General features: G+C 37.7%; 1 protein-coding gene across 1 annotated transcript; it reads left to right on the top strand.

Moving 5' to 3' along the window:
* Positions 1-83,453: 83,453 nt before the first annotated feature.
* On the top strand, positions 83,454-361,454 carry FBXL17 (F-box and leucine rich repeat protein 17). The gene is made up of 9 exons (XM_082300852.1): positions 83,454-84,292; positions 97,788-97,910; positions 101,068-101,325; positions 102,045-102,176; positions 170,646-170,753; positions 179,139-179,269; positions 265,570-265,646; positions 343,358-343,500; positions 356,840-361,454. Exons 1-9 carry the CDS (start codon positions 83,570-83,572, stop codon positions 356,975-356,977), a joined length of 1,833 nt encoding a protein of 610 aa, XP_082156978.1. The 5' UTR covers positions 83,454-83,569; the 3' UTR covers positions 356,978-361,454.
* Positions 361,455-420,803: the final 59,349 nt, after the last annotated feature.

Raw genomic sequence — 420,803 nt, 5'->3', positions numbered from 1 at the left:
GGGCTCAAGGTGTTTTTTACAAATCCTCACCAAAACTTTGTATGTACTGTATGAGACCATACACATAGCTCTTAAAATGAGAGGTAACTATCTTCTTTCAAACCCTGGAAACAAAGCTATGAATTTCACTCATTCGCTGCTGAGAAAAAGTTTCCAAAATAAACCTTTGCAAACAGATGCTACATTTACCTCACACAAATGTTAAACAGCAGCAACTTTCTTCATATTTTCATGCACAGAATTTTAAATCCTTTAACTCCCTAATGAAATGGTGACTACTCAACAATTCCAAGACTATCTCTACCGTAGAATAAAGCTCTCCACTAAGTTTTTGAAATCCATTTTTACAAGGCAAACACATCAACAATATAATTAGGGCAGTATTAAGTGGGCAGTTTTATCTTAGAATAGGAGCATACACGCAGTTTACTTCCTACTAGAATGCGTTTAGGCTTTCCTGTCTTCTTTTACTGCTTCGTTTCTCCTCCCCCCAGCAAAAAAATCTCTTTTCCTTTTCCTAGACCTACTTCCCACACACTGCAAAAAAACTCCTCCCTGTGAAATAATGACCTCATGCTCCTAGCCCATCTCCTTGTATGGAGCAATTCCGGGAATGCTGCCAGCTCTCTCCGCCTTCAGCCTGACATGGCAAACATACCTTCCTTCATCCTGCTGCTTCCCAGCTGAGGGAACATCGAGGGCAGGCGGCAAGTGAGGAGGGCAGACCAGGCAGGGAGAGGGGGTTTCCCACGGACAAAGAACAGACCACCGGATGCCTGCCCCACTCTCACATCTAACACAACTTCATACCACCAAAGCAGCTCTGCTCTCCACGGCAGGAAGAATGACAATGAGCTCTGAACATTTTAAGCATGGAAATACACATCCCATGTCACCTAACTGCAGTGCAACGCCCGCAGCCAAGCCTGACTTCCCTTGTTATGATCTTAGTTAAATATCCCCGATCTAGTGGAGCAAATGTCACCTCTCCTCCTCTCTTAATAAAGGTCCATCTCACCTTTGCAGCACTAAAGTTCTTTGATACAAAAAATTGGCTGGACATCCTGTGGCACACACTTTTACATTATTTTATCTTTTGTTGCTAGTTAGTCTTTAAGCTCTATGTAACAACTTCAGAGGAACTGAAAATTTCTGTTCTCTATATTATTTATCACCTTCTCCAGCCTGTCTTTGCTTTCAAGTACCAGAATTATTTCTACATGATCACTTTATATACTGGCAATCCAAATACCAAGTGACAAAGGATCTTCCTTTGATAGACTCAGTTGTGACATGAAGTTACAGTTGTAGAAAATCAGGAAAGGTGATGGATAACTGAGCTTTTGCTCAGCCAGTAAGCGACCTTGTACACATGAGACTTGATATCCTCCCTCAAAGATATATCTCTGAAGCCCAACTCTTCTGGGGTTAACAACTTTAAAATTGTAACAGTACTGACAATTTCTGTCAACACATTAAAAAGGAATTTATAAAATAAGGGAACATACATTAGTCTCACCAACAATAATCGTTACGCCATCTGAACCTACGTGTCCATCATCTGCAATTTGCTTTGACTGTGAGCAGATGATGTGTGCATGTCCCACCTCTTTGAGACTCTCAAAGACTAGCACTTACATGTAATAAACTGTAGCAAATTCAGCAAAATTCAGCAAGTAAAATTAACTTATTTTAATACCCAATAAATTTTTTTAGTCAAGAAGTTCCATGCACCACGCCTGGTTTATTTCACACCGCAAGTCTTCAAAGGAATCTGCATTAGAATACAGCAGAGCACCAAAGCCACTTTGAGCCAGTCTGTTTCAAAGCACGGAAAAGTTACTTCACCTACTTGAAAAGCAGTGATGCCCTCCTGCAAAGAGAAAATGAGCTAGCTTGTTTCTGAGGCCTTACAAAACCCTTGGTGTTCACACGGGATGTGTCATTTCAGGGGTGCATGCTCATGTAAAGTCAAACCAAACAGAAACATACACCAATACGAAAAGGGATGTTTAATGCCCTTCTGTGTAATCCATTCTCGAACACCAAATATGTGAGTATTCAGTACCCTTGCAAATACCAAAGTCTTAAACACACAAAGCATTAAAACGCACACGAAAAGCACTGGGGCAGTTGCACTGAGAAGGCCCCATCGTGCAGGCTCCAACGCTAATGCAGAAGTTAAGGCAGCGGCTGTGTTGTACTGAGCTGTCACGGAGGGACCAAGGAGAGAGAGAACTCAAAAACCCAAACCGACCCCCCCGGCTGTTGCATTATTGGGCCGCGGGGATGGTCACCCACCACAGCTCCTGGCGGTGGCCGGCGCGTCCTCCCGCTAGTCCCAGCACCTCCAGCCCGCCCGGAGCACGGGAGAGGAACAGACACGCCGGGCAGACCAGGGCCGAACCCGCCCTTTGCCTCCCCCCGCCCCGGACCTCGGCGGCGACCTGGGGAGGGGGAGGGGGCGGGGGCGCGATCCGCGCCCGCCACGCTGCCCCTGCCCTGCCGGGGCGGAGCCGCCACCGGGCGAGCGGCGCCTCTGACACCTCCCCGAGGGACGCGACCTGGACGCGACCGGATGCGGCCGCCGCCGCCGCCCCGGCGCAGCGAAGCGCAAGCGGCGCCGCTGCCCGTCCCGCCCCGCCCCGCCCGCAGGTAGAGCCGGCGCGGGGCCCGCCCGCCCCCCCGAGCCGGGCGGGGGTCCCGGCGCTCCCGCTGTTCTCGGCGCTCCCGGGGGTCCCGGGCCGGGCCGGGGCGGGGCGGGGCGGGGCGGGCGCGGCGCCGGCGGGGCGGGGGCGGTCGGACCCCGGCGCGGGCGCGGCGCCGGCGGGGGCGCGGACAGCGCGCGCGGACCGTCCCTACCTGACAAGCCGAGCCCCCTCCGCCGCCGCGCGCGTCACGGGCCCCGCCCGCGCCGCGTGACCCCGCGCCGGCCAATGGGCGCTACTCCGCCCGCCGCCCCGCCGGCCAATGGCGGCGCGGTCCGCCTCCCGCTGACGCGCGCGCGCGAGGGGGCGCGCCCGCGCCACCGCCTTCCGCGCACCTCCGTCTCCCGGCAACGCTCCCCAGCCCCCCACCCCCCGCGCCGCGATACTGGGGACACCCCTCGTGGGGACACCCCTCACCCCTCGTGGGGACACCCCTCACCCCTCGTGGGGACGCCCCTCACCCCTCGTGGGGACGCCCCTCACCCCTCGTGGGGACGCCCCTCACCCCTCGTGGGGACACCCCTCACCCCTCGTGGGGACACCCCTCGTGGGGACACCCCTCATGGGGACACCCCTCACTCCTCGTGGGGACACCCCTCACCCCTCGTGGGGACACCCCTCACCCCTAGTGGGAACACCCCTCGTGGGGACACCCCTCACCCCTCGTGGGGACACCCCTCATGGGGACGCCCCTCACCCCTCGTGGGGACACCCCTCGTGGGGACACCCCTCATGGGGACACCCCTCACCCCTCGTGGGGACACCCCTCGTGGGGACACCCCTCACCCCTCGTGGGGACACCCCTCGCGTCCCCGCGGGTCCCTGCTGCCCGCGCCGCCGTCAGGGACGTGTGGGTGCCGGCGGGACGGGGGCCCGTGAGGCTCAGCGGTGGGAGATGCTGGGACAGTCACTCCTGGGCATCGCAGCTGCCGGCGGACAGACGGACAAGGAGTCCCCCCGTGTTCTGATGCTTCGGCAGCTCCGTGTCAGGGAGAGGCAGCGAGAAGTGAAAAAAGCAAGGGGGTGAAAAAGAGAATGGGGGTTTAAGGAAAAAAAGGGGAAATATAAGGGGCGAAAAATAAAAAAGGAGGGGAAAGAAAGGAAAAAAGAGGAAAGGGGAAAGCAAAAGAAAACAGCAAAACGGAAAAGAAGGGGGAAAGGAAAAAAAATGGAAAAAAGACGACGAAAAAGAAAGAAAAAAATGGAAGGAAAAATGGAGGCCAAAAAAAGAAGGGAAAGAAAAAGGGGGGATGAAAAAAAAGAAAGACAAAAAAGATGGAGGAAAAAAAGACTCAAGAAAAAAGAAAAAAACCTGTTACTGTGACACTACCTTGACAGGTTTAGGGGGAAACCATGAATATTAAAGCTTTTTATATTGTCTTTTATAATAGATTATGCTCAAAGCAAATGAAAAAAAAATTAATTTAATGAAGCAGCAATAACAAAGTCTGGTAGGACAATCCATTTCATACATACTGAAGAGCCCCTTAACAGTTTAGATTGGAGCTACAGATAAGTATCTTTTTTTTTTTTTTTTTTTTTCCTGAGAGGTTGGCAGTGATTGGTATTTAGGAAGGAGGCTAAAAGCCAAGATGTGCACAGAGCAGTCATATTCCAATTCATGGCTTCTTTTTTAGACCAGAGTGTTTAAAGAGAGCTAATGAAGTTTTGCTGTGTGCAGTTTTCCACCTCTGTTTAAGCCATTCCCACCTTTTCTTCCCAAATATCTTATAGAAGTAATTTCCTTTATTTACCTGTTTATGAAATGAGAAAAAATTGCATTCCTTTGTACCTCATCTCTATGCACCTTGAGGCAAATTGAGACCTATATGCAGTTGTAAACAAATATGCATAGTACTGAAGGGAAAAAAAAAGCTATTTAGTTAGAAAATGGGAGTTTAAGATGTAATTTACATTTGTAGATTCCCAACTATGTTAGATGTAAGATAAAAATCTTACATGCTAACACTGAATTCGCTGTAAGAAATCAATTAGAACGTTTTATGGCAAGTGCAGGTGCAAACAACCTGAGCCAGTCTTGGTTCAGCTATATTCAAACATAGAGTATTTTGTTGGGCAGATATCTTGTCAGTCTCACATGCCTACAGAAGATGTTGCGTGATTTTTGTCCACAGTTTGATAGTTTAGCTGGCCTTGAAACTCTTCAGCTTTGTGAAGACTGGTAGGCAGTGGTATGAGAGGAGAAAAACCTTTCCTCATTAGTTTTCTGATTAGAATTTTTTAAGCTTTATTCAAGAACCTAATTGATTTTTGAGGAAGAAAGGAGTCTATGCATTTTTTAATGTAACAAGGTTGGCTTTTTTTCCCCAAAGCTTTCATGTATTTGTTAAATAGAGGTGAAAAAGAGATAGTCCTATCCTATAGTCACTGCAGTGTAGTGTAGACATGCAAAATATTTTGAAAATCAAATTGTTAGTTTTATACAGAAAGTGCAATCAATTGTATACAAAAAGCTTTAAAAGTACATCAGCACTTGCAATTAAAATCCAAATTAGCAAATTTATTTGTGAAAAGATGCAGATCTCAATCCTTTTCTCTCCTTGCTATCCCAGTCTTCCAGTTCTGAACACATTCCTTCACTCAGCCCAGTACATATTTCCTTTGCCCTTTTCCTCCCAAGGCTGACCCAGGGCCCAGTGCCTAAGTACAAAATTGGAGAGGCTGCTTCCTGCAAGTATCAGAAGAGACAAGAAGGATCAGGGAAATGGATGTGTTCTTGCTTCAACTAATTCTGTCAGTCTCCGGATGTACCTTCTTCCAACCTCCCCACTCTGCTCCTGTAGCAGGATGCTCTGCCTAAGTGGGGGCAAACCAGCTCGAACTGGACCCTATTTGCAAAAATTTTCAGTGGTGGATGGAGAAGGGGCCTCATGCTGTGTTTGGTGTTGAAGAATCAGCACGATTCATCAGTCCCAAAGACATTCTGAGGATGTGAAGAACAATGTTTCCTGATGGAAACCGGCACTGGTGAGGATGTGGCAGGTGAAGTTGCTGTTAGAGGCACCAGCAAGTGATAGTGCTGATAACTTATCTCAAGCTGCTGAGGTGATGCTGGAGGCCCAGAGACATTTGACTCTGAATCATTTTATACCACAAAAGCCCAGCCTCTCCTTTTAATGGCAGGGAATTCCAGCACACCATTTCACAGAGTGTGTGGAGAGATTCCACGCTTGGATGGGGATGGCCCTCAATGCTACTCCTCAAGGCTGAGAAAAAAGGATTTGCCCTTGATTGCTGGTATGGGTAGCATCAATCTCTGGTTCATAATTCTTTTTCTGGCTTTAATATCATTCCTTCAATATTGCTTCAATAATTCATGCACTATACTAGTAGTTATAACTATCTTCACTGTGTAGTAGCAAATTCTGATTAAGGTCCCTTGGTCTAAGCATTTTTATCATCAACTAAAATAAATAATTCTTATATATTGGTTTGCTATCCTTAACTCTGCAGGACAAAGCTGTACTAAGGTTCAATTATGCTTATAAAAATCTTCAGACATAATCTCTTGACCAAGTCTGGTCTGGACTTGGACCCAGCCACACCTAGGTTCCTCTCTGAAGAGTATGTCAGAAAGCTAGAACCTTTCAGAACCTCATGATGCAGCAGGAGGGTTTCGCTCATAAACCATGTTGAAAGTTCCCATTTTGCCCTCAGCAGCTCCTAATGTTCACTCCTACACATTCTATCTTCATGCTAGACCAGAGGTGATCAACATCAGTACTTAATACCTGCTGGATTGGACAACATTGGCATTGAAGCATTATTTCACACCTCATCGCAAAACTGCCTCCCGAGAAACTTGGCAAGCACCTGGACACATGCCGAGTTCCATGATGCAACTCCTCAACAGCTACCAGGCAGAGTATTTAATGGCCCAACCACCTGAAACAATAGCAGCTGTCTCATAAAAACACTTGAAGAAATCAGTTCAGTATCCTGGGTCTTTCTTCACTTCTCATATGACTCATTTTCTATAAGCTCATGCTTCAGTTTCTTCTGGCTTTCCAACTACCAGAGAATTTTCAGTCTATCATAATCTATTCACCCACCATTGTGACCCTAGAAATACCAGGGATTTGCTACTTAAGTAGTAAAACTCTTGTCCTATTCAGGTAAGCTATAGGTTTCAAGAATCCTTTTCCCTTTGTTCTTCTGTTTGCTGCAACTCCTCTGGTACACGGCAAGTCTGTAATTCAATCAGCACATTTTCATGATTTTTAATGTTTCTTTTCTACCTCTATCTAGTTTCTTTGTTTATGGCACATTGCCTAAAATTCTTGGATGTGACATGCAAGTTATCTGTTGTTCTATACTGCTGATACTGATGTTGAAAAACCTCTAAGCTATTCTTAGGAGACATATTGTAGCGTTATATTACTTCAAGAATAATGACTGTAAGCTAAATTACGTGCCTGGAAGGGAAATATAAATGCAGGAAATAGAGAGATGGAAAGTTCCATATTATCACTCTTTCAAAATGCTGAAGTAAAATGGGAGTCATAGCAAAACTCAACATTAAAAAAAGGCTTCTGGATATACTAAGGAATTCCATTATGTGCAAGTCAGCAATACAGAAAGTTTAATATAGATATATACTGAGAAGTAAAGATTGTAAACAGATGTCTGTGAAAGACAAAATAATAGATTTTAAAAGAAAACCCAACAAAAGTGTTATCTCCGGCTTTTAACCTGCAGTATGTTTCCTTAATCCCCAACAAAGGCATATTAATTCCTTCCTATTGAGTTAGATTTGCTGCAGTTCCTTGATGAGTTAGGCATGAAAGAGTGTCTTTTTCTAAACTATTGTACATCTTTGAAAAAAATGCATTTTACCATTTACTCATTCTTTTCTTAATTTGTGTCACTATTATTGTAAAGAAATACCAGAAAACATTTAAATAACTATACAAAATATGTATTAAAGCACCAGAGCTTTTGTGTCAGGAAGATAATAATGTTGCTACCACTCTTATGAAAATTACTCTGGTTCTTCTATTGCATATCCAGATATTAACATCATAAAACTGAGGGATGTTAAAGCAATGAAGCAAAGAGTATGTGAACACAGAGCTAAGCAAACAGCTGAACTCTCTTTTTACCTCTGCTGTAGGTATTCTACTTATGCAAAGCACTCTCCGCCTCAGTATTTCTATCTATAAATGACAACATCAATACTTTCCTTGAGGGATTTTAGAAGGTGTAGATTGTTAATATTTATAAAGCATTTTCAAATTTTTGTATGGAAAAGGTGAAAAAATGCTAATAATAGTAAGCAGAATAAGGATATTATAGTTATTCTATCACTGATAATAGAAGTCTTATTTTCATAGTCTTTTTAGACATTTTCATTATTACTTGCTATTTTTCTCCTCTCTACCCTTCTTTTTCTCCCACCCCCATTTTGTACTTCATATTTCGAATTTCAATGTCTGTTGCTATGACAACACCACGATCTGACTAGTGCTGACTTCAAACCCTTTTCAAATCTATGCTGTGCTATTTAAAACTACACATTTTGTGTTTAAGGGGCCTGGAGGTTTCCTTAGAATAACCTGACAGGATTTTCCCAGCCATAAGCTATGGTGCAGATACACATTCCTAAATCCTAGTACTTGCCTATGCTTTTCCATCCCAATGCACATTAATTTGAATATTTGCTTCTCTATGGTGGCTAAATAAATGATGGTGGAATTAACAGAAGTAAGCATACTTGTACATTTCCATAAATATTTGCATATATGCACATATATGTGTATATATGTAGACAAATAAGCAGGCTCAATGTGCACATACACAATTTGTTTTTCATCTGTGTAAACTGTAATCTGCCACAGAACTTCTCAGAGAAGTAAAAGGAACCAGCACATTCTGTTTAATTTTACAATGAATTAAAACTCAGCAGACATAAGGAAAGATTGCCAGTGATGTGAGGGAATTCAAGTTGTGGTTTTATTTTCAAAATCTGCTACTGATCCTTGCTAATGCCTGAGTACAAAAAACAAGCATGCAGTGGAGCATCCACTCATAATCCAAAGCTAAAGACAGACATTCAAATTTCTGATTTTGCATTCAAATTTCTGGTTTTACATTCAGGCTCCTGATTTCCTAAAACTGTTTAAAGTCCTGATAAATTTACTGCTGTTACCATTAATTAGTAATAAGATGCATCCTAATAGATGGTCTCAGATAAACTGCTCAAGTACTGGAGGACACACACAGGAATCTTAACAGGGGGTTTAAATAATGTCCTGCATCAATTTGTGATAAGGGAGGAGACAGAAGACCTATAGATAAGTTCCTGGGCATTTAGATCAATTGAAAAATAATTAGAGTTTATGCAATGTCATTTCAATGATCCCACGTTACTGATATGACAAGCCCAATTTTTATCCTGTGCATCAGATGGCATTACAGACTGACACACTTTTAATTTTCCTACCTCTAGCTCTATGGAGCAGCATTGCTAATCCATATTATTATGCTCCTAACTAATTAAAAAAAAAAAAAAAAACAACAGAAAACAACCAAACCAAAAAGCCAGATCTGGTTATTACTCTTAAGCTAAAGGAATAATAATTTCTCAGCTAAATGTCTCTCCTTGAAAATCATGGGATTTGTATTTTGTTGCTTACCTATCCAGACAGAAAAACAGTGTAAATGTTTACCATTCTGATGGTACAGAAGCCACCTTAAAAGATGTCAGTGGTGTTAAAGCAAATTCATTTTCCAGCTGCCAGAAAGCAGGCCAGCTGTATGTGGATGGTAAAAGCCCACTGAGCTTTCTCTTGGTATTTTATTTCAGACTTCTGTTCATGATTTTAAATCTTTGGATAAAATACCTGAAGTCAGTGTTGATTCCTCTGCTACCCTTCCACCTTAGAGGTATTTCCCTCCTCAGTCTTCAGCATTTTCCTCACTTCTGCTCCCAGAAGTGTTTATACAACTGTTCTGCAAAAAAGATAAAGGAGATTACCTAGCTTTAAAAAAATACTCTTACTGTTATTTTAAAATGTACATAATTCATTATGTAAGTCTTATGATTTCCCAAACAAAGTGTGCTCCCTATCTGCTGAGCACCACAGCCAGAAAGCTGTTGGGCCAGCACAACTCGGCCACACAAGGCTCAGTGTGAGTCTCCGGGAAGGAGGATGAGTGTGGCAATTCCTCAGGCTACTATTGCTACTAAACAGTGCCTTTCCTGAAGCAACAGGGTGAAAATACCTCTTTGGTGGCATCATACTGACCCCTCCAAACCCGGGATAGGAGATTTTTTCTACTCTGAGAAGACAGAAGTGTAATGCACATGCTTAGCTATTTGATACATTTAAATAAATCACAGCCTTTACTGTGAATACATTTGTATAAAACAGTTTTCAATGTACTAAAAAAAAACACCTTGAGGACAAATTTCAGCTTGAAGTACTCCTGTGTTTCACACTCAATGCACGTTCCTCCTCCCATGGTGCAATATGCTACTACCCTCGGTTGTGCTGACACAGCTTTTGGTAGGATTACATTGTGAACAAAACTGATAAAACTAAATAAAATCCTGCAAGCAAACAAAAAAAATCTTTAAAACAGAACTTGTTAGTCCATGGTCTAGAAGCTCAGCCTTTGCCTTGAGACAGCAGAACAGGTTGAAGATTTAATTATTCTGGATAGCTTATATCTGCTATGGTAAAGAACAGGAGTCTTTCTAAAATGTAAGCAGCAGCAGAAGATAAACTTCTTCATTAACCTGGAAGTCCCCAAGAAGGCAGACATGAAACAGAGGGGAGAGTTTATAAGATTACATATTTCTTAGGTGTTGTTCCTTTAAAGAAAAGCCTTTAGGATGAAGGGTTTGTATAAATTTGTCTCCACAGCACCATGGCTGGTTAAGCAACTTGACATCTTTATAGGAAAAGTGATGGAGAGGTGCTTCCCAGAGCCAGTGCACCAAGAGATGCAGCTCTTCCCTAAACCTCTCCCTAGATGTAACAAAAAAAGTTGCATGGATTTGATTTGTGAAATTGGATTACTCTACTGTTATTTTTACCTTTGTCTGGTGCCAAGGGTTATTACAATATTAAAACCTGTTAAAATATTTTTCTCACTTCCTCGTTTCCGTACTTGGGAGGGTTTTTTTCTGAATGGGGTATAAGTTGCCCCATATTTTATCATTTTGGTTTTGCTACCTAGATAGACCTCAAGGGAAAAGCCAAAGTACTATTGTTGTCCTGATGTCAGAAACATGTTATTAAAATCCTGAGTCTTTTTGTAATAGAACTGTCCTGTCCAGCAATATTTTTTCAGTACCCATTAGTAAGAGAGTACCTGGAGGGACACCATGTCATTGCAAACTACGGAGCTGAAGAATTTAGGAAGAGACAACAGTGGAGCTCCCAAGGCAAAAAATGTCAATTTTGCCATTATTTACTTGGAAGCTTTTATGGAGAGACACAGGGATTTCTTTAGAAATTCTCTAAAATGGAATTTCTTCTTATCAGAAACTGCTTTAGATTCCTGGAGCTCAGTCCCCTGGGATACTTTAGACATCATTACTCTTCTTGAAGCAGAGTGTATTTCACAACTGAAATTGTCTTATAAGTATTATTACATGGCACAGCAATAATAACTGAGTAGAAAGAGCTATCTGCCATACAGTTTTTGACACTCCGAGTCCATCCCAAACTGCTTCTAACTATGTAAGAGCTCACACATCTTGCCTGGAAAGACCAGCTAGTCAGGTCTGTGAATAAGCATACATACATTAACAAATAGTTTCTCTCAGAAAGTCAATTGGGGGAAAATAATTTTTAGACTACTATTAAAAAAAAAAAAAGAGAAAGAGAGAGAGAGAATGGAGATCAAATAGAGTTGATCAGTTGATCAATGGAGTTTTCTCAGATTTTAATACAAATTTGACTGCTACCTGCTACTGGTAAAACGATGGCCAGTTGACTAGATCCTAGCCCTGGAAATTAAGCTGGTGCTTGCTGGTGTATCTAATATGTTGTGCCACTAGACACGTAATGAGTATTTAGCAGATTATATCACATTTATACAGTTTAGGTAGCCCCTGGCAGGCCTACACCATGTTTTAAGGATGGGTGAGAACGCACACACTTTTCCATGAGACCTCTGGCAAGTGAATCACTCTGAAACCAGCAGCAGGATTTGCAAACAAGGGTTTTATGCGACAGTGACCATTATTCCACACAGCAGGAAGCCTTTCCTGGGAAGTACTGATACCCTGCACATTGAAGTCAGTGTGTATAGGCACTGATGAAGTGGGAGCACATCCAAAGGCCAGCACGATGAATTCCACAGCTTGCAGCAATATGCAACAAATGAAAAATAGGCAGATACCCATCTTCCAGCTTTGAACACCTGCAGGTGAAACCGTAACAAATTGATTAGTAGGTTTTTACCTTTTTTTGCCCTTGTCTAATCAGCTGCAGTAAATCACTTGTGCCCTCTAGAATCCAAAGCAGGATATGACAAGTTTCTGACTTGATTCTGTTTCATTATTTAAATTAAAAAGTCAACAAAATATATTTTAAATGAAACATTTATCAAAATAGTTTTGTTTCATAAATGTTGACATCATCTCTATTGACAATGTATGTAATCATGAAGAGTGTGTCTTCTAAAAAATGGGATTTTCCCTGCTCAGAAGATATTCTAGGATTATGTTTATACCATTTTAGCTGAAACTGCACTAAAATTGTTGATTGAAGTGCACAGAATATGATGTCTGTAGCTTATCAGCATTCGTCACTTTCAATATCAAATTACAGAAATTTCTTGGCTAGTTTATATTAGATATCTGGTTTGTGCTTAGTTAAAAAATAATCTTTTTCAACTGTAGGAAGTACTGGTTTTATCTGATTTGTTATGGTACTTTTAGATGATGAGACAAGTACATTTAAAGACACATCCTCTGTGTTTCATCTGAGTGTCTTCTTATATATTTTATAAATGCAACAACATGTCTAACCTTGAAAAGAGTGTATGTAGCAAGACTGGTTTTGCTGCATTAATCCAAGATTTCCATTGGCACCTTTTCTATGAATTACTCAAATAAACATCTCTAAATGTCTCACATAACTATTCTCCATTCAAGCAAGACATGGCAGAGTTGTTGCCTTGACCTTTCTATGTAGTAACAAGGATAGCTGTGAACCCCACAAGTATTTGTCACCATGTGACAATGCCTTGTTTCCAGTCACCTATGTCTCAACATTTCAGTTGAGAGTGCAGAGAACCAGCCAATTCAAAATGTAATCAAGACTAGGTGCCAAAGCACAGCAGAGGACCAGGGTCTCCCCAGGCCCAGGGAGACAAGGGGAACCCATCTCTCTCAGGACAGGAACCTCACAGCCATCTTGGCACCCCAGGAAGGGAGCAGAGAGGGTGCTCAGTGTGGATGGGATGAAGGAAAGAGCAACCCCAAGTCCAGGGCATCTCACAAGTCTATGAGGATAGGGCAGGTTCAAGATCAAGCCAAGAAATCACCCTACAGGTCAGCATATGGGCAGGTGTGGCTGGAGACCAGCACTCCTTAAATGGAGCCCCTATGCCCGTGGGGGAAGGTGGAAGTTTGTCACAGGGGTGAAGGTCCCACATGAGGCTGAGCAGAGCCACAGAGGTCAACTAGTGCCCCACCAGAAGATGGCCATGAAGGGATTTTTGAGGGACATAGCTACGGTCTTCATGACCTTCTGCTTGACTTGCTCCTATTTGTCAATGGTTTTTTTTTACTGGATGTCCAAAACTGGAGTCAGGAGTACACTAGATGTGGTCCAACGAGAGCTGCATGAGGCCTGATAACCACTTCCCTTAACCTGTGCTCATGTTACTACAGGCTGGGATGCTTTTGGCCTTCTTTGCTACAGGGCACAGAGCTGAATCACTCAAATTGCTGTACACCAGGACCTTCAGCTCTTTTCCAGGAAAGCTGCTCCCCAGTTGTTGTAGGATGTTGTGGATGTTGTTGCATGCATAACATCCTACTCTAGTTACAAAAGTATTGTAGAGGAGGATGCTCAAAGCCTTACAAGGATCACAATATAGTCAGTGAATAAAGGTACAAATGCAAAGGTAAGGAGTAGTTAAAAACTGTAAAGGTTAAGGCAAATTAGAGTTAGTCACTTTGTTACACGGACTTTATGTTGTGTTTGCCTGTTAGTAGCTGTTCTGAGAACCACAAACTTAATACTTCATAGAATCAAAGAATCATAAAATCATAAAATGGTTTGGGTTGGAAGAGATCTTTAGAAGTCGTGTAGTGCAACATCCTGAAAAAAGCAGCAACACCTTCAAACAAATCAGGTTGCTCAGAGCACCACCTAGCCTGACCTTGAGTAATTCCAGGAATGCGTTACCTACAGCTTCTCTAAGGAACCTGTTCCAGTGTTTCACCAACATCACCATAAAGATTTCTTCCTTATCTAGCCTGAATCTACCCTCTTACAGTTTAAATCATTACCCACTGTGCTATTTCTACAGGCCATGTTAAAACTCCCTCCCCATTTTTCTTATACAGCCCATTTAAGTATTGAAATGCCACAGAAAGGTCTCCCTAGAGCCTTCTCCTCTCCAGGCTGAACAATTCCAACTCTGATAATTTTTTTGGCCTCCTCTGGACTCTCCAACAGCTCCATGTCCTTCCTGTGCTGGGACCCCAGAGCTGGAGGCAGCTCTGCAGGTGGGGTCTCACCAGAGCAGGGCAGAGGGGCAGAATCCCCTCCCTCCCCTGCTGCCCACGGGGCTTTGGATGCAGCCCAGGACACACTTGGCTTTCTGGGCTGGGAGTGCCCATGGCTGGCTCATGTCCAGCTCTCACCCCAGCACCCCCAAGTGCTTCTGGGCAGGGCTGCTCTGGATCTGTTCATCCCCAGCCTGGGTTGGCACCAGGGGTTGTCCTGACCCAGGTGCAGCACCAGCACCTGGCCTTGTTAAACCTCATGAGATTCCCATGGGCCGCTTCTTGAGCTGTCCAGGTCCCTCTGGATGGCATCCCATCTCTCAGGAGTGTCAGCTGCACCACTCAGCTTGGTGTCATCTGCAACCTTGCTGAGTGTGCATTCAATCCCATTGTTCATGCCATTGGTGAAGGTATGAAAAAGTACCAGCCCCAGCACTGGCTCCTTGTCTTGGTATGTATTTAATATGTACTTGATGAGCACCTGATGTGACAACTTTAATGAGCTTATTTAAAGATAGGTCTTCATGTGTAACTAAATAAAGTTCATCTGAGTTCATTAAGTCCTTCTCTTCCCTGCAATTCTGGTTTGCATGCAGTACAGAAGTTACTTTCTGACGTTATGCAGTAAATACTGTATCTTTTCTGCTTTTTAAAAACAATAGCAGTATTTAAAAATGCTTCTTACATTCATCTTCAAGTGCCATATGAGTAGTCCAGTTTCAAATCTGCATATGGCCAGTTGTCACTGTTTAGCACTACAGAATCTGGATAACTTTGATGTAAGCTATGGAATCATATCCGTCCTTAAGTCTAAATTCACTTGATAGCTTGGAGATTTAACTATAGCCAAATTCAGGAATAAATCATTTGCTCCTTTTCATCTTGTACTTCATTGCTTGGCACAAAACAGCTTCTCTACATAGTAGATGCTGAGTCTCACCACTGGGAAAGCTGAAAAGTTCATTCAGTGTTGCGAAAACCTGTAGCATTTCTTCAGAAGGCATGCAAGGTTTGTGGAATATTCACATGGGGTTTATGTTAACTTTGTTATACTATTTCTGGAAGAAACTCGTAGACAGCTGAAATAAAAAATTATTATCTGATGGACTGGATTAATAAAAAAACAAACTCATAAGTGTTTGTCTAACTGTAACTTGACAAATTGAGAGTGAGTATAGATTTAATGGGCAACAAGATAGTGAAATTGTAAAGTGGTCACCAACTTAGGCAACTATCAAATTCCAATTGTTCAGCTCCAAAATTGCTTCTTTTCATTTAATTGGTAGCCATTTTTCTAATTTTCACATCAAATCACCTGCACTTTTATTGAGAAAAAGAAAGGTGAAATTTAGCTTAGAATCCACCTCTTATTTCAGAAGGATAAATGTTCCACATTCCACCTGTGTATTAAATTTTTAAACTTTCTTCTCAGGCTCCTGGGTGATAGCCATGAATTCTGACATAAATCTCTTATGGGGAGGGGAGGGAAGGGGAGGGGAGGGGAGGGGAGGGGAGGGGAGGGGAGGGGAGGGGAGGGGAGGGGAGGGGAGGGGAGGGGAGGGGAGGGGAGGGGAGGGGAGGGGAGATTTACATCACTTTAATCAAAATTGTAAACACTATCCACTTGTAATAAGCACTGCAAATTGGAATCCGCTTAGTGTGAGTTTTAATAATGGATCTCTTGAAAAAGTGCCAGAAATCCTTTAGTGAGAGTAAGGCAAAATTATTGTACCATATTGTAAAAATTTTACCTTTGAACTGTATCTTACTTGAAATTTTGCACTACAGCATATGGCCATAAGTATATTAGAGATGAAATGTCCATTTCAGAAGCTCTGATACCTTCTCATTTCACACTCATTTCATCCCTTCTATTTCTGAAGATAGGAAGAACCCATCTTGTTTCTCACACAGATAACTCTAGTAAAGAATATTATATTCTGATTAAATTCTGCTACAGAAAGATAATATTTTAAGTGAAATTGGAAAGGTAAGGAACAGCAAAGAATTACTAAATGTCAATTACATAAGAGTAATTTTCTGCTGTAATTTATTTTCTGTCTGGCTGTGCATATTGATAGCATAACATACCCAGAGCTGTGCTGTTGTGTTTTGCTGATACAACTTTTCTGCCCACTGACATATCAACACACTATCATTCTATGGAATCTTTTTTCTGCTTTATTTCAACTGTATTGAATTTATTTTTTTTAACCTTTTGCTTTGCTTTTTCAAGCTTGATATTCGTACTAAATTCCTAGTGAGTTTTTTTTGCTTGCCTTCTAATTGTGATGTTGTTGGTTCACCATCTTACTATAACTAACAGTATTTTATGGTAGCTAGAGGATTTTCAGATTTCATGTCATTTTTTTTTTTTTCCTAAGAAAAGTACTTTTCAACCATAGTTAACAGAACATATCTTGGTTTTGTAGATGTGTGTTTGCAAACTTTGGATTTCTCTGATTGATAGATTCTGGACAGTATACCTCATGTTACACTTCAGAAATCAAACTATAAACTTTTCCCTTGGCTACCACCTGTGATCTGACAAATTTAGAAAGCTGCTGTTGTTGATCTCTGTGAAGGGATGCATCCTAATCCTACTGGAATAAATATGTAATCTGTATGCTGTTTCCCAGAACCATCATATGAATGAGACATGCATCTTATTACAGCTTTGTAAGCATTAGAAATACCAGGAAGAAAATTTTCTGTGAAACTTACTGTGTAAGATCTGCTTCACCAGTGTACAGTGCTTAATCCTGTAACCTGCTGTACAAGAACCTCCCATACAGGAATTCTGACCAAGCAATTTTTATTTATCTTCAGGCCTGGATAAACAAGGGTACTGCCTCCCTGAAGTTCTCCCCTCTGTTTGTTTCAACCTGCCATTCAGATTTTCTGCAGTGAGAGTAAATGCCCACTATTGTGCCTGTTTGTTGCCTGTTCCCTCTCTTAAGGCCAGCCAGGCTGCTCTGTCAGTTTCTAAGTAATGCAGACTCTACAGGCTGAGACTCACCAACTTAGACTTCTGTTCATGGTAGCTCTTTACTGGTTGCTAAACAGGGCTGGGATACCAACCAGGTCTTCAAGGCGTATAAATTTGTGGTATATTTGAATATTCCTAGTACTAAGTGTACTTGAAAGCATTACTTTTGATTAAAAATGTAAAAAAGCAGGAGCTAAAAACTGGATCAGTACTTGGTAAATTGCCCATTTCTGAAATGTGTGAATTCTCCACTTTCAAGAGAAAACTTTGTTTCAGAAAAAAAAGTGTATCTTATTCTTTATAAAAACATTAAGGTGGATGTGAAAGAAAGTTGGGAATTCTTCATCACTGGGATTTATATGAGCATTTAATTTTAGATGAGAATTTAATTTCTAATACTCCAGTCTTTTGTCTTGAAGCCTGTCCAGCACCTCATCACAACAGCATTTTTGTTTTGCAAATGGGCTTGATGATGAAATTACCAACAGTAACATGAGATGTAGGTGTAAAAGAGATATTGACAGGATATCTTTTAACATGTTCCATTCATTGTTTTCCAGATATCAGAATATACAGAACTATTACAGAAGGTATCACTAATGAAGCTTGTGACCTAAAACCTGCAACCATTTGCATTGCATTACATTACATATTAGAGTTTCCCCTGAGGTCTCTTGAATGTCCTTTTCCCCTTTGCCCAAAGTGAAAATTCAGATCTGAATCGTTGTTACAGAATTTGATTTAAAAGGAGTTTGCCTTGCATTACACTTAAGTGACCAAGAGAGATTTCTGAAGTACTCAGGGATGCTGAAGCGCCTCTGCTACACCTGCCAACTTCTTGAAGCTTCTTAGCAAATGTCTGCCAGGGGCTGAATTTTCCGTCTACCTCTCTAAAGCATTCAAATTTACCTGGGGCAGAGGATTTCTAAAATTCATTGGAAATCTAAAACCCATTGTCAGGGCAATGAAGATAAAGTATGAGAACTTCCAGCTCTGTTATGGTAATTGCTGCCTGGAGCACAAAATGACATGCTATATATTGTCACAGGGTGTCTTCTCAGACCCATCTGTTTGTACTTGGCCCGGGTGATGAGTTCAGACCATTCATCGTTTGGTTCCACAGAGACTCTTTCTTCTCTCAGTCTTTACGATTATGGCTGGTTTTATGCTTGTCTCATTCTAGCCTTTCTTCTGGAAAGATGCCCAGTGATTCAGGTAAAGTTAATACACTGTCCTATGTTAGGAATACTGCCTGATATCTTTCAAAAATGGAACATTTATCCAGCAAAGTGTGACAGACTTACTTAACTTCACCATTATCTGTATTTCTGTGACATAAAATCTTACAGTTTTAACATATATAATTTTTTTCTTCACAGGTTACACTCATATTTGGTGTTCACTAGAGTCCTATCAATGTGGGAAAACATAAAAATGGAAAAGCACTAAACCCAGCAATCACTGGATACCAACCACCGAAGCGTTCATTATATGTACTCAGTAACTACTCATATGCATGAACTCCAAATAGTGTTTTTAAAGGGGATAAATTGAATTCACTTTCCATGCTGTCATTTAAAATTTTTTCTAACTTTTAACCTTTAAACCCATATACAAATAGAAAGGAAACTTGAAAGACTTAAACTCATAAATTAAAATACACCTTATCCCTATCAGTCTTGATTTACTTTATACCTTGTGAATTGTCCTTCATTGTAAAATAAAGTTGCGTACAAAAGTACAAGACTACTATAGACATACTTCTATCTAACAAACTATTATTTTAAACTTTTGTGCCCTTCCTTTCTCTTCCATATGTATGAGAAATTATAGAATATTAAGATTGTTCAGTACCGTCTGGGAAAAGTGACATCTCAGGCATACATTTTTGTGAAAAAACAAGAAAACAAAAAACCAAACAAACAAACAGCAAAACCAAAACCAAACTCCTGGTATTTGTTAGCGATTGAATCTCGGACCCAGACCGGCAGGGAATCTGAATCGTTTATTCAAAGGAGTGAGTTGGTTTTGCACACTTTTCTAAGGCACATAAGTATCTCCTTATGTGGCGTGACCTATCCCGTGTTGCTACATCAGCAACACACTTTCCAAATGTCCTTCTGTAGGGTGATCACTCGCTGTTCACCCGTCCGTCAGCTCCCGCCAGGCTCCTCCTGGTAGGGCTCTGTTGTGTGACACCTCCTCCCCCCAGGGTCCAGTGGAGACAAACCTCTCTGTGCCGCCATGTGCTCCTTTGTGCTGCCATGTGCCTCTGCAGGCAGGTTTTACAGCTCACAAACCAATTCTACCTTATAATTCCCCATTGGTATTCTGAGGAGAAATTCTAAAAATTTAGGGGAAAAGTGTTTTAAATTACTTACCTGTCTCTGCTTGTTTTGTAGAGATCTTGGGAATAGCTCTTCCCCTTTCTATAGAATTTTTTTTTTTTTAAATAATAAGAAAAAGTGTATTTATTTCTAAAACCCCAATGTCCCATACGTTTAAGGATCATTAGTCTATGTTTTATTAAAAGCTTTCTGTGAAGCAAGGAATATGGGCTACTGGGACACTATGACACATTCAGGGTTTCCTGATTGACTTATTAAGGAAAGGTGCTGCAATCAGAGCAATGAAAAACGATCAGACAATCAGAGCACTGCCAACAGAATTAGAAAGGTGACTTTCTGAAGGCAAAACCAAGCTATCAGTGTGAATTTTAAATCTAGTTTTTATACTTACAAATGCTGAGTGCAGCCTTTTGTTTGTTTAACTATGGGTATTTAAGTTTAAAAAGACAATTCTGTAGTTAGGGATAACTTAATCTTGGGTGGGATTGATGTCTTTCAAATAATTCAGTCAGCAAATTTTGGGTTTCATTCATATAACAGGTATTGGATTGGTACAATTGACTTTTTCTTCCGATTCTTTTAACAGCATTCATTTTACTTGACACTGTTACATTAAAAAAATCGGTTGTCTCTGGTAGGATCCTACACATTTAAAAGAAGGTATTAAGCTGACTTGAGAGAAGCAGGATAAATACTACATCAAATCTACGGAATTAGGAGATCAACTGTAACTTTAGACAAACTATGGCCACTGTCATGTCTTAGTGAAAGGAGTTAAGGGAGATAGAGATCTTTTAAGCTTTTTACATATTAAACATAAAAACTACTCTGGAAAAAAATCACCATGTGTTTACAGCCAAAAGCTCAACTCTTGGAATTGTCAGACTTTGGATTGTCCACCAACCTTTATTTTCCTATTTCTGGGCATGCACTATAAGCCTGGTTTTAATTCACTGATCACATACGACCTGCTCCCCACCAGGGATTCCTGCTTCCTGCTGTGCACAATACATAGATAATGCTCCCTGAATAAGGAGCTACTCATAATTTTGTTTCTTTGTTGTTGTTCAGTGTATGGTGCCATGTCACATTTTTAAGTTCTGCTCTAAAGGCAGAATTTTTAATTTCCTCTTGGGCTTTTCTGTGGTGCTCATCACTACAGTGTCTGAGTGCTTTACAAATCTTAATGAATTTATCTTCACAGCACTTCTGTGCACACTGAAGAGGAATTATTATTCTAATTTGACAGAGAGAGAACTGAGAGGGAATAAATTAGAAAATATCCACTATTTTTGACAGTCAAATTGAGATGCTTACAAACTGATTTTTCAGATGGTTTAGATACAAGTTATGCTTTGGTTTAGATGTGATACTGGATACATTCAATGCCTATTGCCTGTGTTGCAGATAGAGATACCAAATGTTTTCAAACCACAGGAAGGGTCTGGGGTTGCAAGAGAGAGGAATACAGAGGTAGTGACCACTTGCCAAAAGTTCTATTTTGGTGATGTAGCTTGAGAGATCCATGAGAGAATGAAGGATACCCTTATATAGGGCATAATTCCATTCCCCTGAATTTTCAGACCACCCCTTCTTTTCATCAAGTTCCTGCTACATCCACTGCTGCACATCTTCTAACTTACGCAGTATTAGTGGAAGGATTATACGGCATCCTACTCTGTATAATTCTGATTTGTCCCTAGAGCAAGACTGTCCAGAGAGCACTGGAAGGGGAACAAATCTTGTGTAAAATAAATTTCCGAATTATAATGCAAAGCCACAAGAGGGATTTATTAAGTTTGGGTAGGAAACATCAATAATGCTTTAAGCTATGTTTTTGCATGTGATCTCCCATGGGGTTTTTTTTAAAGCCTAAGCAACAAAGCAAAGCTGTGGACTGTGTGCCACTATACAGATACTCACCTGGATCATGCTGAGTCTCTATACAGCTCTGAGCTGAGCTGCACCATAGTGTCTTCAAAAACTGACTGATAGTAAAGAGGATTTGTGAAGGTTTTGCTGATAGTCTAGGAACTCTGAGATTTGGGAATTTGTAGTTTTAATCTAATTTCTAAAGAAGATCGTGTCACTGTGAGTTCATGCCCCTTTTGCAAATTTGTTCCTTTCTAGTCCTTTCCCTCCAGTTTATGACAGAACCAGTTTTGTTCCTTTATTCCAAATTTGAGTCCTTGCTTCCTCTAGATGCCCCTTTCTCCCCATTCATCACAGTTCTTATTAGCTTAGTTTGCTGTCCTCTGGAGTCCCTAATCAAGCCTCAGGCTCCACAGGAAGACCTCAGAAAGAATGGCTTTCAGAATACCCTTTGGTGCAGATTTGTCATAGTGCTGGGTCTTAAGTGATACCTGTGTGCTCACAAATCTGTATTTTATACCTCTGTTTGACACATGGCAATTCAAAATACTACTGTTTCTATGCTGTTTCAGCCTAAACCTTTTTCCTCCTACTGTCAAAAAGATGCAAAAAATAAAGATCCATAGCATTATTGACTGAAAAAATTGTGTCTGGCTGTGCCATGAATTCCTTGTGTGTCCTGGATAAGTCATGAAAGTTTGCTGTCACTTTCTACCCCGCAGAAAGAAACAGGGGTAGCAGTATTTTCATTCTTTAATCCACGTATTTCCTTGTCCATGTCTAGGCTGGACATACTTAAGATTATTACTGAGTTTAATTTCACTCTTTTCACAGGGTCAGAGAGTGAAGTTCTTTTGCCCCTTGGCAATGCTATTATAATAGGATCCTGATCTCAGTGAAGGCCTTTGAACTCTATTACAGTTCCAGCAAATAACGGCAAAGTGGCAGGACTTATTATGTAAGACATAAAACATACATGGTGTTTTGTGAAAGATTAATTATAACAAAATTGCCTTTCTATCCTGCACAGATAAAAAAAATGAAATTATTCACCTCAAAGTCTGTTTGATAAGTGTACTAGTTTGAAAACAAACCAGTGGGAGGCACCAAGTCAGAAAAACAATTTAATAGGAAAATCAGATAATAAAGGCAGAAAACACTGGTTCAAACTGACAGAGTCAAGGTACAACCTGACACCCTGTCAGTCAGCGTGGTGGTAGCAGTCTGGTAGAATGGTGGCTGCAGTCCTCCTGAAGCAGTGGTCCTGTAGAAAGGGTCTGCTCTTCCTCAGAAGGTCCAGTGGTGGCTGTGTAGCTCCTGTCCTCTGGGAATCCAGTGGAAAGGTTGTCTCTGGAGCTCAGAATCTCAGATTATATCCAGGATGGAATGCTTGGTTCCTCCCTCTGGGTGGAGCATCTCACAATGGGGTAATGAGTCATGAGGCAGGCGTTGATTAGGCTCATTAACAGAAGGTAGTCTGAGAGGGAGGAGGCAAGGAAACCCTGCCTCACCTGGTTTCGACAGCTCATGAGGATGGTAATAGAATACACTGCAACCCAGGACAATAAGACAGTCATGATATAAGTGGATTTTAAGAATTTATAGCATTTATTTTAGAAGGAGATTATTGTCTTTATTTGAGAAGGAGAACGTATCTGATATTGCCTCTGTGTCATGGTGTTATCTACAGCAGCAGACATGAAAAAATAGGATTGCTGAAGAGCACAAAAATTAAAAATTTGTTCAAAGAAAGCAAATTACTTAGGGGGAAGAAAGAAAAGAGAATAAGATACAGAGGAAAAATTAATCTCTTGGAATAATGTAAATAAGACTTAGGGGTAAACGAAGGGCATAGTAATTAATGCAAGTCAGCGCATATATATATATGTGTATTCTGTCACTGTGTCTTGCAAGCATTCATTACCGATAGATATTACTGCTGAGTTCCTAAATAAAATTCACTGAGAAATCCCACAGTCACCACCGTAGTACCAATTCATTACAGTTTCAAAATGTGAATGATTTTCTGCGGCAATGGGGGACATAATCGCTGCAGCACAAAGGTAAAACACTCTAAATCATTTGGAAGAGGAGAGGACAGGAAGACATGTCAGGGAATTAATGCACATAGTTAAAAGAGGCACTCCGGAATGTTTCATTTTCACTACTGTTTCAATGACGTTTTTGATTTTATTATGCTGGAGGGTGGGAACATGAGTACACCAACCCACACATAGTGAGGATCAATCTATGGAAGATACTTCTTAGTAACCCCCCAGGCTGCAGCAATTCTATCTTACCATCATTGGCTGTGTGGATCTATTCTCCAACATAAGCGGGTAAACTCAATAATCCTGTTACTGTAACAAAGTAGGAGGCAAGAATCCTCTAAAGAAGAAAAAAGACAAAACTAAATAAAATGCATTTTGAGACATTAAAACAGCCTTTAAGAATCTACTTTATTTGATGTTTGGATTTGTGCATAGCTTTTTGTTATTAAATAAGGAAGTGAATAATCATTAGATGAGTTGTAGTTGTTCTAGCATGAAGGACACTTGATAGGATTGTGTCATGTTTCTGCTCAATAGAAGTATCAGGCAATTGCAATTAGGGGAGTCTGTGAGAGAATTTTGTATCTGCAGCATCCTGCATTGAGAATGTGATCAAGCATCTCATTAAAAGCTCGGTAGAGACAGTGGCATGGCTAAGAGCAAATTGATTAAAGTTCAGTCTGGATAGTAATACTGAGATGACAGTGGGGAGAGCAACCAGAGGATGTGGAAAAGATGTGAGCCCTTTTGCTGAGCATGTACCTCCTTCAGCTGCCACTTCATCTGACTTCTGAGTTAGAGGACACCTTACTAGATTTGCTACAGCCTTTACATCATTGTGTAGCTGCATGGATCTGGATGGCATTTTATTTATTTTTATCTCTGGATCAGGGCACAGTGTTACAGTGAACTCCTGAGCTTTGAAGCTGATGAGGAATTAAACTGCAGAGCACAGCATCATATTGTGAACACTTCCCGCAAAGTTTTTGTGCTCAGTTTCTGCTGGTTCCAGATAGAGAGGGCGTGCTGATTTAAGCTGGTAATACAGAGCACTGAAGCTTTAGTAGCATGGGGTCTGACATCTATAAAACAAGAAGTAGGGTGGCTAGAAGGCACTCTTGCCACACAACCATTCAGCTATAAAATGGAAATAATGCTACTCATTTTGGCACTTCTAAATAGAAAGGCTAAATAGAAGGCCCTATGTGTTTTCTGGGTTGGATTTTCTTTATAAACACAGGACTGATCATAACAATTTTTTTCTATGGAGCTACTTGATTATGTCATTCAGTGAGCTCTCCTGTGTCACCTTCATCTGAACAAGATCTGGTTGAACATTCAACAGAATCCCATGGCACTCTACAACATATTGATAAAAAGTCAGACTGGGTTTCAGCTCAGTGAAGATAAGGCTAAGATAGGGGAAACAGTGTGCAAATATATTGAAATATGGTTAAAAAAAGCTGATGCATTTGATGGTAAATTTAATAATCTGTGCTTTTAGTTCTGGATATACTCATATCCTTCCTTGTCTAAATACTGGTATACTAGGGATTAAAGTGAACAATATTAAGGAATAAATCTGGCTGGAAACATAACTTTTTTCCTCTGTGAGTTTTCATTGTAATCAGGTGAGCCTCCATGCTTAGCTTCAGGACTGCCTATATGAAGAAAAAGTTTGAAAACAGGTGTAAGTCTAAAGGAACTGCAGAGATGCTGTCTTAGCAACATTCATGAATAATTTATTCTTTTCCGTATTCCAGTATTTGAGCCAGAAGAAAAATCTCTGTTTTGTTGGAATTTTTTTAAATACCTGATTTCTAAATGTTAATGACAACTTTTTGAATTGTCATTAAAAATACAGCTTTAAAATGTCCATCAAACTATTAGAAAAAATAGAATTACCATTTAAAAAAAAGATACAGTTTAATTTCAAACTAAGATGAAAGAAGGAAATTTCACTGCCCCAGTAATGGAGAAAGAGCTGACTGCTGAGTTAGTGCGATGTTGGGGTCTCCTCCCCTGCCATGGAGCCCTGGGAGAGGGGCCCTGGGGGGGAGACACGGGGTCTCCCTGCCCCTGGTCAGTCTCATTTCCCATTGGTTGGTTTGTGTTCCCTGGGGTGGCCAAGGACCCTCAGGTCCCGTGACTGCGGAGTTCCTGAGCAGAGCCCCGGCCATGTGGCTGGAGAAATAAACATCTCTGAAACATCTACCACGAATCTGTCCATATATACTTCGTTTCCACGGGACTCCTGGTTTGAAATATACTTGTTGCAGTAATCCCCGCTGCAACAAACTGGTGGAGGGATGCGGGCAGGACACCGATCCCTGAGGAAGATTCGTGAGTAAAATAACCACTCTAGACCTCTCTCTTCTCATCTTGGTTTGGATATTCTCTCTGGGCTATGGAAGAATCGTGGGAAAGGGGGCTCTCTGAGCCACAGAAAAAATGTATCTAGAAGTAAAAGGAATCCTTGAACAACAAAACAAAAAAGTAATGCAACCGGGAGATCTAGAACACTTTTTCATCTGGCTTTTCAAAAGGTTCCCCTGTATTTCTCGAGACTTACTTTTTGATATCGAACCTCCTGTATCTTGTGAGGGGTGTTTCTGGGACGAGATATGGGATAAAGTATGGGATCAAAGAGAAGCTTTCTGTGCATACCTTATAATCAGGGAAGCCCTTGAGGAGCATTTGAACGGTCCCATTACCCCTAAAGCAGAGGATCATACTTATCCCGTGGCTGAGGCCGCGCGGCCGCCATCCCGGGAGCACATGACTGCAGCCGTGCCGGCGGAGGTGCCTGCGCTGGATGCGCCCGGCCCCCTCGGGAGCGCGCTCCTTATCGCGGACCCCATCCCTGTCTCGGGGTCCCCGGCCACGCGGCCGCGAGTGAGGGAGCGATGCCGCAGGCGCCGCGGGTGCCGTGGGCCACGAGCAGCCAGGAACGGGGCATCGGCGTGGCAGCCCGCTCTGAGCACACGGCTCGGAGAGCCCTGCGGAGGGAGAAGCGGCGGTTTCCACAGTGACACGAGAAGCCGCGCAGCGCAGCACCGAGCCGGAACGGGGCCGCACCCAAAGCAGCGTGGAGTTTGCGGAGCGGAACCGCTCACAGGGCACGGAGCCAGCGGCGATGGCAACGCGGGGCTGCGCAGAGCCCAGACACGCGCCGGAGCAGCGCCGCTCGGAGAGCGCGGAGCAGCCGCAACGCGGGGGCCCGGCCGAGACGTCGGAGTCGGCGAGGCAGCGGCCACGCAGGACCAGCAGCCACAACAAACACGCAAGCACGTGATAGGAGGAGTTGTAGCCACGAAAGTTACAGGAACTGTGAAATGGTACAATGTCAAAAACAACTATGGATTTATAACACGAGATGATACAGGGGGAGATCTATTCATCCACAGAACTGCCATTAAAAGAAATAACCCTAAAAATTACCTGCAAAGTGTAGGAGATGGGGAGGTCGTACAATTTGATATAGTGCAAGGAAAGAAGGGTTTACAAGCAGCAAATGTTACTGGGCCTGGAGGTATTCCAGTCAAAGGCAGCCGTTATGCACAGAATTATAAACAATATCCATCCCAGCAACTTCCCTACCCACAGCCTACTTCCCCCTTTTACCCTATACCCAATATGAACCCCTTCCTAAGTTTACCCCATCCCCAGTTTATTCCTAGTCCGTTTTTCACCCCATGGCTTCCCTATACAATTCCATTTCCCTACAATTCCTCTCCGATGCCGAAGGGGAGATGAAAAGAGGGAGGGAAGAAATTAAACCCTCTCCTGCCTCAGTTTCCCCACAAAGCATGTCCGGAGAGTTCTGTCTCCCTTCTGTCAGCCCTAAGATGTTCCACAGAATCTGATTGGGCATTTAAAGACTCAGGAGGGTGGCTTGTTTTGTCTTGAAACTGTTCTTGTTATCCAAGTCGTTTTCATTCTCCTTTTATTAAAATAAAACGGGTGCGATGTTGGGGTCTCCTCCCCTGCCATGGAGCCCTGGGAGAGGGGCCCTGGCGGGGAGACACGAGGTTTCCCTGCCCCTGGTCACCTTTGTTTCCCATTGGTTGGTTTGTGTTCCCCGGGGTGGCCAAGGACCCTCAGGTCCCGTGACTGCGGAGTTCCTCGGCAGAGCTTTGGCCATGCGGCTGGAGAAATAAACATCTCTGAAACATCTACCACGAATCTGTCCATATATACTTCGTTTCCATGGGACTCCTGGTTTGAAATATGTTTGTTGCAGTGCATTTTCTCTCCAATACCTGAAACCAGTACCTCAATCTTTACTTGCCTGTCCTGAAAGCACAGCAAAAAGGGGGATCAGTTTGCGCAGCAGTCTCTGGATTCTGCTTTGGAAGCTTCTGAACTTTCCAGGGATGAGGTCCATAATCACTGAGGAAAACCATGAGTCTCTGAGAAACCTGATGGTTCCTGCTGCTGCTGGGAGGGGGCAGGTGAAGGTTGGGAGCTCATGATCCTGACTTCAGTAGAAGATGTCTGCCCCACCTTAGGTCTTACAGCCACAGCACAGGCTCCACCCTCAAAGTGCAAGAGGAGCCAAAAGAAGCCAGATGTTTCTTCAAGTAGTGTTTGGGCCGCCTGGCCCCAAACCATGCAGGACAACCAAGAAGAAATGATTGTAATGGGCAGCTCTGTTTTAAGGACTGAGATAGTGAACGCCTTTCTTGTCTCAGTCCTTACTAGCAAGGCCAAGGTCAGAAAGGAAAGAGAAAATAAAATGTGGAAGATCCTCTTCCTTGGATTTGGTCAGTGAATACTTAAAGCGAAGTGGACCTCCATAAGTCCGTGGGCTGTGGTGGGATGCACCCATGAGTGCTGAGGGCACTAGTGTCACTGCAAGGCCACTCTCAATGACCTTTGATCAATCATGGGGACTGGGAGAAGAGGACCCAGGGATCCCAGTGGGCACCAAATGTTGAATATGCATCAGCAATGTGCCCTTGCAGCAAGGAAGTCCAATGGTATGCTGTGTTATGGACATGTTAGGAGTATTGCCAGCAGGTTGAAGGATAACCCTCTCTACTCAGCACTGCTGAAGCCACACCTGGAGAATGTGTCCAGTGTTGGGCTCCCCAGTACAAGACAGACACGGACATACTGGGAGAGTCCCATGAAGGGTCAGGAATATGATGGACTAGAGCATCTGTCCTAGGGGGAAATGCTGAGAAAGCTGGGACTGTTCATGCTGGACAAGAGAAAGTTCATCTGCAGGGAGGAAGCAAATAGGACAGAGCCAGTGGTGCCCAGTGACAGGAGCAGAGGCGGAGGGCAGGCTGTGAGGGTGACTGAGCACTGCCACAGGTTGCTGAGGGCGGTGGTGGAGTCTCCCTCCTTGGAGGTATACAAAATCCATCTGGATATGGCCCTGTGTAATTAGCTCTTGGTGGCCCTGCTTGAGCAGGGGGAGTTGGATCAGGTGACCTCCAAAGATCCCTCCCAAACTCAGCCATTTTATGGTATGACGAGGAATAAATGAACACTGTATTTTCTGTTTACTTTTTATGACTTATATTTGGTTTATAATCCATTATGGTACATCATGTATGTATAGTATAATAGTTTTTCCTTATGTTAACAAGACACATTTTTCTTGTCTGTTTCTTGGAGGAGAGACCAGTGCATGATAGTGGGTACTACAAAATAATGTCTGATATAGGATGCTCTCCCCTCATCTTGGATAAAATTCAAGACTTTATTCTTTATCAAAAGTTTTTTGGTTCTAAATGTGAACGTTACTAGCACCTAATTTAGGGAAAAGAAAAAAAAGATGAGTCAGCAGTCACATCTTTCAGCTCTTGAACACTTCCCTGGGAGGTGTAACTGGGCTTATGCTAGGTGGATGGGACTGGTTAAACCAGACAATATGAAAAGGTCCAGCTAGATGTGAGGGGAAATTACTGTGATACTGCTATAAAGCTCAGGAAAGGAGCACTTTTTGCAGGAATTCACAGAGGGATGCTAGGACATTTCGGTGCAGGGGAAAAAAGTTTGCAGATTGATGTATGTTTCTTTGAGTTCACGGAGGATGAGTCTGGAGTGACTGACGGGCTAATATTGACTGATTGAAACTGGCTACATTTCACATTTGCTGCAAACAGTGACATTTCTAATGCAATATGGCCATTCTGGCAGTTCTCCATCCTTCCAAAAAAAAAAAATCTTTTGAATGAAGAAGGAATACTTTGTTCTATCATGTAATGTTCTCACATTGATTTTCTTTTCCCTTTAAGATGCAGTGTTCTGGCCATCTGGCTGCCTCACACTTCCTTTGGATCTGTGACTGAAGCAAACAGGGTAGAGTTGTTGAAAAGGCTAATATTATTTAGCACTTTATAGAATCTCAAATACATTCATACTCCAGTTTTTCACTCTTCTGATAAGTTTTGTTGAAAAGAAAAAAAAAAGATGGAATTACTGCATGTGAATTTATCAATGTTTGTTTACTGTGAGTGGAAATTCCAAAATTTCACAGATCAGAGCTGGAGTCTCTGAGTCTCTTTCCAAAAAATGATTTCACACTAAAATCAGACTGCCAAAACTATGCTGAAGAGTATTTAAGCACCTCTTCTGCTTTTTTCTGGGACTAGTTATCTAAAGATAGAAATATGCACTAGCTCTTACTTTGAGAAGGATCTATGTATACTGTGTTCCTAAATCTATAATTGCCCATCTGTTAGTGAAACATGTTGGAATGATGCATGTAAGAGATGAAAAGCTGTTGTCACAATCTATTTGGAAAATGCTGATTGTCCAGAATAGAAATAGAATGTGGTCTATATGTCACATATCCTTCAGATTATTTACAACCTGGAGGCAAAGTTATCTTGAATGCATATGGATTGTTTTCTAATAGGTAAAGCACAAAGCAGCATCTTTTATACATCATGTAAGTGCCGTATATCACTAAATGTCACTAAAATGCTGGGTGACAAACTCAGCTCATGGCAAACAGTATATAACATGTAGGGTGGAAAAACCACATGAATTACTGGTCTGAATGACATGAAATTCATGGGGTTTTTCCACCAGTAGTACAATATGTTTGAAAACTTTGAAAGTCCTAGAGAATAAACTCTTGAACTTGATTCAAGATGAGGGGAGAGCATTCTGTATCATACATTATTTAGTAACGTGACAAGTTTATTTGTGATGAAGCATGAGTTTGGAACTGGATGATTACTTAATTATATTTGATTACCTGTGCGTTAAAACAGAACTCAGTCTCACAAGATACACTTGAGACTTCACAAATGGATTTTTAAATCTTAGTAATTGCCATACTAAGCCACTTAAGCCCAAAACTGTAACTTTCCAAATGTCACGTGACTTGCAGTCTATCACAAGAGAAATTTAAGGTCAATATTGGTGTCAGTTACAGACACCAGCATGCACTGGGCACCTAACATTGATTTCTGTGCATTCTCCTCATAAAGCTCAGCCTTTTCAGTGCTAACCAGCTCGCTGCCCACCAGCTGCCACAGCTCCCTCTGGATCCACGTCACAAACCTTGTGGAAGTGGTGGGTGCTTGATCCAACTCTTTACACACCAAATATAGTCAGAACCTAAAAAGAGATGCAAACTATAAGCACAGCAAGAAAGAACAGAAAAACTGCTGAACTTGCCTTAATTTGTGCTGTAGTTTGATGGTGAAACATATTATATATGCTTGATAGGGAGATGCATGCCTGGATCTCCCTCAGAGAGAAGAGACATCTGATGCTGTCAAATCCCAGGGAGTCTCCAGGAGGCTTTCAAAGAGAACACTCCTAATGAGGGAAGAATAAGATATATCCTGAGGTTTTATGCCCAATTCTTACTCACTTATATCCACGATACTAAGTTTACGGAAGTAATTAATAAAAAGTGTATTAGTGAGTTGCAATTACAATAATCGTATTGCAATGTAACTTAAAGAGTAACTTGAATTAGTCTTTCTTATAGAGTTGCTAACCTGGAAGTTAGCAAAGCTTAGAATCCCCATCCAGTGGAAACTGACTGTTATGTCTGTAATGAGAAAATCTCTTACATAAACGGCACTTGAACTCCGAAGTTTGTGCTGTCCATCTTTCTGAAAAGTTGCCTACACAGGCATTGTGCACACCCAGAGCCTGTAAATTATTTTCCAAGCTGCTTTTAGACTGGTTTAACATTTAATAGAAACTATGATACTTGAAAATTTAAAGCATCTTCTTATTCAATCACATTCAAATGACAAAACCCTTCTTATTAATTAGTATAGCAGAATGAAAGTAGGGTGGAGATGTTGGGATTTCAATCTGGTTTAGTCAAAGACATAGAACTGGGAAAATAAATGATGAATGTGGCTTAAAGACAAATAAAATTTGTTCCATTTAAGCAATTGTAACCTCTAGGTCAATATTTGATATTCATTAACCAGCAGAAATTGCTAAATATATCTTAGATCTGCAGTCCAATATTAGCTTCTACTAAATGCTTCACTTGATAGTTATTATCATCAACATGTAGCAATTGCAAAAGAAAATGGTTGAACTTTAGAAAGCCATTTCAAGTAGGCATCCTTTCCACACAGAGATGTTTTTTTCACATCTGTTTAATTACTCAAATCCACTCTTTATCAAGTTGGCTTAGTGAGAGGAGCTGGATACAAAAGCATTGCTATGTCCTTTGTACCTGCTTGGAGGAATATGTCATCACCTGCCCTCTCACATCAGGGAATGGCTTAGATTCAGGCCAATTAACATACGATATTCAAATGAAGGAATGGGGAAGCTACCCACAAGTTTTAGGACAGAAGAGCCAGTGTGTTCAGAATCTAATCTTTACAAAAGAGTTTGCAAGCAGTTGCATGTTCCTTCTCTTTCTAAAAACATTTGAATCCAGGTGTATCTGTATTTCTAGTTACAAATGGCAAAAATAGACAGGAACACTTTTCATTTAAGCACTGTCAAGATCTCAGTATCTTGACAGAACTTTTTGGTCAATGGTATTAAAAACAGCTGAGATATCCAGCTGGTCATAACTGAGAAATATTCTTTCTAATTCCATGGAAGTTTCCATGGGTTCCTCTAAAAAGATCTAAAAGCAAATTTCCAGTGGCCTAGGAAACTTACAGCTTCTTCAACTCTAGCTTCTTCAAGGCTTGCTCTAGCATAGGCCTATGGAGAGGAAACCTTCCCTAAAATGCAAAGTTATTAACTGTTATACATCATTGTATCTAGACGTTCTACTTTCCTCAAAATCTTTGACAGATGAGCTCTGGCAAACCTTATTGCACTGCTTCAAAATGTCATTTTCCCAGCTATCTAACTGATCTTGTTCTGAAGATTATGCCCAGTAGCTGAGTCGGAAAACAGAAGGAAGTTTTTGAGCTCCGGTTGCTCTGTAAGCCAAATCTTTAATGTAAAATGAGGTTGACAAAGGTGAACTGTATTATAGTCCTGATCTGTGCGCAGCTCACTGTGAAGTATGTAGACTTGGCCATATATGAAAGACTTCTACCAGAATTTTGGTGACAAGCAGCTGCAAGTTAGTAGAATCATAGATGGCCACAATTGTTTGATCATGTGTTTCAGAGCTCCTGGTCTGTTTTCTGTCTCAGAATACTCAGTTTACACGTGAGAGAAACATCTTTATAGTGTATTTCCCACAATTAACAAAGCTCTTTAACGTTGAAATTAAGACTACTTTTACATTGGTCAAGCATTTCAACTGAGGGATGAATAAGTTTAGTGACTGAGCTGCTCTTTTGTCTGAATCAGAGATGAAATACAGCATGCATATAACAAGAAGAATTACTTTTCAGTAATTTTTATTCTAGAAAAATACACTTATCAGAAAAATATCAGTTTTGTACTTTTGACATATATGACAAGCTATAAGAAGAGTCTTTAATTTTATTCTAATCCAAGGCATTCACTCTCCAATTTATTAAAGAAATATCAGAGCATGTACAGAGAGAGCTTTATGTGTAGAGGCTCCTTTTGCACTGATGAAGAGCAAATGAAGATGCTGAGCTGCTTTTATAAGAGACTTAAGAAGAGAACTTATCTAATACCAAGCCACAAAACTGAGAACACAGGCATAACAAACAGCATGCATTTTCCTCTTTATGCTAAATTTATTCATTTCTTGGACCTAAGACAGAGGGATCAGGCAATTCCTAAAAAGGACTGGGAAAATTTAGCTGGAAGGGATTAAGCACTATATTCTGGCTGCCTCTTCATTTTGTCTCAGAAAAGAAAGAGAACTAAAGATGAAGGACACTGGCTACCTGTGATTGCTTAAATTTACTGTGCAATTTTTGTTGGAAGAATGAAATGGAGGGAAGGGCCCAGGTACATTTTGGGGCTTTGATCCTTTTGGGATCATATACATAGAAATGTAAAGACTTCTCAGAGAATGTGTTCTTCTCTCAAATAAGATGCTGAGCATGTCATGGGTAATTTTTTAACATGGTTTTCCTATGCACCGTGTATCCCCAGAAAGGTTACACTGGCAACACACTGGGACTTCAAGGAAAAAAAGTTAGAAATCCACCATACCATAGAGTTTTGTTCAGTATCTGTCACTTCCTGTGGCCACTGAGTCCTTGCAGACCATGGAAACTCTAGAAAGAAAATAGTTCCTGAATGCAATGGTCCTTGAATTCATCACTTTCATCACCGCTCTGCAGAGTGGCTTTTGCTTCTAATCAGTTGTCTCAGTTTTGAAAGACAGGTGTCTGCTAAGGAAGGCAGAAGCCCCCTTGAAGTGGCAGATATAACCCCTTTTCCCTCCAAGTTATTATATTTTGAAATCAAGGGCCTTTAGGCAAAGATGTGGGAAATAGGAATAACAGTCCTTTACTATATATATATATATATATATATATATGTATATGTATATGTATATAACCAGTCAACAAAACAACAATAACCATGGCAGTAACAGCACACACAAACCCAGTCCCAGCCTTCTCGGCTGTCGGGCCCTTTCCCCTCGGGTGCAGTTCCGCTCGCAGCCGGCAGGGGCGCTGGCGGCTCCCGGTGAGCAGGGCAGGTGCGATGGTTCCCCCGCGGCTGCAGGGGGCGCTCCGGAGCGAGCTCGGGAAACACGCGGCACCCGTGCCCTGGGATCCCGGGAAGGGATGGGACAAAGGCTTCACAAACCCCTGGGCAGCCGATCCCGGACTCTCGGGAACAGCAGGCTGGAAACGGCAGGATAGAACGGCAGGCTGGAGCTGCAGGGACAAACGCAAATCCCGGGTGGCAGGCGAGATGTATCCAGATGGGAGAACCCCACGGATGCCCAGGCAGGCAGGGCGAGCAGGGCTACAGCGTAGCGAAAGCTCAAAGCAGCAGCAGCGGGGCAGGGCAGCCACAGCTCGGCCTCCAGCAGGGCAGGAAAAGCGGCTTTTGGGGTCCCAGCGTTCTTTCCAGCAGGAAGAGAAGAACGGCCAGAAAGAAAGAAACAGCAGCTCCTTTCTCTGCAGCTTCTCTCTCCGGACGCTCAGAGCGAACTGCCCCCACACCCAGGTGTAGACAAAGGAGTAGCCAGGCCCGCCCCACTCCCCTTTTTGTCTTTCTTAAGTACAGCTATTTGTCCCCTAGCAACATGCATATGGGAGAAAATTCCTTTAACAGAAAAAAATACTAAGACTAAACTAAAACCCCAACATCAATCCTTTCAATCTGCTCACTACATCTGATCCGACGTAAAATTGAGTAGCCTAGGAGATGTGCGTTATTCATAAATACATTGTTAGTTTGGATGTGTTCATTTCTGAATGTGGTTATTCTACCAGTGAAATGATCTTGTTGCCTCCGGTACAATTTGGTCAAATTATCAACCATACCCTCTTGTCTTTGGCCTTTGAGAAGTCCAGCTCTTCGGTCTCAATCAGCACACGCAAACAAGCTTCCTTCCAAGTCATTCAAAGCTTCTACCAGGTGCCAATTTACTACTCCTGCTCCTTTTTTTTTGTCCTAGTCATAGCTGAGTCAGCCTGAAGTTGGAAGGAAAGTTCTTACTACCTCCCTGGAGAAAAGTGTTGCAGTACAGGTCTAGGGCAACTGGTGTCTTGGTAAATAACTTTCTTTTTTCTCTCTGATACAACAGAGGAAACACTTTGGAATATGTAATGGAGTTTAATGAGTTTGGCAAAATAAAGCCAGTACTGTCCTTCAGTGAGTGTTCACTTTCAAAAATGTTACTATATGTTTATACTCTCCACTATCTGTCTGCTACCATTGCAGATGAGATCCCGAGCTAGTGGACCTTCAGTCTGACTGAGCAGACCTCTGGTGTAACTTCTGTATCAACACAGAAAATGAGAATATTTTTTAATCATGAAACACAAAAAAAGAGACCAGAACTCCACAAAAGTAACTTAAGTCTTCCATATATTACAGCTTCTTTGAAAATTTGGTGCACAAGAAGATGGCACAAGAATAAATTCAAGTGCAAATGAACTGAGGGCATTTTTTTTTCCTTCAAAGATATTCTGGGAATTAATCAGCACTATAGAAATCTAAGTGCAAGTTAAAATCCTGGTTTATTACTCAGTGGTAGATTAAAAATGTGTGTCTTACTATAAGCTGTCTGTTTTCATGCTGCTCATTCCTTTGTCTCCCTGCTGTGTGAAGCCATCTGTTGTGTTAACAGAACTACCTGGGAAAGGAGGACAGCATGTACAGACACTAATCTGAATGCTGAAACTTCTATTTTGCCAAGTTTTTTTTGTCAGATTAGTCCCCGGCTTTTATCCACAGGATGTTCCTACAACTAGTTGTGCTGGCACTAGCAAGGATGGGATGTAGGGGGATTTTATCATGCAGAAGCAGGGCTGAGTCAGTGTGCTGGCTCTGGCTGGGGCAGAGTTAAGAAATGAGGAACAGCTAAGGCAAAAGTAGAATCATACCAGTGCTGAGTGCAGACCTTTATTTTCAGGAAGAAGGAATTTCGGCAAAATATGTGCAGCCTGTGGAATTTCAAGCATACCTCAAGCTCTGATGGTGAAATTGAGTTTATAAGATCTACTGGCTTTTTCTTCTTTCCTCATCTCAGGCATCATTCAGGACAATAAAATGATTAATTTTTCAAGACACCAGCAGTCTTCTTTCACAATACCTTCAATTTAAAAGCTTTGCTCATAGATCTGCTGTGATATGATACATCAGTGCTGGCAGAAATATAAAAGTGATGCCATCTGTTGTTGCATTGGATACAATTCCGTCAACTGGGCCACCAATCTGAATTGTTCACAGCAGAAGCAAGCAGGGTAGCCTGAGCATTCACAGCCTAGATCAGCAATCACTGTGATCCAATAGTTACTCAAGTACCATTCAGTAACTTAGAAGATCTCATAAACACAAGTTAGACAAATAACTTCCACCCTTTTTTAGATTCCAATCTCAAAATTAAATGTGAGTTTGCATCTGGCAGCTGAAAATCAGCCTGAAGGCTTTATGATCAGTGAGAATAATACATGGCAATAATACATGTGAACAACCTAGTTCACATTATTCTATTCCTGTATGTCAAGTTGTAATTTAGTTTTCCATCTCTCTTTCCTGAAAATCCTTTAAAGAAGAACATTCCTGTAGCAATCAAGGTGAAAGTATAAATACCATGATGTAAGATCAAATTTTAAAGAATTAATAAAAAATCTGTGAGCCCAAAAAGATCATGTTTAAACTCAATGACAACACCCCATGTCTTTTGTACCATGCCAGTTCAAAATTGAGAGATAATGATGTAAAAATATTCTTATAATAATCATTGCAATATTGACTGTGATGTTTATTTTGTGTTACATTCAAATCATTTCAACTCTTTTGACCCAAGAAACTAGACAACAGCCTGGAGCATTGCCAGCTCTTCTAATTATGACAAAGAGTGCCGATGCCCTTTCTGCAACTCCATTTATTTTCTTCAAAAGTAGCCTGGCATTTTTTCTTTCCTGTATTAACTCCTGTTTCCCTGAACAGTGGAACAACTGAATAAGAACATTTATTCCATGTTCACTATCTCATGTTATGTCAGCTGTGCCTATATACAAAGTTATTGTCTTAACTATTTTTTTAGTGTTACATTCTGGTCTTCATATAAGTCTTCAGCTTTACCTGAGGCTGTCAAGTTTCATACCATGAACATTAAATGTATCTGGTTTTGTACTCCCAGCCTCTCTTAACAGCATTGGCATCTCTCCCCTCGCCTGGGAGATGCAAAGCCCAAAACTGAAAAACCTGTGACACTGGTGCTGCAGCCAGTGATGGGCACCCCAGTGCAGCCCAAGCTCAGGCTGTCCCTGAAGGCAGATTCTCACTTTTACTGGTTTAGCTATTGGAAAGTAGGTTACAGAGCACTGCTCACTAGGAAGAGAAGAAACATGTTCTTCATGCAGAGGCTGCTGAACTGTGAATTACGTGAGACCCTTGATTAGTGTAAGGAATAATATGATTTTGTGTTGTGTGATCACCAGACCTTGAGGATCATAACTGATTGATTTTTTCACTTTCAGCAGCAGAGAGAAAATTACCAAAAGAGGTGTAATAGTGGAATAGAGAAAATACGCTATCTTCCCCCCTGCACTTAAATTAACCTATGCAAATAACTTTGAACTGACTCTTGAATGCTTTTGCTTCCATTTGTCTCTCACTTAAATGAGATTGAGTGTAAGCAGCTGTTCCATACAATGGAAATAACTTATATCAGTTACTGGCAAATTTGGGGTGAAAACATTTCTAAATTAGCCTTTGCATTTAAAAAATTTAAAGGAGAAACAAATGTTTGTCTGTTGGACATGATGTCTTGCAAAGGGGAAGACATCAATCCAAGTGCCTGTTCAGCATCAGGCAATTGGTGTTTGAACTCTGTGTGGCCTCCTGCCAGGATCAGAATCCTCCAGTTCTGTGGAATATACTGGGGTGGGTTTCCTCCTGCTGAGGCTTTCCAGCTATACATGAAACACCTGCACTTGGGAGCATTTGCAACCTGAAAATTTCGATTTCATTTAGCATTTTACTTTTATAATATTTTTAAAAAATATTTTAAATAGCTTTATCAGAAAAGGCTTTAAAAGGGTTGTACCTGATTAATCACAGCAGAGTAACAAATTGACTCTGTCCAACTCGTGATGGGTGAACCAGCCTACAGGCTGCTCATATCCAGCCTCACATCAAGGGCACCTAAGTGCCTCAGAAACTTGAGAAAATGCTACAGCTGGGGCTGCTATGACAGGGGTGATGCTGCTCAGGTGCCCTTCTACCCTTCAGGATAATATCAGGAAAAAAAACAGCTGCGCAGCAAGGATGATCAGGACTCCAGCCTTCAAGTGCATCCCCTGGGGGATTGCAATCAGGGTGAATACTCATAGTGGCTGCATCTTCACATCCCAAGTATCTTCCCTGGAACAAAGAAAGTTGGGATTCAGTAGTTTTCCCCAAATAATTTGATTTTAACTACATTCAGGTATCCCTGAAAGCCCTAACCTTAGATTTTCATTCGTATTCTTAAATATTCTAGTCAGTGTCTGTCATTTGCTTTTAAATTCTGTCTGATGCATTTTTTGAATTAGTGTACAGAAAAAGAAGGACTGCCTCCATATCTGGAGCTGAAAAGACAGTCTGGCCTGCTACAGGATGTAATGCTGAAATAGAAGGCGAATGGTCTGGTTTCAATCAAATGACATTTTAATTATTTAGTGTGTTTAATCTATTATTGAAAAACTCTCATAATGCAGCTCTAGAAAAGCTTCCTATACTGAACTGATTTTTTTTTTCTGTCATTGTATCAGAGGTTTCCAATATTCTTAATTAATCATGGCTAGATTATCTGCACTATAATATTAACAATATATGAAGCTTCAATATTTCATTTCATCTTAGTAAGAATGGCATACTAGAGCTAGTGAGATGTTCAAAATGGATTAAGGTACAAAACCCAAATAATTAAACATTGATTTATTTTTAAAAGCAGATGATCTTTCTCAGATTACTTCAGCACCTTATACAATTAGAATATTATTATGTAAAACTTAATTTAAAGCTTAATCCTCCCAAACACACTTTGCAGGAAAAAATAAAATCAGTATTTACTGATTGTGATTGCTTAAATTCTTTGAGGATTTGGAGGCCTGTAACTCTGACAAGGTTATTGAAAAGGAAAGTGATAGTTTAAATTCCAGCAAGCATATATTCTCATTCAGTCAAGGTCACTTATCAATCAAATGAATGTCATTTCATAAACACCCCTGAACAACTGTGTTCTATTATCTAAATGGGAAGGAGAGGTGTTAATGGGTGTCTCAGGGATGAAATCAATTTAGCTTGGAGGCACTCAGCTGTTAGAACAGTTGTGAACATGTCTGGCTGCTAATATATGCTGATTAGTATTAATATCACACAATGACTGAAATGCGACTGGCATGACATTTCTAAACCAATGAATGGTGATTACAACTCTCTCTTCTTTATCCTCTTATTTTAGTCATTGCTTCTGGCTGTGTGGACTATCAGGTTTGCAACAGGCACAGCACTGATTTTGAAGATTTGTACCCACAGGCACCTTCTCGTCATGGTGATCCTGTTGGAAGAGGAAAATAAAGAGCGTTTGACCTGTTATTTACTGACAGCAGAAGATCCTGCATGGCTCTCTGAGAAAGTAAGAACCTGCACTAGGGAATTGGAAATAAAAGTTTCTCATAGGTGCTTATGGTGACAACTTAGGTTTAATGTGTTGATGCTGAAAAATGGAAGTAGAGTTTTCAAGTACTGAATAACAGAATATACTGAATAAACTTGTTTTCTCTTTGTGTTTTTTTTCTCCCTAACATGATGTTGATATTATGGAAAAGTTTAGTGCTAGAAGGGAGACAATGTCGATTAAAGTTATCAAAAAACCAATGACAAAACAAAAGTTTTGTTCTCTTTGCAAATGAGTAACTTGTTTACTGTGCCATTTGAGTAAATGAATTCAGAGGGATCAGGAAAAATCAGGAATGTCCAGACTCTTTGCACCATCCTGGTATAATCCAAATACTCCAGTGAAGGCAGCTTTGCAACTTGGGCTGCCTGTCTTAGAAAAGGAATCTCTTCCATAAAACCTATACAGGAGAAGAGATGATTAAACCTGTTCCCGAAAAACTCCCTGCTTTTATTTAAGAGTACTCAGTGATTTCTGAGGAAATAGGCAACAAAAAAATCAGAGTTTGAGGGGAGGAGGGGAGGAAAGGAAAATATTAAGGAGTTAACAAAACAGGCAAAGCTCTTTATTATAATGAAAACAAAAAGAGTTACAGGTAAAATTGGAAGCAGAAGATAGGATTTCAAGATCCTACAAAGAAAATGGGATCCTGAGTGAAGATAGGTTTTCAGATCTCTTTATCCCAGCTTGATAATGCAAGTATTTTAAGTCTGGGTCACAGAGTAACAAATTGTTGAAGAAGATTACAAACAATTCCATTTTTATACATATAGTCCTTATATGGGAAAATAACAAAGTATACCTAATTTGTGTGTAAGAGGAAACAACTTCCAAAATCTAACTCGTTATAAAATTGTTTTTAAACTTTATATTGAACTAAACTGTGTCATATAGCTTAATTTAAAATGGATTAATTATAGACTTTATTCTAAAAAAAAAAAAAAAAAAAAAAGGACAAACTGAAACAATTCAAAATTGCAGTATCTATTATATTGTCTTGAATATTGTGTCAGCCAAGGTCAAGCTGGAAAACATGTTGTGATGCCTCAAAACTCCAATTGTTAAGCATCAATTCTAACCATGTACCTCCCACCATAGAGGAATGAGGGAAAGTTATATTTCTTTGATGCTGGAATGCCACCAGGGAACATTTAGGGCAATATGATCCATCACATTACCCTGGATGAAATATACCTTTTCTGTTGTCTACTTGTCATACTGGGAAGAATAGACAATTTGGAGATAAAAAATGACACGGGACATAAACAAAAAGAAAAAGCACTTTCAGCATATCTGTGTGAGAAAACAAGATCTCTGTTAACTGCTAGGAGTCAGTCTGTAAACTGTATAGAACACAGGAATAATTGCAGTTGGGTTCTCGTGGAAATAATCTTCTCTTCTATATTTTAAACAATTTTTTTTTCTTAGACCGAGGTGGTTTGCACATGCATTCATTGCACTCCATAGAAGGTCAAAGTCTTTGCACCTCAGAATTTTTTAAATCAATCCAGCAATTTTGTATTTATATTCAGACAGATACACTGACTGGCTTGTTACTGATACAAAACCATGGGCTAACCAAGACTACAGCATGTGGATTTCATTTGTAAATAATTATAGCTACTGGGTTTTTTTGCTTAATGTAATCCAGATGACATAAATATTGCAAATTAATTTAAACACTAAACTAAAGTTAAGATACAGATTTAAGGTAATAGTGTAGGTAATTCAGTTCTAATTCTTATTCCAAAGAAGTGAGTATTCCTTTACTGTCATTGTTTTTACAGTAAAACTGTAGGTAGAGCTTGTGAAAGAAATAGAAAACAGAACACAGAAGGAGATTTTAAAAAAACCACAAAAAACAAAGAAAAGGAAAGCTTAAAAAATTTTTTTAAAAGGAGGATTCAATGCAGAAAAAACCAGCCTTATACTCTTGTGCCAGTATGGTAATTGTTAGTAACCTAATTAAGGCATTATAAGATTTAAAAAATAACATTTTCAAAGGTAAGTAAGTAAATTGTGAGAAAGGATAGAAATAAAACTCACTTGGTTCAGAATTATTCTACTTTCATAATGGAATTTTGGATCATACAGAAGATCAAGATTATACTATTAATGATGTTCAAAATAATTTAAAAATATGGATTATGCTCTAGTATGTCTTTTGAGACAACATGAAGACTTTGAAACTTGTTTGTCATGATTTGATTCAGGAGTAGAACTGGACAACTTTTTATTTGAACTACTTCATCTGTGCCCTAACTCACTCATGCATTGCAAAATAGATAATATTGTTCATAACAGCATTCCTGAGTAACAAAAAAAAAAAGAAAAAAATTTTATATATATATATACATATTTCAAGTTGCTGATCTTATAAAAATTAGAAGAAACAAGCAATTTAATGAAGTTACAGGCCTGGGGAGTTTTCTTCCCTCTTATTTTGAAAACAATTTTTAAAATATTTTTTGTTTCCTCTATTTCTATTTTCAAAGTTATAACTGGAAATCAATAAAGCAATTTAAGCTAGTCAGAAATTTTACTTTTTTATATGTATTTAAAATGATGCAGCTCTTAAAAAATCCTTTAAAAAAGGTTTTTAAAAAGGTAGTCTGATTTTGGTTTTTTGAAGCAAACAGAAATGATAAACCCTTCAGCCAGAGTAAACACATGCTCTTTAGGAAGGACTTGTAAAGATGTATTCTTGAAAAATGTAATTTTTTAGCCTTATTGTAGTATTCAAAACAATATGTATTTTTAAGAATACAAAATAATGGGGTTGTTTTGGAGAACAGAGATGGATGAGTGAGAATCATTTGGTCAAGAGGGTGCCTTTTAGCATGGCAGAGACCTGAGACAAGGAAAACTTTCACTGCTCTTTTGAAAACCCTCTGTATCTTCTCCAAGGAGACCAGTATGAACATAGAGCAGTTCCTTTTCCTCTTGAGAAAACCTGAGGGATGCAGCAGCCATACCTGTGAGCACCGGTTGAGTGAAAAAACAGCCCTGGGCAGAAACATCTTCATCCTGGGGCAACCCTATTTCATGTTGCACCAAAGTTTTGCCTTTAAAACTTTCAGTAGCTGTTCTGTGAAAGAGATTCAGGATGGAGAGAGCTTAACCTGCCCTGTGGTATTCATGGCCTCGAGTCTGACTTGGGAACATGTGCCATCTCAAGCACAGCAAATACCCCAGTTCATGAAATAGCAATGCCCAAATCAAGGCCTTAACCTGCATCACTGTACTTGTTCAGTGCTCTCTCATGGAAACCACAAAGCTTTGTTCTTGCAGTAAATGATGACCAGGGCAGCATGTGCTTTTCCTCTAAGCATTCACAGCCGTGGAGGAGTGGATGCCCTCCTAACTCTATTGATGCTGCCCCTCTGCAGTGCTACTGAACCGAGTTCTGTTGCATTACTCTAGCCCATGCCCCATATATTTTCCTATCTTATGACACATAAGAAATATTTCTTTGAATTAGTGTGTGCTAGTCTGTTTTTTCAATGAAATTGTTGTCATACGAACAGTCCCACCTGAAATGGAGGTGTGTAAAATATTAATGATGTAGGCTGAGACAAAAAAAGCCAACAATCTAGGAAACATTTTATTTCCAAACTTATTTCTCTAAGATTAAACAAGATTGGACTCTGCACTTTCTTTGGTAGAAGACTTTAAAAGAAAGGTTTACTCAAAAGAAAAGCTATCTAATTTGTCTTACAAAAATAACTAATTTTTTGTACTACTGTTTAGCATTGTCTCTGCCCCATGATGTTGACTGGAATCTTACTAACCTGATTTCTGCAATATCTATTGGGATGTTAATGCAATGAAACATGAGCAAGTGAAATCTTAGTAGTTAAAGAGGTAATATCAGTTTTAATTTCAGAGATTCTTCTTCCATTTTCTTGACAGAATGATATTGCACAGAATAGTTTTTCCACAAAGATCTTACATACAGTACCTCTAATCCAAACACTAAAATATCACTTATGTGCAGCTTATCATTGAAAGAAAGGAATGTCCACAAATATGAACACAACAAAGAAACAAAAAAAGCCAGAAATTAAAGTAGTGGCATGGTAGTTGGATTTACGAACATTCAGCATAATATATAAGATGCTAACTGGATAACTGGGATGGATCAAGAAATCCTTTGGTATCCCTATCACCTAAAAAACCTGGTTTTGTAGGATCAAGAGACAATTTAGGATTGTACTGTAGAGAAGAGGCAATACATAAATGTGCTTTCTACCTGTGCCTCATCACTTCTTAGTAGTGGCAAGCAAGGTTGTAAGTTTATACGCAAGTTACTGACAACGTTCTTTATGTATTTTTTTCAGCTTTTTGTGATGATAGCTTAACCTTCAATGTCTTGAAAGGAATAACCAGAACAAACCAGTTTTGTAAATTAATCATTGTTCTTGCCTTTGTGTTTGTCCAGGTACAAATACTGTAGAAGGGTGGCAATGACCAAGCTGAACCACAACACCACACAACTTTCTAAGACCTGCTGGATACAGACTTTTGGCTGTTACAATTTTTACTGTGACAAAAAGCCATCACATAAAAGAGATGCACATTGTTTCCATTCTGGCCATAAGCAGAATATCACTGACAAATTTTGTCCAAATAGTACATGCTGAGGAACAGAATTTCACTATATTTTCTAAAAGTGAAGGAGAAAAGACAATTTAAACCTGCCATAGGTCTTAAACTGGTGTCTCCTAAGGCTTCCAAAGTCTGCAGGTAGAAAAACCTGGTCTGTTGCACTGTGCCCTAAAGCAACGCAGCAATGCTGGAACTGTGTTTAATTAACCTCCTGATAAACCTGAAATGTCAGGAAGGAATAGCACTAGACTTCAGATGCTTTTTTAACTTAGTTGCTATGGGTAGTACTATTTTTTTCTAGAATTCAAGCCAATGGCTCTAAAAATTGACTAGACAGCAAAGTATAGTTACATTTAGAAATAGATAGTATTAGAGAGTATAATTTAAAAATTACATAATACATTTAAAACCCAAGATTTTGCCAGGAGGGAATTTTAATTTTGCCTATATTGTCAACCTAGTGGGTTGGGCAGAACCAAATATGTGAAATTACTTTTCTGCTCTTCAATTTTAAGAGAGGTTTATTTGTAAGTACTTGCTTTTTCCTACTATGGAGCTTTCTCCTCCTGTACATGCCTGGAAAAAAAATTAATTCATATGAATGTAGTAAAGAGAAGAGTTCATGTGTGGTAATTTTAATCTTAATGTTTTACTTATGTGACATAATTTTTGCTACTCAAAGTTAGATCTGGATATTATGCAAAAATATTAATCAGCATTTTTCTAGATAGCTTAGTAAAACCAGATGAGAGGCAAAAGTAAAGGTTAGAAATTAAAATGCCCTCTATGAATATCTGCCTGGCTAGGCATATATTAGTTGTCATATATTGATCTTGCATGTGTGCATCAGAAAATAGAGAATATTAATTTCTATATTTTAATTACTTGTGGTTAAATTTACATTCCCATATGCAAGAAAATTGATTTTTTCATTAAAAAAATATTTTTTTGACTCAAATCCAGGAACTCAATGAACAGGGAGGCATATGTATAGCTCCCACATTTGTCTTTTATTATTGATGAATTATCTTACTCATGTTCAAACAAATTTGTTTTGGGAGGCTCAAGTTTAACACAAACTCACCCTCTCAGTAAATGTTTCACTGTAAGGACTTACAAGGCTGCTTACCTCCTCCTCCACCCACCCTCCTAATCTTAAAAAACCCCAAATCCTAGCTGTGTTTTACCAGCATTTTCCTCCATCTTAAAGTACTCTAGCATTCACATTATCTTCTGTTACTTCCCAAAACTAACTACTGCAGAGATGAATGGTCCAGTGGTCGAGGTGATGCATGAGGAAGAAGTGTCTGCATCGAAATAACCCATGGAATTCTGCACGACTTCTTGGGAAATGTGCGTAACTCTTCGGAGTCTTCCAGAACATGGAGAACACACCTCTACCTTCAAGCCTCAATGTAATGGATGAGGATACAGATTTAGTTTGAGAGAAATCTCTACTGCCTATGAAAACATAAGATTATGGATTTTGCTTCCCAACTATTTTACTCTATTAGCTGCCAGCGATGAAGAATATTAGAGCTGGCTCTGAATGGTGCCAGTTTGGTCTCACTTAGCAATAAAAGAACAGGAAAATACTGTTTCTGAGATAACTGCTTAGTTCTGGTTCCAGGAGGCTTCAGTAGTTTTGGACTAGACTGACAGTGCCTTCAGAGCCCTGTGTGCATGTTTATCACTTTCCCCAGGGTTAATGCAGTGACACTGATGTAAGTCTGATTGTTATCAAACTTCAGTTGAGCTGCAGTATTCAAGTATCATGCTTAAGAGAAAAAGTGGTAGGAATGAGTTATTATGTATCCACTATCTCCTCAAAGCAGAGCAGTGTGGTTTAATATGTGTTCAAAACCTTGTTAAAAATAGCAATTCCTTGCCAAGTTTTGCAGAACTTCATTCATTTCACAGGTTTACTTGCACGTAATCTTCTCTTGCCTCCTTGCCTCTAGAGAAAAAAAATTAAAGACTTAAATTCATAAAAGTCTTTGAAATCTGAATTACTTTTCAGTCATAAACCCTGACATTGACTGAGTTTTCCACTTAGAAAATCCTGCAGTATAATTGCACTGAGCATGAGTGACACAAAAGGGGGAGTAAGCCACATAGAACGTATCAGTTTATTGTGCAATGTAATAGCAAGAACTGATGGTGCCTGAGGACTTCTGGAGTCACCAGGGGAAGACCCTGTGATTTCAGACAGCAAGTGGTATCTGGCGACTGTGGCAGTTTGTGATTATATACCATGCATCTTCAATAGCATGCCTTTGTATTAAACACCAAGGCAATTACAAAGGCTGCAGTAAGTGACCCTTGACAGTTCTTACAGGGTACCGAAACATTAGGAAAATAGAACTTGATGGGATGAGTACAGAAGCAGGAGGCACACAGTGCCAGTGTTTGCTCACAGGTTTTTTGCGTTTTCAGTTAACTTTCTGAAAACTTTTGTGGTGTTCTCTGCAAGACAAATGGAAGGGGGTGGTTGATTAGCCGAGGGCACAAATTAATGTGAAAATACAGCTGCTATGTTCAGTTTGGGATTTTGAAATAACTCCATCTTAGCTTGTATGGCAAAGAGATCCTGACTATGCATTCCTTAGTTCAAGAAGTCACTATACTGTCTGCAGGCCTTTCTACGGGCAAGTTACTTCTCTCCAGTTTATCTTTCATGTATTGCCTACGTTTGTGTGGGTTACCCTCTGTCACCTAAAATATTTCATCAGTGAGATTAATGGAATGAGCCCCTAGTCTTTCTTTGTATCTTGAAGTACACCCATAGGGTGTACTTCACCCTAGAAGTCTGGTGATTGCTGGTGATACAAGTCATGTTGATTACAAAAAGCTAAACAGCTTTTTGCTCTACATTTCATCTTCTCATTTTTATCTCAGTTATTTTTTCTTGCACTATATACACTATCAAATTTTAAAGAGATTAACAACATATGAGAATACTACTAGCTCTTTTGTGATTGTTTTCTAAGAATTTGTAAATATCTCATGATATATGTCGGTAGGAACTATCACTCACAAATCCCTTTCAATACTCAAAATATAATGGATACCTGCCTTTTTTTTCCCTCTCTCAGCGAATTAATTCCTGAGAGAATGAGTTAAACTGAAAAAACCTTTAAAAAGTGAGATATAAAGAATGCAGTTCTTCTACACTTTACATTTTAGCAGCAGGTGGATATCTGTTCTGCGTCCCTTGAGACCAAGCAAATGAGTAGGGGGAAAAAAATACCCACAATACTTTTTATGGGACATATTGCTCCGACTGGTTGAGTTAGAATTACAATTCCTAGTGAGATAAATGGGTCCTGTATTTAAAATGTCTTAGTTACCACCTGTTTGACAATAACTTTCTTAAAATTGGCAGATTTGTAGAGCTCCCTTTGGTTTTGCTATGTTTATGCTCTGTCTTTGAAATTTGAACTCAAGCCTTACAGCTACAGGAGGCATTTGACTCTGTCCTCCAAAAATTTCCACATTAAAAGTAATTTTGAAACAATCCCACCCCCTGGGTCGTGACCAGAAGGAGTGAGAAAGAGAACTGGTGTTTAGGCCTGACCTAAGAGCAAAGAAATGACCTTCCTTCCATTGCAGATAAGCAGTGTGCAGTCATGCCTTGCTGCCTTCAGCTGCTTCCCACTGGGGCTGCATTTAAAAGTAACCTGTGTGCAAAGATAGTTTCTCTGAAGAGTAGACTGACAAAAGAGGTTGCTAAAAATAGGAAGGAAAAGTGAAAAGCAAGAAAACAAAACTCTAACATCTGCTTTAACTTCTGGGAGCATTTATTAAACACATATACCCTGAAGTCTGAATATGAAAGGAGTTCTCCAGTGTGATGAAGGTGTGCTGAGAGCAACAGAAACCCCTGGCGACTACAGAAAGCACAGCCACTAGTCCTCTGGTGAAACAAGAGTACAAACAGATCTGCTTCATAGTTTCAGCAGAGCTTCTGTGTGCAAGGGATGCCCTTGCACCTCCAGTGATCCCCCATACATATACTTTCCCTCTTATCTTGCTCTTGGGAGAAGAGAGACATTCTGGCTTAAGATCCCTTTTTATTGTTTGCAGAGAGGGGAGTGCTTCAGCAGATAAGGGAAGCCAGCCAACATGCTCAGGAACTGTTGTGCCAGCCAGGCTGCTAAGCATGGGGACTGCCAGATTTTATATATTTTTTTGTGTTCAGTTTTCTTTCGTTGAAGAAAGCCTACTCAAAAAGACATGGATCTTTAAAAAAAACCCCACCACTCACCACCACACAATAACTGTAACTTTATTTAACACAGTTTTCTTGTTTCACATGTAACATAATGAAGGGAAGCTAACACAGCTGTGGATGGAAACATGTTGCAAGATGTCCACACTAGATTATCACCTCGGCTGTACACAAAGGCTGTAACATGTTAGCTGTCAGGTGGTTTTGCAGATCAAGGTTTCCTGCGTGTCCTAGGTTGCAGTGTATTCTATTACCATCCCCATCAGCCGTTGAAATCAGGTGGGGCAGTGTTTCCTTGCCTCCTCCCCCCAGACTATCTTGCTGTTAATGGCCCATCATTGTCCTGCCGCATGACTCATAGATAACTCCCTCTGGACTATCATCTGTTAATGAGCCTAATCAACACCTGGCCTCATGACTCATTACCCCATTGTGAGATGCTCCACCCAGAGGGAGGAACCAAGCATCCCAGCGTGGATATAAGCTGAGGCTGAAAAGCAGAGAGGAGACCTTTCCACTGGATTTCCAGAGGACAGGAGCTACACAGTCACCACTGGACCTTCTGAGGAAGAGCAGACCCTCTTTTCTACAGGATCACCGCTTCAGAGGACTGCAGCCACCATTCTAGCAGACTGCTACCACCACCCTGCCTAACAGGGACTCAGGTTGTATCTTGACTCTGTCAGTTTGAACCAGTGTTTTCTTTTAGTTGTTTTTTCTTTCCTTTTCTTTAAACTTCCCCATTAAATTGTTATTCTGACTTGGTGCCTCCCACTGGTTTGTTTTCAAACTAGTACATAATTTGGCGCCCAAAGTGGGGCAGCTCTGAGAGAAAGTCAGAATTACAATTTTGTGTTAACAGAAACCTATTCACCATGGTGCTCAGCTTGTCTACGTGGGTACTGTATCTTGCTCTCTATATTTTTCCTCACATGGGGAACTACCTGCCTGTAGTATTACTCCTGTTAAAACCAGGGAATGGTATGAGAATTGCTTTAATGGTTTATTATGTCTACAGCATAATTACCTGCGAGGCGATGAATACCATTCGGAGTATATACTCAGTTTTGTTTGGCTGTCCTAGTCTGGGCTCCTGTGTCTGGGATCTCCTCAACAATCGCACCCAGCCCCTGGTGGGAGGAGTAGAGAGTGGTTTCTTCCAGCCTTTCAGGCCAGGCACAGCAGTTTTTGAAAATATTGAATTCCCTCTGGATGTCAAAGACGGCATAAACTTGCTGTCAGTTCTGCTTTGTCTTCTCTGTACAGCCTGCACCATGTACACCATGCTTAGGATCAGAGCCATGGCACAGCATCCTCAGGATGAGGGAGGGAAAAAGAGCAGAGCAACAAACATCATGCCTACGCAGACTGACATAGAGGAGAAAGGAACCAAATGCAAAGCAACAGCGTCCATGTCTACTCAGACTGTCACCGAGGAGAAAGAACTCAGATGCAAGACAACGGCATCCATGTCTACACAGACTGACACAGAGGAGAAAGAAACCAAATGCAAAGCAACAGCGTCCATGTCTACGCAGACTGACACAGAGGAGAAAGAAACCAAATGCAAAGCAACAGCGTCCATGTCCACGCAGACTGACACCGAGGAGAAGGGAACCAAAAGCACTCTCAGTGTCCCCATGCAAACCGTCACCGAACCAGAACAGCCTAAACCAATTGCAGTTGCCCCCGTTCAGAAGAAGAAATCAAAAAGCAAATCAGCCCGCATTGTGACTGACGAGGATGCAGCAGGACCTTCGCACCCAGCAGAAGAGGCAGAGCCAGAGATCATCACTCGGTCGCTATCCCTGGGTGAGCTGCGTGACCTGCGGAGGGAATTCACCCGCCAGACGAACGAGTCTATCCTGACCTGGCTGCTCCGCATCTGGGACGCTGCAGCCAATGACACCATTCTGGACGGAAGTGAGGCCAGGCAGCTGGGATCTCTGTCCCGGGTTGTGGTCATTGACCAGGGGATCGGGAGAACCCAAGAAACTCTCAGCCTCTGGCGGCGACTGCTTACAAGTGTAAGGGACAGGTACCTTTGTAAAGAAGACCTCCAGGTGCACCAAGGGAAATGGAGCACAATGGAACAAGGTATCCGGTGCCTGAGGGAATTGGCTGTGCTGGAGATCATTTTCTCAGAAGACGAGAGATTTCCTAAGAGCCCAGATGGTGTCCAGTGCACGTCACAGATGTGGTTGAGGTTCGCACGCCTTGGACCAGAGATATACTCCTGTTACCTGGCAACGCTGCAATGGAGGGAAGGCGAGGACAGGGTGGGTGTCTTGGTGAACAAACTGAGGATTTACGAGGACACCGTCACAGCCCCGTTTCGCACCCATGTCTCATCTGTGGAAACAAGTCTTTTGGCTGAGCAAGTCTGGAGCTTGATTGAAGAAGGCCATCAGAAACTGAAAAAGGAACTTAAGGAAGAGATTTACCCGATCTCGCCAGAACCAACAAGAGTCTCTGCCATTAGGAGCTGGCGTCCCCCAACCAGGGAGAGAGGATACACCCCACGAGGTAACCTCTGGTTTTTCCTTCAGGAACATGGAGAAGACATGAGTAAGTGGGATGGAAAACCCACCTCCTCCTTAGCAGCTCGGGTACGTGAACTAAAAAGAGGGACAACTACCACAAGAAGCGCATCTAGAGTCAATATTGCTCCGGTCTCTCGCACACAGAACTCCAGACGGTACCGGAATGATAATATGACCGATCCTCTTGAAGGGACCTCAGGAACGTATTCACCGGAAGGGAGCAACATGCAACATGACCAGGAATAGAGGGGCCCTGCCTCTAGCCAGGTAGAGGAAAGGGAGAATCGGGTCTTTTGGACTGTGTGGGTCCGATGGCCTGGCACATCTGACCCACAAAAATACACGGCTTTGGTTGACACCGGTGCTCAATGTACTCTGATGCCATCAAGGTATGTGGGAGCAGAACCCATTTCTATTTCTGGGGTGACAGGAGGATCCCAGCAGCTGACTGTACTGGAAGCTGAAGTGAGTTTAACTGGGAACGAGTGGCAGAAACACCCCATCGTGACGGGCCCGGAGGCCCCGTGCATTCTCGGCATAGACTATCTCAGAAATGGGTATTTCAAGGACCCAAAAGGACATCGTTGGGCTTTTGGGATAGCTGCTGTGGAGACAGAAGATATCAGACAACTGAGTACATTGCCTGGCCTCTCAGATGACCCCTCTGCTGTGGGACTGCTGAGAGTTGAAGAACAACAGGTGCCAATCGCCACAGCAACAGTGCACCGTCGGCAATACCGCACCGACAGAGACTCTGTGGTTCCCATCCATGAGATGATTCGCAAACTGGAGAGCCAAGGGGTGGTCAGCAAGGCCCATTCACCTTTCAACAGCCCTATATGGCCAGTGCGTAAGTCCAGTGGAGAATGGAGGCTGACGGTGGACTACCGTGGCCTGAATGAGGTCACACCACCATTGAGCGCCGCTGTGCCGGACATGTTGGAACTTCAGTACGAGCTGGAGTCCAAAGCAGCGAAGTGGTACTCTACTATTGACATTGCCAATGCCTTCTTCTCCATTCCTTTGGCAGCAGAATGCAGGCCCCAGTTTGCTTTTACCTGGAGGGTGTGCAATACACCTGGAATCGACTGCCCCAGGGGTGGAAGCACAGTCCCACCATTTGCCACGGACTGATCCAGACTGCATTGGAAAAGGGTGAGGCTCCAGAACATCTGCAATACATCGATGACATCATTGTGTGGGGAAACACAGCAAAGGAAGTGTTTGAGAAAGGAGAGAAAATCATCCAGATTCTCCTGGAAGCTGGCTTTGCCATCAAAAGGAGCAAAGTCAAGGGACCTGCTCAAGAGATCCAGTTCCTGGGAGTAAAGTGGCAAGATGGACGGCGTCAGATTCCCACTGAGGTCATCAATAAGATCACTGCGATGTCTCCACCGACCAACAAGAAGGAAACACAAGCTTTCCTAGGCGCCATAGGTTTCTGGAGGATGCACATTCCCAAGTACAGCCAGATCGTGAGTCCTCTCTACCTGGTTACCCGCAAGAAGAATGATTTCCACTGGGGCCCTGAACAGCAGCAAGCCTTCGCCCAGATCAAGCAGGAAATCGCTCATGCGGTAGCCCTTGGCCCAGTCAGAACAGGACCAGAGGTGAAGAACGTGCTCTACTCTGCAGCCGGGAACAATGGTCTGTCCTGGAGCCTCTGGCAGAAGGTGCCTGGTGAGACTCGTGGCCGACCACTGGGATTCTGGAGCCGAAGCTACAGAGGGTCTGAAGCCAACTACACTCCCACAGAGAAGGAAATCTTGGCAGCCTATGAAGGAGTCCAAGCTGCCTCTGAGGTAATTGGCACTGAAGCACAGTTGCTTCTGGCACCCCGACTACCGGTGCTGGGTTGGATGTTCAAGGGAAAGGTTCCTTCCACGCATCACGCCACCGACACCACATGGAGCAAATGGATCGCCCTCATCACACAGCGTGCCCGTATTGGAAACCCGAATCGCCCTGGGATTCTAGAAATTATAACAAACTGGCCTGAAGGTGAGATTTTTGGATTATCTTCTGAAGAAGAGGAAGAGCAAGTGACTCGTGCTGAGGAAGCCCCACCATATAATGAGCTACCGGAGACTGAAAGACGTTATGCCCTCTTCACTGATGGTTCCTGCCGAATTGTAGGCGCTAACCGAAAGTGGAAAGCTGCAGTATAGAGCCCCACACGACGAGTTGCACAAGCTACCGAGGGACAAGGTGGATCGAGTCAGGTTGCAGAGCTTAAAGCCGTCCAGCTGGCTTTGGATATTGCTGAACGAGAGAAGTGGCCGAGGCTCTATCTCTACACCGACTCGTGGATGGTAGCTAATGCTCTGTGGGGATGGCTGGATCGCTGGAGAAAGGCCAACTGGCAGCGCAGAGGGAAACCCATCTGGGCCGCTGAGATTTGGCAGGACATCGCCGCCCGAGTAGAGAAGCTGACCGTGAAGGTTCGACACGTGGATGCGCACGTACCCAAGAGTCGGGCTAATGAAGAGCATCGCAACAACGAGCAGGTGGACCGAGCTGCCAAGGTGAAAGTATCTCAGGTGGATCTGGACTGGCAGCACAAGGGAGAATTATTCCTAGCTCGTTGGGCCCATGATGCCTCTGGTCATCAGGGGAGAGATGCAACATACCGATGGGCCCGTGACCGAGGGGTGGACCTTTCCATGGACAGCATCTCACAGGTCATCCACAGTTGTGAGACCTGTGCTGCAATCAAACAGGCCAAGCGGGTGAAGCCTCTGTGGTATGGTGGACGATGGTCAAAGTACAGGTATGGGGAAGCCTGGCAGGTTGATTACATCACCCTTCCCCAAACCCGCCAAGGCAAGCGCTACGTGTTGACCATGGTTGAAGCGACAACTGGATGGCTGGAGACCTACCCTGTGCCTCATGCTACAGCCCGGAACACCATCCTGGGCCTGGAAAAGCAAGTCCTGTGGAGACATGGCACCCCTGACAGGATCGAGTCGGACAACGGGACTCATTTTAAGAACAGCCTCATCAACACCTGGGCCAGAGAACACGGTATTGAATGGATATATCATATTCCTTATCATGCACCAGCTGCCGGAAAAGTTGAACGCTGCAATGGACTACTTAAAACCACCCTGAAGGCACTTGGTGGGGGGACCTTCAAAAATTGGGAAGTGAACTTAGCAAAGGCCACCTGGATGGTCAATACCCGAGGGTCCATCAATCGAGCTGGTCCCGCCGAGTCTGAACCCTTGCACACAGTGGATGGAGATAGAGTCCCTGCGGTACACCTGAGGGGTATTTTAGGAAAGACTGTTTGGATCAATCCCACCTCAGGCAAAGGCAAACCCATCCGTGGGATTGTCTTTGCTCAAGGACCTGGTTGCACTTGGTGGGTAATGCAAAAAGATGGGGAAACCCATTGTGTACCGCAAGGAGACCTAATCTTAGGTGAGAACGGTGCGTAGGGTTTCATTGTATATATATATATATATGTACACATATGTGTGTGTAGAGTTTAAAGAAGGTATTGATTTGGGATGATGTAGATGGTAATAGAATAAGGGGTGGATAATGTCCTGGGTTGCAGTGTATTCTATTACCATCCCCATCAGCCGTTGAAATCAGGTGGGGCAGTGTTTCCTTGCCTCCTCCCCCCAGACTATCTTGCTGTTAATGGCCCATCATTGTCCTGCCGCATGACTCACAGATAACTCCCTCTGGACTATCATCTGTTAATGAGCCCAATCAACACCTGGCCTTATGACTCATTACCCCATTGTGAGATGCTCCACCCAGAGGGAGGAACCAAGCATCCCAGCGTGGATATAAGCTGAGGCTGAAAAGCAGAGAGGAGACCTTTCCACTGGATTTCCAGAGGACAGGAGCTACACAGTCACCACTGGACCTTCTGAGGAAGAGCAGACCCTCTTTTCTACAGGATCACCGCTTCAGAGGACTGCAGCCATAATTCTAGCAGACTGCTACCACCACCCTGCCTAACAGGGACTCAGGTTGTATCTTGACTCTGTCAGTTTGAACCAGTGTTTTCTTTTAGTTGTTTTTTCTTTCCTTTTCTTTAAACTTCCCCATTAAATTGTTATTCTGACTTGGTGCCTCCCACTGGTTTGTTTTCAAACTAGTACACTGCGGTTTTCTTTTCTTGTGTGTTCTGCTTCTATGACCTTTTAGGGACACATCTGCATTTTAAATACTTCATGACAGATAAAGTTTAAAAATAACAGTTCAAACCAATTTTTTATGAAGTAACATTCACAGCTCAGTTTCGGAAAATCATTCCCCTGTCACTTCACTTAAAAATGCTGAACTGTTTACTTCTCTGTACTAGTGCAAGTACTTCTCACACTGTCCCCTGTCTGTGCTCTGAGTGGTTCTAAGTCATTGATTTGCATAAAGGCAGTGTTACTATTTCCCTGGCTAAAATGAAAATGTGCATCTCGCTAAACTGATCGCTATAATCTCACCACTCTGATTGACTCCGAGCACAATTTTAAAGCCTTTTGTTTATTTTTATAGTCATGCATTCTCTGTTCCAGTTTTCTAGAATTTAAGGGTAACAAATGACTTGCATGAAAAGAAAGTGATAGTTGAAAAGTTGAAAAATTTAGTTTTGATGAGAAAACTGAGAGAAAAGAACTAAAATTGAAAGCAACTGCTTTTATTATACACTTCATCCTTTCTTTTTATCTAATTTACCTTTCTTCCAAAGTCTGGTTTTATTAGGGAGTACAGGTTTTGTCTTCAGAGTTTTTTGTTAACCACAGTTCTTCGTGTAAGAAGAATCCCAGACTTTCTTCAAAATAATAATTCTCCCTAAGAAACTATCATTTATTTTTCATATCAGATTTGATTCTGCCATTTCTCTCTTACTAAAACAGGTATATATTAGGTTGTTTGTTTTTGTTTTAAATAGCACACTTAGGTCAATATTAGAATCAAGCCCGAAATACATAGGATTAAGATTACTTCGTATATTCATAAGAGTCAATACAGTGGATTTAAGACAGAACACTGAGAAGTTGTAGGGGGAGATTATTAGGATAAGCAAGGGAACAAAGGATGCATATTAGAATAGGTGTCTGGAAGAGCATCACTTTTTGGCCTAGCAACATGAAAGAGATGCTTGCTGTGAATGATGTATTAGGAAAAAGTCCTGTAGACATTGCAGACAGAATAACCAACGGTTATAAGATGCTCAAAGGTATATCTAGGTCGTAAACAAGTTTCTGACTCCTGAAAGTATTCTGAAATAGTTTTTCAGTAGGAATAGCAAGGGTTTGTGCTCACTTATAAAAGTGATAGTATAGTGTTCTTGTCTAAAATAGTTGAGGCTTGGCTATGATGAAATTATCTGAACCATGGGTGTCTAAAGCCCAAACCCAAAAGAACTGCTGACAGAGTAAAGGGACTACTGAAAGACTTACCTAAATTTCCTAGATTTTTGAAACAATTTTATCTCTTTCTGACTGAAAATATCCAAGGAAAAAAGCTAGCATATATATAGCAAGCCGAGAACACCAAACTAAGTTTATGTGCCTCTTCTGACATGCAGAAAAAGAAGTATATTTGAACAAAACTCATTTAACTATGCAGTATAGGGAATTCATGGGAACAGAAAGAAGACACGGCCTCATTAGTAGTACAGAAAAAGGGAGTACATTTTCTTCATGTTAGGCAAATGCACAGAAATTAATGTACTGATACAGGGGCATGATACAAAACCAAGCGTAACTCATGTATTAGTAATGATTTAGAGGATGATGTTAATTAAACAATAATTACCTTTGCCAATGAAAAAAAGACAACAGCAAATACAAAATGTTCGATGTACACATAGTCTTACTTTTCTCGTTCTGATCTATGTGCTAGATAAAGGTTGAACACTAGCCACCTTGATATGGTTATTATTTTTCCCTGTAATCTACATTTTTTCTCTACAGAAAAATCAATATAAACTATGCCAGAGAAAAGGCTGTGTAGGACAAATTTCAAGAATGTGATTTTTGATTCAATACTCTGGGATTAAAGCAGCTTAAAGTTATTTTCTACACTTGTGACTTTATATAATTTAAATAATTCAAATCCTAGTACATTCCACTATCTCAAACACATGATCATTCTCTACTTATCTTTTTATCCTATTTAAATTTAAAAAAAGAAGGAAAAGTTATGAACACCTATCAAAGCAGCTCTATACAAAAACTAGGGTCTCAACAAAGACTAAAGTAGAGACTGGGAACTAGTTTTTGCTTAGCTGTTACTGCTGAATAATTTTTCATTTTTAATTTAAAAAATGAGGAAGATAAGCTAGAAGGAGTTTCCGTCCTTTCTGCTTGGGACAGTTGCATGCAAAAATAACTTCAAAACAAAGTTTGGAGAAGATTTAACTGAAAATTGAAGCAAAGCCCAGTGAGAGAAAATATTCTGGTTTAGCTATATATAAAAAATACGTATTTGATAGGTCTTGCTGCCTACTGCTTTAAAGTTTAGCTTTAAAAAGGAAAATGGAACCAATAAATATATTTGAAAATTTTTTTAAATCTACATGGACAATCTTCATGTGAGGTTACATTTGGAAGAAGAATGAAAATTAATTTCATGAAAAGAATTGCGTCAATTCTGAAGCTGACTGAACATTAAATGCATTGAAATTATTTCACACTACTGAAATGTAGGCTACAGGCTCCTTCTTTGATGAAGATACAACAGTTTTGTCATGTCCAAGAGCAGAAAGGAGTCCCTGCTCAGAATGCATCAGGTACCTGTTTTCCCTCTCCATATAACTCAACATATACATCTAGCCTAACTCAGCCTAACTGAACTCAGCCTAACTGAACTCAGCCTAACTGAACTCAGCTTTGTAAAGTCATTCTTATATTAAAAAAGTAGTGTATTCAAGGTAATTCTTACTAGAGCTCATCATAGCTTAATGAGAAATTCTGGGCCTTCTTCATTTACCTGAACTCAAGTAAGTTTCTCAAATTGTCCTTTAATTGAATTTTTGTACTCTCTTGCTTTAAGACCTGTTGCTGGAATATGTTGTGAAAACAGAATAAACTCCAAATCTAAACACTATCAGAAAAAGAAAAAGCTCTTTCATTTTCAGCGATTCTTGTTTCAATGGGAACTTAGGTACAGAACGGTACTTTAGCAACCCAAGTATAACAAGAAAACTACTGGACAGAGAAAAATAGATTTTTTCACCTCTTCAAGGGAACACCCCTAAGGGGATAGGATGAGAGCAGAATGTAAATAGTGTATTACTTGAGGCTTCAGCCTAATGCAAAGGAGCACTGATGCTGACAAGTCAGCATGCAGCAAACAATGCCAAACAGCTTGCAGTAGCCCAGCAGTCCCTCCACTTGGAGCCATTAACCAATAGAATCACTGATGTGGAGAAACAGAGGTTGGTATATAACCTGCTGTTTACTAAAAGCAGGGTAGAGGGAATAGAACAAGACAGGATTTTTCATTCCTGGAAAAGAAACAAAACAGCATTAAGTACTGAATTTGAAGTAAATGAAAAAAAGCTGGAGACACAAAAAAGTCTAACTATGCACATTTTTAGTTTTAAATTGTCCTTCCTCTTCACTTCAAAAAGATTTATTTAGAATATTTCCCCACTTGTATCTACTGTATCCTGAGGTAAAATGGACTGGTTCTTCTGGATCCAAGTTCCAACACAATGTCTGGGAGACAGCTACTCAGTTCATGCCTAATCTCATCGTATTGAGCCTTCACCAGCTCTGTCCTCCCAGCTGTAACTTCTAACTTTTAGGCATGAGCAGAACCTGAATCTAAATAACACTAAGCTTCTTGGTACTCCACCACACATATTCCAGTAGGGTTTAGGTACCAGATGCTCTTCTGCTGCTGCTCATTTGAGGCCCAGTGTGATAGGTATATTAAGAGGACACTGATTTCTGTGACTCCTGTTCTACTGGATCTTAATCCTCTACATACAACAGATGGGATAACTAAGACATTTAATTCTACATTATCAGTTGCATTGGAAAAAACATATAAGTCTTTAAATCATCTTGTAAATGTATCCTTTTGCTTTTGCACTTTTAGGCTATTAGTCCAAGAAACAGCTTTTGCCAGTTTTGCAAATATTTTATTAATATTATTTTGAAATTTTATACATCAAAGCTTTATTCTAACTTTTTATAACCTAACTTCAAAATAGCTGTACATTTTGAATACCTGTCTTCTGCAGATTTTTCTTTTTTTCCTGGTGTTGGAATTAGGAACACTTGATTTTCATCTCTGATATTGACTTCTGGCCCTGCCTGGTTATTTGTAAAGATATCACATCTTTCTACTTAAATTCCTCTTAATATTTTCTTCCCCGCAGCTTCTCTTGTGTGCATTCGTGTTTTTTCTTCAAGAGTGTAACTCCTCTTACTAGAAAGATTCATTTTTAGGCTACTTTTTAGGTTCAATCTCTAAATGAAAGCAAAGATCTAGAATCTAAAAGATAAACAAGTAGTATCTACTGCCAACTGAATGATGGAGAGAGGGACCCCTTAACAAAGAAGGTGAGTCTATGTAATGTGTTTGGTTTCTATTTTGTGCATAACATGGAAATTTTTAAAATACTTCTTGAAGTACTAACAAGTTAAAGCAGAAGGAATGCTCACATCTGTTATACTGAGTCAAGAAGAGTTACTGCATCAATTACTTTGCTCAAATCAATAAAGGCAGCTGGAGTACACCTGTCGTATCAACTGCACAATACTTTATCCATTAATGAGAATTTGTTAACAAATACCTTGCAATCTTTGTAAAATGCCCATACTACCCTCACACACAACACATGTGGAGGTACTGTGATTCCTTTGCTGTTGTGCATTTTGGGGCAGGATTTTGCAGCGGAGTAGCAGCAGCACTTGTTGCTGCTGGCAGCTCTTCCTGAGCTCCACTGCCTTCTGCTGTTGAGGAGCTGCACTTCCACTTCAGGACATCAGCATGCAGGTGACCTCTGAGAGAAATGACACTGCACAATATTTAAGTTATATCTTCCATGTTTAATCTAAGTAAGTCAGTCTTGTATAGTTTCAGCCATTTGATACCCATGAAGTTCTGCACTCTTGGGGGACAGTTACTTTGAAACTGTATTAGGCTGGTTATGAAGGAGTACTTACTGCACCTTTTCCTATTAAAATCTTCCACATTAAGTGAAGTGGAAAATGGTATTGCAGTTGCTTGAATACAAGTATTGCGCTGGTGTTCTTTTAGAAGGATAATGACTGTATGAACAGCAAAAGTTCCTTTTCTATTCATGTAAAATTCTATCCTTCCCTTTCTGGAAGCAGGAAAAAAGGACAAAATTCTTTGTCCCCACAGATCAATAGTTCTATGGCTTTCTTTTTGAAAAGTTGAGGTTGCTGGGTTACATAATGCTATAGGTTGTATTCCTCTAAGGTAAAAGCCATTACAAGAAATTACCATACAAGGAATTGACTCAGATCAGAAATGTATCTTGATCCTGCAATTCAAATTGCCTAAACTCTTCCACTGATACCTTTTTTTTACCCATCATCAATTAAAGATGGCTTTACTCAATATGCAAACTCACTCAGATTTGTATTACAACCTCCAGTATGGTTATCACAAGGGAATAAAGCTCAATATTATTATAAACTGGAATTTGTCCTTTTTATGTTCTCTCAGATTTTTTCAACAGCAAATGCCTCGTCAAAATGTCTCATACAATGCAATATGGCTTTAACCTTGAGCTCACCATATCTGAAGCAGCTGCTCTCATTGAGTTTTAACTAAGTATGGAATCTATATTTATGTGTAAGTTTACAAGTGCAAATTGTTGTCTCTCTAAAATGAGAGCATTTGTTCAAGATGAGTCTGTTAGACTTCAGGCAACAAACTCACAGAGAAGAAATAAATTTTTAAGTTAATTACTAACAAATTTTTTATTCAGTTCAGTGAGGTCAGGATTCAATCCCAGACACAAGTATATGATCTTTCATATAGTTCTAAGCTGACCATTTAAACTTCTGGTTCTTCCTAAGTATTCTTATGCGGACAGTAACAAAGCTGTACGAGAATTTCTAAACAAAAAGCTTTTTTCCTTTTAGACATCAAAGTCTCATGTTTTTCACCTATCATATATATGCAGAAATGCAGAGCTGAAGCCAAAAATTAGTGGTTGCCTATAGGGGGAATGATCATAATTTAACTATATATATTCCTTACCTAAAAATGCAGTGCCAGCATGCAAAACCCAAGTTTGAATCTTCTAAAAAGATAATTAAGCTTAAAGCAACTATTATTCTAATGACTTGAAACACTTTAAAAAAAGTTAAAAATTAAATAGTGAAAAGTGCTGTGCTAGTTTGGCTGGCATAGAGTTAATTTTCCTCACAGTAGCTGGCGTGGGCCCGTGTTTTGGATTTGTGGTGCAAATAGTGTTGATAACACAGGGATGTTTTTGCTCTTGCTGGGCAGGGCTTGCACTGAGTCAAGGACTTTCTGCTTCTCACCACACCAGTGAGCAGGCTGAGGGTGCATAAGGAGGTGGGATGGGACACAGCCAGGACAGCTGACCCCAAGTGATCAAGGGATATTCAAGGCCATGTCACTTCATGCTCTGCATATAAAACTGGGGGAGAGGAAGGAAGGGGAGAATGTTCAGAATGACAGTGTTTTTCTTCCCAAGTCACTGCTGTGATGCATCCCTGCTCTCTTGGGCATGGCTGAACACCTGCCCAACCATGGGAAGTGGTGAATGAATTCCTTGTATTGCTCTGCTTGTGTGCACAGCTTTTGCTCTCCCTATTGAACTGTCTGCATCTCAACCCGTATGTTGTCTCACTTTTCCAATTCTCTCTTCCCAGCCCACTTCATTGCTGGCTAGGGTTAAACCACAACAGTCCTAACGAAAACTGGAATTCTCTTGAAAGACACTTTAGTCGATACCAAACCCCATCATTCTTTAAAGAGAAGTTAACACTCATTTAAGGCAGATGTGGTGATAAAGCATTTTTCACTGTGAATGTGTTTTTAAATAAAGCATGGAAATGAAATTTCAGTGAATATACACTTAAAAGGTAAACATAGGTTACATGTGGAAAATTACATCCAAATCAATGGCCACTGCAAATAAGGAAACAATATAGGACTCCTTAACTCCTATTTTTAAATCATGACAGAAGTCCTTGTTGATTAATTTTGCGGATGTTTGACTTTTATCGCTTAACTGGTGGAAATATCAGTGTAACTCACTGAACACTCCCTGCCATAGGTAGAAAATACATTTGTATTCCTTACCTAGCACCTCTGACATTACAGGGCACAGATGTGCCCTTGACCTTAAGCACTGGCTGCACAGGGTACAGTATCCCCTGCAGGTGTCATTGGATATTACATCCACAGCTTTCAGAGGTAACATCAAAGAGCTGAAGTTTTTCCTGTAATCTTCTAACATTTTGATGATTTACCTCTGAATTTCTCAACAGAATGGAAGTACCCCATGAAACAAAACTGTTGGGTCAGCTATTGTACTATACATGCATCATATGCCTGCAGCAGCATGAGTAAGTCAATGACAGCATTGCTTTGATAACAGATTTTTGAGATTCAGACAGAGAAACTGCAAATGGTGGTCTAGAAAATGTATATGTTCTGCTTTGTATTTGGAACACTCTCGGAAAATATAGCTGTAAAGAAAGGATAACTGTGAGGAATGGTATTGTGGACAGATAGATCAATCCCATATCCTTTTTCTTTGAAAAAAAATTAGCTTGATTTAATTTGAGGTAATCACAACAGTAATATTCCTGAAGAATATAAAAGGCAGTTAAATATAGAATTGCTCCTAGTCCCAAGGAATTGCTCCTAGTCCCAAGACTGGCAACCTTGAAAGTTAGGACAGTATGATGGAAGAAGGCAAAGGAAGAGGCCAAGAAGCAAACAAGTCTGTTCAAAATAATTTCACTGTAAGAAAAGCCCTGTAGCTCTGTCAAAAAAAAAATTGTCCAACAGGCTGACAGTGTATAAATGATTGTAGATCTGGATTTTTGCAGACACTAGTATCTTCTTTATCTTCAGTTGCTTAGCACAACATTGCATCTGTCTGATATTTTATAATTCCCTTACATGTGAACTACTAATAGTGCAAGAAACACTCAACTGGATTAAAAATTCTTTCTGGGAGACGTTAAAATGGTGTCAGATGTGTGAGGACACTGAATAGGGCACACAGATTTTCCAGAAAAAACTTTAGCCCAGGATTTTTATATTTTTCTTAATAACTCAGTGGAAGCCAAATCTCTAATTAATAATAAGCTCTGATGAGAACTAGTAAATAAACTGTGTCAAGTTGTTCACTTGAAATAACTTCCCTGATTAAATGTTTGAATCCCATGTGATGTACTCGTATTTCTGGTGGTTGTATCAAATTTATGTATGGAGAGGAAACCAATTCCCAGATTTTGGTTTAGATTTAGTAAGTATTTCCAAACTGAAAAGGAAAAAAAAGCAGTATTTTGGACCTTCCTTTCATAGCAGGAGGCAGACCTTGCTAAGTAGGCCCACGCAAGCACGTCTCTGCAATTGGAAACTTTAGGTCACATTTAGCACTCCCTTTTGGTCCCCCAGTACCCTCTGTGATGTCCTCCTGCAGTCACTGTGGCCTACCAGCAAAAAATAGGAGAAAAAGAGTGCAGCAGACCCAAGCATCACAGATGGTTCACATAAGCAAGGAAGAAAGCACTTTAAGCAATACAGCTAACTGGAATGACATCTCAGAAGAAAGAAAACCCCACAAAAATACAAAAAAAAAAAAAAAAAAAAGAAATGCAGTGCTGTATGCACAGCAATAGACCTACCAAGCACCTATGGTCAATGGGATTTGGAGTCGGATTCAGGTTTTGGGTTCTTGCTCTCCTTCCACCTTTTGTTTGTTTTTCAGAGAGAAATGAAGCTTTTAAAAGCTATTACACAAGAAGAAGGCTTAACGTGATAGAAGGGTGGTGGATTGGGGGTTTTTTCTGGTCTATAGATCCCTACTTTAATTCACTGTGAGTTACTGAATGTAGTAGAAAATAATTTGGTGTTAACCCCCGGCCTGTGATGTTCATTTCTATCATCTGTGAAGTTATAAATAAAATGAGATCATCCTGTTCAGTTATGTTCAGCTGGTATGTTCGCTAATGATATCCCTTTCCCAGTAATGAGTTGCTTCAAAATGTTTTACAAAACACTCAGAAAACAGACTACAAATAATAAATACATGTTAAACAAAGGACATGATTGCCTTTTTTTGAAAGCACTGTGACATCAGCAAGATGACAGAAGCAACTAATATATAACCTATACAAGTACAATGAAAATGGTTTGATGAGAATTTTGGAGTGGCTCCACCTGTACAACAAAGTGTTCTTGAATGTTTAAGGTTGTCTTTCATTTGAGCACGAACTAGGATAGAGCAAAGTTTTTAGAAAACACAGAGGAAAGGCAGACAGACTGTAGCTAAAGGATTCATACAGGAATACTTCCTTGCCTTGTTCACTGCCTTGGCAAGGCGTTCATCTCATTTAGGCTCATATTGAGATTAAAAACTTTTATTGCCTCCTGACTTCCACGGACTTTCAGGACTCTCCAAATCTATATGGAAAGTCAGTGTTTCAATCTTCCCTCTGTCACCTCTCTTCACCTGTAGCCTGTAGCCTGACATCATCTTCTCCTGTGCCAGCCTACACTGCAGACACTGGCAGGAAGGGTATGAACTTTTCCCTTCAGACACAGAGCAACCTCAGGCAGAGCAAAGAGGTGCCTTCCTTTTTGTGGCTCAGCCACCACACTGAACGTCACCAGCTGTCAAGATACAGCAGACTCTAAATGAATCAGCAGCTGCACAAATTACTTAAAAGAAGGACTTGCCACCAGAGCAAGAAGCTGTGTGGACTGCGAAACAGTAAGGTACCCATCTATAACTTTCTTGATTTGCAAATTGTCCATCTGTCTTGAAGGATATGAGTACTAAAGACACTGAAGAAATATTCATTAAAGGGTACATAGAGTCAGATGATACCTTTTGCTGTGTAAAGGCTTTTGTTGTGTCACTCACAGCATCCTTCCAGAGAAGTGACCCAACTGTGAGATGAGCAGGTACATGGCTAGCTGGGTGAAGAACTGGCTGAAAGGCAGCACTCAAGTGTTGTAGCAAATGGGGCAACATCTGGCTGAACACCAGTCGCCAGCAGTGCTCCTTAGGGCTCAGTACTGGGGACAGTTCTATTCCACACATTTATCAATTTTCTGAATGCAGAGGCTGGATGCACCACAAGCATGTTTGCATTTGCACCACAAATGCTGTTGACTCTCTTGAGGGACAAAACGCTTTGTAGAAGTGCCTAGATAGATTGAACATTGGCTAATCATCACTGGTGTGCAATTTAACAAGTGTCAGATTCTGCATCTGGGAAAGAGTAGCACCAGGCACAAACCTGAACTGGGAGAGGATTGGCTGGAGAGCAGCTCTGCAGAAAGGGATCTGGGGGTGCTGGTGGACAGCAGGCTCCACCTGTCAGCAGGAGGGGAAACCCCATCCTGGGGTGCATCAGACACAGCACAGACAGCCAACAGAGGGGATTGCACAGTGTGCAGTTCTGGCCCCAAAATTTAGGAAGGATGTGAAGGCTCTTGGATGCATCCAGAGAGGGGAAACAGAACTGGTGGAAGGGCTGGAAGGTCTGTCCTGTGAGGAGCTGCTGAGGAGTCTGGGTTTGTCCAGTTTGGAGAAAAGGAGGCTGAGGGGTGACCTCACTGCCCTCTGCAGCTTCCTGGGGAGGGGAAGTGGAGAGGGAGGTGCTGATCTCCCTGGGATCCAGGGTCAGGATGCCTGGAAATGGCTCAAAACTGCACTAGGAGAGGTTCAGACTTGACATTAGGATGCAATTCTTTACTGACAGAGTGGTTGGACTACAGGACAGGCTTCTTAGAGAAGTGGTCAATGCCCCAAGTCTGTCAGTGTTCAACAGGTATTTGCACAATGCCCTTTGTAACACACCCCAACTTTGGGTGAGCCCTTAATGGTCAGAAAATTGGATTGGACGTACATGTCTTCCAACTGAAATATGCTATTCTATTTTGTTATGTTCCATTCTGTTCTATTCTACACTATTCTAAATGGGCATTTATGACAGTTTCATGCACTATTTCCATAAACTGTACAGAGTACAGCTTCTAACAGAAAAACAAAAAGGTTCTCCATCATGCAGTCCATTACTCCATTGGATGCTCATGCCCGGGCACTGGTGCAGTCAGTTTTGCCCATGATGGTGACTGGTAAATAATGTCCTTGTCTTTAATCTTGTCTCTCAAGCTTTGACATCTTATTTTCTCTCCTGTTGATTTGGGGAGGGAAGTGAAAGAGCAGCTGGGTGGTCATCTGGAAGACAGCCAGAGTCAAACCCCACAATTTTTGTCTCCAAGTCCAGACTAGAGCTAATTTTTCAAACAGTTTTACTCCTATGAATAAGTTGCCTTCAACTTTCACTTGATCCTTGGGAAAATGTGGAGCAAGTAACATGATAATGGCAACACACTAATTGCACTTCCAGTCAGTGTGGGCTGCAAGGACGAATGATTCCTTTGTTCACAAGTGCTATTTTCAGAGCTTGTGAGTAATACTTTGCTTGTGAATCAAAAGCTGGGAAATACTGATATAACACTGTAAAAAAAAAAAAAAATTCCAGTAATGACTTTAAAATGCTGTCAAATCAAATACAGTGCAGATGAGAGAGGAGGGTGGGTTTATAATTTTCCATCTACATATTAATTAAAACTCGATTTTTTATAGTCTGAAGCCTTTCATGCTGATAGATCACAAGTTGTGTGTCAAAAAGTAATGTAAAATTGTCTGAAGTCTCAAAATAAATCTCTTCAAACTGGAAACTGTTCTCTTTTCATCTCCAAATTATTTCACACACATTGCATCATGAAGTCTTCAGAACATTTAATCCTAATGAAGTCGAATCATATCAGACATTTTAAGACACTCCAGCATTTTTGGATTTTTCTCAGAGACTGTGTTATTCAGGGAAGCACGACAGTCCTGAACACCTCACCTCTCTTCCCCCACATGAGTTTCTATGAGTATTAAGATGTGGAACTAAATTAATTCCCAGCCCCCATTATGGGGGCAATGAGGTAAGTAAGTACATCATGGGAAATCACTGGCAAATTTTGTATCCTATTTCTTACTCTGTCACAGCTTTCCTATGTGACTATAGGCTGTCTTATCCTGTCTGTGCATCATATTACCCTTCTGTGCATGTAGATAACAGATTTTTTCTCTCTTCATGGTACCGTGAATCAGAATTCATTAATCTTTAGAAGTCACCTTGTCCTATAAGAGTCGTACTTGCTGTGTATAGCTCACTTAGTAAACTCAGGAAGGGCTCACATTATCCTTTTTCCTTCTTCCCTGCAGTTTTGAAGCCATTGCTTTTTCAGTGTTGGCTAAGATTTCCAAATGGCTGGGACAGCACAAAAGCCCTCTGTCCCTCTCTTACTGGTGGCTGTGAGTGCCGGTGCCAACATTAAGGCTTTTCCTTAAGCAAAGTTGTTTGAGAACTATGGACTACGGGGAAGAGAAGGGGAGGCTTACCTTTTCAATTAACTCCTGAAAGATATGTATTAGGTAACCACTACCAAGGAATCCCTTTTCCAGTTCATCTATTTGTTACAAAAAGTGTCTCATTGATGCATATGAAAAATTTTTACATTTAAATAGGAAAAGCAGTTAGTCTTATGAACAAGCAAGTCAAATGGTAGCAAACAACAGAATGGAACATCTGATTTGTGAAGAAACATTAAAATACTTTGGTTGACAAGAAATCCAAGTTTCATGGCTTACTGGGTTTCTGTAGTGGTGTACTTGTATGAGCTGCACCAGCTCAAATGGGAAGGAGCAAACCAAGTTACAGTATTTCACTGCTCTCTTGCATTCAGATCAAAATTTTCATCTGCAGCCTCTGATTTTAATTATACTAAAATAACTTACAGGTAAAGCTGCCTTTTTTTTTTGTTTTTTTTTTGACTTGAAATGATATTCCTCTTAGAAAAAAATGCTTTGAATGTGAACTGCACATGCCTTAGGAAGAAACATAGGATTACTTTGTGTGTGATATACTACTACACCCGAGGACTTGAAGAGTTGCAGGTAGGACTAATTGACTTTTCACCAGTAGAGGTTCCCATAGGAGTAGAACTTATCTAACATCAACTTGTACTGCACTATGTAGCCCACCTTAGTACTGACAATCCTAAATCAATAAGTATCTAAGCACTCAGAAGACAATGCAGAAAACCAGGAAAATGACACAGGCCAAGTGCACCTTTCTTTTGATCTTTACTCTAGGCTATGGTTCTCTTATTTTCAAAACCACAGCTTCACCAAGCTGTTCCTACTAGTCCCTCCATCATTTGTACCCCATTCAACGTAACTACACTTCTTGCAACTAATTCACCTTGATTTCATGAAGATATCTTCCAACATGTACTGCTAGCCCCTGCACAGAAATTTTCATGATACATCTAAGGCACCTGTCAAAATAATATGTTTTCTTTCCAAAGACTTGTCAGAGCACAAAATGTTCTGGAAGAGCATAACACACTACAGGGCCATTTTAATGATATGTTAATTATACTGAAAAGTGACTTTAGCTAATTTAAACACATATATCATGACCAAAGCATTTCTGTGAGTAAAGAACTTAATTCTGAAAATTTACTAGGAAACATAACATAACCAACTCAAATGTACATTGATGTACAAAGCAGAGAATTAGACACCAGAAAATCCACAGGGAATACTGGTTTTTAATTAATGAATATTAGGGACTACTGTCCAAATTAACCGCAGTTGAGAGAGTGCTTCTCAAGCAGAAAAGGAATATTGCATGTGACAAGCAATTTGTGCAATTACTTCTAAATAATCCCACTTTGGAACAAGGCAGTGTGTATGCTTCTGAGAAGAAAATGAGTAAATATTAGATTTCAGAAGTCATGTCATTCTGCAAAATTAGGTAGCATATGCCCTAGTTCTTGCAAAAACTGACATGAAGTTATTTTGCTACTGATTTCCTATAATGGACACTTCCTGCACCCACCATAGCCATGCCACGCTGTTTTTTGCTTGTATTGCAAAATGGAACAACCTCTCTGTGAATCCTCTGAATGATATTTGCCTGCAAGCTGGACAGTTTCCTGCAACAGACACACAGGTAGAAGAGGAATATACTGTACTTTATGGATTGCAACGAGAGTATTATACGTACATTTTGCCAAAGAAGAAAGCAGGCACTGCCTAGCCGGGTTCAGATGTGCAAAAGAGTACTTTTTCATTTACACAGACAGTGAAAGAATGGATTTACTTCTTTCTTTAGATACTTTGATGGTCTGGGTTTGTATGCCCAAGACACACTTTCAAAACCTGCGTTAGACTAGAGGCTAGATGTTTTTCCTAAGTGATCAAGATCTACAATGGGCACCAGTTTTCAAGAATCCTCTGAAGCACCTAAAGAATTTTTCAAGGTGTCTGCAACACCCTGAGCATTTTCAGACAGTTGTTTTGTGGATTTTTTTTCTTATGAGGAAACCTATATCAATAAGCTGAACTTTTCCTATTTTAATACTTGGAGAAAAGCTGTTCAAATGCTCACTTATTTCTATCTCATTGTTCCTTTAGTTTACAGAAAGCCTCACAATCTTTTTTTTTCTCCCCAGATTCTCCCTTGTATATTTAAACAGTATATCTCTGACAGAGAAGTTGAGCCTACGCAGCAAAAAACCACATCTTTTACAGTGTGTTGATGCACAGGTGGGAGAGAGGCCTCTGGCTCTGTTCAATTCCTTGAAAGCAGCATTGCAGGTTTTCTCCCAGCCTGGGATCCCATTTTCCAGGCATAGACAGCCAACAGCTAATGCCAGCCAGCTGCATCACAGGATCTGCCCACATGCCAGATATTGTTAGACAAATGCATCTGGAAAGTGGATCAGCAGCCAAATCTGCAAAGTCCCACATGGAGCATGGAAGGCAGCAGCTGTCCACAACTGTCTCTGTTGGTCCCTACATACTCAAGGCATTTTGTAGCAAGATCCCTCATTTAAACTTCTAGTGCAGGAGAATAATTCAGGACTTGACCTTACAACCCAAAGTCCCACAGAGCTATGCTGGACTTTGTACATGGATAAAACCTGATGAGTTGGGAATATCTATCCAACACGCAACAACCTGAGTGCAGTATTGCAACAGCAAATGGGAGAGTTCCATGCTAAGGCAGAGCCTTGATGTCTTCAAATAATCTTTACCTCTCTTTGGAAACACACTGGTAGGAAAGGTTAAAAGGTGCACATGAAATATACAAAGCTTGCTTTATGCCCTTTTTAATTCAGCTAGTTTTGTTCTCTACCATCCCTCAGCCATGGGACACCATGGAACCCAAAGAGAAATGCATTCTCTTTTTCTGGTTAGGCTAGCTGATCTTATAATACGTATCACATGCATTTCCCTGTCATACTGATGGGGAAGATATGTGCATTTCATTCAGTATAGGTCAACCGTTTAGCGATATGCCCCCTCTTACTAAAATGTGCAAAATACTGAAACTGTCCTAACAATAACATTATTATAACCTGTCAAGGTGCCTCTCATCTTCCTTGACTCTTTATATTTGCCTGTTAGATATTTCTTTTAATTTTAGGGACATGTATTTTGCCCAAATACTAATGATTAACAGAATTCCTCTTAGGGGAGCAAGGTGATTAAACCTTGAGAGGTCACTGAGAGATACAGTTTCTCTGAAATGTTGGTGCTGCAGCTGCTACTTCCAGATAAAGGGCAAGTTTGCCTGTAGGTTTCTGCCAGCAGTAGTTAACACGACTTCTGGCAAAGGCCCCAATTTCTCTTCAAAGACAAAGACTGAAGGGAGTTGGCACTGCTTAAAAAATGTTGCTACAAAGACTACCTTTTCAAAAATATTTTATCCATTCTTGATTATATTTAATATATATACATACATCTGCCAAGGTTTTAAGTTTATGCCATCAGCCTAATAATAGAGCAGTGTGAGTCATCTATTTTCAGCTATTCTGTTGTTTGGCTGCTTGAAAAAAACATTTGTGGGCAGAACAGAGAGATGAAGAATAATCCAGACATGAAAGGAAGACATTATGACATGAACAATGTTATTAATTTATAAATTTATCATAAAGATTTCTTAAAAATTTTATTTGTGAGTGATTCTTCGAACATCCATCTTCATGGAAAGTTAGCATGGACTATTTACTTGCTATCTTGGGGGTTATCAAGACAGAATCCTCTAACTTGTCCCACTTATTTTTATTAAAAACCCCAGAGAATCTTATCTTGGCAGGTGTTGCTCCCAGAAAGTTTTGGCATCTACTTCTATATTTAGACATCCTATACCTAGACAGATTGTATTCTCTGTCTGTGCCTGTGTGGAATCTAATTTTCCAACAATGTAATTTTCCCACTTCTCTTCCTTAGAAGTATATGGCGAAAAAGGCAATGGCATGGGTGTGACATGGTTTGTTTGCTCTTAAAAGTACATGTATGAATCCTGTGTGGGAGATAGCCCCTGAAACACTTCAGTTTTTAAAAATTCCTCCGAGCTTTTCTAACACTTTTAAATTACTTTAATAGCTTCTAAGTTACCGTTCCAGTGCCTAAACACCCTCTGGGTGAAAAACCTTTTTCCTGTGTCTAATGTAAATCTTCCCTGGCACAACTTCAGGCCATTCTCTCGGGTCCTGTCACTAGTCACCAGGCAGGAGGGATCAGTGTCTGCCTCTCCTCTACCCCTTGTGAGGATGTTGAAGGCCTCAAGGAGGGCTCCCCTCAGCCTCCTCCAGGGTGAACAGAGCAAGTAACCTCAGCTGTTCCTCCTATGCCTTCCCCTCTAGACCCTTCATTACCTTCACGACCCTCCTTTGGATGCTCTCTAATAGCTTTATAACCTTTGTACATTGTGGCACCCAAAACTGCCCCCAGCACTCCAGGTGGTTCCTCCCCAGCCCAGAGCAGAGCAGGACAATCCCCTCCCTGGCTTGGCTGGTGATGCTGTGCCTGACGTACCCCAGGACATGGCTGGCCCTCCTGGCATCTAGGACACTGCTGTCATGTCCAACTTGCCATCAGCCAGGACCTTCAGGTCCCTTTCTGCAGCTACTCTCCAGCCTCTCATTTCCCAGCCTGTCCATATACATCCAGGGTTGCCCCATTCCAGGTGCAGAATCCATCACTTGTCCTTGTTAAACTCCATATAGCTGGTGATTGCCCAGCTCTCAAGTTTGTTGAGGTTTCTCTGCAGGCTTCACCACCTTTGAGGGAGTCAGGAGTTCCTCCCCATTTTGCATCATCCGCAAAATTAGTGTACCTTCAAATCCTTTGTCCAAGTCATTTATGAAGATGTTGAAGAACACAGGGCTTAAAATGGAGCCCTGTGGAACCCCACTAGTTAACATTCTTCTGATCTTGCAAGACTCAAAACCCAGCTTGAGAATCACAATTCTACTTTGGGAGCAACTATCATAAATAGTAACAGGTTACCATGTTACCAGAAACTAATTTCTCAACTCTGTTAGCAGCCAGGAGCATTGTAGTTATTATGTCCACTTATGAGTCGTATTGACCTCAGGAGTACTGCGCAGTCTTTAATCAAAGCAACAAAGAGCACTTCTTACACTCATGTAACCCTTTTAAATTCATTACTTGAAATGGTGAAAAAAACACACATGCATAATACAGACTGGATTTCCACAAATACATTGAAAATAAGACTAGCCCAAGATTTTTGTATAGGATAACTTCTATTTTGATTTGTGCTGGTTTGTTTGTTTATTTACACATGACTTTTCACATAATGCTCCTGTAAAGAAGAAACTTGCTACTGTAATTATTCTGTGAATTGCTAAAAGAAATTTAGAGAGAATAATTAGTAAGTTATCTACTTCTTTTTCTCCTAAGGTTGTAGCCCTTTTGTAGCTGCACAAAATTGTAACTTAAATGTGGTAGTTCACAGCTAACCTTTAACTATCTGGAAACAAAATAATTTTTAGTACTGTAAATTCAACGTATGCTCAAACACAAAAACTGTAAAATGGAAACATTATAGTGCTGATGTTTTTATCATCATCACCTCATGGAAGAGCAAATCTTAATTGCCATGTTATTAAAAAGCAAAGAAAAAAATGAAATTAGGGGTTTCCTAGGTAAGGATTTCTGGAGGCTTGAATGCAAGTGTTGTAATGCCTGAAAATAGATTATTACTACACACTTAGTAGAGAATCTTTATGCTGAGAGAGGAAGAAAAATTATGGCAGGTCAGAAGACTGTGAAACATGTGCCCTCTCTTCTCCTACCCTCCCTTTAATTATTGACAGCCTGTCACTTAGGTGCCATGGTATGATGAATAATAAAACAGGATCAAAGCTGCATTTCTCTCCATAATTCATTCTTCCAAATCAAATACTGCCATCTTCAGGCAGACCATACTTCATGTTTACAAGTTCGACGGTTTTTTAGTTACTGAGGCGGTCATCACCTCAAACAAACAAAAACCATGTTATTTCGAAGATTTTTCAGATTCATACCCTGTATAAGATATGAAGAGGATTTCCAGAGTTTGCCTTCTACTTTTGGGAATAGGGTTACCACTACCTAAACACACTTAGATGTTATTTTGGGCAGAACATGAATGAAAACATTCAACTATCTCCCTTGTTGTAATGAGAGATAGGCAGTTAAGATTACAGCCATACAAGAGACCCTGACTCCTAAGCACTTCCAAATATGCACACTGTGTGTTACCAACACACAGGCAGGTCATTGTGGAAGCAGACTGTAAACTACTGCAATTCAATGGGTTGAAATTATGCATCATATTTATGCTTTTTACCTTCCAGCAAAGTAAAGCTTTAAGGTGACATTTGAACAGCAGATAATTATATCTGCAGAACAAATATGAAAAGACAAATTACCCCCCGCAAATAGATAATTCACTGTATATACTACCCAAATATTCAGCAGACTAGTGACATTAACCTTCTTTTTCCTCTTGAAGTGCCCTGAAATTGAGATTCAGCCATGAGAATCACAGCTTGCATTCAACCATGAGAATCACATGAAGAATTAGACAATACAATGGTTGCAATGAAGACTGTAACTTTAAGGGTATCAGTAAGCAGCCAAGCCTTTCATTTAAACACTGCTGATTTTGGCCAAGGTAGAGTTAACTTTCTTCACAGTGGCAGGTATGGGGCTGTGTTTTGGATTTGTTCTGAATACAGAGTTGATAATACAAGATGTTTTTATTGTTGCTGAGCAGGGATTGCACAGAGCCAAGGCCTTTCCTGCTTTTCACATGGCCATGCTGGTGAGGTTACTGGGCTGCCTGGGAGACTGGGAGGGGACACAGCTGGGACAGGTGACCCCCAACTGCCCAAAGGGATATTCCAGACCTTGTGACATCAGGCTCAGTGTATGAAGTGGGGGGAAGAAGGAGGGAGGAGGGGATGTTGGACTGATGGGGTTTGACCTCCCAAGTCACCATTAGTGTGATGGGGCCCTGCCCTGCTGGGGATGGCTGAACACCTGCCCAGCCATGGGAAGCAGTGAATTCATTCCTTGTGTTGCTTTGCTTGTGTGCACGGCTTTGGCTTTCCCTATTAAACTGTCTGTATCTCAACCCATGAGTTTTGTAGCTTTGACCCTTCCAATTCTCTCCCTGATCCTGCTGGTGGGGTAGTGAGGGACATTGGGCTGGGCTGCTGGTGAGGTTAAACCATGACAAACATTGAGACATATTTTTTTTAAATCTCTTATTAGAGTACAAAATCAGGTACTTTTATTTAAAAAAGAGAGGTTTTTTCATAATGTGAACTGCTGTTGCTATTTTACTGTACTGGATGGATAAAGTATTTAATAATACAAAAATATTGTATTTAGTGTAAACACAACAGAACACCAGCCAGCAAAAAACAAATCAAGAACAGCCAGATCCTGACTGACTGCCATTTTCAAATAAGTATGCAGGCCAGTTAAAATTAGGTAGGCTTTTACATTCCTTAATACCCTAAAAAGGAAAAAGATATTAAATCAGAATTTGACTAGAATCAAATTCTAGATTATGTCCTTACAGATTCCATGATGCTTCACTTTTTGCTCGTGCTATGTCTAAAACTGTAATTTGTTACTAGGTGTGAGATCTCTGATCTCTAGGCTGGAAAATTCTTCTATACTTGCATATGCAGGCTTGGTGTTAGGGAAATTATCCTTTAAAGTATTCCTCCCACTCTTGAAAGAATATGTTTTTTTCCAGAAGAACAGTATGTTTAGAAATTTTATGATGTAATTCATCAAACATAAAATGATTTCTAAAATTTTTTCCCCCATTTCTCCACCTAATCCTCACAAGCACAAACCTCCCATACTGCACAGACTAAGATTTGAGTCTCTAAGTTTTCAGGACAAGGGCCATAAGATATTAGTCCCCTCAAATTGTTTTATCTCTGGGCTTACTGTAAGAGGGGGCCCGTCTTGCCATTTTCCAAATGCATATTTGAAAGCAGAGGCTGAAGGAAGATACCTGCTCTCACCTTTTTTGTCTTTCCTCCTTTCCCTTTTTCCTCACTCCTATGCCTCAAGTTTCTTATCACTGCTCATCCAGAGCAGCACAATGGACAGTTTCTCTCCCCATTGTTGCCAGCAACTAGATGTTCTCCTCTGTAGCAAAATCAGCCAGGAGGAAGGGTACTTTCTCCATGCCAAGTATGCTGCCTGAGCAGAAGTGAGAATAATCCAGGAAGCGGGTTAAGCCAGTCTAGTCTCACAGCCGAGATCTACTCTCCTCCAGCAATACCTTACTGGTCCATAGTGGTGCAACTTTTGAGCTTGATAAAATGGTAAGTGTACAGGAATGGAGAACTGAGGGATCTCCATTCATACCAATGTAGACTAAGGGCAGTGTCATGGTGCAACCCCAGCCAGCAGCTGAACCCCACACAGCCCCTCTCTCACTTCTTCCTGTGGGATGGGGGCGAGAATCAGATGGGTAATGATGAGAAAACTCCTGGGCAGAGATAATAACAGTTTAATAGGTAAATGTGCAAGCAAAGCAAAACAAGGAATTCATTCCCTTCTGTCTTGGGGTGACCTTATGATGTGTATCCCATATCGCTGCCTATGCCCAGAAATTAATTTTTGTGCCTTTCTATGCCTCTAAACTGAGCCTGAGAGGGGGAAGGAAAAAACTGAGCAAAACTTTCTCAAAGCAGTTTGCAGCTTGTTCAAGGTCACATAAAGATAGCAGGTTTTTTTCCCAGCTGGGGCAGGAGGAGCGAGGAAGCACCCGGCTTGCGGCTTTTCCAGTCAGCTTTTGGCCAGTTGTTTCAGTTTCTTGTTCTCCAGAGAGAGGCTGAGAGTTGGACTTTGCTTTTCCTTCTCTGGAATTCTCCAGAGATTTTGTCCCTTTTCTACTGGACTGCTTGATTGCTGTAACATCAGAGCACATCGGGAGGACTTTCCACCGGGCACAGAGGGCCTGGCCCTGGGCCAAGCCCCAGCTCCGAGGAGACCAAAGGGAGGACTCGAACACTTTCCCAGGTTTTTCCTCTACAGCAAAAGATTTTACCATTTAACATTATTTTCCTTTCCCGTGTGTTTGTTAAATAAATAGTTTTATCTTCTTCACTTTCCTTCGAGGAAAATTTTTTTTTTTCCCCGAACCTGGTGGAGGAGGGGTGGTTGTGCCTTCTCTCAGAGGATATCTTTCCAAATTTGGCCAAACCAGAACACCTTCCCATGGGCAGGCAGGTGTTCAGCCATACCCAGGAAGGCAGGGCTCCATCACACAATGGTGACTTGGGAAGAAATATGCCATCACTCTGAATGTCCCTCTGTCTTCCTTCATCATCCCCCCATTTCATTGCTGAATGTGATGTCACGTTGTCTGGGGTATCCCACCCCCACTGTGTCCCCTCCCAATTCCTTGTTTACTGGTAGGATGGGGAGAGAAGCAGAAAAAGCCCTTGGATCTGTGCAAGACCTTCTCAGCAATAAACAAAATATCCATGTGCTATTTCAGCCACCAGTCAAAACCCAGCCTCTTACAAACTACCGTGAAGAAACCTAAGTCTATTCCAGCCAAAACCAGCACAATAGTGAAACAACTAGGATTTTAGAAAAGAACTTTTAATCTGTTTCTAAACCCAGGATGGAAATTCTGCTACTTGCTTCCATCTATTTCACAATGACATTCCTAACACAGCAAAGCTACTGATGCTAAGCAAGCAAAGCTATGCAAAGGGAATAAACATACTAAATCACATAGTGTTATAACTCAATGAAGAGAATTCTATTTTAAACTTACTTATTTAAGTTAAATAACTAATGTCTCTCAACATTGGCAATATGACCAAAGATTATAGACCCAGTTTTCTAAAGGTCAGTCCTGAAATACAGATGAACATGCACATAAGGGGTATCAGGACTAGATATAACATGATAACTTAAAAAAAAATTCTTGTGTTCCCTTGCAGCTCAAAATTAAGTACTGTACTAATCTTGGGTCACCAGTCTTTGTGGCCTATTTAAATACGCACAGAGATAACACTGAAACATGTCATCATCTATTGCTATGTGTGTAATAAACCCTTACTATCGTAAATTGAGGGGATTTTACTGCTTAATTCCTACACTGAGTAAGCTTCAGTAGCTTTCAGGTGTCTCACATTACTGGTTTTATGACTTCTAATTTCATTAAATATAAGTAGTGATAATGAAGAAATGAACTGTTAGTTATATCTGCCTTCTGACATTAATGTAGTGAAGACTGATATTTGGTCATGCAATATTTCATTCTGCTTTTGCTCTACAACAGGTGGTTACTGTGCTTCCCTTCCATGAAGCAACAGTGACACTCAGTGTTGAAACCCTTGCATAGACCAGAGGAACCATCTTCTTCTCTGTATTTCTTATCATTCACCATTGTAATTTAAAATTTTGGTCAGCTCTCACAGGCTATTAGAAAAAGAACAGTGTACCATCTTGAAAAATGATCTAAACCCTCCCTCTATGTTTGTATCTCAAAATTTTTGCCTAGATTATTAAAAAAACCCCCAAGCTTTGTTATGGTACTTACACCATTCACTTTTTGAATGAGATCTTGATTAGACTGAATTGCACAGTTCAGAAATTGAAGTGGGTGGTGTTTTGGGAGAAGTGTGTTTCAACTTCAGATAGGAGACTGAAAACAAATGAAAGAGTTTTTCCATCTGCATACAGATACTGCAAATCTTTGGGGAACTTTGAAGATCTACTTGATGGAAACAGCTGTACATAAATACGCAGGTTTAAGTAATAAAGATATTTGAAAACAATGGGGATGTGGATAAAGTTTGCCTCTGGTCACAGCTGGTGAGGCCCTGTCCTGCCCTGCCTGGTGCCATGACCCCCATGGCACTCAAGGCAGTGGCAGCATCATTGCCTTGGAACTTGCCTACTTACAGAGATAAAAATTTTATACATGCAGCAACTTCAGAAATACTGTAACTTCTGATACACATTATGTCTGCTAACAGTAGCCCAGCTGCACAAAGTATTTAATTCTGAGACAAGAGTGGCATAAAACCAATGGAAAAATCTTCTGTCTTTTTTGATCTCCTTTTATAACCAGGTGACCCACCAGGTGGAGGAGAGAGAGGCTGTGGATGTTGTCTGTCTGGACCTCAGCAATGCCTGTGATGAAATCTCCCTGGAAAAGCTGGCAGCCCACAGCTTGCACTCTTGGCTGGGTTAAGAACTGTCTGGATGGCCAGGCCCAGTGGGTGGTGGGGAATGGTGGTGGATCCAGTTGGTATCTGGTTACTGGTGGTGTCCCCCTGGGATCAGTGTTGGGGCCAGTTCTCTTTAACATCTTTATTGATGCTCTGGATGAGGGGATTGAGTCTACCATTAGCAAATTCACAGACAACACCAGTTTGGGTGGCAAGAAGTCTCTGCAGAGGGATCTGGAAGGCTGGATTGATGGGCTGAGGCCAATGGTCTGAGGTTCAACAAGACCACAACAATTCCATACAGAGCTATAGGCTGGGGCAGAGTGGCTGGAAAGCTGCCTGGTGGAAAAGGACCTGTGGGTGTTGGTCAACAGCAGCTGAACATGAGCCAGCTGTGCCCAGGTGGCCAAGAGGCCAAGGGCATCCTGGCCTGTGTCAGCAATAGTGGGGCAGCAGGAGCAGGGCAGTGACCGTCCCCCTGTGCTGGGCACTGGTGCGGCCGCAGCTCGAGTGCTGTGTCCAGTTCTGGGCCCCTCAATTCAGGAAGGACTTTGAGGGGCTGGAGCATGTCCAGAGAAGGGAAAAAAACTGGGGCAGGGTCTGGAGCACTAGTCTAATAAGAAGCAGGTAAGGAATCTGGGTGCCTGGAGAAAAGTAGGCTTGGGGTGTACCTTATCACTCCCTCTGCAACTCCCTGACCCGTGGTTGTAGACAGGTGTGGGTCAGTCTCCTCTCCCAGTGACTATATCCAAGAGGATATAGTCTTAAGCTGCTCCAGGGAAGGTTTAATTTGGACACTAGGAAAAATTCCTTCATAGAAAGGGTAATTAGACCTTGGAATGAGCTGTCCAGGGAGGTGGTGGAGTCACTGCTCCTGGAGGTGTTTAAGGAAAACTGGATGCAGTACTTAAGTGCCAAGGTCTAGTTGATATGGTGGTGTTTGGTAAAAGGTTGGATTCGATGATCTCAGAGGTCTTTTCCAACCTAATGGATTCTGTGATCTACTTGAAGGGGAAAATAATCATACCAAATATATTTATGACAAACAAAGTTGTGGTTTAACCCAAGCTGGCAACTAAGAAAAACATGGCTGCTCACTCAGTCCCTCTCACTCCACCACCCTAGTGGGACAGGAAGAGAATTGGAAGTGCAAAAGTGAGAAACAAACTCATGGGTTGAGGTAACTAACAGCAGTTTAAAAATTTAGAAATAGGAATAGTAGTAGTAATAATGAATTGCAAGGAAAAGAGAAAAATAAAATGAAAACAAAACAAAGAGAAGAAATAAAATTGAAGGAAAACAAGGGATTAAAATGAAAAAAAGAAACATGTCAGTTGTTTTGGCACCCAGTGTAGTGCACTGAAGGGTTGAAGTAATGGCAGATTTGATTGGAATGTGCTGCACTGAATTTGTAGCTGTTACTGGTGTTTAGCTATTAATTGGCAGGCTGCTGTGCTTTCCATGGGGCTTGCTTTCCTGTCTGTCTGTTGGAGTCCAGTGCATGTCAGTGGCTCTTCTGATCTTGCTGCCAGCTGCACTGCTGGTCACCTCAGTGTGTTGTGCCTGGGAACACTTTGGTGACAGCCATGGCCAAGTGCCTGGGCTGGGGCGTGGCCGGGGCACTGCTGTGCTCCTGTGCTGCCATACTGGACGGGCTGGAACTCCAGTGTGAACCTGAGTCGAAGGCACTGTGACTCGTGGAAGAGTCCATGGTGGAGCAGAGAACCACTGGCAGCCCATGGAGGATCCCATGGCGGAGCAGGTGGATATCCAAAGGCACATGTGACTGCATACGAAGCCTTTTCTGGAGCAGGCTCCTGACATGACCTCTGGACCCATGGAAGGGCTCCACTCTGGAGCAGTTCTTGAAATACTGAGGCCTGTGTGGGAAGAACACACATTGGAGAAGTTGAAGGCAGCCAGCATTTATTCTGAGCTCCAATTGGTTTGAAGATTTGACTTGGACTTCCATCTTCTTTTAATGTTGTCTTTGTTTTTCCTTACTGACATAAAATTTTGCAGTCTGTGGGAGGAGGGAGTGTGTGACCCACCACTGGCAGGCAGCTGGGGCAACCGCAAACCTATGGCTAAGGAACAAAGAGCGAATTCATGTCCATTACCTTGCTAACTGGAGGAGCCCTGAAGCAACACCTGGGCTACACAAGTGCAGAGCAGGCAATGTTAAACTCAGTCCATGTAAGAGGATGACTGGCTGTTCACATAGTCTCATCAAGAGCTACTTCCAGCTGTCTTCTGCTTTTCAACTCATTCTCCCAACAGAGCAGAAAAGGCCTTGCCAATTTTTTTGCAAAACTTTGCCGTGGTTTGTATTGATGAATCTCATTGAGTTGTAAATCCAAACAAAATATTCTATTGCTCTACTTTTATCCAAAAGTATATTTAGTACTTTTCTCATAGGAAACACATTTTTACAGAGCTGCTGAAGACTAATAACAGAGGCAACAGACGAAAATAGCAGCATGGGTATTTTAATTCTAACATAACTCGTCCCTTGGCAAAAGGTCAAAAGATGTGCTGCACAATATAAAATACTGTACATGTCTCGTTGTGCCCTTTGTTATTTAATATTATTACTGCACCATATATACTCTAGCTATAACTTGCCTTCTCCTTCCCCAAACACCTTTTACTAAAGACAAAATTGCACATATATTTAAACTATATATCTAAGCCTACACAGCTAAGTCAACAGTTTAGAACTGAATGCTGAAACAAATCGTTTTTGCTAGGCACTAAGCAGAGTCTTAACTAAAACAGTGCAGCCTCCAGCAAGGATTTACACACCTGGGCACCTACATAGAGGTTCAATACACTCCAGTTAGAGGTGACTGTCTCCAGGATGGCATAGGGAGTTGGAGGTCCCATATGAGCCCTGGTTCTGGGTGTACAATGAATTAGAACAGCAGAAAACCATTATTTTATGGAGCGTGTTGGTGGGAAGAAGGCGTTGACAGAGGAAAACTTGGAAGACTGCTCTTGGTGGTCTCTCAGCTTGTGTTGCTTTGCCACTACAAAACCTCAGCTACTGTCCTGCTGTAGAGACCAGTGGGCAGGGGTCCTCTCATATTTCCTTACAAGGAGTAACCCAAACAACCTTTTATTTCAGTTACTCAAAAATATGCATGTATTTTATACATCTTATGTATACATATATAAGGCAATGAGCTAAGGGAGGGGGTCCAGAGGAGGCTACAAAGATGATGATGGGTCGGGAGCACCTCTCTTGTAAGGAGAGACTGCACGAGCTGGGCCCGTTTAGTTTAGAGAAGAGTGAAATGGATTCTCAGTAATGTGTATAAATATCTCCAAGGCTGGTGCCAACAGTATGGTCCCAGAGTCTTGTCAGTGGTGCCCAGTGACAGGACAGGGGGCAATGACTATAAATTAAAACACAGGAAGTTCTACCTCAACAAGAACGTCACGTTGAGGGTAGCAGAGCAATAGACAAGGTAGGCCGTGGCGTCTTCTTCTCTGAGGAAATTCCAAGCCCACTTGGGTACATTCCTGTGCTACCTGCTCCAGCTGACCCTGCCTTGGCAGGGGGTTGGACGAGATGATCTCCAGAGGTCCCTTCCAACCTTAACGATTCCGTGATAATGCATACACGCATATATGACATGCGTACGTGCCGTATGCAGTTTGTCGACCCGCATTTACACAGTGAGTGCACTGAAGTGACGCACAGGGACACACGGCAGGCACACGGCAGGCACCCACCCTCACGCACCCGCGGCGCAGCCTCCTCCCGCCCCAGCGCGGCCGCTGGCGGCAGCAGCGCCGGCCCGAGGAGCGCCGCCCCCGCTCCCCGGGGGAGGTCAGGCCGGCGGTAGCGGAAGCTTCTCCCTCCCTCCCGGCGTCCCGGAACCAGCCCCGCCGCCGCCGCCACCTCCTGCCCCGGCCCGCCGGCAGCATGTCAGCTCCCGGCGCCGCCTCCCGCAGGTGACACCCGCCCTTCCGCTGCCGCCGCCTCCCCTCCTATATGGGCCACCTGCTCTCGAAGGAGGCAAGGAGCCTGAGCCGGGACCGCCGCCGCCCGCGGGGGAAGGTGCCGCCGCGCAGCCGGAGCTGCTTCCTGCGCGGGCCCTGCATGCTCTGCTTCATCGTGCACGGCGCTAGCCCTCCCGCCCAGGAGCAGCCGCTGCCCGCCGGAGACCCACTGCTGCCGCCGCCCTACGTGTCGCTGAGCGTCGCGGAGCAGCGCGTGGCCCGCCGCCTCCTGCGCCTGGCGCCCGCCGCCTGGGAGCCGCCGGGCCGCTGCCAACGCCTCTTCCTCTCCGGCCTGCTGCCCTCGCCGGTGCGGGGCCTCCTGGGGCCGCCCGGCGAGGTCTCCTCCGAGATGGTGTGTAAGCGCAAGGGGGCCGGGCTGCCCGCCTGCCCGCCCTGCAAGCAGCCGCGCTGCGCTGCCGCCGAGCCCGAGCCCGGTGCCTGCCAGTGCCCGGCGGAGCCGCAGCTGCTCGCCCTGCCCGGCGCCGCGGGGGAGAGCGGTGGGGGCACCGCCGGGCAGAGCGGCGGGGGCCAGCCCGCCTCGCCGCCGCCTCCCGCACCCGAGGAGGAGAAGGAGCAGGGCCGGGAGGAGGAGAAGGAGCGGGGCGGCGAGGCGGGCTGCGAAGAGCCGCTGGAGTACCCCGGCGACAGTTGCCGGGAGCTGCCGCCGCCGCCCACCCCGGACATCAACCAGCTGCCGCCCTCCATCCTCCTCAAGGTGGGTCGGGGTGGGGGGATGGACGGGCCAGCCCTCTCTCTGAGGATGTGGGAAGGGACTGTGCCAGGCCGGTGTCGCCGGGCGGACTCGGTGCAGGGGGGGAGCCGGAGGAGGCCGGCTCGGTCCGGAGCGGTCTCAGTGCCGGGCTTCGTGGAGATAGATAGGGTTGTGGGGGTGTTGTTGGGTTTTGTTTGTGTCCTGTTCCCCGACCGCATTTGTTTGCCGTTGTAAACGGCGTTGTGAGCCATTACCTGGACGTGCAGACACACAAATCAGCTCCAGAAGCTGTCCTCGTAAATGTTTTGGCTGTACCCGTTAACTTCGTAAGGTGCCCTTCACAAGTTGACTTTTACTTGCATCACTGGTGTAATACTCGCCAAGGGGGCCTGTCACTGTATTTAGTGCTTCCGTGGGTGTTGGAGCTACACAGACAAGTTTTCAGTGTTGATTATTAAACAGTTTCTATTGCTGTGTATTGTGGATCAATTTTGGCCCTAGTAGTTCCATAGTATTTGCAGCCTTCTTGAATTACATGCTTTCATAACTTCTTACACTGTATATCCAAGGAATAGTCTCACCTTTCCTGTCCCTTCTGCTGTCTTTCTGTTTCTTTAATACTGTTCTCTTTTGGAACTACTTTCCGTTTTTAATCTAGTCTCTTGACCACTGTGCTGACTTCCTTCAACTAAACGTTAGCTAAAAAGAGGAGTGTAGCTGAAACTGAGCTGGTGATGTTTTCCATGGTCTGATATGAGTGTGCCTGTAAATTTTGGGGAATAAGTTTTCAGGATTGCAGGACTTTCTCAGAGGTCAGATGGCAGAACTTAAAGCAGGACATAGTAATGGAGGAGTGTGAGATATGACTTTTGGTGTTCATATTTTCTAGTTGTACATCCAATGTAGAAAATACTTTCTTTACTCTTTTGTTCTCAAACAGTAACAACCTACTTATCTGTCTGTCTTGCACATAACACTAATTCTGTGGGAGGTTTGGTTGGTTTGAGGTTTTTTTTGTTGTTGGTTGTTTTTTTTTTTTAATACTTGTGAGTGTTTTAGTAATGATATATTTCATAGATGCTCTATGCAAATTAATTCTAGGCAAATAAAAACTTATGAACTATCATCTGAATTAATCTCATCTGTGATTGTAGAATTGAAACTTTGTCTTGTAGTTCTTCTAGAAGGGAATACATTTGTTGCCACTGTTACTGGAAGATAACATTTTTCTTTGACACTTGGTTTTAGGATTTGAAACTGGACTTATTAGATTAGCGTAGCTGAAATACTTTTTGATCAATGGTATGAGTACTTTTCTGTGGTTATGTTTAGTACTCAGTTTCACTTTTTCAAAAAAACCCAATGTCTAACTCTGCCATTGATGCCTTGAAGTGGCTACCTGAACAGAGAGGCCACACAAGATTAAGAGAATAAAAGCAGGTATTTGAAGGGCCTTCAAAGGTATGCCTTGGGAATCAAAAGCCTCAGAGGTGCTCCACCCAAGATGGACCCTGGGTCACAGGTTTTTCACACTTTTATAACTTTGGTCCATTTGCATATCAGGGTTAATTCCCCAATTATAATTTCAAGTAATTATGTAATTACCCCAAGTTTGCTCCCCCTGTCCAGAGGCTCAGTTTACTTATTTCACAGCAAGGTGTCCTTGAGTTCAGGCCCAGAGAGGGTTTGTTACATCTAACCAAAATGTGAGAACAGTAGCTAACAGGCTATACAAAGTTTCAGAGTTACATACTAGGCAGTGCAGGATCTAAAAGATATAAAAGCTAAAACCGAAGGCATCACCATAACTTTGATAATGAAAGATGTCATGTCCATTTCACCTGTGGACTAGTTTAAATGTTATTTAATCTCTTCTCTATTTTATATAGACACAGTATTTTATTCTTACATGTATTTTCAAGGTTGTGGGGTCCTTTTGTTTGGTTGGGTTTTTTTTGCAAGCTAGGTATTTTGTTTTAACCCCAGCTAGAAATTAGGTAGGCAGCCACTCACTCACCGCATCTGCAGACTGGTGGGGAGGAGAACTGAGGGGAAAAAAGTATATCTTGTGGGTTGTGATAAGAACAGTTTAATAACTGAAAAGAAATAAAGTATTCTACTAACAATGTTTGTATAAAAAAGGGAGCAAGAAAGAGAGATCCAAGTGATGCACAATACATTTATTTTGTACCACCTACAAAGCACTGTACCAGCGACTGAGAAGAATTCTATCCTAGCTGAAATCAGGACAGACATCTACCTTCCCCAGTGATTTTTGTCTTTATAGTTGCCCTGTAGTCCAGTTCCTTCTGCAATGTCTTTGAAGAAATAGGCCATTATTTCCAGCATTGTGGTAGGAACCAACCTATTCACCCCCAAATTTGCCCTTCAATCCTTAGCTGTCCTAACGAGTTGGGTTTGTGTTGGTTTTTTGAGATTTTATATATATGTATATATATATGCACACGTACACAAGATATGTGTATCTTTATCTGTATGTCTGTCTCTCCTAACTATTCCATTGTTTGGGGTTTTTTGGCTGCTTCCAAAATATACTACTCTGTTACGGAACTTTTAACTTCAGGTTTCTAACCAGGCATCCTGTCAACAGATTTAAAAGTGTCTTCTTATGATGGGTTTTGATACAGATAGAATATCCTAAATATAATCGTTTCTCCAAAGGTGCCATTTTATTATGAGAGGGTGGGAGACAAATATACCGAAAATCTTTACTGAGCTTTTCACAGTAGGTAAAGGAGATACAAACCTTAATACAAGGACAAGAGATTCCATCCTGGGAAGCATCAGGAGACAGATCCTGCTGGTTTTTTTTCTTGATTCCCACATCTGTGACCTCCTGATGCAGTGGTGCTGGTACAGGAGTGGCTGTCAGGAGTGTCTGTAGGTGGCCTCAAGACAAGCCCAAAGAAATACGTCAGGGACTCCTTAAGCCACTGTCCACTTTGTCTGCTGAGGTGGTGTTTTGCTGTTTGCAGTGGTTCAGTCTCCTGTAAGCTAAGGGTTTGATGGAAGGTGGGGTTTGTCAGACTGAAACTGGCCTGCAGATCATTAGATGGGCCGTAGTGGTTTGGGAGGTTCATGGTGCAGTGTGCCAGTTGATCCTGTTTTCCTGGCTGCTGAAGACGTATCGTGGTCAATATGAAGTGATAAAAGAATTGTGGTTCCATAGTCAAGCTTTTGAGTTTTGCTTTTCATTGGTTGCTGAAATATATATGAGAAAACAATGTTACAGGGTGGGCAAAATGTCATCTTTAGTCTTAGTAGAGGAGGGTGATTACCTTTTACTAAAGGGTAATTTGAAGCCATTCTCTTTAAAACTCCAGGAGAATTAAGGAATTACAGATCAGACAGCTGTAAATAGCTTGACTGTGTCCTAGACATGTGTGAAGGAAAAAAAAAACCCCAACAAACAGGGACCTGTTTCTAAGCATGCAGTACAGAAAATTACAAAATCTTCCGTGACATATGACTAAGTTCTGAAAACTTTGTGCTACATGTCACAATTCTGTGCCTATTGAAGTTTCACTGCTATTTGTTCCTGGAAAGCATAAATAAAATAGAAAAATAAATAAATCTTCCTGTTTTACCTATTACCTCTTTGCAGTGCTGCTGTTTAATCAAAAAAGGTGTAAAATGGTCTGCAGACTGTGAGCTTACGAGAGAAAGCCAATTCAAACACTTCAGATTTCCTTTTGAAGTGTATTAACAGGAGTTGTGCATGTAAAACACAGAAGGGAAATTCTCTCCTGTGCTTGGTGCTTTAAAGCCTCTGCTAGAGTACTGCATTAGGCTGTGGGCACTGGGATCTCCCTATAAAACCCACACACAAATGTGAGGGGCATCAGAGGAGAGCCAGAGGTCATCAAAAACATGACCTATTACAGTAGTTGGAAGATTCTGGTCAAATTGAATGACACTTATTTAGATAAAAAACTGAGATGCAATCTTTAGTTAAGAGAAAACTGATAGGAAGTTCAACTGTGTTCCTGTCCCTTGTTGTATAGAAGGAAATAATAACCTTAATTTGGGTGAGATACTTGAATGTTCTTACACTGTATCGTTTTCCAACTTTTGACAAAAGTGTTTTCCTGTTTTTTAGGTTATGTGACAAGTTGGGATTTCTATTTATTGATTCTTTTTTAAACATCAAGGGGAATGGCCTTATCAGGAATGGTTGGGGTGTGCTCAAACTTGCTTCAAAACAAAAGGGTCTAGAATAGATGATGTCTTCTTTTTGAGGTCCTCTTTCTCAGTTTGCTGATCTTATTTTTATAAAGCATGAGCACGTGCCTGGAGCAGAGATCCTGTCAGTTTTGGCTTAGGGCTAATCCACTCTAAAGGGAAGAGAAGTGTGAGTGTATTTTATTTAATGTAGGGTTTTCATATATATTGCTACTATTATTTGAAAGACTATTGACTCCTTTCCTTGTATCTTTAGTCAGTGCTTTTTACTTATTTTTTTCATTCTTCCCTTGTAACAATAACTTACAGGTTTTCTTTTGTTGCCATGATAATTTAACAAGCTTTTTTATGATAATGTTGATTGATACAAAATGCATTGCTGCAGTCATTGTACTGCTAGCTCTGAATTTAAGATAATCTGAGTAATAGGAAGTGGGTTTGATAGACTAGAGCTAGACCTTTAATTTTGTCCTCTGATTTTTGAATGCTGGCATTTATACCTGAAAAGACTGCATGTGCATGTTATAGTTGCACTGTGATTTTCTTTCTTCTAATTTTTTTTTAAAATATTTTTTTGCCTAGTCAGGAGGCAGAGGCATCAAAATACGTCATTTGTATTGAACTTTATCCTCAAGTTCATTGAATCACTTTCGTAATACTAGCTTTCCTTCCTACTTATGCTGGTGTTCTGAACAGATTATCCTGTCTAAAATTTGTGTTGAATCTGCTGAACTCAAACTGTATTTTAAATATAGCACTAAGAGACATGGAACAGGTTTTGAACCTTTGTGGCTGAAGCTGGGAGGTAAAATGTCCTATAACTCCACTATTAATTTGCCTGAACTCCTTTTTTTTTAGCAATGATCAACACAGCAATGTAGTTGTTACAGATTTCTTTTGGTTTTTTTGGCTTTTTGTTTTTCTATGAAGGTTACTGTCACCCTGTGATTCTAGCAGGGAAATGAATCTGTCTGAGGTTCACTGTGCTCTTACTGAGGTGCTGGAATGCAGTTGAGGGGCACAGTTGTGAAGGGAAGGTGTGCCAGTGGACTAGTAACTAAAAAGAAGACAGTATATGCTCATTTTTTCAATGATAAATTTCTAAAATAAATTTTATGATTTGTTGCATGATTATAAAAACAATTGTTTTGCTTTGCAGAGATGTGTTTGGGAAGGTGGCTTTTGTGTAAGCTTGTAGGTTTTAACATCACAGAATGAGCTATGTGATGGAGGAGAAATGTCTTGGAATGAAATTTCTGCTTTTTCTGACAGGGATAGAGCCCTTAGCACTCACAGGCAGTGAAAGTTTCCCTAATGTTGTTTAGGTGTTGTCTTGGCTGGTTCTGCATCTCCAAAACTATGTGTTATTGCATGGAGAAAACTAACAGCTTACAAATTGTGCTGTGTTGGAATGTAAAGTAAATTAAATGTAACTTCTGCTTTTGTTCCCTATTCATTTGTTTGTTTCTTTTGTTCAGGTTGCCTGACCCATGTTTGATCTTTCACAGATTTTGCTTTGTTTTAATGTCTCCCTCTGCTTTTAAACTGGCATGGTGACTCAGAAGCACTACCTGGTGTCTTTTAGTGAGATCGGTTGGGTTTCTGGGAGTAAAAACGTTGTGAGCTCCTGCAAATAAAGGTACTCTGCTTATTGGTCAGGACTCTTCCCCTCCGTTAGGAAGACAGTCATTTCACACAGACAGAAGCTGAAGTTGTGTTTTGCCTTGCAGCTAAGGCAACCTGTGAGTAAGTGGCTGGTAAGGGCAGTGTCTGGCTCCTTTTGTAACCTCTGGCTGCATGTTCCTGCCACTGCCTTTGTGCTCTGTAGAGTGATCATGCGATTGCAGGGTGAGTAAATTCATCTGGCTAATCTGACACCAATCTAACGCGTCAAAACTTTTCCTTAGGATCAGCTGCCTGAAAAGACATTCTCTAAGTACAGTCACTAAATCCAGTGCAAAAATTCAGGTGACTAAAAGTAGGGGACTGGTAAACTGTTGCTGTGAATGGCAACTTGCCAAAGAGAATACTGGCTGTGATTGAAATCACACCATTGCTTTTCCTGGCTGGCACAATTTTCTTAATCACAAGAGCACTTTTAACTTGATCTCCTTCATGAGGGTACTGAGGCTCCTTTCGGAGGTGTGTGTGTTCAGTGCTCACATCTCTTTCATAAACTCAGAATCATTCATATTTCCCTTGTTCTTTTCAAGTTATGTGGGCAAAGTGAAGAAATCTCTTGAAAACAAAGCAGATACTTGTCTTTTCTTCCTTCCTTCTCTTTTATATATGATTTTTGAGTTTTCTGAATAGAATGAAGCAGCCTTTAATAAACATAACCCCCCTGGTAGCTTAACTGCTCTATGCCTGCAATTAGCAAATACTGTATTTTACAGTTCATAGTAAAATGTGACGCACTAAGCATGTTCTTTTTGTCAAATGGTACTTGAGAAATATTTTTGTTAACAAAATTTTAGTTAGTTGCTAAACAAGTTGATGAAACGAATGAGCAATTTTCCGAGGATGAGTGTCTCAACTTACTTAGGCACCATGAAATGTTTGAGTGTACATTTTATTGTTCTTCTATTGTTAATTCCATAAGCTTTTTGGTTTCAAATTAATCTACCTAATACAGTGAAATAAAACCAATTTTATAGATACCTGTTCTTGAATACAAAAGTTTTTTATTGAGAGAGGAGAGCTTCAGTCACAGAAATGAAACAATTTCTTTCAAATAAAAATGATGGACAGAAATAGGAGATGCATAGATTCACCTTTTACAGTCTCTTCTGCCATGGGGCCTGTATTTTGTTCATGTTCATAGAGGTATACCTTGTTCTTAAAGTTAGCAGTATCTTTTTAAAGACTGGTATTAGCAATCAACTGAATTTTCTTGCATCCTTTGCTGAGGCAAAAGTTTCTTTACTCTGTGCAATTAATTTGTGCAAATTAATTCTAACTCCTTGATTATGGTTTTTAAAAGTATTTTTTTAAAATTAAGGTTGTCTTTTGATAGGTTAAAATTATTTCTAGAATTATGCTTATGTTTACTTTACATTTGATTTGGGTGATGTGAGTTACTTTTTAGAAAACTTCATGTTGAGGATACTGTGATAGCAACCACATACACAGTTTTCTCCTACCAAGCTGTTTTTCATAGTAACTTTCATGGATGTGGTTGACTTTTCATTATTTCCTTTGATTAAAAGTGCAGTTATCTTCTTCACTTGATTCACTTTGAGGAACTTGATTTAAAGCCAAAATTACCAAATATTTAAAGACACACTAAATAAACTTAGTACATGGATTTGTGATATTTTAAAGTGGATCTTTAGTCTTTTAAAAAAAGGTATTTATAGGATGCTTTGTGGTGGTTTTTGTTTGTTTTGCTGTTTTTTTCCTCCTCTGTTCCTGCTGAATGCTGAAATACTAACATTTAGCACAGATGTTTAAAGCAGTCTATTTTGAACATGCAGGTTGAACTATCTAGCATATGTAGAAACAGTGGGGAAGTGTTAAGAGTGTAATGTCTGAAGCATATTATGCAGGGACTTGGTGGTAAAGGAGAGAATTGCACAGAATAACTTTATTTCTCATTTTTCTGGTTGGACACTTCACTAATATTAATCAGCATTTGCTTTCTCCCTTTCTCATCCGTGGTCTTACAAAATATTCTAGAAAGTTGAAAAAAACACCAAAACTTGGTCAGGCACTGCTTTTTGGTGGTTGGAATTGTGCTGTGCAAGGACTTAGTTTAGCTGAATTAAAATCAATTGAACATCACCTGATTCAGAATGGTGGATTGACTTGGGTGGGGTACTGTGGAATTAGCTGTGCTTTGTTATTTAAAAGTAAATCAATGTGGCCTTTCTCTTGTAAGGGATTGATATGGTTGTATCTATCAACATAAAAAAAGGCTGTTTGAATTGTGCTCAGTAGATTGAATGTGATTTGACTGAAAACTACCTATATCTGTTAGTTGACTTTTGCTGTCCTGGGCATTGCATTTTTGTATTTTCTTTCTGATGTAGGATCAGTTAGGTTGGAAAACATCTCCTAAGATCATTAAATCCAACCATTAACCTGGTACTGCCAAGTCCACCAATAATCCATGCCCCTAAGTGCCACATCTATGTGTCTTTTAAATAACCGTCAGGGGTGGTGACTCCATGACTGCCTTGAGCAGCGTGTTCCAGTGCTGGATAGCCCTTTCAGTGAAGAAATTTTTCCTAATGTCTGAACTAAACCTCCCCTGCCTCAACTTGAAGCTATTTCTTATTGTCCTGTCACTTTTTGCCTGGGAGAAGACCCCAACACCCACATGGCTACACCCTTGTTATAGGCAGTTGTAGACATGATAAGGTCCCCCCTGGGCCTCCTTTTCTCCAGGCTGAGCACTCCCAGTTCCTGCAGCTGCTCCCCATCAGACTTGTGCTCCAGACCCTGCCCCAGCTCCAGTGCACTTCTCTGGATGCACACCAGTACCTCAGGATTTTTCTGATAGTGAGGGACTCAAAACTGACCACAGGACTGAGGTGTGGCTTCACCAGTGCCCGGCGCAGGGGAATGGTCACTGCCCTGGTCCTGCTCCCGCACTATTTCTGGTGGCCAACTGGGTGTAACTCCATTCACCAGCACCCCCTGGGCCTGGCTGTCCAGCGACATTTTTTACCCAGTAAACAGTGCACCCATGCAAGCTGTGAGCAGACAGTTTCTCCAGGAGAGTGCTGTGTTAAAGCAAACTGTGTCAAAGACTTTACTGAATTCCAAGCAGACAAAATTAACAGCATTTCACTCATTACACCAAGCAGGTCACCTGGTCATGGGAGGAGACCAGGCTGGTCAAGCAGGACTTGCCTTTCACAAACCACTGCTGGCTGGGCCTGACTCCTGGTTGTCCTGTATGTGCCACATAATGACACTTGAAATGATCTGCTCCATGCCCTTATGCAGGACCACTGACAGCCCTGTGGTTCCCTGGATCCTCCTTCGAGCCTTTCTTGTAGATGAGCATCACGTTTGGCAGCATCCAGTCAACTGGAAATGCCCCTGTTAGCAGCCAGGACTGTTTGTTAATAATTGAAAGCAGCTTGGTGAGCACTTCCACCAGCTTCTTCGGGGCCCATGGTTCCTGTTTGGTCCCGTAGTCTTGTGTGTGTCTTAAGTGATGTAGCAGGTCACTGACCGTTCCCCTGTGGATTATGGGGGGGACTTCATTCTGCTCCCTCTCCCTGTCTTCCAGTTCAGTGAGCTGGGTACATGGAGAGCAACCAGTCTTGCTGTTAAAGACTGAGGCAAGGAAGGCATTGCTGGTCTTCAGTGAGTGTGTGTGAACAGTTTTATTTCAAAGCAAGAGCTTGTTGTTAAAGAATTTACGATGTCTGGAAGGTATGATAAGGCTGTCAGTGGGGAAGATTGGGTATCCTTGAATGGGATGTAGCCTGAAGGCTCAGAGATTCCCTTGCATCCATTGAAGGGAAAGAGAAACACATTGATCTTAACAATGACATGAAAGGGTGAAGCAGGAGGAACTGACATCTGCATTAGGAATTTGAGCTGGAAGAGGGTGAGATTAGAGAGAGTGAGTGAGTTTTCCAGAACTCTGCTACCTCTTCCCCTGCCTTTTGCCAACAGAGGGAAAAAAGAAATGTAAAATGGTTCTAGAAAAATCTATTAGATTTTTTTTTTTTTTTTCCTTTACAGTGCTGAAGGATATTCTGGTGTTTGGAAGGGGGATTAGGCAGAGTTGAGGGGGAACAAATTGAATGGTGGGTATGAAAGTGTACATGTTTGAGTACAATTTTCAGGAATTAAATGTGCTAACTAGTAGAACCATTGCCGTGAAAGTTCTCTGTCATAAGCGGGAGTTAAATGAACAGCCTTGTGGGTAGGAACGGTTTTAGCTTCCAGCTGTGTTTATACATCCTTGGGAATTAGAAAATTTAAGTCAGGAAAATTAAGATGCCACAGTATCAGTATGTATCTAGAGAATAATACTGAATTAAAGGGTGCTGAAGTCATCAAAGTGAGTCAAAGCATTTTATGCATTAGTGTAGTATTTTAACCAGTAATGAGGCTAATCCCTTAATGTAAGGGTGATGTGCCACCACCTGGAATAGTATAGTCCTTGCTACTAAGTTCCATTTAGTGTAATTCAATACGTTGTCTTTTAACAATTGCGAGCTCTGAAGAGAAGCTGATGTTTTACATGGCATTATTCAGCATCCTTTTATAGCTGGAACTTTTACAGCTACTACAGACAATAAAACTGGCAAGGCCTTGTTTTTGAGCACTACCGCTTGTGTAGCTTACAGGGTTACTCCTGTGTGTGCTGGGACTTCTGCAAAGACTTGGTATCACTTCTCGTCCTGGTGGCCTCACTCACTGTTTTGTAAGAAGTCAGTTTGCAGCACCTGTACTTCTTAATTGTCTCTGCTTCTAGACTTGAGTACAGCATGGACTAAAACATGGCTACAAATGCTTTTGGATGTTTTTCAGAGTATTTTCTATGCAGCAGTACTGTTTGTGTCAAGTACACAATCAAACTTGTTTCTTTTTTGTTTTGTGGTTGCTACAGCTGTTTCATGTGGGAGTAACAGGTTAGCAGTAGGTCTGTGATTTGTGAGGGCTTTCAGCTTTTGTTGGGATGGTAGTGTGCTGGGTTGATCCTGGCTGGACACCAGGTTCCCTTCCAAAGCCCTGGCACCCCACTTCTTGACTGGTGAGAGAAAACATGAGGAAAGGTTCACAACAGGGAGAGATCACTCAGTGATTACTGTCATGGGTAAAACAGGCTGAACTTGGGGAAATTGGTTGACTTTATTACCAGTCAAATCAGAGCAGTATAATGAGAAGTAAAACCTACATCTTTCCTAACCCTTCCCTCCTTCCCTGGCCTAACTTAATTCACAATTCTCTACCTCCTTCCCCCAGCCATTCAGGAGGACCAGAATAGGGGTTACAGTCAGTTCATCATACCTTGTTTCTGCTGCTTCTTCTTCATCACATGTTCTCACTCTGTCGTCTCTGGTTGCAACTTGCTCGATGACTTTTTTTTTTTTTTTTTTTCCTTCTTGCATTATCCCAGAGGTGCGACTGCCATCACCGACAGACTCAGCCTTGACCAGCATGGGTCCATCTTGGGAGCCGGCTGGCACTGGCTCTCTAAGATGTGAGGGAACGTTCTAGCAGCTTCTCAAAGAAACTGCCTTTGTAGCCCCCCTACTCTCAAAACCTTGCCATGCCAACACAGTATAAACAAAATAAAATACAATAATTATTTATGGGCGGCTTTCATTTTAACAGTGGCAGCTGTATTAGCAACAGTTTTTACTATTTCATGTTTACTATGTTCTTCAGAACTGCAAGCTGTTGTTTCTCAAAGTAAAGGTGGTATTTCTACAAATAAACATACTTTATTTCCCACCTGAGTAAAGATTAGTTGAAGTATTTTGTAATGCCAACCTTGATATCCTTTGTTAATATTAATTGGAGTCAGTCAAATGTCTGTCTAAACATCATGTGGATCATGTTGCTTTGTTCTCTTCTAAGTTTTTTATAACTGTTAGAAGATTCAGTTTTCTGTTTCATACCAGTAGCAGGAACTCAAATTTCCTACTGCTCTTATTAACTTAGAATTACTGAGCATCATCAGACTGTCACCTTTTCTAATGTTTGGAATTACTCTTTTGCAGCAGAAATGTCAGATGCCAGATTGCCACTTACTATTCAGCGCTTTCTTTCTGCTTGACTGAGGGCGATGGTATTTTTTGAGTGCTGATTGCAGCCACCTCCTGGTTCTGTGCGTGGTCTTGCCAGTACAGACAAGATCTGCAGGAAGAAAGCAGGCACTGGTTGGTTTGTTTGCACTTCTGTCTGCTGTCTTTAACTGGTTCCCTAATGAGAAGCAGACACTGACTCTGGTAATGGCCAAGCAAGGTCTGTGGGGAAATGCGGTTCACGCACAATCCTTCAACACGGAGGAGTCTTGCATAAGAGATTGAAAGTTTCTCACTGCTGGAAAAAGAGGGGAATGATAAATCTTGCAAGCATTTATAGTGTCATGAATTTGACCTCCTCCCCTCGTATTAGAGCTCTGCTTCATCAAGGGTTCTTGTAGGGATATACGTATTTAAAACTGCTTGGATAAGCCATCCCCTAGAACAGAGGGTACAATTATGGTTGTTATTCTTGATAGTTCGTTGTCTAGTCTCTTCCAAAGACCACCCAATGACCAGAGTTCTGTTAAGTTATCATTATAGTTCAATGCTTCATTACTCCTTTTTTCTTGCATGTGTGTTTTCCTCTTTGCCATCCCTTTTCCTTGACTAAACAGTCCTAGTAGTTTCCTTGAATGTTTTCGTATTTTCTAGACTTCAGTGCTTTCCTATGGATACTCTCCAATATTTTCAGATTTTCTTGAGAAAATTGCCTGAGATTGGCAATAGTACTTCTATTTAGTACTTGATGTCCTCAGATCAGTGGGAGGACTTTTTAATGTTTTGCGGTCTGTACTCCTGTGTAGGTATAATGCCACTACTGCCTTTTCCCATTATAGGATCACATGTAGATTTAAGTTCATTTGTGGTGGCAGGGTACCTTCATGTGAACTCTTCACAGACCTCATTTTTATATTTATTAGTAAGCAACAGTACTTTTAAGACAGGGATTAATGTAATAGATGTTATAGCAATTTATGAGCTTGCTATAAAGTTACAGGTTGTTTGTTTTTGTTTTTTTTTTTTTTTGCCAGCTGCTATAGTGCTCAAAACCTTGGGGTATAAAAGGCTAATTTTATGCTTAAGTTCTCTTCTGTGGCACTGATTTACTCTGCTAATCTGCTCTACCATTCCATGCCCCCTTCCCACAAGACTTGATGTTTTAATACCTTTATGACTCTTCTTACCAGTTTAGTTTAAAAAATAAAAAGAAAGATTTTCCATCCATTTCAGGATGGGAATGAAAGTACTTTTTAAATGGCTTGCAAATAACATTTGTAATTCTTTAGGTATGCCATCTCAGAAGCAATTTTGAAACTTAGTCTATGAAATGAGTACTTAAGTAGGATATATTCTATGGTTGGTTATGCTAATGTGATTTACTAATACTGTCAGTTCTTGTGGGATGTAGGTTTTTTGTTATTGTCTGACTAATCAAGCTGGAGGCAAGTACTAGATCTGTGTGTTATAATGCATGCTAATACTTTTCTGTCTTTTACAAGATGCATTTGTAATAAAATATTTTTGTCTCTAAAATATGATTACATCTGACAATTTTTTTTTTTCTTTCTTTCCAGATATTTTCCAACTTATCTCTGAATGAGCGTTGCCTTTCAGTGTCATTAGTCTGTAAATATTGGCGTGACCTTTGTTTAGATTTTCAGTTTTGGAAGCAACTGGATCTCAGTAGTCGTCAGCAGGTATGAAAATAGCATTGTGGAAGAATTGTTTTGTTGACTAAGAATTTGTTCTTAGAACTTGTACTTTTGACTAGGGGTAAGCAAAAGAAACATGTAACATGGTGACACCTGTACTTTCACAGATTTTTCTGCAATTAGCTGAAAATGTCTGGACTCTTAGATTGGTTCCTTTAAATATAGCGTATTTTTTCTGAAATCAGTTGTGAAACAGCGTGAGCACAAGTGCTCTATGAAATGGGTTGTGGGTTACCTGTCTCACCTCTGCATCAGGTGGTCTGGAACTATCAGACCTCTTATTAATTCAAAGACAAACATGAGCATTTCTGAGGATGCCGTAGTTGAAAGAATGGTCACATACATGGTGCTTGCTCTGTTTGTTTTAACAAATTTTCTTTTTTTTCTTTTTTTCTTTAAGGCCTTTAGCTGATCCTAGAATGAAATATTTGTGGATTTAATTTAGTGAGATCCCTAGGACCTGAGCTTTAAATTGTACAGGGTAACTTTGCTCCTTGGAAACCTTTAGGGATGCCAGTATTGTTTGGCCACCGCCCTTTCTTGTTGAGTAGTGACTTGCAGGGGTTTATAAACAGTATCTTGAGAGTTTCATGAAAATACAGGGTACAGAGAAATAACAATTGGAGGGTTGCGTTTGAAGAAGGATTTTTTTTCTTTGCAATTTGTCATTGTTGTGGTTTAACCCCAGCCAGCAGTTAAGGCTCAGGCAGCTGCTTCCTCACTCCCCCACCAGTAGGGTTGGGGAGAGAACTGGAAGAGTAAAAGCTACAAAATTCATGGGTTTAAAGACAGTTTAATGAGGAAAGCAAAAGTTACACATGCATACACAAAAAAAGCAAGACAAAGAATTAATTCACTGCTTCCTGTCAGCTGGCAGTTGCTCAGCCATCCCCAGCAGAGCAGGACCCTATCACACAGAACAATGATGTGGAAAGACAGACCCCATCACTGGAAATGTTCCCGCCTTCCTCCTTCTTCTCCTCACTTTATACACTGAGCACAGTGCCACATGGTCTGGAATATCCCTTTGGTCAATTAGGGTCACCTGTCCTGTGTTCCCTCCCTCCCTCTTTGCCAGCATGGCCATGTGAAAAGCAGAAAAAGCCTTGGCTCTATGCAATCCCTGTTCAGCAATATGAAAACCAGCACAAATCCAAAACACAGTCCCATCCTAGTCACTGTGAAGAAAATTACTTCTACCCCAGGCAAAACCAGGACAGTTCTTTTCCATCTTAACACCTGCCTGATGAAAGAGCAAGAAAAAATATCTGACTTGCTATGAGTGAAAAACAGATTGATTGCAGCAAAGACTGTTCATCAGCTGTATAAGATAAAAGCCAAAAGGGATTAGTGTTGCTCTCCTGCCGTCTTTGGTTAAAGCTAAATCTCATCTATGCCAAGTGATGGATAAGTATTTCTGAATCGTCCTTTATATGATTGTCTTCTTTTAAGATTATTGTCCTTTTGGCTAACTACAATGGGTATAGATGCAAAATGGATGGAATGGTTTTTTACAAAGGTATTAAGGAAACTTTGCTGTCTGAGTGTCCAGAGGCTGCTCTGTCAGCCACTCTAGCACCCACCACCCACTTGGGACCAAAGCCCCCCTGCACTTGTGGCCCCAGGGAGGTGATGGATGCCCTGCACACACCACGCTCACACAGTCAGACCAGTTTCCTTACTGGGTCGACTTCAGGTTTCGCACTGCAGAGTCTCAAACTTCTGGGTCCTTAAAACAATGTAATCACTGGGCAGCAACAGAATAACAGCTCAAGCTGGAGGAGGAGGGGCCTGCAACCCCAACCTCCTGGGCTTTTATACCCTCACAGTCTGTGCCTGGGTACATCTGGGGGCCCTTGGCTCCTGCTGTGTTTCCAAGTGTCCTCACCTGGCTGCGTCACAGGTCTCTGTGCCCTTTGTTTTGCAAAGGATTCGCGCCAGTTCATGGCCTTTTGCCTCTGGCTTTGCCACGCAGAGCTCAGCCTGAGCTCCGCTGCAGCTGCACCCCAAGCTACCTGCACTGAGTGTATTCCTCAACAGTCCTCACTTTGGTTTAATCGAGCATACCTGCTAATATATTAAAATGAAAAAAACCAAAAGTTTTAAGACATTGAAACACTGCCCTTCCATACAGCATTACTACCAGTACCGAACATAATAGAATGAAAGCTAACATGTTTGTCATAGGACAGAAATTATTATCAATATGAAGTCACATATATTTCAGTAAACAAAGGCAGTAATGTTCATTGGCTACAAGTTATATAGTTCTGTTATTTGTTAGTAGTCTACCTTCTGTTGGTTAAATGATTCCCTCAGTTCTTGGGCTAATTAGTCCACATACTCAGTCTTCCTCTTGTGTTGGTGTGTTTCTTGGGTTGGTGGTCTGTGGTGTTTGCCATCTCCCCTTGCCAGAATCGCCTTTTACCCAGTTGGAGCTGATTCAGCCCAGTTGCTGAGCTGGTTTTGTTAGTTTCTTCCTTATCTAGGGAGTTCTGCCAAATGTCATTGTGGTCTGTAAATTCTGCATTCTTTGTGTCCACTATCAGTAGTACATCATTCTCCCCACGCTTTGTTAACCTCCCCTAGGAACTGAGGTCATTGAAGCACATCAAGCCTTAAACCTTAATAAGTCAATTCTACCAACAAGTAATTTATCTTTCTAATACCTGGACATCACAGATAGCTTATTCATGGCTGAAAAGAGGAGTAGGTCTGTGGTTACCCTCCTAACTCTGGAGCTCAGTCTGGTACTTGAGAACTTCTGTCAAGTTGGGCAGCTGTTTGGCATTCTTTTTGTGGTAACATAAATTCCTGCAGCTGCCCATATTTTTTTGTACTTGTCTAGCTGTTGCCTCTCCCTCTGTGAGCTTTATCACGAAACTATCTAGCTACAGTCTACATAGTCTGTCAGAACTAGCTTTCCCCCAGTTGTCCATATTCTATCAAAACCATCAACCCCACCCCCAAAAACAAACCAATTACAGTAAAATATTCAGCCATAGGTGGTATTTGTAAAGGTATAATTTAATTCTCCCTGTAGCTCATGGAAATGCATCTTACAAACAACCATTTTTGTCCCAGGGACATTAAAGATCTTTATGGAAAAAGTTATATGTGAGTATTTGTTTTTTCTTTGTAGGTCACTGATGAGCTGTTGGAAAAAATAGCATCAAGAAGCCAGAATATTACTGAAATCAATATTTCTGATTGTCGCAATGTATCTGATACAGGAGTATGCATATTAGCAATTAAATGTCCTGGGCTCCTAAGGTATACTGCCTACAGGTGTAAACAGCTTTCTGACACCTCTATTATTGCAGTCGCCTCTCAGTGTCCTCTTCTTCAGAAAGTGCATGTGGGCAATCAAGACAGACTCACTGATGAAGGCCTGAAGCAGGTAACCATCTATTCCACAAATTTCTTCTGTAAATTTAGTATATTTCAGCTTAGCAAGTGGAAGAAGATACCCTTTCTCAGGATTTAATTAAAATCACAAAAAATCTTCTCTTTTAAAAGTTGGTGTACGGAGACTTTTTTTGGTGCAGTAAATGCTGTTCTCTAGAGACTGCACATACTTTCTTTTTCTTTTTAATACCCAGGGATTAAATGATCCCTTTTGTAGTTAAGTCTGCAGTTTGATATCCTATACCTCACTTCTGTTGGATTCAATTTTCCTGAGCTTGGTTGCTATTTGAAACCTGTGTTTAAGTAACTCGTTTTTGCTTCATGAATGCTGAAGGTGACTAAGATCTTTATTTGTTAGATGTGCAGGAAGGTTTCATCAACTTTCTGATTGTGTTAAAGGAGTATTTAGGAGTTAGCGTAAATCAAATATGCTGTTGAGCATAAAGGCATTGTTAGCTACATATACACCCAGTAAATAACTTAGTTCTTATGTACTGCTCTTAGCTCCATTTGGTTGACTGCAGTTAGCAACTTCATTTTGTCATGTATGTAGTTAGAATCTTTCTTATTTGCATTTAGTGTTTCAAAGCCTGAAAAGAAAGATAATTTTTAATGGGGGTGGAGAAGCAGAAAAAAAATCTTTTCTCCCATCTCTTCATTTTAGTCAAATCCTGTTGTTGTTTATTTTACCTTTGATTTCATTAATTGCAGCTCGGTTCAAAATGCAGGGAATTGAAAGACATACATTTTGGGCAATGTTACAAGATCTCAGATGAAGGAATGATCATTATAGCTAAAGGCTGTCTGAAGCTGCAAAGAATATATATGCAAGAAAACAAATTAGTAAGTACTTACCCTGATTTTTTTCTTCTCGAGGCATTTTGATTGTCAAAGCTTTCTCTTGCTCTTTATCTTTTTAAAATTTTCTTTAGAATGGCTGCTTTTTGCAAGTGAATTGCTTAAAAATGTTTCTGGCTGTGAAAATTGCAGTTCTGCAAAGATGGCTCAGAGGGTGATGCAAAGTACAAGTTAAGCTAAATGTATTAACTTGTTTTTAAAATGACATTTCAGGAGTAATTGTTTGGGAGATGCATGGTTTGTATAGGAAAATATTTAGTTCATATGGAATGTTTATTTTGTTTCTACAAGTGCAGTAAAAAGTACGAACTTAGCTAAGCTGAAAGGTATTTGGAGCTTGGGTTCTTGATTACAAGTGATACAGTCTGATCATATTTTCTTGAACTATGTCACTTTCTCATCAGGATAAAGTAGAGTAGTGTGCCTGTGCTAGCAGAAGGAAGTTGTTGAGGAGTAATAAAACAATCTTGTGTCCTAATTCTAAGCGGTCTCTGAAATGATGGTTTCTAGTGTAGAAAGACAGTAGCTTGTAAATGGTATAGCAGAACACTGACTTAGGGGTTTTTTAAGTTTTATATTATTTTTAAAATTTGTTTCTTGCAAGAAAGTAGTAAAACTTGCTTGCAGTTGGATTATTAACTGTCAGCTAACATCACGGTTTTAACCTTTGTTTCAAAAGTGCTGAACTGGGACAAATAAATTGTAAGAAAACAGCATACCTTGTATTCAAGAATCATTTGATATTTGGCTTCAAATAGACAAAGAAATGCTAATGCTTGAGCTTGGTTTACATTAAAAAAAAAATGTTCTGAAATCAACAAAGAAAGAAAAAGGCAGCCAGTTATTGGTTTTGATCAGAACTGTAAAAAGTTGAAAAAGAGGAGATAGAGACCTAAACTGCGATTTCTGTACAGTTCAGATGCAGAAAAAGGGTGTGTCCCTCCTCCTGTATTGGAACAAAATCTTGAATATTGTCAAAGTTAGTCCTTCTAATACTTACCTTAATACATAAAAAACTTTAAATAAGAAAAAGAAAGAGAAATAAATGTTCTGAGAAGACTGGAAGAAAAAACATCTTTCTTTTCTGTAAGGAGAAAGGTAAGTAAATTCCAGTTATTTATCTTTGAAAGGAAGAGTAAAACCTTCAAGATTTGCATAATTGTATGTGAAAGATTGCTTAATTGTAATTAAGAATGATGTATGTTTAAATATCTGCGTAAGTGCTTGATCATTGGAAAATATGTAGGCAAGGTATTAGCTTTCCTTGTAGATACATCTTAGAATTCTCGTCATTGAAGTTATTATTCTCTTTATAGTGTGAAATGTTACCTAAGAAGTTGTTATTGCAGTTATTAGCACTTAAAGACTTCGTGGTTTTAATATCTGAAATGTCATCAAAGTTCCTAGTTGAAATGGAACATAGGAAGTATCTTAATTTTTTTTAAGGCAATAGCGAAATGTGCTCTTTACTTGCACTCTACTTGGCTGCCTTCATTGTTGAAAATGTATCACTGATTTTTGATTAGAAATAAGACAAAAATACTTGCTGTCAAATGAATAGGAAATTTCTCTAAATTTTGTCCCTTCTAGTAATTTGTCAAGTGACTTATCAAAGCTGAATTTTTGCCTAATTTTTCATGAATGTGCTTTCTTTTTTTAGTACCTAATTGTACTTAAATTCTCACCCATCGTTAATTTTTCAGGGGGAAGAGAAAGTCTTGTGGCACACTTGGTATAGCTCTCTAAAATTAAAATTCAGCTTCATAAATCTTCATATGTACACATGCAATAAGTTGTGAAGCTGTTATGAACTCCAGGGTGTTGAATCCTTAGAATAAAATAACACTTGAACAATGCCACTAGATGAGAAAGCTGAAGAAGCTGCTGTGCTTTCCCCTTGCTAGGGGCAAGAGACTTTCAAGTCTTGCTGGCAGTGTAGTTTTGTGTAATGAACTGAGATAGCTTTTAAGAAGGTCTCATGCAGTTGTAAAATAGAAATTTTCACATTCCAAGTTAAATGAAAAATACAGGAATTGTTTAATTGTTTAGTTGTGGAATTATCTTAAAAGGGAGTAATGGCTGGCAAATGGTTTGTCAAATTCTGTGGGTTACTTTTCTCCCTTCTAAAAAAATCTCCTTAGTATTTGGTGTGGCACATATTACATCCTGCTCTTCTGGTGAAGATGGTAGTTTGGGGAAATATGTATGTGTGTGTTTTCAAAATGAGTAAGTATTCATTCCGTGAAATCAAAATATTCTGTGGCAAGGAAAGTGTACTTGATGATATACGAGGCCTTGGTCTGTGTATTTGAAGTTCATACATTGTCAGTATGCTATAGAAAGAGGACTCCTATCCCTGCCTTTTAAGCAGCTGCCATATCATCCATGTAAATAATGTAAAGAGTCTTGTGTTTTGTATTTTCTTGTTTACTCCTTTCTCAGAGGTGCTCAAAATCATGTGTGTGACTCTTACAGGCAATTTCTGTTAATTTCAAAATGTGTAGTGCATTACAGATAGTACATGATGGTTGAGTTTTCGTGTAGGCTTGTCTCACACTAATGGATTTTACACTTCAAAAATACATCTAGGCAGAGGCAACCATCAGCTAAGTAATGCCTTTGTGAGTGTTACTTTGCAGTGAAATGTGTGTGGATCAGGCAACACAGTTCAGTTGCTTCATCTGTTGCTAAGTAACTCCATTATCAGGCTGCTGAGCAGCAAGAGAGAAAGGAGAATTTATGTTCCGATTGTTGAATATGCTAGACATTTCGTAGAAAAATAGACCATTTCCTGTCTTTGAAGTGCTGGTTATGTCATGGTAATAAGCGAAAGCTGCAATTAATAAATGGGACAAAGGATGTAGGAGGAAAAAGTTAACGTTACATGGCTAACTTAACAACAGAAGGTTGTTGTTATTTGCATAACTGTTTGGGATTTGTATCTCTTCAAAACATGTTTATTTTTCCTCTGGTCTTTGAATGAAGGAATAATTATATGCTTAGCCTCTTTTCTGAAGCATACTGGTGAAAATTGGGAGCCTAGTTTTAAAAAAAAAAATTATATCTTTTCAGGACTTATGAAGTATGCCACTGTCTTGTCTCTCCTCATCTGCTCCCAAGCAGTCTGATACAATTGAATAATCTTACAGAATTTCAGTGTAAATATGGAAGAACAGATTATAGCTCTGTCTGGACAAAACCAGAAAATTTCTTAATTTCTTGGCTGAGTTTAGCTGGACTTGTTTTATGGTTGTGATTGGTATGCTGTAACTTTTGTGTTTGCATCATGTGAATGTTTAATGTGAATGAAGCTGGTGAAAGATGAGCAGGTTAATTTCATTGTTATCTTTGCACCAACTGCTTTTTTTATCTTTCCACCCACATAGAGAGCACATAGAGAGACTTAGCTTCAGCTGCAAAGTCAGAGAACTGCTCCCCACTAACACGTAGTACTCTCCCTGAGTGGGGGGTACTTAACCTGAACTGCTTTTATTGCAACTTTGAATAGAAGGGTGGAGTCCTAAAAGGTATTAAAGGTTTTGTGAGTTGCAGAACTCAGTGACTACAGTGCACCCAAAGGGAAGGGCTATCTCCAGAAGCTTTGGCACAAGCTGTCTGCTTTCCTTATTACGAATAGAGTAGATCTAGATTTGGGAGCTCACTGTAGAGATGAAGAAAAACCTTCTTTGCTTAACTAATTTGATTTAACACACTATTTCCTTTTAATTGCTTTTCTTTAACTGGGTAAATTAATGGCTAAAATTATAATGCAATGGTTGCTGAAACATTGGTGGTAGTTACAAATTTGTTTCTCCCTATTCCACCCAGTGTCTGTGGTTTTTTTGTGGTGAACTAGATATGGATAATGAGAGACAGCTTCTAAAGATAAAGCGAGGTGCAGTTTTAGATACCATTAGAGAATCACAGCATTCCTACCTCTATACTTTGTTCCCTAGCTCTCTTTTCTCTTTTACAAGCTCGTTTAGGAATAGATGGGCTACTATAGTAGCTGTTATAGCACCACTTCTTCCTTTCCAATAAAATGATGTCATGAAGTAGATCCTTAAAGACAAATAATTTGTTTGATGTTTTCCAAATGCGTTCATTAAGACAGTTATATTCTCACTTGACCGTGTTTCTATTTCTTTGTTAGACTCTTGACTCCTCAGTTTCAAGATAACCAAGTTTTGGCCCAGTTGCCAGTATGCTTGATATGTGACAACACTTTTAAAGTAAATATTTTACAGGTGTCTATTTAACAATTTTTTAAGATTGAGTATTCTGTAGGTGTTCTGCTTACCTTTGCAGTTTGGAGCAGATAAGAGTTGAAATTCAAGTTAACTGTGATGCTATGTTTGATAGAAACTACAATGCTTAAGATATGTGAATAATAGTTTCAGTAAAAAAGGTTTAAGATATACTAAACAAAACATTACAGTTTTGTCACACAATTAAATATGTTAATTAAAATTAACATATGCTTTTAAAGCATTGACTGGGATTAACTTATTATAAGATGCGTAGGAGAAAATAAACTGAATTTTCATATTTTCTGGCTAATCAGCGTTGTGTAATCTGATAAATTTATTTTTGTCTTTTAATGATATTCCCCTCCCCACTTCTGTTTTTACTTTGGAAAGCATTTCCCTTCCTGCTCTGTACTTGTCATCTGTGAAACGCTTACTTCAGCATTGTACCCTGTGACACAAACATTGGGAGGAGAGAGTATTTTGCTTTGAGTTTAGCCTAGGAAAATTGTTTCAGGCAGAAAGTCACTATTTTAAGGCATATAAACTGCACACTGTCAAATGTTTAAAATGTATGGAAATAACTTACTTTGTTTCAATGGTAGCAAGTAAATGAAAGATTTTTTTTTTTTTAATATTCCAGAATAATGTAATTTCCTTGTCCTTTTTCCATTCCCCACAATATATTCCATATGCTATTTCACTTTTTACATTCAGTTGCTTAAAACTGTTCTTCTGCTTGGAGAAATTTCAGAAAAAGAATTGTTTTCCCATGTTTCTTCAGGCATATTTTCCCAAAATACTTTTGAACTACTTTATTTCATTATTTGAGGTTTTGAAAAGGGCTGCAGTTTTTCCAGACTTCCCCCTTCGATTACTATTTTTACAATTAAACCCCCATGTTCAGCAGGACCCTGTTGCTGGTTTTCTTTCAGGCCCTACTTGGGTTTGCTGCAGCAGAGTCTCAGACATTGGATTTATAAAAATAACTGGTTTAATAGAGTGGTGCAGCATAAGGTCAGCTAAGGTTGGGTGCCGTCAAAGGGGGACCCAGAGCAAAGAAAACCCCAGGCAATTATACCCTTATGACTTATGCCCCCACCTCTTACACGCTCTTCTCGTGCCGTGTTCTAATGGTGAGTTTTGGCTTGTTGTCTTCTAGCACTTTACTGGATTCTTTCTCCATGTCCACCACACAGGCAGGCCCTTGATTGCTTGTCTTGTTGAGTTACAGCTTTTGCTGACACTTGTAGCTTTCTTATTTTCTGTTTTTTTTCTGGGGCACCTGCTCACTGGCAGAGCATGGAGAGCTAAAAAAACCACTAGTCTTAGGACAAACATCGCCTAGCAACAACCAAAACATCACTGTTATCAATCTTGTTTTCATACTAAAGCTGAAACACAGCACTGTGCCAGTTCCTAGGAAGATGACTAAGCAAATTAATTATTCTGGCTGAAAGCATATCTAGGTCCAAGTTCACAGCTTTTGGCCTAAGACTGCAGCAAATCCAGCTACTGATGCTAGGCAAGCAACACAATAAATCACACAGCCTTATAACTTCATGTAGCTCATTCTATGTAGGACTTGTTTATGCTGAATAACTAGAATCTCTCAATAACTAGTTGCTTGCTAAAAAAATATATATATATACATATTCGGGAGGATTATGGACCCATGGAATGGTTTGGTTTGGAGGGGACCTTAAAGAGGTCTGGTCTCAACCCCACTACCACTACACCAGTAGGCCAGGTGGCTCAAAGCCCCATGCAGTCTGTCCCCTTCCAGGGATGGGGCAGTCCACAGCATCTCTGGACAACCTGTTGCAGTACCTCATCACCCTCACAGTAAAGGACTCTACGCATACCAAGACTGATTTTCTCTGCTGTGTACAATGTATATTATACCTTTGGATAGTGATGTTTCACCTTCTGTCGAGTACTAAATTGGAGATTTCTGAAGCAAAAACTTTGTGCAGATGGCATGCTGGTGGTATGCCCTAGTAATGATAAAGTCCCTCTTGTATTTTAGTATCTTAAACACTTTACATAAGCACCAAAACCACCTAATGTACCATAAAAGTAAGGGTCAGCACTTTAAAAATGTGCTGAACAGCTATACTGATACTAAGATGAGGTATGGGAAGTCATGCTTTCGTAAGAACCATATGAGACATCTGTCTGGTAGTAAAAACATAGAAGTTTGTCTTTTGACAAGCTCTTCTGAAACACTTTATTAATTTTTTTAACAACATAAAATGATTCAGTCAATCTTTTAGAAAGCTAACTGATAGAACCTTACTTCTCAGAGTTCAATTTTTTTGGGTCTTTTTTTGGTCTTCTTTTGTTTAGATCTGCTGCGTTTTGACCTGAGTATTTTCCATAATACTGTTCCTGCAGTGAAATGTTTATGCCGACTTTGATGTTAATAGAAAGGGAAAAAGCAAAGCTTGTGTACGTGTGCATAAATCAGCTACATATATCTGCTGTAAAGGCCTTAGAACCACAATGCAGGAGTCAGGCTTCTATTTTCTGTGTAACTTTCTCTGTGTCAGTAAATAACAGTGCGGTGTTGTCACCCTTAGGTGGCGGCATTGACTTTGTAGTGGTGACAGGAGCTCCCGGCCCGTGCTATAGGGAATTGCCAGTGCACAGCAGATAATTTCTGAATATTGTGCTGGTTCCACAGACCCTGTGTTCCCTTCAGCTGCCTGGATTGCTGTCAGAGTAATTCTTAAATGTCTCAATAAGGTCAGCTGTATGGTTTCACCACTTTCTGCTTATTTTCTGATTTTTTCTTTTTAGACAGATACTGCATTTGAACATTGAGTTTACTTGACATGTACAGTGTGTGTGTGTGTACACATTTAAAAGCAACCAACAGCTGGAGTTGTAATCTGTATTGTTGCATTAATTGTACTTTTTGACTCTTGTTAGGTTACATGTGGTTGATTAATGGCTGTACCTACTCTATTGTTCAAAAAACTTTCAGTTTTGATATTGATATAAAATTAGGTATTATACCACTTAAAACATTTCTTTGGGCTGTAATTTGTTACCACCTTTAATGAACATTCTAAGTATAAAAATGTAGTACATATACTGTAAATTAATATAATTTACAAAGAAGTGAGGGGTGGAATGAAATAGTGGAAATGCAGAACTTCTTTCTACTTTTTGGTCAGCATTATGAGATGATTATTCATTTGATACTTTATCCTTTGGGTTCACTGGTCCAAATATTATTACAGTACTTCAGTCACAAACTGAGTTCCATGATACTAGAGTGAAAAATCTTTCCACTAAAATATATGCTGCTGGATGTTAAAGTTACCTAAATGGAGCTGAAATTTCTGTAGTTTGTTTGTTTCCTTGTTGGTTTTTTTTTTAGTTTATTTGTTTTTATCTGGTGGTATCTTGTGTCAAAGAGACCACTGGCAAACTCCAGATGGATCATTTGTAGGTTCTTCATCTGTTAAGTTGGTATCTTGACCCATATTGTACTTTGTAAGACTCTTCAGCCAAGGATAAGCAATAAATCAAAACTGATAATATTTCTCCCAGTGAGCTGTGATGCTTACTGAAAGAGATCGTAAGTATGATGCTGTGAAGCAAGTCCCTTAAAACTGTCAGTATCATTATTTTAAAATGGTAGTAATTTGTATCAATCAAAGATAATACAAATACATTTTTATTTGTATATGACAGAGACAAGATTATGTAAAAATAATGAATGACAGGCAGGCATCTTTGTTTATATAATTTCTTTCCAGCAAATTCCAGTTGAACTTTTTTATCTTTATGAAGCTAGAAAAATGAACTTGTCAGATTTCTGAAGCTGTGTGAAAACACTTTTGATTCCCAAAGAACTTCACTGTAACTTACATAGGTTACAGTTTGTAGTATGAGAAATCAAATCATTAAGGTACAAGTCCTACAAATGTCTAAATTCTCTCTCCTCATCTTTCTTTAGTGACTGGTATCTGGGAGCATGTAAATAATTACATGTTCTCTAGTGAGTATCTGCAGGTGCCCTTCCAGGTAGTTGTGTTCTCCAAAATGCTACGTTGTTGGTAGGCAGTGTTACAGGGCAAATTAAATGGGCACAGAGACCAAACTACTGAAACAATCCTAAATACCGTCTTTTTTGAGTCAATGTTAAATTCTTACCAGTTTTAAGCTGCAGCATCAGCGCCTCTGGTGGGTAAATTTTTTCATTTATACTTGGATTGACACTTAAATTGCAAATTTATCATCCATACACACTTCATGCTCTTTCATCCTAGGAATTACGGTGGCCTTTCAACTGTCATTGTTTTGGGTTTTTTTTATCCAGAATGATAATGTTTAAAAAACTGTATTTGTCTGAACTTTAGCCATAAAGATTGTTGTGGTTATTGTAGCTGATTTTTAACATCCTATGCTTTTCATAGCTATGTGTAACTTTGCCCTAGTATTTTTCAGAGTTCTTAACTTAGTGTTCCTCCTTTTCCTTATTTTGTATAGTTTTTTAAAAAAAGTTGTTTTTATTTTTCAGTAATAACTGTTAGAAAGTTCTGTTCTATCTAGATTTATAGATGTATATCTCTCTGTGTTTGCTCACTGTTACCCTACTTCCCATCCCCCTGTGGGTAGCTGAGCAATTGCCTGTGTGGGGCTGAGCTGCTGCTTGAGGTTAAACCACCGCAGTGCAGAAGATTGTGCTGGTGCTCTATCTCCTACCAGCTTGGCAAAATTACAGGTATGGTTTAAGAATATTTTCTGCCTGAAACATGAAAATGTAAATCAGAAAAAAAAATCTAGATTACAAAATCATGGTGAGAAAGATCAAATGTAATTGGGAAGGACTTACTTTTTAATGTTCTTCTGCTTAAACATAGAGAAGAACAAAAAACCTCCAATGGTAAGGTTTTCATAAAGTATTTTTATTTTCCTCCCTCTCAAAAGCAAAAAATACTGGATTTGGTAAAAGGGCCAATAGGCCAACTTCATTGAGGGTGAATGTGCATCACCAATGGAAGTTTTCAAGAAGACTTCCTCTGACTGCTTCCAAGGGTTGCATTTTTACAGCGATTATGGCACAGTCATGGAGTGCTGCTGTTAGAGATGTGGCTGTGCCTCTGCCGTTGTGGCCCTTAGAAACACAACGGGCCCTGTGCCCGATGATTTGTTTGTAGGCCTTGTGTGTCTGGAGATGTTACCCTGCTGACACTCTCCACGGTTTTGTGCCAGAGGTACAGTTCACTGCTGTCAGGCTTTGCAATGTGCATGTAGGTGTGACAAAAGAGGTGTTTGCTTTGCATAAAATGTCAGCTTTGCAACTGTCTTCATCTGCACAATGCTCTTTTATTGTATTTCCAGGTCTGCTTGTGTTTGGAGTTTTTGAAAGATACTTTTATAAAAGCAGTTTTATAGTTTTCTTTAAAATGGTCTTGAAATTTGTTAATTTTTTTTTAAATTTTCTATTTAAAATACGTGAAAATGAAAGTTGTTGGTTGCACTGAAGTTATGGGATTGTTTTGCTGGGTGGGAGAGTGTTTGCTGTTAATCTTGAGCAGCCTCTTGAAAATACAGAGGATTACTCAGCCATGTAGAGAATAACTATATTGTATAACATGAGTGAGAGATTTGTCATTGTAGTCTTGAAATTGGATGATTTCAGCAACCACATAAGGTTATTTAAATATATTTGTTATTGCAGAAATATGTGAATTTCTGGAATGAATTAGTGGTTGATAATTTCTGTGGTTTTAGGCATTTCTGAAAATATCTTAATGGTGCACACTTCAGAAATTTGTACTTTATAGGTTTCAGAACACCTCTATGTAATACTGTTCTCCTTCATTTTTAGTACTGTCTGTTGTGGCTCAGAATACCTTAGAAAGTTTATTCTTCCTATAGAGCTCATTCTTGAGCTAATGTCCTTGGGTTTTTTTAGATGTAGCACTGTAGAGGCTGGAAAACACTGTACTGTTCCTGTGGCTCATGGACTACAATTTCCCCAGGTTTTGAAGTATTTGCAACAAAGTTTCAGTATTGGAGTGCTTTTAATGAGTTAGAAATAGTATGGGTGTTTGCAGTATGTACATCTTGTAGATGTTCTGTACTTTTTTGCTTTTTTTTTTTTTACTCTCACTTGGGAAAGATGTTGCAAATAAACTATTATGGAGGGGTTGCTACAGCTGATCTTTTGTTTTTTCGATTGTGATACTAGTCCTCTGTGAAAGAATGTGAAACTGTGGTGCCTGTAGAGATAAGTAATTGTTGCTATTTTTTTGCTGGGAGAAAAGCTATATGGACAGTGAATTTTAAACTTGAATGGCACTACTTTCTTACTAATTCTATTATACAAATGGAAAATTTGGAGCACAATCATCCTTTGAAGGAAGTAATTTTGTTGTTGTTGTAAGGCAACAAAATTCTTGTGATTATATCTGGTAGGAGTGTCACATCCTGTAAAGGCCACTACCAGTCTCCTCTATATGCTTCATTCTGTGGTCAGTGAAGTTGTCTGGCAATTTAAAACTTCTTTAGTGGTAATTCCAACCATTTCAGATACTGTGGCAGTGGCCTAGTTGTTGTTTTCATGCAGGTGTCAGTTTGGCTGCATTACAACATATACTCAGGTAGATCATTGTTTTCCTCTCCTCTAAAGCACTCTGTCCTGGGACTGAAAAGTATTGTAGAACCGGGATATCATGGATTTCATGGTGAGGTACTGATGGTTTAGTTCCTTGGCTTGTACTTTTGCATGGCGGTAGTGATTCTTGGACTGTAGAAACAGGTCTAATATATCTGTGAACCGACACCTTCTCAAAATAAAACCTGGGTGAGGTAATGTAAAAAGCTGCCATGGTGCCATGGTAAGTTCTTTCTTTTTATTGCTAACTTTTGCTTTGCTAGTAATTTCCTCTAATCTTACGAAGATGATGATAGTGCAGTTTGTACATTAAAGTAGGCTACAAGTAGAATATCGAAACACATATTTTAAGCTCCTGCTCTTACTTGTAAGGAAAATTTCAAGTATATTTTAATTAAGAACTAAATTCAGATGCCTATTTTGACTGTTTTTGTCAATTTTAAGCTATTTACTTTGTAATGCATAGAATTATGGTGTCATGTGACACTAATTTAATGATTTGTAATGTGTAGGTATTTTTGTGCGTGCAGAACAATATCTACTTGCCATTTAGCAATAGATTTTAAGTTTGAACATGGACAAGGTGATAGAAGGTGATTAAAGATACTAAATGTACATGAAGACAGTTGAAAACTTATTGGTTTTAGTGGTATAAGCACTTTTGATTTGAAGAGTATCTCTCTCCAGTTGGTTTGCACTTAGATGCTACTAGCTCTGCAGAAATTTTTTAGTGCAATATGTATATAAATGCTCCACCATTTTTAGCATGCTATTTGAAGAAAAAGAATTTTAATATTTCATTCTATAATATTATTTGGCTTATATTTTAAAATAATATTTGCCAGTAAAAATGTAGTATTTTTGTCTGGCAGTTAAAAAAAAAAAATTAATACATTCTTCTTGAATTAAACATGGTTTAGATCTTTCTGTGTCTGGTCTTTTTTAGGAAACGCTGCTTTGAAAGAAGATAAATTTCAATGCATAGTAAAAGACCACAGGCAGATCAAATATTTGGATACCTTGGCTTAAGAATATGTGCCTCAAATAAATTGTTCTTTTAATCTGGTAATTATATTAAAGATGTCATTCTTTATGTATCAAATCTGCCATGCATGAATTGGTGTGCTATGGCTGTGTTTACTAGGACAGGCAGCTTCTGCACTAGTTAGTCTCCATCACAGGAGACTGCACCCCTCTTCCATCTATTTAATTTTCCAGGCATATTTGTTTCTGACAGATTTAACTATCCTAAAAGTAGTGTTCAATTTCTGATAGTTTTATTTTTTCAGGCAACACTGCAAATTATTTCCTTTGCTTAACATAGTAGGTGGAATTATTACTGCTTTTACTGGTTAACCTGTTTGTAATTGTATTCAGAAGACATACGATTATGGTTTTCTTGATTTCCCCCCCCCCGCCCCCCGACTTCTTTTCTTCTCTTGCAGAAAAGATAGGCTCCTGGATGTAAGGAGTAATTACTAATGTTGTACACCACAAAATCAACATTTTTGTAAAGCAGCTGTTGATTCTGAAAACAAATATTATTGAAGAACTACCAATTAATTTCATATTGCTGTCACTGCAGTTTGTAGTACTTGCGTAAATGTCGCATAACAATTTCCATTTTAAGACCTCACATTTTCAGTTGCATATAGCTTTCCCTTGTTTTTACTCTAGATATAAATTCTCCTTCTAGCTAGGGAGTATGTGTGTATGCCAATCTTCTGCTTAGAGTTCTCATTTTTCACAAAAAAGTAAGAAATCTCAATGAATATCTGCTTATGAATCCTTAAAATGCAGGTTTTTTCTGCACCAGATAACAGGGACAACCACAGCAGTATTACAGATGTGCTTTTGCTGTTTTATTGTCCTTTGAAAAATACAGCTTGCCTATGTTCAAGCCAAGGTTTGAAGAGAAGCATTATTATTTTCTGCATATATGTGTAATCTATCCTAAAGATAATTTGTTTTGAGATGGATCACTTAAATATACATAGGGCAAAGTGACGTGACTTGGCACAGGATGAGCATTTCCTATTCAGGGTGTGAAAAGGTTTGGTAAGACTACCTTGTACTTCTTTCTCTACATGCTATGGTCTGCTCTAAGTGTAGGATCAAATAAAAGCAGGCAATGGTGGTTTTGTGTTGTTTTGTCTTGGTTTACTTTGGCTCATCTGTGCTTTGTTCCTTGATGGGTTTATGAGAGGAGCATGGGAAAATAAGGAAAGTGGGTAGCTCTTGACTTGCCTTGGTCTTTTCTGAGAGGCTTTCCATCCCTATAGTAAAAATCAGTGGATGGCACTGATATTTTTTTTTTTTTTTTTGGCAGCTTTAACTATTATGCCTAGGTTTTGTCTTGGAAAAATAAAAATAAAGTTCCTTGGTGATGGATTTTTGATGGGGTTTTTTGCTTGTTTGCTTTTGAGGGGATCATTTTATGATCAATTGGTTAATATGGCTTGGAGATTAAAGAAAGTGTGAGTTCTGGAAAAGCCTTTATGGTGAAATCTGCTAGATGATTAAACAAACTTGCTTTCCCAGAAGTCATATATTCTGTGATACTGAAAAGAGACTTTCTAATGGGTGCTGTTAAGCTTCACTCCTACTTTTTCCATGGTTCTCCCCAAAGTTGAAGCTAAGCCTAATCAAAGGATAGATCGGTTATCTTATAAGTGATGCTGCTCTGCAAATACGTCCAGTCTTACAGCCCATTCTGGCTTTTTTCTGCTGGAAAAGAGTGGGGATTGCCAGTCAGATTTTCTCCAAACTCATGTTTGTTTGGTTGGGTTTTTTTCCATTTCTGGGATATATTTAAGTCATTGGTGTTATTAGTATTATTTCTGAGAGTGAATGTAAGCCATTTTTATTATAGAGGATTGCTAATTTGTGCTTCACATGATCTTGTCTTTAAAATAAAAAATTACCAAAGTAATAGATGAGTATGAAATAAAAGGAATACATTATGAGCATCAGACTAACTCGGGAAAATTAATTCTTGAACATGTTCCCTGGTGTATAAGTTCCTCAAAATGAAAGGAGGAGGGCAAATCATATCTTAAAACATTGAGTCTGCTGGTAGGAATGGTGAAAAATGGTTTTGGATTCATCATTAGAAGTGAAATCTCATACAGCTATACAACATAATGAGAAAAATTAATTAATTGCTGAGGAATGCTTTTGCCATAGGTAGACTTTGGCCGTATAGATTGCAGGTCTAAGTTCACACAGATATTTTCATGTTTTATTCTACGCTCCCATTTTATAAGCATTTACCCATGGATTTCAGTGACAGAAAGAAAACAGTCTTTAAAAAAGACAAATCTTTTTAGCAGAGTAAAGACTAAAAAATGACTAGTAGATAGGTTGTCACTCAGTGATGGTGCACCATTTATAAATTTATGAACTTATCACTGAATTTACATGTATTCCAGTGCCTTGATGAAATCCAATCTATTGTATTAATACTGTGATTTTTATCAGCTAAACCAAAAGTCTTTATCAGTCCATTTTTAAACTATTTCTGCGTGAATTTATGAGCCTAAATCAATACTTTGACTACTTAGAGGTGAATTACACAGATGGAGAAGTTTTAAATTACCCACTATCCAGTAGCTGCTGTTTGTACAGCTTTTGAATTACTGTTGTGATTAAAGGTATTTTGGTATGCCATATGCATTTTGTTGTTTGTTCCCCTCCTAAACACAAACTTATGTAAATAATTAAAATATCAATTTATAAAGTGTTTGGATTTAGAGTTACTTGGGGTAAATTATATGCATCTACAGAGGGTGAAGAATTATGTCAATTTTTTTTTTTAAAGGCACAACACACAACATTATTTGTGAGTTGCACAACGTGTTGCCAACATGTGATGAGTTCCGATGGATGGAGGCTGACAATTCAACCTCAATATTCTATTCCGTTTATTAAGAATGTGTTTTTTCTGACCACTGTGGACTGTTTCAGGGAATAGTGTGGTGTAAGGGCAGGAAAGGTGAATTTTCCTCTACTTAATAATTGTATATTAAAGGGGAACTGTTTATTTGTTGCTGTAGTCAAAGTTGGTCTGTGGAATGGTTTTAGAGTCTCTTATCTTTTTGAAAACTCTCTCTGTTCTCCAGTCAAGCAAAGAAAAACAGTATTACAAAGCTCCAGATAAAAGAAAAAAATCAGACTCTTCTGTTGATTGAGGATTTAACAATAGGAGCATTAAATGCTGACCTTGATTAAAAATAAAAAGAAAAACTATTATATGAAAGATGGGGGTTTTTTTTGATTACTCATAAAACTATATTTTTTGTATAGCCATGTTTTTTCTTTACCATTTCTCATCTGAAATCTAAATGATTTTGCAAGGGTTTTATCCTTGTTATTGAGTCTAATCTAGGTGTTATACAAATAGCATGTCATTTAGTAGCTGACTCATTTTTTCTACATAGTGCAAGTGGTATTGAAAATGTTTGCTGAAAGTTATTATTTGTCTCACAGAGATTTTGGTTTTTTTTTTCTTTTTATTCTCTCTTGCAAGCTCTTTGAAGGAGGCAAGGGCTTCTGTCTTTGCAGACCATAACTCCTTTTTAAATTCAGGTAGTAGATTACAATTATGATGCAACCCCATAATTTTCACCTTGTTGTTATTCAGTGTTATTGCAATCCTTTTAAGTTGACTGAAGTGATTTTTTTTTTTTCCCCCTGAAGCATTCCTTCTGTTGAGCACTTTTGTCTTTGCCTTACGTACTTTCATGGTTTATTTTCAGTTTTCACTTACTGACACTGAGTTTGTTCAAGGTCAGTTTGTTTAGCTTCATCTGTCTGATACCATTAACACTGGCATCCTCACCTAGTAAAAATAAACAAGGTTTCAAAAAGATTGTTGTTTTGCATCAGAATGGATGCCTCAGAATGGATGTTACTACTTCCATCAACAAGGAAGAGAAATTATCAGCAACAATCCCTGAGTTAAGGGGATATCACCCTGAGCTGATTGTAGGATCTTCTCTGCTCTGCACAAAGCAGTTATTCAGTAGGATGTGACCTGTAGAGTACCAGCAGGAAGATATGTATGTGGAGGGTGTTGGCTTGTGGGTTTTTTCCTTTCCCGTTCATACCCTCTCATACAGAGAAATGTGTCGCTGCTGCTTGCAGTTGGTCATCTTTTCCATTAAAGTTACAATTTCAATGAACTTTTAATCTGTTTCTGGAAAAGTGTCTAGCTCTAAATGCTTGCCATCTTTCTAATTATTACTTTGTCTTTCATTGCTAAACTTAAGTTTTGTTCTTTTTTCTGTTGTGCCTGTTCGTTTCTTTAGTTCCAGAACAGCTGAAGTATTTGTCATCTAGGCTATATTTAAAGTTTCACATAGGCTGCCATATACAAAGATATCTCATCAGTTTGGATCATGCACATTTTGTTATATTTCGTTCAGATAAGCCTAGAAATATTTAAGATATTTGTTTTATTTTCCTCAGGTATTTCCAGTGTTTTTGTCATCCTTATGATTTTCTTTTAAATTCTGTAGCTTTGTGTTTCAATTCAAATCAGAGAGAGATCTGTTCCAATTTAATTCTCACAATTTTGTATACTTGTTGTCCCCGTATTATTTTGTTTTGAAGATCTATTATTTTACCCATTATATTAATCTAGTAACCTGTTTTTAGGTTAAATAAAAACCCATTTGCAACAAAGATGATGTAGGTATAGACACTGACATACAAGACTAAGTTGTCAGAAAAAATGTGATTGCTTTATTTGAGAAAGCTGAATTTTATCGAGAAACTATGGTTACATGAAAAACTATGAAAATCATTGTTTTTCTTAAGGTAGCCAGCTTCTTTAAATACAGTGAAATGTTCCTTAGGAGAAATTGCAGTGCCTTGGTGTTCCCAATTAGTGCCTTGCACAAATTCTGACAAATCCATTTGTTGTCGTGACTTCCTGTAACTGTTATGGTTTTTGTGTGACCTTGCAAGGATGGACTTGAGTAAATCTTTTCAATGCTGATATAGTGGCCTGGAGTTTCTTGATGGAAAAGGGCTGAAAATGAGACACCTCATTTTCTATGTATTCTTTCACTTTGTTTCAGGATTATTCTAGGATGCATGTGGGGATGTCAGCAAGTTATGGTCCTCTATTGCTGTGCATAATTATCTTGCCATGAGAAGTTCAGCTGGCCTCAAAAGAGGCCAGTTAGCTTCTGGAGTTTAAGTGTTATTTTTGAGAGGCAGTAATTGGAAAAATTAGTTGAATTTTCAACAGAACTTAGTTAAAATTTAATAGTGACTGGAGGTACTGATTTCTGAATTGTGTAGTGTTAATTAGACCTACAGCTCTTTAGAATATCTGATTTCAGTTTTGGAAGTTAAACAGTTTACATAATTGAATTCCTATACTCACACTTAGGTCTTCAGAAAGTTTTTTTGAAATGTTTTTAATATGCTCAGTTTCTATTAATTTTGAAGAATGATCATGCAACACTCTGTGGAAGTCGTGAACCTCTTATTTAGGGTATTAAATGTGTAGTATTTAATATTAAGCTCTGACCCATGGCATGCAAATCTGTGCTTATGCAGAGTGGAAAAGTAAGGTTGTATCCTTTGTGCTATGAGTTTCACTTCTTTGACTGGACTTCCGGACCAAAAAAGATTGTATATCTTTCAAATATATACTACCCTGAAATTTGTACAGCAATACCACATTTAATTACAAAACTAAACTGAAATTTATGTTATTATTGTGTAGTATGTGAAAACCTGTATAGTTTTTTTTGTATATTCTTCAAGTAATGTGATCTGATTTAAAGTCCTCCTCTGCCTTTCTTTACCTGCTGTTAAAACATCCAGTTGCAAGGAAAAAGTGAATATAAAGAACTCACTCATTTAACTCTCAAACACTTTTTGTCAATAAAATGAAATCATATCCTGCTTCTCTCACCTTCTCTGCCCTTTCGGTGGTATGAACCAGCTGGCCTTTTGTGACCTCCTCCAACATCAGTTGGAAAACTTTAATAATAATAGCTGGGGAAAAAATGTGCCTCCCAGTTTAACTAGAGGACATTCACTGTCTTTTCTTTTACAGGGAAAGAGGATTTAAACAAACTTTCCATAACGTTTGTTGGTTGTGTATTTCATAGTAACCACCATGAAGTTCACTGCATTTAAGGAGACGATGAAGCTGAGATGAAAAGATATAAATTCATGAAGGCTCAGCTTCACAGCTGGTGTATAATCCTTTCTGTTGTCAGTGGTGCCCTGGCCCCAGTACCCAGCAGAACAAAGGGAGCTGAATTGGAAATGGTGGGAGCTGGGGAGCCTCTCGCTGGCAGCACAGCTCATGGCCATAGGCCTTGTCAGGGTGCAGTGTGATACCCTTTATTCTGGGTGACAGATGCGAGGTGGGTTCTGCGAGGGGGAAGTCATTACTAGTGTGAGGGCAGTGTCAGATCAAAAGTAACCAGTGATCAAACAAGGTAAAGGGCTGCGGAAAACAGGCTTTCTGTCTAGCCTCAGCACCTGCCGGATCACTGAGGGGAATAGACCTTGTGTGTCAGGTTACGCTGATTCCCTTTGATGTACAGTGAATGAGTGAAGATGGAAACTGAAGGGGAGAAGGAAAGTTTTATTTCCCATTTTTTCAGGGCAATTGAAGGTACTTTCTTATGTAATGCTGGCAATGACTTCACAGCTGAAAAAAATGTCCAAAAGACTCCTGTAAGAAGTAAAACGTTCAGGGCTTGGGTTTTCTATTTCTAGCCCAGTCTCACTGATGAATTCTTCAATGGTGCTGCATTTTGATGACTGAGGATAAAATTTGAAATTTATATTAGATCATCATATTAATATTATAATATTAATTAATATTATATTATCTAATATTAACATTAAAACATTTGAAACATTTAAATTATACTATATTTCTTTAAACAGAGAGATGTAGAAGCATATGCTATAAGACCATACAAGTTCTTTTTGTGGAGACTTTTACTATAACTCAGTTTATATAAAGTCTAGCTAACTACAAAGTAACAGTAAGTGATTACTTGTAAACATATCAAGTGTGATAATAAGCTGTACTTGGTGTTCCACAAAGAGTGTTCCACTTCTGAAATACTTATCCATATATATATGCACACCTGTAAAACTTAAGTAATTTTGTAGCTGTCATGTTTCACAATTCTGTAAATTAATATATTTTATTAAGCAAACTTCCTTGTACTTAAGATAATTTCCTCATTTCTGTACCTTTTTTATTCTGTTAAGTATATTTTACAATTCATTTTATTATGGATGGCTTTCTTTATACACCTATGTAGTAATAAAAAAATTATTTTATTAGAAGGCATACTTGTCACATTTCAATTATAAATTAATTTTTCTACACTTAAAGAATATCTGCCTATATCTTGTAGAGTATATATTGAAAAAATTGTAGCAAATCAACTATTAGAAATTGTTCTGTAGTTTAACAAATACATTGTCCTTTTTGCTGCTAACTATGATCTAAGTTTTCTCTGTATTTTAAAAAAGATTCCCAACTCACCCCTCCCTTCCTCTCCCCTCCTTCTCGTTCTCCTTCCTTCCCCTTTCTCCTTTCCCCTATAGAATGGTTTGTGTAGGAAGGAAGCTCACAAGTCACCTGATTCAAATTCCTGGCCATGGGCAGGGACACCTTCAACCAGCCCAGGTTGCTCAGAGCCCCATCCAACCTGGCCTTGAACACTTCCAGGGCTGGGGCAGCCACAGCTTCCCTGGGCAACCGTGCCAGGGCCTCACCATCCTCACAGTAAAGAGTTTCTTCCTAATATCTGATCAAAGCCTACTCTTTTTCTTGAAGCTATTTTCTCTTGTCCTGTCGTTCCATGCTCTTGTAAATAGTCCCTCTGCATCTTCCTTGTGGGCTCCCTCTGGGTAGCAGAAGTCACCCCAAAGGCTTTTGTTTTCGCATATGAACAATCTCAGTTCTCTCAGCCTTCCCTTATAGGTGAGGTGCTCCCTGCCTCTGATCACTTTTGTGTCCCTCCTCTGGATTCACTCCAACATATTTATGTCCCTATTGTGCTGGGACCTCAGAGCTGGATGCAGCGCTGCAGGTGGAGTCTGCCAGGAGTAGAATATAGGGTATTTTTGTCTTAATGAGTGTGTGTTGTGGTTTTTGTTAAATCTGAAAGTGTGACTGTGTGTATATTGCCAGGCATTTCAGAAAGTAAAAAAGTGTTTTATAATCTTCCTTGATAAATAAAAAAAAGAAACCTAATTAAAAATACTCCAGCAGTTTTATTATCAGTTTGGAAAGTTTTACATAGTTAGTATTAACTAAGCAAAATTGAAATGTCCTGTGCAGCTCTGTAATATTTATACTACTACTATGGAAAAAACCCAACCTAGTGTTCTGAGCTCATTCTGTACTTTTAGGGCAGGCTTTTTCTTCTTGGTCTCAGCTTTCATCATGCAACTTCTCAAGCTTTACGCTTGCATTAATTGATCTTAGAGTCTTCCATTTCAAGTGACCATGTTGTTTAAAATCAAAATAATGCTCACACAGTAACTGCAATGAGTAACTAGTATTCAAATATATTTTAGAGAAAAATCATGTTTTAGCTTGGTTTGTTCTTTTAATCTCTGAGATGAAGAAAAATAATTACAAATCCACAAAAAAAATTCAGAATACATTTTTGTGTTCAGAGAGAAAGTATATGGTTTTCATCCTGTTGCAATCTAGATAAATGGGAATGAATTTACTATGCATTTACTCCTTCTTTACTTTATTTCTGTTGTTTTTATTATTAAATAAAATGGCACTTTTAATGTTCCTGTGGGCAGTAAAGTATGATATAGCTTCAGCTGCAGTGCCATCTGAGTCCTCCCAGTAATCATTTTGACCTAAAAATTTTAAACTCTATTACATTTTGCCTATGGTTTTTGCTCTCTAACAGATTTATCATTTCACATGTAGCTTCAGGTGATGTGTTTATCTTCTGAAAGCTTAATGTTCCAATCAGCAAAAATTAAAACCCTAGCCAAAATAAAAATGTCTTCCTACATTTGTTCTACCTCCTGTCTGGATTTGCAGCCATTTGAATAAAACTAGTACAAGACCCATCTGTAGGAGATGGGCTATTTATCTTTTATTTTTTTTTTTTAACTTTAATTTTTTCTTTGCATTGGTATAGAATCTACTATAGCTACTTTGTAAATTTTTTAGCTCTAGCTTAATTACAACCAAACAACAACAACAAAAAAGAGACACCAGAAATGGCCCAGATTTTATAAAGAAAGCACCCTTCTGTGTTTGGCTAGCTTTGTTTACCCTGCAATTTTTTTTCCCACTACAAAGCTAAATAACTCTTTGCAGTGTTAAAGTTCTGAACAAATCTTAGTAGGAACACTGAAATCCTCTGAGCATTTCTGGGAAGATAGCATTAGAGAAATTTGGATACATGAAAAGCTGAAAAAAAATACGACTAAATAATGCATACATACAAATATCCCAGAGGTGGATGTAAGGGTGGTGCCAGACTCTTTCCAGTGGTGCCCAGTGCGAGGATGAGGAGCAACGGCCATAAAATAAAACACAAGAAGTTCCACCTCAACATGAGGTAGAGCTTTCCACTGAGGGTGGCAGAGCATGGGAACAGCTGGAAAGGGAGAGCCTGGAGTCTCCCTTTGTGGAGATGTTCCAGCCTGACCTGGAAATGTTCCTTTGTCCCTGCGTGGCTCTGCCATAGCAGGGGGGTTGGACTGGGTCATTTCCAGAGATCCCTTCCAACCCTGATAATTCTGTGATAAAGGGTAGATGAATATTCTTATTATATAAATACAAGCTAATGAAAACATTAGACCTCAGAAAGAATAAGAATGTCAATCACTCAGCCTTTTTAGCTAATAAATTGCTATAAGGATCTGAGTCAAATATTTCTTGTCATTGAAAATAAACAAATGAACAGAGAGGCTTCCATGACCATCCATGTCCAAAATCAATGGTTCCTTGTATTTATAGTGTTGTAATTGGGGAGGGAAATACCAGATTTAATGTGTTTTAGCTGATACCGTCTGGGGGAAGAGGAAATTGGAGGGGAAGGTAGATTTAGAACACTAAATAAAAATGCATCTACATATCTAATGTATTAGAAAAGTCACTTAAAAGACAACTATTGAAATATGTACTAAATTAAAGGAAGAAATAAATGTATTCTGAAGTTTGAAGTTCTGAGTCAGAGTCATGTAATGGTCATAATTACTATTAATGCATTCAACATTTTTTTGAAGATGCTGGTTGTCTCTTAATCTGGTATAGGGCTTGTTTATATCATTTACTGTAAAAAGCATTGCTGTTGTAGAGGAACAATAGAAACTTAAAGAAGTCAAAATGGTCTCTGTTCTACACCAGTTCACTGCATGGCACAAAGCTTGCCATAATGTCATTTGAATGCTATGCATTGGTATGTGTGCAGTCGTCCATTAGTAATATAAGCATATATTATTTTACTTTCTAAATGACTTCAGAATTAGTTTGCATACTGACTGATGTTTAATTTTGTAGTCTTTTGAAAACAGTATGAAGTGCTTCCCCTGTAGGTTCATGCTACAGTGTCTTTAACTCTTTTGAGCTATCTGATAAATGTATCACAGTTTGAGAGTATAATTTGAGCTATTAATTTGGGCTGATTCATTACTTTGGATGTCTAGAGAGATGTTCTGCTGTGCCCACTGGGTTTGCTTTTATTCATAAGGCTCCTTCTTATATGTAAAATTATAAATGTTTCAATTTCAGTTTTGTCCTTTTAGCAAAAACCAGACCACGTCCTGTGCCAGCTATTGCTTAGCTAATGCTGAAAGTACAAGTCTATGTGTGTTGAATGCTTTAGGTACTCACTTCAATAAGATTTCTGTAACAGTTATAGAATTCATTTTATGAACAAGATAGATTTGTGTCACAGGACATCATGGCACTGTTTGGTAAACTTCAGTTCCAGAATGGATAATAACAGCTCATTGTGTGTTTTGGAGTATTTGAGGACATAACAAAGGCTCCAACGCAAAACCTGTGTAGTATCCTACTGATTTTAGTGGTTTGTGTGTTGGGGCTTTCTGTTGGGTATTTTGGTTTTGTTTGTTTTGGTATGATTTTTGTTTAGCCTTGTTTCAGCTTTTGTGTGTGTGTTTGTTTGTTTTGGTTGGTTGGATTTTTTCTCTCCATAAAACCACTGAGCTGGCACAGTGTGCTTTCTTTATTGTTGCTGCAATACATATGCACAAAGTCTGGTCCTATAATGGAGGGCAGAGCTTATTGTTAAATATTCCAAGCTATTGTTAAATATTCCATGAAATTTTAAATGTGGCAAAAATAACACTGGAGTTTGGCACAACAGAAATACTGCAGATAAAAAGAGGAAGATCCTTTTGATCTGTAAACACACTCTTTTGATGTGTTAGCTGTTCATCTACTGACTAATGACAGCATACCTCTGTTCCACATGAATTGCGTAGGGTGTGTGTAACTGATGAAATGGTGTCTGTTACAGTGAGATGAACATATCTGTATATTTCCCTTGATGGCAGCATTAGTAATATGTGCAGCCTGTACATATTTTCAAGGATTCAGTTAAAATGACTGCACTAACATAATTTCAGTAAATTTAAAAGGGCTGTTAAACTCTGTGTTTTGTTAACAGCTAGCACCCTAGTGATTGTATTTCTAGCGTAAGGATGATGTTTGCAACTGCAAAAAAGGGCTGCAAACTGACTTTAGAAACTGCACTGCAGTATATCTTAATAACCCTGTTTGAGCATTCTCTACTTCAGTGAAAAAAACACATTTTTGAGTACTCTTTCACAGTTGGAGTGGCATCTGTTTGCAAGAGGGTGTCATTCAGGCAGTAAGATAAGACCCTTGAGGTGTACCAAAGTGTTGACTACCACTTCAGTTTTTTATCTGTTTGCCAGAGTGAAGAGAATGAGCAGGAGGGGAGGGGCGGGTAAAAGGAAAGCTTGGACATTTTCCAAGGCCCCAGTATCTGTGTATGAGGAATTATAATTATAGGCTGGGAGGCTGACTTCTATTGGGCAGGCTTTTCTGGTGGACTTGGAACCCCCCTCCATCCCTTCCCAGGTGGTAGCTGGCTTTCATAGCCAGAATTGCTTGACATTCTCAGACATGGCTAAATGGGACCTCGGCCCTGGGGTTCACATGCTGCCAGCTGGAAGAAAGTAACAAATGAGAGCAGATGACAAAACAGACGTGCATAGTAAGAGAGGGGAAGAAGAAAAAGAAAAACAAAAGGTAGGAATAAGAAAAAGAGAGAAGGGAAATCATAGGGGAGGGGATGGTGAAGAAATGAAATGACAGCAAATACTGAGCTCTAGGAAGTTTTATTTGTGTGGAAGGAACTCTTTGTTGCTACACAAAATGCAGTAGCATTTGCTTCTCAATATTTTATTTTACAGTGGTAGTGTGCTTTGTAATGATAAAACAGCTATCAGGGTGGTGAAATTTGAGGGGCATTTAATGGTGTTCCATGTCAAGGCCATATGGCTGTTCATTCTCTTGTAATAATTTTGCTGGGTGGCTTGTAAGTTTTCGTTTTTGAAAAGTTTCTTCAAATACTTGTTTTGGTCTGCTTTTGTGCTTGTGTAAGCTATATCTTTGAGGTGGCAAAATACTCAATTATTTAGAGATCCCCTTAACTTTGAAAATGGATTCTAATAAACATCACAAAAATTATTTATGAAGAAAGATGAGGGAAATTAAAATGGAGAGCAGTAGATCTGAAAAGGAATTGTAAGAAATCCTGCACTTGATGTGCTAACATGCGCTCCAAGTTACTTAGTTTTATGTTATGTTTATCTCTTTGTGTACTGTTCTGAAGGGAAAGAATACTTCTGGTTTTTTAGATTATATTGTTTTTCACTCAAAAAAAACCTTTTTGTGGTTAATGATGCTGTTACCTCAAATTCTTTTTTGGTCTGCCTAGATTTTGTAATATATTAAGTTCTAATCCTAACAAATTAAGTCAGAAATATATTGCAAGTTTGAGTATTGATCTCATCTAATTAACTTTGATTCTTAAGATGCTATAAATTATCTTAACTATTAAGTATCACGACCATTTTTTCTTTTTAAATTTTATTTTTTGAATGCAAAAGCATTTTAAGTCTCTGACTGTGTTTGAGCATGATAAATACCAGGTTACACATGTGCTGTATGCACTGGCTACTTTGAACATGGTCTGTTTTGTCCTTTTTATATTTAAGACTAACCTGTAATACTGGCTGCAATATGAAGTAGGTTTACTGCATGAAACTATAGTAAATGTGGAAGAATTTGAAGTACAAGTATTTGTCTGAACTTCTAAAATGGTAAAAGGTAGTAGGTATTAAATTAAAAAGTGGCATGCATTGTGCTTTCAACTATAATACACCGTGAATACAGTCCGCACATAGTTTGACATTACTGAGACCTATCATTCACATCTGAATTTGAAAGCTCAACTAGAAATCCTTAATGATATAATAAAACAGAAAATAGCTAATGTGGATAACTGCTGTAGCTTGTTCTCATCTACTGTTTTTCTATACTGGTCTTGATGACCAGTTGTCTGCTGGTTAGTCTTGCACTGCTAAAATATAACTAAAGAAGTTTTTAGGGGTTGATTGAGAAGGGTGAAACACGGAGTTGCAATATGAAGATGGTTGGAAATGTGGAAATCAATATTTTTAAATTTATTTTGAGCATGAGTTATAGTAATGTAAGGGATAGAAAAATCATGTTGCAAACTAGTACTGTTCCAAAAAAAGAGTGATTGTGGGTGGGAGATGTGTGAGATTTGGTAGATGAATTTTTACAAGCTGATTTGCTCATCAATTCAGTGAAATCTAATACTTTGTTTCCCTCAACCATCTAATCTGCTTTTACTCTTTAATTAGTAAATTTTCTCAATTAGTTAAGAAACTTTACAGTAAAATATAGTGCTAGAATATTAGTCATGCAGCTCTCCGGTTAATTCCAGTGTGCCAAGTTCTGCTGCCTCACAAGTGACTAGTTCATCACCTTGTGAATATGTTTAATTACAAATTAGTACTGGTCACTTTCGTGACCAGAAAAGTTTTTGTATAAGTTAACAGTGAAAGTATGACCAAAGCATGTTTGTTTCTCAGCTGTAATTTATCAGGAGAGGGTTGGAGCAGGTTCTTAAATTACAGTCTTGTATAATTTACTGTACATTCATTTTCATATTACTGGGTTATTATGTGCTTCATATTTGCAAGATTTTATCAAAAATGAAGAAAACCTAAGAAAACATATGATTTGGTGGTCATGCCTCTCTTCCTAGTGCTGTTCTTGTGACAGACAACACTTTTTCTTGTATGTTAGTAAGATCTCACTTGACACATTGTTCACTTACGATGATTTGATCCTTATTGCCTGGAGTTTTAATTTTATTACTGTTTTATAATTTTAATATTAAACATGGATGTAATAGAACTGTATAATCATGTACATTAGCTGTTAAGATTTTTTTTCTTGTCCATTTCCCTGGGACATACACTAGCCTTGTGTATACATTCCATATTTTTTTGTTCTTCTGTAACTGTAATCTACACTTAAACCATTATGGACGTATCAAACGAGGCTCCAGCTTTTCTTTGGCAATTCTGGTAAGTAGTGAACGTAAATAATGCAGCTCATGTAAGAAATGTTTGCTTTGTGTTGTTAAGTCACACCATAAATGTCTACAAAGTAAAGAACACGTAAATTAAATCCTTTGAAAGGGATGTATGTTACTGTCTTTTTTGTATTTACTAGCTCAGAAATGTTAGTTTCAAGTTGAATGCTAGAAGTGTTAACAGAATACCAAAAAAATATTGGAGAGAGGAATGTCCTGTGTCCACTTTTCCTGTTTGCTTTCTATGTTTTGAAATTTCTGAGACTGTATTTAGCTACATGAAAAATTAATATTTTTATTAAGCCTCTTTCATGTAGCCTTTTAGGATTAGAGGTATGATGCTCTTAATTTTCAGCTTTAACTAGAAGATTATTTTTATTTATCATTCAAGAAAATACTATTCTATTTTTGTGTGTGTGTGCAGGGACTCTAAAGGCTGTGCTAAATTTATTAAGATGCTTGTTTTTAAAATTTAAATAAGTTATTTTACAACTAATAAATTTTATTTGAACATACCTACCTGCACAGAACATATTCTAGTTGGTGTTCAACGTTTCCTTTTCAAAGTTTTTTAGTTTTTATTTTACTTATTTATTTTAATGACATTAATGTTACTGTGTTTACTGAACTTCCCCATGAGCAAAAAGAATTTACAGATTATGAGAGTCGTATCTAACGGTATGATTATTGTCGAAAACTTGAGTTGTGTTTTTTTTTTTTTTTCCCTGTTTTCAATTACAATGTTGGAGATCAATATTAGTGAAAGGCTACTTTTTGCTCATTATACTTACTTCTGCCTTTTGTGAAGTGGGTAAGATTGAAATTACAATGTTACAATCTGTGTTTTTAATAGCAGTGAGCTCTGACTGGCATTCAAAATATTGGTATGTGTAACAACATCTGTTCAGCATGGTGTTTGTTCTGCTTTTCAGTTTGTACAATAAATTGCCAGTATCATACCATTATACTAAGTCTTAAAAAAAAATGCAATTAACAATCTATCCACAATACTTGCAGTAAAATCTGAAAAAAAAAGTACAGATAACTTTCTACTTCCTAATATTTTCTATATGTGGGCATTTAACTACTGAATTTAAGATTATTTTGTTTCATAAGAGGTGTGAGTGTGCCAGTGATTTCATATAACAGAAAATCATTGTTTTATACAGTCAGATGTATAATTAAATGTAGAAATTAAGGTAAATCTCTTAACGAAAACTATTTAACATTTGCAGCCACAGATTAAGTTAATTTCTAAGTTTATACAGTGTTTTTTGAAGACAGGAAAAGCCATCTATGTGCAGTATTTTGAATACATTATTGAGTCCCCATCACCTGTGAGTTCAATACAGGAATGCACATGTGGTGGGTGTGTGCATTACCTTCATTGTAAGCTTTGTACATGTAGCAAATTCTGAGAAATAGGGAATTTGTAAGTTAATGCAAGGACTTGACATTTACTTTCAAATAAATTATTGTAAAGGGAAATTTTGGGGATAAGTGCAAGTCATCTGGTCGTGCATGTGTACAATTTAATATGAAAACAAGATTGTTATGAGCATCTGTATTTCCTTCTAAATTGAAGACATGGTATACCGCAATCTTTCTCAGTGAACTATCTTTTATTCACTGTAAATTGCATGTGTAACAAAGAAAATATTTTTAAATTAGTGAAAAGAGTGTATTTTATATAATAAAGAAAAACCTTTGAGTCAGAAGTGCAGCTAATTACTGTTACTACTGTTTGGTTAATATTAAACGGTATTTTCCTTTTAAAATTGTTCCAAATTATTCTGAACAGTAGTAGAAGAGCTTAATAAATTTGATTCTGTTCCTGACATTTTTTTTGTGATTAGCCATTGTATGATTGTTCTTCAGAATTGAAATGTAATATACAATAAATGCAGTCCTTTTAAAATAAAAGTAATGATAGTTAGCCTGTTATTACCATGCTGTGGCTCTGTGAAACAGGGTGATTGTTGTACTCTGGAATTTTAAGGTGGTTTTCTACTGACAGCATACATTGTCATCACACAGTTTACTTGTGTAAAGCTTATTCTTTAGTAATATATTAATTTATATAGTAGTATTTATGAAGCATTAAAAATTAATATATACTATGTGAGGTACCAATGGAAAGAATATCAGGACATTTTCTGTCTCATAAGTTACAAAAAATAATCTTGAGGGGTAATAAGCGAACAGTTTGAGGTTTGAAGCATGGTAGCTTTGTATTAGAAGTCAGCTGTTTGTGCTAAAGCATATAATGTAAAATTTTTATAGCTGCAAAACATTTGGTATGCTCATTATTTAGCAACATAATTGTTGAGAAGAATGGTTAAGGTGTCTTAATGAGAGAAATGGAGTCATAATACCTTGGATGGTTTCTTATATCTAGGGATCATTAGCAATGGAAGACTGTTATTTACACCATTTCTCTTTCTTGTATATATAATACGGAATTGTCTTCTCCTGTGATAGGATAGACTATCTTGCTGCTGTGAATATCCAAGTAGCTTTTTTTTAGGTCTTCCTTTCTCTTTTGTTCTGTAGTGTAGGTAGCATCTCCCTTTAGGTTCAGTATTTTGTGAAGGTTATTTAAAATATGTTTACTTTCATTTAGATAAGAGGAACTCAATATAGGTAAAATGAACTAATTAATACTATAGGTCAGGCTGTACGAAATAAAATATATCCTTACATGATTATTTCACAGTCTGCTTTTGAATATTGGGTGTTTTGTTTGAGCAAGTTTTTTTAAAATTTTATTCAGGACCAGTGTTACACTACATGATCCACGTAGTGCTCGAATAGAGTAGCTTCATTTGCTCTGTTTATATCTCAAAGAAAACAAAACATATTGCCACCTTGCTGTTCACTGTTTTTATCTCAGTATATGGATAATAATAAATCTGGAGAAAAAGAAAAAAGTACATAAAAGAAAGCACCTAATCACAAGAAAAAGGCTCGTTTTTGAAGAGGGACTAATCAAACGACACTGATGAAAAGAGGTCTTTGAATCTTCATTATCTGATGTAGATGGCTGAGCTCTTGAATTTTGTACTTACGAGTCACATTTTTCAATGCAATTTGTCAAACTAGAATGTGATTAATGTATCTGTCATTCTGAATTGATATCAGGGAACTTGTCAGAGTGTACATAATGATGTATGACTTTGTCAGCTTTTGATAGTAATATTGTATTTACAACTAACAAAATTTAAGCATGCATCATGTTGACCTTGAAATGAGCTTATTCTGTTCCCTTGATTTGTGAATACACATGGCTCTTGATAAAAAGAAAATGAGTACTTTGCTGGAAAAAGAGAGCTCATTTTAGTTTTTCGTGCTCATTAATTAAGAACGCTTGTTGCGCATCAGCTCGTATGCTAAAAGTTTGTTTGAATTTTTTTTTTTTTTTTTTTGCATTTTCTCACTGCCTTTGTGTATGTATCATTTGAAAGACATAAAGGTATCTTAAAGCATCATTTAAATTTTCAAATACTACCTAACATATCAAAATAGTATTTTGCAATTTTTATCAGGCAGTCATGTGTGTAAGACATGTTTAGTACTGAAGAGAAGTGGTCAATAAATATATTTGACTTGAAAGTTGAAGGGATTTTTTTTTTTTTTTTTTACATTGCCAGTAAAACCTGGCTAAAATCCTGTAGAATATCAAGGCAGAGGAAGGGTCTGTTCTTTCTCTGTGATAAGCTTTTCTACATACTGTAATGCTGGATTTTTCCAAATTAAACCAGCTTTTCTTGAAGTCTTGTGTAAATCACCTAACTCGTTTGTGCATAGATTTCCCTGTTGACACAACATTAGCTAAGAGCTACCTCATAAACTGTTCGAAGAGCAGGAGTATTCTCAGCCTCCTTTAAAACTGAGACTTAAGCCTCATGGAAGGTACTGTGTGAATTGTCCATGTTTTAGCCTTGAAAATATATTCATTTAGCTGGGAGTAAGAATAGCTGTTAAACTATATGCTAAAATGTTTGTCAGTATGTAACACTAAGGGAAAATAAGCTGATCATACAAGTCCTGGAATTGTTTGTCATATAATCATACAGATTGAAGTAGACCTCCAGAAGTTACCCAGTCCTCTGACCTCCAGAAACTACCTGGTCCAGCCTCCTGGTCAAGGCAGGTTTTTCAGGTCTGCTTCAGGTGAGTTTTGAGTATCTGTAGGGATGGAGATTCCACATCTGCTCCAGGCAACCTGCTCTAGTGTCTGGCTACCATCTTGCTGTTGTATTCTTGCTAGCCCAGTCTGTTACTCATTCTAGTGAGGCAAATACTTGGAATATCCATTCATCTGTTGCGTAGCAGTACTTTTTCTCACTGGTGAAGATGGATAAATTACAGTGGGGCAGTAATGCTTGATAAATAATGTTTAAAAAATAGGAAATAATTTTGAAAATCAAAAGCATGATTTTTATTTCTTCCAGATTTTATGTGTAAGGGATAAGAACTTTACATATCAGTGATTAAATAATTATTAGCAAGAATAAGAAACTAGACTAAGATTTTTTTATGCTTTCAAATATTAATCTTTATTTTTATATAACTAATTATATTAAGAAATATTTCAAGAAAGGAGTAGGGATAAACAGAATGGAAGAAGTACTTGGAGGTTGTAAGAATATGATTGTCAGTTCATGTTCTATGGTGTGTTGTAGTCACGGAATTGTGTCTGAATAGTTCTTCTGGCAGTTTGGGGAGGGCTGTTAAAGATAAAAAATGGATGTGAAATTTCTTGTGTAATTTTAAGGCTAGTAAGCAAATGATATTGATGTTTTCAATGGATCACTAAGATGGGAGAATGTAAACATTTTATAGAATGTTCAGTGATACTGCCCTCTATGGGAGAATTTGTTTGCTAAAAAAATATGACTGTAACCAGTGTGAAACAACTAAATAGATGAGGAGTTCTGAAAGCTCTCCCTTTAGGACTGGTAGTTGATCATATTGTTTTCAGTAAATGAAGCTTTTTATGGGGGCAGTAGCTGGTTTCTTATACATAAATTTATTATGTCACTAATTTACTGTATGACTTTATGGTGGGAGAAATGACACTTCTGACAGAGGAAATGGTTGATTCTTTGTGCTATCTTTCTATACGTGCAGGTGCCAGAAAAGGAAGAATAATCTTTCGTAGAAATGGCAACTTCAAGAAGCAGACAACAAAAACCCCCACAAAAGCCTGAAAGTGCTTATGTAACAAGTATAATTTGCAATGAAGTGGGAGGTATTATTCTTTTATAAGGAAGCCTTTTAGGAAAGTCTTCAGAAATCTTTGAGGTGTGGGCAGTGGTAGCTTATCTATGGACAAATCATGCTAATAATCAAGGTAACAATACTATTAGACACCTGCCTCCTACGCTCTCCCTCCCTGTCCACTCCCTCCCATCTCCCCCAGTTATTTTACTGACTGAATCACTCTGTTCTTCGATGTTTCTCATTTGAAATATAGGAAAGAGTGGAGGTAACTTAAGCAAACCATCTGAACATTAGAAAGGATAGGTGCTGGAAAATTTGTGGTATTTGTGGCTGGCAGTCTGCTTTGTAAGGACATTGACGTGAGAAGAAATGATAGAGGACTCAGGTGCTGTTAAATATATAATAAATTTTAAATGTGAAAAAAATAGAAGCCTTAATTGCAGCTTCCTGGAATTGAAAATTAGAATGTATTTAATTATTTTATTGTGTTTTTAAGTATCTGACAAAGGAAAAGTCAAAGGCAAATTATGTGAGTAGGTGCTTCTGCTACAGTTTGAGGAGATTCTTAAGCTTAGTTCTCTGGATGGGGGAGTGTTTGTGATTATAAAACTGTAATGGGAGGCAGTTATTTTTATGCTAGTGGGATAGATATAAGAACTCTTAATCTACTCTAGTGGTTGATATTCTGATCTTAAAGAAAACTGTTACACTGTTCATTATTCTTTAATTTTGTATATAGCTAAAACTGTCATTTTGTGAGTAACTCTCAGTAGTTTTGGTCAACTGAGATTTGTTTGTTATTGTTCTCTTGAAGCACTTTGACAGGTGGTTAAAAAAATTATTTTTATCAAGTTTAACTTATTCTGATGAAGCCAAAGTCTACAAAGTGTGTCTCTCTTTAAATATGTGATTTTATGTAAGAGAAGCATAGTAAAAAAAAAAAAAAATCTTTCTAGGAATGAAAAAAAATTAAGAACTTCCTTCCAGGAACTGAAGTCCAGTAATTTTGAAAATCCTCTTTTTTTAATGCATTTAATTTTTTTTTTTGAAAAGGACAATATCTTTGCTTATTGGCCAGAATGCTTTGAATTATAATACCTAGCTCTTAGATAACTCTCTACATTTTTTAAGTATTCTGTAAATATGTAGTAGTTAATCCTCTTGAAGTGCATCAATATTAAACAATGAAAAGCTTCATGAAACACAGACATCTTCTGATGTCTTAGATTCTCAGGCCCACAAATATTAAATCTTCTTTTGTCTTCTCAAAGTATATTCTTACAGCACTTTGGAGAATAGCTATAATTAATATGATCTTTAGAATACACATTTGTATTCTAGGGATTCATTTACCTCTGCTTATGTCTTTTACAACCAGGGGATTGCACACATGAGTCTTGTTCTTGTAAGCATAGAACTAACTGTAACTGCAACAGAATCATGGCAGGGACTTGGAATAGTGCCTACCAAAACATTGGTTGTATGATTGAAATAATATATTTTTTCTTGTAAGTCATCTGCAAGAAGTTCATTAATACATTTGTGCTCTAGTGCTAAAATTCTGGTGGCCTTAAACTCGTGGTTGCCAAGCAAGAGTGAGGCTGACAGCTTATGGTTCAAATGGTTAGCTGCCATTTTCAGTCAGGGTGAAAGAGAAAAGAAAGTACTATGCTAAATAAACATTCACAGTGAAAAATCTTAGAATTAAGAAATATTTCCTAAAGAGCATTTTTAATGATGTTTCTAAAAATTTTCTGTGTCAGTATTTTTTTGCTGTTGTTGTTTTGCTTAAAATAAAATTTGGGTAATTTCTTTGTGTATTGTAAATGATCACCATCTGTGTGGCTTCTTCTCTGTGGCTGAAGCTGTCATGGCAAAATTTGCATTAAGCTGAGAACATGTTTTTCGTTAAACGTGCTGGATATAAGATATGTTAAATATCTTATATCTAATATGCATGTTAAACGTGCTGGATATAAGATATGTTAAATATCTTATATCTAATATGCATGTTAAACGTGCTGGATATAAGAAGGAAGTATTTAAAGCAGAGATGAAAGGAAGTGTAAAACTTATCAGTCTACCACAGTGTAAACATGCAGCAGATAGGAAAAAAATCTTTAACAAGCTGTGTCTTTTAAAATATCATGTGCATTTCAGTTTTTAACCTGTGCTTCAAAAAATTACAATGTAATTATGTATAATATTGAGAGAGAAAACTTCAGCTATCAGTCATTGATTATTTGGCAGCATGAATGAAGAATCCTTTCACATTTCACTTTATCACACTCTTGCGAAGATCAGGCAGGTGTGGCTAGGAGCACCTTTAAAATAGTGTAGGGAAATTGTGCACCTGATAAACCAAGCTGTTATTCTTGTGTGAGGTAAGAGTGGTAGGTGATATGGGTTATTTTACTGGTCTACAGCATACTTACTCTATTTAGAGTTGGCAATAGCAAGGTAGGATTCTTTACACCATTGCAGCAGAGCTTGAAATGGTGGCATACTTTGAATGTGTGATGTGTTTACAATCAAATCCTTTCTTTAGTGGCAAATTTGACCGGTCAAAAATTAGGGAGACCTGATTGAACACTGTGCATGTAACCTTTCTTAGCGTTATTGACTATGATACAATACTTAAATGAAAAGGTTATATTTTCCATTTTTTGGTTTTTATTTATTTCCATTTTTTATTTTACTGTAATTCAAATTCTCCTCCATCTGTGTTTTATTAATTAATTTTCATTTTGCAGGTGTTGCTTGTATTAGCAGGAATTTAGCCAACGTTTTCTTTTCACTTATATTTCAAATTGTGACCAATGGTAGCATTTTACTGTTTGCTCCCCTGTTCATATGCTTTTCTGAAGGCAGAACTTTTTCTTCTCCTCTTCACTCAGAGTTGTTGATGCTTCACAAATAGTAACTGACTAATTAAAAAACATTTCTGTTGAACTATGGAGGAAGTGGGGAGAGGCTTAAATCTCAAGGATCCAGCAGTCAGGGTGACCAGGTTGGGAGCAATCAGGACAAAATTTTCAGCTTCACTTCTGTAGCAGTTTGGAAAAGAAAGGTTGAAAAATCTGCTGCTGAAGGATGGGGATAAAGATTTTAAATTTTCCAACTTATTCTGTCTTAATGAGTGTTTTTTTTTTCCCTTTGTGATTTTAATGATTTAGTATTCTAAAGGGAACATAATGAAAAACAGAAAGAGGTAGATGTGTCCCAGCTTATTAATATTCAGGAGAAGTCTTTTTTTCAGATGATCTTCAATAAAATAAGGAAATGTTACCATCGTAAAAGCACCAAGAGCCAACAGTTGTATATTGTTAATACGCTGGGACTCTATGGTTCATAAATAGGTCCAGGAAGGAATCGAGGGTTTCATTCAGTTTTTATTTCATATTCATGCCAGGAGCATTTTGTGAGATCTAATGCTTCACAAAGATGCGATAGTTGCTGTTGTAAAGAACTGTTTTATTTCTGTGTCAGTTTAGGGAGAAATAGATCAAATCTTGGTTCACTGTTGTAGCAGGTTTTGACTGAATGTTTACTAGACATTTTAAAGTAATAATATGATCTAACTTACTACCAGAATGACAAATTATATTATTTTGTGACAAAGGTATATGAATTTGGTTTTTTTAGGAAAATAATAGTCTAATACAATGGATTCAATGTCCTTATCTTCTTATTTTCACTTAAGATTTTGATTGCATCAAACAATAGACTATCAGAAAAATAATTGAAATAAATCCTATTTGCTGTGTAACTCAAAAATTTGAAATACTTGCCGCAGAATATTCGGAAACAAATGATTTGGTGTGTGTTACTCTATAATCGTCCTGTTCTAATTTTTGAGGAAAAAAACCCTTAATTTTGTAGAGGCAGAAATACATGTCCCAGAAATGGGGTGTTACTATTTTTTCCATTTGTAAAATTACTTTCAACATTAAGTTTTGTAAGCAGAACTATACTAAGAAATAGCTGTTTTCTCTTTAGAAATGTCATAGAGGGAGTCGACTTCAGACAATGCATACATGGATACCCTAATTACAGTTCTTGAGTTGTTTTCCCCAACTGTTTTTGGCAGTGAGGTTCCACATCAGCTTAAATGTATTTAGTGTTTATGGTTTCAAGGCAATGCCTTAGATAGAAAATTGCTCTAAAATTCATACACATAAGAATGTGAAAGAATGATAAAGTCCAGGACAAAACCTCAGATTTTGATAGGGCCTTCCAGAAATGCAGGATATTTCTTTGACGAGAGCTGTAGTTGAAGATATGATGATGATGGTAAGTAGATGATTATGCTTGATGAGATAAAAATGTGTGACAGGTGTTACCGAACTGCATGCTTTCAGTTACCTATGATAATAGGTATAATGTTCAGTATTAGCACACTTACAGATATTTTCTGTAATGATTCAAAAGTATTTTCTCTATTAGAGCTTCATTTTGCCATAGACATAACTCTTCAAACCCTCCCGTCATCTGTCAAGGTTCGAGCAAACAAGTTTTGACACAAATCAGAAAACTGTGACAGTTGAGTGGCAAGCTGTCAAAGGTTCCAGATCAATTGTACCATTTATTGCCTTAACCTCTGCTAAGCAGGTAAATATCAGGAAACCCCCTGAAATTAATCATTACAAATACTGCAGAAGTTTAAGTAATAAAAGAGTAATAGATACAGAGTATCTAAACTTTTATTTCAGGACTAGAAAAAACATTGCAGCAATGCTTTTTGTAGGAATCATTGATGCTAAATAACATTTCATGTCTTAGGCATGCTGAATATTTTCAGATTGTAGTAGAAACATGAGTTAAGAAAAGCATGGAAACTGGAATGTCAGTAGGCATTTTCATATGGAATCACAGAATGGTTGGGATTGGAAGGGACCTCTGGAAAAAACTACTCCAACCCACTTCCTAAAGCAGATTCACGTAGAACAGTTTGCACAGGATCTCTTCCCAGATGGGTTTTCACCATCTCCAGAGAAGGGGACCCCACAGTCTCTCTGGGTAGCCTGTTTCAATGCTCTGCCACCCTCAAAGTAAAGAATGTTTTCCTCCTATTCATATTGAACTTGCTGTATTTCAGTTTGTGCTTGCTGCCCCTTGATCATGTCCAGAGCACAAGTGAAGAGTCTGGCCTCATCCTCTTGATACCTGCTGTTAGGATATCCTTTGCTCCAGTCCTCTCATTGTCTTTGTAGGCTCTGCTGGACCTTCTCCAGTAGCTCGTTGTCTTTCTTGAACCGGAGAGTCCAGACCTGGACACAGCACTCCAGATGTGCCTCACCAGGGCTGATTAGAAGGGCAGGCTCACCTCCCTTGACCTGATGGCAATACTCTTCCTAAAGCACCCCAGGATCCCTCCTTGGCCCCAGGGCACTCAAGGTCTGCTTGTTGCCCACTAGAACCCCCAAGTCCTTCTCCTCAGAGCTGCTTTCCAGCCTGTCAACCCCTCACCTGTACTGATGTGTGGGGTTGTTCCTCCCTTGGTGCGGGAGCTTGCTCCTGCCTTAGCTGAACTTCACTGGGTTTCTCTCTGTCCAACTCTGCAGTCAGGTTTCACTGAACGGCAGCACAGCTCTCTGGGGTATCAGCCACTCCTCCCAGCTTTGTATCATCAGCAGACTTGCTGGGGGTGCACTCTGTTCCTTCATCCATGTTACTGATGAGTAAGACTGGACTCAGTACTGATGCCTGGGGAACATTAGGTACAGGCCTCCAAAGTAACTCTCTTCATTGCAGCCAATATCGGACTGAGCTTTGCATCTATGGCTGAACAGTGTTGGTAACACACCAGTATTTTGGCTGCTGTTGGAGAAGTGCTGGTGCAGGGTCAGGGCTTTATGTCCACCTCCATCCCTTGCAGAGATCTGTAAGCTGAGTGTGGGTTAGAGGTGGGGAGAGGACGGAGTTCAGAAAGGTGGCAAAACTGACCAAAAGGATTTTTCCATACTGCATCCTCAGCAATAAAGATGGGGGTAAGAGGGAGACTACAGGGAGATTTGTAGTTACAGAGTTTGTCTTCCCAAGTAATTTCTACACATACTGTGGCTCTAAAATATTTCTGGGTGTTGCCTGACAATTAGAATTACTGAAAGAACTCCTCTTTTTGCTTTGCTTTCATGGTGACCTTTTGACTCTTCTTCAGCTGTCTTTATCTTGACCCATAAGCTTTTCCACATTTTTCTCTCTCCCTGTCCTATTGAGGAGGAGCAAAGAGGGAGTGTCTATGTGGGCATCTGGTAGCAGCCGAAGTCAGTGCAACACATCTCTGTGAAATTTCAAAATGCACAGTTGCTGAATAGAATACTTATAGGGTGCACTATGCTGACATTGGACTTAACTGCAGAAAATACTCAGTAGGTTTTTGAGGAGGAGAAGGTAGCCTTTGGTTGAGAAATGGTCTAGCATGTTAGGTCGATGTAGACCAGGTCCCCTCTTTTCTTATGTTGGCAGTCACTCAACTGATACTTTTTTTACCGCCCTGCCCGAGCACCCTTTGCCACCAGCCTACCTACAAATGTACTTGTAGCCTTTTATTTTCACTATGACTTCAGAGTCTGTGATTGCATATCTGTAGAAACCAACATGTTCAGATTTGCACCTACTGCTCTGCCTTTTAGAGTCGTCCTATCACTTCTTCCTCCTTCTGTGATCATTATGTAAGGTAACTAAGTATTGCACAAAAAATATCAAACAAGACTAGTTCCATGGCTGAAAGAAATGTCTTTAGTTCTCAGCAAGGCAGTTCATTATTGGTGAACTTGTGAAAATCACTTTTCTGTGAAATTTGAAGTGTGTAGATACATTTTTTTAAAAAGAATAAATAAAATTTTGACCTATTTGATAATTCAAATTCTCCTCCTTCTGAAGAATAGAAGCATTAGATTTTGAGTTATCCCAGGAAAAAATTATTAAATGTCTTCAGTTAAATTTAGAAGCTCAGTCAGGCTAATGAATTAAGTCTTTTCTCAGTGCTTAATTTTTCTAGTTTTCCTTGGGGATGGTACTACCATTATGAAGTTGAGCTTAAATATCTGATATTATTTATTATTTCTATAACATTTTGAAAAATATGGGAAGAACTGAGGCCTTCACATATGACTGTACGGTATATATGTCCCCCAGTTTCCTTTGTTCTTCTCTATTTTTTAAGGAGGAGCAGCTGCTCAACTTTCAGTAGTTCAGTCAATAGAACTGCAAATATAAGATTTTTGTTCTGGAGAGAAGAAATGAAACAGTGTGGTGAAAATATAAAGCTTGGAAATTGTTTTAAATTATTGAAATTTGGATGTCAATAAGAAAAACTTCTTCATTCTTGGGTCACTATAAAATAAATACTCAATGGCTACAGTTTTTTTATCCTGTCTTGAATCAGATGCACATTTGGATTTGGAGAAAAGTGTTTCTCTCTGGAGTAAATGTCCTTTTTTTTTTTTTTTTTTTTTTTTGTAGAATTCAAGCAGTCTGAATTTAGAAAGCTAGGAATTTTGGTTTGCATATTTGTAGTTAGCTCTGTTTGGGATAAGACATAATAACAATCATAGATTATCTTTAATTTTAGCAGAAAAACAAGGGATTGAGAAAACATGCAACACTATCAGTGTCTTGCAAATATTTTTTGCATTTTTCTATATGGTGCTCTTCAGAAAATCACAGATATAATTTCTGCTTTGTATATTTAAACCTGATATGAAGAAAAAATTTAATTTGCCTATTTCGAATCTCAAGATTGTTAGAAGAATAAGGATATAGCTTGAGTTCTTGGCAGTGTGCTTGACTCAATGTGCTTATTTCCAATTATCCATTCATAAAAGATGCTTATTGAGGTCTTAAAAAATCTTTACAAATGTTGACATTTTACAGTAACCTTCCACCCCTAATTTTACCTTAGTTGTCTTTTGCTAGTCTTTCTCTTTTGTTTTAGGTCATGTGACTGCATTTTCTGGGCTGAAAGCAGGAGGGTGTTTATGGGCATGTAGTCCCTCTGCTGGCTGTGGCTCCATTTAGCTAACTGGCTTCCAGATGGTGTCTGTTTGTATTTAGGTATACTGTTGGCAAGAGATGCAACAGACTGCATTTATTTTTCATTGTCTACTACAAAAAGTCAGGAAACAACAAACAGCCTACACTCCCCGCCACCCTCAGTATCTTCTATTTATATTGACTACCTTGTTTTGTTTATTTAATGTTTCTAATAATGGATACTGTAAGATATAAGTGTTATTTTTGAAACTTGTCTTTTATTAAACTTGAAATGTAATATGCAGACCATGAGCTTGAAAACGTTTCCCTTTCTTGGATAGCTATGGCATCTGTGTTAGAGAGGTATGTATTTCCTCTCTTAAAGAGAGACAAGGAAGTAAATGACTAGTGCAGTGTCTTTGGGTGCTCAAAAAATGTCTCAACATACCTGTAGTGCAGCATGGAGTAAGTCTAAGCTGACATTTAGTGTGTCAAAAAAAAAAAAAAGGCATTAAAAATCTGTGTTGTTCTGTAAGGTGTCAAAGAAATTTGTAGCTTCTCTCTGCTGCTGACATTTAAGAACTGCATCAAAGTCTTAATCTATATCAATGGCTAATAAATAGGTAGTGTAGGTTTTTATTGGTTGGTTATCTCAAATGCACCAAAAAAAGATCTTGTAAGTAACATTTTTAGTTTGAAAACTTTGATTGTATTAATTAGAATAGATACAGATTTTAAATAAGAAACTATCATTTTTAGGACGATGTGGGGTTTATAATTCTTACTGTATGCTTTCTGTTCTCATTTATGTCTGTAAGTGACTTTTTTCCTTCTAAATTTAAAGTTAAAATATTTCATTTACTAAAAATAAAAATTCAGAGATATTGCAGTCATGATATTGTAGTAATGTTTTGGAAACAAGCTTAAAGAAGTACATTAATAATGAGTACATTTACTTATTTACTTGGAGTTCTGAAGTATGAATGTAACATGTTTTTCTGGTTCAGACTTCATATTTACAGAAGGAGCACTTTACTTCCCATGAGTATAAAGCTGTTTCAAGAGTTTGAATTTGTGTTCATCTGCATTTGAAGGAGAGTTATCTTTAACCTTGATGTCCAGCAATTTTGTGTAAGCATAGAAAGTTGTAGTTTATGAGCAAGAATTGCATTGTGTACTACTTGTATGTGACTTCAGGGCAGGGGAGAACAATCTATTTTTAAATTAGAAGTGGGGTTTTATAAATCTAAGTTTCATGTCATAAATACATCTTATTCATAGTGAATTTACAATAGCAAACCTTTTTGAATGCTAGGGTTATTTTAAAAAGAGTTTTCATGAACAGTGAAAGCGAGGGAACAGTGAAAATAAGGGCAGAAAAGAATGAAGGGCATTTAAAGGAGATGCACTTCAGAATCATTATTTATGTCTATTACATGTTTATATTTTATAAACATTTTACGTTTATTATATATTTTTTTTATATTCGTTGCTATGAAATCCAAGACAATCTGATATAGATTGCTGTTTCTAAACCTAGGAGTACAGGGTGCATATTTCCAGTAGTCTGTTAATTGAACTCTTCTTATATCATTTTGTGAAGAAAGGCTTTTAGATTATATGCATGCTAGCTTTCATTGAATCTCTGTTGCAGTAAGAAAATAAGGGGGGGGGGGGGAATGGTGTTTTTTTTTTAAAGTTTGATCTATTTAGGAAGATCTCTAACCAAAATTTCAACATTAGTTGGTTTTTTTAATGTGGTGCGAAGTTTTTCTTAATGATTTGAACTTGAAGTTAAATTTTTTTCTATACACTAAGGGAATTCTATTTTAAAGTGGGAGCCAGAAGAAAAATAGTTTTCATGTTATAGAAAAATTGCTATGGTCTCTGGTTACTGACACCTTGACCAGGATGATGTCACTGGCTGCATGGAACATACTGAAGGAGATAGGAGAGCAGGAAATATGCTCTGGGAGTACAGTAGTCATGGGAGAGAACTTCACAGTGAGATACAACTGAAGTGAGATATGTAGACTGTCAGTGACATGCAAGAACTGAATATGGAGCATGTAGATTTAACCAATGTTGTACAGCTGAGTGAAAAAACTTTCAATATGAGCACCTGTCAGTAAAAGGGGCTACTGTGTGTTGCAAATCAAAATAAAAATTGAAGGACAAAAATCCCAAAATCAGCTGTAAAACACACCCACACACCTGTTAGTGTGCACAACTTCAGGATTGCTTTAATGTTTCTTTGCATGGTGCAGGGAATTACAGGACTGTAAGTGGTGTAAATGCACTGGACACAGTAGCTGGCAAAATAAGAGAGAGCAGAATTTGTGGACACTTGTGTAAGACCAGTTTAGAAAGAGTGTTTAAAGGTAGAGTTATTTTGAAAGGATTAACAAACATAGAAATAAAAACTGTTTTGATTGATGAAGTCCATTTGGAATTCCAAAAAAATTTTTTTTCAGACATTGAAAGGTGTTCAGGAGACTTAGCATTAGTAGGATAACAGATAATATTTCTGAATAACCAAAAGCTACCTTAAAGCATAGTAAGCTAGTGATAGTGGATTGTAAGTTAAGTTTAAAATGTGAAGTGACAGAAACACTTTTATGTAACGTTCAAGTTGTGTTGTTTCAGAAAGCAATAATGACTTCACTTTTTTTTTTTCTATCATCCATGTTAAGTATAGTATAGAGGCGTTAATAGTTGGAATTTATTTAATTGAAGAGACCAGAAAATTTTCTTTTTGCCTTGTATGCGGTTAAAGTTGCTGATTCATTGTCATACTTCTCTAAAGAGGAAGAGCATTGCATTACTGTTATGTAAACAAGAAAGTGGTTTTTGTCCTTTTGTATTATAGTAGAGATTTTAGCTAATCATGTGTGGAATAATTTTGTTATTAGTGATACTGCTGTTTAATATGCTGCTGTATATTTAAGGTTACTTTTATTTGATGCTTTTTAATGTTTCTTTCCTTTTATGTTCAGAGATCATCTCAAGGCATACTGGAAAAGAGTTTAGTCAGTCTTGTTCAGTTTTAGTTAATGAAATTATTTAGTGTATTTTTATATAGTAGTTGAACAACGAAGTAACTGGAGGCATTACTTAGAAGCTGTGACTAAAAAATATTTGTCACTGTTTAATGCCTTCAACTTCTATGTGTCAGATTTTTAGCCCTAATTTTTCAAATGTCTTTTCATTTTAGCTATTTTAAACAAAAAGTAGCAACATGTGCATATGGTAATATACATGAATATATTTTATTTAAATTATAGCCAAGAATGGAACAGTAGATTTTTAAATTATGAAATAGTTAAAAATATAGGTGTTTTATTTGCCCAAATATATACTGACTTCAAATATACACTATAATTATTAAGGGCATTTTGTGTGGTTGTGTTTTCCTTATTAGTAAGCCTCTCACATTATTAGTATTTCTACTAATAACCTTTATTTTTTTCACTTTAGGAAATACTTGGCAACAGTGTAGCAACAGCAGTTTAGGCACTTTTATTGTAAGAAAATCGTAGAACCATGAGATGGTTGGAGTTAGAAGGGACCTCTCAGTGTGGTCTAAACCAGCCTCCTTGCCATGGGCAGGGACATCTTCCACTGGAGCAGGTTGGTCAGAGCCCAACCTGACTCTCCGTGTTTCCAGGGATGGGCCATCTCTCTGGGTAACCTGTTCCAGTGTTTCACCACCCTCATTGCAAAAATGTCTTCCTTACAGCTAGTCTCAATCTGCCCTCTCACAGTTTAAATCCATTACCCCTTGTGCTACTGGGCCCCAGTAAAAAGTCCTTCCTCATCTTTCTTATAAACCTGTAAGTATTGAAACAATGCAGGTGGAGAGGCAGGAAGAAATACCACACTAAAAAACCCCAACCCCCAACCCAACCCAATCTGTCCCCCCCCCCCCCCCAATAAATCAAGCAAAAATGGTTATTTCTTAATTTTTGTATTTTTCACGTTGGAGGAGTTTGTGTTTGAAACAGGAATAGGTGAGAAAGTTAGTGCAAAATATCAATACGTCTTTTGGGTTAAAAACTTTTTTTTTTCCCAGAAACAATTTAGCACTTGAGAACAGGCTCTAAACTAAGTTTATCTGAATCCCAGCAGCTTTTCATGTATCTGTGATGTGCTCTTGTGTTGCCCAGGAAATTTACATACTATTGAGTATTTTGGGAGAAAATGTCTGTTTATCATGTACACTCTTGCAGCTGATTTTGAGAACAAGAGGAAGAAATTGTGCTTTTCATTTTTTTCGGAAGAAAAATTTGTTGTTATTCCTAGTTCCTTGCTGTTGTTAATGATGAGGCAAAAGTAGTTCAGTCCTTCCCTGGGGCTATATCATGTCTTTTTGTGTAAGTTTTGCAAGTAAGAAGACAGGTCTGTGTTCTTTCACCTTGTATGTGTGGCAGTGAAAGGAGATATGATTGATCTGTTTACAACAGTCTGTCTTTCGGAATTGGAAAGTTCTTCTGTTTTTGTCAAAGGCATTTATTTGGGTATCCACTGAAATCTAGTTACAAGAGCAGAAATTATCACTGATGTTGATGAATACCAGTAATCAGAACATTATTTTCAGTTTTCTGAACAATCTGGGCGCACGTTTAGCAGGCACAGCACAATATAGTCTTGTTTAGATAATTTCAGTGAAGTCCTAATTTTTCAATTACTTGTGCTTTTGAGCTTCAGATTTTTAGCAATACCAGTTATCTGCAAGCACTTGAAAGTTGTAAACGTAGAGGGACTTAGTGACTTAAGCTTCTACAAAGCAACACAACTATGACAAAATGCACAAAAGCTAAGTGACTTAAGCTTCAAAAATGTTGAGCAAACCTGCAGTGATGTACTTAGCAAATGTGTTTCCACTCAGTTACTTTAGCATAACCATATTACTTAGAAATTTTAGGTGAATTGTTTGATTTTTGGTTTTGCCTGTGCTTTAGCTTGTATCTGCCTGCTGACATTTGTAGCACCATTCTGGATAGAATGCATGGACCCAGCAGGTTCTTTTAAATTGTAATCACAATAGAAAGAGTGGAATCCTTTGAGGAACTTGCTTTGGAAAATTAATACAGAGTTAAACATCTCTTATGCCACATGCTAGCTTGTCTGAAAATATGTATATTCCCTGAATAGTGTGTGTGTGTGTGTGTATATATATATGATGTAGTTTACAATATAATGTATATATTTTTATAACTCTATGCTGTTATGTGGTAGCACAAAAGAATTTCTTAACCTGAGGTTTTGTGTGTAGGTTTATATAAAGCTTTTCAATGCTATCGATAGTTTCATCTAACACAGGTCAGAAGTGCTAAAGGGGAGAGAGATAAGATGTATTGAAAAGTAAAAAATTACTACTACTTTAAAAGACCTTTTTAATAGTGGGTTTGTTCATAGTTTTATGGGCAACTCAGCTTTCTTCTGTAGTTCAGCTTCTGAAGTTACTGCTTTAACCTTTAGAGGAGCCTAATTGAAGTATGTGAAGTTATAGTTAAAAATATTAATGAATAGGATACTGTGATTTGAACTGAATGATACTTAAATCTAAAGTAGTGCTTCAGTGGTAAAAACAAAGGAGTGGAATTGAGATTTGCACTCTTACATGATGTTGCTTTGCATCAGTATGTAATCTGAAGCAATGAAATCTATGTCTGTGTAGTGGAATAATACTGCACTTTAAGTAAAAACCGTGAAGTTTGGCTAGTGAATATCAAAGCAGTGTAATATGGTTTTAGCAGTACGAGCCTATAATTGTGACTTATATGGAATACACTTGTATATTAAAATCCAAAAGTCTGTGTCAGGGCACAGGTTTGAATCTAAACTTCCTGGACCCCAAGGTGATGAGAAACAGTAACACAGAAGTAGTCACTATTGGGAAGTCTCCATCTAGTTGCCGTCTTCAGATCCACTATATGATAATCTTTATCTTGCTCCTACCTAAAATCCCAAGCAGTTTACTGGGTTCTTTTTAGGGTTTGGGTTTTTTTTATATGTTCCTTTTTTGGTGCAGTGTGTGCTTGTGGTGAGACGCTGGCAGTGGTGGCACCTCTGGTAAAGCATATTCTTTGAAAAGCATAAAGCTACTGCACAGCAGAATGTGAGAGGGGGGTGAGAACAAAGTGTGTAGAAGAGCACTGCAGACCCCGAGGTCAGTGAAGGAGGAGGGCATTGAGGTGCTCCACATGCTGGAGTAGAGATTCCCCTGCACACCATGTTGAAGACCACTGTGGAGCTCATTTCCACGTGGCACCCTGTGGAGGATGCTGCAGGCATGGAGAGCACATGCCAGAGCAACCTCCTGGAACCGTGGCCTATGAAGGGGAGCCCACAGGTTTTCCAGCAGGAACTGTGGCTGTGGAGCAGTCTTTTCCTGAAGGACTGCATTTGGTGGAATGGAGCCATGTGGGAGAAGCTCATTAAGGACTGTATCCAGTAGGAGGGATGGAGGAGAGTTGTGAGGATGGAGTATTAGCATAACGGAGCTATTATGGACTAACCTCAACCCCCATTCCCCATTCATCTGCTTCCCTCAGAGGGGAGAGGAGGTGGAAGAGTTGAATCTTGCTGGGGTCTCCCCACCTGCCCTGTAGCCCTGGGAGAGGGGCCCCGGGGGGGAGGCACAGGGTTTCCTTAGCCCCTGGTCAGCCTCGCTCCCCATTGGTTGTTTTGTGTTCCCCTGCGTGGCCAAGCACCCTTGGGTCCTGTGATTGCCTCAGTTCCTCGGCAGACCCGTGGCCATGCGGCTGGAGAAATAAACATCTCTGAAACATCTGTTAAGAATCTGTCCATATATATTTCTTTTCCACGGGCCTCGTTGACTGATAACACGTGTTGCGGTATCCATGCTGTAATGTATGGTGGAAAAATGCTGGAAAGACACCGATCCCTAAGGACAGAAAATTCATGAGTAAAAACCACACTAGATCTCTCTCTTCTTGCCTTGGTTTGGATATTTTCTCTGGGCTATAGAAGAATCGTGGGAAATGTGGCTCTCTGAGCCACAGAAAGAAATGTATCTGAAGTTAAAGGACTACTTGAACAACGAAACAGGAAAGTATTTGTTCCCGGAGATCTAGAACATTTTTTTAACTGGCTTTTCAAAAATTTCTTTTATATTTCTCGAGACTTACTTTTTGATATTGATCCTCCTGGAACCAGTCACAGGTGTTTTTGGTCTGAGATCTTGTGTGAGATAAAGGATCAAACAGAACATGCAGTAGTGATAGAACCTCTCCGTGCATCCCTTGTAATCAGTGAAGCTCTTCAGGAGCATTTATATGGTCCCATTACCCCTATAGCAGAGGATGGCCATAATCCCATGGCCAAGACCAAGCGGCAGCCATGCCAGGAGTGCGTGACTGCAGCCGTGCCGGCGGAGGTGCCTGTGCTGGATGCGCCCGGCCCCCTTGGGAGCCCGCGCCTTATCGCAGACCCTATCCCTGTCTCGGGGTCCCCGGCCACACGACCACGAGTGAGGGAGCGACGCTGCAAGTACCACAGGTGCCATAGGCCGTGTGCAGCAGAGAGGCAGCCCCCACGAGCAGCCAGGAACCAGGGGTCGGCGTGGCAGGCCGCTCTGAGCATAGGGCTCGGAGAGCCCTGTAGAGCGAGAAATGGCAACTTCCACAGCGACACGAGAAGCCACGCAGCGCCGAGCTGAAACAGGGCCGCACTCAAAGCAGCGTGGAGTTTGCGGAGCGGAACCGCTCACAGGGCACGGAGCCAGCGGCGATGGCAACGCGGGGCCGCGCAGAGCCCAGACATGGAGCAGCGCCGCTCGGAGAGCGCGGAGCAGCCACAACGCGGGGGCCCGGCCGAGACGTCGGAGTCGGCGAGGCAGCGGCCACGCAGGACCAGCAGCCACGACAAACACGCAAGCACGTGATAGAACAAGTTATAGCAACGAAAGTCACAGGAACTGTGAAATGGTACAATGTCAAAAACAACTATGGATTTTTAACATGAGATTCATCCATAGAACTGCCATTAAAAGGAATAACCCTAAAAATTACCTGCAAAGTGTAGGAGATGGGGAGGTTGTACAATTTGATATAGTGCAAGGAAAGAAGGGTTTACAAGCAGCAAATGTTACTGGGTCTGGGGGTATTCCAGTCAAAGGCAGCCATTATGCATAAAATTATAAACAATATCCATCCCAGCAACTTCCCTACCCACAACCTACTTTCCCCTTTTACCCTATATGCAGTATGAACCCTTTCCTAAGTTTACCCCATCCCCAATTTATCCTTAATCCATTTTTCACCCCATGGCTTCCCTATACAATTCCCTCTCCGGTGCTGAGGGAGGGATGAAAAGGGAGAGGAAAGAAATTAAAGCCTCTCCTGCCTCAGTTTCCCCACAAAGCACGTCCGGAGAGTCCTGTCTCCCTTCTGTCAGCCTTAAGATATTCCAGAGAATCTGTTTGGACATTTAAAGACTCAGGAGGGTGGCTTGTTTTGTTTTGAAACTGTCCTTGTTATCTCATGTTTATCCAGTTGTTTTCAATGTTAAGTTTTAAATCTCTTTTTGTTAAAAATAAACGGGTGAAATGTTGGGGCCCTCCCCCCCGCCGTGTAGCCCTGGGAGAGGGGCCCTGAGGGGACAGACACGGGGTTTCCCTGCCCCTGGTCAGCCTCGTTCCCCATGGGTTGTTTTGTGTTCCCCTGCGTAGCCAGGCACCCTTGGGTCCTGTGATTGCCTCAGTTCCTTGGCAGAGCCCCGGCTATGCGGCTGGAGAGATAAACATCTCTGAAACATCTATTAAGAATCTGCCCATATATGTTTCTTTTCCATGGGTCTCGTTTTTGATACACGTTGCAGTTTCCCCACTGCAACAGAATCTGTTTATCCTGTGACGGTAACTGTGAGTGGTCTCCTTAGCTTGACCCATGATCTTTCCTGTGTAGTATTCTCCATTTTGCGGAGGAGAGGGTGTGGGAGAGTGACTGGGTGCACATCTGGCAGCCATCCAAAGTCAGTGCAGCACCATCGTTTTTGCCTGGAGCAGTGTCTGTAGCAGGTACGAACCAGTAATTTCCGTGCCTGAACCTCTTCAAATTTCAGTTCCTGTTGGAGGCTGCCTTCTTTTGGGCTCATTTTTTAATAAACAAAGTTGATCTGCAGAGAAATTTCCTGTCAATTCTCTCAACTTTACCTGTGTGAATTTTTGAGGAGAGCTCCTTTTAGATCCTTTGGATCTGTGACATTCAGGAACCTGGCTGTCAGAGAGAGCTTCCTGATCTTGTGCAGAAGATTTCCTGTTCTACATAGAGATACAATTGCTTCCTGAGTACTCTATCCTGAAGTAAGCTGTCAGCATGGCCTGATTATCTGTGTTCCCATATGAATTAAGATATGCTGTTTTCAGGGACTGAAAGTAATGCAGACATTTTTATCATGTCTGTGAGCCAAAAGAGTAAATTCTCTGAATATTTTTTGGCTCCTTTCAATGCCCTGCTGGTTATCATTGCATCATGCATTCCACCTGAACTCAGTGTGAGGGAAACACAGGTCAGGCACGCTTGAGTAGCTCAGCAGGACAGACTGTTTGCGATCAGGTATGTCAAGAAGATATGTGTTGGTTACAGCTTTATTATTAAATTTTTCACTTTCTTTTTCATCCATTGGATAAACCATGAATCACCAGCACTGGGTCCTTTTCAGAATCTGTAGGATTTTGTGTCTGTTCATGGTGCTGGATGCTTGTGAACTAGGTTTGAAGTTATTTTCCTGTTACTTAGAATTACGTTCTCTGCTAATGCTCTGTCATGGCACACTATAAGCAGAAAGATTATAAATACTTTTTGTTAGAATGCAGTATTTTATTCTTGCACATTATTGATCCATAAACACTTTAAGTCTATTGTGAAATCACTGTTGAAAGACTGAGGAACAAATTAAGAAACTGCACTTACAGAAGCCATCATTATAATGACAGGCAATTTAGTTTGAGGTAACTGGAGCAGTGAAGAATGCAATCCATCACATCAGCAAGTATCTTTACAAATTTTATTAGTCTGACAAATGTTATACAGACCATCAAGGTCATTTCATAGTGAAGATGGGATATTGTTTTCATATTCTTACAGCAACAAGAGTGGTTTGAGTAAACTGCATGTCCAGTTCCCTAGGGTTTTTGTAGTGCAATGATGCAGTGAGACAGGAAATAAAAACAGCTACAAAATGAGACCTTTTCCTATTTGTGTAGGGCACATTTTCAGGCTAACAGTTCTTACTTTGTGGGAAATAGCTCTTTTAGTGACAGTCACTGTCAAGTATTAAGGTTTCCTGTCTTTCCAGGAATGCTAAATGATTTAACCCCGCTAAAGTACATTCCATGGGCCTCGGGTTAACTGTGTTTGCACAGGGCACTTACTGGATCTATTTCTTACAAGAATATTGCCATCATAGTTCGTAACAGTTGGTAGAAAAATGCATTCCTTAGATAAGAGCTCATGAAATAAAAAACTTCTGTTGAAAACACAAGAAGTTTATTAATATGGATGCATTTTGATTTTTCTAATGTAAGTTTTTCAATGTATAGCAAGGATATGGAAGGTTTTTTCCTTCATAAAGCAGTTTTTTTCCTTATTGCACTCCCTTGCAAACCATTACCCAATAAGATTTTGATGTATATATTTTGGGGAGATACCAAATTTGGTATTTCCCCAGCTATCCATTTTTATAACAATGAGCATATATGTCTATAGTCACTCTGACTGCTGGATGAGAGTTCCAGCCTGGTGGATACAGTTGGTTTTGTAGGGGTTTTGTGTCATTTGGTTTTGGTTTGTTTGTTTGTTTGTTGAGTTTACTTCTGTTTTTATATTTGAGACTGATCTACTTTCTCACTGGATTTCTCATTGTGAGCTAGAGGAATATTTGACAGTTCAAATCATTAAGAAGAGTAAAGAAAAGTAAAAACCACTGAGCAAATTTGCTGGCAGCCATGACTAAAATTATGTTTTTCTCATTAAACCTTGATGTTCCTAAAGTCTATGAGACTTAGCTAATTATTCTAACTAGTGTAGGAATATATGGAAACATATGGAAGAGAGACCCATTTTGTCAGGAAGTCCCATGATTTGCTTCTATAGCTAATCTCATTATTTAGAGCTGCTTCTATCTGTTTCGATCCAATAAATAGATTGCTTACACTTCTAATACTATGAAGTTGAATTGCTGTGAAATTTGAAACTTTGAGTTTCAAATCTTTGTTACAAGACTTTTCCACTCAAGAGTTGTAGTTATAATTATGCTTAAGTAATAGTTTTTCCTTATGTTGTCACCTCCTAGTGTACCTCAGGTGAGAGGTCAGATCTTTGATAAACAGTCCTCTCATTTGCTTCAATTCCATGATTTTGGTGCCTCTTTTCTACATTTGGCTGTTGCAAAGATGAGTGAACAGAATCACAAAGAGCTTTTACATATTTTTACTGAATGCTTTGTGGAATTATATTCCTTCCCTCTTCTAGGAAGACTTTACCTGATACATTATAGGGCAGTTATTACATCTGTGTTGATTATACTCCCAACTTCAACAGTAAAGTTCGTTCTATTTTGCTTTTTGGGGATTGCATGTCCCTCTTGATAAAACTGTGTAATACCTATTTCAAGACTGTTATACAAAATCTGTTTGTAACTGTTCACTCCACCCAGCTCAACTATTCTCCTTTCAGTCTAGTTCTTTGCTATCTCCATCATAGCTGTTTTTAATTCTCTGCCCTTAAATTCCTGTATTTAATTTCCACCTTCCTCAGTTTAATAATTTTTTGTTGATATTCCATGAAAAGCATTAGTCATATAAATAGTTGATGCCGTATCTTCTTCATCCATGAAAACCCCTCCAAAAAGCTGTAAAAAATACAGATGCTAAGTAGACCATGGCCTACTTTAGATAAATGTGTGCTTCAGGTTTTTCATTTGCTTCTGTATCCTTTTTCTTTCCTTAAAATGTATTCTGGTAATTGCTGGAATAATTTATACTAGAGGTCAGGAGAAGAGGGATTGAGTTAATGAGAGCCAAACACTGGCTCTGCAAGTCTCATTTCAAGGTAGTGAGTCAAAGACAGCTAAGGGTCTAACTATCCAAGGATAAAGGAACAAGGTAGGGGTGACTTTTATCATTGTCCAGCTGGTCATTCTGTTTGTTTCTGAAGAAAGAGGCTGCCAAGGAGAGCATGGAGAAGCCTGAGGCCTTATTTATATTTTGCTGGTTCTGTAGATGTTATGAGGATGGGAGAGTGAGTTGGAGATGGAGAAAGACTAGATGGAGAATCAAAAATACATTTCTAACACTTTTCCAGATATTACATTAGGAATAGGAATAACATAATTTTTCTTCTGTTTATACTTGTGTGTAGGGAGAACTCATTCTTGCAGTCTGTCTCTCTCCCCTGTCCCTTAACAAAAAGAAAATAAAAATTGCTGATGCAGCACAACTGGGAGTCATTAAACAGTGTACTTGGTTACTACTGACAATAGTTTGAGAGCTGACCTAATTGATTGCTTTGCCAGAAGCTGGAAATGTTGAAGATGCATTGATTATGCAGAACATTGGATATTGTATAGTTTGCTGTTTTCACAAAATTGCAGCTGATATGTGAAGGAATTCATCAGAAAGTTTAGGAGGCAGGCAATAGTTTGTGTGTTCTTCAGTAAAACAATGATTCATCTTCCCTTATTGATTTATATAGCTTTTTTTACAGCTCTGGCATAAAAAAAAAAATTTCTTTCCTGCTTGTAATTGTTGTATTATACCATCATAGAAGGGTAGGGTGAAGAGTGTTACATTGGGAAAAGTTAGAATAATCAGGGAAAAAACCCAATTATTTATTTTTTTAAAATCTTGTCTACAACCTTGACTCAAAAAAATGGCTTAATATGTCTGAGCTTTTATGTGTCTATTCACAATTCGGTTTATTGTTTAAAGGTGTGGTGGTTTTAGGGTTTATTTAGTTGAGTTTTCTGGTTTTTTTAAACATTTGAATTTCTTCAACCAAAATGAGAGTTTGCAATAATACTGTGTACTAATTTTGTCTGGGTTAGAGCGAAATTCACAATAGCTGGCTTGGGGCTCTCTTTGGTTTTGTGCTGGAAACAGTGTTGATAACACAGTGATGTTTTCATTATTGCTGGGCAGGGCTTGCACTACGGCCAGGGCTTTTCTGCTTCTCACCCCACCAGCGAGCAGGCGTGGGGGTGTACAAGGAGCTGGGTGGGGACAGAGCCAGGACAGCTGACCCCAATGGACCAAGGGGGAAATTCCAGGCCATATGGCATCATGCTCAGCAAGACAACTTAGATGGGTCAAGGTGGTTGGCTGTTGCATATAGGTAAAACCTTATAAAATGAAGGCCTTGTTGCCTTTGTAAAATCATGGCTCGGGCCTGTTACTTCGGCTAAGTAGAGAAGGACTGTGGGAAAGAGACATAGCCGAATTAGGGGTAGAAAAACATGCTGTGTGACCATCGCGTGCGTACATCATGGTGTGTGGTGGTTGGTTGAATTAAGTTGCTTGTGCTTTAAAACTATGTAAACTGATAACTGGCTAACTGCTTTAAAAGGCTGAGTTTTTGCAGTAAGTGTTGATGCTTGCCACCATCTTTGGGTGTCAGTCTTTTGTGTCCGCCGTCAGTTGGCCAGACCACCAGTGTTTGGGGGCTTGCTGGTTTACTTACTTGTGAGCAATTGGTTTGGGTTTCTTTACAAAATTTGTTTTTCTTAGTTTTGATTTTACTATTTTTTTTCTTTTTTATTTAAACTAAATTTTGTTTACTTAGCTCAGAAGTTTCTCACTTTAACCATTCTGATTCTGTTCCCTGTCCCACAGCATGAAGGATTCAGTGAGTGGCTGTGTGATGTCTAGCTGCCTTCTGGAATTTTAAACCAAGATGTACTGGCATACTGATCTAAGCAAAGTTGAAGATGTTTCATAATATTTTTTCTTTTTACCTGCTTGCTTGGTGCTTACGTTTTGGGTTGGTTTGGTTTTTTTTTTTTTTTTTACTTTCCTTTTCCATGGTGACCTAAAGATTTGCAGCAGTTGTGATCTTTGCTTTCCCAATGTGCTGAGCAGTGGGAAGAGCAAGCAGGGGTTCATTTTTCTTTTCTTAAATCTAAATTGGTGAACTTTAGCACCCTCTTGTGCTGGTCGTGCCATTATCACACAGCAGGCAAGGCTTCACACAAGCCTAGCAGCCGCTGGGTTCTGCACTGGGGTTAATCAGGATTGCAGCCTGCTTCCAATCATAACTAGCACAGCAGTCCCACTTGGATTTCTCATTAACAAGATGCTGTTCTGAAATGCATGTATGCACTGACAGATTGACGTAATCTGAACAGGTATGCCTTTAGACAGCATGTAAGGATAAAAAATATCAAATCTAACTCATGTTCACATTCATATCATCATCACCTAGTTTCTTCTAATACCATTTGTAATTTCTCAGCCATGATTTTCTGGGCCTGTTTCAGGTTACGCCTCGATCTGATGATAGAGAGCAACGTGCTGCATTTCTAGTTTCTGTATCTGTGTGCATGTGTTGAAGCTGTAGATTCTCACTCCTTTGTTTTCTTCCATTCCAGAGAGGGCCCTTATGAGATGATTTGTCTTCCTATTTTAGTTTTTGGCCTTGGAATTGTAAAATTGTTTAATCCAGATGACAAAAAGGCAAATGGATATCATTAATATGTTTAAGTGCCTCCCTGAGTGTACTTTATTTGTGCTTATTGCTGCATATCCTCAGTTTCTTTTTGCCATCTGCATCCTGCCAGCTCTTCAGACTTAACTCTGATAGATCAAAACTAGCAATGTAAATTATGCCAAGGTATATCAACGTATGTATGATTTTCTTACCAAAGAACACCAAGAGCTTCATTGGATGCCCTTTCAGAGAAGAAAAAAAACAAGATTGCTTTAAATATTCTGAGAACAAATAAAACACAACAAAAAGATCCTTCTACTTTTGTATTCTGAAAATCTACTTGGTAAAAAGTCTGTTAAAAAAAGCAACTCATAGAAATGTTTGTAATGAAGAATTTGAGTAGATAGTCTGTTACCAGCTATAAACACCTTTCCTTTAATGCCTTCTGGAAGTAATGGATTTTCCTTGCTATTGTGATTAGGACAAAGCAAAAGTTGCTTTTTTTTTTTTTTTTTTTTTGTTTAGTTTAGGGGTTTTTGTTGGTGTTTCTTAGTGCAAGCATTAAAAAAAAATTATATCTTAATTTCTACCTTAATGTTTTAAATTTTTGTCACTAGACATAGTAGTGTATCATTTGCAGCTAAGCAAAGAAAGACGTACAAGGAATAAAGTATAGACTGTGCAGAACTTCCACTTGGTTTGCTTTTTTCTGGGCTGGAGAAGATTGTCTGCTAAAATCTATAAATTAAATTTCCACTGAAGTATATGCAAGGATGTGTATGTGTATCTACGCAATATCAATTTTTTTTTAACCAAAGTATGTTTTGAATCCGAGTCTTTGCGTATGTGTATATTAAAGTTCTATTTTAGCAGCTTTATGGTTTTTTTCTTTATTGTTGCTGTGTTTGGAGGTTGCTCCTACCAGTTACTGCTGATATCAAACTGTGATTGTAATGAAGTAGTCAATCACAGTAGTGAATGCAGAAGATTACCATTTTAATGACTAATTTTCCTGCAACTTGTCGTTATAGTCCAGTCCCATTTATGTAATAATTCTCACAGGATGTGTAACATGTTTACTTCCTACCATAACATTTCATGTAGAGCTCTGTACCAATTCGTAAATGTACGGACAAGACTCTAAAGCTGCTAAAGAGAATCTTGATGTCCAGCCTGTTCCAATAGTGCCTGTGCTGAGTAGCCTGAACGTCCAGTGGCTGCAGTGCTGAGTAGATTAGAAAACGTGTAAACAATCATATTTCATACAAGTGTAAACCATAGAACTATATTAAATCACATCCTCTTCCTATCTGTCTTTTCATCATGTCTGATGCATTTCAGGTTTTTAACTAATTCATACCTTAAAGCTGGTTCTGCGTCAGATTGATAGAATATGTCCATGTCCTGCTTGATCAGACTAATGTAACAGAGGTTTATTTTAAATTAAATTACTGGTAATGCATGCAGTTCACCAAGTAAAAAAAATGTGAAGAAAAAACCCCTTCATATTGCTTCTTATTATTGAGTATTTCTGTTTAGTGGGAGCTTTGTTGTGTAAAGATCATATATAAATCAAACTGAAACCATTTCCACTTCTGTGCAATATTTCTCATTTTCAGTGATTGTAAGCTTATATTATGCTTCCCAAGGGCATCTGAACTTGTGATTCTTTTTACAGATGTTTTAAAAAAAAGTCTCCTCCAGTTAGGATTTGTATTCTGACTTTACATGTTTTGTATGCTAGAATAGTATGGAATATTATGTATTTTTCATTAATGAAACTTGAAGACTTCTAGTATTTGCAACAGGATGAATAAACATGTCTACTTAATACCTAATAGCTTGTCTGTTAGCCAGTAATAAAGGTAAAATACCATGTCCATTAACCTATATTGTAAAAAACATTTTTTTCCTGCACTTTTTTCTTTTTAGAAGGGGGAGAATGTAATTTTGTTTTAACAGCTTACAATATCAAAAGGCAGTCTGCAGGGCTGATTAAGTTTTCTGTATTCTCTGTCCTCCCTAAGAGACAGATTGAAATAATCTCAGCCAGTAACAATATTTGTATCTGAAATTTGAGTGACATTCTGTGTTTTGTTTTCTTATTTGTTTTAAAAATAATGGCTCATATTGAATAATGTGTGCTACCCAGGAAGACTAATATGTAAATATTATGTAATATGTAAATATATCTATTTTAAGAAGCTCTTATGGTATCCCAGTGAATGATAATGTCCATTAAATGATTTGTTATTTTTGTGAGCTTAGCTATAAAATCCTGCTTTTTAGATACTACTTTGATTAACTTAGTATTTTTCAGTAAAATACCTTCTCCCTTTTCCCCTTATGTAGTAAAGTTATTAAAGTATAAGAAATATTTTAATTATGATATGACTTTCTTAGTTGTAGTTGTAGTCATACGGTTGTAGTCATAGTTCTTCTGTCTTTGTGTTAACTTGTATTTATTACAATATGCAGGAAATTATTTTATATCTTCTCCTGTTTCCTGTGTGACATGAGAGACCCATTGGTGATTAAAAAACTTCTTAATCCTGTGCTTCAGTTTGAAGACCATAAGCAACTTCAGACTTTTTCCTTCTCCCCACCTTAACATGTATTTATCCTATCATTTGTAACATATGGTGACCATATGATTCAACTAGAGTCTGCATAATCAGAACTGAACAGTTCTCTCTATGAAATTTGTACTGGTGCATTGCGCAGTCAGATTTTTGCACATGGCCTCTAGTGGAAAATCTGGGGAAATCTTGTCCTTCTATGCTTGTGAAAGAGGAGGAGGAGATGAATCTGTAAATTGTGGAATGCCATAGGGTGGAAGTATCTTAGAGGCTGGATTGTAAGGAAGCTTTCTGGTACTTGTGCCAACTTGCAGTTTCTGCAGTAACAATCTAGATAACTGCTGGTGGCAGACGTAGGTAAATATTGCAGCTGATTATATCAACTTCATGATGTCATACTGTATTTCCATTGTGTATGGCTAGTATGAAACCTGAAAAATAAAACAAGGTTAGTTGCTTGAAAAACGTGATGCAGTTGTGAAGACATCTTCACTGTGTTTTATAGTATAGAATGTGTGGTGTATACATCCCCTTACATGAACCCATGTGTATTTATTTCCTTATGTTTTCAACTGCTACAAGAGATTCCCCACTCATTACAACTACATGGTATCCACGAAACTTTGAAGAAGCGATTTGAACAAGAATTGTTTAACTTTCTAATTTTACTAAATGTTCCAAGCGCCTTAACTTTATAAGAGACAACACTCATATTATTTTAAAATAACCAACCTGGTGGCCTTCTCTGTTGAAATGGCTACACCAGTGGATGGGAGAGGGGTTACAGATGTCTTTTATCTGGACTTCTGTAAACCCTTTGACATAGTTCCCGTACGACATCCTACTCTGTAAATTGTAGAGAGATGGATTTGATGAGTGGACTGTTAGATGGGTAAGGAAATGGTTGGATGTGTCATCCAGAGGATAATGATAAGTGTCTCAGAGTCCCAATGGACATCAGTGACAAGAGGTGTCCCCCAGGGGACAGGGCACCGGAACCAGCGCTATTAAATATTAATGACACAGATGAAGGGATCGAGTGCACCCTCAGCAAGTTTGCAGATGACACCAAGCTGAATGGTGCAGTTGACACTCCTGAGGGACCGGATGCTATCCAGAGGGAACTGGACAAGCTTGAGAAGTGGCCTGTAGGAATCTCATGAAGTTTAACAAGGCCAGCTGCTGGGTACCAACCCAGGCTGGGGATGAACAGATGGAGAGCAGCCCTGCCCACAAGGACTTGGGGGTGCTGGGGTGAGAGCTGGACATGAGCCAGCCATGGGCACTCCCAGCCCAGAAAGCCAAGTGTGTCCTGGGCTGCATCCAAAGCCCCATGGGCAGCAGGGGAGGGAGGGGATTCTGCCCCTCTGCCCTGCTCTGGTGAGACCCCACCTGCAGAGCTGCCTCCAGCTCTGGGGTCCCAGCACAGGAAGGACATGGAGCTGTTGGAGAGTCCAGAGGAGGCCACCAAGGTGATCAGAGGGATGGAGCAGCTCTGCTATGAGGAAAGGCTGAGAGAATTGGGATTGTTCAGCCTGGAATAGGGAAGGCTTTAGGGTGACCTAATGGTGGCCTTCCAGCCCCTGAAGGGGGCCCACAAGAAAGAGAGAGACTATTCACAAGAGCATGGAGTGACTGAACAAAGGGCAGTGGACTCAAACTGAGAGTTGGTTTAGACCACATATTGGGAAGAAATTCTTTAATGTGAGGGTGGTGAGGCACTGGCACAGGTTACCCAGAGAAGTTGTGGGTGCCCCATCCCTGGAAGTGTTCAAGGTCAGGTTGGATGGCACCCTGTGCAACCTGGTCTTGGGCAGGGTATCCTTGTGCATGGCAGGAGAGTTGTAAGTGATCTTAAAGGCTCCTTTATGATAAGGTTACTTTTTCAATCATATTTACCAATTCCTAAAATGAACATTTGATGCCAAGGCATCAAACCTGTTTTTCCTCTTAAAGTTTATGGTGGTTTTCCAGGCTTAAGTAAGTACCAGGTATTTGCTGTCTGTGTGTGTTAACCTCAGGTTACAGGGGCTCTGTTACCACTGTCATGTATATTAATGCTATGTAGATATCACAATCTTGTGTTATTGAATGAATTGCATACTGGGAATATGCTTATGTTGAGTAGATGAAGGGATCTGGTTATAGATACATCACTCTTATATTAGTGTTTTGGCTTGCTTCATTTTTTTTAATCACTTTTTTTAACACTTTGTTTCACTGAGGAAGCTTTTTTAGACCTAGTGAAGAATATGAAGAATACTTACGCCTGTAGCATACCACACCACAGTGATGCATATAGTAACTTTGGGTAAAAGGAGCGTTACAGTACCTTCATACTGTTCTGTTTCTTTGTAATGAACAGAAGCTTTAATGTGTGAGAATCTGTCAGAAACAATTGGTTCTGAGTTGGTATTGTATGATAGCAGTGAGAGGGTTGTCTAAGTTGGTATTTAAGTTTTTCACATGAAATAAAAACACTGAGAGAATAATAGATTAGTTTTGCCTATGAGAGGGATATGACAACAAAAGAGACTTATGCTACGGAGGTGGTGGTGTTTTTAATGAAAGAAACATGGATTTTTCAGATTCTTGACCAGGGAAATTAAAGGGTTTATTTAGGTATCTAGGAGGCCTTCAGAAGGTAATCAGAGTAACGAGAAATGAAATTTGGTTTTATTTGTGAAAAGGACAATGTTCTTGGAATAAACCAAAAAAAAGTAGATGTAATAGTATTTAATATTTTATTTATTATTATATTTATTTAATATTTAATGGCTAAGACCTCCACTATTTGTGAGCATTAACCATGCTCTTGTGAGGCCATTTAGAAGGGACACAGTATGAGCGTAAAACAGTTGTTAAATGAATGTGTACTGTAAAATAATCTTCCAGCCCCTTTCAAAGCCTTGAAGTTGTGGTAAACAGATATATTTGCCAGAGTAAATGAATTTAATGGGAATGTGTAAGATCAAATTGCACAGATGAAGTGAAAATAAAAGTTAATTTCTTTCAAAAAGATTTTAGGTGGCAATGAGATTATTCTATTAGGGTGAACAGTAAAGCTGTCAAATAAACTGGGGTTTTGTGGGTTTTTTTTACTCATAATACAGAATAGGAAGTATACTTGTATAGCTCTAGGGGCCTTAAAAGTGAGGGTAATGCAAAGTCACTTTCTGTTCCAGAGAGGATGAATATTTTATTCATACACTTCTTTCACAAGGAGGAAATACTAAGCCACTAGACCACTAAACCATGGACCTATTTTGTGGTTAAATGGAAATTTTTTCTTCCTTTGTATTCAGAATGATACTAAATTAAAATGCTTGAGCATTTCTTAGCATGTTTCATATTTCTTAGCATGTGGACACATTCGTCTTTTTGACTGAGTGTTATGAAAAGCAAAGGGAAATATTATTTTTAATTTTTAGAATTATCATGCATTCTTCTGCTTAAAAAGTACATTGGGAAATATTCAGTTTTCCTTTAACCATTTGTGAATATACAGTATTCCTGATGTGTGACTCTTGTTACAAACTTTATAGTGGAGTGGGTTCTCTCTTTTTTATTGTAATTTTCCTGACATTTTGATGTCTATCAGGTTATGTATATGTGCTGTTTCATGAAAGATGTTTAGTTTTGGAAGCAGTGTTTTCCAAGTCCAGAGTAAACACATTTTGACAAGAAATTTTCTCTTTTGGTAGGATGGCAGTATTTTTTAAGATGAAGAATTGTTTTTGCAATTTTATTTGCATTTTGCAACAAGTTAGGGTGTGCTGATAGTCTTGTTCAATACAAATGCATGTAAACTGTAGTTAATAAAATTGTGAGATAATGGGAATCAGAGATAATTTATATTGAGAATTTAAATTTGTTTTCTAACCCAGATATTTAAACCTGTTTGAAGATAGTAGTTGTCTACAGTTACTTATTATTTCAAACTAAATATGTTCCAAGTGTGTTGTTTTGTTTAGTACTAAACAATTTGCTGGATAAAATAGACCAAAAAAAAAGAACAAGTCATCTTGTGATGACTCATATCAGCAGTAAAAAAAAGAAAATAAGATTAAAAAGTAATACTCTGTGCTACAGAAATGGAAGGAATACTTTGTGCTGCCTTTAATGGAGGCAGTTAGAGTTCTGCATCTAAAAATCATGTTGGAGTAATTAAGAAGGATTTGTATATGCTTTCACTATTATCAAGATAAAACAGGAACACTGGTCTTTATAGCCAGTTGTTCAATCCTCTTAAAAACTGGGGAGAAACTTTGTAAATCCACATGCATTCTAAAAGGGTACATAATTATAAAATTATTATGCCCTTGAGTATTGAATTGAGTGTACTGCAAAATTGTTGGGGTTTTTTTCATACTTAAGGTGTTTTGAATAAGTTGATGTTGCCATAACGTAGGTGATGAGGCCAGCTGGTAAACATAACATAAAATGCTCCTTTCAACTCTTCAGTCCTTACACTCTCATCTGTCTTTTCCTCTTGTATCATGGGCAGATAGTGATACTAACTCCTGGAGTAATGCATACAGATGAAGGCAAGGACAGCAGTTCAATCCTCTTTACTCTTCTCCTCCCCTCAAATGTGAGGCTAGAGTAGTGTAGTGTTACAAAATGCCTCAGAGCAAGTATATTCTCGTGAGGTCTGAGGTAGCAGGGGTGCACAGGTGATTTAAAAATTAAGTTGGTGTTAAAATACTTTAGAAGAATTTCTGTTTTTAACTTGTTTGTAAAAAGTCGCTTGTGCTGATGGATTAATTAATTCCTTTCAGTTAATAACGGAACATGTTTTGCAGCCATTAGTAAGCAGCAATGTTTTATTTTATGAAGACCGCACATATGTTTTGTATAAAGATCTTTTTTCTAATGAAAAGAAACTGCTCAAACTTAAAAAACCAAGATTGTGAAAAGATTGAAGATCTAACTGAATCTTTAAAAATGTATTTTAAAAAATGAGGATCGTTTCCTTTTCAGTTAGTTTCCTTCAAAGATGAAGGAATAGAAATATTTATATTTCTCTTTGGGTGCTCGTAGAAATTGGCAGTACTACTGCAAGTTAAAGCTGGAAGTTGTTGAATTTCTGTTTTGATTCAGCAAATGGTTGCATTTGCTGAAGGTGAAGAAATATATTGTGGCAGTTAGTTAAGATGAGCCTTGCCTTGTGCTGTTCACTAATGAAATTTGGGTGTCCTAAGAACTTGAGCATGATGACAGATTATCCATGCCTTATTTTTGTCAGTTTTCTGTAATTGCAATATGAGGTTATGAATTAAATGCATGTTTGCCAATAATAATTACTTTGTCACAGCTTTTATGACAAATATAATTTAAGTTGATGCTTGTGGAAAGCAGGCAGTGTATCAGTCCTGTTGAATAGGAAAGGTCCTTTCCAGTTAAAGTTTTAAATAAATCTTTGAAATATAAACTTCATATTCCACCATTCCTGCCTTTTGTTTTCTGAGGGAGGTACACCAAAAGAGCCCTTTATTTGTATATAGCAATCTTTATTTCTATGTGTTTGTAAGTTAAGTTTGTGCTGAATTACCATTAATTTAAAATGAGTTGGGTTTATATTCATGATCAATCTATAAATTTTATTATTAAAATATGGTTAGGAACAGATGCTAATGAGTGTCCTGGTTTGTTTGGTGGAACCATATGACTAAATCTGTGAGTAAACACTTTGAGTATTGCAGCCTCTTGTGGAAACTGATTTTAAAATGAAGTTGAATTTGTACTTGAATTCTAATGTAGTTAAATTATAACAATTTGCTTGTGCTTTCCTACTCACTGGACTAGGAAGGTATGTATAATCTTAAATATTTTAAAGTATATACTTTAGTTTAATTGTGTAAAATTTAACAGTATTCTACTGTAATATTGTGATCTTTCTTTTCACCCTCTGTTAAAAAGTAGTTTTACAAGTGTTAGTCAAAAGAGAGGCAAGGTCATCTTTCCCTTTGTGGGAAAGAGGCATCATCTAATAATTTTAGTACAGAGATAGTAAGGCAAATTTTAAGCTATGTAGGAAGTACCTATGTAAGCACATACCTATACTCAAGCATCTTCTCTCAAAACTACTTCATTACTGTGATTTGTGGTTTTTTTTTTTTTTTTTAGATTTTCATGTAATGATATTTAATTTCTTTCCTGCTGATAGAACAGTGGTAGCGTGACTGCCTTGGTTTACAGTAGATATTTTTTGTATATGAGCAATCTTTTTTGCTTTATGTTTCTTTTTTTTGGTATGTATTGCACACTTGTGAATTTGGTTGAGTTCACCTGTGATCTGAATTAGTCCCTGGTAAATGCTTTTGCTCTGTGTGATTTGCCTGCATTTTGTGAAATGAATGTATTCAAGAAGTCTCAGTAAAAAGGAGTTAAACCAAAACCGTACCAGAGTTTAGCCTAACTGCACATTATGGTAGGTTATGGCACACAATGATTTCAGGGAAGACAAACCGGGGAAATGCACACTGAGTATGTGATACCTTAAAAACAGTATTGGGGGGTGTAGCCACGTGCATCGTGCGGGGCAGGTTTCTGAGTGGGTGGCGTGTGGGCCTTAGTCTGTAGCAGATAATAATGCACAGGTAAGGCAAGAAAGTTCTAGGACTGAATTGGCAGATGAGCTTTTTGGAAACTTAGTCTCTTTTCAAACATAAATTTTAGTAAACCCTCCCTGACTCTCCTCTTCTTCCTGTGCTGCCCAAAAAAAAGTTTGCTTAAGCTGGTGTCTGACCAAGATGGACAAAAAATTTAAGGAATAAGGAATTGGGAGAAAAGGGGTTTCTTCTTCCATTACTATTGCTTTGTGTAGTGTATACTTACCTTCATGACTGACTCTGTATTTACATGACAGCATATTTTACTCTAGCAGAGTTTATTCTTCTGAGGAATATTTTACACATTTTTCCATCTTTTATTTATGTGTATTGCATGGAAAAAATGGCACGTTAAGGTCTAGTTACAGAAAGTGCAGTGCAAGAGAACAAGGTATTAGTTTTGTGCCAGTTGCTTTTTATATTCCTATTTCTTTTTTCAGTTTCTCCTATTTGAGCTTTTGTAGGTGTTTATTAATTGTGAGGATTTTTAGTTGGAATTTGAGTGGCTTTTATTATTGTACCTCAGTCTTTCTTATTAAATTATCATCTCTGCTTGTTCCTTTTTTGCACTTTCATTTATTGAATAGAATGTAAAATAAACATCTAATTCAGAGTAGGCAAAATATTGAATTTCTGTAAAACAATGCAGAACTGGAATTCATATATAATAGACTGCAATACATAAAAAGAAAATGATTAAATCATATCTCACTTATCATAGATCTTTTTGATAGGAGCAAAATCTGTGCCATTAGTTCTAGACCAGCGTATTTCCCATTCACGATGCTTTAGTGCATAACTTATAAATCTGTCCTCATCATCCTATATTACTTTTTCAAAGCAAGCTCAACATGAAGCAAGACAGGATGAATGAAAGTCAATGAAGGTCGACTAGACAATCCAATTACTAACGATTCTTGGAAGAACAATACTGTGGTATATAATAGAATTGTGTGTGAATTTCTGTCTTTGTTGACAAGGGTCATTTCTGTAGAACTGCAGTATATTTTTATGGCACTCTAGTTTTAGATTATGCTAGTCTAGTCTGTTTGTATAATACATCAGAATGTCAGTTGTTTAAAAATTTGTTAGTTCACAGAAGCCTTATTTATACTACACATTTTATGTACCTGTTCTATCTCCTCAGTAGTGAAGATGTAACATACAGCTACCAGAAGCATAACAAAGAGGCACTGTTAAGGTGCATAATCATTGCATATATATCACCGCTAATTTTCCAGCATTTTTTTCATCACTCACTTGTCTTTCATTCTGCTGAATAGATCATCTCCTGCAAGTGTAAAAAACACCTTCATACAGTAAAAGAGGTTACTATTTCTGGTACCTACTTCTGATAGGAATAGTGACCTGGGCTGTGTGTTGGAGCTAAATACAAAAGTTTAAGTTTGTATAGAAACCATTGGTGCTGCACACTGCAGATGATGAATAAGAAAAAAGCCTAGTTAAGCAGAAGAATAGATGTTTTCAGTCTTAGAAGCATCCTTGATCTTTAAATTTAACTTCGTTGCTTCTGTATCACAGAATCACAGAATGAGTTAGGTTAGAAAAACTTCTGGAGTCACTAAGTCCAACATTTGGCCAAACATGTTGTCAGTCAGACCACAGCACTGAGTGCCATGTCCAGTCTTCCCTTAAACACCTTCAGGGACAGGGACTCCACCACCTTCCTGGGCAGCCCATCTCAGTATATCACTCTTTCAGATATGGCTGAAATTTACCTATTTTTTTCTCCTCAATACAAATAGGTCTAATGAAAAAAAGAAAAAAAGCTTCTGCTTGCAATCTTTGTATCATTATGGTTTTGAGCCATATGTAAATAAGCACAGATAGGATTTAATTATCTGTTATTCTGACTGAAGACTAGGCAATTTTACTATCATTTCCAATTTGACTATCATTTTACATGTAAGTTTTTAAATAAATTCCAAATTACTATATGTTCTTGTTTTCCCCAAACCCTGCCAAAAGAAGAACAAAAAGACATAATATAAATTTTACCTTTTAACCTTCTAGCAGATATTTAGATTACAGGTGTTTTTGTCTAGTGTTTCCATCTATAGGCTCTTACATTCTTCTTGGGAGAAGCCATTGAAGTGAAATTGCAAGTGTGTGTGTGTGTGTGTGTGTGTATGTATGTAAATATAGAAATACATATACATATATTCCTTCCCAACTAATATAATCATAGGAGAGTCGAGTCATATTAAAAGTGTTTAACCAAACAGAATATCAGGTGGTCTTCATTACAGGCTGTCTGAATGGGAAGCGTTATTAAAAAATCAATTGCTATAAATGACATAGGGTCTGAAAAAGAAGTAATGAATTCACAGATACTGGTATAACAAAGAATGCTGAGAGGAAGTTACAGTGTTGATTGTGACAATTTTTACAGTGTTTCCCAATAACAGTTGAAGTCATCTTCTGCAGGTTGTGGAATTTTGTTGTCCAACAGCAAAAGACAGAAACTGCTTTTTTTATTTATAAGTCAAGATTTAAGAACAAATTGTTGTGTGCAGTAGCAAAATATGTGTCTAAACTACCACAGTGATTGTAAAGCATAATCAGGTGATGTCATACTCCTTTGGCCTGGAAAATCGTGAGGCTTGCTTGGCATACAGAGATAATGAAGAATCTTTTTCTGATTAGATGGATGCTGTATATCTAACAAGCACTGAAAAGCTTCACTGCTAATCTGTAAACTATTTAATAAAAATGGTCATAATCGATTGTTATTAATTTTTATTAAAATTATTTTTTCCACAGGTTTTGTTTAGATTGCAGAAAATACTGTAGTATGAAAAGAAGGTATTTTAAGACACAGTAATTCTATAATTTGCATTCAAAGTGTCCTTTTTTGAAGTCTTTATGCACCTAAATGTTAGCTGTAAGTAAGAAATCATTTGTAGATTGAAGGTTTAAGCTCTGTAATGAGTTTGTGATATTGGGCATTTATGCTATGGATTTTTCATTACTACATTTTCTTGACAGGTAGTGGCAAACCTGTCTGCAACAGCGAATTACACTTGAATCTTCTGTAGGGAGAGCAGACTAACATTGTAACAGAATCCTTCTCTAAGATCATTAGCTGAATCCGAGGTTTTAATTTATTTTCTAGGGGAGATAAACTTTTTTTTTCAGCCCTGGTTTGGTGCTGGTAGCATCATGGCAGCTGCAAATCTCTAAGTCTTTGACTTGTGATAATGTTTGTCAAAGGTTTTTGGTAATCAGTTGGTGGTCCTTATCTGAGAGGAGTGTGCAAAAAAAAAAAAAAGTAAGGCTGTGTCAGATCAAATCAAAGAAGAAATTTCTTACTACACTGGTTTGCTTTTGTTCATGCAGGCAGACCTGAGACATGGGTCTCTGCAGATACCCCATGATCACCACCCGATTTGTGATTGAATCTGTTCAGCTGACCCTTTTTCCTTTCCTTTTGGCCTGTTTTGCATTTAATATGGTTCTAAATACAGAATCCTAAAAGGCTTGCCTTTTACTTTTAGTTGGCAGATGTGCAGCAATAAAAATCTCTGCTCACTGAGAAATTGTTGCTTTGAGAAGATGCACTAGGTCTATAACAATATTCAGTAACCCCAGAGCAATACAGCTTTTATGAGGTAGTGGGCCTGTAAACCCGTATCTCTGGGTTATCTTTTCAGAAGTTTTTCTGCCAGAGTCCTCACCAAAGTCACCATATGCTGCCAGGCTGCAGGAAAATAACATGTCGGGCAGGTTGGAACTCTGGGTAATGGTGATCCACAGTACAGCAGGAATAGTGTTTCTATATGAATTCACCTGGGGCTCAGCTATGCACTGGATATTTCAAAACTTGTTTTGCTTTTGGGTTCTGTGGTAACAGGAAGACATCCTTAGAAATTCTGAATGTTCTCAGCATTTGGGAGTTATGATTCCAGACATGGTGAGACATTCCTGAGCAGTGTAGCTGGAAAACACAGGCTTTGTCCCACAGTCATTATATAGTTTTTCATTACTGCCATTTGCACTGGGAATATATATATCTCAGGGAAAAAAAAAAAAAAAACAAAAATAAACCTAAGTTGTTTAAAGGAAGGTGTGTAGGTGTCATAAGTGTACTTAACGTCAGTGTAACATTCTTCATGAAGTTCCTTTTGATCATTTAGTCTACTTACAAAGCAATGCATTTATACAATGGATTTTGTTTTATAGTTATTAAATTTACTAGACAAACTTAATTATAGATGAAAAATAGTTGTTTAAATAAATAAATCTCAATAATAAACTAGGTAACATCTCCTATTGGCTGATAACTGACACAGTGGTATATTGCCAAGATTACCAAGTCTCATGTGAGAAACAGATGTAATATTACCTTTAATTTGAAATCTTCAATAGCTGTGTTTTAGTAAAAAAGGAATATAAGAAAAGGAATATAAATTTAAGATACCACACAATTCAAATTCTTTGCAGAGTCAATGATGGGTATAGCATGAGTGTACAGGATGACAATAACGAATTTTGTGTATAGTTTATGAAAATAGTGGATAGAATTGTCTCTTGGGTTATTTGCACATAAATAGGATGACAATAAGATTTGAATTTGTGGCTATCATCTTCTCTTGCCTTGTTTCTTGTTTTCTCTGCCTTCTGCCAGAAGTGTGTATATCTCCATGCAAACTGTGCATACTCAATGTTTTCTCTTAAACTCTTGAAATAAATAATAGTAGTGGTAATAATAATACTAAAAGTCTAAATGAGCAGCTTGCCAACATTATGTAGAAACTTCTTAAGCTGTATTAAGTATGTGCTTATACCACCTATTCAACTGTTACCTGTTTATCTTTTCTGTTAGGTGACAGATCAGTCAGTGAAAGCTTTTGCTGAACATTGCCCTGAGCTGCAGTATGTTGGTTTCATGGGCTGCTCTGTTACTTCAAAAGGAGTCATTCACCTTACCAATGTAAGTATCATAAATACTTTCTGCTAGTCATGAGTGTATTTGACTATAGCCGTTTCATAGATATCAGCCAGGATAAGATGATGTGTATGATTTATAGCACTGACATGGACAGAAACGTGACTAAGTGAACTTTGCATTATTTGAGCAGTCACATTCAGATGTCACTGCGTAAAAATATATACCAAAAATATATTTATGAGATTATACATTTTCTCCCATCTAACAGTGATGTTCAGGTCAAAACTCTTCCAAATGCAAAATTGTGGCTGATTCCATCACAAACAAAACAAAATTCCATTTAAAAGTGCAAAATTCTTATTTCAAGAGATTTACACAGACCTCTGGTTGCAACAGTGTACCCCCCCATGTACATACATTCTGAATATATTCATCTTCTTATTTTACACAGATAGTGTGACGGATACATTTTATTTTCTTTCCTTTTTCTTTTGCATAAGAGGAGTGATGTGTGGAAGAACTAACTTGAGTGAACCTGCAGAAAGTAATTAAAGTGTTCAATAAAATGGATGACTTGGATGAGGTGGACAAACACCATCTAATTAAAATTTGTAACTGAAAGTAAATCCAGGGATCATGCAAACATGAAAATGGCTAAAGAGATCTTGAGGTAGGAAGCAGAGAGCATATTTAATGAAAATGGAGTGTGCCTGATGAAAGCAAAGGTTTTTTTGATACAGCTGTGAAGCTCTCCTGTTGTTATACAGAACCATTCAGCATATCTGTAAATTACTTTCATCATTTTAGAGCTGCTTAGCTGAAGATACAGAAGAATTGAAAGCATTTTGGAACACATGCAGAAAGAAATAAGCCCGGGAAATTAATTTGCATGGTGAAGTTATAGGACCTCAAAGGATGCCATTTCGAAAGAACTGTGTATTGAAGTGATGAGTAAAAGGTGTGCATATCTGTGGGAGAAAGAAATGATACAATTATTTTCATGTCTTATGAAAACTACAATTGTATAACTATAGGTTATATATACACAACATAAATATGGGAGGTGCACAATTTAGAAATTTGACATAAACAGTGTATGTAGTCCGACACTTTGTGGGAAATTTCCACAAAGATCACTTTTCAGCTACATGTTTTGGTTACTGCATTATTCTGACCTAGACTGAGTATTTAATAGATGTTATATGTCTTATCCTTCAACAAAGTGACTTTATAATCACATTTATTAGACTGAAGAAGAGTCAAGATCTTGACTTTTTAGATTAATTTGTATTTCTGATTTTCATGTGTTTAATAATAATAAATTATTAGAAACCCTGATTTACATAGGAGCAATCCTGTTGAACACAGTCTTTCAGAAAATATCTAAGAGGCAGCTTAGACTCTTAGTATGTAATTACTTTGTAAGTAATTGGTGCATGTTGGGACTTGAGATTTAGGTATTTCAGTTTCCTTCCCTCAATTTTTATCTGTACAACTCCTGTAGGCTGTGAATTCTGCAAAGACAGTGATGTGATAACACTGAAAGTTAGGGATTACTTAGCCTGGAGAATGCTCAAGGGAGACCTTATTGCAACCTTTCAGTACTTCAAGTGGGTTTGTAAGAAAGATGGGGACAGGCATTTTAGAAAGGCCGGTAGCAAGTAGTAATATTATCTGCTGCATATGTCTTTTCCAGAATTCGTCTGTTGATGACATGATTTTTTGTTCTAACCATCATGTACTTCTATGATTAGTTTTGTGTTGAGTGCTTCACTGGTGCTTCATAAGTGTTAAGTAATAATTCCAGTCTGGCATTCCTAGAGAATGTGGAATGTGCTCTTTGCTCTCCATGGCCTGTGAGTGTGTCCCTCAAGGCTGTGCAGAGCTACTTGCCTTCTGTCCTCCTTCCTGTGTGCGAACCAGAGATAACAGCAGTGGCCTTGGTTGTGAAATTGCTTTGATGCTGATGGATGTATAAAAATTGAGTGGTTTATTATTACTGTATTTTCCCCCTAGTAATGTTAGCTCTCTTTAAAAATACTGGCACTTGAGAAATTCTAAATTACAGTGCTGCTGTGTCGCAGAGCTTTTTTAATAGCTAATTGTGGGGTATGGAAGAGAAAGTGTTGGATACTTAAAAAAAAAAAGAAACGTTCAGGGTTTATTTTCACTATTTTTCTACTGAACAGAATGACAGTCAAGAAAAAATTTGCTTTTTTTGAGCAAGACCATGTCATCACACTGGTGCCTATTTTTGTTGAAGTTATTGTAAACTGAAAAAAGTCAGATAAAGTAAATAATAATTATTGGGTAAGATGAGAGGCACTTCATGTACATACACAGGAAGAAAGGGGAAAGGGGAGTGTGTTTATATGCAATTCACAGTTAGACTCAGTTGAAAGCAGTGGTTTGTTCTGATGACCTGAGTGTTTCATTTTCCTTTAGAGTTGTAATGTGTGAAACATAGTCACAAAAGAAGTGAATGGTCTCCTCCATGACACCAGAGTGTTTAGTCCAACACTTATCAACACTGTTTCTGTGGAGAAGATCATGTGTAGTGTTGTAGTTTATCTTCTGTTTTCAGCGTATCTCCACTTACTCTTATATTTTTTTTTATAACTTTATTATTTACTTAGCTTTCCATGTATGATTTTTTTCGTTTGCACTCTTTCTCCCCTCCACACATCCTTGTCTCTCTGGAGTTTATCCCTGATTGTTTTTTACTATGCTTCTCCTGTGGGTGTAAAGATCTACACAAATGTGGGAAGTGCTTGTGCACACTAGGTCATTGTGTTGAAGACAGAACAACCAGAAGGGTAATTTTTTTTCATTAACGAGGTGGGAATAAGAAACTTTGTATTCTTAGTAGTGAGGTAGTGAGTTTTTAATGTTGCGTCTTTGACCTCAAGAGCAGTGGCATTTTCCTCCCCTGTTGTGGTAATTGCTTCTCAGCAGTTTAATTGTTGTAGTTGTAATAGAATTTTAACAGCTGGCATCAGCAAATCTTGACATCTAGATATAATTTTATTACCAAGCCACTTCCTTGGCTTCTTCCTTTGGTTTCTGATATATATGCAAGGGTAATTGCTTTGTAGAAGTATAACTCTGTGCTTCTACACCATGTACTTCTGACAGACTGTCTGATAAAGTTTGTTACAGACACCTAATTATGTATGAATCCTTGTACAGAATCTCAACAGAAAAAAAATTCTAATTTATTCTGCTAATCACCAATGCATGAAGACAGTTAATCCAAGAACTATTTTTGGAATAATGGGATCTTCACTTTTTCTTCATCTCATAATAGTTACCCGTGTCCAGTCCAACTTAGTGATACCTGAGTTGGAGTCCGGTATGAAGTCAATCAAAATTCAGAATTATGGAGCAAATTCTTAGGGCTCACTCAGTGTAGACATCATCAGTATGACAGATACATAATGATAATCTACCCATGACAGGACTGATTTTGCAAGAGCCTTTCTGAACTGGGGTAAATTATGGCTTCTTTCTAGTAAATGATTTGTTTTGTCACAAAGTGTTCTGCTTTATGCTCTTTTTATGGTAGTATTTCAGCATACCTTCTGATCTGAAAATCATTAAGCTTCCTGACTAAGGGCATGATTGCTGTTCTTTTGCTGGGTATAGAGAAAACAGTGTTTTAATCAATTTGTATAATGAACTGGATTTCGTAAGATGGAATATGATTTTTTTCAATCTGTTTGCCTTTAGTAATATGCCCTTTTAAATATTAGTCTTCAAATCACAGGAAAAAGTCATTAAGTGGGGGTTTCTGAATACAGTGGTTCTGGGACATTCTTCATGAGTGTTGGCTTGATACTTTAACTGATGTGGTGCTGTGTAAGTGAATGTCTTTTGAAGAATTTGATGGTTGTACCCAACTGTCATTTTTTTAAATTAAGTAAAAAAGATGTTGCAGAGAAGACTGATTGCATGGTTCAAAGGGTTTCAGTGTCCTGTGTATCTATGAAACTTCCAATTCCTCCTCCCCCCAAAAAAAACATTAGAAGTACTTGACAGTAAATAACATAAAGATGTAAACTACAACTCAGCAAAAATGTAATTCTACAGCAACTTTTAGAGTTTATAAACTGGAAATTAGTCTTATAGCACAAATACTATATGTGCAGTTTATATTATGTGCAAGTACCTCCTCTAGAGGTAATTAAATCTTTGTGCTTACAACACAGTTTTTGATTGTGTGTTTGTTTCTTAAGCAATGGGACCTTAATGTTTCACAGTACCTCAGAATTTAAATTAAAACTTGTTAATATGCAAAACATTTAATCAGTCTGTGGGAAAATAGTCTCCTTTGTAGCTATTCAATCATTTTCCAATTCTTTAAACCATGTATGATTACTGTTCTAGGATCACACTGTATCTCAATCATGTAGTTCAGTTATAGCAGCTTTTCAGTAAAAATTAATGCACATGACATTTTAAAAAATAGTTTATAGATTCTATTGACAGAATAATAAAAAGAATGTGGTTTACAACTTTCTTCACACTGCTGTTTTTCATTTCCTGTGATTATACATTTGCTTTGGGAGACTTAAGTCCGAGAGCAGTTTATTCCCCGAAGGCATGTATACACAGAGAGTGTCAAGAAAATTAAGCTTAATTAGAAAAAGAGGCGAGTTTAAAGCTCATTAAGTCCTTATGAGCACTTTCCTTCAGAAATAATTTGGCTGTCATACTGAAAAGGATTAATCTTACATGAATTGTTTAGTGGTGGACTTGGCAGTTTTAGGTTTCAGTTGGACTCAGGCTTAGAGTTCTTTTCCAACCTAAATGGTTCTGTGATTCTATTCTCTTCTATGATTTTTAAGGCAGCCTATCTCTACAGGAATTGTGAAAGTGTGCAGGGGGAAAATAATTGTGTAACCATTATATTAGCAATTTCAGTACAATAACACCTAAATATTCACAGGAGTTGATACACCCACACTGAAAAATTACCTATGATCCCAATGGTAATAGTAATTTCCAATTACCTAAAACACTGCACATATTTTAATATTACATGTTTCAGTAGTCAATATAGAAATCTTGTTAGTTTCATGACAGTCACACAAACAGTGTGATAATCTGTGAATCTTAAAATATGTCAGTTGGCATAAAATTTCATTTAAACCAACCAACAAAAGTATTTTAAAAACCCAAAGATTTTAACATATTTTAAAATATTTGAGATCCAAAAGTAATAGGTAATAATCAGTAATTTCAGCAAAAATGTGTTTATATGTATCACACAAAATTAGTTAAAATGTTGTTGCTTTTTAAAAATTCTGTTATTTTCTGTTTCATATATTTAGCCCTCTGCCTACTATTTGCACTGTGTGTTTTGTAATATTAAATATTCATTTTTCAATTAAAACGTTTTGGCTGACGTAGCTGAGTTCAAAGTTTAAATTCTGCTCATGCATGCTTATTTGCAAAGCTGTCAAATTAAAAGTTCAAGAAAAGTTTGAATATCTGTAGAATGGCCCTGAAATTGCTCAGTAAAGTGGTGTTGCTGCATGAACAAAATTAGTTTTGGTTAAAAAAAAAAATTATGCATTCTAATTCCATAAGATCGAGTATTTAAGTCACAGAATATCCTCTTTCTGCTGAAAAAAATGCTATTTAAAGGTACACTATTTTAATCTCAGAATTTGTGAACGCACTGAAGAGTCCAGCATCTGTTTTTCAATTGTCTTCTTTAGCAAAGTTTGCTTTTTCTTTTTAATATCACACTAATTTCAGCTGTGAGGGTTAGTATGAGAATGTAAGACTGATGTATTTTTCTCTTCAAATTTTTTTATAGTACTGATTGAATCATAGTAGTGATTGTAGCCTTTCCCCCTAAAATTACTTCTCAGGTAGAATATAAGATAGGAAATTTTTCATTAAGGTACATCTATCTATTTTTTTTAAATGAAAAATGATTGCATACACATTTATAACAGTTCTCTCACCAGGAATGAGAGTTGATACCTCTAACTTAAGTAGGCAGGGAGGTATTCTTTTCACTGTCATATTCAGATTGATCCAAAATTGTCTCAAAAGGGAGTGTGCATCCAGTTCTGCAGGTCTTGAAAACCATCCACACATCCGTAGTGGCAATTTCAAGGTTGTAGAGACCAAATTATACTTGAATGTGTATCAGTCTGAAGCAGTCTCTTCAAACTTCTAAGACACAGAGGTTTTCTGCATCGAGTATGTTGTGCATGAGAAAAAGAAGAATTAACCTACCAAGTAGGTCAGGTGTCAGGGAGGCTGTTTAAAATGAAGGAATGTGACAGTAAAAAAGGCAAGTGATGGTTGAGTTACTGTATATTGAGTATAATGATAGACTATTACTAGTATGAAGGAAAGAAGCAATGAGGAAATGATCATTCTCCTGTGATGGTAACGGACAAAATCTGCCTTGAAAACCCTATTAATTTAGTGGACAGGAATACTAGGAATTCAGTTTAGCTTTTGACTCCACCCATGCAATGCCAAAGTTTTTTTCCTTGGGAAACCACAAATGCTTTCTGCTGTATTCGTCATTGCATCATTGAGGTAGATAATATACTGTAACCTCTTACCTTATTTGAAACCATGTTTTTTAGGCACTTTTTAAAGAAGCACTGACCTCTCTCCATGCATTGATACTTCAGTGAAAATTTGTGGTTTTTAGTCCATAAGTAATAATAATGATGAAAGAATCACCAGTGTTGTCATCTCCTCATAAGAAGAATGTTGTTGTGAAAGAAAGCTTGGGGTTTTTTTAAGTGGGAAGATTTTCTACTTGACTTTTAAGTCTCCATAGTTATTTAATGTAATGGAACATACTTATTGTTGAATTGTCCAGCAGGTGTATTTTCTGTGTCATAGGCATAGTCCACATTATTGCCAGCATGGTGTAAAGGCTGAAATATCTAATATGAATAGCTTTATGAAGGTGAGGAAATTTACAGTTGCTGTAAGCGTCCCCTTTTTGTAATTTATGCAGGAAAAAATGAGAGATTGGTTATGAGCTTTTTTTGGGCACATAGAAGATAAGGCTTTTAAATTGAATGCAATAGCAGTATGTATGGAATGAGAAGAGACCAAGCTTGTAAAAGGCGTCTATTTTACCAACACAACATCAATCACTATATGCTCTGCTTCGTAATATGCAAACAAGTTTATCAGAATTTCAGGGGGAATACAGCGAGTATCTCCACAGTGATACCTGTCGTAGTATCATAATAATAGGAATATTATTGTCCTAGATTCTGTAGACATACCTTGCTGTTGTTTCAGAGAGGTCAGGGTTCTTGATTTTATGTTTGTTTTGCAGAATTTTTGGGAACGGTATGTAGTGTATCTCCAGCTTTAGTTTAGAGACTGTTAAAAACTTAAAGAACAAAACTCCAGTTTCTGTAGAAGCTACATTTGAAGTCCTCTTTTTTTCCTTTTCTTTATTTCTTATCTCCCCATGCTTCCACCTTCTCCCCCATTTTCCCCCACCCTAAATACATCGATTTAATAATTAACTACTGAAGTGGACCAATTATGTGATCTCAGTTGTATGCTTTTACCTAATCAAATCCTTAGTGACTTAAATCACTGATGAGGATCATTTTTTCTCTCTTACAGGGAAAGTAAATTTAATTAATGTGTCAATATTGCCTAATGCAATTATTTTTGCAGAGTATAACAGAGATTATTTCAGACAACTTAAAAAGCAAACAGTATTTGGAGGTTGTGACTAAACTGATACTGGAGAAATATCTAAAAATTTTCTTTTTTGCATCCATTGCTCATAAAAGTAGTAAAAGGGTTTGCTTTTGAAGGACACAAGAATGATTAACAGTAGTAATAAATCAGTTTAATCAGTGCATAACTCTTAATTATGTTGTTCTGTGACTCCCATGTTTTGTTGTTCAAAATATCCAATCTGTTATTGATAATGGTGCAGGTGAGACTACAGTATAAATACTGTATTTTCCAGGGAGTTTGTGTTATTTGTTTACTTTGAAATCCTGATACTCTGGAGTCATTAATTGCATTCATTTGAATCAAAGCACAAATATGCTTTCTCACCTCCTTCCATGTCTTATTTTTCTTATGGCTAAATGAGTTTATATTTTACCTTGATATCTTACACTCCATTTATCTAAGAGGAGGGAGTCTTAGGCCCTTATTGTAGGTTGCATTTCACCTTGAGTGAGAGTGTCTGGATTTCATGTAGTAACTGAGTGCCTGAATCACAAGTTTGCTCAAGCTGAGTTCTGTGAATATCTCTGGTATGTTTAGTTTTTGTAAAGATCTAGTAATTGTATCTTTCCTGACTAGCTTGCACATACTGTGCAATTTCCAGAAGAATTAAATTTTTTCAACAATTATTTACGAGAATGAATTTCAGATTATTTCTTTCTCTCATGTTTGTCTCAATAGCTAAGAAATCTTTCAAGCTTGGATCTGCGTCATATCACAGAACTGGATAATGAAACCGTGATGGAAATAGTAAAGAGATGCAAAAACCTTAATTCTCTCAATCTGTGTCTGAACTGGATCATTAATGACAGGTAACTTCATTATAGCATCCAAAAGCAGTGTAATGCAAATTTAACTAGTTGTGTTAGTTGAGAATAATTCCTCATGGCTTGGGGGTTGGAGGAGATTGATTAAAGCAGATGGTGTTTGCTGAGTGCTTATTCTTGCTTGTTTTAGGTAAATCATCCAGACACCTATTTTGTGGAGTGTTTGCGTATTTCTGCAATGGAGAAAAGTTTAGTTATGACTGGATGGCATCACTAATTTGTTTCATGCAGATTTCAGGAGAATGTGCTCTGGACAAACAGTCACTGAAATGTTCAGTTGCAATTACTTCAAAAGGATTTAGACAAATTTATATGCACACAAACAATGAAACATACATTTGACTACATAAGTAAAAATAAATTGTTGCGAATTAAATATTGGAATTCCTCTATTTTTAGAAAGCAGCAAGGTTGTTTGGTTTGGTTAGTTTTGGGTTTTTTGCAAAGAACTGCAGAATGAGAATGAAAGGATAACTGGGTTATTGCCTAGTCTTTTCTTTTTGACCAGAATACCTCCTATCCTGCTGTATTCCAGTCTTTTCATCAAATAATTTATTTCAGCATTAAGTACGTGGACAAAGATTATGTATAGTTATATCACAGATCAGATGAAAAATGAAAAATACTGAGAATTTTAAAAGTGAACATTTTCTTTTAAAATGAAAAAAATGAGCAAAGTCAGTACTGGAGGGTACGCAGGAAAGAATGCTTTTAATTACTTCTGCTGGACTATTTCATTATAACTGGTGCTTTAAATGAAAGGAGAGAGACATTTTAACAGAGAGGGCTTCTAAAACAGTTTCATATAAACCAGAATAATGTGTTCTAGCAGTTGTACTTCTTTCCCATGATTACTTTTTGGTTTTTTTAATAAGGTATGCTTTCAAGGCTTTCAAAAGTCGTTAAGGGTGTACTGATGTGTAGATGAGCTCAGACTTTGGTGAAAGTGTAGTGTTCTAAAAGTAATAAAATTGCAATGTGTTCAATAGAAAGTACCAGTAAACTTTTGCCATGACTCCTATTAGCCCTTAAGACAGTTTTTTGCATTTGTTGGTTTAGGTCAGACCTTTAATGCAACTTAATTGGTTTTGAAAGCATTTAGTTCCCTCAGATCTTTCTGTCTGTAGGGCCTTATTTTCATATGTGGAATGAGATTACTGAAATGGAAAGTTCTATGATAAGCTAGAAAAAAATAATAAGAATAAAAATGCTAATTAAAAAAACACACAGTTTTCAGGTTTTAATTAAAGTACTTAGAAACATATACCCGTCTGCTTGAATGTCTTGAGTACAGCAATCTGCTAAGTTTGATCCAAACTGCTGTCAAACTGTTCTTGAAAATCTTTTACTAGAATTACTACAATAATAAATATATATTTTTAATTCTACATATATTACTCTCAAACTTCATACTGAATATGAATTATAAGAATTGTAAATCTTTGCAAGAAAAGGAAACGCTTTCCAGCAATGACAGATAACCTGCTTCTGTATGTAACTTTTAGTTGTTTATTTTTGTTTCTTAAGGTTTTCCATTTCATGTTTTTTTCTGATCATACTTGTCAGGACTTACTATAACAATTAAAGTTTAGCTATTTGAATTAGCTTCTAGTTAAAAAAAAAAAAGGAGAATTTAGAAAATAATGAATGCCTCTGAAAATCTTATTCATAAGCAGTTATTTGACAATTCAAATATTTTTCCTATTTTAAAAGTGGCATGGAACCCCAAATACTAGTCTGAACTGAATAAAGTAGTTTTCTCTACTCCTCCTGAAAGATCAATTGAGAATAGTGGAAAATTATATAAAAGGAACATGATACAACCCCAGGACTTTAATTGAGGTGAACACCAGTTTAACAGAGTATTTTGAGTGTACCAACTTTGAGGATAAAAGCGAGCCTTCAGAAGCTCAGAGGACTGTTCAGGTGCTTGGGTTTAAATGCAAATTAGTTTAAACTCAGTAAATTAGTTTCTTAATTATTCAAGCTTAATATTTTTTTAAATTTTTTTTTATTTGATGCCATTGAGTGGCTCCTAGTCAGAGGGAATGTCAGAGAAGATTCTGTGTCTTGGTACCTTTCCAATGCATGTGAGATAGTAGCAGTCTGATGTTTTTACTGACTCCTGGTTTCAGAATAGAGATTAGTTCCACCTCTGCCCTGCTCGCCACCCCATTACGAAGCAGGTTTACTTGTGAGATCCAACTACACAGGACTTGTATTCCAGATCCTTTCAAACTTAATAGGACAGGTTTTTGTTCACTTTAGAATACTGAGGGCTGGGGCTTCTTTAAAACCTTGGAAAACTTTTCTATGACATTTATTTGTGCATCTTATTAAGTGTGAAAGAAAACTAGAAAGTTTTTAAAATACCGGTATAACATACAGTGTGTCTTCTAAATCTGTCTTAAAGGCAGTTGATTATTGCTTGGCTGAAATAAGTCACTGGTTTTAAAACTTTATTTTAGATTTCATGATTGCTTCTAGAAATCCATTAAAATTCTTTCCATAAGCAGGAGTATAACTCTAGAACACTTGCAGTCCTTTCTTGTTTGTGACATGGTGTTAGAGTTAATCCTGTGATCATTAAATTTCTTCTTAAATAACTGAAATTTTCAGAGTGTAAGAGCTCTGCTTGGCAGGCACTTGCTAAGATATTTGGTGCTGTGGTTCTTCTGCATATGCAAGAATTAATGAGGACTGTTATTTCTGTGTTTTGATCAGAGCTCTTTTTGGTTTTGGACATATGCATCTAGAAAGCTTATGCGGGGCAGTAAAAAAAATAATTTACTCTTACCTAACGGAAAAAGTATGTTCAATTGAGATACTCTTGGCAGTTTTAAAATGAAGGGAAAAGAGGTCTCTTTTGATGACTTGTAAAAAGTTTCTGAAAGTTGTGAGTTAAGCAAGATCAGAAAAGACCTATTAAAGTAATCTATCATAATGATTTCTTCTGTAAGTATTACAGATCACTCAAAAGCTTCATATACTGTTTTTCATATTGGTTAAGTTTGTTATAGAAACAATCCTACTTCTTCTTTCAAATATGAACAAAACCAAGCTTGCAAATTCTTTTCATATGCACTGTGAATAGACTACATCAAGTCTTTGCAATTGGAAAGGATTGAGTTCTTTGTACATGGTGAAGTGAATAATATACTCTGAAACTTGCTTTAAGTAACCTTATCACCTTGAAGTTGTTTTTATGGTCACTGCCCTTGTTCTTTTGAATTTCAATTGATGAAGTAAAAATAGAACATCTAGAAATAAATCTTATGGGGGATTCAGGAAATGTAGTATGATGTGCTGGCAAAGTTTTCAGGAGTGTGTGGGTTTTTTAATAGTTTGAGGAACATCTGCTATTTATTATATCCATAATGATCAGGAAGCAAACAGCAGACAATCTAACTTTTTTTGTGAATCTTATCACTATGGACTGAGAGTTGCAATTCACTTCAACCTCTGTGTTACATAATTCACCTAGGGACAAACATTTAAAAGCTGTGCAGTGATGATGAAGTTTTAAAGAGTGCTCTTACTTGCTTCAGTTGTCCTCTTACTAAAATATTTCCTTATATTTGTGTAATATTTGTATAGAGGATGTTTTCCAGCCCCTATTGTATCTATGTTTCTTCTTAGAAAGAAGGGAATAATGCAGATGAGGCAAGAAACTTTATTTACAGGTGCAGTGAGTTTCTTTTGTCCCATGGCACTGCCAGTCACCCAGAAGATCCCACCTGCAATACAGAATTATCAATTGGTTTTGCAGTCAAAGGACAATATTTTCACTACCATTTAGGAAGTTTAGTTCTTCTTCCCTTCTAGGTGGTGCCACATGTTCTTGTAATAATGTCTCAAGAGAGCTGTATTTTTTCATGTAATTTATTGCACACATTGTGGGTGACTTTGATAGCAAGTGCTGAGATTTTCAGAGCATCTGGACATCGTTGAAAGCCAGTTATGGTTGCGACTTAGAAGCTAATGTGCAATATCTCCATGCCACAGTACAACTGAGAATTTGTAATGACCTTGTGGTGGTATTGGTTACCACCACTGGACTTCTGATTAGTGATGGGGGGGAAGAGAGGCATTAATGTCCACCTCCCTGGGCTGTTAGCACAGATGGAAAACCTGGAGTTAGTGTTGTTATTCCATTTCTGAAAAGCTGCTCTTTCTTTTGTGTTTCCATGAAAATCCACTGTGGATAAACCAGAGTAGGCAATGTAATGGGACAGTCTCCCCCTACTGTCCTGATTAAGATTTGTTGGTGAGGATTATGGTTGGAGTCCAGGATGGAGGAATTTGAAAATACAGACATTTCACAAGGAGAGTAGTCAGAAAGTCAATATACAAAAGAAATTTAGTGGAAACATGGTAATGGTTGGTAACCAGACCATAAGCCTGAAAATCAAGTTGTTTATACAGCTGCAGAGTCAGGAGAAAGGAGGATTCACCTTCGGAGAGTCTCCATCTGCTTTATTTGACTGGGTCACTAATGCACTGCCAATTACTCAGGCCTGGATATCGTAGTTGTCGGCACAGAGAATATTGGGGTTTCCACATTGTTACTTAGAATAAATTGTTAATGTGGTCTTCTGTACATTAGAGAAGTGTTTAAAATTTTATGTTGACTGCCTACTGTGCATTCATGTAAACTCATGTAATCAACATTGAGAGCATCTGATGAGACCTGGACGCGTTGTGGGTAGAGGATACAGTGCTGTAGATTTTCTCAGCAGGAGATTAGCTCACTGTGTTTAGTCCCAGAGCTGCTGGTATATGTGAATGCCCCAACATTTCATTAGCAGATGTGAGCATCACAATAGTAGCTCAGTTCTTGCAGTGTATTTTTAATAAAACGCAAGATTAGTAAACACTAGAATTATTTTCTGGAAAAATAAGAGAAAAAGTTTTCTCCTCCTGAAATTAAAAGTCTCTGTGTATTTGATGTAGAAATTATTTTAATGAAATGGCTTCTAAAGTGAAAATTCAAAACTTTCATCTTGCCTATGTTTTTCCTTAATCAGAATGTCCATTTTAACTGTGATGACTAAAATGCTAATATAGGATTTTAGTATTCATCACCTTAGATGTGACTGAAGTGGGAATGTACTTCAAGAGCATTGATACTTATTCCTGTAATTTTGTATAATCTGGACTTGTGGATATAGTAGAGTCTTCCAGAAAATAACTGTACTTTTATATGATATTTGTCATGAATCATTCTAGGTGAACAGTAGCATTTCTTAATTCTAATTTAGTTTCATCTATTTCGAGTTATCTGAAAGATGATCTCCTTAGAGTTCTCTGCATATTTTTCAGATGTTTAGTCAGCTACATTAAAAACTTGAACTCAATAAAAACTTAAATAATGTAACACAAATTAATTTTACTTTTAAAATCACTTACTCTTTTGAATGTCATACTTTTTAATTAAATTTAGAAGAAAATTTGCTTCACCCTGCAGATGTTTTGTGAAATGATTTGAGACTGGCTGTCAGGTTTTTTTTTAAATTCAGAACAAAGCGTAGAAGTTGGACAAAGAATTCACCTAAGCATGGCAGTTTTCTTTATCTACTTTAAATTCTGGGTCTTGTGTTCCTTTTTTTTTTTTTTAATGATTATGAAAAAATAAATGAAAAAAAAACCCCTTTGTGATTAGTGCAGAGTAGTGGGACAAAGTGAGATGAAACACCCACTCAGGACCAGGAGAAGTGCATGAGAAGAAAGGAGCAACAGAGAAAAGTATTGTGAACTGACTGCAATCCACATTCCCCATACCCTTTCTGAGAGAGGAGAGAAAGGAGTTGGGAGTAAACTTTGCCCAGAAAAAGTAGCAGGTGAGGTGTTTCCAAATTTGTTCTTATTTCTCATTATCCTGCTCTAATTGGCAACTAGATCAGTTTCTCCAAACCAAGTCCATTTTGTGTACGTGGTGAGTGATCTCCTTATCCTTATCTTGACCTACAAGCCTTTTTCATCTTATTTTCTTTCCCAGTCCTGCTGAGAAGTGGCTTGCTGCGCACCTGGCAGCCATCTAAGGTATTCTTACCACGCCCTCCCCCACTTCCCTGCTCTCCTGCAAAAACTGCTCCAGTGTATGTCCTACCCATGGCCTGCAGTTCTTCAAGGACTGCTTCAGTGTGGGTCTTTTCCATGGGGTACAGTTCATAAAGACCAGTGTGCTCCAAGCATGGATCCCCACAGCTCAGTTTCTGTGATTCCATGAACACTGAGGTAGCGTTTGTGCTGCAGTGCTTCCTTTGGTAGACTTGGGAGTTCTCATTCATACCTTATTTCAGTGAAGTGTTATCTTACATAATTTAGTTTTGCTCTTGTTGTGCAGTACTGTGTGAGCATGGCACCTTACATGCCCAAGAGTGCAAGATGAACTTCCTGCAGAATCAAGCAATGGTCATGTATTTTGAATGTTTTGTTACTCCTCAGTGCAGTGGAAAAAGAATGTGGGGTATGATTTCACACATATCTCAGCAATTATCTCCCAAATCATTAATCTTATCAGTGTTAGTCATCCTTTCAGCTTCTATTAATCTGCCCTGAACCCACATTATAAAGGCTTCTGGGAACTGTTTCTTCAACATTGTTATGAAAGAAATTAATTTTTACAAACATTTGTTTAGAACAGATCACTCTTGTACCATCTGCAGAATTTAAGCAATGATAAAAACCAGAATGCATTTTATATAATTAAGTGTAACTTTCCATTTATTGAGGCGTTAGTCTGCTAATTCTACTTATCTCTATAACTGGTATTAAAATAAATAGTTTTTTAGGAACCATTTTTTGGTGGAAATGGATATTATCAGAGAGACAGTAAAACTTTCAAGCTCTTGTCATGATTTGCCATGCTTTTATCTGTCTTAACATACTTGAAAAATGGGGAAAATAGTCCACTGTTGTCACACTGCTGAAATATATGATAAATGAAGGTCTGTAAATAGTGAAAATATGAGGAGGCTGATTAAGTCTGACAATTCTCATGTATAAAACTTGAGATGATAAATATCTCCTGTGATTAGTTAGTAATTTAGTGCAAGGGACTAGCATCAGCCTAAACAATTTTATGAGTTGTGGCATAAAAAAAAATTCTGGGAGATAGGTATGCACTTGTTAAACCAAAGGAGAAATTTCTTAAACTTGGTTGCTAATAATTAAAAATGGCAGACTTGACACAAAATGTGGCTTGATGATTTTCTGTATGACATTCCTTACAGAAATTAAGGAAGTGCAATCCTCCCTGAAGGCATGGAAATGACAGTGTGTTACAAATCTGATTCCTTAGTGCATCATGAAAACTGAAAGGTTTTGGGTATATATATCATTCTTGTACAGATAAAATACTTCTAGTGTTATAATTTAAAGTAGTACAGAAAAATAAAAAAATCTAACCTACTAAGGCTCAGAAAAGAAGATGTAATTTTTATTGCAATTACTGTTATATTCTGAGGTTTCAATCTAAAATTGACCATTCAGTCAGAATAGACACAGTACTTGAAAAGATGAGAGAAAAAGGAATGGCTGTCCCAATGATTTACTGCACTGACTGTATTGTTTAGAGTCTGTCCGTATATCCAGTATAAATACCATTCAAAAGGAACATAACCATGTTTTAAATTCGCTTTAGGCTGTTTCCAGCTGCATGGGTTCTAAGCCCAATATGAAAAATTTTGCAATTTTGGGGTGTTTTTTTCTTTGTATATGTATGGGTGAGCGTAAACTCATCTTATGGTGGGATCATGTAATCATATAAACAGGAAATGTGTCAGATGCTGCATGCTAATTATCTTCAATCCTGATCAGGTTACTCTGTCATCCCTGCTTTTCTTTTTTTAAAACCAAAGAAGGCTGGTGTTTTCTGAATTTTCTGTGATGTTAAATGTAGGGGTATTTTGTGTTTAGAATTCAAGATTAACCAATAGGTACTGACTTGTAATGAATATGGGAATTTAATGTGCCTTTGAGAAGCTGTATTCAGCTTGAAGAGGAAGATAGTGATGAAGTGGAAACTGAGCTAACAGAATGGATAACTTGGTAGTTCTGGAAGTGCAGTAATAATGTAATGAGGAAAATAAGCAGTAACTTAAAGTGGTGATCATGATGATGCCTGTAGGGTATAGTCAGTGAAAAACAAGTCAGCAACACAAAGAATAAAAGTTTAAAAAGGCTAAAACTGTGTCTCTGTGTTTGAAATCTTACAAACGTCTGTTCATACCTTGTGATTGTGATCTGCTGTTTTTCAGAACCATGGTGAAGTAGTCTGAGATTTCCTTCAGTCCATGCATCTAGTTTTTAGTCTCATGGAGTAAGGAAGAAACTGGTAAATACCCACCTCCATGTGCTTGAAGGGAGCTAAGACTCAGCTGGCTTGTTTCAGAGTGGCAGAGTGTTCCCAGGCCTCACAGTTCTGTACAGACAGCCCACTCACTAAATATAGCCTGAATTTTTCAGTGTCAAAAACATTTATATCTCATTTATAACTTTTATAATTTCTACCATTCTGGCATGCTGGGAGTGCTGTGTCCATTTTTGGCCTCCCCAGTACAAGAAAGACATGGACACACTGGATAGAGTCTTGCAAAGGACCATAAATAAGATGAAGGGACTTGAGCAGCTGTCCTGTGAGGACAAGGCTGAGAGAACTGGGGCTGTTCAGCCTGGGGAACAGAAGGTTCAATGTACATAAGCACATGGAGCAAGGGAGCAAGGAGAACAGAGTCAGGCTCTTTCCAGTGGTGCTCAGTGACAGGTGATGGGCAAACACTGAAACACAGGGGGTTCTCTGTGAATGTCAGAAAACATTTCTTCACTGTGACAGTGACTGACTACTGGCACAGGTTGCCCAGAGAGGTTGTAGAGTCTTCCTCCTTAGAGACAAGGATTCTAGTTGCCTTCCAGGCCTCTTCTAAACTTAACCGTTCTCTTACTCTCATACTAACTTCTCGTAGTCTGTGTTTTGGTTAAGATAGATGGAGATAGACAAAGTGAGGTTCACCATAGCAGCCATCTTCCTTGCTAACTTCTGATTTTTCAAAGTTTGTCATGACGTGTTTGGACAGACCATTATCTCCTGATTCTGGAAAACATATTGGTCAAGGAAGTAGTAAAGAAGGTCCACAAGGAATGTGAAGTACATTGATATCATCATCATTGTTGTTACTGTTTATAGTGAAGAGTGGGAGCAATCTGTGTTTTGCCCTCATTCTTTCCATGTCTTTTCAGTATCAATTAACTCCTTCTACTCTGTTTTATTTCTTGTCTTAATTTTCCCTCCACTTCAGACTTTACCTGGTTAAGTCTAATTTATCTAGCCTGTGTCATTTAGCAGATGGTTGTAAGTCTGTGGTAGTCAGAGAGTTAAGAGCAATTCCAAATACCGTGCATTGGAACAAATTTGCCAAGTTCCAGTCACTCCAGACTGAGATCCATAGTCTGCTCCCTTGCAGCACAAAACCGAAAACATGGCTTCCAAAGACAATGGGTTTTTTTTCTGTGTTTTCTTCATCCCCCCTGTCCTTGCAACATCTCCCAGAGCATGAGAGAACGAGAGCGAATGGGACTTTCTATCCTTTTTCCAAAGGACAGAGTTAAAATAGTTTACCAGCACTTAGTGCTTTGTATTTCAAATTTTCATGGCTTTTTCTGAATTACCTTAGAACATTTTTATAGGTGGTTATTGCCTTTGACATGATCGTTATTTCTGATGGAAATCCCATCTGTGCTTAGCTGCTTAGTTTTACTCAGGGAAAGAGACACTTTTCCTTTCTTGGATCTGCTTAGTTCTATACCGCAGTACTTCTCTTTCCACTGAGAAAAGAAATCCTGTTACCTCTTGACATGTTGTAGCCAGCCAGATTTACCAAGACCTGCCAGCTTGTCATTAGTAAAGGTGTTTTCATTGAAGTGTATGGATCTCTAGTAAATGAGAAGTTCTCCTAATAAAACGGATCATCTGGAGGCATACCACTGCCAGTAGTGTTTTCCTAATTTCTTCCTTAAGTTTCCTACAGTCAGAGGGAAGGCAAGCTGCAGTGAAGTATTAACTTACCTGGGAAGCATTTTAAAGTCTCTTAATAGTAAAAGAAATAGATTTGTCTTCTGTTCACTTTTAGAAAAAGAATTTTCACAAATAGAAATGACAAGTTATTAATGATTATTACTTTAATTCCATTCTGATAAAATTAACAAATGTACTTTCTAAATGAACATTTTATAGAAGTCAGCGAAATAACAAGCCATACACGATTCATCTGGTTTCACACAAAAAAGTTTGTACGTTAAAGTACACCTTCAAGATCAGTGCAGTTACAGTTTTGGAATGATTTTGATATTATTTATGTTTTGTTACTTTTCTTCCCCAAAAAATGTATCTTGAAGTTTATACGTTTGCCTTTTTATTTCATTTTTTGTATGGAAATGTACCCATACATATATTATATGTTTTCTGGATGGGTGGTAACAGATTTTTGCATGTGAGTAGGTGTACTAAAGGTGTTGAATGAATTAATGCTTCCTATTTAGGGAAGTCTTAAGACTGAAGGAAGACTTAAGGAAGTCTTAAGAGTTACGTCTAGGCAAGTTTCTAAGTCTGGATTACTATGATTTGTTGCTTCAGGAGTAACATAATCGGTAGTATTCTTTGGTTGGAGCCACAGTACATTTCAGACAGACTTTACCAGGAGTTGGGGATGCTAAACTCTTTGTTTCAAAACTTGAGGCTGCATGCAGCATCTAAAAAACCTGGCTGCAAGAAAGATTAATCAGCTGCTTGTGGACCCTGCCCAGTGCAGAATAGAACAAAATCCAAAGGCTAATTTTTGTTGTCCATCTACTGTTGAACAGTGGGAATTAATTTATAAAACTGAATTTCAAATTCACAGATGTCTATTAATTGTTCTGCCCTCCTCTGATTCTTTCCTGATACATATTGCTATTAGCTTAACTTTATTAGTAGTTATGCACTTCTGCCAATTCATGTTTCTAAGCTCCTTGAAAGTCCTTTTCAATGCTACTGAAATTGCACAGTTTATTTAAATCTGGAAAATCAAGCATGAGCTGATATAAAAGGGAAAAAAAATACAGCCATACTGGATTAAATTTGATACTGGAGATAAATTTGGTTTGCACAATACTAACAGGAGACAAAAGGCCTTTTATAGTCCTTAATTAATTCTATGCTTGGTATATAAAATACATTCATTCCAACATATCTTCAACATGTTTATAAATCATACATTGATTGATCTAGGATCTCAAAAACTTCTTCTTTATGGTTTTGATTATCAGTGAGAAGATACCCACTCTTGAAATATTTATGCCCTTACTTGAATCGATTCAGGTAAATTTTACTCATGGAGTCTAGATACCTTTCTATTGCATAAGTTGCTTTTCCATGCTGCTCTTGGGAGCTTTTTATCAACAAGGCATAACAATTTGTTTGTTAGGCTGAAAAGTGTACAAAAGGTTACTAAGTAAGGCCTGTCAGATGGCATTCAAATATTTATTCAGTCTTTTCAGATACTGAAAATACTTACCTACTGTGAAAAAATTACTTAAAGCAGAAGGTCTTACCTTTAGGATTGTGTGGCTCTATTTTTTTTCCAGTCTATGTATTTCCTTTGGCTGATAGTTTTCAGTGGTTTCTTTTTTTACACATCTGTATGTAGTAATTTTGATTTCTTTTAAAGTGGTCCTTTAAATTTTGGCATAGACTGTGTTTAGAGAATGCCTTTTCTCACTTATGTGATATATTTCATGCATGTATGAAATACATATCTATTTGCTACGCTTGCTTAAATAAATTGTTTCTCTAATCTGTACTGCAAACTGTAGTCCCATTTCTACTTTCAGGCATAATAATTATTAGCCAGCAGAATTTGGCTTAGAAAATTTGTGCCATCCTTTAGCATTTCAGCAGGGTAAAAATAAAAAGTGCATGCTTGAGCTTTCATCCATTAATTATCTTCTGGCCTGGGAGAGCGTGTCAGGAATTTTAAATGATACTAGACTCTCCTGAGACAACCAGAAAAAAAGGAAAACATTCTATGTAACTTAGTTGTGCTCAGTGGTCTCCATGTGGACTGCTTTCCTGCCCCTTTCTGGTCTCTTGTTGATGACAGTAGCAACAGAACTGCCAATAATTATTGTAGCTTGGAGCTGCCTGTAATGGACACTCTTAATTTTACATAATAGCAAGAGTATCTGAGAAATTTCACATTATATTCAATTCAGCATAAAACCACAAAAATCCATTCTATTTTAGAACTGTATAAACTTCCAAGAAAAATAATGTTGGTTTGGTTTTGATTTTGCATTTAGCATTCAGAAGTCAAAAGAAGAGAATTGAAATACAAGTAAAAACTAGTTTTTTAGTGGTATCTCACTCATGTATCTCCTTACCTGTGATGCTAAACAATTGTTCTAGACATGTGCTCTAAGCAAACGGGATAAAGGTTCCTACTATGAGAGGTTTCTTTTGTCATTCTCTTCTAAAATATGTTTTGTTTATCCTGGTTACTATAGGTTACTATCCTGGAACACTGTAACAAAAATTCTTCATTGGTGTCCCTGACAGATTTCATTTTCTGATTAAAACATAGTCATGTTTTGAAAACATCTTACCACAGAATTGAGGGCTGTTAGAAATGTGCTTAAACACTTCAGGTGAAATTGTAAAACAAGCATTTTAGAAGAATTTTCAGTAGCACATAAACTTTTATTTTTGCTTGTATCATTGTTTTGACTAATTGTTTTTCTGTATAATAAATGTATCCCTGTAGTCAATACTGTCAAATATTTGCTGAATGAAGTTTGCAGAGATGTTTCCTGATTAGCCCTGGTCTAAATGGTGATACAGTCATATATCTATTAATTTGAACACCTATGAATTTTATGAAATAAGGTGAAGCAATGTGAAAACCACAGTTTTTGTAAGTAGCAGTACAAAAGTTAGAGTTTGCATTTTCACTGTTATAGCAATTTTTTTACTAGCATACCAATTGGAACACATAAAAATTGGAAGTTAATATTTATTTTTAAGCAGCTATAGATAGATTGGTCTCTTCAAGTACTGCTCCAAGTACCTCAAGACAATGAATGTACAGTACTGTACTATAACATACACTAAGATAAAACATGAACCTTTTAGAAGTTAAAGGAATATGTGGAGCTTAAGCTGGTTTTATTTTTCCTTTTTTCATAAAATAGTTTTCCAGAATTTTGCATTATAAGTGTAAGTGAATGACAGATCTTTAAAAAAACCTTGCTGAAGCATTTCTTTTAATTGGCTGCCAAAATGGAAACTGCTGGGATAGAAGTATTAACAGAAGTATTAACAAATTCTTTAGATTTTGTCCTGATCTCTGGTCCTTTTTGTCCTGATCTCTGGTCCTTTCATTTACAGTCTCATTAACACATTAATACAGGTCAGGTGATTAGACATTTCCAACATATATTTTTGCGGTCCCCAGGTCATAACACAAGGGCTCAAAAAATGAGTTTACAGCTAGAATTTGTCACTGGACCTTCAGCTTTATTTCAGCAAGCTATTTATTGCACTTCCCTTTCAAGCTTCATTTTACATAATTATTTTCAGCATTCAAAGGGTCAAAAAAGTATTGCAGAGCAATGTAAAGCTTCTCTTTCTGAGACTACAAATTATGCTGCATGCTGCTCATTTTATCAGGAGAGAAGACCTTAGAAACACTCACCCTTCTTCATATACTGCCTATTGCCTGTCAGAATTAGTCTTTCTCAGCAAGAAATTATAGCAGTGGTGTTAAATAGAAACTTGCATCAAATTAGCTTATTATAGCAAGTCATATGCTGATATAAGATTCATATATGTTGTTCAATTGCATCTTAAAAGGGCTACAGGAAAAAGAAATAATTTTTGGGTACTTTGGCTGAGCATTAGCTCTCCATGTACAGTATTTTAAAATTCACTGGTGGTGTAGTTTACATAGGTAACCCAGCTATGTTCGAATTAAAAACCAACATTCAATAGTGGTATGCTTGTAAATGTCTGGAAACAAAAGTTGCACAAAATCCCTCCACTTTCGGAAACAGAAATTCTTACAACAAATGCATACAGTGAGATGATATTTTACAATTTTCTCTATAAAGGTTTCATCATTCAATGGAATGCTTTAATTTTTCCTAAAATGTCAAGATATTTTTTGCATTGAAATATTTAATACTGGATAATGTCTGTATATATAAAGGTATATATATACATGCATGTTATGCAGAGTTTGTGCAGGAACATCAAAGTGAATTTTTTTTACAGAATCTTCCATGAAGGCTGTATGTTTGAACATAAGAGAAGTTTTACTGATAAATGTACAGTGTCCAGACTTAGTCATACATTAAGATCAAACCCTATTCTAGAAATACTAGGTGAAACTTCATGATATATTGTAAAGTCTATATTATGAACTGAGTCTTAAAAAACTGATACAATTTTCCCAAGCTAATTGTAACATGACTTTTTAAAACAGGATTCAATCCTAGTAACACTTACACATTCTACAAGAGATTAATTTTACTGTTTTTCAACATTGTTGGTGGTTGTACATTTCTATCTTGTGAAGTAATCCCTTCCTAAAACAAGACACTCTGCAATTTCCCATTAACAATCAGAGGCATTTTGAATAATAGCACAGCACAAAAAGTTTTCTGGTTTTTATTTTGTCACCTCATCTTTGGAGGTGACAGTAAATACCTGCAGAGAAAGAAAGAGGGAATGAAAAACAAGGAGACAGCTCTAATACTGAATTATCTGATGTAAAATTGAACCGTTATGAATTGCTGAGTATTTTTGAGATGCACAGGTGCTTCGGAATGTCTGTATAAAAGTATCTAGTTTACTACTTCTTCTACTGCTTACAATACGGGAGCTCTAAGTGAGCTGAAATATAAGTGAAAGTGTGAATTGTCAGGAAAAAAGTATTATTATGGTAATAGTGAAGGACACGTGCTTATTTAGGACACAGTATTGGGGAGATTGGAGGATTTAGAGTATTTCTAACATAGTTGTCACTTCATTCATTGAAATATATGGTTTAAACAAATTTTTTCACTCCAGCTTTCACTCATGCATGCAAGTGTAAAATATTGTTCTGCTGTAACATCAGCATGAAAAGGTGACTAAGAATCCGATACTTCTGCTTTTGCATATTATGTGTGGGAAACGTTAGAGGTGACAATTTGTCTAATTGCTCTACTGTAGTTACAATTATAGAGAAAAGGTCAATCTAGTCATTGTCAATTAAACTGCAAAAGAAAACAAGTTTTGTAGCCCTGAAGAACCATTATGTCAATTTTATGCTGTTCATCAGCGTATAACACAAGTGCTAGGATATATAAATCTTATCCTTCATGGAATTAGAGTGGACTTGCTCTATTACAGGCACTTGGTGCTGCTGAGTAGAGATAACCTCAAGTACTCCCTGTTAATTGCATGTTCTTTCATTGTCTCATGTTTCTCAAGATTTGTGTGCAGTAAAACCTGGCTGCTTTAATGAATAGAAATGGATATGCCAGGGTGCAATTTGACCCTTCTATTTTCTCATAGTTAAGAGATAATGAGTGACAGAAAAAGATCTTTAGCTACAAAAGCTGCTATAGTGCTGCCATCAACTTTAACAAATGTAGTAATGTCAAATATTGAAATACTTATGCTGAATTTGGTGGTATAGTACATATACAAAAGAGTGCAGTGGTATCCTAACTGTGACACTCTTTTTTTCTACTTTCTTTTCTTTCCCTGCTCTTTTTCCTTCACTCTTGGTCCTCATCAGGGTACAAGCATAAAACAGAGGTTGGTTATAAGAATAATTCAGTATAAGTACAGTCCTGACAGCTCTATTAAGTGTGGTTAAGTTTCTATAGGTTGTCCTGAAGATGTGCTTTGCACTAAGAAATTGGTTTAATTAAAAAATGTTTCAAGGACTATCAGGGTATGGTAAAATTTTATGTGCAAATTTTGTTCTTATTCAAATAATCAACAAAACGAGGGTGTTTTTTTATTGGTACTTATACCTGGAAATACCCTAAGAGAAAAGTGGAGTCTTTCATTATACCTCTAATAAAAAGGTTCTCACTGTGTCAGGCCACAGTAAGAACCACCTAACAGAGCTGTGTATGTTGAACTGGGGCATTGAATCAATATTAATTTTTAAAAAGCAATTTAGAAATTGACTTAACCTCTCAATTATGCCTTTAACATAAAGAGTTATTTTGTTGACATATGATAGGAACACAGGAAATATGAACATGGAAATGTACTGCTGGAAGATGAATTGCTTTTGGGATACACTACCAACTTGCTGGAGGTACTCACAGAGATATTCATGGCTGTGAAGGTCTCAAAAATACCTAGAAGGCAAAACAGCAAATACCCATACACCATGTTTAAAAAGGGGGTGTAGAAAAGTAACAAAAGACAGAGGCATAGACAGCTGCTTGTGGCTGGGCCCAGAAGAACAGTCAACTGATTTTTCTTATCCAGGTGTGTAGATAGGCATAATTCAAAAACACACTGACTGCAAGTCCTAACAGGCTCTTCGTATATTCTTCTACATGCTGACCTTGGTATATTTGATTAGAGCTTAAGCTTTGAGCTTATTTCAGCATCGCATAATTTGTTTTATTTTGAACCAACATTTTTGCCAAGCAATGCAGTTTTTTTTTTATCACTTTCTTTCTAGGGTCATGGGGAAATCTTCTTGAAAGCACAAATCAGTGGTAGCTAGGCCATGATCATCTCTGTTTCCAAACTCTGTGTACCTCTAGATATCATCTTTTTTTTGTTTGTGTTTATGTCTTTGTTCCAATTAAAAAAAAACAACTGGTGAGATCTAATAGAGCTGGTATTAGTGGGAGCTATGCCTCAGGATTGCAGGTGTTGTGAATGTGAAGTGGGAGTGGAGTGAAGGTCTCATCTCTCCTGCTTATTTTTCAAAATAAAGAATAAACTGAGAGTATGTGGGGCTAGATTCTATGTCTAGATATTTATGTTTGTATTAATTTACTTTGCATCTGAAACGGCAGTTGTTTATTCCATTTGTCTGATGTCTATCATCTGATTACAGAGTCAAACATTCAGGCAGATAAACCTTGTACTTTCTGCAGAAAGCTAAAACGGTGGAGGGAAAAGTGCAGGGAGAAGAATTGTGCCTGGGCTTGTAGTCACTGTGACCTTTGCACTTCTCTTTTGTGTGGAAAACAAGGGACAAGATGGAAGCTGTTGAAATTGTTGTCATTTCATAACCTTTGATAGGTCAGAATATGCAGAATATTTGCTGTTTGGAGGCTTTGATTGACCTTTTAAAATAATTTTCTATTATGTAAGTGTGTTTCTGAGTTTGGCAAAGAGGGGGAAGCCAGATACCTTCTGTGCTTGTGTTGAGCTCTTGATACACAGATCAGGATACTGGACTTTTGAGGAGGGATTGATGGATTGAGACACTGAAATTCACAGTCTGAAACAGTGTTGTATGGGATATCCAGTAATTCGACTTTGACCCACACATTTTGCTAAATATTCTTTGTTAAATAGCATATGCTCTAAATTTTGAAAGAGTAGTTGAATCTTAAAGTTTTAATTAGTTTCACACCGAGTAGCAAGTACATGAAGAAGAGAGATTTTATTTTTAGCATCATCCTCTATTGCAAGCAGAATTAGTTTTATATTTAAGAAAAAGAATGAAACATTATATATTTGTTTGCATAATAAATTGGTTAAAAAAAGAAGATTTAGAAATGCTGAGATATTTTTGAAAACTGTATGGCCCTGTGAATAAGGTATCAGAGTTGAGTGCTGTATAGGCTTTACTATTACTGTCTTGTTTTTTTAATCTCTCAATGACCCCATTTATTCCTTTACAATATAAGAAGGGAAATCTATCTTTTTAAGGACTACTAATTTAGAAGGTCTCAAATATTTACTACAAAGCACTTTACAATAAAGTGAAGAGAAACTGTTCATTGCATAAATTGGGAATTGAATTTAAGCTATAGTTCAGTATCTCATGGTTTGAGTATCTACCTTAATATTTAAGCATCTGCTACTATACATCAGACTTGCCATATTTGTAACTCTGCAGGATTCTTTTTAGTATAATGAAAAAAGACTAAGTGGAGTAGAGTCTAGTATCATTCATTTATAAAGACAGTATTTTATAGATTTGAGATTTACTGTATTCATTTTTTATGTTTGCTGTGCTTCCAAGGAATAAGAATAAGAATCTGTTAAATACTTGGAGAAAGAGGTCAGAATGCGTCATTTGTGGCTGTGGCACTGGGGACTCTCTAATACTTAACAGAAGTTGAGATTTGTAGCTGTAGTATTCCGCTGCAAGGGACACGACGCTTGATTTCATGGGAGGTTTCTTCTTCCTGGGTAGTCTTGTCACATTCATTTCTTTCTCAAGCAGCAAAAGAGGGGCTAAGAAATATTTATCTGTTCATAAATTTGAACACAAGTCTAGCTCATATTTGTAAATCCAATTTTTATATCCATCAGAAATAAGTTAGTATCATCTTTCTTTCACTTTAGAATCTTACTTTTTCTGTGCACTTTGGTTTCTTAATTTGAACCTAGGCTGGTGTCATATATTGAAAGAGATTGGGGAGAGATCAGCAGTCATTTGTTATTTGTATGTATATCTTCTAGGTGTATATAAAATTACAGCTGTTGAAATCTTTGGGTGATGCAAGGAGAGAGGTAGTAAATAAGACTGAAGGTAGACTGTTGATGCCAAGCAATCTAGATTATTTTAGTGAACTAACATCATGCTGGGAAAAATGCATTTCAGTATAGCCATATATAAAGTTGTATATTTAGGAACATAGAATGCAGAATATACCTGCACAATGGGAAAAGAGTTACACCTTTGAGAGTAATGATTCTCAAACAGATTTAGGGATTATGAAGAGTAAAATGAACTCACACTATCTGAACGTGGCAGAACAGCATTTGTTGTAAAGGACTGGGGTAAAGAAACTTATTTAATCTTTGTGTATACCCTTAAAAAGATAATATCACAGTGTGACAAACAGATCCCATATTCATATTTTTAAAGTTAAGGAATGTGGTCTTACAACTCAAAAAAATTCAAAGGCAATTGACTTGCAAAAAAAGTGTAGAAGAATGTCAAGATAACAGCTGGTAACATTTTAAAATCTGTAAATAAGAGTGAAATAACTTGCATTTGAAAAATAGACATTTACACCTGAAATGAAATACAATTTAAATAACATGGCTTAGAATGAACTACAAAGGAAAGTGTGTTCTGACTGCTTTTTGTTCTCCCCAGATTGTAAATGACGTGTTTTAAATTTTCCAGAAACCACTGGCTTGCTACAAACAATATCATTAGAATAGGATCATTCAGCCTGGACCTCAGGGGGTCTCTAGTCCATTGCCCTGCTCACAGCAGGATCAGCTGTGAGCCCAGAGCAGGACAGTTAAATATGAAAGTCTTCAAGGATGAGGTCTGCACAACCTCTCTGTGCCACTGCTCGGCAGTCCTCATGAGGAAAAATCTGAAGCAGACATCCAATTTGAAACTCTTGTTTCAAATTACACATTTGTTTTCCTCATTCTCCCAGCATGCGTCACTGCTGAGAGCCTCACTTTGTCTTATTGATGACCTTGCAGGTACAGGGAAGCTGCTTTAGGTGCCCCCAAACCATTTCTCCAGACTGAAAATGCCCTTCTGCCTCTCAGCGGGGCCTGTGCTCCAGCCCCAGACCATCATGGAGGGATAATGTTGACCTTCCTTGCTGCCTGAGTGCACTGCTGACTTGAGCATTTTTCTGCTCTCTAAGACACCAAGTCCTTTTCTGCAGAACTTTTTTCCACCCAGCTGGTCCATAGCCTGTCCTTCACCTTGCAGACAAGTGCAGATGAAGATCACAGAATGGTATAGGTCGGAAGAGACCTTTACAGGACTTCTAGTCCAACCTCCATGCCATGAGCAGAGACATCTTCAGCAAAATCAGATTGCTCAGAGTTCTGTCCAATCTGATCTCAAATGTTTCCAGGGATGGGGCATCTTCCAGCTCTCTGGCAAACCTATGCCAGTGTTTCACCACCCCCACTGTAAAAAACTACTTTCTTATCTCTAAATAAACTCTCTTTTACTTTAAAACCATTACCCTTTGTTCTATCATAAGAGTCCTGCTGAAAAGTTTGTCCACATCTCTCTTGTAAGCACCTTTTAGTGCTGAAAGGCCACAGTAAGGCCTCTCTGGTGCCTTCTGTTCTTGACACCACTTGTCGCTGATGCCCACTGGGACTCTGAGCTCTTGACTATTGCCCTTGGATACAACAGTCCAGCCAATTCCTCATACACCAAACAATCCACCCATCATATTAATTTCTCTCTGATTGAGAGAGGAGGATGTTGTGGGGGACCATGTAAAATACTTAATAAATCTAGTGACCATGACTGATAAATGGTATGACTGTGTTAGATAGTTACTAAATTTCAAATTGATTTAGTGCACTTATTTCATTGTTATGAACTGTACTGCTGTTTGAAAATCCTGAGAAACAGGAATTGTTTTGTAGGATCTTTGTGTCACAAACTTTAAAATTGCTTGTCACTTGTATCAGGATTTCAGTAGCTGCATCACTTTATCACTGCTAAACTCTCTGTACTAAGATAATCTAAGTTGAATAGCAGCTAGTTCAGAAAGTAGTAGTAGTGTCTTCTGGGAGGAAGGAATATCCACAAACTGACTGTTGGTACTGTGCCACAGAACTCAAGAGTTTAATACAGACTTCTTCAGATGTCTAGAATGGGTAATTTCATTTGACTGCTATTCCTGAAAAATATTCACAGTTTTTCCATAGTTACTATATGCACATTCTGAGCATTTGTGGAAGTATTTAATTAATATATTACTGTGCAAAACTCTTTTCTTGTTTTCATATTAGTAAATCCAGATCAGTTTCTACCCATTTTTGAGGGTTTTTTTGTTTTGGTTTTAAATTAATTTTAAATGTATCATGGTGCTCTAAAATAGACCCCTGCAACTTCCTGAGACACTCACATGCCTTCCAAAATTCAGGCAAGAATACCTGTAAATTATTTTGTTTATCTTCATATACCAGCTTCTTTTTTTCTTTTTTCGTGTAACTGAATCAATGGCTGTAGTGGGTATTACATAACCAACAGTACCATTTAAAGAAACTCCTGTAATGTATGCTTCAGACAGTGGTTAGCCTCATAAATTCTGGTTCACAGTACTTCTATGTAATTATTGTTAAAGCCTTAGGATATTAGTAGGGCATTAAACAGGCCATCTTCTTTTCTTTACATATTGTGTATCGCTTCTGTAATTTCTCAGGAAAAAAAAATGGTATTTAGATGTAATTAACCTAAAGAGCTTTTAAGAGATTACAAGTTGAGCTAGGCAAAATGGCATAAGCCCTTCATGTTTTATTAAAGAGCTGCCTTGAATAGCTTGTACTGTCCCATGGCTTTAACAACTGAAATGTGAGATTCTTCATTTTCACTGGGTATAATCATGATTCTATTTCATGTTTTATGCAAGCAATATCTTATGCAATCTTTTCATTTGAGCCTTGTGTTTAACTTATTAAAATTTAAGTTTTTCTTATGGGAAAAGACAAATTCGGGAAGAAAGTCAAGTAACCTAAGTAATTTGTGAAAGCAAATTTGAAGACAAAATGTTCAGCATGAAACTGACGCAGTGTAAGTGCTTATAGTATGATTTACAGATATACATATTTTCCTAAATAAAAACTACATAATGCTTATTGGAATACTTTGAAGACATTAGAAATACACTAGAACTGATGAGAAACTAAATTAAACATATTTCTTCAAGAAATACTGGGAAACACTTATTTTCAATTTGCAACATTTGCTATGACTATTCAGTTAAGACGTGTGTAGCACCAGTAGTTTTTTCTTTTTACAGGAAGAGGCGGATAGTAATAGACCAGTAACTTTATTTATGTTTTCGGAAAAGTTGGAACTTATGCACTTAATTTTAATCGACCTCACCTTTCTTTAAAAAAATAAGGGATTATGAAGACCATTGATGGTTTTGCTTGCGGATGTGATTTACAGAATTTATTAAAACCTCTAATGTTCTTTATTCTCTGGTCATGGATATTTATTGATTATTACAGATAAAGAAATACTTTTGGACTCTTCTTCTAACTGGCACTTAGTGATAAAAAAGTTCCCTGAAAAAGCTGCCGGGATTGCTTATGTATCCTTCACCCTTACTACAGGATCAGGGAATGGGTTAAGGCAGAAAGGGACTGCTGGATCCAGTCCAGCCTCCATGCCCAAGAAGGGCTATGCTAGAGCACATTGTTCAGTATTATGTCCAGACAGCCTTTGAATATCTCTGGTGAGGGAAACTCCACAACCTCTCTGGACAATCTGTTCCAGTTCTCAGTCACGTACACAGTAAAGTTCTTACGTTCAGGGGAAACTTCTTGTGCATCAGTGTCTGCTCTTTGGCTCTTGTCCTATTACTTGGTACCATGGAGCGGAGCCTGGTCTATGCTCTGACCCTTCCCTGCAGACACTGACAGACATGGGTGAGGTTTTCTCTTAGTCATCATTCCTTGATGCTGAACAGGCCCAGCTCCTTCAGCCTTTTCTCATGAGATGCTCCAGTCCTTTATCATCTTTGAAGCCTCTGCTGGATTTGCTCCAGAAGCACCCTGCCTGTTGTCCTGAGGAGCCCAGCAGTGGACACAGCACTCCAGATGTGCCTCACCGGGGCTGAGTAGAGGGGCAGGATCGCCTCCCTTGACCTGCTGGCAATGCTCTTCCTAAAGCACCCCAGGATCCCTTTTTGGCCCCAAGCGCACTGCTGACTCATGGAGAGCCTCCTGTCCACTCCCAAGTCCTCCTCAGAGCTGCTTTCCAGTAGGTCAGTGTACCTGTCCAGGTGCCTGAGGTAAATCTTCCCCAGGTGCAGGTCCCTGCATTTGCCTTCACTGAATTTCAGATGTTTTCTCTCTGCCCATCTCTCCAACCTGTTGAGGTCCTTCTGAAGGGCTGCACAGCTCTCTGGGGTATCGGCCACTCCTCCCAGCTTTGTATCATCAGCAGACTTGCGGAGGTGGGCACTCTAAGCCTTCATCAGAGTTAAACAATACTGGGCCCAGTACTGAATTCTGCGAGACACCACTAATGGCCGGCCTCCAATGAGACCCTATGCCACTGATCATGACCTTTTGAGAATTCCCGTTCAGCCAGTTCTCAGTCCATCTCACTGTCCGCTTGTCCAGCCTGAACTTCCTGAGTCTGCTGTTGAGAATATCGTGGGAGATAGTGTCAAAAGCCTTGCTGAAGTTGAAGTAGACATCATCCACCATTCTCCACTCATCCAGACAGTACTAAAAATAACTCATGCTGTCTTTGGAACTCTGGAATAGGAGTTGGTATTGAGATGGCAAGTGTGATGTCTTCTTCTTCCCCTATATTTTTATAGTATTTATTTGCTTTTTATGTATCATCTCTTCTATATTTGGAAATTAATATATATAGAAATTCTTTAGGGCTACATTTACCTGAGCTTGGTTTGGGTTTTCCAATAAATTGTAATTAGTATTTAAATGTAATTGTAGTTGCATAATAATTAAAAAAAAAAAAACCACCGTAACAACCAAGCCCCCAAACAAAACATAATACGTGTAAGTAGGGAACTGTACAACATTGAAATTGTTACCTTTCTGTGAATATGTTACATCCTCTGGTGCAGATGTATGTGTTGTAATACCGAAATGTAGTATCAGATTATTAGAAAGAGATTGTTAAAACATCTAGGAAGGAACTAGATACTCAGTAAGTTGCTGCCCCATAGTTATCTGTCATTCCATAGCAATCACTTTGTGCTTTAGTCATTGAAATCTGTAAGCTGATATGTACAAACTGGTATTTCCTAGCAGTACAGAAGAGAAAAGGTTCATTGTTTCAGTGCTTATGGAGTATTAGGCAAACTTGTTCTGCTTTGGGTGGCTAAGGGCTCATCACATGGTAGTATGCTCCTCAACTAGCTAATTTTTACCATGCTAACAGCAGTCATCTGTTCATGCCCTCTGCATAGTCAAAATGGAAACAAGTCTTTTGAACACAAAAGCTGAGGAGAGATTTATCCTGAGCCCCAAAAGTGAAGGTGATGAATCAGGTCTGAGCAGAAAGTGAACTGGATCATTCTTTGAAAAGCACAACAAGAACCTGCCTCCTGCTATGCATCTACTAAAAATAGTGGTCCCATGTATTGCAAAGAGGAACCTTTGGTCTACCACAGAAAGAAAGTATACCAGAGTTTCATTGTGTTTAGGGCTTTTAGTGCCAGGAGAATAAATTGGTCCTGTTACTATAAATTCACTTTCCAAACAATCTTTAGCAAGATACTCCTGTACTGCTCGTTATTGTTACTGTCTGAAGATGCTGCATATGAGACATTTATACTTCATTGGGTAACTCCATGGATAATCATTATAGGGAGTGTGAAAAAGTAAGAACAGTGGGGGTCACTTGTTTAATGAAAAGGTGGTGAGCCAAGAACTTCATGGGTGCTGGGAGATTGTCATAATAGGGACATATATTCAATTAGAGATTCTAATACTGCTATGCCTGATAGAAGCTTAAGCTCCCTCATCTGAAGTAACAATCTTGTTTTTTCTGCTTGCTTGTGACTGCACGTCAGAAAATTGCTTTAAAAAAAGTACATGAATAATCCTGTGCTTTATTTGGTTGCTAAAATATTGCTAGTCTCATTTGGATATATTCACGTGATTAATTTGAGCATATGCTGAAATACTTTGTTGAATTGACTCTTAAATTGGTAGAGTGGAAGAAGGAGTTATATGTCTTTTTTTCTGCAGTATTTCATCTTTGAAAAAATGGATTTGAATGAAACTGCTATTGTGAGGAGTATGTAAAAATCAACTTTCTATTTCATCGCTGAACCGATTTAAGAAAGAGGATCGCTGATGTTAATTTAAGCACTTTGCAAAGCTTTATTCCAGGATAGAACTTCTTTACAATGATAAGAAAGTGGTTGTGGAATATCTATCTAACATTTATAGTGATTAAAGTTATATTGCTTGTGAGCACATTAAAACCCAGTTAAGCATATTGAATTTTAATCCGTGGAGACAAAAGAAGTCAAATGCATGTTGTTTCTACAAGATCCAGACGTATGCACTTCTTCAGGGCCTAAGTCTTGTGGCCACACTTTTTCTCAGTTCTCATAAGATCTACATTATGTCACTTCTGTTTTCCCAGTTCACTCATGTCCTAATTTATCGATTCTATAATAACGTCAAAAATTCTGATTTTTTTTAGCAGTGTTTCTGCACGGGCTTATCTCAGTAAATCTCAGTGCCAGATGGCATTGGAAAGGAGAAGGTTTTCTTCAGAAGTAATTTTCTTCATATTATTTTCCAAATTTTTTTTTTTAAAAAGTAATGTTGATACAATACTTATGATTTTTGATTTAATTAAAACATTGAAATCTTATCTCAGAGTTACCTTTTATACAGATAGCGTATATTTACTGGGCAAATATTTGTTTTTATTTCATAATACTGGTTGAAAAATGACTGGAGCTAGTGCAATATGCTAATTGTCATTTTAAAATGTATGTATTGACAATAAAATCATAGCTCAAAGGCTTATAGACACCTGACTTTTATGGATGCAGTTAAGCCATGCTGCTGTTGGTATGTTTTCTTCATCAGCTACTTCTCTGAGCTGTGACACCACCAGTGTGGGGTGTTTCAGGGCCTTGGAGGGCAGCTGGGGCGCTGCTGGACTGGACTTTGGCCAGCAGCACCCCTGGTAGCCGCCAGGCTTCCCAGTAGTGGAACCTGTCTGCCTGCTGGGGTGGATGTGCTAATGTGAGCTGGACCTTTAATGAAACCTAATGAAATTTAGCAGCTTCCTTGGAAATGCATGTTGAAAGTTTTACTGTTGCGTCTCAATATAACAATGCCAAAAAGTTTCTAAGTTGCTGTGTGAAAAAAAGTGGCCCAGAAATATGTGACACAAAATAATTTTAGGGAACCCTCCAAATGAGAAAAAAATTATGTCCTACCTTGGTCTTAGTGTTTCTTAAATGAACAAAAAGTATCAACCTTTTGTTTAATATTGCATTTTCTCTACAGAGTACTGTGTACTAATGTAATCTGTCTACATACCTTTCATTTAGCCGTCATACTGTCTCATTTTTAATTCTTTAAAACACAGCAAACTAAAATGAAACTACTAATGTATAGCTTTTCTTTAGTTTGCGTTTTGTTTTCTTCAAATTTCAAAAAAGCAGTAGCTGCATTTAACATGCAGTTAATTGCCCATTAAAGGTAGAAGCAAAAGGAATCAACAGATTGTAACAAACAGACATTTAAAAAAATACTTGCATAGTATTTTGTGGACCAAGATTGTTTCTTGATTATCTTTGAGTAGGTTTGCAAAAAAGATAATGACGCATTTGGAAGTTTAAAACACAACTTATTTATAATTCTGGGCATGAATACAGATTTAGCTCATTAAAAACCTCTTAAGATTCTCCTGCTGCTCTAATAAAGTGGGAGGGAAAGTTCCAAGAAAAGAGAGGGAAGGAAGCATTGACTGCAAAGTAGTTAAAATTACAGGGTAGCTTCTAACTTTGCCCATGAAGTTGTGATAGAGCTTATAAGGAAGATGCGATTGCCAAGAAATATGAAAATAAATAGAAATATTTGTGATTATTAAAATTCTAGGTATTCTTTCTATTATCTTACCATGAGATAGTGATGTTAAATCTGCTGTATAAGGATCATACAGCCACAACATGATTCTAGGCCAGATCAATGTTTCTTTTATAAAAGAAATCTTCCAGAGAAGGTACCAAGTAACATAAAAATAAAATAACAAGTTTTCAAAGTACAATTAATTAGAACTTTGTTAAGACTGTTTTGAGTACAAGCTGGAAAATACTTGGAAAAGAGTCTGATAGTACAGTATTTAGGGATTGTAAGTGGGTTTCCAAGGCCTTCTGGGACATTTCATCGATATAGATACTTAAAGGATTTGGAGCACATTGTTTCTTCCCTCTCATTGCTTCTTAGGCAGTGTCATTTGACCTTTCTTAGTTTAGAATAACACCCCTTTACCTTTCCAAGAAATTTTTAGTAGAATAACATTAATCTTATTTTATATTCAGACAGGGAAAGGGGATGTGCCAAAGGAGAAGAGTCTGTCTAGAGGCATTCTGAACTTCCGTCTGTGCTCACAGTGCTGAGTTGCTGACTTTTTTGGCTCAGACTAACTTGTACAATTAAGGATGAAAAGTTAATGCTGCAAAAGATTCTCCCACACACGCATTTTTATCTGCGAGAAAGTATTTGCAGGGGAAAAGTCTGTGCACAAAAAATGGACACCTGCTAGATGCATAATTAGATATATTTGGCCTGAAACCTGTGCACATTCGTTGTGTGTTTCAACATTTCAGTCCCTCACAGCTACCACCAAAACCTGTAAAGACATAGAGGAACTGCCAGCAATTACTTTGTGTGTGCCCAGGGAAACCTGAGCTTTTTATTGTTCTTTTAAATGATAAGCAAAGACAGGGCAGTGCTGCCAAGTGCGTGTGCTCTGGTCTGATCTGCTTTCTGGATCTGCCAGCTGCAGACCAGCTGTGCTGGCCTGAATGATGCCAGAGCTGCAGGCAACCCTGCAGACAGGCTTTGTGCAGACAGGCAGCAGCAGGGGGAGCTCAGATTAATGAAATCTATTCTTCTCTGACCTCTTTTGAAGGAGTAAGGGTAGTCAGGCAGGGCCCTGGTGACAGCCTGGCTTGGCATCCATGTGACAAACCAGAAATTATACATGATTTTAGTGAGTACTGAATGAATCTGTTCTGAGGTTTTTCAAGAAAGCCAGACAAAGTGACTCTGTCCAGTGCTAGTATCCTGGTGTTCTAGTTGGACAGGTGCTGGTAGGTACTGCTACACCTAATATTATATCCTATTTTATGTTTGTATCTCTGCTGCTGTCTTCATAACTCCCATGGAAGAAGTTATGGTTTAGCTTTCCTTGCTTTATGGGTTTGCTAAAATCTGGTTTCAAAATTCCATGTTTGAAAATAGAGAATTTTTGGCATATCAACTCTTAAGCTGAATTTTCTCCTCTCTTCACTGCCATCAATACATTAACAACAGAAGATGATAGGAAACGAGGGGATGAGAGAAGAGACCTGTAGGCCCAGCTGCATGATTAGGTTGTAAATCCATTGAGGCACAGGCATAAGGAGAAAAAGGATGGGAACAAAACAGGTTATTTACTGATGTTAGTGGGTTAAGCATATTAACCTGCTGCCTCCAGAAGGCATTATATGGGTCTAACAATTGCCTTGCATTGGTCCCTCTCCCAAATTTTTTTACTCTTACATTAGTGCACTTAGTCTAGATTAAGTAGGTTTTGTAGTTTACTCTGTCTTTTCTTCATGCTTTTTATAACTGGAATTCATATGTCTTGGCAAGTTTCTCTGCTGTTCGTGTGTTGCTCCCACAGTGGAGATCAACACTGGTAGAGGTCAAAATCAGACCCATCAGTGCAACTTTTAAATGGCTTAAGCACAGCTAGAAGTGTTTTGCAGAGCTGTCATATGGTTCATCATTTTTATGTGATGTTTGCCCTGAATGATGTCTTTCCAGGAATATGTGCACCACCCAAAAAAAAAAAAAAAAAAAAAAAGCCTTAAGGTGCCTGCCTATATTCACAGTTTCTTTGGAAACACAAGAGAGAGAGATATTTCTTTGTCAGTACATAGTGCATTGCACCAAATATTTTTACACTCACTTGGGAAATTGTGTGGTGTCTGTACCTTCCCAAAGCTATGGCTTTGACTCGTGTTGCCATTGTATTAGCTGCAGGCTATGAGCTTTCCTGTCATCCTTTCTGCATTTCTAATTGACCTTAGGCATCTTGTGTCATGATGGCTTTTCTGATGCTTGTCCTGCTGCTGCTCATACTTCTTTTCTCTCTTGCCTCACAACACAGTAGTGTTTTCCGCTTGCTTTCTCAAAATTACATGTGTGAAGATGGCCTATAAAATTCTGTGCTGTTAAACTCAGAAGTTTCTGGTCTTTGTATATTTCATGACTGGTTAGTGTTTTGAGATTAAGAGATTTTCTTGAGTAGTAATTTAAATAAGCTTTCCTAGTTTGATCAACATACACATGCTGAAATCAGGGTTTTTTTGTATACTTTTCCAGCTTCTTACTGCACTTTGAGACATGCAGTTTTTCGCATTAAGAATTCTTCTCTTGTTTGATGTTCTGTTTATTCTTCTCAATGGCACTGTTCTTCAAACCACATTCTGTAACATCTACAATTAAAAAATAGTACAGCTCTCTTCTCTTTGTTTGATCTATTTTTATTGTTCTACTCAATCACCTGTATCACTGTAGATTTTCTGTTTCTTACTCTTTGGAAAAACTCATCTGAGTATCTTGATGTTGCACATCTTCTAACCATTGATAGCTGTCCCAGCAGTGCTAACTTGGTCAGTTGCAGTGAGTATGTGACATGATCAGGTTTTCTGTTTAGGTTGCATTCGTGTGCTTGTGAATTCGACCAAACTCTTCCAGCAAACCTGAGCTGAGACATTTGGAAAAAGGAATTGTGAAATACGGTGAAAAACATTGATTTTCAGTGGCTAGTACAAATGAAACTCATACTAATCTACACAATACTGACTGGTATTTTAGGATATATTTGTTACTCTGTGTTGGTCCATTTGTTTGTCGCTTGGACTAAGTTACATGAAAAAATGATCATCCATGTGCATTGGTGCCTGATTTTTTTCACTCTCTTGCACGAATCAAACTACTTAAACAAGCATGGCAGACAATTCACTGCTTTTGAGAACTGTGGATCGTCTCATAGCTCTAATGCCGTCTTAAAATTTCTCCGCAAATTTGATGAAGGCTACTTTGTAACTTTGATCATTTGAAAAGGCTGTGTGTGGAAAAACCAGTTTTAGAACGTTGGTTTTCCTTAAAGGATTTCTAAAAGAGTTATGGTACCTGATTTAACTTGAGTGAGTAATGTTCTTGCCAGAACAGTCCTGGCCCAAGCTTTGTGTACTGCTTGTATACATTGCCAGTACCACAACTGAGACCCATTCTTTGGTGTCTTGCTTCCAGAATGAATGAAGGCTGTATGTTAGCTGGAAACTCATTTAACTACTGCATTTTCATGTCTGAATGCCAGTTTCTCACTGTGAGGTGGCATTATTGCTAGTTTTGAAAAAATATGCAACTTTTTCAGTTATTATGACTTTTTCAAGCAAAGTCAGTCTCTATGCTTGAGTAATCTTGACAAACAAGAAGAGTGGTAGAGTCTGAAATTCTGCAGGTTGACTAAATTGTTGCAAAAGATTATATTCTAGTCATTTTGAGTATGTGCTAAATTACAACACAAGACAGAAGGTACTGTCTTCTCTACCAGTAAAAAATGGACTACTCAAAAGAAATATTGGTCAAAACTGGGGAGAATCATTAAACGAAGGAGTAGCAACTCAATGAATGCAGCGTTTCTTTGGCAGACTAAAACAGGTGACTAAAAGCACCGGTTGGAATAGGTAATTTCCTTCACCAAAGGAAATCAAATACGCTTATTCAATTTTTCTTTCTACTGTTTGACAAAGCCATAGTTATTCCAAAATTTATCAGCCTCTGTGGTGATATCCCAGTCTGTTTTTATTCAGAAACTGGGTTGTGCCTCAAGTTGCATACATTGGAAAACAAAAGGCTTGCATGTCTGTGGTTGACAGGCAGTCTTGTAATACATGGTAGGTTTTGCTACCAGCTCTTAAAATTCTTCCAGCTCATGATTTTTCCAGCACCAAATGGCAATATCTCTGTGGCATTCCACTGGAAACTGATAAATTTCACATGGACTCTAGGGGATCAGTGCCTATGTGAATTTTAACTGGTTGCAAATCTGATTCACAGTTAAGATATTTGTCACACAGCAAACATGAGATAGATGTCATGTAATGGAAAAATAAGTCCTGCCTTCATCTTTCATTTTATCAGTCAGTGTATTCTTTCAAAATAGCTTTTAGTTTTATAATAAAGAAGAGATGTAATTAATCCAGGAAAACTCTTCAGATTTATTGATCCCATCTTGTTAGTTACCAGATAGGAACATTTTTCTTATAAATCATATTAATTAAACATGGATACAGCAGTTATTATTGTGATAGCATTGCTCTGGCATTATTTGATTATGCATTTTGTGTAAATAATCTTGGTATGTTTTGTCCGTTAAATAATATATAATTGGAAAGTGTTTTTTCTGAATGTATGACTTCATATTCTGAAGCCTGAAGCTGGAATCATCATCAGCTCTGTAGCGAAGTGTCTCCCTGTTGCTTCTTTTAACAAGTGATATAAGAGATCAACATCTCATTAAATTTCAGAAGTGCATTGGAATAAAATGGTGCTATGGAACTTATGACTTTCAGCTGTGCTTTTTAGACTTTTATTGCACTTGAGATTTTATGAGTGAGACGTCAACCATCAGAAAATTTTTCTTTTTTTTTTGCTTCAGAGCAAGTTATGAGAAGGTGACAAACTAAAACCAGTGGGATTTTAACCCTTTCAATTCTCCATTTATTTTCCAGTGCTTCTGATTTTATAATAAGCCACTAACAAAGCTGTTTTGACTACAAATGTCCAGCATTTTTGAGCTGTATATCAGCAGAACTTCCTGGAAATTTTCTGCTACACGTTACCACAAAAAATGGTTGAGAAAAACAGCAGGTTTTGCTAAGGCATATTTGTTTCTATTTTTACTGTTTCAATGTACTACAAAACACTAAGTCCTGCTGGATTTCACTGAAACCTACAGGAATTGAAAGGACTCTTTGCAAGACCTCTAATCTGGACATTGCAGAGTGATCAGCTGGAACTCCATGCGTGGCTTTAAATACCTTTTCAGCACAGAAGGATTCTAAACAGATGCCATGTTTGGCAAAACAATCCTATTGCTCTTCACTCCGTGATCTGAGTCTGACTCTGTCATTACTTGAAGTCAGCTATAGTGAAACGTGCATGCAAAGCAGAAAAGGAACATGTTTGTTTATAATTGCACTTTTTGATACATAATTTCTCATTGTGTCTTCTTTCTGTGTCTGATACTGTGAAAAGCAGCAAGTGAGAAAAGTGAAGCTTGTTGGATAAATTTAGAATGGTTGGTGAAGAAAATTGAGACCCAGGTGCGTCTTTGCCTCTTGATTTTCTTCAGCCACTCAACAGAGGGAATTATCCCACTGTACTCAGTGTTGTGAGGCCTCACCTGGAGCACTGAGAGCAGTTCTGGGCCTCACACTTTAGGAGGATGTGAAGGCACTGGGATACCTCCAGAAGAGGGCATCTGAGCTGGTGGAAGGGCTGGAAGGGCTGCCCTGTGGGGAGCTGCTGAGGAGTCTGGGTTTGTCCAGGGAAAGAGGAGGCTGAGGCCTCACTGCGCTGTGCAGCTTGCTAAGGAATGGAAGTGGAGAGGGAGGTGCTGATCTCTTCTCTCTGGGATGCCATCATCCAGAGCATTTAGTGAATATGTGAAACAGGACCCAGTATTGGCCCGGGGGGTGCCAGTTACTGTCACTCCCTGGACATGGTCCTTCTGTCACTTTTCAGTCCATTTCACTGTCTGCTCATCCAGCCTGTGCTTCACCAGCCTCTCGATAAGGATCTTACAGAAAGCAGTGTTGAAAGCCTTGGAGAAGTCAAGGGTAGACAATATCCACTGCTTTTTCCTCGTCTATCAAGACAGTCATTTCATTGTAGACAGTGATAAAGTTGGTCAAGCATGACTTGCCCCTGGTGAATCTATGTAACTATTCTTGATGATCTTTTTGTCCTTCCTATGCCTGCTGATGGTCTCCAGAATTAACTGATGCTTTACCTTCCCATGGATCAAGGTCAGGCTGACCAGTCTGCCATTCTGTGGATCATCTTTCCTGTCCTTCTAGAAGATAGTGACATATGCTTTTCCTTAGTTTTCAGTCACTTCTCACAGTTGCTATGATCATTCAGAAGTTACTGAAAGTGGCTTTGCAGTGCCATTTGCCAGTTACCTGAGCACTCAAGTGCATCCTGTCAAGACCCCTATGTTTATTTGTATTTAGTTTATTTAAGTACTCTTATGTAGCTTCCAACACAGGTACAACTTCTTTGCTCCAGACTTTTCCCCTGGTCTCTCAGAGCTGGGATTCATCAAGGCGTGCTCATGAAAACTGAGAAGGCGGCGTTCAGTACCTAAGCCTTTTTCATGTTCTGTGTCCCCTGCTTCATTCATCAGAAGGCCCAGATCTTTTCTACCCTTCCTTTTGTTCTCTGTGTACTTACAGAAATCCTTTCCACTGTCTTTGGCATCCTCAACTGGACTCAACTCAGTTTTGGCTTTGACTTTCCTACCCTCATCCCTGGATGATTGAACAGTGTTTCTGTATTCCTCCCATATTACCTGTTCCTGTCTCCAGTTTCTGTATGTTTTCTCTTTGTGTCTGAGTATTTCCAGGAGCTCCTGTTCCTATTTCTCTTGTAGAAAAGGCCTACACAGAATTGCTGGTTTTCTTCTGCTTCATAAAGAACATTAAACAATTAGCAGTGGTTTTAAGCAAACATACTTTATTCCATTTCTTTGCAAGAGGAAAGCGTCTTCCAATTTCAGGAAGAATACTGGAGCCAGTACCTTTGTCTGCTACATGAAGTGTTGAATTTCCTGAGATAGATTTATTGTAATTTTATGTAAATGTCTGTGTGTATGAGTTATCTTCGTTTAGCATTGGACTCTTATTTTATGTTCTCAGGTCTCTCCGGTTATTTGTATAGATCATAGAAGTTGTGTGGGAGCTCATTTGAAATGTGTAATGGTATCAGAAAACTGTGTCTTTCTTCCTTTGAAGACTCTTCTATTTTTCTCCATAGCTGGACAAAATCTTCAGTCTCCAAGATCAAAAACTTTCAGGAGTATGTAACCATTTTACAGAAAGTGAGCATGAAGGGTAATACTGTCTTATTTTTGAGAGCTTGACTCTTTTTCATGTAGTGAGAAGTCCTTTAAAGTTTTTTTTTAACCCCTTCACAGGGGTTCATTTTCTCTAGAGACATACGCATGAGAATTTAGCTTGGATGGTTTGGCTAGTTACTCTTTTATTGTTGTTTATGTGTTTCTCCATTCCATACAAACAGTTCAATGAATAAGAGCGTTTGGGCTTTTTTTGTTTTATTGTTTGTTTTTTTCTCCCCCAAGATATGAACCAATATAATAGACCTCTATAGCTGGAATGCTTTCTTGAATGAGCTGCATCTGTGGGAAAGAAGTATTTATGGTTTTTTAAAATTATGATCTTTCTGAAGCTGTATTGGCTAGATTTTCTGTTGTCAGCAAGTGGAATATTGTTTTCATTTCTTTGCCTTTTAAATACTGCTCAGGGAGTTATGTACAGCATAATTGATACATGCAGAAAGATTTAGAATTTCATATTTAGTGTGCCACAGTTACATGGAATAGATGAGACTAGGAAAGATACTTTCCTTTGAGAATTAGAGAAATTAGTGCCTGAGTGTTTACACCTCCTAAACCTTTTCTGCAGTACATTTTCATACCAAGCCAGTTATATAGCCAAGATGGTGTTATAGAATAATATTTTAGGATAGAAAAGACACTTTCAGTTGTTTTGTTAATACAGTTTTAACACAATCTAGATTTATGTGTGCTATTTTACTTATAAAATTCTAAAGGTATTTTGGGACAGGAGACACCATGCAATAATTCCTTGCCCACTGAGTGCATTGATGTTTACCACATAAAGATCTTACAGTTCTGCCTACAAGACATAAACCCTTACATTGCCTCACAATTGTTTTCAGTAGATGATCTGCTTAAGGGAGATAATATATAGCATATGAGTGTAGGGAGCAAATGATGCATCTTCTTTTTAATGCCTTTAGGCTTTATAACAAGCCATTCCTTTACTCCATTGTCATGAAACATGTAAAGGTTTGGCAGGGTGTGAAAACAGAAAAAAACCATGATTATTAATGACCAGAATCATTTGCCCATTCTAAGAAAATTTTCTTAGATACTTGAATGCATTGCATGCATGTGTGCAAGACCGTAAGTGAATTTCTATGTGTATATATACTAAGTCTGTAATTCCCTACATAATATCATTGTACCTGAGATGCCTAGCAACTTCCATGCAAATAAGCTCAGTGTCTTTTAGGTACAGCGGAGTGATACACTGCTTTCAAATGCTCCCTTCAAGGGCAAAGCAATCATAAGGAGTTCAAAGGCAAGTTTAGCTGAGCTCTGTGCTGTGAAGTGTGGAGAATGGAGTCTTTGGTATTGGGTTTTTTGTGTTTTTCCTTTAGTTACGTGTTGTCACATGTATGTCCCATTGCAAAGAGAATCAATATGGCACCCTGGCAGGATTAAAGTATCCAGAATAGAATGTCATTACACTAAAAGTGCACTTATAACGTCTGGGACAACTGAAAGAAAATAATACAAGGTAGAAAGGACTTAGTGAGTACCCACAGAACCAACAGTATTAAATACAAATGTACGTGTCTCAAAGACTTGGATCTGTACACTTGCTCATTCCTCTAAGTACTTTTCTCACATTGAGTTGAGATGGTAGAGATAAGGAACTTTGATATTAATGAAGAAGAAACAAAATAATAAACTTTCACATACAAAACCAGAAACAGAGGCTCTTCTTCTAGAGGAGTAGAGGGTAAGTAAACATCTTTTGTCATGTCAGACCACACTGTACCATATCACTAAATGATTCATCAGGGCTTTTGCCTTTCCTTCTTTGAATGTTCCCACATTTTAGAGTAGCAAATAATAGTATACTTGAGACTACTTTAAGTTTAGAGTTCTAGGTGTCATATGTATTTGCTTTAGAATTATAGTTCAGGCAAAGCACCCTGTATCTGCTAAGGAGTTAGGTAGTTAAAAACCCATAGAATGAACAGAACTAGGTGAAAGAATTAAAGTATGGAATGACAGAATGCACTAAGTTAGTATTTTATGTAGTTAATGCTTTATAGAGAATGCTTTGCAGAGGTAAAGCATAATGGACTAATAGGTATGGTTTAGGTTCCCAATGACAGCTTTCATATTCTAGAAGTTAGGTGGAGTTAAAGCACTTCATTCTCTAGTACTGAACTAGTACTGAAAAGTAAGTGCACCCAAAATATAATTTGTTCTCTTCTACATTTTCTAATAAGTTTAATGATGAAGGTGATTATGGATTTTTAATTTACAGTTACCTCAGTTTTTCTGTGTAAGACATGAGTTCTTAAGTTTGATTTTTACTCCATACTGTAAATGACATGTATAAGACAATAACCTTATTTGTGTATTTATGATCAATTTTCAAAATTCCAGTAATGAGATTCTCTGGTCACCTGTAATGCACTGCCTTGTCATATTCAAGGGGTGTAAACTCAGTTCGGTAAAATATTTTCTGATCAGCAAAATGAGCAAGACTCAGCGTAAGTGCAGTAACTTAAAGTCAAGTACTTAATTCAATATTTTGTTGAAAAATGATGAACTTAAACATTCTGCTTGCCTGTTTTCACCCCCTAACAAACCATAGATCAATGTAGGATCATATTTTTGTAAATCCACAATGTTTGGTGTTCCTCCTTATGCTTTCTTAAGTGTTTGACCCATGTTTTTTCAATTAATGGCTATATTTCTTAATTGCATTTTTGCAATTTCAGCCATTTCCTAGCTGGTATCTCCTGATCTGTTTTTAAGCTCCTTGTACTCTTCCCACATCCTTTTTTTTTCTTGTGAATGGCTGTGCCTGTATGAGCAGTGTTCAGCAGCTTCCCAGTGCTTTCAGACTTAGTGAACTCAGTCAAAATCACAGCAGATCCAGGCCTTCTTGTCTGTAGTTCTGTTACAGTTATGTACTGGCCACTCCTTAGTATTGCTTTTTAAAATTTCTTATCTTTTACAAAAAAAGTGTATATATAAAGAATAATATAAAAATATTTCTTTCTTACTTAAGCATATGTTAAAAATCGTGGAGTTCTGAATCTAGCAGTTTTATTTCATATTACAGCCATAAAATTATTTTCTTCTAATTTGCATCAGTCAAACATTTAGTGATGTGTGTCCTTCAATAACAGTGAAAGTTCGTTATGAGAAATGATGATTTACATTTAATTTTCATTAATTTTCATAGTTAATTTATGATAATTTTAAAATCAAATAATAATTGGGAACGTAATGCAATGAAGTAACTCACTTGTTTTTCACTAACAAGTGAAAAGTACCTTAAAAGTAAGCAGATTTTAAAAGTTGAAATGCCACTAAATATTTAAAGGGCACAATAAACGGATCAGCAATTGTACACTTTCTAAGAAGTGGGATAGGCAAAATTTATTTAATTTGTAATTACATCATGAAGTCCTGGTTCTTCTGTTAGGTTTTTCATTTAGTATTTGCTACAGTGGGAATGGTCCAAAAATCAATTAACTGGCTTTCGCATTTAACATTAGTTTATGGAAATTGTTGTATTTACTATTCAATGCAGATTCTTCATGGAAAAGCAAAACATAGCTTTGATTGAAAATTTAGCTAACAGGCATGAGTGTTTAAAGTAAGTTATTCTGTAATAACAATACATCTTAACGCTGGCTCAAATTTAGGGTCATTGATTTTGTATCACTGCAATAAAGTATGGTTTTTTAGGGTATTTTGAGTCTTCGTATAACAAGAATACATAACATCTTTTAAGTAAGCTCAGTATATCTTTGCCAAGGCTGTTTATTGGGAAGCATATAATGTATTTTAAAAATATATATAATGAAGGCTGAATTGAAGCTTGTGTCTGTGCAGTTTTGAAGTATCTGCAGGTATATTTTTTTTTCCCTTTCTATGAACAGTTCTTTTCTTTAAAAAGAAATTGAAAATAGAGTAGGAACAATGTTTCTTTTAAGAGTGAGTCCAACATGTTAGCATAGATTTAAGCAAACTTTTGAATACTTTTTAGTCAAGTCTCTGAACAGGTAAAGACTTCAGAAATTTTAATGGTTAAATATGTGTATTTTAGATGTAGTTCAGATGATACAATATTCTGAGAAAGTAATTTAATAATAAGATGATTTCGTTCTAACTTAGTGTTATAATTTGTTGTGGAGGGCATTGTAATACTACTACATTAGTTCAAATTCTCAGTTTTTATTTTCATTGATGCGTAGTAATTGCTTAAGACAAGTAATTGAAATTATTATAAAAATGCTGTAAATTAATAATGAAGGACATCATGACTTTTATTTTTCATTTCAGACAGTTGAAAACTAAGCTATTCTTTAATTAGGTTTTAGTCTGTTAACCCTTTTGGGCTTGCTTTTGTCTGTGTTCTGAAAATCACTGTTTGCACATAATTGTTTATATGTATAAGTTCTCCAGTTCTTTCTAGTGCAGAACAGGTTGTTCTGGAACAGTAAGAAATGTTACTGAATTTCAAGCAGTTTTTACTGCTCGAATGACTCTGTTGAAAATGGAAAGACTTCAGATTAGTGATTGTTTGAGGTTGGTTTTGTTGTCAAAGCTGGAAAGATAATGCTAGTGTGTAAATTGTCGCCTGACTGTATATGCACTATGAGAAAAAGAACTGTTCTAATAAAAAAATTGATTAGAATAATTTTAGAATTATTAAAGTGTTATCCAAGGTTTCAATTTTTTATTTTCATTTTTAAAGAAAAAAACATCTCAACCTTTGAAGTGTCCGGTTTCTGTGTTTTCTCCTAATCTTGACCCTCTAGTTGGCAGCACCTCTTGAAGGATTGAGCCAGTAATTAATGTGTAATTAGTAATGTGTAATTAAACCTGTTGCTTGAGTCCTGATTCTGCCTTTCTTAATCGTGGAAGTTGTTGTGCTTCATTTCAAAATGCAAGACTATTAAGTCTGTGATTTTTGTGTTACCAGTATCAGCTTCTTTGTGCCTCTTCTGCCTGTGTTACTTGTACATGTGATTTTGGCAGTGAGGGGAGAGGGCAGTAGACTGTGTGATAATGCTATTGAGCCATCAATGAGCTGCCTTGTAATCACAAATCTGTAACTTCTCACTGCCTAACAGAGGACTGAATGCAAATCAGGGACTGTGATGCAAGGAGGAATGTAAAAAATTTAAAATATTTTGAACTTCATTTTCAGATCCAGAGGCTAATCTTTGGGGAGAAGGCAATAGGCTATAAATCAAACAATAAGGTACAAATCATGTCAGTTGTATAAACATTTATTTTGCCAGCAAATTAATTAAATGCCACTTGTTCCCCATAGGACATGAAGATGCATCCAGGAAACCTAACAGTAGCCACATTGCACACATTCAAATACTAAATAAGGTGTGCAGTGTTCTATTCTCTTTTCCATTTTCTGATAGATGTATGAAATTCAGTTATACCAATCTGATGGTTCATTTGGGCTGTGTTCACTCACTAGAAGTTCTGGGTAATGAAAACTAACATGTTGCTTACTTGTAAATAATGGATTTAGAGATTTTTTTTGGCATCTTCAAATGTGATACAGAACAGTAATCTCACTGCCTTTTCTCAAGGAGTATCCTGGAAGCCTGCAGAATTAAGCAAAATCATAATGAAGAGTAAGTGAATAGCAACTTCTAGTGTCTTTTTTTTTTTTTTTTACTGTGAGTTCTGATTGCTTTTTCTATAATTGGATCAAATATGTTTGTCAAATATAAAAATGGAAATGTTACTAATAAGCTGAAAGCTGAATACTTAAAAGCTAAGAAGCCCTTAATAGCATATATGAATTTCTGCCTTAATCTATTTGTATGTGCTTATCCTGAGCCTCTCAAGAATGAATTTTGTTTGTGAAAATAGTATTTTTCAAGTTCTTTTCAACTTTGCTTGTTTTAAACAGTGGATTACTGAAGCATACTTTTTTTCTCATGGTGTATTTGCATATAGTGCAAATTTAAACATATGAATTAACACATAAGTGATGTAAACTTAATGAAACTTTCCTTTCTGAAAGCTGAACTAGATGATCAGCTTTTTCAGTCACAACATTGGATTAATTGTGGAATTCTTTCATCTTTGTCTTACTGTCATGGCTTTTATCAAGAGAGTGGAGGAAATGAAGAATTCAGTTGAGATGTTATCATCAGTAGATCCTATACATGCAATATCATAAAATAGTACAAAATTTTCTGATCTGGAGTTTTAAGCATAGAATCCTCTTTCCCATTTCTAATTTAGAGAATGTCCAGAATCCAATCTGTAAGATAGAATACCTGTAATTACATTTCAAAGGCCTTTTCCAGAAATGGAATGCTGAAGAGCTGTGGCTTTGAATGGAGCTAAAGTATGGAGGTTTCAGGCTGATAGATTTAGATATCCTAAACTTACAGAAACAGCTCAGCTTTCTCAAATTTGCCTTAGTTTTCTTCTCGCTTTTGAAGTTTTACACATGACCACAATCAAATCTGAATGTTCTAACCATCTGATAAACTGGTTTTACTAAGGACAACTTCAAACATCACCTGAACTATATTTGTTTGATGCTGTAGAAGTAGTTTTTTTAGGTTTAGACTAAATGAAGGACTTTTGTGGAAAACTGAATGTTTGGACGTTCCAAATAATTGGTAGGATATGCTCCCATTTTTAATTGAGCTGTGAGCAGACTCAGTTAATTTCTAGTTTACCAGTGGCATTTCTTAGCTCCATTTCTAGTTTCTGTCTGATAAATGTAAGTTCAAAACTTACAGGTTAGTCAGACTGCTGTTCAGGGTGCTGTGTGGAATCTTTATTATCCCATTTCTTCAGATAGTAACACAGAAATAATCTGGTGTGCTCTCTGAGGCTGAGAAGTTGTCAGTGTGGGTGTTAACTTATATCATTTTCAAATGGTAGGAATATGTTCCTGAAAGAAAAAAGAAGGGAATTGTCAATCTTCTCTAGATCACACAAAACTATGTACTTTCTAGTGTTTATGTAACTTCTGTTTCCTTTCAATTTGTCCAGATACTATATGGGTTTTCATTTTCCATGGCCCTTTCTGTAGGGCAAGTTAAAAATTAATTAATTTTCAAATTCAGTAATTATTTCTCCACTTTCTGCTGGATGCACCTGCAGTTCAAGAGAAAATTAACTTTATATAGTTCAAAAGTCACTTTGTAAATCAGAAGAATTAACTAGGAACAATACTACATCTAACTATACTGTCTGCTAGAATCTAATACAGAAGTTTATGGAGTTTTTATTATAGTGGTTTGAATTCTGTAGAAAAAATAAAATTTGTAATTTAAAAAAAGTAATCTGCAGTATATTTATATGCTGAATAGCCCTGAATTTGCAGGCTTCCAATCTACCTCGGAATAAATTTGAAGAACCCATCCTCTAACAAAATTCTGCTGTATGAAAGAGATGTGATTGTCTAAGGTTGTGAGAACTCATCTGACTTTTATTTCTAGAATTCTTCTTGAACATTTTCTTGACTGCTTCTGTTTTCCCCTGAGCTTAATAACTTAACAGTATAAGAGATAATTGAGGAAAATAGTCAGGTAACAAAAATGCACTTTTACTGTGCATTTCAGATATGACTTACTATTGTGTTCGGTGATTCTGCAGTCATAAAATTCTTTGTGGAGAGTGTCAGTCTTTCTGCAGAACTCCCTAGATCATAGAAAAGATACTGAATTTATCTAAAGAAACTTGAATCATTACTATGCATAACTTATGAACTCCGGGCTAATGTCATCAAGGGGAGGAATTTGAGCATCCAGGAACTCTTCTTAAAAGAAACAGTAATACTTCTTCATGAAATACATACACATTTACAAAATGTATATGGTTTGTACTCTCCAGAGCGTTACTGAATAAGTGGCTGAGGCACAGAAGTCATACAGACACATTCATATTGTTACATGCCTCAAGTATTTTTCGGTTGCATAGGAAATGTTGCTGGACTTCGTTGCTTTGAGCAAAACTGTAATTGCCTTACAGTGCTTGCTGTGTAAATTCTTACAGTTGAATAATTATCTAGACAAATTAATAATTTGTGTTTATAGGGGTTTCTTACTGAAGAACACTGGTCATATTTAGAGATCATCCACAAGTTTAGCATCTCACAACTGCCTTCTAAAGTCCACCTTTCAGATCTCAAATTTTCTGAATTCTTGCCATGAATTTCTTTTCATTTCAGTGAATAAGCTTGTGTTTTATAATAGATAAAGTACTTAATAGGAGAGAACTGTGATTAAACTTCTGTGAAGGTAAAGAACTGTGATGAAGTTGCACACCTACCAAAAATTGTTCTGACAAATTTATTTAATTGCAGTCAAGCAAAATTAGCAGTGTTGGATCAGTGCAATGAATATGGGGAGGAGGAGGGGAATTTAAACATTCTTCTTGGTCACACAAAGTGACATACTTTATAGGCTTTAGATATTATATTATTTACTTATTTGTGAACAAAAAAATTATGGTAAAAAGTTCTATAGGTGATTTATTTTTATTTTGAAAGCAAAGCTTGTTTCTCCAAAAGTGAGTGGAAAACGGTGATTTTTTTTTTTACGTTTTGGAATCAAATATATAAATAGCATTTGCAGAGTTCAAACTCATAGTTTAAAGTATTGTGGAGTTCAAAAAACAAAAGTTTGATTGCACTGTAATAAAAAAAAAGAAGTAGTCTCAGTGGTGGCAATCCATGTGTGTCATGGAAAAAATGTGTCCCTGACACCTTCAACTAGGAATGAAGAAGAATCATTTATGTGAAATTTTTCTTTTCATAAAATCACTTTGGAAGTGTTGCTAATGCCACTGCATTTTACTCATATTTTTCCTAACCATTTACCAAGTTTTTAATTTCTCAGGCTTTGTTGATGATTCAAACTGTCACCAGAGAGTATATAATTCATTTTTGCTTAAAAATTTTCTAGAGGCACTTTTAACTTGTTTATGCTGGGTACATGTCTGCTGTTGAATAGTTACAGATTGGCAGTACAATACTGTAAATTGCTTAAAAAACCATGTAATATTTCTTCGATTTTACTCACCATTTCTGGTAAATGGGCTGCCTATATGATTGTTTGAAAGTAATGCTAGCATACTGAGTCTTTTGTGCATTCCACTTTATCTAATAATCTGTTCTTTGTTATTGAGCACAAATGGAAGTGGAAATGATTATTTTAGGAGTATTGTATGTTGCCCAGTGATTCTGATTCCATGTTTATTTAAATTACAGCGAACAATTCAGCTGGGTTAGCTCATAGAGCATTTCAGTTGCATCTAAAATAAAACCAAATAGAAGAGGGTGCATTGCTTTTTCTGTTCTACCTGCTCTTCTTCAATGTGACTTGAATGCCCTTGTGATGCCCTGTGATGTTCAAAATAGAGTCATTCTCAGAATTTAGGGTTTGAAAGCTTGTGGACATTATTACAGTATGTTTGTCCTTTTGGGTTACAGGTCTCTCTCTGTAGTCTCTTATTAATCAAAATGCAGCAAGAGAACAGAACTTATAAAAAGCTGTGAAAATAATCCTGCAAGAAATTAAAAGTTTTTAGATTTTCCCTTAAATTATTAAGGGCGGTAGCATGTACTGTTATTTATTTAAAACTACGTAGCAGTGCAAGTTGTGTCTGTGGCTTTTAGCTGAGTTGCAAGATGCGTTTTGTGTTCAAACTCAAAGGAAATATTTTTTGCCGCCTTACATTAATGTGTTTTATTTGCATCTTACTGTGTCAAAAGAACAACTGGCATGCTTGTTTACTTTGTTATAGAACAGGACAGCAGTTCTGAGAAACAACGCAAGCCTTTTGTGTTTGCATTATTTAGTTTGTATTTCTTTAAAGTGTAAGTCACAAATTACTGTGAAGTGACGAGGGGGAAAATTCAGCTGTTCATAGTTTTATTTGTAGCCAAAGGTGGTTATTAGCTGTCTGTACTTATTTTTTCTTTTGATGTACATTTTAAAATATTATTAGAATCATTGGATCATTTAGGTTGGAAAGACTTTCAAGACCGTTGAATCCAACTGTTAATCCAATACTGTGTAGTCCTCCACTAAACCATGTCCACAAGTTGCCACATCCGTATGCCTTTCAAATAGCTCTGGGAATGGTGACTCCACAATTTCCCTGTGCATCCTGTTACAATGCCTGACCAACCTTTCCCATGGAGAAATTTTCCCTAATATCCAATCTGAACCTCGCCTGATGCAACTTGAGACCATTTCCTCTCGTCCTGTCACTTGTTGCCTGGGAGCAGAGCCCAGCCCCCACCTGGCTACACCCTCCTCTCAAGCAGTTGTAGAGATGATAAGGTCCCTCCTGAGCCTCCTTTTCTCCAGGCTGAACACCCCCAGCTGCCTCAGCTACTCATCAGATTTCTGCTCCAGACACTTTGCCAGCTCCATTTCGTTATCTGGACACGCTCCAGCCCCTCAATGTCCTTCCTGAATTGAGGGGCCCAGAACTGAACACAGCACTCAAGCTGCGGCCTCACCAGTGTGAGGACAGGGGGATGGTCTCTGCCCTGCTACTGCTGGCCACAGGATGCCCTTGTCCTTCTTGGCTACCTCGGCACAGCTGGCTCATGTTCAGATGCTGTTGACCAGCTCACCCAGGTCTTTTTTCCACCAGGCAGCTTTCCAGACACTTTGCCCCAGCCTGTAGTGCTCTGTGGGTTTGTAACCATGTGTTACCATTCTTATTCCTGTGAAATGCTGCAAGATAACAATTACTCTTCTGGGAATGGAAACAAAAAAAATCACATTTTAAAAGACTCAGTTTGTCAATACATTTCAAGAACTGGAACATAGCTTTTAACATAATTTAAACTTTTCAAGCTTTCTTTTTAGGAAACATTTTTTTCTTCAAATGTCAGTGCAATTTATTTTTGATCATTAAATATGCTGTTAACTTCTGCTTTAATGTACTTTCTGCAAAAAGATTAAATCATCCATCTTTATACATAGAGGAAACACAGTTAAGGACTCCTAAAAGCATCTTCGATTTCAAGATATAGCAAGGGAATTCCCATCTTGTTTTCATGAAAAAGACAGCATATCTTAACTGGGCCTCAGTATGTCATACAGAAGAGCTATCTCTTCCTTGCCAGAATAATTCGAAGTTTTGAAAAAAAGCTAGAGTAGGGAGGGCAATATTTCATCATTGTATTCCTGTAGAGAAATTATAGAATATAGAGACAATCCATGTGGTGTATGGATAATTTTTTTTTATAATTATTTTTACTAAGTCTGTCAGTTTTGTGTATTGTGATCATATATCAGTACAGATGAATGACAGAAGGCTTACAAAGTGAGCAGAAGAAATATCATCACATGCCATGTTTTAAGAAGTAGTAGTAATGAGTGACCAGAAAGTTTTAATACCAGTCCTTATTAAATTGATTGAAAATATGTAAGGGTACATATAAGGTTATAATCCATTGTATATGCCTGCTATAATGATACTTAAAAATATAATCTTATTTCTCTGTTAAAAAAATGTTATACCAAGTGGTGAGATTGCAAGCCTAATCACACTTATTAATTATGCTAAATTTTTATTTTTAATTAGAGTAGCTCTTTTGAGACTAAATCTTTTACCATTAGTCTCTTTGAAACCTATGAGATAAAAAGGAAGAGTTCTTTCAGAATATTATTTACATGGTTTTAATTAATGATTGTAATCTCCATGGTCATTTTTGAAAAAGAGCACTTAATCCCTTAACCAGTTTTCATGATTTGCATTTTGCAAAAACATGTAAGCCCTGCAGGCTTATTATCTCTGATTTTTTCCAAACCAAACTTTAGAGAAATGTATTTTGTTCCTGCTCCAAGTCCCATTTCCTATCATAACACCTGTTTCTCATGCAGAGTGAACTGATTGGTAGAAAAGTAAAGTTTGCTTGCTTTTGCCAAGACAGAACATAGCCCTTGGCAAGGTTACCTTTGAGAACAGTTTTTCATGCAGACACCGTATATAAGCACTGTTGCTGTTGCCAAGATCCTCTGACTAATGAAGGGTCGGAGCAATAGTGTATTCTTTCTCGTTGCTGGCGGCACATATATGTAGCGTTTCTTCTGAGAAAAGGCACTCCAGTGTTTCAAACAGAAGCTAGAAGTTTAACCTTCTAGGAGGAAGGTCAGTGTTAGTTTTTATTGATAGCATAGAAGAAAGTGATTGTATAGGAATATGAAAGATAAATTCTGTGGCAAGCTGGAATTCTTTAAAATACTGAGTTTTCAAATGTTTTTTAACAAAAATTAGTTTTAAAACTTTTATGTTTGCCAAGTTACTTCTTTGAATCTGAAAGCAGGATTATGCTTAGTGTTCCATATTGATGATTTGGGGAACCGATTCCTAACTAGGAGGGATTAGCATATAGACTGAATTTAAAGGTCAGAACTTCAGGTGCTTACTTAGAGATTAATTTTTTTCTGTTTCCCACTTAATGGAAAAATGTATAGCAAAAAAGATCAAGTATTGCTCTTAGTATCAATTGTGTTTAGAAACCCATTAAAATTCCATTTTTTTCAATTGTGTGGAGCAAATAATCTTTTCTTTTCTAGTTTTATCAAAGAATAAATGCTCAGGTATCTTCAGCTCAGATTTTTAAGTAAAAGCTTGCAGTAAGACTTTCTTTAGATGGATAGGCTGTAATCTACTTAGAAGCCAACAATTTCTAACATAAAATTTGAATTAAATATTGTGTCTCACAGCTATTTTAATATAAAGTATATATTCTAGCAACAAGTGAGGAAATGAAAACAAGGTGAGGTAAGTTGCTTCAAGTAATCCAATAGCTACTCTGCAGATATCCTCAGATAGCTAATGAAAGGTTTTAACTCCCAGAAAGTTCATAGAGAACTTCCTTTATATTGTCATTCTTAAGGAACCATAGTAGTCCACCATATGCATCACTCATCGTGAGGCTGGTGGTGAACTTAGCAGCAGCAGTCACAGTGATTAAAATTGGCTGCATATTAGCAGCAACTGAACTCTTCTTTTGTAACTGTGTTTTCCCAGACTAACTTCCAGGAAAAACTTCTGTCTTGTGTCTCAGATTACATTGGACTTGTTGCAGGAGATTTCTTTCTCTGTTTTTGTGATAGCACTGTATGTCAGATACAAGATTTTTTGTTTTGTTTTAGTTGTACCAAGTATGCTTTTCTGTACTTCATCTTGATAGAATTTATTTTTATTGTAATAACTTCTAACTTTTTTTTCATAGCAAATGCATTTTTAAATTAAGCAAATCATTCCTGTCATGTATCTTAGCCTTAAATAGTGTTTAGATGCAAAGTAAATGCAACTCTTATTAAGGAGCTGCAGGATGCTGGTCTTCTCTTCTAGTTTGTCATTTGTTCTTTCAAGGGAAGGAACATCTCCTTTCCTGGTTAGAAGCTTTTTCTGATTAAAAAAAGGGCTGTTTAAAACTGTTAGGTAGGAAGATCATGAGCTATTGTATTTAATACTTCATTGAACCATGTTCATTGGTTTGAAACTGTTTCTTCTTCATTATCTTGACATGTACATGCTACTTTGCTGGTTTTAGCTGGGATAGAGTTAATTGTTTTCACAGCAGCTATTATGGGGCTGTGATTTCCATAACGTTCTATGATTTGAATTTGTGCTGAAGACAATGTTGATATTCCAGGGCTATTTAAGTTATTGCTGAGGAGTGCTTACACAGAGTCTTTATTGCTTCTCATGTTTTCAGCACAAATCCAAAACATAGCACCCTGATACTTACTATGAAGAAAATTACCTCTATCACAGCCAAAACCAGCACAAGCACAGAATTAAGTGTGTCTGAAGTAATTTTGAAGCTTTATTTGTGTGCTAGTAATGATCTTCCTAATTAAATTGACTTGGCTTTTGACTAGCAGGATAATTAGTTCATCCCTTCAGGTTTTTTCCAAATAGAATTTACTACGTATTTTCAAAACCAGTACATTTCCTTGCTTTCTCGGTGATGCAGCATACATGAAGTACTTGCTTACAGTGAGGCATATATATCCTAATATGTGTATAAATAATAAACAGTTGAGTCTTGAGCTCAGTATCAATATCTTGGCTTTCTATTTTAATTGGATGTTTACTCTTGGGGCACAATGCGAAAAAGAGCAACATCATAGGAACAACATTGTTTCTTGAGCAAAGTTAATTAGTCTTTCTAGAGTTCTCCTGAGTCGTTTCTGAGTAGCTGTCATGTAAATTGGACCCATGTCTACACCTGTGATAAACAGGGTACCCACTCATTATTGTGTAACATAGTTTATACCACATATTTAACAATTCTCAGACTTTAATGCTATAACCAGTTAAATCTCTACATTTATGCAATGATGAGTTAAATCTGTAATTTCAGTGATTGAATTAGCTATTAAATGCTGTCACTAAGTGTTTATGGTGGTAGTTTTATGTTTTCTGTAAGTTACTCCTACTGAGTACACTACAGGAGTTTTTGTCAATCTGAAATGCCAATAACTATCTAAAAGATATTTCCTCTCAATGCTACGTAACAAAAATAAGTATGTGCGATCCTAACAGAGGAATAACAGGATGAGAAAATCTTTTGGAAACTGTTGCTCTGGTACTATGCAGAAATCTTTATGACTTTGTCATTTCCCCAGTAGAACCTTGAGGTATGAACATCTCAGGTTCAAACAGCAACTAGTTTGGCAATGATTTAACAAAACTTTGGAGGGATTGGGACTACAACCACTGAAATCACTCAAGTAATAGCTCAGCTGATGAGAAATTCCTTTTGTAAGATTGGTCCTTGGAAAATTGGTAGTTCTTTTATTTACAAATTACTTCTGGATGCTCCTCTGACAAATTCAAAACTCCTAGCTTTTGTAGTTTCATTACATTATACTAAAGATGTGTGCATGAGCTCATAGTCTTTCAGCTATTCACTTGCTTGTCTAGTGACCTTATTTAACCCTATCGCAACTGAAAAACACAGCAGAAAAAAACTGTAATTGTTCAGCTCCTTATTTACCACTGTAAAATACAGAAGCAACACTTGTAGCACTTTATTTTTTTACATAATTTAAACTTTTCTGAATGCTTGTTTTACATAATGTATTTGATGAACAAGGCAGACAGTTAAAGTGAAGGTCACTCTTCTGAATTTAGTACAGAATCATGAAATGTCTACGTCACAGGTGTCTGTGGGAATCACCTGGTCCTACCCTTGTCTTCATAGGGTGACCTTACAAGATTTTGTAGAATTACATGTCTCACTGCCACAGCTTTTCAGGTAGTTTTTCATACTTTAGCATCACTGTGCTGTGCTGGTCTTCTTCAGCCCACTGCAGTAGTACTTTGGTATTAAAAAAAGTGAAACATATCCTACTGCACTTTGCACAGCACCACTGATGTACCTTATTGTGTTGCTTCCTCGGAATCTATTGAGGAAGCCCAGTCATCAGTGTTGTCTCCCTGCAGCTATTCTTAATTTGAATTGATGAAAAATTCTCAGGGACAGGCTCAGGGACAAACTCAAATAGCTACAGTAGTCAATCAGAAGAGAGCATCTGAGGCCTGTGGGCTGCAGAAGCTTGGGACCTGCAGCTGCAGTTTATGACCAGGCAAAAATAAGTGTGAGGTTAATGCAAGTACTGGACATTTTGCACTGCGTGGCTGCTTATCAGGGAGTGAAGAGCAGGATGAAAGTAGTTTTTGGAGTAGTAACCGTTGTGTGAGACTGGCTTTTTGGCACTGACTTGATCTAGGGAATTTTTCTAAAGGCAAATTCAGACCACGGGGGTTTGAAGGATTAGGGAGCTCAGATTAATGCAACTGTGGTGAGCTCCTTGCTAAAGAGGTCAGGTGGAATGAACATGGGAGTCACTTAGTTGAGCTGCACTCAGTTGTCTCTGCCTTAACTGCAATGAGGCATTTTGCTCGTCTCTTTAACACTGCATGAGAACCTTGCCTACCTGTCATTTTTAACTTGTGATGTGGAATAGCTCTAAAATAATAGACAATAATAATCTAGATGCTCATTCAAAATATTCTCATACATAAAAGACATAAAAGTCATGAAAGTACATGGAAGAAAATAATACTGCCATTTGAATTTCTGTTATAGAAAAAAGAAAGAACTGCTTACAGTATTTTCTCTGCTATTTTATACCTCAGCATATTACTTACCTCTTGTCTGACTCACATTTTTCTGTTGAATTCTCTTACGCTTCCTCTTCTCCATCCTCAACCTTATGCTAGAGTAATGCGAGTAGTTTAAAAAATAAAAGCAACGCACCAAAAAACCACAATCACGGAGGTGCTTCTATACGTTCTATGATTTTCGCAGAAAATTGCAGTGGTTATGGAAGTATTTTAAAAATTTCAAGTGATGGAGGTCAAACTACTGAAACCTCTTCAGAAGCAGCATAGTGTTCTATACCCTGTGACGTCTTCTGGATTATGGCAGTGGTCGCTATTCAGAGGTTTTCAGAGCCGCTTGCACGTGGATTGCCACAAAGCCATAGAAAGTGCGGCTTAAAGTTCTCTAGTTGAAGCTATTCATTGTATCTGGTCTCTAAAAATCCTTTCCTGTAGATTTCATCTTATTTGTAGACAATCTATTGCAGTGTCTTATTTTCTCACCGGTGGAAAGCTTATGTTAGCATTATCTGGATATTTCTTGCTGCAACTGAAGACCACCTCACCACTGAGGAGAAGCAAAATTTCTTTTTGTTTTAAAGAGATTTTTGTCCATCATCCAGGTCAGTCTGAAGCTTTGTTATTGTTGTAATTGAGTTAACCATCTATTCATAGGAGAACTTTAGTGAAGTCTGAAGTAAAAAGGGCATTTAATTTTGGTCTTTCAGAATCATGTGTTAACAGATTTCCTTAGCAATAGAATGATCTAGCAATCTTTTCCCAGGTTTTCCTTTAACTACTGAGCATACTTTTGACATAATTTGTATTCTTTGTCCCTTGCTGGTTTTGTTTCAGTTTGTTCTTGTTCCCTTCTGATTTTGTCCCTAAATTCTCAGTCTATTAATGCTTATGCATTTGATACAGTATCCATTTCTTTTTAATCGCTTCTGAGTTCAAGAGCATGAGGAGTTATGCTTTGTCTGCAACAGCTTTTCTTGCTTTTCTTCCTCATTCTGTTAAATTTTACTTGTTTCACCAGTGTTTTTGTTTTCTTGATAAAAATAGAAGGGAAAAGAGAAAGGAGATCACTAAGTTCAAAACTTGAAATGTAGCAAGTTTAGAGTGACTTTGATTTGAACTCTTTTCAACTTTATATTCTCAGCCCTCTAGTTAAAATGTGTCTTAAAAAGCCTCGGTTCCAGTTGCCGGCTTTGTCAAAAATAGGTGTGAGCACATTGCAAACCCTTTGGTAATTGCCTGTTGTCTTCTGCAGTTGACTGAAGTATCAGGTCACCTAATTCAAATCATGCTTCTCATAAAAAGCCTGATTTATGATGTTGTTCTTCAGCACGTTCTTCCAATGAAAATGTGAAGTCCTGGCTCACTCTGATTCAGTACTTCAGATGGCTTCAACCAAATATTGCTCATGTTACCTTTTTTGTGGTTTGTTTGTTTGCTTTATTTTTCCATTAAGTTAAATGTTTCTAGAAGTTGAAAATTAATTTTTTTATCTCCCAAGTCAGAAAGTTGTATTCAGGACAAAAATAATATTGATGTCCACAGTTACTACCATAACTTCCACCCTTTTAAACCCACTTGAGATACAGCATAAGATAATACTACAACTTACTGCATAGAAAAGCCTAATCACTGTTGTCTGTGCTGGGCACACCTCGACTCCTGTGTCCAGTTCTGGGCCACTCACCACAAGAACACATTAAGGGGCTGGACTGTGTTCAGAGAAGGTCAACAGAGCATTAAGGCTCTGGAGCACAAGGGTGATGAGGAGCAGCTGAGGGATCTGAGGGGGCTCAGCCTGGAGAAAAGGAGGCTCAGGGTTGACTTTATTGCTCTCTACAATTGCCTGAGAGGAGGGTGGGGGTCAGGTTCTTCTCCCAGGTAACAAGTAACAGACAAGGGGAAATGGCCTCAACTTGAGGTAGAGGAGGCTTAGATTGGATGTTAGGTAAAATTTCTTCATGGGAAAGGTTGGTTGGGCATTGGAACAGGCTGCACGGAGCAGTGGTGGAGTCACCATCCCTGAAGGGATTTACAAGACATGTAGTTGTGGCACTTGGGGGCATGGTTTAGTAGTGGACTTGGCAGTGCTGGGTTAATGGTTGACCTTGATGATCTTGAAGGATGTTTTCCAACTTAAGTGATTCTATGTTCTCTAAAATCAGCAACCAGTCGCCTAAGTGATGGAGGTGTGATGAAGAACCTTAAATAACTAAGAATGCAGCATTTCATTCAAGTTAGCAGAAGGTTTTTGATGGGGCTGATCTCACTAATGGAATCTATGTGAAATAATTATTAAACAACTGTGTGAGATGGCCCTAATATTGTGAAAATACAGCTAGAAAGCTCCTTTGATTCCAGCTTTAGTGAAGTGTCATAAATTTACATTTCCCTAAGAAAGCCATTATTCGTCTTTAACATAGCATGTGTTAATGCATTTTCTTTTTCATGTAGAAGTAAATATAATAATTATCTCCTAAATAATAAAAGAAGTATTTTTTCAGTTAAGAGATTGTAGATAATTGGTTTTTTCCCTGCAGTTGATTCACAGCAAACTTTCTATGCATTTCTCAGCCTAACATAGTGCACTCAGTGATTATTTTACTAGAGTTCTATGAATATGGCAAAACTAAAATTGTCAAACTAGGTAATCTGTGTTTAATTGCTTTGGGATGTAAAATGCTGTTGGATCTTAATTTTAACATACCTATATAGAAGAATATTCCACCTCAATCTTATAATAACACCTGTTTTTAAATGCCCTTATTTACAGGAATTTCTTTTTCTTATACACCACATAGCTACCAGTTGGGGTTTTTAAGTGGAAATTTTAATTTTTATTTATTTAGTTATTGAAAGGTTTCTGCCGTTAGATAATACAGGATTGAAACAAGTGGGTGTCATTCTGCTTGAATTTAGAGGCCTTTAACGTTAGGAAAAGGATATCCTCAGGATGTTTTACATATATCAAAGCGTGGAATTAAATTATAAATCAAATAAAACCATTATGTGTGTCTTAGTCACACAGTAAAACTGATCTGTCCAACAAACCAGTCAATATGGCTGAACAATGGTACAGTAAGTGGTTTCTAACTAAATTATACATGTTTCAAACAATAACTCAGTTATAGCATAATATTTTTCTGCACTGTTATTAAAGGTAATGCAAGTTCCATCTTGTTAAACTTTGTGAAATCAGGAATTAGAGATTACAGAGACTGGATTGTAAAAATCCATTCAATGAAGATTTGGGTTGTTTTACAGTTCAAAGACACTGTGAAGGATTAAAAGTGTGTCTATATATTTAAGCACTATGTATTTGTATAAAATTAGAAATTTAAAACAATGGCGAGTAGACTGCCAGTGGTTCAACATACTTCTGCCAACCTACTTTCTGAAGGAAACCTTGTCTGTTAATGAGAGCATCCCTGCCAGAGACATTGATTCCCAGATAGACAGCTTAGCAGGATCACTGATGGGGCTGGAGGGAATGTTGCGGAGCTGTTCAGCAGTGCTGCAGCCTGTGTGAACAAGGCTCCTGCTGCTGCAGGTGCAGAACAGGGCTCCATCCTGCCTGTCATGGTGCAGCACCCTGGGACCTTCCTGACGTGCTCGTGGCACAGCAAGGGGACAGTGTGCCATGGGGTAATCACAGTGACACTGCACTGCCATGCTCATGGTGAGGGTACAAGGGAGAGGCTGTTGGGGGTGAACTGGTACACCTGTGACAGGTCACATTTCCACACTGCACTCAACAAGGATGGTGAGTTTTACCTGGAGGTGGAAGTGTGTCATTATTCTTTTCCTTCCCAGAAACATGTTTGCTTATGTTCAAAGCAAATACAGTCTTTTCATACTGTTACTTGATACTGCTTTTATCTTTATTATTAGCCTTAAAGAGCATGCAGAGGTCAGGTATTTGACCTGTGGAGCATAAAATTTGAATGGTGAATTTGATAGATAGGATAAAATGTACAGAAGAACAGCAGGGCACAGAGTGATTCAAATAACCTCAATGTACTGAGTAATTCTAGTGTTGTCTAGTGTATAACAATATGTGTGTGCTTGTGAGGAGGCAAAACGTTTTTCAACTAGGCTGTAAGAATTTATATTGAGCTTGTCAAATTCGGTGGTTAGTGAAGAACAGAGAGATCCCAAGGAGCTGTCTGTGTAGGCAGGAACATTGGTCCTCCAGGGACCTCTAGGCATACCAGCCTCTCCTTTACCGGGACTCCAAAGCCATTTTTTTAGTCTTCCTGCACTCTTTTCCTCCAATTTGTAATGAGTTTCCCCTGACAGCTTCTGCCTGTGGGAGACGCACCCAAGTTAGTGTCTTCCTTTTACCCCTCTTTAAAGCTTCAAGGGATAAATTCTTGCCCTGAAGGGAATGCACTCAGAAGCTCTTAATGGCTTGTGGTGTTCATGCAACAGAACTAGCAAGAAACAGACAATAAAAAAAAAAAAAAACCAAAACCTTTTGAAAGTTATAGTAAATGGGATGATAGAGAGGAAAATGACTGTGTTTATTGTTATTGAGTACTATAGGTACGCAGTAATAAACATAATATAATTATGGAAGTCCTAATGTGATATTAACTAAGTAGTTTCATTTGTTTTGTGTTCAGAAACCCCTTCAGAGACATTGTCTTCAAACTTTTAAACATTCATACACAGTGCAGAGGAAGAGAAAAATAAATACGAAACGATTTATTTCTATGGTTATTAAACTTATAATGCTTCAGGTATCACTGGAACTTTCTCTACCACCATGCCTAAGAATATCACACTGGTATATAAGAAAAAAGGAAAAATAGAATAATACCATCTTCTCTGGTTGATGCAATGTTACCCCAAAGATTGTGCATGTTTTTCAGATATGCACGTGAGTTACATTTGAGATTGAACATGTTTGTGTAGAACAGTAAAATGCTGATTTTTACTCTGGCTTTCCTGGGCTTGACTTCTCATCTCTACACCAGAGTTAATGTTAAAAATAATATTGGTTAAAGGCCACCTCATCCACCTAAGGTCTCTTCTCTTAATTATACATCTGGTGCACCAACTTACCCTTTTAACATGTAAGCTGCAGAATGGTTACCTCTGTCTAAAATATTAACCAGATAAGACACTTCTAACCCTCTACTAGCAACACAGTGGTCAGTCTCCATTGACAAAATATAAAATTAAAACCATTACTCAAGACAGAACTGTAATAACACCATGTATCATTTGACATGAAGTGCTCAAACTTTGTAAAGTGCAGAAGTAATATCCCTCCCTCTTTGGTCTTCATTTAACCATTGTGTACTTTCACAGGCTTTTCAAGAGAACATTTTAGACAGTGGAAGTGCCTGGAAATCAAATCTTTATTAAATATTTATCGAGGAGGACACCTAATGATTTCTAGGGGACCCTACAAAGAGATTCAGTATCCATAGAGTGCACTTATCATTGTTTGTTGTTGCTATGATGGTTGATATTAAATATTTAAGTGGTGGCAATTTGCTCAAAGCTGTACAAGACAAAAAACCCCAACACATCATTCCAGACTTTAAAAATTTTGTCTCAATCAGACAAATGCAGAAAGTACAGTAACTCATTATGAAACATAGCTGGAAAGCAGACCTGAGGAGAGCAGCTTTTCACATTGCCCCTGTTTTCCCTCTGTCATCTTCACTTCCCTGCCTTGTAGCAGCCGGAGTTGCTGCAGAAGGAAGGTGCTTCCTGTTGGGAAAGGTGTAATCAAAGGCCACCTGTTTGCCTCCTCACCCTTACAATAACTGCAGGGACAGCTATTTAGCTTTTTTCATTTCCCCTGTGATGTTGTGCTAGAGAAGATGGGAAGGGGCACTGTTACCATCTCCAGAAGGAGGAGGCCCTGGTACCCAGATGCTTCACTGTTGTAAGACAGGTCACAACAAAAGAAGTTGGGGCCAGGGTTGTTTGTGCACTGGGTGAAAACAGAAGAAATTGGCTGCTTGGCATACAGGTACAGAATTGTCATCACATACATATAAGAAGTACAGGAAAGTGTGATGGGAGGTGAAGGAAAGAGATACAAAAAAGGCATAGTACCCAATGCTGCTGGTGAAAAAAAAGGGGTGTTATTTTTCAGAGCTATTCAACATCCATGCTAAGTAGATCCTCATGACATCTTCAAAAGACAAAGGAGACAAAAATTACAAGGAGGAGGGTTGTTTTGAAGGACAATACAATTTGACAGAGGGTGGCACTTCGTAGCACGTGTTGGGAGTGGTATCAAACAAGCAACTAAGCATTTTAACAATTTCTGTGGATAGAGACAGGGAGGAGACAATGCTGCACTGAAACCTCTGACCTTAAATAATGAAGAAATTATGCAGAATAAAGTATTGCCATCTCCCTTGAATAATATTTTTTAGATTCAGACTTCTATTTTGCATAGGAGAATGAAAAAGGGTGCAGAAGGAAACTTGAGAATCATCCACAGTTACCCACAAACAGAGGATATAATGACAAATAATTAGAAATTGGAATCACCATAAATAAAACTACAAGAAAGAGAAGACATCACTAATTTGATCACTGAAATCCCTAACCCAGCACGTGTTCAAAACCTTTAGAGGAAAAAATTACAGGGCACAAAGTGTCCTGAAGGATTTTTCAGGATGGGGAAACAAGAGCCTGTGAGAGCACTTTGTTTGAACTGAGCTGGAAACCAAAAATGCTAAATTGGATGCAAGCAATAGCAGATAAGAAGGTGGATATGTGTGCATTAGTTCTTGCATGTACCTCCTCCAAGCTGTGTTCATTCCAAGTTATGTTGAACTTAATTGTGTATGATAGGTCTTTTATGTTAGTTAGGAATTGATTATGGTTTACTAGCACAGTCCTGATCTGTGACTCAGCTACAATGGTATTGATGGATGTGTGTTTTGTTTAATCTGTATCTGTCAGTTGGAAAAGAAAGACTTTAACTAAACCAGTAAAACATTTGCAGTTTGGTTCACAGTTACTTTGGTTTTGTCCATTAGCTGATTTCCAAATACTCTTTAAAAATAGAAAGCTTTAACTTTTTAGCACCAATGTATTCCTGTTCCAGTTTATTTGACATCTGATAATTTAATGTTGAAGACTGTTTGCTTCTTTAGAAACAATTACACTGATTTTTAATATTCTTTTAGCTTGTAAAGGAGAAAAATATCCACTGATTTGAACTCTTTTGTGAATTTAAGCAAGGTAAGTTTTTTCAGATGTTACATGGATTTAAAAATGAATATATTGCACTTCAGTAAAGTTTACAGAAGTGCTTTTGCTCTCAAGCATCATTTTGCATAATAAGGAAAGGAAGGCAGAAAGCAGTTACTAAGTTTCTAAAGGTTAAATTAGAAGTCTTTATGAAAATTATAGGATCATAAAAATGTAAACCTGGAAGACCAATAATTTATTTTAAATTCATTCTCTTTTTGAGGCAGTTGAGTGTACTAGGACACCAACACAAAATTGTCTCTAACCTTTTATACCACGTTGCTTCCTAGGAAACCTGTTTTAGCATTTCGCTGTTCTGACAGTAAGGTGGGGGGACACAAAGAAACCAGTCTTTATTACACATAATTTCTTTTTCTTCCAAAGATAATGCAGAACAATATCTTGGTGTCTTTTTTAATAGCTTCGTTTAACACATAGGGAATCTGTTACATGTTTTCATCTTAGCCTTTGTATCAGATCACCTAAGCCCAATTCCTTCAACCTGACATTTAATTGCTAAAGTCTTATCTAGAGCTGATTTTGTCAGTTTTGGAAATGGGTCTCCTGAGCTGCAGGCAGAAGGCAGTGTGAAGCACCTCAACTGTGCCTTTTACATCTTAGTTTTATTAATACAATGCTGAGTGATGTTCACTTGTATCATGCTCTTGGATGGTCTGTAATAAACTGAAATATTTTACCAGTCTTTGTTCTGTTCCTTTTCTCTGCTTTGGTCTGGAGTCTAAATTTGTATATATTTAGACAGAAAACATGTTGATGCAATTTGGTTTTATAGTATAGTTTCATGAGTAATAAATTATATTTAATTATCAAAAGCTTGCCAGTGAACTCTTAAGTACTTCTGAGCATGCTATGAATTAGGAAAAGTGGGAAAATAAAATTTAAAGTTTTTTGCCGTGTGTAAAATACGAAGTTTACCTCCATAACCAAAAAGGACAAGGATGTGATTGATACAAGTTTTGTTGTCAGTTGCTTGTGCAGGGATGTGTTAAAGTAAATTTTGGAAAACCAGTGTAGTGGAGCAGGACAGGTGTGTAAGTAGCTTGTAATCAGAAGTCTTAAGTCACGTAGTTGTTAATATTATATTAAATCTGTTAAATATATGCTGCTACTCTAGCTGTCAACCTTTCTGTTTCCATTTTCCTATCACACAGACTAGCTCCTTCCCTTTTTCCTCACTCTCACTCTCATCCGCTCTCCTCTGCCTTCACCCCTCTATTTTCTTCCACTTTCTCACCCCCCTGCTCTTTTTTTCCCCTTTTGCTACACCCTCAGCAGTACCGCAGTGATTTTCCACACCTTGGTTGTGCGAAAGTGGAAGAATGCTAAAAGAAATTCTGCTGGTATTTTAGTATTTGCAATATGAAATGCAAATAGCTCTTCTTACAAAGAAATTACAAGGAGAAACAAAAACAGGTGAAAAACTACTCTTGTTTTTAAATTACTGCATTTAAATAAAATTAAAAGGTTGAGGCCAGAGCTGGATTAGGACAGAAAAATTGAGAAAACAATTTGAGTGTCCAACTCTGATAAGAACTAAGAGCTCTGCTGCGGCAAAGTCATCATGCCCAAGATCATCAGCAGAACAGGCAACTTTCTCATCAGATAACACCGGTTCAGGCTTATCAAAATCAAATTAGCAAGCAGGAAGCCAGGATTCAAACACTGTTGGTTGCATCTGTACTTTTAGTTCCTCACCTGACATTTCTCTTCGGGTATGAGCTATCAAAGCATGGCAATTTGTAACTAAATGGTGGAGAAGTCTATACTTACATGACACAGCTCAGTGCTCCAGGTGAGCAAGGGACATCCTGCATTACTGCAGCCTGGTGCTGTGGCTGATTGTCCTCCCAAGGAGCCCTGTCTATGTCTGCACAGCACTTCACTGCACTCTGCAGGGGGAACCTCAACTTCATTTTATATTTTGGGAGTTACGAAAATATATCTATACGTACCAAAGTATTCATGAAACCCAGTGTATATTTAATTGCATTCTTATTGTTTACATTTATTAGAAAATGATTAGGATAAAGCTTAAAGGCTGTTTTATTTGCTGGGAGTGTGTGGGTAGCTGTGTTCAGATGAGCATTAGATTTGGTAAAAATCCACAAAACAGCATTTTCTAATCTTTTTTAACATGCTTAATATTTTGTAGTAACTTTTGTTAATGATTTATATCACATGTTGGCAGTCAATATTAAATAGCTTTCTTTCTAATGCAAAGGTCCATGTAATTGCATTTTAAGTAAATCTGACAAAATAATTTGAGATGTGTGCTTCAATGTGATTGTGTATCTACATATCTCTTTAAATGCATCTTAACATTTAAACAAAATCTCTTTTCCCCAGTCCGAAAAATACAATTGATAGAATTATATATCCCAGATTGAGGAACATGTAATAAAAATTTGCATAGTGCATCAAGATTGTTTTCCCTGCACAGAGTCACTATATATGAACTTAAAATTATTTAGATTTCTTTGAAAAAATGTTTTCTGCAGATATGAAGGGGACAAAACTGCCTTTTAAGCAGAATTTGAACCAATTGACCGACTCTTGCATTATTTTCTACCATTAGAAGTACTGTATTCTGTCGGGTACTCATGGTGTAGAAAGAAATACACAAAAGAGAAAGAGTGATTTTCTGAAGAGATGTGAAATATGAGATAGTTTATGGTTAACATTTAATTATGGAAGTTGCAAAATCAGCTATTTAGTTGATCTGTGGTCCTTAACAAGTTAAGACGACACATGGAGTTTCTTGGAGAAAATCACACCAGGAAGTAGCAAGTTCCTTCAGTACATTCTTGAGGCAAGTCAGATTTACTTCTTGTTATAAAAGTTTTTCTGTATTATTGATGCTTCATGTACTACCACTTGATATTGGCACTGTGGCAGGTTATTGCCTTGTGTTCTGTTCCTGTTTTTCTGATTTGCAGCATTGGAAAGGCTGCGGTGAGGCAGTTCTTGCTGTGTAATGCTGCCCATAAATGTTTTTGGTAATCATCAGTTTAAACACTGATGTAGGTATGGAAGGGATACTTCATTGTTACTGCTGTGGGTGTCTAGGATTGTTAGAGGTCAGGTAAATTGCTGAAATTAGTAGGGGTGTGTGTGTGTTTTCTTTCTGTGCTATTGACGGAAGAATTTGGATTCATCTGCAAAATTCATCACATCAGTGGAAGGACAGGGAACAACTTGGATGTGCTTTTGCCTCTTTAAATCTTGTTTTGGAGATTAATGAGGAAGTACTCATGATCCCTGGCAAACTTCCTGTGCATTAGTCTGTCTTGTAATGCATGCTTTCCAATATTAAGCATTTCATGAATAAATAAACAAGCATGGTCTGTGGTGATTTCAGTATGAATGATTTTATTGTGGTTTGAATGAAATGCAGGCACAAATGAATGTTAACTACAGAGACTGGGTCTCTGCAAAAGGGAAGCTGTATGTAGAAGCAAGCACAAGGCAAATCAGGACTTAATATTTATTCTTCAGGTATGTTTCTGCCATCATTGATCAGTTCAGACTAATTTACTTACGAAACCAGTAGTTACCAAGCTGGTAAGTGGAAAGGCTCTAATGTCTCAACTACTCACTAGTCTGTAACACCGAACAAATATGATATTTTATTTTAAAATAGGGTTTGGGTGGTGGGTTTTGTTTTGGTTTTTGGGTTTGGATTTTTTAATTATTTACACAGTATAATAAAGCTGTCAGCATTGAAAATAGATAAGCTTCTTAATTTTCCTGTTTTAATTTGTTCACTTGTTTGTTTGGAGTGCGAGGGGAGTGCCTTTGTGGTTTAGACTACAGCTTTCCTCTGCTTATTTTATCTTGGAGAAATCTTGGGATTTTTGAAAAACAAAAATAAAGCGTTATAAATAGTTATGTGAAAAAAAAGTTGCAAACTTTTTTTGCATGTTTATTCTTAATATTTTCTTCATGCTTGGTGTTTTGGTATCAAGTATTTTTTAATTCATTGTCATCATTTGTTCTTTCATGGTTTCATTTTCTTTACTCCCTTAACATTAAATGCTTTCAAATATTGCTGACACATGAATTAAATTGTGTGGATGAAAAATTTATGAATGAAAAATGTTTTTAGGTAGTTATTCTAATAAATCACTTCAATTAGCATTCAAGAATCAAACAGCTGTAGCATCCAGGTCTTAAAAAGTAGCTTTATTATAAGAAAAATATTAAACCATCCTGCCATGTGGATTTGCTTATAATGCCTGTCATTAAATAACTCAAAGAAAACTTCCAGCCCCTACCCAGTGAGATGGTCTGAGAAACAATGTCTGCTAGAACAGAGCTTTATCATTTAATGCCTAATCTAAAAAACATTACATTTTCATATGTTATCAGTGAATCAGATATATGAGATAAATCAAAAATATAGTTATATTATTAAAGTAGTTGTACTGTTAACTGAAGGTGCTAATCTCATACATTTCTATAGGTTCATTCTAATTTTTTTTTTCTGTCATATAATCATATGTTTTGATGATTTATATCTGTCTTGTCCTTCTTTCAAGATACAATCATGACAATATAAAAGAGGGTACAGGCAAACAGTGGTTTTTTTTGTTCTTTATGCATTCTTTTATGTCCACACTTTAAAGGTTTAATCAGACCAAAAAGCAAATTGTTGGGCATTCTACATATGAGCGTAAATAACACTGATTATACCATTTAGTTTTCTTGGGCTTTCAGTGATTGAAAAATGAATTTTTATATTAATTGCTTGGTAATCAAGTCATTATTAACAAGTCAATCAAAAGGGAGAAATGAGAGTGGATATATGGAATTATGTTTCTATTTTTCAAGCAGTCCAGAAAGTTCAAGAATTTGATCTTTTGTCACGAAGTAGTTGTTTTCAGAGCAGCTACTATTTTATTCACCAAAAAGAGAGATTCAGCTTTTCATATTATACAGTATATGTTTTGTTGTTTTTTTCTTTGCACTGATGAGCAGAGTATCTCTCTCAGGTAATCACTTCGACCACAAGAGTTGTGTACCCTGTTTCTGTTGATTTTTCTACTTGATTCTTCTTTTATTGATATTGAAGTATCTGTAAATTTTTAAAAACATGTAAAAATTTGAGTCGACTTCTGACATGGGATAAAACCTTATACATAGTGAGGGAAAGTGATATTTGAAAATTGCTAGTATATCTATTTTTCTTCCTCAAATGATCTCTAGGCGTTTTTTATAGCCTTTCCCCTGCTAACTCACACCAGTATTCAGTGGGGCAGTTTCTGAATGCTGCTGCTATCCCAGCAGTGTATGAAAGATAGATCTGAAGTGTAGGATTGTAGGTTTTCTGCTGTTGTGCCAGATATTTGTAATGATGTGTTGCAAGGCAGGGGTCTAAATAAATTTTTATTTTCTGAGAATGGAGAACTGAACTGTATTAAAATTTTTCATATTGATGTCTATTGTACAAACACATGTGCCTGAAATTCCAATTATGCTGTTAGGTTATATAAACTCTTTTTCATTTACAAGAGTCTATATTCAGCTGTTTTTTCTTAGAGTTTTCTAGTTTGATCATACTTCAATATTACTTTCTTTTAATGTGTTCTTTAATGATTTAATAATCATTCATAGCTGTTTTATAATTGACTAATAGCTAAAAAAAAGTTATAATGTAAATTATTTTCCTGATGATTTATGTATAAGCCAGTATTAACCTGTATAATCTGTATTAACCAGCGCAGTCTTTATGGCAAGATTGGCCCTTTGTAACCTGCCCTCTGTCTGGGTCAGAAAGTAAGTGCATTGTCCCTTGACCAGAAATGAGAATATGCCATATTTGCACCTGGTTGCCCTTTCTCTTCCTCTTCATGCTTTAAGGTTCCAATTTTTAACAGCTAAGTAAGCTGAACAGAACTACTATTTTCCTTCAGAATTTTGTTTCCCAGTTTCCCAGTGCAGCTATTTGATGATGCTGATGGTAAAGCTTATTGAGGTATAAATGAGAAAAGGCAGCATTTCTCAGATCACAGAAATTAGTGAAAGCACATGCATGTTTGATATTTACTTTAAATGTGACCATTTGTGTAATATGTTCTACTAGAAGTTATTTTTACTTTGGTTTGTGTAGACTGTATTACAAAGTGTCTGTACGTTTTGAGGGGTTGTGTTTACACGCTGTTGAATCAGCTGCAGCAGCTTTCACAGATGCATTAATTTAACAAATGCATTTGTAGTTAACTGCTCCCTTGACAGTAAAGGGAAATGAATCACCAAGACCCAGAACTAAAAACCTGTCCAGATTAGCCAAATAGCCAATGCTTTCTAACTATGAGTTTCAGCAGCTCATACTCCTGTGTGCTGCGACAAAGAGGGACTTGTATGACACAATTACTTCAGGGAAAATACCCAGTTACACTGTAGCCACGCTGCAGACAGTCATCTGCCAGGGATGCTGTCTAAGTGAGGGAATGCCTCTCTCAGTAACATGGTGGCCATCCAAATATGCCCACAGCAATAGAGAGCCCTTCAGCCAAGATGTTATGCTCAGGCATCTGTTTGGCATGCCACCTTCACCTGGAGAGGACTTCCATGCAGAGTACTTGCAGCAGTTCTTGAAATATCAGAGAAGCATCACTGGTTTTGGTTAACTCAGTGAACAAAGGTTTACTGGCAGATAGGGATATTTTTCAGTAAGCATTTGCATTGTAAGTTTGCCATGCTCAGCTGGATGACTTCTCCATAGAGAAAATTTTTGTTTTATGAGCTTCGTCTCACTTTAAATGCTTTGGGATGCGTTTTAAGTAGTAATGGTGTACAAAAATTGCCCAATTTACCATGTAGAAGTAGAAAATAGTCATAGCTTAGCTCCAGTCAGCAACTGGAGTACCATGCAGCTTGCACCCCCACCTACTCCCACCATGGGATGGAGAGGAGAATCAGAAAGGCAAAACCCAGGTGTTGAGGTAAGAACAGTTTAATAATTGAAATAAAATAGCAGCAGCAGTAGCAGTAATAGTAGTAGTAGTAGTAGTAGTAGTAGTAGTAATGTTCTACAGTACTACTGTTCCTGCTGTTCTGTTATTCCTGTTGTAATGAAAAGAGAGGCGACAAAATAGAAATAAAACCCAAGAGAAATAAGTGAAGCACAATGCCATTGTTCACCACCTGCTGACTGATGCCCAGCCTGCCCCCTAGCAGCGCTGGGCCCCTCCTGGTCAATTCCCCCTCATTTATGTACTGGGCATGACATTCTGTGCTATAGAATATCCCTTTGGCCAGTTTGGATCAGCACTCCTGGCCGTGCTCCCAACCATCTCCTTGTGCACCTCCACACTGGCAGAGCTTGACTAGTGGTAAGCACAATTCAGCAACACCTAAGACATCACTATGTTACCAGCATGGTGCTTGTGCTAAATTCAAAACACAGACCTGTTCAGTGTCCTTTCACTCTACGCCAGCCCAAGGGATTTTGTTTTTAACAAGAACCTCAGTAACCCCTCCTCCAGAGGCAGGTTTTAACATTAAATTTGCATCAAGGACAGGCTAGGACCATTTCAGTATGTTAAATGGCGTGAGGTTCTTGCTGGCTTACGTGGCTTGTCTTTTAACCTCATGTTCAAATTATTTCAATTCCTAATCCTCAATATTTTAATTTTATGCATGTTATGTTTTTTCGAAAGAACATACAGTTGACACGTATGGTCTTCAAGGAGCGTAAGGAACTTGGGTGCAAGGAGTTGAGTTAGCTTTCAAATCCAAAGACACTTGTATAACTGGCATTTAGAGGAGTTGCTAAGGTTAAGAACCTATAGATTGATTGTTTTTCTGCTTCTTTGGCAGTGAATATGCTGTATTTTGCAGAAATGATGTTGCATCTGGTCTGTGACCATTTTGTTCTGATACCTTCTTATTCTTACTTACAATTACCTGTTAAGATGGTAATGTACTTTTCATTATGTTACATTTAGAAGCTTTAAAAAAAATTATTAATGCATATATAGTTATATATATATATAATATATTATTAATGCATATATGGATAATTGCAGCTGTGATTTGGACATGTTCAGAATTTCTTTGTAAGCAGTCTTACTAGTCTCCTGACAAGCTTTATTCTTCAGGCTTTTAAGTCAAGGTGGTTGACAGACCTGAGGTTTTTGACTGCAGTGTTAAGGATTTCTGTAGGTTCTCCAAGACTTGTGAAAGAGGAAAACAGTTTCTCCTCCTCATGTAGGATCTGAACATTTAATGGCTTTTGTCCGAGTTGTTAATGGATGGTTTTCCATATTCCTTTATGAAAAGAGTCACCTAATTGTTCTTTATGTTCCAGCTAATTAGAGTACAGATGAATAGTTTGGTCATTCCAGTATGAAGCTGGATGGACTGTATATTTGTTTTCGCTTGGGCAGAAGAAGCCTCTTTATCATTCATCATGAATCTGAACCAGCAACAGAGTAAATCCATGAGGCCCTGGAGGTCAAATTGTGGAATTCTTTTTTTATATGTCTGTTGAGAAGACTTGTCAGCATTTATCTTCCTCATCTTTCTACTCTAACCCATTTTATATCATAGAATCATAGAACTGAATAGCTTCTTCCAGAGCTTGTTTAAGAAAGGGCAAACAGCCAGGTGATAAGGTGAGAAGAAAAGAATACAGCAGGCTCAGTAGCATGCTGGTCAAAAGCTGAAAAGAGCCTCTGCTTTTTTGGATGTTTTTAACTCATTGGTATGGCCAAGTAGTTAAAAAAGTAAAAGGATGGCATTCAGCATATTTATAGGCTGGGGAGCCTTTAGCCCTGATGGAAGGAGATATTAATCCAGGATGCTTCTTTTTCTAACATGGTTCTTAAACAGACTGAGGTCTCTAGATGAAGGTCTAGGGTCCTTTTGTGTTTGAATGTATTTTGTATTGGTTAATACTAGTGTGTCTTCAGTGGCCTTCAGTTTTGTCCCATATTCCTGTGTAGATGTTATTATTTTGTATAGTACCAAAGGTAATTGATACTGGTACCTGTAATACCTGGATACATACCTGTCTTTGTACCCTGTGGGTTGCTGTACCCTGGGCTTCTAGGTGGATAACTTCTACCCTTACACTTTGTGAGCTGGCTGTGGCTGGAGGCATTGTTGTCCTTTCTGGTAATGAATAGTAAAAAATGTTTGGAATCAAACTAAAAAAAAGCCACTTTTAAAAGAAGGGAAGAAAATAGAGAGGAAAATATGCATAGGACATGTGCCCTGGATCATATGCCGAAGGATCTTTGCATCAGAGTGTGCAACACACAACAAGAGCTGAGCGTGGGAGTAAAAATGAGAGTTGTGTCCATTCTTTCTGTGATGTTGAAGAAAAATTTAGATGGTTAGAACCAAAACATTTGCCTAATAGATACATGAAGGGAAAAATATATTTCTTGCTGAAAATCTGTGACAAAATACTACTGCAAATATTTTTGACAAGATGTCAGGAGTAATTTTTAGTTTTCTAGGAGTGTTCTGACTAAAGTAAAATGTCTTATTTGAAACACAAAGCTCAATATAGCTGTAAATCTCCAACAGCCCTGATAGAAAATATGTAAAAGTAAAGATTTGTAGATGGATACCCCATTTTTTTCAGGTAATGCTTTTCCATGTACCCTGACCTGTTTGAAACTTACAATATTTCTATGGGTTGACCATGAAACCCTGAAAACAAGATGTTTTCAATACCAGCTTCATGCAAAATGGATCTCCTTAGAATAACAGTTTTCTCCAAAAATCCTTGATTTTTTATATGGCTTCCTCTAATGAAAGCCAGTCCCATTCTCAAATACAGTTTGAGAATATGACTTATACGAGGGTTTATTGATTCTTCTTTCCACTGGAAAAGAGCATTCCTGACTTCTGACAATAGCCACTGTACTGTTAAATATAAGGATATTTTTACAGTATGAGAAATTCATGGAAAGTGGCTCAAGAGTGTTTCCCTATTTGGCATTGTAAGCTGAATTATCTTTAATTTTCTTTTTCTTAAACTGCTGCTATCAAGAGGTTTTCTATTTAGTTCAACTGGCAAATAACCATACTGTTAGAAATATTCCTATTTTTATACATAAGGCAACATATTTTGTCTTAGTTATAAAAACCAGACAGCTGAAGCATCTGCTTTCAATACACTTAAAAGGAATTGCATTGATGTTTTTGTTGCAGAAAGAGCAAAGAGTTTGTATTTTTCCTGTATGAAATAAATGAACTGATGTTAAGAGGCTGTGATTTTTTTTAAAAAAAGCCATATGTGGAAGGCAAATCATATTTGCTGTATTTACTTCTGCAGTAAACTATTATTGGCTCTGACACATGTCTAAATATATGATACACAATGTGCTGAGGTTCATTTGGAATCTTGATTTTTACTGACTTTTCTTGAGGACTTTAAAGGATGCTCATCCTTCCATGTAAGGGTTATCTGTATGGAGCAGGCAGCCTCTAATTCATGGCTTGAAGCCCTTTGATCTGCTACAGATAGCAGCCTCTATCATTTATTTTGAACTTCCCACCTATTCTGGAAAGCTGGACTGATTTTCTTCTGTCCTGCATTCCTGTTGGATATTTTAAGATTCAGAATTTCAGCTGCTCCTGGCTACTGATCACTGCTGCAGTTTTCTGAAACATGAGTGTCAGCATGAAAGGCTTGAGGAAGTGTTGAGAGATCTTTCTGGAGGACTAGGAGGAAATCTTACTTTTGAACTGAATGATGGTAAAAACCTGATCAGGGTGCTGTTATGTGACAGTTTTCTGCAATTTTCTAAGTTTCAAACTGAAATGTAAAGTCTGTCTGCCTGCCCCTCGTGTAGATAAATACCAAAGGAAGGCAAGTTCATGTAAAATTCTTCAGATAGATTTAGTTATGCATCTCATTTGTGCATATTCCTTTATTTTTTGGCTCCTTGTCACATGTGACAAATTCTTCCATTTCACTGTATAGCAACTTACATTTTTAATAAAAAATTCGGTACTTAATGATCATACGTGGTCATAGATATTTATCTGGCCTTTATTCATAGAGATGCTTGAGAAGCTGTATATCTATTTGCAAATGTAGTCACATGTACAAGCATAGATGTTAAAGTTAATGCTCAGCTCAAACTGCTCTCCAAAAACATGAGCTGTTACTGAATTAAGAGCTTAATTCAACATTAAAAAGTCTTGGTTGGTTTTTTTTATTTTCAAGGTATCTAATTTACAACAATTTCTTTATGAGACCTGTAAATCTGTTTTCATTATTCCCTAAAAGTAGGATATTTTCTTTATTTCTCCCTGGAATTATATATAGTGGGTTTGGGGGGTGCTTTATGGTGTTACATATTTTTTTAAATTCATATTTATGCTTGATACAACAAGCTGAGACAGAATCTTGAGCAACTATTTTTTGCCCTGTAAAAGGCCTTTCAAATAACCATGAAATCTTTAAAAAAGCTTCACAGTATGTTTGGGAAATATATATGCATGTAATACATAATTACAGGGGAAAAAATCTACATTGACAATATTTTTATGCAATTTCATTTTTCCAGCAGTCATAAGATCGGGTATAACCTTTTGGGTTGTTGACTGGTAGATTCAACATAGAGGTTAAAAGATTTGGTTTTATCTTTGATTTTTAATAGTACTGTTTCCGAAGGCATTGTTTTAAACATTATTTTCTTCAAATGTTTTTTCCTATGTTAAACTTTATCTAACTCATTTTTTGTATTAGAAAATGCACTTTTCCTTGATGTCTTAGTCTTTTTTGTTTCTTCTTTTTGTCACTTGATTAATGTATTACACTGTTTTATTTACCTAGGTCTGCAGTTTTGGAAGCTTTTCATGGATTATATCTCTCCTCCTACTTTCTTTTCTATGAAAGAGGAAAGCAAATTATTTGTGTTCATCTGTTTTTTTCCCTTTTGGATGCCAGTATTTGAGTGTGCATTTGTAGGGGATTACGAAGTATGATAATAAGTTGTTAATTGCATTCTTGTGATTGTCTTCAAAGACCACTGCTGAAGTATTTGAGAATCCTTAGGAGCAGCTTATTAAGAAACTTTATATGCCTTTGACTTTTGCTTGAGTGCTTATAAAGATTAGTGGCTACTTCTGTCTTCCTTGAACTTGTTGGGTTGAGAGATCTATGAAAAGTTATTTGAGTGAGTGGGGTTTTGCTGAATCATTTTATACAAGGCATAAACAAAATTTAGAACCATGTTATGTATAAACCAGGGAGTATATTCATTTTTGCTGCTCTTCTCATGCTCTATTTTGTTACGGTAAGAGGAAAAACATAATTTAAAAGTTCTTGGATGTTTGCAAAGCATTGTTTTTTTTCCCCATGACTTCAATACTTGGAGAATTTCTTGAGAAAAAATTTAATTCTTTACATGTTATCCATCTGCCTGACTTTTCATTTAATTGACTGTAGATATAAATTCTTCTTTTATAACTCTTTTTAGTAGACCTACCTGGTTAAAGAAGTTTTCCAAATTCCAAGTGTAGGAAATCAAGAACTCCCACTGTGTGAACATAACCTGAAAATTCTTTTTCCACTGTGTATGATAAACATCACTATTTTCACCCATAGTAACCTTCAGACTCTTAACTTGTCATTTCACATGTTAAACAAAATTAGTCTGAATGAGTACAAATGAAAATTATTTTGAGTGTAAGTTGACGTAGTGGACCCTGGAGGGGAAAGAAGATCGTGGTTGAGAAGGCAAAAAGAGAATAAGTAGTTTCCCATTCCAGCTCTTCAGTCATCTGGAGCTCCTACCTGCCAACCCTTCCAAACCATTTCAGGCTACAGACACCTTTGTAGGGATTTAATTGCCTTGTTGTCCGGGGATATGCTACAGCACACAGTGATTATCTAAGACAACTAGAGGAAATGGATGCAGAAATGAGTTCCATCACAAGAGCTGTTCCTGTGCTGCAGCCCAAGTTTGTGAGAGCTCTTTTTACCCCAGCCTCTTTGTTTTTATGTAAAAAACACCCCAAACCCAAAACCAACCAACCAAAAAACCAATTAAGTTTCTCAGATGTTTCGACAAACAGTATCATAAGCATATATTTAGTATGGGGACCTATGGTGGTGAAACTGTGTGGTTTGGTAAAATAAAAATGAGCCCTGTGGACTTTGGATTTTTAATGAGGTTTTGATACTTCAACTGAAATAAGAATGTAAATAGTAAGCTCTTAGCAGTAGGACATGTCTTCATCTGCAGTCATAAATCAGTTGTGAAAATTGAGATTATATAATTATTTTCAAGTAGTATAGGCTTATCTTTATTTCTAGGCTTTAAATTATTTTAACTGCTCTTGGTTTTAAATTTGTGCTGCAATGTAACCAACAGACCTGTAAAGCTATTTGACAGACATCTTTTTTGAGGAGAAAGGTGCTGTGCAATAGGCAGTATTACAGTTAATAAGTGTGTGCAAGATAGTGTATGTCAAACCATCCTGAAATCTCTATGCCATGGCTCAGTCTTATTTTTGAAGTAAGGAGCCCAGAGGGTGGCAGTGAAGGTAAAGTTATCCAGCTTTGTCCAAGCATTTCTCACAAAGACAAGCCACACTGAAAAGCAGAGACATTTTAGAAATCACCAGGTTACCACTGGTAAAAAGAAACTGACTAAGGGGAAAAGGGAAAATATTTTTGTGTCCAGTTTAGAGGCACAAAAGAGATACACAAGAAACCAAGATCTGAGATTACTGTGATCATTGTTGTATTTTTTGCAGGGACAGACAGTGTTTTCATAATTTCTTACCCTATAAGAGAGTGAGAGTGGTTCAGAATAATCTTTTAGGAGTTGGTGGTAATTATTATAGCTGATGCCAACTGGTGGGCAAGAATTATGGCTATTTCTTGATTCCCACACTAACAGAGTTCTTAAAGGACACAAAGGTTTTCAAATCTGGGTTCAACTGAAGAGTTACATATTTCAGTTAGAGCTGTCTGACTTGCAAGGGCTTAGCATGATCTCAGTTTCTTGAATCATACTAAAGATTATGGATTATTGTTCTAACAGCATATTATAATAGCAAAGGTTTATGGATTATTTTAAGATACCTTTTGTGTTCCATCCATTTCACTGAAATGTTGTTCCTCTAATTTATAAATTAGCAACTTTTGTTTATATCCAAGATAAAATTAATTAAAATTCACTTAAAGAGGGGCTAACTTGTTTTAAACACTGACTGTTGAGTAATCGATAATAGCTAATTATCTGAACTTGAAATCAAGGTGAACTGTGCATTGAAAATTCACACTGCCTCTAATTATTGTAATATCCTATAGAATGTCTGAGTCAGAATGACTGAAAAGCATATGTATTTGAAATTGATTACTTCTGGTTAATATTGAGGAGTATTCTAAAAAACATTTCTTGTCAACTTTTTATATCATTTGCACCTCTTTGTGCTGTAGTCACAGTGTGACTACAACCATGTCCATCCCTGACATGAAACAAAATATTGTATTCACAGTTGTGGGAGTTTTTCTTAAGAGAAAACTAGCATTGTTTTATGGACAGGCTTAGATTCACAAATGCCTAATTTATGTACACAAAGTGGCAGTACTTTGTTTGCAGGTGATAGTAAAGGCTAACTTTTTGGTGGAATTAGATCTTGTAAAAGCTCTACCTCTTTACAGCATATCTGGACACATTATTTTACTGTTTTTATATTCTTATACCAAAAACACAGAAAAAACCTACATTAACATAAGTATAAAAATATGCAGATACTGTGTATTGAGTATGTTTCAGTCTATGTTATTATTTAGAAATATTAATGCATTAAAATATTTTTAAATACATTTCTGAAGTTCTAATATATCTACCTTGAAATATTTACAGTACGTACAAAAACCTTTATCTGAAAAACTTAGCATTAAAAAAGATAATAAAGACAGCAAACTGTGACATAACAATATCACTTTAGTCTAAATTGATGTCTGCTTATTATTTGCTTAGTAGTCTATGGTTCAGATGTTTTGGTGCTGCAGTGATCATAGCTGACTCTTTGATGTTATCTGAAATACCTAAATCTTTAAGAAAACAAGTTAACCCACATCTAGAGGTCATTCAAATGAAATGTAAACACTCTATTGAAAAATCTTTTCCTTCTTTTACCTTGCTGAGACAGTGGGCTTGTAACTGTAATATAGAGTGGAAGGGAATCTTTGTTAGCCAAGATTCATAATTTTTTAAGTGAAAATGCAAAGTGTAACTGGTAGTCAAGAAAAATACAATAGGAGAATTCCATTAGGAAACAGTCAGCCGCATTTTGCACTATTTGCAATTTTGGAAGGTTCAGGAAATCTTACTTTTTGAGATTCAAATATGTAAGCAACATATTTGTAATAAATACTTCTAAAACTTCTTCACGAGGTGTGGGTAAAAAATGAATGTCGTGATGGTTGAAATAAAAATTAAAGGTATGGATGCAAATATGTTCTCTTCTTTGTGCCTGTGATGGTCTCTGTCTTGTCTGACCACAGTGGGCTCCTGCTGAACTGAGGAGTATTGACCAATGACTAGTGTTAGTTGATTGATGTAATCACAGGAGAGGATGTCATGTTGGTTTTCCATGATCTGCTAGTTCCACTTACTGCTCCACCCAGCATAGAAACATTATTTTACACTGGTCTAGCCTCACTGCTGTCCCAAACTTCATCACAGAGAAGGTAAATTTTTTTCAGTAGATTAGTGGGGATGGAGTTAGTTTGAAGATGCTCATTCCTTGTTTCATCACGATAAACAAAGTCATGTCTTGAGGTGCCTAGGGTGCAGTGTATAATTCATCCAGAGCCACACATCAAGTCAAACAGGAAATGGGGATCATGTTAAAGCCAATGGAGAAGAATTCCAGGTGTATGAGCTCTGCTTACTGATAACTTCCCTTGGTCTTATTATGACAGAAATAAGCAGAACTACTGTCATCGTTTTCTCAACAAAAAGCTGTATAGGTACCAAGCAGACGTTTAGTCACATACTTGAAGAATTCATCCAGATAGCAGGAGGAAATAGTAAGTGAACTCTTCTAAATCTAGGATTAAACCCAAAGTTGCTAAAATCAAAAAAGGCATTAGGATTCCACTTACTAATGAAGTGCCTTAACTGAAAACTTCATGCAATTGTATGACGACTGGGTAGAATGAGAATATTAAGAGCCTTGTTCTGCTTTTTGGGGCATGATTTGGTAGTTGTTTGTTTTAGAGGAAACTGATACATATCTTCAGGCAATTAAATAATGTTAATACATTCCATTTGTGGTCCCAAGCAACAGATTTAGTCTGCCATACTATATGTTACCTGCTATGTCCGAGACAAACGTTAACTAAAACACGTCTCCATGTGCACATTAGGATGATAACTGGTACGGGAAATGTTTAAGATCTTGTCAACACTTTGAAGTAACCAGTAGTGGAGGTAATTAATCCTGTCAAAGAACTACTTTGAAGGCCTAGTAATGTTTGAGGCCACTACCTGGAGAATCTGTATGTGGACTTACAGATTTCAAACTACTTGCCACGGCAAATAATTTTGCATTTATGATTTGTGGACAAATGTTACATTGTTACTTTTTTTTTTTTTCCGGGGGGGGGGGGGGGGGGGAGTCATTCTTTCTCAAGCAGACTCATCCTATGTGCTTCTGCTGAAGTACTAGACCAAAAATTAAATTGGAGCAACAGGTAGAAACTTATCTTTCAATCCAGTATACACACATTGCTTGTGCTTTGTGAATCGCTTTGGCTGCCTGTGTACCTCCTAAGGGAACTCCAATCCTGCAATTAGGAAACAAGTTTTCAGTCCTCCTGTGGATGTTGGGATCTGAAGACAAATAGAAACTCAAACTGATCATGCCTTAGGTACAGACAAGTTAGTAAGAATATAAAGAAGGCTTTTATCTAGATGAAAATTTGAATTAAAATGTTACACGACTGTGTCCAGCAATGAGTTACAAACTCCTTTATGTGTTCTGCCAATAATCCAGGAAATGCTTGGAGCTTCCATGTGAAATTAGAAAACTAGTAATTTAATCAGAATTAAGAGAGTGAGAACATAATCTTTTTCAATCATCATTGTCAGTATTGCCTGTGAATATCTTAGCGTACAGTGTAAAGAACACAAGGTGTCCTCCAAATACAGATTTTATTACTAAAATTCTGAATGGACTTCAGAGATTTCTTCTTGATTTTTTTTCTGATTTGCTGCCACCCCAGTAAATGTGGTGGTAGCCAGAGAAATTCTGAACACGGTAGATGTCAGAACAGCTTGGCAAATAATACCTGTTTTGAGTTCATAAAACCCTGAAACATTGTGTTGGATGGTGGGTGTGTTTGCTCTGGCTGACCACCAGCATGCTCTGCTGTCTGCCTTGCATGCCTGTCTAAAAAACTGCAAAGCAAACTTACATCTTAGTACTATTCCTTCTGTGATTTCTCAAAGTTGCACATATGGAAAATATGTAACATTTTCCTCCCCCCCACTGTTTCCATCAAACACACACGCTAGTTACTTTGCTTTTCCCCCGACTTCCCTGGTGAGTGGGGAAATGTGCCTGTGTTACTTTTATACAGAAATGACTTCTTGCACAGAGGGGCTGACAATTCCAACTCTGTTTGACCTGATTTAAGTGATTGCTAAATTTTAGGGCTAAGACTGATAGGTTAACACTGTCTTCTTTGGAAAAGAACTATCAGCAAAGTTTAGTTCTTTAATGCAATATAATATTACTATGGGAAAGTAGGGAAAGGTAGATCTGCAGTTAGGTGATTTCATAGATTTTTCCATGTATTTTATTAATAATGGTTTGCTAGAAAATCTATGGAATTATAGTTATGTATAATGGTTTATGAATACATCACAGAATTCTTGCCTGAACTCTTCAAAGGGGCAAAAATAAAACATATGGAAATTTCCTTAGGTTTTTTTAATATGTAGATTTTAATTAACTGCATAATTTCTAATGGTTTAGACAGTTACACTTTTGTGGATATAGCTGGATCAGTTTAAGAAATCATTTGATCCTGTTTGTGATTGGTCTGCAGTAGACCATAGTAATCACTGCCATAGCTGAGATGCCATTAAGGAATCACATGACTGTTTCTGTTCTGTTTCAGTGCAAAGTTAGCTGAGGGTTGCTGGGAAGACATCTAAACTTAGTCTGTCAAGATTTAAGATACATCAATGAACTGAGAACTCAGCTAGAAGATGATATTGAACCATTGGGTTTGTTAAATGCTTCTGAAAAATTAGGACAAAAAAATATCAAATTCATGCAATTTCAGTTGCAATTACTTGTTCTTAAGTTTTTGGGGGTTTTTTCTGGGTTTTTTTGGTGGCAATTTATTACTTTTTAACAAATTGATAGCGTTTGGGGTAGCTAGTGAGACAACACTGAGATGTAAGTGCAGGCAGGTAACACTAAGTCTTATTTCTTTTACAAAACTATAAGCTATGCTATGATACAACAAATAAATAATTACTAGCCCTCTGAATTCCTAACAAAATCAGAAGCATATCAACAAGACTCAGAGGGCCCTAAGATGGGAAGGAATGAAAAAAGTTTCTTCAGTTATTTCTGAATGTGTTTATAATTTCTCGGTTATGAAAATCCCAGCTATTGAAAACTGCCATGTTTTCTCACTGCAGTTTGAAAGGACACAATATATCCTAATATTCCTTCTAGACAGATTATTTTCCAGTAAGATTACATGAAGAGTTACCCTGTTAAGTACTTTCAGAATTGAGTAACATTAGGTGAAGTTCGTGCTTTATTAGGTGGTATTAAAATCTGCATTTAGAGACTGTAATTGGCAATCTGTTAAGATCATGATACATAGAAAGAAATAGTACTCTTTCAGCTTCTAATAAATATATTTACTAGTACATTTTCTGAGCTAAAAGGAGGCAATTTTGCTTTATACAAATCATATAGAGCATCATCAAGCTTGTTTTCTGTTGCTTTCTCCAAGCAGTGTACCTGTAACAGAAGTGCTAGCCAGACAGCCGCATGGAAAGGAATTCATTATCATTTCATGAAGAGCTTCTGGAATTTGCCTTTAAGCTGGTTGTTTTTTTGGTCTTTCATTTGTTTGTTTGTTTGTTTTTAAAGACATTGCTATCTCAGTGCATTTTCTCCAAGTTAAAGTGAAGTTCTAAGAACCTTGGCATTCTTATCAAGATTTAGATAGTATTTCATGGCAAGTCAAGAATTTTATAATTTTAGCAGGCATGGAGATTTTTTCCTATGCTAAAATTTGTATGCTAAAATATTTCCAGTAAGCTATTATGTATGAAGTATTCCAAAGTTCTCATACAAGCTTTGCTGCTGTGATGCTACCCTTTGGGTGAGACCTGCAGAACTCAGTTATTACTCACATTCTGTAATCTCTCTTCTTTATAGCATTTGTCCAAAAATGTATTGAGCTTGATTTTTTCTTTCATCAGTTTTGCTAACTTCAGCAGAATTAAATGAATGTAACAGATCTACCAACTTGCTCTAATTCTTAAAGTATAAAGAGACTGGACCCCAAATCAATTCCAAAGATACATGAATTATGATGAGTACTGTATTTTATTTTTTTCTTCTTTGATTATCTTGGCTCTTCTTCTGCTCTATCATCACTGTATATAAGCAGAAATGCACTACAAACTTAAATGTCCTTCAGCAGTAGAGGAGAAATATCAGATGTGATGATAGGACTATTTTGCAGAAAGCTTCCTTATGTCATGTAAAAGACTTTACTTCTTCTGCTGTGTAATGGAAGAAATTACCCATGTAAACCTTGTTCATCTCATACAAATTTAGATCATAACTCTTAGCAATACTGCTGTTCCCATGAATAAGATGGAGAATATTTATCAAACTTTTATAGGGACTTTATGTTTATGAACTTAGCCTTTGCAATATTTAATCACATCTGTTTACAACTCAGTTAAAAAATAGATTTGTAGAATATGTTTCCATTTTGGAAAGGAGAAACTGAGGCAGAGGTTTTGCTCTTTTCTTAAGTTAGCAGGAGATAGCTTTGATGAAATCCATTCTCAGTCCCCATGACCCATCGACCATGATCTGCAGTGTCATTTCAAGAAAAGGTAGTCTTTAAAGCTGTACATTAATGAATTGCTGGTAGAGGTTAGGGGTTCTTTTTTTAATTAGAAAAAAAGTCAGAGCTACAAAGGGGTCTGAAAGGGTAAATCCCAATAGATAAGATTAGCTGCCTATGTGCAAAGCTCAGTGAAGCGTATGTCAGCCCCTGTGGTATGAAAGTAAAGCAGTGAATGTGGTGAAATACTCTCTCATCTGTGTGTACTCCTTGTTGAGATCAAGAAGTACAGAGCTGTATAAACACAGTATTTTATTTTCAAAATATCAGGTGAAGTTTCTTCATTTTTATGGAACTATCTTAAAGTTTATCCAAGCATTCTAAAAGCATACTCTAAAGAACATTTATGGGAAGTTAGAGCACAGCAGTACAGTTGCCATTTCTTACTTTTGCTATTAAACTTGGAGGCTTCTTTTGAAAAAAGAAGGCCATTTTTACTCTTATTCTATACTAAGTCTTAATGGACTAGCATGAGACTACTTAAAAAAAAAAGAAAGTCTGTCAAAACTGAGGCCACTTTAACTCCAGGAAACACCTTGAGGCCTGAAGCATGTAAACGTAATCTCTAAAACCTGAGGAATAATTAAATCCACCAATGCTCAAAGCCCAGTCTCCCCATGCATGAAGTAGTGCAACTGAGCTGGTGTATGCCCTTGTGTGATTTTACTGGGAGAGAGAGTTACTTCAAGGTTTTCTTCGTTGGACGGTTTCTTCTCCTTTGCACTTCTCTGAACTTGCAGAAAATGTGGTGGTCTGTCTCTGAACTTCATTCCGTGTGTAGCATCATTACTAAATTATTTCAATTAACGATTCAGCCATAACACATATTCAGAGTCTGAATGTCACCTCACCCTCTGTGTACGCTGCTGTGGCAGTGGGACCTCAAGGATCTTGTTTGAATTCACAAGGATTTGCTTATTTGCACAGAAATTGAACTTACAGTCTGCAAACTCTCCATCTTGTCTGTAGCTACTGTGCAGTCATTATTTTCTAAATATGTACATTTTTACATTTGCAAGCAGATAACATTATGACAGTTGCCTTTACATTTGTCTTAGGAAAAGCCATTGTGACATTCACTGTGTGAGGAAGTAATATGTATGTAAGCAATTCTTCTACACCAGTACACTAACCATAAAATCATAGAATGGCTTGTGTTGGAAGTGACCTAAAAGATCATTTTGTTCCAACGCCCCTGCCATGTTCAGAAATACTTTTCACTAGACCAGGTTTCTCAGAGCTCCATCCAATTTGTCCCTGAACACTTCCAGGGATGGGGCATCCACAGGTTCTCTGGCCCACCTCTTCCAGTGCCTCACCATCCTCATAGTGAATATCTAAACTAATATCTACACTAAACCTACTTTCTGTCAGTTTAAAGCCATTCCCCCTTGTCCTAACTCTCTCTGTATGCCCTTGTAAATAATCTCTTTCCATCTTTCTTATGAGGTTCCTTCAAGTACTGGAAAACTGCAATTAGATCACCCTAAAGCCTTCCCTATTCCAGGCTGAACAATCCCAATTCTCTCAGCCTTTTCTCATAGCAGAGCTGCTCCATCCCTCTGATCACCTTGATGGCCTCCTCTGGACTCTCCAACAGCTCCATGTCCTTCCTGTGCTGGGACCCCAGAGCTGGAGGCAGCTCTGCAGGTGGGGTCTCACCAGAGCGGGGCAGAGGGGCAGAATCCCCTCCCTCCCCTGCTGCCCATGGGGCTTTGGATGCAGCCCAGGACACACTTGGCTTTCTGGGCTGGGAGTGCCCATGGCTGGCTCATGTCCAGCTCTCACCCCAGCACCCCCAAGTCCTTGTGGGCAGGGCTGCTCTCAATCTGTTCACACCCAGCCTGGGTTGGCACCAGGGGTTGTCCTGACCCAGGTGCAGCACCAGGACTTGGCCTTGTTAAACCTCATGAGATTCCCATGGGCCGCTTCTTGAGCTTGTCCAGTTCCCTCTGGATGGCATCCCATCCCTCAGGAGTGTCAGCTGCATCACTCAGCTTGGTGTCGTCTGCAGATCTGCTGAGGATGCACTCGATCCCTTCATCTGTGTCATTAATGAAGATATAAAATAACACTGATCGCAGTATGGACCCCTGAAAGACATCACTTGTCACTGACAGCCATTAGGACTCTGAATTATTGACCACTGTAGCAGAGTAATTCAACAGTACCATATCAGGAATGCAAATATTTTGCCAGTATTTTAGTGGGAAAGCACCACTGAAACAGTTCAGGAAGGACACTATTATTTGTTTTTATAATACAAAACAATGTTTACTAAGGAATATGCATGGGCTTGCTGGTAGTGAACAGTTCCTTGGTTTTTCTTTTGCCAGTAGACAGGTTGCCACAATAGATGTAGGAAGTTGCATTTGAAGTGCTGTATCAGATAGGCCTGTTCATTTGAAATCTGAATTCCAAAATATTTTAGAGTTCTTAAAAAAATAAGAGACACCATTTAATTGTTTTCCAGGCTTAAGCATGATTAGCTGTGGCAAATCAGATTTATGAGGGGTTCAGGGTAAGATTATATTTCCTAGTTGTTTATTTCTGTTAAATCTGTTACGGTATCTAGTTCTTCCAAGTCAGAAAGGAGCTGAAGGCCACCTGGAATACTACTACGTGTAAAAATCAGATAGTGGAATTAAACAATTTGCTAAATTTCTCCTTTATTGGTTTAATTGCTTGCTGGATTTACGTTCAGTTGGGGTAACAGGAGGCATTTAATTTAGATAAGACTGCTAATATATATTTGAAAACAGATATTTATTGCTGAAAGACAGGGCGTAATAGCTTAAGCACAGAGCTGATTCATTTATCTGTGTAGCTCCCTGACTGGAGCTTGCATGCGCCTGACTAGCTCAGCACAAGCAGACACTGTGGGACTTGGCTGCCCTCACCTCTGCTATTTGTGAATTCCAGCATGAAAAAAAGGTCTTATCTGTTTTCCTGTGCTGTAAGTGGCAAAACTGTTTGGCAAACCCAATTTTAAATTACATTGATTTTTCTAAAGAATACCTCCCTGCTAATCACAACTTAATGATTGCTCTAAGATAATTGCTGTTAACTTGTATAACTCATGACACTTTGTATATTGGCTCCAGATAGAAAGTGCTTTTCAAATTCCATTTGTGCTTTTGATTACAAGTCTTAACCTGTTTTGCTGTCTCTGTGGTTAATATTGTTTCATATAGATTCAGTTCTTGGTCTTGAAATGAAAAATAATTTTAAAATACATATTTTGAATGTGATTCTAAAATGGCAGTTCTGTGTACAAGGGTAACTGAAAAACAAGTAAAAATCATACCTCTTATTCGTATAAATTACTAGAAAACAAACATATTGAAAGATATCTATTGTTCCTAATGCAAACAAAATGATCAATGAAAGAGAATCCTGAACCAAGAATATGTATCCATCAGGGTATTAAGTTCATAATTTATTGTTAAGAGGTTTTACAAGGGTTTATAGATCTGTCAGTAAACCATTAGTATTTTCACTATTTTAGCTTTTAAATTATTCTTTCCTAGTGCAGTGGGCCTCAGATTACATCAATTTCTTAAGACTATATATGGTTCTGTGGTTAGAGGTTTCGCTTTGTTACAGGAGAGATTTGGTTATTATATTGCATTACTGCCTTCCATTGGAAAATTTAAGTCATCAAAACTGATGACTCTGAGTGTTATTACATGTGCAGCTATTTTTTTCTGCCTGAATATAATGCTTGAAATGCTAATTTTTGAGGAGCACTATATATTTCCTCAGAGGTTTATGGTTTCCATGGTATATTTTAGTGTTCTTGTTCTTTCCAAGCTCCCTCTTGCTTCCCAGTAGTGCTGTTGGTTTTGATTTGAGGGATAGCAAGGTGTTCACTTGACCACTTAGGGACGAATACAGTCAAATGCCACAGAAGACTTGCAATCAAGTCTTTGAACCTTACCAAGGTGGTATGTTAATGTTTTGTGGGGGTTTATACCTCTTCAGTGGGTGAAGCTCACTCACTCCCTCAAGTTGTAGACTCATAACCAATACATGGCAACTCCAATTAGCTCTGCTCAGGGCTGAGGAGCCTCTCAGACTGTAACAAGGTCTCCCAGGACCACTTACACCACAAATACTGTACTCATATTTTCTCATTAGTTCCTTTCAGTTGCCACAAATACAATTTTCCAATGTTTTCAGATTTGGATCAGAAATTTAATAGCTCTGTGTTTGTATACACACACATATAAAATACATATATATAAACACACACACCTATATATATATATATACTTATATATATATATACACACAATTATTTTTCATAACTCAGGGATATGTGTTATCTTTTCTTACAGGTAGAAGCTTGCCATTTACTTCATTAACATTAAGCTTTCATTCAGGTCAAAGAATGTAGGGATCAATTGGCTAGGAGAAGAAAATTACGGGGTTTCAAATTACTTGTTTTTTTCTGGTTTGTTGGAGTTTTATTATTATTTTTAAACTCTTATATTTTGGGAAGTCATAAACCTTGACTCTGAGAAAACATTGCACGTATTTGTATGTGGGAAGTTATCAAGAATATTGGCCTAAATTTGGAGATGTCAGTAGACATACCTGTGTTTCAGTCATGCAGTTTTGTTACTTTTGAAGAGACTTGTTGGCAGAGTAGCTTTATACTAGTAAATCTTTGTAGACCTAAGTAATTTTTCATGTCTACAAACCAGGTGGGAAGAGCAGTATAACAAGTATGTGTTAGTGGACAAATTTTTGTAGTTTCTGTAATCCAGATGGAGAGTTTTCTCCTGATAGCAATTGCTGAAAGTTGAGCAACATTATAGTTACATTGTTTTCACCTTGAGATTTTTTTCGTTTTTGAAGTCGAAAGACTTCTTTAGAAATTTTAACAGTAAGAAACAATGTTAGGTTTATTAATCTCTGAATATCATGATATTTGGGATGTTTTCAGTGTGGATATGTTCAGCATCACAGTGCTCAGTTATCTCATGTCTAGTTATCTTACAGACTTCTGTGGTCTTATAACTCTATTTTGAATTAATATATATATTATATATATTTATATAATATATAACTCTATTTTGAACTAATAGTATGTAGGTACATTTTTAGTTATATTCTTGATTTCTTCAATGTTGTTTGATTGGCTGCTTTATGTGAAACCAGTTTGTGCTTTTTGCCCTTTCCTGGCTTCTGATTGCACTGTAAATTTCACAGCATGTGATATTAATTTCTTACTTTTAGAATCGAATGCAATAAAACTGAATTGCCTAACAGTCTATCAGAGAACGGCATTCATAAAATATTGAGTAGATCTAGGGAAAGCTTGGTGTAAGCATTTATTGGATAATATTTTCAGGTTTAATAAATAAGCAGTGTCTTCCTGAAATTTTTCATGTTCTCTGTTTTGATATTTTAATGTGTTACATAGTTTTAAATGATACTCATTTGCAAAGTAAGAAGTGAAAAGATTTTTAACTTTGGCCAGCTCTAATCCAGATATGTATATTAGCAGAGCTCTAACTCCAGTTGTATTTCTTTATTCCTTGGCTCATTTTTGGTAATAAGTTATTTTGAATGTAAAAATCTATCTTCTTTCTGGAAGATTGTTTATATTTTAATGCATTTAATATAGCTGATAAAAGCCTGCTCAGTAACTTTGGGTCAAGGGATTTAAGAAGTTCTCTCAGCCTTGGCACAGACCTGTTGCTACCATGTCCCTGACAGAGAGGGGTTAGTCCCTAAGTTTTATGGGGCTCAGTTTTCTGGTTTGCTCACTTCCGTAATTTGCCACAGCTTTAAATAATAACTTTTCTTCATTTATTTACCAGTATAATGCTGATTATTTTTTTTAGGTTAGGCTTCTTTGTTGTCTAGTTCAGCAATATCATAAATACAAATACTTCCAAAGATAGATATGACAATAATCTGATATCATTTTGATGGATTATTACAACAGAATTAAGATGATCCTAGCTTTCTAGAAAAGGTTAATTTGATTTTGTTCTTTTAACCTTTTTCTTTGCTGTCATGTTTAACAAAGATTAAAAGGTAAAAGCAATAAATACACAACTACCCTTATTTTTCCTTATGTTGTAAAGAAGTCAGTTGTTACTAGCAATTATGTATTGTGTGACCCTCTGTAGAGCGGAGGGAAATGAGGCCGTATAAAGTGTTTCTCCTGTCTCTGCAGATTGATTTACATGAGGATGATCTATAGGAAGGATAATGGAAACTAAAACTGGAATTAGATTGACTTATGCAAGGTATAGAAAGCACACAGAAGCACATAAATTCAGTATTCTAGCTATATATAATTTTTTTCCCTCCAAACTAGGTGTGCCATTACCTCATTCTTTTAGATGTTAGGTGATTTTCATATTTTCAAAAAACAGAAAGAAAAGAGGGAGTCAAAGCACCATTTTTAAACCTTTTTTCTTTTTGGTTTTTTCCTTCAGTGTTTAATGAATATAGCTGAAGACTTTTCTTTTCCTAGTAGAAGAAAGTGAAGAGTATTTCATTTAGACTCCAAGATGTCATTGAGAACAGGACTGGAGTCACTCAAGCCACTTGGATAAACTTTAACCCTTAGAGCTGGCACTACCTGGAGGGATTAAAGGAGGCATTTATAAGGGCCACGCAAGTCAAGTGCTTCTGCATTTGTGCAGATAGTATGAATTTGACCCTGACTGATTGAAAAGGTGTGCAACTGAAGTTGTAGAGAAAATTAGGTAGTCTTTAATGTCATCTTGACTGTCTTGTGGTGGTATTTCTAGACACCGATGGTTGTACTTCAGTTTTATTAGATTAGTTGTCTTTCAGTGAGTAAAAATTAGCAAAAATAATTTGAAAACTTTTAGACTCACTAGATACAATTTTCAAAATATTTTTCTGGGTTCAGAATTTTTATCCAAGGTAAGAAGTGTTTCATAATAGGATTGCTCTGCTAAATTATATATTTGAGAATTAAGAAAAGCTTCTTTTAACCTTAGTGTCCATTGACTCTTCAATTATATCTTATTTGCTGAAATGCCTAATGAAAATACTGCTAATAAAATATATGATGATGATTTTCTGTTTGCTCATATTACCAATAATAGTAATAAAATCTCACTATTAGGAAATATTTTTTTGGAATAAATAACAAAAAAAATTTTCTCATGGCCTAGTTATCTTAATAAGCCAGTTAACAAAGATGAATATGTTCTTCAAAATCATGTCTTACAGGAAGAGAAGAAGTTTTCCGTGTACAGAGAGTGTGTTTAATGTGCTCTTATCTTATTTTAGGAAAATGCGTGGTTCTGAGGTTACCTTGTATTAAAAAGCATAGTCCTGGTGTAGATATTTCTTTCTTTTCTTTTTGTATTCATGAGGTAAGGCAATCTTTACCTAATGACAGTAATTGCAAAAAACTTCTAAATACCAGGCTCTCACAGTTTTCCAGGGTTGAATATTTATAATAGTGTTAAAGGAACTGTGATTAAGGTACTCCATCAGAAGTGTGCTGTTTATTAGTAGTGGAAGGAAGCAGAGAGAGGACAAATAGGTATGAAGGGCTGTTGTTCAGTTATTGTCTTATTGTAGGAATTAGGTGGTTGCTTCTAAAATCTAAAATTGCCAGCATGAACAGTTAAATCAGATTGGGAGATAATCTATTGGAGGTGGTAAGTGGAAGAAAAAGGTCCCTGAAGATTTAGGTGTATCTTTCAAAAGTATGACAAATTCAGCAATACTTATTTTCTTAGAAATTGACAAGTAATTTAATTTTGTGTACTGTTCAAGGGTTGATTTAAGTGTCAGAGTAAGTGATTGGGTAATTGACCTGAAAATTAAAGTCGAATATATTGGATCAGAAGAAATTCTTACAACTTATCCAATAAAATACACTTTAAAAAATGTATCTGTAGAAAATAGCACAATGGTCATGCTAGCTGATCTAATGAACAACTGATCTACATTAATAGATTGAAAATGTATTTTATGATTCTGTGATTTCTGAGTGATGTGTTATAAACAATGCAGTTGGAAATACTGCACTGTAATATGGGTTTGGTCACAAGTGCATAATAAACTCCTATTTAATTTCATATGTTAAGTCATATTAAGTTTTTGGCTTACAAAATTCAAACAGCAAGACTAACATAAAAACCTCTGTGTTTCATTGCATATTCATCACAGTTATCATAAGGCAAATTAATGAGCTGTTTTCTCATCTATACAAGCTTCTCCAGTGATGTGTTGGAACACCATGATCGTGCAACATTTCATGACCTGATGAATGCTGACTCATGCAGTAATCACTGAAGAAATACAAACATGAATTTAAAATTACATTTTCTTATATTTTGTCCTCATTACAGTGCATTTATAGTTCTTCCCTAGAAGAAAGCTGTCAAAGCTTAAAATTTGCAACAGAAACTTTCCAAAGTAATAAAGAAATGGAAATTCACATTTGTGTAATTTTCCAAAGTGCTAGTCTGTATACATTTCAAGAAACTCACATATTAGACTTAGGGGAATATCCATATAAAGGCATTCAATTTAAAATAATATTTTTCTCCAGTGTAAACATGTAGCTGTATTCATTTTCAGTGAAATGTATGGAGCATTTGCAAAATGAAGAAACTGAGATACAGTACATCTTACCTGTGGATTGTACTCTTGATATTTAAAAGTGATTTACTGTCTTATAACAGTAATTTTACTGTGTCTTCCAGATGTGTCGAGGTGATTGCCAGAGAAGGACGGAACCTGAAAGAACTGTATTTAGTATCCTGTAAGATCACAGACTATGGTATGTAATATATCTATATCTTTATTTTTGTGAAAATTGAACCAGAGTTCACAGGAACTGTTACAGAAAGTGTTGGAAATGTAGAGATAAAAATTTTCTAAACCTTCATCCATAAAAATAGGAAAATATATAAAAAGTGTTTGATATGCTTAAAAATATCTGTGGTTAGAAGTAGGAATGTCAGTGTATGTATTTGATGCAAAGTATTCTTATAGAATTGGCAATTACTGGGCAGACTGGGTAGGGTCCCTTTTTAATAGTCCTGGAGACCAGGAAAACATTTGAGAGAAAAATCAAAAAAATATTTGTGTTTCTAGATGCTGTAAAAGCATAACTAAGCAAGCAAGAATGTGGATTGGTCACCTGTTGTAAGCCATAAAATTTGAATGAGTTTGATGATCCTTTAAAAATGCTGTTATGATAAAATAGAGAGGGGCACCTGAGGAATTAAATGTCCTGTGTGATAGGCCTCATAGAAAGACATATTTTGTATTTAGAAGAGGAAAACTTCTAGGACTTGTTTGGAAAGGCTGCTTTGTTTTATCTTGTCTTAGTTTTTTCAGATAAGATACTGACCTTAAATAAGACACTTATTTCTGCCATAAGGCCATGAGGTCAGATTCTCAAATGTCTGTCTCCCACTTACATGCCTAGATTTCAGCAGGATGTACAAACTGTGTATTTGAGATGTTATTTCAGGCTTGCTGATTTTTTTGTTTCTCTGTTTCTCATTCACTTTTTTTTTTTTTTAAGCTTTATCCTCCCTAGCTTTTAATAAAGAATTACTATGTCAAAGTGATGATCATTCCAGTGGTTGCAAACTCATTCTATTTTCGTTTTCACATTTTGCACTTCACTGGAGTTTGTGTTGTGCCTTCCAGGGTGTGTTGTTCTGTTACCTTTTGTCCACAGTATTAGAACATAAGCCCACCATACAGCTGTTGCAGCTGCAGAGCTTGGAGCATGGCAGAGGAGAGGGAACAGGGGCCTTTACTGCCCATTCCACTGGTCCGCACTTGTTTGTACTTCCATGGCCAGAACAGATGTTGCCAGAGTTAAAAACAGATTTTCTCAGCTTGATGCCACTTGTCCAAGATGAGTTTCTGAATTTGTGAAATATCTCATAGAAATTCAGGGAGGGGAATTGTTTGTAGAACACAAGGTGATAATAATGAAGGTGCTTCTTGTCACTGCTGAAGGGCGAGAGGTGCAGGACAGAGTCTGAAGGCAGACTTGTCCATTCTGTCTGTGTACTACAGACAGAATCTACAGGCCCTGCTCTTGTCCCTTCTGGCTTTGACAACTCATGTGGAAAGCGTTGTCATGGGCATAATGGAATCCATGTCTTGAGGATCAGTAATTTCTCAAACTGATTTCACCCTTCATTCAGTGCAGTTACTCTGAGGAAAACATGATTTTTCCCAAAAGTAGGGAAACAACTGAAAAACTGAAGCAAAGAAACCTAAGATAGAGAAAACCTTGCTTATGAAAGATTAAAGAGAGAGAAAAGGAAGTGTCCGTAGCTAGATGAAAAGCATGTTTCAGAGAATGAATGAGCAGAGAATAAACACAGCATTTGGCTGATTTGCTCTGTCCAACCTGAGCTTCTCTTGACTTCTCTATACTAAGGCCCATCTGTCAATAATGCAGTCACTCAGCATCATTGTACTCAGTTACTGGGACTTTGAGAATATTTTCTATTGATAGTGTTGCTACTACATTTTACTATTTGCTTAAAAATTCGACTATTTTTGCTCTTAAAGATCCAGTAAAATAGCTGAGATACTGACTGGTTTTTTATACATTATTGACTAATTGATTAGCATATAATCTTCAGCATATCTCAGCATGCCAACTTGACAAATAAATTTTGCTTTTAATATCTGAGCTGAAAATGCAAAACAAATTGTAACAAAGTAGAATTTGTAAGCATAATTTATGGTTTCTAAGTAAAAATTTTTCCTTTAATTAAAAATGTGATAGCAAGTGAATGTTAATTAGGTTAACAAGAGTGTTGCAGGGTTGAACCAGGCATCACCCTTTTCTCATTTATTTTCTGGCAGTTCAGTTGAAGACTTTCTCTCATTTGTTTTTGTTGCTGGCAAGTTAAAAAGTGAGCCCCTTACAGTGCTGAGAGCTCTGTTTATTGTTGAACCTCCTTTATCAAAGAATCTGTCACTCTTCCCTGGGGGAAAAGAGCAGCCACTGCTCCTCAGAGGCTTTTGAAGCCCTCATGTCCTCAGTACCTTTGTATTTTGTCAGGTAGAGGAAATCAGCTGAGGAGCATGTGCCTGACTTCTCAGGGAATCTTTTAGGTGGTGTCCCGTGGTCTTACAAAGACTTAACAACTTCACACATGTAGTTCAGGCTCCACCAGGGAGTGTCTGAGGCTCTGTGAGGCTGTAACTGGGTGGGAGCACACAGTCCTGTGCAAGTGTGCTTTTTTTTCATAATCCATTATGAAATATGAATAATAATTCAAGGGTGAAACACAGAATTGTCCTTGCTTTAACAGTTAAAATCTTGACACCAGGTTTGTATGGAGGCACGATTATGAAAGCCCTCTTTGAAACTATTCAGCGGCAGGAATTTTGATGTCTGGGATCAAAGATCATGATTGCTTAGTAACTCAGCTGGGAAAAAAAAAGTAATATTGCTAATTTCCAGCAAAATTTTTAATCATGTGATACATTAATTCATCAATAATAACAACTTCAGTAAATAAAGAAAATAATTAAAGCAAAACCTGTTATTATTGTCCTGCTATTAACTCAATAAGGTATGTATGTGTGAGGTAATTTCATGTCCTTTAGAGAAGGATGTGAACTGTGATCTTTGTCATTTTATTAATTTTCTTCTTTTGTTTTTCTTTTTTCTGCGTAGGCTAGGTAGTATACAAAACTACCAGGCATACATGTTTTTTATCTAATTAGTATTTTTAAAGCACACTAAAATACTAAGTTTTATTTGGAAGCTTAAAAGATTAAATAAAACCCCCTACACTCTAATAATGATAGATAGGCTGCATTCCTTTTTCTGACGTTTTTCTGACCAGGAAAATATTCTTTATAGTATACACACAGATTAGGATTCAAACAGGAATTGAAATATGTGTACATACTGAGAGGTGTTAACTGATGAGAAAAAAAAATATTCTCTATTTCATGTTGCATTACAAAATGAGTAATTTTGTATTTTTGCATACAAAAAGTGTGCTTTGTTTATTTCTGAAATAAATTATGTTATTATAACCTTTTTTAGGTTGGTCCAGCATAATTTTCTCAAGATGTATTTTTAATTAATGATGGCTATTAGAGTGTAACATGCTAGGATGCTGACAATTAGTTTGAAAGTTTCTTTACATCCAACACATTGTTAAATGCTAAATAATCACTAGAATGCATCTAGACTGACAGGGCAGACTGAATTAGTATAATCTTTGAGATAAACACCTGTTTGCCCAAGAATACAGACAGAGTGAAGTTAAAGCTAAACATTAGTTCCTCATACCGTTTCGCCCTTTTGTTAAGCAATCATGAATTAAGCATGGATTGTCAGTTTTATCTTTGAATTTCCTGTCTTTTATTGATTTGTTTCACAACCTTAACTTTACTTAAATGTGGTGGGATTTGTATTTAAGCTTTTCCTAAGAACTGGTAAGGAAGCAGGACTTTCTCAGCTGTGGGGAGACTGTGTGTCAAATGAATTAGGTTGATGTGAAGATGTAGAGTGGTGAGCTAGGGCAGCAAGCACACACAGAATTGTGTAACTGTCTCTTTGATTTTATGCTTTAGTTCTGGGTTTTATTGATATCCTTAGTGCTGGGAATTTGTTTTAAGCAAATTATTACTTATCAAGTTTGTAATAGTGCAGAGTGCTATGCGCTCTGAAACACAAAAGTGAGATTTTGTGTTCAAAAATAAAAAGATTTGATGAAACTAGCCTGTAAAACAGGAGTAGATGTTTTAAGGGTCTGATCTTGCAGTAATGTTAAGTGTATATTTTCGCTAAGAATTACTTTACAACCACATTCTTTGCAGTAGTGAAACATAAAAGTCTTTAATGCTTTACTTCCACTTTAGAAAAACAGTCAGACCAGTGTTTCCTCTGTAGGTGCAGAACAGAATTTCAAGGCAAGCTTTGAATTGTAGGCTTCCACTAACAGAACATAGGGGGGCAAAAAACAAAGCCGAACACCACCACCCCAAAAAATAAACCCCTAAAGAAGTCACTTCTGAAAAACGTTTGAAATAAAGTGTTCAAATTCAGCACTTTGTACAGCTGTGCCTTGAGAACAATCACTGAAGAACTTTCTGAAAAAACAAAGTGCCCAAATGGTCATTACTCGGAGTGCAGTTAGCAGAATGCAGGGAATAAATTGATCTCACAGTGTTTCCTGTCAAGTAACCTGCAGAAGATGACAGTTGTCTTCATAGCTGTCTTGTAGAATTTCCATTACCTAGTACTTCCGGATTTTGCGTAACTTAAAAAGTCTCTATTTCTGGCTGTAAAGTAATTGCACAAAGCTTTTCAGAAGAAATGCTTGTCACAAGGACCTGAGATGAACTGTGGTCTTTTGCTGATAACTTTAAGATTCTGAGTATTGAAAAAGAGCTCTCTAGCTATGTAGCCTTTTTCTTTTCTAAAATGGTTACTATTCCTTTCTCATACTGCCTGTTTTCAGCATTTAATGATGCATTTAGTGTCTCTGAGGACACATAGGGGTTTTTTTTAAAGGTTTTTCTTCTTCTGAGGGTGTTTGCTGAAGCAAAAAAATTAGTTTCAAGAAACTATAATGGAATTATATAGTTTTTACATTAAAATGTTACAGATAGGGCATAGCTATTACAAGTAGAAGTCTGGAGGAATAAGATAGCATTTATACTGAATCAAGTCCAATTGTCACAAGAAAAAAACATAACTGTAACTTGTGTTTATTCTTCATAACTGGATTATGGATTCTTTTCTGAGAAGTGAGATACCACTAACAATGTTAAAATAGTTTCCCAAGATACTGTTAAACTCTAATGTTTAAATACTTAGGATACATAGGCTTTCTATTTTAAAATAGAATATTTTAATTATTAACGAATAGGGTAGTCCTACTGAGAGTTGCTTGTGTTTTCCTTCCAATATTTACCATCTGTCATGTAAATCACAAAGACTAAGCATACTGTGGGTATTTTCACGAAAGAGAATGTTTAGTGTCTGCTTCTCACTTGGATTAGCAAATCTCTCTAAGGCTTGATCTCACTAAAACTATTTCTTTCCTAATATTAGCCTTTTAAAATCTGTTTTTAAAACACCATGTCTTTTGCACAGTATAACTCAGAAGGCAAATACATTTTGGGGGGGATAAGTGCAGCATTTATGGATAGACAGAACAGAACAGGTGGTAAATAGATTTCTGAGTTTAAAATATTTCATCCACACCCATTACTGGTTTGCAATCTCTCCCTCAATTTACATCATTTAAATAAATACAACTTTCATTGTCTCTTTCAAAATTGTTTGAAATTGCTGCTGTATTGAGTTCCAAGTTTCTCTTCTCTGAATCGATCTTTCCCCTATTAGGTTTTCCTATCCTATGTGTGGTTCTTTCTCTTTTGCACTCTTTTAATGATGCAATGAGAGCAAGCAGTAATCACACTGAAAATTATGTTTATGCCTGTAGAAAAATGTACAGATAATCTTTTAAGGACCAGGGCTTCTGTTACCTTCTTTAGTGGTGTTGTGTATGTCACGTATATATGTATGTTTGTGTTTGTATAAAATGGTGGTAATATAGTATATGGTAGTATCTAACTACTTTATATATACGCATATATATTGCTTTCTTATAAAATTTTTCTCTTCCTTTTCACAAAAATATTTTCTCTCTAGTTTTTGTTCTGTTAGTTATTCAGAAACCTGAAATCACTGAAGTAAATCAGCAGGATTGTTGGTGTTTAGTGCCAAATTTCAAGGTTCTTTGCTTGGTTTTAGTATATGTTTTCTGTGCATAGGCTGCAACTTAAACTCCAGTAGACTGTAAGAATTAAAATACCTGAAGAGCAAGTAGGTGGGAAGCAATCTGTGCCCTGTTGTATGTATTAATGATAAGGGGGTTTTGTTTGCTTTTGTATTAAAATGTTCACTCTTTCTGAATTCCAAAGCAAATATTTCCATAGAAACCCTGGTAATTATGAGGATCTGTGAAAGCTTATTCTAGCAATAGAGGTGAGTTTCAGAGTTTTACATAGTTTAACAAACCAACAATGCACATTATAACTTACTGTCTCTTCCTCCATTATGATGGCATTACTGTTTATGTTGGAGTGTGCAGGGTGAAGTTGGAGTCATTTCGTGTATTTCAAAACTTCTGAAAATTTCCCTTCAGCTAGGAGGAAAAATTACAGTGTAGAGGTTTTGTTAGGACATTTTAAAACTTGTTTGGTTTTATATTTATTATTGTTGTTTTAATTTGGAGTAGTTGCTCTTATAGCATCTTGCAGGTATTGACACCTAATTTTGTTTCTATAAGGGATCCCATTGACATTGAAACCAAGAGACTTATTAATATGAGGAAAGAGCTCTATATTGATGTATTTTGGGATTGGAACCCTATCAGAAGAAATCTTTTTTATTTCTGTTATGAATGTTTAGGAATGTTCAGGAGTGAGTAGAAAACTTTAGTCACCTGTCTGTGGAAATTATTAATAAGAAAAAGTCAAATTAAAACTTTATCAAAAGTAATCCCTGAAGCAGAAAAGAGCCCTTGAACAATCTTGTCAGCACGATATATAATTCATAACTATCAAAAACCCAAATTTTCTTTTTGTGTAAGTTTTATCAGTATTCCCAATGCCACAAAAATGGCACGCAGTTTTCTTTAGAAGTTGATTTGAGATACAACCGTGCATCTTCAAGACCCATACAGTGAGACAAATTACTGCAATAGTGTATTTCTCAAATAACGGACAGTCAAATCCTTTGTCCTATGGTACATAATAAAGGATTTTCTGTTTGAGCAATGAGATGAGACAAACTTTCAAACTATTTTTTGTCATACTGGAAGGTGGGTTGTCTCCCTTAAGCTGTACCCTTAAAAATAATGCAGTATAATAGCCAGCTGGAGGAAGCTGGATGTAGATGCACTTTTAAATCATCAAGATTAACAGAGCAGAAGCCTATGATTTGTACACAGTTTGTTCCCAGTTGCTTGTTCTAAATGTGGAAAAACAGAGATGTGTTGTACTTCAGGTTTGATTTGTCTTGTAGAGAGATCCACAGGTCCTGTTATTCTAATTTAAGTTTTTCTGTGGGAAACACAGTGCTTTATGTTGTTATTTCAATTATTTGGTGAGAAATTTGGCAGCAATTTATCAGTCATAATAGAAAATTTAATTTTGTGCTGTTTTATCACTTGAGAGAAGTGCTTAAGTTAATCTTCAGGAAAAATGCATCTTAGTTCTGAGTTCCAAGACACATATTTCTGATACAACAAAAATTGAAGTGGCCACAACCTCTGCATGTGCTGCCAGAAATATATTTTCAGGTTCTTGTTTAATCATTTGCTTTATTTACTGTGTTAGGAGACTGTAATATAAAACCAAACTTCCATTTAACTCAGGATCTGACTTCTGTTCTCTTGTGTTAGTTGTATTTTCCTTTTTTGTGTGACCAAAAGAAGTAACTTACAGCTTTATTCCTCCAGTGCCACACCACCCTGTGTGCTGGGTGCCTCTCCAGTGAGCTACCACACAGCAAAAGCAGTGTATCTAAACATTTGTCTTTGGAGCTCAAGACTGATTTAAAGTGCAAATAAATGATTACCTGTAAATTGTGCAATTATGATGATATCATGAACATTGTTGCTTTTTATAAAATTTTGATTTTGCCCATCCTAAGACTACCAACAAAATGTACTGTCATTTTATATTTTCATTTCAAACACTGTCTGTTAATGTCACACTGCAAGGAAGAATACCAATTCTAATGGAACATTTGATTTGCAGTCAGAGGTAGATTTACTTAACAAAAACAATTGTGAAACTTTATTTAGTATGAATTTATTTCTGGCTTGGATAGAATAACTTAATTTAAATATTTAACACATGTAATGTTTTCTGATAAGCACCAATTGCAACTCACATTAACACTTCTGCTATAGTCCAGTTTTATATTTAGTTCATTGGACTTCTGAATTTGTTTAAAATTTGACCCTAAACCACATTATTTGTTGAGTAGCAATTAACGTTATACTTTAAAAATTCCATACATTTACTGCATTTAAAATTATCCCTATAAATCTAGTATTAGTCTCACAGGGGATTATTTAACATTCCTTCTCCTATTTCTAAATTTTAAAGCAGTATTTGTATTTTCTTAAGTGAGAGAAACAGAACTCAAAAACAAGAAGAAAAAAAGAATGTACCAAGTCTTTTTCTATTTAATGGGTTATGATACAGAAGTCTTGTTGATATATGTAATCATACAAGTAAAGATTTGCACCATATTTTACAGTGACTGATAGTTTGCAGTTGCAATTTATTTCTCAACTTCTAGGAGCTAGTTTTATGATCCCCCTTTTTACTGCACTATAAAACATATTTTACAAATTACATTTTAAAGTTAGCGCATTTTTTACAGTGTTGCCTAAATAAAAGTGAATGTTTTCTTCAGATGACGTCCAAAAGGGAGAACAAGTTCACAGTTCTTAAACATGAAAACTGTTGTTTAAAGTTCTTAGCAAGTAATAAAGTTGTTTCATCATAATTGCTCAAACTAAGTCAAATCTTTAAAAACGTTCATTTTTTGGTGGAAGAATTTCCTTTCAATATTCTATTTTATATGTTCCCTTGCTTTGTTGAATTCCTCTAATACTTAGATTACTCAAGGAAAGTCTAATTTTGACCATAATCTGTCTACCTGCCATAAAAAATTTAAATGAAGTGCTTTGTAGAGTAGTGTAGTTATTTTGAATGCTTAAGTTTTAAAAAAAATATTCTTTAATGATTTCTGTAATGATTTCTGCTCACTAGAATAGAAAGGAAACTAAATTGCTAATACTACAGCACATGATAAATACTGGTTTAGAGCTTTATTTTTTTAATTTAAAAAATGAAATGTTTAGTGAAAACAGTTCAATGGTTAAGTGTTTTTAATAATTGGAAGGAGAACATGAAAAAAAACTATAACTTTACTACCTATCTGCATTTTGACATATTACTGAGGTCTCACTATGAATGTGCATGAATAGATCTGTTATATGTAAGTATTGGATCTGTGGCCAAATACTAAAAAATCAAGTAGTAGGGACTGGATTATTTTTAATTCATATTGGTTTGAAACACAACTCAAGAACAAAATATGTAATAATTAATACCACGGGTTTTTTACCAAAAAAAAAGAGAGGATACCTCCAAAAAATATTTTAATTTAGTTAGTGAAATTTAATGAGTGGTACTTCCCCTCTACATTCCTTTAATTGTGATTCTGGGTTAGTTTTGTTATGACAAAAGCATTTCATTTTTACATCTGTAATGAATTATAGGAAGAAGTTCATGCTGTCTTTGTAAACTGTAAACTCTTCAGAGTGTAGTAGAGTGTGGAAACTGTTCTGTCACCAATGGAGGGAATGTGATTCACTTTATAAGTAATCAAGTAATCATTGTGCTTTCAAAAATTAATAAATTGACATAAAAATTTTGTTTTGGTCAACTTCAAATATTTGAAGAGTTTTCTATTAAAAAAAATTAGTCTCAAAGTAGCTTTTAAATTATGTATTTTAGTTTCTCATAAGTCAAGTGGGATCATTTTAGCTTTTGAAATGCCAAGTATCTTTCCAGAACACTCAGACAGCAAGATTGCTTTATTTGCAGTTCTCTTTGGCTTGGTGCCATCATCCCTTAATTTCTGCTATACATACTGAAACATATTTCTTCTAATTACAAGATGCCTAATACAGAAGAGTAGGAAAGTATGTCCAAAAATGTAATGCAGGATTGTTAGTACAGAGAGAAAGGAATAAATGTGATTAAAGACGATTCTTGAGTAGTGTAAGAAGGCAAATTTAATATATCTGAAATTCTAAAAAATGTGCAGTTTGGGATATTCCATTCATTTTTACATATTTTGTAATAGGTAAGTGAAATATATTCCATCATGTCAAACTGTTTAGATACTTCTACAAAAAGTACAAATATGGGAATGTTTAAATGTTATTATCTAGGCATAATGATCCAGTGTACAGATTTATAAAACTTTACAGTAACCTGATGACATTGTTAGTTGGGGATTTTTTTTGTGGAGGGTGGGGGGGGGGGGGCACTCCAGGCCAATGTTTTGTTGGGGTTTTTCAAACTCTTTTTAATAGAATGTATGATATACATAATGCAACTCAATTATCTTTTAGGAACTCAGGAGCTCTCGAAACATGGAACTTTTGCTATGTATGGATATTCAAATAAAGATGAAATGGAAAATAATTTTTTCATACTACTAAATTTTGAAAGCACTGAGATTATAGGTTGCATTTTGTGTAAATCATTTTAATTTGAAGATATAGTAAAATCATCTCTTTCTGCTTCAAGTAACAAATCAAGTATGTTCCTTGATTAAATCTCTAGGCCTACATCACTAATAATTGTCTAGTGTCAAATTTATGTTTAAAAATGTGTGTTCTCTTAAACAGCTAATTAGTTCATGCCTCTTGTTTTATGAGTATGTGAATTAATGCACCTTAAACAGAAGTATTTTCTCAATTTAGTTGAAAAAAATTACTGTCCTGAAGTTTAGCAAGCAACCAGTAAACAAAAAATGCCAAGTATGAAATCATCGTTTATTGTTTGTAAGGGTTTCTCAGAGGTCTCGGTCTTGCATTAGAGCATTAACCATACTATTAATTTGATATAATCAATAAATCATAGAAATTTAGATTGAACAAGACCTGTCTGAGTCACTCAGTCCAGCCAGGCACCCAGGGTGGGGTTGTCACCAGCCCTTGGTCAGGTCCACTCTGGCTCTCTGTGGCTCTCCCTGGATATTTCTTGATGACCTCCAGGAACAGAGGATCTACCATGTGTCTCTGGACATTTTATCAGTGCTTCATTTACACTGCTACAGACTTTTACTCTTTCCCCTCTAATGCTCAACTTAAATCTCACAGGCTACACTGTGGTCATTGACCTTGTTATATCTTTTGGTGAGCTGTGAGTCAGCTTTTCATAACTATCAATACAATTCAGATCTTACCCACAGTATTTGATTTGTGGGAAGAAGAAAATGTGTTATTTTTGCATGTGAAATGAACCTGAAACTTTATAAAAAAGGGTAATTAACAAGTGTTAACAAATAAGAATAACTTTATATTTCTTGGTTAGTCAACCAATGGCTCTTCCTATTAGGAGCTTTTTATGCTGCATATTTATCACACTGAATTTTTCCTTAGGCCACAAGCACTTGTTTTACCATTACATTTTAACTTATTAACTTATTATTTAGAGAAAAAAACAAATGCCTTGTGAATTAATTATATTTGTTTTCTTTTTGCAGTTAACATTGAAATGTCATTAAAAATCAGTGACAGTGTTGCCTACAGCTTTGTTTTAAACCAATGGGGGATACTGGGGAAAAAAGTAAAACCCCTTTCTGGCTATTTGGATATTGCTACATTTTCATGTTGGTGAAACACAATTTCTTTAATTTTCATTTTGTCTTGAAAGCAGGCACAATGAAGAAAACTCCTTAATATTTGAGCAGCAATAAGTGCTCTAACATCCTAACCTGCCCATTTAGCTGGTACCATCTCTGTTATGGAAAGTGAATTCAAGGAAACCGTAGTGTTTAACTGTGGCTGCCTGGTAAAAGGACACATAGCGTAATTACCAGTTGATGGTCTGGTGCACCAAATCCCAAATTACGTGTACTGTACATCTCCTATGCTTCTCTAACTTTTCATCTGAATCTCTGCTATTTCCCTAAAAGCATAGGTTTGTACCTTTTTTACCTGTGAAGTGTAAAATATCAGTGGAATGTAACCTTTATGGTTAGTCTACACCTGCCTCTTTTTCATTTCTTCCACCACCATAAAACTTTGTTATCTGACTTGGTGTACCAGATTTTCTTATTGATGTTAAAGAGGGACAGAAGTACTCTTAAGCGATTGGAAGCTATTTGCAGACCCCTTGGGGAGTTGTGGTCATAACTAATAATGTCCTAAAGTGGCCCTGCTGTACCTACATTTTAGAGACTCAGACAGAAGAACACAGAACTGCTGATTGGAAACATGGTATCCTTCAGAATTTTGGATAGGCCAGGCAGAATGATGACACTATTAATGAAAAGGTATTTGAAGCTATGTTTTTCAGGAAAAATGAGCTCAGTAACATATTCAAAATTTCAATGCCTGTTCTTTGATTTGTGCATTTCAGTTACATCACTTTCATCAGTCAGAATTATGGTGGTGGGTGTGTTTTGTGTTGGATTTGGTGACACTGGAGCCTATGAGTAGTTTTTGGAGGCCATGCACTGTAATGACTCGTGGAGGACTTTGTTCTTTCCGTGCCCACGTGGGACTATTCCTGTATGTGCCAAGAAAGTGGAAAAACATGTTGATATGGAATTTTCAGTGAAAAATACATGCTTTATTTAGGGGATACTTTTGGCAGCTGTGAAACAGTACCTACTTGATCAAAATCATGAAGTATCCATTTTTTACCTGTAAATCCCTGAAGTGATACTTGTATATGTCACTGAAAGAAAACATAACACCCACAGATTTCCCTTTGGCTACCTAGATGATCTCTTTTGTTTCTCTTTTGTAGTTTAAGTTTAAGCATATCGGTTCTTATTTTTCCTAGATGTAGTTCAACAGTTCTATGTAAACAGAACTTGTTTTCTCTACCATGCTGTGTTCTTGTCATATAATTAAAGGAGGAGGATTAAGAAACCATTCTGATCAAACGTAACTGCTAAGAAAAATGAAGGAAAGAAGAAATGTATTTTGTCCTTTAATCGATAAATATACAAGTACACTTTAAAACTAATAGAGACTGCAAACTGAGGGAAACCTAATTCATTGTGGTCGCTATTCCCTCTGCAATCCATATTTTCTTTTAAGCTATGATTTATGACCAGTAAGGTTTTGCACAGGTTTTGTAAAAGAGACTGAAGATGCACTGGCTTTGTATCTGCACAAAATCTTTTTTGTGATCTTATGTAGAGGGGTTTGCCACCAGCCATGTGTTTGCATGTGTGTTTGGTTATCAAGGACTGCACATGCAGGTACAAACATGCACACAGGAAAAACACCTTGGATTATGTTTGTTTCTTATATAGTCGTAATTGAAAAATTGCCTTTAGAATACAGACATAGCACGCATCTTACAAAGGTGTCTTTAAGGGAAAGGAAAAAGATTAGATAGCAGTTTAAATAATTTTTTTTACATATTTGACTTCTAATGCAGCTGAGCATTTCATAAGTCAGATACATTACTGGTAAATTCCACATGCATTCCTGTTATTTTTTAATCAAAATAAAAAGGTCAACAATGTAGTCTTTCTAGTAAAATAAAGTACAATTTGATTACTTTCTGCTAATGCATAATACCATTTAATTTGATTTTAGGAAGAGGAAGGTCTCTAATGGAAAGGAAATGGACTGTATAAATTAAGTGTACCCTCTTACGTTTACCTCTGTTCATGCAATTGTAAATATTGCTGCTAGTGCCAAACAAAGAAATAACAATACTTGAATTGTAAACAATAGTGAGGACATATATATGAAATGCACAGGCACAAAACCTTTTTCAGATTTACAAAGTGCCTGAATCTTCTCACTGAGGTATCTAGCCACACTGTGGAATTGTAATAAATAAATAAAAATTAAAGGTCAATCTGAAAGCTGTGGGGTCTGAAGATAGAACCTATCACACAAGAAGCTGGTTCCCCAGTTCATGGAGATATATTAATTGTATGGATCTTGTGGAAAGATTGATTGTTTCAGATAAAATACAGAAACTGTGTAATACTTTTTTAGCATGTGTACACAAAGCTCTTCTTTAGGTGGGTGAAATTACCTATCCACACATCTCTGCTCTGTTCCTCGTGTAAGATGCTTATGATTTTCTAATCATCACAGTTGCAACTTTGTGTATTGTCACTCATCTGATTACCAAAGATTCCAGTACTAGAGATTTTGAAGCACCTCGCAGTTTGCAGATAAAAAGTCCATAATCTTGAATCAAGATTTAACAAAGAAGCATTTGTGTAGTTCCTATGGGAAGTGGCTTAGAATTGCACACAAAAGTTAAGCTTATTACTGTACTTGATAATGGAGCTACTGACAGGTCTTTTGTTGAATGAGAGTTGGTGCACATCAGATTGTGAAAGATGGAAAGCCTTGTTGAGTTTGGTTGTTTTTTTTCTTTTTTCGCTGACATAGACTTTAAATCTTGAAGATCTGATGATATCACATAGGGAATAAAAGCAGCTTTAGATGTATGGGAATAAAAGCAAAAGAATTCAAAATAAAACCAATCAGTCACAGCAATAATGTGCAGCTATGGTTTAGGGAAAAAATCCTTGGATTTTTTGCTGTCAGCTGGAACCTTGATCGGTTTAGGAGCTCAGAAAATGTTTTCTCTCTTCTTTTCAAAGTTTTAATTGATTATGTAAAACATTTTCAGATTCTGTGATGCTGAACCAACTCTCTTGGTAGTCTCGAGGCAACCTTGATCTGTTTTGGAGACAGCAGCCTTCGCTGTTATGTTCCAGAATGCTTGGAGAAAAAAAAGAAAAATTCAAGTGTTAACTCTGATTGTTGTAAATTTTGTATGTGTATTGCTGAATTTCAGTCACTTTGTATGAGGAGTGCTACTGTAGATGCCTTCTTACCTACACCTGGCCTCTTTTCTCTTTCCTAATGTTTTCATAACTGCAGTACAGGTATTTTCAATCTCTTCCAATGTTAATAGGTAAACCACTTTTTCTCAGAGAGCCCAAGCAAGACAGCATGCTCACCTAGTAATAGGTACTGATGGCGCTTGGGAATAAAGGAGAAGAGGGGTCCAGGGGTTTGATCACTCCCCCAGTTTGACTGGCTTACATGGAGTTAGGATGTCATTTCAGCAAGAGGAATGTAGGCTGTGACATGGGGAGCTCTGAGGTCAGGCATTCAAAAAATTGCTGAATAGGGCACCCCTGGGCTAGAAAGTACTCACAGATTAAAGCATAGGTAATTTTATCTCAGAAAAGGAGAAACAACAGATATGGATTTTAGAGTGGAAGGAATATAATGCTCTGATCTGGGAGAGGATCTTCAGAGGGGTTCGGGGTTGCTCAGGCCACCCATTTGCTTGGGGAAAAGAATACACACAGCAGGCACGTACCCTTATCCTTCTTGTTCCCTTTGCAGGAATGTTCATTCCCAACCCATTCAGCTTCTCTGTTCCTACCAGTAACATTGTATGAAAGAGTGCTTTTGTAAACACATCCTCTTGCCTCCAAATTTAAACATTTAAATCAACTTTATCTCTATTACTATAAATTCTTTCTTTTACAGATGAAGACTGAGTACTAGAAGATGGCATCGATTTGTGACAATGAATCATATATTCCAAAGCTTTCCTTTTCATTATATGCTTTAGGTGATCATTGTTTCTAGTCAGCTAGGAAAAAGGTTTCAGAGAGTCAGATCTATGTTAAGAAGTCCTGGACTCTCTTGCAAATACTGCCAGGAGGCTAATTGTCATGAACTGGTGGGATGTTGGAGTCAGAAATTTACACAAAGGCACTTTTCTTTAATATTTTTCGTTCTTCATGGCTATTGTAAATTCAACCATTTACATTCACATTGTCTTTACCTACACTTGCCCTTTAGATTTGCTCGGTATTGGTGCCACTTATCAGTGATCTGGACAAGGGGATCAAACACCCGCTCAGTCAGACTGTTGATCTGTTGGAGGGCAGGAAGGCTCTGCAGAGGGATCAGAACAGCCTAGACCCATGGCCCAAGGCCAGAGGAGTGAGGTTTAACAAGGCCAAGTGTCGGGTCCTGCCCTTGGGTCACAACAACCCCATACAGTGCTACAGGCTGGGGCAGCCAGAAAGCTGTCTTGTGGAAAACCTGGGGGTGTTGGTCAACAGCAGCTGAATACGAGCCAGCTGTGCCCAGGTGGCCAAGAAGGCCAAGGGCACCTGGCCTGTGTCAGCAATAGTGGGGCAGCAGGACCACGGCAGTGACACTGGTGGGCACTGGTGAGGTCACACCTTGAGTGCTGTGTCCAGTTCTGAGCCCCTCCATTCAGGAAGGACTTTGAGGCGCTGGAGCATGTCCAGAGAAGGGAACAGAGCTAGGGAAACGTCTGGAGCAGAAAACTGATGAGGAGCAGCTGAGAGAGCTGGGGGCATTTAGCCTGGAGAAAGAGGGTGGGGGGGAAGTTACTGCTCTCTAAAAGAGAAGGGGTTGTAACAGGTGAGGGTCAGGCTCTTCTCCCTGGGAACAAGTGACAGAAGAACAGGAAACAGTGTTGAGTTGAGCCACAAGAGGTTTAGATTTGATCCTAGGAAGAATTTCTCCACCAGAAGTGTTGTCATGCACTGGAACAGCCTGCCCAGAGCAGTGGTGGTATTTAAAAGACACGTAGGTGTGGCACTCAGGGACATGGATTAGTGGTGGACCTCACAGCGATGGGTTAATGTTTGGACTTTCCAACCTAAATGATTCTATAATCTTAATAGGTAATTTTGTGTGTCCAAATATGAAGAATTTCTAGTGTGTTTATATTCTGAGATTGGGAGCTTTAATAAAACATCAATTTTTATTTTCCATTTACAGTGGAATCAAACATTAGCTTTACCACACATGCTTGTTTAGCAAATACATAGAAGAGTAAGAATTTCTGCTTCTCTTAGTTGGTTTTGTTGTTGTTTCCACATTACGGTTTCTGTAGTTTGCCATTGTTACCTGCATATTTACTGGAAATTGTCTCAGCTTTTGTAGATTTAATCCTCTTGTTCTTCAGATATGCCCCATGCTCTTAGTTTTAATTTATTCTGAAGAAAAACAAATCCCTATTCAAAAGTGGCTTCTTTATAATGGGGAAAAAAACTTAAAAAGCTAAGTTCTTCTTTCCAGCTCCAAGTATATGTCTAATTTAGCTTTCAGTATTTGGTACTCATATTTACCTTTTCCAAGTGCCTGTTTTCCATCTTAGTTCTTTGAGTAAAAACAAGCAAAATCATTTCATCTGTGGTAATGAGGACAGAATGCATCTGAACTCGGGGTTTGCTTCTGTTTGCAAGCAACAAAAGAATAACAGGTGTGGAGATCTAGCTTAAATATTTACATGTGAATTTAGTGACTACAAAATTGGTAATCTGATTAAAATTAGAATGCAGCACTTATGGGTTCTGTACAAACTCTTGGGCGTCCAACTTTTAAGCAGATTTCAGAAATATTGTATGGGTCATACAGTATTTAAAAGCTGTTTTTGTGAGCATCTTGTGAGTATCATGGTTGTCAATTTAAAAGTGGAATTAGCTAACAGACATTTTAAAACACTTCTGTCTATCCAAATAGTGTTTGAGTACCAAGAGACCAGTATTGATTGACAAAATATTTGTTTCTCTGTCTAGAATCTTTGGCACCAATTCATTGTTCTTACTGAAGAAAGCATAGGCTTAAATTACATAAAACTAAGTTAGGTGGGGAAAATAACTGCATTTGTGGTAGGGATACCTAATATACTTGGAGCTATTTTATATAATTATGAAAGTATGGATTGTTCTTATATAGTATAAGTAGTCAGAGTGACATTTTAAAGGAGAAATGAAGATTAAAAATAAAAAATGAATATAAAAATTATGTGATCCAGAAAGCTCACAAATTGATCTGTTTCTCTAATACTTAAAATAGAGAGCAAAAAGCTCCTTTCTAATTTGATCCATGAGCAAGGGAAAACTTTTTTTAGGAAGATACGAAATATTAGGAAAAACTTTCTGTTGAAAGGACTCCGGGAAATAATTCCCTGGGTATCAAGGTCCAGGAGACATCTTTTCTGTCCTCTAGGCACAGGTAAGCCTCCAACTGCCTGGCAGCAAATAAACAGGGAAAATTATGCACAAAATACATGTCTGCTTTAGACTCCAAATTAGGCAAGCTGACCTGCAGTCACCACTTCAGAAAGAAAAATGGACACAGCCTAATGTAAGAAGCTTTGCAAATGCATTAGTCAGAGAGAAGTCACCAGGAAAGGACTGAAAAATAGGAGCAGCAGAGAGAGGGATTTATTTTTTCTGCTTTGTTGAAATTGGCTTCCTGAAGTTTTGGGTTTGGATATCATAGATGACTAGAATCATTTGAAGCTTATCAAATCCCTCTCAGCCAGCAAAATAAGTAAGCATTAGGACATATGATAAAAAGAAGCGGACAGTTTTCATGAGAAAAACCATGGCGTTTTGGATGTGAAAAACTCCATTTTCATAGTTGCAGACATTGGCTTCGCTGTGCAAGCACAAAGGCTTGCAGTCATCCTGCCTAAGTGTTTCTCTATTGTCTTGAAAACTGACGTCTGATATTTCATGCAAAGTTCTGCATTAATTATCAGTCCAAGATGCCTCCTTTTTGTAACTGTTTGGCTTCCTGCAGACTTATGACAAAATCAATGATGAAATGAGTTCTTGTGATATTTACACTTGAAAGGTAAGATTGCTTTAAGTGATGGGATTGGAAGAACCTGAAAATTCATCTTCTTCAGATTTTTATATCTTCTTCTATATTGCAGTGGTAGCACAGTTTTGAAGTCCCTCTGCCTTGGAATAAAAATCCAAGCCTACCTGCCATGATTTCATGGTTGTCTCTGTAAAGTAAAACATTTTTCTGTTTCTAGTCTTTTATTTTTGCACAGAGTGTTTTTTTGTCAGGTTGCTGTTTCTGCCCGCTATTGCTGCATGTTTGATTCCCGCTCAGTCACTCTTCATGTGGGTACTGCCATTTCCTAGATTGCTCATTTATTGCCTCTGGTAAGAAGGAGAAATTATGCATGTTTTGAGATGCAAAATAATTGTCTACTAAAGGAGCTTATGAAAGATAAAATTCAGTTTGCTGTCTCTGTTGAGAGTGATTTTTGGCTTTTTATACCAGAGTAGGTCAGAAGAAGTGTGTGATCTAGTCCTGTGCAGAAATAAGAGCAGAAGTTAAGAGAAAAGTTTTGAAAAAGAAAGAGGCATTTAAAGAATGATGGAGGAGGGAAGGGAGGAGGAGGAGGCAATATAGAATATATTACATGATTGAAAAAATTAAATAGTGCTGTAACATCTGGATTTGATGGAGGGATCACTTGGGGAATAAGGAGTTGTCTGGATGTTTGCACTTAAAGGGTTTGTGGTCAATGGTTCAATATCCAGGTGGAGACCTGGTGGTCATCAGGGGTTGTTGCTGGGACCAGCACTGTTAAACATCTTTGTCAGTGTCATGGACAGTGGGATCAGAGCACCCTCTGCAAGTTTACTGATGACACCAAGCTATGTGGTGTAGTGGACACGCTGGAGGGAGGGGATGTCACCCAGAGGGACCTTGACAGGCCTGAGAGGGGCCTGTGTGAACCCCACGAAGTTCAGCAGGGCCAAGTGCAAGGTCCTGCACCTGGGTCAGGGCAATCCCAAGTACAAACACAGGATGGGCAGAGAATGGATTGAGAGCAACTCTGGGAAGAAGGACTTGGGGGTGCTGGTGAAGCTCAATATGAATGGGGCAGCTGGGCTCACAGCTCAACTGGATGGCATCCAAAGCCCCATGGGCAGCAGGGGAGGGAGGGGATTCTGCCCCTCTGCCCCGCTCTGGTGAGACCCCACCTGCAGAGCTGCCTCCAGCTCTGGGACCCCCCAAACTGAGAAAGACAGGGACTTTTTGGAGCACATCTAGAAGAAGCCGTGAAGGTGTTCAGTCTGAACACCTCTCCTGTGTGTCTCCTCCTAAGAGTGCTGGGGTTGTTCAGTTTTATAGAAGCCTTTCATTACCTAAAGGGAGGCTACAAGGCAGCAACAGAGGGAGTTTTGCAAAGGTGTGTAATGATAGAACAAGGAGTAATGGCTTTAAAGTGAACAAGAACAGATTTAAGATTATGTATTAGGAAGAAATTCTTTACTGGAAGAGTGGTGAGGCTGTGGTACAGGTCAGCCAGAGAAGTTGTGGCTTCCCCATCCTTGGAAATTTTCAGGGCCAGGTTGGACGAGGCTTTGAGACATCTGGTCTAGTGGAAGGTGTCCCTGTCTATGGGAGCAGTGTGTGAATGATTTGATATTTAAGGTCCCTTCCGAACCAAGCCATTCTGTGATTCTATGATCTACCTTCACTGCTTTTGAATTGTCTTTCCGTTCATGTTACCTGCTAGGAAAAACAGATTCCAAAATTGACTGCGGTCACTTTTCATTTTATTGTACTTTTTCCTGGCTGAAAGAAAGAGAATAGAAGTTTGGTGTTTGGTGTTATTTATATCTCTTGTAACTTACATAATGGAAAGTATATGTCCACTGGTGTTATTCAAGGAGCTTTAAATGCTTTATGTTCTCTATGTGTGGGACAAGACTGGTTATGCAGACTTGGAGATGCAGGATAATTGTCTACTCAAGGAGTTAATGAAGTATAAAGTACAATTACTAAATTCATACCCTGAATGATTTTGAGGGTATGAATTTAGTAATCATAAATAGCTTTCCTAGGTTGGCAAACCAGAAGAATTGTAGAGCTGTCCTGCACCTTCTGGATCAATACTATATCATGGACCATGTTCAAAGAAAGAGTCTGACCTTCTTTGTATGTAATGAAACAATTTAATATCATCTCTTAGTTGTAGCACATAATGAGTCTTCTGTAAGTTGGAATTGTTGTGTTTTTTAAAGGAATGTTTTTGGTTTATGTTTCTATTTTATGTAAAGACTGGAAGAGAGGATACAAAAGGATACAGTTGATTGAGAATGAAGCATTTTTCTAAGTTTTTTATTTCAGTTGCCTAAAAGAATTTTTTAAAGCATTATTTTATAATTGATGGGCTTTTTTTCTGCGATCAGATTTCACAGCATATGCTAGGGTAAAGGGTAAACAAAGCTTTAAAATGGAATTGTGACTTAACTGGTCAGCAGTGTTTTGATTTCATCACTTTAATATCTTATAGTCTCTGAGGAATACAGATGTATTAAATTGAAAAATGGGATGATGATTTTATCAAATAAGCAGTCTGGTAATTGTGATGAGATACTTCAATGAATGGAACGTATTTCCAGACATGCAGTGATTCTTCAGCAGATTTCTACCTTATGATTTAGGGAAGTAGAAAAGTGTTTGTTGAACTAGCAAGGAAAAAGACCAATTTCTAGTATTGCCGGAAACATTTTTCTTACAAATAAATGATCTATACTGAGGTAGCAATTTATCTGGCATTGAAGACAACAAGCTGTTTTCAGGATTTTTTAGCAGTTGAAAAAAATATTAAAGCTAAATGTCTTCATGCACCGTGTTCACAACCCAACATTAACAGTCCTACTTTGTTTACTTCAGACAAAATTCAGGAGAGCATCCTTGGTCAGGAAAATAGCAAAGTAGCAGCTGCTATAAAAAGACATAGGTTTACATGCAATTTAACTGCTCTCTGAAATTAAAGCTTCTATTTGCTACATGTAAGAATATTACTAGTTATGTGTGATGCTTCTTTATTTATTGGCGGTATTTGTTAATAGCCCTAAAGTAAGTATATCTGAACAAGTTATGTTCAAAGCTCCAGATGATTTGTCTCCTCATGACATTTCTTCGCATTATAAATTTTGTTATTATAAAATGCAGCCCAAACACAGGGCAGGTAATAGAAGCATTTAGTTCTTGGGCCAGAAAGCAAAGAAATGTGGTGCGTGGACTAGAGCAACTATTGACATGTATGTTTTTAAGTAATGATGTAATCTAAGGTACAAGAAAACAGAGTTAATAAGCAAAGATAAAAACATAGACACCTGTGCTTAGATGTCTTGAACTCAGTAGAAGACACATTAGTTTTCTATCTTGATTTTTATTTCATTGAATATTGGTTTTGATGTGTGACAGGTTGGGTTTTTTTAGAGTGGAGGATATTTTCAATAAGTGATAGAGTTCAGTGCAGATCTTACCAAATATTGCCTATAAATTTTCATAATTTCTATTCATAATTTTTATAGGTAGGTATTTTATTGTGGCAGTCATAACTGGAATACAGCTTTGCAAAAATGTCGAGGTAACATCATGGTTTACAAATAATGTCTAACAGCATTGTTAGAATAAAAATATGTATGGACTAGGTAATTCTGTCCCCTCCTACCCATGCAAGCATGCACACTGCATGCAGTCACCTCATGGCTTGCTTTCTACAGCATCTTAAAATTTGTTTTTACAGCTATGTCCTTGAATATTTTGTCCTGTGTGCGCATGCACACATACATACATACATCCCTCTACCCATGAATCTTTATGCAAGCTAAAATTCTCCTTTTTTTTCTGTATGTATCATCTTTAACCAAGACAACCAACCCATCCCACCAATCGTTTCCATTTATTCTGGTTGTGTCCCATGCAGACCATCTATTTAAGTTGCTGTATTCCTCCATTTGAGAGATATTTTTTATTTTCTCCTGTAGGATATATTGAAAATATTGAAATCAGTGTTGTGAATACTACTTACATTGGTTTCTTGCTGTGAGGAAAGATTAAGAGACTATGCTAGAAGAACTAGGAAGCAAGAGAAATACCTAAATAAGCAGCTTATGAGCAAATAAGTACAATGCACAAGTTAACTGTACACAAGTAGCTGCTTGGCACCAGAAGTTATTGTAAAAGTATATCTAGGGGTTCTGTAGGCAGCATCCTTTCTATTCTGATTCTAGTAGATTTTGCATGTCGTAGTTTTGCATTTTGATGTATACATTTGACCAGCTCTACCAGTAACTTTGCATGTACTGCTGATACTATTGCTGTAAGTGGTATAGGTTATAATGATATAGGCTGTCCATCCTCAATGCAGTGCATATTGTTGGGGTTTTCTTTTATGGAAATAGGACTGATGTGCACATACAGTGTATATATATAATACCTTAGAAGCTGGAGAAATAACTTTTCACTTTAACCTTGCTAGCAGTCTGCTTTTTTGAAGCAAAGAAATAATGTATAATACCAATTGATTGTCTATAAACCTGAAGAAGTTGACGGTATGTCAATAAAAGATAACACATTAAGTAGTGCTGTTTACCACATCAGTTTGTTATTGGTAATGTGAGAAGGAAAAAAGCTCCAGAGACCAAAACTGTGATGTTTGCTAGGACAGTCTGAAACTTATCAAGGAATGACATGACTTCAGAGCAGTCAGACTGTTCTCCAAGGTAACCCAAGAATAGCTACACCGTCTGTACCTCATGTACTGGATTTTTAGTTTTCTCTTGAGACAGCTGGCAATGTGCCACTACAGCCTGATGCCAAAAGCAAATGGCTCATCATCCCTAAACACCCTTACATATCAGCTACAGAGGTGTGTAGCAATCTTTCAAAAACAGAAATCTGATCACAAGACTGAAACATCTTTTTTTCAATTAGTTTGGTCACTGAAGTTTATCAGTCATCTTTATGCTGTCACAAGAATTTGTGATAAACCTGTTTCACATGGATAGACCTAGTTTCATGTGAAACTGGGGTGCAATGGTTTATTTTTTAGTCATTTCCTTTTTGACACTTTTGATTTAAAGTTGCCCATGTGGTTAACAAGAAACCTGACATTTGCAAAACTGCTTGAGAAGGAATTGGTTTGTACCCCTGCTGTAATGACACAGTGAGTTATAATATTCTTCATGTTAATTTGTTCTGGTTCCATAATAAAGTTAATTTGTTCTACTTCCATGGTTGATTATCTTTCTAGGATGAAGGAGGAAGGGCAGTATAGTGAGAGAGAAGTTACAACTTTTCATGTCCTGGTTTAAACCCTCTATGTATTATATACTGTCATTGTCTCACAAAAAACCTAACAGTAGTTGTATAATCTTCGATATATCACACTGAATATTTAGGATTAATTTAACCAGTGCTTACTGAAGTAGAAATGTTACTTTGGTTTTTTAGTATGTTAGCATCCTAGTACTTTTTTCCAGCATTTTGTTCTGTAAAAATTAACTCCACTTTTAATGAAGATGCAGTATTTTCATATGATTCTAACTGTTGCATGTATAACCTGTTTTGCAAGGGACGTGCGCTAACTAGGCCAGCTGAGCCAGAAGTGTTAACGTGACCTTTTTATTGTGTATTAATTCACCAAGATTTAAGTTTCAAACAAAGAACCCTCAATTGATTTAATCCCATGATATATAAATGCCAGAATTCAAGATAAGTTCTTAAGTGTCCTAAGGCTAAGTCTGTGATAGTAAACTGCAGCAGTAGGCATCTTGTTTGAATTGTTTCAGTTTGTCTCCTTTTTGATTCTTTCACTAAAGTTTAATGTTATAAATTATTGGAATCTTTTGTAAACTTTAATTTTCTTTCCCGTGAATATTCTTACAACTGAGGTAAATATGTATGGTCCCGGCTACTTAAGGAATGTCTATATCCCAAAATGTCAAAAATTGCAGATTTTTTAGCAATAGTTGGACTTCTATCTGATGATGCTCAATTTCTGGAGAATCCCCCTCTAGGTGTGGAGCCTCAGCTTAGCTTCAGTCCTGTATTTGAATGCTTTAATCTCCTTACATCAAAAACAGGGAGAAAATTGTTATGCAAGGAAAATGGAAAGAATGTCACCATCAAGATGGCGGTAGTTCTTGAAAAATATATGTTCCTGTAAGGATTTGTGCCTGACAGCTTAATGATTAGGTCAGGAGCTAGTAGTTCTTTAGAGGAGTTTTAAAATTCATCCTTCTCACATTAATACTGCTTGTTACTAAATCTCATGATGTTCTAGATGCTTATTATTTAAAAGCTAACATTCAGAAATTACACATGTAATAATTTATGCCTGATGCAGGTAGAAAGTGAAGACATTTTATAATGGAAATGTGACAGAACTTTAACTGGAAAGGCTGTGCAGGGCATTAGTATAATTCATCACTTGTTCTGTATAGGCTGTTTTCTAGAAATCCATTAAATTTGATAGGAAGATAGATTGTGGTCTATTTCTGAATGACATTATAATCAGTACACATGGCAATTAAGATCAACTCACAGAAGTGTTGTCTGTGGGGTCTATCAGTTGGCTAGCAATTTGAAATAAACTGAGATGGGTGGAACCTAGTGATTTCAAAAGACCTCCTGGTTGTAGAAATACATACAGCATACAGCAAATATTTCTCTGAACTTTGGATTTATGTTAAAACATTTATCATTTCATTAGAACATAATAAAATTCGTAGCAATATTTCTGATGCTTAAATGTGAACTGAGGGGCTTTAGAGCTGTAAAATCAAACATACATTTACAGAAACATAAAGAAAAAGGTTGCTGTTTAACTAATGGTACCTCCACTGTGAGATCCTTGTATTATTGTCTCTCAGATGGACACCAAATGGCATAAAATATAATGTCATCGTATTCTGCTTTCTTTAGTGTAGCTTGACAAACATGCGGTAGAGATGTCAGACCACAGCATGGCTGAGCAATGACTCTGCAATTGTTTTGCATTAAAGCAAATCCACACAAATTTGTGCATTAAACATGCCACTGCTTTCTTGTTTCTGTAAGTGTTAGTGTCTTACATAAATTCAGGTATCAAATGCATTGAGAATCACTTAAGGAAATAGATAAAATATGTGTGGGGGTGAATTTGTGTGTATTGGATATGTGCTCTGTAGCCAGCCATCAAAAGATGAAAGTGTTGCTTTGTATTACATTTTATTTACATTCTTCACAAATTTTTAGTGGACTGCTCAGTTAGTTAAGCTTCTTTTGTTTTAAAAAAAAATCCAGCAGCTGAAAAGTGTAGTCTCCTGTAATACTCTTTCTGGCACATGTCATGGGAAAATAAATGAGCCTGGTATCATGCCCTAAAGTTTTATTAGCACTATTTTGAATCTGAAAGAGAAGCTTCAAATAATATCTTCCTTTGTAATCTGTAGTTTGAATACAGCAGACATTTGTTATTATATTGGTTCAGTTTTTGTTACTTCCAGCAAGTCCCTATCATGAACTAGGACCTGGAGATAGAGCAGCATATAGCTATTGCCGTCTTACGTTTAGGGACATGAAGTGAAAGTGCTGAGGATCAGGTACTATCATGTGGTTCTGGGGTTAGGAAGTGTGGCCGAGAAGTATCAATGTGTTCGCATCCAAAGGTGTTCCAAATTGCTTCCCAGCCTTCATGAGGACAAGGTTTTTATTCCTCCTTGGTAGAGATTCAACTGTTCCTCAGCTTAGTAGCCAGGTAAGTATGTAAAAACACTATGAGAGAGTTAAAGATGTGGGACAAGCCTATGTGTGTAACTGGTCACTCCCTTTGTTAAAACAAGGTTGTATCCTCTATCACTAGAAATTCACTTAAACAAGTATATGGCTTAGCATAAACATAGCTTATTTTTTTATGTTTTTAAGTTAGAACATGGCACGTGTCATATTTTCTAAGTTCTTATACCTGTGATTTGTATTACACACCATTTGCCTAGAAATTAGGAATACAATTTAAATCTATGAAAGCAACATTTCTTTTTGGTGCTGTTGGTTAAATAAAACTACTGTGAATGCATGGAATGCATAAAAGTGCTTATCAAAACATGGATCACACTAACAGTCCAAACACACTGAAATTCTTTAATCTCTAGCTAGGGCGGCATTCACAGTTCACTGCCTGCCCATTGCCACAGGTACTAAAAGATGAATGAATACCAAATAGTAGGACTTAAAACATGGCAAAACAGATCTTAAACTCTTATTTACTTTCTAAAATATTTTCTATTGCCTTTGAGTAAGTACAGGAAGGAATATGCAATATGAGGAAAGGGCAGAGTTTCTTTATTCCCTCCTGTTTCCATCATATTTTCCTATTGCAAATGTTAATAAGGTGGTGCATGACATTCCTTAGCTATTCAAGAGTGGCACAGTGCATTTATTTTTATACATGGAGGGGCTTTTCTCATGAGGAAGTTGTTAAGTAAAAAGTAGAAGTGTATTTGTGTGCTTTTGAAACATGTCTGGGCTGTAACTGTGGTGCTGTACATACCAGAACATTACAGCAGTAATAGATGCTTAAGATAGCATCTATCTACCTTCCCTTTTCTTTCTGGCAGAAATACATACTCTGGTGTTTGTTGGGGAGCTTCTCTTTCTTTCTCCACGGGCATATTTAAATGCAGATATTTAAATACCTCTCCTATTTACATCATTTTTCTTATGCTTTTTAACTAAACATATGATAAAGAGCATTCTGTATTTTACCTTGAAATATTTCTGAAAAAATACCATTCGGTGTTTAGGGAGTGCCTACCCTGAGAATGTTGCTTACTAAACCCATTGTCGATGTAGGTACTATAGGTGACTGATTACAGCCAGACTTTTAATTAAGGAATCCAGGATTGTTTTCACAGATAAAAGCCTCATCTTTAAACTGCTTCCTGTGAAGACATGGAGGCTGTGGCTTGCCTGATCATCAGTTTAGGGATATGCAAAAGTTGGCAGACCGCAGTGTGCATCCTGATGCCTTAGGTTTTAACTTTTATATTTTTCAAATTCTGTACTGCCTAGTGTGCAACTCTGAAGTTTCTTGTAGCCTGTTAACTTCTGCTCTCTCATGCTAGGTAGACATAACAAAGCCTCTCCAGGCCTGCTCTCCAAGGACACTCTGACTGTCCTAGGCCCAAAAAGTATAAACCAAAAGCCTCTAAAGGGGGGGAAAACTCGGGGAAATTACATCATTAACTGAAGCTTTAATTGGAGAATTAACCCTGATATGCAAATGAACCAAACTTACAAAAGTGTAAAGAACTCGTGACCTGGGGTCCATCTTGGGGTTCTCTGGCTCCCCAGGGTGTACCCTTGAAGGCCTTTCAAATAAATACCTACCTTTATTCCCTTATTCTTGTCTAGTCTTTGTTTTTAGGTAGCCTCTCAAGGCATCAATCCCACTTGACAATTCAGAAAGATCTGACTTCTAAGGCTTAAAAAATACCTGACTTTTGACATTCAGGTGCAGTGTTACATTTTGAAAAGTCCTGGTACAATAAGGGAGAGGCTATTGAAGGTCTTTATAACCTACATTACTCGTGTTTGTTTCTTGGCATTCACATATTACTCATTTACTAAATAGCAATTCAATATTATGATATTTTCTGGGCAGTATGTGGCTTTTTCTACCATTTTTCAAGGCCCCAGTACTACTATAGAATTTTCTACAGTATGCAGGTATAACAGCATTAAGCATTTCACAGTATTTGGTCAGTTATTTCTAATCTAATGAGCTAGTACCTACCAGCTTTGTGACAAAAGTGGCATTGAGATGATGTAACCCCTTCTTTAGGGCACCCCTCTGTAGGTCTCAGCAGGGACCTTATCCTCCTGTGGCCTGCAGAGCCTAGTTACAATTTTTGCAGAATACTGCTGGTGTTTTCGCTCTTCCTCTGAGAATCTCTTGGCTACCAAGTTGTATTTGAGTCCTGCTTGGTCTTCTTAGACCTGCTTGCAGTGCCACTCAACTAAGAAAAAAGCCCTTTTCCTTACATTTTTTGTTCTGTTAGATTTTGGTAAAGGCTCCAGAGTAAATGCCAATTATCAATTCAATTTAATGCGCTAGATTGCATAATACAGCTGTTTATACCAAGATTATGTACCATCTATCTAATGAGAGATCCGTCTAATAAGAGAACATTTCACTTTTGTTACGTGGCACTACCTATTTTGAATCCATTTTGACTATAGTGAGCAAGAGGACTGGAAAGTAGTGAAGACTAATTCCTGGTGTCGTTAGCAGGCAAAAATGTTGTTCGTGGCTGGTTACCAACCTTGTAATTCAGCATGTCAATAGAGTTAACTAATCTTGAGATTTCAAGACATGTTTTGCAAAGTGCCTGGTGATCATCAAACACGCTTAACGGTGAAGACCTGGACTGGGTAGTAACACTGTGAAAAGGGAGAACTTCCTTCTTCTCTTCATATTTGCACAGAATTTCTAATGCTACAATTTGGCTGTAGTCTCAGTATCTGCCATTTATAAGTTTGCTACAAGGTGCTAAAAAGACAAGAAGGTGAGGGCATGAGGAGAAGTGGAAACTCTCTAATGGGATGGAGTGCACTGCTGGCAGCCTCGTCATTACTCTGTCAAAGTTTGATTTTTTAAAACAGTGATATAACATAAGTGTCATTAGTAGTGACGCACCTTTAGCTTCTAAACTGAATGTGTGCCATTTAGGTTTATTTCTAATGCTTGTTACTAGAGTTAATAGGTAAATGTTATTTTAAAAGATGCTCCTAAAATTTAATTAGTATCTCAAAGCTGTTTTAATCATGTTTATAAATGCTAAAATGTTATGAATCAAACAATTGAATGAATCATTCCATCATTGTATAATTAAGACTGACTAAAAGTAAAATTATATTTTAATGGCCCTCTTCTTTTCCCATCGAGGCCAATGGCTAGAGTCCCATTGACGTCAGAAAGTGCAGGATTAGGCCTTAATATGATCTGCCTTTTTTGTGAGTAACCTCAGTATGAAATGCTTTGTCTTTTTTTTAAAGGATAAATGTTTAGCTGACTGTTTAGTCACAAATCTTGTAGATTGAAAAAATGTTTCTGAGCTAACATGAATATTTTTCTCAAAATCTAGCCGATCTTATCATTGTTTTTTCAACCTTGAAAATAGATCATTAAAATATTGATCCTGTGGCTTGAGGTTTGTATGTTTAACTATGTTACTAAAACAATAACTTCTGTAGCCTGTTTCGAATTATGTAGTGGGAACAGCATTAAAATAACCTGGCTCACTTTGAGGCGCATCTACCTCTGATTCTGTTCGGTGGCTCATGGCAGTGTGATGTTTAGTGCCATTGCAAAGCAACAGCTACTTTGGGCTCAGCTCAGCTCTTTTAATTGTTGATACAAGTTTGGATTGCCAAAACTGAAATCTCAGTAGTGTAACAAGTTGATAACCACAGCAGGGTGAAATTTGTCTCAAGGACATCAAGAACATAGGTAAAAGGACTGTGGTAAACTGAGAAGAGTAATGGAATTGCTGTGGAGGGTCACAATCCTTCTGACTTTTAACACATGCTCTGACTATGGCCTTGATTATAAATTAATTGATATTTTTTCAACTCCTGACACAGAAAAGACAAAAATAGGGCTTTTTTTTATTTAAGGAAGTGAAAGAAAACAAAGTCTGTTAGAAGCTGTGGTGTTGTTGTACATCGGTTCCTCTAGGTATTTGTATGAAAACCAGAAAAAGGGAGGCTTCTGCCTCATATCCCAAAGCTGGATTTCTCACTCCTTTTTAAAGATTAATCACTATTTTTCACAGCTAACTAAACACATTCTTAGTGTGTAAGCATTTTATACAAATTGGATCCCACTGGGGAGAATTGAGAAAGATCATAAGTTGAATATTGTATGTATGGTAGCGTTCAAGTTATTATCTGAGAGTGTAAGAAGTTCTGTTTAGAATTCTTGGCCAGAGTCAGGTGGACTTCAAAGTTGTATTTTCTGTATTGTGGTGATTTCTTGAATTGCAGAATTAAGAGAGACAAGGTAAAGAAGAAATAATAGAAACCACCGGTTGCTTTTCTCACAACTCCATGTATACAAAAAGCCAACAAAAATTACTGACATTTTCACAAATGCTTTAGGATGGCTGGAACTGTTTTTTCAAAAAGGTGTTCTCTTTGTCAGAAAGTTTGTCTCATATCTAAATAGAAGTATTTATCTCTAACAAATCTTTTAATCTAAACACTGCAGCTGTAGCATAATTAAAATGTAAATAGGTATCTTCACCAAAATATTACTTTGCAGTATTGGGAACTAAAACAAAAAAAAAACAGGGGTACTTTTTTTTCTCTTTTTTTTTAAAGCTCTGTGTCTGTGAGAGATTCCTTAAAATGAAACAAGGAAAAGTGCTGGGACATTTTTCCCATAAAGGATAAAATTAGTGCATAAAATAGTTCATATGTTTGTGTTAATGAGTTTACATTTGAGATCAAAACATATGTTACAAGTAGCTCTTTTTTTTCAGAGCTCAGTAATACGGCCAGTAAACTCATAGCCATAAGAAGTGTAGCTTAGAGGGAAGAGTGGTTAAGACAACCAGAATAAGATTTGTTCAGTTCATTATTCAATGTGCCTCTTATAGCAGACTGAAAACAAAACCAGATATAAATCAAAATTCATCTTTTCCAGTTCAGAATGAAAAAAAAAGGAAATTTGAAAGAGCGGAATCTTGTAATTGTAATTTATTATTATTCTGTATTGTCTCCTCTATTTCAGTGGAATCAAAGTTTTAATAACACTGGTAAAGGTATCCATAAAAGCTCTTAAGCCTAGGTAATTTGTTTCATCTGACTAACACGTTTTACATATTGTGCATTTAATAATGAGTGAAGTAGCTAGGCCAATAATAAACCAGTACAATATAGACAAAAAAGAACACTGATTTAAGGTCATTGTGTCAAACACAGCAAAATACTCTGTTTATAGCATGTCAGGAATGGCTTTACAATTAGCACTAATTACTGAGAAAAAAATCAAAACATCAGCTTTAAGGAAGGACACTTTTCAGTGCAAGATCAAAGCCATGTCTCTACAGAATAGCAAAGCTGTTTAATTGCACTGAAGTGCTAATTGGATTTTGAGGTGCTTTCATGTGTTTCCCCCAATTAGCCAGTCATCCCTGACCAAATCCACCTAAGAAGAGATTATGAGTTTTAAAACTCTTGTCTGCACAGTTGCAACTGGGGCTACCTGTGTAAAAGCAGTAGTGCCTTATTTTTGTGTAAATTGAGGTCTTTCAGGTCATGTTACTAGGCTTGCAGGGATGAATAAGTAAGGAGCAAAGCAACCCCACACTGTGTGGTAAACAATTACTTAGATATTCTGTCGTCTTCATATCAGTGCAAGAAAACAGAAAAGCTACAGCTAACCCCCTTTTTTGTTACTTAGTTCATCAGTACACTGTGTTTAAAGAGAGCTTTTGATGCCTGAGGAAAGACTTGTCTTCAGAGGTTTTATCTGTGCTCTGCATTTCTGTTAATTAGAAAGAATGATTTACTTGAAATATTTTTTTAGGGAAAATATGCAGTCTTTTCCTAACTTTTTAAATAATTTAATTTGTGGTTTTCGTATTTGTAGAATTTACTGCAATAATTTTTTTCACTAACCTTATTTATGAGTTTAATTAACATCCTACACATTTATAAAAGCACAAAAAGTCAAGGGAGTGCTGACAGTTGATAAGACCTATACAGTTTCAGAAAAAGCTATTGTTTGTCAGTAGTTGAACTATGTCAGATACTCATAAACCATTATCTCTCAAGGCAAAATGCAGATACACTCTCTTTCTAACAGGATTTTTTCCTGCATTTTTAAGAGTCGTACATCTGCCCCCTCCAAATGCTTAGACAACTTGCTGTCATACAGTCATAACTGTAGTGGGATCCTGAGGAAGCAGGTACTTTTCATCCTGATGGAAGGGAGGCATAGAGCAGAGCTGCCTACGTAGGGATGTAGTGAAGCCCTACAAGAATGTCTTCATGCATCCTTCAAGAACTCTGAAGTCCCATCAGAAACTGCTTGCAAATGTCCTATTGAGATTTTCCCTAATAGAGCAAAAGGACTTGTGTAAAGGAGACTCCACCCAGGTGACCAAGCTCCTGTCATGAGCTGTGGTGGTGGGATTCATCACGGGGCCGCTCTGCAAGTTACCTGACCTGAATTCTGAGCATTCACACTCTAAAGCCCTACTCTTGTAGTCACAGCGCTGTGACTGGTCCTTTCTTCCTCCCTCTGCCACAGAGCCCCTGGAGGAGTCCACTGGGTTTTGTACTTCCTTAGAACGAGTTTTTCTCATCAGTTAATTAATCATAGCAGATTAATCAAGCAAACTTGGACCCTTTGTGCAGTGGAGTAATTTTGGGAAGGTAGGGTGAGGAGATCAGTAGTCTGGAGCATCCTTTAAATGCAGGAAGGAACTTGGGTGCAAACCAGCTGGATGCTTGCAACATCTGCATTTTGAGACCCTGTACAGAAAGGACCAAAGATTGATGGAATCAGAAGAGTGAGTGGGAACCATCATGATTCTGTGACATGTGGATAAGAGCAAAATATTTGAGTTTGGTGACAAGTGTCCTAGTTCCTTCATAAGTTTGTACCTTCTGCAGTGCAATTTATAACATTTAAACATGCAGTTTATATTGAACATGCACTGATACACTATCATATGAAGGCAGAGTTTTTCTCTCAAACTATGATTATTATTATTGCAGTTGGTTACATGGTAATTTTTAGGGTTTACTATTATTCTGATAATTCTTTGAAATTGAAGGACTCTGTACAGCAAACATCCTGTACACTTGACATTTTATTGTGATTAAGATCTTTCACACCAGGCTCCCATATTTTAAGAGGCAACTAAAGCAGCAGGTCTGTGATGATGATTTCAAGATACTTTTTTTCTTTCACACCTTTGCAATAGAAAATAGTTTTGATTTGTCATTTGAATACTTGCTTGACTTTAAGGGAACATACAGTTCCCTTGAAACCATTTACTTTAGTTTTTGAGTTGAGTCTGAATTTAAGAAACACTTACTGTTTTTAGAAATTGTTAACTTCACCTTGTAGGACCTAGCTTCATTGGTTCTTGACTGTTAGAAGACACTCAACAGAGAACATCACTGGAATGAATTTTGTAGGACTTGCATGCAGAACACATACTTGCACATGAAGAGTTCTTTAGTTGTAGTTAATTTTTATTGCTCTCAGACAAAAGCTACCATGCTAATTAAAAATGAGAATTTCAGGTCCTTAAGTACATAATTTGCTTACCAGACTAATAGGCTAATAAATCTTGCATCTAAGAATAACTAGGATCACATGCTTCACGAGAATATAAAAAGGAAATAACATCTGTAGAGGAAGACTATTTCTAACCCCAGCCTGCTACCAGTCAGGCTATTTTCTAACAAATTATGACATGATGAAGTAAATGCTATACTGTAATGTTAACATTGTTCAATTGTTTACACAAGAATTTTTGATTTTGTGTTATTTACACATTTTGTATTTATAATGAAATTTAAATAATGTCACTGCTTACTCTCTTGAAAGTACTTAACAAAGTATTTAGAGTATGCACTGTAGCTGTGTAAACAGTACTGTTACTAAATTTATAATTTTATTACTTTTTTATTTTATCAGCCTACAGTTGCTGTTACCTTACATTAACAGGAAGCTGTGTTAGAATTATAGTCTTAGTTTTAGTACAGTGTTTATTACTAACTGTAGGAGTACATTCTGTGCTTTTTCCTAATTCAGTCAAAAATTCTTTTAGCTTTAAGACAAAATATGCTCCAAGTATATGCATATCTGAATCTTACAGTATAACCTGTACCCATGCCACATGCTGTACGGATATTTTTATCCTTTTTAAAGGATTTGCACAAAGATCAAGTATCATGAAAATGGTAATTACGCTATAAGCTTTCAAGAAAAAGTTTATCCCATTGTGCTTTTATTTACTGTTGCATTGTTCCTCTTCAATAAACAGGTCTTATATTGACTCAGCTGTTGGCCATTTCTCAGTTGAGACTGGCAACAATTAAGGAACTGTGATTTAGTGAGTTAGGTTTATTTGTTAAATAACTTAGATGAAGAGTTGAAAAGTCTCAGCACTGAGAAGAGAGAATTTAAAATGCAGCTGGGACAGTAGACATACATTTTATATTTAATGCTTATTCTCTCTTTCACATGTAAACAGTTGGTGTTTTGTTACTCCAGAATACATGCTTTGCACCATAGCTTTTATGTCTACTAATGTATTGGAGTTTATTCACTGTTAGTGCCTGAGTTCAGTCAGAAACTGTGTCCTTGTATGACCTTGGTCATTGGCATTTTCATCCTTCTTTGGTGTTCAAAAACATATTTTTAAAGGAAACTTGAAAAGCACCAGCTTAACAGGAGCTGTAGTGTTTGGGAAAAATTCTTTCTAAAGTCTATGAAAAAAAGTTAGTCAATTTGCATTAAAAAACTGAAGTATTCCACTTCTTTATGCTTTTCTCTTTCTCAAATGATCTGCTTTTTCACAGTGTCTGTGTGAACATCATTACCATATTGCTCTCAACACTTCAGATCCTGCCAGGGTGTGAGCATAGAGACATACAATGGAGGATAAGGGTGCTTTGCAACTCATAGGAACAGCCTTTGTTTGAAAGGCCCCAAGGATGAGCATCTACTTTTTTGTTTTAAGTTCCATGAGGTCATGGTCTTTTTCAGTTTTCACCTCTCCATCCTATGTGCTGAAGGACTGAAAGTGATTGAAAGGCCAGGCTGTTCTAAGCATTCCTTACACAGGTTTTTTTATTTTGAAGAAATTAAAGTTAGCGATCACGTTTTTTACATAAATACTCACATACATACATATGTATATATCTATGCATGTGTATATATATACACATAAAAATAATTATATTTAGTGTATTTTGAATCTGAGTGTCTACTAGAGCCATCAGATGGTTCACATTGGAAGGGACCTTGAAGACCACCCTCTCACCGTGGGGCACTTTTGACTTGACCAGGTTGTTCAGAGCCCCATCCAACCTGGACTTGAACAATGGCAGGGGTGAGGCATCCACAGCTTCTCTGGCCAACCTGTGCCAGGGCCTCACCACCCTCACCACTATCCTAGAATTTTCAAGTAGTTCTTATGACTCTTGAAGAGTACCTTTGTAAGAGTAGTTAGAGAGGAAACTTAAAAGTACAGATCTGAATATTATCTTCAGAAAATTAAGCTCACTTTCAACGAAAGCCACAGATGATACTCTATCACTATGAGGCAATTTTTCTGTTTAAAGTAATAAATTACAGTTTTCTGACACGTTGGAGCATTTTTCATGGAGAAGGGCTGTTGGTGACACTTTCTAAAGTGCTGCAACATTTTACTAATTTAAAAAAGTCTGCCTCAGATCGATTGCGACCTTATCAATAGGATGGTCTCATTCATCTCCTAGGCCGGCTGCTGTCGCGTTGCACACTAATGGCTTTCAACTGCAGTTACTCCTTTTAGGAGATTCAACACGTTTTAATGCTTTCAAATGAGCTTTAGAGGAGGTGAAGTACTATTAGTGGCTTGCTTCAAGACAATGCCTTTCACTATTACATTCCTCAATTTTATCATACGAAAATGTAACTTACTAAATTGTAAATTACATGACAGTAAGTGTTTTCTTAGGGATGGGTAAGAAACATATGGTAAATTTCTACCTCTTTTCAATAAGTAATACTATCAATAACGTAGTTCAAATTGTTTTCTAGTTGTAGGGAATAGTGTGTTCCATAGCTGTGACTGTTTGACACTCTTCATTAGATACCTGTTTTGAATTCCTTTGCAATTTGTCCACACTTTTGGGAATAATTTCTCCATGGGAGATATATGTTTCAGTTTAACCTTCTGAAAGATATTTGTTCAAGCAGTTCAGCAGTTTTCAAGAATTGTTAGGTTGTTTTGTCCACATGAACTATTAATAAAATAATTTCATTGATTAGCTGTCATGACTTTGAAATTACATAAAGTTTGAAGTCAGGGTCATACTAGTGTAATTACTCTCCTTGTACAAATTCATCCACATATGCCTAATTGTAATAAAATATGTTTGCATATATTCAGAGAGTACTTGTCAGAGGTTGGCAGTGCTTGGTCTGTAGTGGGTACTATGTATCCCTTTCTTCATCTAAATTGTCTGGAAAAAGGGCACAGGCCTTTAGGGACTCTCAGCTGCTATTGGCAACTATAAAGTAACCAGCCATTTGTCCAGTGCGGGAAGCCAGCAAAGAAAATGCTTCCTGTGCACCATGCACTCCTCCATCCAGCACTCTGGATCCTGGCAAGCCAAAATGAAGGAAATTGTTAGGAATGAGGAGGAATGATCAGAGACATTCAAAGTGGAGGTCAGGGGAGAAGGCATGCAGGCAAATTCACGGAGAAAAGTAAAAAGTTGTTGCTGGAAACAGAGGAGGAGGATAAAATCAAAGTGAAGGATGTTAGAGCTACAAAGAAGAAGGCAACAGTTTGAAAAGTTTGAAGGAAGAACAGGCAGAAAATGTTGGGAGATAAGAATCAGGAGTTAGTCAATGAAATAGGGAAAAAACACAAGGTAGAAACATCAAGAAAACAGCAGGGGGGAGGGGATGAATAAGTTTATGCTCACTAGAGCATATTCCTCCAGAGTCCAGAGATTTTGTATCAGCTTAATGTCAAGGAGGAGAAACAGGATGTTGCGTGTTTATATGACAGCCATTGGTGGTAGTTGTGGATTTTTAAATTTTACAGTTCTACAAATCAAAAAAAAAAACAAAACAAAACAAAAAAAACACATAGAAAAAAAGGGTATTTAACATTAAGATTCCAAGTGTTTATTAGAATCAATGCACTGGTGAAGAAAGTTCTGAATGATTAGTTGCCTGGTTATTTTGTGTACATTGCATGATAGGTTTTATATATCTGTTGCATAATGCTTTCCATTCTCTCCTTTAAACAGGATGAATTGTATACTGGGGACACATTAGGGCGGCAATGAGGCTGTTGTCTGTAGTACATCTGCTTCTTTTATTGCGGAAGTTGGAAAATATGTAGTGGATGAATTGGAGACTGTAGAAGAAAGCATAGTGTCATGATAAGACAGCCAAATGCTCTGCCAGAGAGCTGAATTGCTGCATGCCTCTGCCAGAGGCTTCCTGTGTGGTGCTGGACAAGGAATCTAGATTTTTACGGGCCCCTCTGTGTCCCAGTATATCGACCTACTGTTTTTAGGGTGCATAGGTGAAGTCAGAATGTTCTCATGAGGTATGGTGAAAACTTCTGTTGCCAGGCACTTCAGCATTATTTGATAGTTTCAACCCTCTGGCCATTTCTGGCTTTAATCTGCATCTCAGTTCCTATGTGCAAAATTGTGATGATAATACAATTCAATCTAGCTTGAAGTATAGTTATGGACATACCGTCAGATCATAGTTTTTGTAAAGAACAAAGGCACAGTAGCTGTGTCACCATGTCCCTAGGTTGTAAGCATAAAAGCATATGGTGTGCAAAAATAAGAGTACATTTTGAGGTTAGTAAGAAATGTTAAATTGATTCTCATTCAGTGGCAAGCAATCTATTCTGCACATTCAGTGTGACAGAGGTTTGTTGGGATCTCATGCTTAATTACCATTCTGTCATCACCACATGGAGGCATGAAGGAAGAAATTAATCAGCTAACCTAAGTACTAGTTTTGCCTAACTTTTGTTTGTTTGGATTTACAGTGTTCCATGTCACTCTGTGTTTGCTTGCACATTTTCATCTGTTTTGGCTCTCCTACATACGTACTTATCTTTTAGGTTTTCAACAAATTTCAGATAAGTGTCAGATGTTTTAAGTTCCAATAAATTTCATTAAAACAATCTCCTGGGTGAAAGGTAGAAACACCAGTAGTTGCCCCAATTAACAAAGTGTCTAAAATGCCATATGTCAATTTTTATTAGATGTTCAAAGATCCTGGTAAAAATAGCTACTATGAATGCTCTAATTGTTAAGAGTGAATGCTGTATTACATGTCAGAGTACCTCATCCTCAGTAAGCATTTCTCTTCTGGTTGAGTTCCTTACTCATTGATGACTTTTCCTTCCTATGTTCGTTCTTTTCATAGATAAAATATTAGAAGTTTTTCTTTAAAGCATAATGCAATTAAAAAATCAGCAACAGCGTAAATCCTTTGGAAACCAGGCTTCATTAATTCATAAGATACTATAGCTAGTTCTTTGATTTTATTTTCTTTTTTTCTTTTTTCATTTAATTAATGTGATTTTAAAATAATTTGGGAAGTATTATGAAACTTTTGTGGTAGCAGGTTGGGCCCATGCAGGAGCTCGTGGTTCTGTAGTGCACACAGTGATCTAAGGCCAATAGATCATGCACATCCATCTGCAGAGTAGGATTCCTGAGGGCTGGGTCTGAGCCCACCACCAAACCCTGTCCAGTCTCTCACCGTGTCTGATAATGCATTTTGTGCCTTTTTCCTTCTAAAACCTGTACTGCTGACAAGGTTTCTGTTCCCCATACTCTGTAGAGAGCTGGATTCCAGTGCTGCATAGGAGTGTGTTTGGCAGAGTATAATAAAAAAACACACAAACTTGCAGTGTCTGAAAGCATTTATTTTTGTTTATTGAAACAGTTCATTGAATTTGTTACTCTCTGTGTAAGATATGCCTTCACTACCTGTGGTAATGCTGTTACCATGATGCTGCTGTCCCCATTCATACTGATCTGCACAAGAGCAGTCTTTAATCTGCGGTGTTACTGAGCTGTTTATCACAGCACCATGAGTGACTGTAAAATCTCTAGCAGCAAACTGGGGAATCCACTTACACTAGGCATTGTTTAAAAACAGAACAAAAGAGTCCCTGTGGTCCTTACCCTTCAGAGCTTGTGCTCCATGTATAGAACTGGAGGCCAGAGGTAAATAAAATGAAACTGGAAAATACAAAGGATCAATGAAGCAGTCACAGTCAACATAAAAGACAGCAGTCTCAGCATGACAGCAATGGTAATTTTTGAGAGTCTGTGATACTTATCATATTTAAACTCACAAAAGTTACTAGAGTCTGGAGGATAAGAGATTTTAAGAGAAGTCTGACATTTTTATTGCGTGGTCGCATGCAGTTTTTTAAGGCTGGTGCATATTTAGTTATTTGAGAATCATGCTCTTGGTTGAGATTTTTCATCATGTTCAGTTTAAAGAGCCTTTTTTTTTTTTTTAAGCTAATCCTTATGCTTTAAAATATTTAAATCATCCAGTTCCAATCTGTCTTAAAATTTTATCTGTTTCTGGTAAAAAAATCTGTTTGGGTTCGACAGACAGTGGAAATACTGAAGAGAAATAAACAACTTCAGAACTCTTCCCTGTAATAAAACCCTAATTATTGATGTTTCAGATACTCTTTTAAATCTGAGTGTGCCTGAATGTATGGAAACATATACTGGATACAAGAAATCCTTCTTACATTAAATCTTTCTTACAGGATTGTTGGGGAAAAAAATCAGTATAAGGAAGATAATGGCTTTTTTTTTGATTCTCAAAGAACATGAAAGAAATATAATGACTGAGAAGGTGGAAAGATACAAAGATGATATCCTCAGTCTCATAGCTAGAGAAGATAGTGTGTGAGATTGAAAGCAAAATGAGATAAAATTGATCAGTGAATCTCAAAATCAAACAGAAACATGAATTGACATACATTATTTTTGGGACAGAAAAATAAATTGACAAAAATATGTGACCAGAGTCTGGGTAATTTTCTGGAATATACTGTCAGTACACAGAATAAGAAAAATGCACGCTTGCATAATTCAGCCAATTTTAATCTTGATTTTTAGAATTACATAAATAATTATAAATAGTGGAGGTGCCTTGCAAAAGAATGCTTATTTATTTACTTCCATATAAACGTAATGTCATCACTGTGGGTGATCAGCATCATTGAAAATAGAGGTGGCAGCCTTCGCAAAAGTGCGTTGCTGGATCTGGAAAACAGGATTGAGAAAGTGAGTGAGAATTATCAAACACATTGCCCTGAGCCAGCAGTAAAGTTTACTTTATGCCAGTGACCTCTGACTTGAAGCAGGGGTTGTCTGGTATGACTGTACCATCTGTGTGCTGCTTGCAACAAGGCAGAGGTCCTAATGGCTTCCTCTGCTCTTAAATATGACCTCAGAGCCAGTCAGTTCTTCAAATATGTATGTTTGCTATAAATAGAAAATGCAGCAGTTTTGAAACTCATCATTATGATTCAAACATTGCCTGTATGAATTTATGACATCTGGAATTACAGCATGTTAATCAACTAGCATGGCTTTATGTACATGTGATGATTGTCACAGATTATGACTCATGAATCACTATTGCATGAAATATGGCTTACAGTTACTCATTACTAAAATTCTAATAATTTTCCAAGTGTTGTATGTATTTATGTGTGTACAATACAACATTATTTTTAAACTATAAAACTACCTGTACCTTCATAAGATTCTTGGCACAATACATCTATGCTAAATATGTCAAATTTAAGGAAAAACATTTGTTAAATGAGAAAGGCCCAATGTAGTGTCTGAGGACAGCACCAAGAAAATTCTTGAGAGTGAACTAACTGCAAAACTGGCAAACAGATTTGTACATCTAGGAAATGCTAAGCATCTTGGATAAATTGTATTTCTAGCATGATGAAAATGAAGGTGAAGAACATACATATATATAAATGTGTATGTGCATGTGTGTGTCTGTATATTCATATAAGTAGCGTATATACACAAAGTTCTCAAAATGATAGTTTTGTTGTTGACAATGTTTGATGGTGGTAATTTCTATTGAGGAAATATATAGCAATATCTCAGAACTAGGGAAAAGGGCAACTTTTATGGCAATCATCTTTATGCTGTCTTAGAGCCCTGTGCAGTTTTATACTAATAAATAGCTTCAACCATATAAGAATACCAGATGAACTTAAGATATTTATGTGTCTTTCTTTGTACAAATATGGTATATTCCGGAAGATGATTGAGATTTGTGTTCACACCTATCTCCCAAAATAATGCTTTCTTATTTTTTACCAAACTTGATCAATTACTTCATGCCAAAGGGAGTTACCTACCACCCCATGTGAAAAGATGCAAAATGGCTTTTTGATGTGGTGTAGGTGCAGGCCTATTATGAGTAGTAGGAAGCTGTGTCACAGTTGGTGGGACCATAGAACAGCATTAAAATAGTGATGTTATCCACTGTGTTTCTTTATGTATACCTGCTTTTTCTTCTAGCTCAGGAAGCCATTTAGGTGGAAAGACAAGGAAACATTAACCCATTCTTCTGCATTTTGCTGTTATGTGAACATCAGAAGGGTAAAAATCACTTAGCTTGAATATTGAAATTATTTTAATATAGAAAATACCTGTTTCTGTGTACTTTACTGCAGAGCCATTGTTTACTCTGGTAAAAAGACCAAGTTATTTAAAACAGGATATACATCCTCTGCAAGCTGATACTTTATGAGACGTGAAAGAATACCATTCTTTTGTGCATCACTTCAAAGATGTTGAAAAGAAACTTTCAGATTAGTTATGTTTTTCTGTTCCGTTTAATATTTCTATGTTACAGTACATGGATTTTTCTGAGGAGCACTGCTAATGAAGCATGGTTTCCTCTGGATTTGCATTTATGGGCTCAGGTTGAGCTCCTGATGTCACACTGCAATTGTTTCCTCCATGTGAGCATTGATGGATCCTCAGAAAAGAGTTCTCTAAAACCTCATGAGAGATTGGCAACTTTGATACTCCTCCTGTGCCGCACTTGACTGGAATCAAACAACGGGTCGTGTTGAAATGGGGCATTGGGCTTTTCAGATTTTGTTGTTGTGTGGAGGTCAGGAGAAGGGAAATGTGGGCACACTGACGCAGGCAGGAACTGAATGTGCTTTGTTTACCCTGCGTTCTCTTGGGGCACCAGGTCAAAGACCCAGTGCCGGTTGTTGGCAGGTCTGGTGTTAGTCCTGCTGCCCCAAGTGACCGTGCTGACAGTATGTGTAGGTGCACTATACAAAATGATGAAGCCTAGAATTTACCACAGAAAATTTCCTGCAGTGACATGATTAAATATGGAAATTAGTGTGTCATGGCAGTCTTTATAAGCTGTAATCTGTTCTTTTGTTCTAGTAAATTAATTCTGTAGTCAGCTCTGCAAGTCAATTTACTTCTAGTTTTCAAAGATCCCATTTTGGCATTTACATTGTGTTACACAGCTGTTAAGGAGAAAGAACAATAATCAGAATTAAAAGCACTGAAACTTTAAATATTTTTTTTAAATTCAGGATTGAGATATTCAGTAACAGTGAAGGTTAGTATGTTCGATTTGTTTTGTATGTTGGACTGTAAGAATATAAAACAGATGGCAGAAAAGGCTGTTACTAACTGTGATACTCCGTAATTTCTCTCCTAGTAAATTCCAAGTTTGTTGTTTTTTCTGTGCTAATTATTTTTATTTCTGAAATAAGTATTTCAGTTACGTATCAGGAGACATGTGGTACAAATTGATCTCAGGCTATAAGTAAATTCAAAATCAGAGGTTAACACATTGTTGTACACAATTTTCTTTATGGCTATATTTTTTAGATAGAAATATTTTTCAATCTTATTTTAGTAAAATAATGAGTTATTATAAATGAGATTGGTAGTAATATTTTATCATTTATCCTTTCTGGTTCTCAAAACAAATAAAGCAGATGTCTGAAATCATAACATATTGTGTTAATATACTTTAGGGCTTTTCTATGTAGTGATGAATTAGTATATATAAACACACATAAATGTGGGAACTATAACTCAAATTAAATTCATCATCTGCTGCTGGCATAAACCAAGGGCAGAAGAAGGGAAATAAAATCATGTTTGATATAGTGTTGGCTTATATAAATTTAATTTCTATATTTAGAGTTTAATTTTGCAGATTTCTTGCTATAAGTAGTCCCACTGAAGTATGCTATGTTCATTGTGCAGAAAGATGCACAATGATATAAAGTAACTGAAGTTTTTGTAGTTACTTAGATGTAGAACCTCTGCATGTGTGTTAATTGTGTTTACAATCACAACCTTAATTGGAAACCTGTATTTCTTTTTGAAGGGAGTTGATAAAAGTATAGAGGAAGACATCAGTTACGAGGCAAAGTTACCTTGTCCCTTAATACCCTGCACTTTTGTTACAATTTTCACCTTGTGTGACCACTAGAAAGGAAAGAGCATACACTACCTGATAGCTGGATAGCTCTCTGTTTAGGAGGATTGGTATTTTAGCCTGATGTGTTTTACTTGGATAAACAACAGTATAAATCAAATGAAAAATAGCTAGATGACTTTTTTTAATCCACATTTTGATAGAGTTTTTTTAGTAATGCATAATAATTAGTTTATAAGGATTGTGTATTTTTACGTAAGCATGCAACTGCAAAAACTTAGGTCACTCAGATTAAACATTTTGTGAATTGAATACTAAATAACCTTCAGATAAACAGATTTTCTTTGTTCTCTGTGGGAACAAATCAAGCAAGAAATAGTGACATAATACTGAAACAGCACAAAAAACACAATTGTTTATCAACAGAAAAAGTCATGCTGTGAAAATGTGGCAGTAAAGTGGCAGTAAAGAGCTGCTGATTAGACTCTTTCACTGGACAATTTTAATTTTTATTTCAAAACCAATGAATCAAAGTGTTTAGAAAGATCTTACAAAGTTAATAGCAGCCTAATTAGTTTTTTCCTTATGCGAATCTGTGATACTTACCATGCCTAGATTAGCAAAAGTTACTAGAGGATAAGAGATCTTAACAGAACTCTGCCATTTTTATTATGAGTTTGTTTTGGGTTTGGTTACCTGTTATAATTTGAGACATGGGGAAAAAATGTGATATGAAAAAGACCATAAGCTTATTTTACTTTTCCACAAGGACATACTTTTTCCTCAGTCACATGGAAGTTCCTCTGCAATTGGATTTCAAGATGAGGGATTGAGTCTTAGGGCTCAGAAACAGCTCATCCCCATGACATCTGTTTCCTCTGGAATTTTATAAGTTAATGCACTCTGCCGTTAGTAGCCGGCACAGTATCTTCTTCTCTACCCACAGTGTGTCTCAGTCTCTAGAAAGAGACAGAGCTACGGAGAGGTAGGAGTGAGTAAGATAACATGCAAATTTTACTCAGTCACATTCAACTGAGTACAATTGTATTGTATTCGTTGTGTTCTCTTTGCGAGTCTGTGTGTGAGGGTTGCATGGATTCCCTGGCCAAAATGTGAGCCTGCTCTTGTGGCCAACACTCCTGAGTGCTGTAAGCAGACAGATGTGAAGGGGAGGGAGAGTGGGTGGAGAGTACAATCCTCATCCAGCCTGGTCCTGGACAGTACAGTTTTCCAGTTTTTTGTGGCTTGAGCCTGGCCCAACAGGCAGGATGGATGTTCAGACTCCCCAGGTACTCCAGAGCAATGCTGTGGCTGCACCAAGATGCAACGTACTGAATGTTCTTTTATCTGCTTTGTATTACATTAATAAATACTCACTGCTCTTCCTAGGAATAGAGGAGGAAAGTGTGCATAGTCAACACTGAAGTCAAGAAGTGTTTCTCATTTTTTAAAACACATTGCTGAAAACAGTAAAGAGTATGGAAGCACTTCCAACTGTAGCACTGTAGTTCAATATAACATTAATTATTGTTGTGCTGCTTAATTCCCATAGGTATTTCAAATACACAGTAAGAACAACAGTAAAAATACAAGGAAGTCTTCAAATTATGCAGGTTTAAAAGTGAAACATATGGCTATTTCCTAGAAGATACGTTGCTAGTACTGTAGCATATGGGTGTCCATATGGAAAGGATTGCACTGCCAGTACTGTAGAGATTAAACTAATATATCACTACTAAGGAGATAGAAAAATGTGCCTTAGTCACTTGCTGATTATTAATGTTGGTAATGCAATTTTTTGTTTTGTTTATTTTTTCAAAGCTGCAGGGTAGACAGATTGATTATTTGTAAAGGCATAGCTTATAAAATTGTAAAACATAGCTATAGAGTATTTGAATAAATTCATAAGCTGTATCTAATCCAACTTACTGCATTTATATAGCAGTGTACTTACTGTACTCTGCATCAAAAACCAAATCTGTTTACATTCATTAAAATAAAGCGATTCATGCTACAGTGACTCAGTTATACTCCAAAGCTATGTTTCTTAAGCCACTCGTGAAGTTCTTTCAGTTATTCTGTCCTTTCACTGAGAGGGATCTAATGGCGCATTTGTCTACTCCCCCATTTTCATACCTGGCAAGTAACCAATCCTCTCATCCTCAAATGTTTTTCTCCACCTTATTTATTTCCTTCTTAGTTCAGACTCAGACTGTACTTGTTTTCTTGCTATTTTCTGTTAGTAGCATCTGAAGTGGAGGAGTTTTCCTCTGTGTGGACTTGGGCCATTAGGAGAAGAAATCCAGGCTGCCCTGACACTGCACTCTGCCAGGAACATAAGCACTTCCCAGCAGCATCTGCTCCATCTTTGAGTTAAAAAATTCCTGAAGGCTTAAATTTGTATTGTCATTGTTATGTTATATTTGATCCATCACAGACAGTAGGTGCTTCAGAAAGACGTGGTGGTCAGGTACAACAAATTCTTACTAATGCCTAGGATGGATCTTCTCCACTATAAACACTTCACTCAGTGATTAGCTTGCAGCAGGGCTGATTTAGAGATAATTCATGTTCACATCTACTTTTATTATAACCAACCAGCGATGTTAGTGATGATCACAAAATCAAGTTTGCTGGTAGAACTTTGTAGCACTTTCATCAAAGATCTGTATCAGATATTTTTATTAGTGTTTTTAAGGTTTTCAGTAATGGAAGTAATTTTAAAGTATAGCCATTTGAGGAAAAAACATTAGTAGGATTGAAGGTGTGCTTGAAGGTGTTCCTGCATGTGAGGCTAATAAAAAGTGTCATATTCCAGTCTGATGGTGTTAGTTTGTGCCCAGTACAGAACACCCAAGTGCCAAGCATTGTGTAGTGTGTGTTTCTTTTTTTAAAGCTGTGTAAATGGGTTATGTATTCATCAGAGGTTTGTATCTGCAGCAACTTTCTGGACAATAGCAACATGTAGCAATTAAAACAGTTATGTTTTGGTGGCATGATAGCAAAACACTAGTCATGCGAAGCTTGCTCTCTGTGCTTGTCTTGCAGTGATTCATACAAATTCTACACTAAGATGAATGGCAGTATGAAATATAGTGATATTTATAATAAAGCAAAAATTTATTTCCTAAAAAAGGGTAAAAATATGCTGGCAGGCGTTGAGTTTGAACTGATCAAAACTCTTTAAATGACAATAATGTAAGGGACAGAGTAAAAACAATTCTATGAAAGAATCTTAAGTTATGATTCTCCTTTGCTCCTTTTATAAAAACTCTATCTTACATGTTTAAACCGGCAAGCTTTTTATTGCGTATTGATTCATATGTATCGCAAGCGTCATGTTGTAGTCATGTAGATTTTGTTTAAAGTAAACAAAATAAATTATACTCATAAAAATTACACTTTAAAAGTATGGCATGACTACGTTACGACCATTCCCATATGTTACAACTATATGCAAATAACAGCAATTTTCATAGAAAATATGTAAGTAATTGTTCAATTTGCTTGTGTTTGCCTTCCATATTTAGTCAGATAGTGTGGGGTTCACCTCAGCTTGTGCTAGCCATGAGTACGTCATCTGTACCTCTTCAGCTGGTGAGGAGCAGGCCCTGTGTCCACACGGATGATTCATCTTTTTCAAGCATCCCCAGAAGTACCTCTCCACTGAGCTGACTTCAGAGCTTAGTTAAACAAACAGCAAAGATCAGACTTCTCACTTTACATGGCTAAAATTAGATGAGATTAATCCATCCTTAACTTTGTTCTAAATTTTATTACTGTCTTTAAAGAGAGAACACAGCTTTATGTTGGCACACAGTTCATAAGACATTTAAGTGTGAAAAACACCTGGTGACATCATAAGCATATAAAGTCCTTTCTTTCAAGCTTAGTAATATCAATAGTATTTGAGATTAGGCTTAATCTTGTGCTTAATTGCCTGATAATTTGGAAACAGTTTACCAGAGTTAGCAAAGAATTCTGGGGCAATTAGCTAAAGATAGAGTTGCTTGATGAAATACAACTTAAAATACCCAGCCCCTCCTTGAAATCACTTTTGAAATTGCTTCTGTATCCTAGTAAATCATCTAATCAACATACACTGCTGTATTTTCAGAGACGTCTTTTTTAAAGCACTGAAATTCAGCAATTCAGAATTTTCTGTAAGAAATTTTAACTACATTTGTTTCTTTCATTCTCCTCAAAGTTGAGAGGCAATACAAGATCTAGTTCAGTTGGCAACACATTATTAAATGTCTCTGCAGTCTCTAATTTAGTTGTGCATTTGCTGTATGTCTTGGTGGGAAAGATAATTTTGGATACTAAAAGTTAGACCAGAAGAAACAAAGCAATTAGTAATGGTGATGATCTCAGGTGTCAAGGGAGGGATTCAGACATATATCCCACACAGAACATCTTAGCTGATTCATCTAGTTAGGATTGGGGTCAGGAAGGGAAAAATGTATTTAGTCAGTTTTTTAGCCAGAATCATGAAAATGGACTCAGAATGCCAGTAAACTTCAGAAAGGAGAGAAGAATATCTGCAAAATCAGAAAGAGAAGGCAGAAAGTAGTCTAGTGGAAGTGTCACATACAACTGTGCCAGCTGCAGTGAGTTTAGATTAGTGTCTGCATCAGGATTAATGGGAATGAAAGCCTCTCTGCTGTAGCTGCTCTCTGTATTCTAGTAGCTGTAAATTCTTTTAAAATCTTGAGCTAACAGAGTTGAGAATCATAAAGTCAAAAATGAATGTGCTTTTGTGTAGATGCCTTGAGTGGCTGTAGCTGCTGTGATCATCACAGATTCTGCTCACATGCCGAGGAGGGGGAACAGGTGTGTATGTGTAAGCACAGACAGAGTAGGACACTGTCACCTCTGGACTGCACTTGCTCCCCAGCCAGGAGCTGTGGAGGGCTTGCCCTGCACCTCTCTGCAGATCCATGCCTCTCCAGACTGCCAAGGATGAGCTGGTATGAAAGTTTGCTTAAAAGAGTGCAGTGGTTACGGTTTTGATGGGCAGGAGAAAATTGATCTTGATCCCTTTTGCCACTGGTCATCCCTCTTGTGAGGCTCACTTTAAAATAGATGTGATGAGGCTACCACACATACATACCAGCGAATTCCAAGACTGGCTGAATTGATATGAAAGAGGGAAACCCTTTTTGAATACTGCACCAATATTTTTCTTTTGTTTTTAATGCCTTAAACAGATATGCAAGTTTTCATTTTGAGAGCAGACTTTTTAAAATGCCATGCTAGAATGGTACTTCTGTTATATTTAATTTTATACCCAGACCAGGTTTCCTCAATCCTTAACTATGCATTTGGGATTTTGTTTTGGCTTTTTTTTTCTCCTTTTTCTGCTGGTCCTGCAAAATCTTCTGGCATCTGAAATTGGTCTTGATGCTGCTGTGCCTCCTCCCAAACGCTGGTTACATAGCCTATGTACCCTTTGTTAGCAGAGGTTGTTGTACCCTTTGTTACCTAGGTTGAAGCCAGAATAATTTCCAGTTTGCTGCTTTGCTTCTCTGCCTTGGGGATTTAAATCTTGTCTGTATGAGACGTTACACTGTTTTAATTAAAATTTTTTTAAGTCAATATAGTTAAATCTGTTCAAACTCCTTATACAGAAGCACTTAAACCTGCTTAACCTTTGCTAGAATTGGTTCAGCTAACATTGATAAATTGCTGAAGTAAGCTAAATTAATTTAAGTGAGGTCTTAGCTGGGATAAGTGCATTTACATTAGATGTTTGCACCAGTTTAACTGGATTTAAAATCAATCCGTTTAGTTAAGTCAATGCATTTTTCCTTGCATAGGCATGACCTTAGTTAAATAATTTTGTTGTGTGCAGCATAGGTCTTGCAAAAAAAAAAAAAATCCAACTTTCTGAAATGCATATTTTTGTTTAGTAAATTGGTTGAACATTTGAGTACATAGTTGGGCTTATGACAGGTTTGTGATATCTTTAAATCATGTTTAAGATTCCTTTTTGGTCCTACTCAGGGTGGTTTTGTTTCAGAGACAGGAAGCTAGTCACCTTTTTGGAACTGAGAGGTCTGGAATCTCTGCCAGCTGACTTTGTAACTTCTCAGTGTTTCAACCATGATAAGGTGAACAAAACAACAAATAAGTGGTCACTTAACTAATTTGTTTAGAATCAGAAATATACTTCTGGAATGATTTCACCAAAGGAATCTGTGTAAATTATGAAATAAATCCTCAGTGTTCTTTAACTGTTATCAGTAGGTTTACTGATAGCAGTAATGTAATGCATATAATATGAAATCCTTGATCTTTTCAAATATAAATTCTGGAAGCCGATCCAAAGAAAATGATCTCTGAAATTATTGTTGAAAAATTTTCAGCATTTCAATATTTCTTTAGTCTGGCTCAGTATGAATTCTTTTAGAACTTAGTAACTAGAGCCAAAAGCTCTAATGTCCTTCCATGTGCAAAAATAAATCTGAGATATCTGAGGAATAAAATCTGAAGTCATATGTGAATTTTGTTCCTTTGTGAGATGTGTTAACTAAGTGTTGCTGTATACCTTGCAACAGTTAGGATTTTTTTTTATTGTGCTTGGGTTGAGTTCACACTCTTTGGACTGGACAAAGAAAAGATGAAATAGAATTTTTTTTTTTTTTTGTAAAGTACTTTGGGTAATAGCTAGGGAAACTGTATTCAGCTTTATTTTGTAATCCAAAAGTCAAACAGTGTACAGTAAGCAGGGAAATTAATTTTTACTTTCTTATCTTCTATCCCCTAAGACTCAATTAACAAGCATCTAGCTGTGTTTTTTTTTGCCAGGGAGTGAAGTACTTTTGATCTTTCAGGTCAGAGGCTTGACTGCTTTCATTTTGCATGCCAGAAAATTAAATTTAAATTGTGGCTTTAACAACGATGTTTATATCCCTTGCATAATATGATTACATATGTTCCTGATCATCCACCTATATGCTTGTCAGTATTCATGAACAAAGCTAGTCCTAGGCACCTGTGATTCCCCAGATGAAAAAGCAATAGATCCTCTGTGTCCGCTTTTAAAATACATAGGAATATGCATGCTGTGTTTATTAAAAATGGTTTATCTCACTGAAGTTGTCATAGTTTGCACAATACAACTTTAATCTCATTATCTTTTGTTTAAAAAAAGAAAAAAAAATGGCCAGTGATCCTTTGTTAGACAAAGGTTCCCAGGGGAAAGTAATGATAATTATGGAGTAGTACAGCTCTTTGGAGACATCATTTCCAGAGGACCTTATGCAAGGGGATTAGAATTTCACGTTTTGTTTTCTCATCTCGTGAACTACCACCTGCAGAAATGAAACAAGGCTTAAAATATTCTTTTATCAGGATAAACACCAATCTCTTGATCACCTTAGAAATAGTTTATGATTTTCCTGAGATAAAGGGTTTTTTTCTTTATTTTTATAGATTTCAAAATAGATCTGTAATATTGTAACTCTTATGCGAAATTATTATCTTTTCTCAAATGTCTATTAGTGTAATTAAGTTTCCATTCTATAATTCTTCTTAATGGGCTCTGGATACTCTGCGGTACATGCTGGGTACTGGGCTTTTGCCCAGTAAAGCTTGAAATATGAGCTATTACACGAATGATCCATCTCTCTTTGTGTTCAGCCGATGCACTTTGTCAGGATTTCTGTTTTTGTATCAAAGTTCATGATGAGGAGTCTGCAGTACTTGTAATGCATTTGTGCTGAATTCTGCACTCTGAGTTCTTTTGGTGCTACCATGCTGAAATAGCCTTGAAAATGTTCCGGTGAAATCTTGCAGCTGCACATATATTCACAGCATGATTGAGAAAAAAATTAAAGCGTGAGAGATCTGGGCTCATCCAATTTGATCACAGACATGCAGTTAGCATCTGATTCTTAACTTCTAGTGTAGTTTGTTGTGAAGGTTTGAGGAACAGTTTGAGGTTGTGGCACACTTGGGCATGTTTGTCATAGATATTTTCCCAGCTGTTTAAATCAGCCTCTTCCAAATACTCATTGTATATGTGTGGATGTTCACATACAGCTCAGGACTCTTACTGTGTGCCTGTCTTATATCTACTTGCACTTAATAGTCATTTCAACATTTTGGTTTTTTGTTTACTATGTACTTAGAGGGAATTTGAAGGCAGACCATTTAGCTATGCATGTGCTTGAAACTGTTAAAGATGCTGGTAGTTAATGTATTGTTTTGGTAAGAACTCCCAGGACATTAAGTATTATAAATACACAAAATTGAGGTATATCAGAGTTAGCAGTAATAAATGTTTCACATACAATCCCCGAGTCCCTTTCTTTCCAAAAAATGAAATAGAAAAATAACATACTTGAGTACAAAGTACCCAAACTGGTTGTTGTGTCTTCTAAGTCCTCAGAGTGCTCAATCTTGAAAATAGGGCTTCTTTTTACTATTGATATGGCAAAACTCGGGGACCATATACAGACAGAGAGAGGGGAGGAGATTTTCCCTTTCACTGACAATATTTTTTCCCTCTATTAAATGACCTGTGGATTTATAAACCATAAAAGACTGCATTTGGCAAAACAAGGTTTGAATTGTATCTAAAGATATGCTATATATACAGTATGTAATTGTAAATATTTGCCGAATAAACTATATTTTTAGAGAAATCAGTATGCAACTAACTAAAATGTAAAAGCACTCATCTTAGAACTAGGAATATATTGATCTCTGTTCTTTCTGTAAGAAGTAATTCTAGATCTACAGTAAGACTGCTAAAGGAAAGAGATCCTTTTTCTGAAAACATGGGCTGTCTATCCTGCTGCTGTCAACTTTTTTTAATGCCTCTGACCAAAAAAACTGCAATGATTTTTTAAGGCTTTTGACCTAAGTTCATTTTTAAAAATTAACATTTACTGAAGGAATAAAATTGCTCTTCATTTAAAGGCAGTGCCTGTGTCTACAAGCAAAATGCAATTTTATTTCTATTGTTTAGAAAAGAGATCTCTAGTGAAAATTAAATCAACTTCCTGCTTGACATATCAAATCATAAACTAAAACTGTTTTACATAAATACAGCATTAAAAAGTTTTAGAGCCCTGAGTGGAACGGATTGCTACTGTATACTGACTTCACTGCAAAACTAGTCAAAGGTTCACTGAGAAGCTGGTCAAAGGATTCAGTTTCATTTCCCTTTTTAATCTCGGTAAAAGCTATTCCTGAGAGCTTGAACATGCACCATAGGCATCCTATTTTCCCATTATTCGCCTCTACATGCTTCTTCTCTTCATGAGACTTTATGATACAACCAGGTTTCCTACACCAGTGGTCAAAGAGAAACAATATATTCTCACACTGATTATTATTTAGAATCTCTTTTGTTATGGATGAGAGTATGTCCAAAGGCTGCTTTTCCCAGGACAACGCTAATGTTTTCAAATGGCCCCTGCAGGCAACCGGAACTTCAGATCTCTGAGAGTGACACATGCAGCCCTGAAATACTTTCTTTTCTGCACTTAAATGCCAAAGAAGGTCAGGAAAAAAAAGCTAGGTGGAAAAAGTGTAATTCATGCTGTTGCGTGGGAAGAGTGGTAGTGCTTGCAGAACAACTGCTCAGCTTTGAATTAAAAAAAGGTGTTTTATGATTCCTCTTTTCCCTTTCTGGAACTCTGCAGCAAAACTTGGAGTGGAATACATTGATTTGAAAGATGCAGAAATTATTAAAGAAAGACATGAAAAGCAATGAACAGTTTATAATAATGCCCTATAATTAATGTAATTCAATTTGATTTTATGTTTGTATTGCATATAGAGAAAGCAGCATGTCAAAAGACTAGATAAACTAGGGAAAAAACATCAGGAGATCCATGCTTTGTTCCTATCCCTGTCACAGATTTCATTAAGTTTTGGAAATTACACTTAATTTGGCTTGGTTTTTTTTCTTATCTGAAAAAAACACCTTTTTTGAAATGGCTTTTAGATGGTATATTTTACCTGTGATACTAATGCTATGGGCCAACATTTAATCAAGAACATTTTACTCTAATTACATGATTACATTGGAATAGTGCTTCACAACCCTTACCATCACTGAAATCTCATTTTGGTGCATCATGAGGAAGTGTTCCCAGGTAGTCAGATGCTTTGTCAGTGCAGCACAGCACATGAGCTGCAGATTCCTGTCAGCTGCCTTAGTGCAAACATTATATTTAGATATGGGTTCACTTCTTTCTGTTTTCTATGAGGGAATTGATAGAGTGAAAAAAAATGCCAGAAACAAGAGTAGTGGAAATTTGTTATGGGATTAGTTATGTGCATGAAGACTTTCAAGTCTGCTAGGTTCCCAGACTTTTTATATTTTATCATTAAAAATAGGGACACATTTTTTCATATAAAGAGTATCAGCAATGGCTCCCAGCTTTGGGGACAATATGTGGTTCCAGATGCATTGCATGTATTGCAGGAAGACTCTTGTCTAAGCTCCTTAGCTAACCTTGAAAAACAATGAGGATTTTGAAGAGGGGTCAAAACAAATGCACTATACAAAACCGTGAGGATTTGGTCTTTTGGTAATGGGGAAAATCAGCTTCAAAATTACATTTGTTATTTCTCTTTTTTAATATTTTCAGATAGTAGCTGTATTTGCCGGTATAGCCAGTATGTATTAGTATTTCAAATACTCAGATTAAGTTAATGTTCTTTCCCAAATTGAAAGATAGTTTTTAAATTGTGTAAAATCCCATTTAGTTTGTCCTCTTAGAAGAAAAAAAAAAAAATCAATGAATAACACAAATTAGCCAGATGTGGGTTTTTCTATTGTTCCTGGAAGCAGACTTTCAAAATCTTTCTAGTCAAAATAAAGAGGACCTGATCCCATTCTTTTCCAAAAAAATCAGTGGCAACTTTATAGCTGACTTTATAGCTGACTGTTGGAGAGGTATTGACCCTGAACACAGCACTATTTTTGTAAAGTGATTTTCAGAACTCCACGCAATAGTTCATCAATTGAGGAAAAAGCCTATAATCAAAACCTATGCACATACACAAGAGGGAAATCAGCTTCATCCTGATTCTTTGACATTTTCTTGCTTTTGAGCAGATATAAATAAAAATGTGTGTGTCAGCTTTTTGGTAGTTACCCTGCAATCAGCTGGCCTAAAGAGACATTTCACAAGTTACATTTTTCATCCTTTTTTTTTCATTGAACATTACACTTGATCTTTTCCTTTTACTTTGTTTCTGTCTTTATCTACACATATTCATAAAATATGAAGAATGAAAGAGCAAAAACACAATTAGCAAAGAGACAAGTTAACAAAAGAAGCTGTTGAAATGTAAATTATTATACTTATTTATCTATTCCTAATGCAACTATTTGACAATAATCTTCCAAGTTTGCAACTAGAGCAGTCAGATCAAAAAAGGATAAAAGAAAAAGAAAATATTATTTAATTAGATCATGATTTTTCTAATCTGTGAAAGCTATTTTATGAAGGACATACCCATTCCCTCACAATTTCATTTAAATAGCTTACTTTCATTTAATATATGTGTATTTTACATTCAGATTTTAGTTCTCTAATAAGGAGAAATCTTATTTCAGTAGTATTCTGAATTACAGGAAAAAAGTGCATTGGAAAAAACAATCATTGAAAAAACTGCATGTCTCATTTACAGTCAGAAAAATACTACTACTAAGGAAAAAATCAATATAATACTTCTTAATAGATTTGAAGATAAATTATGTGTTTCACCATCTTATTCTCCAGTTATAGATATACTAAAGCTTTTTAATTTTAAAATGCAACGTGAAATCTAAGATTTTAGTTTTGTATATAGGAAGGTCACGAAAAGCTGTGCATTCCAGGAAGAAAGAAGCAAACCGTGCCCTTGTAATAGTTCACATCTAAAATTAGTTTTAAACAAGCTACTATTTTTCATAAATATTCTCCATTAGCTTCTCTGTTGGTCAGCTTCCCAGTCTTGATTCACCCAATTTGCCAGATTTCCAAGAGTCTGCGTGTAATCTGTTCTACTGCAAGGTGTAAGGATAAACTCTTTCTTGTCCAAGAAGCTTTTTTGCAATTATCTCCTCTGTCCTTTTGGAGATCACTTCAATGAAACTGGCTCTGAGCAGTGTGTACATACCTGTTAAACCTTTACACATGGCCAAGCATTATTCAAAGTTATGGTGTCTGACTTTAAACTGTCCTGAAAACTGGATCACACTTTTCAAGAAATCTATAAAGTTATCCCAGATTTTATGTTCTGTAACATTTTTTTTCAGTTCCATTATATGTTTGTCACAGTCCTCCTCAAGTTATTTGCCCAAGCTTTCAAATTTTCCTGGTTTAGGATTCTGTAGTGATCGGATAACGTCTTTTAATGGCAGTGGTTGTTCAGGAAAAGAAATGTTGGTGTATATATATATACACACATACATATGTGTATGTGTATATATATATATAAATACTACTTGTCAGCAATGAGAAATATTCTATGATGTGTCACGGGAATGCAGAAAACCTTACGAGACAGTGCTTCAGAGAAACAGAGTATTTAGTGTAATTTAGTGGAGCAACAAAATGGTCCAGGTTGTTGGTCATGAAAATTAGCATAGTGCCATTGAAGTGAATGAAACTTCAGATTATGACAGGTTAGATCCTCCTGAATGACTGATAATGCCTATTATGTGTTCTTTTGCTGCCATACTAAGTAACTGTTTTCAGTGCATCTGGGAATGGACTACAGGTGTGACTGAGAACAAAAATGTTTAACAGATATGAAAAATTTCTCATGTTTTCCTTCAAGCAAACTTCTCTTTGATTCAAACTTTTCCTACCAGCCTCTAATGTTGAATGTAACTATTCTTAGAGATTATTTTGTAGAATACAATTTCTTTTTCCTTGGGAATAACCTTCATTTGTTGCTGTCAGCTGAAGCCATTGTCTGTCTACATGCATAGATTTTCTTTTAGAAAATTTAATTTAAAATATCAATGCTAGAAGAATTCTGATTTTTGTGTCCCAAAGATAATGCTTAGAACAGAATGGCTTTACACACAAATGCAAAATACTTACACACTAGGATTTTTCTAGGAGTTCTTGAATCCCAGGGGAACATTAAAACTAAACTGTCAGTTCCACTTGACCACATCCATGATTTTTGCTGCTGTAGGCCTTTAACCAAATGGAAATGGCCACTATTATCTCTGTAAAGTTGCATGAAGAGAACAGCATTCTGTGAAATTATCTTATCTGAAAGGGTCCTTAATGTGCTTATTGAACACTGCAATTCCTTGATAATATATTATTGATATATATGTATTGACATATATATATATATTGATATATACATTATAGCATCAATTTCTTGATAATATAATACGCAAACTGAGGGTGGCTGCATGTTGTTTAGCTGACAAGTTGTTGCAGTGGGAATTGTACTTGTGGCACCATCACTGCAGTGACCAGCATCTCACTTCTGTGTCACATCTGGTGTATGGTAGTTCAATCTGAGCTGTTAATTTACTTCAGAACTAAAGTATTTCCCACATGGCAGAGGAGTGTCAGTTTTTTAAAGAAAAGTTTATTTTGCATTTATTAAATACAAGGGGGAAAAAAAAGGAAACAAATCTTGTTACTGTTTTTGTTATGAAACATCATCTCATTGAGGTGAAAAGTGATAAAATCATATTAAATGCTTTTTTATTAAGTGCTTTTTGCACTGACTTGTTACTCCCTAGTATTTGGTCTAACTAGTTCAGGGACAAATATATTTAAAAAAACAGACAACTAGGACAAACATGATTATCTATGTTCACTGGTAGATTTTGATGCCCTAGCATTATCGTTAACGCACTTTTGCTATGATCATGTGTGAAGCTCAGGTAAGTGTAGCTCACATAGCTGAAATACTCTGATCGGTGAATATTCAGCTGAAACATTCAGCTCACTAGCTGAAATACTTCAGAGGTCAAAATGGATACATTAGTCTATACAGTTTACAGTCCCTGTAGAACCAGTTTGCAAATGGTTGCAGAGGTGAAATAGGCCTTACGTCTGAACTTTCTGAATCTATTGGCAGTGACTGTATATTCTAGGGAGATGAGCATCATCTAAGTACTTACTGAAAATACAGAAAAGTGGTAAATAATGTGAAACCTGTGCTCAGGCCCTGTGGACTGGGAGCCTGAAGTATTGCAGATTGCTACAGTCTGGAAAAAAAATCCCTTCTGCTTGTTCTGACACAAGGAAGCCATACAGTTCCTAGTGAGTCTGTGCAACTATTTCCACAGCTTTAAAGTTGCAGCAAAATTTTCTAGCACTGACAGATTATGCATTTGAGGTCTGTTACACATTAAGACATTATGAACATCAAATATGCCTCAGCAGCAGGTTAATTGCCCTGTTATTTGTTTCAGATAACTGGGATGTATGTGTAGCATTGGTCTGAACTGGTGAGCAGTTCACTTGATTTAGAGTGAGTTATTCTGTGCATATAATTTCTGAAAATTATCTCTGAATTATTGCAATGTAGAATATCTATTCTTTTAAGATATTGTTAAACACTACTCATTAAAGACATTTTTAACTACACGAGTATTTTCTAAAATTGAGCAGCAGACCCATTAACATAAGACATAAATAGCTGAAGTTTCTCTGCTCCTGAAAGTGTTTGGCATCTTTGAGATATTTAGAGGAAACAACAGGTCACAGACCTAAATCGAGGTGGTTTTTGTGATGTCCAGATATTGGTTAACATAGTAAAGTAACTCTTCTTCTGGAGCTAATGCAGTCCATTCTTCAAGGTCTTTCATTGGCCTTTAGTTAGTGAGAGAGATGCTTACATTTTGGTTTATAATGGAGTCCAAATAATCAAAGTCATGTTTACACTTTTCATTGAGATCAAAATAGAAATTTCTTTCTAATCCAGATGTATAATAGAGATATGGAAGAGGGCTGCGTACATAACTACTGAATTAGACTACATAAAAGTGATATTTTTCAAAAAAAGCAATTAGTTTAGAAGAAGCACCAAGACAATTGATTTTATAGCAGGTTATACTTAATATTTGCTGGTAAAGCATTCTGTATATGAAAATTTTTCTGCTTTGAAATGATTAAATCGAAGTGAACAGGCAGTAATTATGTTTGGTGAGGAGGCTTCAGATTTTTTCCCAGCTTTGGTCTCCACCCTGTTAACTGGTGTCATCATCTCTTGAACTGAGAGTATATTAAGGCAATGTGTCCTTCTTGAAGCTGTCCTAACCTGGTGTAAAATTCTGAATAAATTACTGCTGGCTGCTCCACTGGATTCTTCCCAAAACCTTTTGATATATGCTCCAGAACATGCTCTGATTTCTAGTTAGTTTTTAACTTCATTCAAGATGTTTACTTTACTGTAAGACATATGAATTTTTTGCATAAAATTTCTCTGGGCACGTCCAGGCCTATAAGTTAATTTTAGTTCAACAGCTAACTTCCAACAACCAGAACAGACAAAGATATTACAGTATCTCATTCGAAAAGGCTGATGATTTCATTCAGTGTCTCAGGATCAGGATCCTAGACTTTAATATCCCAATGAACCATTGAATGTCTGTCTTTGTAAATGTAAAGTTCACATTTTTATCTGCCTATTAAATCTTTCTAAAGGAGGAGTGGGTGTCTGTAGAAGGCATGGGGACAGGAAGTGTTTTTCTTTTAAATTTTTAGAAATTTTCAGCCAACTGTTGAAGCAAATGACTCTTTGGGTCCATTTTTAATCTTCTTAAGATGTCCATGCAGGTTTTGTTTGTACATTTACACGTGTGCATTTAGAAATGCCTACTTTTGTTTAAAATTAAGCATTTTATATGTATAATGTTGTGTATTTGCTGCTTTAAATGTGACAATATTCACTTTTCTTTTAAATTTCTTTTCTTTTTTACCCCAGTGTAAAATATACATCAGTGTAGCAATTGATTCACATTAGTAGTGTTCAGCCTTCCTTTATCTGTGGATCTCTACAAATTTTATAATGGAAATATGGGTGTTCTACAAATATGTGTAGATCACTGTATACCATACTTGAGTCTTCCGTGAAGCAGAAGTATTGCAAATTCCTGCAGTACACAAAAAACTATTTGAAAATTACTGCATCATAATAACAAAAAGCTTATCTATGTTCTTTCTCTCTTAGGCAAGTAATGCAGTCATAAATTGAGTGGTATTATAGAAATATGGAATAATTTTTTTCTGCATTTGGAAAAAAAAGAAAACTTTGCATTATAAGCATTTTTTTAGCAGATTTACAGTGTAATTCTGTTGAAACTCTCAATCATCTTGCCTCTACTATTTCCTGTAGGTGTTATGATGTTACTTATGGCTATTAGAAAGATAAAGGGAAATTTTACCTAGTATAATTCAGATTTCTGTTTCTCATTTACCATGTCCAAAATTGCAACCAAGATCTAATTTGGTACTCAACAAGATATATATTTGAACATGACTGGATGAATTAAACAACAGTCTGTTGCTTATGGTACTATTTATCAACCCTTGCAGGGGCCATCTGTTTATGATATAGTTATGACTTGTCTCCTAATTCATCTGCCATTCTCAAAACTTTCGGTATAATTTTTGCCAAGAAAACAAAATCGATTTTGGTTTTCTTAACTTCTACAGGTGGGAATTGGAGAAAAGGTTACTTTTACTTATATAGACATTCCAGAAAGTGACTATTTATTTAAAAAAATATTATTTGCATGGAAAATAAAATGAATTCTTATACAAAAAGGGACTATGTCTTAGTGATGTAGCTGTAATAACAGTTTAAGACTAAACCCCTAACTTGAGATCTTAATGAGAGGTTTTCATTAAAGGAATTTGAAATACATTAATAGTACATGATAATGCCATTCTCCACTATAATCAGTCAGAAAAACACTCAGTTTCAAAAAACCCAAGAAGACACATAAGCTTGGGCTTCTTTCACTGAAACTGTTACTTGAAAGTTAAGTGTCTTCTTCCTAGCGTGCACTAAAGTTTGGAAGACTGAAGAAGAGGTCTTGCAGTTCAGGGATTTAATTTCTTGGAATTTCAGTCTTCTTAGAGTCTTTGGGACTGGCTTTGTCATAAAGTCTGTGGAACCTGGAAAACAAAATAGTAGAAAAACTGTGAGGTCTCCAAACCTGCAGCTACCTTTGTTCTTTTCTCTTTCCTTACCTTCATTGTCATGGATTTGCCATCCCTTGGATAGGAATAAGCCAGTAACAAGAGAGTAAGAGGTCCACAGCGTTCTGCTTACAGCATTTTGATGGCAAAAAATGTCAATGGGTAAATGAAGGTTATCAGCCATAGTGGAGGTAGTATCTCCCACGACTAGTGAAAGTTATAGGTGATGTTCATGTATGAAACTTCTTCTGTCTGTTAATAATTTTTTCCTTTTTCCCCTCCATGATAAGGCTTGCTTTAATTCAGTTTCCTGAATTTTTCACACTGCCATGTTGTTGAGTCCAATGAGAGAGGATTATGGCTTTTGTTCAGGTTACAGCTCTTAGAAGTACTTCACACAGCTCTGAAATACTAGCTTACCAACAGCTACTTGTTTTTACTCATTTCCTGGATGATTCTGGAACTTGACAAATCTGTGGACATAATTTGTTTGCCAAAGTAAATTAAAGTGTAGGTGTATGAATAATTTCTAATTATCCTAATTTTAGTGTCATTTACATTGGAAATAAATCAGTAGTTAATTGGAGTATAAACTCATTCTTCTTTTGGGTTTGAATCCATGTTGAATTTTACTGTTCAGTTTACAGAGGAGTCATTTAGTTTTCATGATTACTTAATAGAGTAGGAGTTATGGTGCTCTTGAAAACAACTCTGAGCAACAAATGGGCTGAAAGAAACGAGGCAAGTAACAGACAGAACTGACAGAAAATATTTTAAGTGGGGGGCTTCAGAAGTCTGGAAGAAGAGTTACCACACATAGACTTAACAGAAGATTCAGTTATCTGGCAGTGTCCTGACTAATGTCCTAGCCAATAATTGATTTTACTGGGTTCTAGGCAGCATCATATTTTTTTTGTGCAACCAAAAAAGTTTTAAGTACAAGGGATAGAGGTTTACAGCCGTAAGCACAGAGTTCTGGCACAAGTACAGTTTTGGATGACAAGAAATTTAAACTTTTTTTTTTTTTTTTTAAACAATTACTGTCATTATGATTGAAGACAGACATACTGAGGCAAAAAGCAATAACAACAAAATGTGATGGAAGTCCATTTCAGCTTTGGGGATGTATTGTCTGCAATATAATAGAACAAAAGACATCCAGAATAAAAGCAGTGCTCATAGCTGAGGAAAACAAATATATTGATCTATTGCAAGGATCAAAATTATTTTTTTACACTACATGCACAAAGGTGTGTTCACTGTTGAAATTTATCTGTAGCAGCACTGTTGATATTTCTGAGTAATGTTCATGGAATCTTGAGGCTAGCAGGGAGAGGGGGAAAAAATACTTCCTTGGCAAAAGTTTGTCTTCTTTTTCTCCTCTTACTGTTGAAGAAAAACGGAACTGTTTAGTTTAAATGCCATCATACTGACCTTTTGGTTTTGTCTCATTCATGCCTGGTCTAGTTTTGGTGTGCATACAATTCAACTAAATAGTAGTAGTGGAATTTTAGCAGCATAGAAATTAATTACGAGTTTGGAAATAACTCAATAACGTATTTCCCACATTGCCTTTATTTATGGATGCAGTTGGAATTTTGTGATCCACACTGGTTAACAAGGACTGGGACCCTGTCAACTGTATACCAAGTCATTTGTAATTAATGTAGAGGAGTACAGACCCTGTAAAAGCTGTCAGAAAACAAGGCAAATAGGAGTGAATTTATCTGCTGAGATTGTGTATCTAGAAATTTCAGTTAGTAGCAGTTCAGTTAGTTTTGCTTTCATGGTCACCGCTATGCTAACACAACTGCTTACCCTTCTGGATTATGAAACAGAAAATGATTCACTGCATTTTCTTCCTCATAAAATTCTAAAATTCATGCTGCTCAAAAGTATAAATACTATTGAAAGTAATTATTCTTCCGGCAGAAAGGAGCAAATTTGTTTCTTCAGCCTGTGTGACTGCTTACACATCAAGAAAAGACTTTGAAACTGCTGCAGATGTGCTACAGATAAATGTTTGCCACTCTCTTAACAAGATTCTGTGTATACCATCTTCATTTGGATAGTGTTTGACCGTTTGGATCCTTTCCATAAGCTAAAATTTGCTTAATTTTTTACCTGATAATAGAACAGACTGCTTTAGCACTCCCAGAAAGATTGCTTTTACAGAAAATAAGGCACGATTTTGCTTTATTTTTTACAGAAAAAAAAAAGCACTCATTTATCTGAGTGATGCCACTGCTGAAGGGAAGGAATTTTTCTGTGACAAAGCAAAGAGTTTTCTGAAAGACTCAAGTGTTGATCAAATAGGTTTTTCATCAGACTGTTTCGACTGCAGATTTTAGCTTTATTAATGAGTAAAGGTACCAGAACCTGGAACTTCCAGTGGCTGTCTGGCTTAAAATGTGTTTGTATGTGACTGTCACTATCATTAGTAAGATGACTTTCACTTAAGTTTACAAGCATGAGTTCATTAAGTGTATGTAGATGAACACATGTGGTGTCATTTGAACAATTACGAGTAATTCATATCCACAATTTAACCAGGGCCTTCTTCTTCCTCACAAGAATAGTCACAAACATTGCTTATCATTTATGGCAAATATGTATTTAATATTATTTTTAGACAGACTGGCATAGAGAAAATTTAATACTTTGTGTATCAAAAATTGTTATTGCCATGTGAGCACAAACTGTAATGAAAATAAACGGCTGGCACACAAATAGACCTTATTATAGAATTGTGTAGCTTCCAATATACAACTTTGGTTGACCTTATACTTGGGCTACTGGTTATATCCCAATTGGCAAACAAACAGTGTCTTCTTCGTATTAAGGCATTCTGCTTTTCGGAAAAATAAGTACGTGATTCAAAATTGGAAAATGTTTTTATCTTGTAAATGAATATTGTCTGTATGCATGCCAATTCTTTATCTAGCCCATTAAAACCTTCATTATTACTTCATTATTTCAATTTTTAGTTTTCTTTTGAACAGGGTGTCCTGAATGAAGTTATTAGGTAAGCTATTGCATTCTTGCATAACCCTATAAAAGGGAAAAACTTCCGTGTTTATGAAGGTGTTCATGTTAAGGAGCCAAAAAAAAAAATTAAAGCCCACTAAGCAACTTAGATAAGCATTTTTACTCTGTTGAAACTATATTTATATTTTAAATTTGGCATTTTCTTAATGTGTAGTACTAATAATTAGACATGCTCTACTTGGCGTAAGCGCTCCTGTATTTTCTGATCCAGTTAGATTTTGTTGGAGAGAAAAGGTTCTACTGTGCTAAACTGTTTTCCTCTAGAGTTCCCAAAAAAATGGCCTTTATTTTTAAGGGGATCGATTAGATGCCTGAATGTGAAGTACACTGGAGAAATACTTAATAAAACAAGTATTTTTCAAGCCCTTAGGAGCTAGCATTTTTTGTTTGCATTTCATCATGCTAATTACTGTTTAAAGAGTTCCTTAGGTGAATACACTTGGCTCATTTTATGAAGTTTCATTCTATTCATTATACAGGACAGCTAATTAATGCAGGAAATGTTATTATTCTAAGAGAGATTGTGTAACCATTCAGCTACAAACATCTTGGAGATGCACTCTAGGTGTCAATATTTGACTCTTTAGCCTTTAAGGAATTACAGATAATTTATGTTTTTTTTCATCAGAATTCAGCTTTAGCTTTCATAGAAGAATACACATAACTTATTTTGAATATTAAACAAGGAGGATCTTCAAAACGAGTTCTCTGAAAGTAGTTCCTTCATTATTTTTCAAGCAAACTTGTGATGATTCACAATATGGAACCTTTTAAAATTACCTTCATTTCTCCCTCTCAGCTGTGCTCACTCTCAGCATCCAGTTGTATTGATTTATATGAAAAACCTAAGTTTCATTAGTCATAATGAAGTTAATGGCAAGTTACATCACTTTTCTCGGACTGCGTTTTCCAAAGCAGAACAATATAACTGCATTGGAATGTATAAAATGTTATGTTAATAGACACAAAATCCTGTGTTAAAGTTAATTTATGTTGAGCTGTGGAGTGATACACGCTGACAAAAACAGAAAAACTGCAAAATTGAGGCTGACAATCTGTCCGTCCCTGATTATATAGATTTGTTGCAGCACATGCTGTGTGTAACTTCATGCTGTGATCTGAGACCTGAGCAACAATTGCCACAATAGGAAACAGTCAGAGCAGTCTGTCAGCCACTGCATCAAATCTTATTGTCCTTTTTGGATACCTTTTAGATCTCTAAAGATACTTTCAGTAATATACTTACACTCAGCAATTTTAAGAAAAGTATTATATCAATTCCAGGCTTCAGTGAAGTAAAATAAATACATACAGATTATTTATAAAAGCATGTGTTTCAATCTTACTTTATTTTATTTTACTTTAAAAATCACATCAAGTTACATCTTGACAATGGCTTAAACTGTACTTTGGCAAATACATAGGTGATTCTACTAGGGATCACATCTGGAAGGGTAATCTGGACCTTGCATTAGCCCTCTTCATGCCTTCTGTGGGTGTCCGGTCTTCTCTGCTTGTGAAGATTGATTTCTCCCTGAAAAAATATAGTGCTTGCACTTCTGCTGATCACTGTAAGGCCTTTAACAGCAAATGCTATTCCCAGAGCTGTCTTAAACACTCATCTACAAATGTACTCAGGCGTAATTAGATAAGAAGTCTGCACAAGCTTAAGGTTGTAAAATAAATACTATCACTGCCTGTGCTCATATCATCCTGGCTATATCCTAGCTTCATACCCTCTCCTGCTCAACTAGGTTTTCTCCCCTCAACAGTGGAAACAGAAACATTGTTACCATATACTTGAACTGAATGTATTGCTCCTAAACTAATTACCTTGGCTGATAACTGTCTTCAAAATGTTGTTGCTGGAAGAACTGTGCTGTCCCATAGCTGTAGCTGTCCATATGCTGTTTTGAATAACAGAATTGATTGAATTGGAATTGGAAAAAACCTTCAAAATCATTACCCCAATTGTCACCCCAACCATTACTGCCAAGTCCACCACTAATCCAAGTCCCTGAGTGCCACATCTACATGTCTTTCAAATACCTTCAGGAATGGTGACTCCACCACTGCCCTGGGCAGCCTTTCCCAGTGACTGATAGCACTTTCAGTGAAGAAATTTTTCCCGGGATCAAATCTAAACTTTCCTTGGCTCAGCTTGAGGCCATTTCCTCTCATCCTGTTGTTACTTGGGAAAAGAGGCCAGTCCCCACCTGGCTTCAGACTCTTCTCAGGGAATTGTAGAGAGCAATAAAGCCTCCCCTGAGCCACCTTTTCTCCAGGCTGAGCACCCCCAGCTCCCTCTGCTGCTCCCCATCAGACTTGTGCTTCAGACCCTTTCCCAGCTCCAGTGCACTTCTCTGGGCATGGTCCAGTACCTCAATGTCCTTCTTGTAGTGAGGGGCCCAAAACTGAACACTGGATTTGAGGTGATGCCTGACTAGCTCTACATCTGCAGTGAAACTTTGTAAATATTGCAGTCAGAGTTAGTTACGTAAGTACAAACTGTTGTTGATGTAAGAGGGCAAAACTATTGTATGAAGGCATTCTAAGCAAAATTAAAGTATCTTAAAAGCAAGAAACAGTTGAAAGAGCAGTGATGGTGCACATGGATTATTTTGTCTGAATCTTGTTTTTTCAGACTCCTTTCTTAATGCTCTGGAAATGCCATAATAGTACATCAATCACATTACTAGGTAATGTCTGTTGTTGCTGCTATTTTTCAGATTGCTTTTCTAATACAAGCTTAAGCATTTCTTCAGTATGTTATAGACCTAATTTTGACTTTTCTACCACCATCTGAAGTTGAATAGTTTCTTTGTTTTCTTTATGGACTTCTTGGCTTTTCTCTCTTTGAAATAATAGCTTTCAAACTGTGGTCCTCAAGAATGTGGGAAGTAGCTGTTGGACTGGTATTAAACACACAGGTCTTTTGCAGAGAAATTTGACAATCAGGATGTGTGATGCTTTATCAGATATATTGAGGTTTTGCATTGGTTTGTTTGTTCACGTTTTTAGCATCTCACTGCACAGCCAAAGTGTTACAGATGTGCACATGGAAAGCATAGCACTATGTTCAATTACAACACTATTATTATTATTATTATTATTATCATTATCATTATCATCATTATTATTATTTACTTAGGAAAAAAAGAAACTAAGAAATAGTTAAAGTGGAAACATAATGTGTCAGAGAAAGAAATTCCAGCGCTATAAAGAGTTTTAATAAAGATGTTAATATTCTACCTGATCAAATAGTCATGTATTTGGGTGGACTGTACAGATATGTCTATGTATATATGTGTAGGAATCTTTTCTTGTTTCACTTTTTAAATTTCCGTTCTCCTGTCTGCTCTTCTCTTCTTTCAAAATGTGTTATATTTCATAAGATCACTCACTTTGTGTTCTGCCTAGCCCTTTCAAACATAGCTGCCTTTTTATAACATAATCCATAGTGTCTTGAAGTGCACAGCAATTCTTTTCATTCTGTTCAGTGCTGTTCTGTCAGGCCCCTGCTCTGAGTTCCCAGGCATACCACTGTACATAATTACACAACAACTCTAACCGTACTGCATGAATCCCAGTTTTCCAGTCTTCACTTACCATATTGTAAGAAGATTGAGTAAGGAGAGGGAGTATGAACTGGCTGGGTTAGAAAAATAAATATGTGATTCTTCTGAATTCTTATGTGGTTCTTATGAACCTGTACTCCTAAAGTAGAGAACAGTAAATACTGTATCAATATCTTAAAAAGGCATTGGGTTTGTTTCTGGGAGTTTAAAAGTACTGCATGCTTGTCGAAGTGCATGAACAGCCTGTCTGGTGTAACTCCTCATGCTCTGTGGTATATTTGGATTTACTGCCTGTTAGATTTTGTGAAAGTATTGCCTTTTACTTTTGTGTGTTCAGGTGAACAGTCAAATATCTAACATTTTGTTGGGTACTGAACAGTTATATATCAGGAGTTATACAATGAAATTCTAAACTTTCAGTAGACATTTTCTCCCACTTTCAGATTGTGTACATAAAATTCTATTTTTGTAAGCAGTTTTTATCTTCTAATAAGTATTTATTTGGCTCTTTTGTGTCAATTCGATTCAATTTTATGTACTAAAATTGTATCTATTGTATTCTACTTGCTGCTAGGCTTATCAAAACTTAGGAGTTGTTACACTGAATCATGATTTAAGTAGTTATTGTTCTACCGTCAAACAGTGTGAAATTCTTTAGTGCGTGACAGAAGTAACATGCTGTCATGCATTTATTAGATGTTCTTCATCCTTCAGTCTTTTAATCTTTTTGATGTGTACTCTTTCAAATTGATTAATTTATGACTCCTCTTTAAAAGAGCAAAATGCATAATTCTGTTGTTCTTGATCTTAGGACCTGTGTTTTCAACATTTTCTCTCTTTGGCAGAATGAGTATAGACCTCTGTCACAGATGTCATCCTTTGTCTCAGCAAGTATTTGCAGACCATCAGGCAGGCTTTTCACAGTCAGTATTTATTAATCAGAAGAATACAGTAGCTAGATTCCTTAGAAGAGAAGGACAAAGCTAAATGTACAAAAGGGTGTGTTCCCACATCATTTAGGATTACTTTCTGTCGTTCTCCAAAGAGGTGCGCTCTAATCTTGCCTGATCCCACAATTGAACAGGCTAAACCGTTAAATTCCCTCTCTGGGAAAGCATCTTCTGACTCTTCCCCCTCTCTAGCAAGCCCGTGTGACTAAGAGCTAAGTAAAATTCTTCTTTTTTGACAAGCCAGCATCTCAGCGTTCTGATTTTTATTTCTTCTGTGAAATTTGGACTTGACAAACTTAACTTGTTGACTAGAATAGACTGTTTATAAGTGATTGTAGTATTTTTAATTATATACATGTACATATTACAATTGTAATATGTAATACATTATATGTACAATTATAGACATATTATTATCTAATAGCCTAAAATTGTATACTAATAAATATATCTTTGCTAAGTGATACGAAGTGATTTTTCTAGTTTCTGCCAGTTTATCATCTTAAACTGTTCCAGCAAAACATTAAGTGATCTTTACATCTGTCCATGTTTATGTTCTGCCTTCTGAGACTGTCTCTATAGCTCTTGAAGTGCACTAAGGTATAGCTTTTTGAAAGCATTCACAGAAGTTCAGGAGCAGTGCATAAATCACTTACCCAAACAATGCAGGATTTCAAAACAGATTGTTTCTTTCTGACCTCTGTAGGTTAATGCATTGCATGTACCTCAGATCATTCAGGTTTACAGATCTGGGTTTTCACTGTCCTTTACTAGTGACTGTCATATCTGAATGCTACTAATGTTCTGCATACAATAGCAGTTGGAATTACAGCTCTCAGAGGTTAGGTACGTGTTGTTTAAATAAGCCCAAGCTACATTATTAGTTTTGAAAAGACAGTATTTAAGTTTCCTTGTCCTGATTAAAAGGGTTAATCTAATTTTTGGGGTCTTTGTTAACCTGACCAAAAAAGAAAAAGTTTACGTCTGTGGACTGGAAGAGGAGGAAGTAATTTTAAGAGTCTATATCACCTCTTCTCAATACTCTCCTGATGTAAATAAAAAGAAATTATTTACATATCGCTGTCCACAGAGTCAGTTCTCTCATGACAGAAAGGCAATCAGATTGACAGGACTTGGTTTGCACTTGCTACATCAGTGCTGCCTGTTCCCAGTCATCTTTCTGTCCTTATGACGTGGCTTCAGGGAAAATTGGCTCCACGATTTTCTTGGGGATTGAAGCCAAGCTTACTGCCTTCCCCTGGTAATCAGACTATGTCTATGACAATGATGGAAATTACTTCAGTGCAAAATAACGCAAAAAAAAAAAAAAAAAAAAAGAGTTATGTTTTAGTGTCCCCAGGAAAGTGAAAATTGAGCTGGTTTATAGCAGCTTGGTCCACAGGGGCTATTTTATCTTAAAACCTTGGGGTTAAAAGCAGCAGCTCTTACCACTTTTGCAATCCATTTCTGAAATGGTTATTTTTTAATATTTTTATGAGCGGTCTACAGTCAGGACAGAAGTAAATATGCTGCATGCCTTTCAGTTTGTAGTACTTTTTGCATCCTTGTACTGAAGATTTGAGGGAGGATGCTTTGTTTTCATTTGTTTTTTGCTGTTGGTATGCATTGAGTAAAAGATACTGGAATGGCTGAAAAGTCACAGAGCTCATGTTCTGCATTAATAGATTTTATTTAGACTTCAGATGTATTTATGATTAATTCATTGTTGTCAGTGTTGGATTTTTTCTTGAGAGATCTGTATAAAACACAACAAACCATTTTCTGTGACTGTCCATAGGTTAGCTTTGTTCTTAGTATGGACTTTTGGGGAAACAGGTGCTTAACAGTTGTAACATTAAAGATAGTTTTGAAAGATCACTCTTTTCTATAATTTCAATTTAATTTCTAGTTTAGGGCAAAGCTTTGCTTACATTGTAGGACAAATAGGTTTTAACCTTTGTACAAATGTTTATGATTTTTACATAGTTTCAGTCTCACCAGATAGCCAAGATAAAGAAGTAAAGCAAGCAATAAGATTAATTTTACTTGTGAAGTCATAGCCCTCTAACTGCCATGTGTTTCAAGGAGTTTTATCTGTAGGATAAAAGTTGGTTTAGTAATTGCCCTTTGTATCAGTTAATAAAGTTGGCATTGAGTGCAGCAATTCATACTGCACCAACTTAATGGTAACCATACACCATAACCAGACTATAGCCAAGTAACTATATACCAATGACTTTTATGACTCTCAAAGAAATTTTTTTTTACCTGTATTAAATATATTTTATATAAAGAATATAAAATAAAATACTTTTTCTTTGTAAGAGGTGTCTCTGTCATCTTTCCTCTCACAGGAGGTCTTTTCAGTCCTTGGGACTTTCTTGCCTTTGGGGATTTTCCTTACAGTTCTTTAGGTAACAAATACTTTAAAAAATGAGATTTTACTTTCAAAAACTTAAACCAGATTTTATTTTCAAAACTTAAGCCAGAAACACATAAATTTATGTGTTACCACTTTCAAACAGCTTTTGTTTGTAAAACTTACAGTAGTATCACTAGTTGAGTCATTTTCCACCATACTACCAAAGTAAGGTTAAAATATTATTTCAGAGAGAAAAGATTTAACCAGATTTCCTAAACTCTTGGAGAATAAAAGAGTTGCTCAAGGGGTACAGTCTGTCTCCTTTTCATTTCCTTGAGGCATCTGGTTAGATTGGTTTATGGTTGTAGTCATGCCACTCTATCTTTCTGCATTTTATTTCAGTCCCACACTTCATTCTCAAGAAAAGTTGCCCAAGCCACTTATGCACAAAGTTTCAACAGTAAATTTATTGCTGGAGACCTCAAGCAGCCTGAGGCAGATGAAGACAGTAGGGAACAAACTAAATACACCAAGTGTGTTAAAATGCAGGCTTGCCATGCTGAGAGGTGATACAGCATTCCCCTGGGAAAACTTTTCAAGTTGGGCAACTTTGTTTCTAAGCTTCTTTAGCATTTACAGAAGACGAAGTATTTACTTGTTTCCATACCTTTCTGGGTACTGTGTTTTGTGAGCACTTGCTGTAAATATTAAAATACCACTAGTGTAAAGTATTTTTTAAATGAACACTGACCAATCTCCCTTCTACATCACTTCCGTACCATAGGGAAAGGACTTGCTTGCTCCCCTTTATGTCTACTACGTGGATGTACTGTATGGGAATTTAGTTAGGGAATAAAGATTGGCATTTGATTGTGAGAACAGTGAAGTTCAGGGCTATGTCCTCTATTTATGTTTTTACTTTAATTTCAAGGGAACTGCAATAAAAACCAGGAATGTACTTAAGTGCATGACTGTAAATGGAATTGGCTGAGTTTCCTGATAGAAGGCCAGTTCTTGTACAGATTCTGTCTCTCTTGCTTCACTATTTCCTGGTGGCACTGAAATGTAGCTGTTATGAGAGGTCTTGATTATAAAGGAATTAAAAACCATGTCATACTACCTGTCAGCTGGATGTGCAAAAACCTGAGCAGAATTAGTTTTTACTAGGGAACCAGCACAACCTGTAGTTTTGGACTGCAGTGCTTGATGCATGATTTATGTCAGGATATGATGAACAAACATTTATTTAGTCATCAAAATACCCTTACATATTTGAAACAGAAATAAATGAATTGCATAAAAAGTTGTATCATGTATCAAAAGTCTTTCATTTGAGGCAGAAGCAGTATGAATTGTGGGCTATGATTCCTCTGCTGGGTGAGCAAGGTAGCAGACAACTCAAGCAGTGATTTCTTCAACTGCTGTGCGTGGTTGTGGCAGCTAAACACCTTTTGACATGTGGAAATTGAATTAGGCATGTACTGCCTCTCTGCACATTACAGATTAGCTAAACTGCAGGACTTGCGTGGTTTGCGTGGCAGACAACCAGCAACATCATCATTGCAGGGGCAAAGCAAGCTCTGTTAGTATTGTGGGCAAAATTATCGACCTTTTTTTATGGCATCAAAATTTGCTCTGAAGAATAAAATTCTCTTGCCCTAATTTAAGTTTTTATAGGCATGCATTTGTAAAGAAAAGCATTTGCTATGTATAAGCAATACTTAACCAGTTGTATACTGTCGAGGATGTTATCAACATTTGTAAGTTAAAGTTTCCATTTGTAGATATAATAATATATTAAAATCAGTTGGCAATGTATTGTCTATATTCAGCTGTATTTTTACAATTGTCAAGCGTTTGTGTCTAATTGCATCTGTGCATTCAGATGTTTATAATTTACCTGCATGATTTTCATCTCTCTCTTTTGTTTCTAATTCAATAGAACAACATAAATAAGAGATAGAAAAGACTGTTTAAGTTGCCTTTTTTTTGGTCTGTCTTGTACAACATTTTCTTCTCTCTCCAGAACTTTGTCCACTCGTATTTTAAATAACTCAGGCAAATGATAGTAACTCCATAATACCAACAACAGCAGAGAAATATTTCAAAGTCCACTAAGCTGAACTGTTACACCAGTGTTTTTAGCACCTGAATGTGTCCGTTTCTTTGCTAATTTTATTTTTATTATGTCTGCTTATTGGTATTTTAACTCTCATAAAATTCTAAAGTTTTTTTATAAGTTAGGCTCCCCAGGAGTTAGTAGATAACTGTCAAAGCCACCTTAATGGTTTTTGGCTGTATAATAAATTTGAAGATAATACCATCTATTATTTTATATAATTTATTTATATTTTTATGTAGGCATTAATAGATAAGTATTAATTCTATGTATATATTTCATCATGTATACATATAAAAATGAAAATATAATGGAAAGTTCTGTAAGAAGACTATTGCTTGGTAATCCTTGGTTAACTGATTGATTTCTTCTCTGTGTAAAACCCTTAGAGAGATTGGAAATTTGAAATTCTAATTCTTGCACATTTAAGTGCTTTTGACATTAATGAAAAAAAATGCAAAAATGTTTTTTGCGTGAATGCATACATATGTATAATGCCATGGTGTAAGGATGATATCAATCATAATTAATTTTTAAAAGCACTTCTGTCCAGTCCTCACTGAAGGCTGACCAAATGCAGTGCCTTGTACATTTGCATGTTAGGTAATATTAGGAAGAAAACAGCAACATAGTTAAGCCTCACAGAGGTTTATTTTCAGTTAAATTGAAATAGGATTTATTGATTAAGGAAGCACTCTACAATGTAGTAGGTGCATGTCAGTAAAAAATATTTTTAATTGGACAGAATTGTGTTCAATACACCAGATTTCCAAACAGTTGAATTTGGTAATATTACACAAAACCTGGGGTATTTGTTTCCACGCCTAAAAATAACTTCAAATTAAATTAAGAGTAGGCCAAATATCAGTTACTTATACCAAAGATATGTATGTTATTTTTTCTGTTGTAGCAACCTTAAACTTCATGACAACACCCACATAGCAGCCACTGGTTTCACAGGTTATGCACAGCTGAACAGAGACCTTTCCTCTGACAGATATTGCTGTCTGTAGTAGCAGATGCATTTACCAGTGTCAGTTTAACTTAATCAGTTTAAAATAAAGTGAGGTTGAATTACAATTTGCTCTTAGTGGTAGTGCACCAAGGACGGAATTTGTCTGGTTTTCTCAGCTATTCCACCTGGTCATCTAAAAGATGCTACCCTTTGCTACAAACCTGGTCCTTTCAACTTCTCAGCTACCACAAAGTACGATTACAACCAGAAAACAGTTTTGCTTGATGCAGCTCAAGGCTGTAGCAGTGATTTTCCAATTCCAGTTGGAGACATTACACTTTTATCTTCTGCAGAGCAGGAGCTGTACAGTTGATTTCCATTCCACAAACCTAGCACTGGAAAAAGAAATATGATATCTTGCTTTTGCCAAAATATATGGGAGTATAAAAAGGAAAAAAAAGAATTGGATGCCTTGTTAAATATTCAAAAAAAAGAGAGGTTCATATGGCAAAGCCAACATCATCGAACTACATGGAGGATTTTTGTGTATCCTTCTCTACTTCAGTGTGTCAGGTTCTTCCCCTTGATCGCTGACCATGTTTTTAAGCCTGGCTATCATTAGTGTTGAAACACACTTCTGACTATTCACTGGATTGTGTCACAGAATCCAAACTTACTTTTGTAAGTGTTTTGCTGCATGTTTCCTTGTTAAATTACTGCCACGCTTTTGAAGAATCGTAGTGTATTCTGATTATTGTGGGCAAATGCAGAGAGGAAGAAAAGCTGTTGATCAATGCAAACATTTTCTTAGCTGAAACTTGTGGCTTAAAGTATTTTGCTCATACAAGCAGAAGTGTGTGTACTCAGTAAAAGAACTTGGGTATGCAATAGCCAAGCTCCTCTCTGCACTGTGTAATCCTTCACTTAAACCTGCCTGACTACCACAGGATTGCTTTGCAGAAGTATTTAAAAAAGATGTTTCAGGGAAGATCAGAAAAATATTAACTGGTAAATCTGGAGTCTGTATAAGACAAGTTAGTTACAATATGGAATGCAGTTAGTGAACACTTGAATAAATACAGCATATCCTGGAAAAGCTGACACAGCTTTTGTTAAGAGAGGTTGTGTTTCACAATCGTATCAGAGTACTTTGAAGAAGTTAGGAAGCAAAAAGGAAGACCTAGTCAATACAGTGTGTTGGGGTTTCCAGGAAGCATGTCCCACAAGGGAAGGTGGTTTTTGAAAGAGGAGAGAATCCTGAACTGCTGGATTCCTTGCCACAGGACATTATGGATGTCATGTTTTGTGGGCTACAAGACCGATCAGATGAATTTATGGGAGTACAGAGGCATAATCTTCACGTTTTTCGTGTGAGGCAAGTGTTCTGGAAAAGTATTGTTACATTTTCACTGATTCTCATGGTCTTTCTTTATCTCCCACTGCTGAATGCTGATGGGAATGGAATAATTTTCTCTAACCCAGAGCATTCTTGTGAGGGTGCAGTTGCACACATGGAAATTTCCAGAAAATATAGTCACTGGTGTTTTCAAATGGCATACCTTCTGTGTTTGATAGATGAACCGTAGTAATAGATTACTTCAGTATAACATTGTATACTCTTGTCAAAATACTTGGTTTTCCAGAGAGATGTCTGCTGATCTGGGGACAGATTTTGTCAGTGTGTTCTGATGGTCTTTAATGGCACTTCCATAAAAGTATTCTCTGTTGATTATCTTCTCTTTTTTGGCTTTACATAAAGCACTGAAAATAACAAAATATGGTTTTAACTTTACAAGCATTGGCAAAAATAATTTAAATGAACCTACATTATTCTAATGTAATGGAAGGCTTTCAATATTTCTGCACTACTTCAAGTCTATAACATTTTGTGTGGAGGTACAATACTCTATAATTACTATAGCTTTTCCTACTGCAAAATGTATGCAGAAAATTTCTGGCTATCCATACTTTTTATTACAGTGATATTTTAAAACATGTCTGTAAAAAGAAAAGAAGTAAAAAAGTTATTTTTTGCTATATATATATATGTTTATATTTTGCAAAATTAGGACTTGTTTTCAAGAGATGTGCTGGAAAGAGACCAGGAAGTTGGTATTGTCCTACAAAAATCAGTGAAACCATAATGAAACTACATAGGTGCTTTTATCATATTGTTATGTCAGTAACAAAATTCAGTTAATATTGTCCATTTTGGAAAACTGCTGCAAGAAAGAAATTATGCACTACTTCCCCTTCCGCAGCTTTTGAGAATGTTTGTGGCCTCTTTTGGCTCATTCTGTTTGCTAACCAAGTCCACCTAGATATTTATAAATAATCAAATTACCCTTACTGCTGTACACTGTCAATACAGTTCTTTGCAGAACCACTGGAAGGTGAGGTGGGTTCTTTTTCTCTTCTTCTAGGTCTCAGTTACATGCTGATGAGCAAGATCGATATCTTGTATATCAGGAGCTACTACTAGCTCTTCATAATTCCTCTTTTTTGTTGTTGTTGTTGTTGTTGTTGTTGTTACCTGACATTTGGGAATGTAGCATGAGCAGACCAGCCTCAGAGCTGCTGAAAAATTATCTCTTTAAAGATACATGAATTACTTGGAATAAGTCACTCCTTCACCTTCCTTTTCAACAGCTGCCTTATAACTGGAGTTTAAAACTGTGAATATCCTACCCCTTGATTATATGCAGGTGACTGACTTCTGCACCAGAAACCTTGGCCTTTTTTCTTAGGCTGAGATTTTTGCTGCTAAAATTTCTGTTAATAAATCCCAGCTTGACTTCCTGAGTCCATATTTCTGAAAAGTTCTATAGTCCATGGTGACCAGGGTGCCAGTGATTTCTATCTTTTGTGTCATTGTCATGTCATGACAAAACCTTCCCAGCCAGTTCAGATCCCTTGTGGTTTCTCTTACATACCTTTTTTCAGCCCATTCAGAATTTCCAGATCCTCTTTCCTTTCCTTTTATAAAGGTACAAATTTTTCTTCTAATTCCTTATGACCTTTTTAACTCTTTATTTTTTACTGGAAAAGTGTTTGCGAAGAAAACATGAAAGTGAGACATACCATTATTCTTACATCACCAATATGAACAATGAGAAAAAATGTGATTTTAGAATATAATTATAGAATGTATGACATGAGATTTCCTGCTGGGTTTTCTGAAACCATATGTTTTGTTGACTCTCAAAATGTCCTGTTAATCTCAGTGCTGTGTTTGTAATATTATTTTCCTGGAAAAAAAGTGTTAATAGTATGAAGCCAGTTATTTTCTCTGAAAAGTGACGTAGAATTGGTTTTATTCTATATTTATTTCAATTTCATTAATTGATCCTTGATCCTTCTGAAAAAAAGTAATAACAAGAATTTGTATAGAATTTGTCCGCTAGTTGGTCTGTTTATCTTGATTAATAGAAAAATATGTTTATCCGTGTGTTCGTATGTGGTTGCACATGCATGTACTCCTAATTTGAAGAGACAGCTTTTACATAGTTCAGAATTATGAAGTATAATGTCATTTACAAAGTGCATGACAACTGCGTCTCAAACTTTAATTTCAGCATTATTCAGAGTGTACATGGAACGAAGGTTGCCATCTCCAGAGCTGTGTATTTCATGCCTTTAATGTCTTTCCAGCTCTGATAGCCATTGGGCGATACAGCATGACAATAGAGACGGTGGATGTTGGATGGTGCAAAGAGATCACGGACCGTGGAGCCACCCAGATTGCTCAGCGCAGCAAATCCCTCAGATACTTGGGACTGATGAGATGTGATCAGGTAAGGAGCTTTTGCCTGAGCTGGTGCCTGATTCTGTGTGTCTGTGAGAGTGTTCCTGTGTATGGGAGAGAGGGAGGGAGGGAGGGAAGGAGGCAGCAGGATTTGTGTTTTTCTGAACAAAAAGGTTTCGTATTCACTACTGTGGCAGCTCTTCTGGTGCGCTGTGTTCACATATGCAGCTAAAAAGGCACCTAGAGAACTAAAGGGAGTATTGTAAATGTTTGCTGATGTAGACTTTCAAAGTATACCCATGGGTTACACTTGCAGCCTGAGGTGCTCACAAAGTTTTTTGTAAAATCCGCCCTCTGACAGTTTTGAATATTTTTTGTCTAAAAGTAATTGCTATGTCATGTTATAACTGTGACAGACTACTTTGTTTCTTAAAGAGGAAGGAAAAAAAATCTTTAGTGTTACTTCAAGAGTGATTAAGTGATTTTCTATATATCTGTGCTCTTGCTCATATATGGTGTTTTTGAAAACAGGACAAAAATTTGAATAAAACCATAATGCTAAAAAGAGAAAAAAATACTGGGTTTCTTACTATATCACTTTATACTTGGAGTATAGTAAGAATGTGTGTAAGTCTTAGCACTTTACCATTAGAAGAAAAGAGGAGCAGGCAGTCTATCTCCATTTCACCCCCGTATATAGCCTTCAGAAATCATGTTCCTGTTTAGAAAAGAGATCAAAAGGCTCAGGAACACAGCAGAAATACCTAAAAGAAAAGTCACTGGAGGTCCAGAATCTCTGACCTCAAGTCTTCACATAAATTTGAAGGGGTTGTTTCTTTTCCAGCCATCATCAACAAAATGTCCAGCTTGTGATGCCGATCATAAGCATCTCTCAGGCTTGTGGATTTTTGGTTGGATACACTCTATGGAAGAACAGGTTTTAGTCTAAAAAACTTCATGCTCCAAACCATTACCTTGCATCCCTCACAGTACACCATAGAAGAAAGTGACAAAACCCAGTATTTCAAATGGCAAGGAATAATAATGTCCAGGTCAGTGGTAAAGTTAGAAATAGCATTTTGTAAAGCCAGCCTTAGGCAGTTTCCAGTTTGAGAGGAGGTTGAGCACTTTGGAAGAATTGCTCTGTCTATCAAAGCTGAGTCCACTTAATCTCCTAAACATTAGTGTTTTATAAGAGCCAACTGACAAAAAGAGTGTGTGAATCTCTTTGATGGATTGTGCTAAGATTATGTACTTAGAGAATGTTAAAAGGGTAACTTGACCCTGGGAATTAGACCTGACCCGGAATCATCTAACCACTTTTGCATGTGTATTTATTTTCTGAATTTAGCTAATGTTGAACAATCAACAAGGATCTAATAAGGGCAATAATTTTATCATGTCTTCAACTGCTAAAGAAAATCAATGATCTTGATGTTGAAAACAGGCTTTACTGCCTCGTAAGTTAAGCTATATATAGTTTTTGTTGACATGTACAGTATGTATTCCTCTAATTGCTGGTAAATACTTTTCTGGTTCTTTACGGAGGAGTATGCAACATCTTTTGTGTTGTGAAAGTCAACTACTAAAAGGAAAAAATAAATATTCCTTAAGAAAGCTTCAGGGAAGATAGAAAAGAACTGTTGACTGTGTGCCTGCAAGTGTGTGTGTGCATCTGCAAGTATTCTAAGTATGGTAGCTAAAAGATGTTAAGAAATTAGTAGACACTGTTACAGCAAACAGTGTAGTAGTGGGACTACCACTGGGAATTATTTTCTTGTTTGCAAAGCCTTGATGGGAAGAATAGCTCCACAGACAGAATGAAGTAAGTATCCTTGACTTAAGGGATTTTTGGCAGCTAGAAGATGCCAACTCCCTTTTTCCACTGCAAATGAACAGAGAAATTACTGAACAAAATCGTGTTCTCAACTGTCTCTTCCCAATATCATGCAGAACTAATTTTTTCCAGTGGCTGCTCTATTAAATTAAAAATGTCAGTGTCAAGCACATCATTAAAGAGAATTCTTGGGTGGTGCAGAAGGGTTTATTTACACTCCCTGTTGGCCGAAATTCTTGTCTTTGTACTGTTGTCAGTTTGCAGTGAAGAGAAGGTTAGATTTTTCCCTTCTAACCAGACTTCCTTTTCTAAGGTACTGACTGTTATGCTAGTACCAGGTAGCTTTTATGCCTTTCTAAGAATTCCCAGGCATTTGGAAGGGAAGTGCTTAAACGCAGTTACATAAGGAACATATGTAAGTTGACTTCAAATGGGTACCACTAAAACACTCTTTATGAGCCAGACTCTTTGGAATTTCTTTGATATGCACTTGACATAAATTAGAGGCGTCAAGGGTCCTCCCCAGAAAGATCAAGAGAGGCTGCAAGCCTGGTTAAAGGCAGTCTCTGTTTTATGCCATTGATTATCCAAGTGCCTCCAGGCAATGTGTTTCAGTAGATGCAGAGCATTATTGATCCACACCATGAAAATAATCAAATTATTCATTTTTCATCAAACTGCTATTGCCATGACCTTTCTTTTTATCATTTTTCCTACCATCTAACATGCACACCACAAGAGCAATATGGTCTTTGCCTTAAAATAGATGACATTCTGTTGAGAAATGTCATTAAAAAATGCTGACTTTACCATGAGGTCATCATAATGAGAGCATATATTTCAGTTGGAACTTTTCTGTATCAGATGGGATACATCTGAGAGACTATCATCCAGACCTCCAAAAGTGTGAAAGCAATCTAGAGTAGACGCTAAGTGTTTTTAAACACCTATGTTCTGAGCAACAGAATTCCCCACTTGTCTGCATACCAACATGAACACTTGGGAGCAGCCAGGCCCCTTCTCCCTTCTGATCTCTCTCGCAGGACAGGGTATCAACTGTGCAAATAAATTTTTGTGTACATGGGTATGTGTGGGTCTGTGCAGGCACCAGGCAGCACTCAGGACTACACAAGTCATGTGTTCCATAAAAAAAAAAGTTGCCATTCTGAGTCTCCATTTCTTTTGAAAGCAGTAACAGATAAAATCAGTAGTTATTTAAGGACTAAGCAGGACATTTTAGAGGTTTGTAATTGGAAAAGGCATGAAAGGGAGGGCATTTCTGGTTTGCATTCCAGTGTCGCTGCCTGTGTTTGTGCTGTGCTTCGCTCCCAGTGGCAGCAAGCCAGGCTTCGTTCCTTCGTGTCACCTCTTCCCAGTGCTGTGGGAGCAGGGTGGAACCACAAACTCCCTGTCCCTCTGCACAGAGGAGTGCTGTGCTGCTGGGGGCTGCAGCCCAAGGTTGTGCTCAGGGGCATGGCAGCTCTGGGTTTGTCACCCCGGTAAACACCAAGAAAAGCATAATAAGGGTTATATTCAATTCACCTCAGCTTAGTTCCCCATAGCGGAAAGAGAACATGACTATTTGTTCTTCTAACCAAATTTTAATTGTAGCTCTGTATTTTTTATCACAGCTTAGGAAAGGGGATATTTTAAAGGATAATTGAACCTTTCCTTTAATTACTTTAAGTACCTTGAGAAAGGTGTGGGCAGTTACAGGATACTTTCTTTCCTCCCACAAACACTGACATCAGAATTCCTAAGAGCTTTACTTGCATCCTAAGGGCATAAAATGATGCCTACATCAAAATAACGGATTTAAATGCACATGTTTCAAGCTTTTTTTTCTGAACATAGTGTATTGTGCATTCCTACCCCTAAAGTGATCTAGATCTTACTTGTTCTAGTTTATTAATTATTTTGATATACTTTATATTTCGTATTTTTAAAAAATGGAGGAAGAGGGTGATGTTCTCTATATTAAGTATTGCTAGAACTCATTTGAAAGATGTCTTTATATCACTTCTTTCTTGTGCTCTCACAGGAAGTGAAACAGCTTTAAATAACGGCAGCTTGCAATCTTCACCCTTGGGGAAAATGGCTGGGTATCAACTAGGAAATAGGGGCTAAAAATTAGATTTTTTTTTCTGGGTGATAGCTTGACTGGTTGAGCAATGTGTCACAATAATCTTCCTGCAACTTTTCTCATGCAAAATTTTCATATTTCAAGATCCTTTTCCTATAACTGTGGTGCCATTTGTAATGGTTATCAGCAGTGTTCCACATAAATGCAGGAGACATTTCTTGGGAAAATAGGCAGAAAAATGACACTGAAAAACAGAGGCCACAAAATTCAATATTCACCACTATGTGTGAATGAAATGAAGAGAGTCCAACAAAGTTGGCTGTGAAAGGATACACAACTTAGTTAATAAATCATGTTGGCCCTTATTCCTTGCTTTCTTCTTTTTTTTTTTTTTGCCTTGATTTTTTCTATCTTTTGAGATTAATTTCTCAAAAAAGACATGGTTTCTTTTCATGAAAATACTTCTGAAAGCCTGTAGCTTATTCCAGATTACTTTCTCAGATGAATTGTAGCATATATTTCCTATTCTAGTTTTACTGGGATATTAGAACACAGAAATTGATGGTCAGTACAACTGACAAAAAGACAAACTATTTTATGTTATCAGAGAGAGGAAGAAAGATTCCTAAAAATAAAAATGGTCAGTTAACAAATCATTTGCATCTTAAGTAAGAACAGGATTTTTAGACAATATGTGGACTTTTAATATAATTTATCACTTTGTCCTTCTACAAAACCTGTTTTAGAAATATTTGTAAATACATATTCAGTGAAGACTGCAAATCATTAGCATAACAGGAATACAGCTCCTGTTGTTTAGGAGAAACATTTTTACCTGTCACTCACAAGCTTTTAATTTACACAGCTAGTCTGCAACTGAAGGTAAGTGAAAAGGAGCCAATATCCTCAGTTCTAGAGATACATCTTGCAATTTCAAATATACTTTTGAGCTAAACTGTTCCTAATCAATGTCAGAATAGTGAGAATACAGAGCCATGGCTTGTTTTAATATAATTATCACAGCAATTTGCCTTCCACTTTCAGAAAATGCTAACTATCATTAGCCTGATCAAAAAACCTGCCAAATTGCTACCATTTCTTCTTTTATATTCCAAGGGGTTCATTTTGAGATTTGAAATTATGGTTTTGTGATTTGAAGAGGAATGAAAATATCCAATCCTTCCCTTTAAGAAAAATTCTGTAGCCCTTTTTTTCTGTTAAATTACTATAATTTGTTCAAGTTACATTGCTGCATATTAAAAAGGAATTGCCGTATTTTTTAAAGTTTTATGTGTATAATGTAGGAGCTGCAATTGATACATCTCTCTATGAATAATGAAGATTTTAGATTCATGAAATCTGTGAATCCCATTAGAAGGAAACCACAGCTATCCCACAACAAAAGAAGAATAGCATTTATTTCACTTTGGTTTTCAATACAACAATTTTAAAAGTCTGAACAATACTACTTTTGGCTTTTTCCCCCTTGCTAACTAGGATAACAGATCCATTATGTGTGTAAACGAAAGCATCTGCTAAATTAAAAAAAAAAAAAAAAGGATTTTTATACAAGCTGAAGAATTTGCTCTTCTAGTTTAACTGTTTCTTTGCTAAAAGATTTTTATCATCCACACTGATAGCTCTGCAACAGTTCCATGGCAATGAGCGGCAGATGGAATCCTCCAGAGTTAATGAAACTGTCCTTGTTTTTAAAAAGCATCTACTTGACCATGTCATTCTGTAATAGAAAGATGGGCCCTCAGGTGCTGATAAACAATTCAAAATCATGACAAGGCCAACTATTAAGGAAGAGTACAATGTGAACTAGTCAGCATTTTTATGAATTAAAAAGAAAAAATAAGGGAGAAATTTTTTTAGAAGCATTGCTCCCTGGAACTTCCAGTTATTTTTGCCAGCTGGCAACTTTTGAGAAAGATTTCTCCATTAGTTTTACGTGCCGTCATTTTGACAGGTATTACAGTAATGTGCTCAAATTATTGTTAATGTAGTCAAATAGGAAGGAAAATATTCAGTGTTATTAATTCAACAGGCAGAAAGTAATCTGAAAGAAAATTTATCACTATATGAATTACCACTGTCATTTCACTGCATCTGGGTCTTTATTAACTGCAATTTTTAAAAGAATAAAGTTTTTGAAATGTGTATAGTACTGGTAATATTTTTACCTGGAAATATTCTGTAGGTGGGGTCTAGAAGTTTGATGAAATGAGCAGAATTAGTAAACCAAATAACCAGCCAAACTGAAAGGCTCCTTTAGAATGGTTTCTCTGATTTAATAGAAAAATAAACCTTCACAATAAGCAAAGAGAATTGAGAGTGAAACCTTTATTACTTACACAGCTTCAATATTCAGTAATGTGTGGCAACAATGATTAGGACAGAAAGCCCTGAAATAATGGCTGTGCTAGAAACCCGTGCATCCTCGCAGAGATCTGAAATGGGTGTTGGTAGTTTGCAGCAGACTGGCAGTTTGAGGCAAAAGCATTCACATGAGAAAACAACCACAACAATGAATTTCATTCCTTTCAGGTGAGATTTAAGCAAGAACTGTAAAGTAGATATACTCCAGCAAGCAACCTTGCTACACTTTCGGAAATACTTCCAGAAGTGCTACCACGGAATATGAGAAGATTTGTGTATTCCATTTATTTCAATTCACATGGCAGAAAAGATTGCAGATATTTCTGTTTACCTACTCCTTCCCCTTTACAAATATAAATGGGTAATTAATTGTTAAGGTGTAACACAAGTTGTCAAATGTCATGCTAATAATAGCACATCAGACTAAACTTGCCAGTTTCATTATTTATGAGCCTACAAATACAGTGTTTGTATGTGTGTGCATGTGTGGTTTTTTTGTTTTTTTTTTTTTTTTTAATAACAGCATCCTCTAAGTCAAAATACATTCTTTTCTCAAGTCGTAAGGGACTTTATTTGGACTATAGGATATTGTGCTAATATTGGTAGTGCTGTTATTTTATTAAAGTCCTAAACAAAGGTTCTGCCCCTGGGCATAAGGGCAGTCACTGAAACTCTGTGGAATATGTCTGCCTTAGCTGATCAAGTGCACTTCACACAAAACATTTCCAGAAATCTTTAATTTTGTTATGGCTACAGGCAACAGTTATAATTGGGCCACCTGAGAATATAATTCATTCAACTATTAGCAGAAAAAAAATCAAACAGAGTGCACTTTTTATAAGACACTCACTTGAGGAAGCAAAGTACAACTTAGAGAAGAGAAAGATTGTGTGAAAATGTTTTGCTTATAACTCCAAGTGTGTATATTTGGGATTTTGTTGTAAACCATTAGAGAAATTGGAAGATAAAATGTTTTCCAAATCCATCATTATGGATACACACAATGACTATAAAGTAATTTCTTTGACCATTGCATACAAATTTGGCTTTTGTGCAATACTGCTCTAAGTGTACTGAGACAGAAGCACACACAATTCAGTACCACTAATGCTGCAATACCACTCCATAAGCAAAAATGTCAATAATATTATAAGAAAGCTGTCGCGGTCTCCTCCCCTGCCGTGCAGCCCTGGCAGAGGGGCCCTGAGGGCACAGACACGGGGTTTCCCTGCCCCTGCTCAGCCTCGTTCCCATTGGTTGGTTTGTGTTCCCTGCGTGGGCAGAAGGACCCTTGGTCCCGTGACTGGAACAGTTCCTGGGCAGAGCCCTGGCCATGCGGCTGGAGAAATAAACATCTCTGAAACATCTATCACGAATCTGTCCATATATATTTCTTTTCCACGGCCTCCTGGTTTGATATATGCGTGTTACAGTAATCCCCGCTGTAACAGAAAGCCTTCTGGGGACAAATCCATTTGCATTTCTTTTGTGTGAAGTTGATTTTGTGGTTCTTTATATGTAGAAATGTAATGATAATACTTGTGCCATTATCTAGCCCAGCTATCTGTATGGCAGCCCTGAAAATCTTTTGGTCTGAATGTTACCTCTCACCTGCTAAGATTTCCCTAAAATTCTTAGCAAGTACTAGATTTCTAAGATTAAGCTAGCAGTTCTATGTGTTGTTAATGCCTTTCTGTGCAGATATTGCTGACTCAGAGTATTTTAAATTGGTTTGTTATTTTTTATTAATGACTGGCTTATAAAGTTAAATAACTGGAGATGCCAACCTGCCTCAGAAATCAGCCAGCCAATGTCCCTTCCGAGGGCTAGGTTAGATACTATGCAGAAATTATTTCAGCCATCATCCCTGAATGGTGGTCTGAGGGACATAAGCAGGCTTTTGAATGAAGTTCTAATAATGCACCTTTGCAATAATCCAGTTTTACAAACTTTAGCTTTTTTATTTATATAACTGCTTATTGGTTTCAGTTATTAACTTGGAGTGGCAATAACTTTTGCTTTTCAATTATCAAGTGCGTTGGTCATTAAACTGAAGTCACTAAGATGTGAAGGGTTTTAGCTTTTGTTATTGAACAAGACCATTCAAACTCTTTAGAATAATGCTGAATACTCATTCACTATGTAGAGCTGCATAAAACTTACAGCTCAAGTGATGACTCTACTCTTCCTTTTCAGTATTGCTCTAGATAACACAGACATTCTTGGCACATTTTAATAGCGTTAGAGTCAGAACTGCCTTCTAAGACTGACCTTGATGCACCCATAGGAGGAGTTTTGGAGATCAGTAGGAAATCTTGCAATTCTTGACAATTTAGTGAAAGAGTATCCAGTCCCAGAGAAGATTTCCAGGACATGGTATCAACTAAAGACAAGCTAAGGAAAAGTAACTAGGGAAGTCCTGTTTAGGAAAAGCACCTATAACCTCTGTTTCTGTTCCTGAGCTGTGAATGAAGCTATCAGTCTCATTAAAAAGAAATAGCTAGTTTGGCTGATGGTTTCAAATGTAATCTCTAATTTACTTTAACAGGATTAGGAAAACTTGACTCCTTTGAACTTAATAAGATCTGCTGTAGGAACATTAAAAAAAAAAAAAAATCGTAGCCCTTTGAAATAATTTTATATCTTCAGAAATCCCTAATTTTAGAATCTAAAAATCAAAGAAAACAATGCTGGAATTATCACTAGAACCAAATGACACAGCACATTTAAAAGGAAAAAAAAAAAAAAATTACCTAATAAGTATTTTTGCTTGCAGTTTGAATTTTTCATGAAAACTTGTGGAAGGGTGGCATAACAGAAATTTCTGAAGATGTTCTGTGTCAGATGAATGGTGTACCAAATCAGTAAATACTAGCAATCAGACTAAATGAGTAAATATGGCATGCTAGATCAAAGTATGAATGAATATTTTATTGTGAGTAGCTTTCACTTTACTCTGAGCCTGAAAAAATCAGCTCAGAAGTGTTGGTTACTTTATTCTGGGAAAAATATTTACAGATTGGTGGGGGTTTTCAGGCTTTCTGTTATGGGCAAATCATTTTACCTAAAGGAGAGTACAGTGTTGAGCACTGATTTCCCATTTTTCTCCGTATTTCAGCCACATAGCTGTGTGTGTACATGTGTGTACATAGCAGAGTGAAATGAAAGTTCTCCAAAGAGGCACTCACAAAACCGTTTTGCCTGCATTCCATTTCACATGAAGGGTATTCTTGTTCTTCTTTCCAAGATGAACTCCTAATTATCACATGAGAAATAGTCTCTAGCACTGATAATATTTAAATCCTTTCTGTACAACCACACTGTCATTAGACAAAGAAGAAATTAAGGAGGTCCTACCCCAGATAACATTTGTCACAAAGTCAAGTATATTCTGCTGGGAAATAGGCATTATGTGTTCAGGTGTCTTTAAGCAAGAAGTATTCAAAATTATGAGCTCTAAGTAACTGCTCTAATTGAGTTAAAGAGAGATGATACCACTTGGTCTTGCCAGTTTCTGTAACCCATCTTCTCCTTTGTTTTGGTTTTTTAATCAATTCTTTGGCCTGGGATAAATTTTTATTTCAGAAAGAAAAAAGAAGTTTCAAACCAGTCTTTGTTGTTATTTTCTTTTTTTGTTTGATGACCAGGATGTGCACAAACCTATTATTTTCATTCTTAATGATAAGGGGTGCATTCTTTCATTATGTGTTAAAATATAATTGAAGAGCTATTCAGATTCAAATGAATGATTATGTATTAGATAATCTAAGTAGTTTATCTGCAGATAGTCTTTCTTCTGACAACTCAAAAGATGAAGATTAATGAAAGTTCTCTGAAAGAAAAATATAGCATTTTACAGCATATTAAGATGTGGAGATTTTTAGTTTTCATTCACTGAAGAAGAATGTTTAAGCTCAGAAGGGAAAATTGCTCTGTTTGTGTAATGAACTTATTTTGGGAATGACATTCAGTACTTTCGTTTTATCACCAGCCAGGCTGATCTTAACAAAGAGACAGAAGCTTGTGTTCTAATGGCTGGGCATAAGACTTCTTTTCATCTTAATCCCGCCACTAGGGAAATGATGACAAGGATACTAACAAAGTTGACTTAGATATTGCTTTTCACATTCGTTAACAAAGAATAAAATTTTATTTCTCTTCTTTATATTTGTCAGATAGTGCCAACACTATGGAGAGTTTTAAATACTAAAAGTTTTTCACTGTTTTAGTGTCTGACCTGACTTTTCTCGTGGTAAAGAAAAGGTATCAAAATCTTCTGATAGGGAATAATTTTTTTCTCATCTCTAGATCCAGGTTGGTTTGCCACTGCCAAATAAGATCCTTTTTCTCCCTCTTTTGTTGTGTAATCTTACATTGAATTTAATAGGGCATAGTTTTTAACTCTTTGCTGTTTACTCTCTTAGGATTAAAAATACTTATATTTAACTTAAAGTTACATATATTCAATCATTTATCATGAAGCTTTGTAAGATAATTTTTTCCTTTATCGTGAGAGTAAACTCAGTTTTTCAAACTCAAAGTAATTTCTTTCTGTGAATATTACGGTTCCAAATAGATACATAGGATTTGTCATTACTTTGCTGTTTAACAAGTTATAACAGAGCTTATTGTCTAGGATCAAACTAATAATTTAAATTATTTACTTAATGCTCCAGTAAAAAATGGAGAAAAGCTTCTACTCTTCAGGCTTTGGTCATAAAACAGCTGTTTTTGTCAGTGGCACTTCTGCAATAGTTTTATCTGCCTTCTTCATATTCCTGTTTATTTTGTAACTGTATTTGGCACTTGATGCCAAAAGCTCCTTTCTTCTGTTTAGTAAATACTAATAGCAAATAGCAACAATTTTATTAACTATCATTTTATCTAGTAATAATTGTATTAGAAAAAAATTAGGACAAACAGTTAGTGCGAGGTGGTTTACCATAGGTTTCTTCACAGGTTTTAAAACTAAAAGATACCACTGTAACATCATCTGCCTTCTTGAGTGTCATGGGCCATGCTTAAGTTAGCCTGGTAGTAAATACATCAGCTTATACCTAGCTAGACTATACATGTCCTGAGTCCAATACACCAGGATATGGAGATCATTCAGTACCTTCCTGTGTGTGCACATCATCTTTACATTGAATTCACCTTGCTTGTTTCTTATAACAGAGAGTATGCATATGACACTGGCTCTAAAGCCATAATATCCGTGCTATTCTAACAAATAATGCACAACAGGTAAATTCATAACTTCTATTTACTAGTAATATTTGCAGCTATCTAGTAGATAAATAATGCATCTTCTTCAAGTTTCCCATTGAGAAAGAGCAAAATGAGCAGCTGTCTGTTGTAAGCGTCTTTGTTGTGGGTGAGTTAACCATTGAGATAAGTTTCTGGTAGCATGAGAGATTGTGCCATGGGTCTCTGCAGCATAACTCTGATGAAAAGAGACTTTTGACTATTTTTTGAATAGGCATAAAGTAGCAAATTACTGCTACTTTAGGGATTCTTCCCTTCCAAGCAATATTTCTGTGAATTGTAGCTTACAGTTTGCAAGTATGTATTCAGCTGTAAATATCAAATATTATGGGGGACTTGTGCTATCTCTGATTTCATTTTGATTTATTAAAAGTCACTTCTTGTTTTTCAGCGCTGGAAGATGTTACTGTAACATAGCAATTTGCAAGAGCAGTACAGTTTGTGCTGTGAAGTTAAACCAGTTTTCTATCCAAGTCAGTCTCAGCTAGATGAAACTTCCAATGAAGATTGAGTGTATCTATTATCAAAGTAGAAGAACTGGATATTAAACCTTTCATTTATCCTTGTCATTGGGTGCAATCACTGTTCAGAAAGAAGCTCTCCTTGTTATCTTTTATGGGCAAAAATATTATTAGATATTGTGGTTACTGTGCTTTAAAATTTTATTCGCAAGACAGATGTTTGTAATGGTAGTAAGCATTTCAGCCTGGCTTTTTAGTTTTGGCCTTGAATGTGGAGCACTGTGGATAAAAAAAAAGCAAACAATGCCATCAGTTGTACATCCTACTGATGTAGGTGGTTCAGTAACTGTAGTATCAATGCATTTTAAAATGCCCATCTGTTCAGCAAAGATTTCAAAGAGAGCCAACTAGAAGTCATGGTTCTTAGGTTAATCTTTTATTTGTGTAAAGGCTGAAGAAAGCTGTTTACCTCTGTGATATGAACTGCAATCATCTTTAAAATAATTGACAAATTAATCCTCTCACAGCACTGCAATTGTAAAGGTGTTAGGTTTAGCTGGCCTTGTCTGGTTGCCTTGTCTTATGAATAATAAAGGTGCTAACTTTGATGTCTCAGGTTTAAGAGGGACATGCCAGACCCAACAATCTTGTATGTTTTTAATTATTGATCTCAACTCTGTGGAGTTATCCTCACAACAGAAGGCTAAAATAAGATCTTCTGCCAGTGATGTATGTGAAGACATGCAGGACTTTCACCTTTTGGAAGAAGGGACATATAGGAGTAATTGATCTACCTGCAACATACAATAATTTGTATTTTTTCCCCCATGTTTGGTCATATTATCTAGTACTTTTCATTGCAAACCTGTTGATAGCAACCATACAGTGCAAGTTCATTTCAGTGAAGTTAATTGTGGAGTTACTACTTAGTATGTGTAAATGTCTCCATAACTGTGCCATAAATTAATTAATAGATGTAATCCATTTTCATTTTCCAAAGCCAAAAATATCTCACGTTTTAAACTTATGTCTGAAATTTGAGTAAATAGCGTCTGTTTGAAGGTAGAAATCTGTTGCTCTGGGCAGCACTCCGTTAAACCAGGATGGTAAAAATTCTTCCTTTACAGTAAAATCAAAGCATGGGGTTTTACTTTGTTTTTTTTTTTTTTTCATTCTCTAATGGACATTACATTCTGTATATTTATTTTGTGATAAATGGACCCAAACCTATAGCAACAGTAAGGAACCCCATCCTGCAAGCCCGCCCAGGAGTCCAAAGTTCGTCCATTTTTTTAGCTTGCCTAATGTTACCCTCTTCATTCACTTTCTGCATATCACAGGTTCTTTTCTTGTGTTGCAGGTGAACGAGGCCACAGTGGAGCAGCTGGTACAGCAATATCCACATATAACCTTCAGTACTGTGCTACAGGATTGCAAGAGAACACTGGAGCGGGCTTATCAAATGGGCTGGACACCCAATATGTCTTCTGGCTCCTAACCTTCTGTACCAACATGTTCCACTCTGCTGCATTCAGTAGATCTAATGGGGATTGCAGAAGGGTTTATAACCTTTCATATGATGCAATATAGTTGTGAGTTTACAGAGGTTACAGTAAAATGGCAAAAGCTGTACACTGACTTTAATGTACTGTACAACTAAGTACAAATATTGAAGCAAAACTTTAGAAATGCGTTGTGGTTTTGTTTGCATAAAAGTTATAAAAGCCTTTGGCAAATTTCTTGAAGTGGATTCCTACTAGTTCTCTGGATAGTTTGAGTTATAGATGTTTAGCTTGTTTTCCTCTGTTTACTTTGCCTTGGTCATGTGTGTTTCCTTTGATCTGTAAATGGTAACTCAGTGCTAGCACCAGTGCAGTTGATCAACAGAGGCCTGTGTTGAAACTGGGAACTAAGCTTGATGCTTTTTATTTACTAAATCTACCCCAGAGGTTTTAAGATACAGAGTAATAAGAAAATCTACAGTTATTTACCATTTTCTTATCATCTTTCTTTTTTTTTTAAATATTAGAAGCTGTAGTGATTTTTAAATCTTTCCACCTTGACATTTTAATAATGAGTAACAGTGCTTAGCCTAACAATGATAACCAGCTATACTTCATGAAGACAAAGAATAGCTGAGTACACCAACTATCAGAAATCATTTTATTTGGCTGAAAAATTTTAATTTTTATTTAAGTGAACTTCCCTCCTCTGACTATGCTGCTCTGTTGATAATTTGGAACAGCCAGATGAATGGGTATAAATCAGTAACAGGATCCCTTTCATTTCCTGTGTGGTTTTATTTTAGAATGGATCTCACAATGCAAATAGTGCTTACCTTGAGAAGGCCATCTAAACATGAGTCCCATCGCGAGTACCATTTTGTAGGATCAGATGCTTCTTAATACAGTGTGGGCAAGAAAATATCCAAATTAAACACATAAAATATTGATTTTCTTTGTGAGACTGTTATGGTTTAACCCTGAACAGCAACCAAGTACCAAGCAGCCTCTCTCTCACTCTCTGTCACACATTGCATTCTAAGGAGTTAAATTTGAGCAGGGAATTGTGAAAATACAAACATTGCAGTTCAATTTGGAGCTGCCTTAACCTTTAGAGTATTACCATTTGGTTAAGAATGTTGTCAGGTGTGTAACACTGGATATTTGTTTTTCAAAGGTTACAGCATTTTAATCCAAACTATAAAATGCTTAAGCTTCAGCTGAAAAGTTGCCTTTATTGTCAAAATGTTTTGCTAATCCAGAAGGCCTAATGCAGCATAACGTAGAAGCTTGTTTAATATGGCTGTATAACTCTGTAAAGCTGTTTGTTGATTTCCATAGCATAATTTTTTACAACAGAAACATCAGCTCACATTACTTCCAGTGAGGATGTTGAATGTTTTCTTATTAGACTTTTCAAAATGGGGATGAACTAATTTCTCTGGAAAAAAAAATATATCGTAAAGATTTTGTTTAAAATAAGTGGTAAATACTTGTGAACATGTGTAATGCTATGCTTTCTATTTACTCCAAAATGGCAACAATATTTTAAGAATAAAGCCAGTGAATTATATTGCAGATATAGTACAGAATCTTAGTCAATTTTCTTTTAATGTCTCTTTATGAGTGCATTAAAACTATTCACACAATTTGTAAGTTTCTATTTTTTTGTGAGACCTTTGATCTTGCAATAAACTTTAATAAAATAAGAAAGATGGGATGTTTTCTGTTTATCTGTGCTGCTAACTGTACTTAGACTGTACTAACAGAGAGTCTGAAATCTCCGTTGTTGAATAGGTAGAACTCACCTGGACGTGATCCTTAGTAAACTGGCCCTGCTGTGACTGACAGAGTTTAACTAGATGACACCCAGAGATCTTTTTCAATCTAAAATATAACTCTACGGATTTTTAAAATATTATGGGTCTGGTTGGTAATCTCTTTTCTTTTCTGTCACTTAAGTCTCTTCCAGTAGTTTTGCCTTTTACTGACTATTCATCTCTCAGTTTTATCAACACACTAATCAATAGATCTCAGCGTGACTAATTAATTTTAGTTTTATGTGGTATAAGAACTCTAGATGGAAATATGTTTTTCTAATAGCACTGTTGACACAGATAACTCCTTAATTTCCTTATAATAAATCCGTTTACAAAGTAGCTTTAGAGGAATAGATAATACTGCACACTCTTTCATCTTTGACATGTTGTGTGGGGGAGATACCATTCTGGTGGAAGACAAAAGCCACTGCCTCTTGTAAAAATAAAAATTACCCCTGTTTTCTCATATGCAAAACTTAGAGTGAATTCAAAACGTCACAGGCAGCTACTGGATTCTCTAGGTTCCAAAAGGCCTACTTTACTATAAAAAAAGTCCTTTTTTCTTTCAAATTCTTTATGGTTAAGGTAGGGTAAGCTGTGGCTCAGCACTTGTCTTATCAGAAACATTTCTAGGATGGGCTTGTTCAACCTGCAGAAAGGGCTAAGACAAATTCTTAAGTGCTTTCTTAATTAAGTGGTAGGTGGTTGTAGGAGAAAGACAGATAATGTTTACTTTCAGTCATTCACTCTTTAAATCCAGGTGTAATTAAGGTTTAAAACAAACTCAAATAGTTCATCTGGTGGTCATTCTACCCATCTCTCACCACCTCAAGGCTTTGTGGAGGGGAGTGCTCTCATGCAATTTGGCTCACCAGGGAGAATGGCTATTGTGATGTTTCCCATGCAGGTTCAAAGTCTCTTTGCCCAGGCTCACAGATTAATGGGAGATTTCGTGAAATGCCAAATCCAAGCTGGCATACTTTCCTTCTTAACAGGCGCTCTGTGTAGTACTAGCATATTCTAGTAATCTTCGAACAGGGACAAAGTGTATTTCTCTTAAGAACACCAAAACTCTGTAGTTGAGCCAGTTATGCCCCATCAGATGGGACGAGTATCTTCAGGCTTACATATCAATGTCCTGGTACCCCAGGTGGAAGTTTTACACCTGAGCCAGTTGTGCAAGGGAGGACATGGACACAATAAAAAGTTTATCGCACCTCACCAGATCTGCTTCTTGTCAGCTTTCACTGTTATGTGGCCCAAAACCCAGCTTGCTGCCAAACAAAGGTTGATTTGTTGTGGCCGTTCTCCACTGGTGATCATCCCCCACTGGTTCACCCGCTCTGTACCTGGGCTGTTCTTAGGCAGATCAGAGGTTTTGCCACCACACACCCAAAAACTCTCCTCTTCCCCATCGTTTCAGGGGTGCAAATCTGCCCCCAGAAAATCACCTGCTGTTTTTGCCAGTGGCTGATTGATTGAGTCATTAACCTTTAACATTTCGGTCTCTCACACTCCCCATCAAAGGATGGAAATGGACCTGTTGGAGCAAGTCCAGAGGAGGCCACCAGGGTGATCAGAGGGATGGAGTACCTCTGCTTTGAGGAAAGACTGAGAGAACTGGGATTGCTCAACCAGAAGAAAAGGCTTCAGGATGAGGTAGTTCTAGCCTTCCAGTACCTGAAGGGAGCCCCCAAAAAAGATGAAGAACTTTTGCAAGATCATGCAGTGACAAGTCAAGGGAAATAGTTTATAACTGAAGGAGACTCAGTTTAGATTAGATATGAGGAAGAAATTCTTTATTGTGAGGGTGGTGAGGCACTAGAACAGGTTGGCCAGAGCAGCTGTGGCTGCCCCATCGAGGGGGCATTAAGACCAGGTTGGAGTTCTGAGCAACCTGGTCTAGTGAAAGCTGTCCCTGCCAGTGTCAGAGGTGTTGGAACCAAGTGATCTTTAAGTTCTGTGCCAACCCAAGATACTGTTTGATTCTATGAAAACAAGCTATAATCCCTTTTAAATGAGAAAACTGTCCTACTAGGAGTAATAACAAAGTTAATTTTTTCAGGCTCTCAGCTTGGTTCCTCATGAGCTCAGTGATGACCACTCAGATTCTCAAGATAAATATGGCCTTGCTGATGCTTCATAAACTGTGGTGTTGACAGGAGCAAAATCAAGAAAAGCAACAGGTCACATACATGATGGTTATATGAAAACAAAAGCCCAAAACAAGCTTTCTTCAGGTCATGTGGTCTTGAGCAAGGAAAGAAACAGGACTGTTAACATCTAATAAATAATTAGGATAGGATAGGATAGGATAGGATAGGATAGGATAGGATAGGATAGGATACACGGTTTCTGTTGGAAGGGACCTGTAGTGACCATCTAGTCTGACTGTCAGACAGGGCTGAGCAACAAAGGACATCATCCAAATGCCTCAAACACTGACAGGCTTGGGGCATCGATCGTCTGTCTGCCCAGGAAGCCTGTTCCAGTGTTTGACCACCCTCTTGGTAAAGCAGTGTTTCCTAACAAAATAATGCATTGCAAAATGACAATGCTAAGAGCATGCATGGAAAGAATATGATGACATCTGATCTTGTAAACATTAAGAGTTGTATTTTAAAGCAGGTGAGGGTTTATGCTGCTTAGTTCTGAAACCCCATATTAACAGAGAGTCACTTTAAAGCCGATCCATTTGAAGAGTCCATTACAATAAAATTATTTAAAGCAATCTTAACTTGCCTCCTGTAGTTGTTTTTCTTACAGCTTTCCCCCTTAGTAACCTGCAATATTGGCAGTATAAGTGACTGGGATTTTTGTTTGAAGCTCTGGTACACTTAGAAACAGAGTTGTGAAACCATTTTTTCAAACCACAGACACTCCGGGAGATGCTCCAAGCTTGAGCATGTGGAATCTACCATAGATTGGCACCACTGAAAAACCAAATAATTCTTTGTGATAGCAGCTGTGTTTTGCCAATCTAAACAGGGTAGGTACATGGTCAAATTTTGTGACTCATATTTTATGGGGTCTTATATTTCCAAGTCTTGTTTTACAAAAACACCTCCCTGTGCTAGGCTCCTTGCATGTATTTTCCACAAATGCAATCATTGTAGATTACCTGAGCTGCTGAAAACCTGTCGAAAAGTTGATCAGATGTTCCTCTGGATCTTTGTCTTCATTAGGCTCAGATTAACAGGAATAAATTGGCTAAATCACACTCTTGTGGCTGTGGTTGCTTGACTGGAGATACTTTGACAAGCTGGAGTAAGGTAGTATGGAAATAAAGGTCTGTGTAACAGCTGCATCTAGACATCTGCTAAAAAGACACTGAGGCAAAAATCCTTCTATTTGTGTTTAGGGGTGAGTTTTCGTAAAGGCTGTCAGGATTATATAAGGTAAATCTAAGTGTTTCAGCTTTATAAAGTTTTACTAATTCATTATGTTTCAGATTTATTTGGGGGCAAAAATCAACAAGACCAGCAAGCTGAACTGTTTCCTCTTCAATATTTGGGCAGGTCTTTCTGTATACAGCTGATGAAAAGTGTTTGTGTATAAATAAACCTTAGAACTCTTAAAATGAAAGATTTTACAAGGAGGATTATTGGGCATTTCCAGCTGCTATGAAATTATAAAGGCTTCTGGAGTGAAAATTTCATAATCTCATGCTTTCATCAGGGACCCTATTGCAAACTGCTACAGCCTTTGGTGTTTTCAAAATACCAACTCTTACAGAAAGCTGGAAGAATATTCTTAGTAACTCCCAGTGCGCACAGTTAACTTGTCCCAGGTGCTTTGCTTTGGCTTCTCCTTGAATCAAGATCAGCATCTCAGTTCCTACTTTTGAAGGACTAAAATGCTGTCCTTGTGCAGTTGTTTTAATCTCTGGTCACCTCTCTGGACCACATTATGTGGGTGATGGTCTCTGAAGCAATATAAACTAAGCTCTGCTATAAGGGATGGGTATTTTTTTCTCTAAAATAGGTAGAAAAGTAATGTTTATACACAAAGCAAAGTTCTTCATATCCTTTCCTTGGAGACAAATGAGAAACAAATGTAGTGAATGTTAATCACCTTGCTTGAGTCTTTCAAAGACGTTCAAATACTGAGGTCAATGAGAAAGCTAGAAAATAGAAAAAAAAAAATTTTCCTGAAGAGAAACAAAGCAAGGATGTGCTTCCTGATTAGGGAACAAATACACCTGGAAATCTTTAATAGCAAACAAAAAGGTTGTAGCTAATGCAAAATTACTTTTTAATGACCCTGCAGAAGTTTGAAAAAGTCCGAAGTTCAAATGCCTTCATGGTCGTCTCAAAAGTAACAATGAAGAGTTTGTTCATTAGACGTTGCCTTGGCTAGGCACTGTATTTTGCAGGACACAACATTAATTTCTGCGGCTGCACTTCTGGTAGCAAGAGCTGTACCAGGAGCACTGCTGGACTGTCAGGTCACTCTGGCCATCATGGAAATGCTCCTCACCTGTGACTTGTGGCTTTTAAAAAAGTTCAGTGTGAATGATGCCCATCTCCTCAGGTTCCCTGGATGCAGCTGTGGCTTCCTGAGGGCAGGAAGGTTTAATGGCACAGGCATGAGTTGTCCTGTGTCCATCAGCCTCATCACTAGAGAGCTGACCTGGGCAAGTCCAATTTACTCACACAGACATAGCCCCATGGCTTGTCTGTTGTTTGCAGGGCATGGTTGTCCATCAGAAGCTGCTTCTCAGTGTCATGGGTCCCAACTCACAGCTCTGCTCCTGCCCAGCACTGTGCCCCAGAGCCCCTTGCTGCTGCTGTGGATCTCACTCACTCCATGCAGGGCAGCAACACTTTCCCAGCCTTCCAGTGGAGCAGAAGCCAGGGAAAGCTCCTCTCCATGGCTGCCAGGCAGTCAAGAAAGGAGACGGGATGTGACAAGGCACCAAGAGTTCTGAGCCAGGCTAACAAAGGGTACAATGCTGAGGAAGCGACATCACCATGAGGGTTACTGGCTTCTTATGGAGCAGGAAACTGCTGATAAACCGGCAGCTTTATCCCCACAGCTTGTTCATGAGTTGAGCTTTCCTGTTCTAGACCAGACTTTGTCACCAATCCCCTCTGTGGTCTGAATGAATCACTACATTTTAGCAAAATTTTCTGAACACAGAACTTTAATTAGGGAATATTTCTGCATTTAGTTCTTTCTGCAGCACTGCAGATATTGAAGTTCTTTTGCTAGCATAAAGAGCAAATGACCTGTTGACCTTTCTGTTTGAATATATGCCATGTCCTTTATGTTGTCTTGTGTATGGCTTCAGAAACAGTTAACAGCAGGAAGATTATTTGTATTGCATTAGCCAGAGATAGGAGAAAAATGCATTTATGGATCAGTGTAATCCAGTCATTGGTTTATGGATGCAAAGTCCTTCAGGGACTGTCACAAATTCCCAGCTGTCTGTGACAGCTAGATTTTGCAATTGCATCTCTGAGCTATCTGCAAGGCGTGTAAAATCATATATATCCAGGCAGCTCCCTGTGACTTTGCATCTGCAAAGGCTTGAGAACTATTCCAGCAAGGATGTGCAGTAAATTAAGCTCAAAAAATTGCCTCTGAAAAATAAGTATTTTGGGTAAATCTTCCATGGGTGGAAATCTCCTTAGCAGAGGTAGAGTTGAGCAAATGCAGACAGCTGTTAAATACTGAAATTATTACCAACCCTCAGAAACTTATTTTTCTGACCTTTGTATGTTCCTGTCTGTACCCATCATTTTTTCAATGAAGTCTTGTTGATATTCTAGAAAACTGGAGAGAAATATCACATCTGAATCCATTTTAAAAACACACACAGAGACAAAAAAAAGGAAGAAACACAGAACAAAACAAAACCCACCGAAGCTATCTAGCACTTAAATGTTCTACAGCCCAATGTGTCATGGCTTAAGATCTGGTACTTGGCAGAAACAAAGATGCCTTGGATAGGATCTATGTAGGATCTTTTCCAACATGACAGAATATGTTTGGGAAGTGACAACAGCAACACTAAAGGAAGAGAAATTTTCTGTAAGATCAGAACATATCTTTGTTTCTAGTCTAGGAAATTGCCCAGCGTGCCTAGGAGAGGATAAAATTGTATAAATTGATAAAATTGCCATAGTGTGAACATGTGGGAATAAGAGGAATAGGTGAATGAGAAACAAACAATAAACAAATAAACAAAAAATCCACAAACAAACAAAAAAATCCACCCTTGACACAGGTAGTGACTAAAGGGTAACTCTTTGCATCATCAGGATGTAACAGACAAGAACCACAGGTAAAAGACAAAAGTTAAGAATTTCAAAAGCTTCTGCATGTAAATGAGTGAAGTCCTTGGGGCATATTGGAAATTTAACAGAAGTTGACCTACACTGTTACGATAAAGGCCACAGAAATTTCTCTTGTAAGTCAAGCTTGCATCAAAAAAAAGCAAAAATAAGGACTTTCTTGATGCATGTACCTCTGTCCTTCCCTCCCCTTGTTTGATGCTGTCTAATAAAGGGAAGAGTCTTTTCTCCTGACAGAAAGCACAAGTAAAATAAATGAGAAGCAAGTGATATGTAGATTGAGCTTCTTTTAGGATGCCTGCAAAACAACCAGCCTAACTTGCTGGCAGCTAGATTTCAGGGACTGTTTTTTAATGTATTGACTTGCCTAGAGTCACCCCTTAAGTTTTTTTTCTAACCACACTCCTCAAGGCTCAGGTAAACTTACTTCTAAAGCCATTGATACTGCACTAGCATTTAGTATGGAGGCCACTTCATTGTCATTATAGTGATCTCTGTTCTTATGTATGTGTTAATGAGATTTATCATATTAGTTACACCTTGTTCTTGGCCCTTTGCTTAGAAGATACTTAGTGTTAAGTACTAAGTACTCAGCATTATTTGTACTAGCATCAGTGGTAGGGTTAATGCTCAGTAATACTGAATCTCCTTTGTAGCTGAAGTCACAAAGCATTCAGGTCCACCAAAAGCTTCCATAAAAGAGTAGAAATACTACCCTTCCAATTCTGAGCAAAGTTTGACTTTATTCTCTTTAATAAGAGTGTCCATAGATGCATAGGACCTCTCTGAAAACTGTGTTACCTATTGTACTCTCCAAATAAGCAACGTACAGGAGCTAGCTGGAATAACTAGTCATAATGTGCCACCTGTGCTCTTGGATTAAGGGATCAGGCTTGAGGGAGTTGCCATTTGACGACCCTTCAGAATGGAGATACAGATTTGGGCCCCCTTGGCCTCAGCTACAGTTTTAAAACTGAACTCCATACTCCCTAGGTCAGAATTTGTTCCTCTAATTGTAGATAGTCTGAGGACCTACAGAGTGCCAGAGAGTAATAAAAATCCGCAAACACAAGTTGTCTACTATTGAGTCTAACCTACATCAATTTCTGCAGACTCTGAGGAGGCTGAAGTTTTCAAAGCCTGTGAAAAGCATAGCTTGTATAAAGTTCTGACTGGTGAAAAGAGCAACAAGGTCTTTCTTAGGTCAGTCAGAAAGTGAGAAAAGAGTTAATACTACTTTTTAAAAAGTTTCCAATGAGCCTTAACAGTGGCTTATACAAAAGAAAACATTTAGAAATTATTGCTCTCTAAAATAGAGCTATCTCTGATAGGAGTGCAAACACAGTAATAAAGTAGGTATTTAATGTAAATTACAGTTAACCTTTACCTTAAGTCTTCAAACCAAGAACACAGTATTAATCTAGACAGAACTTTTTAAAGTGCTATCTATTCGAGCAGTTGGTTGTATTTTGTTCTATCAAGACCTGTTGACACTATGATGACATTATTAATTCCAACAAAACCAAGAAGAGATGTTCTGAATTTGATGCCTTTTGTATTTTAAGTGGTTACAGAAGTAAGCCTTCTTCCCCCAGTATGTTCTAACAAGAATGGTAGAAAATCACTTAATCCCTTCTGAATGAAAAAAAAGCCGTTTGCTTCTGCCCTCTTCCTATACAATTTCTTCTCCACGTGCACTTTTTTCCCCCAGAAAAATTCACTATGATTCATCTTGGTATTTAATTCTTCATTCCTTACTGTATAAAATGAATTTTTGCCTCTCACCTTCAATCTGTTCAATAGAAAAATCAAACTATAAAACTGAAAACCAGCAAAGAACCTGATACAGAGCCTAATTCCACCAAAATCAACAAGAACAAGGCACATCAGCAGCAAGATACATCACATGATCCACACCTACTCCAAATCAATAGCAGACAGACTACTGTGGCTACTGTGGCGTTCTCTATGAGCTTGCTGGTCAACAGAATGCAGTTGTGAAAATGAACCTATCAAATAGTATTTCTGGGCACTTGCGCTGTAACACCCATCAATGTCAATGCGTCTTGGCACTTGAGTTTAATTGATAGACCGCATTCCTGCTGCGCTTTCTGAAGCTCAGAGTCCTTCACTTCAAATATAACAGATTTGGGGGAGAACTAATCTTTTATTTCAATGATGCATTTAATAAAATAATGAAGATGAAAAATCCCAAATTCTCTTCTTTGGTCATCTGCAGTTCAAACTCTCCCTGTTAAATTCTGCTCTACCTATCTTCAAAGTTAAATTTTTTTCATACCTTGCATTATTTAGCGTCTTCCCTCCCTATCCTATTCCACTTCCCCAAGGAAAAAAAGACATTTCGGGTCAGTTCAGTACAGTAGTATATCTTCCACTTTGAATAGTTCTCTGTTTTACTTTGTGGCCCATGGCTGTGAAAAGTGACACAGTTTCATGTTCCTAATAGAATTAAAATGATGGTGTGCTGCTTTTTGCTACCATTTCTTCATCCCCTAAACCAGAAAAACAATAGACCTTTGCCTCAGAGAAATTATTGTGGAGATTAATTTGGTGACATGTAACAAGATGAGCATTTTTCTCTTTTTAAACCTTGCAAACCTTTATTTCCAATTGAAATTTTAAACTGATCTTGCTGTAGCATTTACACTGACAAGAAACTGGGCTTTTAATAGTTTACCCATGTTGCTGCAAAGAGGCGGGGAAGGACTGCAAGTTTAAAACACGAAGGAGAAAAGTTAATTTAAAGTGATGTTTGGTAAAAAGTCCCCTTTGAGATCCTGTTGTGTAATTGAACAGATTAGGAGAACTGACAGTAACTTCACGGTATGCCTAAGTGGAGGTCTCTACGGGTCAACTCTCGGATCTTGTGCCGACACGTTAAACAAGTTTGTCAATTTTCCATCAGATTGATTTTTCTCACAGGTCTGGAAGCCTTGTCTCATTTCATCTTATTTCCACAGGGGTTCTTAACATTGCAAACTGCCATTTACTTTTGTCTCAAAGTGTGAGGAATGATTTTTATCTCCGAGTGGCAATCACGGCAGGCAGCTCCAGCACTGCTTATAATGTTGCACATTGTCCTCCCTCACCAACTGGGGTTTCTTTTGTGTTTTTCCCCTCTTTGGGAATGATGTGGATTTTTAGAATACATTCAAAATAATTATTAACAGAATGTACTTAGGGCAGATGTCTGTAGTCTCTGAAGTGAACAAAAAAAGCAACAGAAACCGTGGGGTTTTTTCTTTGCAGTTTTCAGCATAATGAGAGGTCAGCTTGAGAAAATATGATGTCTCTGGGAAGGTCACAGGGAAGAGTATTAACCTCTCTTTACATTTCCATGTCTATTATCCCCTCCTGTTAATGTCAAGGGAAGTTATGTGCACAAAATAGAGAGAGAGCATGCTTCTGAATAGGTGAATGCTGCTGAAGATTATAATGATATATATTTGAATTAATTGCACTAATGGCAAGAATCCACTCTTACTCCACACCAAGTTAAATAAGTGCAAAATTTGTCTGAAAGCCTGTGGGACCGTATGGTATTCTCAGATGGATTGTACAAACATGCAGTCCCCTTGACACAAATTAAGCTACTAGGAACGTAACCACTTGGTTGACCTAATGACCTCTTGATGAAAGAACACTGCCATTTAGATCAGTGGTATGAGGGTGAAAGCATAGGGCACCCCAGACCTCATGTTTTCTCTTGCCTGCAGCTCTGGTAGCCCTTCCCACTTATGAAAACTGGCTGTAGTTAATCATTAAAACCATAATTTCTCTCATACTCTTCGTAAGAATTTCTCACAAATATCAGCATCTCAGACAGATACAAAGCAATGAGCCCAGTTCTGACTTTACTTGGTACTAGTTACATCATCTTGCCAAAAACATGGAAAGATTAATCATCTCTTCTTTTGGAGTCTTATACTATGTCCAAGTTATAACACAGATGCAAATAAGTTCCATTAATTTTTCTCCAAAATGTGATATATGCGACCTAATTAAGTGATCAAAGACAATGTGGAAAGTTACCAATTATTTAGTAATAAGAAATTCATCACTGCTGTAAAATATTTGCTACAGTTTTGAAATCTACGTAAAAAATATGAAGAGAAAAAAAAAAACCAAACCAACAAAACAGAATTTGTAGTGATGATTTTTGCTGCTAACATGACTGGACAGGAAAGGAATTGGAACTGCTGAACTGGTCCATGGGGCACTTCCAGCTCAGGAGGAACCACTGGATGCCCCGCACTACACACCTGGCATGGGAGACAGTAGTCTCTGATGGGGCAGCTGTGCCTGCAGCTGCACTGGCTGCTCACAGTGTAAGGAAAGAGGTGGGCAACCCAGGAAAGCCGCTGGGAGCCTCACAGTTGGAGTCACATTGGGCTGACTCTTGACCTTAGGCTGTGGAAGGGGTGGTGCAGACCTGACCACCACCTGTGAGGAGCACGGAAGGAGGATGGGGAGATGCCTTCAGGGTCAGTATGTGGGGGCTGGAGGTAGGAAGGCCAGGGCAGAGGCTCAGGAGCCAGGGTCACATTGAATAAGTGAGAGGCTGGGAAAGAGCAGGGTATTGAGTGTTTCTGCCCTTCCTTCTGCCTTCCCTCCTTCCTTGTTGAACTTTATGTGGATAGTAATGATCCAAGGGTGCTTTTACTGGGAGAGACAACCTGCACAGCCCCAGATGTCCTCAAGGCATTGACTTGCCCGAGAGATATGTGTTCAATGAGTTAAAACCCTGCACTGCATATCATGCATTACAGAAAGAAAAGGATATCTTATACAGATTTTTATTAATTGATATTTCTGTCATTTCATTTTGTATTCCTTGGTTACAACTTATAGGTAATCCCCCAAAAAGGAGCTGAGCAAAATTCCTTCATTTCCATATCATATCTGAGTTACTCAACCGTAAGGGCTCCCTTAAACAAGGGATGACTTGGTTGGGCCAGTAGTTGTGATCATGACAGTTCAGTTTGGTTTGCACAGGTTGGCTCAGCCTATCTAATTTTCTGGCAAACTCTCTGGAGAGTCTCCTGGGTGAGCATTTCCTTTTTGCCTTGTTACACTTTGATATGAGAACACGCAACAGCAGATTGTGTTAGTAGAAGGGGGTGTAAACACGTATTTACAGGCTTTTGATCATGGTATAGATGCTCCAAACAACACTGCCTGAAATGGTAATCTGTCACAGAGGTGGTTTAGTGAGAAAAAGCAAGATAGTTAAATGAGATTTAAAATATAAAGCCAGGTTTTTTCTGCTGTTATCAGTTTCTATGTAAACACTTCCCAAAAGCTGGGACTTCACCATGTGAATGAGGCACCACTTCCACTGCATCCAGGCTGGCAGAAGGATGTGGCTCAGCACAGCAGTCCCCAGCTCTGCCGTCCCTCCCGGGAGTCTGGGTTCCCCAACCCACCCTCCCTCTCCAGCCTACCTGGGAAAAAAACCCTTCCCCTGTGACTATGCAATGGCAGTAAGAAGACTCTGTGACCAGGCCTTGGTCTGGATTGTAAGAAGTAGACAATTTTTTTTTGTGTATTCCATGTATACCCCTGAAAGAGAAAACCACAGTCTTCTGGCTATTTAGGCATCTCAAACCTGGCACAAGTGTTTAAAAGTCTTATAAGTTCACTCCAAAGTTAGCTTATTAGACACTTCTCACAATTAAATATTTTAGACATCTTACATTTTTCCCATAATTCCAAAAATAATTAGATCACAATATGGATTAATTTCTTGTCACATCCAATTTTTTTGTTGCAAGATGTTTTGAAGGAGTGAAACACAAAAACCAGTTGCTGACATTTATAAACTCTCCCTTTTGTTGTACACACAAACATAAAATAGCTGACATTTGGCTCTTTTATCCTTTCTCCCCTGCTTGTTCAGTGCAAATATTATCCAGACAGACGTGTTAAACAAATATCATAGTATCTACAAACAAGGATATATAAATCTCATTGTCCTGGTCAGCAGCTCAGGACTAAACTATCCTCCTAAGCCATTCTGATCAGCAAGTGACCTTGAGCTAATTGCTTTCCTACACTGTTTCAAGAAGGTCACTGTACTTTCTAATCTCACAAACTTAATTTATTTATAGGTAGAAATAGTGTATCAATACCATAAAGGTAACCTTTAAATTGTATCTTTTTATGGGGTGGAATTGCAGGATGATATGTAAGCAAATTTGTGATTGTTGTTTTCTGGTTACTGTAATTGTTTGAATGTAAACAAGATATAATGAGTTTTTTCATCTGGCTTTTTGGGATGGAATGGGATGCTGAAACTGACAATTTACTGATCAATGACAGAACTACAACCTCTTTGAAAATTAGCAAGAGCTATGCCTGCTAAAACTCCATGCTTCCTAATACAAATGTACTCAGCTGTGCATTTCTTCAGAATTTGTCTTGGTGCTGTCATCTTTTAAATAATATTGCAAGAGAGTTGGCTAGTTCTAGAGTGTGTCTGTCCTCTGCATTTATTGCTGAATACTAAATGTTCCAGTCTCTTAAGACCCCTTTAAATAACAATACTGCTGTATTTTTTGCTTTAAGATTTTTATTGGCATGTGAAAATGTAGATAACCAGAAAATCTTATGGTTTGCTTTGATGACGAGTTACCTGAAGTTGTACAATGGCTTCTGTGTTGACTTCTCTAAGCACTGTCAATGCTCAGCATATCCCAGGATCAAACCCCTCATGAGAATGGACTGAATTGATTCACTGTTTACTGCTTTCTTATTGAATGCTTTTATATTCTTTCATAAACTAGTAAAACTCCAATCATATAAAATTAAGAGGTCATGGTGAAATGACAGAAGTAGCTAATTAGAGCAGCACTGCATACTTTAAGGCCCTGATTCAGGGACATCTATCAATACTGTGGATACTGCTTAATCATGAAATCAATACTTCAAATTAAGCACACGTGCTTACCACTTGACCAGGAGCAGATTTGCAGTAGCATTTCCAAAGCGTTTAAGAACACAATGTTGGCTTACTTTGAAATGTTTTCTGATCATCTCAATGTTCAAACATCTACTGAGTTGCTTTCCCCTGATGAGCCTCAGAAAAATCTGAGGAGATTTCTATCAGTTGTGACTTTGGAACATGTGGCTAGGGGAAGCATTTGGAAAAACATTTAGCTGTTACCAGGTTTGGAAACCTTGGCTTCCAGACTCATCCTCTTCAATCATGCACTGGTGACAATGGAGAGCAGAGACAACAAAGCAGACTGAAAGGTTTTGAGCCTCTGCTGAAATCTTGCCTGCAAGTGCAAAAACTGACAGGTGAAAAAAAAAAAAACAAACCCCTACTAAAAATAGCTAAAAATATCCCCCCCGACCCCAAACCTATGAGAGCAAAAAGAGTTTTGGATGCTGAGACTGACCTTTAGAGATCCCAAGCTGGTCCATGTTGCACTGAGGCTTCCTTCTCACCTTGAAGTGAGACTTTGGCAGCCTCCAATGCCACACTTGCTGTTTATCCTGCAAGTTGGTGACCAAGATGTTTGTGCCAACTCACTGCCTTTGCTCCAGACTGATCTGCCTTCACGTTGGTCAGGAACCTGAGGCACAAAACTTCCACTGTAAAAGGGTAGGCAGACTGGAAACAAAAAAATAAAAATAATTTTGTACACTTTTTCTAATTCTGGACTTTGATATTGATGTGACAGAAATTCAATATATTTTAAAATTTGATTAAAATGAATATGTGTAAAGGTATAAGGGGATAAAGTTACACACCAAAGACAGGATGAATGACGTCTGAAATACTGACCTACAGTAGGTGAGGATAGCAGTAGTGGTAAAAGAAATATTTAGACTACAGATGATGATGCTAGGAGAAAGACACTGTTCTTGTTCTTACGGGTAAAGCTGCCTCCTCTTAATAAATTAATCTTTCCTCAGATGCAGTTGTGCATGGAAACTCTGACAGGACACAGTTCAGGTGGTAGGTTCCACGGATGTCTGTAGGGCAGTTACTCTTTCCAAACAGTACAGTTCATTTCAAAGTGACCACTGCAGAGCTCACTTACCACCCACGCCGTGCTTGCAGGATGCATGCCAGCAAGCTTGCTCTCTCAGTAGCCCAACACTGGATCACCACCTTCTGAAACCCAGGCTGTTTCTTCACATTTGCTCCAAAATTAGCAAGTGATTCATTCTGGCACACTAGCAGTGGCACCAGCCTGAGGACACCTGGAGCAGCATCTTCTGGAGATAAATGCACAATATGTATTAAAGCCGAGTCATGATCTCACACCTCAGGTAGTATTAATGAAAAAAAAGATTAGGTTAAAGCCAATCCAAAAATACCAGTCTGTGAAAATCAGTCCCTTTTTCATTTCTAGGGGCACAGAGCTGTGATGAGGCCTTTAGCATGGCCTGTGAAGATGTCATCTTATTGGCAGCCTTCCCCAGACACTTGTGGCCTCAAAATTTGGAAGTGACACATGAAGACCCCATGGAGGGATGCTCAATCTTCTTGGTTATTATTAGTTGCCTAGTACTGCTGCTGTTGTATTCCTGGTATCTTTCCTCATGTTGCTGCACATGGTCACATGCTGGAATTTCAGGAGGGGACAGAGAGAGAGCTCTGTGTGTGTAGTGACAGGGCAGGAGCTCTGGAACCGCAGGCTAGGGTCAGGTGCCCGTGGCTACCAAGTGCCCGCTCCTCCTCCCCAAGAGGATGGGGGCACCCAGTAAGAAGGAAAAGTGTTATGGATGGAGAAAAAGACTGGGAGATCAGTCACCAGTTACTGTCCAAAACAAACCAGGTTCCAGCTGGGGAAATTAATTTCTTACCTATTCAAGTAAGTTTGGAAAGTGAGCAATAAAGACAAAAACTAAAGCACCTTTCTCGCTTCACCCATTCATCCAGGGTCAACGTGTCTCCCTTCTTCCAGACTCCTTCACCCCTTCCCTGCAACCAGAGCAGGGGGATGGGTAATGGGTGTTCTGGTCAGGTGAGACAGTTCCTCTCCTTCCTCCTCAGGTAACTTTTGTGCCTTCTCTCTCACGCAAGACTGGCCCAGGATGAGTTTTCCAGCAGCCCAGCTGAGCTCAGAAAGAGGAAGCTGTGAAATGGCCCTGCTGGGGAAAGCAGCATGTGCCTTGCAGACAAAGACTTAATAAGTGCCATTCCCAAGGCCCAATGGGAGCCTAAAAATGGATGTGTGCACATTTCCTTCCCTTCTGGATTCTGCAGGGCTGTTTGCAAGCAGTTTGGAGAAGCTTGTTTTCCCAGTGGGGAATAGACCTCTGGTTAGTAATCAATAAAGCAATCCTTTAATATTCCTCTGACTGGGCAAAAAAAAAGGTGTGTACTATAAATTTGTGTTGAAGTGAAGCTGCTCCCCCCTCCTCTGAGGAAGGACCTGCAATAGAGAAAGATGGATAAACAAATAATCCTCTGGTTTTAATGAACACATCCATTATATCAGCAATAGTTATGGCAACAGGAATTATGTACTTTGAGGCAGCATCTCTTGTGCCTTGTAAACACCTCAGCCTTCTGTCAGGGCCCCCGCTGGGGCTATTTACAGCTTCAATATTACATGGTAGCTACTCTCTAATTATACACAACTGGATTGGTTTCCACCACTCAGGTCCTTGGTTAACCCTTAATAATAATTAATTTCTTACTGTTACACTGTATATCAGTTTAAAACTTTCAAGATGCTAAGGTGTCCCGGTAGAGTAGAAAACCTATTAAGATATCAAGACATGCATGCTTTGCAACTTCTGTTTTCATTAGTGGCAAAAAGCCCCACAGAAAGAAAAAATAAAATAAAATGGGACCAGCACAAAGTCACAGAAACTGGGACTCAGAGCTTATACAACACTTGCATTGCAAGAGGTTTGTTGTCCTCATTTACTTTCTTTTTCTTTTATTTACAAAGAATTAGCCCGTACTCAGGACTTAGTTGCAATATATGAGTGTGTTAATCAGAGCTACATTAGGCAGCCAGTATGTGACACACAGACCTTGCTCAGTTGATTGAGTTTTCCTCAGTGCTAAGCTTGGGGAGATTTTATTTGTGTTGTCAGTGGGGGCTGCAGTCTTTATGTAGGCATTTATTTAAGTCTTCTTGTGAACAGCAATGGCCTGTTTAAACCAGATGAGGTGAAAGAAAGGGAATCTCTGCTGCCAGCCCAGCACAGTGCTTCGCAGTGATGCCCTTTGAAACAGATGATTGAAATTACTCTAGAACCTTCTGCCTAACCTGCACCCACAGAAAAAAATAAAGGAAAAGGTGAAACAGTGGGAAAAAAATGAAAAAACCCTCTGTTAATATTTTTCTCCCAGCATTCCTCCCTTTCCTCCCATAGCATCTGATTAAAGCCATAGGCTGTGCTGTGCTTTCTTTGTCACAGGTTGCAATCAAGCAAATCAGGGAATATGCGTTTCTCTCAGTCCAGGAAACATTCAGGGATACAGAAGAACAGCTGGTGAGAAGTGAATGTGGAGCCATTTGACAGGAAGGAAGATCTACCCCTGAGAGCAATTCCAGAGGAAATAAACATCAAAATGAATGACTTACAAGGCACTGTAACCTCATTTGTTGGCAAATTGAATACTCTTACCACACATAAATATTCTTGAGCAGAGATCAAATCTTGTGGGCTCACAGCTATTAAAACAGCACAGTTTTAACAGCATGCAAGGAGAGGTTGAACAAATATCTTAATTGTAAAACTCCTTAATGAGCCATCATGAAACAGTAAAGTTGAGAGTATAAATGCTAGAAAATCAAGTCGATCTCACTGTATTCACACATGGATGAACAGAGGAAACAGCAGGGAGAAGAGCACCTCAGATGGGGTGGAGTAACTCTGCTGGGTGAGCTGTAAAAGGACAGGATGTTCCTACCTCACAGAACCAGTCACAGGTGCCCTTCAGCAGGACATGAAGGGACGATGCATCACTCAAAGCTGAAGGGTTTGTAAGCAACACATAGGCATTTGGGGGTGATCTCTTCTGCAGATTGGTAAGCTGAGAGTGCAAGCTGAGAGTGATCTCTACATCCAAAGCTGGAAGTAGGTAAAAATAGATGGACTGGTAGATTCATAGCACTACACCCAGAGTGGGACTGTGGTAGATACTGGAACGAGGGACTGCTAAAATGGGAGGGCTCTCAGTTTCTCCTCCATGTGTCTTCAGGCTAAAGCTGACTAAATGTGTTTTTCTGTATCGCCGAAAGGGAAAGGAATAAGGGGAAAACAGCCCATTTAGGGTATCTCCAGGAAGACAAATATAGGTTAAGAGTACAGCTTTATTAGCTCTGGGAACCATTTCTAGAACTCTGTTTTAGCCAGAAAAATTATTACATTATTAAATAAACCTTAGGGTATTCATTCAAATTCGCTTTTCCTTCTTTACTTTTAAAGCTTCAACAACTGTAGCAAGTGCATGTAGAGGTGTGTGTCAGTCCTGACAATGCAATTTACATGATGCTTTTGTTGCATCCTCTCTCTTTAAACCCAGGAGAGATGGCTGTGATTCTTTAATGGTAAGGCTTCCTGCATTTATCAAAATGACTTGAACAAGGGGGTTTTTCCTGCGGATCTGGGAACACAGAAGGTTTATCATCGTATTTTCAAAAGGCATACTCTTTAGAGGCAATAGACTTTTCAACACTCAGTTTCTATATTTCTGAGCCTAGATCATACAACTTTAATTGCACAGTTGCTCATTTGCCCATGCAAATGTGGACACAGGGTGTCTACATGTATGGATGAATGGGAATGTATGTAAAATGAAAACCATTACCAATTCAGCCTGATGCACCTGAAAATACACAAGAAAGAACAGCTTTTATAGCAGCTCTTTTATACCAATATATTCAGTTTTTATCTTTCATTTTTTACAGGGAGACATTGTAAGGTTTATGAGCCTTTCTGAATTTGCTAATGGACTTATCTACTAAAGCAAGACCTTAATATATGCATGTTCTTTTCTCTGAACTAACATTCTTTACCATTTACTTCAAGAGACTGCATATTTTTAAAATTTATTTAGCTTGCTTCCAAAATAATTTTGTTTTGGTTTTAATTGTTCATTTGTATAATGTCAGTCAGAGGCAACAAGAGATAATTTGGCTGTCCCTAAATATTACCTCACAAAATTTTGCACCAACGTACTGAGCAAAAGGCAGGGTACAGGGAGGACTGTGACAGAAATAGCAAAAAAGCAGCTCCAAAATGTCTGGCAGGGATACAGTGTGCAGCATTATAATGCCATCATACCCTCTCAGCATGCTGCTTTATATAAGTCAAACATGGTTTTTCACCTTGTCAATTGCAGCTTACAAAGACAAAATAATATATGGTACAGTCCTCCTATTTAATGCTTAAATTCAAACTTTTTCCACGAAACTCAGTTTTTGGGATTTTTTGGTTTTTTTCAGAATAGCTTCAGATGTTGGGTGTTGGAGTTTTTTTCTCCTTCTTCTGCTTTTTCATTTTTTTGCCTAGGTCTAGGCAGGCTAGTTTGTAGTATTTCCATTTTTACTTTCCTCTACCTTTCCATATTCCATACTTTTTCATGCTTAGTAAAGGTTACAGAGTGACAAAAGAATGGAGATGATGCAGAATTTTTGCTCCACAACTTGAAAACACTGCAGATTATTTGAAAACTGGGTAAGCAGAAAAGAACAAGAAGATGAAAACAAAAAAGAAAAAATATTTTATTTTATTTTATTTTATTTTATTTTATTTTATTTTATTTTATTTTATTTTATTTTAGTCAGAGCAACAGAGGGGGAAATATACAATTAAAATAAATGTTTAATTTTTTTCTAATAATACAAAAATAATGTTTTTGTTTCCAAAGTTTTCCAAATATCCTAGGTAAAAACAGTTATGGCATTTATAAACCAAAGTAAATCTATCTCTTTAAAAAAAAGTTCTAGCATGAAGAGAACATTTAGTTGAAAACCTTGATCCTTCCTACTAAACCCTCTTATTCTAGCCACTAATACCTAGATTTTAAATCATGCTTCTATTTCTGTGGTCCCACTGTAGCAGCTGATCAGAAGCTCAGTGGTCAGTTTAAACCACAACTTCTTTAGAATGTACTGGTATGATGATTGATCATTCATCACCCGTATGATAAGAGAATAAACTGTTTTACCTCCAGGCAAAAATCAAAGAAAAACTTAATCTATAGTCTAATAAAGTGCTAAATCATAAGTTCTTGAAATTTTCTATTGATTTAAAAATTTAGTTAGACAAAAATTCCTATAGGCAGTCACATAATAGTTAAATCAGAGGGTTAATAATTAAGAAATTGCACTGCAGTTTAAGACATGAGCTAAAGATTCAGACAGTCTAACATGTGTATATCCTTGAGTTTTGTAGATGCTTCATCACTGCAATTTGTGAGCTCTACTGGGTAATCTCTGTGGGGGGAATGTATGATCAAAGTGAAACTCCACTCAATAGCCCGCTGGGCTTGTCCTCAGGAACATTTGGTAAAACAAAGGTTAAATAAGTCAGTGTTCACTGGGAGACTGTTTCAAGCACAGTACAGTCACCCATGCAGGTGGCACAGGTATGGCATTGCTCTGCTGTCAGCCCAAGTTAATAGTCAATTGGGCAGCCCTGCTTCTCATGAACCACGAATGAAATCCTGGGCCCACAAATGCAGTGGTAAAACTCCCACCAGGGTGAGTAAGAAGGGGATAGTGTTACACCTTCCAGGGTGAAATGCCAAAGTTTATACTCCCTGAAGCTGGGTGTGAGATATTGTCATAATGTCTTTGGCTTGGGTTTCACCTATTTTTTTACTATAATCCATTTGTTTGTAAAAAAGATGCAAAATTTACTATTTCACAAGGAACCTCATCACTTTAAGTTTGCACTTTGTGATGAAAACAGGTCTGTGAATGCAAAGAAGAAAAATTATGTGAAAATTTCAGATTCTACCCTCACCGTTCATGTTTATGTAGCATCAGATGGAAAACATTACAAGATGAACTCCAAATATAAACCTTCAGAAGTCAGTTTAAATCCCCAGCCAATGCACTCCCTAGCAATACTCCCCTATTGCTCTGCTGGATGCTATCAAATGATGTGATAATAAAAGAGACACTGGAAACGGAGCAACAGCTAATAAATTAAAATAACATAAATAATAATAATGAAAAAATAAATAAATTTTAAAAACACCCACTACCACCACCACCAAAAAAAAAAGGAAACAAAAAAATCCCCGGAGCTCTTCATTGCCTTATGAAAAAATATCCCCCAGTGTTTCAAATAAATTCTCATCTCCTTGAAGTGATCTTTCCATGAGATGTACTAATATATTTTTAAAAACGAGCTCTCTGCCACACTGCAAGTTCCTTGTTGACTTATTTGGTGGCCCCTGAGAGAACATCAGGAGAGCTTTATTTGGAAGGACACTGGGGGAGAGCAGATTAAACAGGCTTCTGGCTGCATTCAATTTTCTCTAGTTTGGGGAGATTTTGCACCTTTCTTGAAGATTGTATCAGCTGGGATTAGCACATTCCATTTCCTGCACTGCTCATAAAGCTGAGAACTAAAGAAAATTAAAATAAAGGTCAGTGAACTTGGCTATGCTTTTCTCTTGCTAAGAATTTGTCCATATGTTTGCTTCTTTTTTCTTTGATCACATTTTGTTTTGGCAGGCTCTATGTATGTGTGCATGTGTAGGGCTTTCATGGTTTTCCATTCCACTATGCAACTGCTGTGTGAATTCATTAGAATTCAGCCCACTTCCGTTCACTTTATGGAAACAATTTGTGTGTAACTTTGCTTTCAGTCTTTCATCAAATTTTGGTCTTAGTGACAGAGGGTAACCCAAGGTATCCCTTTTTCTGGCTTTGAGTTGGCAGTGCTCCCTTCTCTCTCAGACTCACAGGATCCCGCATGTCCTCTCCTGCTTGGCCTGCACAGAGACTCGCTGTCCTGCCCATTCTGCTGTGCAAATCATTTACAGCTTCTCCAGAAGCCTCCTTTCTGCACCCTGCAGTGTCAGCAATGGAATTTTGGGAACACTTGTCTCTTTTGTTCCGGGCCAGGGGCACTAAACCTGTGTCACAGCCCATCAGTCCATTGCTTGGTAGTTAATTTGAGTCATTTGAACAGACTGGATATAAATCAGTAACCCGATTGTCACTACCAACATCCTGAGCCAACTGATAATCTTTGTGTATTTATGCACCTGTTTTTTCTTATCATAGTTCTGAAAAAATACACAAAGGACTTTTTCTTTTTATACCAACAACCACCCCTTGGAACAGGTCTGAGATCAGGCCTGACAGCTTTAAGCTGCACTTGCTGGTTTATGTACAGGCTCTGGAGACTACGTGGCAAATTCACGGGTGAGTTCTACTGTCAAGGTTTCACAGTTAAAAAGCCCTCAAGAACCAGGCAGAGGAGGCAGCTCCTCAACAGTGCCCACACGAGTCAAAGGGAGTGGGTGGACATGAGGGGTGCCTTCACAGCCTTCCCTGGCCTTAGATCAGACTTCCTGCGCTTGCCTGCAGTGCACCGCCCTTGCCATTTTGTTGAGTGTTCAGAGGCTCTTTGCCAGTTCCCCATTAGTCTAACATAATGAGGTTCGGCCTCTGTTTGATTGCCATGATGAGTCTGAGCAGCAGAGTCCAGAAGAAGTCAAATAAGGGCAGGTACTTTATGCAACCAGATCTGAAGTGTGGCTGAGCTTGACTAAACCTACAAGGGAGAGCAAAGGGTAAAAGAGCTTACACTGGCCAGGCCTTAGTGCTTTGCTTCCTCCTGCCTCTAATTCCACATTCTAAGCATCTTGGGTCTACAAAGAGCTTTACCACATATGTCATTAGTGTTTCTTTTAATTTCCTTTTTTCTTTCTCACTAATATATTTAAAGTTAATTTCAACTTAAATCTCACTAACTCAGGCTGCCAGTACTCACTCCTCTGTGTAGGGAGACTTGCTCAAAAAGCTCACCCTCCAGTTTCACCTTTCCATTTCACCATCTCATTTCACAGAAAGTCCAGGTGAGTGAAAAGTCATGTGAATGCGGTCCTCTGGGCTATACCACAGTATCTGTAACTCATAACATGGTAAATCTTCGGAAAGTACAAAACATCTGGCTCCCATGGCTTAAGTTCTTGCTTCTTACTTTAAAGTGCAGTTCAAGTGAGCAAACTAATGCATGAATTTGCCATCTGTAATTCCTGCTTAGCTAAGAGATTAAAAAGGGAGATTAGGATCAGAGTGAGGGAGATTTGTAGGTATTACGGGCAGGGAAAATGTTAAATATTTAAGTAAAATACGTAAATGAATGTACTTAGAGTTTAGGACTTTCCTTAATTTAACAGATGTCAGGAATACATTCCTGCCAAAGTTCCTGTCACAAGTTCAGGGGTCCATTGACAACTGCTGAAAAACATACTTCAGTACTGCAGAGATTAGGAGCAGTTTGCAGACATTTTGTACTCAAGGTCTACTTAGCCGCTTCCATTCATGGAAAACCTGGCACCAGGCTGAGCACCATCTGCAAAGCTCTGCACAACAGAGATCTCATGAGGCACTTGGGAAGATGTCTATTTCTCATCATATGTGTAATTTTTACTAGAAAACAGGCTGTGGAGAAACCTGCAAATCATCAAAACATATGCTATCAGAGGAAGGCAGGAATAAACACTGCCCACAATGGCTAGCCACTCTCCAGCTGCAGTATGGGAAGATGTGAATCACAAGGGGGGTTGCTACAAAAAGAGATACCTGAAGCACTAAATGCCACAAACATGAAAAATAAAGCATGCATAAAATGGAGATGGATTGTTACCAACCCACTATGCTGGGGCAGGACTGGTGGTATCAATGCATCAGTGATCAAGAATAAGCAACGATTCCAAGGCATTTTTGTTGCTATGGATGACACTGTGAGACCCTTTAAGGGGCATGACTAAGTTAAGGCAATTAACAAATGAAAGTAGCTTGTGGAAAATACATACTGAGAGGAATTTTTGAAGCTCTTGTGCTAGTTATGTTTCACAGTAGCAACACGCTGTATCAGTCACATTAGCTCATCAAAAACCTCATTTTGGTTATACAGCTGAGGAGAAAAAGTTAGAATGCATAAAAAAATTGAATAGAAGCTAATATCTAAAATGTTATCATGTCATTATATATAGTGACACTGAAGCATGTTCACTTTGTATTCTGTTCTGCTCATTTTCCTGTGTCAGTTATACTGCAGAAATTAATAAAGATTCAGAGTCTAGATATGAACTAATATGTAACTGTTCTGACACTTCTGAGTTTAAGGGACAGGCTCTCCTTTTGACTTCTTGGTTAACTGATGAATGTAACTATTAATGAAAAGAAAATGAAGCTGAGCGACAAAAGGGTAATGCCATCTCTCTCTTCCTGATCTATTGAAGAAATTATGTCTTCAATTACGTAAATTAAACTATGGCCACTTCTTTTCCCAGGTCAATGAACACCCATGATACTTTCTTCTCCCCAGTCTTCAAAGTTAAGAAGAAACACAGCACTGAAAAAATTATGCTTCATATACTCCTGCAAAAAAGTTCCACTATAAAAAACTGTGTCAGAAGGCCACTGTTTTCCCTGTGGACTTATGTGACGACCTGCAGCATATTCTCGGAATGGGTGGCAGACAGAGCCTGAGTAATTGGAAACTGTGATGTAGATGATGGTAGTGGTGCTGCGCCACAGCCACAGCATGCTAAGCTTGTGCCCTTTAGTTACCACAGCTCTCGAAGGATTCAGCTAGGCAATCATATATACCAGGAGCTTAGTGCAGCCAAGTGACAAATAGGGATAATTGGGTGGAGATCAGACAGGCTTTTGTAGCGTCCATTCACAGGCATGGGCAGACAATGGCTTTCTAACTAAGGAGATGGCAAGGCATGTGTCAAAAATGATCCCTTTGGCAATAATTCTACTGGTGACAAATAATCAGAAATTTAAATGTTATTCTCATCTTTGGAGAGCTCCTAAAATAATGGAGGATGCATGAAACCATTTGTATTTGAAGAGAGAAGCTAAATAATTTAATATTACAGAGCAGGATGCACAACACTGGACAAAAAAAATGATGAAATCCCAGTGCAGTGTATCTTGTGCAGTTGCCACACTAATTACAGATCAATTACTTCTCACTTGTTTGCAACCTTATCAAAGAATAGTAAATTTACTGAAAGCAAAATGTGATAAGATGTCTTTTCATTATTATGGTAGATTTGTTGAAACAGCTCTGACGTTGAGATTAATAAAAGCTTTCCCAGAGGTAATATGATCTGTATATATATAGTCTGAATTTTAAAAGCTGAAAACTTGATCCTAGGCAATATCATAAAAATTTTTGCTTCTATTAATTGTTATCATGAAAACATCCATAGTACAGAGGAGGGGGAGGAAAGAACAAAATAAGTCTGTTGATAAACTGAAAGCTTGTTATTAAAATATAAGTGTACCTTTTGCTTTCCACAGATCAGATAATGAATGAGAGTGAAGTACAATAACTGAGAAAATCTGCAATTCATGTTTTGAATAGGGTGACGACACAGAGAAGTGCAGGGGAAAAAGGGATGGGTTTTATAGAATATTACCAAGGAGGGAAGAAAGCAGTGAACCTGCCAACTATTAAAAAGAATTAAATACACTTCTGTAGTTTTAGAAGAGCCACTACCCGGGAAAATATATTGATTTTTCCCCGCAACATTTCCCATGCCTTGACTTCTTCACCAGAAGTTCCATTGACTTGCCATATAAACCCTGAGAGCTCTCTCTGCATGAATTGCGTATCAGCAACATTAACTTCCTACACTGGTTCTGAAGGTAAGTGTATACATTTTTACTCATCCCAACTTTTGTTTTTGTCTTTCAGGTCTTCTACGGCATTCTGGATAGGGTTTGTTATAAGTTCTGGTTTTGGTTTTTTCTTGTTTGTTTCTTTGTTGTTTTTTTTGGATTTTGGGGGTTTTTTTCCTGCCAAAATTGGCCAGACTTGAGAAAAAATAGTCTAGCTTATAGATATCTGACAGCAATAAATTAATGTTTTTGTTTTTATGATAACTGTTTAAAATATCTTAGCCATTACCTTTTCCTGATCTACTCCCCTGTGACAACCCAGTCACTCTTATCAGGAGTGGATCCTACCACACCATCTGTGACTCCAGGACAGTTTGATGAACTGGTGAGTTCAAATGAGATTGAAGCTCTGGTCATGTTCAGGAGAAGTGACACAACTGCCCCTAGCTTCTTTCCTTCAGGAAAGGGGACAACTTTTGGGCTGCTCTTCAATAGATAAACTCAAGAATTCTCCATGGCAACACTCTAAGATTAAACAACATTTCAGGATGCAAAATTGTTGCTGGTTCAACATATCTGGTTCAGGCAAGAGCAGATTTTTCTGCAGTCCTCATTATTGTTTGGTTTTGTCAGCTCAATAACTTTTTAATTCTTCCAGTCATAGAATGGAGAAGTAGAGGTTCACTGATTTCTACTGGTGCTGTATCATTAAGACTCTTTCCATTAACTGGCTATAGAGGTGTCATATATTGAAACCATCAATACTGGATACTGTGGCTCTGAATGTTCAGAAAATAAAAATGGAATGATTTTTGTTCCATGGCACTCTGCCATTTATGAAAGGGCAATAAAAATTAATTTGTTAATGGTGGTAAAGTGTTTTAAAGAAAAAAAAAATACAATTTAGATATGATGTATTGAGCAATGAATTTTTCTAAAGAGAATTAATCAGGGAATAAAATGAACTATTCTTTTAGTTAGCATATACTCCAGAAAATAACAAAATAATTAGGTTTAATTTAGCAGGTAATATTTTTTAGTAAAAAATTGAAAACACAGCTTAATATGCCATAAATTTATCAAGGAGCAATTTCATCTGTTCAATAAATATGTCTTTCTTCAAGAAAGTTAAAAGAATTTTGTCCAAAGATTCAGAGTGTCAAATTCACATAGTTTTGCCCATGTTTTATCAGGATGTGAAGAACATGGTTGGAGACTTTAAAATAGACCTCAGGGTCTATTTATGGATATAAATAATGGATTCCTGAAATCTTCCTCATCATTTCCTCTTTCACTTAAGCAAATCTTTCTCAGAGTTTTAGACCAAATTCCTAGGTGCCTAATTCTTCTCCTGCATTCAATTCAAGCTTGCAAAATAGGATTTAACCCAAGAAAAAACCTGGGCTAAGGTTCTGAAAGACTGATTGTTGAATGTACCCCAATCTCTCCTGTGGATGTATCCCCTAAGGATCTGGTCATGTAACCAAGGTAACCCTAACCTGTGATTTCTGGTGAGGAACCCTGAATTGGAAAGACACTATGCAGTCTTGTCTGAGATATCATTGCTAGGACTGCAACAACCACTCATATCACTGAAAGAGATGGAAACTAGTATTATAAATACTACATCAGTGTGCAGAAAAGGTCACTTTTCCACCTTTGCCCAGCTGTGGCAGATGTATCTTGCTTCAGGTATTCTCAGAGGGATTAATCAAGTTTTGGAACTAGAGTTTCTGTAAGGTACTAGGACTGGGAGCTCATTCCAACTGTGCTTAAGGACCCTGAAGAGTTACACTAATTTCAAGGATTTAAACAACCTCATGTGCTGTTCCAATTAATTTTTAAAGAGCAAGTGTACTATTGACAGTTTTCATGGCTTAGATCACCCTTTGGTTAAATTTTTTTCCTGCTTTAACTCCTACATATCCTTTGGAAGCTGGAGTTTTTGGAGGAAATGCACAGAACCGTCACCAGTGCTTATGGAATTGGTTAGAGCTCTGTTGCATCTGGCCCACAGATGCCAGTAAAACCTAGTACAGAAGAGAGCAATTGCAGGAGTTGCATAAAACCTGAGACTGACAACAAAAGCCTTTTGGAGGGATGGTAAGACAAGAGAGGAAACCACATAGAAAAAGATTGTGTAACTGTCATGAGGAAACATGCTGGTGAAAAATGTGAAGCTTTTCAAATAATTGTCAGGCATTTATGCAAGTTATAGTAAAACTGGAAACTCTTTTCTTTACCTTTGCCCCAAGGCATGATAGATTACAAGGAGGTACAAGTACACTCAGAACACAAACATGGAAATCATGATTCTCCTGGGGAACAGCCAGTCTATGGAGTTCACCGATGTGGCAGGTCCCCGAGTTAACTACTCTGGATATTTGAAAAGTTTTTATAGATTTATGACAGCTTACAATATTTACAGGTTTGCAAACTGGAACAGCAATAACCATATTATAGAAGCTCTGTGAGCCAGAAGACAACTCTGGTGTGTTCATTGCATTTTGCGTTGCACTTGGGGTGTCTCCTCTGTTTGCACACCGATGCATTGGAGCTCCTTCTGAAGGCTCTGCTGTGGGCTGTCGAGTTAGGAGGGGAACCACTCTCAGTGGAACTCATGTCATGATCCAGCATAGCAAATCCTGTGGAGTTAAACCAAGGCTTTGAAGGGTTTTCTCAGTATTCAGAGAGGCCTTTCCTTTTTAGGCAACAATGGAAAATAATCTGGATAGACCCTGACCCTTAACCCACAACAGTGAATATCTCAAGCATGGTACAATGGATCAGAGTTGTTCTTGGTGGCCTCTGCCCTTTAGCATGTCTGAAAGGCAAACTTCTCACAGAATTGGACATAATCACTCCTGAATGCTTAGCATCCCTGGGGTTTCAGATTTAGGGCACGGGGGGTGGAAAGATGACCTCCTGAAGACCCTCCAGCCCCTTTCCATATAATTCTATGGTTCAAACTGTCAGCTAGAGGTATTCCAGTGAGTTTTGAGCTGAACACAGGATGAAAGTGACTTACATAGCAAAAATATTGCCTAAACATTATTCATTAGCATGTAACTTCTATTATTGAGCCAAATTGCTTTCACTGATTGGTTTTGTCACTCGATATCCTAGAAACATCTCATGCTGAGTAGATGCTGATTCTGTGCATGGCAGGGTCAATTCATACCTAGGGCACTGGAAATCTAAAGTTGTTCAGAATTCTCTGAAGTGTAAACAAAGTCTTTCATGATAAGCAGATGAATAATGGTACAACAGTCATAGAGCTGATTAAACTGTTTCACGCATATTAGTTATTACCACATTGCATGCTATCACCTTGCCTCAGGGTTTGTCCAGCAGTTCTGGATTTTCCCACGTTATGGGGAAGCCAGATGGAGAGCTACTTAATATGGATGGAGGCCAGCTGACTGCCAAAAGCACTAAGATTGGTAAGCCTGTATTTCACTTCTCTCCTGAGGTTTTGGGCTTTGGGGTTTTTTTTTGTCACAGTGCTCTAGAAGTCCTCAGTTTGGGGCATATGAGGAACAACACTTATAACTGAGATGCCCTTTTGTGGCAAAGGAAATCTTCACAGAGACAGCATGGATAAGCACATACCTAGGGCCTAATTTTCCAAGCCTCCAGAGGGGTCCTGTCCTAGTCGGCCTTGCTTCCCTGCTGGCTTGCAGCTTATATTTGTGAGTATAAAGGTTTGTTCCTTCACTCTCACAAAAATTAAAGGGCCTGACTCTTACAGTACTTAATAGTGCAATTTGGGATGGCTCTTAAAAAGGAGGGAGGTTCTTTCCTTCCCTTCTTCCCTCCCTTGCTGTCTGATACACGTCATAGCTGCTCTGGAGTGCATTGTGGCTGCTTCTGACAAGTCCTCTGAGTGTGTATACAAGGAAACTCCTTTGTAGTTCTTCATGCTTTCTTTTCCAGGTGAGCTTACAGAGTGTACCAGCAAAAACTGAAGAATAGCTCATTTCCTCCTATTTTCACAAGCAAGTTAGAAGACGATGTCTATGTTTTTTTATCTGCTTTCACAAATATCCTTTCAGATAATGGCTGTACTGGTTTTTGTGCCCTATCGTAAAGAGGGAAGTTCTGGAAAGCAAGTCTCTTCTAAGTCTTTAAATTGTGCCAATTCCTTGTGAGAGACAATGTGAAGTACTGGGACCCTCTCATGGTCTCTGAGTAATTCAGAGGACCTGCATGAAGCCCTGAGGGGAGGCTGTCCCTGAGATTGTAGAGAGACAAATGGGATTTGAACTGTCCTGATAGGGCACAAGATTTGTAGGGTTTGCTGTCCTGGGGTCTGTTGCTGTGAACTTTCGCTCATCAATTTTTTTACCAGAATGAAAATCACTATAGTATTAATGTAATGTAATTACAAAGTTGAATATCCCTCAGCTCTCTACATTAGATGTATGTATTAAGTTACCTAAATGGACCAGTGTCCAGTCAGGACAGCATTTTCCGGGCTCCTGACTCACTGGCGGTCTGGGGCTGAAGTGAGCTAAGTAATATTGTAATAATTCTTACAAATTATTTAACAAATATTAAATTATTTTCTTGAAAGGCTTCTTCCGCCGCTGCTGATTTGTATCATAGTGCCTGAAGTGCTCTGCTTCCATTTAAAGCTTTTTGTGCCTAAGCCTCTGCCTTCTGCTGCCCTACCTGTCTTGATCTTTTTGCAGCTGCCACTTCAGAATTTGAAGATAAGGGGCCAGCTAACATAGCAGCATTTTTTATCTTTCCATGGCCATTAACGTTTTTTCCTTTTTAGTGCTTTTTTTTTTTTCTTAAAAAGGTACCTTTGTCTATAGCTTCCTGCTACAACTTCAAGGAAGAGACATTTATCTATTACTTTACTGCTGCATTGTGAAAGTCATGAATTATGTTCGTCTACTCAGATAGACTTTCACCCTGCTTTCAGTAGGTCTCCATTAACCCGCATCTGCCAAATTAAACTGACAGGTTTAGAAAAACTTGACACAACAGATTCTAAAATTAGGCCTGCTACAAAAATCAGAGAGATTGAGACCGTGGTTTCCTCCCTCTGTGCAGCTTTAGTTGAATCAGAGTGACATGATAATACAAAGAGGTAAAAGAGAGAAACAATGTTTCAGTCCTCCTTTATAATAGGGTTTTGTTATTCTTGCTTTAAATTTCAGTGACAAAAGTGGTTCAGAAATCACTAACAAGAGTTTTCTGACATAGATGTGCCTTGTGTTCCTTTACTGGGGGCTTTATTCTTTTTTTGATTTTTCCTGACTATTCTGAGAACTTCCAAGGACAGTATGTGGAGGGATTGTTAGAAAAGAAGGGAAAATCATTTTAAAAAGAAATTGCCGAGCTTAATTGGTCAAAAAAGGACATGAGCTAAAGCCCCAAAAAATAAAATCCCTGCAGACAGTGTGTGTTCACTGTGAAGTGCTGTCAGTGAAATTGGGAATAATATTTTAAAAGGATTTTGGTCAGAGCTCCCAAAAAATCAGCTGTTCTAGCAGAAGTCTTGGCAGTGAATTTACTGACAGGCTTGAAAGCCTTCTCCATAGTGAGAACTTTGTGGTTAGCTCCATGCTTTCCTGCTGTATGGGGACCCAGAGCTGGAACAATTCCCTGGGCCTGGTACAATTTTATTGACTAAGAGTTACTGTCTTTAGAAAGTAAAGGAAACAGAGGAGATGCCATAGCAAATCCAGGCTATCCCAAGATCACATACCATCTTCTCTTTACTGAACTTCCTCTCATAAAACTCCTGAAGGACTTGACTTGCTAGGAACACTGGATTAACAAACATGATGCCAAATCTTGACCTTCCTTAGTGTCTCTTACTTTTTGTCGCAAAGTTCTTTATGGCTCTCCTCTGCTGAGGAAGTCTCCAAAATCCTCAAGGAAATGCAAAAGATGAATAAATTTTCTGTTCTTAAAACTTGGCAAACAGTGAAACAGGAAGCACCATCTAAAAATTAATATTTAATACACAACAGATGACTCTTCATTTTCATTTCTGAAAGTGAAAATCAGAAGCAGAGGACAAAAGTGGGCAAGTTGCTATGTCACAAGCCACAGTTTGAAACAGAATTTCTAAACATTTTTTTTCCTCTGGCAGAAGGACTCATGTTATACAGCACTTGTTTCAGTTTGCAGAAGGATGGGCCTGTTCGTTTTCTTGTTTCAAGCAAAGAACTACTGAGATTAATAAATCCAGAGGAACCAAGTTAAAGCCTCCCCCTTCTGATTGTTTTCTGGTGCTGTTGTTTTACAGTTTCTAGAGAGACTGGAACCCGGGAATCTTGGTCCACCCAATTAGCAAATTGCTTGGCAAGTTGTGCTTATGTGAAGGTAAAATCTGGCCCTTCAGAGAGGGTCAAATTAAAACTGCACTTAGGAACAGGGATAATACCTTTTTATTCTGTAATACCGCTGCCTTCACTGAACAGCACTGTTGCACTGTTCTTTACTTGGGGAGATCTTTCATGAAGTGAATGTCAATATTTTAGCATGTTTATGTTTTGTATAAGCTCATTGTCAATATTTAGTTAGTTTTACAGGATTTAACATTTTAGAGCAATCACAAGACCTCATGTTGCCTTGTGGTTTTCCTGAAGTTGGCAACATTAATACAAATGTCTGCAAATGAGCGTAACACGTGTAATTGTAAGAGTTCTATCAGAGCAATTTTAGGTAAATTTTATCCTAAACAAAATATAAAGCTGAACTACCCGGTCTTTTCTTTGCCAGACTCCAAACAAATCATAAATGAGCAAACAAGTTTTATGTTGATGCATTCTGCAATGCAGTCTCACTGGACTTATTTCTCTGGGGTCACCAAAGATTTTTACTTGGGTTTTTTCTAAATACTAACAAACTGTTCAGATTTCTGCCTCCCACCAAAGAACTATTAGAAATTTTGTTTCTAAAGTCCAAACCAGTAAATACTCGCTCAGCAGACTGTTGTTTTGGTTTTTTTTGGTTGAATCTTTTGGGGTTTTTTTCCAAAAAATGAGTAAAGACTGTGTTGGAGACTTTGTTTTGGACAGAGATAAGTGCCAAAACCCTAGCAAGTCCTTATAATAATTTAATAAACATTTTAAGAGCAAAGAATTCTGTGTTACCTTTCCAAGTGGCCTGTCAAACACCATACTATATTATAGCATGTGCAGGTCTCAGTATGTGCACAGATGTTCTTGTGAACATGCATACACATAACTTGGTCTGTATAGATGGACATGATTTCTTTATATCTCAAGCAGGGTTGTACAGGACCAAAAGTATATCTTTCACTCAGACTATGTTAATAACCTCTAGGATATTTGAAACTCCAACCTGTTGAAGCCAGAATTCAGAGAGGGATACTTTTTTTTTTTTGTATAATATGTATTTCTTTATTATTGTGTGATAAGAATATCATTCTGTAGTCCCTATCATGGTTTTTAATATTTTTACACAATCATATTCCTCTGTGTAAATGTTATAAAAACTGTACACAATATATTTATTTTACTGTTCAGTTAATTTAAAACTGTGTGCTAGTCCAATTTAAACAACTGTAGCAGATCAGGCTGAAACAAACAGAAAAAAATTACTTCCTCCAATGTTGACTTTCAAATTGGTTGAAGGACCCCAGAGATTAAACGATGGATGTTTGGTATCTTTCTGTTAGGATCATTTTTTACTTTTAATAGAAAATTCCTGACTGAGACAAAAAGGTCAAGCAAGTTAGTGCCTAGCAAAGTATTTCTCATGTGGATAAGGCAAGAGGAAAATAAAAAATCCCAAGCATCATACAGCACCCCAGTCCCCTTACACAAGCCAAACATCTTTGAAGCTAGTAGTAATTCATCCATCTATGGATCTACATCTGTTAGCTTAATAGGTGACACAAGGCTGGATTTTAAATGAGTCTAACCCAATAACCAGACTTATGTAATAGGCTTTTCAGGAAGACAGAGAAGGAAGCCTTAATGTTAAGAAACCCTAGCTCAAAGTATCAGTTCCAGTAGCTCCAATGGCTGACATTAAACCTTTCTGTCTGTCTGTCAGTATAACTTTCCTTTGTGTTTGCTCTACTCTGGCTATCACATTTGCACTAAGGCTCCTTTTGCCCTCCAGTTAACCTACATGAATGCACAGGTGTGTGCATAATACATTAACAAAGGAATACTATTGTTTCAAAGAATTTATTTCTCATGGTTGTTGCTGCAAAAGAAATGCACATCATAAGCAATTTTTTTTTTTTGTTAATTACTCATGAAATGCTACTGATATTATGTATCCTAGTCTGTCACTCAAGCTACATTAAAAACCACACCAAGAAATAAGTTTCTCTGACTTGGTTGTTTGTAAAAAAGGTTGCATCTTGTTTTCTTTCACAGGACTGATCATGCAGAATATGATTTTCTATTCTGTACACTGCTCTAACTCCATTGACTTCAGAAGAATTACTCTTGGTTTATTCTGGTGAGAGATGGAGAGGCAGCTGCTTTTCTACTTTAGATGAGTGGCTGCCACAGAAGCAGAAATATTATATGTGTTGGGGGAAAAATATCATGTGCACTAGCAAAATGTCCCACACAACTCAGTTAGTTTAGCTTAAGAAATGTTTTCTCCTAGAAAATGCCAATAAACTAGAGTAACATTTTATTTAATGGTGTGGAAAAATTCCACATTATAGCCATATGAGAAATGTATTTAATTTTCTTTTTTTAAGCCAGTCAGCAAGTAAGGCAAGAGTGCATACTGCTAAGTTCGCTAGCACTGCCTAGAAGAGCATATTGAAAGATCCCCTGAAATGCACAATTGGATGCAATGCTAAGATGGAGTGCTTTGTGCAGCTGAAGTGCACTTTGACGAATTGACTGGCTTCAGAAGCTGTGAATCTCCAATCTTGTTGTTGGCAGACATTAAAACAACAGTGTAAACCTTTTGTCTCTTATTCTCTTCTGATTATACCAGACGTGGTGGCACAGAATAAACATGGCAAGACGTCTTTGTGCTGGAGATGGTTTTAGCAATAAATACAGCCCTGGCATAGGGAGACACAACTCTTGTTGACTTCAGCTGGTGCTATGCTGGATTACTCTCAGTATGGGTTTGATCCTCAGTGTCTTTGTAGTAATGAGTGCTCTGGCAAGAGCATTAAGCACTGCAAGCAGAGAATTAGCAGCTCCATCATTATCCATGTTGTCAACAGACATGAAGAAAAAGCAGGAGGCAGAAGGGAAATATTGTGTGTGCTTTGCTGGTTTGCAAATGTATACTGATTAAATCAGCAGCAACCCGCTGCAAAATTCAGACTTATTTTCTGCTCCCTTGTAACTGTACATAAATAATACATGTTTAATACAGTTTTAGGCATTTATTGAGATACATTCACTGCAAGGAGAAGTTGGTGCTAGATAGCAAGGACTGTGGGAGGACTAGATGTGATTCTGTCTTTGAGAGGTATTCACAGTGCTACAAAACATTTTGTACATAAAAGTTTCAAAGCAATATGTATCCTACCTTGAAAATAGATTGCCAATATCTTAACATGAATAAGGAAGCTCACGTTGGCAGTACAAGAAGTCTGGGGATGTTTATGTATGTTCTGGTTAAAACTGTTGTCTTTAATTCCTGTCTGAGCTCCAAGTAAAACCTTTCTGTTCAATGATTTTATTTCTTGACAGGGCAAGTAGGGCTACACTCTGAGAGAAAAGACAAAATTTTAATAACCTCCAAATAGAAAAAAAAGATATTGAGACAGAAAGAAAAATAGAAAGAAAAAAGAAAGAGCCAACAGCAGATGCCAAATAAGACAGAAAGAAGTAAAAAGAAATTGACAGCCAGAGATAGGTGAGAAAAGAATAGTAACATGCATATCAGGTTTTCAGAGACAGGTCCCCTCTCCCTCTCTTTCTCTCCACACTTAACAACAGGACCACTTGCAGACAGCACTTCCTTGCTACTGGTGCAACCCTCTGGCCTGGAAGCAGCAGGGCTTGCACCAAACTGGGGCCAGAGAGAGGCACAGGTAGCTGAAAAGGTGCTTGCCATGGCAAGCAGGTGTAGTTTGCCTGTGGGCCCATGAGAGCCTGTGCCCAGGAAATAAAAATCTGGGTAATCCACTGGGTCAGTGTTGTCAGCTGGGGAACCAACATTTGTAGAGCCAGGCCTTACCTCTCACCACTGCATCACGCAAAGCTCAGCCCCAGAGAGATTTCTTTGGATTGTTGTTCCTTTCTCTGTCCTCCTCTGTTCTAGTTGCTCTATCTTTTGCTTTTCCTTTCCTTTATACGTCCTAGAGATTGAGTCTGATTTTATCACCACAGTTCTGGAGCACTAGACAAGTCCTAGGATGCTAGGTAAACAACTGCCTTCTGAAAAGTCCTTATGTGGAATGTGGAGGATGGTTTAAACCTCCCTTTTTTTTTTTTTTTGGTGTGTTAATCACACATACTCTTCTGAGCTTTAAGCTTAGATGACTATGAATAAAACCTGAAAGCTACTGTTAAAAATCTGAGAAGTCTGTGTCTTAGCTAAGCCTGGGTTTCCCACTGAAGTTCAAGGAAATCATATCTTGAAGACAAAAGACAATATAAATTTTCAGACAGAGAGGCCCAAATATTGTCGCATTATGAAACCTGAAATGAAAGGCACTTCCAGCTGATTAAGGTTTGGTTCTGAGGCTGGATGAAACTATGCAAGCTAAAAATGACCAATAAAGTATTTTCAGTATAACTGCCCTGGGAAATTATTCCAGATATGTCTGCGGACTCAGTTTTGTAAGTTTATCTGTATAAATGGTTTATAGAAATAAACATCACATTCACTGGTAAAATGCAAGATACATGAAGTTTCTATTGTGAATGATACAAGCTTATCAGAGATAAAAGGACTGATGAATTATAGCTATAGTTTCCATATTTACTACTGCAAGCTCTAATTTTTTATCCTATGAGCAAGTAAACTGTGAAGAGATGGATTGATTTCTGATAAAACAAGAGCTGATAAAAGCCCTGGTGGAGAATGGAGAATATTTGGGTTGTTTATAGCATTCAATGAGTTTTTCTTCATAATCTCCTGACCTTTGCTGCTGCTACTAACTCAAGACTATCCTATCAAATGAAGTGACGCTGCAAAGCAAAGCATGTACATTTTCCAGGCAAAGGGGATACAAGAAAAAACAAGATGAAAATAGGTTTTAGCCTGAGCTATAGGTCTTCAGTCAAGGTACAGAAGCATAATTCACTTGCTAGTCTTTCCTTCAAGGCATGGGGGATTTAAAAGAACACTCTGAGAGTAGCATCTGAGCTCCGTCTAAACTCATCCATTTGTTGCAGTAGAAAACAAACAACATACAGTGTGTAAAGGAAATTAATACTAAACCATGAGGTAGTCATTGATTCAGAGAGTGTATGTTGGAATTTTCCTCTGGAAGACATTTAGTTCAGCCTCTCACCTGAAGCAAATTTGTCACCAGCTGTAGATCAGGTAAGGCATTACTTTCCCTAGTCAAGTTGCACACTATCTCACTACTCCTGTGCTGCACTTACCATGTTTTCTAGGAAGTTTTCCCAAACATTTAATCTGAATGTCCCAGCAATAAGGGATTCATTGCAATAAGGGTTCATTGTTCCTTTCAATGTTATTTTCTTCTAAAGGAAAGAGTTTGGCTCAAGAAATAACAAATTCCCTTCCAGCAGCCATAGACTGCTATCAGATAACCTCTAGGTTACTCTGAACAAGCCAATCTTTCTCGACTTCTCTTTGAAGGTTCTGTGCTCTAGGATCCTACCTATCTTGGTAGCTCCTGTTTGATATGGTTTCTCTTGCCCTTCTTGATCTGGAATCCAAAACTAGCTACGTCATTTTAGGTGCAGCCTCACAAGAGTCAAGAAAAGTTGTATAGTCCCTCCTCTTGACCTGCTGGCCAGGCTCTTCGAAATAGACAGTGTGTACTTCCCCTTATTTGTGATCTATCTGCAGTGCTGGCTTGTTTTCTGCTTGATATTGTCATAGCTTAGCAAGCATAGTCCCAGAAGGGATGTCCTTGCTAAGGGGTGCTTACAGCTTCCTTTGGGACCTGATAGAGCCTATCAGCTGGCCAGTTTGAATATGGACAATTTTCTAAGCCACTTGAAGTTGTGACCGCCCCTGTGATCCACACCTAAGAACAGACAAACTCCCCCCCCAAGCTCTCTCTCGTTTCCGGCGCTGGGACAGGTGGCTGCGGGCCCCGTGTGGGGGCCAGTGGGCCAGGCCAGGCCCTGCTTGGGCCAGGCCGGGCCGGGCCACGGCCATCCTGGAGCCATGGACCTGTTCCAGCCATGGAACCCCCCCCACTGCCTTGCCGTGGGCAGCCGGAGCGGCTCGGCTCTCCCCCCTCTCCACTGCGATAAGAAAAATTCAACATTCCAGCTGCAAAGCTGCAAGGCCGAGGTGAGATTAACCCTTTTACTTCTGTGAAGAGCTGAAAACCTGAGGGAAGAGAAAGAGGAGATGCTTAAAGGTGAAATTCTGTTGTGAAGCTATGATATATCAGAGTATCCCGTTGTAATTTCATGAAGATATGGGGGGTGGAGTGTTCAACTCGTAAGCAAAAGCACCTGCGCCGAGATAGGCAGATGCTGAAGCAGCTGTAATTTCATGAGAAGTTTGGACAGGGAGAGATGGACCAGATGAGGACTTTTGCTCCAAATGGGAAAGGAGAAAACCTCAGTCCCTAGAGATGCTCCCAGAGATAGTCCTAGAGATGAAGATGAGGAAGACCCTTTGCTCCCAGGGAAGGAGGAGGGCCTCTGTGCTTAGAGATGAAATGCTCCCAGAGATGGGTGAAGAGAACTTTTGTTTCTGAACGGCTCAACCTTAAAATTGTACCCCAAAAAAAACTTCAAGAGTGGACCCTCGAAAGCAGTTGCAGGAAAAGCTGCAAGTCGGGGGAAGGGACTCACATGTGAGCAGAGAGACTCCTCTTCCTAAATGGACTGAACAATATTTGGAAGTGGGCGGCTGTCTCGTTGTGAAACTGTTTTCATAGCACGAGCAAGAAGAGACTTCTCTTTCTAAATGGACTGAACAAGGTTATTATGGAAGTGGCAAACAGACTGAACATCTTAAGGGTTGTCTTTTTACATTGTCAGTGGGAGAAGGGAGGAAGGTGGGGGGAGGAGAAAAGTTCTGAAGGTGGTATAATTTTTTTTTTTCTTTTTCTTCTTTTAGGTCTGTTAATAAAATTCTTTATATTCTTTCAAGTTTGGTGCCTGGTTTGCATTTCTCCTAATTCTTATCTCACAGAAGATAAACAGTAATGAGTATTTTGGACCAAACCACTACAATATTCACTGCCACTTCCAGACATTGACATCAGGGTTGCTACTCAGCCAGGCAGTTCCAGCCTACCTTTGTGCATTAATTAGTCTTTTATGTCCATGGGCAGAATTTACACTTCTTGAACTGCATCAGATACCTGTTCACCAATCTTCACGTTTCATGAGATCTGTTAAGAATAAGGTTTAACTTTCCAGCTAAATAATCTCTTCCCCTTATTTACTATCATTTACAAATTGCTTTCTTAGCATTCAAGTTACTGATTACATTAAAGTATATGGGACTCAACTCCTTTGCTTTCCATCTGCTATTTAGTTACCAAGCTACTTTTTGTTACTAATTAGGTTGTCTTTCTCATTCAGCAACAGGCCCATGTTTTCTACTACTGACATACTTACAAAAGTTACATTAACCTCTAAGTCTAGGCCTAGATTTAGTCCCATCTGATCTTTGGCCTTTTCCCTAAATACTTTAGAAAAAAATCTTGTATTTTACCCAATCACTATAAGTGGCTGAAAGCATATGATATGTTTTTTCTAAACTGTTTTCGCTGTTAATTCTCCAGGGTTCATTAGTCTGGATCCAAAGACTACCAAAAGATTTCATCCCAGTGCTGTCCCATCAAGAAGCTTCTTTATACATAGTGCAATCCCCCTACTCTTCTTGTCTCCCTAAAGTATTCTGTGCTCATGGTGCACATGCTGTGCCACTCAGTCTCTGTGGCTGTGCTCACACTGTAGCCCTGAAACCAGACATGACCTTGCAATCTCTCCTGACTCTTGCTCTTCCTGACTGTTGCTACACACACCAAAGTAGAAACACCACAGGCTGGTCTCAGAATGCATTTGCCTCTGAGCACAGACTTGATTCACCGGCCAGCAGATTCTGTCACAGAATACACTAGCTGTGAGAAAACTAATCAAGAAGATGATCAAAGATCAGAAACTTAGAAGAGAAACATAGTAAAGAGAAACAATCTGTTTTTAGCAGACAATGCTGATCTTTCAGAAATTGGCTCTGGATAATGACCAGTCTTGATCCCACAGAGAAGGCAAATTTTATGATGTAGACACCACTAGTATTACAGGCAGCTGAGGCATGGGACAATTTTTTCTAACCTACTTTCCCTCCCTGTTAAGTCTCTTCATACCAAAACTTGAAAGCAGACTACCTATCTCTTGGATAACCACAGAGTTATCATCAAGTCACAGCATGAACCAGCCCTACTTTGTTTCTGGGCGTCATTCTGTGACCCCACTCTGACAATGAATTCTGCAAATAGAATATACTTGAGTGCAAAACAGTTGCTTCCTCTTTTGCTCTGTCCTCACATTCATTATATTCAGCTTCCTCATTGCTATTTCTATTATTTCCAAAGGTTGATTTTCTTTGGTACCCTTGGATGGGTTTTATCTGAGCCGTGTGATTTGCTATATTTGAGCTACAGGAGATACTCCATGGGATTCACTGTAGTTACAGGTCCATCACTCTTCTTTGCATACTTGCTTGCCAAAGCCATTACTCTCCAAAATGTATCAGAGTCTCTCTTTTCTCTCCTTAACACTTTTGGCTATTTGTCCCACTGACAGTGCTTCATCCCAACACACCACTGTAACCACAGGATTCTTCATAATAGCTTCTTCTGTTGCCCTCCAGTTTATTCACAATATCTTCTTGCATGAGTGAGGTTTGCTCCAGCCTACACTGTCTCAGAAATATTCTTTAAGAAATGTTTCATAATTATTAACCAATTCATTTCAGCCCAATACACCAAGCACATTGTAAAGAACAACCTCTACTAGCATTCCTCCTTCTTAGACAAGTTTTTCAGAATATCTGCTTTTTAGCTACATAGTCTCTAAATGTCACTGCGTTCAGGGTCTGATGGTTTTCATGGAAGTTTGGCTCACTAAACTGTTTTTGGCACATATTCTGAGATGATCATCCATTGCAAGATTGGTGAAGACTTAGTAGAAACATGTACTTTATGCAATCAAACAAATCCTTGTAGTTTCGTCAAGAGCTGTTGCCATCACTGCTGTAACTTGCAGAGTGGTTTAGCTGCTATTGACAGACTATTGATAGTCCTCTCTGAACTGCATGAAGCTGTAAACACAGAAGCTTCCTCACCTTATTCTCATCAGCATTACTTAGATAAATTTTTTTATTGGGAACTCTGAAAAAAGTACACAAACTTCATCTCCCTCTGGCGCCAATTCCTCTGCATTAGGTTAAGAAGAAAGCTTCAGCTTCTGTCACATTCCATGGTGCATCACAGTGCACCAACATAGGAAAACTGCCTTACAAACTTACAATCTGTTTACAAGTAATTTCCCCTATCATCTGCTTTTGTTCCCTGACATAGACAAGACACGGTCCTAGATGGTTTGGTGTGATCCAGTAGGACTAATTTGATCTTGTGTTCTTGCCATCATAACCTTAAAAGGGTAATGCAAGGGTCCTGTCTGCTACACACACTCTGTCTTACTGTAGGCAGATGCTTGCAACCTACTGGGTAGTGCTCTGTTTCCTGGGTAATCAGGTTGTTCTCTGTAGAATTATGGCATTATGAGGGGGAAAAAAAATTGTGAATGAGAAGCCAAGTTTACTCCTGTCTGTGTTAAATACGATGTAGGCCACAGCAGGAGAAAAGCTACAGAGCAGAAGACAGTGTCTGCAGTGACAGAAAATGGCAAACATTTTTCTTCTATATGGATGGAACAGGGGAAGAGACTAAAAAGCAGCACCTTTTGGTAAAAGGGTGCTGTCAGCATGATCAGTAGCTATAGTGACAGCTCAGACAACTCAGACTCCTGTGGACTTCTGGCAAAACCCACAAACTTTCTCCATTCAGATTGGTTCCCCTGGGATAGAAGGCCTGTTAGGCTTGAAATATGCATTTTTTGTATTTTTCTGCACTTGTGTTTAAATGGTCAGCATCCCTTCTGATTTTGTGGTAGTAATGCTTTGGAGTGAACCGATCAGAGGGCTATATTTGAGGTATAGTATATTGTATTCAGATAAATTATTTTCTTTCATATTCAGACATACTGTGTTGGGAAAACAGGACAACTTGCAAAATGTAAAAATGCAAGCCTAACAATTTCTTCCCTCACTAACTTGAGAGGTGTCTGTCAATGCTCAGCTTCTCTTATTTATTGTAGAACTGATTTATTTTTATGAAACGTTTATGTTCTGACAGTCCCTGTCTTTGTGTCTCTCTAAGGCATATTGCAGAGTCTGCCTGGCTTTTGCTCTGTGTTCGGGACTGTCCTTTTATAGCAGAAATACCAAGCAGTTTTTGTGCAATGGAGTAGATCATGTTTTATGATCGTTTAAGTTAACGTGGAGTGAAAGTGGCCCAACTATAAAATCATTCTGTTTATCTGCTACAAGGTAGACTCTCACACCTTGTGTTGCATTGTCAGCAGTGTTAATTGTTTGCTGCACTGAACTGATTGTGGCTACCCATTCTAGCAAAATGTTTAAATAACTTACATAAAACCTGCTACATTTTTGTATCCTAACACCCCTCCATACAACTACAAAATCTTAATATTCCTTACTGTGTCTTCTCTTAGAGTACCTAAAAAATGCTTACTGGATTTTAAAAAGATTAGATCAACAACCCAATGACCCATGTTTATCTACTGAACTGAGCAGGAACAGCTATCTACAGATAAAGATGTTGTGAAAAGCTGAGCATGCCTGTGACAGATGACTTGGAAAGCCTGCACAGGTTTCCAGTGGTCTCCATGCACTTGCTTTTCTCTTGTCCACCTGGAGCAAGACCTATGTGTCTGCTACAGAACAGACGATATTCAGCGGCTGAAGACTTACTTGGATTTGATTTGAGTTGGTGACTATTGCCCGTATTTCCCTCTCTATTCTAGTACAAGCTACAAGTCAAAACTCACCTGAGGTCAGTTTCAGAAAAGAAATAACATTCATTTTCCCAAACGAGGATGTTCCTGAGGATTCACAGCATCACTTTCCTCTTTCACTGTCTGACTGAATAATATTAGTAGTTTGCTGTGGAGGGAATGTTTCCTACCTTTGTATTTCTCTGTAGATACATAAAGGGATCTCAGTTCCAGTTGCCTCCATCTTTAAACACAAAATCCTCAGGAAAGAAAGTACTTTCTTTTTTTCCCCCTTCTAATTTTTTGACAAAAAAGCAGTGAGCTGACCGCTGATGAACACACAGCTGGCCAACAACTGGCTCAATGTACTGAGACTCTTGACACAGTAGTAGCATAGGTTTAGCATGTGCAGTGGCATATCTATTCACTGTGACTAGGAAGAAATGAGTAAAAGTAACAGAAAGGCTCATTTTTCTGCCTGGTAGGCTTGTATCTTTTTTGCTGCTGTCTATTATTGACTAGATCACATTGACTGTGATGCTTCAAATGCTGTAATTCATCAGACAGATGCTGACTAGCTACTTGTTCATTGTTTATTTATGAGCAGGGTAAGATTTCCAAAGGTGTTCAGATAATTTAGAATAGAGTAATCAATTCATATATATTTTTTTATGTTACAAAATAATAAGCCAAAGTCAAATTATATTTTGTTGTATGAGGTAGGAAAAAAACGAACCCTCAAGGGGCAAACAAACTGTTGTTACTGAAAGAATTACCCATTCAGGATGGACTCATCGGCCTAACTCCTCATTAATTATTTAGCAGTTCCTTAGAAGGAAAAATCTACTATACAGTGAATTCCTATCAATATTTAATATAGCAGTGCCTGGAGCACTGAACTGAGCTCCTCACTTGTGCAGATGGCATAAGCAAAGTGTATACTGCCACATCTCTTAATGGGGGAAATCTCAGATAAATCCCAGGGCTTCCTTCCTTTGTTCTGGTTTACTTTGCATTCTTAGAATTGGTAATGACCTGTTGCTGGGTATTTCTGCAGGGCTCATGCCAGTTTTTCCCTTTCACACACACAACAATTGCACTTACTGATCACCAAACAGTTTCATCTGAAAGCCAAAATTACACCATATTGACTTAATGCTACCATCTTCTGGTTTGGAAAGTATCTTTGCTGGCCCAACTAGTTGTTGTAGATATTTTTTTTTTTTTTTTTTGCTAGTAAGATAAAACTCTCTGAGTTATTTTTGTCTTGACCTAGTTTTGGTACCTGATCACACACTATAAAAATAATTGGGCTCTCTTATTAGTATAATTTTCTTTTAGTTTTAGAATCATCCATCACAGTCAGAAAAATCCACCAAAATCTTGCTAGCTCTTTTGCTATTTCTATACTGTCTGCCTCCCTGTCCTGTTCCTAATTATAGATATTCTGTCATCACAGTTAAATTTACAGCTTCCAGATTACAGCTAAATTGGTTTCCATCACTCTTTTAGCCAAGGCTCTGTTCTCAAGCTCTTCCATTTTTCACTGTCCAGGCCTACTTCCTGACCTAGTGTGACACTGCTGCAGGGACAAAGGAACCTATTAGTGCTTTACACTTGGAGTGTCATATCTGTCTAACCTGTCCTGAAACAGAAGTGTAGGAATTTGTTTTTCACTGTTCTGTGGCAGAACATTGTCATGACATTTGTGAAGTGGGAACTTCACAATGTGAGACGCTGCCAACTGAAGAACACTAAATTATCTTGGTCTCAGCACCAACATCTATCCCCAAGAAAAGTAGTAGGTTTTTTTGGCCACACGGCAGCAGAGACTGCCATGGATTGGCCACAGGTGGAAGAGAAACAGTAAAATGTGAGATTTCTAAAGGACTCAAAAATAACTCAGATTAATAGTATTTTTAATGGTATCCGAACTATGTATTGTTATCATATTTACTCCATCACCTTGTTCCCTGAGACCTAGTGACTCCACTTTCAAATCTCTACAAAAATACTGTGCTCTGAGATGAAGATAGCCAAAATATTTTTCTTCACAACAGACTTTTACGTAGTAGCCTATTCATTCCCACTTGGGCATGAAGCAATCTCCATTACCTAGCTGCCACAGCAGGCAATGAGGCAACAGACACACAGAAAAAAAAAAAAGTAGCGATTTTCTTGTTCTCAAAGTTATCTGTCATACACAACAATCTGCTAAAGCCTTAGCAGCCAGAGTGATGTGATATGAATATAGCCCTTTTTGATCTGATTTCCCTTGCAACTCAAAATGTCTTTGCCTTTAATTCTTTTTCTCTGGCGGCTCATATCGCTCCATGATGAACACACATTGTTTCCTTGTTTCATTTTGGAGGCGTTTGGGAACACTGTGGCAACATTCCATGAAGATTGTGTTTATTCCACTTCATTCCACTTACTCAACTGTTCCACTTGATCTTTTAGTCTCCTCAAGATTTATTGGAAAGTTTTAGCTTTTGTAGCACCCAGTCCTTCAGCCAGATGTACATGGAAGCTCTTAAAACTCAAAGCAATCTGTCAGAGGTGTTGTCAATGACCTTTTTGCAACATTGCTGACCTGTTAATCTAGAACTGTCACTCACAATGTAGAACTCATTGTATTTCTAGTAGGAGATTCCCCAAGAGCACATGGTTTGACAAAACCAGCTACAATTAACAAAACACATGCAAAACTTTTAGGCTACCATTAAAAACAATGGTATCTTACAAAATTTAACAAAAATGATTATGGTATTTTCCAAATCCTGCAATATATTTTTAGATGAGGGACCTGTCTCAGAAAGCCAGTAATGCCTACATTGCTTTTATATATATTTTTTCCCTGGGGATGATAGATTGCATCCAACAGAAATTACAGAAATAATACAGATTTCTGTAATCCAAGAATACAGATTTTTAACATTTATTCACTTAAATATAGACACATAAATACATATATTCACATATCTTACGGTAACAAGTTTATAATGTTGCTGTGATAGCAACTGCTCCAAGCTGTGTTTCTGTAGCACTGATTCACTCAGGCACTGCTTGTATGTGGTCTACTTAGGTCTTCAAGTCAAATGTAATAACAGTATTCTGTCAGAATTTAGTGGAATAATTCATTTAGCCTATTTATGCATTTGTAAAGCTATTAGAATAATTCCGAGTCAAGCATACTTCCCAGAGGAATACTGTGGTCTTAGATCAGTATTTACTTTGAGATCTTTGCTTGAAAGGAATTAAAATAAACCTTAACTGCGTTTTAAGCATATCAGTCTTAGTTTGTTCATCTCTTCTGTCCAAGGTAATCTAAGAAAATGGCCATAATCCATTTAAGGAATGTATTTATTTCAAAAGATTTTTGGATTACAACACTTCTCAAGTTTGACTGATGCTAGTTAGTGACCCTGGCAATGTTTCTATTACATTAAGAAAGTAAGAACGGCTGCACCAGGTTAGACAAAAGGTTTGACATGCCCAGTGTCCTGTCATGAGAGTGTTGTCAGAGACACTTAGAAAAAAAAGTGTCAGAAAAGGATAAGCATAAAAATCATCCTGGATGGCAAATGCACTCTGACTTCACTGCTAGAAGTACTTAGTCTAATGTATAGTTCTCAACTGAATTTCTATTATGCTATCTGCTTCTTCAGAATGGTGTGATATGTGTGTAACAGCCAGTGCCACCCCTGCTGCTTTCCTTCCTGATGACCTCACTCGTGCATTAGCTAAAGTGCATCTATCTTAACATAATTGTTTTCCTCTGTCTGTAGAAATAACTGCAAAATCACTAAGGGTCAGGTCACATCAACTCTAACTGATCAATGAACCCCCACAATGGAGGAAGACCCAGAGGAGATGGGCAAAGATGTGTTCCTGAGGCTCAGGGAAGAACACAAGGGGTGACCACAGTTGCTGTAAAGAAAGTAGAACTTAGTCCAACACAAAGAGGGAATGAGGCTGGCCTTTGGCTTAATCAGTGGCTCTGAAAGTTGAGTGGATCAACTAGTTGTGTTAATGACCTTCCTTAAGTTAATCAAAAAGGTGTGGATGTCATCCTAAAACAGCTAGACCAGCATGGGAGAAGTGTACAGGTGGCTCAGCCCAACACAGGAATATAAAAAGTGAGGAACCAACAAAACAAATATCAAATAGAGCAGCAGGTATGAGCTGCCTTCAACCAATCACCCCAGTGATGGTAAGCATAGAGACACCTGGAATGGGAGTCAGATTTTTGTTATTCAGCTGTGTACTGCAATTGCTTTGTTATCCTTGTGTTGCATTTTCAGTACACTGCTGTATTCTTCTGCTGAATCAAAATCCCTTGTAACGTCAAATATCTTAAGATACGCAAATTTGGTATTAAAACATGAAAACTGTCCACATATGGAATTTCTGAAAGAACCTGGCCTGAGAGTACTGGACACTAACATCCACCTAGTATGACAAAGGCAAAACTAGTTTTGATAATTTTCATTTGAAATGTCTTCTAGTTAAACTCAAACACATACATTGCAAGATTATAAATCCCACGAAGGAAGAACAGTTGTTTATAGACACAGCTAGCAAGGATGGCATAAGATTAAAGTGTGAGCAAGTGTACTTTAAATGTCAGAATAAACATCTTCATGGTTAGATCTGCAACATTATGGCATAGCTTCTGAAGATAAAGTGAAGATTAATCTCTTGGCATTTGAAGCCTCACTGGCAAGATCCCTAAGGCTGGCACCACAGAAAATCTGTACATCTCTGTTTTCTATATAAGGCAATTTATATGTAGTGTATATGCATATGATACTGCTTCTTTCTAATTCAAATAACAGTCTTTGGTTTCCTTGTCACTGATGTCTTTACCATTACCTTATAAACAGGACAAAGTAAAGAATATACTTTATTTTATTAAATGGGAAATACACATATTTTTATGTGGGGAAAAGAATCAGGCTACAGTGTTCTAACTAATGCAGAATAAAAAATCCTGAATAAAATGCAGTTTATCCATTGTTGAGGTGAGAATAAAGATAAAGGTCCCAAAGGAAGAAAGCAAGAAGACTGTTTTTAAATACTGTCCGAGAGAGTTTGAAAGAGAGGATGAGACTGAGGGGAGACTTCATTGCAATCTACAACATCCTTTTGAGGGGATGAGGAGGGGCAGGCACTGATCTCATGTCTGTGGTGCCCAGTGACAGGACCCAAGGGAATGGCCTGAAGGCGTGTCAGGGGAGGTTTAGGTTGGATACCAGAAAAAGGTTCTTCCCCCAGAGGGTGTTTGGGCACTGGAACAGACCCTCCAGGGCAGTGGTCACAGCATCAGCCTGACAGAGTGCAAGAAGCGTTTGGACAATGCTCTGGCACATAGTGTAACTTGGGGTGTCCTGTGGAGGGCAAAGGGCTGGACTCCCTGATCTTGATGGGTCCCTTCCAAATCAGCATATTCTGTGATTCTGTGATACTGTAAAAATGCAAGAAAGAAACAAAGGAAAAAAAAAATATAGGGACACACAAAAAAAGTTTCTGTGAAAGAAATTCTGGAAAGATGCTGTTATTGCCTGGGGATCACAGGAATTCTAAAGCATGTGAAACTACAAACGTATGGCACATAGAAAGGCTACTGACTCATAACTACAGACTCCCAAAAACTTTATATGTATCCCTGTGACAGGGGATCACACAAATTTTTACATGTTATTCCTGTGAACACAGAGTCTGATACTCCTATATATGATGTTTGAGTGGATTAAAATGTAGCAAAGTGGTCATTCATGGTACTTTTATTTAATGTACAAGCAAAGGAATAGAGAAAACATTGGTCATTTTGGCGAGGTTAAAGACTTCATTAAAAGCCACTGCTTTTCTCTTCAGGGTGAATAATCTTTATTTATTTGATTCACATTTATTCATAGCTATAGATAAAAATGCTCAGAAGTGTAGGTAGAGAAATACTTATCTGTGAGAAGCAAGAGGATCTTGTGGCTTGCTGAGTCCATTTGATTACACACAACAGAAAAATGCTGAAAATTATGGAATTGTTCTTTGAAGAACTGTAGAAATTAATGGAAAACTGTAAAGCAGGTTATTATTGAGTTCCCAGAGTCACTCAGTTTCCAGTTTATCAAAGATTCTTCAGTCAGAGGGAAACATAAGCATCAACTAAAAGAGAAGATGCAGTGTAATAGAGCATTTATACATAGCAGACAGCATAGCAGCTAGAAGAAATAAAAGGGATAAAAGCTGTAGCTTGGCAAATTTGATCCAGTTGTGTAACAACTAGTTTTACAGTATCACCAGGTTACAGCTGTCCAGGGATACCAGATTGTCCATCCATCAAATTTTCTTTAAATTCAAGACTGGACATTATTTGAGGAGAGAGATGCTTCAGCAATCGCACAGTCAAATGAAGTGAATTTACAGGAATTGTAATATTTAAGATCAGATGAACTATAACAGTAATAATTCTAACATTTAAAATTCTGTGTTGAAACATTATTTTAAATTTAGTGCCTTTCATCCAAGGGATTTTAAGTGCTTAACAAACACTGATTAATTAATCCCCTCAACACTTGCAAAAAGGAGGTAATTATTACTAGATCTGCTTTTCAGATGTGTAAGCTGTGAATCGGCAAATTTAAGCAATTTGTCAAAGGTTGTGGAAAATCTAGGTTGTGAGAACTCATAACTGTGACAACCATATTATATTCTGGATAAAACAATGTTGATCTTTAAACTTCTTGGCAGTCAGGTGGTGTTGACTAAGTATTTGCAATGGCAAAGAAAGAGATCTGAACAGAGGAGGTGAGGGATTGGAGTGCTGATCCATGAAGCTGAGAGGTTATTTAAAAAATACCAGGGAGAGGATACAGTTTATTTAACAAAACGAAAATCAACTAATGATATTAATAAAGTTGGGGGTACAGTGCTTTTTCTTTGTCTAAAATGATGGTGGAAAATGTTTATACAGATATTAAAAGGCACTATTTACTGAAGCTACTCACCACAGACATCATGCTCTGAGTTTCCACTCCCTATCTGATTAAATACAGCTTGGTGCTGCCTGGTATCAGTATGCAGGGTGTCCATAAATCCTGGCCTGGATTATGTTACATTAAACTTGGCAAAATTCTGGTTTCACTGTAAGTAGTAAAATTCTCCCAGACTTCAGCCTCAATACTGATGCAGTTCCTAATAGAAGAGTATTTTGGATACTGCTGGAAAAGGCATTATTTCACAGTTCTAGTTCTTCTTATTGGGGTGCCTCTTACAGAAACTATGATACAGTTAGGCAAGTCTTGTTCACTATTCAAGAACAGCAGAAGAAAGCATACAAAAAGGAACCATAGCTTTCAGGACTGTGATACCATAGAGTTGTATTTGTGGGCAACAGCCCGAGCTAGTAGTGATCTTCAACCCACAGCCAACCGTAACTTCAGGGACCTACAGAAAAGTCTCATCTATAAATTTGAAGCAGATGCTTCTAGAAAAGTACTGAACTCAAATGCCTCAGGCCTCCCTGTAAAAAAGATGACAAAACTCTTCTCTACCTCTCTTTGTAGAACACACTGAGATGCTGAGTATCTAAACATGGCCTCAAATGATTTCCTTTGTTTTCAACCAACTGTATTTTCCATATGTTTTCCATATTCTCCTGCACGCTCCTTGACTGAGCAAGATACGTCTTGATACCTGCAGAATGCAAAAAATCAAAGAATTTTCTTGTATACTTAGAAGTGAAATTTGCAAGCTTCTGAAATACTTTTTTTTTTTTCCTGTTAGCTGCAAATAAAGGAAAATTATGCTAGGAGATCTGGCACAGTATTCTGAGATTTAATGGCACTCTGTTGAATATTGCAGATATTCTGTTTGGTGCTGTTATGTTGGTTACTCACTGCGAGCAAAATCCAGATCTCACTGAAATCCATGATGAATTTTGCCTCTATCTTCCTAAGCAGACCAAATAAAAAATTCAAAATGTAAAATTAGGTCCATACACATGACTGAGAAGTTATTGGCAAGCAAGGCTGAATACTTTCAAACAATTGTTATGCATATGCAGTATAAACAATAGTATACTCTGTGTGTGGAAACTTTGTGCAAGTCCGAGACCTTTACTACTTGTGTCTTTTGATGTTAAACTGCCACTTCATTTAAAATTCATGCTACCAAATTACAGCCAACTCTCATAAAGCAACAAAAAGTAACAAAACAAAGAGCAGCTAGAGAATATCAGAGTAATATGAGTGCAGCTATACCTGACAAATGTAACCTGACTTTCTTTTTAAATGCAGTTTCTTAAATGAGTATAAGAAAAAGAGCTAAATACAGTAGATGAGGAAAAGGGGAAAGGACAGTAGAAGCATTTTAGAAAAACAATACAGCAAAACATCTGGTTTTTTCAGTTCTCTAAAGGGCTGACATGCAGGGTACTCTTCTTTTCCAACCCTTTTTCTTTTTAAATGCTTCCACATAGCTTTAATATATTCAATCTATGCTCAGAGAAAATAGTGAACTGATGAATAGATGATACTTTGAAGGGATTAACTGACTGCTGCGGAACAAACTAGATTGACTGCAAACTACTCCCAAAACTTAGTGAACTTATTATTTATAGGTCCTTTCCAACAGAAAAGCAATACAGTCAAAATTAAGTAGTCTTTCTTTGAAAATTGTAGTTATTTTGATAAACAGTGCTGTCAAAGCAACAAACATTAATGGCACAAACTCTAGATCATTCACTTTCATGTAGGGTTTATGAGGCTTCTTGTGAGAATACTTCATAGTTAAAGTATGTCTTCCCTTGGGTATCACACGAGCATTTAATTTTTGTTTTGGCATTGGGCCCATTGTGTTTATGAGGTTCTTTAGAGAAGTGGAATTGATGACCACAAAAGAAAATTTGAGAGTTACTTATTTTAAACCATGATTATAACCTTTCAAGGTTTTCAGGACCAAAAAAAAAAAAAGTGCTCTTTTACAGATATATATGTAGGGACTTTGTTGCAAAAAAGGTTTTGAGCTCCATATTTAGCCTAACAATATAAAGAGTCATATTAGGCTTTATGCTATAGGGTTATTTATTGTGCTATAATGCTATCCTTTGCTGCTTTGCCAGTTACACTAAATATCATGTACTACACTCTCTTGATCTACAATGCACAGTATTTTTGTAGGCAAGGATAAGATTGCAGGTAGAACTTCAATTCAATATTCTTTGATTTTTCACATAAGCTTTTCCATTACTAGCAAAAATTTATAATATATTTTATTAATCTTGATTTATTGTCTATAGCACATGTAAATTTACACTACAGATGTAAGAATCCCTTAAGTCTTAAAGCCTATGCAGTGGACCATGATCTTGTAGGTACAAGCCATGCAAAAGAAACTGTGCTGTGTCAGATCTGCACAATATGGGCAAGACTGTGTTAAGTGTCTTGCTACAGCTTTTCTCATAAGTGACTTGTAAATCACTCCTTATGACAATTTGTATGGATTCTGGACACAAATGTTCTATAACAACACACTAATTTCCTTTAACATGTGGAAGATTTAGCCACTCTAGGTCTAATCCTGTTGGATTAATTCCTGAAAAATTCTAAACATCCTTTACTGCACCAAAGATAAGGAGAAATGAATATGCTCTGTGTGTGACAGTCTCACTCAGCACCTTCCAGGAGCAGGACATTTTACTGAGCACTGTGATGCAGCAGTTGCAACCTTAGTGGTACACTCTGACTGAATAAAGAACATCCACTCTGCAGCTAACTAGGTCATGTAGACAAACTCAGAATTTAACCTCAAGGATTTGTTAAATGGGAATATCTGGCAATAAAATTAAGTGGCAAATTCCTTCTGATAAAGTTCTGGTATTCTATTACAAGTCAAAGGAAGATCAAACCAATCAAATCCTAGATAATTTAGTAATAAAAAACCCCACACTGACTATTGACCTCAGACCTTAGAGTGCCACATTCTGGTTTGATTTGCCCCAGGGTTTTTCCCCTCTTTCCATTTTTTTCCCCTCTGAAGTTTAATAGTTACACAGAATTAATCATTACTCTTATTTCTTGGCTCAGAGAAGATTCAGCAACATTTGCACAGCCGAAAACAACAATTGTCACTCAAAATTAAAACCTTTTTACGGTTTTAAGTGATAGTGGATCTCTTGATTTCATCCGCAGCCTTTAGATAATGTGATTTTCCACTCTGTTTCTGCCATATGCCTGTTGACAGAAGGATTTCAGAAGTATAAGACAATTACTATTTGTTTTCTTTTGTTTATGCTGAAAAGCTAAATGATCTAAGAATATACAGTGGATTTTATAAGACATTAATAATCCCTCCTAATTAAGAAATCTGCTTATGAATTCTTTTCAATATCTTACTTCTACTGTTTTAGGATTTATCACTAGTCCTTCAACTCTTGATTTTGGCATTTTCCTTCAATAATTGTAAGCTAGTCCTACATTTCAGAACTGTTTTCCAGTTATCTGTTAGCTGGATTCCACTGTCTCCTGATTTTTTCCCTTTGAAATGGGAGGTTGAAAAAATTAGTTTTGAGAACGCCTTTCCAATGTCAAAGGTAAGATGCATGTCTTTGAAGTGCCTGTGGCCAAGGTCCAAAATGAAGGACAGTAAAAGCAAATGATTGCCAAAAAGGTGTGAAATTAATTTCTTAACTGTACAAATCTTCTGTAACTTCAATTTAAAAGAGTAGTATTTTAATGAATAATTTTCATTAAGCAGTGAAGTCTGTGCAAAAGCTCATCTGAGATGGAACTTGTGAAAAAAAATCATAATGAAGGAAGAGGGATCATGAGTGCCAAAAGACTACTTTCTCTCATCTAAGTTTTTGATATTCTGGTCTGCAAAAATAAAATTCTCATATTTTCTCCTCTAACAGTACTGTCCTCTAGAAAGCTATGGCACAGCTGATGGTAAGGAGAATAAAATTCACTTAGAACTGGCCCAAAGCAGACAATGCGATTCAAACTGTTGTAATGTTTTCATAAATTCATTCTCCACTATGTCCACAACACCTTCATGGACAATGAGACTGCAACCAAAGTCTTGCTAAACAGTCCTAAAAAATTTTAACCTTATTGCTTTTCTGCATCCGCTTTCCATGACAATTATCAGACTGGCATTTGTCAAGCTGATGTCTGTTTTGTTGGCATAGATCACACAAGGCAGCTAACTCTGCTCTGTTCTTACTTGGCTGAGTCTAATCTCTTGGAATTCAAGAATCAGCCGAACTTGGTATATATACCATGCAGTGGAAAAGGCTGCATACAAAATCTGCAACAAAAGTGTTGTATTAGTGGACCTCTCTGATTAAGGAATAAAGAGGGTTAAGAAAATGCCCTTTCTCTCATGACCCTGTCTTGAAAGTTGTGGTTTGTTGTATTCCTAAATGTCTTTGATAACGCTTCTCTTTCTATGTTGTGTTGGAATTCACACAAATACAGGACTACAAAAAAAAAACCCCAGGTATCCAGGCATGAATGGGATATCTGCTATTTCAAAAACATTTAGTTTTCACTCTTCAAACACTACTCTGCAAACTGTTCAGAAATGTAGTTTCTAAAGGAAAGGGTGTATTTTCTCTTAGTCACATGACTCTAAGAACAGGCTTTTAAATTAAAAACATTGTTGAAGTCTGAACGGTATAGCTAAAAACTCTGCAGGGGTCTTCCACCCCACCTACAGTAAATAACTCTTCAGAGTTTTATCACTGAAACCTCTGAAATTTCTTTCTTCCAGCTAAAACCTTCCAAAGTGCATAGCTGCACACAGACTTCTCCAAAATTTTCTTGCTAATTAACTGCAATAATATATATCAGTCTTGTTTCTGTTTGTTCTTTCAACCAGATTAGATTTTCTCCCCAGCACAAAGGACCTTGTTCCATGGCTGCAGAACCAGTGGAACTGTTGCTGTACAAAGCAAACAGCGTGGGTGAGAAGCTGCACCAAATACCCACGGGGGTAACCTTTGCGCTGTGCTGACAGACGTCTTGGGGAACACCATCTGCCCAGGCCATGTGTCACTCATGGCATCCAACTACATCATGTTGGGTCTGCTCCCTTGGTCAGGAAAGCATCTCCTCTGCAAAGAGCTCTCCAGCGTGTGACGTACACTGAGTCTCCTTAGCGTAGGAGTTCTGAAGTTTCCTGAATGGAGAGACTGTCTCGTGCCATTAAGCTACCTCTGCATGCAAACTCCTTAGAGCTGCCTTTAGACTGTAAGACTCTTACTTGTGCAACATATCAGGGCAAGTGCCTCCAGTGCTAACTCAGCGCAGAACTGTGGCATGATCTGTAGTAACCTACTCTGCAGCTGTGTTGTTTGGGGTTTTTTTAATGTTGATTCATTTTCACTAATGTGAGTAATGTTAGTTGATGGGTGGTGCTGTGTGATGAGGGAACAGTGTCAAAGTCCAAGGCTTTGCTATGTACTGAAAGATATGCACAAGCAAGCACAGGGTTTTGCAACAATAGGGACTGTTTATGATTTTACAGCTTATGATTCATATGTAAAATGAACAGCAAGAATAATGGTTGCAGTTGCACAAACTTAAATTGAAAATTATCCTGAATGTTGATTAAATTCTGAAAATTATTAAAGGGTATCTTGTGAATTTTTTTATTCTCATAAAGTGTGCTATTAATAATAGAAATTGATAATTATGTTTACTACATAGGGCTTGAAGGTAATCAAGTACAGGATTTCCATCATGTTTCCAGGTAATAACAGTAGTCCACCTGTGCCTCAATTTTCTAGCTTGTTTTTCTTCACTTATCTGGACACAGACAAAAAAATACCCTAGCTGTCTATCCCATGCAACAAGGCTTAAACAAGAAACAAAACCCCACATCATGCCCACAAGCAAGATCAATGATTTTTCCACTAGTCGATGTAACGCTACAAAACCAAGAACCACATATACCTGCAAACAACTGATTCTTGTCATATTATTTTGAATTCAGTGTTTGGTTTTGCATGCATGCCTACCTCTTTTAGTCTTCTGGGGCTTTTGTTTTGTTTGTCTGTTGTTTTTTTAATCTCCTTCCATCTGTTTTGAAAAGACTGCTTGAAAACAGCGTTTCTAAGCAAACATTGATGTTCTAGACCACCATCTGCAATTACTCTGTGCACAGAAAGAATCCTGAAGAGCTAACTTTCATCATGAGGAGTCTGGAAAAATGCAGTCTCAGCATGTGCATTTGAACAGCAAGCAACATAAAATATCATTTAGGAGTATCACAAGGTCAAACGGGATTAATATTTACCTTAGCTGGTTTAAGTCCTGCCCTGTCATCATAGGAGATGCACAGATGCTGAAATGAGAGCCTGCTCATGTAACATAATCTGTATAACCTGTGTAGCCTATCTGCTCAATACAGCCTTTTTTGCAGGAGTAAACAGCAATCTTTGCAATAACTACATTAATACTGTCCACTGTCTCTGGTTTTTTTTTTCTGCATTATACTTCATTTTTACAGTACAGTGCTTAATCTTTCTTGCACCTACAAGCTTTAAATGTTTGTTTCTGCAGTGATAATACTAAAATTGGAGGTTTTGCAAGATCCTGGTTCTGTAATAAATTAAGATTGAGCAATTGCTTTCGAAAGTCTTTTAAAAAGATCTTTGAATTAATGTCTTTAGGAATTGAAGTGGATGGGAAAAGGAAAGCTACATATTTATCCTAGGGCCATGGATTCTCTTGCTTCGACTTTATTGATGAGCCATTTCAGTTATTTTTATTGAATCAATATTAGTGACAAATCAGTGCAATGAGCTTTCCATTTTGTAGAGCCAGAAACGCTACACAGGGTCTTGAGTGGGTAGAAACAAATGCTTTTGTTTTGCCTTTCAAATTGACAGTATTAAAAACACTTTAACTTCACAAAGGCACAAATTTTGAGCTCTTTAAAGTGTGTTGACAAACAAATTCTTCATAATTAGATATTTAGCAAACATGAGCAAAAATATTTATGAAGACAAACAAACAACAAACTTGAATGGCAACACACTATATCTTAGTTATTACCTACATATATGGAGGGGACATTACATTTAACTTCAACACTTCTGTGTCTAGGAATAGATAAATAACCTGCTTCCATTTATGTTTTTGAAAATCTTGTACCTTGTAATTCTTTCCCTTGCAAGCTTTGGCGGGGGTGGGGGGGGGGAAATATTGTGAAATAGCCATATGAAGCTAGGAAATATTTTGTTTCCTTCTCAAAGTTTTCGTCAATGTATTAAACTTTGGAAGTTTCCAGACTAATATTCAAATAGTTATGTGCTGAAGAGATCTTGCCCAATTTGTGAGCTAAAGATCTTTTGACAGCTCAGCCAGACACACAGGATTTTGAACTGACAAACTGAAATGGAAGCAAAGTTGATAACTAGATAATTTTCTTTAAAACAACAGCAAATTTTTAAGAACCATAAGCAAAAAAGAACATGCATGATTCCTGTACAAAATAATATGCCTGAAAATATCTCAGAAAGATACCACTCTAAAATTTGTCTAAAATTCAATTTTACTGTATTTTGTGTTCTGGCATTTTCTTTTTTTTTTTTTTATATAAGGGTCTCAAACTTGCTTCTTTGAACATCCAAACCCATGAAGTTATTGAGCCTCAGTACATCACAGCAGAATAAAGGTATAATCTATCTCTGGTTGGTGGACTGGAAAATGAGGGCAAGGGGAGCAAGGGAGCTGCCAGACAGTTTAATAAATAGAATATCAAGAATCTTCATTTAATTCTTCTATTCTAGCAACTTGAAAATACTCACACACAAAAGTAAATCCTGGTTCAGGTTTGTCTGAAGCCATTTCCTTATGTTCTTTTTCATGAGATTATTTATTCTACCTAGTGGGAAAGAAAAAAAGGACAAAAAAATAGGGAGTACATACACAGAGTCTCTCACAGGTAAATGTGTCTGAGAAGAAAAAATATCTTTAATTTAGAGAAATCACCTAGAAAGAAAGCTCTTATTCTAGTTGAGAATATTTGCAATCAAATTAGGAACATGCTTCTCTATACAGAATTCAGTAATTCTCTCTAACAGTATTATTTATGCCTGTGGTACCTACTCTTCTCATATGGAAATTAGTCTAAGGTTTTGTTCTGAATTACTCTTTGACAGCTTACAGTATCAAGGATTACCGTAAAAGATGAGAGAATTTGTGATGATTAACCATTCTGTTCAGTTATCAGTTTGCAAAACTTGAAGCTGATATTGCTTCTAAATAATTTTTGTCAACATATTTATGCAATCAGAGAGTGATTAAAAGTATAAGAAAGCATGATGCTTTCAGGTCCTGAAAAATACAGGCCCAGGGTAACCACTGATAAACAAATAAGCTGAAATTTTGTTCAGCCTTTTAACGAAACTTTGCAGATGATTTAAATACAGACCAACCACAGGAATAGAAATAATTTTTTGCCTGGCTATGTTTAATAAAATTATACTGAACATATGATTTAAAAATTCACATTTCCACAAAATTTAGAAAAAAACCCCCGGTATATATTTCACTAACTTGCAATATGCATCCATTTTTCCAGAATGGGCTTGTCTTAATTCTCTGCATTGTAACAAAAGGAAAAAGCCCATGATATTTGCCTGTTGAGTGTCTTTAAAGTCACTGGAGTTAATGTCAGGAAAAGGTGGATTGGGTCCTACCAGTTAGTTTTACTTCTAAAGCACTGCTCAAATTCGTATGAGATAAAAATTATACATACAAGCTATAGGAATAATGCAGAGATATATTTTCTGTTTTCTGTTTTATGAGTGACAAAGTATCTCTGAGTGGCAAAGCCAAGTACTTAAATTATATTTTAACAACTCTACCTACATTGTAACACCAAAAGTCATTTGTATCTGTTCAAGATACCAAGCATTGCTGGACAATGATACAAATAATGTGAACCGTTAATTGCAATCAGCAAAGAAAGAAAATCTACAGAAACATCCCTTTTTCCTTCAGACAAAGTCTTAGGCTGTGCTTAGCTAATTATTTTGAGCTATGTGATCAATTAAGGTAGTGACTGCAGCACAGCACATCAAGCCACAGGAATTCTGTGCAGCCACAGAGAAAGTACAGGCTCTGCAGTGGATGGTAATGGTTTGTGTTGTGGAGCTGAGGATTCAGGGGCAGCTACACAGTCTTGTCAGAGGCAGTTCCAGATACCCAGTCTGCACACACACTTATTTTTCTAAACACTGTATTCAAAATAGTTTCACCGGTGTTGAATCACTTGTTAACAGTCTTTACGTTTCTGCCTAATGAATGCTTATGCCAGGGGCCATTGGTATACAGAAGCATTTTACAACTGTGCCATCAATAATTGTGTAATCGTGTAATCATGAAAAAAGAGTGGGCTAGAAGCTGGTTTGTTCCTGGGTACTGCATATTTGATGATTTCTGTGAACTGGTTATGGTGTAAAAAAAAAATTCTTACTTTCTCTTTATTAAACTAGCACTTTGTTTTACTCATGGAATTAATTTACATCTTCAGTCTAAAGGATTTATATCTCTGTATTGTTTATAAACTACTAAGATACAGCTACCTACAGCTTGCTTGCTAAGTAAAGCAGGGACAAAGGATATACTCCTGCAATTGTCAGTCTTTTTTGGATTTTCTTCCCCCAATTATTATTAGTTTGCTTTCCTTTCACAGCTTTGTATGTATTAAAAAAACCCCACAATCCTTGCAGTCCTGGAAGGACATTTTATATACTGGATTAAGCTCTGACTCTGCTATTAAAATGTATTTTAAGTTGTACAAAATGACCCCTTGCTCTTTCCCTGTGATACTTCTCACAAGCAGAACAAAGAGGAAAAAAGAAAAAAATTGAACTTTTCTTACAAACGTAGCTGAGGAGATTCTTTGGGGGAAAAAGCATTATTTATTCTGCTTCCTACAATGGCACATCTCTGTCTGTGCTGGACAAAAAAGACGAAGGAAATATTGGATGTGCCCATGCCTACTAAAAGAACTTAGTTCAAAGATGGCAAAAAATCGGAATTGCTGGGCTTCTTTTAATGAAAAGGAATGTACCGAGTTTGGGATTATGGTGCCTGTTACACCTGGGTAATTTACTTGGCCGATGTACTTTGTACCCTACTAACACTAATCTGCAGATGTCAACATACTGTAAACAACGCTGAAGGAAGACCATAGGGAGACAAGTTTTTCAGCTTTTAATAGTAAAGCTTTGAAAACCGTAAAATACTTCGCTAAAAACAAAACAAAACAAAACAAACAAAAAACCCACACACAAACTGAAAACATACCCCAAACAATTAAAAAACAAACCCAAGGGTTTGATTGTTTCTTTTTAACTCCAGCCCATGCTCCGTCGCTTCACTAACTTCCGAGCGGGGGACGAAGAGCAGAAATCGGGGGCAGTTTGGGTGATGCGATCGGTGAAGATTAACCCGCAGTGTCTTCCTCGACGCTGAGGAAAACCACAGGGAAATGAACAGCCCAACAAGCATCGCCGCGGCAGAGCCGAGCCCCGCGCAGGATGCGGCCGCCGCTCCGCCCGCGCTGCGCCGCCGCTCCGCGCCGCTGGGGGGAGTCGGGGCGCTTCCGAACGCGCCGCGCCGGCCGCAGGCGGGCGGGACAGGGCGGGACGCGGCCCCGCGGGCCCCGGCGGCGGCGCGGGACGGGACAGGCACGGGACGGGACGGGACAGGCACGGGACGGGACGGGGCGGGCCGGGCCGGGACGGACGCGGCGCTGGCCGCCGTCACCCTGGCAACGCCGGCGGGCGGGAGCGGCGGGAGGAGGCCCCGGCTCCGCCCCGCCCGCGGGAGCCGCTCACCTGCCCGCGCCGCGCCGCCCCCTCCGCGCACCCGCGGGCATTTGGCGGCCGAACACCGGCCCGGCGCCCACCGTGCCCCGCCGGCGGTGTCGGAGTGTCCGCGGCGGCGCGTGGCGGAGCGGAGCCGCCTCCGCGGCTGCGGAAGGTCCCTCCGCGCTCCGCCCGGTCCCGCAGCGCTGCGGTGTGCGGGACCCGGCGCTGCCGCGCGTCGCCCGGGGCGAGCGTGCCGACCCCCGCCGCGGGGGGAACGCGGGGAAGGAGTTTGCTGTTTCGATGGAATTTCTCGGCACACTGTTTGTCGTGGCCGGCGGAAACTCGTCCGCATCCCGCGCAATGCCTGTCGCAGCATCCGGCGTTGAAATGGTTACCTTCAGCAGTAAGGCTGCACAGGAACTACTCCGAGGTCTTAGTAATTCAATTAGTCAGGTTTCCAGAAGGTGGGGTTGGGTATTTTTTTGGCACGGAAGAGACACCTCCCTTCTCGTGTTGCAAGCCAATCAGGTCGAGGTGTAAAAAAAAAAAAGAAAAAAAAAAATGGGAAAGAAAAAAAAAAAAAGGACTCTGTAAGCAAACAGCAGGCTGTGTCTTGACTGGTTGCGCAGGCAAATCCCCCCCTTTCCCAAGTAAACTGCATGCAAAAATCCCACATGATCAAGCAGCAGCGCCCGTGCTTGGAGCTGGCTGCCTGCACCTCCTCCTCGTCTTCATCCCTCGTGCACACCGGCGCCCGATCTGACCCTCTCGTGTGCATGTATGTATGCGTGTGTGTGTGCGTGCGTACCTCGCTATACCGCGCATAGATCTCTGCGGCTGCCTGTCGCACACACGCATGCACAGAGACAGCTCAGCACGCCAGGCTCCTAGCTTTTCCAGGTTGCTGATGTCGGATTTACACGCAGTGAAGGGACCGGTCATTGCAAAAGGGGGCGTGACTGTTTAAAGATTTTTTTCCTCCCATAAAGCAATTTTTTTTTTTTTCCAGAGCTGACTTTTGCCCCTCCAATCCTCGTCGCTCTTTACGATCCCTCCCTGCCTGCCGCTGCATTCAAGTTTATTTATTTGCCTGCTGGCGTGGTATATTTTTCCTTGCCGCTCTTGCTGCTGCTTCAGAGGGAAAAGGGGAGCAGCTGTTGGGCAAGACCGAGAAGATCTGGGGTGGTTGGGTTTTTTTCGATCTCCTTATGTAGCCATCTGAGGGGTGGATTCTTTTTCTCTTACCCCCTCCCTGCTCTTTCAAACTGTTTTGTCCTTCCGCAGAAGTTGATGTTCACGGAACTGGACCCTGCTTTATCTCAGAGAGGCTCCGGGAGGCTGAATCAGGAGATTTCCGCACCTCGCCTTATCGCTCCATTCGTACCCCGAGCAGGAGAGGCGATCCAAGACCAGCATCATCAGAGGAGTTTGCAGGCTTGATTTTGCACTTCTCCGAGATTTTGCTTTCCTCCACGCCCTCTCATAAAACAATATTTTTTACTTTCATCTCCTTGGTTTCCACGCCACTATATTTCTTGGATTGGCCGTTTTTTTTTTTTTTTTCCCTGCCCCCACGCCCCCGCTTTTTTTTTTTTTTTTTTTTTTTTTTTTTTTTTTTTTGCCTTTGCTGTTGCTCAGTCCTTGGTGCATCCACCGCCCAGGAACAGGAAGGACAAGAAAACCACTCCACAAAGTCTCCTTCAAGACAATCCGTGCTGCAGAACAGGCTCCTCAACTCCATCAGCGCAGCAAGCAAACTCCTCAGGGCTTTTGCTTCTTTCCCCCTCTCTCCCCTCCCCTCCCCCCCCCTTTTTTTTTTCCTGTTTTTGTTTGTTGCTCATTTGCGGGGAACGGAGGGCCAGAAAGGAA

This window comes from Coloeus monedula (genome assembly GCF_965178545.1).
Source record: "Coloeus monedula genome assembly, chromosome: Z".
Lineage (NCBI taxonomy): Eukaryota > Metazoa > Chordata > Aves > Passeriformes > Corvidae > Coloeus > Coloeus monedula.
The sequence above is the reverse complement of the archived record's forward strand: the minus strand, read 5'-3'. Positions and strand labels throughout refer to the sequence as shown.

What these genes read in the sequence shown, in the direction of transcription:
- FBXL17 (XM_082300852.1), top strand. Translation starts at nt 83,570, where the DNA reads ATGGGCCACCTGCTCTCGAAGGAGGCAAGGAGCCTGAGCCGGGACCGC. An exon ending in ATCTCAGTAGTCGTCAGCAG is followed by an intron (nt 97,911 to 101,067) that starts GTATGAAAATAG and finishes TTTTCTTTGTAG; the next exon opens with GTCACTGATGAGCTGTTGGA. An exon ending in ATATGCAAGAAAACAAATTA is followed by an intron (nt 102,177 to 170,645) that starts GTAAGTACTTAC and finishes CTTTTCTGTTAG; the next exon opens with GTGACAGATCAGTCAGTGAA.